Here is a 506,443-nt window from a genome sequence, read left to right as displayed (position 1 = left end):
TCCTAGCTCACGCTGAAGCAAAGAGCACAGCAGAAGGCAGAGCAACTTTCAGTAGCCTGCAGCTCCACCCCTGTCAACCACCTCCACCAAGTCTGGCCTCCTTAATGAGACCATTCAACACACACACACCCAACTTGGTTGCTTCACTACATCGGCTATTGCTGCAAGTAATGACAGTGTGAATAAATTGTCAATATTTGCATGAGATAGTGCTTACAGTTCTGGAGGTACTCTTAATTTTTTTGCATCTTATAGACTTAGCTTGGGGATTTGGTTAACCAGTTAAAATTCATGAGTAAACCAGGTTTTTTAAAAAAATCTGAAACATTTCGGGGGGGGGGTTGAACCCCTAAAACCACCCCCTCACTACAGGCCTGCCAATGGGTGACCTTGGGCAAGTCACATCCTCTCAACCTCGAAGAGAAGGCAAATCCCCTGTGAACAAACCTTGGGTAGAAAACTGATTTGGTTTACCTCAGGGTTGGCATAAGTCAGACTTTAATGCACATGGTGATGACAGCTGAAATTGAATTATGGATATGCTATGAACAAAGATACGAGTCGTCAGAGCAAATCAATTTGTAAGATGAAGAAACTGAACCAGCTCTACCTAGTACATAGATGAGGGCATGGCTCATTAAGAATGCTATAGAAAAAGAGAGACCACACTACAGGTGGATTGCATCAAGAAGCCAGTGTCCTGAGCTCCCAAGACTTGAGCAAGGCCTTTGAAGACCAGGGCTCTTGGAGGACTCTCAATCAAAAGTGTGCCACAAATAATGTCAACTTCAGGACAAGTGGCATCCAATAAGCAGAAGCTTGGTCCAGATTGCACCACCTTGTGAGGATAAAAGGATGTCCCTCTTTATCTATATATATAATAGGGCTGGATGGTTTCGTTTCGTTAATTCGTAATTCATTAATAATTCGTTAATTTTCTTGATTACGAAGCGATAACGAACCATTCTGGAGCAATTTTTTAAAAAAACGAATTTTTAAATACGTTTTGTAAATGCTTCGTAATTCATTATGTATTCGTTTCGTTATCGTTTTGAGGTCATTTCGTTATTATTTCCGCATGTTTTATAGTTGTTTTTTGTTTAATTAGTGAAAAAAAATTATATCACACCAACAGTCAACAACAGAGGGAGAGGGAAGCTTCAGAAGTTCCCCCTGTCCCATTTGGAGGTTTTTTAGCGTATTTCGCGGTCGCGTCCGCCATTAACGAATCGATTCGTTATTGTTTCGGAAATCGTTTCGTTAATGTTTTGTATTTTTTTTCACATTTATGAAATTTTGTAAATATCGAACTTTTTAAAAGGAAAATTTTGTAATGATTTTAAATAACGAAACGCAAAAACCCCCAAAAAACGAATCGATTTTAGAAACAAATTTTTCCGTTGTTACCCAGGCCTAATATATAAATCTGTTAGGTTGGTTCAACCGGACAGCAAAACTCACAAACCCCCCAACGAAACTTAACCAAAATTCCCATGCCCATAACACAACCCACAAGGTACAAACATACCTACTCAAAAGGAAAAACAACACAACAACACACTCACAAAACGGCAAAACAACAAAACTCAAAAAACCCCAACGAAACTTAACCAAAATTCCCATGCCCATAACACAACCCACAAGGTACAAACATATCTACTCAAAATGAAAAACAACACAACAACACACTCACAAAACGGCAAAACAACAAAACTCAAAAAACCCCAACGAAACTTAACCAAAATTCCCATGCCCATAACACAACCCACAAGGTACAAACATATTTACTCAAAATGAAAAACAACACAACAACACACTCACAAAACGGCAAAACAACAAAACTCACAACTCCCCCCAACGAAACTTAACCAAAATTCCCATGCCCATAACACAACCCACAAGGTACAAACATATCTACTCAAAATGAAAAACAACACAACAACACACTCACAAAACGGCAAAACAACAAAAATCACAAACCCCCCAACGAAACTTAACCAAAATTCCCATGCCCATAACACAACCCACAAGGTACAAACATATCTACTCAAAATGAAAAACAACACAACAACACACTCACAAAATGGCAAAACAACAAAACTCACAACCCCCCCAACGAAACTTAACCAAAATTCCCATGCCCGTAACACAACCCACAAGGTACAAACATATCTACTCAAAATGAAACACAACACAACAACACACTCACAAAACAGCAAAACAACTGAGCATGCGCATTGGTGCCCAGCCGCAAGTTCCCTGGCGCGCGCACACAGTCTTCCGGCCAACGTTCCCTCTGCGGAAGCCATGCCCACTCCAAGCCCCGCTGCGCCGCTTCCCGCACACACACACACCCTGCCGCACGCACACACACAACCCCATGCTCCATCACTCCCCCCGCCGCCGCACACACACACGCAACCCCACGCTCCATCACTCCCCCCGCTGCCGCACACACACACGCAACCCCATGCTCCATCACTCCCCTGCCCCAATCTTACCTCATTTTACTTCACGCCACCTCCAAACCCCACCACGAAAGGAAAGAGAGAAGGAAGAAAAGAGACCAGAAGAGAAAGAAAAAGGGGGAAGGAAGGAAAGAGATAGAGAAGGAAGAGGAGAAGGAAAGATGGGAGGGAAGGAAGGAAGGGAGGAGTGAAAGAAGGAGAGAAAGAGGGAAGGTTGGCTACAGCAACACGTGGCAGGTAAAGGTTGTTATTTCTATTATTATGATGCTATTATTCCTATGAGACCCTGGGAGAATGGGAGAGGTGTCAGGTCCCGGAGGCAATGCATTGCATTATTGTTATTGTTATGATGGTGGTGAAATAAAAAGAAATAAAAAGTGAAAGAAGGAAGCAAACAGGGAGGGAAGAAAGGCAAAGGAAGAAAGGGGGAGGGAATGAAGGAAAGAGAGAAGGATGAAACCAAGTAGTGAAAGAAGGAAAGAAAGAAAGAGGTAGAGAAGGAAGAAAGGAGAGAAAGGGGGAGGAAAAGGGGGAAGGAATAGGTAGGTACCTCTCTTTCATAATAGTCCAGATATCTACCTCAACTTTGATAAGTTTTACTATAGGCCACAGCAACGCGTGGCAGGGCACAGCTAGTATATATATAAAAAGTCATGGGTGACAATGAAGGAGTGTTCTATGCTTCCTCTCTTAGCTGCCATTCAAGGAAGTGGGATGACAGGGGTGATCGTTTCATACAAACCAATCTGTTCACAGCCAAGAAGAACCTCAAAATTGAAGTATTTTTTCGTGGCTGCCTCTTGGAGGTAACCTTGAACGCTGCTTGATCTGCTCCTTTCCTGTTGAGCTCTCCTGCACCAACCTTTGTGCCAAAAACCTGTCCTTCGGCATTCCCTGTCAGCTGTCCTTTAACTTTCGTTTCTAACTTTAAGTTTCATTTCTTGCCAAACTAGCGGGATGCCTTTTGAGGTCTAGACATTTTTAAAGGTGGACTTCAAAATTCCTTGAACAGCAGACCCTGAATTTCAGAAACCAAGATACCCAATTTAATATTTTTGTTTGCATGCTTTCATTTTAGGGTTCCAAAACTTTTTTAAAAATAATAGCGACATTTCTAATGATGATTCTATCATTTTTAAAAACCTTTTTCAGATGGAGACCACAGGCTTTGACGGGCTAACATCAACATTAGTCCTGCCTACAGCAGAGGTGTTATTTATTTATTGTGTCAGAAGCAAGTTGAGGGTACAGTTAAATTGTATTTAAAACACATTTTAAATACATTAGAGACATGGAAGAAGCCTCCCCGCAGGATCCTAACACATCTCTGGGCAACGTCTTTGTAGATGGCTGATTCTCTCACACCAGAAGTGGATTGCAGCATGCAACCAAACAAACAAGCAGAAGTGTTGAAATCATTGGAATCAAATAGTCTCTTTCTTTCAAAGGGCCTACTTGAAATCAGACAAGTGTTGAAATTATCCTCCCTATAGATATTATACAAAATATGTCACTCCTTTCTCGTGAAATCTTTGGTACTGGACGTCTGGTAAATGTTCAAAAAATATACAAGTCTCCACAAAAATTTCACATTTTGCAATAGTGTTTCCATCCCATTTGCTATCATTGAATCCCTCTACAATGCCAGATTAAGGTAGTTAGACACCGCTTTTAACTGCCATGGCTTACTGCTATGGAATCATGGGGGATGTAGGTTTACAAGACCTTTAGCCTTCTCTACCATATATTGTTGGCACCTCACCAAACTACAACTCCCATGATTCCATAGGCTTGAACTGTGTCAGTTAAAGTGGTGTCAAACTTCAATAACTCTACAGCAGGGAGTACATCGCCAACGTTGAATACTGGTGGGATTGGTGGGGGGTTGTTTTTGAATTCTGGGAATTGTATTTCACCAACACCAAAAGGAAGAGAAGGACAAGCAGAGAGATCGTTAGCCTTCCCTGTCAATAGGGTTCCTAAGACCATAAGAAATATGTGTTTTCTGGTGGTCTTTGGCAACCCCTCTGAATCTCCCCTCGCAACCCCCCCCCCCCCACGGGGTCTGGACCCCCAGGTTGAGAAACACTGCTCTACAGCAACTCAGATAAAACTGTTGTCAAGACCTCAAAACCACTACCATAAAATGTGGTGTCAATTCTACAGAGACTCAGAGATTGATTCATAAATAATCCCAAATCCACACAATGGTCATAGTCATAAAGGTGGATTTGGGATTTTGCTGGATGTTGATACATACCAAAACAGCTACCCTGAACATGGAAAATCCTTAACGTAGTATTTGCCTAATAAATGTCCTTCAATGCTATATCAAATCCACCTTAATGGCTTGGGTGTGACATCAGTGATGGGTGTGCCAATAAAAAGGGCAAAGCAGGGAGGAAACTTGGCACAGCAGCAGCAGCCAGAGAGAAATGATGGACTTGTGGCAGTGCCAAGCAGAACTGGTGGAGCTGTACCAAACCCCCTCCCACAAACTCAATTCCTATATTACGGAACACCTCTTGCCCAATGAGGTCTTCCGCAGAAATGCCCAAGATGCTGTTGATAGAATCTGTTCTTTCCTGAAGGAGAAATGCTCCATGAATGCCAGGGTCATCAAGACCGTCAAGGTAAGCCTGCTCTCCTCTCCAGGGCCTGAACTCTTTTTACTGAATGCCTCTTATCAGAAAAAGCACCAATGGGTTCTGATGATGAGCATCAGGGAGGCATCCCTCTTTTCCATTCCATCCTCCTGGCTTTAATAGTCAGTCTCGGGGCTCTAGCTCACTATACTTTTATAATGCTATTATTCCACAATGGCAACATCCTATGAAATCTGGGATTAAGAATTTTAGGAAGGGGGTTTTAGAAATCTAATTCAGAGAGTTCTCCTTTGATGCCTCTGCCAATACTACATGTCCCAGGAGTCCATGAGATAGAGCCATAGCAGTTAAAGTGTAATTGTAGTGTAAATGGATGTCCAGGAGGGAAACACATGCCCTTGTCACATTCCACGACACAGTGAGGCAGTGAGCTCCAGATTGGACTGCTGTTTCTCCCTTGCTTTCCTCTTTCTGCATCAAAAAAGCATTATAGGTGACAATAGCATTTGGATTTTGACACCACCTCTGCTAAAGTAGAATTGGAGAGTTGGAAGATACAACATGAGATAACCAGGGGTTAGGCTGGATGTAGGAAAAGTACAATGAACACATGCACGTGTGTGCATATACACACACCCAGAGATGGCTACCCAGCCTCTCTATAAAAGCCTCCAAGGCAGTAGCCTCTACCACACTCCCAAGGAAAAGAGTTCCACTGCTGAATATCTGTTCTGGAGTCAGGAAATTCTTCCTAATGTTCAGGTGGAATCTTCTTTTTGTAATTTAAGCCCATTGCTCTGAGTCCTATTAAGTCTCAAGGGCAACAGAAAACAAACCTACTCCCTATTCCTAATGACATATTTTCAAATATTTAAGCATGGTGATTAAGTCTCTGTTCATCCTTCTCTTCTGCAGGCTAAACAAACAGCTCTTTAAGCCACTCCTCATAGGGCATGGTCTCCAGACTGTTGAGCATTTTAGTTGCCCTCCTCTGGACACTTCCAACTTGTCAATTGTGGTACCCAGAATTAGTGCCTTTGAATTGTGGTGCCCAGAATTGTGCACAGTATTATTCTAGGTGAAATCTGATCAAAGCAAAATAGAGGGGCATCTTTGATCTAACACTATACTGCTTTTGATGCAGCCCAAAATCTACACCATAAAATTAATTCAGTTTGACACCACTTTAATTGTCATTGGCAATGATATGCAATCCTGTGAGTTGTACTTTGGTGAGGCACCAGCACACTTGGACAGAGACGAGTATAGATTTTATAAATAGCCAACTCCTATGATTCTGTATAGCATTCAGCATTATAATAATATCATCAGCAGCATCATCATCAAACTGAATTATTTCTACAGTATAGTTGCACCCCTAGTTGTAACCCGAATAGATGAGAAGATGGGGATTGTCATCCCATACAAACTAGAAAGTTTGGGCTGCATAAGTCTGTTTCTTTTCTAGCAGCATCTGACCAGGAAGCCTTTCCCCGTCCCTGCCTCTTGGAATTCTTTGTGAACACAAGAACATGGGGGAGACGGACTTGAATCCAGGACTACCTAGTTGGCTGTTGAGCTCTGCTTCTACAGACACCCTGGAGTAAAATGACCTGCCCTTTGTGACTCCTGCCTATGCATTTCGCCTCTGGCACTCCTCAAAGAAAAAAAAACTTTCTTTAGGTTTCCTTTCCAACTTTCTGCAGAATCGAAACTGCCGAGCTAGAGGGAGACCTTTTGCCAAGTCTCACATTCTTTAAGGTGGACTTTGAAAGAAAGCTCAAAGTCCAGAAGTCAAAATACCCAATGAAGCGAAGACTTAATCTTATTGTTTAAATGCTTTGATTTGAGAATTCCTAGACAATATGTTATAATAGTGACATTTCTAATTATGATATTTTCTTTTTGCCAATTTTCTTCTGACAAAGAGGCCACAAGTTTTGATGTTCAGGATGCCAAACTGTTTTCAAATATTATTTGAAAACAATCTGGGACAACAGAAACGTCATTTCAAAATGCCCTACGTTCTAGGAGAAAGAAAGAAAAGTGGTTTGCATGGTGGACACATGGAATGGATCTCTAAATCTCCATCCAAGGCTGCCAGAAATCAAATGCCTTTATCCATAGGGCCCTTCTTGGCTGTAGAGCTAGAATACGAGTTGTTATGTGCTTTCAAATTTGAGTTATGGTAGCCCTAAAGCAAACTTATCAAAGAGTTTTCTGAGTCTAAGAATGTAAAAGGTCTTAACCTCGACTGGATTTCCAAGGATGTCAGACAAGGACAAAGCTTTTATCCTAGAGCTGTAGTTATGTTGAACTCCATGGTTTTGCACTGATGTGGATTGGGGGCAATGCAGTAGTGGTTGGGGTGTAGAGGAATTGGTGTCTTATTTTGTGTTGTGAGCTGGGGAAGGCATTTAATTTCGTTGTGAAATAATACAATGAAAATAAAGTATTGTCAAAGGCTTTCATGGCCAGAATCACTGGGTTGCTGTGAGTTTTCTGAATTGTATGGCCATGTTCCAGAAGCATTCTCTCCTGATGTTTCACCCACATCTATGGCAGGCATCCTCAGAGGTTGTGAGCTCTGTTAGAAACAAGGTGTAATGCCTCTTACCTAATAGGCCAGAGTAGAAGCCTGGGAAGACAGTAGGGCAAACCTCCATTTTGAGAGTGTCTGCCAGTAAAGCAGCCATCTTGAGGGAGAATAGATTGGAGATGGGAGGAGTTTGAGGTCTCCTGGAATTGGCTAGAGCAGAGAAGGAGGAGCCAAGTCTTGAGGAGGGAAAAGATTTCAGCTTCTGAGAAAAAAAGAGATTTGGGAACTGAAGGAAGAAGAAGTGATTTTGAGACTGGGTATTTCTGAGAGTGTGTGTGTGTATGTCAGGCAGGGCTGATTAGTTGACAAGAATGGTCAAACAGCATCCTGATTGTGTGAGACAGCACAAGGGATTTGATCTCTAGTTTGAGTAAGTTAGCTGTAAGAACTCTGGTGAGAGTTAGCTAATTGTTCGGAAGACAGCCTGGGTTAGGTTAGTCAAGAACTCATTGCTATTTCGCTGAAGTAGAGTGAGGGATTTTTTGTAACTAGTAGCTATATCTGTGAGATTAGCTCTGTTTGTAACCAAGTCAAGAAACTCTTTTTAAGCAACCATTAGGATATTGTGCTATAGTAACAAGTCAAGCGTTTGTGCCTCTCAAAAGAAGAAGTCAGTTTGTTTGTTTTTATAAATAAACCTTTTCTCTGTTTGACTTTTAAGAAGCCTCTGTTGTTACTCATTCTATCAATAGTCCTGGGATAAAATTTGCCAGGCAGTTTAACATCCTGATACCACAGAAAGGTCTCTTATCCAAGCAGTCATTTTTGAGAGCTAAGGGTAGTTAGGGCAGAAGAGGGAAAAAATTACCTCAGAGCAGCATTTAAAAATCCTAAGACAGCTTGTGTTGATGGCAGCAGATAAGTATAGGACAAGTACTTTACACTCTACCATTACATATAATATATAACACCATATCGCTACCATACTAGTGTCCAGTGGTGTGATATTACATATGATCCTTTATCTTGATGTCCAGCGGTGCGATATACATTGATATTTAGTGTTAGATTAATAAAGGGGATTCCTCTGTTTGTTATACAAGGCAAATGAGGTTTATATATCCGTGGAATGTCCAGGGTGGGAAAAATAACTCTTGTCTGCTTGAAGCAAGTGTGATTGTTGCAATTGGCCACCTTATTTATTATTATTTATTTAAAAGTTTTCTATACCGGTCTTCTCACCCCGAACGAGGGACTCAGGCCGGTTCACAACATGTGTTCAAATACAATAATATACAAAAACAACACAGTGCATCATCATTACAGATTAAAATATAAGTACAATAAAACACCTTGATTAGCACTGAATGGCCTTGAAGATTAAAAGTCTGGCTGATTCCTGCCTGGAGGAATCCTTTGTTAGCTGGCCCTGATTGTTTCATGTCAGGAATTCCCTTGATTTTTTTAGTGTTGCTCTTTATTTACTGTCCTGATTTTAGAATTTTATACTGGTTGCCAGATTTTGTTCATTTTCATGGTTTCCTCCTTTCTGTTGAAATTGCCTACATGCTTGTGGATTTCAGTGGCTTCTCTGTGTATGAGTGCTTCTGGAACATGGCCATGCAGCCTGGAAAACTCACAGCAACCCAATGACAGTAAAGCTATTCTATTCTATATATTGAGCAGGGATCTGAACCTTGATCTTCAGAGTTCAATACTCAAATCAGGATATAATCTTAAAGTATCCCTAATACTTTCTGGAGGAATAATGGAATACCTCTGTTCTATGAGTTATGTCATGTCTCCCATGTATTTTGACATGTAGGTACAACCACTGGCCAGAGAAATCTGTAGGTATGTATGCCAACTGTATGGAGCTAATTCGAACCTTTCTAGCTTTTGTTTCCATTAGCTAGTACCATGAGGGCCATGGAAAAGGATGTCTGGAGGTGGTTTAATAATAGATGAATGCAGTGGACCCAAGTAAAATAGATGGGTCTGTGAATAGGAAAGTCTGCTGATTCAGATACAGCTGTCAGGGCAATGTTGGTTGTGATGATGCCCCCCTAAAGAAGCAAGTGTGTAGTCTAGGGTTTTCCCTGGACTTGATTGCGTTGAAGTGGTGGTGCATAGTATATGCATTAAAATTATGTCGATCCATTTCAGAAGCAACATATGAAATTGGGACTTCCCTTATAATGAGATAAGAAAGAAGGGAGTTGAGGACCTAATTACCAGCTATTTCCATTTACCAAAGAAAGTTGTGAAAACTTAAGAACAAAAGAGAAAAGGTGGGGGAGGGTATGACTCTTCTTTCAGTCAGCAGACCTTAGGCTAGACCAGGGATCCTCAAACTAAGGGCCAGGGGACGGATACGGCCCTCCAAGGTCATTTACCCAGCCCTCTCTCAGGGTCAACCTAAGTCTGAAATGACTTGAAAGCACACAACAACAACAACAACAACAACAACAACAATCCTATCTCATCAGGCAAAAGCAGGCCCACACTTCCCATTGAAATACTAATAAGTTTATATTTGTTAAAATTGTTCATCATTTTAATTATTGTATTGTTTTAAGTGTTTTTGCACTGCAAATAAGATATGTACTGTGTATAGGAATTCATTCATGTTTTTTTCCAAATCATAATCTGGTCCTCCAATTGTTGGAAGGACTGTGACCAGGCCCTCTGTTTAAAAAGTTTGTGGACCCCTGGTTTAGACTGTGAACCACTTCCTTACTGAGGGTAATGTCCTTGCATCAACCTAATGCTGGGTAAAACACAGGCACAACTTCAGTGAGTCCAGGGATCTCCTTACCATACAGACTGCCCAAAACACCACCCAGACCACCACCAGCTCATCTCTGGAAGTGGCCGGTTTTGAAAAAGAGAGCCGTTAAAGTTAAATAGTACAGGACGGGCATGCAGGCAATCTATTTTTTTTTTCGTGTCAGGAGTGACTTGAGAAACACTTGAGCCCTCAGTGGGGCAATGTGTTAAACCCTTGTGCCAGCAGGACTAAAGATTGACAGGTTGGAGGTTTGAATCCAGAGACAGCTTAGATGCGCTCCCTCTGTCAGCTCCAGTTCTCCATGCAGGGACATGAGAGAAGTCTTCTACAAAGATGATAAAACATCAGAACATCTGGGTATCCCCTAGGCAACGTCTTTGCAGACAGCCAGTTCTCTCACACCAGAAGCAACTTGCAGTATTTCAAAAACAAATCAATAATTTCTGTTGTCATAATGAGAGCAATGTGGGAAAACCAAGCCCTGCTCTGCTTTGTTGTGGGGCGGGGGGGGGGGGGGGGCATATACAGCCCTAGGATCATATTTTATGTGACCCTGCAATAACCAAGTTTTCTTCTTCTTTACAGGGGGGCTCTGCAGGAAAAGGAACAACCTTGTATGAAAATTCAGATGTTGACCTGGTTATCTTCCTCGACTGCTTCGACAGCTACTCAGAACAGGCACAGACACGTGATTCTGTGATCAGAATTATTGAGCAGAATCTGGAACGTTGCCGCAGGAGTCTAGCTTTCCAAGTTGATATCCTACCACCACGGTCAAAAGGTGAACTACGGCGCTCACTCTCACTAACGATCCAGTCAAGAAGGAAAAATGAAGCTGTTGAGGTGGATGTTCTTCCAGCATTTGATGTTTTAGGTAAGAGACTTGATTGCTGTTGTAAATGCAATGAACATAAATCTTGTTTAGTTTGAGAAGCTAATCAAGATGGACCCTAGTTATTGCTCAAGGAAAGACTACAGGCAGCTCCAAGTTACGTACAAGATAGGTTCTGTAGATTTGTTCTTAAGTTGAATTTGTTTGTAAGTCCAAACAGGTACATTTTTAAGTGTAACTCCACACACACGCACACAAACTTTAGATAGCATAGGGAAGGGTTAACACCTCTGTGGTGTTTATTTTTCTGTCTATGCTCCTGTTCAGAAAATTTCACCTCACCTTCTATCTCCATGATAATTATTTTGAAAAAAATAGCTTTTTGTGGAAACAAGGATAGGTGAGAAAAAATATTTAGGAGTTTCATCTCCATCTCAAGCTCAGTTGGTGGGAACGAGGGGGGGGGGGCTTCTTTCTTGGTGGCTGAACTCCCTGCCCAGGGAAGGCAGAATGGCCCCTTCCCTGCAGTCCTTCTAGTGGCAGGCTAAACCTTTTTATTCAGGCAGGCTTTTAAAGAAGAAGGTTTTTAATATCAAGTCAGGGGCTGATGTGGTTTTTAGTTCTGAATATGTGTTTATGGATTTTAACTGAATTTTTTAACACCAATGAGATTTAATACTGTTTTAATGTTTATATATTTGTTGATTTTTAAATTATATGTAAATGCTTTCAATGTAAGACACTTTGAGTCTCCTGGTAGAGAGAAAATGTGGGGTATACATAAACATAATAATAATAATATTAATAACAACAACAACAACATCAGAAACGTTTTCTGTGAAGATTGTGTGTTGGTTGTTGTGCACCAATCTCTACACATAAAACAAATTCACACACAAGCATCTTCCAAGAAAACCAAAACCAACAACAGTCCCACGGCGCTCCGTGAATGGCGATGGAGGAAGGACTGTGAAATCTTATCCACTAGTTACAGACTAGTGGATATGGATTCATTGGTTCTAACTCAAGGTCCAAGGCAGTTGAGCAGCTGATAATGTAATCTGTGCTCCTTCAGAGGAAGACCTTCGCAGAAGCATATGAAAAGTTTGGCCTTTCACTTAACATTGAAAAAAACAAGGTATTCTACCAGGAGGCACCAATCTCTCTAAAATGCCTGCAAAAATGCTAAAAATATTGACCATTTCAGTCTTCTATCCTCAAAAGTTGTAATTGACGCTGAAATACAACACTGTCAGAGCTCTGCACGCTCAGCACCTTCCTGAATAAAGCATAAAGCATTTGATGATTGGAGCATTCATAGGGATATCAAGATCCCTGCTCAGTTGTATGCCTGCAAAATATGGACTGTCTACAAATGTCAGTCTCAACTTCTGGAAAGATTCCATCCACATTGCCTCTGAAAAAGCCTATAAATCTCTTGGGAAGAGAGGCTGACAACATCAGCCTTCTAGAAGAAGCAAAGACCATTAGCATTAAGACGCTGATTCTCTACCATCAACTTCTCTGGACTGGCCACATTGTCCAAATATCCAATCATTGTCTCTCAAAGCAGCTATTTTATTCTCAATTTAAGAACACAAAACAAAATGTCAGTAGATAACAAAAGAGATTTGAAGAGGGGCTTAACGTTAACCTTTAAAAAGTGGTATAAGCACCAAGAATCAGTAAGCTCTTGCACTCAAGTGTTGTAACTGGAAGTCAGCTGTTATGAATGGTGCTATGGATTTTGAAGAGACATGACTACAGGGCAAAGGGAAGACATGTGCCAAGAGGAAGACACATCAAGCAAATTCTTGTTGTGACTGCCTTCCAGCTGAAAATCTATGTCCCCAATGTGAAATACCATGTAGATTCAGACTAGGTCTTCACAGTCACTTACAGATCCACTAGCAATACTCTACCTCTGAAAGACAATCATACTTGGCCATGAGTGATCACCTATGATGATAATATCATCAGGTCATGATCTCTGCCACAATCCGCTCCTGGTCTTGTTGAAGAAGGAAAACGAGCTTCTTCCTCTTTTGTTTCAGTATATGCACTTGCCTTCTTGGTTTTCTCAAGAAAATGTTTGTGATGAATATACTGCTGATCTTGCATTCATTTGCTATTCCATTTCTTGATCTAAAGTCAAATTTCCCTACATGTTTTGATTCTGCTTTGCTTTTTTTATTTTCCTAGGATTAGCAAGAGGTCCTGTTTTAATATATACTTAATTCCCTCATTAACTCCCACACAGAAAATTTAAAGTTCTCCTGCCTCTGACATTGGAGCATAATTAAGTCCTCTAGAGGGCATCTGCTCCAGAAGGCCAGAACCTGACTGGTAATCACCATACAGAGGACCTTTGCACTGGCCACTCCAAGACTGTGGAATGACCTGTTGGAAGAGCTCCAATAGCTAAATTAACTGTCAGAATTTTAAAACCATCTAAAGACCTATATCTTCTAGCAGGCCTATCCAGACAGTTTTTAAGCATGAATTTTAAACTTGTGTCCTTTGTTTAATCTCTGGTTTGTGTATTTTAATATGTATTTTATAGAAATACATTTTATAGAAATGCATATTTATTTGTGATATTTTTACAATATCCATGTGTTTTAATTATTCTGTAACTTGACTCGAGGAGAAGTGGGTAAGAAATAATAATAATAATAATAATAATAATAATAAACCTGGGAATATGTTATATTGATAGATTGTCCCTGAATTCTTACTGATATTTGGTCAGATTTTGCACTATATCATGTGACTGCTTTTGCATCATCTCTCTTCACTATTAATGCCAGCCCATCTGATTTCTTCTTAAGATTTTCAGTTCCTGAGTAAAACTGACTCAAATTGTCCTATTCCTGTCCAGTTTAGCCCACTTACCTCAATGTTTGTACATGTCATCCCTTGTTTTACTATGTTTAGCTCCCCTGATTCATGCTTCCCACATTCAGTGTTCTAATGTAGGTTGTGCAAAGGTGACAGAACCACTTCTGCTTGGAAGCTGCCCTTTTCTCCCTTTTTGTCCAGTCAAGAAGGCAGTTGATAAAATGTTTTTCTCTCCTCCCACCTGCTATTGCTAAGGCAAGTGATGAAATTTCTGCACATAATGTGGTTGGTTTATAGCAAATGTGGGGAACCTTTGACATCATAGGTGTTTTTTGGACTATAACTCACTCCCCCCCCCCCAAAAAAAAAACCATTGGCAATCATGAGGTTGATGAGCCTTGAAGACCAGTGCAGATGGTGGGTCAGAGGTTCCTCAATTCTGGTTTAAAGTATAGCATACATAATACAGTTTTATGATAACCCACTTTGATTTTTTACTCCAGGACAAATAACTGATACATTCAAACCACCTCCTAGAGTCTACATAGATCTCATTTATGCTGGTGGAAAACCTGGTGAGTTCAATACTTCCTTCACAGAGCTGCAGAGGAATTTCATAAAGCGCTGCCCAGCCAAATGCAAGGACCTCTTGCGTCTAGTCAAGCAATGGTACAAGGTTTACAAGAAGGTGAGCTGTCCCTCTTTCTAGATTATAGTAAATATGATAGTCCCTCTTTCTGGATTATAGTAAATATGATTCTCCAGTCTATTCTTCAGTCTCTGACTTTTTGTCTTCTTCCGTGTCAATGAAAGAAACAGCTATGAATTTTAAATTGAACTTAACAAGTGCTTTCCAAGTGCTGAACCTATTTGCAAAGTCAGGGGTCAGTGCTATGAATATCTTATTTAAAGTATGAACTGACACATGGTCCAGATTCACATATCTGACTAATATGAAGGCTGCTGGCCCTTACTTTTTCCTGCCCCCAAGATTTGCTACCATTTGACCTCTTAGACTTACCATCCCAACCAGTTCCACACTGGTCCTTTCTCTTTTCTAATCCACAGAAGAAAACTTTGGAGGTAAGTGTACTTCTTCCATCTTTAATCCATGTCAGAGATCCTATTTATTCCAGTTAAGGGATATAGAGCCCTTCCAGACAGGTCCTATATCCTATGATCTGATCCCAGGTTTTCTGCATTAAACTGGATTATCTGAGTCCACACTGCTGGATAATCTGGGATAAACAGAAAACCTGGGATCAGGTCCTGAGAAATATGGCCTGTCTGGAAGAGCCCACAGATAATTTAAAGAGAGAGAGTGTCTTTCTCCCCCTCCTGGCACCTCAGTTGTGGAATTGACAATGCCATCTTTTGAGCTAAAAAAAAATAATCCCAAAATTTCAAGTTAGATATGTCCTTCATTTGATTATAAGATGGGTTTCAGTTATGTCATTATCTATCTATCTATCTATCTATCTATCTATCTATCTATTTTTCTCCCATTTTTTCCCATGGGTGGGATTTAAAACGGCATACAATGGATAAAAACAACATAATTACATAACATAAAATGCAACAAAAATCATATAAGCAAATATGCAGAGATATATACACTGTATAAGGCAAATTTGACAAATTAAGAAATTAACACATTATACCATTATACCTTTAAAAGATCCCTGACCTACAAGTCATTAAGGATAGTCATTAAAAGAGTTATTTTAGGTTCCTAAAATTCAATTTCTTTTAGGCCATATTAAAGTATTGCCAGTCTGAAATAACATTTCAAAAATATATCTATCTGGCCATTGCTTATTGTTGATCTTCAGGGATGGCCTGGTTCCATAAAAAGGTTTTAAGTTGACAGTGAAAGGCCAACAAGGAGGGAGCCGATTGCACTTCCCTAAGAAGGGAGTTCGAGAGCCATGGGGCCACCACTGAAAAGGCCCTTTCTCTCGTTCCCACCAGCCACACTTATGACGGTGGTGGGACTGAGAGAAGAGCCTCTCCTGATGATCTCAGAGCTCGTGCTGGCACATAGGAGGAGATGCAGGTGGGCATGAACCATTTAGGGCTTTGTAAAGCCAGCACCTTGAATTGCACCCGGAAACAAACTGGGAGCCAGTGTAGCTGCTTCAGGAGCAGAGTAGATCTTTCCCTGTATCCTGCCCTCATAAGCAGTCCATCTGCTGACCTTTGTACTGCTCTTCTGGGACAGCCCCACATAGAGAATGTTACAGCAATCCAATCTGGATGCCACTAAGGCGTGTACTACCATGGCCAGATTGGGCTTTTCAAGATTGTTTTATATAACACTAGCTGTCCCCTGCCACGCATTGCTGTGGCTCAGTCTGGTGATCTGGAAAATAAAGTAATGAGAAAGTGTTGGTTTCTAATATATGTAATTCCTTTATGCTTGTGAGTAAACAGTATTTCTTGTTGTTTCTTTGTCAGTGTTGATGTGGAGAGTGTCTGGTTTGCCTACTCTAGAATATGCAACATATCATAGTCCTTCTTTAAGGGTCTCTTTTAAATCTATGATACTATATCTGTGTGTGAGAGAGAGAATCATATCTATCTATCTATATTTATGACTGGATGGCTCTTTGTCAGGACGGCTCTGATTACATTTTCTTGCCCTGGTGAAGAGAGTTGGACTGGATGGCCTTAAGTATTTTCTATTGGTCATGGGGGTTCTGTGTGGGAAGTTTGCCCCATTTCTGTCATTTGTGGGTTTCAGAATGCTCTTTAATTGTAGTGAATTATAAATCCCAGTAACTACAAATCCCAAATGTCAAGGTCTATTTCCTCCAAACTCCATCTGTGTCCATATTTAGGCATATGGAATTTTTGTGTCAAGTTTGGTCCAGATCTGTCATTGTTTGAGTCCACAGTGCTCTCTGAATGTAGGTTAACTACAACTCCCAAACTCAAGGTCAATGCCCACCAAACCCTTCCAGTGTGTTCTGTTGGTCATGGAAGTCCTGTATGCCATGTTTGGTTCAATTCCATCATTGGTGGAGTTCAGAATGCTCTTTGATTGTAGGTGAATTAACTTTTTTAGGGCTCTGCAAGATGTTAATCGCTTGTGGACTTCAGCACAAGGTGCTGTCTTGAGCTCCTGAAGGAAACACCCAGATCAACTTATAGGTAAACTATAAATCCCAGCAACAACAATTCCCAAATGACAAAATCAATTTTTTTGAGTGGAGGACATAAATTGGACTGTTAAGTGTCTAGTGTCCAAATTTGGTGTAAATTCCCCCAGTGGTTTTTGAGTTCTGAAGGTAGCACGAACTAACATTACATTTTTATTTATATAGATTACTTGCATAGGTACTCACTAGTATTTGTTTTTCTTGCATATAGCTTACTGGTTAAGTAAGCACAAAGGAATGTGAAAGCTTCCACCCCTGTAAACCACACTGGTTTACAGGGTTTCCATTTCCTCTCTCTGCCACTAGTTGATCTGGGTGTTTCCTTCAGGAGCTCAAGACAGCACCTGGTGCTGAAGTCCACAAGTGATTAACATCTTGCAGAGCCCTAAAAAAGTTAATTTGTGGAGTTACATTACCCAGAAACAGCTCAGCTAACAGAATGCTCTGGAAACTATGGTCCAAAAAGTATTTTTGCTAGCTTTGCCATAAAAGTATAACCCAGCTTTTGCAGTACCATGGCCACAGAATAAATAGTCTATCAAATAAATAGGATTGCTTGCATGCATGCACATACAGTTCTATATAATGTGCGATGGTCACTAAAATGGAAATTGACAAGAAACTGAGAAACTTCAGTCTTCTTGATTTAACCGATTTCAGTCCCTCTCTTTTGAAATAGTGCCTGAGAGAGATGTATCAACCAACAGTATCCCTTCCATCCAAGTTTGCCTTGGAACTGTTGACCATCTATGCTTGGGAGCAAGGAACTGGCAGAGCACAGCAATTCAACACAGCGGAAGGATTTTGCACAGTGATGAAGCTGCTGGTTCAATATCAAGATCTCTGTATCTATTGGACAGAGTACTACAACTTTGACGAGCCCATAATAGCAGAATATGTAAAAAACCAGCTGAGGGGAACACGGTAAGAATACTTTCTCTTGTTGCCCTTCCTGACAGATCCTTTTCTCAGCTTGCCCAAATCCACCGCCTGTCTTCCCTTCCCTCTCTTTTTAAATGATTTGTTCTTTGGCAAAGTTGTGTTGCCTAGATTTATCTATTTGCAAAATCTACATTTCAGTACACAAGAGCAGTATCACCTACTAGACTACACCAAAACAAACACAAAAAAGTGTATTGTTATTGTAGTAGTAATTGTTACTATTTTGTCTTTTCCCCACATTGAGACTCAGGGCCCTTCCAGACAGGCCCTATGTCCCAGGATCTGATCTGCTTTAAACTGGATTATATGAATCCGCACTGCCAGATAAGGATAAACAGAAAACCTGGGATCAGATGCTGGAATATAGGGCCTGTTGTGAAGGGCCCTCAAAGTGGCTTACAGCCAATTTAAAAACATGCAGCTAAAAATCCACAAAACACAAAAATTAAAATGAGATTATGCAATCGCATTAAAAAATAATTTTAATTAAAATATTATTTTCATGGAATTATAGAATCAAAAAGTTGAAAGAGACCACAAATGCCATCCATTCCAGTCCCCTGCAGGAACACACTTGTAGGAGTTATTAATCTATAATAATGTTTAACTCTCTCATAACCCCATGTAACATGATTTTTGTTCCTGGGTTATAAATGTCATTTCCTAATAGGTTGTATTATACAAACATAGAAAAAATTATGAAACTGTAAACACTTTGTTTTTGTGATCTGCACAAAAGGTTAAAATGACATGAAAAAGTTAAAATGGCACATTGAAAGGTTAAAACTGGCAGCCACAAAAATGAAGTTTCTGAAGTATAATAACTACTTTCAAAATAAGTACAGCACAGTTAAATAGGAAATAACACTTTCAAACCAGGAACAGAAGATTTTTCAAATTTGTTACATAGTGTAATCAGACAAGTATTTCTTTCTTTTTTTATGGTTATTTTTATAAGAGTTTATATGCACCAAAATATTACTTCATTAATATAATGTGTGTTTTTTCTTCATAGTCCTGTGATCATGGATCCAGCAGATCCAACAGGAAATGTTGCCTGGGGGAAAGGTTGGGATCTGTTGGCGAAGGAGGCATATAACTGCCTAAGCATGCCGTGCTGCATGAAAGGCAGTGAGCCTGTGGATTCCTGGCCTGTGCAGGTAATATTGACACACATGGAACTCCTTTTGGTACCCATCTTAGAAAACATATAAGTTCAAGTCATTTTTCATACAATATTTCATCATCTTCAGACAATTGTTCAAAGATTTGGAAACATTGTGCATGCATAACTAGAGCATGTTTTAGACTCATTCACATGTGATGTTCAATGAAAAAAATAGAATTATAGAATTGAAGAAATTACAAGGATAATTTAGTCCAACCATGCAGGAAAATGTAATCAAAACATTCTCAACAGATGGCCATCTAGCCTCTGTTTAAAAACTTCCAGAGAAGGATACTCTACCTGACTCTGAGGTGATGCATTCAACTGTCTAACAATTCTTATCATCAGAATCCTTAAATACTTGCTTATTTGTCTTGATATGGAACTTATGAACCACAATCATATTTACATGGGAGATTTGCAATGGCAGAACTGCATGAATAAACTATCCCATAGAACTGAATCATCAATGGTGTGCTGAGTGATTGGAAAGTTGTTGTTGTTGTTGCTGCTGCTGCTGTTGTCGTTATATATTCCGATCTTCTTCATAATCTCCCATGGCAAACAACAACATCTTTAAACCTTACATTTAGACCCATAAACATCTCCCTTTCAGAATTACAATTTTAATACTTTCATTTCACTTTAACTGACATGGCTGCATCTTATGGAATTCTGGGATTTCTACTTTGGTCGGAAGCCTTAGGGTGCTTCCAGACAGGCATTTATCCTGGGAACATTTGCGTTTAAAAAATGTGAATGTTCCGGGGGCCCATTCACACATATCCCAGAAAGCACGTGCTTTCTAGGGTGGGTGTCCAGATGTTCTTCCAGAACTTTCCAAGAGAACACCTGGACACTCTAACCCCCTCCCCAAAAGCCTCCCAAAGCCCTTTAAAAAACAAAAGAACTTTCTCAGCCTCCATTAGAGGGGTGTCAGAACTCTCCTGGCGTATAGATGTTCCTCCCCCACCCTTTTCTCCTGGCGCGTCATTTCTGTGTACCAGGAGAGCACCGACATCACTCTAATGGAGGCCAGGTAAGTTCTTTTGTTTTTTAAAGGGTTTTTGGTGGCTTTGGGGAGGGGGTAGGTGTTCTCACAGTTTTCCAGGCTAATTTAGCCCAGAAAACCGTGAGACTACTATCTGGACTGCCCCCTCAAAAGTCCAGAACTTTTGAGGGAGCACTCCAGACAGCAGAAATAGTGGGTTTATCCTGTGCCTCCCAAGAAGACATGAAATAAACTCATTGACAAATCTCTCCTGCCTCACTATTAGCAATATACAGATGTTTTCCATGCACACACTTTTTATCTAAGCTTTTCCAACATTTCTCTATCATTTGACTGTTTTTTTAAAAAAAATCATCCAGATGCACTCCTGATGATCCCTGCTAAACAGTGGTGATTTCTACTGTATTTAGTTGGTCCTATTTTTAGATAAGGGTGCATAGGATTGCCACCTAGGGATAGATTTACTGAAATCTTCTTGATCATTTTGTTTGGACACTCTTGTATACGAGTTATTGGAGCTTTTCAATTTTAAAATGTGTACCCCAGCAAACGATGTTCAGTATTTTGATTACCTTTTTCTCTTCCAGCCAGCCAAGCCATTTGATGACCCTCGTTTCTGTATTATCATATGAAGCTGTTCTGGACCAGAAGAAGGGAGGTAGGGCAGAAAGAGGAGGAGGAGGAGAAATATAAGACATATACTAGTGAATCAACAGAGCCGACTACGATGTTAAAGAACTAGATGAATAAAATATATACACCATTTACAATATTGGGAGTAAAGACTCTGTTTGCCTACTACTTTTGAGAGTTAGAGCTGGTCATATTTCCCTTGGAATTTTTATTTTACAGCTGTTTTAGGAATTTAGCTCCCATAATCCATCCCCTCTAATATGTTGGCTAGGACTCATAGAAGTAAGAGACCAGAAATGTCTGGAAAATCACAGTTATCTACCATTACTTTATACAAAATTATAATCAAAGTGTTTGGGATTTCCATAACTTTTTAAGTTTTAGCATAGTTGCTCAGTAGTACTTCTGTTTGCTCTACACATTAAGCTTGATAATTACACAAATAAATTATACATTGCACAAATAAATTATAAGAAATACAATAAATTTGACAAGAACATTCAATAATTACTGTCATGTTAGGATGAAATTCCTAACAGTGCAACCTTCTTCGTGTGGTTTCAAGGGGACTTCTCTGTATTTTGCTACATTGCCTGAAAAATTGGTGATTACCGTTTTTACAGATTATATCTTACAGGATACTAAAGATGGGTTGCAGAATATGTACTGTTCAAATATTTTGTAAACCATAGCCAAATTTCAGCAAAAGTTAATGTGTCAAATGCTCTGTCATGCACTTGGACATTTCTCCATTTCAGGGCTTCATGAATGTTTAATCCGACACTCTGTCCCTTAACATTTGTTTCCAACTGTACAGTTAGCATCTAAGTAATATTTTCTGCTTTTGATAGGTTGGTTAAGAATAATCTTCCTGGTAATGTGACTAGACATCATTGGTGAAACTATCACCATAAAAACATTGTGGCTTAAATCCAATTACAAATTCCCTGTAGTGTGCATCCGTTTAATCTACTATTGGATGACAAATCAACACATAAATCTCATTGTTTTGATGAGTTTATTCTGTGTGAGACTAGCTTATTGGACATAGGCACGTGATGCGACCTTAACATATGAGTCTCTTCAGTTTTGCTCAGAAATGAAATTATTTAAAAGTATTAAGGCTGATGTCTGGAGTGTATCTATTCTGAATCATAGCCCCTCAGGTGGTAGTGTTAACCAATAATATCATTTCATAGCTGTCAGAGCTAACAAAATCTGCTGCATTGAATATCCCTTTCCTTACATTCCACCCCTGGGCTGTCTTGATTCAGGCTTGGTCTAAACATACCGTTCATCATTTGGGAAAACTGATTTTGGGCTTAATTGTTAATCATTTTTTACTGTTCACACAGTTACTATAGATTGCATTTTTCAGCTTTCATTTCAATCTGACCACACTATTTATTCCTCCTCTCCAATATGTTTATATAACTGCCAAAATATAAAACTTAAACATTATATTCATTTTAAAGTGATATAGCCCAGTTTTTCCTGCAATGGACAAACATGGCACTCTTCTATAACATTATTAACAAAGGGGGTGCATCGTTATATTATACTTATTACTCAATCTGTATTAGGCAGAATGTGTATTTCTGGATCTTCCATCCCAATATCCCTCATCATCAGCTATATTGGCTAACAATGATCTGAGTTGCAGTCCAATAACCCCTGGAGAGTCACACATATCCCAGTCTTGACATGTAGACTGCATTGGACTCTGTTTGAAATGATCTGCAACCACTTTCCATTTTTGACTGCTATTGCTTGTTAACTGGATCAGAACTGATCTAATATTGCTTGGTGACAACTGCCTTTTAAAAATAAATCAGTAGCTCTATACTTTAGGATAGAGCCAACACAGTGTTGTCTTTTGACTGTGAAACAACCACAAACAACCAGCCTCCAAATTAGCCATGGCAACTCACAAGATGACTTTAGGCAAATCATATTCCCTCAACCTTTGGACATACATCAGAATCCTCTTGAAAGCAAATAACAGCAGAATTTTAAATCTGTGACCCTCCAAATGTTTTGGGGCTGAAACTTCTATAACATCTCACTGTTGGCAGTGCTGGTTAAGCTTAACAGGAGCTCTAGGTCAAAGCCATCTGGAAGTCATAGCTGTTCCTGTACTTTGGATGACCAGAAAATTCCTTATTGGCTGTGCCCATTTTTTGTGAAGCTCCATCCGCTGATTCTAACCAACTCTTAGGCTGGATCAGCATTGCCATATAAAGCAGTTCGAAACTGCATTACATGAGTTTACACTGACTATATAATGCAGTTCCAGTGTAAATCCAGCCCCAGACTGTTTTGATAACATTATTATAATGCTATACATGTTTGCTTGGGACTCAACTCCATAGATTATAGTAGAACTTTATTCTAAGTAAGTATATTTAAAGATTGCACTAATTGGTCAATATGGCCAAGGAAAACCCAGAGCTTGGTGTAATCTTAGGGCCCTTCCAGACACCCTCCTAAATGCAGGACAAAGAAGTGGGTTTTTAAAAAGGTGGTATCCTACAGCAAGTCCAAACACAGACCTGTTAGTTCCAGCAAATAGTCCCCTGGCATCCTAAAAGGTTTGTTTGTAATGGATTTTAGAAATCTACAAAATTGATGCGAGACATGTGCCAGAAATGTTCTTTTAATTATTTTTATTGACTCTCTGAGATGTGCTGGACCTCATAAGTGCTGGTGTGCATATATAAATGTACACACAATCAGATTTCTTGCCACCTCTCATCATCCTCCTGCTGCCTTTATGTTTGCCCTCTTCAACTCTGCTTCCCTTTGGAATCACTTTCCTGTCATGCTGCTGCCCACTGTGTAAATTCAAGCTCTTGTTTAATGTCAAAATAAAAACATCAGAACAAAGGAATGGTCACAGAGAGTTCTCATGGGAATTTATTGTCAAAGGCTTTCATGGCCGGAATCACTGGGTTGTTGTAGATTTTTTCGGGCTATATGGCCATGTTCTAGAGGCATTTTCTCCTGACGTTTCACCTGCATCTATGGCAAGCATCCTCAGAGGTATTGTGGTCTGTTGGAAGTAGGAAAATAGGTTTATATATATCTGGTCATTCCACAGATATATTAAAAACCTACAACAACTCTCATGGGAATTGCTTTCCAATTGCCCTTCCATTTAGCCACCCGTTTGTCCGCAGCTCCACCTGTTTACAGCCCTCATCCACTGTTTCGGGATTTTAAAATATGCACATATGCACATGTGGTGAAACAGTCCAGACCAACGAAGTCACGTGTTTTTCATGCAGTGTCATCTAGCTACCAACCCCCTTATTATCCTGGTTTCTCTCAGATTTTAGGATCTCTGTAGAAGGGCCCTTAATGCCTTTCAGTCAAGAGATGTAGGGTTTTTTGGGTTTTTTTAGTACGGCCCTTACCTTACTTAAACTTTGCACAAATGCTGTAATTGTGTCCCTGGGATGAAAGCAGTTTGAATGCAACATATCTCCTCACTAGCTCCTTGGGAGATGAGGCAAAATGGCCAATTCTGGTATCAGCTGGCAGAAAAGGGTTCTAGCAGAATAGGATTTCTGCTGACAGAAAGAGTTTATGGTTAACTCTAACTCCCTGCTCCAAAGACATTGCCCAGGGAGCTCCTGAATGTTTTACCATGTCCCCACATGGGAAGCTGGAGCTGACAGATGGGAGCTCACCCTCCCCCCAGATTCAAAATGCTGATCTTTTGGTCAGTGGTCCTGCCAGCACAAGGGTTTAACCCATTGCACCACCAGGAGTTCCACTGCAGATATAGGATTGATTACGGTAGCTACCTCAAGTTGAAGCAATGGTTTTTGAGTTTAGCAAAGTATTTTACTTGCTATGAAAAATAAATTATTTATGTCATTCTGGTCTGGATTATTTTTTTTACCACCAGGTTGGAATAGATTACATGTAACCTTTTCCTAAGAGTGATTCTAGATATTTTTCTGCCTGAGGCAAAGGAGAAGATGGCACTCTCCTGTGCCCACTTTCAATGACATCAAAGTGATATGAGATCATTTAGGAGAATAGTTTAGGGAGTGTGGGATAAACCTTTTGGCATACAGTTCTGTCTTTCAAGAGAGGGGAATGTCCAAGGGCAAAGAAGATTGCCCCTGCTGCCCTCCACCATCAGCTGCCTGAGGCATTGCTCACTTCATTTAATCATTGGGCCAGCCCAGTCTCTTCCAGCTCTACAGATTTTTGAAACAAAGAGAAAGACTGTGCTGTCAGTCATTACTTTTACTATTGTGAAACAGATAACATTGTCAGCTCTATGTGTGTCAAAATAACAAGCAAGAGAGTGATAGCTATATAACAATGTCCCTTTGCAAGCAGAAGTCACTCAGAGTCACAGAAATAATAACTTAAAAAAACACTCTTATGTGAGCTGCATGAAAAGAACCACAGGGAGGCAGAGGAGGACTTTTGAGTTACTATCAAAGCCTTTATTTTTGAAAACTGCTTGTTACTAGGCACATGTAAAGAAAGCAGTGTCTGTTAAGAAAACTGGTTGCACTGGAGATTCAACTATTGCACTAAATCAATAAAACTGTATGCATAAAATACTTTTCCTCACGTGACCTTTGTTTTCTGAACAGTACATAGTTTAGTTAATCTAAAACCCACAACAATTTTCCCCATTCATTTTGTGAACTAAGATCCCTTCTATACTGCTCTATATCCCAGAATCTGATCACAGATTATCTGCTTTAACCTGGATTATATGAGTCTCCACTGACAGATAATCTAGGATAAGCAGATATTCTGGGATCATATTCATATAGAGAAGGTGTGGAAGAGGTCAGATTGAAGGCCCTTCCACACAGCCATATAACCCAGAATATCAAGGCAGAAAATCCCACGATATCTGATTTGAACAGGCTTATCTGAGTCTACACTGCCATATATTTCAGTTCAAAGCAGACTGTGTAGCATTTTATTTAGCTGTGTGGAAGGGGCCTGAGACACACTTTGTCAACTGCCAGTTTATGAAGTATTTCTAACTAACTCTGTTTCACCAAACTACAAATCCCATAGTTCCATAGATGGAGTCATGACAGTTAAAATGATAGCAACACGTAGTTGTGTGCCATGAAAGAAACCTGGAAGTGTGACATAATCTAAACTGGGCATAGTCTAAACCAAGGGTCCTCAAACATTTTAAGCAGAGACCCACTTCATGGTCCCGCAGACTTTTTTTTTTTGGGGGGGGGGGGGGATGGACTATCGTTTGAAAAAATGTGATCAAATTCCTATTCACACTGCACACATCTTATTTGTAGTGCAACACCTCCCCCTCCCCCAATACACACATGAAGGAACAACACAATATTTAAAATGAAGAATAATTTTAACCAACATAAATTTATCCGTATTTCAGTGGCAAGTGTGGGCCTGCTTTTTGATTTGATAGTCAATTTTTATTAGAATGGCTGTTGTTGTTGTTGTGTGCACCTTCAAGTTATTTCAGACTTAGGGCAATGCTAAGTCTAAAGTTCAGGGTGGGGGGCAGTTAAATGACCTTGGAGTGCCGCAATGCAGCAGGCCCCTGTTCCAAGCTATTTTTCAGGAGAGAAGGAGGGAAGATAGGTTTCCTTACCACATTCATGTGTAAGTGAGCCAGAACAAGGCCATCACCAGAGAGAGAAAAAGAATGGCCAAGATTCTGTATCATTAGATGCAATAATGACAGCAGAGTTTCACTGCTGTACTTACATGCCTTCACAATCTGATAGCATCCCAACTGAAGGGCTAGTATAAAAGTTTGAACATTGAACTAGAACATTGAACATTGGACTAGAACTCTAAGGCTGGATCTACACTGCCCTATTTCCCAGGATCTGATCCCAGGTTATATACTTTGAACTGGATTATTTTTTTATTTTGTGTCAAAAGCATTGCATAAATAAATATGTCTAAAACTGATTAAATGAAGGGAGCACACGCAGCTAAATAGTTTTAGACCAAAAATGGGCAACAGCGACTGCATTGTCTGTAGCTTTAAACAGTCCTTCCTCTGTGCATGAGGCAGGGCATTATGGACAAGCATACAGACATTTGTTTGGCTCCACAGTTGCACAAAATGAAGGATTCTTCTAGGTAGTGCCATTTAGCTGGGTTGTCTTTTGATCTGTCAATTCTGCTTCTGAGTTTGTCCAAGTTGCCCATTCTTGGTTTGCCCCAGGAGGAAGACCCTCATGGGGGGTCATCCATGAACTGGATTATATGAGTCTACACTGCCAGATAATCTAGGATAAGAAGGATAATCTGGAATCAGATCCTAGGGCAATGTAGAAGGGGCCTAAGAGATCAGGAGTCAAATCTCCCCTTGGCCATGAAAACCCACTCGATGACCTTGGGCAAGTCACATTTAGCAAGCCTCAGATGACAACAGCCACCCTTTGAACAAATCGTACCTAGAAAACCCTGTAATAGCATCTACTTAGGGTTGCAATATGATGGAAATGACTTGAAGTGAAACAACAACAACAACAACAACAACAACAACAACAACAACAACAACAAGATGCAGATTGGGGCACGGAGCAATGTCATCTTCAGTACTCTCCTGAGGCAGTTCAAGAATAGGCAGTTGGAGAGACACCCTCAGGGTTGTGCCACAACTACTTATCCCAGTATGCTCCATGACTAGGAAAGTGCTGCAAGCATAATTGCCCAGTGCTTTGATCAGGAGAGCTTCAGAAACACTTCAGCTTGGCTGCTGCTAGGCTGAAAAAGTAGGTTGGGGGAACATGTTCAGTCATTTCGAATACCATTTGCTTTTAGACTATAGAGCAAAGCTTGGAAATGTTGCTGTTTTGTTTTGTTGATGATGGAATTCATGCTCAGCATGAGCAATGGTACAATGTATACAGTGGCATAAGAACTAAACGGTTTTGTTCTTGTTTCAGCTCTGAATTTGTTGTTGCTATGGGTCAATCATGGCTTTAGAATCAATTGATTCAAAAGTAGGATATTATTATTATTATTATTATTATTATTATTATTATTATTATTATTTGGGGCAGCTAACATGAGGCCAAGCCCAAAGATACAACATAGCAAAATAAAATACAATATGCAAACAACAAAAATCACATCACAATAAAATACATACAGTAGCAAAATAGAGGTAAACAAAGCAAAATAACATAATAACATAATATAAAATCAAACACAATGGGTGGGCCAAATGGGCAAGATAAAATGATAAAACCCTGGATGAGGTAAAAATAAAAGAAATGTATTTGGAAGGAGCCCAAAATGATAAACAGTGGGGTTAGGCTTTCAGTTTAGGATGGGGGCAAGTGCATCATAGGGGCAACACTGTAGATGGAACAAACAGAAGTGGAATAGATGGTCACTCTCCAAAGGCACATCAGAAAAGCCAAGTTTTCAGATCTTTCTTAAAGGCTGCTAGGGTGGAGGCTTGCCTAATCTCACCAGGTAGTGAATTCCAAAGTTGGAGGGCCACAGTGGAGAAGGCTTTCTCCCTCATTCCCACAAGTTGTGCCTGTGATAGAGAAAGGGGTGAGAGGAGGGCCTCCCCAGAGGATCATGCAGGTTGGTGGTAGGAGATACGGTCACGGAGGTAGACGGGTCCCAAACCATTCAGGGCTTTATAGGTAATAACCTGCACCTTGAATTAGGACCAGAAGATGAACAGCAGCCAATGGAGCTCCTTGAACAGAGGGGTTGATCGCTCCCTGTAATTTGCCCCAGTTATTAATCTGGCTGTCGAACGTTGGACCAATTGAAGTTTCCGGCCATCTTCAAGGGAAGTCCCACATAGAGTATATTGCAATAGTCCAGCCTAGAGGTAACTAAGGCATGGACCACTGTGGTCAAGTCAGACTTCATGAGGTATGGTCACAACTGGCGTTTCATAGTTTGAAGGCCCTCCCAGCTACCGCCAACACCTGCGCATCAAGCGTCAGCACTGAATCCAGGAGGACCTCCAAGCTGCGGACTTGTGTCTTCATGGGGAGTATGACCCTGTCAAGCACAGGTTGCCACCCAATACCCCAGCCAGATGTAGGACTGACCTGGAGGATCTCTGTCTTGTCGGGATTGATCCTCAGCTTGTTTGTCCTCATCCAGATCATCACAACAGCCAGGCACTGGTTCAGCACCCGAGGGGCTTCCTTGGAATCTGATGGAAAAGAGTAGTGGAGTTGGGTGTCATCTGCAAAGAGATGGCACAGAGCTCCAAAACAGTTTCTGAATCAGGGCTTCTCAATTCTGATGTTTTGAGGCATTCTGGACTTTATCTTTCAGAATGCCGAAATATAGGTCATCACTGCCTGGGACTTCTGGGAGTGGAAGTCTAAAACATCTGAAGAATCAAAGGCTGAGATATACTTCTTGAAAGCAAAGACTGTTTTACACAGTATGTTTGCTTGCCTAACAAACATTTGTACCTGTCCTATAATTTATTAAACAAATACATTCGTTACAATTGGGAGGGTGGAAAGGTGAAAGCAGAAATTCCCCACCCTAATGAACACTATCAAGAAAATTGGGCTATGAAACTTGGGAGAATGTTCACAATAGAGCCAAAGTGAATATTTCCATATGGGGATGATTCTGGGAGTTCTAGTCCCGAAAATTAACTCTTAATCCTTTTAAATTATGAGTTTATCGGCTCTACCAGTTTTTGGACAGAAATGAGATCTTCTAGAGATCATTAACCAAAGGTGTGAGATAAGTAAATACTATATACAAAATTTGCAATGTAAATAGTCAATTAGGATTGCTTCCATTTAAATTGCAGCCTCCACAGAACATGTTTGGAAGATCATTGAACTGAAAAATTATTTTATAGAGAACTGTAAAGCATGCCATGAGATACTAAGACTAAAAAAAATTTAAAATATAGATATGACATTTTATGCTATGTATAAAACATGTTGGGTACTGGGCTGTTCTCAGAAAGTCATTTTGATGTTTAATAAAAGAAGACCATCAGGACTTAGGGGTGTAAGATCTTATCAAGTTAAGCAATTAACTTTATGCCACTAAGATTAATGCATGAAATTATGTCAGTTGAGATTTATAGACCTGTCTGATAATGTGCTCAATGAGTCCAATGCAGCCTGTTTTAAGCATTTTTGAGGGTGAAATCCTAAATTCACTTACATGAAAATACATAACACTGAACTTAGTAGGATTTACTTTAGAGGAAATGTTAGGTCTGTGGTACAAGCTACATGGATTTCAGTAGAGAACGAATATTTATTTATTTGCTATATTTATATACCGCCGTTTCTCAGCCTAGCCGGCGACTCAACGCGGTTTACAACATAATATAACAATCAACAGTATACAGTTAAAAGCATAAAAAACATAAAAAACATAAAAACACAATTCATGCATCAATACCAATCCAGTTCGACTCTTAACTAAAAACGTGATCCAGTTAATCCGATGTGTGTATATATACAAGTTAAAACAACATTATAAGACACTTTAAACAGAATAACAAAAATACTACATCTCCTCTGAGTAAAAAGTTTATGCTTGAAGGACTGCTGACCGAAAGGTAAGCGGTTCGAATCCAGGGAGTGGGGTGAGCTCCTGTCTGTCAGCTCTAGACTCATGTGAGGACATGACAAGCGCAGTTAACATATAAACATTTATTACGGTCAGTGATCAGCATCAAAAAGGTACAAGTGACGGGGTGTGCAAGTGGGGACATGAAAGCAACCTCCCACAGGATGGTAAAATATATGGGCGTCCCCTGGGTAACATCCCTGCAGATGGCCAATTCTCTCATATCAGAAGCAGCCTGCAGTTTCTCAAGTCGCTCCTGACATTTAAAAAAATCCCACAGCATACTAAAAACAAAAAGCTTCTTTAAACAAGAAGGCTGTTTCCTTCCTGAGAAAGACAATAAGGAAGAAATCTAGGGAGATGAGTTCTATAACTTGGGAGCAGCCATCAAAAAGGCTCCCTCTCCTGTCCTCACCAAATGTGCCTGGGATGGAAGTGAGGCCAAGAGAACACCTTCTCCTGCAAATCTGAGAGCATTAGCAACTTCATATAGGAAGATACCTTTCTTCAAATACAGTCAGCCCTATATATTTTCAGATGTCACTTTTATGGATTTCACTACATGCAAATTTGATATATTTTCCCTAACAATTTCTAGATCCTCCAGCATAGGTTGACCATAGGATCATGCCAGAAGGTCTGGAAATTCCTAGATTAGTGTTCTCTTAGGTTTTGTACTTTCACATGGGTCTTGTGCCCTTAATGAATGTGGAGTGCTGACTATAATCTGAACTCAAACCATACAGGGCTTCAGAGGCTGTAGTCAGCACTTTGAATTTTTCCTGGAAATGAGTTAGCATCACTTGATCTCTGATCGTTTGATAATTCTTTCATGAAGGCTCAAGTCTTTTGATAAATGGGCTACAGAAGCATTTTATCCTTAAGCAATTTCATAGAATCATAGAATCGTAGAATCCTAGAGTTGGAAGAGACCTCATGGGCCATCCAGTCCAATCCCTTGCCAAGAAGCAGGAATGTTGCATTCAATTTCTTTGTGTTCATTGTGTTTGCATCGATGTCGGGTAAAGTGAGTTTTCCATCCATGGTAAGTGAATTTTTGTGGCTCATTCATCTGGATAAGCGTTGAATCTCTCTACCTATGCAAACAATTCCTGTGTATTGCACGTTTGGATCAATAAATCCCTGAATGTATACACCTTTTCATTCAATCACATTCATTGATTTCATCATCAGCCTTTGAGAGGCCTACATTCTAACAAAAGCACCCTTACATGCATCTTCTTTTAAGACAAATCTTTTTATAAAGGGCATGGCTGTGAGAGAGACTGTCTTTTAATACAGAATATTCAAACGGGATCTCAGTGTTCTGTTACAAGGTCCCTCATCATATCAACCTTTTGGCATTTCATTACACAGCAATTCTCAGTGTCCTTGTTAAGAAGTTGAAGTGGCATACTGTACTGCCTGCGTCTGTTGGTCTTACAGCTGCTGTTTCTTCTTAGAAAAATACCAGTGCTTTTGAACAACATTGTGACAAGTCACAGATGTTCTATAGCAGTGGTTCCCAACCTTTTTTTAAACTAGGGGCCACTTGACTAGGGACCTCTTGAACAGGGACCACTTTGACCAGGGACTACCCTCCAACATTAATACCAAAATGGTTCTGAATCAGTTTTTTGGCCAACTTTAGATTCGGTTTGGTTATTTGGGGTGCTGATTCAGAAAATTGCATTGGACAGACCATATCAGGTCTAGTTTTTGATACAAAATATGTGTCATCCAGTAATCGTCATCTGCTTGCCCACAGAAAACCATATTTAATAATCTAGGACTGATGTGGTATTAATAATCTTTCATGGGTAATCAGCCTCTCCTCTCTCAACATCCTCATTGCCGTAGCACTAGTTTCATGAGACCAGTCGTTCTTGCTGCCACATTGTTTTGAGACAATGGTGTAGTAATGGTGAGGCCACTAGCCATATTTTCATTCTTGCAGACCACTGGTGATCCATGGACCATAGGTTGGGAATACTGTTCTATAGATACTGGGGGTTTTTTTACCATTGGAATGCAATGATATGGAAAGCTTCATCTGGTGAATCTCTGTCTGTTATATGACTAACAAAGCACAGAGGTCCTACCTGAAATAAAGATGGCAAACAATTTTCAGATGAAGTTTTTATCTTCGCAGAAAAATGTGGAATTCCAGACATCACCACTTTCCTTTTGCAACCTACCTTTGTTTTCCTGTTACTTCTCCCTGCACCAGTTTTGTCTGCTTCTTACCATCAACCCTACTTCAAAATCCATGAAGACAAAATAGCTGTCTTTTGATTGGCAGCCCTCCACCTGAAAGCAACTATTTTTTGCACTTAATTCCTTGCTTCAGTGCTTTTTATATGATGTCTAAGAGTAGGAAAAAAACTTTAATCGTGATATACAGGTGGTCTGGGACCCTACCGGGGCTATACACTATAATGTAGTTTGGGAAGATGAGGGTCCCTGCAGCAGAGAATTGAAAAGGCCCTGCCCTAAACTACATTTCCCATGCGGTGTGGTCAGTGTGGGACATATCAAGTTTGGCTTCTCCTCGATACAGTTTGCTTGCACTGAAAATGTAACTGACTATGAGAGACTTACTTAACTCTTCCGAAAAGTTGTAGGTGAATGTTTCAAATCATTCATTTTTTGCATGGGTGCCACTCACATTTTGAAAATGGCTTAATATGTACAGAACATTCAAAATACAAACGACATTAGAAGAACATACAACTTTCTGCACAGCCCTATTGTTACATATTTTATGTGACGATAGCAGACATCTGCTCTTCACCCTCTTACTGGAGGGGTTGAATTTACTTAAATGGCACCTTCTACTGGCATAGACAGGTACCATCTAAACAGAAAGTACTATCTGCCATCAGCACTTCAGTCATCTGCACATCTATGCAGACATTATTAAGTAATTTAGCAATGAGAGCATTGGAAGTAAATTGATTAACCAACTAAGCTTTATGTAATAGGATGACAACCCTTGCAGTTTATTGGCTCAATATGGCACCTCTAATTGATGGGGTTCCATACCAGGAAAGATTCTTAAGTAGATCATTATGGAGACAGTCTGTAATCACTTTAAAAAGAATACTGTGATCATTAAAGGTCAACAGGAGTTTCTCAAAATCTAGACCAATTTTATCTCTCTTTTTATAGTGTTACAAGCTTGGTAAATGAAGGGAATGCTGTGCATGTAGCATTGGTTTTAGTAAAGTTTTTGACAAGCTTTTCTATAATATTATTACAAATAAAATGTGGGATAGGAAATTTTACTGTTAGCTGGATTTTTAATTGGTTAACTTACTGAGACCAATGTATGCTCATGGATGCCTCCTCTTCATCCTGGAATAAGTAGTGGAATGCCACAGAATATTGCTCTAGGCCCAGTGCTATTCTACATCTTTATCAATGCATTGGATGATGGAATAGATGGCATGCTTACCATGTGTTATTAAAGGAGAGAATACTTCTATAACATGGCCATATAGCTCGAAAAACCGACAACAGCCTATGGCATGATTACCATATTTGCAGAGTACACCAAACTGGAAGAGAACAGGATACCCAGAGAACAGGATCAGAATCTAAAATCACATTAGCAACTGAATTTTGACAGGAAGAACTGTAAGATACTTCACATAGGCAAAAAAAAATGAAATGCACAGATATAGGATAAGAAAAATCTGACTTGACAACAGTACACATGAAAGAGATCTTGGGGACTTCGTAGACCACAAACTGAACATGCGTCAACTGTGTGGTGCAGCAGCTAAAAAGCCAATATGATTCCAGGCTGATTCCAGGAGTGCAGTATGGATCGAGACAAGAAATAGTACCATTCTGCTCTGCTTTGGTCTGACCTCACCTGGAACAAGTTATTTACTTCTGCTTGTTTTTATATTAACATGTTTGCTTGGTATAGGAACAGTTTGGCAAAGATACTTTTTTACTATAAATTCCCAATCCTCAGCTTGCATAGCCATGACCAATCTGGCTGAGATTTCTGGGGTTGTAATCCAAAAAGAGTAACTTTGCCAAGCTCTGGGTATTATTGTTGGCTCTGTTCTAAAACCATTAAGTGAAGCTGGCCCATTCACACATCTATGGGACTCTTCCAAAGAGAGCACTTTGAGAAGTGAAACTTTGTTCACTGTGTGTGGGCATGTGTTACATTCTGGAAACAGATGCTCAGGGACCTTCGATTGCCTCTCCTAGTATCTTCTCTTACATTATGTTAATTATTCTTTTAAAATCATAAATAAATAATAAGGTGCCTGATCAAAGGCTAGATTTCTTGCTGTTGTAGCAGAGATGTTAATGAGCCAGTTGAACTCACACAGCAGAAAGGCAACAGGTTTGTTCTTTAATTACAGGGAACTGCTCCTGGGCTCCTTGAGCTGGGCCAGCTGGTCTCCCAGCTTTCATTATGGACCCCTCCTTAAGCAATGCATTGTGCATGTCTGCATGTGTGTGTGTGTATTCATGTTTGCTGTGTTCATTTGTGCTCATGTGTTGTATTTGCATTTCTACTTTGCTTCCAGTCATGGAAGCTGACTGGGATTTAGGTCAGAGGTAGGCAAAAGGCAGCTTTTCCAGTGTTGTTAGGTTGCAACTTCCATTATCTCTATTTAGTGCAGCCAATGGTGGTAGAATCTGGGAGCTGCATTTGAAACATTAGATGCTTCCTCTTGTTGAGGGATGTAAAAACAGAGGTTGAAAAAAAGATTTGAGTGATATATTTTGAAGGATGACTTGGGAGGGAGAAACCTGTTTTTTCCTCTCTCCAAGGAGTTTCATACTGATCCAAGGTGGAGCAACTGTTATGCTGTAGGTTTTGTTTCAGTTTCCTATGACTTCATCACATGTGTATTCACAAGCATCCTAGAACACTTGCAGTACAGTTGATCCATGGAGCCCCACACCACTCATCACACAATGATGGGGCTCCATGGATCAACTGTGCTGCAAGCATCTCATGTTGCTTCACCCAGAACATGGGAAGCTTCCCGTGTTCCATAAGAAGCAACGGGGCCAGCACAGAAGGAAGCCACGTGGTGATGCTTTTCCATCTGTGATGGGAAACCATTGCTGCATGCAAGGTGGGATGCAGGGCAGGATTGCCCCGCTGCCCCATGGATTTACCATGTAGACTGGTGAAACACTCTGCTGCCCCTCATCAATGTGATGAGGTCCTTAGAAGAATCTGTGTATCTGTGGGACTCTGGTGATCAATATGAAAAGCACCACATTGAGGCTTTGAGTCTTGTTTAAGAGAGGAAATCTGAGCATAAATATAACAATAACAATAAGTATCAATAACAACAATTCACAACAATTAACAATAACAACTGCTAACAATTAGAAGCTAGTAGGTGCCCTGCAAAACTGTAGCCCTTCTCACAAGGTCCTGGTCCTGCACCTTCAATCCAGAATATCTGGAGTAGAATTCTATACCATTTTAATAATAATTTTAATGTATGTTCTAGAATAATGGAAAAAACAGTCAAAAAGATTTTCAAGACTAAATTTGGGGCCAGAATATGTTCAGTATGTTTTCCTGCAAATCTGGTTTCCATCTCATTTTTAGTCCTATTGTATTAGTTATTATTTGATTGAAAAGGCTATACAATCTGTATAATATTCCCTTTATATTGGAAACAATACCCAGAGCTAATTCGTCCACATCTTTTAATTTTTTAAGTAGCTATCTGGTTTATTATACCTTCTCTTTGGTGTGCACCTTCAACTTATAATAACCCCAGGTTTTCTAGAGCTGAGAGTATATGACTCTTAGCTCCAGAAATATTGGCCCTGATACTACTCAGACTACTCAGAAGTATATTTTTTCTTCAGCCTACAATACAGCCTACAATACATGGTACCCACTGGTGTTTTCCCATTCAAACACTAATCAGAGCTGACCCTGAATAGCTTCAAAGGACCTCATCATATTGAGGTCCAAATCCATGGGGCAAAAACCTTTGTCCTGTGCTACCCATTGCCTGCGGCACCCCTTTTACCTCATTCCATGGGAGGAAGCATAGTCTCCCTTCAGAATTATAATCTGGAAGCAACTACTGAGAAGGTCCTCTCTTGTGTTTGCACCAGCTGTACCTCTGAAGAAAGTTAGGCTGAGAAAAGTCCCCTCTTGCATCTACATGGCAGTTTGACACCACTTTGGCTGCCATAACTCAATGCCAGGGATTTGTACTTTGGTGGCCCTGACAGAGATAGTTAAGACCTTGCAAAGCTACAACTCCTGCACTGCATTAATTCTACAATGTAGATGTACCCCTAGAAAGGTTTATATGGGAGACTATAACTTTTCAGACAGGTTGACTCCAGATATTGGCCCAAGCAGCATGTGGTCCAGCGGTTCTCACTTGCTTAAACTTATGATGCTACATTCAATGAGGAGAAAAGGAATTCTTGGCCTGAATTTAGAGGAAACTGGGATACTTATTTCTTGACTTTTTGCTAAACATCAGTGACTCAGATTCTTTAGACAGAAAGAGATTCATGATCAAATATTTGAGACATCAGCCGCTGTTAAAATAGATGTCCTTTTTTTCCTGCTTCTGAACCTAGATTCCTATCCTTTCCATCCACACAAGAAGGAAAGCCTTGTCAGCAGAGTTATAATATCAAATGAAAAATAACAATTCTACAGCAGAAGCTTACTTTATTATAGCTTCATAGTGGAAACTCAGAAATCAGACATCAGACCCTAAACAAAAACCTCCAACCAAATCCAAGACCAAGACCTAAAGACTGCAGGCAGATGCAAACCATTATAACAGCAGCAATGAGATCCACCTGCACCCAATTGACCAAACCCAAACCACAAGCATTTCAGCAATTAAAGGCACAAACTCACTTACACAAATATAACCAAATACATACAATGAACAATATAATTTTGCACATTTTACATTACTTCTAACACTCCTCCACAAAATTATATTAGTTCATATTTATACATTCATAAATTCAATTTTTCACAAAACTGGTTATGTTTTTCACAAGTAAGAGGTTTCGTCAAAATATCTGCAACATTTTCAACTGAAGGAACATAATTGAGAACAATTCTTTTGTCCTTAACAAATTGTTGCACATTTGAATATCTAACATTAATGTATCTAGACTTCGTTTTCATATTTTGACTTTTACCCAAAGCGATGCAGGTTTGAGAATCAACATAAACTTGTATTGGCAATTCTAAATCAATGTTCAGACTTTTAATCAAAGATTCTAGCCATTCTGCTGATGTCAAAGCATCAGACAACGCTGAGAATTCAGCTTCTCCAGTACTTAATGCCACAATGTTCTGTTTTCTGCTCTTCCAGCACACTGGTGTATTTGCGTATTTTATTACAAATCCAGTAACAGATTTATTTTCCTTTAGATTTGCGAAAGAACTATCGCAATGTATTTCTAAAGACTTTTTGTCATCTGGACAAATTCTGAAAACTTTTTCAGCAGTTTGTTTTAAATATCTCAGAACTCTTTTTACTCCAGCCCAGTCTGTATGTGAGGGATTTTGAATCCTTTGACTTAGGATACCAACAGAAAAAGAAATGTCAGGCCTTGTGTTGTTTGCAATGTACAATAAAGAGCCAATAACTGAACGATAAATGAAATTGTTATCAAACACTTCTCCATCTACATGTTGTAAAAACTGAAGAGCCATGGGTGTATTAACAGTGTTTGCATTTTCCATTCTGGTTCTTCTCAAAAGATCATAAATCTTGTCAGTTTGGTTTAATTCAAAACCACTTTCATTTCTGGCAATATTTATGCCAAGATATCTATTAACATCTCCAAGATTTTTGATTTTCAATACTTTGCTCAAATTCTGAAATACTTCCTGAATTTGTTCCTCAGATCCAATACATAACACATCATCCACATAAATTACAATAAACATTTGTGTGTCTCCACTTCCTTTTGAGTACAAACAAGGATCAAAACTATTGGCAACAAAATTCAACTTTGTCAACACTTTGTCTAAATGTAGGTTCCAATTACGTGCACTTTGTTTAAGACCATAAAGACTTTTCTTAAGAAGATAAGTCCCTTCAGGAAGGTCAGATTCAAAACCTGGGATAGCAGATATATAAACTTTCTCCTCCAAGTCTGCATGAAGATACGCAGTATTCACATCAAAATGTTTGACTTTTAAATTCCTATTACTGGCAATTGCAAGGGTTATTTTTAGTGCTTCCCCAGACACTGTGGGGCTAAATATCTCATTAAAATTTTCTCCATATATCTGTTCAAAACCTCTAGCAACTAACCTGGCTTTGTACAAAAAACCACCATCCTTTGTTTGTTTACGTCTATAAACCCAACGACAACTTAGAACCTTTACATTGTCAACTGTTTTAGACTTCTCCATGACTTGCAAATCTTTCAAAGCATCAAATTCACTTTGCATTGCTTTTAACCAAAGATTTCTCTCAGTCTCATCTCTTTTCAACATCTCTTTATAACTTTGAGGTTCAGACCAGTCATGTTCTTGTATTTTCACAACTTCACAATGGTATCTCTTTGGAGGAATACCCTTAGTTGTCCTAGAACTGCGCCTAGGAATGGTCCTAGTACTATCTCCTCCATCAGTCTCATCAGTTTCTGAATTACTAGAGCTAGTACTTTCTGAACTAGAAGATTCAGCTTCAGCTTTTCTCTTCTGAGGTTCTGTCCTTTTAATTACAGGACTACTGCCTTGTAACTGACTAGAAACAGATTCTTGCTTCACTTGCACTTGTGTTCCAAACTGTGTATCTTGAGATGTGCTTGGTTGTATATTTTGCTGTGCAGTCTGTTGTGAAACTGATTGCACTTGTGTAGCAGGCCGCTGTGAAACTTGCTGTGTAGTTGGCTGTGTGGTTAGTGGTGTGTGCATTTGAGTAGTATTGAAAGGCAGAAACACTTCCTTATTTGAATGAATCCTTTCCCAACCACTGTGTTGTTGGAACTTCACATTTTTAGAAACTAACACCCTATTATTACCACACCAAAATCTCCAACCCTTTGACTCAGAAGCAGGGCCTAGATATTTCAATTTCTTCCAAATAGAATCCTTTTTATGTCTTTGTTGAGAAGGAATTAAGACATATGAGTCACTTCCAAAAACTCTGATTGAACTCAAATCAGGAGTTTTTCCAAAAAATAACACATAAGGAATACTATTGACACTTTTGCAAAAAGAACGATTGAGCACAAAGGTGGCGTTTGCCACGGCTTCAGCCCACAATCCATCAGATAAACTAGCATCTCTTAACATTTTTCTAGCCACAACCTTTACAACACCTATCCACCTTTCTGCAACCCCATTTTCACTGGGTGAGTAAGGATTTGTTAACCTGTGAACTATGCCAAACTTTTCAAGCAAATTTTGCATTTGTTTGGACATAAACTCAGCACCACGATCACTCTGAAAAGCTTGTACTGGGTACTCAGGAAACTGTGTTTGCATTAGCTTCAGCCAAGCAGAAATTTTTTGAAAAACTTCACCTTTAGTTCTTAGAAAGAAGGTGAACTTCAACCGTGAAAAATCATCTACCAAAATCAAAAAATATTTCGACCCGCCTACAGAAGTAGGATGAGGACCAGATACATCAATATGGACAAGCTCTAAGACCCTTTTTGAAACTCTAGCACTGTATTTTGCTATAGGAGCTTTCTTAAGATTTTCTGCTGCACAAATTTCACAATCTAGAAAATTCTTACATCCTTGAATAGGAATCTCACACAACTCAGCTGTCTGTCTTAGATACTGCCATGACAAATGACCCATTTTCCTGTGAAATTCATGAATACATTTGTCGTGTAATGGCCTGGAATTATCAGGTATCTGCTTAATGCAAGCAGACACATTTGTAGCAGACTTTAAAACAAAAAATCCCTTTTCTTGTCTCAGTTGCACTTCATTACCTTGAAGATCAATTAGCATAGACTTTTCTTTCTTTAAAGACACCTCAAAACCTTCATCCAAAAGTTTGTTGACACTGAGAATATTATACATAATTTCTGGTACATAGTACACATTCTCAAGAGTACATTTCAGACTGTCAATATAAAGATCACCACAAGAAAATACTTTAACTTTTCTATCATCTGCCAAAGAAATAAAGTTTATATCAGAGTCTCTCACATTTGTCAACAGTTCTATAGTTTTTACCAAATGCTGAGAACAGCCTGAGTCAATAATGAAAGAGTTCATTGTATCCTTCTTAGAGGTCACCAGGAAAGCATGCTGTAAGTCCTTTGAAGAACTAGGTCTCTCCACTTGCTTGTTTCTCCATTGTCCTGGATTCTGTTTGCAATTCTTAGCATAATGCCCTTTCTTTTTACATTTAAAGCACACAATTTGTGACTTTGGCTTAGCAACACAAGCAGTGTCATTAGAAGCAGTCCCAGAACTTGAACTCTTCTGCATAGGAGCAAAACTTCTCAATTTGCGTTGAGCTTCAAATTCCATAATTTTCCCCGAAATAAAAGGTATCGTGAGATCCCTGTCTGGAATTCCATGAAGAGAGTCCATAAACGCATAAAAAGGGCGAGATAGAGATCCCATCAAGATTAACGCTTGTTGCTCAGGGGGAAAAATAATGTCTCTTGCTCTCAATTCCGAAAAAAGAGCCACAACTTTTGTAACATGAGTTTGAACTGGAGTGCCCTCCTCATGTTTGAGGTTAAACAGCTGTCGCATAAGAATTATCTTTGAACCACTTGATTGTCTTTGAAACATATCTTTAAACAGATTCCTCGCAGTTTGTGCATGAGGAATATTATGAAGGTGAACCAACAAAGAATCTGACACAGACAACTGAAGAAGCGCCAAAGCTCTTTCATCTTTTTGTTGATCCGCAGGAGTTAGTTGAGCTGGCAAATTCTCAATTATGTCCCATAAATTCTGGGAAACAAGATAAGCTTTAAATCTGATGCTCCAACTGAGCCAGTTACTATCAGATAGTTTATCAAAAGGGAGTGAACCAACTTGAAGAGGCGGCAAAGCCATTTTGGTATTTCACTTTAAAGTCCCAAAGTTCCAGAAACAAATACTTACTGCACCAAAAAAGAAAGGACCCCCAGTATACCCGGGTTTCAGCCCAGCCAATTTATATTCACTTCTTCAAGTAAAATTGGCTTCTAGCAGTCCAATATCTTTCAAAAACTTTGCAGTAATTCTCTGGAATTCAAACACAGGGTCTGACTCACAAACTGTTTGCTTCTTCTTTTGGCTTCAGAAACATTTGCTGAAAAAACCTTTTGTGCAAGGCAAGACAGGAAAGCAACATAGTTGGCCCTTGCTGCTCAGGCACGTAGAAGGCAAATTCTCCAACATAGCAAGCCATAAATCTTCTTGATTTCTCTGAAGGCAGATCTTCCAAGGTTTAGTGTTCAGCAGTAAGCTATCATTTTAAACCTCGCTGCTCACCAAAGCAGCCAGGAGCAGAAGACTCAAAAATGCCTTCAAAAAACTTCTTAATGTTCCACCACATATTTCAAAAACAAACATCACCTCAGACACATGGATTATGCAGCGTTCTGGGCCCATAACCTGTCAGCAGAGTTATAATATCAAATGAAAAATAACAATTCTACAGCAGAAGCTTACTTTATTATAGCTTCATAGTGGAAACTCAGAAATCAGACATCAGACCCTAAACAAAAACCTCCAACCAAATCCAAGACCAAGACCAAGACCTAAAGACTGCAGGCAGATGCAAACCATTATAACAGCAGCAATGAGATCCACCTGCACCCAATTGACCAAACCCAAACCACAAGCATTTCAGCAATTAAAGGCACAAACTCACTTACACAAATATAACCAAATACATACAATGAACAATATAATTTTGCACATTTTACATTACTTCTAACAAGCCTAATAAATATAAATGGAATCTTTGCTTTTATCATTAGAAAAAAAATACTTATGTCATAAGAAAATCCAAATGGACAAGTGCATGTAATCATTTCTTTCTTCCCATTTGCAAAAGAATGCCAGTGTTAATAAGTGGCCCACACGCAGGCGGCACAAGTCGGCTGAACATTTTAAATCACACAGTTTAATCATTTGCGTAACATCAGGGGGAAAAGATTTATTAATTCATAGAATATTTAAGAGATCTTTTCCCCTAAAACTATATCAGCTTTGCTCATCAGTCCGAGAAGCATAGGCGGGGATAAGATGTTTCAGGAAATTAATCAATGGTATTCATACTATGAAAACAAGACTTGTGTACATTTGAAGCCCACTGGGGACTGTGATAAGCAATCTAGTCTAATTTGATGAATAATCTAGGCCAGGAGATGTCTGAACTTCTAAGGAAGCAATTATAGTGATTGTCTCTTTTATTAGATAGCCAGTGTTATCTATAAGATATTGTACACAGTAAGGCTTGAGTTCAAATTCAGAAGCTAAACATTTCTGAGGATGATCTTGAGCCAGTTGCTGTCAGTTGTTTGTTTATTTATTTATTTATTATTTACGATATTTCTATCCTGTCTTTCTTGAGCCCGAAGGTGACTCAAGGGGAACGAGGGAGAGAGCCTTCTCTGCTGTGGCCCCGTGGCTTTGGAACTTTCTACCTAGTGAGATTAGGCAAGCCCCCATCCTGGCAGCTTTCAGGAAAGACCTAAAACTTAGCTCATGATATTCCATCCTCATGATGCACTCTCTCCCACCCTTAATGAAGGTCCAACCCCATTGCTCGCCCCTTTTGAGCTCCTTTCTCAGACATATACTTTTCCATTAACTATCTCATCCAGGGTTTTATCAATTTTATCCCGTGCATTTGGCCCGCCCACTGTGTGTCATTTTTATATCATGTTATTTGCAACTGTTGATTTTATATTTTGCTATTTTATGTATGTTATTTGATGTTATTATTTGCTTCTTTTTATTTTATTTTGTTGTACTGTAATTTTGGGCCTGGCCTCATGTTAGCTGCCCCGCGTTCCCTTTGGGGAGATGGTGGTGGGGTACAAAGAAAGGTTATCATCATCATCATCATCATCATCATCACCACAAGCCGGCAGCCATTCAATGCCATGACAATATGCAGTATATAATTTAAAACATTTAAAACAATTTCTAAAATCATACATTAAAACCATTTAAAACATACCTACATATGAGTGACTTGCACCTTCCAGTTATTTCAGATATATGGAGTACCTATCAAAGGGTTTTCTGGGGCTGAGAATATGCAACTTGCCCAAAGCCCCAGGGCATGATAGACTGCTGTAACTCCACCCCCTCCTTAGCCCAAGACTCTCCTGTTGCTGCACAGAAAAATCCCACAGCATCATCCAGCCTAGTCTCTGTGATACATGCCAAGTTGGCACACTCATCCAGCATAAATCCTAAATAATACTTGTTTTCCCATCCACTAAACTATTGTTATCAAAAATTAGAGCCCAAAATATGAATTATGAGATGTGGCTCCATTGGTACATACAGTGTACCTGTGTTGCCTTTTCCATTTTGCCCTGTAAAAACTTCTCATGAATTTCCTTGGAATGTTGCCTCACCACACTTCAGACTTCAAGAAAGGATTCCCCAAATTATCATAATCCTTTCACAATACACCAGGGACACAAAATGGACTTGTGTAAGAGCCCCTGGGTCCTTTTCTTGTTTTAACTTATATGATCTGATTTTATCCTGGGAACTTTACACCGCAATGAGTCGCCCCTGGGCTGAGAATTGCGGTATATAAGTGAAGTAAATAAATAAATAAACTTTTCCTCAGGCCAGGCCCCCTTCTGTGAGGTCTCCATTGCATATGCCGACACCCTGAAAACCTGGCTGGTACCCACTGTACTGACTGAACAGAGACATCAAAACCCATTTCAGTATGTTTTCTCTTGCCACACCACATTTCTTTCCATGCACACTCTTCTCCTGGGTGGACCAATAAACAGACATAAGCCTTCAAATATACCAGTGATATATTATTACATTTTCCTCCAAACCTAGAGGCCAATCAGCACCAACAACAAGCAGCCCGTAGGTCCTAGCCTGCCACAATCTGGACCAATTGACACTCAGAGCAACAGAAAGCCTTAGTTTCAAACTGCTGTATGTTTGGATTGGGGTGTATCAGTTCTTTGGAGTGCTGCCTCTGCTGACATCCTCTCTGGCCATTGAGAATAAAGCTATTAATGTTGCTTTCAGCCCGTCTGTATCTTATCTGGTCCTTTGGGTGCTTGGTACTCTGGTTTCAGTGGAGCTGAAATCACATAACACTATCATTTAATAACAATAATTTCAACCAAGGGAGACTGGCACCAAGGCTATCCAGACTATATGAGCTGTGGGACAGTTTGGAGTCAATGGACACCCTGATACATGCCTTTCTTCCATGATATTGCAATTGTCCCTTGGTATCTCCTCTGCCCTGTCTGATCTATGGCTGCTCCCTAAATATGTTCACTACCTTTCTCCTCTGAAGAAATCTGCCTTTTTATGGGACAGACAGAAAACACCCAACATGATTTGCATACGATCAGGTGGTAAAAGCAGGTAACAACTCTTTTCAGACAAGTTCTTACACTGTTGTTATCCCCAAAGTGGCTCCTTCGGTATTGCCCCCTTCAGCAGCAACCCCTTTTATGGTGGACCTCTCCACTTCTAAGAATCTTGCAGCAGCAACAAATAGTAATCACTAACTCCTTCAGCTTCCAGGTGGTCTTTGGGGGCCTCTCCCTCTCTGCTCAGATGCTATATAGCTGAGACCCCTGCAAGAGTCCTGTTGTTATGTCCAAGACAGGCAAGGCAGCTGTGCTGGATGATGAGCAGTACCTGCTGATTCAGGGTTTCATTCCTGCAAAGACAGCGATCTAAGAAGCTTCTCACATAAGTCAGGTAAACTGCAATTCCAGCAGGATAACAGCAAGATTTATCACATATCATTTCTTGTATGTTGTTCTCCAAGTGGGAAACCATTGGAAAGTTTATTTTTCAAAAAGGAGGTTATTAATGCATTTGTAGTGTTTGTAAAAGAAATGCTTTAAGTCCCAGCCAAAGATGATATTATCCTGCTGTAATTCTCATTTACCTGCTTTGGTGTGATTAGGCTGCATCAACAAATAGCATCTTCTTCCTCTTAATAGTGTCCAGATGGTCTGTGTGGTCCTCTCCCTTTTTGGTCATGTTCTGCCTCAAAACTATTTGTTGTTAATTAACTTATAATTATTATAGGTTAACTAGCCCTACTCTTTTCTGGCTCCTTTTTTCTGCTTCAAATTTTTGTTTAAAGTCATTAGGACCAATGCATTACTTCAAAATGTTGAAAGGAAAATGTGGGAAATGTTGCAGATTTTGGATAACATGTAGTTTTTGCTTATTATTGCAAAAAATAGGCCAGAATCCTTTTGGGAAATTAGATCTTTGTAAGTGGGCATCCATGAGAATAAGGATTGGACACTTCCATATGCAGTAATATGTTGCTGTTACATTACTGCATAGAGGAGCCAGCAAAGTGAGCGCTGTCCATTGGGACCAATGCCTAATAGGATCTGTGTTCTTTTATACAACTTCAGAATTCATCAACAGGGTTTTTTGTTTTTTTGGCATAGCTAAGTATATGCAACATTACATAACAGACTCTGTGATAGCACATTCCAGCCAACATTTTTTGTGGGATAAACTGGGTCATTTGTGGGATTATTATTATCTTGCTGACTATAATGCACCCGTAACGTGAAATATGACACTGTTCTTGCAAGTGATGTATCAAGGCTAATCTTACAATAGGATGGCATGACAATTCAGGCTCTGCTCCTTCCTCTTCTAGCCTTTTCCTTTTACCTGAGCAAGAGATTTGACTCACAAGAACAATAATGTATCTTGTGAACCTTTTAAAAAAATACTTTTATTGTAATGCACACTTTCATGGACATAGTTCCAGTGCATCCCAAAACCCATACTGGATGGAAATGATAGCAGTTGTAGGGGACGAAGTTGCAGAAGGGCATTTCACACTATAAATTTATAGTACTATGATTTATTTATTTATTTATTAATCAATTTTATATACCGCCACTCCCCAAAGGCTCGAAGCAGTTCACAATATACACATGTAATAGATAACATTAAAATCAAGGAAAAATTCGATCAGCAAGGTTCAAATGCCAGCCTAAATAAATAAGTTTTACAAGCTCTACGAAAGGATAGTAAATCTCTGAGAACTCGTGTCCTCACTGGCAAGGCATTCCACAGGTAAGGAGCCACCACCATAAATGCTCTACGCCTTGTAGACATCAGGTGAAAGGTCCTAAAATTGGGAGCTTCAAGTAAATTCTGGCCGTTTGAACGGAGTGATCTCTGGGGTTTGTAGGGGATGAGGCAGTCCCTCAGGTATTCCGGCCCCAAGCCATATAAGGTCTTGAAGGTAAGAATCAGCACTTTGAAGGTAATCCGATATTCAATCGGCAACCAGTGCAGTTGCTGCAGGATCGGAGTGATATGACACCTCGCTGAAACCCCTGCGAGAAGCCAGGCAGCAGCATTTTGCACTAGTTTAGGTTTCTGGATCACCGATAAAGGCAGGCCTATGTAGAGGGTGTTACAATAGTCCAATCTTGAGATGACTGTAGCCTGGATCACCATGGCCAGGTCATCCCTGGACAGATAGGGAGCCAGTCGCCTAGCCTGACGCAGATGGAAAAATGCGACTATGCTCACATCGGAGGCCTGGGCCTCTATCGTCAGCATAGGTTCCAAAAGGACTCCCAGACTCTTTACCAAAGATGACGGGCATAATGTCACACCATCCAGGGCAGGCAACCGGATCACCCCTCCGTCCAGGCAACCCAGCCAAAGGATCTCCATTTTCACTGGATTCACCCTCAACCTGCTGGCATGCAACCATCCAGTAATGGCCTCAAGGCATTGATGGAAATTATTGGATATGGAGTCCGGTCAGCCTTCCATCCTCATAATGAGTTGAGTGTCATCAGCATACTGATAGCACTCAAGCCCAAAGCCTCACACCAGCTGGACAAGTGCAAGTGGCCACATATAGATGTTAAACAGCAGAGGGGAAAGGATAGCCCCCTAAGGGACCCCACATTTAAGAGGGGCCTTCTTAGAGACCGACCCTTCCCACTCCACATGTTGACCCCGTTTTTGGAGGAAAGAGGGCAGCCATTTAAGGGCCATCCCCCTAATTCCAGCCATAGCTAGGCAGTGAATCAAAAGGTTGTGATCAACCATATCAAATGCTGCTGTAAGGTCCAGTAACACAAGCTGTGCTGATCCTCCTTGATCCATCTGGCAACGAAGCTGATCTGTAATGGAGACCAGCACAGTCTCCGTCCCATACCCCTTACAAAAACTGGACTAGAAGGGATCTAATCCGGCTGTGTCTTCTAGGAACTGCTGCAGTTGCTCCGCTACCACCCTCTCCATCACCTTTCCCAGAAACGGAAGATTCAAAACCGGGCAGTAATTGGAGGGAACCGAGCAATCTAAGTCCGGTTTCTTCAGCAGCGGAGATACCACAACCTCTTTCAGAGCCTCTGGAAAGACTCCTTGCTCAAGGGAGCCATTTATTATGTTCAATAAAGGACCACGTAGCCCCTCCAAGCAAGATTTAACTAGTCAAGAGGGACATGGGCAAGTGGTTGATTGAACTGCAGTCATGGTCCCGTCGACAGCCTCTGCATCCAGCAGAATACGCCAGTCGAGAGTGGGCCCAGTGAGTGGCCACAGAGTCTCAAGTTCATTCACTGTGTCAATTGTGGCAGGGAGGTCCTGGCAGAACGACGTGATCTTGTCTGAAAAATAGCTCTGAAAAGCCGCGGCTGAAGGGACCTGATTGTTACTGTTTAGGATGGAAGGGACCGTTGTCAAAGATCTGATAACCTTAAACAATTTGGGGTGTGAGCTAGCAGACGCTATCAAGGAAGCATAATAAACTTTTTTAGCTTTGATGGTAGCATGCTCATAAAACTGTTTGAATAGTTTATAAGCTGATCTCGATGCTTCGTCACGGAGTTCTCGCCACATGTCCTCTAGCCATCTCTTCTCCCGCTTCAGCGACTGCAATTCCTCGGTAAACCAAGGTGATCTGTTCTAGCGGGCATCTAGGGGTGATCTCATCTAATGCATTGGATAAATTGTTGTTCCATAAATCCACTTGCTGTTCGATCGAGCTGCTAATAGGCTCCAGAACCCTCAGAGCATTCAGGAACCTGTCAGGCTCCATAAGCCTCCTCAGGTGAACCCAAACCGGTTTGGCGCTTATGCCGGGTGAGTAAGCATGCTCTAACTGGACTCCCATGATTCCTGCCATGATTTCAGCCTATGGAATCCTGAGATTTGCAGTTTAGGGGGAAATGCAGTTGGCCCTCCATATCCATGGAGTCCACCATTCACAGTTTGAAAAATTCCCTCCAAAAATCCAAAAAACATACTTTGATTTTGCCATTTTATATAAGGCACCATTTTACTATGTCATTGTATATAATGGAACTTGAGCATCTATGGGTTTTGGTATCCATGAGGAGTGCTGGAATCAAACCTCAGTGGATACCAAAAAGCTCACTGTGTCTAGGATTCTCTGCCAGAGAACTCTTGTGCCTCATCAAATGACAAACCCCATGGCAGGTTGTAGACATGGTGGTTAATGTGAAATAACAGTGTTATACTTGTGTAGTGTGAAGGGATCTTAGAACAAGGCCAACTAGTGTTAGCATCTCTGTGCTGAGATGGAGAAGGAACAAAGTTGACTGGTAATGGCATGCCTATTTAGTGAGTTTAATTTAAAGCCAATTTGGCTTACAGCTCAACATATGGAACTGTTTTATGCTAAGACAATGAGAACTGCTATGAATATATTGGTCAAGGAAAACAGAGTACACATGAAATTATCATGATTATGATATATGTCTTCATCCATCGAGCCCAGTAGTGATAGGTGGCAGTTGTCCAAAGCAATGCTGGCATCAGGACATGCCATGTGTGTCAGCTGCTGTAGACACATTGCCCCAGCAGGACCTAGAACTGTTACTTGCCCTCAGACATCCTGTTCTAACTGGATCTGGGCAGCTTGGTCTTGTGACCATTCAGATGAAGGACAGAACTAGGGCAGTCTTGGAAGGGCAAATTTCCTGGACTGTCAGCCAATTTAAACTTTCTGACATTGTGGATTTACCCCTCTTGTTTTTTGCCATGGAAGGAAGAAGGGAGGATGATAGGAGTTTTCCAGTGACCCTTGCATGCTGCCAAGGGAAATGGCACAGTGGTGAGCCTGGGTGTTTGTTTGACAGCCTGGTGGAGCAAAGGCACTGGGGGAGTGAGAGCAAGGAAAATCCATGAGTGTCATAGCATAGATGATTTTTCTAGTTCCCTCTTCCACACCATCATCATCATTCCATCCTGAACAGAAAACAAGATCCAAAGTGTGTCGGCAGCATTGGTAGGACCAGATACCACTTGGGACAGACCCATGGTTGTCATGGAGGCTATGAAGTCCTGAGCCACTTTTGCCAGAGCAGTCTCAGCATGGATGCTGACGTCTCCCAGCACTATTAGCCACTGAGACTCCAATGTCAACCCCAAGACCACCCTGGCTAGCTCAGGAAGGAAGACTGTTGAGTAATGGAGTGAGTGATGCATCAACGGAATTGCTATTCTGTCAAGGTTACCCACTTTTAGGTAAATACACTCAAACACTGTTGACTGGGATAAGGAACCCGGTCAAAGGGATGCAATCATAATAGACCACTGCAACTCCACCTCCCCGTCACCCAGGCCTTGCCTGCTGCTGCATAGAGAACCCTGGTGGACAGAGTTGAGAGATATTAACCTCCCCCACCCCTGGCATTCAACGGCAGCAGCATTTTCAACCTAGAGGGACCATCACCCTGGTTGTTGTTGTTTATTAATTCAGTCGCTTCCGACACTTTGTGACCTCATGGACCAGCCCATGCCAGAGCTGAAGTCTCCCAGCACTATTAGCCACTATTAGTCAGCCGTCACTACCCCCAGCTCCTTCAGAGTCAAACCAGTCACTTTAAGGATACCATCCATCCATCTTGCCCTTGGTTAGCCCCTCTTTCTTTTTCCTTCCATTTTCCCCAGCATCATTATCTTCTCTAAGCTTTCTTGTCTTCTCATTTGCCTCTAATATCCTTCCCTCCAATCAGCAGTCGGGCTTTATTTCCTGAAGTATGGACTGGTTGGATCTTCTTGCGGTCCAAGGTACTCTCAGAATTTTTCTTCAGGACCACAGTTCAAAAGCATCTATCTTCCTATGCTCAGCCTTCCTTATGGCCCAGCTCTCACATCCATAGGTTACTATGGGGAATACCATTGCTTGACTATGCAGATCTTCATTGCCAGGTCACCCTGGTTATCCAGGCTATTTAATATAGGAGACAGTTAGGAGGCAATAAGCACTCTATTTTGCCCCCCCCCCCCTTTTGTTGGTACTGAGACCATCTCCTTCCTTTTAGCCTGGGAAGTTACCTACCATGAGGGCTTCCATGCATGAGTGAAAATTTGAATCCTAATCCTAGTCCAACACTCAAAGCCCTACACCACTCAGTGTCCACCAATAGTGAAGAAGACCCACCAAAGGGAACCTTTGCCATGGTTACTTGTGGAATCTCACCTGCAAAGATTTCAATCTTTTTCAGTCCTCCATTTTAAGACTTCCATGTAATGCTGCCAGGGATAGAACCTGGGATCTTCTATATGAGGGGTGGGGAAAGTATGCCTCTTGAGACCTTTTGCCATGACCTTTCAAGCCACCATTGAAAGAACATTCTCTCGCTAACCGCCACCCCCCAGAAATTACCATTTAGCTTTTAAGTATGTTGTAGCCCCTTTCCAAAAAGTGTTAAAATGTTGAAAAAGTTGAGCTTTATAATATAGTAGTGGACTATTGGGCACACATCCATTTACCAATTTCAGTAGTTACCAATTTAAATGCTGCTTCTAGTTGGTCCCTGAGAGAGAAACCTGGCCCTCAGACCCACCACATGTTGCTGCCCCCCCCCCCCACTTCTACATGAAGACTATGTGCTCTGCTTCTGAGCTATGATTGCTACTAGTCATTTAGACTAAAACTTTAGTAAAGAAAATTGATTGCAAGAGTAATCTCATGTATTCTGTTGTCTTAATGATAATGTTACTTCAAATGTATCAGGCTGCTGTTTTTTGAAATTACTTCCCATACCTCTTTTGGAACATGTCAGCAAATCTGTTATTTGAAATCCACATTGAACAGACCATATAAAGAATACAACGAGAGCCCAAATAGTACCAGGCAGACAGTTGGGTATAGCCATCAGCTGATGTCACTCAGAACAGACCTTGGCATGAATTGATCAGAAACTAGATCTCTACATCATCTCATGTGTTTATGTGGATGTTGTCCTGTTGTCTTATTACAGCCCCCTAAATTTTATATTTTTTAGGGAAGGAATTATATAGAGGTGGTTTTGCCTGTTCCTTCTTCTGAAATACAGCTGACAGCACCTGGTATTCATTGGCAATTCCCGTAAGTACCAGGATTGACTCTGCCTAGCTTCCAAGATCAGATAGAATACCCTTTATGATATTCCCACAGACATACAACTTCATAAGTTCTTAATATATGGCCTTTTTATTTTATTGATAACCTCTAACAACAGCAGAGCATGTAGTATATTAACAGATAGCAAATACTATTGCTTTTCATGAACCATGAGCTACATCGTGGGTGGCTCTCTATTCTCATCTGTGGAATCAGCTATGCTGTTTAAATCCTAAAGGTGAGAGGAGAAACCAGCTTTTTAGACACACACTGTGCGTCTTCTGGCACATCCACATCCTAGCTGCCATTATAGAAGACAATTATTAATGTTTTGCCGCCTGGGCAGTGAGCCACTAGCCTTTCTAATTGGAGCATTTGTTAGCTTGAATTGCAGCAATTCATTTGTTGCTGACATCAGTTTCTTCAATTTAAATAATCTCTCAAACCTTCACTTTTCAATGAAGCAACACTCATAATACATCTGACTCAACTAATCACTTTCAAACCCAATGTAACTGAAGCCATATATAAAATAAACTTTCCAAACAAGTTTAAATTAGATATCAAATTAAGGGAGTGGACTTTATTTAATATTCAGATGGTACTTGGGTGATATTCTTTAGATAAAACAAGGGCCAGAAATAGAAAATAGACATTTTTCTGTGCTAAAAGAATTGGCCCATACTTTTTCTGTCAGGATTTCATGTCAGCTACTATAATTTATGGGATAGCGCTACCACGAGATGCCAAAAAAAAGAGGAGTAAATCAAGCCTGAACAATCATTAGAAGTCAACATGACTGAACTGAGACATTCACACTTTGGACATATCATGAAAAGACAGACTGAGGAAACAGGAAGGCTGTAGCCAAAAATGGGGACTTGAGTCAATAAGAGTATCTCTCATCTTGGAAACAAAGAGGCATCAATAAAGTGATAGAGGGCAATCTAGATAAAGTTTGTCTTTCGTTTCACCTCCCTCTATCTCTCCCTTGATCCATGTACTCAAGGCTTTTGCTTCCTTCTTACCCTTTGAGGTCACTTCTCCCTTCTTCAAAATAGGCTTCTTTTATTCCCTTTGTCTGGGAAAGGAGCATTCATAGGCCATTCAATAATAGCTGTTAGCTTACCATATTATGAGAACCAGTTTTATGGAACTCTTATAACTAAGTACAGGTCAACTTCTTTTGTCTATCTTCTTTCCTATCCCAAGATGGATTTCCTAAGCCAAGAAATGTATTTTTGTGCTTATTTTATTTTACAAGAGTAATTATGCCTGTGTCTATCATTAATTTATATTGTAATGGCTGTGCTGCATTCTGCTAAGTTATCAAATATTTTATATCTCTCGGTCGTATAGTCACTATAATGCATGTACTGAAGCCAGCTTGAAGGCACATAACAAGAACAATCAGCAGAGATGAATGAGGTTAAGAGTTCTGGACTGATAATTAGGATTTTTACCCTTTATTAGTTCTTGGCTGGGTAATAGTAAATAAGACCACAGTCTGAATTTCTGCAATCAGTCATCCAACATTGCTGCTTTTTATTGATTGCAGCCTCTACCTATTTATTCTGCATTATGAATTTTGAAAAGAATTATAGTTTAAGGTTTTAGCTATATTTTGATGAAAGCATTAAATGGGCAAAAGCAGATTAAACCACAAGAAAATGGGGAAAAGATGCCGGATCTCAAAATGACTTCATTTTTTTTTTTAGAAAACATGACATGTTTGGGCCATTGTTCCTTTTGCAAGGGCCACCACTTCAAGTCAAAATTCAAAAAGCCTTTAAGCAGCCCTCTTAAGAAGGCCTAAAGGTTATCCACAGGACCAAATGCATATGGCTTCTTAGATAATAAAGACCATCTTCCAGCATCTTGAGATATTTCTCTCTTTTCTCCAGTGAAATAATGGAAATCAGAGTGTGATAGGCAAATGTTATACTGTTGGAATTCAGACATATGCTTCAGTTGCTGTTGCCTATTTTTGGTCTAAAATTATTTAGTTGCTTGTGCTCCCTCTATTTAATTAGCTTTATACTTATTTTATGCAATGTTTTTGATATGAACTAAATAACTGAAGAACTCTCATACCAGGTCTTTGTAGGAAATAATGTGAAAGTAGAAAAAGCACCAAACAGATATTTAATTTATTAGATGTGTTTACTGTACTTGCTTCAACCAAACTTGATAATATGCAGTTTTACAATTCCACTTATAACGGTGCTGGAAGAACTGTGGAGTTCAAAGCACTGGCTGAATATTTTTTTTCCATAGAAAAAATATCCTGTAGACAAAATATTGATACAGACTTCTAAGTGGAATTCAGACTGAAGTATCCTATACAGTCAGTTTTAGTGCTGAACAGAAAGCACAGGAAAGTTGTGGGGGGTAGCACAGTCCTAGGGTTTCTTACAAAACAGTCAACCTGGGGTTTTTTTTAAGTATTTATAATCCTCTTTAGTGAATGGCTTTTTTTTCTGAATCATGGTACTATAGATATCCTAATCTTGATTGTCAAAATGCTGTCATGAAGAAGATTTATTATGATAATGTATGTAAGACTAGAATAATTTAGCAAAAAAAGTAACTTGGTAGATGAATCTTTTTAAGATGAATGTTTGGGCTCAATGAATCTATTATTTAGTAGTATTATTTAAGGATGCATAACCTGTAGTTTTAATCCAATATGCTCTCACTGGATTGCACTAGTAAGTCATGCTACAGTTCCAGCTCTTAGGCTTATGATTTAAACTTAAGACAAGGATGCACAAGAAATGAAGGAGGTGAAAAATAATCTTTCAGTAACTGGCTGGAAGGAAATAGTAAATTATATTGGTGGAATTGCTGCTGCTAAGTGGCAGGTGAAGGAGAGGAATGGTTTTGCTTCTCTTTTTCTCTCTGTGTTGCAACCAGCTGGAATAGCTACCACACATATTTCATTTTCTGACAGTTAATGCTTTACAGGCAGGGAGAGTTCAGAGGGGAAAAAGATGGTTGACCATGGAGCAATATGAGGCATATGGCACTGACTGTTGTTACTTGTGAAGACTAAAAAACACATTTGCTGGCAAAACATGGACACGGGATAAAATATGGCATTTGTCTGACTTCACATTTCATTTAAAGAATCATTAATTTTTTTTAAAAAAATGTTTGCCTGCTTATCAATTATTAGAGCTGACAAGCAGTTATGTAAATCTTCACTGATTTGAACAAATTTTAACTGATTGATTCATCAATCAAATCTGGGGACATTTGAAGTTAAAAATAAGGGTGTTCCACTGATTGCTTCTTTCTTTGGAAACTAGTGGTGGATTATTCCCTTACCTTTCCTTCCTAAAGGTTTGCTCCGAAGAGCTAGGAAACAGGTCAGAGCAGTTCTTCTCGGGAGGACTGGCGCTTTCTGCCCAGGGCCTCTCTATCTTTCCAAGGACCAGCACTAGAAATTCACCAGGAACTAGCACAGTAAGAGTAATACTGTCCTGGAATGCATTTTAAGTGTCATGGAAAGCAAGAAAAGGAAAGAAAGACTCATCATGTGGCATCCACTAGTACAGCTTTGGATTCAAGCCAATACATTTGAAGGAAAAATATATTATATTAAGACTCCCACATTTATGTGGGATGTGTTCACAGCCACAACAGTTACCCAAAACTATGAATATAGCTCCAAATCTTAAAATCACCTGACTTCCATAGTGTTGCATTGGAAAACCGAGAGTCCTAGAAATCTAGAAATTTTCTAGGTCCTCCAACATAACTCTGTGGGATCTTCTGGGGGATGCATACCATATAATTGCCTGGAGAACCTAGTAAATATCTAGAGACATTTTTTCCACAGCTGTGAAATCTACTGATATGAATTCTGCAGTTACAGAGTATCTAACAGTATCTAGATCCAAGGAAGTCATGCTACCCCTCTATTCTGCCTTGGTTAGACCACACCTGGAATACTTTATCCAATTCTGGGCACCACAATTGAAGGGAGATGTTGACAAGCTGGAATGTGTCCAGAGGAGGGTGACTAAAATGAACAAGGGTCTGGACAACAAGCCCTATGAGGAGCAGCTTAAAGAGTTGGGTATGTTTAGCCTGCAGAAGAGAAGACTGAGAGGAGACATGATAGCCTAAGGTTTCTTAGAATATCAATATGTGAGAGGAAGTCATAGGGAGGAGGGAGCAAGCTTGTTTTCTGATGCCCTGGAGACTAGGATTCTGAACAATTGTTTCAAACTACAAGCAAGGAAATTCCATCTGAACATGAGAAAGAACTTTCTATGAGAGGTGTTCAGCAGTGGAACTCTCCGCCCCTGAGTGTGATGAAGGCTCCTTCTTTGGAGGCTCTTAAACAAAGGCTGGATGGCCATCTTTTGGGGTGTTTTGAATGCGATTTTCCTGCTTCTTGGCAAAGGGTTGTACTGGATGGCCCACGAGGTCTCTTCTAACTGGCTCATCCTATGATTCTATGATCTGCTTTTAGTGGATATGTAATTGGCCATTGTTACTCTATGTGGGATGATCACAGAAGGGCACTTTGGAGGAGGCATTCTTTCCTGCATGAAAGCTAGGAGTCCATGTCACACCAAGCTCTTCTTCTTTATAGTTTTCTCTAGGCTCTGGTCTCCCTAGAAAGGATCCCTCCTGTTTGTCCTTCCTTCAGCAAGCAAAGAATTTATTTTATTTTATCAAAACCCAACACTTTTTAAGGAAAGAGGTTCCAAGCATGTGCAGCGCTATTTTAAACTTTTTTTCAATAATTTAAATTGGAACCACGGTAGCACAATGGGTGCTCCTTGTGCTCCTGAACTACTGACCTGAAGGTTGGCAGTTTGAATGTGTGAGATGGGGTGAGCTCCCATTCTCAGCTCCAGTTCCTGCCAACCTAGCAGTTTAAAAACATGCAAACATGCAAATGTGGGTAGATAAACAGGTATTGCTTTGGTGGGTGGGAAAAGGAAAAGAGATGCTCCAAGCAACTAGGAGGTGACAATGCAAGCTCTTTGGCTTGAAATGGAGAAAAGCAAGCCCCTGCCCCCAGAGCCAGAGATGAGCACTGCCTCCAGAAGCTGGATATGAAAGGAGAAGCCTCTGCCTTTGTTTATATTCATGTGCCTCACTGTTTATATGATTTTAAAGATATTGAATGTTTGTCTATGTATGTAAATACTGTAATCTGCTCTGAGTCCCCTAGGGAAGAAGGGCAGAATATAAATAAAGTGTATTATTATTATTTGAAACACAACAAGATGAGTCCACAGAAGACACTCTGCTGACTGTTGTATTGGATCACACGTCGGACACTTCCCAAGTGTCTAGGACTGTGTGATGTATCGGCAAATAATGCGTGCAGATCCCAGTAAGATGGCCTTTTGCAGTTGGCAGATGATAATCTTGTCAGCGCCGATTGTGTTTAAGTGCAGGCCAAGGTCTTTAGGCACTGCACCCAGTATACCGATCGCCACTGGAACCACCTTTACTGGTTTGTGCCAGAGTCTTTGCAGTTCAATCTTTAAATCCTCATATCGTGTCATCTTTTCCAGTTGTTTCTCTTCAATCCTGCTGTCACCTGGGATTGCAATATCGACAATCCATACTTTGTTTTTTAACACAATCGTGCTCCAAAACTCAGTCTGTCTGAATCTGGAAGTCCCAGAGCAGCTTGACGTATTCATTTTCTATTATTATTATTATTATTATTATTATTATTATTATTATTATTATGCTTTTCATTGCTTTAGTCTTGTTAACTGTTTCAGGCTATTTTAGGGTTGATCTTTTGTATATTTATGATTATTGTACTGGATTTAATGTGTAAGTTGTTTTGATTTTGGAAAAAATATGAAATCCACCATGATGTAGCAATTTGAATGTTGGACTGGGTTTTAGTGTTGAACTCTGAGAAACCTTAAGCATGCCACAGTCTCTCAGCCAAAATGCCTAAGGTTTCTCAGAGCTCAACACTAAAACCCAGTCCAACATCCAAAATGACTTCTATGAAAGTCAGGAAATTTAATGGGTTGTAGAAAAATACAAAGCTCCATATATATCCAGTTTTTCAGCCACAAAGACTCTCTGGCAAAGCAAACCTCATTGCAGGGTTCTCTTAGGGTTTTCCTATCTCAGAGATGGCTTGAAGGCATACAGCAACAGCAACAGATTTGCAAGAGGAGACAGAGGAAAAAGCAGACATCAAGGAGTAAGTGAACCATTTCCTCTTCCTTGGTTTGGTTCTTTTTAAAAATTAAATTTGTATTGTTTTATAGTGTGTATATAGGAAACAAAACAAATGAACAAAAGAAAAAAGAAGAAAAATATGCAAAAGGTTTACAAAAAGGTGTACATTCAATGCTTGTTAAACATATGAAAAATCAGACTTGGTTATACAGTTAATTATACCTTTACATTTCTTAACCTTCTATCCCTCCACCTATCTATCCCATGACCTCAGAGGCCCCTCAAAAAAAGGATCACACAACTAACCAGCAACTATATCTTCTTTCATTGAATCCCCTTTATGGCAGTCTTCAAGTTTATCTTTGTCTTCTTTTCCAGATACCCAAGTGCCATCCTCCATTTGTTTGCAAATTCTTCATTATTCCTCCTTTGCTGCTATTTGTTTTTTTTATTAGTATTTTATGCAATTTTCCTTACAGTGAAAGAGTGAGAACAATAATTGTGATAGAAAGTTGTAGAATTTAGACAGACAGTGTGGGATAGGTTAGAAGGGTAGGGAAGGGGAGGGTATGGGGATTGGATAGAGAGGTGAGGGGTGGGTAGGGGGTAGGATGTAGGGTAGACATATGTGAGTTGCACTTCCGTTCAGTCCACAGAGGCATAATTGTCTGACTTCAATATTCTTTTTCTTCCCTTTTGGAGTTCTTATTCTTCTTTCCCATAGAATTTATATTTCCAACTTGATTTTATTTTTCAAATATTCCTCTAGTTGTTTCCAATTTGTTTGTTTATTCTTGTTCTGCTCCTCTAGCAGATTAGATAACCTGTCACAATTCTTAAAGTCCATTATCTTCCTTAGTCACTCTTAGCCACTCTTCATTAGAAGGGGCTTCTTTGCTTTTCCACTTTTGTGCTACTAATATTCTAGCCGCCGCCGATAAGTAAAAAAAGATTTTTTCTTCATTTTTCTTTAGATCTATATCTGTTAAGTTCAATAAGTAATATTCAGGCTTTATGTCAAATTTCATTCTTATAATGTTCTGTGTATGTTTATGCACCATCTCCCAGAATTTCTTTTCCTTTGCTGCTATTTGTCAGCTTGGCCATTTGGATAAAATCTACTAATTTATCTCTCCAATCTTTAATAGATAACTCTTTTCCCCTTTCCAAGTTCTGGCTATTATTAGTCTTGCAGCACCAAAGCAATACTGACAAATTTCTTTATCTCCTGCACTGATACGCATTCTGAATAGTCCTAATAGGCACATTTCTGGGTTTTTCTTGACCTTTTGTTAATCATATTGTTTGTTTCATTCACCACTTTTTTTCCAAACTTCTTTAACTATATTACAAGTCTACCATACATGGAAAAATGATCCCTTCGACTTCCTTGTTTTGGCTCTGAGAAAATCTCTACCCTGAAGTTTTGGAGTAAACTTTCTTGGTGAAAATATATGTATAATAACACTTCAAAAACAGTTAACAAGTAGCTAATGAATAAGTCTCTCTTCATTATAAGTGCATAGTGGATTACCTAACACAGGGATGGGTCTCCAGACATTGTTGGACTGCAATTCCCACTGCCCACTACTTCAGAGGTGAGAACAGTCAATTTCTGTAGATCAGGCATGGGCAAACTTCAGCCCTCCAGGTGTTTTGGACTTCAACTCCCACAATTCCTAACAGCCTGAGGCCCTTTCCTTTTTTGTCCCTCAGCCGCCAACTCGAGAAGAATGGCTTATGAAGATTGGGGAACTAGCTGAGATGGACCAACTGTAAGGAGAAATCTTTGACCTTTTCACAGTTGGGACAAATGTCAACCACAGGATTCATGAATTGCAATTGTGCCCCCAAAAGTAGAAGTGTGGTTGCATAGTATCATCTAAACTGGGAGTTTAATAAAAGAAGAAGGGATGAAAACTATCAATGTCAGGTTTGTAGAATTGTTCGTGTTTTTCGTGGTTAGGTGTTTTGTGTGTATGGGTGTCATTTTGTAGATTGTCGTGGCATTATTTATTATAAAGTCCTTCTTTTTTCTTTTTTTTTTTGTTATTGGTGCTTTTTATAATGCTCTCCAATAAAACAATAGTCAAAATCTGGCGGCCAGTGGACCGGAAGGCTCTGGTTTCTGGCTCCCTGGCGCCAGAAGAGGTTTTCCTCCCGCGCCCTTCTGGCTGCTGCCTGCAGGCACTGGTCAGTCCAAGGGCAAAAGTCCTGCCTGCGGCCCCTCATTGGCCAGCCCACGCGCGCGGGGAAGCGGCGGGGGCGGAGAGGCGCGAGGAGCCTCCCTGGCCGACTGGGCAAATGTGAGGGACCGGGGCATATGCTGAAGGGTGGAGTGAGGCAGGAGAAGTTCTTATTGGCCAGGGAGGCGGTGGAGGGAAGGAGCGCGCAATCCTATTGGTCAGGCAAAAGGCGAAGCGTTCCATTCGGGGGGGGGGGGGGAGTTCTCTTCTTTCGGACGCCTGGGCGCGTGCCCGCTGCAGTGTGGAGAGCATCTGACGTCCCAAAGCGCGCGGGGCCGAGGAGTCTTGCGGGCAGCGGGGGTCGCGCGCTTTCATTGGTCGGCCCACGCACTTGCTCACGTAGGGAAAGTCTTGAACTCTGCGCGGGCGCCCATTGGTCGCGGGCCACGCGCCCGTCAGCGTGCCCAAGTCTCTGCGCGCGCTTCGGCGTATATGTGTGTGTGTGTGTGTGCAGAGGGAGAGGTTGAGGCGCGGATCTCGTCTCCGCCTGCCCGCGCGCGCGCGTGCCCACGTGTGTGCGCATGCCCAGTTGCGGATGGGGGCAGGCAGCGATGGTGGAGCGAGGCTGATGGCGGCGCAGGCGGCGCTGCGCTGAGGACGCTCCGGGAGCCCGTCCCCATCCCGCCTCGGCCTCGGCCTCGACATGGGCAACGAGGCCAGCCTGGAAGGCGGGGGAGGCGAGGGGCAGCCCCAGCAGCAGCAGCAGCAGTTGCCCCTTGGCCCTGCCGCCGGCCCCGCCGCGCCGCCGGGGAGCGCCAAGCCTCCTCCTTCAGCACCAGGCGGCGGCGGACAGCTCCCAGCGGGCAGGGCTCCAGCCGCCGCTGCTCCAGCGCCGGGCCCCGCGCCGCCGCACGGACCCTCCGCCAGGTGGGAGGCCTCCGGGGAGCCAGCCAGGGAGGGAAGGAGAGCGAGCGGGGGGCAGCCTGGCCGGGAGGGAGGGAGGGAGGGCGCCCGCGGGGGAGCCAGAGGGGGCTCAACCTCTAGGCATGGTGCATGTGGGGCTACAGAGCCCTGGCCTGGCCTAGCTGAGCCATGTGCAGCACCTCACATTAGCCAAGTCCCCGGTCCCCAAAGTCCTCCCGTCCTCCTCCGAGTCCTAGAAAGTCGCAGATGCCTCGACGAATCGCCTCCTCGGGACACTACCTCCCCTCATGTTCTCTGCGCCTTTGCCAAGGTTGGCTTCAGTCCCCAAGCGCTGCCTTCTGCAGAACAGAAAAGAGGGTTGGTAGGTTCTCTCCTGGAGTCTCCATGGAAAGGCTTCATTGGATGCCACCGAAGAGCCAGAGCTTAGGAGCCGTGGAGGAGTCTGTCCTTGTTTGTTGTTATTAAGCAGTGAGGTGGAAGGAACATCCCTCTAGGTGGACGGGGATGGCAGCGGGTGCATAGGCACCCAAGAAGAAGGAGGCTCCCTCGCAGAACTGGTGCCAGGGAGACATAAATGGGATGCTGATCATGCAGCATTGGGTGGAATGAGTATCCAACAGGGAGGGACATAGTTTATAGTTGTGGAAACACAAGTATCTCCTTTCAGGGTCCTTCCACACAGCCAGAATATCAAGGCAGAAAATTCCACAATACCTGCTTTGAACTGGAATATCCGAGTCCACACTGCCATATATCCCTCTTCAAAGTAGATAATGTGGGATTTTATTCAGTTGTGTGGAAGGGGCCTCTGTCTCTGTATTGTCAAGGATACTTTTGGATTCACTTGCCAACAACAAGCATTTCCCTCTTCAACTCAAACCACCACTCCTTTACCAGCTATGCTATGGCAATGCTACAACAGTGGTATGACAGTACCATTGATGGTGAAGTGCCCCTATATACACACACACCTATATATGCTAAAAATTGTGACCTGTTTGTAAGAGAGACATATATATGTACATGTATATACAAATGCATGCATGCACACACACATATACACATATAATGAGGGGTTATGTAACCCACATGTTCTACATCAGGGTAGGGAAATAATTAAAGTAAGATATCAGCCCTCTTCTAAAGGAAAACAAAAAAACATTGGGGAAGGGAATAGCATAATGATTAGTTATCATGCAGCAGAATGGTGCATTTCTAATCTATTCTTAAAAATACATAGTCATCACCCTCAACAAATGCTTTCCCATTTGTGTTGAAAGCAGCACAAATGGAAAAGCAGAAGTTAGTGAAAAATTAAGGAGAGTACTATTTTGTAGTGTTCAGTAGCCTGAAACAAAACATCAAACATATCTCTGCAAAGAGGATTCAGCCATTTTCTGTTCAGAAACTGGACAGAAATATATGAATAGAACATCTACGTTTATGGGTTTAAAGGGGACTTGCACTGTTGAATGCCCCATTAATACATGGAGGGTGTAATAATGGCTTCTGGAAGAAATAAAAAAGCTTACCATTCTGAGTTAAGGTTCTCTTTTGATTACTACCGGAGATTTCCTTATCACCCTTTAGTGATTAAATTATGAACTGAATTTTACACAAACATTTGTATAAGAAATCTCTTAACAAGTAGTTTGATCTTTTCCAAGTAATCTTTTAATATATTTTTTCAAGCAATCATTATCTATCCTACTTCAAAATTGTAAAGATAAGTATTATGATACTATCTTTAATTCAAAAAAATACTTCTGCAAAGGCTGATCATCTGTTTGTAGAATTGCCTTCTGTACCTAGATAAAGGGATGTCAGAATTGTGATGTGGCAGTTATTTCCATTCTGCAGAATCCCAGGCTTGCACATTTGCCCGTCAGCTGATGTAGGCCAAGCATATAGGCCACGCATTGGTGGATATAGCAAGGAAAGTTCATATAGACATGAGATGTATGGATGTTGGAATGCTTGGGCAGATTGCATTTCCATAAAGCGTGGGAGAACTGTAGGATGTGTCTGATGCTCTGAATAGATTGTGTAGAAAGCAAATGACTGTAGCAGAATTATCTGATGTGTGACTCTGGAAGGTTTTCCTCAAATTTGCAGCTTGTGAACCTTATAGTCCTTGTGAATCTTAAAATGGAGAATAGAATTTCTTGTTTTGAGGCATTTGTACATTAATTAGTTTTTGTGACATTCTTGCAAGTGTGTTGAAGAGCAGAGCTGGGAAGCCATCCAAGTATTAATACATTTGTGCAGAAGTGTATTGGACTCTAAACCGTCACTAGAGCCATGTTTTCTCGGCATAAACATTCTGTTCTATTCCTAACCCAATTGAGGCACATTCATTTTCCTCACTATTGAGAAATAATCATGAACATGAACAGTTTCTTTTGGGCAAGAGGGGCTATGCTGGTTGGTTCTAGAAGAAATAAAGGTTCTCATGACAGCTTTAAGATAAACAGAAAAATAACATTAGCTAAGGATGTTAATGAAAGTTATATTGGGGTGCAGATTCTAGAAATGTTTCTGCACAAAGATGTATTCTGGAACAGACTCCATATTAAAAAGGCTGTTTTGCTTTTTGAAAGGTATATTTTATTAGGTGAGCTTATTTAACAGTATAATTGAGATGTGTTTAACGTCACATATCCACTGCCATTCATGGCTAAGCTTCAGAAGCAGAGGACTCATCTCTGTGAAAAAGTGATAAGAGAAATGTGCTGCTGCATTTACTGCATAATGTGGGGCAGCATATTTGCAGCAAGCTATAATAAGAGGAGAGGACTGTGGCTCAGGAGTAGTACCATGTTTTTTATAGTAAAGCACCCAAATACCATTCCTGGTATCTGCAACAGAGGAGGGATAAGATTCTTATTTGAAACATTGTTACATGAACCATTTTTCATTAGTATTCATTAGTGGTCTCCAATCAGAGCTGACCCTGCTTAACTTCCAAGATCAGACATAATTGTACTTAATTATGTTAACAGGTTTCTATTGCTCCCTGCTTGGTTTATGTTCACACTTTATTCTGGTCCTTACTTTGGAAGGTTATGCATGCTTACATATGTGAGTAGGCCCCATTAAACACAGTGAAATTTACTTCTGAATAAATGTGTATACAGTTGGACTCCCCCCCCCCCCGTACTTTGTACAATGGCACTACTCCTCCTCCAGATATTTAATTCAAGTCACTCCTGACACGACAAAAATATATATATGCTGGATTTGAAGATAAGAGTGTAAATAGCTGCCTGAGCCCCCCTCCGGGGATAAGAAGGATGGGATAAAAATATGCAAAATAAATAAATAAATAAAATGGACTAGAAAGCCTAAAGGGACAAATGGGAATGTGGGATACATAGTATTTTCTTAGAATCATAGAGTTGGATGAGACAACAAGGGACATCCAGTCTAACCCCCTGTCATTCAGGAACACACACTCAAAGTGATTCCGACAGATAGCCACCCAGCTTCTGTTTGAAAACCTAAAGAGAATATGAACATAATCCACAGCTCTTGCCAGCTCTGGCCTTTTGCTTTTTTCCCTCTCTCTCCATCCCTCCCAAGGGTTCTCAAACTTCCTAAAGCTGCAACCCCCTAATACAGTTCCTCATATTGTGGTGACCCCCCAACCATAAAATTATTTTCATTGCTACTTCATAGCTGTAATTTTGCTACTGTTGTGAAGCATAATGTAAATATTTGATATACAGGATGTATTTTATTGTTACAAATTGAGCATAATTAAAGCATAGTGATTAATCACAAAAACAATATGTAATTATATATGGCTGGAGTTGCACTTAAGAATGTACCTATTCTGGCTTACACATAAATTCAACTTAAGAACAAACCTACAGAACCTATCTTGTTTGTAATTTGGGGACTGCCTGTATATGCTTAAGAGGAGGGATGAATTTGCAAAGACTTGAACAGGGATGTGGATGGGAAGGTCTCCTTTAGAGGGAGGCTGCTATGATGTAACTGCAAACCAAATCTGGCTTTTGGAAATCTTAGCCAAAACCATCAGAGTTTTCTTGGCCAGATTGTGTTGTCACCATTGCCTTTCTCTGAGGTTGAGAAAGAAAGATAGGTGAGAAGGAGGAGGAGGAGAGAAAGAGTGGAAATGCGAAAGGAATGGGAGTGAGAAGGAGAGGTGGCATAAAAAAGAAGGAAGGAGACAGGGTCACAACAGAAAGAAAAAGAAAGAAAGAAGGAAAGACAGAAAAGAAAGGAAAAGGAGAGAGGAGGAAGAAAGGGAAAGAGAGGCACAAGGGAGAGGAAGAAAGAGGAGGAAAGAAATAAGAAGGAAAAGGGAGAAAGGAGCACAAGAGAGAGAGAAGTGGAAAGAGAAGAAGAAAGAGAAAAAGCAAGAGAGAAAAAGAGGGGGAGAGAAAGAGAAAAAGAAAGGGAAGGTGAGGAAGAAGGAAGGAGAGAGATTGAAAAGGAGAAGGGGAGAGAGAAAGAAAAAACATGGGATGGTTAGAAAAAAGGGAAAGAGAGAAGGAGAGGGGAAAAGGGAGTGTGACAGAAATAAAGAGAAAAGGATGGATAGAAAGAAAGGGAGGTGAGAAAGGGAGAGAGATAGAGGAGGAAAGAGAAAAAGAAGAGTAAGAGAATTATCAGTAGAAAAGCGAGGGATAGAGAGAAGGGACAAGAAAGGAGGGAGAGAAGAGGTAGAAGGAAGAAAAGAGAAAGGAGGTGGAAGGAAGATGGAAAGAAATGAAAGGGATAGAAAGAGAAAGAGAAAGGGAGGGAAAGAGGAAGGCAAGAGAAAGAAAAAGGGAAAAAGAAGGGGAAAGAGGGGGAAAAGAAAAGAATGGGATATAAAAGAAGGAGAGGAGTAGAAAGGGAAGAGAAAAAAGAGGGAGAAAGAGAAGGGAGAAAGAAGGAGAGGAGGAAGACAGAAAGAAAAAGAAAGGGATAGAAGAAGAGAGGAGGAAAGGGGAGAAAAGGTGAGAAAGAAAGAGAGGGGGAAAGGGGAGAGAAGGAAAGGGGGAGAATGAGGGGGTGCCTCTTTGCCTTCTCCCGCCATGCGCAAATGCATCTCTGCCTCCAAATGCCTCCCCATGACTCCTTTCCACCCCATGCCACAGGAGGAAGAGGCGGAGGAGGAGCCAAAGGAGGTGAAGTGGTGACTCCTGTGGATGGTCATTCAACCCCCAAAGGGGTAGCAACCCACAGGTTGAGAACCGCTGCTCTAGAGCATTTCTTCAAATATTTAAACGTGGCTATTTTGCCCCCTCTCAATCTACCCATCTCCAAGTTAAACATACCCAGTTCCCGAAACCACTCCTAGAATCAAAAAATCATAGAGTTGGAAGAGACTACATGAGCCAACTCCCTGTCAAGCAGGAAAAGCATAATCAAAATACTCCTGACAGTTGGCAATCCAGCCTCTGTTTAAAAGCTTCCAAAGAAGGAGTCTCCACCACACTCCGAGGCAGAGTGTTCCACTGCTGAACAGCTCTTATAGTCATGAAGTTCTTCCTAATATTCAGGTAAAATCTCCTTTCCTGTAATTGGAACCCATTGCTCCAAGTCCTAGTCTCTAGGACAGCAGAAAACAAGCCCACTCCCTCTTCATGACAACCTTTCACACATTTCTACATGGCTATCATACATAGGGCTTGACTTCCATACCTTTGGCCATTTCTCTGAAAAAGTTCCAGCTTGACAATATCTTCCAATGTAAAAATAGCTAACACTTCTGTCTCAGCAGACTTTACCTCTGAAAAACACCCCTATTGGCCTTACCTGTTCACTGAGCTCCAGGAATTGGCACTGTAGCTGTACAGAGAGCTAGTTTGCTCCTCCCTCAAGCTAGGTATGACTAAGGCCCCTTCCACACAGCTGAATAAAATCTCACATTATCAGTTTTGAACTGAAATATATGGCAGTGTGGACTCAGATAACCCAGTTCAAAGCAGATATTGTGGGAATTTCTGCCTTGATATTCTGGGTTATATGGCTGTGTGAAAGGGCCTTCCGTTCCTCTATGAGACCAGTTGCTCAAGCAGGGGATCTGAGGTTATGCGTACAGAACAATCAAACCCGAAAGAGTAAGGAATCAAACAAGCCTCTACTCAACCCCAGCAAACTGCACAGCCTTAACCAACTCTCTGGGCCCTTCCACACAGCCCTATATCCCAGAATATCAAGGCAAAAAATCCTATGTTATCTGAGTGTAGACTCAGATAAGCCAGTTGTGGATTTTTTTGCCTTGATATTCTGGGATATAGGGTTGTGTGGAAGGGACCTTAGCGTAGACTGCAGAGGTTTGACCCAAGAGACACAAACTCACTTGATGTCATTTCTTCTACCACATAGATGTGACTTAATCCCTTTGATCCCAAATTTCTAATATATATGTCATCTGGAGATAAAAGTATGTGATCAAATACATTTACCAGTTTCTTAGTGTTATCAATGGGCCGTCCACATAGACATATAACCCAGAATATCAAGGCAGAAAATTCCACAATATCTGCTTTGAACTGGAATATATGGACTCAGATGTGGACTCAGATAACCCAGTTCAAAGCAGATATTGTGGGTTTTTCTGCCTTGATATTCTGGGTTATATGGCTGTGTGAAAGGGCCCTATGTTAAGGTTTCTTTTGCCATATTATCAAATAGATCAGTACAATATCATTCAACAATCATCTTTCATAGAATGCTTCTGTTTTTGTCCTCCAGGTGTTCTTGACTTCCAACTCCCAGAAACCCCAGCCAGCTGTAATCCAAGGGCTTTTCCATACAACCCTATATCCCAGAATATCAAGGCAGAAAATCCCACAATATTTGCCTTCATATTCCGGGATATATAGCTGTGTGGAAGGGCCCCAAAACACCTGGAGGACCAAAGCTTGAGAATCAGTGTGTTAGACCATTTTTAATTTTTAAAAGGGTATAACAAATATATGTTTCATATATTAGTGAGATTTAAACTCACTAAAACTCACCAAAAACAGAGCTTATATTTATTTCTGAAAACGGCACCATTAAAAACTTCCATGCTATGTCTTAGAATGTCACAGGCTGGAAATCATCTAGATCTTTATCAAATATCGGCTGCAATGTCTGGATGCATGAAGCTCTCGGGTGATACAGGATTCCCCCCCCCCCCCCCCATTTTTATCACACAGCCAACCTCAGAAGGGGGAGTTTGTTCTCATCTGTTTTTCCAATCCCCTTTATAATTTTTGGTATCCTGTTGCCATTCTGCAAGATTTCCAGATTTCCTTTTTTGTCTGGATAGTTCATGTCATAAATCTCAAAAGAAATTCACAAGCTATAAAGAAAATCTTTGTTAATGCTTAGAGAGTTACTCTTTGGGTGACTAGTATATTTTCTGTGCTCATCCTCATAGTGGTGTTTTATATATCATTTTGGTAACATCATCTGTGTGATACACAAATGCAACAATTCTTTCTCTTCTGTTTCCTAAAAACCTAGGACAGTTTAATTTAAGCATTTTAGTGACTTGTAAAGCCATCACATCTAAAGATTTCAAAGCAATACAACAATCTATACACATAATAAAAGTGAAAAATGTGTATGTGTATGTGGCAGAGACGTCCACTTACACAAACAGCCCCTGGCCTCTACAAAGAGGCTATAGTTCCAAGTGCTGAGAAGACTCCAAAGGCACTCCCTCAACTCACATTGCAGGTTATAGTGAGTGCCATGAACATGCAGCCAAACACTGCCAATGCACCCAAACCCTACAACCCACCACCCAAGGAATGCTTTCAATTTGGGAAAAATACGTCCTAGATTTGATGTGTTTCCTCCTCCACAGGCAGGCATCCCAGGGTTCCTTGTGTGGAATTTGCATGACCCCTCCCACTGCCTGTATCTTAACCCCTTCCTACCCTTTCCTATGGCACACAGCAAACACAGACGAATTTATCAGCAACTGAACAGACTGGAGGTGTTTTGGGACCTGACTCAACAGGATGGAAGTTGTAGTTCACCTTGCATCAAGACCCCCTTCGAAAATGGATCTGGATTGTCCTTGGCATATGGGAGTTGTAGTTCACCCTTATGGATCTGGATTGTCCTTGGCATATGGGAGTTGTAGTTCACCCTTATCCAGAGAGCACTGAACCCAGCCCACGACAGATCTGGACTAAACTTGGCACACACCCCCAACATGGCCAACTACATACTGGCCTGGTTTGGGGAGGATCGATCCATGATTCTGGGAATTGTAGTTCACCCACGTCCTTATGCATTTTCTAATGGGAACATTCATTAAAAAATCAAATCAAAAACTGGCATTTTTCTAATCAATACTGTTACTAATTAACTAAATGATATTATCAAACACCTCAAGGTAAACAATGCCTTTTTCAAATAACCCGGGCACCGGCGGGTACTCAAGCTAGTAATCAAATACAAAATGCAAAATAAAATATAAAATCAGTATACAATATTCACATTACTTATTTTAGTAAAATCCATGGTAAGCTGAACTACATATGGAAGGCTTTCAAAAAATAAGTATGATTTCATTATGCACATAAAAATAAGATTAGAGGAGAGGAAGAAGATGTCACCTACTAAATGCCGTATGCCAAACAAATGTAAACAAATCTTAGAAAAGTATAGCTGCACAAGTTAATCTCATGGACCAAATGAGCCTTTAAGGTTGGGGGGGGGGGGGGGGGTCAGTGTCTCAAAGTACTACTCTAATGGGATTTTCCAAAAGATTTCATACTGCTCTCCTTTTAGATTTCAAAAAATCACATTGCATAGGATAAATATTTATGTTTGCATTAATATTGTTAAAACCTTAGGACTAACTGACTATGATTCTCTTATGCATGTTCAGTGCAGTTTTACAAACAGGCATTTCTGCACCCTTTTAATAAGGGTTGCTGCTCCAAACACAATACCACTGTATATGGGGCAGCATCCTTGCTGTGTGAAAGCTTAAAGCCTTTCCAGGAACACTGTTCTCTCTTCTATTTTTCAAGCTTTTGTTGTTGTTGTTGCTGATGCTGCCAGCCCTATTCCCCTTCACAGCATTGTTGTGTTTCAGACTGCAAACCCTCTGGACAAGGGCCATGTCACTTCTCTGTTCTATGTGATGTCTGTAAATAAATGTGAAGTACTAGTAGCAGTAGTGCTTTTGCAGCAAAAAGGAATAGAGATTGCTGCAAAGAGTAAAAGGCAGCACTGGAAGAATTGTACAGGTCCAAGAGGAAGAGCCCAGATGGCTGGCTGAGATTAAAAACAGAGTATCAATTAATCTATGATCAAGCCATTAATCAGTTAATTGCACAGATTCGTCAATTAATATTGTTAGCTCCCATTTTATTTAAGGAAACATGTTAACTGCTCCCACTTATTTTGTTATCATTTTCTTCCAAATCTCCGCTATTCTTATCTTTGTAGAAATGCATTGGGTATTGTCATTGTTGAGTCCTTTCTCCTACCTTCTTTAAATGTTTGGCTATTCATGTTGACAAGTTAAGAAAAAACATAGCTAAATGATGCCAAAATATGGATTTGTATCTTCTTGATGGTCTACACCCAAAGATGGGTTTCAGATATGAAGATAATTTTGTTCTAGGCCCTATGATGTTCAACTTATTTAGAAATAGCTTGGTTACAGGTAGGGGTGCTCATCAAATTTTCAAATGATACCATACTGGGTGAAATACCAAATACATTAAAAAACAAAAACAGCATGAAACAAGATAGAGAACTGTCAAACTTAGCAAAATTATTTTAATCAGAAATAATGTAAAGTTCTTCAATTAGGTAGCAAAAATTTGTTATAAAAAGACAGCTCATGAATTGATAGTACAAGAAGCAAAATATGGTTTTGTTCAAAGACAAACTAAAGATGATTTAGCAGTGACACATGATGGGCAAGTAGATGAGTACAATTCTAAACTGCACCATCAGGAGTACATCTTAGAACCTAGAGTACTGCTTCTTAAAGTATGGGTCCCAACTGCAAATGTGGTCCCTTTAGCTCAGTGTTGGGGTTCACAAAAATTGGCAACAGGAAAAGGTTTGAAGCCCACTCATTTACACAAATATGTTAGCATAATATGCAGTGTTTGTAGTGGAATGCAGAAAATGCTTCAGCTGTACTCTACAAAAAGGAAAATCACCCTATTTAGCAATGCTTGCAAATGCTGATCTAGTGTCAGTAAATGCTTGATTTTTATACCTATTTTATATACCTCAGGTGAAAGGGGTCGCAAGCAGAAAAAGTTTAAGAAACCTTGATCTAGAGCAAAGTGTTCTACACATTTCATGTTTGTGGAAACACTTTTTAGATATGCTGCAATTTATGACACAGTAATTCAGTTTTGCTGGCAAACTGGAGGTTTAACCAACCCCTTATAAGAGATTCAAATACATACATAAGTCGTAATAATGGAATCTATGGGGACACAACATATCTCATGAAAACCTTCCATAGATAGATAGATAGATAGATAGATAGATAGATAGACAGATAGATAGATGATCTGTAAGATAGTAACATACATTTCCAAGATGTTTGTCATTTCTCATTATAGTTTAGGAAGATATGATCTAGATCAGTGGTTCTCAACCTGTGGGTCCCCAGATGTTTTGGCCTTCAACTCTCATAAATCCTTATAGCTGGTAAACTGGCTGGGATTTCTGAGAGTTGAAGGCCAAAACACCTGGGGACCCACAGATTGAGAACCACTGATCTAGAGCATGATGAGTAATAGTGTTTCTCATTGATTGGATCTTACCTAGCACAGTTCTAACCGCTGTGGTTTAAGAATGTTGTTCCAAACTGGGATGTGTTCATATAAGGATGACCATGGAGACCAAGTTCTGTAACAAAGATTGACAAAGTGCCATGTGTTTATCCTGAAAGAGATTATTAAGAACTATTGTGATACTTCAAGAGATGCCAAATAGACAATTGAATAAATTTGCTTTGTTTACCTTGAAAGGGAATGATCTGAAGCAATGGGCTCTAATTTCCTAAGGAATTCTGACTAAACATTAGGAGGAGAAATTCTGACAGTACATAATTTTACATTCCATAAGGATGGGACACAGAGTTCATTTAAAACTATTTCCCTAAACTGTTCAGTATATGGGATTTTGGCTTTAAATGCTTAAAGAAAAACAGGTATTCAGTGTAGATTATAAGAGAAAAAAGTGTAGCATCAGAAAGAAAGCATAGCTTGTGAGAGAAGGAGAAAGTGTGTTCTTAACTATAGGAAACAATTTTTTTAATGTGCTTGTTACATGGTTGTGGCTGTTAGAATTATATAAAGGAATATATAATAGGAAAAGGAACATTGAGATGCTGCTTCCTCACTATAAATTGATTTTTCTGATTTACTGTCAGAAGTTAGTTTTGAAATAGCTGAGATCTACCCATAAAATAATTTTTATTTTAAATAAAACAAGCATTTTCAAAATACATTAAGTCTAATATAGAAATGGCATTGTTTGGTACTCTTAAGGTAGGTTAATAACTGTTATATAGCACCTATAGTGCTATATAGTTTAGACTTGGAGCTGGTTATTAGCCCTGAATCTGGATGCTTTATTATTTTAATGTTTAGACAGGGAAAAGATGGAGGAGCTCGAATATGCAAAAAGGTAAATATAATTTGTTCCCCTTTCCTGAAACTTTTCCATCTAAGTTTATTGTTAGCATAGACACTGTGCATTAGTGCATTATTTAAAACTTAATGTGTAATGTTAACATTATATTTCAAGTCAAACATGCAACAGTTTAAAATAGAGTTAGAGAGATGGGCCAAAACTAACAAAATGAAGTTCAACAGTGGCAAATGCAAGATACTCCACTTTGGCAGGAAAAACGAAATGCAAAGATACAGAATGGGGGATGCCTGGCTCGAGAGCAGTATGTGTGAAAAAGATCTTGGAGTCCTCGTGGACAACAAGTTAAACATGAGCCAACAATGTGATGTGGCGGCAAAAAAAGCCAATGGGATTTTGGCCTGCATCAATAGGAGCATAGTGTCTAGATCTAGGGAAGTAATGCTACCCCTCTATTCTGTTTTGGTTAGACCACATCTGGAATATTGTGTCCAGTTCTGGGCACCACAATTCAAGAGAGATATTGACAAGCTGGAATGTGTCCAGAGGAGAGCGACTAAAATGATAAAAGGTCTGGAGAACAAGCCCTATGAGGAGCAGCTTAAGGAGCTGGGCATGTTTAGCCTGAAGAAGAGAAGGATGAGAGGGGATATGATAGCCATGTATAAATATGTGAGAGGAAGCCACAGGGAGGAGGGAGCAAGCTTGTTTTCTGCTTCCCTGGAGATTAGGACGCGGAACAATGGCTTCAAACTACAAGAGAGGAGATTCCATCTGAACATGAGGAAGAACTTCCTGACTGTGAGAGCCGTTCAGCAGTGGAACTCTCTGCCCAGGAGTGTGGTGGAGGCTCCTTCTTTGGAAGCTTTTAAACAGAGGCTGGATGGCCCTCTGTCAGGGGTGATTTGAATGCAATATTCCTGCTTCTTGGCAGGGGGTTGGACTGGATGGCCCATGAGGTCTCTTCCAACTCTTTGATTCTATGATTCTATAATATCTATTGAAATCTTTCAATTGCTTGGTATATCTTGAAGGATAATTATATTACTACTCCATGCAATGCACTACAGTTAAGTTATCAGTCCTAAAATTTAATTAAACAGAATACAAGCCACCCTCTTTTCCCATTTTCTCACATAACAGAGTCATGTATTTGTACAAGACAATGATTCACTGTCATTGGCTTTCTGTGAATTCAGCTGAGATTCTCTGATTCTCTGCTTACACCTGTCTTCTATATCCTTGCATTGCTGGTTAGTTGTCCTGGAATCAATGGCACTGACCAATACCAGTGATGCTCTTCTTCCTTCCAATGTGTAAACAGCATGTAAGATAAATTGACATGTGATAAAACTAGAGTTGATGTGATAAATGATAATCTTTACCTGATTTGAGCCTGAGGGAGCTTAATATTAATGGTGCCTGGATTTTCTAACTGTGAGTTGTTTGGGGTTTTTTTCCAACAAAAATTGATATTTTAAAAAATTGATTATTTTATTGTGGTTGTCAGCTGCTCTGAGTCGTCTGGGGATGGTCAAGTTTAAAAAATGGGATGGGGGCGGCTGAACAGAGCTAAATATACCAGAGTTGGCACATCAAGTACATTGATCACATTATAAGTAACACCGAATGGGAAATGAGTGTTGCTCTGATCACACTTATTTAGAAGTATTTCCCAAAGCTGTTTTTCTAATGATTTCTTCTCAGACAATAGATATGGCCTAGGACTTTTTGCAACCTTGTTGAAGCTAATTCTTCTTTGGGAGCTTCTGCTGAAGCAGATAGTCATTTTAGGAAGATTTGGTGTGTATGTGTCATCCATTCATTCCTACAAGTTTTCTTTAATTTCCTGTCTGTTGTTTTAAGGAATTTTTGAGATATTGAGCACAATCCAGGTCTCCTGCAGTTACATCTGGTATTTCTCTTTTTTACCCCCCCCCCCCCCCCCACTTCTTTTTGTGCTCTTCTATTCTCTTTTCACAATCTGATTACATTAATTCTTACTGAAAGCTGTCAGAGGGTCCTAATATTTGGAAAGTTGGTGTAAACATTTACTTGGGAAAAAGAGGCTATGAGCTTGAATCAGATTTCAGCTAAGGCCTTATTTATATGGAAAAATGAAGACACAGCAAATTCACACAGTGGTACAGTATTTTATATAAGCAATCAAATATGGGTCCACTTGTTTTGTTTGAAAGGAGACTTCATGGTCGCATTTCTGTATAACAAGGTGCTAATAAGAACATTCCTTTAAGGTCCAGGCAATTATAGCATTGCCTGTTTAATCTCGGTGGTTCCTCTGGGTTTGTGATAGCATGGCTAAAATTACCACTCTGACAAATACCACAACAAATGAGTTTTGAAATCATATGATTTCCCTACAATGTTTAGGTTTATTTTTTAATTTATATCCCAACATTATATCAAAAATACCATATCTGTAAAAACAAGTACAATTGGTTTAAAGCAGATTATTTTAAATGACAGAACCCTGTAAGAACAAAAGGTAACAAACATACCTTTTCTTGGATTGAGTGACAGAAACTGGGACTGACCTTCTCTTGCATCCCCACCAAATGTGTTTGGTAGCATGGTGGCAAAAAGGGTAATCCCTTGAAGATCTTAAAGCTCAGGCACGGTTGCATCAAATAATGCATTCTCTCAGTTAGCCTAGTCCCAAGTCAACAAAGGGAACTCCATTCTTCTAGTAGCTAACTTTGATTAACCTGGGGATAATCTGCACTGGCCACTTAGGTCACTGTGTGGTGGATCAGCCCTGTAGCAGCTGAATGCCACATGGGCTGATCCAGGTTAACCTAGAGCAAGGAATCCTGATTCAGGATCCAGGTTACCATCAACTTAGGGACAGTAAAGCCAGTTAGGCCAGTTCCTAACTGGCACCGGCCATACATTTCTTCACTACCATCCCACTTTTTTCAAAAGCATTCCACAAACAGCATGGTATGAGTGACCCAAGTCATGTGTCACTGTAATCTAACATGATTATTTTTTTAAAGGAAATGATTTTTTTTTTTTTGGCATTAGCTGTGCAAACACAACTCTGGCTACTCCAAGGGTGAACTTGAATCTTCAAGGAGACTAAAATCACATATAACATAGGTTGAATCTCTGAACTCTGCTTGTCCCTTGGCTGATCAGCAGATTCTTTGTCTCTGTCTGCTGTCCTTCAGTTCATTACTGGCATTGATTAAGAATTTGATTTATATGTTTGGTGTCAAAGTCATAACCTTCTGGTTATTCTATCACTGAGGCCATGCCAATCTACATTTAGCTAGTTTCTCCTTCATTGTGAAACCAAAGTGATAGAAGCTAAATTGAATCACTGGAAGGAGTAGAACATATGTCTATAGGCTACAGATTCTAGCAATTTGTGTATATAGTAATTTACTTCTCTTTTCTCTCATGGTTACAGGCTCCATCATGAGATGAGATTTTAAAACAGTTAGAAGTTCAAGGATTTATGTATTGTGATAATATGCTGTATCACAAAAATATGCTGTAAAAACACACATATTGGAAATTAAATGATTCTGTGAAGTAAACCAAAGGAAAATGATTACTGCATTTAGTGAAGTCTTGTGCCTAGAATTGTTCTTGTTTTATAATGCCATTAAGGTTATTGTGACCTACAGTGTCCCCATGAGAGACCTCTCAGTCACTGTCATTAACAGCCCTCCTTATTTCTGAAGGTCATAAAGGCAATAGATGCTGTCTGATCTTGGCAGCAAAGCAGGGTCAGCTCTGATTAGTATTTGGATGGGAAAACACCACTAGGTTCCACTAGTACAATGATACAAAGATGTTAAATGTCATTAAATATTGTATTATGTACAATGGATCAGTGTGGATTTCAAATAGGCTGTTATAATTCATAATTAAGCTGTTACATTCACAGTGTGATACATAGTTGTTACATTCACAATGAATAAATTTTCTAAATTTCTTTTCTTATTTCTTCCTGAATGATAACTGGTTCCCCATCTACAATTGGTTTTGACTCCAACACTGAGTCTTTGTCTGGTGGTTGGGTTCTTATCAATTAATTCAACAATTGAATAATGTAGTCAATTATCTTAATATTTTTCATAGATAGTGTGAAACAAAAAGTTCTATTTCTTATCAGTGATAAACTGCTGCAATTTTAATGACATTAACATCTGTGAAACATTGTGATAGTGGATACTTGTCCTTTGAGTGCTTGGGACCCTATTTTTGGGTTGTTGGTTTTTTCGGGCTATATGGCCATGTTCTGGAGGCAATTTTTCTCCTGCTTGGAGAAAAATTGCCTCCAGAACATGGTCATATAGCCCGAAAAAACCTACAACAATCCAGTGATCCCGGCAATGAAAGCCTTCGACAATACATTGAACCCATTTTTGTTTTTTAAAACACCAGTGGGTATCAGGCATTGTAGGCTGTGTTTCAGAATATGGAACTTACAAAATCAGTTCTGAATATTCTTTGCCTAAAAAATCTCCAAGGAATGTGTGAGGTTGGTATAGATTAACCAGTAACTTGAATGTGCACACATGCAGAGAAGGATGTGTTTTTTCACAAACTATGACAAAACACTCTGAAATGAGTGAGGGCCTGCATGAATAGAAAGTGTTTTTCCTGTTGGTGGAAGGACAACAGAGCCTCCCTCTCCTGTGTTTGCACCAGTTGTACCTCTGAAGGGAGTTGGGCTGAGAAAAGTTCCCTCCTGCATCTACACTGTAGACTTAATGCAGTCTGACACCACTTTGGCTGCCATGACTCAGTGCTGTAGAAACCTGAGATTTGTACTTTGGTGAGATACCAGCACTCTGGCAGAGAAGGTTAAGACCTTGCAAAAAACGACTCCTATGATTCGATAGCACAAAGCATAGCAATTAATGTAGTGTCATTATGTTAATACTACAATGTAGATGTACCCCTAAATAGGTCTATATGGGAGAGTATAACTATCCATACAAGCTGGGTCCAGATATTGGCCAAGCAGCATGTTGGTCCAAGGGTTCTAATCAAGGTGATTAATTGCAACATTCACACTTACCTCCAACAAACAAGAGTTCTTTCTCCCACTCTGGACTTTCAACAGATATCTAAACCTCCCTTGTTTAGTTTCCAGTATACCTCACAAGCTCTTAGGATGCCTGCCATAGATGTGGGTGAAATGTCAGGAGAGAATGCTTCTGGAACATGGCCATACAGCCTGGAAAACTCACAGCAACCCACCCTCTCACTTACTTAATGTTATGATACCACATCCAATATTTCACTCATGGGGAGAAGGGAAATTTCACATTCTTGGGCTGAAATTAGAGGAAACTGGTATACTTATTTTTACAGGCTGGATTTGCTCTAGCAGCCATTTATTTGTCTTTTTAGCAGCCCATGCTATCTATAAGGTAAAAGGTAGTCCCCTGACATTAAGTCCAGTCATGTCTGACTCTGGGGTGTGGTGCTCATCTCCATTTCTAAGCTGAAGAGCCAGCGTTGTCCGTAGACTCCTGCAAGGTCATGTGGCCGGCATGACTGCATGGAGCGCCGTTATCTGTAGAACTCTTCTTTGGCACCACTTTTCAAATGAGCCAAGTTTTCTTTTTTACCCAGCTTTTACAACCATATATTGTCTGTGACAGCACAGACAATCCTAACTGAAGTATTCAATGATAATATCTTGAGACTTCAGGATATTGTCTAATTCCTTCATAGTCTTAGTTGTCCGAGTTCTTATTTGCAATCCCCATTCTTATTCATGACGGAGCCAAGTATGGAAAATTAATGTCTCCGTGTCTTCATTGTCCACTTTAAAGTTATGTAAATCACTGATAGTCATTATTTTTGTTTCCTTCATGTTCAGCTGTACACCTGTTTTTCTGTGACTTTCTTCAGTAATTATTCCAAATCTTTGGACTTTTCTGTTACTGGTATGGTGTCATCTTCATATCTTACATTGTTGAGGTTCCTTCCTCCAGTTTTCATGCCTTCTTCTTCCAATTCTAATTCTGTTTTATGTATGATATGTTCACCACACAAGTTTAACAGATAGGGTGATCAAATGCAGCTTTGCCTGACCTCCTTGCCAATTGGCAATCATTCTGTTTCTCTGTACTCTGCTTTAACATGATTACAGGTTATACATCAGGACAATCAAATGTGTTCTTAGCATAGTAGCCATAATCTGCAGTTACTGCAAAGTGATGTGACTTCTTTTATTTACTGCTGTACTTTATAATTGGATGAAAACAGCATGGCTGTCATCTAAAGTCAGCCATTACAACAGCTGTGCTACCTTCGTATATTTCTTTCACTATCTGAAAGTAGTCTATATTTAACGCAGTCTAGCAAGAAATATTATTCTGAAAAACGCAAGCATAATGTAACTCCTATGTTAAATTCTAAAGTACACTTTTCTCATTTCTTTCTGGGTGTTTCCTTTTACAATATATATATTTAATAAATGATAGTAGTAAAACATATTTCTTAAACACAACCAGGATAGCCTGCCTTATTTGTGTCAATACACAAGATCTAGGTTTTACATTTTGCCCTACTGTTGCCCAGTGCTGTAGTGCCCCTGTTTGTACTAGGCACTTTTTGTGGTTTTTCTCAGAATGAGATCCTTCTGTTTAGACTTCATTTTTTTCTAACTCTTTGCCTCCACTGACTCTTCTCCACTCCCCCCTGTTCTCTGCATCTCCCATCTACAGTTCCTTCTAGTTTCTGTTTTCCAGGCCACTGACTACTGTGTCCTAGTTTCTTCAAATATCCTGATCCTCATCTCTCTTCACCCTCAACTTCCTGCTACTTTGTTTCTTTGCTTTTCTGTTCTCCTGAAAAACCATATGCAATACACCTGTGTTGATTTCTGTTTCCTTTACCTATCTTCTCAATGAAGTTAATATCTCCTATAATTACACTCTCTGTGTTCTTCTACATTATAGAATTAATGCAGTTTGACACCAATTTAACTGTCATGGCTCAATGCTGTGGAATCATGGGAGTTGTAGTTTGGTGTGGCACCAGCATTCTTTGGTAGAAAAGGCTGAAGATATTGTAAAATTACAAGCCCCATAATTCCATAGCATTGTCCCATGACAGTTAAAGTGGTGTCAAGCTGCATTAATTCTACAGTGTAGATTGAGTAGATTCTACTGTGTTACATTGAAGGAATAGTTACTTTCTCACATCCTTTTTCAGCTATTCTTGTTTTCTGCAACTACCTGTCTCCTCCATTTATTTCCCCTCATGTCTTGACAAATATTAGAAGTTACTTTTAATGTCAAGCCAACCATAATCAAACAATGGTAGAATGATGTCCTGAGATCCTATTATCCTATCATCATCAGTTATGGGTGGCTTCTGTATGTTGTGGTATTCATTAATTCTTAGAAGTACCTTTCCAAGCTCTGGTTTTCACATAACATAAGAACATTGCACGTCAGAAGTTCTGCTGGATTTGCCTAAAGGGTTGTTTGGCCCATCATCTCATTTCTTATATTGGTCAATTGGATACATTGTGGGAGTTCCAAAAGAAGAAAATTTCCCACATTGTTCCTTGGATGGTTCCGGCCTTTGATCCTGAAGGAAACAGAGCTGTTGTACCTAGTAGTCATGAATAACCTGATAACTTGCTTCTATAGTAGAAAAGACAAACATTGTAACATTTCCTTACAGAGGAGATCATCCCGTGATCATTTTCATATGTCATTTTCTGAAACTTTTCCAGATGTATATTATCCTGTTTAAGATGTTGTGACCAACCTTATTTGCAGTATTCCAAGTGTGAGGAATACTGGCTTCATGTTATCTCTTCCCTCCTTTAACTCCACTGCTTTCTTTTCTTCTGTCGTCCAGTCCTATCTCATTTTTCTGCTCATTTTTAATATATCTGTCTATTTCCTTTCTTTTTCCCCAATAAGATACAACATCTACTGACTCTAGGATCCATGCAGCATTTTTATTCCACACAAACCTTTGAGTTTTCTCACAAGAATTGTATTCACTTTCAGTAGTTCTGTTGCTGACATTTTCTACTTTAGTTGATAGAAAGTAGTGGAATATTCCCTCACTTCAAAACAGCTCACCTATCCATCCATTTATATTTACACTAGTTGAACCCTATGGATTAGAAGGGATAGTATTGATAATGGGTACTCCTAGGTGTTGATGCCTAAATCCACAAGTTGTACCTGAGCATCTGACAGTGATGCCATACCTTCTCTCAGTGTAGACAGAACAAGAGAGGGTGTTGCATAATCTCCCACCTATCTTTTCATAAACACAGTTCCATTTGGGAGAGCTCCAGCAGTTCATATCTTGACTATAAGGTGCACCCTAGATATTAGTTGAAGATAATATGGGCATTTGTCCAAAACCAAGTGAACATTTTGCTTGTAGTATTGTATACTCGTAATATGTCTTGATGCTGTTTTAATAATTGATAGCTAACTTCAGTCTTAATTGACTGCGGTACTCATAATCCCATTCTTTTGACTTTTAAGCTTTCCTGTATCTGTTTTAAAGGAATACTACTTATTTCTTTCGTCTCCATTTTGCATATGATAGTACGGTACATAATATATGTGTCAAATATTGTACCATAATAAAGTGAAGGAATATACAATTCTTGCTTTCTTTATTCATTAAAAATACTGTTTATGTGACTTATTCATGGTTATAACTCCATTGCTTTCATCTTGCTTGAAACCATTTTAATTGGGATTTGTTGTTTGGTGAGGCAGCACCAATAGACTTTGGAAGAAAAGGCTAAAGACCTTGTAAAAGCACAATTCCCAGGATTATATAGCATTGAACCAGGGCAGTTAAAGTGGTGACAAACTGTGTTGATCCTGCAGTAGAGTTGTATTCAAAATAGTTAAATCTGTTTGATGTCCTATATGTTTGATCTGTGCATTGTATTCTTTCTTTATTTGATATTCCTCAAGGTGTTTCGTAAAGATATCATTTTTCTTTATGAATTTATTTGGGATATTTAAAAATAAATTGATTTTTAAGTTAAAAATACTCTCTTTTTGTTTCTTGATAAACCTGTCTGAGCATATCTCCCCCTATGAACCACCTCGGAGATTAAGATCATCTGGGGAGGTTCTGATCTTGGTCCTGCCTCCTTTGCAGGCATGACTGGTGGGGATGAGAGACAAGGTCTTCTCAGTGATGGCCCCTCGGCTGTGGAAAACTCTCCCCAAGACATTAGATCAGCTCCTTCCCTCCTGGCCTTCAGAAGAAAAGTGAAAACCTGGCTTTGGGATCAAGCCTTTGGAGAATAACTGTAGTGCAATAATACATACAGAATATGTGCAATGGTTATTAGAGTGGCCATGGATTACGATTGTGGATGGCATGATTTTAATAGTGAGTGCAATATTTTAAACTGTATTAATTAAATTTTAACTTATATGTTTATTTTAATTGTATGTTGTTTCAAGGCATTGAAGAGTTGCCTATATGTAAAGCCACCTTGAGTCCCCTTTGGGCTTAAGAAAGGTGGGATATAAATAGGGTAGATAAATAAATAATAATAAATATTAACTTTTAATCAGTTATTTCCAGTAGGAAAAATGGCACTCCATGGAAAGCCTCCCAAAAGTGCCAGTTTATATTTATAGGTGATCACACCCATAGCATACATCCTCTCTACACATACACTGCCTGCCTGGTCATGAGTATGTGCATTAGCATTGATATTAGTTCAACTCACATTTTAGTTTACACATTTAGTGTAAATTGACCAAATTTTCATTTTTAAAATCCAAGTATGATCTTGATTGCATTTAGGCCTCAAAACCCCACCTATTCCAATGTTTGTGACACAGGGTGCAAAAAGAAGAAAAATAAAATAAAAGTATTCCAAAGTGCATACATTTGCTCCAAAACATGCATATTTGTTTATTATGAAAATGCCCAGGGAAATACAGCCACCTGTTTTTGTAGACTGAAGCCCCCAATTTTTGCAACCTGCTTTTGAAATGGAATTGAAAAACTTGTTGGAGAAATGAGAACCTGAGCTTGAAAGGTAAATCCACCTAAAATCCAAAGTTCTACATGGATTTTGGAGACTTCAAAATTTGCCTATAACATACTTCTTCTAAAAAAAATCTGAACTACATTTTAGCACAGTGTTGAAACATATTTGCCATCAATAATGAAATGTTTGGAGGTTTTGTAGCGTGGGTGGGGTGGGCTTGTGACCTACTGCAGAAAATCACAAACAATGTGTATAGACTAACAAAAATAAAGAAAACTGAAAACAGTTTAAGTCTTAAGTGCAAAATTTATGTATTGTAGTTTGTGTTTTAAATACAGTAACAGTGTTAATATTTGGTGGCCTCAAGGTATCTATGGTTTTTCATGTTTTGCTCCAAGGTGTTTTTCTTAAGATTCTGAGCTTCAGACTATTTTGTAAACATGGAACCATAGGCAAAGTGTCCAAAGCTTTGAAAGTGAATTCTGAAAAGGAATTATTTATAGTTACCACTTCCAAATAGATAGTTAATCACCATTATGATTTTTATAACTTATTCTTCCCTATTTCTCCAAAATATCGAGGCTACCTTTTAGTTGAACAATTTCAATGCTGTTGGCCTCTGGTACAAAACATATGCCTTACTTCTTTTTACTACCGAGTGGAGCCCAGCTGGAAGGGGCTTGGGAAATTACACAGGCTGAGGATGGATACAAAGGGGTGATCTTGTTCAAATCATAGCAAAAACTAAAACCATTTTGGTGAAATTGAACCATTTTGGTGAAATTGGTTATGAGCCAGGACTTAAAGAACTCTATTCTCCTTACAGTTGGCCTTTTGTAGTTCATCTTCTGCTGGCCTCATTTCCTGTGCCCTTTTTATCTCTTTTTATCTCTTAAATCTGAGCTATATCAGCTTTCTAGAGCACTCTTACAAAATCTTCACTTTTCTGAACCTGGCCCTTATTTCTCTTTAGATCACTATTCCAGCATAGTTTCAGAGCAGGTGTCAAACCAGCATAGCAGTTCCATTTTCTTCCCTTCTATTATTCTATGGTTCTGTGCTCCATTAAGTCCAGACCAGAGTAGATGTGCTAAGATCCTTGAGCTGCCCAGCTTTAGAACAAATTATTTCTCTCCTATTTTTAAGAATGGCGTTAATATTACCAAAACTCCTTGAGGTGTTACAGTGTATGCCAGTACAAAAGTGTACCAAAAACAATTGCTTGGCATACTCTTGCAGTAGATCTATCATAATGGTCTAATTAAATCTGGATAATACTCTTCTGAAGAAGAATGGCATTACATTTTAATGCTCTTTCTTTGACAATCCATAGGTTCTCAACCTGCGAGTCCCCAAATGTTTTGGCCTTCAACTCCCAGAAATCCTAACAGCTGGTAAACTGGCTGGGATTTTTGAGAATTGTAGGACAAAACACCTGGGGACACACAGGTTGAGAACCACTTCTCTACATAAGGGCCATTCAATGACTCCCATACAAGTAGGATAAATAAACATAGGGTAGTTAAGCCAAAATACCTTTCACGTGTTCAAAGCTGGGTATTAAAGAGTTCCCCTCCTACAGCAAAGGGAAAAGATCTTTATTATAACAAGAATGTGCAAGATAGGACAAGAGTCCCCTTGGGGAAATAGGGCAGGTTATAAATTAAACATTATTATTATTATTATTATTATTATTATTATTATTATTATTAAGATGTCTTGCTAATTCTACATTTTTGCTGTTTCTAAAATTTTGAATTTATTGATACATTTGTTGTGATTGTGTGTTGGGGTCTAAATGTTAGGCATATGTGATAGTAAAAAAGTTAAGAGATAATTTGGGTGGAATGCACAATCAACTATATCTGATTCCTATCTGGTCCATACTGAAGTTCTGTAACTGTGAAGTTGTTTTTTAAACTGTTTTTGCTAAAAATTATTTCTGTCCCCTTGACATATGACTTGAGTTCTTATATATTATTGCTATTGCACAGGGAAATGAACAAAATAGTTGCTTGCCCTAGAAGCATTTCTGTAGTTCTTAAACTTATAGAAGCCCACAGCTTGAAGGTGGAAGTCTTGCTCCTGACTCAGTTGCAAGTAAATTGTAGCAGGGAAAAGTGCTCCAGTTTCTAAGGAAAGAAATACAAGAGGGGAAGTTTTTCATCTAGAAACCATAATTGGAATACAGATGCCATGAGAGAAAGATGCGTGCCACATCACCCAAAAACTGTGTCCATTTTCAAATAAGATTGATTTCCTTCCATATGAAGGGCATTCTTATTAACTTGTAGGAAATTTAGATATGGAAGTTTTGCTTTCACTGTATCTTATATTTCATGAATGTGTCATAAAAGGGTTTTGGAACAAAGATTCTCTGAGTTATTTTACAATGACACAAAACATTACATTCGATTGTGTCCCTTCCTTCTTGTGTCCTTCCTTCTTGTGTCCTGCCTTCCTTCCTCCTTCTCGCAGGCTGCTATGGGTAGCCTGCTAAGAGAGAACTCTCTCACGTTATGCCAAATCAAAAAGCTTTATCTGGACACTTTCAAATTCCTGACCATCCAATTATTTATGCCTTGTACATGAGATGGATTTAATGTATGAGTCGACCTCATGTATATGTTGAGGGTAGGTTATGGGACCAAAATTATGAATTTTGCTATGCTCTATGGATACATCGAGGGTAAATGTTAGGGGTATGTAACAAACAAATTGTTTTATCTCCTTTTAAAAATGCATAGAGGAAATATACTTAGGAAGAGATAAAGGGGAGGAGAGGATCTGTTTGAGGGGTTACCATCATATTGCTGATCTAAAAATGTCCGTATCTGTAGAAATACAGATAGGGAAAGAAATATAAATGAGGAAAAGAAATGAAAATACTGCCTGAAAAAGGAGGTGAGGGTGTGGTGAGAGCAAGGAGAGCAGCCTGCCTTTATTAGGACCCAGTGTGTCAGCAATGGGAAGAGATAAATGTGAAAAGTCCCTCTTGGTATGATGAGAAATGGAAGTGGTGCTGCCACCCCATTACTACTCCCTTGCCCAAATCAGAGAAAGAAAAGATCTCCCTCTTCTTCCCTCCTTCCTCATCTTTTTTTTTTCCTGTCTGAGTGGTGTTTAGAAGCCTGAAGAATGCAGTGTGCCTGCCATTTGGCATGGATCAGAATCATAGTGGCCATTTTTAATAAGGATTTCCTGCATAATCCCCTTGACAGACCTACAAGGCAATTTTAATAGGGGAAGACAGGCAGAAACATCTCTTTAAAATGGTTACTGCAGGCTCTATGCAGAAAGCTTATGCAGTAAGTCCTTACTAAAAATGGCAGTCGCTTCTACTGGCCGACACACCATATTTTTCAGGATCTTCCATGTTGCTGCTGAATGCCACTTCTGTGGGGAAAAGATGTGAGGAATGAGTGAGGACTTCCTTTCTTTCTACAGTTTGGGCAAGGAAGAGGTAATGTGAAGGAAGCTTCTCATCTCTGCCCTTTGTCACTGCATTGACACTTTGTCCCTGTTCTAGCACTGGCCTGTCTATGAGTCAACTAAGTTTTGGCGGATTGATTTTTTTGGTCTTTTTTTTACTTATATAGTTCATGACTGAAGATCAACCCCATAGAGACATTAGGTAAAAGATTATTGAAGTTTGCAAAATACTTTACTTACTTAGGCAATCCCTCGCAGTCCGAGGATGATGGTCCTCCAAGGTCGTGTTCTGGCGGTGGGTCTGTAGGTGACTGTGGAGCCCTATTCTTGATCTACATCTTCTCCCGCAGTGAGGGCATTGGTTTCCAGGTGGAAGGTGGTTCTGGTCGGGGTTGGTTTGACGTGCCTTCCTCTTGGCACGTTTCTCTCTTTCACCCTCCATTCATGCCTCTTCAAATTCTACAGCACTGCTGGTCACAGCTGACCTCCAGCTGGAGCACTCAAGGGCCAGGGCTTCCCAGTTATCAGTGTCTATGCCAGAGTTTTTAAGGTTGGCTTTGAGCCCATCTTTAAATCTCTTTTCCTGTTCTCCAACATCCCATCTTCCTTTCTTGGGTTCGGAATAGAGCAACTGCTTTGGGAGATAGTGGTCAGACATGCGGACAATGTGGCCGGTCCAGCGGAGTTGATGGCAGAGGACCATCGCTTCAATGCTAGTGGTCTTTGTTTCTTCCAGCACACTGACATTTATCCACTTGTCTTCCCAAGAGATTTGCAGGATTTTTCAGGGACAGTGCTGATGGAATCATTCCAGGAGTTGCATGTGACGTCTGTAGACTGTCCATGTCTCACAAGCGTATAGCAGGGTTGGGGGGACAATAGCTTTATAAACAAGCACCTTGGTATCCCTATGGATGTCCCAGTCCTCAAACACTCTCTGCTTCATTCGGGAAAATGCTGCACTCGCAGAGCTCAGGCGGTGTTGAATTTCAGTGTCAATGTTGACTTTTGTGGCGACCTCATTAAGTTGCTTTTCTGGCATTGGAGAGGGATTGGCTGGTGACTGCTGGAAGAGCACTTTGGTTTTCTCGATGTTTAATGACAAGCCAAGCTGCTCGTATGCTTCTGCGAAGGTGTTTAGAGTGGCTTGTAGGTCTTCTGATGACGTTGTCATCAGCATACTGGAGTTCTATAATAGATGTTGTTGTAACCTTGGTTTTGGCTTTCAGTCTGCTGAGGTTAAATAGCTTGCCATCTGTCCGATAGATGATTTCCACTCCAGTTGGAAGCTTCCCATCAACAACATGAAGTATCATAGTGATGAAGATGGAGAATAAGGTTGGGGTAATAACACATCCCTGATTCCACCTTAAATGGGCCACTTTGGGAGCCATTGCTGTCCAGGACTGTTGCCATCATGGAGGAGCCGCAGGATGTTCACAAATTTGTTTTCTGGAGGATGGTCCAGAGAGCGCTGCGATTCACTGTGTCGAATGCATTTGCAAGGTCATTGAATGCCATGTACAGAGGTTGATTTTGTTCCCTGCATTTTTCTTGGAGCTGTCGTGCAGTGAAGATCTAAAGACCTAAAGAAAGACCTAAAAACCTGGCTCTTCTGTTGTGCTTTTGGAGAATGACCATTCAACCTATCTGGTTGTCTTAGTCTACAGCTGCCCTCAGAATAAAGCATCTCCCACCCACCCACCCCTAAAATGGCTAAATCCCATGGTTCCTTCCTGTTGGGCTCCTTTCCTACAAATGCACTTTTATCCCTATCTCACCCAGGGTTTTAACTTTTTTTAACATTTTACCTCACACATTTGGCCCACCCTCCATGTCTGTTTTTAATATGCTGTTTTATATTGTTGATTTTGTTATTTTATATTTTGTTATGATGTATTTTGTTTATTATATTGTATTATTTTGGGCTTGGCCTCATATTAGCCGCACCGAGTCCCCTTTGGGGAGATGGTAACGTGTTATAAATAAAGTGTATTATTATTATTATGTCCACTGTTCCTCTGGAGGGGCAGAAGCCGTTCAGGGATTCTGGGAGGGTGTCTTCTGAGAGGGGTAGAAGGCAGTTTGCAAGGATTCTTGCGAGGATTTTCCCAGCTGAGGTTAGAAGGGAGATACCTTGATAGTTTCCGCAGTCTGTTCTTTCCCCTTTTTTGAAGAGGGTGATGATGGTGGCATCCTTGAAATCTGCTGGGATTTTCTCAGTCACCCACACTTTTTCAATGAGCTGGTGGAGTTGTTGTGTCCTCCCTCTTTAAAGATTTCAGCAGGGATCCCATCAGGCCCACTGGCTTTGTTATTTTTCTTTTTGTTGACTGATGGCATTGTTGACTTCTTCCAAACTAGGTAGTGCTTCAAGCTCATCCCAGGTTTGTTGTTGTGGGATTTGTGAGAGAACCTCTTTGGCCACATTGGAGCTGCAATTCAGGAGGCTTTGGTAGTGTTCTTTCCAACGTAGTGCAATTGGTTTTTTGTCCTTCAGAAGTTTGGTTCCATCTGATGAGCGTAGAGGCTGTATGCCATGGTTTCTTGATCTGTAGATGACCTTTGTGGCTTTGAAAAATCCCTGAGCATCATGGGTATCTGCCAAGTATTGGATTTCTGCCAGGTATTGGATTTCTTCAGCCTTCTTTGTCCACCAGATGTTCTTGAGTTCTCTTGTCCTTCTTTGGACCTCAGCTTTTGCACTATGAGTCAACTAAGTTTTGGCGGATTGATTTTTTTGTCTTTTTTTACTTATATAGTTCTTGACTGAAGATCAACCCCATAGAGACATTAGGTAAAAGATTACTGAAGTTTGCAAAATAATGAGATGGTGATTCATATCATGTTGCCAGAATCTGAATAGAATAATTGAGACATTCCTGTCATCTAGTTTTGTTTTAGTTTATGTGTACACTTGATGAACACACTTCTCTTTAGGAATTTCTTACTGTATGTACCATGATGATCAAAGCTAAGTAGTTAGAAAACTTCCTGGTTTTGCATTCTCTGATCAAAATCTTCAGATGGTGTCACTTTGCAACTGATTCACATTAGCTGAAGATCTGATTGTACAGGTATACTTTGAATTTCAAAGTTTGAATTTTGCTATGAATTTTTGCTTGTATAATTGCTCAATGAATGCTATATAGGTACCATTTGCGTGCACAAATGCTAAAAAAATAATAATTTGTGAAATGAAGTATATTTGTAGACTTTAATAGACATTTAAAAATTAATAAAATAACATTCTGTACCAAAACACGATACACATTTCTGTGGGAATGGAACAGTAATAACACGTTCAATCTCCAGGAAATAAAGCCCGACTGCTCATTGGAGGGAAGGATACTAGAGACAAAGTTGAAGTACTTTGGCCACATCATGAGGAGACAGCAAAGCCTAGAGAAGACAATTATGCTGGGGAAAGTAGAAAGTAAAAGGAAGAGGGGCCGACCAAGGGCCAGATGGATGGATGGCATCCTTGAAGTGACTGGACTGACCTTGAAGGAGCTGGGGGTGGTGATGGCCGACAGGGAGCTATGGCGTGGGCTGGTCCATGAGGTTACGAAGAGTCGAAGACGACTGAACAAATGAACAACATGTATCTTTTATAGAAATATATTTTAATATGTGTATTTATAGATTCTTTACAATGTGTATGTGTTCCAATTATGCTGTAACCTACCTCGAGTCACAAGGAGAGGTGGGTAAGCATTATTATTATTATTTACAGATTTTGATATGATCTGTGGATATGTTGAGGGTTGTCTGTGGAGAGGGGAAAGTACCAATGGCAACCCAGAGAGCCAGCCATCTCTAGCTTTCACTGCCTTTTCCCCACCCAGGCATTTTAAAAGGCCAGAAGTGGTGCCATGGCAGAAATTGTACATGGGTCTGTGCTTTTTTTAGATCCTTCCCGGACAGTTCTTACTACTCAACTCAGAGAAGGGGATGTTTCCTTCATCATACTAGAGAATGATTCCACTTTAAATCCAGTTTCTGCCTCCTGCAGTTTAGTGAGGCTGTTATAGGCTTCTCCCTGAACGTCAAACCCCATAATTCTGCAGGAGACAGCAAATGGATTTAAAGTGGATGCATTCTCTAATGTAATGAGGTAGTAAGAGTTGAAATACAGTACATAAACTGATCTATGAATAAGTCAACCTAGATGTTTTGGGTTGATTTGTTTTGACAGAAATTTATACATTTATACATGCCTATATAGGGTAAATAAATAGTTCTGTACTTGGGTTGTCCAGATCAGTTGAACATTACCCACTCTCATCCTGCTTCCCTCCCAGTTAAAACCAGTAATGCTGAAATGGGAAATGAATGATCCATGTGATCTTGATGACCTAATTAAGATGCTTCCAAACTGCATACTCCAGAGGAATGGTTCATCTGCCACAAATATAACTAGAAATAATCTACTTTATCACAGAAATTTAATTCTTAGAATGAAATGTATGTAGATCCCAGTCCTTGTCACAAACGTGTTTTTATGATGAAATTATGGAAGATTTGTCCCAAAACTAACATTAGACTCTCCTATCAATTTCATTCTCAATGTGCAGTTTAAAAGGAAGTTAGAAAGTATTTGAGGCAAATAAAACTCATTTGGGCCTCAGCATGGAATGAGGAATGTGGGAAGTTTTTGGTTTCTGAATTATGTTTTCCTTAAATAATCCTAGACTATGCTTGATCTCGCCAAATACAGAAAATGGGTGAAAAACGGAGAGAGTGACAGTTCTGCTTCATTTGAATTTTTTCTTACCAATGTTGACATTCTGGATGGTTGGATTATTCCCTAATAAGGGAAGCAAGAATGAACTGTAACATATATTCATGCTCAATTGCTAAAGAAGAGATTTTTCTGTAGTCTATTCATCTATTTTAAAATTAGGAACAGTGAACGAGCAGCAGGAGATCTAGAATTCAATTTTAAATCCTTTTGAATTTTTGGCCTACTGGAAAACTTGATTTGTAAAACATCATGTAACAGCTGTATTATCTACCCATCCTCCAGCCAATGTATACTTTAGATGTTGAATAAAAAGAATTAGAGTTGTTTCTATATGTAAGATGACATTTTCTCTTCTGAAAGGAGACTAATGTTGTTTTTCCAAAAATATAGTAATGCAGATTTGGATTGAGTTTGTATGGTTCCTGTTGGTCTCTTGGCTTCTGAATTTCCCCCTCTTTAAAATTACAAGTTCCTAATAAAAGAGATAACAGAGTTTTTTAGTTGGTTTGACTGAAAACATCCTGAAACCATGGTCAGTGAGACAAATTATTTTCAATAACATTTTGGGGGAAAAGATCTGTCTTCAGGAATTCTAAGAAAAGGATGCTCCTTATAATGGTGATCATTGTGTCAGAACATCTATGAATACTTTTAAATTTCACTAATTTTTAATTGTAAAAATTATAATATTGTCTTTCAAGTAGGAAATGGACATTATCTAAAGGTGTTTTCACTACAAATTAAGCATCCCTTATGCAGAATTCTGAAACCCAAAATACTCTAAAATCATAAATGAATTTTGTTCTTAGACTTGGATTCCAACTCTAAATTATCTTGTTATGTACACATATGCAAATATAAATATTCCAAAATCCAAAACACTTTTGGACCCAAGCATTTAAGGAATGCTAGACCTGTATTAACTTAATGAAATTATCTGCAGCCCAGTTTACTATATTTCTGTTTGATCTGTTTCAGCACACAAAGAAGACCAGATCAATCAGACCCCTCCTTTGGACAAAGAGCAGCTTCTCCATCCCTGAAGCAGGTTTCTCAGACCAGTGAAAGCACAAGAGAGATAAGGAGCCATGGCCAGACTCCCCAGCAGGCTGATGGACCCAGGAGGACTCTCCAAGTGGACAGCCGGGACCAGAGACCAGGGCGTTCACCATCTGCATCACCCGATCGAGGCAGCACCCCTACCTCACCGTATTCTGTCCCGCAGATTGCACCCCTTCCCAGTAGCACTCTGTGTCCTATATGCAAGACAACAGAACTCATCTCCTCTCCTAACCAGCCAAACTTCAACACCTGTACGCAGTGTCACAACAAGGTCTGCAATCAATGTGGATTCAACCCCAATCCCCACCTGACTGAGGTAATGAATATATCCTTATATACTTTGAATGTGTCCTGTGGCATTGTTGCTCCTGTGATTTGCTTTATTACTTTTAAAGTTTCTTTATGCCATGGATCAAGGTTGCACTTTCACATTCATCTTTCTGAGGATTATTCTGAAAATCCTAAGAACTAGGTGAAGCATGTGCTTGATAAAATGGTGTCAGAACTGCGTAAGTGATATTTGTAATAATAAACACTAGATAGAAAAGATCATATGGAAATACACAGATTCTGCTGAGGGCTGGGAAGTGCATCCTTGAGATTTCCCTGCCAAACTATAAACCACTTTTCTACTGGAATTGTAATCTGAGACCAACACATATTCTCGTGGAATAATTTTTCCTTAGTCTCTGCAAGGAAGTTGAAATAAATCTTCAATAATGGAAAATCCAGTCCAGGCTTTTAATATATTAATATATTTTTTTCGCATCCTTTTCAACTTTTGTATGTTTTGTACTGTTCGATGTGGTGTCTTTAATTCTTTAATTTTATTGTGAAGATTTTTAAAAAATTGTCTGTGGAAGCCACCTTTCGTTGTTCTTCGGGAGGAAGAAGAGAGTTACGAACAATAATACAAACAAGAGAGTTAAGATTCTTCCAGTGTATTAATTTTGCTTTTGATTATTTGGAATGGATACCTACTTCACTCTTTCCTTTTTTTTCCCTCTCTCAACATGACTTTATTTGGTGATAACGCTTCAATGGAGACACTTCCCCATAATAACTCTTACAGGAGTGAATTTCTTTTAGTAGGGGTAGATTTCCTCTCACACTGATTTTTAAATAGAAGTCAGATGTAAGTTGGATGTTTATAATTTGGGGATTGCCTGTAGTAACTTCTCAACAGTTACACTGCAAAACTGGAACAAGTTATCTCTATGCAAATTACAAGTGCAATGTTACTCAACTATGGCATAACTATTTCATATAACAAGTAGAATCAGTTCATTACAATCTATTAAACAAAGCTCTGTTTTTCACCAAGAAGTATATGGACTTGCTTGGTTTTCTGTGTTCAGGTGTGATATACAGTATGTTCCAAATACAAAACCCAACATCATAAGATGGACACCATAAGTTGGAAGGAAAGGGTCACAACATTGTATTGATATAGGTAGACAAGGGTTGACCCACACATGAGTCTGAACCCAGGTATAGACCACCCCAACTGTTGATCGATGAACCTACAAATCTGGCTCAGTGCCAGATCCCCTAGAAAATAGCATGAGATATATTTGTTATCCCCTTCCCCCAGCTGTGGTGTCTCAGCCACCAGGGTTGTGGCAAGTGTCCAACTCTGAACTGCCACCTCCTCTAATCCCCCAATGGGACCTCTTATACCAATGCCTGGAGCAAAGCTGTCACCCGATCCTGGATCCATGATCCACACCAAAGTTTTAACAACAGTATACATCTGCTTTCTCAAGATAAAAGGATAGAGGGTGGTATGAAGTTCAGAGTGCCTTGAGAAGAGCTTGCTCTGGCACCTAAATTTGAACGTAGTCACCTCACCAGAGTGGAAACCACATCTGGGCCAGCCAGTTCGGTGAATTGTTGCCTGTTTTCCGGTGGACATTCAGCAAGGAGCCATATTGTAGCCAATGGGACTTCTCCAGCCAGCAAGGTCCCCAGAAGAAAATGTGCTGCCACTGCAACCATGAAGCAAACTCCACACCGCCCTGAACTGCAGCCTAGCACTCTGTGAGTCAGGCACCACACTTGTCATCTAATAGGGTGGAAAATGGGAGTAAACAAACTGCTACAGTTTTTCAAAATGCTGCTGTTTATCATTGAAAATTAGAATTACAATTAGATGACAAAGACATTTAAGCTTGCTGGTTTCAATATAATGATTGATTTTTTTCACTGTTCAGTATTATAAATGGCATTCCAATAGACAGTTGAATAGTGTGTGAAGTAAAACTAAGTATCAAAAGATCTCAAGTATTGTGGGTGTCCCACTTCATTCCTCTGAGTCATTCTCAATGGGGTGTTCCAAATCAAGTTCAAAATCAGTTTACAACTGTTACTTCTTTATGTCAGGACTTTGAAAAGATGGCTGTGTTAATGTGTTTCAGAATAAAACAAGATGGAAACTAACTGCCCTTCTTTCACAGGTCTATACCAGCCATTCAAATGCATCTTCAACTAGAAATTAGTTTGTTGAAGGGTTGAATTACCACTGCAGTTGCCAAACACTGCTTAATCCTAATCCCTGGACATGAGTCCTGTGATCTGAATGAAATGTACATGAGGGTTCTATGATTATGGCTGTGCCTAGCAAAATGTGGCAGCAAGTAAAATGTTTGATTGCATTTCATATAACTGTTATTATCAAATAACAAGTCACTTTGAATCCCCCAGAACAGTATGAGGAAAACATAAGAGTTGGGAAATTTGAGATGAGTGATTGATGTTAGGCTGAACAACTTGTTATGTCAAATTTGTTTAGCTCTGCTAGCCTTAGTTTGAGAATCCACATAATAAGATACACAAGTTATACATGATTCTTATATGATGGTTAAGTCACTTCAGCATGCTTCATGCAAGCAAAGATACCATACTGCATCATTCCTAAACTAACAGCTCTTCATTTATGTTTAAACTGGATGAATGATTGTTGCAACATTTGTTATGTACCCTTCTTCATTTTAAAATTGTTTATGTATGAACAAAACACAGCACCCTAACCACTGTTACTCTTCAATCTCCATTTATTTCAGTGGAATTTGAAATGAATTGTGTTAGTGCAGCAGCTGTGCTCGAATTATGCCCCTGTTGTTTTAATGCATATTTGCCTTAATATACTGCTTGAAATATATTTTCCAATAAGTGTTCATTATGCTTTTCATTTTAGAGAAATGAAACTGAATTTCCTGAATGGTATTAAAATGCATTAAAAGATTACAAATAAATTAAAGGATGTATAAATTAAAATTAGTTAGCATCAACCTGTTTCAGAATTTGTCCATTTCATTGTTTGTTCTAGCAAGGCAGAGAACCAATGAACCTGATAGTTCCTCTTTGCTTGCTTTGTTTTTAAAGAGGAATTAATTGAATAGCACAAAATAGCAAAACATTATCCAGACTGGCACAGATACAAGCAAACAGTAGTCAATATCACATTATTTTTCAAGAGGAGCAAACTGTGATTGGGAGCAATACAAATCTGACTGTTTTCAGTAAAATAGAAATAGAATCATAGCATCATAGATTTGGAAGAGACCACAAGGGCTATGGAGTCCAATTCCATTCTGCTATGTAGGAATATACAATCAAAGCACTTCTGACAAATGGTTGCCCAGCCTTTGCTTTAAAAACCTGCAGAGAAGGAAACTCCATCACACTCCAAGGCAGCAACATTATTCCACTGTCAAGCAGCTCTAACCTACAGGAAGTTCTTCCTAATGTTTAGGTGAAATCCCCTTTTTCCTGTTTGAATCAATGCCGTTCAATACCTATTAATTAATAAAAGAACAAAGGGAAAGTTCTGATAATTTTTACCCTAAGAAATATTGATAATCAGAATATAGTGAATTACATATTGTCCCCTGTAACACATCCAAACTATTAAAGGTGTGAATTTGAATTCTTGTTTGAGGTGTAGGCTTTTATTATGGTCAGTGACCAGGACCACCTTGTATGAGGCGGGCAATTTCACCAGGGAGGATGGCTGAGACAGTGCTTCATGTGTACATAACTAAAATGCATGATCTAAAAGGACAGAGTTTTAGCAGACTATTTTAAGAAATAAAAAAAGTTATAAATAGCTTGATTTTTCAGTATTGTATTATACATTGATTTTAGTGCTAACAAATAAAAATTCACCCACTTATGACCAGCAAATTAAATACTTCCGTTATTCATGTTTTATTGGTATGTTGAAATCTTAGTGTCATTATTAATAAATAAAAGTCTTTTCCATGACTTGATTAATCACAGTTAAATGTTTATATGAATGATACCCCGCTTTATCTCCCCTGAAGGGGACTCAGAGCAGCTTAACATAAAATCATCAGCATAACAATGTAAAATATACAAATATATGAACATTAAAACAAGATTAAATATAACCAGTGTTAGAAAATCCGCAGTTAAAAACCATTAAAACACATTTAAAGTTTAAAACCACAGCAACCTCTTCATCTTTAAAAGCCCGCCTGAATAAGAAAATTTTAGCCTGCTGCCAGAAGGAAAGCAGGGAGGAGGCCATCCTGGCTCCCCAAGGCAGGGAGTTCCAGAGTCAAGGGGCAGCCACCGAGAAGGAAGGCCCACTCTCTTGATCACACCAGCTGACCTTGGGATGGAAGTGGGGCTGAGAGAAAGGGCCTCTCTTGAAGATCTCAGGGTCTGGGCAGGTTTGGACAAGGGGATGCGGTCAGCCAAACAGCCTGAACCTGAACCATCTAGGGTAGTGGTTCTCAACCTGTGGCCCCCCGGGTGTTTTGGCCTACAACTCCCAGAAATCCCAGCCAGTTTACCAGCTGTTAGGATTCCTGGGAGTTGATAGCCAAAAGCTCTGGGGACCCACAGAGCTTTTAAAGCCCTCTGGTCTAGGGCTTTAAAAGTCATAACCAGCATTTTGAATTGTGCCTGGAAACAGGCTGGAAGCCAGTGAAGCTGCTGCAACGGGGAGGGGGGGGGGGTGTCCACTCTCTGCTTCCAGCCCCAGTGAGCAACCTGGCTGATATTGTCTATGATATGTATTACCAAATATGATGTTGATGGTGATGTTGACTATTTTAAATGCTGGTTTCACTGGTTGTAGAGGCCAGACAGGAGCCCCAAATCCCGGCTTTTTGGCTGGGAGGTGTCCAGATTAACCACCCATGCAGAAATGTGATTACCCCTCCCCCCCAATGAACTTTCATTCAGATTTTAGGCTTGTGTAGAAGCAGCCTATAGTAGTGCTTAATGGGTTTGTAACATCTTTAATCCCTAAATAACTATCTTGTGCAACCGAATCCACCCCAAGCACAGGAAGTAGCTATGCCCATTTGATTTGGCATGGTATTTCAATCTATGAAATAATCTTTCAATTCTTTGAAAAAACCTAAAGTGAAGGTAAAAAATGGCATGTGTTTGGGATCTTCCTGTGGAGGAGTACTTCAAAATTCCTATCCTCTTCAAACTCTGTTAGGACCACAGTTAGTGAAGAAACCCTGAAACTGCTACAGCTGCCCCATAGTGGTCTCAGTCTTCCATGTCAGCCAAATCAAGTGCAACAATGGTGACAAATGCAATACAGTAGAGTCTCGCTTATCCAACATAAATGGGCCAACAGAACACTGGATAAGCAAAAATGTCAGATAATTAGTAGGGATTAAGGAAAAACCTATTAAACATCAAATTATGTTATGATTTTACAAATTAAGCACCAAAATACCATGTTTTACAACAAATCGACAGAAAAAAGTAGTTCAATACACAGTAACATTATGTAGTAATTAATGTATTTACGAATTTAGAACCAAAACATAGCAATTTCTTGAAACAGCTGTGAATCTGGGTGGGAGGCAGACTGCGTTGGATAATACAGAATAGAATGAGCGAAGGTTGGATAAGCGAGACACTACTGTATGTCAAAGGCAAGCAAACGAAATAAATAGAAATAAAATAGAGGAACTATGTTGCTCAGCTTCTTGAAGAACTATTTTATCTGGATTATTTAAAATGGAGAATGAGTCTTACATATCCTGTTCTACTTCCACCAGTCCACGGTCAGCAAGATAAGGAGGCCTTTCCTTGCTTAGACCATATGCTACTGATAACTACTTATTAAATCTTTTCCAGGCCCTATTCACTGACCATTAGAATGGGTCCTCTGTTTTAGTCTTTGTAAAGTACAACCTGGCAACATTTAAGCATCCAGGGAAATATGTAGTACGAGTATATTTAAACACTTCTACAAGTACATGATGTAAGTGTTCTGTTTGCTTAGTTCTCTGATGCTTGACAATTAAACATGATGCTTCAGCACAAGTCTGCATAGAGGCGCTTTCAAGGCCTTGAATATTTTTGACATTACTTTGCTATCTGAAATGTTGATAATTTAGGGAACTACAAATTAAGTGCAATCTTCAAGGTATTTAAACACACTCAGCATTTAATATTGCTTTGTCTGAGAGGAAGCATATTTAATTTTATTTTCTTCCATTGCACTGTGCTCTGGTTTAATGAACTGAACTATTTTTTCAAAGTATGGTGGCATTCTTTTAAAACCATATCAATTTTCTTTCAGTTTTGAGAAGAACACTGTCAATTCAATAAAAGAAATTCTGACTAATCATACTTCTTACAGAATGAGAGAGCAGTGTTAGATGCAGGCACAGAATGTTTAAAAAGGAAGAAAACCGAGGAGAATTTGTGTGTGTGTGATACAGAATGCCAAAATGAATTTCCATTAATACTTCACTTATATTGAATGATATAAAACCCATCGAAGCTTGCCATATTGCAACATGCAGGTAGAAATCACAAGAAAATTAAGAAGATCCTACTCCAAACAGAAGTAAAATAAAATCATTAAAAGCAGTAGAAATGTTTTTGAAGAATATTCTTCGTTGCTGTATATCCTGTTTGGATTTTAATGGATAAAAACCATATATATCAAATTGCCGGTTTTTTTCTTGGATAAAATGAACATGAAATCTGAAAAGTAAGCTTCTTAAATTGTTAAAAGGTGTATCAGAAATTAAACATTTGCACAAAAGTTAGTTGGAGTGCTGTTTTTTCTGTTGTTATACACAACATTTGGTTCCAACTACAAGAGTTGCCACAACTGGAAATTCTACTATATCTAGACACGCTGGCTTTAACCTCTGTAAAGTGAAGAATGTGTCGTCTCAAGGAACAGGCCAATCAATGGGATATTCCATTGTGCATCTCAGAACACATACTCATGCAGTTTAGTGGACCTTTGGAAGTGGTGTCAGATTCAGTGTGAGGACTACAGATGAATGAAGAAATGAATGAACAACTTAAAGTCCAAGTCATTGGCATAAGAAAATCGAATAATGACTCTTCTTCGCTTACATTCCTGTCTTCATTGTTACTCTAAGAACATAATATGATCACTTCTGGATCAGACAAAGGTCCATCTAGTCCAGCATTATGTTCACGCAGCGACCAAATAGTTGTCCATGGGAAGGTCACCAATAGGATCTGGGGGCAACAGCATACATCTTTTCCCATCAGTATACAGAGGCACACTGTTCCTAGTATTGTAGAAAATGTGTAATTATCTTTTAAAGATGCCCTGGTTGGCAGACATCTTTTGGTAGCTAATTTCACAACTGAAGCATATTTTCATCTCTTTTGAATTGTCCACAATTCAGCTATATATTTTTCCATATATCTGAATGTATTATTCAATACACTTGATTCATGTTCTTCCTAACATGCTCTTTTTCTGAGCACAATAACCCCACTATTTTCACTTTTCCTCACGGGATTTGCTGCAACCCTGTTTTGTTTCCCCTTTCCTTACCTGTCTCCTTTCTTTACCTTTCCAACTACATGCAGGATGTAAATGAGGATGCAAAGAACTCTGGAGTATGAAATATAGTTGGAAATAATGTTATGCTTTAGAAGTCATGATTTATGTCTGAAATGGATCTAGATCATTCTCTGCTCTAGTCCAAATTTATTATAATCTCTTTACATTCATCAGTCAAATATTTGTGGGTGATATTTTTATTCTTTACTTCTAGAAAGTTAATAAAAATTCTTTAGTACTTTTAATGAAACACAGCCTCTGTGAAAACCCCTATTCTGTCATAAATCCATCAAAAATTGTTCAGCAAGTCTGATGTATCCCTCCAGGTGATAGCACTATCATATGGCATTGATTTGTACCTTTCTTATAAAACTGTTTCTGGTACAAAAACTAATGTTTGGAATATCCTTCATTAGATTTGTGACTGCTTTTGGGGCACCCTGCATATACTCAGCTGCATTCTCATCCCACAGATGGGATATATGGGCAGATGTCTGGGAAACCAGTTTTGCCTGCAGAAGAGAAGGCTGAGAGAGACATGATAGCCATGTATAAATATGTGAGGGGAAGTCATAGGAAGGGTGGACCAGGCTTGTTTTCTGCTACTCTGGAGACTGGGATGCAGAACAATGGCTTCAAACTACAGGAAAGGAGATTCCACCTGAACATTAGGAAGAATTTCCGAACTGTGAGAGCTGTTCAGCAGTGGAACTCTCTGCCCCGGAGTGTGGTGGAGGCTCCTTCTTTGGAGGTTTTTAAACAGAGACTGGATGGCCATCTGTCAGGGGTGCTTTGAAGGTGATTTTCCTGCTTCTTGGCCGGGGGTTGAACTGGATGGGCCACAAGGTCTTTTCCAACTCTATGATTCTATGAGTGTATGAAACAGGAAAGCTTCTAGAGGACAAACCTCCCAGGCATTTGAGACCCACCGTTGTAGCAAAGTAGTTGGAGTATCTTTGCTGTGAGCATTCTGATGAATTGATTCCCAATCAGTGGTTCCTTCTAATTTTGATTATACCTGGAGATAATACAAATCAACATATCATCCTGAATATGTCCCAGCATTGTGACTGTGTCCCTACACTGGAAGAAATTGGGATGTGGCACAATCCTGCTAATTCTGTAGCTTGACTCTTTTCCAGCCTTTTGGGGGCTCTTCTGCTAACAGAACAGTTCTTCTGGGAGACTGTTCTGTTTGGCAGATGAACCGGAAGATAAGAATTGTAGTTAACAGGAAAGCATTTCTCCCAACAAAAACTGTTTTTTACCTTATCCTGTATATGTATTTATGGGTTGGCATTGTACTGTTAAACCTTTTCCTTATCTAGTTTTAATTTTAAAATGTCTTTCCATTTCCAGTGTAGGAACTAAAAGACAAAAGAAAAATAAACTCAATTGGCATTTTTGTGTGTTTTTGTGTCCTCATGTTAGTCTTTTATATAAGAAATATATAAGCATCTGGCATTCTTTTTATAGCAGATCTACTTTGTTATGTTCCCCAGATGCACTACCTAGCTTGACTGTGAACTAAATATACCTGTTCTTTTAAGTTTTGTAATTTGAAATTTCTTCCTTTTTTGTTGTTACTGAGTTTTGTCTATATTATCTTTTTAAAGAAGGAACTGTAGCTTAATAATGTTTCACATAATGGCCTGATTCTTAGCATCAGTTTTGTGAATTCTTTGCATTGCATCCTTTTCTATCTATTAGATAGAAAGAACAAGTTATCACCACTGTATGGTGGATGGTATTTTTCAGAATCAATAACATTCAAGGTTGCTTTTTGTGCAAAGAGTTCAGATTGCTTCCCTGCTTGGTTTCCCTCTTTTGATGTGAAGACTGGAGGAAAATAATGAACAGTGTTGCAGCAAAACAAAAAAGATGAAGCAAGTGCTAATAAATATTTTGGATGCATTATTTGCTGTGAATAAGACAATTAGTTTTACTGACAGTCCTCTTTAGATTCTGTCATCCACGTATTCTGCCAGTATTCAAAAAATGAGTAAGACCAAGCAGGAGTTCTGACGCATTTAAAGAGGTATTACAAACAGTATGGGCGGCTCAAATGGAAACATTAGGCTTTCTTCAGAGGATGTAGGCGTAAGGGTTTTTCTTTGTGAGAGTGTGAACATTGGGGTGAAAAGTAATTAAAGCAGCAGGTAGCAAAAGCAACAACTGTTGTATGTCAAAAGCAGTTTGCAATCCTTGCAGTTGCTGTTTTGTCAAGGGCAGCATGAAGAGCATTTAACAAGGATATCTGAATGCTCTCAGATTTCAAGCTTATGATTTTATGAGGCCATTGAAGCATGGATTTGTGATATCTGCCATTGAAATTATCTCAGTTGTTTCTAATTAAAAGAAAAACTAGTTATTAATATTTTCAGCAGGACCACTAATGTCAACCACAGGACAAGTGACTTGGAATGAAGCCTTTTGAGGTAGTACGTAACTATGTGCTAGTCTTTTAATTTTAACTGCATGGAGCCAGTGGTATACACAGGCTTACCATGCTGAACTCTACTCTGCCTCATTAATGCAAACTACATTGCTGTAGAATGGTGAAGCTCAGAACTCTTTCACAGCGAACTAGTATACTTTACTGGATCTCTGGACAACTGTAATCCATTCAATATTTCTAGTGTTTCTAGGGACAATATAATTTAAGTATTTGGGATATTTTAAAAGCAGCTGAAAATGTGGGACAGATTGTCCCTACCAAATTAAAACACTTGGAGGGTAGAGAATCCTTACTCATCCATGAAAACCTATTTGGTGATCTTGGGCATATCATATTCTTTAATCCTCAAAGGCAGACAATCTCTAAACAAACCTTGCCAATTAAACTGCATGCTAGGTTCACTTTAGGGTCAATGTAACTTGGAAATGACTTGAAAGAATACAATGATTGCAACTCTGTTTAATCTTGAATAATATTCTTGTTTTCCTTTAGAATATTTTAGAGCTTTAGTTTAACTTGTTACTTCTTTGATTCTTAAAAGCCTTGAGAATCTGTAACTTCTAATATTTAATTCAAGTATTCTGGTAAGAAAGGGCCCCCAGGGCCGAATTATACATGGTGAAGAACTTTATCAGAGGAAAAAGTGACTATCTCAGATGTAGGAGACCCCAGTTACTCTCAGAAGTAAGATGTGTTTCTTAATTGTTTTTATCATGTCAGAAGTGACTCAAGAAACGTAATTGTTTTTATCATGTCAGAAGTGACTCTCACTTCTGGTGTGAGAGAATTGGCTGTCTGCAGAGACGTTGCCCAGGGGACATCCTATGGGAGGCTTCTCTTATGTCCCCGCATGGGAAACTGGGGCTAACAGATGGAAGCTCAATCTCACAATTTTGAACCACTGACCTTCAGGTCAGCGGTTCAGCTGGCACAAGGGTTTAACCCATTGCACCACGAAGAGACCAGTGGCATTATCTTTTCATGGCACAGTCTGCCACCAAAATTCGAGGACAGATTACTGCAACAGTTTTCCATGGCAGTAAATATCCCCAAGTCCAGGGATATTGGGCAAACCTCTCCCACAAGTTCCAACTCTGCCTGGAAGAATGAAGCATTCCCCCCACTCCCCTAGAAGAAAACAATCCATAGATTGTACGAGAAAAGCAGATGAACCAAGAAGTGTGGGGAAAAAAAGTTTAAAATGTGATCAGATTTCTTCATTTATGTATTTTATATAATATTTAAAAATTACATTTTTTACAAAGCTTCTTTGACCCTGAGGTACTATTTCCAGTTCTACTGTCTTCCCTGCTGGTTGTCCTAGACTGTGAGTGAGCTTAATGACTACCTTTCTCATCTCTTATGTTGCCTTCTCCTTTAACCTTTCTTCTTCTTTCCTCCTGTTGCTTTTGCTGCTTCAGCTCACAGTAATTGGTGATGGCAGGAATAGTGGCCTGATTTGTCTGATTTGTGGTTGAGGCAAATTACTTCTCATACTGTTGACAGGGGAGAGATTTAAATCTTTATTTGTTCCAAAATTTTCACTTCTTATAAGATGCAGAACTATCAAATTAAGAAAATAACTCAAACTATAAAATTGGGAAATTAAATTAAACAATGATTAATGATTAAAGATATATGGATAATAAATTAAATTAAAAATAAATTGTTGCTGTATGCCTTCCAGTTATTTCCAATTTATGTCAAACCTAAGGGACTTTCTGGAGAGAAGGAGTGTAACTTTCCAAGTCACCCAGTGGGTTTCCATGGATGGGTGGGGAATTTAACTGTGGTTTCCAGATTTGTAGTCCAGTGCCCAAAACACTATACCATGCTACTCCAAAATAATTAAATTTCAACACTGTAATGATTTATATGCAGAGAAAATAATAATTGAAAACAAGGAGAACAGGAAACAACTATAACCATAAGTAGCATCAAACAAAAAAGTAGTTCTCAACTACTAAGCAGCCTACGGCTCATTGTAGTTGCCCATCCTTGACACAAGCACACAGGGACCCTACATAAAAGGGGCACATTTTACCATTTAAAACCATCTGGAGATATCTTGCTAGTATTTCAACAATGGTCCAGCTTGTTGGAGACATTCAGTTACAGAGGTAGTAAGGTTGGCCCTAACAAATGATAATGTCACATAAGGGTCGGTAAACTCCAATGGATCCAGCCATGTCTTCCTTGAAGTTATGGGATTTTGCCCTTAGTCATAATTTAGTTTTTAATGAATATGGAAATATTATCAGCAAGTTTGTATCAAAGAGGAATGAGACATTTAATACATTCTAGTAGAGGGAGCACAATGTGTGTTTGCTCTATCACTTGTTTTAGATATATTTGGTCAGCCTCAGATTTTACAAAGAAATAAACAGAAATGAAGTGTTCTGAAGTGAGTGAAGCAATTAAGTTATTGAACGATACTATAATAGAAGTGAAAAGTTGGAATTAGCCTGAGAAACTGACTTAAACAGATGATATTTCCAGCCACATCTACCAGTTCCATTCTGTCTGTCTGCAGCATTTGCCTTTATTTTGAAAGGATTGCTGTGCTAATTGGACTATGAAGAATAAGATATTTTTAGCTTTGATTTGAAATGTCACTTTTATTTGTCCTGTGAATGCTTTTGATCAAAGATAGCCCCAAGGATGCAGGTCTTTACTGCAAATTTATAATAAGCAAGTGTATTCCTGTTAGAAAACACTTTTCACTGGACTCAAAGGAAAACCTTGGTTTAGCTGGGGGAAAAAAGCATAAACAATACATTTAATGAAAAACTTTGTTAAGTACAACAGAATGACATGACATTGGGCTCAATCTGCAATCAAAGTTTTGTTGGCCTATATGGTAATTTTGCTGTTTATCAAGAGGTTGTAAAAAAGTGGGTGCATCTTAGAATCACGGGTGCAGGTTAGGATCACTTTTCAAAACCAGCAGGAAATCCCTGAGAGATTGTTTAAAAGAAGCCTATTTGCTGATACATTTCATAAAGTTTGTGATACCTGACATGCTTGGAGTATAATGTAACTAATGATCAAGATTGATAAATATGACCAAAAGCTGAGGACATTTTTGCAAAAGGGTATGGGAAACCTTCTAGTCCAGTGGTTCTCAGCCTGTGGGTCCCCAGGTGTTTTGGCTACAACTTCCAGAAATTCTAGCCAGTTTACCAGCTGTTAGGATTTCTAGGAGTTGAAGGCCAAAACATCTGGGGACCCACAGGCTGAGAACCACGGATCTAGTCTGTATGCCAGCAAAGAAGTAAAAAAGGAATAAGAGGAATTAATTACTGCTAAACTTTAATTAGAAGATTAGTAGAAGCACTTGGGGTGGGAAGTTCCCATTCTGAGCCAAGGAATTATGAACCTTGATGACAACATATAAGCAGACAGTCCCTGGGTTACAAACAACCAACTTACAAATGACTCATAGTTACAAACTGAGGTGAGGCAACAGGAAGTGAGAGAAATCTATGCTTAGGAAGGGGAATTCACTCCCAAAAGTGTTATCATGGGGGGAAAGGTGTCTCTGAACATGGGCACAGACAGCAAAACAAGCAACACAGGGGTGTTAACCCTTCCCTGTGCTATCTAAAGGCTGCTCCCCTTCTCTTTCTTGTGTAACTATATATGTATGTGTGTGTGTGTATATATATGTATATGGAGTTACACTTTGAAAATATACCTGTTCTGACTTACATACAAATTCAACTGAAGAACAAATTGACAGAACCAATTTTGTTCGTAACTTGGGGAGTGCCTGTACTTAACATCAGCTGTGATTTTCCCCATATTGTTTGTTAACAAAATGTACAATTACTCCCATTTATTTATTCCAGCACAAATGCCTGCCATAGGAAATGCATGGAGACAGTCTTTGGGCCCAAGATAGAAAAGTGCAGGGCCAGTGAAATGGCCTTTTAAAAACCCCGAGGCTTTATAGTTTTGACAGCCTGTTTTACTTTTATACATAACATATTTTCAAGTAGCTTTAATAGATGTTCTATTTTTAGGTTATTTTATGTATTATTTATTTTATGGCATGTTAAATATTTTATTGTTGGCTGCCCTGATAATGTGTTTGAAGGGAGGGGTAGAAATCTTAATAATAAATAAATCAACACTGTGTACAGTGGTGATGGTTCAACCCTACACAAATGTGATCAGCAGGTTATATTACAGTATTGGGATTTTTCATTTAGGGGGAAAAAAGAAAGGAATGTGACAGAGGGCTATGTAATTATGTATGATTTGAAGGAAGATGGTGCAGATTTATCTTTCAGAAATGAGAATTTGTGGGTAATCCAATTAAATTCGATTCAGGGTATGCAAAAAGGCACAACCTAAGTAATTAATTTGTGGAATTGACTGTCATAAGATGTGAAGTAACCATTAGCTAAGAAAGTTTTTAGTGGGATTTTATAATTTCATGATGTATAGGGTTATCAGGTGCAGTTATGCATGACGGCTGTCTTGAATCTCCAGATTTAGAGTCAGGGTATCACTGGATGCTAGAACAATACAGTTTCCTCAGAGCCATTTTTGTAGATTTCCCAGAGGCATTCCATTGTCTAATGTGAGAATCATTATTTTGTACTTGAGGTACATTTAGTCTGGTCTATCTCAGAAGCTCTAAATTAGAGCTCTATCCTCAGATTCTGGTTGCAAACACAAAAGAGGCAGGATGGAGCAAACCTTGCACCCTTCACTGTGGTCATTTCTACCCTGTTTTTATTATCCTTAGTAAGGGAGGAGAATGCTTGCACTTCCCAGACACCATATGTTCAACAAAAATATTCTAGCAATCTCAGTTGGAAATGTGGGGTGATATTTCATAGACATGCCTTTTAATTACAATGGCATATAGATAATGCATGTTTACTGTATTTCTTGAGGTATTTTAATTCTTTTCTGGTTGTAGAGTTTGTCCATCACTTTGGGATCAAAGGTTTAGGTCATAGAAAATATGTTTTCAACATGCCACGTCTGATTTTTCCCCATTCAATTAAACTTGAATACCTTTTCCTCCAAAGACATAGATGAGTCAATTCTTTTTCTGTAAATATGTATTAAGACACACACTGACTTATAGTAGGAAGATGTTATCCTTCTTTGTGTGTTTACAATTGTTTACTCTTAATAAATACGATGAACCAATATATATATATATATATATATATATATATATATATATATATACACACACACACACACAGAGAGAGAGAGAGAGAGAGAGAGAGAGAGAGAGAGAAACCTGCAATGTTGAGCAACGTCTTATTCAGGGACATGTAATGTTCTTATCAGAATGGTGCAGACATTGCTTACATCAGTCATGGTTCAGGCTTCTGTATTGGAGTCAGCTGCAGAGCTCTTTCAATTTAATAGTCACAACCAGGCAGCTAGCTGAAACACTGTCTTGATAAAGCAGAAGTTCTTGTCACTATACATAATTCAAACTTGCAGAAAATAGGAAGGTTTATAAAACATATTAGCTGACAGTAGCATTTTAAAGGATCTGAAAGTAAGGATGGGTGTAGGTATATGACTAGAACCGGCCTTTTGCCCCTCTTGTGATCTTATTGCAATGGTGTTATGTGCTGGCAAGGCTGATGGTTCCAATGTCACTACTGCAGCGCATGTGCTTCAGATTTTAATGTGAATTTTAAAGGATCAAAGAATAAGGGGTAAAACACCAGAGGCCAGATTTTTATCTGAGGTGTCTAAACGACACCTCAGGTAAAAGTGAAGTAAATCAAGACAAATCAAGACAAAGACAAATCTCTGCTTTGTTGCGAATTATTTAGGTACCCGATTAGATCAAGGCCTTTCTGAAAGGCCCAGTTCTAATGGGATATGGACCCAATTCACTTCTTCAGGCCCCATGAGCCTTGAGAAGAAAAGAGGACACCCCCCCCCCAAAAAAAAGCCTTAAAAATAAAGGAAGACTTATGAGGAAGCCATCAGGCCTCTCTGCAGGCTTCCTGGAACATACCAATGACATGCCAGGAGGTGAGGGGGGGGGGAGGCAAATCACTCCTTCCCCCTCCCTTCCCAAAAGAAGTGGTATGTCATTGGTACATTCCAGGAAGCCTAATGGTGACCCCGTAAGTTTTCCTGTATTTTTAAGGCTTGGAGGGGGAAGGAGGGTTGGTGACTCCATACCAGTGCAAAAGTTACTGCGCTGGCATGGGACAACCCCCAGGAAGCCCCACTTCTTTTGGGCACCTGTGGATACAGCAATGCGGGTGAAAACGTGTTACTTTAACCAGTTTTTGCCCGCAATAAATTGTTGTCTGGAAGTGCCCTAAGAATCCTCTGTTTAAAAACTTCAAGAACAGGAGAGCTACACTACAGGGAACCCCATCTACACTGCCGTACAATCCAGTTTCTGATCCTAGTTTATCTGCTTTGACCTGGACTATATGGCAGTGTAGATCTATCCTTAGAGGCAGAATTTCCACTGTCGAAACTATTCAAGGTGCTGAATCTGTTTGGGGCCTAGGGTTCTTTACAATTTGGACTTCACATTGGAGTAGTTTTGTGGCTACATTGATGTTGGAGGCAGCTGGTTGTTAAAAGTGTTGCTGTTGAGAATCTGCTATTTATTCTGTCCATAGGAGGTAACGGTTTTCACTTCAGAGTTTCAAAATGTCACAAGGGAGTACTTTAAGGAACTCTGCAGGAGGTTGAAAATTGTGACCTTTCTGTTTCATTGAAGCAACTTGTCCCAATGAGGCAATTACTAGTACACAAATTAACAACTTCTTGGTCATAATAATCTATTTAGGCAAGCCACTGTGATGTAGTGGTATGCATGTTTTACTAGGGCATTGGAAACCAGGATTTGAATCCTTGCTTGGCCATGGAAGCTCACTGGGTGACATTGGACAAATCACATGTTCTCAGAGGATGGCAGTGACAAGGCCTCTCTGAACAAATCATGTCAAGAAAAACCTGTGATAGGAGCACCTTAGCATCACAGTGAATAAAATATGGCTTGAAGGAGCACAGCAACAAACTAATTTATTCAGGCCTACTGAATAAATTAGATTGATACTGATGTTTCCACCCATTTCTCTGATGGGTCCCTTTGGGAGCAACATTTGGGTTGCATCCGGGGAACATGGTGTCTCACCCATTTGAGGATGAGTTGCCATAGTTACCCACAGTGTTGTGTTGTCTCGTGATTTTCACTGGTGGGAGAGCAAAACTAATACGAGCATCAGCTCATATATTCACAATGAGACAATAGAACTGATAAAGGATTTTATTTAAATTGTTAAATATAAAAATAATCAAATATTTTATAGACCTTGTTCAACTGTATCGTTTCTCCATTGTTTTTCATTTGTGAAAGTAATTCAATATATGTAAAATAAGTTTTATGTCACAGGCATTGTGACCTGGGACTAATTCATAGGTTAATGTCTTGCCATATACTCAGAACTAAAACCTACTGAGTTCAGTGAAATTTACTACCAGGATGGGAGCCTTATTTCTTTTCCTATCTCTCCAGAATGTTCAGCTTATATATTTTATGCAAAATGAATTAGTATGAACCCAAACTGTACACTAACAAAACATCTAAATTAAATCGATACACTGAAACTGTAGACTGAAAATATAGAAAAGTAAGTACCCTTTTGTTAACTGTAGATAGATTTGATGTAGTCCCACTGCATATTTGCATAACACCTTGCTTCTGATTCATGGCTTGATAACCCAGCCGTACAGCATTGTCTGTGTGGTTACAAATAATTTACGGATTTCTGTTGACTCACTGATTTTATGTCAATTTATTACATGTTCTACGCCAGCAGTAGCTTGTGCTTCAGGCATATGACAGCTTAAAGCTGACAGTACCAGACATCAGATTGCAATTGTTCATGTGTTTACCTGCGCAGCAACAGGAACTACACCAGTATTTAGCAGTATTAGGTATATCCATCCCTTCTCAGAATGATTATCATGTACATAAAGAATTCCCAATGCAGAGGAAGATGTAGTTTTGGAAGTCTGCTTCTGCATATGCATTCCCTCAGCGGACTATGACAACAGCATTATAGTAATCATCACATGGCTCAAAATAAGCATCCTAGGATGCTTAGAGCCTTCTTTAGGGACAGAGCCTTAGATGATGCCATCTATGGTTCTGCCCCCAGTTGGGGTAAATGTGTCATTCTTTCCTTGCAACACGGGAGGCTCCCCCCCCCCCCCCCCCATTGCTCCAATTTTTTAAAAGACTTTCCAAGCCACCACTAAGGTGGAGTCCACCTGGTGTGTATAAATGATGCACCAGGAGACTGGGGGAGGAGGAGGGAAATAACTTCTCCCTCCCTCCATCCCCCCCCCCCCATCTTCTGGTGCATCATTTTTATGTGCCAGGAGGACTCCAGAATCACATTAATGGTGGTCTGATAAGTTTTTAGGGCAGTTTGGGGGGGGGGGGTTGAGGAGGGGGTGGGTGCAATCTCACACCTTTGGGCTCCAGAAGCCCAAAAGGTGCAACATGACAATGGGCACTCACCCTCAGGTAGTTCCAGTTGGTCCTGGAGCACCCAGGGGGTATGTCCCCACAGGCCCTATAACCCATTAGACTTTTCAGGAAGACCCAGATCCAGGCCCGTAGTCAGGGGGTTAAGGGTTCCTCAGTTAAAATTCACGAGTAAACCATGTTTTTTAACCTGACACATTTTGGGGGGGGGCGCACCCTTAACACCCCCCCCCCCCACACACACACACATTAAGGGCCTGCCTGAATATAATGGGGTATATAATTCATTCAGCACAAAGCATAATTTACCTGCTTTGTCCCAAATTAATTTGCTTTTACCTGAGGCGTCAGGTAAAAGTATGGCAGCCCCCGCATTTTTGAGCCTGTCTGGAATGGCCCTCTGTGAAGAGAAGCTCTTTGTAGCTAGACTTCCTGATGGATTTGGCATTGGTAGAAAACTTTTTGGGAATTCATTGCTGAAGCCTTCATTGGGAGTTTTTAAACAAAGGCAGGATGGCCCTTCTGTCAGGGGTACTTTGATTATGCTTTTCCTGCATGGCAGGGGGTTGGACTAGATGGTACATGTGATCTCTTTCAACTCGTATTATTCTATGATTCTATGTCTCAGTACAAACATATAATTGCTTGATTTATTTGTTTATAAATTTGCTTTCCATCCCAGTTTACATCCAAAGTGAGATCCAAAACTATTGTAAATATGGTAAGAGAAGATTTTCTTGTATTCACTGCAGGTACTAGTGAGAATACAGTTGGCAAAGAGATTGTGTTATTCTTCATGAGAATACCCACACTGCCATAGGCAATCTTAGTGAAAATAATGCCATCCGTGATGACATCTGTTCAGTAGTGTACAAACACATGAAATATATATATTTGATTTATCTCTTCATGTATAATGGCTAGATCACTGAATTTACTCAGGAGCAATTTTATTCATTTCAGAAAATTAAACTGCAGCATCTGGACGATGTGAGAAATTGTGCCTAAGATTAATTACATATGTATAAAGCTTCCACCAAAATTATGCACATTATAATGCTGCAAGTTATTTTGGCCTTACTCAGCTCCTGCATGGATTAAATCTGTTAGGAATTTTATAAAGTCAAAAACAAAACAAACAAACAAGAGAGAGAGAGAGAGAGTGCAAATGGCAGCTGTTGGAAGTTAAACATATAGCAATCAATCATATTTTACTGTTTAAAAATGGAGAAGTTAGTACAAGAAGAGCTGTGGCAGGGGTGGATTAAGGATCCTTCTGCACTGCCATATAAGTAAGATTATCAAAATGGATTATTCACATTATCAGTTTTGAACGGGATTATTGGAGTTGACACTGCCATAAAATCAGAAAAGGAGACCCCGAATTCGGCCTAATTCGGACTGCTTATCCATATTAACAATTCCCAACCGGTCTCCTAAGGTAAATTGGTGTAACCAGGTGAGCGGGCCCTCTGGTTTGAAGGTGGTGTTGTTGAACGCCAGATCTGTCAACGGAAAAACGACCTGGATTCAGGATTTAATCCTGGAGGAGCGGGCAGATCTGGCGTGCATCACGGAGACCTGGCTGGATGAAGCGGGGGGCGTAAACCTCTCCCAGCTTTGTCCTCCAGGTTTCTCCGTGCAACACCAACCAAGAGCCGGAGGACGGGGAGGCGGGGTCGCAGTGGTCTATAGAGATTCCATCCATCTGACCAGGAGTCCCATCCCGCAGACCACAAACTTTGAATGCGTCCACCTGAGGGTGGGTGACCGGGACAGAATAGGGATTCTTGTAGTGTACCGTCCACCTCGCTGCACTACAGTCTCCCTGCCTGAGCTAGCGGGGGTGGTCTCGAGCCTGGTGGTGGAGTCCCAACGGCTTCTTGTGCTGGGGGACTTCAACATCCATGCCGAGGCAACCCTCACAGGAGCGGCTCAGGACTTCATGTCTGCCATGGCAACCATGGGGCTGTCCCAACAAATAACTGGCCCCACCCACTGTGCTGGACACACATTGGACTTGGTTTTCTGCCAGGGATGGGAGCAGGGTGGCGGTGTGGAGGAGCTGTCCATCTCTCCGTTGCCATGGACCGACCACTTCCTGATCAGATTTAGGCTCACTGCGCCCCCTAACCTCCACAAAGGTGGAGGACCCATTAAGATGGTCCGCCCCAGGAGGCTTATGGATCCGAACGGATTCCTGACGGCTCTTGGGGATTTCCCCGCTACCTCGGTAGGTGACCATGTCGAGGCCTTGGTCGCTCTCTGGAATGGGGAGATGACCAGGGCAATTGACAGGATCGCTCCGGAACGTCCCCTCTCAAGTAACCGAGCTAAACCAGCTCCTTGGTTTACTGAGGAGCTGGCAGCGATGAAGCGAAGGAAGGGGGAACTGGAGAGCGTGTGGCGCTCGGACCCAAGCGAGCCAAATCGAGCACGGTTTGTGTCCTTTTTAAGGGCATATGCCGCGGCAATAAAAGCCGCAAAGAAAACTTTCTTTGCGGCCACTATTGCGTCTGCAAAAAACCGTCCAGCGGAGTTGTTTCGGGTTGTCAGAGGTCTTTTAACTCCCCCTACCTCAGGTGGGAGCCCTGACAACTCGGCCACGCGCTGTGAAGCATTTGCTCGGTTCTTGCAGACAAAGTCGCTTTGATCCGTTCTGGGCTGGACACCACTTTAAATGCAGTCTCTGTGGATGTGACACAAGCACCTGCTTGTCCTATTTTGATGGATTCTTTTCAGCTTGTGAAGCCCGAGGATGTGGACAAGATACTTGGAGGAATGAGGCCTACCACGTCCATCCTAGACCCCTGCCCATCCTGGCTTCTGAAAGAGGCCAGAGGGGGATTGGCTGAGTGGGTAACGGTGGTGGTTAATGCCTCCCTTCGGGAAGGCAAGATTCCAGCGAGCCTAAAACAGGCTATTATAAAGCCGCTGTTGAAGAAACCATCATTGGATCCCACTAAATTTGACAACTTTCGGCCTGTTTCCAATCTTCCCTTTTTGGGCAAAGTCATGGAAAGCGTGGTGGCCTCACAACTCCAGGTATTCTTGAGAGACACGGATTATCTGGATCCGGCGCAGTCTGGTTTCAGACCGGGACATGGTACTGAGACGGTCTTGGTCGCCTTAGTGGATGATCTCCGCCGGGAGCTAGACAGGGGGAGTGTGTCCCTGTTGGTGCTCCTGGACCTCTCAGCGGCCTTCGATACCGTCGACCACGGTATTCTTCTGGGACGCCTTGCAGAGATGGGCCTTGGGGGCACCGCTTTGCGGTGGCTCCAGTCATTTCTGGAGGGTCGTACCCAGAAGGTGTTATTGGGGGACTCCTGTTCAACACCACGGCCTTTGACCTGTGGTGTTCCTCAGGGCTCCATACTGTCCCCCATGCTGTTTAACATCTACATGAAGCCGCTGGGTGAGATCATCCGGAGTTTCGGGGTGCGGTGTCACCTGTACGCAGATGACGTCCAACTCTGTCACTCCTTCCCACCTGCTACTAAGGAGGCTGTCGAAGTCCTGAACCGGTGCCTGGCCGCTGTGACGGTCTGGATGAGGGCGAACAAACTGAAATTAAATCCAGACAAGACAGAGGTACTCCTGGTCAGTCGCAAGGCCGAGCAGGGTATAGGGTTACAGCCTGTGCTGGACGGGGTCGCACTCCCCTTGAAGGCGCAGGTTCGCAGCTTGGGTGTGACCCTGGACTCATCGTTGAGCCTGGATCCCCAGGTTTCAGCGGTGACCAGGGGAGCATTTGCACAGCTTCGGCTCGTGCGCCAGCTGCGCCCGTATCTTGGGAAGTCTGACTTGGCCATGGTGGTACACGCTTTGGTCACATCCTGCCTTGACTACTGCAACGCTCTCTACGTGGGGCTGCCCTTGAAGACGGCCCGGAAGCTCCAGCTAGTCCAGCGCGCGGCAGCCATGTTGTTAACTGGAGCGGGACGCAGGGAGCACACAACGCCCTTGCTGTCCCAGCTCCACTGGCTGCCGATTTGCTACCGGGCCCAATTTAAGGTGCTGGTGTTATCCTACAAAGCCCTAAACGGTTCCGGCCCAAAATACCTTGTGAACCTCATCTCGGCCTACGAGCCCACGAGGACCTTAAGATCATCTGGGGAGGCCCTTCTCTCGGTCCCGCCTGCCTCACAGGCATGCCTGGTGGGGACGAGAGAGCGGGCCTTCTCGGTGGTGGCCCCCCGGCTATGGAACTCCCTCCCTGCTGAAATCAGACAGGCGCCTTCCCTCATGGCCTTCCGCAAGGGCCTGAAAACCTGGCTCTTTGAAAAGGCCTTCAGCTAGTGCTATGTTTTTTGGAATGACTACCGGAATGGACTATGACTATGAGACTGGCTACGACCCCAAACTAGACGAAGCGGATTTTTATATGTTGTGTTATGGTCTTATGCTACTGTAAATTGTTGTCTTTTCTATGTTCTGTACACCGCCACGAGTCGCCTCCGGGCTGAGAGTGGCGGTTAACAAGTGCAAATAATAAATAATAAATAAATAAATAATAAAATCCAGTTCAAAGCGGATAGTCTGGATTTTTTATGGCAGTGTACAAGGGGCCAAAGACATGCTGAGGCCCAAGCTATGTCAAATTTAAGAGACCTTCTGGCATTATTTTTTTTAAAAAAACATAATTATGTAAATCTTGAAACAGAGCTTTTGGGGGGTTTGCATTTAGAATCACCCCACTCCCAATAATCTTTGGCCCTAAACTATAGCTTGCCTAGTTTGTGCGCATTTTCTACCCTGAGAAATGGGATATTGCAAGAAGCAGCTTTTGGGGAAAGTTAAGGCTTGTTTACTGTGGATAAAAAGTAGAAGGAGAACACTTATTTAGATCTATTGTTAGGTGCAGCCCATTCTTACGTGATGAGTGCTTCAAGACCGAGTCCTTGTTTTCCTCTTTGGCTCATTTCCTCATAGCCTTGGAGGACAGCTGTGCACTGCATCTACAAAAACTACTCCTCAGAAAGGGGCACCCTCATATTTGGAAGAATTGGTGGTGGTATGTGTTTGAGGACTCCCAGTACAAGAAGAAAGGGAATATGGTGGCAAGTGCCCAAAGACAATGTGGCTCAAGTGCATCATTATTTCTATCAGTAAACTCCATTGGCATGGGCTTTGTAGATAATTATTGAAGTTCAAAATGCAAGCATGTTTTCTGCTGCTTTTACTTTGATAGAGCTACATTTTGATAGAGCTACATTTACTTTGATTCAGCTACATTTTGTCTTTTTGTAACACTTGCTGTGACAGACTTTGAATTTAACTAGCTTAAATTGTAACATGTTTATACTGATGTATTTTCTGCTACTGATTTGTTAGTGAAAGGTTTGTTAGCAGAATGTGGATTCTGGGTAATAATTGTTTTGATTTATGAAAGGGGTGTTTTAATATATTTGGGATAATTTTAATTATAGTGCCTTAGCTTGCTAATGAAGATATAAATATTGTGTGGAGTTACAATTATGACTCCACAGGTTTTATGTATGGCTGCCTTCCTTCTGTATCTATATATTGCTCACTTGTTTTCCATTTGTGTGAACTATTTTGATCATGTTGAAAATGCTGGCAGTAGTGATGAAGATGGTAACGACAATGATTATAGTGTCTGCTGTTTGGAGTTACAAATTGCATAAAAACGGTGCTGGTGTACTGATTGCTTTGAAAATCAGAGAAACTTTATTTTGCCAGTGCTGCTTCTGTGTAATCTTGGCTTATTTTTACAAATCTGGTATTTTGGACATTTTCACAACAAGCAACTGCAAATTGCATTTATTAGAAACAATTGTGAACCTAGGACTTTAAAGCAGAGTTGCAAGACACTGTCTGGAAAAAGTATAGTGTTGATTTCAAGGGCTCCAGAATAAACAGTTTATAAAAAGAGTGTCCAAATTGTCCAGATTGATAGTGGTATGTATGCAAGAAGGAAGAGATTGTGGTGTATCATGAACAAGAGAAGAGTTGTGATACATGTAACCCAGGTTCATCATTATTTGAATCAGTTAACTCCCTCAGCTTGGGTTATGTGGATATTAGGGCTGGGCGGTTTTGTTTCGTTAATTCGTAATTCGTTAATAATTCGTTAATTTTTTCAATTACAAAACGATAACGAACCATTCTGGAGCAATTATTAAAAAAACGAATTTTCAAAAACGTTTTGTAAATGCTTCGTATTTCGATATTGTATTCGTTTCGTTATTGTTTTGAGGTCGTTTCGTTATTATTTCCGCATGTCTGGGCCAGTTTTATGGTTTAATTAGTGAAAAAAAATTATAATATCACACCAACAGTCAACAACAGAGGGAGAGGGAAGCTTCAGAAGGTTTTGGAGGTTTTTTAGCGTATTTCGCGGTCGCGTCCGCCATTAACGAATCGATTCGTTATTGTTTCGGAAATCGATTCGTTAATTTTTTACCATTTACGAAATTTCGTAAATATCGAACTTTTTAAAAGGAAAATTTTGTAATTATTTTAAATATCGAAACAAAAAAAAACCCCAAATACAAATCGATTTTAGAAACAAATTTTTCCGTTGTTACCCAGGCCTAGTGGATATATTATAAAACGATTTGAAATAGTCAAACAGTAATATATAAGTTAAACATTTGAGCAAGTGTAGTGGGAATAATGCCTGTGTTTTCAGCAGGTGTTTGAAGCTGGGCACGGTTTGTACCCTTCAGACTATCTGTAACAAACTATCCTAGCGTGTGGGCACCATCAGTGAGAAGTCCCACCTTTTCTGATCTTATTTGATGACATTCTGTCAGTTGTAAAATAATAATCAGTGAATCCCCCAATGCAGATCTCAATGCCTGACCGCCAAATAGGGAAGGCAGTGTGCTAGGCATACTTCCCCAGGGTCTTTAGGACTTTGTATCTCAGCGGTAAGGACTTGAACATAATATGTAGCACTGACTGTCAGGCAGCCACTGTCCTTCTTTCAGTGCAGTTTGGTGTTCTACTGACCCACCAAAATCTTCCTATATGAAATGAACTATTTCATATTTATATCTATGTTTGGGTATGCTTAATCATTTTGTTGTGTATCAAGCTACTGAGAGCCAGATATTTTGGCTTTTACATAATGTGTATTCCCTGTGATATCTGTTTAAAGAAAGGGCTGTAAAAATATAGAGGAAGGACATTTTTTGCATTTTTAAATACTTACATTTCAGTGTTCATCCTATACTTTGTTTTTGCAAATAGGACAAAGCAATAAAATAAAATATAGTGTGTTGCCTAGTTCTATCTTAATGGCACAGTACACCCTTGACTATTAATTGTTCCCCAGGAATTCAGGTAGAAGCTTTTTCTGAGAGTCTTCAAATGCAAAAGTTAATTATTATTATTTTTGTTGTTGTTAACTGTCATCAAGTCAACTTTGATTGAGAGGCTACTATAACACCCAGTCCTCAACAGTTCTACTCAGATCCTTCAGACTCAGGGCCATGGCTTATTTGATTGAGCCTATCTACCTGGAATTCCGTCTTCTCTTCCAGCTGCCATCTACCTTACCAGGCATTATTGTCATTTATATTTTTAAAAATATGTTTTACTGCTGAGCACTTTTTATTGGCAATGCTAACTGGTACTAGTCTCTACTGGCCCCAAATCCCTGATTTATTATTATTATTATTATTATTATTATTATTATTATTTAAAGCATTTATATCCTGTCTTTCTCACCCCGAAGGTACATGCATAGGATAAAACAAAACATATACATTAAAAACAATAAATGAAACATCATAATCATAAAATCAATTACTTAAAAACCACACAGTATTTATTGCCCACCTCTCCTAATGGCTTGTGACAGGGTACAACAACATATGAACATAAAATACATAGATAAAACACACCATTATAAAAAACATACACTAAACACAGGGTACAAAAAAGTAACATATAGTGGCAATAGAATGCTAGAAAATATGGGTCTTTTATTCTGTTTAAAACTTTTTCTTCCAGCAAATCATTCTGCATTCTGGAGATAGCCAATGAAAAGGTCCTCTGGGTGATGGTTGCCAGTTGGGTTCTGGGTGGTTAGAGTAAACATCCCTCAGAGGACCTCAGTGTTTGGGGTGGATTGTATGAGAGATGGCAATCCTGTAGGTAGCTTGGACCCAAACCATGTAGGGCTTTTAAGGTCAATACCTGCATTACCTTTTGCCACCATAGCACGTGACCACAGATCTCCAAGAGAATTTGTGGCTGTCACTGGGTTACTTTGCTGACAGCAGCAGAAGGAGCATGCCCACAGAGAGAGAAGAAGGGGACAATGGCCAGGAGCTCTTTTGAAGCTCCATGACCAACTAGCAGAGGCAATCAGGCTAGGAGAAGTAAGGTGACTGCCCACTGTTGGTCTTTGCTGTGCCATGACTGTGGAAGGGAAATGACACTGTAGCTACCCTTGAACTAGACTGCAGTCTAGACTGCACCCTGGATTGGCCTCACATTATATAGCTAGAAACTTCCAAAGGTTATTCCAAAATACCTCAATAGACAAATATTTCCCACTCTGTCCTCTTTGAGTATTTCCTTCTTGAAATGTCTATATGAAATACTAAGGCCTTATTTCTCCAAATTCTGGAACATTATGTCACCTGGACCATCCTTAGTGCTGATTTATTTTCATCTAATCTGCCTGCGATATTGATTGTTTATATTCCTTACAGGGAGTAGGTAGCCTGCACACCATGAATGTTTAAAGAATATGAGAACTGCATTTACCCAGTCAGTCTATTGATCTATCTTGCTCTGCGCTGTCTGCATTGCACTGACCACTAGTTACTCCCCTTGGCTTCATGTGGGAGGTTTCATATAGTTTTTTTTATAGACTTACCACACTAATTACTGCCTTGTCATCATAGAATGCTTCTGCCCCAGTTCACCCATGGAGCCCTGCAGGGCAACTTCCAGTGGGGCTCTTTGGGCAAACTGGGGCGGCAGCATTGTGGGGTACTGCCACCACCAACACAGAAGCCACCCTGTGTTCCATTAGAAATAATAGGGCTTCATTGGAGTGGCAACACTTTCCCACATGGGATGGGAAAGTGTCAGCTGGCAGCCGGGCAACCAAAATTGACCTGTTGTTGCTCCACTGCCACCCGGATTTGCTGCAGAGGATGGCAAACCATGATGCTGGACCTCATCAATGTGATGAGGTCCTTAGTCCTTCCTAAAGACTTCATATATTGAGCCTGCAACTATGTGCAGAACATGGAGTCTACCTTTAGATTACAATCTCTCTATGGTTATCCATTAAAAAGCAGACGTTGCGTAGCCAAGGCAGATCAGTGTGTTTCTACTTATTCTTATTTCCTAGTGTTAACCTAAGGGACACTTTTGGCTACAGGTCCACTTGCATTAATTGAAGTGTCCTTATCTAAGACATTTAGAAACTTCTAGAAATGCGTTGAGTCTCATCCTTTTTCCATCTTGGATATGAAAAAAGTCTGTATTCATTTTGAAGCAACTCATTCAGTTCATGCATTGAATGCCTTATGATTCTGAATTCCCAAATATTGATTGATTTTTTAAACTGCTTTGGATTAGGCTAGTGGTATGTGCCTATGACCATTCCCTTGTATTGTGTTCCTTGTATCTTTTGGAATCTCTAGTAGTAATGATCAGAGCCTACTGTCAGCTTTTTTAATCCTTTGCAGTTTTCAGAGATTTATTTAGGAGTTCACAGCTGAGGAGTTCAATAAATTTCCATTATTATCCCTGTGGTCTCCGCAAAATCATCCTGGGGAAATTCCATATTGCACAAACAAATCGTAAGATATTTGACAAATTGGTTCAACTGACCTTCCTAGTCCTCAAAATTTATATTGTTCTGCCTAGTAAGTAAATAATGCAAAAGGTATATGGACAGTTTTCAACCATATATAATTCAGCCACATCTGAACATATGTATGTTTTTAGCAATAGGCTTTTTCAGTACTCTGTCTGAAATTCAGTTTAAGAGTTATAAAGAAAGGTTGTATTTTTATGCAGCCTATACAGATACAGCTCTTCCCTGCTTTTTGTGCTTTATTACTTTTACATGCCTTTTATACAAAACGACATTTTACTTCAACACATAAGAGGACAGCTACCTTTTAAAACTGAAACAAACTACAAAGGATCTGAATTCATTGTATTGGATATTCCTTGTTTGTGGGACTTTATTTATGGCTCCATAATAATCCCTAGTACAGTTTATAGTAAAATGGCAGCTTTATATAGGAAACAAAGGTAAAGAAGAGATCAACTCTATAATGTACAGAATTCTTTCAGGCAATGAACTGAGAGTACTATTTATTACTGGTTTCCTGCTCTGTTATCCTTATGCTTGTGAAGTGGGTTAGAAGGAGGGAAATTGACCATCCCAGGAATATCCAAAGGAGCCTCATTGACTTGAAAAGGAGCTTCATGGACTTGTGACTGTACTGTTCAATTTTCCAGATCTTGGAAACTACTTGTTATGGACTGTAAGACCTAAACTAGTTTGAGCATTACTTTCACCATAGCTATCATCCCAAAAAAAACCTTTTCTCATGCTCTAGAGATGAAATCTTTTTTTTATGAAGATTAATCAAAGACCATGCTTTAAAACAGCATTAAAGAAGCATTAAAACAGACTTCAAACAAAACACAAAATGGGCCGCCATTGCAGACTGGGGTGAAATGTGTATGTGGTTTGAAAAGGGATTTTGTATATTTTAATTGGTTTTGTTTAGATATTTTACAAGACATTCTACTTATGTTTAGAGCTACTAGTTAATTGAACCTGTGTTTCAACATTAGTTTCCCACCTTGAGCTTTTATTATGGATTTTTGAGAATAGAAATACATTGCAAAGATAATTAACCAATAGCAATTTTTCACTAGCAGTCCTATATTGCCCCCATGGCATATCGGTGGCTTTACATTTGAGTAAACATACTTACAATTGTACTATGACTAAGTGTACTAATTGCACTTATTAATTTTAGTAAAAAAATAAGTATGCTTCTATATGATTTCATATATTTGAAGGTACAAGGTGGGTGATATATTTAGTAAGTTTATTTCATTTCTATCCTACTTTTTCCTAAGAGCTCACAATGTGCAAAGTAACACCAAGGCCTACAAGCGTTTCTGGAAGGTACATTCATCCCTCTTTGTTCCTGGTTTCTGCAGCCATGAATTCAACCAGTTGTGGCTCCAAAACATTATTTAAAGAAATCGAAAAGGCAAATCTTGATTTTGATATGTGATGAGCATTTCCCTGATGTATAAACATATCCTGCTGTAGCATCCTGCCATTTCCCAAATACCTCAGTCTCTAATTTGCTCTCATTTGAGTTGTTCACTATTTTGTATAAAGCAGAGGTCCTCAAACTTCTTAAACCGAGGGCTGGTTTGCAGTCCCCCAGACTGTTAGTGGGCTGGGGTATAGTTTGAAAAAATGAACAAATTCCTATGCACATTGCACATATCTTATTTGTAGTGCAAAAAAATGAAAGAACAAGAGCACACTGATGTGCTTTAAGGGCTTCATTTACAATGAAGAACAATTTTAACTAACATAAACTTACCAGTATTTTAATGGGAGCTGTGGGCCTACTTTTGGATGATGAGATCGTCAAATTAAGAAAGATTGTTGTGGTTGTGTGCTTTCAAGTCATTTCAGACAACTTGTAGTTTTGGGCAGGGGCCGGGTAAATTACTTTGGAGGGCCACATTTGGCCCCCAGGCCTTAGTTGCAATCTGGGTGATAGAATTCACAGCCGTTTAGAGCATTTGCTCTGTGATACTTTATTTCAGTTTGGCACATAGACAGTATGATCAAGATGAAAACTGTTCTTAGTTGATTTTTTTCATGCTGGTTATAGAGGCATAGCAGAGTCATCTAACAAAACATTGGTGGGAACTTGGGGTAAGAATAGAATTGTATTGTTTTGTATTGTTGTTTAAGGGGAGAAGTCTGGACTTACAGATAAAGCATTGTTCTGGTTGCAGATGTGAAAAATGTCTTGCATTTTTTGTTAGTAAAACAGGACAGGGATGGGGATAAAAATACTGTATCCCCATGCACACATGTTCAGACCTTTTGATCTTTTTGCAGAGTTAAAGAACAAAGGACATGTAGATGAGATCTAATATTTCTTAAAGATGTAGAAAGTCTGTCCCATTGCCTTGGGCTAGTTGCTGGAAAAATGTTCTGCCACTTGTAATTCACAGCTTAGGGCTTTGATTGGAAGACTTGCCCTCAGCCAACAGAGATAGTGTTGAGTCCATAAAAGGTGGGAAGAACCCCTTCATATAATGCATAGATATATTCTGTATTGTTGGAGATTGTGCATGGGAAGCTGCAGCAAGGTACGATTATGTCTCAATTTAGTGTAGTGGTTTCAATGTTGGACACTGGAAACTAGGACTTGAATCCCTGCTCGACAGTGAAAACCCACTGGGTGGCCTTGGGCAAGTCATATTTTCTCAGCCTTAGTGGAAGTCAAACACTTTCTGAACAAATTCTGCCAAGACAACCCTGTGATAAGTTCACCTTAGGGTCGTCATAAGTAAAAAAAAATGAACAGCAAAGCAGTGCTGGGGTTAATTCTTCTTTTAGGGATAGTTTTATTTTTCAGGCAATCCCTAGAAAGTTTACAAAAACTACCAAGTGTGCAATTCAAACTACCGGAAAGGAGATTCCACCTGAACAGAACTTCATGACCGGGAGAGCTGTTCAGCAGTGGAATTCTCTGCCCCAGACTGTGGTGGAGGCTTCCTCTTTGGAGACTTTTAAGCAAACAATTGATGGCCATCTGTCAGGGGTGCTTTGCAATTTTCCTCCTTGGCAGGGGGTTGGAATGGATGGCCCATAAGATCTCTTCCAACTCTATGATTCTATACGCCTGGGTTAATTTGAAATCTGTGGCCTTGATTATATTGTTAATCAGTGCTAAGAAAACTTTGATCCTTTAGATACTTTGGTGAACATCTCCCATCCCTTGTGTTTAGTCCAGCCAAGGGTAAGGAACTGCTGTGGTTCTAAACATCCAGAGGGACAGGACTAGTTTTGATTGTTTTAATTTTATGCTGAATATGCACTGGTGAATTCAGTGATATGGCCAAATAAAGATTCAAAGGAAAAGGCTCTTAGAATCACAAAAATGAGATCTGCATTCTGAAATTATGCCATTGCAAAATAAGACGCCTGTGAATAAATACTGGATATTAATAAAGCTGAAGCTGGTATGTGCAGAGACCTCAAGGAAACTACATTTTACTGCACATGGCATTTTTTTTCTTAAGAAAACAGAAGATTCATTTTTTAATAGAGAAATAGCAAGTAGGAAAAGGGTGTTGCTTATCCTTTCTTCTGGGTTTTCTATGCCAAATTTGCTTCCTCCAGCTGCTTTTGCAGATACAAGAAAACAACACAGTTGTCAGGTAGAGGTGAATGTAGGTGTTATTTGTACAGATGGAGAACAGAGTAGATTGTTGACAGCACTTTGAGCTGGAACGTCTAGTTCAGTCTCCCCTGGTGGGTTGCTGTCTTCATACAAATTTTGCAGCTTTCCAGCAATTACTAACTGCTGTGTCAGAGTGATTGGAAGCATCTCTGATCACTGCGCCGCTTCAAAGATTTGTATACACTAGGGCCACCAATTGCACAGCAGATGCTCATGGAACACAGATGTGGCTGTGCATTGTAAATCTTGGGGATTTTTTTTTTTTTTTTGCTTTTGCATATATTAAAGTAGAGCTTGTCTTCATGGAAGATAAATGATTTACCTTTTCCTTTCTGCTCCCATCCTTTTTGGTGTAGTCCACCTATCTGGAGGTGTCTTTCTGGCAGTGTAAAAAAGACCAGACTGGGAACTAGTTAGCTTAGAAATTAGGATAAATTAATACAGACATGTATGAAGCTGCTTTGTATGAAGACAAGTCAGCATAGATATTTTTGGAAAGTACTGGCAGCAATCCCTTAAGGGTGAGAAATGCAAAAACTAAAATAATCAATTTTTGTTCTGATTTACACACGATCAGGTCTATGAGATAAAGTATGATTTTCCAACACTGAGTTCAAATTGATAGAAATTATCATTTGCAAGCCCAGTCTTTCTCTCAGCCATTGTTTTTCTGCCAATGATAAGCAGACTTGAAGCATCTCTACACTGACCACTTAATCAGGCAGAAACCAGCACAGAAGGAAGCGGTTTCATTCTGTAGATAATTACGGTATGCTACAAGTTTGGGGGCAAATTGTGCTTATGTGCACTGCAGAGGCTGGCCACAAACTGGTTCCAGGACCCACAGTATCTGCAGCTTGATGTGTGTGTGTGTGTGTGTGTGTTTCTCCCACTAGAATGCACATGTACAGATCAGTGGAGCTCTTTGTGTGTCCACATAGTAACTTGCATTCTACGGAGTTGCTTTCATCATGCAATGTTGTTTATACTAGAGCACACTGATGTGCTTTAAAGGCTTCATTGGAGCATCCTCTGACTTTCCTTTTCCCAACGTAAAGGTCTTAAAGTGTGTTGCAGCACACATTCGCATTGTGTAATCATCGTGCTATCACACTGCATTCAGATTGCATTACATGTTCAGTGTAGATGTGCCCAAAAATACTATATTATACTTTCAGTTCTTTCGGCTCTGAAAATGAATTCATAGTTAACATTTTTAGAAGCTAAGAGGGGGAGATGTTTAAAGGGTCTGGTGAAAATAGTAGGGTTTGACACAGATTTTTTATCTGGCGGTTAAAAGAGCATCTGGACTCATGGCAGGTTCCATTATTTGCCTCCATTACATTCTAAAGCTTTTTGCTGTTTTTCCTTTTCTTTATGCAGACCTTTCTTGAATTTTTAGGGCTATCATTGCTTACCTAAGGGGAAAAATTCTGAAGAGCTGTGATTATTCAGCAGTATGTTATATATTTTGTTATATATTAATATTCATGCAGTCACATGGCATCCCAGGGATTTCAAGAATTAGAAGACTTACGTCTCCCATAAAGCCTCTTTAATTAACTTGATTCAGAAATTATTTTTAATATGGGTATAGCTCTCATGGGGAAGATGTTCCATTTGTTAGTGCTTAGCCAAGGCATGTCACAGTTTTCATTCTGTATTTAAGGGGTTTCACATGTTAACGGAACAATAGTGTGTCTTCATCTCAGTAATGAGAAAGGTGGTAACTTACCTCCTTGCCTCTGACAGGCTTCTATGTTTGCAGCTTTTCAAACCTCTGGAGCAGCGAATTGTGAAGTAGTAGTACTTTTCCCAAACAATGATTTTGTTAAATGATACTAAGTTGAACATTTATTGAAGAGGTCTTCCCAGGCAAGCTAACCATCATTATTAAATATTCTTACTTGTTGGATGTCTTCTGAGACAGCTGTAGGTACTGATGAGTTTCCAGTTTATCTGTGGGGTGTGTTTATCATGCTGAAGGGCTGAGTGAATCAATTCGTCTGCATGAAGTTTACAGGATATGGACTGGGGTGATTTGCCTGATCCCAGAAACTTTTTAAAGCTCCCACAAACAGTGCAGAAATTGATATACTCAGATGGATGTCACCTGTGCATATACATCAGCCCATGAAAAAAGACTTTTGCTCAATAAGTTCAATAAAAAGGGGACTTCGGCTAATATACCAACTGTGCTCTTCCTAGAATTGGAAGACCTAAAGATGGTAGTGCATGCATTGGTAAGTTTGGATTTCTGCAGTGCACTGTTCATTAAGTGACTACCTTTATATAAAACTTGGAAACTCCAGTGAGGTCAAAATGTAGCAGTCAGATTGGTTATGGGAATACCTAGCAGTGAGCACATTACATGTATACTAAAATTACTCAATTGGTTGTCAATTAGTTTCTGGATAACGTAAAAAGTATTGGTTATGATCTTTTAACGCTACATGGTTTGGGACCAGGTTACCTACAGGATGGCCTTCTCCTGTATATTTTGTCCCATATACTTGGGTCCTCTGAGGAATTCTTACTCCAACGTGCTAAATTTGACTGGCAGCCATCACACAGAAAACATTTTCATTGGGCACCCTAAGACTGTAGGATAACCTGCCAGAAGAGATTTGACAGCTAAATTATCTGTCAAAATGTAAGATACAATTAAAGACATTTCTCTTCTGGCAGGCCTACCCAGTCAATTTCCAACTATGAACTATAAATTAATTTTTTATTACTATTGGTGTTTTAATCTGTGTTCTGTGTTTTTTAATATATGTATTTTATGATCCTGTTCCATCCATGTATTTTAACTATGTTGTACCCCATTTCAAGCCATATGAAGTAGTAGATAATAAATAAAATAGATGATGATACACAAAAAGCTTTGGAACAACTACATTTATTATTAGATGAACCACATATGCTTTTTGAGCAGTAAAGAGGTGAAGAATACGATGGCATACATTAATCTTGTGCTTCTGTGAAGTGTTTTGATGTTTGGGTAGAAAGCTAAAATTAATAATTGTGTAGTTGGTCTGCAAACTAATTGTCAGCCAATACCTTTAGCATAGTGACTTTAATGTCTTTTTTGGATTTGTCCTTTTTTGATTATCCTTCTTTCTTTGTTGATTTTTTGTCTTTTAGGTTCAAGAATGGTTATGTTTAAATTGCCAGATGCAAAGAGCTTTGGGGATGGACATGACCACAGCTCCCCGCTCCAAAAGCCAGCAGCAGCTACATTCCCCTTCGCTTTCCCCATCTCATTCCCCAGCCAAACAGCCACCATCACAGCCGCAAGCCGCAATAGGACCAGAGAAACAACCAGGAACTATGCAGCCAGGCCTGAGGCCAGGTGCTGGTGCTGTGCAGCCGGAAACTCCCAAACCACCCCCAGCTTCAGCACAGAGGGAACCACACAGCCAAGTCCAGCCAAAACCTGCTGCTCCTCAGGAAGTAGTGAGGTCTTCTCCTCAGCATCAGCAAGCAAAGCCTTCGTCCACTGATCAAAGAAAGACTGTGGGAGATTCCCCAGCTAAGACTCCAGCCCCACCCCCTGGCACTGGGGCACCAGAGCAACCCCAAGAAGGCCTCACTGGAAAACTCTTTGGATTTGGGGCTTCTCTCTTGACCCAAGCAAGCACACTTATGTCTGTCCAGCCAGAGGCCACCCCGCCGAGTCAGCAATCCCCTGGCAAAGTGCCTCCAAAAATTGTCTTCAGTGATGGCAGCAAAGAAGCTGGCACAAAAGCCCCAGGCACTGCACCTGGAATGCAGGGTAAGGCTGGAACTATCCCAACAGCAAAGCCAGTGAAAGCAGAACAAGTAACCAAGCCAAAGGAAGTGCCGAAAGAAAGGGTCTTATGCCCCCTCTGCAAAGTGCAGCTCAACGTGGGCTCTGGGGAACCCTCCAACTATAATAACTGTACATCCTGTAAGCAGCGGGTCTGCAACATGTGTGGATTCAATCCAACACCTCATCTGGTGGAGGTAAGCGGAAGTCTCATAGGGCAAGAGGACTTTCCATTCACTGTAACTAATTGTAATTTGTTTTGCATCCATAACTGCATTAGAAAAAAAAATTATACTGTGATGGATTTCAATGTAGATGAAGATACTTTCAGCAGTTCGTGTTGACATTGATTTGGTGGTTCAAATAGACAGCAGTGGTAGTGTGATAAGTATATAAAAGAAAGTGGTTTGTTCAGTTTCCCATTTGACCACACCTTTTTGTTGGAATAGTGTTTGCTGGGAATTGAGTAATAGTGTTGTCTTGCACCATGAAAAGTAGCATCATGACAATTGCAGTGGGCAGTTTTCAATGGGTTAGCCACATTATTCCTTTGTAACAGAAATAAATGGCAAAGGGTTTTGTGATTTTAAAGATCAACCAAGTGTTATTAGGTGTAACATTTAACCGTCTTCAACGGCATCTGAAAACATAAGGTGAGGTCCACAAAATTCTGTTTTAAGAGGCATAAAATTCTGTTTTAAGAGGCACAAGACTCTTAGTTGTTTTTGGAACAGGCATATAAAAAAACACCAAGAAGATGCAGATAGATAGTAAGAAATGTTTTTTTATTTGGTTCCTCCATGTCACTGCCAGCTACAGCAACGATAGGGCTTTCTACTTCATGCCTGGAAGCTGCCATGTGCTGGAGCTCACCTAGTATTAAGGGCTGAAGTTTATCAAATGAACACAAGGTGAGCCAAGACCATATTTCCTTATAAGAAAAACTAAACCCTGAGTCTTTCAAAGGTCTGACCAACAAAACAGAATTGTATCACATAGCTGGAGTAATGAGGAACACAAGTCAAAGTCAAAACTCCAACTAAAGCCCGAGTCAAGTATTACAAAGCCAGGTCAGGAGCAGCAATAAATAGTATCCAAGGTTGTAGTGCATTTATCAGGTGCCAGGAACTCACTTATTAGAGTTCATGAATCAAGTTCAAGGGTACCAATCAAAATTCAAGTCCATAAATCAAGTCAGAAAGTCAGTTCAGAAATCTGAGTCATGGAATAATGATATAACATAGTTCAGAACAAGTTTATAGGAACAACAGGGTCCAGCTCAAGATTAGAAGAACAAGGTCAGAGTCCAGAATTCTAAGTCGGGGGGCAGCAGAGCCAAGATCCAGCAGAAGGGTTCCAAGGTATACATTGTTATCTGCTACCAAAGAGCTATCTCTTCCAGACCCCCTTTTTATCAAGAGATCTCAGCTGCTGCTCATTTCAACAAGCCTTCACAGATAATCCCAGAAACCTGTGACGCTTTCCTTGAGGAGCAGGTCAGGTGTTAACCCCTTCTAAGTTTGCTGCAGCATTTAGAAGGTTCCTCCTCTGATGGAGACCTGTCCCAAATAACAGCTGAGCCATGCCAGACAAACTGGTGACCATGAAAGCAGCCCCTCTTTCTCCTACTGTGCCATTTGACTGGCAAAGGAGCCTGGCAGAAGGGAGAGAGTGGGTTCTAGGTTCAATCATGTGGCATGGAAGAAAAAAGACAGACTACCAATAATCGGGTAGGTGACCCTGTCACCACTGTAACTAGCAGCGGCAGGGAGGAAGAGGGGTGGAAGTTTGGCCCCTGCCTGGTGGTGCTGACCCAGATTTTGAACAGCTCTCCAGCTCAGGGTATCCCTGTTGGACCACAGTGCGAGCTGGAACCAGCATTTGTGACACTTTTCCTGTCTACATTATGTGGCTGCATAGGATCGGCCGGAGTCATCTATTTACATTGATAGAAGTAGGGTTTGTAAAATGTATATATTTCCGTTATTTTAAAGATAACTTATGAGGGAAATATCTAATTTGGAAGCTATTTTTGTATATCTGAGGTACTCGAGGTGGTCTTATAGATGTAGAAATACAGGCAGTTTCTGAGTTACAAATATCTGACTCATAGTTAAGAACAGGGGTGAGACAACAGGAAGTGAGAGAAATTTACCCCTCATTAGGAAAAGGTGTCTCCACTGAAACTTTATCACTAATCCTTGTTTCCACAGGTCAGCTTTTCAAAATCCAGTTATCACCAGGACCAAAGTAGGGTGAAATCTTCAGAACAGGGGTACAGACAGCAAAGCAAACACCCACAGGGTATTAGCCCTTTCCTAAGTTATCCAAAGCATGGATGTGTGTGTGTGTGTGCGCAGTGTATGTATATATGGCTGGAGTTACACTTTAAAATATATCTGTTACAACTTACATACAAATTCAACTTAAGAAGAGGAAACTTATAGAACCTATCTTGTTTGTAACTTGGGGACTGCCTGTACTTTCAAGTCCAAATTTTACATTAAAGTAGAACCCCAACCCTCAATCCAGCTTTTAAATCTTCTGGATTGGGGAAAAATAGTAGATTTGATTAAAACTGATATAATGGTTTGGATAATTTTGGCTCTTCTATCCATATTTTTTCCATACAAGCATACCTCAGTTAACCAGCAATGGGAGAATGGTGAAATAGGGACAGAGAAGCATAGATTTTAGGCACTGGATTGCAGCAGCATGTATGCAGTAAGAAGTGCAGCAAATAAAGCTTAAGCTGGGAAAGAGAGGAAGCTCTCTCTAGCCAATTGTACTCCAGTCATGTGTGTCTCCCTGTAACAGGGGAGGTACAGCAGCTCCTCCAAAATCCTTTATTGAATGTGAATGAGCAGCAAAAGAGTAATTGGCAAGATAACACTATGTATCATGATTTTTGTTCCTGAGTTATAAATGTCATTTCCTAATTGGTTCTATCATAAAAACTTGGGAAAAGTTTATTAAGCAGCAAAAATTTCATTTTGCAGGACAACCTGCAAAACATTTTGCTATAATTTTTCAATGAACATCTCATCAAGCCTTGACCATTCAACATAGTTTGTGGCAGCCACAAAAATGATGATTCTGAAGTATAAGAATTACTTTCAAAGTAAGCACTGCACAATTAAACAGGAATAACACTTTCAAACCAGGAATATTTTTAAATTTTTGTTACATAGTGTAATCTTGCCTCATTAGTTATCCCCAACATGCTTTAAAAAGCATAGGTTTATATGTCTGGCCACTAAAATGAACATAATAAGAAATGTGATGGGGATGGAGTAATTCTTGGATGCATTTTGGAAGAACCTTTCAAGTGGTTTTTACAAGGTTCCTAATGTTCTTGCTTACCTATGTAAGGCTTACGTAATGTGATTGTTTCATTTTACACTTGGTGTGATAGATTTGGATTGAAAACATTCTTAAACAGGCTGAATTGCTCTTTTTTGTGTCACATGCACATAAATCTTTTCTTCAACATGTTATTTCGTCCTCTGGTTTCAAATGTTCTGTGAAAGATCTAATGCTCAAGAACCCATCTACTCCCTTAACTGAGGTATAAACATAAAGGAATAGAACATAATATAGAACAGAGCTATACCTATTGGGTTTTTTTAGAGCATGACTCTTTCTTGAGTCAGGAAATGATCTTGAGAGTTGATCTTACAAGTGTGACTTCTTCCCTACTGTAAAATGATGCTATGGATCAGTTCCTAGTTCTTAATGCTCTGGGAATTGGTATCACTAACTGCATAGCTGGTGGCCTCTGAATTACTACTGAAGCTGCATGAAGATAATATTGTGAGATGCTGAACTGCTGCTGGCACATCTGTTTCTTGGATGTGGGACATAAAATCCTATCTCTGATTAGCTGGACCAGGTCCAAGTTGCATATATCTGTTACCATCCCTTTGCCTGCCCTCTAATCTTCATTTTCCAAAATGAGAGAATAATGGTATTATGATATATTAGGTATGTATATGGCAGTTACTCACAGCTTCAAATTCTTTTGGGTTAACTTTCACTGACGTTAACTTTTATGCTGTTGAAGAGTTATCACCTTCCACCAGGGCTGCATTTCACTAGCAGAACTGAAGTGATATTATTTAAGATGCAAGAAAAGTGGTGCCCTGTCTTTTATATAAGTTTGTCCATGGAAATCCAAGAGCCCTCTTATTCTTCACTTACCAAACTCTCTTCCTGCAACAATCAATGGTAGCAATGAGAATAGCAAATAAATGTATCTGTGATTCATTTAGCCCAGGCATGGGCAAACATCTTTGCCTTGGGGCCACATTTGCAAGCCCATCCAGGAGGGCCAGGCTGGGAGAGAGGGAGGCCATTTGCATGCTGGGTGGGGTAGTCCTGCAAGGGGTAGGACCTGGGAGAGGGTCGGCCAGGAGGGGCAGGGCAGGGCCTGGGTCATCCTCAGGTTGTCAAACCCTTATAAGGACAGTACTTCTTGCCCCAACCTTATGCCAGGAGGAAGGCGGGACATGCAGCGACTGCCCCAATCCTTCTCCCCTGTTCCATAGGTTGTCATCTTGGCATTATTCCAGGGGGAGGGGGAGACACACGGTGGCTAAGAGCGCTCCAGAGGGCTCTCAGCTGCGGTGTGCCTTCCTCCCCCATCTTTATGGCATAAGGACATGCCATGCTGCCATGTCCTCATGCCAAGAGGTCAGGGTAAATGGAGAGGGCCTGAGATAAGCACTCAGGGGACCGCATCCACCCCCTGGGCCTTAGTTTTCCCATGCATGCTTTAGCCTCACAATATCTCTCCTGTGAACCCCTTCTCTTCTGTTCTCTCACAGAGGGTAATTTTGCATATATTGTAAAGGATCAAGAGAAGATGTTTTATTGAACTTTGTAAAACAAGTCACACACACACACCCCCCGCCCCCGCCATTGGTTAGTTTGTTGCTGTGAGTCTTTGGTTTTTCCAACTTATGAAGACCCTAAGGTTTTCTTGGCAAGGTTCGAAGGTGGTTTGCCTTCTTCTAAGACTTAGAGAGTGTGACTGGCCCAATATGTCCTGGTGGGTTTCCATAGCTGAGCAGGGATTTATCGCCTCCAGAATTATAGTCCCAAATTACTCTTCCATGTTAGTTCTTCCACCTTTGGTAGAAGTCTCCGATACCCTTTCACACTAAACACTGTTGCAGATTTATGGTTCCACTTTAATTTCATGGTTCTATTTTATGAAATCCTGGGATTTTCAGGTGAGGTAGATACATTCAGAATCCTCAGCCATAGAACTCCTCTGGTGCCTCTGACCAAACTACAAATCCCAGGCTTTCTGAGAAAAAAAGAATTGTAGTACTATAAAAGGTTGTGTGAAAAGTCTTTGAAATCCAGAACTATAGCAGATAATGGAACAGTGTATGAATGCCATGCATCCAGAGAGACCAAAGAAGTAGCAAAGTTGAGACCAAGGAGAGAATAGCATTGGTTAAAATGGGACAAAGAGTGTTGGGGAGGGAAAGTGATAAATAAGTTTAAAATGGCATACAACGTAAGTGGATATCTGCTTATAATTAAATATAGGTTCCTAGCTCAGGCTGACAGTTGTATTATTTCAAGGAGTGGAAAATATGGATTATCAGCACTCATAATCCTAAGCAAAAAATGGGAAATTGGTCACTTTAAAAGCTGCTGAAAAAATGGGATGACAGACGAGTGAAATAGGGAGGGTCGAAGGGTATGTCAAAGGTACTGCTTGTTTGGGGAGACAGAGTGAATCCTGCACCGATGCTGAAATAGTGAAGAGCAATCATATTTGCTGCTGTTCATTGTTTTGATCCATATGTATTTATGTACAAGCATGGTTCAATGTAGATGAGAGGTTTAGGCCTCAAAATGAAAAAGTTAGATGATGTATCTAACTTACTGAGCAAGCAGGGCTTCAGGGGAAGAAAGAGAGAGAGAGAAAGCAAAAGTGAAGATTTCAAAAATGCTTGCTGGCCTGATGATTAGTCTTATAATCATTAACAGCATTTTGTCTGTCCATAATTAATAAGTTAGCAGAATAATTGCTTGGTCACATACTTCTTCACGTTTGTATGTTTTCCTTTTTAAATATAAGTGTAGCTGTTGGCCTAGATAAGTGATGGTGTTGCAGAACCAGAAGGCAGGCATTGGTTTAGATTTAATTATGAGATTTAAGACTCAGAATTACAGTGGAAGAACACATTTGATTCCCTGAGGTCAGAGGACCAGCGCTCCTTCCTGCTGCCCAAATTTCAAATTGACAGGTACAAGGATGGTATCAGTCCTCCAGTACACATCCTAAGGATAATTTGATTAAACCTGGCACACAATCATTTGCACCACATCAAAAACCTTGCTTTGTACTGTTTGTTTCTTATATTTATATTCGGTTTCCAAGGAGTTCAAGGCAACATAGAAAAAAGGTTTCTCATTATGTCCTCATGCTAACTTTTTTAGGAAACTTAGAAAAATAGAAAACTACCAATTCTGGAATCAGACCATAGGTCCTTCAAGCATTAACTGGAGATTCCTTCTATTGCAAGATCATATTCCATCTAAATAGTAACAAGGCCTAGCCATGATCATATGTATCTAGTGGAGTGTGATTCAGGCTGTGAACATGTGACTAGTCCAGGGTCTTCTGATGATTCCCACAGCTGAAGTGGAATGTATATACAGGCAGTTTCCGAGTTACAAACATCCAACTTACGAATGCCTTATGTTAAGAACAGGGGTGAGACAACATAAAGTGAGGGATATCTACCCCTCAGAAGGGAAATTCACTCCTGAAAGAGTTATCATGGGGGAAAGGTGTATTCACTGAAGCTTTATCACCAAGCCTTGTTTCCATAAGCCATTTTTTTCAAAATACAATTATCACAGGAACAGAAAGTGAGGTGAAATCGTATGAACAGGGACACAGACAGCAGCCCTTCCCTCGGGGTGTGTGTGTGTGTGTCTGTTTGCCTGGGGTGACACTGAAAAAAATGTACCTTTTCTGACTTACATACAAATTCAGCTTAAGAACAAACCTACAGAACCTATTTTGTTTGTAACTTGGGGAATGCCTGTATAGGCATTTTTATTTGGTCTAAGTCTAGCACTCTTACATATAATATATCTGTCCAATTTAGGAGTACTTTGGAGTGCTGGGCCCTTCTTACCCATCTTTACAGTGACAATGCAAGTCATGTACCTGTCCTCTGAAGGAATTTAGATTAATATATGCAGCAAATAATATGTGCTTGTAGTGCTAGACAGTTGATTGCACTTAAAAACCTACACGGTCAAAAAATAAAAGAGCCAGTGCTCAGTTATAGCCCATGTGAACTTGCTCCTTTGTTAACATTAAAAATTAATGTTCAACAGCAGTTCTATCCTCTTGTGCAGCTGCTTTCTGTACTCACAGAAAAACAGAATGTAGCTGTACTGCTGGGTATTCTTTTTCTACTTAAACACAGAGCCTGTTCGCAAGCTAATTTTAATTGTAGCCCAAGAATTAAACCAAAGACTACCCAGAAAACTCACAAAGACAACATCATTTTCTGCACAAAAAGGGAAAAGGAAAGCTGCTGAGCTTCTGAAGTTCTTTTATTTGTTTCAAATTATCAGGCTAAATATAAAGTTTCACCAATATTTGTAATAAAAAATGTTTTATATTGTCTCTGGAAGATGCAGATCTGTCCTGTAGATTCTGTGATTTTAATTTCAGGTGATAATCATGATGTTTTGTTGCAGCAAGGACAGTCTCATGGGGCTTTAAATATTAATAGCACAGTCCTTGTTAGAGTGAGGTTGGGGCAAACAAAAAAAAAAGAGATGAGCAGGTTTCCTCTCCATCCAGCCATAGATAGATAGATAGATAGATAGATAGATAGATAGATAGATAGATAGATAGATAGATAGATAGACAGACAGACAGACAGATAGATGATTCACACACACACATATAGTATCATAGATTTGAAAGGGACCCCTAAAGAAGGACAATAATATGTTCCATGTTCCAGAGTAGGCAGACCAGACAATCTCTATATCAACACTGACAAAGAAACAAGAAGTACTGTTTATCCACAAGGATAAAGAAATTACATATATTAGAAACTTTATTTTCTTTATTTTCCAGATCACCAGACTGGGCCACAGCAACACGTGGCAGGAGACTGCTAGTACTTAAATAAAAGGAAACTTAAGATTATTAAAAATAAACAGAATGATTACAATATTTTACAGACTATTAAAAGCACCCTCTGTCTCAGTCTTACAAACTTTCTTCTTTAAAGCCTACTTGAAAGATTTTAACTTGCCACTGGAAGGACAGCAGGGAGGTGGTCATTCTGGCTTCCCTAGGCAAGAAGTTCCATAGTCAACAGCAACCACTGAGAAGACCTTCTTTCACATTCTCACCAATCGAGGTTTTGATGGTGGTGGGACCAAGAAAAGAGCCTCTCCTATGAAATTCAGGGCCCAGGCAGGTTTGTACAAGAAGATGTAATCTTACAAATAACATGGACCTGAGCCTTATAGGGTTTTATAGGTCATGACCAACACTTTGAGTTGTACCCAAAACCAAACTGGCAGCCAGTGGTCCTGTTGCAACAGGGGGGTTGTGCACCCTCTGTTCCCTGGTTAGTAATCAAGCTGTAGCTCTTTGGACCAGCTGAAGTAAAAAGTGAAAAGTGAACTTTGAAAACAGGGGTCATGTATCCATCACTCAAGACTCTTTTCAGTGTTATGTGACAAAAATAAAAACAAACTTATTCCAATCACATCTATGGAGGTGTCAGGCTTCTAGGGGAGTCCTTGGAGTCTGGAGGGTTCTTATGTAATTCTGCCCCATTGTTCATTAACTTCATTTTTAAAGTCCACATGAAAGTTCTTATAAAATGTGTGTAAGTTCAATGTATTGTTGAAGGCTTTCATGGCTGGAATCACTGGGTTGCTGTAAGTTTTCCGGGCTGCATGGCTATGTTCCAGAAGCATTATCTCCTGATGTTTTACATACATCTGTAGCAGGCATTCTCAGTGGTTGGGAAATATGATGGAAACGAGGCAAGTCGGGTTTAAACATCTATGGAATATCCAGGGTGGGAGAAAGAATTCTCTGTTTGAAGCAGATCTGAATGTTGCCATTGGCCACCTTGATTAGCGTTTAATGGCCTTGCAGCTTCAAGGTCTGACTGCTTCCTACTTGAGGGAATCCTTTGTTGGGAGTGAATAGCTGGCCCTGATTGTTTCTGTTTTCGACTGTAGTTCTTTATTTACTGTTTTGATTTTAGAGTTTTTAAAAAGTAGCCAGATTTTTTTCATTTTCATGGTTTTCTCCTTTCTGTTGTCCACATGCTCATGGATTTCAATGGCTTCACTATGTAGTATGACATGGTAGTTTTTCGAGTGGTCCAGCATCTCTGTGTTCTCAAATAATACGTTGTGTCCAGATTAGTTCATCAAGTGCTCTGCTATGTCTGACTTCTCTGGGTGAGTTAGTCTGCAGTGCCTTTCATGTTCCTTGATTCATGTTTGAACAATGCTGCATTTGCTGGTCCCTATGTAGACTTGTCCACAGCTGCATGGTATCTGGTAAACTCTTGCAGAGGGGAGAGGATCCCTCTTGTCCTTTGCTGAATGTAGCATTTGTTGGATTTTCTTTGTGTGTGTGTGTGTGTGTGTGTTTGCAGAGAAATTGGTGCACATTCTTGCAAGCATTTCTTTTTAATGTATACATTTTGATATCATTTATCTAACCTATACTTGTTTGTGTTCTTTCTTGCTTAGTGAACTTCATCCTAAAATTGTATTTTTTTGAATAATTAATGTTTTGTAAAGCCATTGGCAGCCATTACTGCATTTTCTAGTGGCCAGTTCTACATTTTAATTATACATTTTGTAAAGAAGTGAGAGAGACATGATTTAGACAAATCTAACAGAAGTACAATACTTTCTTTTGTTTGTTCTTAAGTTTACATAATGAAGCATGACTCCGACATTAATTAAAGGGTGGAATGTGCCTCCAGTATCAAATATGTATGAAATAGTGCATTAAATAAAAATGTATGCACTGGACATAAGGAGTATATAAAATAATAGATTGAATGATATTTTTGATTCTTCTCCATGTTAATTTTGATGATACTTTTATAGTATTGATTTGGTTATCTTGACATCATCCAAATTCTTGATCAAAGGACTAAATTGACCATTTATTTTTAATTTAATAAGTTAGTAATTCCTCTGAACCACCTTAGAAAAGCCCTGTGTTGTGAATAAAAAAATTCAGACTGTTTTCCGTGAGAGAAGAGGGGGGATGTTATGATTCCCTGTGCTGGTTAAGATCCACAGGAGACCTGAATTTATTTTGCAGAAAGCAGAGCCATAGATTGCAGCTCTTTATATTTTTTTCCCTACAGGATTGTTACACTGCAGGTCTTTTCTTCCTTATCTGTACTGCACCACAGTCAGGGAGGTTAGTAGATGCAGTCCTGACATAACAGAGGCCTGAACTGTTGAGGGAAATGAACCCAGTTGAAACTGTTAATGGATAATGCAGGCAGTTCTCCCAATGCAATGTAGGTTTCTGTTCCAAGCAGTACTGTGGTTTCGTCTGCCGAACATGCTGGGTACAATATCTTTCAAGCATTTCCACACATGATTAAAATGAGAAGGCTTGACTGGTAAGAGTGACATGCTATTCTGTGAAGCAGAAGATTTGGGGGAAAGCATTGCCATGTAACAATCATATTCAGAAACAGCAAAGTAAATGCAAACTGAAATGAAAGGGACTTAGCTTTAGCCTGCGAGGTAAAGAAAGATGGGAACTGGATGTGACACATAGGATTATAGCCAAGGGCATTGCCTGAGCCTGTTTCACAGAGGCAGTGAACTCCCATCTACCTGCTACTGTCAGTGCTGAAATGCAAAGTTCTAATTATGCTTTAAAGAAGAGTGGTGGCTGTATTAGTTAACTAGATACATGAAGCAACTTCAGAGAACTCCCCTTATCCCCCTATGGCAAGCTGTGCTTTAGAATAGCAGCAGTTGGTCTGATGACCTCCAGATGTTTTTGTAGATGGCAGGTTGTCTATTCCTGCTGTAGAATAAGAGGAATGACATTTCCAGGCCCATTCAACTTGTTCCTAATACCTTCTCAGGCCTAAAGTTGAAGGAAATTGGTGAGAGTCTGGCTAGGCAACATAGGAGTTCCATGAGGCAGAATGGTAAAATGCAAAGATATCCCAAGGAAAAAGGCAGAATTGTTCAGTTCAGTTTTTCTCCACAAGGAGAAGAGTATACATCCATGTTTCAGCAGAGACCTTTGTAAAGAATCCATGTTGCAAGTCAAGATTGATAAAGGGCTCGTCAGGAATTACCTAGTTAACCTAAATGAGTTCATATCTGCATTGCCAATGAACTTCATCCCAGGGTGTTGAAGGAACGTGTGGTCAGACTTGCAGAATCACTTGCCATCATTTCTGAGAAAACTTGGAGAATGGGTAGAGTGCCAAAAGACTGGAGATGAATAAATGATTCCGCAATATCAAGGAAAATATTATAGGAATCCATCTGCAAGTATCTTGATGCCAATACAATGATTAATAGAAACAGAATTGGTTTGTCAAGAGCAAATTCTACCAAAATGACTATATATCTATTTTAATAAGGTCAGTATTTTAGTAGGTGGTGGGGATTACAGGATGTCATTCATCTGGATGTCAGTAAAGCATTTGATAAAGTCCTCCATGATATTTTGATTAGCAAACTAATTAAATATGGACTATATGGAAACACTGTCATATGAACACATAATTGATTGGAAAACTGTTCTCAAAGAGTTGTCATTGGTGGTTGCGCTTCTATTTGGATCTCAAGTGGAGTGCTGCAAGTTCTGTCCTCAGTGAGGTGGGGCAGTTGGTGGTGACTGTGGAAACAATTCCAAGGCCAATCCAGTGTTTGCTACTCCAGACCTGCCCCTGGATGAGTGATCTATGTGGAATTGCCACACAATTCCTACCAATTTATCTACAGTTCTGTTCCTGGTTATTCTCTATGCTGTTTAGGTTTGATGGCAATTGCAATGTAACACTTCTAGGAAGTGCATATTTCGGAGGGCTGCAATAGTGGTGGTGCAGTAGTCAGCCACGAGTAGTCATAGAATTGGGTAGTTGGAGTGGTTCACCATTTCAAACATTTAGTCAATCAACTATGCTGTCTGAGAAGTGAAGTAGAAAAAAATGGATGTGTGCATGTAGCTAGACTGAAATGTTTTCTCATTTTCAAAGCAGGGGAGCGTGGGGAGGTGGGGGGAGAACTACACTGGGTATCCAAAATTTGCCACATCTTATGTTGTGTTTACTAGGATGTATGTGTGCACATATCCTTCTCACTACGTTATTATTATATTTATTAATACCATGTTTTATCTCCCCCAAAGGGGACTCATAAACATTTTCAAATTGCATGCTCTCTCTGCATATGTCTGATGAGAGGAAGAGAAAGATTTCCCCATATGAATCCCTTGGCACTGAAATTCTTTATATAAACAACCTCAACAGATGCATCAAACCCCAAAGGATACTTCACAACTTCCCTCCCTAGGCAGCTTCTTGTCTTCAGCTACAGAGTTGACTATTTAGATCTCTTGGGAGACCATTTTAAGCAATAGAAACAGACCTATTGTAGACTTTCGCTCCCTTTTCCCCTGGGAAGAAAAATCCACGTAATTCCACATCTCTCTGACCAACAGAAGGCAGTAAGGCCATAGACTTTTTGTCTAAGTCTATGCCAAAACACTGCAAATTGTGCAATTTGCAATATATAGGTCACTATTCAAAATCAACGAAGCAAAAGCTGCCCAGTTCCAAAGAGTGAGAGAGGAAGTAAACAAACATGATCACAGTCACATATTTTACATTTAATTAGTAATATTGATGCAGTCCCTTCTCTGGAAGGCTTACCGTCTACAGTAAACTGGCAAGACAGGATTCAGGGAGAGGGTGGGTTCTGTCATAGAAGCAATGGGAATGAGATAAAGAAGAATTGGGTATAATTTAAAGCAAGGTTTAAGCTAGTTCAGAATGCTTCTAGGAAAGAAACTGGTCTTTAGGAATCAGAGAAGTAGCTTGATGAAAAGGGCGAGACTGTTCCAGGCATAGAAAAAATGTCATGGAAAACTTGGAGTAAAAAATATTTAAACAGTTGACAGTCTTGATATGCAGACAAGAGGTGTGGGGGCAAATGGCATGGAAAAGATCTCCATGTAAAGACTAGGAAGAGTTACTTACTTAAGTGATCCCTCATTGGCCTAGTAGGGTAGTTTCCAGGATCAGTACTCTTGTGGATCCGTAGGTGACTGTGGAGCCCTATTCTTGACCTGCATCTTCTCCCACAATGAGGACATTGGTTTCCAGGTGGAAGGCAGTCTTGGTCGGGGTTGGCTTGACATTCCTTCTTCTTGGCACATTTCTCTCTTTCACCCTCCATTCATGCCTCTTCAAGTTCTGCAGTACTGCTGGTCACAGCTGACCTCCAGCTGGAGCGCTCAAGGGCCAGGGCTTCCCAGTTCTCAGTGTCTATGCCAGAGTTTTTAAGGTTGGCTTTGAGGACTAGGAAGAGTAATGTATATTCAAATGGTCTAATGAACCAATCTGATTCTAGTGATGATGAGATAACCTAGATGGGAGATTAAACAAGAGCATGCACAGGATTTCTTTGAAGACTTAATGTTGGAACAGTCAGCTGAATTTTAAAGATTCTCACAGAACATAAAGCCTTTCTTGATACAGCAGAAAGATCCTCCATCTTCTTAAATGCAGGGAAAATACCTTTTTAAAAAAACAACAGAAACTTGATGTCATATAGTATATCACTTGGTGGTTATATCAATTGCAATTTTCACGTTCTAAACTAGTCTTTGCAAACTGGATATCCTCCAGATGTATTTGATGCCAACTGCCTGCACTTTCAGCTGACATAGCCAATGACCATTCTGGCTGGGAGTTTTAGTGAAATATGTATTCCAGGTATAGAAGGCTGAATTAGAGACTGTCCCCCTTGTTTAAAATGGTTGCAATTAGATTGGTGTTGAACAGAGACCTTTCTTAGTCAGATTGATGAGATTCCCACCCCCTCAAAAAAAAAAAGAATGGGAGAAGGAGATGGGTAAAATGTGGCTCTCAACTGTACCCCTCTCTCCAATTATGTGTTTGCTGCTCGTGACCCCTCTTGACTGGCTGCTTCCTGTTTGGGTTATGGGGAAGGAGGGATTTTGCAAATTTGAGGGCAGATTATACAGTCTGGAACAACCTGATCTAAGCACATAAAATGTTCAAGCTCTGCACACAACTGATCTGTTACTTCTAGTGTAATTTGATAAACTACATGTAATCAGTTTGCTGTTCTACATGTTGGTATGCAAAACAATATTTTTGTTGGAAAATCTGAAAAAATTCTTCCTTTGAAAGATATATTTGCTTGAGGCATACACACACCTGACATATTATTTTAGAATTTTTAATGGGGAGCCATTTATATAATGCTCCATAAGAAAAATACAAATTCTGTGACTTCTCTTAGTGACAGAATAGTGCACATCAAGACAATATTTTTGCAACACATCACAGTAGAGTTCAGTTTGTTAAAAGCAGCAAAGAGGATATTACAATAATAGATAGGATGACTGACTGCCCATTTATAGCCCTAAGTCAGAATTCCTACTTTATGGGGGGGGGGGGACTTTTGTGTAGAGGTCTACTAGAAGATAAAGATGATAAACAGAACAAGTGACTGCTTAGAAGAAGTTTAGGGGTGATTTCCTGGCATTGTTTTGTGTATTCCCTGGAGTCTTAAACAACTCCCTCCTGGTTCTGAAGCAAAGGAAGAATGTACAAAATAATCTGCTGCAGCATAACCCTTCAGCTAGTGAGCAAAAGTGACATATGACTTGTGTCAAATTTCCAGTGCAGACAATTACAGCAGCCAAATAGAAAATTGTAAGAAGAATGAGAAAGACAAAAATACACTAATAATTTTTGCTTTTGACATGTTAATATCCTATTATTTTTCACATACTTATATACATGAATGAAATATTTCTGGAATTGCACAATTGAGGTTTTAATTACTTTTCCTAGGCATAATGCTTGATTTCTGTAGCAACATTCATAAACTGGTAACAATATGTTCACCAGTCAACTAAATGTAATTTCTTAAGAGTTGGATGGGGACATGGATTTTCCTATGGATATGCAAAGTAGTGTAGTTGCAAGATCAAAAAGTTATTGAATGTAACTTTTTCTAGAAGTAAACAAATTGTTATATCAGTTGCTGAAATTATGCACTATTGAACATTTACATCCAAGTAAACATGTTTAAGATCATGATACACATTAACAAAATTGTCTAATGTATACAGTCATCTTTGTTTAGCATCACAGAGTTTGAAGGGGCCTCATGCTCAATGTAGGATCTCCAACTAAAATTTCACCAGCAGGTAGCTCTCTGGGCACTTTTTGTAAATATTCAGAGAAGATGGTAGCCCCACTTCAGCCTTTTTTTTTCCTTCTAGTGTGTGATCATGCCTGATTTGCTTTTGGACATAATTGACAGTTCACAGTAGTCTCAGTTCTCTCTCCCAGCACTGTATTGCATAGGTGTTGATTGTTTATACCCCACGTCAGTATACAGTACCCAAGTTACAAACATCTGAAATTCACTCTTGTTACAGCTTTATCACCAATCCTTGTTTCCACAGCAAGCCAAATTTTTCAAAATCCAATTTTCACAGGGACAGAAGATGAGGTGAAATCTTCTGAACAGAGGTACAAACAGCAAAGCAAACACCACCGGGTGTTAACCCTTCCCTATGCTATCAAAATCATTTGTGTGTATTTGTGTGTGTGTGTGTAATTACACTGGGAAAATGTACCTGTTTCAACTTACAAACAAATTCAACTTAAGAACAAACCTACAGAACCTATCTTGTTCATAACTTGGGGACTGCCTGTATATGTTAGTGTAGAAGTGTTACACTTTAAATAAATAAATCCTACAAACATATCTCCCCTACTTTGTAGTAAAGCAATATCAGTAGCCCCCTTGATAGATTGTCACCTTGTTGTGGTGAGGAGGCTTGCGTGTTCCAATGAACCTATGAGCATAACCGTCGAAGTCATGTACTCCCAGGAGGGGTTGCAAGAGAGGTTCCAGACTAAGCACAATCCAAAAATCTGAAGAACTCAATGACGGATCAGGCAGAAGACAACATGGTACATGTTACAATGGCTGTGAAAGTGGAAGAAGGCTGCAACATATTGAGAAGCCACCGTTGTCATGTTAACCATGCCAGTGGTTGGGACTCTCACTCTGTGAAGACTGTGTGTTGATCAGCTATGCACCAACCTCCACACATTAAAAAAAAACCCATGCACAGGCATCTTCCAAGAAAAATAAAACCAAACCAACAAAAGTCCCATGGCAATCAGCAAGTGGCAACAGAAGTAGAACTGTGAAATCTGGAAGCCCCTAGTCACAAACTGGCATGTGGGCGGTGGATTCAGTCGTTCTAACTCAAGGTCCAAAACAGTTATGTAGTCCAGCAGCTGTATTCATAACTGAGCAGCCCTTTTTAGGATCCACTCTGCTCACTCCACACAGGGAAGGGGCTAGAAAATGTTCCCTAAAAATAGTTTGCCTCTCTCATCCCTGACTGGATTGTCCCATCCAGAGGCGTCTCCACCTTGCAGCCAAAAAAGAAAAATGAATTGTTGAAGGGTTTCATGACCGGAATCATTGGGTTGTTGTAGGTTTTTTCAGGCCATGTTCTAGAGCAGTGGTTCTCTTAGACTATGTAATTACACGTGTTGCAATGTGCTTCTCACAAGAGTGAGAAAAAGCTTTTAAAAGTTGAATAATGAAAGTGGTAGTGTAATGGTAATGGTGATCAGGAAAAGGAGACTTCTGTCCAGCCAGTTAATTTGAGAGTTGGGATCTTTTAAATAAGAGACATTGTTACTTTTTTTCTTTTACACCATCCTCTCCACTTTCCGCTTATAGATTTGGTGTATGTTGTACTTTCTTACTTGATCTATGAGCCTCAACTGCTGCCTCTCTTCCATGTGCTGAAGCAAAGTGGCATTGAAACACTGCTAACTATCCATACTATGCATGCTCTGTGCATGATTATCAGCTACAAATAGTCACAGGTCTGAAAAGATTGAAATAATTTTGTAATTTTACTGTGAGTTAAGCACTTTACATTGTTATCATTGTTATCATTATTTCTATTTCTGTTTCATTGTTTGCACAGTCTCTAGGATTTCCATCTCTCAACATCTATTTCTGTGCTTTGTATATCAAGTAGCATCTGATGACTAAGTCTATGGAAGCTTATGACAGAGACTTTCTTTCTATCAGCTAGTCTCAAAGTTGCTACAAAATCCTTTACATATCAGTTGGGATATTGAACTTTTTACAGGTTGAGTATCTGCAATGCTTGGGACCAGAATTGTTTTGGATTTTACATATTATTCCTGAGGGACTCATAATATCCTTGCCGAGCTTCAAGGGCCTAGGTTCCGTGGTTCCATGGTTCCTAGGTTCTATGGCAAAGAGAGATAGGACATGTGCACATGCACAAACACACATATTCACGTGCTATGACTACAGCATTTTAAGAGAAACGTGATCTTGAGAGAAATATTTAGGCACAGCTTGTGTATGGGCATGCAAAGGTTCCCTTTAGAGACAACAGATGGTATTGTCTCTTTCCTTCCCCACCTAATATCATATCCAAAATAGGTATCTGTTGGGATATTGAGCTATAACTAGAATTCAGAGTCCATGCATGTAGCCCTCTAAAACTAACAATTTAAGACACCATTGATTACATATTATATAGTGTTCCTTTTCAGTAGAATAATAGTCAGTTTCAATAACCATGGATATTTGATAATGCAGCATTTCCCTCACCATTCCTCCTACTTTCAAACTGAGTGTCTGATATACTGGTGATTTGGTGCCAAAAACAAAACAAAACAAAAAAGACAGGGGAAAGGGCTCCAGTCACTGCAGATGTACTTTGTATTCCTGTTTCCTCCTCTTTTCCTGCTGCTTCAATGACACTAGTCAGAGGATTTGAATGACATCAACACTGGAGTAAATTGGTCTTCTTCATGTCCTGTTAAAAGGATTCTCATCAGTTTGGCCACTGTACAAAACAGTGCATGTCTTATGTGCCTCCAGGTCACCTGTTCACTTGTGGCAACCCTGAGAATTTCATTTGGCTTTCCTTGGAAAGGAACACTCAGAGGTGGTTTTGCCAGTTCCTTCTTCTGAAATATTGCCTATAATACTGGTTTTCATTGGCATTCTCCCATCCAAGTACTAACCAAGGTTGACTCTGCTTAGTTTCAAAATCAGATGGGATGTGGTGCCTTTAGAGCAGTGGTTCCCAACCTGTGGTCCATGGACCACCAGTGGTCCGCAAGAAGTCAAATATGGTCCGCAACCTTACCATTATTACACAGTTGTAACAAGAGTGACAGGTCTCACGAAACCCTCTTACAGTGCCAAGGGGAGAGGTTGATTACCCATGAAAGGTATGACAACAAGCTTCCTGATTGCTCCCTATATTTCTCCTCCCTCCCCCTGAGCAGAGCCATTTCATGTGGTGCCTTGGTATCTTCATTTTTGGGCCTGTTCTTGGGGTTATTTTGTGTGCTGATTCAGAAAATTGCATTGGTTAGACCACATCAGCTCTGGATTATTATATATGGTTTTCTATGTGTGAGCAGATGATGACTACTGGATGGCATTTGTTCTGTATCAGAAAGTAGAGCTGATGTGGTTTATCCAATGTAGTTTCCTGAACATGCACCCCAAATAACCAAACCAAATCTAAAGTTGACCAAAAATGGATTCATAATCCTTTTGGTACTAATGTTGGAGAGTGGTTCTTGGTCAAAGTGGTCCCTGGTCAAGTGGTCTATGGTCAAAAAAAGGTTGGGAACCACTGCTTTAGAGTATTGACTTGGATGTTGCATTAAGGGGAATGTTTGTTTAGATTTAGAGCTTGAACCACAAACTGTCAAGGAAATCTGGGAGTTATGGACAAAAATTAATTCCTCCACATTCTGCTTAGATCCATCTGGGTGTTTTTTTTCTTATACCATATTCTTGTTTAGTGTCATCAAGTTGGTTTCAAGATCTGGAGACTCTATGGATGAGAAATCTATAGGAGACATTGGTATTAGTAGACCTGTTCAGATCTTGCAAATGCAGAAATGTGGATTACTTCAGTCAGTCCATATGTAATGCGTTCTCCCTCTGTGATGGCTGGAGGATACTGTTTGTGTTTCCCAAAGAGCCATACAATTCACATGACAAACAGTAACCACTTCTCAACATGATCTACAGGATTCCTCTGTGAGTAGAATGTCTAGGGCAAGACCTTTGGGCTCCTTAGATGAAAAGCAGAATGTAAACATAATACATGTTATTGAAAAAATTGACGCACACATTTCACAAAGGTAAAATGAAGTTAGGTTACCCTGGATTTGGCAGGCAATTGTGAGGGTTTTGGAGATTGCTGCTTTCTTGTTTTCATAGCTTGGAGCATGTTACTCAGTTCTTGCTGTGGTGCCACATCTTATTATAAGCTCACATTTCCAATGCATTCAGATCATCATCACAAGATTCTTCTTGGCATGACTACCCATCCTCTTGTTTTTCTTTCTGTATAATTTACTCAATAAGGATTTACTGCATTTTCTCATTCAAAATCCCATGCTATTTTGAAAACCTCTATTCTTTCAGTGACCTTAATAGTTCTTCTTTGACTGTAACAATGTTTAGAATTAACAGTGAATGGCACTACAGTCCTCGTTATGTGGTATTTTACCATTAGAAAGGGGAGCACAGGTCTAACAGTAGACAATCGCTAGGCATTTTTCCTCGCTGATCCACTTAGCACACACTGGTTAATCAGCCTGGTTTCATGCCGTCTGCCAGCGAGTCTGTTCAAACAGATTTTTGAAGCCAGAGTGTGTGTCTCTGTGCAAGTTCTATTCATATTTTCAGAGGCCCTGATTTCTGATCAGAAACCAATGATTCATATTGGAGTTGAAAAGAATTAGTCATATCAAATGGAGAATGAACCTCGGTTATCTATCATCTACCAGAAAATGCCCTCTAAAACGCAGGTTTGAAGTTATAATGAAAGGCAGGGGGAAGGGAAGAACAGTACCGTCTGTCCTACTTCCATTTTTTTCCAATTTGGCTGTAGTGAATAATGCTTATAAATTACATAAAGCACTTTGTTAGCTCAGCAGTTGAGAGGAGCATTTTACTTCCCAAGGCATCAAAAGAACTGACAGAAGAAAAGGGAAGGGAGGGAGGTGCCAATGTTTAAATTCTTTTAATATCTACACATATGCTTTTGGAAAATAAATTGCATGGCCAAATGCTGCTGCCACTGTTAAGCAGCTATCATATAGAAGTGATCTTAGCCCCCATTTCCTACTTTTAGCTCTGAAGCAATCCCACTTTGCTTTTGTGAAGGGTGTGGCTATGTGTGAAAGAGGCATAACTGTTTGGTTTGGTGTTGGAAATAGATGCTCTGCAACTGCACTAGGAATTTGTTCAATTTAAGAATTTGGCTTTTTGGTTTTGTCAGAGCACCTTCTGGTACCCTGGGTGGAGTACGTTGCCACTGGACATGTAATTATATTGCAGTTTATAGCCAAAGAGGATTAGCTGCCCACTGGCTATGGCAATTCCAGGGAATCAAGAAGGAAAAACAAAAACAAAAGAAACTTCCAGATTGGTGATAGTAGTAATCAACATGGGCTGTTTGTAAATGAAGGGTTCATACAGCTATCTCTAAAAACATTTTTAATGTCAGTTGGCTTGGAAATTTGGGGACTATGGTCCCAAAAGTAATTTTCTCAATCTCTGGTCTGGAATGCCTGTTGAATTCCATGAATAAGGCAGTGCAGTTGGACTCATAGACTCATAGAATCATAGAAGAGAGCTCATGGGCCATCCAGTCCAATCTCCTGCCAAGAAGCAGGAAAATCACCTTCAAAGTAACCCGGACAGATAGCTATCCATCCAGCCTCTGTTTAAAAGCCTCCAAAGAAGGAGCCTCCACCATACTCCTGGGCAGAGAGTTCCACTGCTGAACAGCTCTCACAGTTAACAAGTTCTTCCTAATGTTCAGGTGGAATCTCCTTTCCTGTAATTTGAAGCCATTGCTCTGCATCCTAGTCTCCAGGGCAGCAGAAAACAAGCTTGCTCCCTCCTCCCTATGACTCCCTCTCACATATTTATACATGGCCATCATGTCTCTTCTCAGCCTTCTCTTTTGCAGGCTAAACATGCCCAGCTCTTTAAGATGCTCCTCACAGGGCTTGTTCTCCAACCCTTGATCATTTTAGTCGCCCTCCTCTGGACACATTCCAGCTTGTCAACATCTCCTTTCAATTGTGGTGCCCAGAATTGTACATAGTATTCCAAGTGTGATCTGACCAAGGCAGAATAGAGGGGTAGCATTACTTCCCTGGATCTAGACACTGTACTCTTATATATGCAGGTCAAAATCACATTGGCTTTTTTTTTTTTTTTTTTTTTGCTGCCACATAACATTTTTGGCTCATGTTTAACTTGTTGTCCATGAGGACTCCAAGATCTTTTTCACATGTACTGCTCTTGAGCCAGTATATGTGAAAGTCTCAAAAATAGCCCTATATGAAATAGAGATTTCTGACAATTGTTGTGTTCTCATTGGCAAGGGAAGCCAGATTATATTAGGGCCAAACTAAATGTAACAGGGCCATTTTTGTTGACTTATTCCTTTTACACTCAAAAGTATATTTTCCTTTTGTAAAAGGGAAGGAAGAGGGAAGGTGCTCTGGACCTAGACATTGCAGTGAAAGAAAGTGGGGTGCTTTATCTGGGTTTGAAGATTTTGGAGTACATTTATACCTTGACTTAACAGTTTAATTCATTCCATGACCAAACTGTTAACTCAAATAACTCTTATCTCAAAACATAATTTCCCATTGAAATGCTATCAATCCATTGTGCCCCCCTGAAAACCTCACCTGTTTTTGTTGCATGTTTTTAAATAAGAAAAATGTACTTTATAAATCACAAATAAAGTATTAAAATGTACTTTTAAGAAAACAAAAATCATCACCTTTTCAAACCAGATAGACAGAAACCGATGGGAGGTTGTCTATGCCACCGATCAATGCCTTTTTTCTCACAGAGTCTCTACTTCTTCCATCACATTAGCTCTCTTCTTCCTCCTGATCTTGAATGCTAAGCCAGGTCAGCCCAGGTTTGGGCTTGGATAGGAGACTGCACAAGGGTCCTAGCTGCAAGAGAAGGCTATATTTCAAAGGAAGGAACTGGCAAACACCAGCCCCATAACATCTGCTTGAAAGAAAGATTTGAAAGCACAGCCAGAAAGGCTAGGCCCGGTGTTCCCTGCATGGATCTGCTCTCAGTTATGGCCAGCCTATGAGTTTCCATTTGTTTTTTGGGGAGAAGAAGCCCCCACTTGGCCACCATGTTGTTTCGCAGACAAAGGATGTGGCAACACTGCTCTGAGCCTCCCACAGCCTCCCTCCTGGTCCTGATGATGCTAACAACCCCCCCCCCCCCTTCCATGGAATAGCCTGCAAAGGGTGGGGGAGTCCCAACTCCCAGGACCCTGTCTCTGCTTGAATAAGGTCAAGGGCAATCTTCCAAAGCGAACAAAGTTTTCCCTTGAAGCCTGTTTAAGATGGTGGGTGGCATGCTCTTGCACTAGCTTGTACCTCTCACGCTAGTTCATACTTCTCGTGCTAGCTCATACCTCTCATGCTAGCTCGTAACTCGGAGCTAAAAACAAGCCGAGCAATGGCTTGCATATCAAAAATCTCACAAGTTGGGTCACACATAATTTGAAATTTCACTGTACAATATCCAGTCTGGGTATTTTCTTTGAGGAAAATATTTTCTCTGAGGAAAATACTTAAATATCTTCAGGCAACCTTTTTTTTTTTTACTCTATCAACATCATTACTCAACCTACTCAAAATAATGATAGAACAAGTAATTTTTTGAACAGTGCTCCAGGCTCTCTACTAAAACTGGAAAAGAAAGCTGTGTTGTGCATGTATGTGTGTGTATGAGAGAGAGAAAGAGAGAGAGAGAGAGAGACTGATTGACAAGAAATCTACCAGACTTGTGATACGAGATACAGAGAGAAGCATTCTGCCCACTGCGTCTAATCCTAGTGTTCCTTGTTTCCTACTGGCATTTTCTGACATGGGAAGGATAGACAAACAGGGTATAAGTACAGGAAGGTGGAAGACATATTATAATCAGGGACACTGAGGAAGTTCCTCCCTTCTTTTTCTAAGCTCTTTAGGAAGTCAGGGCTGTTGATGAGATTTACAGAAATCCAGAACAGTGGTTCTCGACCTATGGGTCTCCAGGTGTTTTGGCCTACAACTCCCAGAAATCCCAGCCACTTTACCAGCTGTTAGGATTTCTGGGAGTTGAAAGCCAAAACATCTGGGGACACACAGGTTGAGAACCACTGATCTAGAAGATATGAGAACAAATGAGTTAGGCCTCTGATATCTAAAGCACATGGAAACACTGGCATTCAATCTGAGACAGGGAAAATTGCACATATAAAGACTATTTCATTCCATATCATTCATGTCCTAGTTAGATGGGACAGATTGGACAGCCAAACATATAAGACAATTAAACAAAAGTGCCTTAAAGATGCAAAAGTAATCAGTCCTCTGTTTTTTGTTTTTTGTTGTTTTTTTTTTGTTTTTTACAATACATACAGTTTTTCTGGGAGAAAGGAGGAAATTTGAATTGGACTCAGAAAAATAATATTTGGGCATTTGAGAAGAACCAAACCCACTTACTTCAATGTACTACTCTTCATATCACCGTCTTCTGAGCATGGCTCTATAATGAAAGATAAATGACACGATATACATTTTAAAATGCCAAAGATGCTCTATCACATCTTATTGGAAACTTACCCACACTTTCTTTCTTGTTTATTTGTGCCTCGGTACTATGCATTGTGAATGTCATCTTGCTGCTGTGTGCCTTCAAATTATTTCCAATTTATGGCAACAGTGACAAGAATCTATCACAGTGTTTTCTTAGCAAGATTTTTTCGGGAGGGGGGAGGTCATCTGAGGTTGAGAGGCTGTAACCTGCCCAAGGCCATCCAATGGGTTTCCATAGCTGAGTGGAGATTTGAACCCTGTATTGAACTGCATTATATGAGTTTACACTTACCATCTCATGCAGTTTCAACCTGCATTATGTGGTACTGTAGATTGGGCTCCAGAATCCTAGCCCAACACTCAAACCACTGCATTTCGCTGACTCTCGCCTGCCCAAGAATAATATTTCCCTATCCAAGAATAAAGATATACACTTTTTCTTCTCATAACATAAAAGGCAAACAAAACAACTGCCTGTCACTATTTAACAACAATTAAATCATGCTTTGCTTTCTAATTAGCCATATTATCATGTCAGCCGATCGGAAGAATGTTAAAGGGCATTATACTAAGATAAATTAAGATGTGAATAATGTGAATAATTAAGTTATATTACATTCAGATACCATAGTTGTTATTCCTGGCCTTGTGGCATTCATTGCCTGGCATCCAGAAATGGATCCTGTCCAGTTCCCCAAGACCAAGAAACTAGTTGTCATGAATGGAAATTTTACATTGCATTCTTCATATGTGGGTAAATTAATTCCAAGAAGAAGAAATCTGAAAAATCTCTCCATACTTTTCGGCACAAAATCTGTAGATTTTGAACTCTACAATATGCCTGTCAAACTGAATGCCAACCAGCCTGTTAGTCTGAATTCTAGCATGATAAAGAAAGAACTCCAATGGTTACAGTGGTTTTAAAAAGGCAGTGGTAGACATGGCAAGAATGATGGTAGCATTCAGTGTTTTCCCTAACTATAGTTAGCTCTTATAATTTTTGTTCCATTTGCTGTTTTTAATTAGTTAAATATAGTTCCTGTTTTTAACAAAATTTAGAAATGATTTGATATTTTGTATACATCCTTGATTGACAGTAATGATGTAATAAGCTATCTATTGACTTTATTTTGAGACCAAAGAATAAATGCATAATTAAGAACAGAAGCAACACGGTATGCCTACTGGGTTTTTTGTTGTTGTTTTTTGTTTTTGTTTTTGCTTGTGGCACACACATTCTCCTTATTTTGCATGCTTTAAAATATCTTACAGATATAACAGCTGTATTTTACATCACAGCTACTTTTTGCTCCACTAGAGTTGTTGATACTTTCCCTTCTAGGAATTTCAATGAGATGCAGCACATATTTCTTCTATGTGACACATGAACAGAGGTCCAGAAGACTTGTCTTCCATTCCACATCTGTTAGTCACAAGTCCATTCATTCTTTATTGACCCGAGTCAATTTGTTTATAGCTTCTTACACTGGTTGATCCCAGGATGGGGTATGCTTCTACTTCAGACAGAATAGTACACAATTGTACTTAGTATTGCCCCATTCTCCATTCTGGAAACTCACTAGCTTTCCCTTATGTATTGTTATGTATACATATTGTGCTAACTTTCTTTGGTTGTTTATAGCCCAGCATTTTGATTCATCAGGATCATTAGAATTTTTCATGTCTTTTTTTAAGTGATAGTAATTTATTCCAGTTTTTGTAAAATCTAAATTTCAGTCACATTTGGAGATTTGGGAGCAAAGTAAACAAAACAAACAAGCTGATTTTGAATGCTTTTCTGGGAATTGTTTTTTCAGGGAGATTTCTACTTTTAAGTGTGTAGAAATTCTGAAGAGACTTTACTTACTTACGTACTTACTTACTTGGAAGATGCTTGTGCATGAGGGTTTTTTTAATGTGTGGAGGTCAGTGCACAACTGATCAACACACAGTCTTCACAGAGTGAGGTTCCACTGGTGGCATAGTTTAACACGACGACCGTAACTTCTCAATCTGTTGCAGCCTTCTTCCGCCTTCACAACAGTTGTAACATATACCATGTTATCCTCCGCCTGCTCCACCGTTGAGGTCTTTGGGTCTTCAGACTGTGCTTGGTCTGGAACCTTCCCCGTGGCCACTCCTGGAGTGCACAACTCCAGTCATTGTGCCCGCAGGTTCATTGGAACATGCAAGCCCCCTCACCATGACAAGGTGACAGTCCACCGAGGGAAGAGACCACTGCAAAGCAGGCAACAGTTTGATTATCAATAGATGCCCTTTGTGTAAAATTCCAAAGAACTGATTCTTCCTGTAATTATGCAGACTCGGTAGTTTTACCTGCTTAAAGTTTCAAGGGTCAGATGCAGAATGTTGCTAAGTCTATAAATGAAGGGGTAACCTAGACTGTGGCTCTGAAGGGATTATGGTGTTACAGAATACTTATACATGAAGCCAGACTGGAAATAGTATTTGATCTTCACTGTCTATCCTACACTAAGTGTTAAATCATCAAAGATTCTTTGAAAATCTCTTGCCCTGAGTCCATGGGACTGATTTATATGAACCTTCTAACTGGGTTAATTGGTATTTAGTGGTGTGAATTTAATATGGGTTAGTTAACCAGGATTAAGACTCTGTGCTGACATGGTTCCTGGAAAGCCAGTCTTAACTAGTGATTGTCTGGAATCTAGTGAGTGCCTGAGTTAGGATTTGTTACACAACCCATATTAACTGGGAAGCAGGGGATTAAATAAATTAAGATCCACCTGTCTTAGGGTTGAACTGTGTGATTGCATGAAGCTTCCTTAATCTCTATGGCAAAGAACTTTTATTGTGGGAATTTGGATCTGAGATGTGGCAGTTGAAAATATATGAATCTCGCCTGAGGGAGGATCCTAAACGATGCTTAAATTTACTATACAATTATTCCCAAAATTTGGCCACTCCGTGATACTGGAGTATAACTTCCAGAATTCTGACCATTGTGTTGTTGCCTGGGGCTTCTGTGAGTTGAACCCTGATAGCAGGGTGAGGAACAAAATAAAACCCTAAAATTAAAAGCTGGTACCAACCTGTGCTCTTGACATCATATGTTCTACTTGCTAAAATTTCCAGACAGTCTTCAAGGACAACCACATGCACATTACAGTGTTTTCAGATAACTTAAACCAGACTTATGCATTAAGTTGTGCTATAGATACATCAACCAAAGTTAACCCTGAGTCGCCAATGGGCTGAGAGGGGCGGTATATAAATATAGCAAATAATAAATAAATTGCTGTATGTCACAGAAAGTGGAAGATAGGTATGGTAATAGCAGAGCAAAGTATAACCTTCATGGGACTAGTTCTGCTGCTTCTCTCCCATTGAACGATTAATATATTGTATTATTGAAGATTTAACTTATACGTTGACCTCTCCCACTCCAGTTGTACAGGAAACTTACATAGGTTGATAAATGGGGACCCAGTATATTCTCAGTCAAATTGTAGCCATCTTTTGGAAACCAGTGTCAGAAGGTTAGTGTCAGCTGTCTCTTAGGATTATTTCTGTAGCACTTTGCTGACAAAGAGTTTGGATCATGAGAACAGTTAATTTATCAAGGCTTTAGTCTGCTACTCCCAGAGCTTTTGGCTCATGAAGAAAAGGCAATGCTCCATTTGATACATGTTTTTCTGATGCATCAGCTCAGCTTCAAACATCAACATGCTGTGATGTTCTCAGTGTTCAGAAATAACCACTTTTCTCTTTGCTTCTTCACCTTATTTGTTTCTGAAGTGATAACACTTTATTACTTAAATAACACATCTGCGGTATATTTTTAATTTGCTTTGATTCCAAGCTGAGAGTGCAAAGAAATTAGCAGCATTTGAAAAGAATCGGATGTCTGGATTCAGTTGCCTGTGCTGTATGCAGTTGGATTCCTGGCTTCTATTTCAAAAGCAGTACATACCGCGGATTCAAACAGGTAGCAGGGGTTATAAATAATTGGCAGCATGAAGCAAAGTAAATATTAGGAATGACACATGTCTCTTGAAATGTTTGAATCATAGAATCATAGAATCAAAGAGTTGGAAGAGACCTCATGGGCCATCCAGTCCAACCCCCTGCCAAGAAGCAGGAATATTGCATTCAAATCACCCCTGACAGATGGCCATCCAGCCTCTGCTTAAAAGCTTCCAAAGAAGGAGCCTCCACCACACTCCGGGGCAGAGAGTTCCACTGCTGAACGGCTCTCACAGTCAGATGGAATCTCCTCTCTTGTAGTTTGAAGCCATTGTTCCGCGTCCTAGTCTCCAAGGAAGCAGAAAACAAGCTTGCTCCCTCCTCCCTGTGGCTTCCTCTCACATATTTATACATGGCTATCATATCTCCTCTCAGCCTTCTCTTCTTCAGGCTAAACATGCCCAGTTCCCTAAGCCGCTCCTCATAGGGCTTGTTCTCCAGACCCTTGATCATTTTAGTCGCCCTCCTCTGGACACATTCCAGCTTGTCAATATCTCTCTTGAATTGTGGTGCCCAGAATTGGACACAATATTCCAGATGTGGTCTAACCAAAGCAGAATAGAGGGGTAGCATTACTTCCTTAGATCTAGACACTATGCTCCTATTGATGCAGGCTAAAATCCCATTGGCTTTTTTTGCCGCCACATCACATTGTTGGCTCATGTTTAACTTGTTGTCCACGAGGACTCCAAGATCTTTTTCACACGTACTGCTCTCGAGCCAGGCTTCCCCCACTCTGTATCCTTCCATTTCATTTTTTCTGCCAAAGTGGAGTATCTTGCATTTGTCACTGTTGAACTTCATTTTGTTAGTTTTGGCCCATCTCTCTAATCTGTCAAGATCGTTTTGAATTCTGCTCCTGTCCTCTGGACTATTGGCTATCCCTCCCAATTTGGTGTCGTCTGCAAACTTGATGATCATGCCTTCTAGCCCTTCATCTAAGTCATTAATAAAGATGTTGAACAGGACCGGGCCCAGGACGGAACCCTGCGGCACTCCACTTGTCACTTCTTTCCAAGATGAAGAGGAAGCATTAGTGAGCACTCTCTGTGTTTGTCCACTTAACCAATTACAGATCCACCTCACCGTAGTTTTGCCTAGCCCACATTGGACTAGTTTCCTTGCCAGAAGGTCATGGGGGACCTTGTGGAAGGCCTTACTGAAATCCAGGTACGCTACATCCACGGCATTCCCCGCATCTACCCAGCTTGTAGCTCTATTGAAGAAAGAGATCAGATTAGTCTGGCATGACTTGTTTTTGATAAATCCATGTTGACTATTAGCGATGACTGCATTTGTTTCTAAGTGTTTGCAGACCGCTTCCTTAACTATCTTTTCCAGAATCTTGCCCGGTATCGATGTGAGGCTGACCGGACGGTAGTTGTTTGGGTCATCCTTTTTTCCCTTCTTGAAGATTGGGACCACATTGGCCCTCCTCCAATCTGCTGGAACTTCTCCCGTTCTCCAAGAACTCTCAAAGATGGTTGCCAATGGTTCCGAAATGACTTCCGCTAGTTCCTTCAATACTCTGGGGTGTAGTTGATCTGACCCTGGGGACTTGAACTCATTAAGAGCGGCCAGGTATTCCTGGACGACTTCTTTCCCAATTTGGGGTTGGATGTCCTCCAATCCCTCATCCACTCCATCTTGCTGAGGTTGAAGACTCTCTGAACTATTTGGAGGCTTTATGTCTGAGATAAGGAGGGCTGGTGTCTTCCATAAATGGCATCTAATTTTTATAGAATCATTTATAGAGCCCCCATGTACCATCCAGTTCAATCCTTTGCCATGCAGGAAATGCACAATCAAAGCAGCTCTGACAGTGAGGATGAGGGGTTGTTGGAAGGGCCAGTCTTGGAGTTGGAGATCACCAGCTCCTAGCAGTCCTCCCAGCCTACTTTAATTGTTGCATGAGAACAGCCTTCAACAGTTGCTGCCACTTCCCAGCAGGAGGAGCAAGCACAAGCCAACACATAAGGGCAGGCTGATGAAGGGTTCAGGGCTCCGTCTCTTTTACAATACAGACATAAGCATTCTGCAACTCGCAGGTCTGCTTGATTAACAGAAGAAATCGACTCCTCACAAGCCACATCTGAGAACATAGATGTATATCCTTTAATTAATTGCATGTTGCTTTGTTACAGAACTCAGGAAAAACCACAACAGCTAATTTATTTTAAAATGGGTAACATAGTGCTCAGAATGCCCTTTACTCTGCTTGTGCCTGCAGTGATACTGGCTCTTTCATCTGATGTCCTCATGTGCATACTTGCATATAATAAATATAAACAGGAGCAAATTAAATACAGAAATTCACCATGTGCACAGATAGACATTCATTGTACGTGCAAGCATCCTGCATGAGTTATGTGCAGCTCCTTTGGAAGTTGGTCCAGAAATTGCAAGTCATAATATAATGGACTGACTTCAGTGAGCAGAAACACTGATAATATTTCCTGATCTGTTTCTGGACCAAGTGGACTTTGCAGAAGATGTCATGTAAATGCTGGTTTATTATCAGTAAATGTTTGATTTTTATACCCATTTTATATACCTATATACTTGGGGTCATGTAAAAATTTCTCAAGCTGAAAGGGGTAATGAGTGGAAAAGTTTAAGAACCCCAAACTAGACCAGGGCTTCTTAAACCTTTCCAATTTGCAACCCCCTTTTGTCTAAGAAATTTTTATGTGGCCCTGGGTATATATAAGTATATAAAATAGGTACACACACCAGATATTTTTTGAACATCGGATAGTTAAATCCATGGATATGGAGGACCAATAGTACAACAGCAATAACAATAACAGTTAGCACATGCTTAACTTCCAAGCACATAAAAACCAAACCCCTTAAGTAATATACTGGGGTTATACAGTATCTGCTGAGGTTTAGTTCCAAGACCTAAACCCATAGATGTTCAAATCCCATGATATACAAGGGTGTAATAAAATGATGTTCCTTATCAGCCATTGATGGTTGTCTCTGTCCTATTGTAAGCCAAACTCCGCAGGAAGAGTAAGGTGGAAACAAATAATCAGATTTCTTTCAAACAAAGGGGTGCAAGTTATGGAACAGGAAAGGCAGTAAATGCCATGTCATATAGAAACAATAGAACATGTGCTGCTCCAGTGCCCGTTCTACAGGGATATCCATGCCAGGCTTATCTTACCTCTGATATACAAGCGCCCAGGCTGTTCAGGACAATTTTATACCTTCCTGCTACTTGTAGATACTAATTCAGCTACAACCTACAATGTTGCAGAGTTTTGTGCAGCAGCATACAAAATCCATCAGGGGATGACTGGTCCCAAAAGTTTACTGTGTATCCAGTAATCATCTTACTTGAATCTTTAATTTGCTGATAGACATGTGCATTGTATGTTTTACCCTATTTCCCCTTCCATTCCCTCACCCCTATTGTGCTTCAGTGTTTATATTTATATTTTTAATGTACTAAACGTGCAAAGTTTGTATGAAACTGTGACTTTTATTCCCTGTGCTGGTCTATGACTGAAATAAATGATTGATTTGTGCTGCCACCTATATCTCATTTTTGGGAGATTTGGTACGTTCTGGAAACAAATTCCACATTTTGCCTTTTAGACCTAAATTACAGGGTGTCAAAAATAATCTTTACAATTTCGATTATTTATGCAATTGAAATTGTACACATAATTTTCAAACACCCAGTACTTTACAGCATTAGAGCATATCAGTGAGAGGAGTTGCTTGGGAAGTATCTCTCTTTCTCTAGCAAAGCAAAGAAATAACAGAAGAAGGGTAGCAATCTGGCAGCCTTACATTTCATACCACCTTAAGCTCAGCTTCTCCTTTAGTGTTAAGCCAGTAAATGTTATATAATATTGGTAGGGCTTCCTATTTTTTATACATGCAGAACAATCTATGTGCTTTGGATACAGATCAGTGTCAGGATGCATTATTATGCAGAGCCATTAGTCTTTCCAAACATCTTTTCCTGAATATTTTAGGTATTCTGAATGTTGTGTCTTTCCATTAGAAATGCAGTTTTGAAGGCAAACAGGGAGGAAGTGTTTCTCTATTTCACTGTAAATGACCACTCAAATATTAAGCCTTCTGGTTCTGACACTGAATGTTTTCTTGCCAAAGTGAAGTTAGATGCTGAATCCTCACTATGTTTATAAGGTGTGTTGCTGTAAGTTTCTTGGGCTGTATGGCCATGTTCCAGAAGCATTTTCTCCTGGCGTTTCTACCACATCTATGGCAGGTGCCTCAGAGGTTGTGAGGTCTGTTGGAAACTAGGAAAATGGGTTTATATATCTGTGGAATGTTCAGGGTGGGAGAAAGAACTCTTGTCTGTTGGAAGTAGGTGTGAATGTTTCAATTGGCCACCTTGATTAGCATTTAACGGCCCAGCAGTTTTCAAGCTATGGCTTCTTACTGCCTGGGGGCTTCTTACTGCCTAGGGGCATCCTTGAGAAGTGATTAGCTGTCCCTGATTGTTTCTTGCCCAGAGCTCCCCTGTCTTTATTTAGTGTTATGATTTTAGAGGTTTTTTTAATACTGGTAGCCAGATTTTGTTCATTTTCATGGTTTCTTCCTTTTTTGTTGAAATTATCCACATGCTTTTATGAGGTATATTTTTAAAAAAGAAAAAAGAAACTACAGTAGAGTCTCATTTATCCCAGCCTTCACTTATCCAACGTTCTGGATTATACAACGCAGTTCAGCATGGGAGAAAGAAAGAACCCTTTTCTGTTTTGGTGCTAAATTCATAAATACAGTACTTACGACATAACATTACTGTATATTGAACTTCTTTTTCTGTCGATTTGTTGTAAAACATGATGTTTTGGTGCTTAATTTGTAAAATCATAATGTAATCATAATGTAATTTGACATTTAATAGGCTTTTTCTTAATCCACCCTTATTATCCAACATTTTCGCTTATCCAACGTTCTGCTGGCCCGTTTATGTTGGATAAGTGAGACTCTACTGTAGTTTAATTTCTATCTTCCCCTGCTAGGGACAAAATCTGAGTTCCCTTGGGAGTAAATTGAGATAGTGATTGCATGTCAGCTCTCTTTGCGGCATGATCTTTTTCTTATAAGCACATCTTTCCTTCTGTGGTAAAAATAGCATGTCTTTACTATAATGGCCCATCTTCCATCTGTTCCATAGCTTTGTTTTCAGGGCGACACACTGCACCAAACCAAATTTAAACAGAGCATTAATGACAATGATAATAATAGGATTATTACCAAGGGATGATTTATACACACACACACATATACACACACCTCACTTGTAAAGAAATATAGTTAAGAAAGACACTGGTCTTGAAATTTAATAAAAATTTCTGAAAATACACTGCCTCTTTTAAAAAAAATTCCCCTTACAGCAGCCTCTGTATTGCATTTTCATTACATTCAGCCCGCTTCATCTTGCAGCTGTGAAGTGGCTAACCATTATCCTTTCTTCCAGTTATCTCTACCATCACTTCTGCACCTACTGCCCATTCTGTGTTCTCTCATCCATCAGGTGGCCTTCTTTATACTGTACATGCATATGGAAACAAATGGTGTATTGATGTTTATGTAATCATGTCAATAAGATTAAACTGTATTGGCAATAAATGCATTGGTCTTTGATGTAATTCCATGAAGGATTTTCTGAGAGCTAGCGTAGTTAAATGGTTTGACTCTGGGGCCATGTCCACACTGGACAGGTTATTTTTGTGTATACAAAGCAGCTCCAGATCCATCATGTATATGCTGAATCCAGGGCTGTGGTACAGCCAATATAGCCAAGGCAAAACTGTGTCTCTGTGTCAACACTGCCTTTTACCTTTGGAGAGAGCTCCATGCGAGTGTCTGGCTGTTTGCCTGTTGCATTTGCTGATGTGAGAGCAAGGCATCCATACAACTTGCAAAAAGGATTCAGCTGATCCATGCATGAAAAGGATGGTGGTGGCAGCACAGGGGATCAGGCTGAAATGGACCTTATCCAACTTTCCTGACTTCTAAGAAGTCCTGGGATACAGCAGAGTTTCCTGCAAATTCTGTAGTCTCCCCTAACTATGCCTAAAGTGGGTCAAAGACAGCTTAAAGCAAAAAAAAAAAAATCCAGTGCTAACTAGAAATCCCTATTTATTTACTTTATTTCTGTACCGCTTTTCTCAGCCCTCAGGTGACTCAAAGCGGTCCCTATGTATCATAGGGACAGACAGTGGTAGATTTGAGGTGGGTCCAGATGTTTTTATTAGTTTGGTTTGGGAGACCATGGTTTGAAATGTTGCTTGGTCATGGAAACATACTGGATGTTCACACTTTCTCAGTTTTAGGGGAAAACAAGATCAAACTTCCTCTGAATAAATCCAAGAAAACCTTATGATAGGGTCACCATAAGCAGGAGTTAACATGAAGGCACATAATGACAGGATTTTAAAACCAATGAAATATAAATCCAAGGCAGCTAAACTCAGTGGCACCATATCCGTGGAAGGAGGTGCAGCACTGAGCAGATTTACTAATAGGTACTTTGCATGTAGGATAGCATTCTCCACTATTTCCTTTAAAAAAAACTATTATTCAGCAGGCAGATTCAAGACAAGTTAGAAATATCAGAGGAAATAAGATGAGAACCAAAATTTGAAGTACCAGAGACTGCAGATGAAATTGTAATTACTAACCATTGTAGGCCTTGTTTCATTGCCTTGAGAAGAGGGAAGCAGAGACATTATTTTAAATAACCATTATCAAGAAAACAAACTGGCTACTGGAATGCATTTTTAAAAGAAGGGAAATAACTTGAAAAAATTACACCATTATACAAGTCAGTGATTCATTCTTTTATAAAATGTAGTGTTCAGCATTAGTGAACTCATCTCAAAATGAATAATACAGAGTTATAGGTGACTCAAAGATGGATAATAATTGGAAACTCATCGAGAAGTTGTAAAAAGACAACTTGAAGCAAATAATTTCAGTCCCTAATCTTGTTGGTATGCTTTGCTAGTCTAAGGTTTGTTATGTTGACATTGCACACCTTTTGGACTCGCGTAAGTGCCGCCATTGTTTACAATACCTTGTGGATTGGTTCAGTTATGGTCCTGAGGAATGCTCATGAGAGGATGCTCAAGATGTTCATCCTACTGACTTGATTGCTTGTTTTCATCATTTTTACCCTGATAAGCCTGGGCCTCAGGGGCAGGGTGGGGAGTGGGGGTCTTGGAGAGGGGCGTAGTGTTGAGGCCTGGTCTGAGGAGGAGAGGGATCCTTTAGTGGTGGGGGATTGTGCTCCTAAATTGGAGCCTGAATTGGAGCCCACTCCTCCAGTAGTGCCTCAAGGAAAAAGTAGCTTTTCTCTGGATGATGGGAATTCCCTCACAGACAGATCTGCCTTGAGTGAGAATGTTTCCCATGAAACACTGCCAGAGGCCCTTCCTTACCCTGAGAAAGAGGCGAGGGATGTGGAAGATGCTGGGTTGTTGCTTATAATCCCATTTTGGATACATTTTTTTGTCTAAGTTCTATGGATTTTTGGCTTTACTTTAAGTATTGGGCTCTGCTGTTTGCTACATCAAGAATATTATGACTGTAACCTGTATTTTGGAATTATTTTTGAAGTCAGTATTTGGGATGTACTTCTGCTTTTGCCTTTTATGTATACCTTGGAAATTTTCCTATTTTGTACTTTGGAATGTACTATTGAACCAGCATTTTCTAGACTCTTTTCTTTAATAAACTTCAAGTCAGTTGATTGATTCCTTTGGCTAATTAGTTCTTCAGTTAGATGGCTGAGCTGCAACAACACCTTTTTTCAGGGTTTAGCAGTGGCAAGGTGGAAGGCAAAGAAGGCTGTCTCTTCACCTAGAGGAAAGCCACTGGTTTCTAAGCCTCCATGCTGCTTGTCTTCTTCATGAGTCTTCAAAGCTAGAAGTGCTCTAGGATGATGCCTTGGAAGACCATCTGAACTATGCTTTTGGATCATGTGATGTTAATATTTTTATCAAAATGTTTTTTTAACTCCATGTTTTAATGTTTAAGTATTGTTACATTTTATTATTTTATAGTTTTATGTTATTGTTGTTTTAAGGTTAAGTTTGTGAGGCATTAAGTTTTGCCATGAATATTTTGGAAACTGCTTTGAATCCACAAGCATCTTGTATCCCTATGAATGTCCTGATCCTCAAACACTCTGCTTCATTCAAAAAAATGCTGCACTCACAGAGCTCAGATGGTGTTATATTTCAGAATCAATGTTAACTATTGTGGAGAGGTGGCTGCCTAGGTAGTTGAAATGTTTGACATTTTCAAGCTTTTCACCATGAAGTTTTATTTCTGGCATTGCAGAGGGATTGGTTAGTACCCACTGGTAGAGCACTTTAGTTTTCCCATTGTTCAGTGAGAAAACTTTTCATATACTTCTGCAAAGGTTTTTAAGGTGGCTTGTAGGTATTCTTCTGAATGAGCCTAGACTACATGATCATCAGCATATTGGAGTTCTATAACATAAGCTGTTGTGACTTTACTATTGGCTTTCAGTTTGTTGAGGTTAAATAGCTTGCCATCTGTCCGACAGGTGATTTCCCCACTGGTGGGAAGCTTCTCATCAACAAGATGGAGAATCATAGCTGAAGATGGAAAATAAGGCAATAATGCAACTTTGTTTGACATCTGATTCCACCTTTAATGGGTCAGTTTGGAAGCTGTTGCTGTCCAAGACTGTTGTCATCATGGAGGAGCTGCAGAAAGTTCACAAGTTTATCAGGGCATCCGATTCTCAATAGGATGGTCGAGTGAATGTGATTTTCACTGTCCAGCAGCTCCAACCAAGAAAAATGCAAGGAACAAAATAAAAAAAATCAGCCACTTGTTCAGGACGGGCCTGAAATACAAAGGTTTTCTGTATTTGACTGGTTTTAATTTTACTGGGGTGTCTTGATGTGTCAGTTTATCCAATAGGATATGGTTATTTACACGTTTTTATAGCTCTTTTGAAAGTTGAAGAAGTACTTTTTTTAGAATTAGGTGTGGGAACCCACTATCAAGCAAAGGTGTTAAGTAAACTTGAGTGACAGCTGAAACAACTGGGGGGGAAAACACTGTTGAAGGCTCCATCAATTAGCACTATCTCAATTTGGAGGTTAGAGAATAAGAATTACAATACCTCTTCCTGATTGTTAAAGTCACTTTACCATCTGTTAATGTATTTCAGATATTAGAGGAAAATGATTTTAGCTAAGCTTTTAAGAAGAAGAATAAAGTGAATATTTAAAACATACACTGAATAACAAATTAAATGTTTTAGCCTCAGACAAGCAATTAAAATATTTCATTTCTGAGCATATTTGAAAATGTCCAAAAATGAGAGGTAAGATGGTATAGTGCTCTTTTTTAATCAAAGGGCAGATATATGACAATACAAAAAAAATGTATAGTCTTCTTCCTGAAAGGAAGGGGTTTGTTTGTTTTTTGAGATGTTAGGAAAAAAATCTCACTTTCTACTTGTGTTAGAATATACTTTGATACTCTGATTCCGAATATTTTTGTCAGCAGTGGTAGAATATTATTGGGATCATATTTAGTAAGGTGTAACCTTTTTCTACTTCTCTTCCCAACTACAGCAGACATAGGTAAGGTTTGTCCAGGGAACGTATTACTTTTGTATTACTCTGAGAGAAAGGATGAGTCTATACTGGCTGTTAAATCCATGGTGGAGACACTTGGCTGAACCTGCTGCATTGGTGTCCTCATAGTCCAGCTGGGCTGAGAGAGCACCAACCTACTGGACTGTCATCTCATTCCTCCCTGTCATCACTGCTTCTCCCTGATGGATACAGAGCTTTGTGCAAGCTTCTGACCATTATGGATGCTCCAATCTGAGATGTATCCCACCTTCATCCTGGTCATGTGGGTACTTCTGTTGATGTCAGAATGAGGGTGCCCACTATGACCAGGAGCTTGCATAAAACTCTGTGGCTGGGAGCAGTAGCAACATGGGCACAATCCACACCATTACTCTGCCCTGATGAGCAAAGGTAAAGAGTGAAGGGGTTAGTGTCCCATCTGGACAGCAGACCAATCCAAATTGTAACTCATCCTGTTGTCCAAATTGCCCTAAAATTATGGGATATTCCAAAGTTTCTTTGGAGTATCCCCCAACTTTGTCTGGAGTGGGGAAAAGCCTATTTCATCCTGCAAAACCACAATACTTATCAGAAGTAAGTGAATCTCGTGGGGACAGCCAGAGATCAATTCAGAGTGAGTAAATGTTTTCTTGCTTATTTAGACTTAACCTGAGAGATTTTTACTAGCCCAATGTCCTTCTAGTTCAGGCCTGCACAATATACAACCCATGGGCCACATAGTGCCCACATAAGCCCTTGATGTAGCCCATCAAGTGCCACCCAACCCCTCTGTGCCCCCAACTGCTCCTGCTTTCCCTCTCCCACCTACTCACTGCCTCCCCGCTGCTACTGCTTAGCCTATCTAATTTCAGCACCTTTCTACTGACAAGTTCTGCAGGCTTGCCCTTATTGGTTTCTGTGAGTGAACAGGGATTCAACCCCAGTTCTTCCAGAGTCCAACACTCATAACATTATAGCACATTTAACCTTTTCAGTTTGAATTAATGATGAGAAAATGTTAGATTGCTCACACAAAAAACCCTTCGGAAGAGCTCTCTCTATCTTGAGTAATAGGGAATAGGTTTCTCAAAATGTGAGAGGTTGCTGAAATGGTTAAATTGTCTGGCTAGATTTATTTGTCACAATGTAAACAAAATTACAGTGCATTTTTGTTACAAAGGAAATATTGTTGACTTGAGAAAACCAATTTAGAATGCCTATGACTAGTGATCCCTTGAATATGAATGTGTATGCAGGGGAAGAAGAGGCTGATACAGTAAAGGATATCCTTCCCTTTCATCCTTCCTATCTTCCATCTTTTCTGCCTTTCTTAGGCTGGATCTACACTGCCATATAATCAAGTTTCAGAATGCAGATTAACTGCATTAACTCAGTGTTAACTCATGGCAGTGTAGATCCACCCTTAATCTGCAATAAATCAACTGCCTGTCCTGGAGCAGGCATAAACACTTGGATATTTCAAAAAACTAATTCTATCCTAGAGTTATTTGCTAAGTGCAAAAGGCTGAATCCACCAAATGGCATCATCCAATTTCGGTGGCTTGAGTCTGAAAGAGAAGGTAGAGTGGATATTATTGATGGAGGAATGGTATAATGCTTCACAGACTATTCCTCTCAGAGGGCTGCTGTGTGGAATTGAGCTAAGATGTCAGTGCAAACTGCTTGCAAAAATCATTTAGAAATGCTGCAGAGGCAGATGAGTGTCATGTGTGCAGCAGGATCTGCAGAAGCACAGCAGCCCCTGTGATTGCCTAAAGCACATCAGGACGCGATGATGGGAAAAGTGGGACAGTGCAGCAGGAGAACAGAGGGTGGGTTCAGTATTTCTCTGGGTGTGTTCTTATCTTTCTTATGGAGTCCAGTACACTGCAACCGTTTTGATAAACTTCCACTGGGTCTCAACACATCGCTCTTGAACCTTCTCAGAAACGATGAGTCCATTTGTGAGACACATTCAATCAGAACTCTTAGATAAATAAGCCACAATGTGAATTGAAAGCATGCAGATGTACCGAACCCATTTTCTCTCTTTTGCTTGCTTTTCTTTTCAAGTGAATGGAAAAAGGCAAGTGATAGTGTCACCTTTCATCTCAAGTCAGAGTTATTGTTAATTGAACAATTTAGAATTAGAAGATGACTTTTAACCAGATTTAAATGGAAATCAGCAGCCAGTGCATTAATTCGCTTTTGATGGTGATTTGCTTTTAATAATCTGTAAAATCTACCCTAAAAATTCTAAAGGACTTGATTATACGTGTTTATTTACTTACAATTTTGAATTATCGTAGTTTTCTGGGTGGCTGAAATAAATAAGTATAAAACCTATTTTAATATAAAAATGTAAACCTGGAGCATTAATATTAAAATAATAGTAAAATAAATAAGCCTAACTAGCTACACATTAGGCATCTAACAATAGAGAGGTCAGATTACTTGAGTTATTTAATAGACTTGTGTGAAAGGCCTTTTCACTGCTTGGGGAATATGAACGTTTGGGATTAATTGTAATTTTTTAATTAATTCCTTATCCCAATACATAATTACATTGTACGATGTTTTTAACTTAACAAGAATAACTTCATTTCTTTTGCAGTGTAAGTAAAAAAATTCAGTTGCTTTTATAGTTAATAAATGACAGCATATGAAGATGGCTGAAAATGGTGCCTCACTCTCTATGTGAGATTTGTTGGAACATTGGTTTATGTACACTGTAGAATTAACACAGTTTGACAACACATTATCTGAGACGGCTCAATGCTGTGGAATCATGGGAGCTGTAGTTTCATCATGTGCCAGCACAAAAATCCATGTTAATCTATGACTCCCAGGAGTTCATAGCATTAAGCCACGACAGTAAAAATGGTGTCAAACTGTATTGAGTGGAAATACACTCAATGGGGTAGTCATGAGGAGTGTACTTTGTTTTCCAGGCCAATGGCTTGTAGCATGCTTTAAGTAATTAAAAACTAGCCCCTTTTTAATTTATGAGAAAATTGCAAAGTTACTTCCTTTTAAAAACTGTATCAGCAAGTAACAATTTTGGGAGACCTTGGAAAAAGAACTACTGGTAATTACTTAAAAATAATAATTTCCTAAGCGTTGGAAAAGACCACCGGGATGGTCCCTGGTGAACCTCTCTGGGAAAGCTGTTGCATAACAGTTTGCATAATAGGGATTCACTAATGAGAAATTTAAGTACACTGCAGCACTCTGTTTATATCTGAAACAGCAGCCACTGTTCATGTAAAATGCTACATTTTAAGTCATCTAAGGTTGGGAGTAAGTGTCCAATCACATTAAAATAAGAAATGTGGCTGGGGAAAAAGTGCCACAGGGCAGATCCGGACATTCTAGAAAAAATGTTCATTGTTAGCACAGTGGTAAGGTAAGGCTCAAGACTTAAGAAATATAGTCATTTTCTTGCACTGAAGTGCCTTAAGGCTCCTAAAGGAACGGTAATTTTAATGCAGCCCATAATTTCTAACTTACCCAGGATTTTGTAGGGTTGTTGAATATCTCATAAGCATCATCTATTACTTTAAAAATAAGGGTCTTTTCCCTTCGTGCAGTCACAGTTCTTCTCGAGCCCCATTTACACTGCCATTAATCCAGTTTCAGAGTGCTATTTAATTGCATTCAACTGGATTATATTTGTCTACACTGCTATATAATGCTGTTCAATTAAATTAAACTGCATTGTGAATCTGCATTGTATGGCAGTGTGGATAGGGCCTCTGAAGGAATTGGTGTTCTGAAAGTGAGAGACAAAAGCAAGGAACTTTGTTTCAGTGTAAGGAAGTAAGTTGCCTCCTATTATTTATAGGTATTAGTTACTCTGAATTTAGGCCCCATCTACACTGACCATCTAATGCAGATAGACAACAAACCCCTACAAAGGTGCTCTGTGGTTTGTGCAATCACAATCTAGGCCACAAACTGTTTCCAGGATTTCCTCTGTAATCATTTGCAGAGTGAAACCATTTTCTTCATATACTGGTTTGAAACTACATTAAATGGTCAGTGTAGATGGGGCATAGACAGTTCTCTTGTTATGTGCAAAAGCTATACTGAAGTCACCACTTTAAGGGGATGCTACCCAACTCAAATGCTTTCTCTGAGTTTTGTGAAAGATGAAGTTGTGATGTACAAGGGAATGTTGATCACTCTGTTTCTTGGGCTCTACAGAAATTCAGTTCTATACATTAAGGAATTCCAAAAGGTTCATTGGCATACTTTAGCCTTACATTATTTTTTTCCCTTGGAAAGGTTACTGTGTTTGTTGCTGCAGTGTAACTGTTCCAAACATTTTCTACTCTTCCAGCTAGCACTCTGCTGATCCTCTCTAAGAAAATACCATTTTGACCTTGTGTGTATATGTGCTTTCAAATCTCCTTTTAACCTATGGTGACCCTATGAATTGCATAGGGTTTTCATAGGCAATGAATACTTAGAAGTTGTTTTTCCAGCTACTTTCTCAGAAATGCAGACCTTACATGCAATGAATGTACTCTCTTCTTGCTGAACGAGCCTGCTGCCATTCCTTCATCTGCCCCTTAGCTAAGCAGACCAGTTGTCGCTTTGATGAGCTTCTCAAGGATCCATTTCTCCCCTAACACACATTTTCTAGGATGCTTAGTCAGGCAGAATATGAATTGACATACCTGGTGCCTTCCGCACACTTTTTATCTTTAACCTTTACTCTATATTTCCTGATCTCATCTGCTTAATCTCTACTTCCAAATAACATATCATCTCTTTCTCCATTTTTTTGTTTTCTCTTTCTACCTTGTTCTTTCTGTCTGTCATCATAGGTTCCTGCTTTACTTTGCAAAGGGATCTTGTACTACCTTTTGAGAGTAATTGAGAAAAACAAATTGGTATTACATAATGTATTGTCGAAGGCTTTCATGGCTGGAATCACTAGGTTCTTGTGGGTTTTTTCGGGCTATAGGGCCATGTTCTAGAGGCATTTCTCCTCTAGAACATGGCCCTATACCCCGAAAAAACCCACAAGAACCTGGTATTACATACTTCCATGGATTAGGTCTATTTCATCAAAAACATAGAGTTAAGTGCCAAATAACAGACATTTATATCTATTTTAGAAGTGATTTTTATTCAGGAAAGAAAAAAAACATAATGGCAATTTTAAGATATATTTATTTTGGGTAATAGTATGTGCTTGTTTGTGGCTCCTGGGCATTTCAATTTGGTGGGAGGGAGCAAGTAGATTTGAAATTTTACTTTTCTGCATCCTTTTTGGTTGGATTGAAAGATTAGATTGTGTTGACTAATAGAATATTATTGGATTTGGAAGGTCATGACCTGAAGTTTGGGTAGCATGGGTATTTGCAGTATGATGGATATAGTGAATATAATAAAGGTAAAAAATAATCATCATTTTGTGGGATGTACCTTGTCAAGAATATGGAACAGATACAAGCCAAGGTTGTGCCCTAAGATGCCTTTATGGGACTCAATACAAGAAGCCTCATGTAGCAAGGAAACATCAGCAAAGGGAAAGTGGGTAACTTATCAAGACCTTTCGAAATTTGACTAAGAACAATATAGAATTACATCAAAAGAAGAAAGATTGTCAGTTTTCAATGGACAATTATTTGAAAGATTTAAAATAGATAAGAAGTGAAAGGTTTTGAAAAGACCAAATCTGAATGCTGTTTCGTGCAGATGAAGAACATTTGATTGGTAAGAGTAACCGAGCTAAACCAGCCCCTTGGTTTACTGAGGAGCTGGCAGCGATGAAGCGAAAGAAGAGGGTTCTAGAGAGCGTGTGGCGCTCAGACCCAAGCGAGCCAAACCGAACACGGTTTGTGTCCTTTTTAAGGGCATATGCCGCGGCAATAAAAGCCGCAAAGAAAACTTTCTTTGCGGCCACTATTGCGTCTGCAAAAAACCGTCCGGCGGAGCTGTTTCGGGTTGTCAGAGGTCTTTTAACTCCCCCAACTTCAGGTGGGAGCCCTGACAACTCGGCAGCACGCTGTGAAGCATTTGCTCGGTTCTTTGCAGACAAAGTCGCTTTGATCCGCGCTGGGCTGGACGCCGCATTAGATGCAGTCTCTGTGAATGTGACACAAGCACCTGCTTGTCCGATTTTGTTGGATTCTTTTCAGTTTGTGAAACCCGAGGATGTGGACAAGATACTTGGAGGAATGAGACCCACCACGTCCATCCTAGACCCCTGCCCATCCTGGCTTCTGAAAGAGGCCAGAGGGGGATTGGCCGAGTGGGTAACGGTGGTGGTTAATGCCTCCCTCCGGGAAGGCAAGATTCCAGCGAGCCTAAAACAGGCTATTGTAAAGCCGCTGTTGAAGAAACCATCACTCGACCCCACTAAATTGGACAACTTTCGGCCTGTTTCCAATCTTCCCTTCTTGGGCAAAGTCATGGAAAGCGTGGTGGCCTCACAACTCCAGGTATTCTTGAGAGACACGGATATTCTGGATCCGGCACAGTCTGGTTTCAGACCGGGACATGGTACCGAGACGGTCTTGGTCGCCTTAGTGGATGATCTGCGCCGGGAGCTAGACAGGGGGAATGTGTCCCTGTTGGTGCTCCTGGACCTCTCAGCGGCCTTCGATACCGTCGACCACGGTATTCTTCTGGGGCGCCTTGCAGGGATGGGTCTTGGGGGCACTGCTCTGCAGTGGCTCCAGTCATTTCTGGAGGGTCGTACTCAGAAGGTGTTGCTGGGGGACTCCTGTTCAGCGCCACAGCCATTGATCTGTGGCGTTCCTCAGGGTTCCATCCTGTCCCCCTTGCTGTTTAACATCTACATGAAGCCGCTGGGTGAGATCATCCGGAGTTTCGGGGTGAGGTGTCACCTGTACGCAGATGATGTCCAACTCTGTCACTCCTTTCCACCTGCTACTAAGGAGGCCGTCGAAGTCCTGAACCGGTGCCTGGCCGCTGTAATGGTCTGGATGAGGGCGAACAAACTGAAATTAAATCCAGACAAGACAGAGGTACTCCTGGTCAGTCGCAAGGCCGAACAGGGTATAGGGTTACAGCCTGTGCTGGATGGGGTCGCACTCCCCTTGAAGGCGCAGGTTCGCAGCTTGGGTGTGACCCTGGACTCATCGTTGAGCCTGGAGCCCCAGGTTTCAGCGGTGACCAGGGGAGCATTTGCACAGCTCCGGCTCGTGCGCCAGCTGCGCCCGTATCTTGGGAAGTCTGACTTGGCCACGGTGGTACACGCTTTGGTCACATCCCGCCTCGACTACTGCAACGCTCTCTACGTGGGGCTGCCCTTGAAGACGGCCCGGAAGCTTCAGCTAGTCCAACGCGCGGCAGCCATGGTGTTAACGGGAGCGGGACGCAGAGAGCATACAACGCCCCTGCTGGCCCAGCTCCACTGGCTGCCGATTCGCTACCGGGCCCAATTTAAGGTGCTGGTATTATCCTACAAAGCCCTAAACGGTTCCGGCCCAAAATACCTTGCAGACCGCATCTCGGCCTATGAGCCCACGAGGGCCTTGAGATCATCCGGGGAGGCCCTTCTCTCGGTCCCGCCTGCCTCACAGGCACGTCTGGCGGGAACGAGAGAGCGGGCCTTCTCGGTGGTGGCCCCCCGGCTGTGGAACGCCCTCCCTGTTGAAGTTAGACAGGCGCCCTCCTTGTTGGCCTTTCGTAGAGGCCTGAAGACATGGCTCTTCGAGCAGGCCTTCAATTGAGAGTATCTTGAATGACACTGGAATGGACTAGGATTACGAAATTGGCTATGACCCCAGGACTTGACGAAGCGGATTTTTAGTATAAGTATGTGTTCTGTTGTATTGTCTGGTTTGTACTGTCTAAATCTTTTGTATGCTGTGCTTTTTGTTGCTGTTCACCGCCCCGAGTCGCCTTCGGGCTGAGAGGGGCGGTCAATAAATGCAAAAAATAAATAAATAAATAAATAAAAAATAAGATGTATAAGGTTGCATTAAAATTGATTTGGGAGAGAAACAAGTTAAAATTGTATGATAATTTTGGATATAATATACAGGTGGAACAATGGGGAATATATTTGTCAAAGGAAGTGACATTTACATTACATTATTTACATTATCCCTGGCCAGTCCGTGATGTGCTTTCCTTCCACCTGGCCAAGGGCAGGGCAGGGCCAGGCAGGTACCTGGAAATCGTGCAAGTGCTGGTAGCTGGACCTTTATAACATTCCCAGAATCAGCAGCAGCCAGGTGCATTTGGATTTTCCCTCCCCTAATGCCTTCATTTTACAGAGGATTTGTGTAGGTTTTGTAGCGGAACCCAAAGTTTCACTCCTTCCCTTTCCTGCACCCAATTTCTGACTGTGGAGGATAGACAACTTCTAACGAAAAAAGCAGGGCTGGATGTGTAACTAGCTCACTTCCTCCTTATCCCTTATTCATGATGTATATGCAAATACAGGTATTACAAAACAAAAAAAAATCCTCTGGTCCAAGCTTTTCAGATATTGGAAACTCAACCGGTACTTATAGTTGGTGAAGTTATTTTATATGTTAAGGTGCATAACCATTGCTAGGAAAGTCAAAATCAAATGTAAATTACTTTCCCTCTGCTTTTTTGTTCTTTCTTTCCTTACATGCTGCTTTGAGTTCCAGTTTTGGGAGGACAATGTGATACAAATAAAATGAAACTAATCCGTTAAAAAAAAAAAGCTCTCCTCTTTGCATCATACCAGAGCTGTGTACCAGCTCCCTCTTCAAACATCATAGCCTTTTTACTACCTCATGTTCTGTCCGATTTTCTTTATATTTTTATATATTCCTTTTATTCTAACCGTCTTTCCTTCTGTGATAAGAAATAGCTTTCCCATTTGTGTTCATCAGCATTTTCTTCTTCTAATTTGAATAGTTCCTCAATACCCACTTCTTCATCCCATTCATATATTGCATGAATTTCATTTTCTTCCCTTATTGTTAAATAAGATCTACCAGCAGTTGTTCTGCCACCACCTAGTCCTTAATACTGAAGTTCTTTGAGTTATCATTCTAATTCCTTCTTTCTCTTTCAGTTTTTAAGATAGATTATAAAACTTTTTTCAGGGCCTGCACTAGTTAGTTTTCTGACTTTGGCAGCAGAGGTGGATACCTTGTGGCCCACCAGATGTTGTTGGATTGTAGCTCCCAGCATTCTTCACCACTGACTATGCTGACTATGGTTGACGGGAGTTGTAGCCCAGTACTGTTTTTATGGCCATACATATCTACCATTCTGAGTAGCAGCGACGGATAATCCCCACCCTCCGTGCTGGGCAATGTGTACAGTATTTAACATCTTGTCAAGTAGCAAACTATGTTTAGTTGTAGCAGTAGTATAAAGAGCATTAGTAAGAGCCCTCTGCACTGACTGAGTTAACTGATGCAGGAACCCTGCAAGAATGGAACAAAATGCAAATAGAAAATACTTTTAAAAAACTGAAAGTACACTTCTCTGGAAATCCTTAGTTTCTCCAGTATGACTCTGTGATCAACTTCTAGCTTTTGGGTAGGCCTGAGATAAGGTGGCTTTTAGGATCTTATTTTCTACTCATTGCTAGTTGGATCTAGCAGATGATTTTGTTATCTTTAAATTGGCCTGGATGAAATCATATTATATTGTCTTAGGAATTAGCTTGTTCTTATTTAGAACTGAGTGTGATGATGTGGGTAGAATGCTGGATTTAGATCAGGGAAACCTCAAGTCCCCGGTTACTTTCTAAATTATTGGGTGGCCTTAGAAAAGTCACTATTTCTTAGCCTAAATCTAGCCTACTGTACAGAATAGGTAGTGGCTAAATGATTTGTTTGGAGTGCCTTGGAGATATGGTGAAATGTAAATGTTGTACAAACATTCAAATATTTGTTTCAGTTGTCAACTTCTGATCAAAATTAAAATGATAGGAAGACGATAATCCAGTATTTTTTTAGTTACAGAGTATGCGTTGAAACCAAAAATATATAATACAGGCAATCCCCAAGCTACAAACATCTGACATACAAACAGCTCATAGTTAAGAATGAGAAGGAGACAAGCAGAAGTGAGAGAAATCTACCCCCGAGAAGGGAAATTCATAAGGGAAAAGGTGTCTCCACTGAAGCTTTCCCACAAAGCCTTGTTTCTATAACAAGACAATTGAATGCTTTACCCTATGCTGGAAACCACCCTGAGTCCTCTCGGAGAGATAGAACGGTATACAAATAAAGTTATTATTATTATTATTATTATTATTATTAAGATTTTTTTTCAAAAAATAGCTGGAGTTATACTGAAAAAAATGTACCTGTTTCAACTTACAGATAAGTTCAACTTAAGAACAAACCTACATAACCTATCTTGTTCATAACTTGGGGACTGTAAAGGTATTAGGTATTAAAAGGTATTAGGTTTAAAGTAGGCTAAATCATCTGATTTCAAGCACAACAGAGTGCTGAATTCAGTCTTGTGTTGGCTTACTGTTTGGATGTACATTATTCTGAACACCAGGGAGCAGATTCAATTATACTTCTCTGTATTAAATGGAACAATGTTTGTGATGCATTGAATTTTTGTACAGCTGTAACTAGGGCCATGGTCTTTGGCACAGGAGATGTTTCTGCACTCCATTGAAGGAACTTATTTGTTTAGCAAGAGAATGAAACACTGCAAATGCTATGCTGGGAAACAGCACCTTAACAACTTCTCTAAAGCTGAAAGAACAAAATGAAACCGTAAATAAAAGAGTTTGTAGATGGGCTGGGAAAGCAGTGAAAAGAAGGTGACAAGTACAAGAGCACATATACTGAGAGTTGAAATCTGGAAATAGCAATGGTCTGGCAATATACGCAGGCAGGAGGATAGGAAAGGAGTCTGGTTTGATTCTGCTTTCCCTGGTTTCCCAAACCTTACTGAAATCCATTGGACCTGAAAGCAACCTATGCATAACAGCAGTGAAAAAGATACTTTAGGATGTATTTGCAGATAACATATAATAAAATGGATAGTAGAATGAAGCACAGCCATGTTTAAATCTTCAGTTCCCTGGAATAAAAGTTGGATATTAGTGATTTTTAAAAAGTCAATTGTATGGTTTTGCATGTTTAAATGTAGATAGCAAAATAACTAACTTACAATTAGACCTCTGTTTTCTACACTTGTTTTCATTTTTGTCTTAGCTTGGCCCTATAGTATCTTTTGATTAACAAGACTTAGTATAAGGCACCGTTCATAGTAGGACACTATTGTTTACTTAAAGTGAAAACAGCAACTGTTGCTTCACATCCAAGGGACAATAAAAGGAGAGGGTGAGCCCAAATCTTTTGCACATTATTTATCATTGTGATTCTAATCTGAACTCTAGTTTTAAAATGGTGAGGTCAACCAGGTCATTTTTTCTATTGATTTCTTTGCAGTTTGATTTGATGGCAATGAGTCCTGGAACCCCTTATGAAAGCCATGTGTCTCATAAAATCATGATGAACTAGTAATTTTGAGCATATCCATAATACCTGCTTCCTCATCACTGAAAACCCACTATTAGAAATTACATGCAGTATATCATGATAGGACTTTGGAGGAGGGCTTCCAAAACAGGCAGCATGACTTCTGTGCCACAATTCATTTCCAAAAACACTGGATTTCTTGCAGTGTACTTCCTCTAAGTTGTTTCTTCACTGGCTTCCTTGAAAGCAGTCTCCTCTATAGCATGACATGGAGCAGTAAGTAAAATGAACATGCAATGTCTTCTGGGTAAAGAAGAAACCTGATCACTTACTTAGTGTTTATAACTGTCAGCTAAACAACTAGATAAAGGCGGACTCTTAATATTTAATGCTGAAGGAGACCACTTCCCTTGGCTTTCTTTAACAAGCCCATAACCATTAAATAGAAATATGGGTGACAAAATTTAGCTTTGGTATATGAAGCAGGAGCAGGAGCAGGAGCAGGAGCAGGAGGAAGAGGAAGAGGAAGAGGAGGAGGAGGAGGAGGAGGAGGAGGAAGAGGAGGAGGAGGAAGAGGAGGAGGAGGAAGAGGAGGAGGAGGAAGAGGAGGAGGAGGAGGAAGAGGAGGAGGAGGAAGAGGAGGAGGAAGAGGAGGAGGAAGAGGAGGAGGAAGAGGAGGAGGAAGAGGAAGAGGAGGATCATAAGAATTTGGTAGGACCCCTGCAAGAGTTAGAACCACCATATGGATAATGATCAGTACTAATGGGTAGTTGTGTTCTTTGCCAGCAAAGGGGAGGAAATAAGAAATTGCATTTGGTGCTGTCAGGGACATCCCTCCAGCGCTCTCCCAGCCAGACGCCCTGGTAGTTGGAGGAAAGGGTAAAAAGTGCATGTATAGATTTTGCCCTCAATGTTCACTCCCTTCAATTCAGCTCTGCGTTTAAAGGCATTTTGAAAACCTTTTCTATGAAAGATATTAATGGACTAAAGGCACTTGTAGTTGCAGCTCTTTTGTGGGAAAAGTGGCAGTCCCAGAAGAATGGTTGGGATGAAAGTATCACCTTAAAATTTACTTCTAGAGTGATCATCAGCATTTTCCTGTTATAATTAACTGTTACCTGTTATAATTGATGGACAAAAACCCTATAAGTGCAAACTACCCTGAAAAAGTAGTTTGCCCTTTGCTGACATACCAGCAAATTTTCCTATGCAGGGAATCACCTGCAAATATATTTTCAGATTATGTTAGGACGGGACAAAAAGACCAGCAGTTTCAGAGGCAGAGCAGTGGAATGAATTAATTTCTAACAGCATTGATATGCAGTTGCTTTATCTGCCCCATTTTCTTTCAGTGCACTCACTTAGGAAGTCTTGCAGTGATATAAATGAATGGGCTCTTTAGTATTTGCAGTGATACTGCTGGAGACTAAGAGGTGAAGACACAGATTGGCATCGCAGTGCAGGGCTGTAAGTCAGCTGTTGACAAGTTAGAATTGCATGTTTGAAAGAAAACACTGAGACTTTTACTTGGTCTTCTGAATAATAAATGTGACTGTACGGTGGAACGTTATGCAACCAACTCGCATCTTGAGTTTGCTTGTGCACTGGAAGAGAACTCCATTCAGACTTTGACTGTAAAATTCACATAGTAAAAAAAAATCCAGTAAATAGTAATCAAAATGTAAAAAGGCTGGAAAATACTTTAAGACAGGATGAAATAGGTTATGTTGAAATGCAGATGTCAACAAAGTTAATGAACTGAACACATCTAATAAAATTGGATTTATGCCTCTGTAGGCATTTGATTTCAGGGATGGCCAACATCTTAACTTCTATTAAAAGTTTTCCTGCTGCAGATACAGGCTGAGATTTTAGCATAGTATAAATATATATCAGCATAGTCATACTGTATTCCACAGTCGAAGAAAAAGTTAGCCAATGGCAGATCCAGCAACTTGTTGAAGTGTAGCAGATGGATCGAAGAAGGAGGTCCTAGTCAATAGGAAAGGAGAGGGTGAACAGAACAGTTTGCTGTGCCAACTCCCTGCATGGCAAAGACCATTGCTCTGTCCTCTGTGAGAGAGAAGAGCAACCACTCACAGCTCCACTTTGTCTTGCAGCAGAGGGAGGCCCTCCTTGATTGGCCCATCTGCCACTGCTGAGCCTCTGAGGGAGAGAAGAGCAGCCAGCATCTTCTGGACTCAATCTCCTTCTTCACTGCCATATCCTGTTCCTTATGTGTCATGTTTTCTTAAAATCTTTATTAAATTACAAATAATACAAACAAACAAACAAAGCACTAAACCACTACTAACATTTGAACCTTAACTAAACATACCATACTCTAACAACTATTGAGCACACATACTACTCTGTGTCATGTTTTATTTAGATGTGTAAGCCTGAAGGCAGGGAACTGGCAAATTAATGATTTGTAAGGCTCTCTGTGAGTCGTTTTGTCTGAAGGCAGGGCATAAAAATATAACATACTCTAAATATTTTTGAAAATATTTTGGTTTTTTTATTTTCATTTCTAAAAGATATGCAGAAGGTACTGTGACTAGCTTTAGCATTCATACATTTAATTGAGAACCATTTTTTTCTGCTTTCCCTTTTTAGAGTCAAATGTCTTTTGCCACTGTTAGGTATTTCTCCTTTGTATTAACAGTCTACATGCAAGGTAGACCTTTTAAACATAGATTTGATTGCTTTTTTTTAATTGGACTTTAATGCTAAAACTGGCAAGGTGGTGACTATATTTTGCTTCATTTCATAATATTACAAGGTTGCTGTATTACCCAGTTGGCTGGATAATTGGCCCACATTCCAAACTTTCAGGGGTTTTATCTACCATTTTGGAATCCGTGATATAAAGTAATAAATGCTTGTCCACATTGGCAGGTAAACAATGTGTGCCTTTGACCTCTTTTTTTTGGGGGGGGGGGGGTTGCTGACTCTTCTACTGCTGTTATACATTTAACTTCTGGTAGAGGACATGCAAATGTTTGGAAAATGTTTTCTCAGGTAGAAAAAAAATAAATCCATGGCCCTTTATTAGTGGGTTACCCACTTTTTTGAGGGGGGCTGGGTTCCTGCACTTCTTACCCTGTGTATGGGGAACGTCAACGCTATTGTTTTGCAAGTAACAAAACTGCTAGAGCTTGTTAATATTTATATAATATGTGAGTTCTTATGACTTGTTTCATAGAAATTTGTCCTGTTCCAGCTTCCTGGGTAAAGAGTGGGGAGGGGAAAATCTAGTGTGTTTGCACATAACTGCAGTCTGTTTTGTATAGATGGTCCATGTAGAAAGTATAGAAAGCATTGGGGTAACACCACAGGAATGAATAAGGAAGGAAAGAAACAGAACAAATTACCAGGTAAAATGATATAATCCATAGGAAACTGCTTTATATTTAAGGTACTATGTACTCTGTTATTTTTGGTGCCACAGACATGATATGTTGATATTATTTATCTTCATCTGATTTTTAAAATACCTATATCAGAGGTTTATACCACAAATTCTGTTGGCTTTCCAAAAGACTGCAAGTCTTTCTGGGCATAGTCCTGCTAGTGCTGTCTACTAATGGGCCATTACAGACACTATAATTCATGCATTTTTTTAAAAAAAAAACCTCTAAGAAGTGTTTAAAAATGATCACGTTGCCCCAGTTCCTCTTGGGAATATTTATGTAGATCATCCAAAGCATTGTCTCTTTCAAACTTGATCTTGAAATATACATACTTAAAATTAAGCTAATTTCATCTAGTCCCTAAAATTGCCCAATAATGAACCTTCCTGAGCACTTCAGTCAAAATGAGAATACTTACATTTCAGACTTGTGAAGTTGGCAGATGTAATACAATACATCTGGAGGACACCACATTGGGCAAAGGTGTTTTAGCAAAAGTGTTGGTTTTCAAATCTTGCTGTAGAGTAGAGATGGGCACAGGGTTCCATACAGGTTTCCAAAGTGTATCTTTTGACATGGTAATTGATTCTGTATAATCCTTGCAGAAACGTGGAGGAATGAGGTGAAATTGTTAGAAATGCTATTCAGATTTAAATGGCCTCAATACATAAGGGAAATACATGCAGATGAGCCATTTTCTTCTCTCATTTGTTCAAGCAAAATAATAAAGAGCCTTGACATTCTACTGTAGGGAACCATTATACAAGCATTGTTACCAATTACTCAAATCCCATTATGATATTTACTTTTTTGTGCCTTGGTAAGCTCGAACATAAGGTTATACTTCAACTTAGTTTTCATGTTACTTTTGATAACCATGGTTACACATTCTGGTTTTGTTTCAATGTATGTTTTTCTTGAGTCAGAAACACAAAACCTCTGAAATTTCTTCTGGAATTTTTCACTTCGTTGTTAAGGTTTTGTGTGCTTATACATGTTTGACATGAGAAAGAGTTCCCAGAATGCACCCACAATTTCAAAAATGAAAGTGAAAAATAACCCTTGTAAAACAGTATAATGCAATATATGAAATGCTTATGCCATATACATAGTTTTACAGCTATGTTCAAAGTTCAGGAAAAAAGCTGTGATGCTTGCAGGATGGGATTTTTTGTGTTTTGGGTTTTTGTCTCTCTGTGAGTGTGTTCAGTGCTTGCTTGAAGAAATAGTGAGGCTTGGTGCCTTTCTCTCAAAAACTTGCCAACAATTCAGTGACTTAGACAGTGGAATAGAGGGCGTCCTTATCAAATTTGCAAATGATACAAAATTAGCAGGGGTAATGCTCCAGAGGGCAGGATCAGATATCAAAATGACCTTAATAGAGTAGAGAGCTCGGCCAGAATTAACAATATGTAAAATTCTACACCGAAGCAGAAAAAATGGAAATGTAAAGATATGGAATGGGTGACACTGAGCTTGACAGCAGTACGTATGTGTAAAAGGGATCTTGGGGTTTTATTAGATCACATTCTAAACAGTTTAATGCAGAAGCTAAAAGTGATTCTAAGTTTCATCGAGGAGTATAGTGTCTCAAGGATTATTTATATAGACCAAATGAGATGGGATCGGGGTGAATGGATTCCAAGGCACCTACATGATGCATAGGGCCTATTCACCCTAATACCCATCAAGGCCACTCAATGCACAGCCGATAAACACACAGTCTTCACAGAATGAGGGTCCCATCCAGTGGCATGGTTAGCATGATGATGGTGGCTTCTCATCTGTTGCAGCCTTCTTCCACCTTCACAGTCATTGCAACATGTACCATGTTGTTGTCTGCCTGCTCCACCATTGAGGTCCTCAGATTGTTGTGGTCTGAATTCTCCCCTGAAGCTCCTCCTGGGAGTATATGACTCCAATGGCTATGACCACAGGTTCAGGCAAAGCCCCTTCACCATGGCAAGGTGACAATCCATTGAGAGACTGATAATAGGCACTCCTGCCTATCACACTGACCTTGGAGTGACGGATCAAACCCCCAGTTGCGAACACAGGCTTTCAAAAAGTGACACACTTCCAAAACCAGTTTAAGACATCTTGTTTGGATTCAACTTAACAACCCATGATGGTGCTGATGATGACAACAATGACCATTTTAATACTAATGCTAAATACTGATAAATCTGTCTAATTTTGGTTCCTGGTCTTCTGTGTTCTTTGTCTTCCACATTCTTTTTGTTTTCCTTTGTGTTAGCTTCCTTTGGCCTCAAAATAGGCCTCCAAGGCCAAAAGATAAAGAAAGCTCATTATGCTGAAGTTTCCAGCCTGTTAGGCATTTTACTGTTATCTTCCTTGGTAAAGAAGAATGTGCATTAAATAGGCCTGTTATGATTCAAACTTTCTGTAGGAGTGGGAGGTGAATGAGAGTGTGTAGGCTGATGCAACTAGGAGCGATTTTTGCTGTCTAAATGTTCCGCTAACATTAAAAGTCCTTTTAGGTGCTTCTAGAAATGGTTCTACAACAAAGTAAACATTTTCACCTAATTAAGAACCTGTTTCATAAGCTCCAGCTAATACTTCGCAACTTAAACAGTTTCTCCAGTGCTTTTGGAACAGAAATAGTTTTAAAGGAGCAGCTGTTGCTATTTATCAATCTAGGAATGTATGATTAGAATAATTACTAGATACTATTTATTTTGGCACTTCATGATGTGCTCTGAGACAATAAATAGGGCTGTCTGAATGTACCTAAACTCTATACAGGAAAAAAGATTCTAAGATAGAGCCTGTAGCAGTGATCTCTGGTGTTTGATTCTAGACATAAATGCCTGTAAAGGAGTGCATTGTTCTGAAATTCAAAATGACATGAGGTAGATGCAGTTGAGCATCTTGCCACTGGAGGAGGTAACTTTGGAAGTTTCTAGATGCAGCAAGGAGGAGCCGGGGTGAAGTTCCCTGTAGTAGAATGGACAACAAACCAGATGAGTTGAAAATGAACCCTGTTGCAAGAAGTGCCTGACACACAACAGAAAGAGGATCCAGAATCTGCCTCCCCTGTTACTAGCACCCAGTAGCTGTGTCTACCCATTGAGGTAGGTGGAGCAGACACATCACCTAGAGAGAAATCTGACAAAAGTGGAATAGTTCAACCACTTGTGCCATTGTATGGTTCATCCTTGCTCTGGGTAGCCAGATTGAGCTCAGAAAATGTCACAGGTGCCTTGCCATTGCACCTATATCATTGCTTGAGCTGATGGTTCTGATTCAATAGCATACCCAAGACTATCTCTGTAGGGCCTGAGACATCAAGCAAACAGCCAGCTATGACTTCTCATTTAGATGGTACTGTACCTATGCAATCTTACCATCCCAAAGAAATTTGGCCAACTTATTAACTCTATGGAACTGCATTATTGTCAACATATTATCTACATGGGACAGCATCCTGAGACGTAGCATCCTAAGAGACCTAAGTCAGGTCCCTATTGACCCCTTAGGAGGACTTTGTTTCTGTAGATATTTGAGTGTTTCTTAATACAGCTGCAGTGAGTTGTCTGCCAAAGTGGGATTGTAAAGCAGTGCTTCCTGCTCCAGTAGCTCCAGATACCATCATTCTCCATCCTGAGAGTTGGTAAACTGGCTGGGATTTCTGAGAGTTGTAGGCCAAAACACCTGGGGACCCACAGGTTGAGAACCACTGCAGTAGAGTTTATTTGGATCAGTGGTCTCTAAGGAAGGTGCCTATGGGGAACCAAAACATTTTCAGGATACCACAATAAAGGACCACCTTGTATAAAGTTCATTGTAAAGAGCACACCCAAATAAAACATTCCTCAAACACTTACTTTATCCAGATAGCTGTGCAAGAAGATGAACATAACGTGTCCCTCAACAATTGATAAGTTGAGTCCACCCTCACCTTCCACTCATCTCTTATGAATCTGCCTCTGTCTACCTAATGCTAACATTCAGCAGTGGATTGACTCATAAAAGTTTGTTTTTTAAAATTCTTCTTTGCCTTAAATTCTTCATATCCCATGACATCAATTCATGTCAAGAGGAAAATGAAGCAGTGTTTCCAGTAATACAAGTTTTTGCTTGTATGTCCTTGCAGCTACGTATTGTGAGTTTTCATTCCACTTAGCACTAGTGTCCCTTTGATAGTTACAACGCAATAAATATTGGAATCATTTGGACACAGGCAAGATGCACAAAATGTAATATAGAATCATAGAATCATAGAATCAAAGAGTTGGAAGAGACCTCATGGGCCATCCAGTCCAACCCCCTGCCAAGAAGCAGGAATATTGCATTCAAATCAATATGATTCTATATTACATTTTGTGCATCTTGCCTGTGTCCAAATATACTAAGAACACTTATTCTTGAGAAGATTCTTTCTAACTTCCACACCAGTTTATTAAAGTTTGCATATCATGAAGAAGGAGAGCTTCAAATATGAAGACATTCATGTGGACTCTTAATGAGAACAAATGAACAACCTAAGGTGTAGATTTTCTGTGGTGGTTTTCTAGCTTGTTGCTCTCAGGTGCCATCTGCTGGTGCGCTTGCAGCAAGTTTATAGACCAAAACTGGGACTGCAGTTACTAGCACCTTAAACCTGCAAGTACATAGGAATATGCTAAACGTTCTTTAAAAACAAAAATAGTTGCATGACTTGTGCAGTCAGATGGGTGACTTCATGAAATGGTAAAAGAGGACGTAGAAAGCAATAACAGGAATACTATGCAAGCTGTGGAGCAGGTTCTTTTTTTCTTTTCTGATAATTCCATATGGAACATGAATAATTTAACCTGTAATGATAACCAAAATTGAATTTCCTATACATTATTATAAAATTCCTATTTTTCCAAATATTAGTTCCAAATTTCATTTATGCTGTTTTTGTTTCTTGAACCTTAGAGGTGAAGGATCCTTACATTTCGGGAGACCAGGTTAATGTATCATGCTCTTCTTGCATGCTATTTAGCCACATACCAAGATTTAATAATAAATATTATTCAAATAGGCATATTCCACCCTATATTTTAAAATCTCAAGAAATATTATAGCTCTGAATTTTTTTCTAATAAATTCCATCTTGCAAGAGCCATCAGGGTGTCGGAACCCAGACGCCTTAAAGAGCCAGACTCAAGAGTATGTCCAAAAGAATAGTTTATTAATACAAAGCAAAGGGACTCAGATACACTTACTTCAGTGTCCCTGGTCAAAACTCAAAAGCAGCAGCAAGTTTCAGCCTAAAAAGCAAACTAAAGCAATAATCCAGATTATCCAGAGAAAAGATCCGGATTAAACTGAAGTGCTTCCAAAGTCGCACAAAACAACACAGCAAATGAAGGATGAACAAACAAAGAGGCGTAAAGAACGAGCCGTAGTCCAATGAAGTCCGAGGTCAAAGAAAGCCAAGTCCGAAGTTGCAAGGTTCCAAAGTCCACGTAGGCAGCGTCGTTGTCAAAAACAGTCCGAAGTCAAGGAAGGGGAAATCTGCACTCATGGGAATCCAAGCCGAGTTGTAACACGAACAGAAGCAGCAACCTGCAGATCCAGGACCCAAGCCCAACACGAAAGCGGCAGCGACAAAACCCAAGGCACAAAACCAACACTTTGCCTTCTGCAAAGATCTTCCATTTCAGTGCCTACTTTTATCTTACACCTCATCATCCGATGATCAGCTGACCTCCACCACATCATTATCCCTAACAGCTGTCCTTGTTTCTGCACCTGAACACCAACGCCCATCCCTCCAACTCTTCCACCTCTTGTCAAGACTTAGCTCTCTCCAAGACTCCACAGTATCTCCCGATTGCCAATCCCCACCACCAGAAAACCCCACAAACGTTGTCACTAGATGTTGGCTGAGTACATACATCTCGAACCTCCTGTACCTTGGTACAATCCAGTGTGTCATCCTCATCCCTCCCAGACCCATCACTCCCAGAGAAACCCATGAAAGACTCTATGTCTGTGAGAGCAGTAAGCATATCCCAGATCTTCTTCCTCTATTGCTCCTCACCCGATTCCTGCTCCAGAGTAACCCTCTTAGTTCCCCTATTTACATCCACTGAATCTCCTTCCTCCTTCTCACTCATTGACCCTTCGCTCTCAGGAAACCCTTCGAAGGAATCTTCGTCGGTAGGTGACATAAGTATATCCTGGATCCTTTTCCTCTGTTGTTCCTCATCCAACTCTTGCTCACTAGCACTCGTTTCTCTTCTTGCAGTGTTGCTAACAGGCTCTACTACAACACAGGGTGTAGTGGTTTGAATACTGGAGCATGACTATTGAGACCGGGGTTTGACAAAGGCAAACCTCCTGTGAACATATCCAAGAAAGCTCTGGGTTAGGTTCTCCTTGTGGTGGCCATAAGTCAAAAGCAGCAGAGGCACATAACAATAACAGTAACAACAGTTAAGTTTCATCTTCTCAGTCTAATGGTTCTGTGACATTTTTAAAAATCTAAACAATCACTGGGCCACACTGTCAACATGCCCTCATCCTACTCGTATATCTATATAAATAAAAATGTAATGTTCATTTGTGGGATTAACATAACTCAAAAACCACTGGACGATTTGACACCAAATTTGGACACAATACACCTATCAGGCCAATGAGTGACCATCACTCATAAAAACACAGCAGAAGAGAGTTAAAAAGCAAAACAAATACATTAAAATACATTTGCAAAACTACATGTATACACATATACACATACAAACAAACACACAAAACACATATACACAGACTGGGCCACAGCAACGCGTGGCAGGGGGCAGCTAGTATATTTATATTACACTACAATATATGACTGCCTATTTTGTACTATCATGTGTGCTTTCTGTGAAACTCCCCATTATCTGAAATGGTATACATTTTAGAGTCAACTAGAAATGCCAGAAAATCACAAGTTGAAATGTATTGGGTAGGGTGGGGAGAAGGTCTGAAAGAAGAGCTTCTGTTGACCAAGTCAAGGGCAGTAAGAAGCTCAAAGCTTTACTAGCTGATGCAAAAATACTTTGAAGAATTCTACTGGGGGGAAAAGAACTCACAGTATATATTTTCTGCACTATATTTTGAAAAAAAAAACCTTCCTCTATTGCACATAATTTGGAAAGCTGTCAGTGCTTTCAATATGCAGTAATTCATACCAGTCGGGGGATGCTATATTCTATGGCTTTCAGTCTAAACCACTAGGAGAAGATATGTCCGGTTGCCTGTTCTTAATTGCTAATACCATACACATCCTCCATTAAGCAATCAATATAATAAGTGTATTAATTCAGTAAAATATCTGGGATCATGCTGCGAAAATGTGAATTCCCTGCTGTTTTCTCTTCTCCTTTATAGCAGTGGCTCATTAAATTGCAAAAGACTGGAGCTGGTAGTCATTCTTTAGGATTATAGGAAAAGAGTACAAATGCTTCTAAACTTAACACTAGTCGGGACCAGTAAAAAGCTCTGGTTGTCAAAACTGCATCATAGTTTACTTTGTTAATTAACATTATTGAACAAGAAACATGCTCATCCATATAAGCTGATGTTGTTTATTTTTCTCATTCTCACTTCCTGCAGCTGTCTCTTTAACTTAAAAATCACTTCCTTTCACGTTATCATTCTGTATGTTGTATATCTACACCGCATAGATTTGAGAACTCTGCTGATTTGTTATTTCATGTGGAAACCATTTTACATACATAATTACTCTTAATACTTTTTTATCCTTCTCTTGCAGCATGCTGTTGTGATGACCTTGCATGCTCCCTACCTGTTTCCTGCATGTCTTTATTAGATTGGATTCAGAATATTGATAGGCCATGATCCAAGTGAAAGCAGGAGTCATATCTCATCATTGTAGGATGTGGTCCCCTTCCTCTGCTCAGACCACAGGTTGCTAATAGTTCAGGGAAGGGTGAAGGAGATACACAGAGGTATGGCACATGTGACCTGCTGAAAAAGGCTGAAAGAGTCAAACATATTTTGCCAGGAAAAGGAGGAGGAGTGGGGACCTTGATAGCATCCATCAAAACCCTAAAACACTGTCACATCAAAGAAACCAAAATTTAGTTTCTTGTGGTTTAAAATTACAGGAGGATGGATGTCAGTTGAACTTCAGGAGGAATATCTGAATCTGCAAGAGCAGTTGGGACAATGTTGCCAATGATTTAATGGCTGATGAGTTTTGACTTGCTGGAGAAGTGTCTAGGCACCTCTCCAGTAGAGATCCTCTCGTTGTTATTTTCTTGTGTCAAGCAGTTGGTTGGACTACTGTAAATGGTTCAACCTAGTGCTCCTATAGGATCCAATTATATGATTTTATGACTAGATTGTTTGTATGGAGATGGACTTTTCATTAATCCTTTGATAACTTTTATATCTCTTGCTCCACAAAGGCTAGGGGGCTACACTAATTGCATCATTAATTGTATGAAAGTGATTGATACACATACATGTTGATAATGTAAACCGTTAACACTGGGAGGCTATGCTACCTACATAAATCCTGATACTGCTAGCTGTATGACAGAACCCTCCACATGTTCCAAGTAAGAGCTTCACTGAAATTTGAGGGCTGCCTTCAAAGGCAGTTTTATATAGACCACATTAAAGTAACAAAGTATGTGTGACTATTCCAGAATCTTATTCTTTAGAAATTTAGTACATTTGGCATAGCAGCCACTATTTCAAAACACCCCCAGCTGCAGTTGTCATAAAGACACGTGAAAGCAAGTCAGAGTCCTAGATTGCAAGTATACAAGTCTGCAAGGGGAGCATAATCTCATTTAAAGCAGGCTGTGGCTCCGCTGCTAACTCTGGTAACAGGCCTAAACTCCTTGGTAATTAATTCCATTGCAGATGATACAACTGTTTCCAGCCATCAAGCATGTGAAACTGTGAAATGATCTCCCCAGAATGATCGTGGAAGCAAAGAGGCTTCATCATTTAAAAACTAAGCTGTTAAATTAATGAGATAAACTCTGGGATGAATGTTAATTTGCTCTCTTGTTCAAGATCTGCTTCAGTCAGGGAACACATTTTGTTCTCATTGCAAAGGAGCTCTTGCTCACAGACAGACTTTTTTTTGTTTGCAATATCCAATATGTCCAAAGCTATAGTGTTTAAAGGTTTCTTGCCTTCATTGTTCTTCTTGCTTGAACCACCTATGTTTATTTGTGTTTATACCATTTACTAGCGAATATTTTATTGATATGTATGTCTGTTTTGTAGTAAGGCAAGTTTACCTTACAAATGGGTCTCACATTAAACACCAGCACCTCTTGTAGGCTACCGATGTTTCTGCTTCTGTTTTGTACTGTGCTCCTATCTATAATGTCCACAGACGGCATTATTGTATTACATGAAATAACATATTCAATATATTTGAGAATGGAAAATAGTGTTTTGATATAGGGACTTAGTATTGGGAATTTCTGGACAACTTCCAACTCTATAGTTCAGTGAGTTGGTAAACATACATCTCTTTGAAGTGCAAGGTCACACAACCTGTGTAAAGATTAGGGTTGTAATGATAAGGTAAGGGCTACAATTCTGGAGAATTAGTATAGAAAGAAGAAGAAACTCAAGAGGCTGTGCAGAAAAGATAAAAAGAAATCCTCCAGACAATATAAAACATGCAGTTTGTCACATACTGGCACCATTTTCGACATTTCTGAGAACAGAATAAGAAAAGTGTTCACCCATGAATCCGGTGGACTGGGTACCAGTGGCCAACTGCATACCAGGTAGCATGGCTGAAGTATTTTTTAAGCTTCATTGCTATAATTTAAGTTTTCCTTTCATGTAAGACAGCTGTCCCTATATGAAACTACCTGTTCATTAAGATAAAATGTTTGAGACACCTTTTTTGGATTACCTGCCTTCCGAGTTTGAAATGGCTCCCTTCCCAGGAGTCACCCAATTATGCCAGCAAACCAGCTTGGGAATTTCTGTTCAAGTTCTCTTGCTTTCATCATCATTATTATTTTGACACCAGTCCACTGTCATCCTATTCCCATGGTTTTTCAGTCAATTATAATGTCTGTTATGATTTATTCTATGCTGGTGTTTTATTTCTACTTTTGATTTGCTATGGTGGGAAGAGAATCATAGCAAGGGCCATTTAGTCCAGCCCTGTTCTCCCATGTAGGAATAAAAAATCAAATCACTCCTGACAGATAATTGTCCAGTCTTGGTTTTAAAACCTCCAAAGAAGGAGACTCCATCACATATCATGGCAATGTATTCTACTGTGAAACATCTCTTCAGAACTGTATGTTTTATGGATTATTAGATATTTTTAATTGTTTTATTGCTTTGTTTTTGGAATGACTCCTTGAGAATTTCTATTATGTATGGGAAGGTGGGATATACAGTCCCTAAATAAATAAATGACCAGATATGATAGAAGCAATGCAATTTCAATTGGATCTCAACTTCAAATGAACACCATCACTGTCAGCTAAAACAGCACAACATTTGGCAGTATGTCTTGGTTGTTCTTACTCCCAGTTCCTCATCACCAAGGAAAGTGAAAGGCAATATAGATGCTATATCATTTACAACCAACTTTTCCTTGAGTCTTACCCTGGGATGTAGTCCTGTCATCAGCCATCCATTTCATGTCTACATTTGTACCAGCTGAATTCCTCTCCTTTTTGGTCAATGGGTAAGTAGATCAGGGAGAACCAAGCCATGCAAAATTAACTGCAGTAGTGGGTTGGGCATTTTTGCAGTGCTCCATGAGTTGGTTCCAGATGGACCTCCTGAGGCTAATCCATCTGTCCTCTATCTACCAGCTTCTTCTCTGTTGTATTTTCTCTCTGTAAGCTTTTTGCTAACCATATCATTTCACCCTTCCTCCTCTTCCTTGCCTCCTCCTGTTCTCATATGCTATTTTATTTCTCTGTTACTTCTCAAGTTACAACCCCAAATTGAAAAGACCCCAACTTCTATTCTGATTGGTTGTAGCCATTGTTTTCTCTCTACCATCTAAGTTAGTAGAGGAGTTAGCCCCTTGCTCCTTGTTTTCCTGTTTAGGGAAACAGAAAATAATTCAGTTATATCATGATTCTTTTTACTTAAAAATGAAAACCTTCAGATGGTTTTCTGTCGTAAGTGTACTTTTAAAATGACTTCCAGACATCTCAGCAGCTCCATGTCTCATTCACTAATAGATTATTCCACAATTACTTGTCTCCAGAATGATTTGAGAGCAAGCATTTTTCTGAATAAAAACTGAAATGTGGTGAGAATCTGGAAAAATTTATTTCAGGAAAAAGAGATGGATGTATAAAAAAGATGATTCTCTGGACAAAATCCAGGGGAACCTGTGAATAGCTGTTGTGCACAACAGGCTATGGTGTTTTGGAAAACCACGAACAAACAACAGGAATGCATATGTAAGGACTGTGTAGAAATCCTTCAGCAGTTACAAAAGTATTTCGTAATGTGACATGGTATATTGTTCTGGCAGGTATATTTGTTTTTCAGATAAAAATTACGTGTACTCACGATGCCTTCTGAATTGTAAACTCACTAAAGAAACTGTCTAAGATCATCAAAATGGTTTTAAAAATTAATATTCAGTTTGAACTTGAACTTTGTTTCTCCTGGGTTTGATGGACTACCAATTAGCAAAGAATCATGGGAAAATGCTACAGTATATGATAACATGTGCAATAATATTATATTATTTATTTATTTACTTACAGAATTTATATACCGCTTTTCTCACCCCTGGGGGGACTTAAGGCGGTTTATACAGAAATAGTGGCAAAATTCAATGCCTTACAAACTTACACCAAATTACAATCAACACCATAACAAAGTATAAAATCAATGGGACAATTCATCATAAGATACAATAAAAAGACATTTAAAACATGAAATATAAGAATTAAAACACCTAATAAAAGCATAAAATTGTGATCCAAGTATGTAGACTGGACCATTCCAAATGTCAACTGCACATATTCCATATTTGCTTCTTGTACTGCGTTACTTCACTAATCAAAAGCTTGGTTTCATAACCATGTCTTGATCTAATCTCACTGGGAAGAGAGTTCCAGAGCTGAGGAGCCACCACTGAGAAGGCCCTGTCTTTAGTCCCTGCCAACTGCACTTGCGAAGCATATATTTTAATCAGAAATGAAAGGGTGATTTATCACTGGTTAATGAAATGCAATAATTTAGCAAAAATTGACAAATTATGTAATTTTGATTAAAGAAAAATCACAAACAATGGTTTTGAAAAAAAATTGAAATCCCTGAACAAATTTGATTAGTCCTGGTTTTGTTAATTAGTATTAAATGCATAGATGTAGTTACATAGTTACAGTAGAACAATAAGATCTTGAGAGATAAATTATACCTGCAGAAAAGATAGTTGGAAGTCATCGATTATTTTTTCTAATTTTTTAGTTGTAGTGTTCCTTCCATATTTAAGTACTTTTAGATGTGTGTTATTTGTGTGTTTTGGAAGGGGTCACTTTTAGTTGGTTTATGCTGAATGTTTTGTTTAATTTTATTATATTTAGAATTTTATTCAATGAAATGTTTTTTTAAAAAATGAACTATAGGCTCAGGACTAAAAACTAACAAATTGGAAATGAATTTGCGAAATGGTCAAGTGAGGAGGAATTAGATCTGGTGAGAAAAGGAGCGAATGTTTAACCCTTTCCTACATTATTCTGAATCTAATTGCTTTCCAGCTAAAATCTTAAAAGCTGGTAGGCTGTTAGGAATTGTGAGAGTTGACGTCCAAAAAACCTGGAGGGCCAAAATTTGCCCATTCCTGATCTATTGCCTTCTTTCCTATTTAGTTTGACCACCCTAGTGATCAGAGAGAAGAGAGATTAGCTGGATGATAAAGTTAAAGTATTCCCATCTTCTATAATAAATGCTTTGATCACATTGTCTTTCCCTACATACACCACAGAAATAAAAACCTGAACGATTCCATGTTATAAATTCCCATTCCTTTCTGATTAAAAACAATTATCTTCAATGGCTGGGCTAATTAAAAATGAGGCTGATTAGACAGAAGTCTCATAAAAGAACTTCACTCTTGTTATCCTTTTATTCTAGTGTTTCAAATCAAAATGTTCAATTTTTTTAATTAGTCTGAACTTTTAAAAACCTACAGAAAAAGTCAGACTTTTCTGATTTTCTGTCCTACTGAGCAGCAGTCAGGAAGTCTGACCATAAGATTACAACAATCTTCTTAGTTAGTATATGGACCTAGTAACTATTTTTAATATAATTATTTACTAATTGTTTTCCTCAAGGAAGCAAAAAAAGTCTCTCTTGTAGTTTATTCCCATAGTGTGAAAGACTTCAAAGACTATTCAGAACTAAATCCAGTACAAAATTCACACTTTTTTTTTTGCATAGAAAATAATACATTCTTTGTGTAGAAAGTATCTTTTTCTGGGCAGAAAATGATGTTTTCTTCAGAAATTGCTGTTTTCTGCACAAAAGACATACTTTTTGCATAAAGTAATTTTTGAACTGTTATTAATACTGTTTTTTTTTACTGTTTTAATGAATGTTTTACTTATTGTTTTAATTGTTATTATATTGCTCTGTTATATGTAGTGGCATTAAATTGCTGCCAAATGTAAGCCATCCTGAGTCTCCCTCTGGGGACTGAGAAGGAACGAGACAGAAATAATGGAAATAAAATAAATAAATAAACTGCAAACATTCTCATTGTTCCAGGATCCTCTTTACTAGAATTTCCTCAATTAAAAATACAAGCTTTTAAAACTTTTCGCCCCCATATCTTTACATATCCTTCACATTCCCAGTAGCTATAGAGTAATAAAAAGTTTAACCCACTCTCATTTTTAGCTTGTTGTGTAAAATCTGTTAGAAGATGTAAATGTAAATTCAGCATTTAGAGCTAGAAATTAAACATTTCTGGGCATTCAGTTCTGGGAGGGGGGTGGTATGCATACAGGAAATACACAAAGATTATTTTAGGTCAGGAAGGACTGAAATGGTGGAATGAAATAAAATGTGACAAGAGTGTTGGCACAGTCAAAACTTTAGACTCTGAGGGCCGTAATGGGTGCTGTGGAGTTCCTGGACAGCAGTTTGTATAAGGAAAAAAACATTTGCACATGTGCAGTAGAGTTTTTGAAACCAATTTGTATGAAAAAATGAATAGAGCTGGGAGAAAGGCATGGGATAAATAAACAAAAATCAGGAGCTCTAAACTTAATGAGTAAAACAGAAAAAGCAGACGTTGTGTGCTGCAGTGCATATCTGTTTACAACTCTGCGTTTTAGTCAAAGCTTTAAAGAAGCTCTCCAGAGTGCTGATCCTATTTTAAAGATTGAGCTCAACACCAAGTCAAAGCTCAGAGCAGATTCCCCACAGCACTGGCATGGGAGCCACCAGCCACCACTCTGCCTCACAGCTCTGGAAAAGGTGCCTTCCTACTGGACTGCCATCTCTAAACAAAAACAAAACAAAAGCAAAACCTTGGAACTTAAATGATAAAGGAAATGGAAAAGTACCTCAGTCCTATCAGGACGTCAAAGAAAGGAACTCTTTATATACCCATCTCTTCGTTAGATCTTCTACAGCTTGGTTTTAGTAGTGAAAGAAGTTAGGCAGTTCAAGAAAGAATGCAAAGTAGATAGGAGTGCCCACCAACAGCTCATTTCACAGCCTTCATACCATCAGGAGACAAAAAGGGTTCTTAGTTCAAACTAAAATTCAGACTGCCATGTTTTCATTTCACATATTACAGTTCTGGCTACAGTATGCCTCCCAAACAAAAAAATTCAATAAGCTACTAAGGCAGTAACCACAGCATCAGAAGTAAATCGCCATAAGTAACAAAGCCAATCTGATATTTTCATTTTTTAAAAAACCTCATGTATTATTATTTAGTTTAGCTTGACTCAGTCCAGCCCCTGCATTGTAATTTAGTTTGTGATTAAAAAGGCTTATCCATGGCAGCTGCCTGGGCTTATCTGTAATGGTAATCGATACCAAGATTAATTTCCTCATCTCTGAGAATGGCAGTAAGACATCAGCCTAGGTTATGCAGCGACAGCTTTGAAGTGATGCCTCAAAATGTGCTGCATATTGGGATTGACAGGCACATTGTCTTGAACTTTCATAGGTCTTTCCATTTTTTAAATTTTAAAATGACTATAGTATAGTTCATTAATGTGGCTTATTGAAGAACTTTAGCTACGTTTTCTTTAATGTGGCAATACCAGTGTATTCACATTAATGGATTAACTTAAGGTAGATTCTTCTTGGATTGATGAGGGAATTCACTAGCAAAGAAAGTTTAGTGTTTGGTTTCTGACAATCAGTCTCTGGCAAAAGCCTTATTGGAATGGTTTTAGAGGTTAAATTCTGTCTGAGTAGGCAGCTGAGAAATCCAGCATAGTGTTGTGGTTTGAGTGTTGAAGTATGACTCTGGAGGCCATTGTTTAATTCCCTACATGGTCATGGAAACCTACTCTCTGACCTTCAGTAAATCACATACTCTCGGCTTCAAAAAACCCCACTTTGGAATTACCATAAATCAGAAAAAAATTGAAGGCACACAACAACAACAACAATAATTTTGAGCAACCATTTATGTAATTTGCCACATTATCTATACCTAATTTTCTTCCAGACCCGAGAGTGCTACATATGTCCTCTAAAAATGTTTCATTGAATAAAATTCTAAATATAATAAAAATTAAACAAAACATACAGGTTAAACCAACAGAAAGTGACCCATCCCTGAGTACTCTTTGTATAATGGTACAAGTTGGGTGGCTGTTGAGTGCAATTCAACTGAAACATATTCCAGAGCATTGGTGTTGAAATACTGTTCTACCTGCTTCACCTTCCCTAGCCCCTTAGCTGCCAGTAATTCCCTAGATCGCTGTCTCTTTCCATGAATTGAAAGTTTATAAATAGCTTCTTCCAGCATGCTAACACTTCCCCTCTCCAGCTTGGCTGGAAGCGATTAACTAATAATCCAGTGTCTGGACTGTTCATCCTGGCATTTCTATCCCCAACAGAATGCTCCCTTCAGCAATACTGTGTTACTCTTGATGTACTGCTAGTTATGGTTTGTGTGTGTGGGAAAGAGAGAGAGAGAATTTCCTCCCCAATTCATATAAAATGATATGTTTCCTACCCTGTAGACAATAAATCATCATAATTTGCTATCTGTTTCTGCTCAGCCTCTTGAGCCATGTTTAGTTAAGCTCTCCCTTGAAGTTAAAACAGAAAGACAGACAGTTAAGAGCTTAGTGAGCTAGAAAAATGACTTTCTGATACTTCTTGTTATCTTGCTCCTGCATGGTGTTCTCCCGCTCCCTTCGTCTCTTCTGAGGGTGAGCCAGACTCAAAGGAAGACAGCGTATCTGCTTTCCATTACCATCTTCAGGAGTTTATACAATGGAGTCTTTATTTTAATTTCCAAGTTCCACAGCAGAAGAAGATCAGATGGCTCCTGGGATTCCCTTGGAATTGTACTTTTGTCCTTGCCCTACTTCTTTCTGTTGTAAAACTACTTTGCATCCTCTAATTTCATTTCTCAACCTAGGAGTCGTAGCAAAGAGGCATTTCTCATTTTATGATCTGATTATAATATATGGTATACACTGATTTTCTTTTGCGGCATGGATTTTGTTGGGTTCAGCCAGACTTTTATCAGTAAGGAGTAAAGAGATCAACACAGTTTGCAATTACACAATAAGGTTTACCCACTTCTTTCTGGGTATGAGAATTAGCCCTATGTACAACGTTGCTGCTCATCCAAGTGGTTGAATATGTTGATTTAAATTCAGAACACTCCACATGTTGCTTTACCAGCCTGGCAAGCTGCATTTTTTCATGCTGGTAACCATTTGAGAGGGTGTTAATTTTGTGATGAACTGCGAGAACAATTTACAAAGCATTAACTCTAGGGGCCCTTCTACACAGCTCTATATCCCAGAATATCATGGCAGATAATCCACAATATCTGCTTTGAACTGGATTATCTGAGTCCACACTGCCATATAATCCAGTTCAATGTCGATTTTATACAGCTGTGTGGAAGGTGTCTAAAAAGTCACAGTAATAAATTAAAGCAAGTTGCTGGATTAAGGAAAAGACATCTTTTGTTTTTATTCAATTTTGTTTCCTACATCTTTGGGTTACTTAAAGATGGTGTATTTATTTATTTCATGCCAAAAGCATTGCATGACTTAGTATAAAACTGAAAATTAGTTAAAATTAGTATAAAACCCAAAAGCATTCTTTTACAACAAACCATTTTCCTGTAACTCAAAGGTGTTTTGTGAAAAATTGTTGTCCTGTTGTCCAGAGTGATACATAAAATTTCCTGCTGTACTTTCATTATGTTTTATGAAAGAGGGTTTAAAGTCCAAAATTCATGTTTTGTCTAGTAGCAGTGTGAAACAGTTTGCAGTTTGATGAGCTTAGCGTGGATAAAGGTGAAGTTAAACAGCAAACCAATCAAAAACAAAACCAGAGTCTTAGATTTTAAAACACAACAAATCCCACCCACACCAGAGAGGCTTTTATTGATTGTAAACATGAAGCAGGTTATCGGTATCCACTGGGTTTAAGTATAGGATTCAAATCCTATTATATACAGTAGTAAGGTGGCATCGCTTATGAAAAATGGCCAACAATTCAAACAAGTTCCAGAGTGAGCCTTAGGATCTCTGAAAAGTGGGAGGCTACAGCAGGATATGCTTACACATCAGTATAGAGGTCAACGTGTTGCAAAATAAAGGCTTGCTTTTTAAATAAACAAAATCATGGTATTCCTACTAGTGAATACTGCTATGGGGTATTGGATGCTTATTAGTCTACATTTAGAGTATAGATTAATTGTCTTCAGGAATTGAACATTATAGATGTCTGCTTTCCTAACTGTCCATGACTGAAAGTTGTAGTTCAGCAACATGGAGAGCTGCACATTTCTCCCCTCTGATTTCAGCCAAAAATAACAGCTGGAGTCCAAACCGTAAAATAAAAGCTATAATCCAACAGTGGGCTTGAGCCACCTCAACTGTGGTTTGCTGAGCAAATGGTTGTTGGGCTGAGTTGACTGCTGTTTGGTGTTGCCCTTCCTGAGAAATCCTTCAACACAGATGTCACACAATAAATTGCAATGCTCTTCCTTTTTGAGAATGTACCATCAGATCAAGACTAGAAAGGACTATTCCCTTGCCCTTTGCTCTTAGGAATAAAGCCTGGTCAGTACAAGACAAAGCCACAAATGTCTAGCACAAGTGAAATAACTTTTTCCTTTCACATTTAGAGAGGGTTCTAGTGCAAGCAAGTCCTGTGCAGCAAATTGCTGTCCTCTGTATCTAAAGCTGGTATAGCTGTCATTCTGTTTTCATAATCTGGGATAAAGTACCCAGGGAAACTGATCGTATCAGCTTTGAAGAATAAGACTGTCATTTCCACTTGCATGCTTGACTTTTGTTTCAGTACATAATTCCTGAGCAGAATAGTTTGGAATGATAATTCTATAGTAGGCCTAGCCCTGAGGTTTGTGTTTTTTTTCACATCTTCAATTTTAAAAGGAGCTTAACATCTTGGTAGTGGGGTGGAGGAGTCAGTTTATTCTACCTTATACCTTATTCTTATAGTTATGTCCCTTTTGTGAGATAATGGAGGACTTTTAGGAATTCTATATTCTTTGGATACGGAATAGGTCAAAGAGGCTCCCAAACTATGTTGATTTTTATTAAGGCTTTACTGTAAGAGATAGAACTGTAATCATTTTCTTTGACTTCACAAACCGTACAGCAGTTCTAATTTTAACAATAAAATCAGGAAAATGCAGAGTAGCTTCTGGATCCATAAGAATTATAATTGCTTCAGTGTTTCATAAAAATTATTCAAAGAAAATATTGTGGTTCAGAATCTCCCTCTAGATATTGTGACAGCTGCACTGACATCTGTAAAAATTTCCTTTGAAAGAATCTACTTGATGTTCATCCAGGACACATTCTGATAGTTGTTACGGTTTTCTAATGAGTGTTCTGTAGCTTTATGGCATTTGTACTCTCAAATATTTTAATCCTTTTGTCCCATGCCTTGTGCATTTTCTTACTTTAATCCTTCTGTGCCAGATACATAGTATGCTAAATATGTGTGCTTCCATATAAACTGCAGTTCAGCAACTCTACATAATGAACACTAAACATCACAAGGTTTGACATTCCTCACTCTCAGTCCAATGGGATTAAAAATAGTCCAAAGCAAATTCCTTCCATGCTTTTGGACTAAAGAATCTCTAGTTTTCCCAGGGATTCAAAGATGTTTTACTTCTTAAACAGAGGGGAAATGTCCAGTGAGACCTGAATAGTTCCCTAATCTTTCATTGCTAAAAGCAAATTTCATTTTTTTAATCTACCTACTCAGCAAGATTGAAGTGGGAAGCCATCAGTCTATAAGATAAACCGGGAGGGAAAAAAGAGGCAAAAAGACCATCTTAATCATTCTCTTTCACTAAAGCAAAAGTAGATAACTAGTCACTGTTCATATGTTGTTAGACTGAAACTCCCATAATCCATCACCATTGGCTATGCTCAGTGAGGATATTGGCATGTTCCCATTCTTTTTTATTTTCACTTGTTTTTAAGATATGCCTCTTGATACATGTTTGGATTATTAGATGACCCAGATTGAAGTTTATTCTCCTCTACAAGCAGTGTTATAGGGCAAAGCATTTCCTCTCTCCAATAATTTAAGAGAAAGAAATCTCCCTGCCTTTGAGTTGACTTCAACCAGTGAAAGAAGTCTCCCACATAAGGGTCATTGTCTCTCGATGTGTGCTTTCCTGGGTGAATGTTAAAACCTAGCATTTAAAGGAAAGTCCAGTTCAAGAAGTAATTGTTGTCATGCTCTTCTTCTTCCCTCCCCCTCCTCCTGAAGACTTCCTTGGAAAATCTTTGCAGAAAGCAGTAGAATCATGAGAATAAAGGAGGATAGATACAGTAAATCTGGCTAAACTTGAAATGTAACCATTCGTATTTATGTTTTGTTGTTCCCTAAATAACTTGTTTGCCATGGTAATGTTATGGGTTTTTATTCGATGTTCAACCGGGGGGGGGGGGGGGTCCTGCTTTATGTAGGTAGTTAGAGCTCTCCCACACCCAGTGGATAAAAATCTGAAATGAGACATTTTTGGAAGAGAAGAATGCCAAAGAAAACTAATGGCAAAATACCATCTATTTTGTTTTTCTTTTTTTTTATTGTTTATTTCTAGAATTTTAGAATTTGGATCTCTCTTTTTCCTGGTACAGGACCCAATGATAAGTTTACAATAATTTAGCATTATTATGACATTGATGGGAAGGGGTTGTGTCTGTATTTCAGGCTCAAAACTATAAACATTAATTTATTCGGTCCTCAGAAGAGTAGCTACTATGAAAATGGTATCAAGAGTGAAACATAGGAGTAGAAATAAATGCAGTGACTGATGTGTTAAATTTGCACAGTTGGAATGAATATTAATAATATGCACAAGTATATGCCTAGATTTGTGAGGCTGGAATATGGCAACCCTAGTTTTTATCTCAGTAATAAAATAGATACTGATTGAAGAAGGACTACACAAGGTTTCTGTTTGTTGAGTGATATCAGCTCTATCACCAACATTACTGAAATTCTGAAATGCAAAGAAAGAGCCCCCAACCATAAATAGCTATAAGAAAGCATGAAAACTGTAAAAGGCAAAGCAGGTAGTGTAACTTAATGACCAAGATAATAAAGCAGCCTTGCCAAGACATGATTCAAGTCTAATAAGATTACAGTCTGCTCCCTTGTGCTTTTAATCACATTATTTGTTGTGTGAAGACCTGTAGAACATCACTAGCCCATCTTAAATAGTTGCTGGAGAGATTATCAACTTCATCACTGAAAGGGAATTGGCACAGCTACTTTGACCCTTGAAAATGCACTGCTCAATCATAGTGATATGTGTTTAAAATGTCTGCTAGTGTTTCTGCTTTGCTGTTTGTACTCTACACTAGATGTTCTTGACTGACATTGGTAAAATTGGTAGATTTAGAAAGTGCATTGTTGCTGCACCATTTGTTTTTCAATGACTGAAGGGTAGAATAAAATAATTCAGGCTTGACATATAGAATAGGTTTCCCAATATAGAAAGAAGTGGGCAGCTATTGCTGAGATTGACAAGTTTCTTATTTGACATGATCATTAAGTAATTCAAACAGACATTTCAAAATAACCTGTGTTTCAGATGTAAAAGAGGCTCCCCAACTCCCCTTTGAAAGCCCCAGATGAAATCAACAAGTTATTTTACTGATTTAGGAACAGTAACAAATTCATTCATGCTTATTGTTAATATAGTATACTCTTAATTTATCCAAAGAGCAGTTATGTATAAATCTAAGCACATATGTATAAGTCTAGAAATTTTAATCAAACATGGAGCCAAAAACCTGGGTCAACTTATCCATGGATTAAATTGCACCATAACTCTTATCACTTTTCTTTGACAATTATAGCAAAAGGTGAGAGTTTAGTCCATCCTGAGAACCTAAAAGAAGTATTGACCTCTCTGCCACAGTGCTGTATCTGCCCTTTTTTAATGCTTTATTGGGAAAATCGCAGAGTTGGTGGCTGGGGGTGTCTGGTCCCCACTTTCACCTCTTCGTGGAATGGCCCTTAACTTATTAAAGTCAATAATTTTGGCCTCTCAATCTGCCTTCAACATAAATGTGAGTATATCTGGCAATTAGATTATTCCAAAAAACTGTAGCTGGTTTATTTAGGAAGGGTACACAATTATGTAGTTCACCAAAGGGGCACAGCTGCAGGTTCAGTAGATTGGCACGTTGGTTTATTAGTTCAACTCTAGTTCCAGTTTGTTAGTTCTAGGTTGTTAGGCAATTCCAGGAGCAATTATATTTATTTCATACCCTACATCTCCAGGGAAACTAGGTGGAACCCTATAGCTAGATAGCTAAAGAAAAAAGACACTCTGCAAGGGTAGGAGTTCTTGAAGAAGGACTTGCAAAAAGCACCATGAGGAACAAAGATATACAAGAAGAAAAAGGTAAACGCCAGTATAGCTGACAGCAAATGCAAGGAGGAAGTGAAAAATAAAAGGAGTATGCATATAGAATGGGATGACAAATCACCAACAAAAAGTACAGATGTGCAACCCCAACTTATAGAAATATGACATCAATATGACATAATTTCAAATATTTAAATACGGCTATCATGTCCCTTCTCAGTCTTCTCTTCTCCAAGCTAAACATACCAAGCTTTTTAAGCTCCTCATCAGTTCATGGCTTCCAAACCTTTTCTTGTTTTGGGCACCCTTCTCTGGAAATGTTCTAGTTTGACATTCTCCTTCTTAAATTCTATTCTGGGTGAGGTCTGATCAAAGCAAAATAGAGTAGTGCTATTACTTACCTTGATCTAGACCAGTGGTGGGGAACATTGAGCTGGGCGCCATAAAAGGTCCCCCAAATCATTTGGTCCAGCCCTTGGTTTCCCACCCAAATATAATAATAATAATTTATTTTTAACCCACCCTCTCTCCCCTAAGGGAGTCAGGATGGCTTTACCAAGTACTCAATCAGATCCAGTGCCTTTAGCATTCCCCACAAAAACTGAATCTGAGATGAAAATTAAGAAAATTACAGTACACAGAAAAGACCACAAGAGTTAAGGATATGAACATTGGGTATGTTCCAAATCCAAGGTGCAAGATTAGAACAGTTACCAAAGCTGATAATGGCCTCTCTGGATTGAGACCAGGAATAAACTGCCTGTATTACGAAGGCTTTCATGGCTGGAATCACTGGGTTGTTGTAGTATTTTCAGGCTGTGTGGCCATGTTCTAGAAAAACTTACAACAACCCATAAACTGCCTGGTTTGTCTACCTGTAGAGGTGGGAGGACAGGAGCAGAGGTTTTATAAGCCCTGGCTGCTCTCCTCTGTCCCACTTTCTCCTGTTTTCGAGGCTCGATTGGCAGAAGTGCTAATTCGCTGCACAGGATCCCTGACCATGATTTGTGTGGATTTTTTTTTGCCTGGTTTGTTGTGGTTGCAGTGTTTGCATAGGAATAAATTGTGGTGAATTGGCACCACTGTAGGAAATGGGGGGACAGGTTGCTATTTTTGAACTAGGCCTTTTCCTCCATGCTCCATCTTCTTCCCTGTTCTAGTGGATAACAGGGTTCTGTGCCTTTGCCGCTCAGACATTCACCCTACAATTTAGGCTGTTTCTGTCTGTGGTGATTTCAGTATGAATTTTCCATCAGGGTCATAGTTCAGAGGTGTGGACTGGTCAGCTTGTGGGCTGTACAAGGCCTGTGAAATCATTTGGTCTGACCTGCTGCAGGGAAGGGTGTTTACTCCATCCAGCTCCTGTTCCTTCTTGGAACTGCCATGCTGACTGTTCTGTGGACCGGGTGCTGCTTACTATTCAGATCCAAGCCACTTGCAGATTCCTCCCCTCACGCAGCCATGTTCTGCTTCTTTGCTCTTGGTTTTGACAGCTGAGCCAAAGTCAGTAAGCATGTGTGCGCGCAGGCAGCTGCCTGTGCCACACAACCTCTGGGACTTTCATTTCATTTTTAAAATATACTTTTATCATTTATAATAATATAATGATATATAATTTTATAACTATTTATCATTTATCATAAATAAATAAATAAAGGATGATGCTATACGTATCTACATGGCTCTTGGCAGAAGAAAGGTTCCCTAGCCCTGTTCTAGATATTATACTCCTAATGATGCAGCCTAGAATTCATTGGCTCTTTAGCTGACTTGTCAAGTTTTTGTTCACCATAACTATGGGCATCAGGCTAGTTCAAAGGCCTCAGGAGAAGATCAGAGGCAGGGGGAGTGGGGTAGTGTCACTGTTTGAATAAATTCATTCTGCTTAATGGTACAGCCAGCCCTGAACAGCATTAAATGTTTGATTATTGCTCCAGGTATTCTTAGTTTTACTTTTGGCACTCCTTTCATGATGCACCTTGAACCTTGAATATCCACAATTTTGTTAAAAAAAAAAAGTAATTCCTTCCCTGTTTGAAAACTCCACTTTTTCATGCATCTGCATTTGGAATACTACTACTACTAATAATAATAATAATAATAATAATAATAATAATAATACTCAAACGTGTTTGCCAATATAGCAGTAAAAATAAACACCCTTACGGACCTCATCAGATTGACTTTTGGCTCCATTTCCATGCACTGCAGAATAGTGCCCCACTGGAGTCCCACGGAGGAGGCCATCAAATGATGGAAGGGCACTTCTGGTGGGACTCTGCAGGGCTCCATTTCCACAGCGCATGGATATCTAAGCAAAACTCTGTCTACAGAAGTTGGGTAACATCCAACCACAAATGGCGCTTTTTTTTTTGTCAGGAGCGACTTGAGAAACCGCAAATCGCTTCTGGTGTAAGAGAATTGGCCATCTGCAAAGATGTTGCCCAGGGAATGCCTGGATGTTTTGATGTTTTATCATCCTTGTGGGAGGCTTCTCTCATGTCCCCGTATGAGGAGTTGGAGCTGATAGAGGGAGCTTATCCGCACTCTCGAACCTGCAACCTATTGGTGTTCAGTCCTGCCGGCATAGGGGTTTAACCCACTGCACCACTGGGGGCTCCTTGCCCCAAATGGTTTAAAATGGGAAAAGATAGACAGAAGATGAGTGGCCATCACAGAAGACTGGGAAGGACAGTAGAGAATGGAGTAAAACAGTTTCCTCTGCTTTTCCCTGCTTGTGGGATAAAGTCCTAAGTACATAGTTGCAATTTTGCATTTTAAACTCATTGAAAACATAAAACTGTTGTGATTGCATTGAATAAAATGGAGTTTGGGAAGAGCAATATTTTTTTTGTTGAAAAGCTCAGTATATTGTAACATAAAAGTGTAGATTTGTAACCATATTAATGTCTTTACCAATCTATCATCTTTTAAAAACACACACACACATCATTAACAGCAAAACAAGGGGGAAAAGTTGTGGCAAGCAGCCTGAACTCGGAAAGGGCAGGATGGACTGATTTTGGGCCCATTTCTCCCAGTCCCAGTCACCTGTCGCTCTCTGGTAGTCACTGAGGGCCCTTCAACTGCCATATAACCCAGAATATCAAAGCAGAAAATCACACAATATATGCTTTGAAGTGGGTTATCTGAGTCCACACTGCCATATATTCTAGTTCAAAGCAGAAAATGTGGAATTTTATTCAGCTGTATGAAAGGGTCCTAAGATGGAGATCTAACCAACGAAGTCCTGGCCTTCTAATCCTGACAGCACCACTGAGGCAATAAGATCAATGCCTCTACTTAAGATCTTAGACCAATAATTTAAGCATCTGAGAGCAGGGTAGAAGTTCTAAATCACCAGCTAAGCTTTCTACGAAGCAGTTGGACAGTGATCATGGGAAGTTAGAGCTGTTGTCTTTGAATCTTGGCAGAGGTGCAAAGGCACCCTGGCACAGGAAAGCCCATTCACTTTCTAAGACTATTATTGTGCATCAGCTAATTCAATTATGAAGATGGTAAATGTTGTTCAGATGATATGAAGAACCTGAGTGGTTTTCAAGAGTGGGAAAGCGAGTGACAGTGACATTCTTCCCCAGGACAAATGGCCTCGGTTAATTAATAGAAAATAAGGAATTTCAATCTGTTTTAAAACAATGGTACATTCAACAAATACTTAATCATTAGCTTACAGACCTTGGCAGAAATCTACTTAGAAGTGAAAATAAGCAAGGTACATATAATGTAACTTGACTTCAGAAAAGCACTTGGAGAATTAATTCCAATTGGCTTAGCTGCTAGGCCTGTCACATGTTATTACTAGATGGTGTATGCAAGCATTTCTAGGGCATTTATTCTCTCTTTTCCGTTACAGACAGCTTACAAATTCTATATATTTTTCTTTCTTAAACGTCATAACAATTATATTATATCCATATTTGATTAATTTTGGTGAAGACTGGGACAGTGGGATTGCCTTCATTTTTGGAACTTGAAATGATTGAAAAACCAACCTGGAAGTAAGTTCATTTGAGTTCCATTGAGTTTTCTTCTGATTACACATGCAAAATTACATGGTAAATTAGATTTTTGCATCAAATCTAGCTCCCACAATCTCCATATCAATTTGATTTTCTGGAAAAGTCACTCACATGCACAGATTAGGTAATGTAATGCTTTTATGGTTCTTTCTTACTCCCCTACCAGTTGGCCTCAAAGCAGGGTGATGATGCAGCTTTGCACATGCAGGAACCCAAATCCATCTGTTCTCCTATGAAATGGGAAGATTTAGCCTCTTGCTTATACTTGGAATTGGGGAGGGAGGGAAAATAAAAGCACCCTTAGAGCCTGAACTTGGTCAGTGTGCTGTATTCTTCCCCCATATATTGTGACCCTCAGTTTAGTAACATTAGGGAAACATTCCTAACAGTAAGATTTGTTTGATAGTGGATATGTTGCCTGGGAGTATGCTGGAGTCTCTTTCTCTGGAGGCTTTTAAGCAGACGCTGGAGGGCCATCTGTCAGTAGTGCTTTGATTGGGTGTGAATAGCAGAGAATTGGACTAAATGGCCCTAGTGGTCTCTTCCAACTTGTTGGAGGTTGTAGATATAAAAAAAACAAGTAACAGTATCTTTACTTTCATTCAAAAGCTCAAACAGAGCAACAATGAATACAGCAGTCTCTCTACATTCTTACAGAGAACAGAGGGAATAAGCAGTCCTTTTAAACAGTCTTTAAAATATGCTTCATGCCTCAGAAATGATCAGGCTTCAGAGAGTTGGCAGCCATTTCTTTCCGGACTGTTTCCAGTCAGCACTTCCTTCACTCTCTCAGATGAAAAAAAAAAAATGGCAGTTAAAACTGTTTGTCTCAGCAGCAAGCTAGAGACAGTAGCCAATCAGAATTCTGACTCCTGACATATTCAGCCAATCAGCTGCCGACACATGCCTTTCCAGTCAACCCATTACATCATGGTGCCTTTTAACATATTCCCCACACAACTCTATGATTCTATGATCACCAACTTGGTGCCCTTTTCCTCCCTAAAATTGTTTGCCATAGCATATTTGGACATTGTCCTTTTTATTTTTGAAGTAATGCTAAGTGCATCAAAGCTGCTGATTACAAGTATCTAATTTATTAATATCACAGAAACCTGCAAGGAAAAGCAGCGAACATAAATTAGGAATGTTTATTTTCTTTTATTTATTCATTTACTTTTGGTAAAGTCTGTTTCATGAAAGTAAATTGAGGTAGTGCTAAAAATGCGGACCACTTAATCAGATATTACAGCTGACAGCCTTTTTTGTTTGTTTTTTCTTGAGAGCTGTGTTGAATGAGAAACTAAGAAACATGTTGTCATGATATATTACTTTCAGAATATTGGTAAAGCTGCCTTGCTTTCTGACTGAGAAACAAAAAGGGATTCATAGACTTGTAGCATTACTATAAACATCAGACATTAATAAACTACTTGAAAATTTTGGCAACATTTCAAATTTTTTAATCAAACAGAAATGAAGCCTGTTTCATTTACTATTCCCCCCTCCCCCTCCCCCATTCATCAGCAGTAAATGGGATACACAATAAACAGAAGTATTTCAAGTTTCGGTTTTTTTACAAGGCCACAACATATAATTGAAATTACTTTTAAATCTGATTGCAGTATTTTCTCTTCTGGCAATCTTGGTAGTCTGTTTGTCTTGGATGTAGACTGCATAGGTATTATGGCCTTAACATTTTGTTTACAGGTTAGTTTGCCTCTCTCTCTCTAATGGTACAGTTAGGAATCTTAGGTGCCATCTACACTGCTATATAATCCAGTTTCTGAATCCAGATTATCTGCTTTGAACTGGATTATATGGCAGTGTAGATTCATATAATCCAGTTAAAATCAGATAATCTGGAGTCAGAAACTGGATTACATGGCAGTGTAGATACAGCCTTAAACTAATGATCTCATAACTACACACCTGTTCCCAGTCTTGTAAGAGTGAAGCTCTTTAGATGGTAACATGCATCACCTCACCTATTTCTAAATGTTGTTTTTGTTAAGTAATTGTAAAATACACATAATGGCCTATCACGCCTTCTTTAAATGGTAACGTGACTTGCTTTTCTCGCTTCAAGGTATAATGCACCAGTTGTGATGCTGCTGCTGTTTGGGGGGGGGGTCCACATTCAGCTGAAGGGTGCAGACAAGATGCTTCTGGACCTCAATGTGATGAGGTTGTAAATGTAAGGCTAGGTTGTTGAGATCACATGACAGAACTTTCTCAGTTCTCCAATTGAGAGGTAAATTGTAAATGTTTTAAATACATGATAAACAACAAATGATAAAGAAATAATATAAATACAGTAAGAAGCAGAAAATAACAAAGTATGCATATTAACACATCAAATCACAACAATAATAATTTGTTCAAAGATATGGATAGTAAAATCAACTTGCTCTAAGCTTAAAATGGTAGCACAGTAGTTCTTAAACGGCTTGAAAAACATACTTACCTTGACCTGGTACCAAGTGATAGTACAGTATGACCCCCATATTCATAGAATTCATGTGGATATGTGAAACCACAGATAATAGGAACCCTATTGAAATGAAGGACTTTTTGCCCAAGAATAACATAACCATGCTGGAGGACCTAGAACAGTGGTTCTCAACCTATGGGTCCCCAGGTGTTTTGGCCTACAACTCCCATAAATCTCAGCCAGTTTACCAGCTGTTACAATTTCACAGAATCATAGTTGGAAGAGACCTCATGGACCATCCAGTCCAACCCCCTGCCAAAAAACAGGAAAATAGCATTCAAAGCCCCCTGACAGATGGCCATCCAGCTTCAGTTTAAAAGCCTCCAAAGGAGCCTCCACCACAATCCAGGGCAGAGAGTTCCACTGCTAAACAGCTCTTGCAGTCAGGAAGTTCTTCCTAATGTTCAAGTGGAATCTCCTTTCTTGTAGTTTGAAGCCATTGTTCCGTGTCCTTGTCTCCAGGGCAGCAGAAAACAAGTTCGCACCCTCCTCCCTATGACTTCCTCTCACATAATTATACATGGCTATCATGTCTCCTCTCAGCCTTCTCTTCTTCAGGCTAAACATGCCCAGCTCTTTAAGGCACTCCTCACAGGGCTTGTTCTCCAGATCCTTGATCATTTTAGTTGCCGTCCTCTGGACAAATAGCAGCTTATCAACATCTCCCTTCAATTGCGATGCCCTGAATTGGACACAGTATTCCAGGTGTGGTCTAACCAAGGCAGAACAAAGGTGTAGCATGACTTCCCTGGATCTAGACACTATACTCCTATGGATGCAGGCCAAAATCCCATTGGCTTTTTTTGCTGCCGCATCACATTGTTGGCTAATGTTTAACTTGTTGTCCATGAGGACATTTTCACATGTACTGCTCTCGAGCCATGCGTCCCCCATTCTGTATCTTTGCATTTCATTTCTGGGAGTTGAAGTCCAAAACATCTGGGGACCTACAGGTTGAGAACCACTGACCTAGAAAATGCCTAGAGAAGACATGTTTTGTCAGACATGGATAACTGAAACTGCAGGGACTGATCCTTGGAGAAGACATTTCAAAAGTGAGAAGTCACCACAGGAATAAGGCTCGCATTCTGGGTGTTACCCACAGCAGTCCAGCTAGTGAGCTGCCAGTGTCCCTGTTCATGATGCTCCTTACCTCACTCAACAAGTCATGACAGAGGATAAAAACAAGGTTGTCCAGTAGAAGCATCCCAAGAAGCAGGAGGATTTGGAATAGGTTCCTTGTACAGAAGCAAGAGAGTGGATTACACCTATGCTCCATTGCTGATGCCCACTCACTTTAGTCAGCAGAGTAGCTGATAAAACCGGGCCACTAAAAGGCATGCTAACAATTGTTTTGAAAATGAATATCCTAGCTGGAGAGCAACCAACCAAGTCAGTGAGTAATTTTTTATTGCATAGGGAAGTAGCAATGATTGAAGTGGCCTTTCCACCTGTCACTATCATGAATTGATGAATACTCAGAAACCTTACAGATTGGAATAGAGGGGCATTAGCAAAGCTGCAGGTGGCGGGAGCTGGTGAGATGAATAGCATGCCCTGAGCATTCAGAAGTGACTCTTGGAAAGACAAGAATAATGTAGAGGAAGCAAGTCAGATATAAAAGCTATGGTTCTACAGTTAGAAATGAATTGCCTAGTAGAGTTTGCTGTAACTAATTTTGATTTTGGAAAATGCCTATTACAGAAGTGGCATACATTTGCAAAATACACAACCTATAAAATGTCATTGTAACTTGGCCTCATGCTTAGAAACAGCATGTAAGTAATGAAGTGGCGATGTTAATCCTAAACTGCGAGAACAGCTTTATTTTTTGAAATTACAATTTTATGTGCCATTCATTAGGAAAGGAAAACAATTTCTGAGTTGGAACTTTTTGTTGACTACATCGGCCAAATGACAGTGGGTATTTGTTGACTATATCAGTGCAGAGGCTAAATACAGAACAGCTAAAATAGCAAAGGGGGATGGGGAGAGAAACAAATCTTGATATAAATTGTACCATTGCTACTGCAGAGCTTTTCTTTTCTTAGCACCAGCAGCTGGTTTCAAATTAATTTCAGTGAAGAAGAGTGAAAAACAGGTGGTGAGAAATATGTTTTCATCAGCCGATGGTCTCTCTTGGCACAATTGTAGAAGCACAAGTCTGCCAGTCTTGAATTGGAATTGAGCTTAGGTTAACAAATGCTTTGGTCATGGTTATTTCCTGTTCAGAAGGTAAACTGCTCTAAATGAAACACTTTTATTTTTCTAGATAGGACAGATTTTGATAGATGATAGGCTGCAATTCATTTTGAGAACACATGTTCCAGTTAGAAAGCAGTAGGGTGTGTGACTAAGTAAAAAAAAGTACCATTTTCAGTCCTGTTTTCAGCTCCACCCCCCACCCCCCCATTCTGTTTACCAGGAAATGCCCAAAATCAGGAGGGGGTGCCGTTTTCATGCTGGTAAGATTTGGCCATTGGTGCCAAATGACATTTCTTCATCATTTTTGTCTTCATCATTTTTTGAGGTAGCATGAATCCTACCTCACTTGTAGGCCACATTTACAGCTGCAGGCCTGCCAAGTTTCAGAATGTTTCACCAATCCACTGATATTTTGGGGGAAAAATTAAGTTTTTACCATAACATTAAAAAAACCACAAGAGGGGGCTGTGAGCAGGCCACAAGAATTGACACAGTCAATCAGGCCTCTGATTGGCTAAGAAAGAGAGAAACCTGAACTCCCATCATGACCCGGGAGGGAGCGCAGATCTTCAATGCTCGTGCTGCACAAAGATCTGCTGAGAAAGCAAATTCCCGGCAGGGCCTGCTCTGGAGGAGAGGCCTAGGGAAACCTTTCTTTCTCTCCAGCCTTATTTGTCTCAAGCGAGTGCTCCATTGGGGGGGGGGGGGGGGGCTTCGGGAAGAGATGGAGGAGACTGCTAAGGAAGAAAGAAGAGGAGGAGCCTCAGGTAGAGTGCCCCATTAGCCCCCATTAGAGGAAATATCCTGCTGCTAGTGACCCGTATTGGCTGAGCTTTCGGCTGTACCTTGTCTGGTCCATTTTCGGAGGTCCGGAAACTGGATCACTGAATTCCCCCAAATCCAGTAATCATGTACACCTCTAGAAGGCAGTATATCCCAAATGTATCTCTTCTGTAACCTTATAACCCCAGCTGCCAAAAGATGCTTTCTTCTGGGGGGGAGGGATGTGAGTTTGGACAGAATGGACAGTAAACAGTGCTTTTGAGTTTCATTCCTTCCTGACAAATTGCTATTTTTGCTGTGTGTATATATGACAGTTTCTGGGCATGATTTGAAAAAGTAGGATCATGACATAAAAATGTAACACAAGAATTGGGCCAGCTGTTGAGGGGCATTGCCATTCAGAGTTTTCAAAGATTTATGTTCTCCCTACATCCATAATGAGAAAGAGATTGATAGCAATTAATACATACAGAACTTGGAAAAGTTACTTTGTTGGACTGCAACTTCTGCCAGTTGGGAAATGTGGTCCCAAACAATTACTTACCAAGCTCTGGAAAATTCATGGAAATGTTTATGCAACTGGAAATCAATAATACGAGAGTGGAGGAAGCAATTTATCCATTAGAGCCACATACAGAGTAGAACCAGGTGGTTCTAGAGTAATGAGCAAGTGATACTTGGCAATACCAGCTTCCTAAGCAGAGCCATCTGCCCACTTCCCAGCGGCCAGCAGTCTCCTCCTCCACCTTTCCCTCACTGTTTCTCAGAACAATGTGACAGGATGGAGTAATGCAGGTCTAATCATAGAAGTGGAGAGGAAAAGTCCCTTTTCTCCCCACATCTATCTCATCTTTTTTCTGTTTTCTGGATAGGGACAAAAACAAATGGGAAGTGAAGCTTAGACTGCAACTTGCTGTCAAGAGGCATTTTCTCTTGAGCAGGGTACACTTCAGTCTTACTCCCTCATTTCCCTCACTCCCTCATTTCAGGTACCATGGAATCCATGTGATGAAAGACAGAAAGGTGGGGCAGTTGGCTTTCTAGTTGTCAGCCAGGATGCTGCCACTGGATTACAAAAAACAAACCATAAATAGCTGCAAGTATGTACAACTTTGTTCTGTTAGGGGTCACATGTATTCAGAGTCCTGCATATATAAATTGTCTTTGCCTGTAGTCATTATCACTCATTTTTGTCTTTGAATAGCCTAACTATTTCTGGTTGAATAAAATATTTAACAATTAACAGGTCCTAGCACATGAAGGCTTAGCATAAAGTTTTGGCAGGCAGTGTACCTAGCTATAGGAACCTAGCCAGGCACCTCTCTTCCACCATCACTCTCCGCTCGCCAACAAATTAGGGGAATGGATACAGTTGCTAAAAGGTTTGGTTCAACAATGAGGGGAAGGATGTTGTATAGTTCCACTTGACAAAATGTTATGCTATGTCTTCCTTTCCCTGATCTGTTAATTCTATTAAAATGCAGGAGCCCTGTCTCATATTCAACCTAGTAACCCTAATTGTTAGCTTTTTTAGTTTTATTTCAAACCATTGTGTGAGTTTGATCCAGAATCAGGATGAACAAGCAGCCAAGTTGACAAATAGCAGAAAATTGTTGAGGGAAATCTAAAACTTTGGGTAGCTGGCTGGGAAACAGGAAGAGATGAGTGAAAACTCCAGCAAAGACTAATGTAATTCAAATTGGCAGCAAGTTTCAGGGCAGAAAAAAATGATGTAATTCTTCACATAAGCAATAATCAAGGGATGAATTGCCATAAAAAGTAGTGATAGCAGGAATCATATAAGTCTTTAAAAGGAGGATTAGATTAACTAATAGAAGACATCATTACGTGTGAACATTATGTATGATGACAGAATTCGCCACCATGTTCCAAGTCAGGACATCCATGATTTATTGATATGAGAGCAGATCACCACCACCATCATCACTACCATCCCACTTGTGAGCTTGACAGAGAGAAAGTCCTGGACCACATGGATGTTGGTCAACTGGAGTGGTTTTGACAGAGTTCATACTAGGTTTCACTGTAACCCAAGGTTATAGTGTTACAATGATTTGATGGTTGTTTTACTTTCTTGATACTTAGTGGCCATTGTGAACACCTTTGGGGTAGCACCGTGACTCACACTTGATCTTTATAGTTGTGAGCATCGCAAAGTGCTTGAAGTGAACATGCTTTACTCTTATGTCACATATGGTTTTCTCTTGATAGTTTCTAAGTCACTTTCTTAATAGCCCTATAATTCTCCAACAAATAATTGTGCAGCTTTTACTCTATTTCCATTCTCAGTACTTCAGAAGCACTTACCTGGCCCTTTGTAGTGTTCCACGTCTTCATTCCACCTATCAGCTCCTTTCACATACATCTGTCATTCAGAATATCAGGCAGTTACATTGATTCTAAAATATATAGTGCATTGGCTTCTTTCTTACTATTGCTAACCCAAGTGGCTGCTAAACCATTTGGGGAAAGTGCAGTCAGATACTGTTAAGAATTTTGGGGCATTCCCCTGCTCACAGCAGTATCCTTGTTCAGTCAAAAATCTCATTATTACTTGTTTTGCTTTTCACTTTCTATCCTGTTATTATGAACATTCTGGAAATTACTATCTTTTCTATGGTTGTAATTTAGAGTATGCGTCTTAACAGTATGATCCCCCCTCCCTTTTTTTCCTTCAATGTACTGACTTCTCATGCGAGAGAGAGCAAATGAGACAAGGAGTAGAAGGTCACACTGTGACTCTTGGGCATACAGTGAAGTTCACACACTGTTTGCCGCCAACCTTTATACCCACTCATAGGAGTATTTTCCTCTCATTACGCTGTAATAGGATATCTTTATTTGCAGCAGCAGTCAGAGCTACATGCACAGATTATTCTAAAATCAATATTGCACATTTGAAAATGCCTCCTACATAGTACCCCTCCAAAAGTTATTTCTGGAGTATCACAGAGTTTGGTCCTGGGCCCAGTACTGTTTATTAAGTAGGTGGCTGCCTGCATGGTGATTTTAGAAACAAATTGATGTTGTGGCAGTGCCTGAGAAATCCAAACATGCTGAAATAAAAAACACTTCATATATTTGGGAGTTGTTTGGATATAAGTTTCCCCTTATTTCCTCTGATGAGCCAATGAGGAGGGATTCAGAAGGTTTTGCTTCCATTTTTTATTAACTACCTATTGCCATTTTGTTCAAATCTTAGGTACAGTTAGTAGAATCAAATCAAGCTCAGAACATTATTTAAGGCAGGGGTGAAGCACTGTGAAGTGACTGGAACAGATTTTCACCTTACCAGCCACTTATGCTACTCCCATTTTTAGCTTAAAATAAGCCCAAAATGTGATCCAGAAGTTATTTCCAGCTCATACTTTGGCAGTTGGCTGGATGTTTGAGCATTTCCTAGTAGTTTTTTAAGTCAGGAAGAGGCAAGGAAATGTTTTCACACAGGCAGTTGGGTGCATTTTATGGACATCTTTTTACCATTATAAAAAAAAGAACCTAGGGGATCTCAAAGCTTGGAAAACACAGGGAGACATACTTTAAAAAGGAGGTTCTGGGACTTCACCCCACCCCCAGAGTTATGACCACAATTTCGTTTTCAGACAGTTCAGTAAACAGTAAGTAATTTGAAAGGAAATTAGATTTGGGTGGTTTTAGTAATTTTGTTTTTGTCTAGTACCTCATGGCATTGAATGTTTGCCAAAATTTGTTGTAAACCATGCTGAGTCCCTTTGGGGAGATAGGTCAGGGTATAAATAAATAAATAATAATAATTATTATTATTATTATTTATTATTATTTATAAGAGATAAATGATGGAAGAAGTCTTTAGGGAGGCTTGGCTTGTTCTCATAACACCCATTCCCTTAACTATGGTTTAAAGTTATGTTCCAAGTACAGCGTATGCTGTATTTCCCTCACTTTTCTGCTTCTTTCCGTGTGCTTCAGGGTTCAGTATGGCCTGACAGATTGTACAGGAAACTACCATCATTAAGCATATGTCTGTGCTACTGTTATTACTATTAAGATAGTTTCTTTCATTAATGTTGTATATATAATCAAATTGTCAAATACTATTTGATAAGAAATACTGTGAAATTCTTCAAGATGCTTCTGTATGCATAGAGTGTTCCCTTCTTCCCCTACCTTAGTGCACAAAATAATGACCCTATTATTGCAAATATATTACATTATTTCAGAATCGTAGACTGTCTGACTTTCTCTACAATGCTTATAGATTATTTTATAAAGTGTAAAATGGCTTTAAAAATACTAATAGGACCTCTTTGTTCTTTCCTTTGGATTTGATTTAAATTTTCCCCTTATTTTTCATTAATAACCCCCTCTCTTCTAGTGAAATGATTAGGAGATTTGTATGAGAGGTGAGGAGCTTATTGTACTCACTCTAGATATTTCATCCCCAGACTTTCCTTTGCCTCTTTGCTATTCGTTCTTTTAATGGGAAAAGTCAGATTTTTTTTTTCTATGACCATTTTGCTGCATTAACTTTCTGCCTTGTTTTGGCAGAATACTGGTTCATTTATTATAAGTTCATTTTGTCTCTGTTCTAAATAATTAATTATATTTGACTGATCTAAGAATTCATTCCTGCTCATTCATTTGCCAGAGTTGTTTTCTCATTGCTACCTAACCAGCATGAGAGTAAAATATATCCATTCTTTATTAATCTTTTTCTTTTTGTTGTCTTTTCCCCCACCCCTTCATAGAGAACAGTGCTAGAAACGTTTCACAACCACACACTTTCATGCAAATGAATCCTATGCTATGGGTCTTGAATCACTAGCACTATTATTACCTGCTAGCTTTTGGATTCAGCCCACTGCCTTCCCTCAAAATTCACTTTGTCAGAACCCGTAAAATACAGCTCTTTAAACATCAAACTAATCACTCAGTGTATCCATATATCATGGCATCTACTAATATATTTTCCAAAAAGGGGCAGATGAAATGTGTCTCTAAAAATAATCACAGAAAATGTGCTTAAACACACACACACACACAAATGGAAATAATGATCAAGTATGCTAATGTGGACCACAGGATCTAACCCAGTTATAGAATATGTTGGCTTCTAGTGATTATTATGTGGATAAGCAAAGCAATAACTTCCCAAGTATGGGCAGACAGAGTTCCAAATGAATGGCCCCATGTAGATAAATTCTCAGCCTGAGCTCATAATTCTCCCTTTTTTTAATATAGTTTTTGTTGAGTCATCTCTACAGACAGTACCTATCAGAATTTATATTACGCTGCATTTCTCTCTATTTATCTTAAAGCCATGAGGGGGTTTTTTGTGTGGAACAATGACAGTCTCAAAGATATTTCTACTTAAAATTTGAGAAGAATTAACAGAAAAGCTTCATGGTGGGCTATGTTTTTCATAGACTTCTATTAGTTTAGTTCTCATCTGCATCCATTGAGAAATGAGAATAATCTTGTTCATTCAAGTTTTGCATAGTATTTTCAGCCAAAATCCTATATCTATGAACAAATCTCTCAACCACATACCCCCTAGGACTGGTAGGATTATTCTGATGCTTGAGCTATGTTTTGAAAATCTTAAATACACAATAACTGTTATTTGTTGAATCTTCTGAACCTCTTTGTGAGTTTTTGCTGCTGGCAGATCCATGGGGCAATTAGCACCTTTCCCAAGAGGTAGCATAATTTGTGTTTTGTGTCAGATGTTATGAAGTGGCAATAATAAAAATTTTGCCTGCAATTTACTAGCAAAACCACCACCACCTATGTACTGGGGAGCCAAATTGCTGTACTTCTCCTTTACAATGAGTCATTATTTGTAGAAAATTCTTCCTTTTCAGTGCATGAGTTTGTGTAAGTCAGAGTAGAAGCCTTACTGTAGCAGGGATGCGATGAAGATTCTCTGCTGAGTCATGCATCTTCTGCTGGACCTGTGTGCTGGTACTGATTTTTACTCATCAGATGAGAGAAATAATCTATTTAGCTATTGGACATAGAGTCAATATTATATGACAGTTAGGATTTGGATCCACAATTTGAGAGATCCAAGATTAAATATTCCTTCAAGTACGAGCCTCACTGAACCAATCTGTTTCTCTCAGCCTGCCTTACCTCACAAAATTCTTTTGAGAATGAAGGTGAGGGAGCAATGTCTGTGACCGTCAGCTCATTATAAAAATAAAGCAGAAGAGTATATTTCAGAGGAAGGAACTACCAAACCACATTCCTTGCCTAATTTGTGAAGTCACCATAAATTGACAGATGACTGAAAATCACATACACACATAATCGGAAGATATTGCTCACTGCAACATTCATTGCCAACATACAAACTGTTAACCTATAGGTAGGAAATAAGCATTGCTTGTGACAAATTACTCTGGCAACTAGTTTTTTGCAGGTGAGAATAGGAATGGAAGAAATGAGTTGTTAACAGAGTTGCTTTGTTGCCTATAAAGGAAAAACTGTAATTCACTGGGTTGCTGTGAGTTTTCCAGGCTTTATGGCCATGTTCCAATAGCATTCCATCATGTGGGGTGTGTGTATGTATATATGTGTGTAAGTGTGTGTTTGTGTGTATTTTATATATAAAATCTGTGGAATGTCCAGGGTGGGAGAAAGAACCCTTGTCTGTTTGAAGCAAGTGTGAATGTTGCAATTAACAAGCTTGATAAGGATTAAGAGTAGCCTTGCAATTGCAAAGTCATTCAGTGAGGGTATTTACATAGAGCAGTGGTTCTCAACCTGTGGGTCCCCAGATGTTTTGGCATTTAATTCCCAAAAATCCTAACAGCTGGTAAACTCAGTTCTTGTGGGTTTTTTCGGGCTGTATGGCCATGTTCTAGAGGCATTTCTCCTGACGTTTCGCCTGCATCTATGGCAAGCATCTTCAGAGGTCTGCTGGAGCTGGGAAAAAGGGGTTTATATATCTGTGGAATGACCAGGGTGAGACAAAAGGCTTTTGTAAGTTGGGCTAGGTGTGAATCTTTTCAACTGACCACCTTGATTAGCATACAATGGGCTGACAGTGCCTGGAGCAAACTCTTCTTGAAAGGTGATTAGATGTCCCTGCCTGTTTTTCTCTCTGCTGTTTTAATTTTAGAGTTTTTTAATACTGGTAGCCAGATTTTGTTCATTTTCATGGTTTCTTCCTTTCTGTTGAAATTGTCCACATGTTTGTGGATTTCAATGGCTTCTCTGTGTAGTCTGACATGGTGGTTGTGAAAGTGGTCCAGCATTTTTGTGTTCTCAAATAAAATGCTGTGTCCAGGTTGGTTCATGAGGTGCTCTGCTATGGCTGACTTCTCTGGATGAAGTAGTCTGCAGTGCCTTTCATGTTCCTGGATTCTTGTTTGGGCGCTGCGTTTGGTGGTCCCTATGTAGACTTGTCCACAGCTGCATGGTATACGGTAGACTCCTGCAGAGGTGAGAGGATCCCTCTTGTCCTTTGCTGGTAAACTGGCTGGGATTTCTGAGAGTTATAGGCCAAAACACCTGGGGACCCACAGGTTAAGAACCAGGGGCACAGAGGTAGCTTGGCAGTTGTGCCTGGAGACATCCTTTGTTTGGGAGATGTTAACTGGCACTTGGTTGTTTGCTTGGTTGTTCATGAAAATTAACAAAATCTGGTTACCAAAATTAAAAAACATCAGAATCAAGACAGTAAATGAACAAATCAGAAACAGGGGAACTCCAGACAACAAACATTCCACAGGTATATACACAGTCCACTTGTCTCACTGCCAACAGAACCTCTGAAAATGCCAGCCACAGATGCAGGTGAAACATCAGGAGGGAACATGACCGTACAGCCTGAAAAAACTCACAGCAACCCAGTAATTCCAGCCATGAAAGCCTTTGACAACACTGAAATTCATTATTTTTCAAGGTGCTGATGATGGCATTCATAGCACTAAATAATAGCTTGGAAATTGATATTTGAAGGTGCGCCTCTCCATATCCATAACTGCCCAAAGACTCGTCTGTTGGAGTGGTCCTGCTTTCTCTTTCACTAGTGGCCTCCCAGCTGCAGGAGCTCCTCCTGGATGAAACACTGGTCTCCAAAGCTGAGGGTTGTTTCTCAGTTGAGTTGCTGTTCATATGCAAGTAAAATCCATATCTCCGAAAGAAAGAGCCAATCTGGTATTTGCATGATGTACTATATTAGAAATCAAATGCCATCTCCAATTTGAAAGGGAGAATTATAATCCAAGTGATTTCAGTGAAAAGAAAGGGCCAAGAGTGGCTTAGCTTTGCAATGTCTTTTTCTATCTCAGAATTTCAAACGTGCAATATCTGAATTGTACACCTGGTGGAACCAGAGAGTGTTTTCCTGTATTTCCCAATGACAGCAACAGTAACATGTTGGTGGAAGCCTGTGTCATTTTCCTGACTAGTAATAGTAGCAAGAGGTCACCTATTTATTGATTATAGTAACAAAAGGTAACAGTAAAATCAGGTTTAACTAGATAGGCTCTCTTTTCTTAATAGTAGCATTCTTTTTCACTTCTATCATCTATAGGCTAGACTGCAGATTTATACACCATTATTTCTGTTAATCATTTAAAAAACGGTACTTCTCAAGGGTTTTCTTTCTTTGTGTGAATGTGATATTTCCTTTCAGGATTTTATTTGTTGACTTATGAGTAACTACTGCAGCCAAAATGTTTTTTGACTGGCATGTGCTACTGCAGTCACATGTTTCTCTTGAAGTCGTTTGATAAATCTGCTTCCTGTTAAACCAATTCATAAGTTCTCCTTCAGCAGTAGCAGGTAGTCACTGTGCCTTTCCCACTGAAACTGTCTTCTGCCAAATCTGCAACCATTTATTTCCCTCAGGTCATAGTGACTGACAGCAGTAGTTTGAGTGGTTGCTTTCAAATTGCTGGGGTTATATGTACAGGGGCCCTGCAGAAATGGAAAAACGGAATTAAAAAAAACACTTTTTAACCTGAGTGAACACCTTTCTAGGAATCTCTGGGTCCTCCAGTACAGTTCTGTGGTCAATTTCTGTCAGATGTTTATCATAGAATTACACTGGAGAATCAACAAATGCCTAGAGAAACTCGAGGTTCTCCAGCACAAATCTATGAGAAAAACTGAACATGGTATCATACTTGATGACATAGAGATTCCTCAAGAAAACATACCATATTTATCAAATCGACAAATAATCAAATCTACAAAAGTCAAGCCCACAAATGTAAAGGAACAACTGGAATGCATGGATGGTTTCTCTATATTCTATTTTTTTCTTCCTTGGGGCCTAAGACCTTCCTGCATATTTCTTTTGCAATATCCATTCTTGTAACTGGAGCAAAATACAATAATTTGGCAAATGCACTTTTGCATTATTATTATTATTATTATTATTATTATTATTATTATTGGATAGTAATGAAGTATGTTCTTCTGTCTCTTTTAAATAACTTTCAGTAGTAACTTAGAAATTTTTTATTTGAAACCTTTCTATTTTGTCTTTCACTAAGAAGATCACTAATTGTCTTATAATTCTATTTGTAATCCTATGTAATATATTATGTTACATAGATCTTTTACCAGAAGTTTTTCATTTAATGTTCTTATTATTTTTCAATCATCCCCTTCTCAGTCACAGCATATCTCCAGATCTATATAGACTAATATAGCTCCCATCATGTATTTAATTATGGCCAGAGATCTTCTTTAGTTTTGATGAAACAATACTTCCTAACTCACATTACATGCTCTGGCAGCTTGACAATTTGCATAGAGAGCCAGTATTTTTTGTATTTGAATATGGATGGCTGTGCCTTTAATGTCTTGCTGTTTTCACATCCAGACATTTGACCTGCACCACATTTAACAATGTGCCAATAGTTGTGGGTTTGACTATAGGAACAAAAATTTCATTACAGACTTCCTTCCTATATCTTCACAAGGAGCTTCATGAGCTTTTATCATAAATGGACTGTTATGTTAGCAATGCATGGTATCTCCGGATCCCAGCTTCTGTGTCCTGTTTTCCTTTTTTCCTTCCTTCCTTCCTTCCTTCCTTCCTTCCTTCCTTCCTTCCTTCCTTCCTTCCTTCCTGTTCTTGTGAACAAGCTGTGTTCTCAACTACATCTTTTTAATATATATAAGGCCTTTAACTTTAATAACTGGGAAAATGCACTGTTCAGTTTGTTCACTAAGAAAACCAATTCAAAACTGTTGATCATGATTGCATTCTCTTTCTTCCTTTGGGAAAAAGTAGTTTAACTTGCAGTCAGCAGACCTTCATGTTAGTTTTCATGTGATCTTTACTCCTTTCAAGTTACAAATCTTCAAGGTTGTTTTGTAATGTAAACTGAATTATCCTGAAGACTCTGGAAGACTTCTGTGGAATATCTGGGCTCATAACCTGTAAAATAAGCTATATATGATTACACTTGAGACATAACATTCCTAAATATTTCAAATGAGATTTTAATATCTTAACAAGGTTATTGTTTGTTTGTTTGTTTGTATAAAGCACTTCTTGACTGCTTCTTTTTAATCTGTTAACTCTTGACATCAGCATCCCATTAACCCCTTAATAACATCATAGCCACAGAACAGTAATTCTTAACTAGTGATTCACAGTTCTCTCATTGAAAAACAGTTTGTAACTTTTGGTTTTTTTTTTTTACCAACATCTAACCCCAGTATGATTTTGATTAAGGGCTGGGTTACATTATCATTGTAACAAATGAAATTTCTCCCATGGACACATACATTTCTGCGATTGCAAGGGGAAAACACCATGTAATTATGTAATGTCAAAAGCTTTCATGGTCAGAATCATTGGAAGTGTTGTGTGGTTTCCGGGCTGTATGGCCGTGTTCTAGCAGCTTTTTCTCCTGATGCTTCACCTGCATCTATGGCTGGCTTCTTCAGAGGACTATCTGAAGATGCAAGGAACAGATGCAGGTGAAAGGTCAGGAGAAAATGCTGCTAGAACGTGGTCATACAGCCCGGAAACCACACACTTCTACCATGTAACTATTTTGCAAGGATACATTTTCCTGCACTGTTTCTTATAGTTGTTTTGCTACAATAATGGAAACTTATGCAAAAAAAAGAAAAGAAAAGAAAAATGAAAGGGAAACATATCTGTTTACTTATGGTTCAAGGTATGTTTTTCTGTAATCTATAGTGCAATAATAGCCTCGAAATATGTGCAATTGATCTTGGAATGGCCCCAGATTATGACTGAGGATGGCATGATTTTAATAGTGAATGCAATGTTTTATATGTTTTAATGTGCATTTAATTTCAATTTTTATTTTTTATCTTTAATGTATTCTAACTGTTGTTGTCCAAAGGCAATGAATAGCTGCCATATGTAATACCACATTGAGTCTCCTTCAAGGTAGGGAAAGGCAGGATACAAATGGAGTAAATGATAAATAAATAAATCAATGTTTTCCTCAAGCAGTTGTTCACCTAGGAACTGTTTGCATGGAGAAAATATGGTAGCAAATGTTAGTGTAAGACTTGTCCTAATTTTAGTAGTGGTCTTGTTTACTGAAATGAAGGCTAACTGAGCTGTTCATTAGACCTGCACATTCTACATCACAGCTGGCTTGGCCTTTTGGGCATGGCATTGAGAACAGCTTCTGCAACAAAAGAAACATTTTCTGTGTTGTACTCTAGCACTGTGTAAACAGAGACAGCGGTAAACACTTCAGAGACACAACTAGAACAGGAATAATTATGCAGTTTCTTTTTATCAGAACTCCAGAAGGATCTGAGAGTAGGTTTCATAACTGTTGCAGTCAGCACAGAAAATGAACAGTTCTGCCAACTGACAGAAAAATGGTAGTTGCTCCTTTGCAGAAGGATCCCAGGTTCTTTTTCTAGGCAATAGAAAATAGATACGTTAAGCCTCAAGTACTTGAAGACAGTAATCAATATCTAAGGATTGTGCTACTGGTCTGAAATTTAGAATAAGTCCCATTCAGTAAACAATTAGCATTGTGTCAGCCCTTTGCTCTCAGGAGATGGTATGACTGGAATCAGATGGGTCAGAAGGCCTATCCACGCACTCCTCGAAATCATGCCGTAAGTACATTGCAGCCCAGGAATAAACAAGACATGCTGGGCAAAGGACAACAACTTGACCTCATCCACAGTCAACTCTAGTGACTAAGCCATATGTTCATTCCCTTACGGGAAACCTCAACAGAATAAAAGATGGCCACAACACTCCTAGGAAGCTGAATGTCACATCACTTTCTTAGAAATGCATTCAGTTAGTGACAAGCAATTACATTTTCTTTTATGGTTCCAAATAATTGCATTGCAGCCTGTTGTGTGGAAGAAATCTGATTCTGAGGCAAGCTGATGAGAATGAATTCTAAAGTAAAGGAGACAAATGCAATCATTAAGATATAACAGGCCATATTTGCCCTCTAATTAGACTTTCTTTTTGATTATGCAGTAATTAAATATAGCACTGCTGAAAGCGATTTTATGGCCAGCATAATCAGCATCCTTCTTAAGATGTTTATGCGATGAAGAGTCAGCAGCATGCACTCTGCGGCCTGCTGTGTAATAGAGCTTTTTATGTTCATGAGCCAAATCTGACTATTCCTTTACTCGGACGCATATTTAAATTGGTTGCCAGTGAATACTTTCAACCTGCAGTTTCTAGAGCTCCTGTGAATTCAGCTTATTCTTAGCAAATGTAATGGGTTTACTCTAAATTTGATTAATTCTGATGTGAATGAATGAACCAAATGGCTTTCCCCCAGTTTAATTCAGGGATTTTGATTATTGTTTTCATGCTCTCTGATTTATTTAAAGGTATTCAGAGGTCAGGGAAAAGAAATATAGCTCTTCTCCAGAAGGATACTTAGGTTAACATTCAGACAGATAAGAATTGCATTGCTGTAGCAAAAGTCCCCATCTATATAAATAAAAATGTAATGTTCGTTTGTGGGATTAACATAACTCAAAAACCACTGGACGAATTGACATGAAATTTGGACACAATACACCTATCAGGCCAACAAGTGACCATCACTCATAAAAACACTGAAAAACACAACAGAAGGCCAAAAAAGCAAAAAGATGCTACAGCACATGTGCAAAAACAACTCCCCTTGGCAAACAAAACACACACTAGCATATCCACACTCTCTTCCGGATTACATCTCCCAGCATCCCCTAGACCAGGCCCTTTAGGAGAGGAGGATGATCCAAATGCACTGCTTCCAAAATGCAAGCTTTCTTCTCCTTGGATTTCTTTGAGAGCATCCCAATCACTGCATATTTCCAATTTCCTATCCTGGACCGCAACTCCCAGCAATCCTCCAGATAGATTAGATTAGATAGATAGATAGATAGATAGATAGATAGATAGATCAGGAGGACTGCTGGGAGTTGCAGTCCAAGAATAGCTAGAAAAGGAAGAAAGGGGTAAAGAGGAAGGGAAAGAAATGGGGGGGGGGAGGAAGGGAAGAAAATGAGGGAAGGAGAGAATGAAAGAAAAAAGGGAAGGAAGGAAGGAGAGAAAGAAAAGACCACAAGTTACCACTTGTGGTATTCTAGCAGTTAATTTTTGGGCTGAGGAACACCTGCTTCATCCCCAGATATTGTCTTTGGCTACTGAAATAAGAGACTAAGAAGTTTTAAAAGGCCACTGATGTCCCACTTCTGCCATTGCGTTCCAAGTGTGATTTCCCCATATCAAGCGTAGCAGTCAAGCAAAAAGAAAAAATGACAGAAAGGTGGTAAGATTCATAACACTCCACTTGCCAAAAGGACAGGAGTTGGTTGCTGACCTAGTGATTCCTACAATTTTATGTTATTGCAAATGCCAGTGTTTTGACTGAAGACCTCCAAAACTGGCAAAAAACTTTCTGAATTGTTATCCTGGAAAAGTGGATTTCTCTTTCACCAGCTGTTTATGAGGTGCCATAACTACAACTTATGAAGTAACACAAAATGCATAATTGTCGTTGTGTACCTTTAAGTTATTTTTGGCTTTTGGCAACACTACGTTAAACTTAACATGGGTGTTTCTTGGCAGCCCTGGTCTCCTGGATCCTATATCACACCTGGAATACTGTGTCCAGTTCTAGGCACCACAGTTTAAGGGAGATGTTGACAAGCTGGAATGTGTCCAGAGGAGGGTGACTAAAATGGTCAAGGGTCTGGAGAACAAACCCTGTGAGGAGCAGCTTACAGAGCTGGGCATGTTTAGCCTGCAGAAGAGAAGGCTGAGAGGATACATGATATCCATGTATAATATGTGAGGGGAAGTCATAGGGAGGAGGGAGCAATCTTGTTTTCTGCTGCCCTGGAGGCTAGGATGTGGAATAATGACTTCAAACTACAAGAAAGGAGATTCCACATAAACATTAGGAAGAACTTCCTGATTGTGAGAGCTGTTCATCAGTGGAACTCTCTGCCCCGGAGTGTGATGGAGGCTCTTTCTTTGGAGGCTTTTGAGCAGAGGCCGGATGGCCATCTGTCGGAGTTGCTTTGAATGTGATTTTCCTGCTTCTTGGCAGAGGGTTGTACTGGATGGCCCACAAGGTTTCTTCCAACTCTATGATTCTATGATTCTAGCCATACACCCAAACTACTACAGCACACAGGCTATTTGCAAAAGAGTAAGCTGCAATTCATGGGACTAGGAATTTCTTTACCTTTTAGTATCTGATATCTAGACTAGGAGAGGAAGAAATATTTACTTTCTAGTGCAAGTAAATATTTTCCTCGCTTCGCATTTAATTAGATTCAGATCTGATGAAAGTGTATTACTGCATATTCTGTTGTAACATTTTGGCCTACATTTTCAGTATATCTTTAAACCAGGGTTTTTGCCTGTCGTATTACTCTTCCTTTCTGCATAAACCTACTTTTCCTACTCATGCCTTATTGGTGTATTCTCTTTTCAAAGCAATCAGAGTCAGTTTTCATTTGCACTGGCACCTCTGCTAATGTTATTTTCTGACTTGTCCTCATATATAATTTAAATAATGAAAAATAAAAGTTTTTAAAATAGGTAGTATCATTTTCTGCCTGGAGCCAATGTGCCTCTCCTGAAGGTTGCTTGCTGGAAAATGTGCTCTTGTTACTGTTTTTTTAGGCTCATATTCTCACTTTAAGAGGTGAGATTAAGAATGAGCTGTCTAAATGTGTTATATCAATAATAGCTCTGACAGAAAGTTGGTGGGTAGCAATACGAGATGTAAGCCTGATATGTTTATTATTCTCCTCCATAATAGCTTGGACTAGCATGTGGCATGGAATAACAAGGTGTCTTCTGAACTCTTCTGAGCCTTAGATTAATGTTGTTGTGTTTTATTCATATACATTCCATTTTATTTTTCTCAATAATGGGATACATTGCAAATAATTAAAGCTGGTCCCAATTAAAAACATACAGAGACATGGTAAACAGGGAGAGCGGGGGATACACAGAAAAAAATAGACAGAGAAACTATATATATTTATTTTTGAATTAAATACACTTTTTAAAATTAATAAAAAAACAAAACAAATAAGCCCAGGATAGTCCATTCCAAACATTCTGACAGAATAGGAAAATTTTCACTTATCTTTAGAAGAGCAAGGAGCCATTCTAGCCTCTCTTGGGAAAGAATTTCAAAGTCTGAGAGCAGACATGAAGAAGGTCTCACCCGTGTCCTCCACAAACAAGCCTGGAGAAATAGTGGTACAGAGAAAATAATACCCCCCCCCCCCCCAAAAAATAATAATAATCATAGAGCTTGAGTGGTCTTATATAGGGAGATAGTGTCATCCAGACAGCCTGGATTCTTTTACAGCTTGTGGCCATCAAGTAGGCAAGTAAAAGCAAATGGCACTGAGTCTTTGTTGATCGAACTACCCTGGCTAATGATCAGTCAGGAAGGCCAAAAGTTAAATAACATATTGCTGGGGAGAGGGTCCTTTCTTTGATGGTAAATTAAGACATTATGAAAACATGCCCTCATGTCAGGCAAACAGGTGAATAAGCCTCTTTCCACAATCTACTTCACAATAACTTCCAGGAGCCTTCAACAGACTTCATTTTGTGGTGCAGACTTTTGGCCTTGTGAGAGGGCAGCCTCATCTACCCTGGGATCAATTTGAGGCTCTTTCTCTGAAGAACAGTTTAATATTCCTCATGCCATTGCCCCACCCAAATTATACTTAGGATTATTTAGAAGAGTGCCCATTAAACTGGACCTTCCTCAGAAATTATTCAGAGCTGTTTTGAGATGACACCAAGAGCACGAGGAACACCTTTAAGATGATGGAGTGGGACAGGGAGTTCTCATATGACTGACAGATTTGGTGCATCCTAAAATAATAAGACTTTCAGAACAAGGAGTTATAGGGAAAATAGCTTTCAACTTAGCAGAAAGGGGGAAAAGATTTTAAATGGTGAAACATCAAAAGGCAACAAAAATGTCAAGCCCTATCTTTCTGGACACTATGGTGGAGATAAAAATAGTCATTTCAAGACTGTGTCTGATCTGTTAACACAGAGCTCTCATTCCAAGCCCTACAGGCTTCCGACCACATGATTCCTTGTTGCAAGCTGCTCTTTGCCAGTAGAGCAAGGGTGCATTCATGCATCTTTCACTAGAAAAAGGCTGGCTTATTTGTTTTTGTGTGCCGTGCTCTAGTTGCTATTTCTGACCACTTTGTTCTAGATTTGTCTCCCTCCTCCCACTACTCTAAATCTCTTCTTTGTTGGTACAGCACTTTTGTAGGGCATTTGTAATTATGCACATACCCGCCCACAACTGAACACCATAAGCCAGAGGATTTGTTTTGTCTGTCAAATATCTGCTCTGATTTGAGCTCATTGGTTGGTCCTGGACAAATCATAATCTCTGTCTCACCTATTCACAGACTTGTGTTGAGATTAAAATGGTACTATGAGCGTCTTGCTGGAAGGGTGGGACTCACATGTAGTTGATAAGGCTTGTGATTTCTGTAGGGGAACAAAGTGGAATGAATATACTATGGTGATTCCTAGAAAGGTGCAATTTCCCCATATGCTTTAACCAACGCCTGCTGAAATTCCCTCTTTTTACAACAATTAATGTCACAGAACACTGTCCTATATTTCATCAGGCAGGCCTACTGGGAATTTACAGTCTAGATTTATTTATTTATTTATTTATTTATTTAGAAGTTTTATATACCGGTCTTCTCACCTCGAACGAGGGACTCAGGCCAGTTCACCCTCACTATACTGGCTCTCCAAGTTCAATATGTGAAACAGCCCTACTTGTTGCTGTGAATAAAAATGAGATTGCAAGGAAATGGTATAAAGCAGAAGTGGGTAATCCCAGAAGGTCCAGGGGCAGAACATACTTCCATCTCCACATCCCTGGACCAGCAAATTATGGTTTCTTCAATATTATTCCAGTTTTTGAAGTGAGGATGGGAGGAGTTACAATGACATGCTCCAAGAATCATGCCCCCATAGGTTCTCTGAGGCTCCTTGTATGCTGCCATATAATCCAGATTATCTGCTTTGAACTGGATTATATTAGTCCACACTGTCATTTAATCCAGTTCAAATCAGATAATCTGGATTTTATATGGCAGTGTAGAAGGGGCCTGAGGCATGATCTCTATTTTTCTTTCACATTGTATTTGAGAGCTACACAAATGGCCCTGGAGGGTTGCATTTTGCCCAGAACTCCCTTTCTTCTTGTTAAGTAGAGAGTGAGAGATTATGGATAACCTAGTCCATAGGTACATAAAATACCAGGCATTTTATTGGTCTGAATGTAACTACAGAGTAGCAGCAATTCCCAGAAATTTAGAATAGTCATCATGAAATATTTAATATTCTCTAGCACACCAAATCTAAGTGATAGCTGTTTATCATAATCACCACCACTGTCACTATCATCCAAATCTATTAAAAAGGGAAAAGAAAACATCAGTAAAACAGCACACTTCTAATCACACTTCCTAAAAGCCTATCACTCATTTCACAGGAAGAAGGGAACCTTTCTAGCATATGTAAGAAGGGGATTCTGAAGTCTGGGAGAAGCCTCCAAGAAGGTCCTTTCCAAATGTGCCAGAGGGACTGAGAAAAGGACCTCCTTTCTGGTGCTTCTCAGTTTCATTCTACCCTGCATAGTAGTACTCAATCTCATTATGGTAACACATCATTGTAGTAAGGTTTCTGCCTCCATATTTCTAGTACACTGCCTTCCCTTTGGACAGCCTAACATAGCTCTAAAAGCAAATGTTTGCTGATGTTTTTACTTTATAAACTCTGTGCAAAAGATAATCGGGTAATCTGGATCCTCCTCTCTAGCTTTAGCCAAACCAGAGATTTTGAATTATATCACTTTGGGAGCATACAAATGGGGAGAGAGATTGGTTTGACAGGTGCCTGTAAGATATGTAGTAAAATTCTGCAACAAAAATCAACAGTAGTAGTTATTCACCTGGGAGATATATATTGTACTGCTTTGCAGAGCATTAAAATACATATTATGAATGTTAACTGATCTGTCAAATGTGTTGGGGTAGCTGAGCACCGTCACACATTTCACTTTGTATGGAGAATTTGTTCCATGCCTGAAAGCCATTGTAATATGGGAGTAATTGTGTGTTCCCTCTGTGTGTGGTTGCCGCTGTTTTACTGTATTTACGTATTGCTACAGGCAAACATTAAGCTTTACACATAAATATAACTAACCTTGTTCCAGCCTACATCTGTCTATGCTCTGGATGAAATCATGAAACACATTGTCAGCAGGATCTCATTGCACAGGAGTATCAATATGCAACATTTAAAAACTCACTAATATATTGTGACACATTTATTCCTGGTGCTAGTGCCCAGTTCATGGCATCAAAGTTCTAGTTTTGTCATGACATATAATTTCTATTTACAATTGAGGTATCTTTAAATAACACTATGTAACAAATTTTTGAAAAAGATCTGTTCCTGGTGTGAAAGTGTTGTTTCCTGTTTAATTGTGCGGTACTTCCTTTAAAAGTAGTTATTATACCACAGAAACTTCATTTTTGTGGCTGCCACACACTATGTTTAATTGGTTGAGACTCTATGGACCTCTTCACATGGGGGGATTTGACCCCATTTTTCCAGTTGTTGATGGGGCCTGTTGAACATCATCAGATGACACTGGCTTGGCCCTGCCCACATTCCTCCCATGGATTACTTGAGACTTGACAATCCATTTCCAGAACTGAGGGAGCATATTCATTTCTTATGTTTTTCTGGGACTTCATATCTTGACAGTATTTTTAGCCCATCAATGTTACTTTCCCCAGTCAATCAAAGTCCACTGACATATGGCTTTATCTTCTTCCTTTCCTTTCCCACTCCTTATTTCTCTTCCTCTCTGACCATTTTCTTAATTACTTCTTCTTCTTCCTATTATTATTACTATTATTATTGTTATTTTTTCGCACTTTATCTCCCTCAAAGGGGAGTCAAAGTGGCTTAACATAAAAACATTACAACAGCATTTAAAATATAGAAATATACAAATATTAAAATAGAATTAAATATAAACAGTACTGAAAGATTCACAGTTAAAACCATTCAAACATATTTGATGCATATTCAAAGCTAAAACCACAGCACCCCCAAATTGATCTTAGACATTTTCATCTTTAAAAGCCTGCCTGAATAGAAAGGTTTTAGCCTGCTGCCAGAAGGAGATCAGGGAGGGGGCCATTCTGGCTTCCCTGAGCAAGGAGTTCCAGAGTCACAGGGAACTGCTGAGAAGGAAAACCCGTTCTCTTGTTTCCACCAACTGAATTTGAGATGGAGGTGAGATTGAGAGAAGGACCTCTCCTGAAGATCTCAGGGCCCAGGCAGGTTTGTACAAGGGGATGTGGTTGGCTAAATAGCTTGGACCTGAACAGTCTAGGGCTTTAATGGTCATAACCAGCACTTTGAATTGTGTTCGGAACAGACTGGCAGCCAGTCTGTTCTGCTCCCTATTGCCATCCCCAGTGAGCAACCTGGCTGCAGCTCTTTGGACCAGCTGAAGTTTCTGAGCACTCTTCAGAGGCAGCCCCATATAGACTGCATTACAGTAATCTAGATGGGATGTAACTAAGGCATGGACCACTATGGTCAGATCTAGCTTCTCAAGGAATGGGTACAGTTGGTGCACAAGTTTTAATTATGCAAAGGCTCTTCTGACCATCACAGATACCTGGGACTCAAGGTTCAATGCTGAGTCCAGGAGGACTCCCAAACTGCAAACCTGTGTCCCCAACCAGCACAGTGTGTCCCCAACCAGCACAGGCTGTATCCCTATTCCCTGATCTGCCTTCCAACTGACCAGGAGTACCTCTGTCTCTGTCTTTGCTTGCCCTCATCCAGTCCATTACTGATGACAGGTACCAATTTAGAGACAGGACAGCTTCCTTGGCTTTAGGTGGAAAGTAGTAGTAGAGTTGGGTGTCACCCGCATATAGGTGGCACCATACTGATTCTCCAAACATGACAAAGTTAGCCAAGTAGGTATAATTTATTTTACCTCTTCTTGGCTTATCTTTTGACTTCCTCCAAGATAAGGAACAGTATGAGAGATTTACTATTGCTTCTCAGTAAGAGTAAGACAGAGATAAGATCATATTGTAAGCTTATTTTAATTACAGGCGTCTGGAAGTAATATTTTGTCATTCATCACAAATGATCAGTCTACTTAAAGAGTAAGTCTCTTTGTTCAGATTTCATCTTATTTTGATCAAACAATTCAAGTCTGGTTGAACATAGTTCTTGGTCACTCTTAGCTCTATTCATTTGCCACTTGGTTTTTAAACAAACTCCCAAATCTTTGTACTAATATTATCATTTCAGGACTCTGACATGGCTCCTTTTTCATATCAGTGAAGTGGTATTAATATTTTATAAAGCAGTAACTTATTAACCTATCACTATGAAGATCTTTTGATGAAGTAGATCTTAAATTAGTTATGCTAGTAATAGTTATTAGAAGGGGGTTATAAATGTGAAGCTAGAGAATGTTTTGTGTTGAGAGGCAACCCTATAATGAGGCAGCTTTAGGTAATACTGCCACTAGTCCCTTTAGCTCAACTAGTCATCAAGAGAAGCAAAGGCAATAGCCAAGCTTATGAAGCAGGCACCAAATAGTCACTGAAACTTGACAGCCACTTCACATTTCAGTCTTTATTTTGTGCTTTCAAGAACTCAGTTCTTTTCAGCCCAAGTATCCAAAGAAGCAAAACAAAGGCATGTCCAAGAGAATAAAACAAAGGCAGTCTTCTCTTTGAAGACTAGAAGTACTCTTGGGTTCCAAAGCAAGTCCTACAAAGACCAAAGATGGAGAATTGTTGGCTGTAGTTCCCATTGTCATTTATCTTTGGCCAGGATGGCTACAGCTGATACAAGTTATATATCGGAGCCTGTAGTAGACCACAGTGCCACTCCAAATTCTCTTTTCATGCTTTTACAGTATATGTTATATTGACTTCTTCCAAGGAACATGATGCCATGGTGCAAAACTAATGCAGAGCATGATACAAAATGATGTTCACTTCTTTCCTTTGGCAAGATAGATGAGTCTCTAGAGTCTTTGTTACCTTTAAATAAAGTTCTTCTGAACTGGTGAAAGAGGGGGAGGGAATGTTCCAATTACAGTGTTGGATGAGACTGAAATATCAGCTTTCCAGTATCTTCTCAGGTGGTGCACAAATCTAGGATGAACCCTAAAACTGAGCAGGAAGACATACAGACAACAAGCAGTAACTTTGGTCAAAGGATCAACCAGGACACAATGCTGCCTTCAGTCTAACATACTAACAGAACTGGTTGAGACAGATAAAGTTTATTCCAAGCATCAGTATTTTTATAGAACTTTGGAGTTAGATGGATGACAACAAAGTGTGCACAAGCAATATCTATTGCATCCTTGGTAATTGTTATCTAAGATCTATGTGACCAGCATAGAATATATTCAGGGAGTGTTTGTTGTTTACAAGGATATTCTCAGGGGGATTGGTGCTTTAACCAATAATATAAATGGGATGGCCTTGGCACATAATATTATTATGACAGCATTTTTCACATACCAGAAATGGCAGAGCTCAACAAAGCAATACTAGCCATGTCAGTTAATGAGTTAATCAGACCAATTACAACAAACCAATTGAATCTGTGAGTCCTGTTGTATTTATTTGTTTGTTTATTTATTTACAGTATTTGGACACTGCTCCTCTCAACCCCAAAGGGGACTCAAGACAGTTTTATACATAGGCAACTATTCAATGTCTTAAAAACAATATACAATTAAAATAAACATTAAAATTAAAATTAATGCATTTTAAAACATTACATTCACTATTAAAAACCATGCCATCCACAGACGTAATCCGGGACCATTCCAATAGTCATTGCACATATTCCATATCCATCTATTGCACTACAATTATTCTCTGAAAGCTTGATCCCAAAGCCACATTTTCACTTTCTGAAGGCCAGGAGGGAGGGTGCTGATCTAATATCACTGAGGAGGGAGTTCCACAGCTGAGGGGCCACCACTGAGAAAACCCTGTCTCTCGTCCCTACCAGTCACACCTGCGAAGGGGGGCAGAACCAAGAGCAGGGCCTTCCCAGACAATCTTAATCTCTAAGGTGGTTCATAGGGTTTGGACAGGTAAGCTGGGGCAGAACTGTTTAGGACTTTATAGGCTAAAGCCAGCACTTTGAATTGTGGTTGGTAGCAAACTGGCAGCCAGCAGAGCTGAGGTAACAGGGGGGTTGTATGCTCCCTGTACGCCGCTCCAGTGGGCAATCTGGCTGCTGCCCATTAGACCATTTGAAGCTTCTGAACAGTCTTCAAAGGCAACCCCACATAGAGCGCAGTGCAGTAATCTATTCGGGATGTAACCAGAGTGTGGACTACCATGGCCAAGTCTGACTTTCCAAGATACGAGCGCAACTGGTGCACAAGTTTTAATTGTGCAAGAACTACCCTGGCCACTGCTGAAACCTGGGGTTCCAGACATAGCGATGAGTCAAGGAGAACTCCCAAGTTGCAAACCTGTATCTTTAGGGAAGTTTAACCTCATCCAACTCCGGCTGTAACCCTATACCCTACTCGGCCTTGTGACTGACAAGGAGTACCTCAGTCTTATCTGGATTCAATTTCAATTTATTCACCCTCATTCAGACAGCTGCAAAGCACCAGTTCAGTATCTTAACAGCCTCCTTAGCAGCAGGTGGAAAAGAGTGATAGAGTTGGATGCCATCTGTGTACAGATGACATTGAACTCCAAAACTCCAGATGATCTCTCCCAGCAGCTTCATGTAGATGTTAAACAACATGGGGGCAGTATTAAATCCTGCAGGACCCCACAGGACAATAACTGTGGGGCTGAGCAAGTGTCCCCCAATAACACCTTCTGGAAACAGCCCTCCAGGAATGACTGGAGCCACTGTAGAACAGTACCTCAAAGCCCCATTCCCATCAGGCATCCCAGAAGGATACCATGGTCTACAGTATCGAAGGCCTCCAAGAGGTCTAGGAGAACCAACAAGGACACACTCTCCCTGTCAAGTTCTCTATGCAGAGCATCCACTAAGGCGACCAAGGCTGTTTCAGTTCCATGATCCAGCCTAAAGCCAGACTGCACTTGATCCAGATAATTAATTTCTTCCAAACACACCTGGAGTTGCGAGGCCACCACACGTTTGTCAAGACAAGGAGATATAAAGTCATTTAAAAATATTATTTGGTGCATGTAGGTTTTGTGCACACACTCCACTTGTATAACAGGACAGGTAATTCTGGAAGTAATTTATATGTAGAACATATCAGACACAAAACAGGATCAGTCTTGAAGGAAAGAAGTGTGAAAATTGGGGGAAGAAACATCAACAATTTAAGATCAGCAGATGACATATTACCAGCAAAAAAAAAATAGCAAAGACTTGATACTGATGAAATTTATGGAAGAAACTGCAAAGACAAGTTTATAGTTGAACATTAAGAGAACAAAAATAATTACCAAAAATAATTTAAATAATGTTAAAGGGTGCTTCCTGACTACACTTAAACCTGCTAAAAAACTCCACTCCAAAGCGGTTTTAAGTCCCTACACTCGGGGGGGGGGGGGGGGGGGGGAGAGCAGGTTTTGCCTGTTGGGTGTCTGCATACCTTCCCGCTAACTTTTGGGAGGGCACAGGGACACCAAAGAAAAAACCCCAAAAGCCCTAAAAGCAACAGAAAAATTACCGGGTCACCATGATGCCTCTCTGTAGGCCTCCTCTTACATACCAATGATGCACCAGGAGGCCAGGGGGAGTGATTTCCCCACCACCACAGCCTGTTTTCAGGGCTTTTAGGATATTGGGTGAGAGGGTGTCTGCCCTCTTTGCTTCTTCGGGCTAATTGAGCCTGACTGCATTTACCCTCTTTGTCTTGAATTACTTGCTTTTATCTGGGTGTTGTTTGGACGCCTCCGGTAAAAAATCTGACATGGCCCAGGATATGGGTCCTATCTGGAGGGGCCCAAAATGAGTGATGAAGACATCAAAATACTTAAAGATTTTTATACCTTGAGTCATGCATGTATCAAAGTGGAGACTATATTCAAAAAATTATGGATATGATAGTGAAAGGTAGATAATGAATAAAGTTAACACAAAATCAATAAATATATTTGAATAGTGCTAGAATAGTGATCTAAATACACCATTTAAAGGTAAATCGGCCCAAATATAAATCAGAGTGAACCTTTGCTAGAAGCAGAAATGACTAAACTGAAGGAATCATGCTTCAGTTAAATTTACAAGCTTGGTACCTGACATGAATGCAGTGAATGTAATGTATCTTGATTTCAGAAAGGCCTTTGACAAGGTCTCCCATGATGATGATGATGATGATGATGATGATGATGATGATGATGATGATACTTTATTTATAACCCACCCTATTTCCCCTTGCAAATAAGCTGGTAAAATGTGTTAGGTGGATTTGTAATTAGTTGACTGGCTTAATCCAAAGGCTGCTTACCAATGATTCCTTTTCATTCTGAAGAGAAGTGACAGGTAGAGTATCACAGAGTTCAGTCCTGTGCCCACTGCTATCAAATTTGCCACTGACACCAAATTAGAAGGGGTAGCTAATTACTCAGAGGACTGTCAGAATTCAAAATGACCGTAACAAACTGAAGAACTCAACCAAAACTAACAAAATGAATTTCAACAAGGAGGAATTCCTTAAGCAGAAAAAAATGAAATGCCTAATTGAATAGCTTGACAACAGTACATGTGAAAGGGATCTAGGAATCTTAGACCATAAGCTGAACATGAGTCAGAAGCGTGACGTGGCAGTTAAAAAGCAAATTCAGTTCTAGAGTGCATCAATGGGATTAGGGTATCTAGATCAAGAGATGTAATAATCCCATTCTGCGCTGCTTTGGTAAGACCTGACATGAAGTATTGTGTTTGGTTCTGATCACCGCAATTCATGAAGGATATTGACAATCTGGAATGTATCCAATGGTCAAAGATCTGGAAATCTTGCCCCAGAAGGAGCAATCTAGGGATCTGAGTATGTTTTAAGTTGGAGAAGAGAGGACTAAGAGGTAAAATGATAGGCATGTTGAAATATTTGAAGGGATATCATATGGAAGGTAGAGCTAGCTTATTCTATTCTACTTCATAGATTAAGCATGGAACAGTGGATCTCAACTACATTCCACCTTAACTACATTCCACCTTAACTTCATGGCAGGAGCTTCATGGAATAAGCTGCCTTGGAGTATCGTGGAGTCTCCTTCTCTGGAAGTTTTTTTTTTTTTTAACAAATTGTGTATTCCTCCATAGTAGGAGTTTGAACTGCTGACCCTGGTGGTCTCTTTCAATTCTGAGATTTTATGGGGGGAAAACATAACTCTTGGAGGCCAAAGGTCCACAAGCTGATCCCACAGATATGTATACCAACTTGACCCAAGATATAAAGCCCCACTTTTTTGTTAAGAATACTAAAGGACCTCTTAAAAGTAAGCCTCCCTTTAAGCCTCGGTTTCATTATACTGATTATATTGGGTTTTTCCCCTTTTGTTTCATTTTTCTTGTTTATTAATTGATTCTTTCACATTGTAAACTGCTTCAAAGCAGCCATTAAAACTTAATGTATAAAATCAGTAAATGTATTTTTAAAATCTAAGACATCCAAGAGCCTTTCTAGGAAGAAGGTTGATCACCATAGCCACGTATAATTTATTCAACTTTGTAAACACATAATTTTTCAGAAGCTGAAGTATTGAAAGTGTTCAGGTTACTGTACTGCAATCATATCCATATACTCAGAACTGCTACTAGATTCAGTCAGGTATAATGGCAAAATATGCAAGGAAAAGATCAAAAACGTTTCATTTCATTTTTAACTCACTGTAGTTTAGCATTATGTTTGAACCTAGACATGCATATTCCTAATTATGCTTTACTGAACAGGCCTATTTCAAATCTTGATTTGCATATAATGCCAAACTCTGATTAATTGAAAATGGAAATGGAAATTTCTGGTCTTAAAGAAGAGAAGGAGGATGGTGACAATTATGAGGAATGGATAAGTTTATACTGATGAGCTATAATGTATTGATATAAGTGTGTGCTCAGTGCTAATGCAGTGTTTTCTATGATTTGTAAGACTGTTTGGGATTAGAACCCCCTTGTCCAAGAGATTTCTGTATGATTGATGTGTATCCTAGGCCTTTCTTTTAAAGTGATGCCAGTTGCAAAGAAATGCTTTTAATCATCATAGTTCCTTCAGATTCTACTTTCCCTTTTAGTTTTAAGGTCTTACAAATCAGTTTGCACATGTAACACTTAAATCAGGATCTGATTTATAGTCAATGTTTAATACAGCCGTATTAATACACATTAATACACATTAAGGATATATACAAAAAAGACATGTTCATATGGCATTTCTTTCAAGGGAAAAAATACTGATTAAAAACAAGAGAACACTACTAATTAAAGAATCAAGCATTAACATAGAATATATTTCATATGGGCATTTTGTCACGCTTTTAGATATTTTAATAATATTTTAATGCAGTTAATGTTTTGTTAAAATTGTTTACAGATAGCTCATATTTTTTCCTTGAATATGATTTTACAATTTCAGATAGCAATATTCTCTGTAGGAATGGATGAATCATTCTTTTTCCTGTCTCTGTCACTTTCACAAGTTAGTTCTGAGCCTGTTCGGCATTAAACTGTAGTTTTAAAAAAAACTGTCAAAAAGTGTCATGTAAATATTATTTAAATATGCCCTACCCCCATACACATTTTTAAAACAGTTAATTTGAGGGAAGGGTAGCCATGTTGGTTTTCTGCAGCAAAACCAATTAAGACTCTTATAGTACTTTAGAGACTAGTACATTTGTTATGACTTGAGCTTTTATTGACCACAACAGTCATAATAAATGTGCTGGTTTTTAAGAAATACCTAAATGTCTTTTGTTTGTAGTAGTGATATTTTTGAGTTGAAAACTGAACCATAACTTTGGGCAGTATGAACATTGAGGGATAAGTAAGTAACTTCAAATCACTCTGTCCAAGAATTGTGGATTAAGCTATCTCTTATTAGAAATTACAAAGTTGGACTATTCAAAGACCAATCAGGGCTAAGTCTGTATTGCTATAAAGGCATTCTATAGCACCTCTAAGACTGAAGCCTCATCTATACTGGCTGTTTAATGCAGTTTGAAACAGGTATTGAAGAAAATGGTTTCACTGTGCAGATGATGGGCCCTTCTACACTGACCAACAATGCACTTTAAAGTCAACTTGAGGCTGTGATGGATACAAAATTCACACTGCCAATGAGTGCTGCAGCATGTATCTAAGAGTGCAAAGTGCATTTTTAAACCCCCAGAAAAGTCCAAATTCAGCCAAAAAAATGTGCTGCGGCAGATGCCAGTGTATTCAAGATCCAGGCACATTGTGGAGCACATTGAAAACACTAATCTCTGCTGAAGCACAGTAAAGAATCAAAAAGCGGGACGGGGGGGCTCAAACACCCCAAAAGCATAGCTGGGCAGCAGAGGGTTAATTGATTCATTGGGAGAGGGAATTGGTTGTCTCCATTCCTTACTGTCACTTTCTCTTTTCCCCCCATTGGTATGCCTCTGGTGCACTAATGCGCATCGCTCAGGAAATGGGAAAAAAAACCATATAACAGTATGAGCATGTTCAATGTAATCACCTTCCTGGCCTCAAACAGGTTCCAGGCCTGGCATCTGTTTCACCCAAACAGCTAAACCGATCATATTCAAACCAGTTCCAAGCTGGGTTATAGTGTCAGTGTACAAGTGCCTGATTACATAGGAAATCCCTGGAACCAATTTCAAGCCCAGATGGGATGACACAAGCCACAGAGCACTGATGATCAACATAGTCAACTACATGAATGCTTACCTATTAAATTGATTCAGTTCTTGGAATGATGTATTGATATGGTCTCAGGATGAGAAAAGAGATGTAATAAACTGGGCTTGAGAATCTATTTGTGGCTGGGATGTCAACTAGTGCTAGAGTATATGTAATGTCCCAAGAAAATTGTCTCTTTTCAAACCATTGTCAATGAACTGACATTTGTGGGCATATTCTAAATTAGATGAATCATCCTTTACACTCATTGCTGAAACTGAACTTGTCACCCCATCATAATACCTGCAAGTTTTATACTCCCCCCCCCCCTTGTCGTTCTACTGATAAAAATCAATTGATATAAATAACTGTGCAGAAATGCTTTATTCTATGTATCTTATGAAGTAGGCTGACTATAAAAACATACACTGTGAACTTCTTTCCCTCAGGCCTCATCTACATTGACCAATTCAAAGCTAGATTCAAACTGCAGCAACCACACAACAAACTCCCACCAAAGCGCATGAAAGTAAAATCCTTCATCTCCCATCTATCCTTTGTGGAAACGAAAGTTGTTACCCTATTATAATTCCCACAACTTTTGGATTTCTATTTCCATTGTCACACACGGGCATAAAGGTTGTCCAGAGGTGTTTCATTTCATGCCTCTAATGAAGTAGAGTTAGTCTACAAAAGCTTGTGCAACAAACCTTTAAATATCCCTTTGTATAGAATTCTCAAAGAGCAAATTCTTCCATCTGCATTTCTTTGTTTTAGAAAAGCTGAAACTTTGGAAGGTGAATAAAAAAACGTGGTGCTAGAAATATTCACATTTAAAATGTGGAGTATTTAAAGCATTTGTCTCCTTTGATGGAGACCCAATTTTGTTCTTTATCTATTTTTGTGTGGAAAGTAAGCAGTTAAAAGCATTTGGGTGCCTAAACATTCCTGTCCCTGTTTATTCAGATGCAAGTCCCACTGCATTAAATTGGGCTCATTCCCTAGCAGTTTCGGAATTCAGCCTTAAGCGGCATCTATTAAGCTGAAATAACACATACAAACCCTGCTTTAACAACCATTTTCCTTTGAAGTCATCTGAACATTTCATCAGTATAAATCAACAAATCTGCATAATGTGTACAGACACAAGTTTCTCATGAACCACTTGAAATCTCACAATGAAACCTTTCCTTTTCCTCTGTTGCCTTTACTCAGTCTTCATGGAAACTGTAAATATGTATATTTAGAAAAAACCTCTGCTGATTTGTTGTTTGTCTCCCCCCCCCCCCCATCCCTTTCCTCTTCTTGGCTTGTTGTACAGTTTTGTACAAGCAAAAACAGGATAACATGTGCCTTATCCAGGCATTATCAACATAAAGTAAATATATATACAGCAGAGGAGATTTGCCACCCACCCCCTTCTTGGCATTTCTCTGTCATTCTCCATGCAAGTCTTGTGCTGTTTTTCTGGGTTGTATGCAGAGCCTGCTTGCATCTATAAGAGTTTCCTCATCAGAAAGTTGCTTGTCATGTTGGAATGGCAGAAACATGAACAATCAAATGGGGTCCAATATGCTCCTTCTGTTTACATGATTATTTAACCTGTGTTGCTAATAAAAGTCAGAGCTGTATTGCTTTCATCACTGAACATTACTTGTGTGAAATCAAAACAGGCCAACTCATAATGTGTGACCGTTTATAGCCCAAGTCTAATCATATTTATTATTATTATTATTATTATTATTATTATTATTAAACTTTATTTGTACCCCGCTAGCATCTCCCGAAGGATTCGATGCGGCTTACACAGGCCGAGGCCTCAACACACAACACAACAATACAATCTAAGCAAATCAAACAATTAAAAACAGAATAAAGCAAAATAAACAACAAGCACAATACAGTAAACACAATAAAACTGGGCCGGGCCAGAGCAATGGGTACAAGATTAAAAGTGCTGATGTGACAGGAGGTGTATATAGGGCTTCCAGGGCAAGTGCGATGTGCGATGTGCAGAAATCATTGGTTCAGATAAAGTGCTTATGGGACTTGGTGGTGGAGATTTCCTAATCTGGGAAGGCGCATCGGAATTGAGTGGCATTCACAAGCATGCTGAGTTTCCTTCAGTAGTGTTTACCATCAAGTGAGGATATTGAGGTAGTTATAGCTTGAGCCCCGAACACAGGAGAGGCATACACGCATTCAGTTGTTTCCTTCAGCATGTCTCCATTTTCTGGCTTTAGGGTACAGTTTGTTTTGGATAGTGCTGCATAGAACTGCTACACAGAAGACTGTCTCTTTCATGCCTTGGGCTTGTACAGTCCATATCCATTAGATGCTGAAAGCATTTTCTTTCATGGTTATGAAGCAGAAGTATATTGGGTTTTTCCTTGACTAAATTAGATGGAGATCCTTGTAAGTACAGAGCTTAATGCTGTTTGAGATTTTGGATGTAAACATTTGTATCCTCTACTCTGTGCACTTCAGATCAGGGAATAGTGTCAAGAGGCAATTATGTATCACAACTTAGTCTCTTTTTATTGTCCTTCATTATCATCATATAAGAAATTATGACACCTCGAGCATGTACTCCTCTCCAAACTCTTTTAAAGTTTCAGAATTTGCTTTTCAGAATGGAAGAACCAGCTATTCTGAAACTGGACTTACGAATTCCTAATTGGGTTAACCTGAGATTAGTTCTCACTTCTACCATCATTTACCTCAAAGCTGTTCTTCTAGCAGCTAAAAAGGCCATGAAACATGAGATTGCCAGAACTTGTTGGAACTGCTTGAGTGGCATTCAAGTTCTTTTGCTATTTGGCCAAAAGAATAGGATCTTTTTCAATGATTTTAGCAATATGCCTGTGACTTAGACCCCTTCTACACTGTCATATAATCCATATTATTAAAGCAGATAATCCACATTGTCTGCTTTGAACTAGATTATATGAGTCTATATTGCCATATAATCCAATTCAAAACAGATAATCTGGATTTTATATGGCAGTGTAGAAGGGCCCCAGATTTATATATATATCACCTGCATCGGGAAAACCCCCAAAGAGTAAAAAAAACCTTTTTCATAATGAAGATTACATTGTGATTTTTTCATCCCTTCCGTTTTTCCACTTTCGTACTTCTGTTTTAAAAGATGCTACAGTATTTTTGTTAGTTTGTGAAATTTTACAATTTTAAAATTATGGCATTTTCTTACTGCTTCACTTTATGAATTTTGGTTCGCTGAATGTACATTTAATTATTTCACAGGTCTCATATAGATCTAATTGTACAATATAGATATTTAAAAGAGGATCATACAGTAAATAGGATCATACAGTATATACATACCCAGGAGATGCTTGACATATAAAGAGATAATCACAAAAAGACTGTATTTTCTTAGAAAAAAAGATTTATCCTACAAAGTACAAACTGTGAGACATTTGAAGTCAATAATGTAGAAGCAACAATGGAGGGAAACATTTTCATAAGGAAAGGGAAGATGAGAGTTTATCTGTACTGTAAAGCAAGGTAGGAACTGTACTGTGTATTTTGAAGGGAACTTTTATACAGCTGTATAATTTGACGAAATCACAATAGGTCCACCATAGGGTCACCATAAGTTGGAAATGTTTTGAAGGCATACAACAACAATAATTGTAAGCCTTCAGAAGAGTTTTGTTTCTGTATGGTGTGTGAGTGCTATAACCCATCCTCCAAGTGGGATGCCAGTTCAAATTTACAAAATAATGTCCTCTTACAGACTTCTGAAGGGTGAACATAAGCAGGACTTTATAATGGTGTGGTGAAGAAAATGCAGTGGATAACTTTTTCCTCCTGTCACTTTCCTCTGGTGAAGCTTTCTCACTTGATTTATATTTAACTACATCCTGAAAACTCATTGAGAACTAACCTTTTTCAGGTCACCCTCACTCACCCTCTGATGGATGCTTCTAGCTATAGGATTTAATTAAAGAGGAAGTGGGTGGACAAGCCTGGCTATTTATACCTCTGTGAGTGGCACACTTATATTGTCTTCATTTGCTCTTTCCTAGCTGGAGATTTTGATGCTCATTAGAATTGGATCCCCTCCCACCTTAGTAAGTGATATTAAGGATTATCACAAAATGTTAGGAAGTTTATGTCAATACAAGAAAGGGGGATTATTTAAGATGTGATGTAAAAATCATATGCAGCATAGAATCCTGTTCTAGGGATTGCTGATTTTCCAGAACAAATATCTAACAACTTATTACAAGGAGTAAAATAAATCTGGAGGGTGGAGCACATATCCTAGCTTCTGAGCCATGGAGGTCACTGAAGAAAAGATAGCAAATTGATAGTGAAGTCATGTTGTTGTTGGGGGCAGGTTGAGACAGTGGTATGATTACCCCTGAACACTCCCAAAGAAGCAACAATAAACATCCTGCAGAAGACAAGAAGAACTTCACTGGATAAATTCCATGGTTCTTGCTTAAGTCAGTAATTTAGCAATTGATAAAAGCAGGTTCAGGAATGCACACCTTGCACTATAGCAGCTGGTTGTTGTCTTGCCTGTAGAGATAGGCTTATACATTTAGCCACCCCAATATGTCACCACTGTATAACACATATACACTTCCCAAACCTATCAGTTACTCAGGATGAAACATTCTCAAAAACTTGCTTAGCATAGATAGCAAAGAACTAGGAAACTGAGCATGAAATCCTTGCTTTGAAAAAGGGATAATTTCACTAGATAGCTCTATAAAGTTTTTCTTATGCTTAGCTTCATATCCGTCCCCCACATTCTGTAATCTAGAGATAATAATACTGACCTACTTGACAATTTTGTTATACAAATGAGAAGCAGATAATATATGCAAAACACTCTAAAGTATTAGGTAAGGGTCAAGATACATGTTATACTATTAATATGCTAACGATTGGCCACTGCTCTTTTTTAACCAGAAGCAGCTGTGATTTTGCTCAGACAGAGCATTGCTTGCATCTGCTTTTTAAATTAAGACTGGGTCACAGCAAAAATAAATTATTTAAACATATTCTTAGTGTAACTTGTAGTTTGGAATGAAATGGGTAGGTATCATTATTTCTTCTGGTTGAGTCCATCTCCCATTGATGAATTTACTGTGCCTCACTTAGTGTGCCTGTGCTGTGTGATGATCTTGGTTTGTTCCTCCATGTCTGAAATTATGCATGTTATAACTAAGGAAAGGGCTTTCCTTTTTGGGTCTGTCACTCTGTCCCTTGAATGAGTTCATGGCGACTACATGAAAGCAAGTCTCAAGGTCCCCCATGACCTTCTGGCAAACAAACTAGTCCAATGTGGGTTAGGCAAAACTACAATTAGTGGATCTGTAATTGGTTAAGCAGACGAACCCAGAGGGTGCTCACCAATGCTTCCTCTTCATCCTGGAAAGAAGTGACGAGCGGAGTGCCACAGGGTTCCGTCCTGTTCAACATCTCCATTAATGACTTAGATGAAGGCTTAGAAGGCATGATCATCAAGTTTGCAGATGACACCAAATTGGGAGGGATAGCCAATACTCCAAAGATAGGAGCAGAATTCAAAATGGTCTTAACAAATTAGAGAGATGGGCCACAACTAACAAAAAAAAGTTCAAGAGTGACAAATGCACAATACTCCATTTAGGCAAAAAAAAATGAAATGCAAAGATACAGAAAGGGGGACGCATGGCTTGAGAGCAGTAATGTGGGGAAAGGATCTTGGAGTCCTTGTGGACAGGCCTGTAGCCAGGGGGGAGGGGGTTTAGGGGTTCAACCCCCTGTATTAAAAATGATGTTGTTGTGTTATCGAACTACTCTTCATGATTTGCTTTAAAAAGTTTCAACCCCCCTCCCCCCATTTTTTCTGGCTACGGCCCTTGTGGACAACAGGTTAAACATGAACCAACAATGTGATGCAGTGGCAAAAAAAACCAAAGGGGTTTTGGCCTGCATCAATAGGAGTATAGTGTCGAGATCCAGGGAAGTCATGCTACCACTCTATTCTGCCTTGGTTAGACCACACCTGGAATATTGTGTCCAATTCTTGGCACCACAATTCAAGAGAGATATTGGCAAGCTGGAATGTGTCCAGGGGAGGGCGACTAAAATGATCAAGGGTCTGGAGAACAAGCCTTATGAGGAGCAGCTAAAAGAGCTGGTCATGTTTACCCTGAAGAAGAGAAGGCTGAGAGGAGATATGATAGCCATGTATAAATATGTGAGAGGAAGTCATAGGGAGGAGGGAGTGAACTGTGAGACATTTGAAGTCAATAATGTAGAAGCAACAATGGAGGGAAACATTTTCATAAGGAAAGGGAAGATGAGAGTTTATCTGTACTGTAAAGCAAGGTAGGAACTGTACTGTGTATTTTGAAGGGAACTTTTATACAGCTGTATAATTTGACGAAATCACAATAGGTCCACCATAGGGTCACCATAAGTTGGAAATGTTTTGAAGGCATACAACAACAATAATTGTAAGCCTTCAGAAGAGTTTTGTTTCTGTATGGTGTGTGAGTGCTATAACCCATCCTAGGACTAGGACGCGGAACAATAGTTTCAAACAACAGGAAAGGAGATTCCATCTGAACATTAGGAAGAACTTCCTGACTGTGAGAGCTGTTCAGCAGTGGAGCTCTCTGCCCCAGAGTGTGGTGGAGGCTCCTTCTTTGGAAGCTTCTAAACAGAGGCTGATGGCCATCTGTTGGGGGTGCTTTGAATGCATTTTTCCTGCTTCTTGGCAGGGGGTTGGACTGGATGGCCCATGAGATCTCTTTCAACTCTATGATTCTATAATTCTCAGATTGTATGGAAACAATTAAAAGGTATCATTTAGCATCATGATAAAGTACTCTTTCTAATTTACTCTTTTAAGTGTATCCTTTTCCCGCAAACAAGTTTCTAAAAGTTCTGCCTTTCCAGTTCTTATGTGCCTGTTCCCAATCATACAATCAGAATGGTAAGGCTTTCACTGTGCTGTTCCATATAAGCTATATCAACTTGCAGGCTATTTTATGCCCAGTGCTCCACATCTGTAAAATTGACCTGTCATAATATCTCAGGGGAAACGCTTGATCCCACAATTATCCACTATGTATTAAAACTACATGAAAGAAATCTGAACATACCGCTTCTGCCAAAAGTCTTACTCGGTAAATTTCCTGTCCTACCTCAGAGGGAAAAGCAAAAGAGACAGGCTATATTTATATGTTGCGTCAGGAAAATGTCAGTTTTCAGCTTGATTTTTAAAAAATGTACTTATCAGCTGCGCAGCTGAATGAAGCCCAAACCAAGCCATTTATTGCATATATAGTTTTGTGTAGATTTCTGGGGTGTTGAGATGTATTTGTGAATAGCTGGTTCATCAGGTGTGTACAGAAATGGCACAGAGATGATTAGGAGAAGGCTAGCTTTCCTTTCTCCCGCCTGTCCATCTCCGTGGCTCTGTTTCTCCTGTCACCATGGCAACTCTCTTTCTTTCAATGGGTTATTTTTGCTCCCAGTTCCTACAGTACCATCCATCTCCCTGAGGATCAGCACTTACTTCTTCTCCCCAGGAGAAGGCTATAATCATGCTAACAAACTTCACCACACAGCAGGAACTAATGGAGCTCCTGGAAAAGCTAGAGTCATCAACAGTGATAATTGCTTTGTTACCTGAAGTGTAGTGAGCACAACTGGTGCCGCACTGAATGAATGTGCCTTGGGATCACCAGGGAAAAGCGACTAAATAGATACATGCATAAGTGATGGTATGTTCTAGCTAGGGATTGTCCTAATGGTCAGCAGTCTTGTATCTCTGAGTGAAGGAAGGCATGCACTTAAATGATTGCCATTAATGCAAAAACAATGAGGTGGGCAAACTCCAAAATTCTTGCAGGAAACTTGTGAGATTATCCTGGCTTCTTCAGAAAACATGGGGGGGGGGGGGGGGAGGCATGAGATGGCTGGACATAGTACCATTTTGATTCCTCATAAAGTATTCTGAGGAAATGTGTTGTCATATATAGGATGGCAGATCTCTCACAGATGTGGTTTCATCCATATGTATATCTTTTCATTTCCCTATATGGAAGTAGAATAGGGGCCAATATAGTGCTGCACAATTTGGAGGAAATCAGTGAAACTCTCTATATATCACAGACATTCAATCTAGAGAGACAGCTGAGCTAAGAACACGAACATAAAACAGACTCCTTGAATCTGTTATATATATATGATGTTCTGAAATCTTAATACAGATTTGAGGCAACACTGCCAAAATATATCAATGGTGATAGGAAACAGAGTTTTTGAAAGGCTTGAATTAAAATCTATATAAGACATCCTTCTTTCTAGATGGAGGATCTCACAGCTCAAAGAGAACTATTTATCTCCTATCATAAGGGTCATTGTTCATGTCAATCTTTGACATTTACTGATGATCCTTTTAGGTTTGTTTGGGAACTAGAAAGGCCTCTGGGGAAATAGGATTAGGAATGCAGTTATCACTGGCTATGAAGGCACAACTTGCTAGACCATGAATTTTACCATGATGTATTCAAAAACAATTTCCAGAACATCAGTCATTGATTCAGAAAAAAGGATAGCAGTAAGAGAAAAAACGGAAAACGCTGCCCTCTCAGGGTCATATATAGATGATCCAAAATCAGAGACTGATCAAAATCACTCAAATAAGTGCTTGTTCTCCACATCAGAATAATCAGAAATGTAAACAAAATGACAAAAGGCTCTCCTAAGAGATGCTACATTTCTATCTCTATGTACAGAACATGACTAGTTTCCTCGTGACTTCCTCCCAGTCATGGATCAATTGCCACTATTGCTTTTCAACTAATCTTTTATTGGCAAGGATGTAAAAAACATAGACAGAGTGATATTCCTCGAGATTCTTAGTGTTTAATTGGTATGCTGCTGAGAAAATACTTTACATACTAAAACTGGTGTTGTGTATTGATGAAAACACATATGGCAGATAGGACATTGACTTGAAAACTCATCTTTATGATATTGTCTAGTGAAAGTATTATTAAAGCACTGAGGGATTGAGGCAGAGCAGATTCCCAGATGACTAGGATTAATACTTGGAGTCAACATTTATAGTCAGTCCTCCACATTCTATAGGGTTAGAGACACAGAGCTCCCACAAAAGTGGAAGAAATGCTACTTTTTTACCTGAGAGAAGACTTCTCTAGGAATCTCTATGTCTTCCTCAAATTTTCAAATAATAACATTAGCAAAATTGGGTGACTGACTATATTAAGATCTGTTTAAATCATTGTTTGATCTTTGAATGAATGCACTCCTCAAAGGGCAGTGCTAAAGGAATGGATGGAAACAGGATCTACTCCAAAACCTCCTCTTAGAATTTTTTCTGTTCTTCTAATGGATCTGATTCCTGAAGGTCAAACTAGGTGTGACATTTATATGTATGGCTCAGGCACAAAACCCAAGAAAGATAGATGCCTTCAACAAAGGTTCTAGCCTTGATTGACTTCTTCAAAACTCAACAATGTAGACAACTAAATTATTCTAATAATTTAATTAGCCTCAGTATCTTTTTTCCAGTTGTACCATCTCTTTATAAAAATTGGCTGCTTCTTTGGATATGCAGGCTCCCTGGGCTGAGAATGCTGCTGCTCAGTGCCAGGTCAATGAATTGAAAAGCATCCTTTATCCAGGACCTGATCCTAGATAAGCATACCTGTCTGGCTTGGTTGGATCAAGCTTGAATGAGAAGACTAACCTCTCCCAGTTTTGTCCACCGTAATCCTGTTTACAGCAGTAAATAAGTCCTAGGGGTCAGCAGGTACTCTCTTCCATGGCCTGGTGGGTTTAAGTATATTTTTAAAGTTGGTGACATAATAGATATTTTTTGTGTTTTGCCAACCCAGTTGCTCAGCAGTGGCTTTGGCCTCCCTTTGGCTTCTTGTATTGGGGGATTTTGGCACCCATGCAGTGACTTCTCTCTCAGGAAAAGCTCAAGACTTCATGTCCACCATGATAACATGGGCTGTCCCAAGTAATATCTGATGTTACACATGCTGTTGCACACCCTGTGGACCTAATGTTCTGTCCTGAGCAAGATGGTTGTCATCTGAGTGTGGAGGAGCTTTCTGGGGTATAGATTCACTGGGACACAGAGTCCCTTTGGTATTAGAGGTGGGACAATTAAAATAGTCCATCATAGGAGACTTATTGATCCAGATGGATTCCTGATGGCTCTTGCCTTAGCAAGTGATCCTGTAGAACCCCTGGAAACAGGAAAATGGTCCGGGTGATGGGCACAATTTTTCCCATGCATGCCTTCTCACAAAGTGGAGCCAAGAAAATCCTCTGGTTCACTAGGGATCTGGTGGGGCTGGAACAAGTGGGATGGTGACTAATGCAAAGATGCTGGGAGTCCGGAACAAGTCCAACTGAAAATGGGGTAGAGCTGATTGGAAGTCATATGCCATGGCACCAAGCTTGAGATGGAGGTGGGACTGAGAGAAGGGCCTCTCCTGAAGATTTCAGGGGCTGGGAAGATTTGCACAAGGGAATATGGTCAGCCAAATAGCCCACTGCAAAGACTTTTTTAAAAGCTTCTGTATGTCTTTTAAATGATTTAATGTAATTTAATGTGGAGATTTTAATTATTTTAATTTTTTATTGTTAAGATATTCAATTTACTTTCTTTAGGAGCCACCTTGGGTATTTTTAAATATATTTTTAAATATATTTTAAATACATTATTATTACTATTATCAGTAATTGGTAGCCTAAATTCAAGGTTTCATGTGCTGTCAATTGAATTTATTAAGCTTTGAGGAAAACAAATAATATTTGTTACTCATCCCTTATTGAAGGCTTTAAATTTCTCCCCTGTATTTATAACCCCCAGGGATACCATTGATCAAAGTAACATTAACTTTTAGTAATAGCCCTGAATGTCTTCTTGCACTACTGACCTACCATTGGAACATCTTTGAACTCCAAGTATGTTGGAGCATATTAATAAAGCCTGACTGTATGTCATCTTCACCCAGGGAGAAATTTCACTTTTCTCATTTTTTTAAAAGCTTGATCACAAAGCTACAGTTAATTTTTAAAAAAAAGAAATTAAGTCAAGATCATGGAGTGTCATTTACTGCTGTTGAGGAAACTGTACCTGCCTCTCTAGAGATTTGAGATTATTTAATCTCCAAGTATCACTATGTCTTGTTTTGTAGCACGCATAAGATTGAATTTTGCCATCCCTACTAAGTACTAAGAACTACAATTACAAGCTTTCAACTTTTAAGTTTCCTGCACTCTGATTGATTTGCAATCTGGGATCTGAGAAAAATCTTAAGGGATTCAGAAAAAATGGGTAGAATTTAGTCTTTGGGTTTCTTGACATTTGATTAGTGCCCAGGATAAGTGATCTGTAAGAATTTCAACCCATGCGCACCAAATCATGGGTCTAATACATAGGTGATGTGTAGGTATTATGTGCTTGGCCATCCTAACTTGCCAAAGTGACCATAGGCCCACTGAACCCAAACTGGATCATCTGACACTATGCTGAATCCTAACCACTAGTTATATTGCAAAATAGCACTCTCTTGGGAATTGTACTGCCTGCCAATACAGTTCTGGTCAGGATTCAAGGTGCTGGTGACAATAAAACAAAGTTTGTACATTGAACCATTAAAAATGGTATCACTATCAGAGCCACCCAGGTGGACAATTTTGGAACATTTTGAAATTTGGAATTCTGAATAAGGGATGCTTAATCTGCATAATTTAATATGTTTTGGACTGTATTTCTTTTCAATCTAAAATTGTAAATTGTTCTAAATGGGGTCAATTCATTTCATTATGGCAATGATGCTCTTTTTGACCTATAAAACCCTACACGGCACCGGTCCAGTGTACCTGTCCGAACGTATCTCCTTCTACGTCCCACCTCGGAGCTTAAGATCCCCTGGGGAGGCCCTGCTCTCAGCTCTGCCATTGTCTCAAACACGTTTGGCGGGGACAAGGGACAGGGCCTTCTCGGTGGTAGCCCCCCGCCTGTGGAATACGCTTCCTGGGGAAATTAGATCATCATCATCCCTCCTCTCACCTTCAGAAAGAAGGTAAAATTGTGATTGTGGGACCAGGCCTTTGGGCAATCAGGTTAAAGGACAACGGATATTTGACTATGGCTTGGAAGTGGATTTGGATAAGTGAAGCAGAGTTATCATTAGTATATGGCTAGATAAATCACCACCAGACTGGCAATAGCTAAATGGATCGTAAGTATACTGTTTAATTTTTATTTTAATGTTCATGGTTTTAATTGTTATTTTTGCTATTGTATTTTATGACGACATTGAATTGTTGCCAATTGTAAGCCGCCCTGAGTCCCGCTAGGGGTTGAGAAGGGCGGGGTAAAAATGTTCTAAATAAATAAATAAAAATTACTATTGAGTATTTGATATTGCTGTTGAATATGTTCTCGCCTATTTACGGTTGTTTATTGTTTTACTGTACATTGAATGTTTGCTGTTTTGTGTTGTAAACCGCCCTGAGCCCCCCCAGAGAGAGAGGGCGGGATAGAAATAAAGTTTTCTTATTATTTCTTCATTGTAGAGTGCCCTGAAATTAGTATTCTATTTTCATTCTATCATGTTTTTTATTGGTTGTATTTCTTTATTTCCTCTTGGCCTAACTTTGTGTGGGCATTTGGGTTGTGTTCCTGAGCTGGGGGAAACTTGAGTGGGAACTTTCCTGTAACCCTTTTGGCTTTTCTAATACATCTTTACCAGCAGACCTGTTCTGCTGACAGATTACTCTCTTGGCAGATCTCTCAGGGGGCAATCCTGCTGAAAGGTGTTTGTACAATTGCCTAAACCTCTACAGTGATGTGTCTGTTAAGAATACATTGTTAATATTACCAAAAAACTAAAACCATCTAGCTGAATACTGAAGATCAATTAAATGGCATGTTACTTTTTAACATAAAGTTTTCATACCCCCTCCTTGAATGAACCATATCTTTGTTTTAATATCAGGTCGTCTGTAGACATGTTATAACTGTAGAACATATCACAGAAGTAAAAATAAAATTTCCCTTAAAATCCTTCATGGTGAATTTTGATCAATCTTAAATCTTACATCTTTGGTTCTTATTTGATGGGAAGAATTTCACTTAACAAAAGTTTTGTTACAGCAGCCAACATTTGTCAGTACCTGACAGCTGACATGCAATTATTGTCATTTTTGAGCTATATTTGACATGTAGCAGGTAGTCTTTGACAGTGACAGCTGCTATGCAATAGCAGTCAAATATTTGCCAGTGTTTGACAGCCTCCTAAAACTTAAAACATTTAATATTAACTTATTGTAGTGAGTCAAAACAAGGAGTGTTTCAAATTTCATTTTCACATTCTGAGTCTAAAATTCAACAGTATATCTTTTTTTCCTGAGAACATTTTGCCATCTATATATAGCTTTAGAAATTTGAAAAATGTGCACATTTTGGCATTTTATCGCATTTAATTTCACCGTCGTGCTTTCTTTTGATATTATTTCATTTATATTCATTTTATCTCACTCTTCTAGGAAGTCTCAGCTCAAACCTAAAGATCAAAATAAACATTGGCATGTAATGGATCAGTCTTTATACTCAGATAACAAAGGATTATAGGCTCTCCTGCGTATCTCTGTGTGCCATTGCTTGGAATCACTGCAGTGCTGTCAGTCTTCTGAACCCCATTTAAGTCATTTGGCAACTGAGGCTGTGAAAGCTAACATGTTATTGATAGAAGCTTACATTATTTATAAAGATATTATAGTTCCACCATTTAGATCCTAAGAACCCTGAAGGCACATTACAAAACAAGGCACACATACACAAAGAAAACAAGCACAACACAATTTAGGTAATAAGAGAACAAAAAACAGAGCATTAAAACAAAAAATAGGAGAGATGAAACCTGTGGTCTGGGGGTTTTTTGTTTGTTTTTGTTTTTTAATTAAGAACTGCTGAAAATTCAACAAGGATGGCATGAGTAGTAACTGTTCTGGAAGGCAAATTCCCGAACCAGGATCTGTCACAGGAAAAGGTTTTCTTTGCTTTGGATTAATATTTGCTGTTTTGTATCAAAGCCACATCACTAGATCCAACACAATGTGTGCAAATGTCTCAAGAAAATCTCAGTACCCATACTCCTTCCCATTAAAATAAAACGCCTTATTCATAACAGTGTACCAAGAAGAGAAATTAATGTGAGAAGGAAAAGATCCTGAAAATAGTTGCACAAGGAGCTGATGCAATCTGCAAAGTCTCCAGTTTTGTATTTTGTTTTTATTTTTGCTCAAAACATTTCACCAAATGGAAGGGAAGCCACAGGATTTGATGGGAATGGTGTTTTCTCTCTGAACATTGTTACCTCCCTCTCCTTTCGGGTCTTTCTTCTTGTTTGTTATGTGCCTTTGAGGTTTTCCTGGCAAAGATTTCTTCAGAGGGGATTTGCCATTGCCTCCCTCTGGGACTGAGAGGGTATGACTTGCCCACGGTCAACCCTGGTCTTCTTGTATCCTTATCCAACACTCAGGGCACATCTACATTAAAGAATTAATGCAATTTGACATCACACCATGGCTCAATGCTGTAAAATCCTAGGAGCTGTATTTTCACCAGCCTTTTTTGCCAAAGAAACTACAAATCCCAGGATTCCATGGCATCTAAGCAATGACAATTAAAGTACTGTTGAACTGCTACAATTCTGCAGTGTAGATGTACACCACATTGGCTACTTTCATCGGCTTCCTTTGCATTTGTACCATTGTATTTTGGGCACTCATTCAAGAACGATTGCTTTTCTGCCAGTTTTTACAAACTGATACTATGCCATCTTATTTTACAATCCCGTAAATTCTTATTTCTTCATTCTTTCCCTACCCACCCAAAATCTTGAATCAGATTTATTTCTTTGTTCTGGGTTTTGTTATTTGTTAATTTATATTTGGCTTTCTTTTCTTCTTAAAAATTAGAATCAAGGATTTTTTCCTTGTATAGCCTTAGCATATTTTATTATTTCATATATTTTGCACACCATTTGCTCTGAATCTGAACAGGTGGCTAGAGCTTACCCAGTCTTTTTGGGAGATGGGGTTCCTTTCCCGCTTAGAACACAGGCCACCTTAGGCTTTGTTCTTCTGTGTGTAATATCGGCTTTGGGTTTGCATATGGCTTTAGGAGTCCAGAAGTGGTCAGAAATGGGTGTCATTGATGATAGAATGAAAATTGTATTATTATTACAACTGCTGTTCTGTGTATAAGAAAACTGGGGTGAAGGGCTATAAGGAAAACTTGTTTTCCCAGGCTAGTCTTGCCCAGATGAATATTTAAATGCATCTCAAGTTTAAAAAGGAAAATTGGTGTTGGAGAAATCTTGTAGCACCTTTATCGTTAACCTTTATTTTAGCTTGAGCACTCATGGACATCAAATTGCTTTCTGCAGTTATGACTTATATGCCAAGAGTTCTGGTTTCCTTGCATTGACGTCTTGTTTTTGTGGTATTTCCCTCACTTAGAATCATAGAATCATAGAGTTGGAAGAGACCTCATGGGATATCCAGTCCAACCCCCTGCCAAGAAGCATTCAAAGCACCCCCATCAGATGGCCATCCAGCCTCTCTTTAAAAGCCTCCAAAGAAGGAGCCTTCACCACACTCCAGGGCAGAGAGTTCCACTGCTGAACAGCTCTCACAGTCAGGAAGTTCTTCCTAATGTTCAGGTGGAATCTCCTTTCTTGTAGTTTGAAGCCATTGTTTTGTGTCCTAGTCTCCAGGGCAGCAGAAAATAAGCTTGCTCCCTCCTCCCTATGACTTCCTCTAACATATTTATACATGGCTATCTGTCTCCTCTCAGCCTTCTCTTCTTCAGGCTAAACATGCCCAGCTCTTTAAGCCACTCCTCATAGGGCTTGTTCTTCAGACCCTTGATCATTTTAGTCGGCCTCCTCTGGACACATTCCAACTTGTCAACTTATTTAGTATAAACTTCCACACAGTGAGTCTTATCTTCTTTTCATTCTCCAACTGCCCCCCTCCCCTACCACACACATGCTTTTTCTGAGCTGCATAGGGATATATGAGCTGTGCTTTTGCACTGACCTGAATAAAGAGAACAGCCGGTTACATTAATTATAGTCCCAGAGGAAAATAAATACAGCAGGATTTTTAGAATGATTGTCTCATCATTCTAACTGTGCATTTACCTTCCCACACAACTGGGTGATGGCAGAAAATGGTTTGCTTTGTATTCTTATCACAGTTGTCACAAAATCTCAGGGGTGTCCACGCATAGTTTCATACATACTCTTTTGTACTTATGAGGGTATTTAAAATGTTCAGAAAACCATCTGAGTCAGAAAACTGTATCTATATTGTAGGTATGACAAGAATAATTACTTTAAAAGAGGCAAGATACCAATAAGCATAAGACTGTTAGACATGTAGTATAAATAAAGGAAAGAAATCTTTAGTCCATTGCTATCCTTTTCAAGATGAACACCATCCTGAAAACGCCTCACCAATGCCTCAGCAGAGGGGAAATGGATGCAGACAGTCTATCAGCCCCAGCTGGTTTTATTAATAGTAGGGGATAGTGGTATTTTCAGTCCAGCAATATCTGGAATACCAGTTTTGCCCCATCTATAAAAATAAAAATACTTTGTTCATTTTGAGTGATGTCATGACTCAAAATCCACTGGACGAATTGCTGTCAAATTTGGCCACAAGACACCTACTAACCCAAGGAGTGACCATCACTCAAAAAATTGATTTTGTCATTTAGGAGTTGTAGTTGCTGGGGTTTATAGTTAACCTACAAGCAGAGAGCATTCTGAAATCCACCAACGATGGAATTGAACCAAACTTGGCACACAGGACTCCCATGATCAACAGAAAACACAAGGGTTTGGTGGGCATTGACCTTGAGTTTTGGAGTTGTAGTTCACCTACATCCAGAGAGCACTGTGGATTCAAACAATGAAGGATCTAGACGAAACTTGGCAATGAAGGATCAAGACCAAACATGCACCCAAATATGAACACAGGTGGAGTTTTGGGGAAATAGACCTTGACATTTTGGTTGTGGTTACTGGGATTTATAATTCACCTACAATCAAAGAGCATTCTAAGCTTTTTTCTGTTGCCCTGGAGACTAGGAGATGGGAAAATGGTTTCAAAGTACAGGAAAGGAGATTCCACCTGAACATTAGGAAGAACTTCCTGTGAGAGCTGTTCACCAGTGGAACTCTCTGTCCTGGAATGTGGTGGAGGCTCCTTCTTTGAAGGCTTTTAAACAGAGGCTAGATGGCCATCTGTCAGGGGTGTTTTGAATGCCATATTCCTGCTTCTTGGCAGGGGGTTGGACTGGATGGCCCATGAGGCTTTTTCTAACTCTATGATTCTATGATTCTGATAGCTATCAAGGACGCCAGGTGTTGATGGAAACAACCTCCATGAATTGGTCTAAATCTTTTATAGATAACTTTATAGGCTGTATGGTCAGTGACATTGGATGCTACTTCATGTTGCACGCCAGATGAGCTGCCGTGAAGTCAAATACAAAACATATGTAATATTGGTAGGTTACTCACCTGTAACCATCTTTCTTCGAGTGGTCCTCTGTGAATCCACACATATGGAGTTTGCGCCTGCGCAGGCTCCAACGGAAAACTTCCCAGTTTAAAACTTTTAAGTTTTGGCAGTAACTCCGCCCAGCCGCCCACAGGGCATAAAAGGCGCCCCGCGCGCACGCCCCGTAGTTCCTACGCCGCTCTAGCGAGGAAAAAACGAGGTTTGCAAGAGGGGACGGCCGGGCGGGTTTGTGTGAATTCACAGAGGACCACTCGAAGAAAGATGGTTACAGGTGAGTAACCTACCATTTTTCTTTGTGGCCTCTGTGAATGCACACATATGGAGAGCTAGCAAGCTAAAGTCCCGGATGGTGGGAAGCAAACCGACACCAAAAATTAGGGACCAAACATGTTTATTAGGAAAACCAATAAAGGCACAACAACGTGTATGCCTACAAGTGGTAATATCTTAAAACGAATAGTCAAGTAAATTTGTCGAAAAAAACAGTCGACAACAAAACATACATTCGAGTAATAACCTCAAGTTTTGAGAGAAATGTCATGAGCAAACGCATGTAAGCACAAAAGCACTTTACAGGTACATATTAATAAAACGTTGCATAGAACAAACAGTTCGGTGTCAGTCAGTGCATATAACCTGAGGAGCAACACATCAGTAGTCATGAGGTAAACATACTATCGATGGAAAACACTGAGGAACAACACATAAGTAGTCATGTGGTAAACATACTATCGATGGAAAACACTGTAAAAATACATCATGTGATTTTGGAAAAGACCAAAGTACATTTATATGGGGCAAGAGGCCAAGATTGCTCGACCGAACCCCGTGTCCCTTCGGGAGTGAGTGTCTAGGCGGTAGTGAGAGACAAAAGTCATTGGGGTCAACCAAATGGCCGCTTTACAGATTGAGTCCAATGGCACTCCTCTGAGAAAAGCCGTAGTGGCTGCCATAGCCCGTGTCGACCTCGGACGGACCGAGGGAGGGGGAGGTCTGTGTGCCAGTTCGTAGCAGAGTTCAATAGTAGAGGCAATCCAGCGAGACAAACGCTGGGAGGAAATAGGTAGTCCAATCTTGTCTTTGGCATAAGCAACAAAGAGTCTCTGAGTCTTTCAAACTGAGGCAGTTCTATGTCTATAGAATAGGAGTGCTCTCCGGACGTCGAGTGTATGGAGTCTTTTCTCGGTCGAAGAGGATGGCTCCTGAAAGAAAGCTGGGAGGACAATGTCCTCGTTAACGTGGAACGCTGATACCACCTTAGGCAGAAAAGTGATATCAGTTCTAAGCACCACACGGTCGGCATGGAACAGCATGTATGGTTCGTCGACTCGAAGAGCCGATAGCTCGGAGGGTCGTCTGGCCGAAGTGATGGCAACGAGAAACGCCACTTTCCACGAAAGGAGGCGGAGGTCCACCGTGGCGAGAGGCTCAAATGGGGAGCCCGAGAGGTGGGCTAACACTAGTTCTAAGTTCCATCCCGGCGTGGGTGGGTGTATTGGGGGGTGGAGATGTGTATACCCCTTGATGAAAGTCTTAATCAGGTGGTGTTGGAAAAGGGAGGGTAGCTCAAACGTCTGGAGGTACCATGAGATTGCTGCAACATATGACTTTATCGAGGCCAAGGTCAAGTTTTGGTTGGCTAAAGTCAAGAGGAAGTCCAAAATTGTTTGTACTGATGGAGGGAATTCGTTCAAAGAACGACCTCGAAGGAAGGTGTGCAACCGGGCAATACTTTTTTTTTTTAAATAGTTTTTATTGAAGTTTCATACTTACAGAATATGAGGGTGCGGGGGGAGGGAAAGAAAGGAGGGGGGGAGGTAAAAAGAAGCTATTAGTGAGGGGGTGGGGTGTGGTGTGAGGTATGAGGTATATTATATCCAGGGAGGGGGGAGGAGAGTCTGAGGGAATAGGGGATAGGGGTGTCACTTCCCGTCAGTCTTCCGGGGGTCTTCCTTTCCTGTTTTGTTTTCCTTCCATAGTCGAATTGGTCTTCTTCACTTCTTCTATTTCATATACCAGACAGATCAATATGGATCGGGAGTTCCTTGGCCATAATATATTCTTTGAAGCCGGACCAGTCTGTACGACTTAGTGATCCCTTGAGTCTTAGTGAAAGACGATAGGCATATGCCTTAGATGTCGCAGGCTTGTGTGCCGCTTCGAGGATCGAACGAAGCTCAGGCCTGAGCGATGCTATGGAGTTATTCTCCAGGCTGTAAGGTGGAAAGACTTGATGTCTGGGTGGAGGAGGAGACCGTCCTCCCTCGACAGAAGGTCCGGTCGGCAGGGGAGCTGGATCATCTGACTGTTGGATATGTGGAGGAGAGTTGGAAACCAAATCTGTCTGGGCCACTCCGGAGCGATCAAGATGCAGTTGCAATGGACCCTCTCGATTCTCTCGATGACCCTGAGGAGAAGGGGAATCGGTGGGAATAGATAGAGAAACTCTGTCGACCAGTCCAATAGGAAGGCATCCCCGAGGCACCCCGAGGCGTCTTCCTGGGGAAGGCGTGCTCCGAACAGGGGAAGCTGATGATTGACCGGTGAGGCAAACAAATCGATCGTTGGGAGGCCCCACTGGTCGAAGACATCCTGGAGAATCTTCGGATCGAGCTTCCACTCGTGAGACGTCGCTGTCGAGCGGCTGAGTGCGTCGGCCTGGTCGTTGAGTTTGCCTGGCAGATGCATTGCTGTCGGGAGGATCGCGTACTTGCAGCACCACTCCCATAACATTGTAGATAGTTTCAGGAGTTTTCTGGAACCCGTGCCTCCCTGTTTGTTTATATAGAACATGGCTACCATGTTGTCGGTCTGGATTTGGACTGTGTGGCCGGCCATGATTGGGAGGAAAGCCTTGAGGGCCTTGAATATCGCTAGTAGCTCCAGATAGTTTATATGGTGCAGTCTTTCTAGAGGAGACCAGGTATCCTGGATGGAGAACTGTCCCGTGTGTGCGCCCCAGGCGAAGGTTGAAGAATCTGTTGTTAGGGTGACAGATGGTTGTCGAGGATGAAAGGGGAGGCCCACACAGACGTTTTGTCGGAGCGTCCACCATGTGAGCGCTCTTCGGACTGACGTCGGTATCGAGAGGACCTTGAGGTTGGAATCTCGACATGGGTTGAAGTTGTCGAGAAACCAACATTGAAGTGGTCGCATTTTGAGTCTGGCAAAGGGAGTGACCATCACCGTTGATGCGATGTGGCCTAGCAAGACCTGAATGTGTCTTGCCCTGATTCTTCGAGTAGTTTTGCAGCGATGGAGCACCTGCTGAAGGGCCTGAAACCTGATCAGCGGGAGAGATACAGTCTCTGACAGGGAGTCAAATTGTGCTCCGATAAACTTTATTGATGTCGTCGGAACAAGGTGAGATTTTTTGGCATTGATTTGCAGGCTGAGATCTCGTAGAAGGTCGAGAGTGAATACGATCTGCTTTTGGAGAAGATCTGGGGATTTCAAGGCCAATAACCAGTCGTCTAGATACGGAAAAATGCGGATTTTCCGTCTCCGAAGGTATGCCGCGATGACGGACATACATTTGGTGAAGGTCCTTGGAGCCGTCCCGAGGCCGAATGGAAGGACGGAAAAACAGAAAGTCTGTTCCTTTATCTTGAAGGAGAGGAAACGTCTGTGTGACTTCCTGATTGACAAGTGGAAGTATGCGTCTCTCAAGTCGATCGACGCGAAGTAATCTCCTCGATGGAGCATCGGGGCAATCGACAATACCGTCACCATCCTGAATTTGGACACATAGATAAATTTGTTGAGTGCCCTTAAGTCCAAGATCGGGCGAAGGGAACCGTCCGGTTTCGGCACCGTAAAGTACCGAGAGAAAAAGGCGCAATTGTCCAAGTGAGAAGGAGATCTTTGGATTGCTCCCTTTGCTAGCAGGGACTTGACCTCCTGCAAGATTGCGGGAGAGGGGTCCGTTCGCACCACAAGTCCTGTTGGAGGGAGTTGCTTGAAGTGTAACGCATAGCCTTCCCTGACAACCTTCAAGACCCATGCATCTGAGGTGATGCGTTGCCAATTTTGGAAGAAGTTCACGAGGCGATCGCCGAACCGGGGCCCAGGTGGTGGGGTGAGAGTTCGGGAGGGTTGTGGAGGTGGGTGGACGGTGGTGGTGACAGAAATATCTGAGACGGAGGCGGTATCGTCGGGGAAAACGTCAAACCCGACGTCTTGTGTTGCCATTCCCCGGCGTTTGTCGGGCACATGACCTCTGCGGCTGTTGTGAGCGGCGTTGCTGCTGCTGTTGTTGTGGTTGTGCTGACGGCAAAGGATGAAAGGTTTGCCTGGCAGTCTGATGACGGTAAGTATTGCCACGGTGGTGGCGGTAGTTGAACCATCGTGTGCGTTGAGGCTGAGGCTGATTCTCCATTCCGCACTTAGAGGCCAAGATTTTATAGTCCTGATTGGCCTTAAGTTTATCGTCGGTTCTGGCGTTGAATAAGCCGAGGGCGTCAAGGGAAGGTCCTCGATCACTTAGCGGGAAGAGGTGGAGAGGCCCGATGAGCGAAGCCATGAATGTCATCTGATAGCTAGGGCGTGTGCTATCATCTTCCCCGCAGTGTCGCCGGTATGTTTCGCCATTTGCATTTGGTGGTGTGCAAGTGACGTAGCCTCCTGAGATAGGGCCGACATGACCGCCCGATCTTCATCAGAAAGTTTGGTGATGAATGGCTGGGCCTTTTCCCACAGAATTTGTTGGTAGGCTCCCATGCAGGCTCCATAGTTGGCCATTCGTGCTAGAAGCGCACCAGAATACAATTTCCTGCCGACCGCATCGAAGCGTTTGCCTTCTCGGTCCGACGGGGCATTAGATTGTCTGCCAGATTGAGCGGCCTTTACCACCACGGAATTTGGGTCCGGGTGGTGCTTAAGCCACTCCAGGCCGTCGTTGTCGGTACAGTACCAAGCCTCGATGTGTTTCGAGGTTGGTGGAATGGACGATGGCGTCTTCCAGGAGGCTTGGATGACCTCCAGCAGGTAAGGCAGAAAAGGTAAGAGGGGGGCTGGTGGGGCTTCGGACTGCACCCTCTTGAAAACAGGGTCAGTAACGGCCTTAGAGGTTTGCTTAATTTCTAGTCCCAAAGTCTCGGCCATTCGAGCCATTTGATCCGCGAAAGCCCGGACATTATCGGTCGGGGAAGGCGGGTCAGCCTCATAAGCATAATGAGTCGGAGATCTCTCGATGCCGAGGGAGAGGACGGAGTCTGAATGAATCGACCCCTGAATGTCTTTGTCTTCGTCCTCTTCATCAGAATGGTGGGAAGATGAAGACTGTTGTTGGACTGATTGAGGCCTCACAACTCCAACTGGTGAAGATGGTGGAGGCGGTTGCTTTGATGCCGAGGCCTGAGCAGCTCTTGCCAGGCGGGCAGTTTGTCGACTCCGTTCCGGTATCGAAGGAGGTGGGAACAGCTCCTGTCTTGCAGCAGGTCGAGGAAGCTCCACCACCGTTTGAACCGATTGGTCCGGTGAGATTTGGGTCTCGGTTTCCTCCGGTTGGGACTCAGGGGTCGGGTGCGGCAAAGGAGCTTGCTGCTGTGCTGGCTGGATCGGTGAGGACCTCGATGATGACGTCGCCGAAGATGTTTGTGTGACTCTCCTGGAGGAAGAGGAAGAGGATGACCGCTGTTGGGGCCTCTTTTTGGCCGGAGGTCGAGACGGCGACCGAAGAGACTTTCCCGGAGTTAGCGGAACAGGAGTCGCTGTCAACTGGGCTCGGCAGGATTCCTCATAGGATATTTTGAATGCGATCCTCATGGCCGACGTCGAAGGCGGCGGCGCCGTGTTCGACCTTGTCGACCGGACCGAGGCTACTGAACTCGATGTCGAAGGTCGTCTCGTCGGGATCGTCTGCGTCGTGTTTACGAGGTCTCTTCGACGCGGCAGAAGTTGTCGATGGAGGTCTGGATGGTCGATCTGTCGAGGTCGACGGTTGAGACATCGCTGCCGAAGAAGTCGACGGTTGAGGTGCTAGGGTTTGTTCGTACAGCAGAGTACGAAGCCGAGTGGCCCTGTTCTTCCACGACTGGGCCGTTAGCGCCTGACAGTGTCGACACGTCGAAGTGTTGTGTTCTTCGCCGAGGCAGCGAAGACACTTAGAATGTTTATGGGAGTCAGGAAATTTCCTGGAGCATTGAACGCAATGCTTAAATCTAGTTGTTGACATACTAATCGAGACGTTTCCGAGCGAGCTGAGCGGCGGAAAGAAAAGAACTATGGGGTGTGCACGCGGGGCTCCTTTTATGCCCTGCGGGCGGCTGGGCAGAGTTACCGCCAAAACTTAAAAGTTTTAAACTGGGAAGTTTTCCGTTGGAGCCTGCGCAGGCGCAAACTCCATATGTGTGCATTCACAGAGGCCACGAAGAAAAAATATATTTGTAACTTTAAATATTAGGAGTTGTCAAGCTATTAATGTATCTGTGTGTAGGAAGAGACATCTTTTCTGTTCTCCCTCCCCGCAGTAGCCGATCCAGCAGACTTAAAGAGCCCTCGTTGTAGGAAATAATCTCTCAATAAAGTACAGTTTGCCCTGTGAGTTTCAGAGCTAAAAATAAAAGGACAAGAGAAGAAATTCTGCTGTTATACATGCAGCAGACGCACTGCACACAAGGGAGCCATTAGGAGCAGAATGAGTGCAGGCAATTAACAGTGCTAAAGTGACTAAGCATTGCATATAAAATCCTGATGGATCAAAGTAAAGCTGTTGGTGTATTTGCATTCACATCTTTAACAAGAGGAGCCACACAAATAATTTTACTGAATGTTAGGGTATTAAGGCATCACCCACCACAATGTTTCATTATTCAGACAATTATCCTTTGTATATTCTATTTTCCTGAGAAATACATTAAGCAGAATCTCATCGGTTTAAGCTTCTGTTCTTGAGACAAAAAGGACTATTTTCATACAGCTGTCTTTTCTACCATTGCAGTTGTGTTAGGGCTGGAGAAATGTTAGCATGCACTTTGAACTTTACTTTGTGAAAATATTCAGTGGATGTTTGGTTCCACAGCCAACGCTGCCTTTAATGGGGGCAAATGTAGATTTGAAAGGATATGAAATGCTGAAACTTTTAAACATTCATTTAAACTTTTCACAGCCCAATCTGAAACATATATTTTGAAATATGTTCAACTGAGGACAACATATGCTGCATTTTCTCTGTTGTGTGGTTGCTAGTTCACCATAGCTTTCCTACAAGAGTTTAGAAGTATTACTGTGAGGGATTGTAGCTTCTTAAATCCCCAGCCAGCATTGCCATCGGGGGATTCCAGAAGTTGTATTCCAAAAAAGAAAGCTTTCCAGGCTTTGCTCTAAAGCTAACAGGCACATGTGACAAACAGCTCTCGGGAGATGTTCCCTTGCCAGCACTCCACTTATCCATGGTTCTGCTGTAGTAATATCCCACATGCTTATCAGATTAAGATATTGGCAGTGTTGTGAGATCAGTCAAGTGGAAACAGGAATCACGATGCAGAATTTACATAGGAATTGGTCCTGTATTGGGCAGCACTTGTGTTGTTATGTTATGCCAGCATATCTCTGATGGTAAGCTAACAAAGAGAATGCAGTGGTGCCCTATTTCCAAGATCTGTCACATGGAACAGCTCTGTGGCTAGCTCGAATTGAACATAAGATAGTGTTGTAAATATCATGAGAAGGATTTTTTTAATCCTAAAATTTGTAGAATTTCTGGGTTGGATGAAGTGTCTACGTTCATTTGTTACAGGAGAACAAAGAACTAGTCACATTTAGAAGTTTCGTTTGACATAAATTTTTGTAAATTGCAGTCCATTTTTATTTGACAAGGTTGTCTACAGTCTATGACAGCAAGTTCCAAATAAAACTAAGTGTTTCATATCAGAGATCCTTTTAGATGGTGCTATGGGTATTTTACCTAGTGAGACATCCAATGAGCAGATAACTTTTCTACATCATTATGTTTGAGCTTGTTTCCAAGCTAGTTTTTAAACTTTATTTTTCAAAAAACATTCAGAATTTAGAGTAGTAGAACCTAGGCCATTTGTTTTATGATCCAGTGTCATTCATGCCCCAGTTTAGGTCCTTTTAAATTTTTAGATGTCCCCAAAGTACTCTCAGGAAACACCCAGCATTATCTTCCCTGCATTACCAAGGATGTCTGGCAATGAGTCTAGTTTTGCAAAACGATGAATATGCAAGCAAAATCAAAACAAAAATAGCTGGGCAGTCTTAATACTTTGAAAGAGGTTTTTTCCCCCCTTTTTGGATAAGCTCATATTGAATCATCACAATGCAGAGGATTGCATTACATTTCAGTTACTTAAGGAGTACATACTTGATTCAAGACTTGCGTTGCATCCCACAGAGTTTTAAAATAACCAAGTGATTGTTACCTGGACTTCTGATTAGCTCACACAGAGTTCACAAACCAAAAATATATAAGGCATACCATATTCAGAAATAGATATGCTGGTTTAAAACTGTTTGTGAAACTTAGCTTTTTAATTTTTAAAAATGGTTGAAGAAATCGCTACTGCAAATAACTCTTGGTCTTAAAAAAAGAAAGAAAGAAATTAGAAGTTTCTGTACTTAGTGAAGAGGAAAAATAAATATTGAATATTCCACTTCAGGGATCATTGTTACTCCTAATAATGAATCTCTTATTAATTTTTTGTAATCATAGCTTCACTAGACAGCAGTCTTGGATAGCTAATAACTTTTAATTCTGTTTTTCAGATGTTGAAGTGAGAGTGATACACAGAAACATGTCTAACTTTTAGATAGTTAAATTTCTAGCTGACATAGCATTTGAATCAAGATATAAGCCATGTTGTAGCTAAGGAAGATGGTATTTTGAAATCAGACTGGGAAAGACTGGCCTGAAAGCCTGAAGTTTCTGTAGACCAGTGGTTCTTAGCCTGTGGGCCATGGACCACCAGTGGGCCACAAGGACAAAATTCTGATCCGTGCGCCTCCTTCCCCTTTATTTTATTTCATTTTATTTTATTTCCACTCCTTTAGCACTGCTTGCCACTCATTTCCTGTTGCTGACCATGGCATATGTTTTGTATCAGAAACTAGAGCTGATGTGGTCTATCCAATGCTATTTTCTGAATCAGCATCCCAAACCGAATCTAAAGTTGGCTAAAAACTGATTCATAACCTTTTTGGTACTAAGGTTGGAAACCTTAGTCAAAGTGATCCCTGGTCAAAGTGATCCCTGGTCAAGTGGTTCCTGGTCAAAAAAAGGTTCAGAACCACTGGTAGACCAACAGACTGACTCAGATCAAGTTAGATAATAAGATAATACAGTATATTCCTCTCTAGCAATTGGATTTCCTCAAAGATACTCGTTTTAGCAATCAGACTTGCAAATTAAGCCTGCATTTATCTTCCAGTGACAAAACCAAGGCATATATGTAAGATATATGACTGGGAAATCACATGCTGTGACAGACATCTTTCATCATGAGAAGGGCACCTCTTTAAAAAAAACCATGATAAGTAAATTATATAGTTTGATCCTCGGCAATTAGTTAGCTTCTTGTACAAAAGCTTATTGCTAGGTATGAACCTGCAAGCAACAAGCTGCCGAAAGCCATAGGGCTTACTTCTAGGGAAATTTACTTAGGATTGTGCTATAAGCATAGTAGTATCAATTAAGCTTAAAGCATCTCTTGAGGATTCTGGGAACTACAGTCCAAAAATAACCTTTCTAAACTGTGTACATGTTTTTACATAGTTTATGGAGTTATTGTGAGGCCTGTCAAATAACAGGATTGATAGGATTAGATCTTGATAATTCAAGAGATGGGCCAAAATTGAGAAAATGATAAATGGTTGAGACCATTGCCTGTGACTGAAAAGTCGGATAGATAATAATGTTTTGAAGGGAATTAAAGGGGACTCAATGATCTCCTCTATGGAATGTTGGGGAAAATGGCAAAACAAAATTCCCAATAAACAAATTAGATAAACTCCAAAAGGGATATTACATAATAAAAATATACAGATATTCGGCAAAGTGATTAAAAATTAAAGCAAAGTGGAATGATGTTGATTAGTGACCTCCTAAATTCAGATGGGAAAATTAAATACTGGGGTATGATTAAAGACAAGTGTGGACAAAGCACTGGCTGTTGTGGAATGGTATAAAACAAAGGATTATAGAGTGAAGGAGAAAGGAAAGTCCAGAAACAAATTTTGATCAGATATTAAAATGGAAATTAGAAAAGGAGAAAGGCTGGATGGGTTTCATTTATAGGAAAATAGTTGAAAAATAATATAAACTGAAACAAGCATTAATTGAGACATAGAAAGACAATTTTAATAATAATAGTAATAATAATAATAATAATAACCATCATCATCATCTAAATAATAATCTTTATTTATATCCCGCCCTATCTCCCCAAGGGGACTCAATGAGTCTGCAGTTAGTCAGACATTAAACACTGGAATAATTTAATTTAAAAAAATACACATATTAGTACCAGAGAAACATCATGGAAAATACTGACCAAATGGTACAGAACCCAATTTAAATTAGCCCATATAACCAAACCATTATCAATACTATGTTGGCACAGCTGCAGTGAAATTGGCTCTTTTATGCATATGTGGTGAGACTGTGACAAGATACAAAATTTTTATAATAAAATAAAGAAAGAAATGAAAGAACCATTCGGAGGAAAAGTAGAGTTAATAAAAGGGAATTTTTATTCAGAAAACTGAAGAGAAGCACAAATAAATGGGCAGATATCATAAAACATATTATAGAAGCGGCCCAAGCAACTGTAGCTTTGGGCTGCAAAGAGCAGAAAAAATAGGAATTAGAAAAATGGTTTGAATATTTAGCAGACTGTATGCTCCAGGATTATATTTTCAAAGGGAGGTTGAAATGCACAAGTGGCTGTAAAAAGAATTGGGATTTGAAATGGGGAACACTGATAGCTAAAGTAAAAGGGAAAAATAGAAAGAACTAAATCATACTCTACGTGATTAATCATTTTAAATAATACTCAAATTGAAGTTACAACTGTTCATAGTAGGTGGGGGGTGAAGGGGTTGGGGAGGAAAGAAAAACTGTTAGACACTAGAGATTGATAACTATGGAATTGGGATAAGGTTAATGTAAATAAGATACATTATATTGAGTGAAAATGTAAGTGGAATTTCATTATCGAGATTTGTATTACCCTATTTGTGTCCAAAATCAATAAAAAACATACAAAAACCCATTTTTGCATAGTTTAAAAGATTATTTATTTATCGTGTCATCAGCAACCATTGTATTACAATTCTAACAGAGCAAAACAAACACAGAGATTAAAAAGAAAAAGAAAAAAGAAAAAAAAGGGAAAAAAAAGAAAAAAAAAGAAAAAAAACCACACAGATTTTGTAAATTTGGTATTTGGTTAAATGTCCTTTGACCAGTATCTGGCCACTTGGAGTGCCTCTGGGGTTGCCGCAAGAAGGTCCTCCATCGTGCATGTGGCAGGGCTCAGGGTGCATTGCAGCAGGTGGTCAGTGGTTTGTTCTTCTCCGCACTCGCATGCTGAGGATTCCACCCTGTAGCCCCATTTCTTAAGATTGGCTCTGCATCTCGTGGTGCCAGAGCGCAATCTGTTCAGCGCCTTCCAAGTTGCCCAGTCTTCTGAGTGCCCAGGGGGGAGTCTCTCATCTGGTATCACCCATGAATTGAGGTGCTGGGTTTGGGCCTGCCACTTTTGGACTCTCGCTTGCTGGGGTGTTCCAGCGAGTGTCTCTGTAGATCTAAGAAAACTATGTCTTGATTTAAGTCAACCAGAGTTTAAAAGATTAAAATACCCATATTTAATACAAAGAGAAGGTGTTGTGTTGCATTTACTATGATAGAAGTCTAAATGCTGATTTTGAATGAAGTTTGAGGATGGATGACAACTAGCCTGAAAACCATACATGTGAAAGGGATCTAGAAGTCTGAGTATATCACAAACTGAATATGTGTCAACAGTGCGATGCAGCAGCTAAAAAAGCCAGTGTGCTTTTAGGCTGCATCAATAGGAGTGCAGTGTCGAGATCAAGGAATGTCATAGTCCCACTCTATTCTGCTTTGGTCAGACCTCACTTGGAATACTGTGTTCAGTTCTCTGCACCACAATTCAGGAAGGATATTGATAAGCTGGAAAGAGAAGGTTGACCAAAATGATCAAAGGTTTAGAAGCCAAGCCCTATGAGGAACAACTTAGGGAGCTGGGTATGTTTCGCTTAGAGAAAAAAAGACTGAGATGGAATATGATAGCCATGTTTAAATATTTGAAAGGATGTTGCATTGAGGAGGGGACAAGCTTGTTTTTTGCTGCTCTGGAGACTAGGACAAGGAGCAATGGATTCAAATTGCAAGAAACGATTCTACTTAAACACAGGGGAAAATTATAATGGTAAGAACAGTTGATGCCTCAGAGTGTGGTGGTCTCCTCCGGAAATTTTTTAAACAAAGGCCGGCTGGCCAACTATCAGATGTGCTTTGCTTGTGTTTTCTTTCATGACAGGGGGTGAAATGAGATGGCCCTTGTGGTTTCTTTCAGCTGTATGATTCTATGAAAACATTTAGATGTACTATTGATTGTTACTCATTATTTTTCAGAAAAACGAATGGCTGTGTTTGAACTGCCAAACTCAGAGGCTGCTAGAAGGAAGCCTAGGAGACCCTGCTCCGATGCCACTGCCTGCTCCAAAGCAACAGCCAACTGGATCCCCTCGACACCAACCTGGAGGAACTGGCCAGCAACAGAGAGGAGTCCCTCCTCATGTAACGCCCCAGCATCCACCACCATCAGCTCTTCAAGACAGGCTGCCTTCACACCTCAGGACTTCAGAACAGAGCAAAGTACCAACCACTGTTCCAGATAAAAGGCCTCCTGCTCTATCAGAAGGAAAGCCACTGCCCAAACTACCCGAAGAGCCTCCAAAAGCTTCTGAAGGTCCATTGCCAAAGGGGAAAAGTATGGTCACAAAACCAGAAGCAGATTTCAAAGACAGCACGATCATATCCGAGTCTCAGAAAAGCAGAGAGCAGGAGGTAAGGAATTTTCAATTGGATACAACAATGCATAATACATAAAAAGTAAGAGTGTCACTCAGGGAGCCTAGAATAAAGGGTTTCAGCTAGCAGTTAGATGAGGGCTAAACATGTTTCTGAAGATGAGAGGACGTTTGCCATTGATCATATTTCTTTAGAAAATCACCTGAGGTTTCAGAATGGCCAATATTTTGATGTAGCATGGGGAAACGTCCTGTTAGCACAACTCTGGATTGTAGATACACTAGTCTCAAAAATATAGTCATCACTCCACATTTGCAGTTTTAATTATTCTTGAATTTGATTGCAAATATTATCTCTAAGAATCTCTAAGGCTGCATCCACACTGTAGACTTAATGCAGTTTGACACCACTTTAACTGCTATGCTCCAACGCTGTGGATTCCTGGGAGCTGTAGTCGTTTGGTAAGGTAGCAACACTATTTGGTCGAAAAAGTTAAACACCCTGTAAAACTACAAATTCCATGACTCCACAGAATTGAGACATGGCAGTTAAAGTGGTGGCAAATTGCATTAATTTTACAATGTAGGTATTTAGGAATTGTGGGAGTTGAAGTCCAAAACACCTGGAGGGCCAAAGTTTGCCCATGCCTGCTCTAGATCTTCCAGTCATGCTGAAGGACCTAGAGATTTCTAGAAAGAACACACCTCCAGGAACCTCTTAATCTTTGAATGTGATTTTGTGGCCATAGATCTGTGTTGGGAGATCTAGAAATTGCTAGAGAAGAGTTATCTCAGGTAAATAAAAATAGCAGTTTCTTTATTTCTGGGTGTTTTTTACAGGGGGTCTTGTGCCCCTAACCATAGTGAATGTGGAGGGCTGACTGTACAAATAATGTTCATACTTCTTCTGAGGAAGTAAATGGAGACTACTTTCATTTGTGGATATGCTAGTATTAAAAATGCCTGGAATATATTGTCAGTTTCATTTCCTCGTAGAGGAATGGGGAAAGCATAATTAATATTGCTTGAGAAAACATAGCTTGGATTCACAATACCACAGGGAAGTACTTTCTGTAAACCCTGGTTGTGATCTTAAGGTTTTTGAATCCAAATGTAAGAGCCATCTTGTTGAATCAGACCAGGATTCCTGTAAAACCATTTATCAAAGAGTGCCCAACCCCCAGATGCTTCTGGAAATTTGCAGGCAGAGTATGGAGATTGTTTCTTGTTCATTCCGAGCAAGTCATATTCATGCCTGTGCTCTCCCTGTATGCGAGGCTTTGCCTAACTATCGTGATAATGGCTAGTGATTTAGAGAACTATCCAGAGTGTATTACAGCGGGGGTTTAGATCGATGCAGTGGCAGATCACTCATCAAACCCCTGCTGGGACATTCAAGTGAAGAATGAAGAGCGGTCTTTTCCCTTGCTTTAGATTTTTTTTTAATTTTTCTCTGCCTTGACTTTTGATAGGAAAGCCAATACAAATCTCAGGCTGGTGCAGGCTAAGGCCCTTTCTGATAACAATGAAGTGGAGATGCGGGACCACCATCCCAAATCTGTGTTTCCTGTTTTGTTGCTTGTGGTAACACCAGCAGGAATAAACTTGCTGTTCATGTTAGATTATACCAAGTCAGTAATAGATTTGGGGTTACTACTGGCTCCTTTTTCAGTGAAATGGTTCCACTCAGGGTTTTATTTTAGGTATTTCAAGATGTGATGTCTGTCCTTCAAATTGCTTCAAAATTTTGAATAGCTCTTTTAAATCTTAAAAAAAAACCACTTTCATCATACCATTGATATAGAAGCCTCTAGCAGACTTGTACAAGTGTAGTGTACTGTGAGCACCCCCACACCGCAGCAGTGCGGGTACCCTCCTACCTTATTTAAATCCACTCTAGCTCGCAGATTTAAGAGACATATTATTTATTTGTTACTGCTTTTCCATACAAAATGCCCAAGAGAGCTGACAACAAATAGATGGATGGATGTGGATGTGGATATGGATATGTCTCACAATAAAACATGCAGAAGGGATGGCAGGGCATACTGAAAAAGTGATAGGTTTTTTACATAATGTAAAAAAATTCATAAAGTAAAATATGAAGTTAAAAATGTGGATTGAAGCACCAAAACAGAGGAAAAACGAATCACCCCAGTGATGAATAGGTTGTGAAAATTAAAAGACCATCAACAAGAAGTCTAGAATGGTCTCCCTCAATAGGAAGTATGGCAGAATGGGGGCAAAGCCTGAGAAGGCTTCCTATATTTCATGCCAAATACATATATTGATGGGACAGAAGAAGAAGCATTTCTGGAAGACTCCTGCCTGATAGCCATTAGGGAAAAAAATGCCATAAGGAAGAGGGGGCAGGCTTTTTTGTGTTGCCCTGGAGACTAGGACTCATAGCAGTGGGTTCAAATTACATGAAAGGAGATTCCACCTGAACATTAGGAAGAACATCCTGACCCTGAGAGCTGTTCAACAGTGAAACTCTCAGAGTGTGGCAGAGGCTCCTTCTTTGGAGGCTTTTAAACAGAGATGGCTGTGGGGGTGCTTTGATTGTCCTTTTCCTGGGTTGCAGGGGGTTGGACTTGGTCTCTTTCAACTCCATTATTTTATTATTCTACCAGAGAGAGAGTGCAAGTAACCATCCTACATGTTGTTTGGTTAGTCCCAAGGCATCCCATTCTTCCTACATTTGTTTCATATTTTATTCTTTAGAGGGTCATCAAAGATAATTGCCATCAACAAATCATAAAGCAGTGACTCCCTGTTAGTTAATTATGTGTAACCAAACTGCATTTCTGTGCTAAACGTATAGCCTATTTAGCCACTAAGGTACATATGTCACTGATCACAATCCAGTTTGCTTATGGAGAGTGATTCAAGGCATGGGATCTATTCTTCTTCTTGACTCAACCATAATGATATTACCTGTTGGTGCCCAAAATGCTTGTAACATTCAAAGATGTTTAACCCATGGGTGTTTAGGGCCTTCTTGTTTTGTGTTAAAAGTGCTTTGCAAAGGTGTTTATCCAACAAATGCTGCCAGGACTCAAATAGGTGATCTTTGAATAAATTTTACACCTATGATGATGGTATTAGGTTTGTGTCTGAAGATGCTGCTTGCCAGCAGCTAACAGAGTTGAGTTGAAGACAGAGAAAATGGCAAACAAGGTGAGACATTAGGTGCCATGTGCACAGTGTGAAACTAATTATGAAACACTCCAGAGAAAAACAAGGGGGAGATTGAGTGCCTTAGAGAAAGATAGAAACCTCTTGCTGGCAGACGGATCAAGGTGGCAGTGAGTAAGAAAAAGTGAAAGCGTTTCTCAACAGGGAAGCAATTCCACCTTTCTCTCCTTAATGAGTTTTCTTTTGTAAGGATTAAATATGGAAGAAGCAGTGGAAAAACATTGCAGGATAGTGAGTGGAGGATGCTGCCTCCCATAAAATTCAGCATTTGAAACCACTGCTCTGAATGTTAAACATTTAATTGCATGCAGCAACAGGATAGAGTTTTAAGCAGGTCCACTTGTGCACTCTCTCTCTCTCTCAACACACACACAGCTAAGTATTGTTAACATATTGGCGATTCTAGAAAAAGGGGGATTATTTTTAAAAAATCTAAATACTCATTGAATGCTTAAACATTATCATAGCCATAGGCTCCTTTTTCTGTCAAACTGCCAGTTGGAAGTAACCATTACCATAGTTGATGCTCAGCATCTGCTTGGTATGGGCTCTTGGCACGTCCACATTAGGCAGGACAATTCCATTACCAATATTTTGAGTATTGGTTAAAAGCCCACTTTTATTTGTGTGACTATCTAATAAACTCCCTTGTCTCTGTCTCCTTGGTTTTCTCTGCAAAATTGCCAGTGCTTGAGCATAAAATAGTTTCTCCCCCCTCCCGTCTTCTGACCCTCTGGCCTTTTTACCCCTTTGTTACTTTGTCAGCCGGTCTTGGCATCTGCAGCACACAAGAATTAAGGTCTTCTGTCTCTTGCCTTTCACAGCATGGACAGAACTCCCTTTCTAGATCTCAGGTTCTAATAATAGGTTCTATGGGTTCTGTGTGGAGAACATGAGCATTTCAGTGCTGTGGGATTACATTCAGCCGGGGAATAAACATAGCGCTTCACTGAACTGCAGCAACATTTCTGAAATGCCCTTCTGGACCACCGTCTGCAAAAAGGAATTTAATAGACAAGAATTTGTGTTGCAACACAAATTAAAGGCAAATTAAAATACCCACTGGGTATTTGCATGAATGCACTATAAGGTGGGGTTGGCCACAAAGTATCAGAAGGGTAAATGCATTGGTGTGGGGGGGGGGGCTGGAACAAGGCACTACATCCCCACTTTTGCTCTTTTCCTGGATTCTGGCAAAAACAAGGAAACAGCTGTCTTGCCAGGGTATAAGTAGCTCGTGATGTTGTATTCTAAAGATGAGCACAAAAACCTTACATAAAAGAGGAAGATGACCCTGATATATATCAGTTTTAAAAAGACCTGATTGCTCTGAGCTTCTCAGACCATAATTGCTTTTATAGCAGCTTTTGCTAAATATGGATAACACCCACGTTCTGTGTTAAGTACAGTTGCTTTTGTGTGTAAAGGGGATGGGGAAATATAGCACTTCCAAATCACTCTGGCATTTCACCTAGATAGCTATATTCAGACTATTTGTCCAAGATTCTGGCAATATGTTGTGGGTAAGGGTCTGATGGTATATTTTAGGCCCACTTTGCTCTCTCATGCCTCTCTCCATTACTCCTCTGCCTCAAGGAGTGTCACAGTCAAAAACACACAAATACTATAAAAATCTACAAACACACATATTAAAATGCAATTCCATAAGAGATACATATCAAAGCATTTCTATAAAAGACACATTAAGAACACAGGACAGAGACCAAAACACAGGACACGAGTTTAAAATTCATGCTTTCAGCAGGATACGGAGGCCTGCTGGAAGAGAGAGGTTTTTAGATGATTTTTAAATTCCAACAGCTAATTTAGCTGTCGGAGCTCTTCCGTGCAGGTCTTTCCAGACTTGGGGCAGCCAATGAAAAGATCCTCTGGGTGATCCTGTAGGTAGACCGAACCCAAACCATATGTAGGACTTTAAAGGTCAAAACCAACACCTTGTATTTTGCCCAAAAACGAATCGACAGCCAGTGGAGTGACTTTAGAATAGGTGTAATATGCTCACCCCTAGATGTTCCTGTAGCCAATCTGATTGATGTATTTTGAACCAGCTGGAGTTTCTGAACTTAGTCCAAGAGTAGCTGAATGCAGAGCGCATTGCAGAAGTCCAACCTTGAGGTTACCAATATGTGCACTACCACCTTTAGGTCCTCTAAATTTAGGAAGGGATGCAGCTAGTATATCAGCCAAAGTTGGTAGTAAGCACTCCTGACCATCACATCTACCTGGGTTGACATTTGGAAAGACAGATCCAGGAGCACACACAAGCTGTGAACACATTCTTTCAGGGGGAGTGTAACCCCATCCAGGACTGGTTGGCATATCTCCATCCCCAGATTAAGACCCTTGATGGCAAGCACTAGAGATAGAATGGCACCTTGTGGGATGCCATATAACACCTTGTTTTTTGAGAAGCAGCTATGCCCAAGCACCACCATCTGGAATCTCCCTGAGAGGTGCAGCCGGAACCACTGCAACACAGTGCCTCCAATTCCCAGCCACTCCAGGCGTTCCAGAAGGATACCATGATTGATGGTATCAAAAGCCGCTGAAAGGTCTAGAAACACCAACAGGGACACACTCCCCCTGTCATTGTTGAGACGGAGATGATCTACTAAAACAACCATAGCAATAACTCCATATCCTGCTCTGAAGCCAGTTCGAAATGGATCAAGGAAGTGTGGGTCATCCAAGACTTCCTGGAGTTGGAGGGCATGGAGGATGTGGTGTTTCACAGTGAGGGGAGCTGAAAGAGGAAAAATTTATGTGAAAAACCCAGACATGGATGCCTTCCTAATTCTGTGGGCTATAAACCTTTCCCTGTTTGCTGTAATTTAGGAATCAATTCCTTTCATGAGTGCAAATGGGTATAACCAAATGGAAACAGGCAGGAAAAATTCTTGAATGAGAAGCTTTGTGATCCAAGGCTGGAATCCAACATAGTGAAGGAAACTCCCTTGGACTTTGTGCAGACAGGAGGGAAGCCTGGGTGGTATCAAAAGCTGCATTTATATGGCAATTTCATCATGAAACTAAAAAGGACTTTATATTACACAAAATCATGCTGCTCATATAAGCATAAAGTTGGAAAAGACCAAAAGGGCCATCCAGTCCAACCCCCTACCACTGAGGAAGACACAGTGAAAACCCCTGCGACAGATGGCCATCCAGCCTCTACTTAAAAACCTCTGGAGAAGACTCCACTACAGAGGCAGCATATTCCACTTCCAAACAGCTAGGAAGTTCTTCCTAATGTTTAGGTTCAATCTTTTTTCTCCTCCAATTGGAATCCATTGCCCTGTGCCCTAGTCTCCAGAGCAGCAGAAAACAAAGCAGATGTGACATCCATCCAAATATTTAAACATGGTTCCTAAGGACTTGTTGAAAACAAGATTTGGATTCAATTTTCCTTTTTGAATCCATTGCTCAGTGTCCTAGTCTCCAGAGCAGCAGAAAAAAAGATTGCCCACTCACCATCCTTTCAAATATTTAATCATGGATATAATGTCTCCTCTCAGACCTTTTTTCTCCAAGCTAGACATACCCAGTTCCCTCGGCTGTTCCTCATAGGGCTTGGTGTTCAAACCTTTGGTAATTTTGCCCACCCTTCTCTGAACATGTTCTAACTTGACAAAATCCAGAACTGGAGATAGTTTTCGAGGTGAGGTCCGATCAATGTTGCCCTCAATGACTTTTGGGCATAAAGGCCAAATGAAATCTCTGTATCAGAGGAATGATACCCCTAACAACTAGATGCAGATTGGAAACAGGTTGTCAGATGTGATAGACTTTGGCCTGAGCTATTAAGGAAATCCTAACAGCCCTTTGTGTTTATGATTAGCTTTAAAACATGATGAAGGGTCCTGTTGAGATGCATTACTATGTAAGAGAGGCATGCTTGCTGGCCTCTCTAGTTTCTTTCTAAATTATAATGCCGATGAGAGGTAAGAATATCTTTAAAAGTGGCATGAGTAATTTTTTGCAATTTTCATCCATTGTATGATGTGCTGTGTAGGTTGATCAAATTTGCAACATAAAAGTCTTCTTTTTTGTTTAGGTAATTTGCCATGTTATATATTTCAAAAAAAAAAAGAAAGATAGCAAACATGTGGTCAAAAAGCACAGGAATTGCCCACATGTATTCAGGAATGCTGCTTGCCAACAGAAAGTATTTTCCAAAGACAAGCATGGACATGATTTTACTCTAGAGTATGGAGTTGCCCTCAAATCCTTAGGGTCATTTACCTGAAAATTTGGTATGGCCCCTTCTCAAGTCTGAAATGCAAGTGTGTGAGCAGATTCTGTTCTTCCATACTAGAAAATGTCAAAAGTGTCTCTACACATAAAAAATGTCACTGTTTAAATACATTCTTAGGGAGATGTGTGATTTTTTTTTAAGATTCTTTTACAAATCTCCAGACAGGGAAGTGCTTTTCAGTTACTGACTGGTTGTATTTCAAGGATGTTCTTCCTCCTCACTGCAAACTGGAAAGTTGCATTTTCTCTAGGCAATGAAAATGGCTTGAGCATACAACTTTGGAGCTGACCAGCCTTGGGCAAACCAGATGGCCATTTTTGAAAAGGAAGGAACCAACCAGTAAAATAGTGTACTGTAAATCTCAGCCCATGGCATGGAAGCTGATAACACAGATTTGGAAAAATGAAGAGCCACTGTTTGGATTTCAGAGAAGTTTTTTATGCGACAGAATCACAGACTCGTGGAATAGGAAGAGACCCCCAAGAACAATCCAGTCCAACCCCTTGCCATGCACGAACACAGAATCAAAGCACTCTTGACAGATGGCCATCCAGCCTCTGCTTACAAACTTCCAGAAAAGGAAGACTCCACCATGCTCCAAGGCAGCATATTCCACTGCCAAACAGCTTTTACTATCAGGAAGTTCTTCCTAATGTTTAGGTGGAATCTTTTTGCCTGCAGTTTGAATCAATTGCTCCGTGTTGTAGTCTCCAGAGCAGCAGAAACAGAGCAGATGTGACATCCATTCAAATATTTAAACATGGTTCCTAGGGACTTGTTGAAAACAAGATTTGTCACAGCAAATAGATTCTTTGAAATTTAGTAGCAATGTCTCCATTACAGATTTGAGCTACACACAAACCTCAGTTTTTTAAGAAAAAAATGTGTAAGGTGGGACAATAAGATTTTTAAAAAATATATAGAATTTACTATGCATAATCAGCTATTATCAGAACAATCAATCAGAAAAAAGTAATTTACTATCATAGTGTAGGGGAAAGTAACATTTTTGCAGTAACAAATTATTTTCATTTGGATGCTGAGAAAAATAATATTTTTCAGAATGAAAGCACTGTCAAAAGAACTGACCTGATTGATAATTACTCCTTCACTCGTTTGTAAATGTAAATGGGTCTGGAAGGGGTTTGATCTTCTTGGTTCACTGATATTAACCTAGCAGTGAAGTATCTTTAACTAAAAATGTTGCACATTGTGATACTTCTCTTATGCCAGTTTGCAAGTCTGCTAGTTCATAAAAACTTGCATATGTTTTTTGACATCTAAACAGCAAGGGATAGAATGGGATGAAAATAAGAAGAAATTACTTGTTAATATTCCTTGAAGTTAGGAACTATTCCCATATGAGTTATAAAATTTTACCACAATTCCAGGTGACACTTTCGTCTCTTGATATATTGCAATTATTCATGCTTGGAATTTTAAGGGAAACATATGAGAAACATCAAGGAAACCACGGCACTGGGTCTGTAAGGATAGGATGACTTGGAGGTCTCTCAGTCATATGATTGCCATAAGTTGAAGTTGACTTGAATACATTTAACAAGAAATGCCATTCTGGGAATGTCAAAGTTAACTGCTTCTACGGGTTTGTTGTAACTCTGTACAAGAAAATTGCTCACTAGTCCATTACAATAGATTTAATGGGTTTTTTCCTTCTTTTCTTCTCTTTGTAGGAATCCAGTAAGCCTTATCCCTCAGACCTGTCCCGCAGTCCCCAAAGCTTGAGTGACACTGGCTATTCATCTGATGGGATCTCTAGCTCCCAGAGTGAAATCACAGGCTTAGTGCAGCAAGAAGGAGAGCAGTTAAACGAAACAGGAATTACAGAGCCCAGCCCTCCAAGTCCTTCTGAACTCACTAAGCTGGAAAGCAGCATGCGTCCTCTACTGGAGTCAAAGGGTTTGACCCAAGAGTCAAGTGACAGGGGGAAATCATACCATGAGTTACGGGAGGAACAGAGACAGAGGCCTCGGTCTCTTTCTATCACTCCAGAAGCCTTTGATTCAGATGAGGAGCTAGAAGACATCATGGAAGAAGATGAAGACTCTATAGAATGGGAAAACCAGAGGGAACAGAGGGAGAGCATGGAGTCTTCAGATGAATTTGGCAGCAAGTTACGTCATGACTATGTCGAAGACAGCAGTGAAGGAGGGTTCTCGCCTTTGCCAACTAGGCAGAAAGTCAAGCAGCCTCAGATGACCGATGAAGAGTTCATGAGAAGGCAGCTCCTGGAGATGAGTGCAGAAGAAGATAATCTGGAAGAGGAGGAAGAGGAAGAATATGACCGTGAAAAATACAGCATTGTAAAAAATGGACATAAGTCTGACTCTGAAAAAATCTCATCCAAGAGGCGCCTTCCTCACAGCTCTGGAAGCATATATGAGGAGGAAAGAAAAGAGCTTGAAAGTACTGAGGGAGATGACATGACTGCCTCTCAGGGAGGTTTACGCCGTTTCAAGACCATTGAATTAAACAGCACCAACAACTATGGCAGAGACATGGAGATTAGCCAGGAGACAGACATCAGCCTAGACAGAGAACCTGAACTGGAGATGGAGAGTCTAACAGGATCCCCAGAAGACAGATCCAGGGGGGAATATTCCTCCACCTTGCCAGCAACAACTCCCAGCTACACATCAGGCACCTCTCCCACCTCCATCTCTTCCCTGGAGGAGGATAGTGATAGCAGCCCAAGCCGTAGGCAGAGACTAGAAGAAGTTAAGCAGCAGAGGAAAGCCCGGCATCGCTCCCATGGGCCTCTACTGCCAACCATAGAAGATTCTTCTGAGGAAGAGGAGCTACGTGAGGAGGAGGAGCTTTTGCGAGAGCAGGAAAAAATGCGAGAGGTGGAACAGCAGCGGATCAGAAGCACTGCACGTAAAACAAAACGAGACAAAGAAGAGCTGAGGGCTCAGAGGAGGAGAGAGAGATCGAAAACACCACCCAGCAATCTGTCTCCTATTGAAGATGCTTCACCTACTGAGGAGCTGAGGCAGGCTGCTGAGATGGAAGAGTTGCACAGATCTTCCTGTTCAGAATACTCACCCTCCATTGACTCAGAAGCAGAAGGGTTTGATGTCATTGCTTCCAAGTTATACAAATCTGGCAGTGAGTACAATCTTCCAACATTTATGTCCCTCTATTCACCAACAGAAAAAACTGCTAGCTCTGCTTACCCCTCCAGCAAGCCCCTGAAGAGTGCAGAAGAAGCGTATGAAGAGATGATGAGGAAGGCAGAAATGTTCCAAAAGCAGCAACCATCCCAACAAAGTATCTCCTATAGCAGCACCTTCCAGCAAGTAGGTTATCGTAGTTCAGAAGGTCAGAATAATTTTGAATACCAGTACATAGATGATTACGGCTATGATAATCGGGGCATGGATTCTTCTCAGTCTGATTATCAGAATGAGCTTTCAAAATCTGGGGCAGTTTATGAAGAAATCCTGCAGACATCACAGAATATTTCTAGGATGCATCAGTCCTCTTCTCTGGATCTGACTCTTGAACAGGAAGTAAAGAAAAAAGGGAGGGAAGACCTATATCAAGAGAAACAGTTTCTGAATGCAGAGAGTGCTTATGAAGGTGGCCCACTCACTCCTGGGACAAGCCCTACACAGCTGTCTGCTCCTGTCTCCTTTTCCTCCACTGAAAGCACCACAGGCAGAATAATTCCTGATGTAAGAGTCACTCAGCATTTTGCAAAAGAGAGCCAGGAGCATTCAAAGCTTCCTAGTTCTGCACCTAGCTCAGTTTCAAAAAGTGTAACAACACCTTATTCATATGCAAAAGGCTCGAGCCCAGTCACCACTGTTGTCTCTAGTCCAGCAGGTGCGCCACGAATCTACAGTACTCCATCTCTGAGTGGTTCAGATGCACCACCTGTGTCCACCACCAGCCGAAGTTATAGTCAAACAAAAATGACAGCAAATTATGGCTCTCAAACAGAAAATATTTCCAGGGTCAAAAATGTGGCAGAGATGAGTGGGCCATCAGCAAGAGAGAAACTCCAAAGCATGGCCGAGAGCAAAACAAATGTACCTATGTCTACACCTAAAATGTATTCTTTCTACAAAAGTTCCAGCCCACCGCTTTCCCCTTCTTCTCCTACCCAAAGTCCCACTCGTTCTTCTCCAAGGGTTGGGATGCCAACCAGTTCAGGCGTGGAAGCAAAATCAACAGCTGAATTTTCCACCCAAACACATAGCACAATTATCTCCTATGATGTCCCAACTACTAGTGCTGTATTGACATCTTCTCCAATGGTAGCTCAAGGAACACAAACCCCTCACCGATCAAGTTCCCCTCGCCTTGCCAGACAGCAGTCTTCTCAAGAAGCCCCCTTTATGGTCATCACTTTAGCATCCGATGTGGCTATTCAAACCAGGCCAATTGGTTCTGGTTCTTCTGTTTCACCAGCCTCATCACCAACTCAACCAGGTCGCCAGCAAACAGTGCACAGTTACAGCCAGACAGTAATCAATGCAGCACAACTCCAGCAAGAGCAGCTGCAGTCCACTTACACAAAGGCACAAACAGTACTAGAAAGAGCCTCTGCTTATACTGCTGCAATGCAGAAAGTGCAGAGCCCTGCTGCTGCAGCTGACAGCTTTCCTGGTACATACAGCTGGGGAACCCTGCCTGCAGAGAACATTTCTTTGTGTAGAATCTCTTCAATACCTGGGACATCCAGAGTAGAACCTGGACCCAGGCCACCTGGTAGTAACATTGTAGATTTGAGAACTGCAATAAAGTCAGCCCCAATTATCATAACAGACCAGGGCATGGATCTCACATCCCTAGCTACCGAGAGTAGGAAATACTGCCTCACTATGGACCAGTCACCTGGTCGGCAGTCCACAGCCATCCAGCCCTTAATTATCAATCTTAATGCTCAGGAACAGCCCCATGCTATCATAAGCACCGCCACCACAGTCAGCATAACAGTTGCATCTTCCATGCTCGTGTCTCAACCAAAGCAGCCTGCAGTCTATGGAGACCCTTTTCAGAACAGGATGGACTTTGGTCAAGGGACAGGAAGCCCAGTCTGTCTCACACAAATTAAACAGGTAGAGCAAGCAGTACAAACCGGCACCTTCAGAGGAGCTACAAGCGGTCCTGACATGGCTGCCTCAGTGGGCCGGCCGGAAGCTGCAGGTCCACAGCAGGCCAAGTTTGCCCGGTATAATTTGCCCAACCAGATGACATCCTTAATGAAAAAAGATACTCTGATCACTCAGACCACTAATGCACAAAGTATTATCAGTGCCATTCCCAGACAGTTTCCGCAGGATCAAAGTGCAGAAGTATACAGAGGGATCCCAGTGGAAATGAAGACCCCAGCACCTCCAGTTGCCCTCACAAGTAAGAAATCCCAGGTGATGATGGTGCAAATGGAGGATATAGCAGCAGGCCCCATCACAAAACTGATCAAAGAGGAACCTCCTCCCAATGCCCTGGATCTCACAGGGATGAAGCCTGAAAGTCAAGTGGCATGCTGTGATGTAGTGTACAAATTTCCATTTGCAGGAAGCTGCACTGGGGCTTTTAACCCTCCTTCCAAGGTGCCAGAGAAAAATGTTGGGGATCCAGCTCATGCTGGCAAACCCAGTGGCCCATATTATGGAAGGAGAGAACAGGAGGTGTCAGAGGTATATCCTTATAGAGAGCAGTCAGCACCAGGCCCTAATCCTTACGAAGAACACAGGTTCTATCCCCATGGCCTGTTTGGGAGACTATATTCATCCATGTCAGATACCAACCTTTCCGAAATGGGTTTGAACTACTACTCAGTTAAAGGAGAGCAGCCCTTCCACTCCCTTGCTGGGGATTCGGCTGTGGATTTGACAACCATGAAACCTTCGTACAGCCACAGTTTTACTGATGGAGGTTACATGGGCCATGGATTGCAGTATGGTTCTTTCTCTGATCTCCGACAACCCAATGATTTACTAAGCCATTCATACCCATTGCGAAGGTACAGCTCAGCCTCAAATATCTACTCTGATTACAGATTTTCACCAAGAGGGGATATGGCAAATTTCCAAGAAGCTAGCCTGGCTCATTATAGTGCTACAACAGCTCGGGAAATCAGCCGCATGTGTGCAGCACTCAACTCCATGGACCAGTATGGGGGCAGGCATGCAAACAGCCCAGATCTTCTCCAGTATGGACATGGAGGACTTGGTGCTGGACCAGGTGCAGGTGGTCAGCAGAGTGTCATGAAAGCAAACATGATGTATAACCCCAATTTTCCAGAGACTCGCCCAGGTTTTGGCAACTTACCTCAATACAATTTTACCAGACTTGGAGCTGTCAGGCAAGCACTCCCTTCCACAGCCACTGTGAGAGCTGCTGATGGCATGATTTATTCCACCATTAATACGCCAATAGCATCTACTCTGCCCATCACCACCCAGCCAGCTTCTGTACTGCGGCCCATGCTCCGAGGCCTATATAGACCCTATGGTCCAGGTATCACAGCTGTCCCTCTGGCCAGCCTGACCAGAGTGCCTCTAGTTGCTCCAAGGATGCCCCTTGCAACACAAGGCTTGTATAGATATCCAGCACCCAGTAGGCTTCCAGCAGCTCCCACATCATCTGTAATGGAAACACCAATGTATTTGGGAAAACCTGGTAGTACCACTACAGCCAGCACTGCTGCCAGTAGTGCAAACACAGTACCAGTTTCTAAGCCTTCAGCTTCCGCTGCTGTTGGCTTGCAAAGGCCAGAACAAACAGGGACCGGCACACGAGAAGAGACACCTGTAGCAACCTCAGGAGCACAGAGTACCATCAGTCAGCCACAGCCTCAGCAACAGCAGCAGCAACAGCAGCAACAGACTCCACCACAAATGTCAATCCAAAAGCAGCAAGCAGAAGCACCACAGGCCAGTGCTGCAAGCAAAGGGGCTGAGGAAAAAGAGAAGGAAGAAGAGAGACTGAGGAAGCAACAAGAACATATCCTGCAGATGGAAAGGGAAAGGGTAGAGCTGGAGAAGCTGAGACAAATGAGGCTGCACGAGGAGCTGGAGAGAGAACGTGTGGAGCTGCAGAGACACAGAGAGAAGGAGCAACTTTTGATGCACAGGGAGATCCAGGAGTTACAGTCTATCAAGCAACAGGTCTTGCAACAGCAGCAAGAGGAACGCCAGGCCCAGTTTGTCCTGCAGCGGGAGCAACTGGCTCAGCAACGCTTGCAGTTGGAGCAGATCCAGCAACTGCAGCAACAGCTGCAGCAGCAATTGGAAGAACAAAAGAGGCAAAAGGGCCCCTTTCCTCCTCCAGTAAGTGACCCAGCAGGAAGGATGCCTCCCCAGGCCACCTCAGAGATACCTGTAGAAATGCAAAGGACCCTCGCTCAGAATGGACAGTACTGGCCACCTATAAACCAAGCCTTCATAGCGACTGCAGCCCCAGATGGGCAAGCACAACCCCGCTATCCAGGGATCCAGAGGCCTCTCACCAATTCAGCCTCTGAAATGTCTCTACAGACGGAAGAACAGTGGGAAACGAATCGAGGGATAAAGAAGAGGAATTCCATGCCACGCCTCCGAGATGCCTATGATAAGGAGCCTGGTCATGAACCCTACATTGTGAAGAAGATCACAGATAGCAGTGTCCAGACTGATGAGGAGGATGGTGAGGAGCGTCTTTATGCAAGCCGGCGACGCCGTACTCGGCGCAGCACAGATTGCAGTGTTCAGACAGATGAGGAAGACAATGCCGAATGGGAACAGCCTGTGAGGCGCCGACGTTCCCGCTTCTCACGGCACTCTGATTCAAATGCAGAAAACAAACAAGACTCATCCTCAAAAGGCATGGCCAGCATAGCAATCCAAACCATCAGTGACTGCTCAGTCCAGACAGAGCCTGACCAGCTACACAGAGTGTCCCCTTCTATCCATATCACTACTCCTGACCCCAAGGTGGAAATTGTGAGATACATCTCTGCCCCTGAGAAGACGCACCGAGGAGAAAGCCTGGCCTGTCAGACCGAGCCAGAGGTACAGCCCCAGCCAGGCATTGTAGTCCCTCAGCTCACTGTGCCTACAACAATTTCGCCTTACTCCTCCACCCTCCAGATTGTAAGTACGGGACCCCTGGATCCCCATTCAGTCCGACAGCAAGTGTTGGGAAAGAAAAAGCCTGACCCCCTTGAAATTGGTTACCAGTCCCATCTGCCTACAGATTCCTTGTCTCAACTGGTGTCTCGTCAACCTCCCAAGTCACCCCAGGTGCTCTACTCTCCAGTCTCTCCCCTCTCTCCACATCGGCTGCTGGAGTCATCCTTCACAACCAGTGAAAGGCTCAACAAGGCCCATGTGACCCCTCAGAAGCACTTCATGGCTGACTCCACCCAGCGCCAGCATACTCTCCCTCGCCCTATCAAAACCATGCAGAGGTCCTTATCTGATCCCAAGCCCATCAGCCCAACATCAGAGGAAGCTGCAAAAGACAGGTTCTCTTTGTATCAGCACACACTGCTTCCCGGCAGCCAGGTAAGATTGCTGCTTGTCTGACAAATTGGATGAGATTATAACATTTTTGGCTATCTGTTTTCAAAGTCCCTAAGCTCTGCTGCCTGGTACTTATCTTTGCCTTGTCAAATAATGGCTATATGAGCCACCATGCAGCAGTCAAAGAACCGAAGGGGGCTGCTTTTGATTTTGGGAGAGACAGACATATCATTCTTAATGGTCGCAGCAGGTCCCAGACTCACAGGTTGAATCCAAATTTGCAATTTTCTTCATGAATATAACTTAGTCAAATGTGAGATCAGCAATGAGTCACGTTCTCTCATCCCTGCTTTGGGCAGATTGGCCATCTTCTGATTTTAAAAGGCAAAACATTTTAATATCCGTTATAACATTGTTTTAAGATTGGTGAGGAAATGGTCCATATTAGCCAATATGGACCTACAAACAGCAAGGATTTTTTTAACCTTAACACACTGCAGTTTTTTAGAATTCATTCTGATACATATTAAAGAGTGTCAGTCTTAAGAGTACCAGAAGTACTTTCACACCATTCTCATTCACTTTAAGAGGCCTTAGACACCGCAGACATTCTAATACATACTGGTAAACTTCCAGAACCTGAAGGTATTAGGAGGACTTGCCTTTCTCATGCAACATTGCAGGTGTTTAGGAGCCTACTCAAGTTTTGAATGGCATTGCATCTTTATCTTCACAAGAGATATATAGTGGAATTCATTAGCTTAAGAAACTCAGTTCTCTCTATTTTACATTATGCCTTCTTCCTTATAGTTAACTCTTGTTTCCTTTTCTCTTTAATATGCATTTATAGTCTTTGTTGTGCATGCTGCCAGATACTGAAAGCAATCAAAATCAAATTCTGCATCTTTAAACCATATGGAGGCACAGAAGTAAAGCTGAGTTCTTTTCTCTGCCATCTAGTGGCAATAAAATGCACTGATAGAGACAAGTCTCTGCTGTAAATTTAACTGTGAAGTTTTGTTAGATGATTAGAAAACAATATATACACGTGGGAATAGCCATGAAATCTTTTACTGCCATAGATAATAGAGCAACACTAAACTTCTTTCCCCAAAGTGGTCCCATAAGTCCAAGAAAGATGCATTTTTAGAGCAGCAACTCTGTGTATCATCCGAGAAAGGGGTGGAGTGAGAAAGTGGGGCAGCAAAAGTAAGGCTCTCTAGAATTCGTAAACTGTAATGTTACCAAGTCATTCCCTTTCATTTCTCCCCCCATAAAATACCAAATTATCTAGTACCTATCAAGTGACTGCACCAATCATGGGTACAAGCAGTTGATAGGTAAATGTTTTATGGATCTGGAGGGACCTTCCTATGAAGAGAGCAGCACAGCCCATCTTCTACAAACCTTTCCATCACTCTGTTCATGGTAGTTGATTCATGAAGACAACTTCCTACCATCACTGGCAAAAGCTCTAGGTGTAAACTGACACCTGGGACTGCATCCTGCACCAGGATAATCATTTCTTTTGCTGTTGCACACTAATAACAATGGGCAATAGAAAAAGAAGCAAACAAACATACAGACAAGCCTTTAGAGAGTTATTAGTTGTTGCCAGGCATTGATGTTGATTGGAGGAGGAGGTATCATTGGTGAATGCTTGAAAATCTTGATCCTAGATGATTTGGGCAAAGTGCTGTACAAAGTCCAGGAAAAAAAGTTGCAGAACAACATAGGCATCCACCTGAATTTTAAAGTAAATTTAAACCAACAGCATCTTCTCCTTGCAGACTTTCCATGTTTGGCTAAAATGTCCCAACCCCAAAATCTCTTTAAGGTGATATTGGCTCCTCAATATCTTTATCCTATAAGCACTTGGCAGAGAATGTATAGTTGTATTTTAAGGGATTTATCTCATCTTCTTCTCCCGGTTTATTCCCTATCTTTTTCTTACATGTTTTGACTTAGTGTGACTGGAAATTTGAAGAAATCTTGCTGTCTTGTTCTTGTCAAGGCGAACTGTCTTGATACATGTCCCCTGCTAAGATTTTTATTAATTTTTACCCTGACACGCTCTAAAAATTAGACTCAAGGTGCCTTGAGAATTGTTAACCCCTGAGAGATTTCTCACCTCCAGCAAAAGAATAAGCAATAATTTCTTGCAGCAAAGCAGCAGTCATGTCTAGCTGTGACATTCATGAAGTGTTAAGAATTTATGAAGTTGTTCTCTGTGAGAACTTTCAAGACTGACCAAAAACATCTTGTTGTCACAACAAAATTGTGGTTTCTTGTACTCAGACATGGCAATGAGGCAAACAAGGATTTACATCCCAGATGTACTCAAAATTGAGAGAACCCGCAGAACTCCAAACAGGACAGAAAATCAAAAATAATTGCCCAAGTGTGACTTTTATATGCCTTCGCCTGAGAGATCACAAGCTTAACCCTGATAGCAAAAATCACACTGAAACCTTGTGTTCTGAAATTTTTGTACAATATTTAAAAGCCTAAAGAAAAGAATGGGAACTGTGGTAAAAAGTGAAGCAAACACTTTTACAATACCAACAGCTCTTACTTTAGTTCCAAATTAAAAGAAGCGATGATGAATAAAAAGACCATATAACATATAGAACACACACATTTCTTGTATGAAACTTGTGTTGTTGTTGCTGCATTTTTAAAGAGACTGAGAGAGATACAGGTTAACATTGTGCTGCTAGTAATTTTCAGGACTGCATCACAAGGCAGAAAGCTAAATCAAAAAATTGTACCTCAGAGTTCACATCACTGAGGTTGAAACAGCAGGTTATATACAGTTTGTCAAGATATTTCACAAATAGCTGCTACTCGGTGTCCCCTGTTATAAAAATCAAACTGCGATGCTGAACATCCATGCTGAGATGTGGTGCAGGGTTAGTTCCAATGTGCTGTGTGTGCAGTTTCTCCCGTAATTTCACATACTGATTAGCAGATGAGGCCATAGGCAGCTCTCCTGCTACAGCTCAATTGCTTACACATTTAAAGTGTATACTGGGAAACAAACAGCTTCACTGCTCTTGTCTTGCCATAACCCTAGAAGCATCACTCATTTTCTGGGTTTGCCCAAATGATTCAAGAACTTGGCATCTCCTTGATTTGTTTGACTGCTGTTTCAAACATTTCATAGTTTCTATGATGAAAGAGTATTAGCTGCCATGTGCCAGAAACAGTGGTGCTGATCTGGAGTGGGGTACCATGGATTCCCCACCCTACAGAAATCTAATTTTTATCATGTCTGAATCAGTGGTAAGTATGCTCAGAACTAGTCAAGATTACTCCAGTGCATGACTGGCGAGTCAACATTAAAACATGTTTTTATAGTAGTTGTTTGGAAGCAAGCATAGTTAGTTCCAGTTCTGATACAATGGCAAACCATGGCTATAGTAAGCCACAAAACTAAAAGGAGCAATCTGCAAACAAGGTAGAATAGATGGAAATATGTGAACCTGAGGCATTCTGGAAACATGCCTGAGTTGTGCTTGCATGCTCAATTACAGCTTTAATAATACTCACTTGGTTTGTCTGCTCACTCCTACATTTATATGTCTCCCAGCTAATAATTTTGCACTGACTGAAGTGTCTCTCATTAATCATGAAAGGTATTTGCTAATTACAGATTTGGAATGACTGCTGATTTGTATGTATGTTTTGGTCACAAATGGTATCTGGAATTTCCCAGTATTTTCCTGCCTACCTGGAGATCTTGCCATACTGCAGGCTGGCTGTGAGGCTGTTTGGTAGATACTTTTGATAAAGCCATGGTGTGTACTTTTTGATAAAATGGCACCATGCTTTATTATTTTCCCCTTTTGGGTCTTAACAAGATGTCCCTCAGTTTAACTAAATAATTACCTGAGATTTACTAAAGTCAATAACAAAAACAGATCAACTTTATGCCATGTGTACTCATTCTATTGAATAACTTTTCTGTGGAAGGCTGCCCTCCTCAACAGTTAAAACCTGGGCATTTCCATTTGGTTTCAAAAGGCTAGCTTCAGTTTACATCCTGGGTGTGTGTGCATACATCACCACTTACTAAGGCACTTGTGCATCTCCCTGTAGGCAGTGTATCTCCGCTCTCTTCATCAAAAGAAGCTGGTAAAATCCCTCGTTCCCTGAACACCAGCTCTTCAGTGCACTTAACAAACTATGAATCTTGGATGATAAAAATAGCTGATAACTGGTATTATATAAGGTTCTTTCATAGTGGTTGCTGGAGAGATGCTAATTTCAGAAAGATTACTATGCTTCCTAGCTTTCTAGGAATTGTTGAAAAACTCATCCTAATCCAAGAACAGCCCTGCTTGATGGAGTCAAAGGCCTGCTGTTTAATATCCTATTTCTCTTAGTTGATAAATAGATGTCCTAAAAATTCTACAAGTAGGCATAATGTTCAAGGTAGAGGCCTAGATACTCTAAAGCCACCAGATTCTGATTTTAGAAGCTAAGCAAGGTCAACCATGGTTAGAACTTGGATGGAGAGTGGACAATTAATTCCAGGTGCCATTGGCTATATTTCAGAGGAAGAAGCCACACCTGAATATTCCTTGTCTAAGAAAACTCCATGAAATGTCAACAAACAATTTGAAGGCACACAAACACATATTCTCTGAAAGAGTCAGCACAGTGTAGTGGTTTGAGTGTCAGACTACAACTTTGGAGACTTGAATTTGAATCCCCAGTCAGCTATGGAAACCAACTAGATGACCTTGGACAAGTCATACTGTCTCGGCCTTGGGCCACTTCTGAACAAATCTTGCCAAGAAAACCCTAAGGTTCACCTTAGGGCCGTCGTAAGTTGGAAAGGGGTTGGAGGCACACAATAAGCACACATCATCTAAACACAAAGTTTCAGTTTAGACCTTCACCATGACTCATTTATCCTATATACTCAAATATAAATCTAGAATTTTTCATCAAATAATCAACCCCAAAAACCTGGGTTGACTTATCCAAGGGTCAGTGTAAGTACTGTACCTTAGTTCTATCAAAAAAGGAACCATCCCCTTCTCTAAGAGTCCTTCTGGACAGGCCTCACACCCACCCCAAATTGAAGCCTCGCATCCACCCCAAATCCCAGGCTTTCCTTAGAGGGGTGGCTCAATTTCTCCCAGCCCCCAATTAACACCCAGAACTTATCTGAAGGGCCTATCTGCATGCTCATGCCCTTCACCAGAAGGGCCTGAGCATGCAGATAGGCCCCGTCAGGTAAGTTTTGGAGGGAAATGAGGGGCTGGGAGAGGAGGGTGGAGGTGCCATCCCCTTTTTTCAGGCTCTTGGAAGCCGAGGAGCCAGGATCACAGTGGAGATTGACTCTCAGAATCGCGGAAGCAATCCCAGGATTCATTCTCCACAGGGCCCTCACCTGGAAAGATCCGGACCTTACATTAAGATCCTGATCTTTGCAGATGTCAAATTAATCTGGAGTAATTACTCCGTATTAATTCGGGTTTACCCAAGGAATTATTTGGATACCTCAGGTAAACCCCTGACAGATCCCACATTTTGGACCTGTCTGGAAGAGTCCTGAGTATAGTGGCAAAAAGCAAGAACCTAAAAGAAATACCGACCCCTTGTACTCTCTCTGCTGTGATACTGCTTTTGGCCTTTTGGAATGCCTCAGCAGGTAAATCTCAATGGCAGCTACCAAGGATAGCTGACACACACCAAGGCATCATCGGTGCTTTCCCTTCTCTGTAGAATGAACCTTGACTTATCCACGGGTCATATCCCCAAAACCTGCCCACAGCTTATACATGAAGTTGCCTTATACATAAGTGTGTCAATCAATAACATATATATCCCACTCTTCCCCAAACTGCCCAAAATGGTATGTGAGGCTTTTTTCCTTTCTCCTTAAAAGAGCCCCCTGAGGTAGATCAGGCTAAGTGAGAATAGGCCATAGTCACCCTTTAAGCTTCAAGATTCAGTCGGTATTAGAACCTGAGCCTCCCAACTCCCAGGCCTGTTTTCTAATTGCTACACCACACTGACTCTCATTCAGTCCTCTTCCATGGAATAGCATTCTTTTTCATCTAGGTCAGTGCTCTCAAGGCAATGGTGATCATATCTTGCGGGGACACATTCCATAAATTCAGTAGTGTATGACTTTTTTTCATCCACCTTGAATCTATTGCCAATAAGCATCAATAATGACCCTGAGATGTCATTTTTAGATAGGGTGAAAAATAACTTCTAGCTGTCTTCTCTGGATTTTTCATAATTTTCATTTTTATATCAATAATCAATGTATAGTGCAATCCTGTAGTCACTTTAGAATCAACTTCTACCTTTGAAATAAGATCAACAAGTGCACCCTAGGTATAATAATAGATTTTGTAGTCATTTTTTAAAAAATAAATGGCTTCATCTGACTTAACTTTTCTTGCAATGAATGTGCTACATTTGTAATTTATTATAATTTTATTCATTAATAATTTTAATAACTATCCATTTTCTTATTTGTATCTTTTATCTAATGCAAAATTATTATTATTTTCTCACTACTGCCCCACACTGAATTGTATCATTCATTGAATTCTTGTTTTCATTTATTATCCGCTAAAGTCCTGGGCTCTTTCCTGGCTAGGTGTAGCCACTAGAGATTCCATCAATATGGTTGGAATTTTTATCCCAACATTAATCACTTTCTTTCTTTTTCTGTAATATATTTGCATTTTTCTTGGGGCTTCAGACAAGGGTTTGAGATGAGTAATGTTCTACCACTTTCACTAAATTTTATGATAGTTTATGAAGATGTTGTTCCCTACTGATAAATATTCTTCATTTTCCCTGCCATTTTCTTTGTTAAGGAGGGAGAAAAAGAATAGCTGATTAATTGATTTGAACTGCTAGTATGAAGAGCCCTCAATTTGGGACATATACTCTTCCTTGCTCATTTCTGTCTTGATCCCACTAGCAAGAGCTTTCTGCACTTCATTAGGCACTCAATTTCATCTTTGTTTTCCTCTGGAGTTATCTTTTGCCTTCTCACTCTGCTTGGAGAGCTCCTTTGGAAGTGTATTAGAATCCACTTAGGGCCCCATTCTGAATAATTTGATTTCATCTTCAAATTTGACAGTCTTTTGGCATTATCCAGTTACCCGGAAAAAATATGAACAAGTTGAATAAACACTGGTTCCTTCTAATATACACTCTAGATGCCCCTGTTTGCTTTTCCCCTTAATGAGGCATGCAGCCAGGTTTTTAACTGGGAAGGCTACTGGGAGCATTCAACTCCCTTGTTGTAACAACTCTATTGGCATGATTCAGTGGACTGGTTTTGATCTATTAAGTGTTACATCACTTGGGGCCAGGTTATTTAAAAAAAATTCTTTTAGGAGCCAATTAGAACTCCAAAATTGTCTGGAGAACATTTATGGGAACAAAGGAGAGGACCTTCTTGGTGGCTGTTCCTAGACTTTGGCAAACCCAACCCAGAGAGGTCAGGATGATCTTGCTCTCTCTCCAGCAGCAGATCAAAACATTTTTATGCCACCAAGCTTTTATCAATGGATGGGCTTGGGCTTGAAATTGTGGAGTGCTATTATAAGATTTTTTTAAGTGTTTGCATAGAGATTTCTCATCAATTTTAATTTTTAATGTTTTAACTTATACATTGTTTAATTGTACTTTGAATTTTGTATTTATACTTTTTAAAACTTGAACTGCTTTTCTTCGCAGAAATTGAGGTAGTTACTCTTTTGAACTATAAGTTCCAAAATCACTTATTTAACAGGAGCCCCTGGTGGCGCAATGGGTTTAACTCTTCTGCCAGCAGGATTGCTGACTGAAAGATTGGCGGTCCTGGGCAACATCCTTGCAGACAGCCAATTCTCTCACACCAGAAGCAATTTGCAGTTTCTCAAGTCACTCCTGACACCCCAAAAAAACACCCCTATTTAGTAAGGATTCGGGGAGATGTGGTTTTTTGAAAAATAAGACTTTTCTAGTCTCTTTTTCTGTATTAGAGAAAGACTGTATCCAAGAAAGCAGACTTTTAAATCTGATTCATGAAAGCCAATGAACTGCCCCAAAGGTAAGTCAAGCATGTCCACTGCAAAGGTCACAGTGACTCTTCTTCATTCGGGCTTGTTATTCTATGTGCTGAATAATAGTAGCATTTAATAATCTTTTGTGCAAAATTAACCAAGTCAAATAGGCTTGAAAGTTCTCTCTACCTCTCTCTTTTAAAAAAAAGGTGTTGTCTATCTTGCAGGCCAATCCATTGATAAGGAATCCTGTTTTAATGACAACATACACATTTTAGTTGGGTGGTGAAGGGTTTTATATTTTAGGGTCTTTTAATGAACCGTTGGATGCATACCACCTGGACCTAGTGAATTAAATGTTTGTATTGTTGTTCATTAGCCTAGAGCTTAATCTTGCCACATCTAATGAACATTAATGTTCCCCAGACAAAATCCTAAGAGGGCAATCTTCATAACAGATCAAGGACGGTAACTCTGAGATCTTCTTAATGAGGGAAGAACAACTTCATTTCTTTACCTTCTTTGTTTAAAATAGTATGTATGCCTCCTTGCAGAGGACTAGTCTAAATCTTGCTTTCCATGAGTTGGGGGCATGGTGGAAAGTAGGGTGGATTCCTGTCTAGTGCCTCCTGCATATTTCACTCCCAGTCCACCTATTTTGTCACAGCTCCAGGTGACAAAAAAGATTCATGGGACAGGGAAGGAGATGAGAGGCTGGCTTTCTTCATCTAGCACTGGATTTCAGAAAGGAAGTTTTTGCTCCCTCATCATGAGAACCTGTTCAGAATCTTCCACAGAAAAAGAAAACGATGCAAATGTTTATTATTATTATTTCAAATTTCAAATGTTGATATGCTGTCCTCCTCAACCCCTGGGAGGGGGGACTCAGGGCGGCTTATAACTGGCAACCATTAGATGCCAACAGCAACAAACAATAACAGTACAAAACAGATTAACATCAAATAAAAACAACAGTTATAAATATTAAAATTCAACCAAGCCCAAATCCAATTCAGAGTCCAGTTTTATGATCTTTCTATCCTCCACGGACAATCCTTTCACATCTTTGAATACAAATCTGACTGCTTCTCTCATTTCCTGTTTCTGATATATCTAAAACAATTTTATTGTTTATCTTCATATTTATAAAAACATATTGCTCAGCTTGCACCCCTTTGCCTTATTGCTAATTTATATTTCTTATATTAGATTTTAAACTCTTCCCAGGTAGAGATGTGTAGAAAACTTGAGCCAGTTATATGTATTTGTCTATATGACAGATACCTTTCAGAGAGGAAAAGGGAAAAATCCCTTCAGTGCATACTCAGTCACATAACTATAAATGTTCAGCACAAGAAAGTGCAAAAATAATTGAGAGAAGCAGACTCATACTTAAGCTTAGTCCCTGAGTAGTAAAGGCAGGTTTCATGATTTGGAGCTTACACTAAATCCAGTTTATATTCCCTTTTATTTCACATTTATTTTGTTTTTCTTTGATTCAATAGTTCTCTTCCTTTGATACGGGACTGATTCACTGGTCAACACACATTTTGGTGCCTCATATGCTAGCCCTGTTTCTGGGTATGTTTGACCTGCTGATTCAAAAAAATGGCACCTGTTTTCCCCTATCAGCTCTGGTTTGTGATATACAGAAAATATGTTATGTACCACACTTCACTCTGCTCCCCCATAAAAACAGGATATTTTAATGTAGTGTTTAATATCTTTTAAGCATGAAGAAAACATATTAAACATTTAAAATGTACTACATGAAAATCTCCTTATTTCATACAAAAAGCACAGATTTATTATAGAAACTTTCCATTATAAATTCAACCATAAGTTTAAAAAAAACTATCCAATGCAATTTTCTGAATCAGTCTCCCAAATAACTCCAGGAACAGGCCTAAAAACCAAGACACCCAAGAAAAAAGATCTTGGTTGGCTATATTATGGGTTTGCCGATTATACCAGTGCATACACATCCAAAGAATCTGTGTCTAGAGAAAACATCTAGTTATGATAAAACATCAGAACTAGAGGCTTGTCTACAATGTGGCTGAGCCTCCATTTATTTCAGACATCTTTTGTTCCTTCCTGTCCACTATCGCACTTTTCTCTCATAGCCCTCAACTTTTACCATACAATATAGCTTACACTGATACCTGTACATTTCTTAACTATTTGGACTTCACATAGGTAGTAATAGGTCCTAGGTCTATAAAAAAACAAAACACAACACACAACCCCCAACCTTACTGTTATGGAGGCAAACAAGACACCAGGTATTGTAATTATTCTGAGAATGGGGGAATGAAGACAGGCATATACTTTTGCTATGCAATCTACAGGCCACATGATTTCCGTCCAAATTCAAAACAATTAAGATGGCTCTGCAGTGGGCATCTTAATACCCTCTACTGCAAGGGTCTTCAAACTAAGGCCCGGGGGCCGGATGCAGCCCTCCAAGGTCATTTATCCAGGGTCAACCTAAGTCTGAAATTACTTGAAAGCACAAAACAACAACAACAATCCTATCTCATCAGCCAAAAGCAGGCCCACACTTCCCATTGAAATACTAATAAGCTTATATTTATTAAAATTGTTCTTCGTTTTAATTATTGTATTATTTTAAAGTATTTTTGCACAACAAATAAAATATGTGCAGTGTGCATAGGAATTCATTCATGTTTTTTTCAAATTATAATCCGGCCCTCCAACAGTTTGAGAGACTGTGACCTGGTCCTCTGTTTAAAAAGTTTGTGGACCCCTGCTCTAATGAATGTACAGTGGACATTACAAATTGGGCAATGTTACATTAATCAATATAAAATTATTAATACAAAAGAATTAAAATACCGAATTGAATAAAAATGTCTTTTATATCTGTATGGCTTTTAAATTTTCAGGGGAAAAACTGCCTTCCAGCAACAGATATCTTTCATAGACTATCAAAGAGCTAGCCATATCAGTCTTTTTCAGCATAAAAAAGGAGAAGGGAAAGGGGGAGCAAAAAATCTCAAAGTACTTTTTAAAGTTATTCATTTTATCTCATAAAAATGTGTGTGAAATGAACTCCCAGTGGAGTTGCTAGATTCCCCCCCCCTTTCCACCATCTCTCCCCCTTTTAGCTCCAAAAATGCATAACAGAAGATTCATATTTAGATTTATTCAAATCTCTAAACCAGACGGGGTTAATTTTTTTCTGATTCATTAGGAGAAAATATTCAAGCAGATTCTTGCTTTTTTGAGACATCATTTTCTCAGTGTCAGTATCTGTGGTTATTTATATAGTTGAAATTTGGCAGCAGCATCATTATTTGGCCTAGCAATTCTAAAATCAGGAAGCATCCCTCTCCCCAATCAGGAGTCCTTTAGACAGCGTATTTTAGTCAGGCATTTTATTTTCAGTAAAACCACTAGTCAGCTTTATAAATTGGACACCCTCATCCAGGTCTTTGCTTAATTTTATAATCTCTATGTTCTTCTAATTTGCTTAACACGTTTTTCTCATAAGACAGACAAAGAAAATATAGTACCATTTGGAGAGAATGACATAGTTTCAGGACCTTGGAATTCATGGTTCAAATACTTTTGAAGCCCCAGTATGCTTTATCAGATATTTAATAATAATAATAATAATAATAATAATAATAATACGTTGCCTGAAGACAACAACCAATACATACATAATGGCAAAAATAATAACACAACATATAAAAACAAATTATAACTTAACATCTAAAATTAAGACTTTTTTTCATGTCAGGAGCAACTTGAGAAACTGTAAATTGCTTCTGGTGTGAGGGAATTGGCCGTCTGCAAAGACGTTGCCCAGAGGATGCCTGGATGTTTTATCATCCTGTGAGAAAATTAAGATAAAACATAATCTACTCAATAAATTATATCAATACAGAACAAAGAATCAAAGAAGCCTCAATTTGCTCGGGAGTGTATACGTTGATTATTGCCAAAGATGTGAACTAAGGTAAACAGTGCCTGGATATGGATGACAGATATTAAGTATAGTAAGAGTATTATTACCTAATCCTCCTCCTCTTCATAAGCCAATAAGTAAAAATATGTTTTCAGTTGTTTTTTGAAAGTGAGGAGGGAGGGGGCCATCTTTATTTCCTTAGGGAGGGAGTTCCAGAGGTGGGGGGCTATTACAGAGAAGGGCTTTTTTCTCATTCCCACCAGCCATGCTTGAGATGGGTAAGACCAAGAGCAGGGCCTCCTCCGATCACCGCAATGTCCGAGTTGGTCTATCAGAGGAGATGCGATTAATCAAATAGCCTGGACCTGAGCTGTTTAGGGCTTTAAATGTCGTAACCAGCCCAATCACTTTTATGTAATATACCAGTTTTAGAATCAATACAGACCACTGTTGAAATGTAGATGTCAGTGAGTTCTTTTAAATGTAATGATGGTTTTTCCTTACCTTCTAGATTTCAACCCTGCAGTCTAACACTCTCATGCGGAAAGTAAAGCGGACGCTGCCCAGTCCCCCACCAGAAGAAGGTCATCTCCCTCTGGCCAGCCAAGCTCACTCACAGATGTACATGCCTGGCCTGCTGCAGAAGGGATTAGGGGGGCAGCCTGTTCAAGTAACCAAAGCCAGCCTCCTCAAGGAACTTGATCGTGACTTGAAGCTGGTTGAGCACGAGTCCACTAAACTGCGGAAAAAGCAAGCTGAGCTGGATGAGGAAGAGAAGGAGATCGATGCCAAGCTCAAGTACCTGGAACTGGGGATCCATCACAGAAAGGAGTCTTTGCTGAAGGATCGTAACGTCCGTGACTATCCCTACCTGAGATGCCTTGGAGAGAACAGGGACTACATGTCTGACAGTGAGCTCAACAATCTTCGCCTATCTGGCTATGAGAGCACTAGTCTCCTGACGAGGCCCAGCACTGCCCCTTCTAACCAATATGCAGAATTCTCCAGTTCACAGTATACATCGGCTTCCTCCTACACCCCTTATCAGTACTCCTCAGGTCATGCTGCCCCACCAAGTGCAGCCACGTTCCAGCAAACAAGATTTCAGCCTCCACACTACCCCCCTGCAAGCACTGGCCCTGCTCAAAATGGCTTCCAAGCAAGCCAGATGCCTGCCTACCCCTCTCAAACTACTTACCAGACACACAGCTTCACTCCAAGCACCGGGTATCAGTCTGAATTAGGCTTGCAGAGCCACCAAGCTTTTAGGCCACCTTATCAATCTCCAACCACATATCCCAGTCAAACCCCTATGCAGCCTGCACAGAGCAGTCTTTACCAGACCCACACAGACACCCACACAACCTCCCAGAAACCACGGCAGACATCATTAGCTGACCTAGAACAAAAGATCCCTACCAATTACGAAGTCATCAGCAATCCCACTGTGGTCATCTCTGCTGCAACTCCAGAAGTGACATATAGCTCCACAACAGTGACCAGCAGCTATGACCAATACAAGGCTCCAGAAGTAAGGGCAGCAGACAGGAGTGGTGCAGCACAGAGTCCCTCCACCAGCTATTCCTCTGATTCTCTCTACACAAACCTAGAGCAGAACATTCCTCGAAACTATGTAATGATTGATGATATCAGTGAACTGACCAAAGAAAGCACTGCAGGAGAAAGCCAGAAAGGAGATTTGCAGTCACAGAGCAGCAATGGACGACACATCAAAGAAAAGAGTGAACTAACAGATGCAGATATTTCCAGCAGGCCTTGCTGTTACTCGAAAGGAGAGGAAGAGTCTGAGGAGGACATGTATGACCATCTAAGCTCTGATCACCGGGGGAAAAGCTACCACAGGGGCACAGAGAACAATGGGAGGATGTCAGGTAGTTCTGGCTCATATTACTATGGGGACAGCGATTACAGGCATCCCTCTCGTCAGGATAAGCATGGGTCCAGTATGGGAATACAGAAGCACTCTTCAAAAAATCTGGCTCCAGCTGTCATCTCTTCGAAACGCAGCAAGCATCGGAAACAAGGTATGGAACAAAAGATCTCCAAGTTTTCCCCTATAGAGGAAGCCAAAGATGTAGAATCAGACTTGGCCTCCTATGCAGTGACCACATCTGTCACTAGCAGCAATGTGGCATCCAGAGCAAAGAAACTGCAAGATGACATTACTTATGGCCTCAAGAAGAATGTTTATGAACAGCAGAAATATTACAGTGTGTCCAGCAGGGATATGATGGAAGAAGATGATAGAGCATACAGTGGTGGCCGATCCAGATCTTCTGGCTATGTGTCAGACAAAATGTCAAGTCGTGAGATCAGGAGTAGGTCCTATGAGAGGGAGAGCATGGAAAGGCCTCAGAAAGGAAGCTCCAAGCCCTCATCCCTTAGTATGAGTCAGAGTCGCGGGCGACCACCAATTCGCACACAAACTTCAGAAGAAGAGAGTCCTATTAGTCCTTTGGGGAAATCCATGGGTGTGTCACGGTCCTCAGGGGGGCCTCTCCCTCAGTCTGCTGGAGACAGCTGCTCCCAGTTTTGCTCTAGTCACTCATTGCCTGATGTACAAGAACATATCAAAGATGTGCCAAGAACCCACTCTTACAAGCATGAAGAAGGTTACCTAATGGATGATTCACATTGTGTTGTTTCTGACAGTGAAGGTAATGGTTACCTGTGGTGACTTACACCAGAGCATGCTGAAGTGGGTCATATTTGCAAAGACAATGCCACAGCCTGAGTTTGCTTGCCATGTGCCTTTTCCCCCTATTTTTATTTCTGTTTTGGTGGCTCTGTGTTGGCTTGTTGCACTCTGCCTGTCCTACTGGTGCTGGATGCTTGCTCAGTGTAAATATGTGCTAAGATAACTGTCTTTGTATTTGCTGAGTGGCTCCTGTGACATACCCTATGTGCATGTGGTAAGCTCCCTGCATTCTGTTATTTCATTGCATGGCTTCAGCCTGGGTTCCACCCCCATCTTTGGATCAAGAGATTTACTGTGATCTGTTTTTTGGTTTCTGAAGCCTATCACTTGGGCCAGGAGGAGACAGACTGGTTTGATAAGCCAAGGGAACCTCGCTCGGAGAGGATGAGGCATTATGGTGGCCACTCCTCCTCCTCCCAGAAGAGAGGCCCAGTTAAACACACCTATCACGACTACGATGAGCCTCCAGATGAAGACATGTGGCATCATGATGACTACTCCCACCCACGTCACTCCTCTTCCAAAGAACATAGGCATCATGGAGACTATGGGAGGCATTCATCCTCCCGCCACTCCAGTGATGATCTGCCCAGAAGGTCATCCAGGCAACATCCCAGAGATCCAGGCCGTCATGAGTCACGTGGACATGGGCAGCCCTCTTCCCAGAAGAAAGCTCAGCAGGCGGACATGAGAGCACAGCCAGGTTATCCTTCCAGTTCCTCAGAGTACTCCCAGCAAACCCGGCAACCATCCGGCTACCATCATACCCCAGAGTCCCAAAAGTCGCAGAGGCAGCATGGGCCACCACCATCTCACCAGCCAAAATCAGAGTCTCTTTCCCATCAACAGCAGCAGCAGCAACCAAGACAGCAACAAATTGGGCAGCAGCAGCAGCAGCCGCCATCAACAAGGCAGCAGCAGCAAACAAGCAGACAGCCTCAACAGCAGCAGCAACATCAGACAGGTCCTTCACAGCCGTCTTCTCAGCAGCAATCCCAGCAAGCTAGGATTCAGCAGCAGCAGCAGCCGCAGCAACCACCACAGCAGCAGCAGCAGCAGCAGCAGCCAGGGACTCAAACCCAACCTTCCTCAAGGCCAGCCCAACAACAGCCTGGCCAGCCTCAGCCAGGAGGCAAACCACAGTCAACCCTCCAAGCACAACCTGGCACTCACCAAACAGGACCAGTAAGTCCCAGTTTCTCTTTGTTTAATACCAGTTATGCAGTAGGTCCACCATAACTGGGATGACATTTTCTGGTTCTGGGCTAAGGTGATGCATTCAAAAAAATCAGTATCCTATTCTGCCATAGAGGTGTTAGGAAAAGATAGCATCTATTTAAATATTTTGAAATAAAAGAAATATTTGTTTACTGGCTATGTATTTGTATAGATCAGGAATGCGGTTCATGCCTGCAGATGGATGTTGGATTGCAGCTCCCAGTATTCCTCATCAAGGGCATTGCTGAATAAGTTTGTTGGGAGAAGTCTGTATTTTGCCTATCTCTCTAGGTTTTTGTATTCTAGATTGTTATGCTGTGCAAAATATTATCTTCCCAGAAGAGAATTCGCAACAAAACAAAATAAAAAAGACAACTAAGTGGATTAGTTTCTCATCAAGGTAGTGGGATGGCAATTTGGAGAGCGCCAAAGAAGACAATGTGGGAAAGGAAAGAAAGTGAAGAAAGATCAGGAACTAGAAACTCATTAATAGTCATGTCTTCATTGAGAAAAGTACATCTTGGCATTGGAGACGCCCTGCCAGGGGGATAAAAGACTAGCCACACGATTCTGTACTATTCAGGACTTTAATGAGGAATGTTTCTTTGTGCAACATTGCACATGATTTTCCTGAATTAGAAACATATTTTGAGGCAAAAACATATATTTTTGCAAAACACATAGATTCTTTCACAAAGCATCTTTTTTTTTAATGCGGAAAGCGCATTCAAGAAACTTGCAAGTTCTTACAGTTGCAGGAATCCACGTATTTATTCCAGTCCTCTAATTGTACGCAGTTTTCATAGATACACAAATGCCTAAAAAAAACCCCACATTTGTATAGGAAGATGTATAATTTGTTAAAAAAAAAAACCTTCCCAAACACATTTTCTGCGTGGGAAACCTGTGTATTTCTGTACAAAATTCCCAGCGAAGTCCCAGGGCACAATTATTATGTGAAAATAGCACAGAAACCCTAATATTCACACAGAGGAGAGGGGAATTTCTTGTGATTATTCTTGCATTGAGGAAAGAAAGAAGTGAATATCAACATACCTGTTAGAAACAATGTACAATTATAGGATGGGCTAGTCTGTATCTAAATTTAACATACAGGTGTCATTTACATGTAGTTTTAAATGGGGTCATAAGTAAATTACTAAAGGGAAGGGAGTGCAGCATCTGAAGATGGGTGCATTTGGATACCAGCCGACCCAGATTACCAAGTGAGCTTACACTGAGAAGAAAGCTCAGCAAAACATCCCAGAATGTGGATTTCATATTGCTGTTATTTGTTCCTAATATGCATTGTTGCCCTCTAAGCACCTGCTGCCCAAACCTTAGGAAAGACAGCATTTCTTAAATCAAAATCTTTTTAATATTGCAGCCTAAAGCAGAGCATACGGATGCATCTAAGCCTACCACAAAAGTGCCACAGGTGGGGAAAGCACCCCAAACGCAGCCACAAGGAATAGCAACAGGAGGTTAGTAAACATTCTACTTTTGTATGGGGACCTTTTCCGTTGTTGCCATAAAAGTGAACTCTAAAACCATTCAGTGCAGACCAACTAAAAATATTCTGAGAGAGATCCACAAAAGGATAAATGCTTTGGGAACAATAATAGTCTAGCCATTTTTGAGAAACTGCAAGTAGCTTCTGGTGTGAGAGAACTGGCCGTTGCCCAGGGGATGCCTGGATGTTTTACCATCCTTGTGGGAGGCTACTCTCATGTCCCCACGTGGGGAGTTGGAGCTGACAAGAGGGAGCTCAACCCGCTCTCCCCAGGTTCAAACCATTGACCTGTCAGTTTACCACACTGCACCACCGGGGGGCTCCTAGTCTAGCCATGATGGGTCATAAAGGATAGGGCAGAAAGTGTTGATTCTGTTCTTAGGAAGCTAGCCTTAAGCAGTTCACAGAAAAGACGGTGCAAATAATGATGCCTAAAAGCCACCTCCTAACATTGTATGTTGGATATATGAGTCTTTTTTTACAACTGTGAAAAATGAATGTCTCCACTTCCTGTCTCATTGGAAAATATTTTGTCATAATTTAGCTTATTTTTACTGAGAAGTGTGAAGCCTTTTTTGTATTTTTGTGGCTCTATATTGATTCTTGTCAAGATGTCACACATATTGACAAAGTAATCTTTTTATAGTTTTAAAGTTCCTAATTCAGTATTTTCTGTTATAAGTGATTGGAAAGAGAAAGGAGAAAAACAATATATGTGAAATAAGTCAAAAGGAAAACTGCAAAATGACCCAAACTGTAACCACCTTCACCTGTCCAAGGTGACAAAATACACTGAAATCAATGTACTGAAATCATCATCTGATTCCTCAACAGGTATTAGATTGGGTCCTAAACCAGCTGGAGCACCCACCTCTGCAGGCGCAGCAGCTGGGCAGCCAGGAGCCGAAGGAGAAAGTGTCTTTTCCAAAATCCTGCCGGGAGGCGCAGCAGAACAAGCAGGCAAACTGACTGAAGGTAAGATGTTTCTGGGCCATTTTTTCCTGCACGTACTATCTCAAAAGCTTGAAGGATATATTTCTGAGAATGATTTATCTTCAAGTTCACATACTTGAACTAGTGCAAAAACTGTATTTTAGTTTAGATCCATACGAAAGTGAGGAGGGAGGAATAAATTTACAAGCAAGCACAAAGGAGAGCAATTGCATGAAGACTATGCCGTCACAATGTGGATTTACTTATGAGATAGTAAAAGCACTGAAGAACATGGCACTAATGTAAATGGCACAAATCAGAACATGATATTTTGTCTGAGGATCCATTTTTTAAAAAAAAAAACTCAAATGAAGTTGCTTTATACTTAGTTAGGCACTGAGTTCCATAGCCTAGCACTGTATGCTCTGAACAGCAATGGATCTGCAAGTGTTCAGGTAAACCCAGCCACTGGAGATGGAGATGTTAGAAACTTGCATTCACTATGCTATAGCCTCTCTTATATCACAAGCTGGCTTCCACAAAGCATGTAAAAATAGGAACAACTTACATGGATGTAGAGATAGAAACAGAAACTAAACGTTATTATCAATGGACAAACTGATACGGGGTGAAAATCCCAAGTCTGTTGTTCTAAATGGCTTTGCACTCCCGTAGAAGAACCAGGTACAAAGTTTGGAATCCTAATTCTAGACTCCAGAAAAGTAAATAGGGGCAGGTACTATATTTCTTAATTGCCTCCATATTATATTACTAAAATAGATTCTTCATAAGGCTGCTCTTTAAAGAGTGTTCAAAAATTACAGTTAGCAAGAAATCTTTTTGTTTTAAAATGCAGCAGTCAGGATATTTTGCTTGTCCATGTTAAGGTTATATTAAACAAAATCTGCCTCATTTGTGTTTGGGCCTAATGGAAGGTACTGATAGAGTCCTAAATAGTAATCCTCCACCCTGTGAGCAAGATGCAGGTCATGGGAAGCCCACCTCTGGCCCACAAGCTTCCTTGTTATATCTGTAATGCTGAATAACTTGAGATGAGGATATCTGAAGTACGGCTTCTACCTGCATGAACTCGGCCTGCCAGTTATAGTCAACATAGAAGAATCTTCTGTGTACAGTATTGCATTGCTGATGAACATGCAACTAGAATGAATATTTATTTATTTATTTATTTATTTACTATACTTGTATACCGCCTTTCTAGGCCTTATCGGTGACTCAAGGCCATTTACAAGTCAGTACACATAACAACTAGAGAGGGATGTCTTTACAGGCAGGCAGGATTTTTTTTTATTTCACCAAATATTTAAGACTTTTATTGACTGCAATTCCTACTGATTCACCTTGAGGAATTTCCAGAAGTGGAAAGGTGGGACAGAAAGAGAGACAGACAGTATGTTACAGAGGTAGAAAGCTTTTTCCAGGGTGACAGCCCAATAAGTTCCAGGCTGGCACATTGGTGGCTCTGTGCCATTAGGCAATACCACATCCCATAGCTGGTAGAATGTCCAGACACAGATCTCTCTCTCACACACACACACACATTCCCTCATATACAGATGCATGCACACTACTTTGCACATGGGGAAAGGGTTATTTTCAGGGTGGTTATAGTGTTCCTGTCATGACAAGCACTTCTCCCCATATATTCCCTGTGCTTCTTTTGGAGAGCCTCATTGGAGCATAGTAAGGAAGAAATCCTTGTCTCTAGTCACTGAATGGATGTAACAGAAAAAGGGAAGCTAATGGGCTGGATGGGGGCCTCAATCCCTATCATATAAAGATAAGATGGAAAGTATGCTAGATGTGGTGTTGACATGGCAATTCAGACATACATTTTCTTTTCTTTACACCCATAGCTGTGTCAGCTTTTGGCAAGAAATTCACATCATTTTGGTGAGAAAATGCCACTGGGTAAGTCGCTTTGAGCCATGTATATTCCCAATAGTCAATAACCTAATAATGAATATATCTACCTTGGCTATTGAAAGATCCCTGAAATCATTTTGTATTTCATACCTGGGTTCTACTGGTGCTCCCCAGAGAAACCTTTAATGGTTCCAATATCTTGACATAAGTTACCTAATTGCTCCCTTACAACTCTCTGTCCCTTTCCCTTTCATATTTGCAGTTTAACTGATAATTTCCATTCTTTTTTAGTAAACGTGCCATTTGCTTTATGAATAAAAATCTCTTCCTCTCATGTCTCTCTCTCTTGCCCTAGTAGGAGTTTGAGAGAATAGTGGAAATCTCATCATTGCACTAGAAAAACCTATGAAGAATCATCCATTGGAATTCAGTCTGCTGCTCCAGACTCTGGGTATAACAGTGAGTGTCAACAATTAACTCTGTTCTTTTATCCATTTCATTTGATCTACAATAAAAATGGAATCAGATCATCTACTTTCAATAACATGTTCCTCTCTGCTTTTTATGAGTTCCCTTCGTTCTGTTTTAGTTCATGTCCTGTTCTACCATTTCTGTCTCTCTGCTTCCTCTCATTCTGCTCCTGGTGCCTACAGCAGAGATAGTAATTCTTCAGCCCTCTGAATGCAGCTCCTGTTCACTGTAGGTAGCATAGTGAATGGTGAGGAATGCTGGATGTAAGACTGATGATGGAGGGCAAATAGCCAACAGACTGACAAACAGGAAATGCTTGTGCAGTGGAATAAGTTAGGGTTGTAATCGCTGGCAGAGGAGAAATTCTTAAAGAATGAGAGAGATGGAAAGGAACAATGACATTCCCAAAGGTAAGAGCAGAAGACAGAGGAAAATAAGTGTGGATATATTTCTCATACAAAAGTACCAGAAGCCACAAACCCTAGAGCAGGAAGAGACAAATTTAAATCATAGAATCATAGAGTTCGAAGAGACCTCGTGGGCCATCCAGTCCAATCCCCTGCCAAGAAGCAGGAAAATCGCAAAGTACCCCCAACAGGTGGCCATCCAGCCTCTGTTTAAAAGCCTCCAAAGATACCAGATGACATAATATATAAAGATATTTGTGTAGCTGGCTTCTTATTTTTTCTGAGAGACCACCATCCCTTAGAATTCATTTAAAATAATTTTGTGGCCATAGTTGTTCTGGGAGAAGAAACTGCGATTGGCTGCAGAAAGAAGCAACAATTCCACTCTATACACTTCACCTCTCTGTAGAATGGGAGGGCTCTTACAGGAACAGGAAAAGAAGATGCTGTTTTGTCCATTACTGGGTATACATTTACTGAGAAAGGTGAGGAGCCCATATGGTGAATAATTTTTCCCCATGGAGGGTCTGGAAAACGCACAGCACGTAGTTATGCTCTGCCTCTGTATGCCTTTCAGTTCCAGTACACTGGCAGTACAGGGCTGTTTTAAGTGTTTAGCCATTAGGGTTGTAGCCTTAAGCCAAGAATTGAGAGAACAGCCTTGTCCTGCTGTCCCGATTCCAGCCCATGAGTGTCCTTGGACCTTTTCCACTTACAGCACAGTCTCCTTTCACGGCTTCGTCCGGGATGTTTAATCAATTATAGAAAGCTCCCTGAAAAGACTGCATGATTTCTGATTTGGGGGCAGTATGAACTTATCCCAGCTGAAGTAAGTGAGTAGCTTCTTTCCCTTCCTGCTTCAATGTATAAGATGCAATTGAAACTGAACTTGTAGTTCAAATGATATGGGAAGATTCCCTATATCTTTTGAACTTGTAGTTCAAAAGATATAGGGAAATGCCTGGGGTTTTTTTTTTTATTCTAATCTTATAGCACACTGTAGCTATACAGAACAAATGAGATGTTATTGGTGAACACCCAAAGGGGATCAGGAAATTTGTGCCAAACCATGATAAGGCAAGAAATGTTGTTTCCTTTTGTTGAATCCTGTAAATATAATTGACTTATATTTTTGTTTTGTATTCCTATGAAGCTTTTGAAACCATGGAAAACAGTAGACGGCTGAAAGTGGAGATGTATATACAGATGTCTGCCTGTGGATCCTTAGGGCATCTGAGTCAACTATCAGAAGAGGCTTTCCAGTGCCACTCAGTGTCAGCCCTCTGGTTCGTACTGTCTGAGCCCCAAAAGGTGAAGACAGGATCTTAGCCTGAGAAGATGTACATAAGAGATGTGTTTACAGACCATGGATGGGCCTGTTGCAACTTGTCACGCAGGCTGGCCACTACCCTGATGCTAGAGGCGATGTCTGGCCCTCCAGAGACTATTCATGGCTGTGGTTCCATTTGTGCCTAGGGTCTAATGCTGGGAGCCATGGCCCTTTCTTGAGATTATACACAGAGTTTCACTTACTGAATTTTAACTCTAGAATCTTCATAGGTTTTTCTCACTTTCCAAGATATGCTTGAGCTGAGGGCTGGGAGCTAGATGCTCCATTTTCCTTCACATTCCAGTTTGCCCCGTAAATCCCTCCACCTGCACAGTGTTTGTTCCCTCTCATCATCCCTGCCAGTGGAAAGCATGGGACGAAGAGAACTCCGACTAGGACCTAACACTGTTTCACTACTGAGATAAGAGGCCATAGGACTCTGAAAGGCAGTGCGAACTGGCTGACTATTGACTGAAGCAAATGCTGGCCAGGCATGTCTATCAGCCACCCAAAGCCATCCTGAAGCCATTCTAAAGCATTCAAGTGGCAGTGCTTTCCATTGTTAGTGTTGAGCATTGTTTTATGTATGCCTGGGGATCATTTTTATTTAAAAAACAGCCTTAATCATTCCACTTTTATTTACGTGTATACCTCATCGACACCCAAGAATTGAGGGTCTGGATTTTTGTGTGTGAGAGGTTCCTTTTTTGTTTTGTTTTGTTTTTTTTTACTTTGTATCCAACATACTGCTTTCCTCTTTGCTTTGTACTGAATTAGCATATGGGCTGTTGTCGGTAGAAGCAATAGAGTGCAGAAGGCTATCAAGAGCACAATCTAGTATTGATGAGATCAGGAGAGCTTGCCTCTGCCATTCCTCCTTCCTACTACTGTGCAATTCAAGTCCTTCTTAAGCCATTACTGGTGGGCATGCTCAAATTGATGGAGGAGCTACTTGGAGCAGATTATTGTCGAACCTGCTAGTACAGAGCTCTTAGCACTGTAACCTGTGCGAGAGCCAAAAGAAAACCCTGTGAAACAGCTCCTTTCTTTTGCTGTAAAGAATTCTGCACGTGTACAGATGCTCTGGTTCCCATTTGTCTGTGCTGTCTGTTTCCTGCCCGTCTCTTGTCCACGCTGAGCATGCTCAAGAACAACAATTCATTGGTGTGACCCATAGGAGCTTCCATTCACCATGGGTAACAGCAAAATGATTCTCATGTCTAATGTTCTATGCAATGAAATAACAAAAAATTTTAAAGAACAACTGTTAATATTTAATAAGTTCAATGTTATGTATAAGGATTTAATTGCAAATGTGCTATCAAGAATCTGGATAGATATCTTTATATCAAACACCTGTGTGTATGAAGTTTTCAATTAGTGGCATGCTTGACCCGTTTGAGGGACACTTTTGCCAAAGGGTAGCCATAGAGCCGGTGACTGTCTCCGTCTGTCGTAGAGCATGGCTTGCTACTTCTCTGCACGGTTTCATCTACTTAGAGTGCTTGCCGTTTTTTGCTTGAGGTTAATTTTTTTTCTCTCCAGTTGGTTCATCTTCTCTATTGAATGCCATTAGCAGATTTATGCACTTGTTATTGAAGACCTATCAGTGACACCATTATGTGTAATTATCCTGCCGAATGTAACACCAGATGTTCTCCTCTGAACTACATTAACTCTCCTACCTTTGCTGCATCTGTCCCTGCAGTAGCCATTAGTGTACACTTCTAGGGGATCCTAGGCATTGTTTAGACCTTAAGCCCATTCATCCTGTCCAAGAAATTGATCAAACTCTTCTCTAGATGTGAGAACTCCAAGCTAGGGAAGGTGCTACAAGCATGGAAGTTACTATCAAATTGTGTAAGCATGTCTAAAACAGCTCTTCTATAAGGAAGTGCAGATATACAACCAAATTTGCTTTCCTAGGTTCAGAACCTGAGGATGCAGTGATGATAGCTGTTTTCATTAAAGCATCATTAATGAATAAAGAGCCCCCAAACCACAGGTTCTGAAACTTGGAGATTAAGAACTAATGAAAGGTGTAAGTTAAGGTGAGGCAGATTTTAAAATATGGAACAATTATTTCCAGCGTGCCCGTACTGTTGGTGCAATAATGGCATAACAACTTTTCCTACACAGACAGAAGGACTTCTCCAAAACTGGGAAAAATCAGTGTAACTTTTTAAGTCAGAGAAAGGTGAGGAAGAAAGTTTAAGATCCTAATATCTCTTGAAAGCATAAGGCTTTCCTCTCTTATGATTGATGCACTTGACAAGGACATTCCATGTCCTGACTGCTGCTGTCCACTTCATAATGGCATGGGCTCATCAAGAGAGGCTATAATGTACAAGGGAGAATATTTTTCATAGTCCATACTGGTAAATATTAAAGATTCTCAAGGCACTTCTGCTCCTGCAGAGACTGAAATCAAGGTCAACGTGTCAAAGAGAAGCTGGCTGGTCAGTCTGTAGAAGGCCAATTTCACACATCATCACATAGAAGCAAACCTGAGCACCAATAGCACACTGAGTATGGATCAGTAGTTAATCATATCTTCAAGCTAGTGCTCCTGTATGATACTGACACAAGCTTGCAGCTGTGTTGCATACCCTCAGATTTTGTGTTTAAAAGGCATTGGATGTACACTAAAAATATAATAAATCTGACGTGGCCCTTTGGCAGCTGGTGGAATCACATGAACTTTCCACAGTTATTTATCTGAATCTACATTGTTTTAATAAGCCTTAGTGTTATGAAAGAGTAAATTGAATAATTAGCACACAGAGTGATGCAGCACATCACCAAAAAGCACTACCTTGAAACTCTTAAGAGAGACAACAGCCTTCCACGGTCATCAACGGCTCAGGGCAAAATCATACTTTACAATGTGTTTGGACAGCAATGATTGACAGCAATTACCTACACTCTTGATTACTCAGATTTGTGTCCACCAGGAGGTGTAAGCCAAGCCTTAGAAAAAGCAGGTACCTTTTCATGTCAGGCACATGTGCATTCGCATCTGCCTGAGGAAGAGGCACAGTCATCTCCACTTTATGTGAACTTGAGAAGGGCAACCAGGGCGGGCTGAATCCCATGAACTAAGTGGGCTTCAGAAACTGTGTACCTAGCCTTTGGTTGCATGTGCAAAATTGTAAGCATGAAGGTGTGCTGGTGACTATTCAGTGGCTCACAAAAACAGAATTCTGCTCCTCAGTAAAGAGGCAGATGCCTACATAACCTTTAGCACTTTCTGCCCCTGCTGTTCTGGTAGTTCGAGTGACCATAAAGTCTGAATACCTCTAAGCCTTAAGCTAATACCTTCGTGAAGAGGTAGGGTTACAAAGTGGGAGTTCTTGCTTTTGTGTGTATGTAGAATAGACGCTTTTTCTGGAGTAGCCAACCTATTGGTTTTCGCCAGCATTTCATAAAGTAGTTGATTATAACCTTGAACATTCAGGGAAGAGAGAAAAGCAAGGGTGACACAAGTTGTCCCTCATAATTGATAATGCTCTTAAAAGCATTATCAAAACCTTGGAATAGAAAGTCTGAGAGCAATAAGAAAGGCCAGAACACCTCATCTTAGAAACACTACTTGCATACTTTATGGATAAATTAATTGCATGTTAATGCTGGTCCCAGTTAAAGACTCAGTATTACCATCAATACTTAGGTTGCATAGTCTTAGTTTACACAAGGCTTGTGGCCTTCAGGGCAGCAGCTGAGTGCATTAATCTTTCAAAAAGGCATAATGGAAATTGTTTCCAAAAGAAGAGAAAGAAGATGGGAAAGGATGTTAAATACTTCTGATAGAACTACATCTAGTGTGAAAAGTTTGCACAGCAGGCATTGCTTCAGTTAGGATGGCAAGCTGGGCCAGAGAGACTCCCATCTCCCTCATGCTGCATCCTGGAACAAGCCTTTGCTTCCATCTTGAGCTGAATGAGGCATTTGGCAGTGGCAACTGCCATTTTCTCGCCACCCAGCTCCATCCCATCCTTATCAGGACTCCCCAGCAATGACAAGTGCATAATCTGAGGGTGCTTCTTCAGGGCTCTAGGTTGAATTTGAGTCCCCTACAGGTTTTCTCAACAGTGGCTGCTACAATCTCCCTCCATCTGCACCCCCATCCCTCCCATTGTAAATATATGTACAGTGTGTAAAAAAGAAAATAAAAAAATCTCATGTGAAGAACAAAAAAGTAAAAAGAAAACAATCAATTCACAGGTCCCTTTTGTGGGGCTCCATCTTAATGACCAGCACACCTGCCAACTCTTGCTTTTGTGTACAAAAAAAAGAAAAGATCAACAAACAAAGCCTGGTGTTTGTGACTGGCTCCTTTGGACTGTTCCTCTTCTTGCGAAGCATAGCAGAGTCTTGTAAAGTTGTTGTGGCTGTCACATGGCACATACCTTCCATGCCCTTCTCCTGCCTTCCATGTATCTTGAATTCCCTACACTCTTTTTTATTTTGTTTTTTAAATTATTAATTATTATTATTGTTTTGGAGGTGGGAGAGGTTCTGTATAACAATCAAACAAAACAACCCATCCATCCAACAAAAGAAGTTTACAGTTGTAAGTGCAATGACCTAAATCCTTTATCTAAACATTGTAAATGATGTGTGTGTCCTGCTGTGCTCTGTGAGAACTTGTAGTAATTTCAGTGTACCACCTCATGTATTGTGATTCCGTATGGCAAGTTGCCCTACAAAGTATTTCTGTGGAAAACAGAATAAAAGGACTTGATATGATTCACAAGCTACTCTGGCTTCATCCCTGCCTGCTGGGGACATAAGAAGTTGGGGACAGGTGCTCACTCACCTAAAGCCAATATTAGACCCAGTGTAGCAAATTGTAACGAAAGAACTTAATGGAACTAGCTCTAACTAGAGTACCAGTTAGAGCTAACAATTGGGTCTAATCATCTAGGACTCTATTGCTTTGAGAGTCCAACAGGGGAGTCACTTACTATCTTACTTCAAGACCTACACAGAGAGATGATAAATCCAGATCTGGAGCAAAATTTGGAAGTAGTGATCCGAGTAGAACATACATTGTCCCAGCATAGCATAAATATTTGCTGAGTTATGTAATGCTAGCACTTTACACAGCTTTCACCTTCTTTCATGAAGTGCAATGTGTACTGAAATATGTCTCAGGAGCCTTACTGTATATCTGTAACACTTTCACCTATGGAACTGCTTCCACCAATATTCAGCTGGATAAATCAATTTTACATTACAAAAAAAGAAAGGCCCTTTCTATGTACAGCATAACCTAGGTCTGGATATGTCACCAAACAAGATTATGATTATAGTTACTCAGAATTAGTTACTCTGCCACTAAGCTACAATTCTTCTAACAAAAGGCTGTTTCACATATTTACCCAGCAAGCGTAAATAATATACAGTATATGGTTGAATATTTCCTCCCCACTTTGTATTTGATTCAAGTGCTTTATATAACTATACAAAGAACAAAATGTGGTTGAGAAAATTACAGATTGTCCTCACGTATGTACTTTTTTGTACTTGAAAACACAACTCATCATCACCTTGTAAGAGAAATTTTCAGAGATAGGCACATTCGACTATTTCAGTGTAAGCGGTGAAGTAAGCTGTGACACGAAGCCCCTCACATTTCCTGCCTAGAGCATATATGGTTCTGTTAATCAGACACTCTAGCCCCACCAGAAAGTGAGGGAAATTGAAATCCAGGTCACAGAATCAAAGAGTTGGAAGGAACCCCAAGGATCCTCCAGTCCAATCCCCTGCCATGCAAGTCTGCACAATCAAAACACTCCAGAGAAGGAGACTTCACCACACTCCCAGGCAGTATAATTTACTGCCAAACAGGAGGTTTTTCCTAATGTTAGGTGGAATCTCTTTTCATGCAATTTGAATCCATTGTTCTGTGTCCTAGTCTCTACAGCAGCAGAAAAACATGCTTGCCCTCTCCTCAGTGTGACAGCCTTTCACATATTTAAACATGGCTATCATGTTACCTCTCCACCTCTCAGCCTCCATGGTAAACATAACCATGATTTTTAGCCTAGGATTGAACAGCATGATCTTTTGCTCCTTTTCTGTACTGGTCCCCTTACATATTTTTCAGTATATTGATATTGGGCACACAAATATACATGACGCCAAACTGCTAACAGATCATCAGAAAACAGAGGACACACAATCTTTACACACAAGCACAACTCATATGACCCAAGGCTTGAAGCATGGACCTTCAGCACATATTCCTCAGGAAGAGGGTGGGATTTGCTGTGATTTCTAATAGAGGAAACTGCAATGAGACTTGCTGAAGACTTTGTGCTTCTCAACTAAATGACTTCTCTCATTTTTTACTGCTTATCCTCCATCCTTCCTCCACCCACCGCTTGTGTTACCCTGCCGAGGTCTTTCTCACCCACCCACCCTGTGAGGATGCAGCTCCCACTCTGCGCTCACACAGCCATCTGCTACCCAGTGTTTCATGTTGCTGTTCAGCTGATTAGGAACACACTGGCAATGCCAATCAGCCAGAGTTTCACTTATCATTACCCTCCAAGCACACTGTCATGAGGTCAGTTTCCCACCCAGCTTTGTCAGGGGGAATCTTCTGATGGCTGAAATACCATTGCCCATCTCAGTGGGGAAATAGTTCCCACAGAGACTTAAGTCATTAGCGAGCTGGGCAGGGGGTTGACGCCTGTTGCTTACTGAAGCAGCTTCCTGCTAGGATCCCCATCCATTCACAGTGCCAATGAGCTGCCTGCAGGCCGGGAGATGCACAGCTTTCCTGTGGGAGTCACACGGCATGTGCTATTCCCCATTCAGAACTGGCACAGGAACACTTCAGTCCCACGCAGCCAGTGCTAGCAGGGAACAGCGTCAGGCACCCTTTGTTTGCCAAGCATCTGGTCTATTCCACCGTTCCCTGAAAATGGCATATGTCAACTTTAAAGAGAAATCGCTTTGGGTCCTGAGCGGCTCCACCAAGTACAGTACGCACAGGAGAGCTTGTGAACATTACTTTTCAGACTACATCTCCCAGAATGGCAGTAGTCATGTTAGCTAAGGGCTCCTGGGAGTTGTAATCTGAAAGATAACATTCCTAAGCTTTGACACATAGCAAGAGTAAAAATGAAATGAAGCCACAGACTGCTATTACTCACATTCTTTACGAGCTTGAGTATATCCAACAACAAGGTTTGTGTTTCTTTGAATACTTCTCACTGTCTAGGTTGATGCTAATGGGCCATGGAGCAGCTAGAATACCCCTTCATTGTGTTCACTTTGGAGGCTGCTAAAGGGTGCAATGCTCCTTTAACCATCATAAGTGTACTGTGGAAACAATCTGTGTCCATGAAACACTATCCAGAAAAATGACTTGGTATCTAAAATGTCTGGCTTGAGTTAGGAAGGGGCGGGGGGGGGGGGGAGGATGAATGCAAAAGTAACTGAGGAGTTCAAACTAGTACAACTGCCAACATGGTAGCGTGACGAGCAAGCTACGGCCTCGTCACTGATGAAATACAAGCCTAAGGGTGGGTGATTTAGAACTGTCTTTCATATGCAATAGACATCAAGGGGAAGAAGTTTGAACAACTGGCTCGCCACTCTCTCCAGAGGTGAACTACTAAATTTGTAAATAAGGTGCCGAGGTCAAAGTGGCATGAGCTATGTGTGCAGGTGTTCATTTTTATTATTCCTGAAGGCTGAGGCTTCAATCTCACACTGGACAGCTGCCTCCTGGCCATCTGAGTTTTTTATTCCACTAGATGGAAAAATTCAAATGTGGCTGAATATTAAAGCAGCCCCGTTGTCACACTGAAGGCTGGAGAACGAGATCAAAAACCCTCATAACTAAAGGCACTGATTTTAAAAGTGTTCCTGATCTCATTTGCATCACAACTCAGAAGAATGGAAAATACATTTTCAATTCAAAGCAGAGTAACAATCTCACCAAGCTGAATATGACTACGGAAAAAATAAATTGCTCACCTAAATTACTTGATTAAAATTGAAGGGGGAAATGGAGGAAAAACCTCTGTACGACTAATGGGCTCAGACTCCTATCAGTTCAGCACACACCCAAACAATGCAAAACCTAAGTGCAGTTCATTTTAAAATATAGAATTTATCTTTTAAAAGTAAGAAGATAGGTTTTTTTGGTATAATGATTTGAATTTTGGTCTAGGACAGTAGGGGACCAGGGCTGGAATCCCTGCTCAGCCATGGGAGCTTACTGGGTGATCTAGAGCAAGTCACACACTCTCAGCTTCGGAGAAAGGCAAGGCCAGACCTTTTCTAAATAAATTTTTACCAAGAAAATCCAGTTTAGAGTTGCTAGAAGTCAGAATGGCAGCACACAACAAAAGAAGAAATTGTGATATTTAGTTTGTGAGACTAGTAGGAAAGAAAAAGCCTATATAAGACTAAAACATTTTTATTGCACATATACATATTATAATAAATTGGTTCACTTTTATCCTTTTTCACAGCTCAGACATGCACACGGAGAAAGCTACTACCCAAAATACTCCATCTGATTTCTCACCTCACCCATCTCTTCTGTAGAGGCCAATATCTTGGAGGAAGATTGATTATTTTTACTCCATTTTTGTATCCATGGTGACACAAAGCTGCCTAAAATTATAAAGTACAAATTAAACAGCAAAAGTTTTTTCAAAGCATTTTAAAATAACAGAAGAGAGACAGTGGTATGTAATTATTTAGATGTTGGAATACAATGGATGGCCTTTTGCAAACTGTTTCCGTCTCCAAGGAAGGCAAAAGCAAACCCCCAATGAACAAATCTTGTCAAGAAAATCCCATGATAGGTTAACTTTATGATCACCATAAGACCTGAAGGTATACAGGAAGGCCAAAAATATATCCAACACCAGCCAATTAAAACCACCTGAAACCCAAGGCCTGCTGAAGCAAATATTTTTCAATAAATGTCTAATGGTGCATATATGCTGTAGAAGTAATGCAATTGGACACCTCTTTAACTGCTCTATACTATGGGAACTTGGGAGTTGTTGTTTGGCGGAACAATAGCACTCTTTAGCAGAGAAGGCTAACGACCTTGTAAACCCACAACTGTCATGATTCCATACTATTGAGCCATGGCAGTTAAAGTGGTGTCAAATTGCATTGCTTCTACAGGGTAGATGCACCCTCAGACTTTTATTGAAAAATATTTGCTACTATAGTGTATATGTACCCATGCAGATTATCCTCATCTTTACTTGATAGCCAAAGCCAAAGAAACTATTGTGGTCCTAAACCAATGTCTGTTATCAGTAATGGATTGAATGAGGGCAAACAAACTGCAACAAGACAAAGGTGCACATGGTCAGTCAGAAAGGAGTAGGGATTCAGCCTGTGCTAGATGGGGTTACACTCCCTGTATACCTTTGAAGACACAGGTCCACAGTCTGTGAGTCCTCCTGGAGTGCCTTTGCACATTTAAAACTTGTGCACTAACTGCATCCGTTCCTTGAGATGCTGGATCTGGCCATTATGGTGCATGCCTTCGTCATATCCTGTCTGGATTACTCTAACATGCTCTACATGGGACTGCCTTTGAAGAGTGTTTGGAAACTTCAGCTGATCCAAAAAGCTGCGGCCAGGATGCTGGGTCTGGCTACAGGGAGCAGACAATCCCCTTATTGCAACAGCTCAATGGCTGCCAGTCTGTTTCCAGGCACAAACTGCTGGTTATAACCTTTAAAGCCCTAGATGGCTCAGGTCAGGCTATTTGGTTGATCTCATCTCTCTGTACAAACCTGGCCCTGAATTAACAAGAAGCTCAGCAATCATTCTTCTTTTCCAGAGGCAATGCCCTGCAATCTCTTTACATGAAGATAAACAATGAGACTAGAAGTGATGTCATGTCACTCCTAATGTCATTTTTGGCTTATTTTTTTGCTGCATATGTGAAGATTTAAAGCACAGTGACAAAATACATGGGTTGTATGTATTTGTTGCATTTTGTGGTCTTCAGTAAGATTTTGACTTTTAGCTAAATTACTCTGATTTTTTTTTCAAAAAGAAGGGAGAAAGGGAGGGATCCTGGAGACTGCAGAGGCCAGATTGGATCTGACAATTGTAAAATGATGTCCTTATATAAAATGGCAATATTGAAGTTTGGGTTTTGGGGTGTGGGGGAATTGAATATTTTCAAGCCATAGATGGTTGAATCTATTTGTCCAGAATCTGTAGAGGGCCAACTGTCTATCCAAATTTCCTCGTGGCTGTTCCAAGCAGCCACCGACACAAATAGACCTGAGGCAAGGAATGAAGAAAGAGTAATCGCTTCCACACTGCAGCATTTTCAAGAACTATTTTGCCCTTGAGCCCCAAAACATGTGTAAGATTATCTTAAATGCAAAGTGACATAGGGCTACATGGAAAACTCTTTCTCCATCCAGCTTGGTGTTTCCCTCCTCTTAGACAGACACAGCAAAACACTAAGTGGTTGATGTTCAAAGTAAAAAATCCTCTTTTGGATAAAAAAGATAGACTCAGTTAACCAGAACTCAAGCAAATGAAACTCTCAAGCAACTGGCAAGAAATATTAACTCTGCCAGTTTTTTGTTTTTTGTTGTTGTTGTTTTGTCGTGTCAGGAGCAACTTGAGACACTGCAAGTCGCTTCTGGTGTAAGAGAATTGGCTGTCTGCAAGGACGTTGCCCAGGGGACGCCCGGATGATTTAACGTTTTTATCATCCTTGTGGGAGGCTTCTCTCATGTCCCTGCATGAGGAGCTGGAGTTGATAGAGGGAGCTCATCTGCCTCTCCCTGGATTTGAACCTGTGACCTGTCAGTCTTCAGTCCTGCCGGCACAGGGGTTTAACGCACTGCGCCACCGGGGGCTCACTCTGCCAGGTGAGAAAGGCAGGGTATAGATGAAGTAAATAAACTAAAATTGCATACTGCAGTCACAAAGCTGTTTTTATAATACAGTAAAACTGTGTTACATTAAGTTTGTCTTTTTTACTTTTAGTTACTGTATTTCAATATTAATATCAAGTCAATACAGAGTTTATAGCATGGTACAGTAGAGAATATAGTATTATAATAGTATGCTTAATAGTAACTCTCAAACCATCAGAAACTACTTATTTTTCCTTTTTAAAATAAAAGGCTTTCCGAACTTGTGCTAGTTCATAGCATCAGAAGGTTGAGACCGAACCAGCAGCAGCTATAAACCCCAGCTCCATGGTATCCAATCCTTCAATAAACTGTATCAACTTTGATTTTGTGCAACTTGTATCTTTAACCTGTGCAGTGTATCTATTTCCTCTATACGCTGTATATGAACTTCTTTATAACACTGTAAAAAATGTAGCCTAGACAGCCACCCTTCATGACCTTGCTAAAATAACCCCATAAGCATAGAAAGGTGGGACAAATCCCCCTGGCTTTTTTCCAAGCCAAATAATCATCAGATACATTGTTTATATGCAAAGATAGTGGATCTCCTGTGCCAGCAAGATTAGCTCAGAAATGCTTGTGTGAATCCCTCGAAGCTGAGAGCCTGTTATTCCTGCGGAAACAGACTTAAAAATAGGTTTAAAATATGTACATTTGTTAACTCTGTTATTTGACAGCCTCGTCCTTGATTGCCCAGGATCAGCACCTTTGTTTCCTAAGCCCTCAGTTGCAGTGATAGGCCAGACTGGACACACTGGTGCCCCAAACTAGGAGTGTGGATTTAAAGAAATGGATGATGGGATGCCCTACAACAGGCTGGAAACAGTGGAGTTGCTCTTCTCTGCCTGTACAGCATCCCTATAGGAGTCCGCTTGATGTCTGAAAAAACCTATCATTCTATGTGAAATAAGCAATAACTCATATATATATTTAAAATATATAAATGAAAGATTTTCATGAGGTATATAGTGTCCCCATACACTTACTATAATTTATGCATATGCCCGCATCTCATATATGGGGATGTTTGAACCTCTGGTTTGCCAATAAAACTTAATTATTGTGTTGCAAAAGAATGCATGTTAAGAACTGAGATGCTTGGAAAGCTCAAGGGATTGAATGCAGAACTGGTAACAAAGGATCAATCTGGCATCAAGGGTTGGCACAACAAGTTTTTGAACTTTTGTATTCTTTAATTTCCATACTAAAATGCACACCTCTAGACGGTCCAGGTCCAGGCTATTTGGCTGACTGCATCCCCATCTATGACCCTGCCCAGGCTCTTCTCTTGGTCCCACCTCCATCTCAAGCCCGGTTGGTGGGAACAAGAGAGTGAGTCTTCCTTCTCAGTGGCAGCCCCTCAATTCTGGAACTCTCTGCCCAGGGAAGCTAGAATGGCCTCCTCCGTCCTTCTGGCAGCAGGCTAAAACTTTTTTACTCAGGCAGGCTTTTAACGATGAAGGTGTTTAAGATCAATTCAGGGAACCTGTAGTTTTAAAATTTGAATTTGTTTTAATAGTTTTTAACTGGAATTTTAAAAATACTGGTTGTGTTTAATTCTGTTTTAATATTTGTATATTTTAAATTGGACACCAATGCTTTTATGTTGAGCTGCTTTGAGTAATCTTTAAAGAGATAAAGAAGGGTATAAATAAACATAAGGATGTGTTGTTGAAGGCTTTCATGGCCGGAATCACTGAGTTGCTGTGAGTTTTCCAGGCTGTATGGCCATGTTTCAAAAGCATTCTCTCCTGATGTTTTGCCCACATCTATGGCAGGCATCCTCAGAGGTTGTGGGGTCTGCTGAAAACTAGGCAAGTGGGGTTTATTGATCTGTGGAATGTCCAGGTTGGAAGAAAGAACTTTTGTCTGCTTGAGGAAAATGTGAATGTTGCAATTGGTCAGCTTGATTAACACTGAATGGCCGTGCAATCAGGGCCAGCTAACACCTCCCGACAAAGGATTTCCCCAGGCAGGAAGTATCCAGGCTTTGAAGCTGCAAGGCCATTCAATGCTAATCAAGCTGGCAACTTGCTTCCAACCGACAATAGTTCTTTCTCCCATCCCGGACATTCCACAGATATATAACCCCACTTGCCTAGTTTCTAACAGACCTCGCCACCTCTGAGGATGCCTGTCATAGATGTGGGTAAAAGGTTAGGAGAGAATGCTTCTGGTACATGGCCATACAGTTCAGAAAACTCACAGCAACCCAATAATAACAACAATAATAACAATCTAGTAATATTATTATTATTATTATTATTATTATTATTATTATAATCTGACAGAGTTCTGGAGCACAATAATCCGGACCTCATCATCATGTTAAAAAACAAAGTAATCCCAGGTGACAGCAGGATGGAAGAGAAATAACTGGAAAAGCTGACACAATATGAGGACTTAAAGATCAAACTGCAAAGACTCTGGCATGAGCCAGTCAAGGTGGTCCCAGTAGTGATCGGCACATTGGGTGCAGTGCCTAAAGACCTTGGCCTGCACTTACACACAATCAGCGCTGACAAAATTACCATTTGCCAGCTGCAGAAGACCACCTTACTGGGATCTGCACGCATCATTCGCCGATACATCACACAGTCCTAGACACTTGGGAAGTGTCCGACATGTGATCCAATGCAACAGCCAGCAGAGTGATCTTGTTTGCTGTGGACTCATCTTGTTGTGTTTCAAATAATAATCTGATAATAATATACATCACACAGGTCTAAATGCTTGGGAAGTGTTAACTTGTGATTCTGTGATACGAAATCCAGCATATATCTCTCGTTTGCTGTGTCATGCTGTGTTTTTGTGTCAGTAAAATAATCTAGAATTACTAAGATAATGAAGTAAAAAAGAATGAAATAAGTGATTGTTATGGGATGCCATATGTGATTACCTGGCTTGAGGGAGGACTATAGTAGCAGAAGGACCCCTTTTTGCTCCTATGGCTTGGTCCTGCAGAGTCTTCGGATGTGTAATTTTGTGAGGTAACTGTAATTCTGGGTTGTTGTAGGTTTTCTTGGGCTATATGGCCATGTTCTAGAGGCATTCTCTCTTGGCGTTTCACCTGCATCTATGGCAAGCATCCTCAGAGGTAGTGAGGTCTGTTGGAACTAGGAAAATGGGTTTATATATCTGTGGAAAGACCAGGGTGGGTCAAAGGACTATTGTCTGCTGGAGCTAGGTGTGAATGTTTCAACTGACCACCTTGATTAGCATTTGATAGCCTGGAAGTGCCTGGAGCAATCTTTTGTTGAGAGGTGATTAGATGTCCCTGTTTGTTTTGATGTTTCAATTTTAGAGTTTTTTTTAAATACTGGTAGCCAGATTTTGTTCGCTTACATGGTTTCCTCCTTTCTGTTGAAATTGTCCACATGATTGTGGATTTCAATGGCTTCTCTGTATAGTCTGACATGGTGGTTGTTGTGAGAGTGGTCCAGCATTTCTGCGTTCTCAAATAATATGCTGTGCCCAGGTTGGTTCATCAGGTGATCTGCTATGGCTGACTTCTCTGGCTGAAGTAGTCTGCAGTGCCTTTCATGTTCCTTGATTCGTGTTTGGGCAATGCTGCGTGTGGTGGTCCCTATGTAGACTTGTCCACAGCTGCATGGTACACAGTAGACTCCTACAGAAGTGAGAGGATCCCTCTTGTCCTTTGCTGGACGTAGCATTTGTTGGATTTCCTTGGTGGGTCTGTAGATAGTTTGTTTGTTGTGTTTCCTCATCAGCTTCCCTATGCGGTCAGTGGTTCCCTAGATGTATGGCAAGAACACTTTTCATCTGGGTGGATCTTGGTCTTGACTCTTGTGGCAGAGCACCTGATGAACCAACCTGGACACAGCATATTGAGAACACAGAAATGCTGGACCACTCTCACAACCACCATGTCAGACTACACAAGAGAAGCCATTGAAATCCACAAGCATGTGGATAATTTCAACAGAAAGGAGGAAACCATGAAAATGAACAAAATCTAGCTACCAGTATTAAAAAAAACTCTAAAATTAAAACAGCAAAACAACAGAGGGAAAACAATCAGGGGCATCTAATCACCCCTCAACAAAAGATTGCTCCAGGCACTGCCAGACTATCAAATGGTAATCAAGGTGGTCAGTTGAAACATTCACACCTAGCTCCAGCAGACAAGAGTCCTTTGTCCCACCTTTTTCTTTCCACAGATATATAAACTCATCTTCCTAATTCCAACAGACCTCACTACCTCTGAGGATGCTTGCCATAGATGCAGGCGAAACGTCAGGAGAGAACGCCTCTAGAACATGGCCATAAAGCCCGAAAAAACCTACAACCCAATGAATTAAGTGATTGTTATGGGATGCCGTGTGCGACTACCTGGCTTGGGGACTATAGTAGCAGAAGGCCCCTTTTTTGCTCCTATGGCTCGGTCCTGCAGAGTCTTCGGATGTGTAGTTCTGTGAGGTAACTGTCATTCTGTTTTCAAAAATGGCATCCACGTGAGCCAGGAAGTCAGTCCCATCTTCCGATCAAAGGCGCTGACTAGACTCTCCACGCCTTCGCGTTGACGGGCAGCGCCGCAGCCAATGGGAGGAGCCGCCCTCTCGAAGCCCCGCCCACCCGGCTCCCGAGAGTGGCGCTTAGAGCGGAAGCTTCGGAGGAGGACTCGCCAGCGGCCTGCCAGGAGGAGGAGGAGACGGAGGAGATGGCGGAGGCGGCGGTGAGGCAGGCGCGCGCGCGGAAAGGGAGGGGGGGGAGGCTGGAGGACGGCGCGTGCGTTGGCGCGCGAGGGTCGCGCCGGCGGTTGGCCCCCGCTGGGCGCTTGGTGTTTGAACTTCCCACAATGCCTCGCGCGGGAAGTGGGAGGAGCCTGTGCGCCCCCCTCCTCCCCTCCTTTGGTAGAGAAGGAGAAGCCTGTCAGTGTTAGCTCAGCTCTGCAAAAGCAATGTTCATAAATAGCACCCTGGACACATGAAGGGGCCACGACCCCCAATACATAGGGGCTGCTCATATAAAGCCTTGCTTCCCAAGCTAGTCTTCCGGGTAGTCTGGACTTCATCTCCCAGAATCCCTGCTCATTGGCCAAGGCAGCTGAGGCCTCTGGGAGTTGAAGTCCAAAACACTTGGAGAACTCCAGTTTGGGAATCATTGGCTTTAGAGCAGGCATGGGCAGACTTAGGCCTTCCTGGTTTCCCCCACAGCTTAAGCGGCTGTGGGGGAAAAGGAAAGGGCCTGAGGCTGTTAGGAATGGTGGGAGTTGAAGTCCAAAACACCTGGAAGGCCCAAGTTTGCCCATGCTATGCTAGGCCTATAAGGGTCAGACTTCATGGTCCTTGAATAAGAGCCATTTCTTCTCAGTTATTCAGAACTCTCAAGCAACTGCATTTTAAAAACGTAAGAAACAGTATCATATTCACTAAACTGTTTTTATAATGCTGTAAAACTGTGTTACATTAAGTTTGTCTTTATTTGCCTTTAATTACTGCATTTCCATGGTATGGCATAGTATGGGGTACAGTAGATTCTCACTTATCCAACCTTCGCTTATCCATCATTCTGTATTATCCAACGCAGTGTGGATGCAATGTTTTGGTACTAAATTCATAAATACAGTGATTACTACATAATATTGTCATATATTGAACTGCTTTTCTGTCAATTTGTTGTAAAACATGATGTTTTGGTGCTTAATTTGTAAAATCATAATGTAATTTGGCGTTTAATAGGCTTTTCCTTAAGGTCACGAAGAGTCGGAAGCGACTGGACGAATAAACAACAACAACAGGCTTTTCCTTAATCCCTCCTTATTATCCAACATTTTCCCTTATACAATGTTCTGCCGGCCCGTTTATGTTGGATAAGCGAGACTCTACTGTATATAGTATTAGTTAGGCCTATTTTTAATGGTAACTCTCGAGCAACCGGAATTTACACTTCTCTGGCCCTTCCCAATCTCTAGGGTGCCAGTGTCTATTAAGTGACAAACCAGCAACCTTCATTGTCCCTTTAATGTATTCTGCGCACCTCCAAAAATGTCTGGCCCACCCCACTTCTTATATCTTTAGCACTGTGCAACAATTCAAGTTAAACATCCCGTCATAGTTAAAATATTTCACCTGTTTGGTTATCTGCCTGCTGTGGGCATCTTGCAAGTAAGAGGCAGGTCAAGAATTATACTTACTTCTCCATTAAAAATATTCCTAAAGATTGTGCTGTGTTGCAACCCTTGGTAAGATTTGTTTAAAAGGTTTTGCCTTTGCCTTCCTCTGAGGCTGAGGCATTGTGACTCCCCCAGAGTCACCTAGTAAATTTCCATGGCTGAGAAGGATCAAATCCTGTAGAAATCCTACACTACCATATGATCCAGTATTTGATTCCAGGTTATCTGGCTTGAACCCGATTATATGCCTCTACACTGCCATATAATCCAGTTTAAAGCAGGTAATCTGGGATCAGAAACTGGATTATACGGCAGTGTAGATGGGGCATTCGTTCAGTGCTCAAATCACCACATCAAGGCTGCTGTGTTAATATGTTTCATTATTAAAAGGAGTCTTGTGACACCTTTAAGACTGATTTATTTTAGCATGACCTTATCATGGATTGCACTCCACTCCCTCAGATGTACTTCAGCCCCTGCCCTCTTTCCTGCTATTGCAAAGTTCTTCATTTCAAAAAATGCTGGCCTGGAATTCAGAAATTTACAGGAAATCACTTGATTGCCTGTAAAAACAGCACAAAAACACCTGAAGCAGCTTTAATCCGAGCTCTAGAGAAAAGGTGGAATGGGGCAATTTTTCCTGATTCAAGCCAACTTGGAATTGCCAGTTTGAAAACTGGAATAATAATAATAATAATAACAACAACAACAACAACAACACTTTATTTGTACCCTGCTACCATCTCCCCAAAGGACTCGGTGTGGCTTACACGAGGCCGAGCCCAAACACAACAATACAAGCAATAATAACAACAATACAAGCAATTAAAATAAAAACATAGACAATAAAAATATACAACATTATCGATAAGACAACACACAATTAAAAACAGTGGGAAGGCCAAATGTAGAGTTAAAATTGGAAATAATGCTGGGACATGGACGAAAAGGTGATAGTGGTGTTTGTGGAAGGGCATACGAGCAGACCTAAAGAAATGTAAAGTGCTTTGGAGGACAAAGTGCTATGGGATCATTATTCCAGGAAGGCACACTGGAACATCCACGTCTTCAAGCTCCTCCTGAAGACTGCCAGAGTTGGGGCCTGTCTAATGTCTTTAGGGAGTGAGTTCCAGAGTCAAGGGGCCACCACTGAAAAGGCCCTCTCTCTCGTTCCCACCAATCGCGCCTGCGATGCTGGTGGGATCGAGAGCAGGGCCTCCGGATGATTGAAGGGATCGTGTGGAAGGGGGCTCTTGTACCTTTAACATTTGTCTACAAACGTAGAGTTGGAAGAGGCCCCATGGGCCATCCAATCCAACCCCCTGCCTTGCAGGAAAACACAATCAAAGCACCCCAAACAGATGGCCATCCAACCAAGCAAGAATATCTACAGGTGCTGTTAAAATGATTAAAGATACAGGGGCCATCTGCCCCTTTTATCCTGACAACCCTCTAGTTGGGAAATATAAGGAAACATACATAAGCAAGAGAAGCAGTGAAGTAGCACTGATCTCTACCCACAACTGCAACGTTTCCTGCTCCCCACTCCTTTCAGTTTCCTAGGCATTATTATTCTATATTTATACTCTGCTTTTATCTTAGGAAGTGAGACTCAAAGTGACTCACAATTCAGTTTAAAAGCTTACAAAATAGAAATCCTAAAATAGAATTGAATGTTACCATTATTAAAATAATTCACTTAAAATGATATAAAAATGAATAAAACTGTTTAAAATAATTTAAACATTACATAGCACCCCTGGCCCATTCTTACAAACTTTCTGCTTTAAAAGCCAGCCTGATGGACATCCAATTTTAAAAACAGAGAAGTTTAACCAGTGACAAAATACTGCACCGTGGAGCATTATTGGTCTGTATTAAAGCCAGTTGAATATTCTATTACGACCTGTAAATTAATTTTCCTTCCCAGTCACTTGCTCTCAGATTTTTATTTCTCCCATCTGTAAAATGCAGTTAACATCTCATATCTCTTCAAACTTCTGTGCTTGTAGAAACACTGGTGTTCCCTTCAAGTAGCTACCATATTCTGATTCTCCAAGCAAGGTTTTGAACCCTAGTCTCCAGAGTCATAGACCCCAGCTACACTTCTATATAATCCAGTTTCTGAATCCTGATTATCTGTTTTAAACTGGATTATACAGTAGTGTAGATCCAGGCATAGACCATGCTGACTCTTCACAAACAGAACAGGTAATTGCTCTGATATTACTGAGCAATTGCTTTTCTTTTCCAAAGTAAATAGTGTGCTGGCTGCCAACCAGTTACTCCTCAAAGAGTATTCCATTTAGTGCTGGGCAAGGTATGTCACACATTAACTTGGGCTAGGTTGCAAAGTTTCTTGGTCCTTCAAAGAAATATCTGCCATAAAATCTGCATTGTACTGAAGGTAACTTTTGACCCTTTCTAAACGAAGCCAAACAGCTATACTAAAGAGAAGAAGTGTATTGCTGTTTGCTTCTGGATTATACATTTGAGCCAAGATGCGAAGAAACCTTGTGTTGCCTCACCTAAAGCTGGTGGGTGAGGAGCTTTTATGGGGCAATCAACCCAGAAATGGTGGGGAAACTCACAAAAATTACCCTCCAAAATTTTGAAACTAGAAATGGCTGAACCTCCAATTCTGGACTGTCTGGTGGCATCCAACCTGCAGCCCTCTAGGTGTTTGGGACTCAAACTCCCAAAAGCCCTGGCCAGCTTGTCCAAAGCTCAGGAATTCGAGGAGCTGAAGTACAAAACACCCAGAGGACCAAAGGTTGGACGCCACTGGTCCAGAACATTTATTCCCAAACTCTTGCCTTCCAGATGTTTTGGACTTCATCTCCCAGAAGTGTCAGCTGTCGTGGCCAGTGATCAGGGATTCTGGGAGATGAAATCCAAAATACTGGCCCAGAATCATTGTCTAGGCACAGGTAGTAAGTCTGTGTCAAACAGCAGTTCAGTAAAGAAGAGTCAATAAATGTAGATAACACATATTTTGTTCACATGAACTCCCTAATGTATATAATTCCTCTCATTCCTTTGGTATATATCATTAAACCAACGAGAGAGGAAGAGAAAATAGTAGCTACCATATTCAGATATCCTTTATCCTACTCAAGACGCAAAGCCATTTCTGTTAGATTAGAACTAGCACTCTGTATTAGCTACTGTGTCTCCTATTTTGCAGATCACCCAAGTGCGCCCATGTCAAACATTTCTTTCCTCCATTTTGTCACCCCTAACTGTTGTTACGTCTATGGAAAAAAATGATAATTGTGAACATCTTAATGTTGCTCTCACTTGGAAGGTATTGCAGTTAATGATGCTTCTTCCCATTTTTAACATTTAGTTGCTGAGCGATCCTGAGGAAATAGCAGCTTTATACCGGGAGTTTTGTCAGTTCCCATCTCTTTCAAGTGCCTGTATTGGGCCTGAAGTAACAACACAGTATGGTGGCAAATATTGCAACATTTACACAGGTATGCTCCATCCCCATTTTGGTCTGCATTGTTGGGACTGGTATTCACGATATGGAAGTATTGTTGCCATGATCACATTTTCCCTCCACTTTGCTTTGGGTATTCTCTTTTGTGTACGAGGTAAGTCAAGAGCCTAAATCTTAGTGCCTGGAGGACTCTAGAAGGTGGAGATATAGGCAGTGCCAGACAGTGATGGACATTCAGCACTTTCAGCATTTTTTTTAAAAAAATCAGAACGTATTAGAGCCTGAACCAAAAATAGATCTGAACCCTCCAGGATTTCTGTTGTCTCTCAGCACAACATTGGTTGGAACCAAGCATACCCTCATGAAACCAGAAAAGGCTGGAATGTTAAATTGCCTCTGTGTCTGTCTATATATGTTGTATGTCTAAATGGCATTGAATGTTTGCCATGTATATGTGCATTGCCATGTATATGTGAGTCCCCTGCGGGGTGAGAAGGGCGGAATATAAATACTGTAAATAAATAATATAATAATAACAAGACATCAGGGCCTTACAGGTCAATCCTCCTGTTCAAGGAGCTCCACTGGCTGCCGTTTATTTTCCGAGCCCAATTTAAGGTGCAGGTGCTTACCTACAAAGCCCTGAACGGTTTGGGACCACCCTACCTGCGTGACCGCATCGCTGTCTACGAACCCACACGCTCACTCCGGTCATCTGGGGAGGCCCTGCTCGTGATCCCGCCCGCGTCACAAGCGCGCTTGGTGGGGACGCGAGACAGGGCCTTCTCCGTGGTGGACCCCTGCCTCTTGAACACCTTCCCGAAAGATCTCAGACAAGCCCCAACACTGGCAGTCTTCAGGAAGAATTTGAAAACCTGGCTGTTCCAACGTGCTTTTTCAGATTAGGAATCTCCCAGTACCAAATCCTAGAAGCACTTTAGTACCAAAATCACCGCACACTGCACACCGTACTTATATCATAATCCCATACTCCTCCGACACATCAGCACTTTTTAACCTTGTACCCTACTCTGGCCGACCCAGTTTTTTAATATTGTCTTATCGTATTGCTACTGTTATTGTTTCTCTGCTTAACTGTTTTTATTTGCTAGATATTGTATTGTTGTTTGTGTTGGGCTTCGGCCTATTGTAAGCCGCATCGAATCCTGCGGGAGATGCTAGCGGGATACAAATAAAGTTATAATAATAATAAGAAGAATAATAAGAATAATGGCCACAGCTTCACTAGTCCAAAGGTCGTTGTTATCTTCACCATGGGCCAAGAGCAGGACATTTTAAGGGTAACTGGACAGTTCCTTCTTTAGTCTTCTGAAGCTTTTTGTCTTGTAAAGCCACTAATGTATTTCATCTCTGTATGGGTATGCAATAGATTGTCCAAGTGAGCTCCTACCTTGCACTGAGCTAGAAAATAGAAATAGATGGAAGCAATATTAGGTCTCCCTCTTTTCCCTTTGATTGTGTGTACATCTGTGTATGGAGACGGATGTTTCTAATGGAAGATGCTTGGTTGTAACTGTGCCAGGCTGAACAGGAGCTGTGTTCTTTTCCTTTATTTACAGAGTGGTCTCAGCGGGACTTGGAAAGAGCTGAAAATGTGAAATTCTGCCGCCAGTATCTCATTTTCCATGACAGCCAGTCTATCGTGTTTTCAAGTCCCTCTGGCAACTGCACTGAAATCAAGGGAGAGTAAGTATATTTTGCATTGCTTTCGCCTTTCCAGATGAGTATCAGTCCATCACCTAAACCTTCTGCTATATTCATGATGCTACAGGCTCTAGGAGTAGATCATTACCCTCGTGGATTAGCATAATACACAATTCCAGTATGTGAGCTGTATCTGCAACAAAATGAATTAATATTTTGCATCCAGGGCACTCTAAATCCTACAGGAGAAATCATCATTATTTAGTAAAAAAAATAGTGCAATATTTGATATTCAAGCTTCTGAATTCAGACTATAGAAAGACTACAACAGTATAAAAATAATACAACCATTTTGAAGTGTAATATAGCTTTATCTACAAAATGCAGCAGCAGTAGCATAACAATAAAATATCACAGCAAAACATGAAATTACACATTTGTCCATCCAACTCAAATTGCATTGAAAATGGTAGTTAACATTGTTAATCAAAAGTTGGGCGGGGTGGGGTGGGGGGGTCTCCTTTGGAATAGTTTTCCAGAGTTGTTGTACCACACTTGAAAAGTCTGTGTCGTTTGTGCCTCACATGTTAAAGGGAAAGTGATATGATTGAGCTAGGGATACAAGGAAGCGTGTTCAGGATTAGGTGATCTTTCTGATACATTACAAAACTATATTGAGTGAATATAATGTTTTAATATGTTTTAAATTCTATCTTAAAATGTTTATTTTAATTGTACATTGTTTTAGGGCATCAAATAGCCTATGTGTAAAGCCGCCTTGAGTCCCCTTCAGGGTTGAGAAAGGGGTGGAGTATAAATATGGTAAATAAATAAATAAATATTTGCATGTGTTACATTTTTCACAATTTAATGAGCTTCCAAAATTTGGGTTTTCTAAATAACTTAAAATATTTCATGAGTATGAAACAGTCTTAGAGGAAGTTCCTTAGGAATCTCTTGATTTTTCTCTTAGTAAAGCTTGCATTATTTTAATTTGAAATATCAGCAATTATTTTATTTATTTATTTATTTATTTATTTACTATACTTGTATACCACCCCTCTCAGCCCAGAGGTGACTCGAGGAGGTTTACATCTGACAATCTAATGTCCCTAGGGAGGGCATTCCATAGCCAGGGGGAGGGGGGGGCACCGCTGAGAAGGCCCTGCCTCTCATTCCCGCCAATCGGATCTGCGAAGAAGACGGGGCCGTGTGTGACACACATATCCTGCATGCTCCCATTCCCACCTCAGCATAGTATCCAAACAAGGGCCCTTGACACAGCTTGTTTAACCGTTATGCACACTGCCCCCTTGCAGCTGCATTATCTCTTTTTTGTTTTCAGAACATAGGCTTTATCACTTAGTATGGGGTGAGTAAATTCCAATAATCAGGGGACCACATTGAACCCACTACATTAGTACTGCTGCATCTAAGTGTGCCTTGCTCACCACTGTTGCAAGAAAGCATTCTTTAAGAAAATTTTGAAGTGCATAGTTTCCTTCCTTAATTATAGTCAACTTAGCACTTCAGAAAAACCTTTGGGGGTACAGATCTGCTTGTACACGAAATAAGAAGTGTGCTTTCCAATTAAAAGGGGGAGGGGGGGTAGAATTCTCTCCTAAAGCCAAATAGTGGCTTTTTGCTACCTTTTCCAGAGAGAACCTGACAGTGCCTGCAAAAATAAATTGGGGTGAGTGACTTCATGTTGACTACATGTTCCTCACCTTTGTCTTAAAAGAACAATCACAGCTGGAGGCTTTCTGCTACCTTGGCATTCTGACCAATTCCTGCAAGGACAGCTTTTCCATAAATGTTAATAGGTTGCTTTGTCTTGTTAGGCTTCTGAGCCGGGACTCTCCCAGTGGAGCACAAAAAGCTGTTCTGCGAAAGACTACCAACAGCAAAGGAGAGGAAAAGCAGTTCCTAGAGGTATGCCATTTTGCAGAAGGGGGGCAAGAATGTTTGCCTGTATCCCTTTAGCAATAGCATCTTGCACAAAGCCCTTTCCCTGGAGATGCTGTATTCTTTTATTCCTAGCTTAACATACCGTAGTTCTCTAGCCTTTTAAATCTTGAAAATACTTCTTTTTCCATCTCAGAGAGGCGGTTTTCTAGCACTTATATTTTATGGCATTTGTTTCTTTTTAATGAGAGAAAAAAGAACAGGTTAACTATGCTTCTTTGGGTCTTCTAATGGGGAAAATGTAAGTTACATGAAAAAAGGTGTCAAAGACCTAAACTGCATTATGCTTCTTTCACAGGTTTGGGAAAAGAGCCGCAAAGTGAAGAGCATTGAGTTGACCGCCCTGGAGAAGCATGGCCAAGTGTATGAAGATGGTAAGACTACAGTCTGCTAAAGCTTTTAAGATACAAAAAATAGTGGGAAACATATCCCAGCAACCTAAGCCAGCCCGCCTAATGCTGAGAAATCCTGGGATTTGGAGCCTAACTGCAGCCAGAGGACCACATGATTCTGATGTGCTAGAGAGCCAGCATGGTACAGTAGTCCCACAGTGAGGTCTTGAAAAACCTAGGTTTGTCCCCATTGAGCCATGAAACCTCACGGCTTTACTTTGGATGCTCCTTCACTGTTAGCCCAGCCTCGCTCACAGGGTTCTTCTGATATTAAAGTGGAGAGTAGCAGAGTGTTTTCCACCTTTTCAGCTTATCAGAGAAAAGGTGGAATATTAAAGGAGTCCTAAACCAAGCTTGTGTATTTGAAAAAGTGACAGATAAATTGTCTAGGGTAAGAAAGGTGTAAAAGGATACTGTAGTCCCAAGGCTTTATATTGATGAAAATTGGCATGTACTTGAGTCTGTTGTTATCTTTTTCCCTTTGCTCAGATCAGTTTGGCTGCTTATCCTGGTCGCACTCCGAGACTCACCTTCTCTATGTGGCAGAAAAGAAACGCCCCAAGGCTGAGTCTTTCTTTAAACCAAAAGCCCCTGAGATGAGCAATGAAGAAGAACTGACCAAGGCAGAGCGACGAGACAAAGCTGTTAAGGTGGGATGTACAGTCTCATTTTCAGCCTGTGTCCCTGTATTTCTGTTAGTGTTTCACAGGAAAGGCAGCTTGATAGGATAACTTGAGCATGATGCTGTCTGATGCCATCTTTCAGTGTGAACATCCTCTTAGTACCTTACTTTCCAGTATATGGGTGGTCACACCTATTCTGACTTCCTAGTCTTTACTTGCAAGTCTTTTTTGTTGCAAACTACTTTCTTGGTCTCCATATAGCACGATACTACAGGCCTCACTGGGATAGCCATCTTTTCAGCCTATGAAGATTCATTCTAATATGATTTCTGTAGTTTCACTTATGCTTGGAATGTGGTGAACCTGACACTGGAATGGCATGTTTTGAATTAGTATCCACTACCTGCAGCAACTGCTTTCTTGATACGAGTTGCTGTAGAAGAGACTGAGCTCCTTTCCTGCTCTTTGGGTGGGAAATGCTCTGAAGTCCTCAATGTCATGACCAAAGCCAAGCTAAAACCTGTTGATGAGAGTCCTGGCAATCAAATCAGGCAAGCAATAATTCAATTTCCGGATGCTCTCTGTGGACCCTTCCAGGCAGGCCCTGTATCCCAGGATCTGATCCCAGGTTTTCTGTTTATCCCAGATTATCTGGCAGTGTGGACTCATAATCCAGTTTAAAGGAGAAAACTTGGAATGAGATCTTGGGATATGGGACCTGTGTGGAAAGGCCCTAAGTCACAAGTGAGCTCTCCCTTAAGACCTTTTCCTTTGCTTTTCTCAGGGGGAGCAGTTTGTGTTCTATGAAGACTGGGGAGAGACCCTGGTGTCTAAGAGTGTTCCTGTGCTGTGTGTTTTGGACATTGAGAGCAACAACGTGTCGGTGCTGGAAGGTGTTCCAGAGCACATCTCCCCTGGACAGGTTAGTCAGTGCCTCTGCAGAGCTCATGGTGCAGCTTAATTCATGGCCTGGTTTCTAGAACAACAGAAAACAAGTTTGTACTATATGATATTCCTTCAAATAATTAAATATGGTTATGTTGTTCCTCAGTATTCTCTTCTCCAAGATAAACATACCTACCTCCCTAAATTGTTTGTCTTATGGCTGGGATTCTAAATCTTTGGTAATTTTGGTTGTACTTACCTGGGTATATTCTAACTGGTCAGTGTCCTTAAATTGTGGTGCTCAGCACTGGAAACAATATTCTAGATGAGATATGACCAAAGCAGAATTGTGTGAGATTACTTTAATCTATCTGCACATATGATTCCACTAGAACTGCATTACATTAGCTTATTTGCCTCTTCACATTGCATTCCTTCTCCACTAGGCCTTCTGGACTCCAGGTGACACAGGAGTGGTGTTCACAGGGTGGTGGCATGAGCCGTTCCGTCTAGGTTTGAGGCATTGCACCCAGCGAAGGTGTGTTTTCTACCAGGGCCAATATGGATCCACATATGGCTTTATCCTATATATTATAAGACAGATAATGGCCTGAATGATGGGGAACTATACCTAAGAATATTCTACAGTCAATCTACTGCAGTGATGATCTGAGGTTGATGTAGTCTTGCTTGTCTGTAGTAAAGCATAGGGAACAGATTCTATAATACAGCCTTTCCCAACTTGATGCCCTTGTTGGATTGCAAATTCTTAAAACCACCATTTGACCGAGTACAATACATCTAGAGATCTAGAGGGCTGTCGAAAGCTGCTGTAATCTTATGACTAAGAAAGTACAATGTAGTTTTATACTGACTTGCACTTCCCAAAGTAGATGTGGACTCTTGTCCCTTCTAGGCCTATACGAGAAGTGCTTGGCTCCCTTGTCAGAAATAAATCAGCTACACCAAAGTAATTATATTTCTGTTCAGAAGCAAACTGAAACAAATTGCTGTCCATTCTTTGCCTGTGATCCTTCTCCCAAATTCACTGTTCCATGCTGTTTTGCCACATATCCATCATCCATAAAGATTTTTGTTCATCTTTTTTCTCCTTTCTAGATCAGCTCTCTTCTATGTGGACCTGACAGGTGGCCGTTGTGGTGAGAAGCCTATTCCTGTTACTTATTTCAGAGTCATTGGTTTGCCATAACACTGTTTCTTAATTCATTGCCTCCCATTCTATTGCAGAGCTTCTGACAGGTGACACCAAGGCCATTTGGTCTCCCCGCTTGAGTCCTGACCAATGTCGCATTGTATACCTGGAGAACCAAGCTTCTGGGCCCCACCAACAGTGCAGCCGCCTCTGCATGGTGAGTATTGCCTTCAAGCCTCAGTCATTTGTGCCACTGCCTCAGACCAAATGATTCCACTTGGAAGTTGGGCATTCCACCCGCACTCATGGCACTTTTTTGAAGAGGAGGCCAAACAGGCTCTTGCTTTCTACATAGAATTAAGAAAAGGTCTTTCACATAGGAGGAGCCTCTGAGGTACTTCTAGGTTTACAAAACTTGAATAGGTGAGATCAGACAGAGATCTTTCAGGCTCTAAATTAATTTCATTCAATTATGATGACAAAAGCAGTTGGGAAGTACGTTTTTCTAGGATGTGGAAATGTGACTGGGAATATTTGCTAACAGAAATTGGCAGCATGTTGACTCTTTCCTGAACTTAGATGTGATGATTTAGCCCTCATAGATCACAATGCTTCACATTGTTGCTGCTTTTATCAGTTACACTGGAGAAGTCAATCAATCAATCAATTTCTGTTAATGCTCCGGCCAATGGTCACATACATTTACACCGACAAAAACAACATCCAACAAGTGTCTATATAAACACTGGAAAATCCATCAGTTAAAAGCAAATGGGTGCAAGCAGAATAAAACAGAGTGTAAGATTTACATTGTGAAGTGCAGTGACACGAGTATGGTGTGCGCTAGGAACTGCGCATTCACTGGTAAGAAACCAGTATAAAAAAATCTGAAGAAGTGTATACCCCCAGTTCTTCATGGGACATGTCTAGATGAAGTTTTACTCCCCTATTTCTTTTTCTCACTACTTTTAACTTCTCTTTCAGTATGACTGGTACACAAAACTCACTTCTGTCATTGTGGAAGTTGTGCCTCGCCAGAGTCAAGGTGAGTTCATGGTAGATTTGAAAGGTGCTTGCTTGAGATTTGAGGAGATCCTATGAAACCCTTTATATGCATCAAGTGAGCAAAGTCAAATATTGTGACCCCTTTATAGTCAGCTTCTCAAAGCAAGTAAGTGGGGCCCCTTGAATAGTCCCATTAAGCTTATATCATGCAGTCCTGCTCTAAACATCCATGCATCTAATACAGACTTTGACATTACTTGGATTTTATACCCCACCTTTCGTCCAGAATGGGATCAAAGCAGCTTACAGGATACACTAAATTATTTTAATCAATATGTGTTACAAACAATCCAACTAAAATAGTATTTTAAGACTTTTTAAATAAAATAAAAATATATTAAACCCCTCACTTTTATAGCAGTCAAGGCATAGGTCCCTCCGAAAATGGACAAGCCACAAATTAAGGTAATTTTTAAACCTGATTGAACACATTTCTAGGAATCTCTAAATCCTCCAGGGCAAATGTATTGTGATATTCTGTCAGAAATTGACCATAGAGCTGTTCTGGAGAAACTAGAGATTCCTAGAAAGAACATATTGATCAAATCTGTGAATAATCAAACCTCAATGGATGTCTAATTGTATTATATATTCAGCACAACCATTGCACATACTAACCATTTGAAGACTGAAGACCTGTTTAAATAGGAGAGACTTCACATGCTAGAGAGAACAGAAAGAGACCAAATCAGCCTCCCTTAGAAGGAGATTTATAATCTAGGAACAGCCACTTGATCTCACCAGAAGTGCGTGGGAACGTGATGAATTGGGATATCTGTGTGTGTGTGTGTGTATGCATGTATATAGGCCTCTGTGTAATCAGGGAACCCATTCTGCATCATTCACAAACATCTGCTTGCTGACATTCACCTGCAATATTCTGTGGCGAGAGGGTAGTATTTTACATTTGCAATGTTTTTAGGGATACAGGGGACTCCATAGTACATCTCCATGGCACATTTCCACTCATTTCTTTAAGTAACCTGGCTGAAGTCTGTAATGACTGAACCAGACATTAGCTGGTGGAGTTTGCATCGGTGGCACCATGACTTAGTTCCCAACTTGGTCCCTGTTTCTTGTCCCATCAGATGGCCTCTGCTTGGGTGAACGTGTTGTATCTCTTGCAGGTGAATTTACTGGGATTTATAGCACAGCACTACCTGAGCGTTGTTGGGCGGCAGACAGCCAAAGGGTTGTTCTAGACACAGCTCAACGCAGTAGGCAGGTAAGGATGAACTGTAGAATACCTTGAGATTAGGCTGCACCAGGGTAAATTGGCTTATTTTGATTCCATTTGAACTGCCATTATAAGATTGCATAAAATGGTGGTTTCTAGTTTATGGAAGCACTATAGCTCTGTGACAGTGAATTCTTAAACTAGAGCCTTGACCAAATCCGATTGTCTTCCAAGGGTACAGTGTTGATGGTCGGGCTGTAGGTGACTGTGGAGACCTATTCTAGATCCACCCAAATCCTGTCTAATCTTGGAAGTTAAGCAGAGTCAGGTCTGGTTAATACTTGGATGGGAGATCACTGTAGAATAAAGGTGCTATCAGCTATGTTTCAGCAGTGACAAACTAACTCTGAGTATTCCTTGCATATGAAATTCAAAGAGTTGCTATAAACCAACACATGACTGGAAGGCATTTGCACACACATACACTTCAAATTCCCAGATTCCATAAGATGTTATGGCACTTAAGAGGGAATCATAGTACAATTATTGCACGGTGTAAAAGGTCCGTCACTCCAGCAATATTTGGAGGACCATAGTTAATCACCCCAAACTGAGAGGGATCGATGCATGTTAGTACTATGGAGTTTTGACCTCCTTTTTAAATTTATGGAGCATGATGCCCCACATTTCTAGTTCAGCACTGATGCATTCAGCCATCTGAGCGGGAATCTTCTGTTTGTCTGCATCCTACAAATAGATCTGTCTCATTCTGTCTTTTCCTCTAGGAGCTGATTGTGATTGATACTTTGTCCAGCAGTGTCTGTTCTCTCACTAAGGGTAAGTGCTGGAAACCTTGCCCAAGGCCTCACTAATTAGATCCCCTTGGGAAGCATCCTGCTCAGCACCAAAGTCCCATGGCTAAATGCCAACATGTCAGGTCAGAAACAAAGTGGTGCAGGCTCTTCCCATGCCATCTAAATGTAGTAGACAGTAATCAGACTCTGTTCTTTACTAACCTAGGATGCTCCCTTGGAAGCTGGGCACTCCTCACCATTGACCGAGATCTGCTGGTGGCCAGATTCTCCACTCCAAACTGTCCACCCAAACTTGTAAGTGCCACACAATGAGAAAAGCTGTATTTAACATCCCACAATACTCTTGACCTGTGTTTCCTACAGTTACAATGATGCAATTTTTGTTATGAATCAACTTATACAATTCTGTGTAGAAAGTAATATGTACTAACCTAAACAGGCTGTCCCCCTTAACCTCCAATTTGAAAGATTTTGCATGTTCTGTCTATTTATGATTACAAGTCCTAGAGAGAAGATGCAGCTTACTGCATAACCAGTGGTTAGGAATGCTGGGAGCTCTGATCCAACAGACATATCACATGCTCCTATACATAGCTTAGTCAATTCTTTGTAATTTTAGTGAGTCAGTATATGCTATGAGAAACACTGAAGTACAGAGATTGAGTGTGGTGTTATCTGTGGAATGACTTTTGCAGGGCCTTGCTGAAACAATAGAGGTTTTAGGGATTGTCAGGACCTAGATATAAGTGCTGCAGCAGAGACGGGGTTATTCATCCACCTGCAGGTACCTTTACTAAATCTTGCTAATATATTAGCAGTATTGATCTATCCCAGTTGACCCAGTCAATTTTAACTTGTATTTTATCAGTACATTTTGAGCTGCATTTTGTTGGGTGAGTGGGCTTATTAACAAAAGACCCTCCTCATAAATGCACAGCAGAGTAACTTATTAGCAGCAGCATGACCCATTACCAGTAGTCCATAGTGATAAAAAGAACAAACACACACAGACTGATGTTATATCTTCCAAAGGAGGTTTTTCTTTATAGCAAAATAATATGGTTGCACTATTTACAAAAAGAAGGATTCCATAATACAAAGTTCTTTATACTTCCTTCTTTGCTTCCACACTGGGCTTCTTTCTCATGCAGATAAACAGCTTCACTCTCACAGAGCCTCTTCTCACATCAAACTTATACAGGAGCTTCACACAATAGCTTTTTACACTCAGCAGTTTTTTACACACAGCAGCCTTCATACTGGAGCTTTACACACAATGGCCTTCAATCTGGGGCTTTCTCTAACTGAAACTTCTCACACCAGGCCTACTCGAACTGAGACCTACTAACACTGAGGCCTTTCTCCCACTGAGGACTTCTCACACTGAGGCGAACTAACACCGAGGCCTGCTCATACAGAGGCCTACTAACACACTGAGGCCCTTCACCCACAGAGACCTCTCACAGACTGAAGGTGAACTAACAGTGAGGACTCCCTCAGACTGACAGCTACTAAGCTACAGGCACACCTGCTTATATTGAGCTGCAGCTTTTGCTGAGTCATTGCATCCATTTAACCCTTTCAGTGCCTGACTCACATTTTTGTAATTAAAAATATCTAGTTGATTTTTAATATTTCTGGCACACATTTTACCTGTGTGTATTTGTTATACATATTTTAATAGTGTTTAGTTCTACTTTGCTGTTTTAACTATGTTGTACCCCGCCTTGAGCCATAAGGAGAGACTTGTAAATCATCATCATCATCATTATTATTATTATTATTATTATTATTATTCCATTTGGCCTATACCTATTTTTCTTTCCAAGTTCTGACACATTTAAAGGTGAATGCTTTAGTCAGAATTTCTTATTCACTTCTAGTGAATATCATAAATGGAGAGGTGTGCCCAGTGGGTCTGACTTCCTCTGTACCTTGTCTGAATATTATTTTCTGCTTTTGCAGATGGTGGCTTTCCTTCCTCCTGCTGGCAAGGAGGCTGAGATCAACTGGGTCTGTCTGGAAGAAGCCAGCCCGATTCAAGGCATCACTTGGGATGTCAGGGCATTCCAGCCCCCTCCAGAGCAAATCAACCCCCAGTATGGTGAGTGTCCAGTTCAGGGAAAAAATAGGGAGACTTTGTTCAGCCAGCATTGGTTTTCATTACCTCCTCTGGGCTGTACATACAGTCTGCATATCTCTCACATGACCTACACATTATGATCTGTTTTCACAGAGGGCCTTGATTTTGAAGCCATCCTACTCCGGCCAACTCAAATTCCAGAAACAGGAAAGATCCCATTAGTGGTGACGCCACATGGTGAGTCCCTCTCCCATCCTCTCATCCAGGGCATGTGATCATTCATGCACCATTTGTTTTAGTATGGCTCCATATTCTTTCTGTCCTTCTCAGGGGGCCCACACTCAGTATTTACCACCAGTTGGTCACTGTACCCAGCAGTACTCTGTCGGATGGGTTTTGCTGTATTATTGGGTGAGTAAACTATTTTTTTAACATCTCCTTACCTTTTGCTTCAATAGGATCCCATAAGTGCAAGAGCAGGGAAATTTGGAGCAAGAGCTGCATCATTAGCATGGGCATCTTTCAGCAGTTAGGCTTCAGACTATAGACAGCTTTGGGCAATAAAGATTGTAGCATTTTTCAAACTAGAACAGTCCAAAATCCTCAGAAAATCTGAGGCTTCCTGACAAGATAACTTCCCTCCAATAGAAAAAATATTCCCATGTCAAGTGATTAATTCATTGGACTCATCTGGTTAGGCAAATCAGGCTAAGCCCCAAGCTTAGAGCCTAGTAACATCTTGTCAGACTCTAATTTTGGGACTTTCAAGGAACTGCTAATGATTTCAATAACATTTTTTTCCTCATAAGTGAATTATCGAGGATCACTCGGCTTTGGCCAGGACTGTGTAGATTGCTTACCAGGGAATGTGGGCAGCCAGGATGTCAAAGATGTGCAAGTAAGTGGAACTCCATCTGCCTTTTTGTACATCCCCACAATGTAAGTGTGAAGAATTCATGTCTCCTCACCAGAGAAAGAGAGCATGGAATGAGACTCAGGCTAGTCCTTCTTGTTATGGTGTGCTTTCCGACATTTCCGACTTGTGGTGACCTTAAAGAGAACCTATCATGAGTTTATTTTTGGACAGGTTTTGTTCACAGGGGTTTTGCCCTTGCCTTCCTCTGAGGCTGAGAGATTATGGCTTGCCCCAAATCAACCAATAGGTTTCATGACTGAGCAGAGATTCAAACCCACTTTACCACCCCCAAATATGCATCCAGTATTTCTGTGTTCAATTTACAGGGCCCCGTCACATGTTATCTAGGGAACAGATAAGTGGATTGTTTTATTTCTGTGCCAATGCCTTGTCCCAATGTGCACCTATCATGCTATCCCCCCTTGAATTGTTGCTTCTCTCTTCACTCCTTTTCAGTTCTGTGTACAGAAAGTACTACAGGAGGATCCTTTGGATCCACACAGAGTGGCCTTGCTCGGTGGCTCCCATGGAGGCTTCCTATCCTGCCATCTCATTGGCCAATATCCTGAAACTTACAAAGCCTGTGTGGTCAGGAATCCTGTGGTCAACATAGCCTCTATGGTTGGAAGCACTGACATCCCTGATTGGTAAGCACTCCAAACCGGCACACTTCCATCTTCAAGACAAGCTGGAAGCTCCTGCTCTTATTTGACCTTTGACATGCTGTTGCTTGTAGGTGCCTGACTGAGGCAGGCTTGGCATATGACCAGGCTGCTTTGCCAGATCCTGCACAATGGATAAAGATGCTGCTCCATTCACCTATGCAGTATGTTGATAAGGTACAGAATCCCCCCTGCCCAGATTACACCCACAAAAAACACCATTGTTTTCTCAACTTTACTTGCCAACACTTGTTCTGGTGGCCACCTAACTTGTTCTTTCCCCCCACAGGTTCAAGCACCTGTTCTCTTAATGATAGGAGAAGATGATAGACGTGTACCTCCCAAGCAAGGTTTAGAGTATTATCATGCTCTCAAGGCCAGGGGAGTTCCAGCTCGGTAAGCAAGCTTGGAAAGAAATGCCAAAGAAAGCAAGTTGGGTGGTTTTCATGGAGGCGAAGAGACTGTAAATATATGGGACTGTAACAGAAGAGAGAAAGGTCTGTGGTGGGGGGGGGGGGGGGATATTTGCTGGGAGTAGTAGCAAGAAGTTCTTAACTATATTAATACTCATAATGGTCTGTTTCCTTTCCTAGGATGTTGTGGTATCCAGGAAATAACCATGCATTATCTGGTGTGGAGGCTGAATCAGATGGCTTCATGAATATTGCACTCTGGCTGATCAAGCACCTGAAATGATGACAACACTTCACCTTTTGTAGTCCTTTTCTGTTAAGCAGTGTGGCTAACAAACTGAGATCAAGGTCCAAACAGCCACTGCTCTTGAGAATAGGTACATGAGAGTGGCTGGGGTACAGGCCTACTCTGTTGTAGCAAAGGCCATGTACTTTTTGCCAAATCTTGCATTCTTACAAGTAGTTCCACCATAATAGATAGCTATATATAATCTGATAATATTAATGATTTTTTGTTGTTGTTAATGCTAGTGTTTGGAAGCTCCAAAGACTCTAGCTGCAAAAAAATAATGAATAAAACATTTGATTAAAGTTCTTTCCTAAAAACTGACTTGCAAAGAAATGGTGGGAATTTCTAAACCTGAAATGACTGGGACACACACCCACTAGTTAAATACTTCATCTTCAGGATAGAGAGTATCAGATATTTTTGGCATAGAAAAGGTAGCGGCATCGTCCACTTGTAGAGTGGGTTCACCTCACGTGCCTAGTTTCCAGCAGACCCCTCAACCTCTGAGGATGCTTGCCATAGATGTGGGTGAAATGTCAGGAGAGAATGCTTCTGGAACATAGCCATACAGCCCAGAAAACTCACAGCAACCCGGTTCAAAAATACTTTATCTAAAATAGTGCCATCAATTTTTTTCATTTTTTTTAAATAAAAAGGTAGATTTGCAATGCAGGCTGAACTGACAATTTGAGATTATTTGATATTCCCACCCTCTAGTCTATAGCTACATATAGATATTACCAAGACCCAAATCTTGACCTGGTCACTTTATTTTTGTTTGATCAGTGATTTTGTATACATCCTTTTTGCTGGACAAGGAAACATATGAGTCTCTTGTCTCAAAACAAGATTTCTGCTTGCAGATCAGTCATAATTTTGACTTGTCCTTCAACACACACACACCCTACCCCAGGTTTTGGGGAAATTGTTTATTTGTTTAGGGGCTGAATTTTATGTAGCTTTTCTTGTGTACTTTTAACATTCAAATAGAGAAAAGTTGATGAAGAATGGACTGATATAGGCTGACTTCATACTGCCTACAGCTAGCACAAACTAGTAGTATGTAAGGAAGTGCCCAGGTAAAAAAATATTACACTGCTACATGATAGCAACATCTCAAAGGCCACCTAACTGCCATCAAAGCTGCAATCTTATGTGTTGTATTCAAAACTGAGAATAATTCCTAAATTTCAATGTAGGAGTTAACTTTGATGTGAATATTTATAAAACTGAGATGTATAGCTATTACTTCTCAAAGTGGAATAAGGATTCATGCTTTTATCTTACTTGTGCATTGAAAAATAATTTTTGACAGGGTATAGTTAACAATAAGAAAAGTGTGTGTATAAATCTGGGAGCTATTGTTCTAGAATCATGTCTTGCAAAGGTACAGAACTCCAAACAATCAGCATTTCAAATTCCATAATTAAAGAAAAATAGGTCTATGTAGATGGCAAAAGGAGAGGAAACAGTAACTTTGACTTTGTATTTAGAACCAGTTTTGTGAGCAGGTGAGTTATTGTTTATCATGGCGATAAGCTTTGGAGAAAGGAAAATCAAACTAATTCAACCGTGCTTAGAAGAAAGTCTATTCTAACTATGGAGTTCAGATTCATTTCAGTTTTTTTTCTTTTAAAAATATATATGCTGAAAGCCTCAAAGCCATGCATGAGGTTCCTACCCACACAATTTATTTCCTCATTTCTGTGAAAGTGAACCAATGCTTGTCTTATACTGCTATATAGATAGCAATGCCCTTATTTGGAGCTGGGGCACTTTCTTGGCAAAAGCAAATCCAGACTTTCAGCAGCTTAGTCATTTCTAGATGCCAGGGATCATGACAAGGACACGAGGTTGCTGTCATGCATCTTCTTCTGCCTCCTTCTGGGCACCCTTTTGTTAGTTTCCTTAATTTAGTTACCGTTAACTGGATTATATCCAATATTGCATGGATAAGTACCAAATACTCAAAGAGGGGCTCATGGGGCCTGCTGTTACCTTCCCTGGCCTTTTGTAGCTCAGATATCTTAGCAGCAATGCTCCAGAAAACCTTTCAAAATTCTTAATGAATTGCAGCAAATTCCTGGTCCTTTCCATGCCGTACAAGAATACCTGGCCGCTCTAAATGAGTTCAAGTCCCCAGGGCCAGATCAACTGCACCCAAGAGTATTGAAGGAACTAGCGGAAGTCATTTCGGAACCATTGGCAACCATCTTTGAGAGTTCTTGGAGAACAGGAGAAGTTCCAGCAGATTGGAGGAGGGCCAATGTGGTCCCAATCTTCAAGAAGGGAAAAAAGGACGACCCAAACAACTACCGTCCGGTCAGCCTCACGTTGATACCAGGCAAGATTCTGGAAAAGATTGTTAAGGAAGTTGTCTGCAAACACTTAGAAACAAATGCAGTCATCGCTAATAGTCAACATGGATTTATCAAAAACAAGTCATGCCAGACTAATCTGATCTCTTTTTTCGATAGAGTTACATGCTGGGTAGATGCGGGGAATGCCGTGGATGTAGCATACCTGGATTTCAGTAAGGCCTTCGACAAGGTCCCCCATGACCTTCTGGCAAGGAAACTAGTCCAATGTGGGCTAGGCAAAACTACGGTGAGGTGGATCTGTAATTGGTTAAATGGACGAACCCAGAGGGTGCTCACAAATGCTTCCTCTTCATCCTGGAAAGAAGTGACGAGCGGAGTGCCGCAGGGTTCTGTCCTGGGCCTGGTCCTGTTCAACATCTTTATTAATGACTTAGATGAAGGGTTAGAAGGCAAGATCATCAAGTTTGCAGACGACACCAAATTGGGAGGGATAGCCAATAGTCCAGAGGACAGGAGCAGGATTCAAAACGATCTTGACAGATTAGAGAGATGGGCCAAAATTAACAAAATGAAGTTCAACAGTGACAAATGCAAGATACTCCACTTTGGCAGGAAAAATGAAATGCAAAGATACAGAACGGGGGATGCCTGGCTCAAGAGCAATACGTGTGAAAAAGATCTTGGAGTCCTCGTGGACAACAAGTTAAACATGAGCCAACAATGTGATGTGGCGGCAAAAAAAGCCAATGGGATTTTGGCCTGCATCAATAGGAGCATAGTGTCTAGATCTAGGGAAGTCATGCTACCCCTCTATTCTGCTTTGGTTAGACCACACCTGGAATATTGTGTCCAATTCTGGGCACCACAATTCAAGAGAGATATTGACAAGCTGGAATGTGTCCAGAGGAGAGCGACTAAAATGATAAAAGGTCTGGAGAACAAGCCCTATGAGGAGCGGCTAAAGGAGCTGGGCATGTTTAGCCTGAAGAAGAGAAGGCTGAGAGGGGATATGATAGCCATGTATAAATATGTGAGAGGAAGCCACAGAGGGGAGGGAGTAAGCTTGTTTTCTGCTTCCCTGGAGACTAGGACGTGGAACAATGGCTTCAAACTACAAGAGAGGAGATTCCATCTGAACATGAGGAACAACTTCCTGACTGTGAGAGCCGTTCAGCAGTGGAACTCTCTGTCCCAGAGTGTGGTGGAGGCTCCTTCTTTGGAAGCTTTTAAACAGAGGCTGGATGGCCATCTGTCAGGGGTGATTTGAATGCAATATTCCTGCTTCTTGGCAGGGGGTTGGACTGGATGGCCCATGAGGTCTCTTCCAACTCTTTGATTCTATGATTCCTTCTGGGTCCTAGAAAACCCTCCTCTTTGGAATTTCAATATTCATTCTTTTTGAGAAAAAAAATTCAGAATGGTAACTTTAATCCCATACATCTGAGCTCCCAAATATTTTGTAACCAGTCTAGTTTTTGTAGCCTTGACTGGCACGGCAACCTCGAGCCCATTCAAATTGACAGCCCTTGGATCGGACATATGGCTTAGTATGCCTGTGCAGCGTGCCAGAAGCCTTGCCAAAATACCGGTAGATTTCAGGGCTTTCCTGGGCCCAGAAAGCAATACTGTCCCCTGGCCTTTAGTGGCAGCCATAGCTAACTGGTCAAAAGTCATGATGTAGCCTCCAGATTTCAGGATTCGAGTGTGAGCACCCTTTGTCACTAAGGGCGGAAGCCTTCAGTTTGAGGATCTCCTGGATGCAGACGTCATCTGTCATTGTACCCACCATAACAGTGGTTTTGTTTTTCCACCTTGGGAGCTTCATCTTCTGGATCAAGCGGGACACCAACAGTGGAGGTTGTTTGGTGTGGTTCATGAACAGATACTTGAGTATCACCTTGTTGAACTTGGCATTGGTTCGTCGAGCAAGTAATCTGTAGAGCTTGACCAGGAGGCGAAGGTAATATCTTTGCTCTTGGGCTTCTTATGCCAAACCCTCTGGACCTTGTGACGAACGTCTACTCCCATGGTGGTGACGGTGGCTTCCAGAAAAGAAAGTTGTGTCGACCATGATGCCTCCATGTGTTACAGCAGGCGCTTTTCTTCCAGGAGGCCCCCTTCCACTTGGAATTTCAACTTTTTCAACTTCAAACTGGAAATTGCTGTTCCGATTACTCTCCTATCACATTTTAAGACATCTACCATAAATCCCTAATCAGTTATTATTGCCAGTTATCTTGCTTCTGCTGAATATTGGCCTGAAACTATAGTTTGGATAACGGCTGAAAATATTGTTGGATTTTGTGATGCCGTGTGTGTGTGTGCGCGCGCGCGCGCGCTGAAAGCCTCAAAGCCACATATGAGGTTCCTACCTACACAATTTATTCTCTCAGTTCTGTGAAAGTGAACCAATGCTTGTCTTATACTGCTGTATAGATAGCAGTGCCCTTGCTTGGAGCTGGGGCACAATCTTGGCAAAAGCAAATCCTGACTCTTAGCAGCTTAGTCATTTCTAGATGCCAGGGATCATGACAAGGACACGGAGTTGCTGCCACAAGGCTTCTTCTGCCTCCTCCTTTGTCATATATCCTCTTGCACTTATAATGGGCTAGCTTCAACCTTTTTGCTATCTTGACAGGCAGTGCGTGGGTGATATACAAAAATGACCTGAAGAATCTAATCCTTCACACAATAGTTATAATACCACGAGCCCACTAATCCTGGGAGAGATTGGCCGGAAGCACTAGGGCAGTGGTTCTCAACCTGTGGGTCCCCAGATGTTTTGACCTACAATGCCCAGAAATCCCAACCAGTTTCCCAGCTGTTAGGATTCCTGGTAGTTGAAGGCCAAAACATCTGGGGACCCACAGGTTGAGAAACACTGCTCTAGGGCAATTATTATTGTTATTATATTCTGTTTTTCTCTCTTAAATGAGAGTAGTTCTGAGAATTCTAATTGCCCCCCTAAAACTGCAAATAAGATGTTGCCATGTCAATTAAAACAGAACAATTGGAACACAATTGTGTAGTGTGGCACAAAAGATTTCATGTCAGTGGTATATGTATATGACAAGTTAGGAAGCAATGTTGCTAGTTGCACACTGAGCGGTGAGAGCTGAAATACCCCTCCTACGGTGAGGGTGCCTCCCTGAAGGCCAACTCCTGGGATCCCAGGGTATTGAGCCCAGGTAGGGTGCGCAAGAAGGGTCGGGCTGGAATCCTACAAGGCTGTCCTAGAACATGGGAGGAAGCAGAATGCCCTAGGGCAGTATTTCTCAACCTTCCTAATGCCTCGATGCCTTAATACAGTTCCTCATGTTGTGGCGACCACCAACCATAATATTATTTTCATTGCTACTTCATAAGTGTGATTTTGCTACTGTTATGAACCGTAAGGTAATATCTGATATGCAGAATATATTTTCATTCACTGTACCAAATTTTGCACAAATACCCGATACACCCAAATTTGAATACTGGCGGGGTTGGGGGGATTGATTTTGTCATTTGGGAGTTGTAGTTGCTGGGATTTATGGTTCACCTACAATCAAAGAGTATTCTGGACTCCACCAGTGATGGAATTGAACCAAAATTGACACACAGAAGTCCCATGAGCAACAGAAAATACTGGAAGGGTTTGGTGGACATTGACCTTGAGTTTGGGAGCTGTAGTTCACCTACACCCAGAGAGCACTGTGGACTCAAACAATGATGGATCTGGACCAAACTTGGTACGAATCCTCAATATGCCCAAATGTGAACACTGGTGGAGTTTGGGGAAAATAGACCTTGACATTTGGGAGTTGTAGCTGCTGGGATTTATAGTTCACCTACAATCAAGGAGCATTCTGAACCCCACCAATGATAGAATTGAGCCAAACTTCCTACACGGAACCTGATGGCCAAAAAAATACTGTATTTTCTGATGGACCCCTCTGACACCCCTTCGTGACCCCCAGGTTGAGAAACTCTGCCCTGGCTAGGGCATGGCCCAGGAGGGAATTTGGCCTGCATCAATAGGAGTCTAGATCCAGGGAAGTCATGCTACGCCTCTATTCTGCCTTGGTTAGTCCACACCTGGGATATTGTGTCCAGTTCTGGGCACCGCAATTGTAGGGAGATGTTGACAAGTTGGAATGTGTCCTGAGGAGGGCGACTAAAATGATCAAGGGTCTGGAGAACAAGCCCTATGAGGAGCGGATTCAAGAGCTGGGCGCGTTTATCCTGAAGAAGAGAAGGCTGAGAGGAGACATGATAGCCATGTATAAATATGTGAGAGGAAGCCACAGGGAGGAGGGAGCAAGCTTGTTTTCTGCTTCTCCGGAGACTAGGACGCGGAACAATGGCTTCAAACTACAAGAGAGGAGATTCCACCTGAACATGAGGAAGAACTTCCTGACTGTGAGAGCCGTTCAGCAGTGGAACTCTCTGCCCCGGAGTGTGGTGGGGGCTCCTTCTTTGGAAGCTTTTAAACAGAGGCTGGATGGCTATCTGTCGGGGGTGCTTTGAATGCAATTTTCCTGCTTCTTGGCAGGGGGTTGGACTGGATGACCCATGAGGTCTCTTCCAACTCTAGGATTCTATGAAGCCAGAAGAGGGAAGCCCCACAGCAGGCAGGAAAGCGTTGGCCTTCCGCCACTCCTTCCCTCGGGCTCCCCGCCCAGGCCTTTTTCTGGAAGCGGAGCCTCCTCCCTTCCTCTCTCTCTCTCTCTCTCTCTCTCTCTCTCTCTCTCTCATGGCTGGCAAAAGCGAGGAAGCGGAGGGAGAACCGGGGCGAGGCGGGGAGAGCCACTTGCTGCGCCCCTCGCAAGGCTTCCAAGGCAGCCCTTTTCCTCCCCAGGCGCCGTTGGCCGCCGTGTACCAGGCGCTGGGCTGCTTCCCTTCCGTGTCGTCTGCCTGGCTGGGAGCAGGCTTCGTGGGCGGCGGTGGCGAGATCCAGTACCACCCCCTGTTCACGGGTGAGCCGCTCCGCAGGCCTCTCCACAAACTACACATCCCAGCACTCCGTAGCATGGCAGGCATGGGCAAACTTCGGCCCTCCCTCCGGGTGTTTTGGACTTCAACTCCCACCATTCCTAACAGCCTACCGGCTGTTAGGAATGGTGGGAGTTGAAGTCCAAAACACCCGGAGGGAGGGCCGAAGTTTGCCCATGCCTGCCCTTGAGCCCGGCTCAAAAGGGTCCCAAACTTAATGCAGCCACAAATAATGCCCGCCCTTTTGTGTTGTTCAAAATCTTGGTGACCTGTTTGGGTTAGCAAACAATGCCTTTGTCGTCCCCAGGGCCAAGAAGACCTTGGCCCAGCCTTGTGGGGATTCACATGGGTTATGGTTATTACACTATGTAACAAAATTTGGGGGGGGGGGGGCAGCTCTCAATTTGAAAGTGTTAATTTCCTTGTTTAATTGTGCTCTACTTACTTTGAAAGTAGTTGTTATATCCCAGATTCGTCATTTTTGTGGCTATTACCAGCTAGGTTGAATTGGTTGAAACTCTTTCCCAGTGGTTCTTAGCCTGTGGGTCCCCAGATGTTTTGGCCTTCAACGCCCAGAAATGCTAACAGCTGGTAAGCTGGCTGGGATTTCTGAGAGTTGTAGGCCAAGACACTTAGGGACCCACAGGTTGACAAACACTGCTCTATGAGATATTCTTAAAAAAAAAAAAAAACTATAGCAAAACGGGTTCTGGTTTTTGTTTTTTTTTGGGGGGGGGGGTGTTTTTGTTTTTTGCATTTTAATCCACCTTTTCCGTGTTTTTTATGATAGAACCAATTAGGAAATGGCATTTGTAACCCAATCTTGCCAAGGAAACCCTATGACATGGTTGTCTTAGGGCAAGCATGGGAAAACTTTCTGACTTGGGGGCCCGCAATGCTAGAGTAGGGCAGGCGGGCAAGGAGGAAGGGGTTTCTCCCCAAGTCCCCTCCCTGGCCTTCCTCCCCCCTTCCTTTTCTCTTCAGAGGTAGAAATTATTTATTTATTTAAAACTTTTCTATTTAAATAAAGTATATATTTATTTAAAACATTTATATCCCGATCTTCTCTACCTCTGTAGAGGGACTCAGACCAGCAAGCAGCAAGTATTCAATGCTCACAAACAAACCTTAAAAACATCATATATAAACAATAAGTCAAAAATACATATGAGATAAAAAGCATAATAAAACATTCTCCAGGATAAAAACAACGTCCAACTTAGTCCGCACATTGTGGTCAATACCTTAGCCCATCACTCTGCAAATGCCTTGTTCCACAACCAAGACTTCACTTGTTTCCTAAAGGTCAGGAGAAAATGAAGGAAAGACAGGAAACGTTTGGATCCCAAAAAAGTTAGCATTGGTCAGGATGAGATGGTGGACAGGAGAGAAATAGTGTATCCATGAAACCCCATATTGCCTGCTCCTGATATAGAATCCTAGAGCTGGAAGAGACTCCCAAGGGCCATCCAGCCCAACCCCCTGTCATGCAGGAAGCTACAGTCAAAGCACTCTCAATAGACAGCCTCTGTGTAAAAGCGTCCAGAGAAGGAGACGCCACCGCACTCCCAGGCAGCCTATGGCACTCTCCAGGAACTTCTTCCTAATCTTTTCAGTCAAATCTCTTTCCTTGCATTCGAACCCATTGCTCCCTTGTACCCTGCTCTCTAGAGAAGCAGAAAGTCAGTTTTCCCCCTCCTCTTCAATGAAATCTGGAAACATGGTTTTCATGTTTCCTCTCAACCATCCCTTTTCCCAGCTAAACATACCCAAGGAGGAAGGAAAAAGAGAAGGAAGGAAGGGGGGATTTATGGAAGGGAGGGAGGGAGGGAAGAGAGAAGGAAAGAAAGACAAAAGGGAAGGAAGGAAGGAAGGAAGGAAGGAAGGAAAAGGGGGAGAGAGGGAAGGAGGAAGGAAAGAGAAAAAGAAGGAAAGACAAAAGGGAAGGAGGGAGAGAGGGAAGGAGGGAAGAAAGAGAGAAGAAAAGAAAGACAAAAGGGAAGGAGGGAGAGAGGGAAGGAGGAAGGAAAGAGGGAAGGAAGGACGAAAGGGTGGAAGGGAAGAGGGAGGGAGACAGAGGGAGGTAAGGAAGGGAGGGAGGGAGAGAAGGAAGAATAGGATGGTGAGACAGAGGAGGGCCTGTGAAAAGAGCCCAAGGGGCCACATCCAGCCCCCAGGCCTGGGTTTGCCCCTACCTATCTTAGGGTCACCAGGGTTTGGAAATGACTTAACAAAATACCACAACAAAGAACTGCCAAGTTGGAAGGATCTTATGAATAATCTATTCCACTGTTGGCAGTGCAGGAAATCCATAAGAAATGTGAAGTATTTTTGATCTCCATGTGCCCAATCCTTGTTTAAACGTCTTCAAAGAGAATGTGACCTCCTCTATCCAGTGTAGTTTGTTCCACTGTTGAGCAGCTTTTCCTTTCCTAATGTTTCATGCAGATCTCTTTTCTGCTAATTACAATCTATTGATTTGGATCCTATCCTCTGGGGCAGCAGAAAACAAACTTGGTCTGTTTTCTCCAAAACAGCCCATCAGATATTTCAAGCTGACTGTCACATGTCGTCTCAATATTTTCTTCTCCAGGGAAGCATACTTGACTCCGGGCTCTTCCACACAGTCATATAACCCAGAATATCAAGACAGAAAATCTCACAACATCTGCTTGGAACTGAGTTATCTGAGTCCACGCCGCCATATATTTCATTTCAAAGCAGATAATGTGGGATTTTATTCAGCTGTGTGAAAGGGGCCTCCCTTAACAATTTGCCATAGAAGTTGGCTTCTAGGCACTTTGTCAGCCTGATCACTCTCTAGACATTTTGCAACATGTCCACAACCTCCTTAAATTATGGTATCAAGAACTGAATGCACAACTCTAGGGGAGATATGATTGAAGCAGATAAGAGGGATCTTTTTCTGCTTTTCCTCACAATCTGGAAATGAGTTCTGATGATATTTGTATATTTGTATGTTTTAAATTGTATTTCAATGTTCCAAAAGTGGGATATAAATCATCATCATCATCATATAGTATAGAATCTCATTGGCTTTGCTTGTTTTTTTACTATGTCATCATAGTGTTGACTTATATTTAACTTGTAGTCTATTGAGACCCCTAAACCTCTTTTACGTGTACTGCTATCAAGCCAGGCACCACCCAACCACTCATCCTATAATTGTGCATGTGAATATTTTGCTTGGATAAACCTTGCATTTCTTCCTGTTGACATTCATTTTGTTAATTTTGGTCATATTCTCCAATCCAGTCAGGTCATTTTTGACTCAGAGACTATTGTAATACCTTGTAAGTCTTGTGTCCCTTGCAAATTTGTTAGTGCACCCTCTATTCCTTGATATAAGTCCATTATAATAATTAATGGTCCCAAGCCAGAATCCAGAGTCACTTTCTTAAGGATGACCAGGAAGCACTGATGAGCACTCTTTAGATTCAAACTGTCAACCAACTACGCATCCATCTAGCAGTCCCATGGTCTCTAACCTACATTTCACCACATTTTGTTACTTTAAAAACCTTGCTAACCAATACTGAATTTCAGACATAAGAAGAGATTGACCCCTAAATACATGTGTAACTACTAAGTGCATGTATGTGCATGCATATGTGTGTCAGTATGTACAATATCAGCAAAGAAGTATACTGCTTGGAAGTAAAGGCTTCCAGAATTCTTAAGTGTGCTATTTGCTTGCCGCTTCATTTCTGATGAGCTACACTCTATAAATATAGAATGCATGCTTATCTTTAACAGAATTAATTGTTCTCTCCCACCTCATTAACTCTAACATAATACATTTTATGTAAATCAATTTCCCCCTCAGATCAGATGTTCCTTGTAGTGCTCATCTTCTGTGTCTGAACTGCGATAAACCTATTCATGTGCTTTCAATTACAATCACTGGCCTTTTTTGCTTTCTTAACTGTGTGACTTTTCTCCACATTTACACATAGATCACTATCAGTCTATACAATCACAGACTGCAATATATAGGTGGGAATTTCCTGACTCAGAAACTCAATCTGCATATGTTTTCTCATTTTATCTTCTTCCTTTCTGCAGAATGGTGCCAACCTGATCTTGAGCGCTGTCAGCTGCTGCAGTTCAGGCGCCAGTATATCCTTCATTATGATGGCAAAGCGGTTGTCTCAGTCACTCCTTTCGGTTTGCCAACTGAGATCCAAAATCAGTATGTAGAACATCCAGTTGTCCCCAATATGTGTAATGATACATGAGAAATTCGAGCCAAGTTTGTCTGGGATTCTTGGGGAGCGAGGTCTTTGTGTGTGTGATTAACCTGTCACATATAAGGATGGGCCTTATAAGAAGGATACTTGGAGGTGACATCTGTTAGATTCATGTGCACACGTTTGCATGTTGTGCCTCTCTGGGCAAAAAGCTTTCACAGACACACAAGTTGTAATCTTTAAGCCAGAGTTGGGAATGGTCACAGAACTACATGTGGGTCAAACTTTAGTTTTCATCCTCTTCCTTGATTGGAAGATTTTCCCTGAGAGGGTTAAAGTATTAGGCTTTTGGTTATCTTTTCATGTAAAGATAATAATAATAATAATAGTAATAGTAATAATAATAATCTTTATTTGTACCCCGCCACCATCTCACCAATGGGGACTTGGTGCGGCTTACATGAGGCCAAGCCCAAAACAACAATTACATAAAATAAAACCAAAAATGCAAATAATGAACAATAATAACACAATTACATAAAACAAATGAAAACATAGCAATATAAGATTACAATAAGCACAATCACAATAACATGGGCAAGCTACATGTAATGGATAAAAGAAAAGCTGATTAAAAGCAGATTAAAAACTCAGGCGAGATAAAACAGATACATTGGAGTCAGCTTTGCTGCTTATGCTGTCCCCTCCTGTCTCTTGTGCTGCAGGCTGATGATCAAAATGTCACCCACTGGAAAGCATAAGGCTATTCTGACTCACCATTTTGAGAAGGGACAGAAACAAGAAGTGCTGGAGGTAAAATAGCGTATTTTATCCATATTGTCCAGAGCATGGGTGGAGATGGTGTGGCCCCTCAAATGATGTTGAACCACAGTCCCCAGCATCCCTCACCATTTTTTTCCTAGCTAGATGTTCTTGGAGTCAGAGTTCAGCAACATCTGGAGGGTCACACAATTACCACCTTTAGTCTAGAGCAGGAGTTGGCAAAGTTGACAAACTTTTGTCTTTCTTGAGAACCCACAAATCCCCTAGATATCTCTACCCCACCAATACAGAATCCCATAATACCGAAGTATATCGGTTTTTTGAAAGTGAGTGTAGTACTTCTGCATTCACTTTCAAAATGGCAACAGAAGAAGACTCACCTTCACTTTCTGTGAAGGTGAGAGGCCTGCAGAGAAAATGCCTGTTTTCACTCACACTCATTTTCAAAATAGTGCCAGAAGAGATTGGCCTTCACCTCCTGTTACAATATTGTGAATGATAATGGAGGTATTTGGACTTCCTTTGGAGTATGTGTGTGGAGCCTGTGGGGAGATCATAAAAGGAGTAAGCATTGTCCATTTCTGACATGTTAACTGTATGAATTATAGATCTGTAAGAGATTAACTGCTCTATGTGTTGATGGCTTCTTGGTTGAGCCAATCCACTTGTATTGGTTTCTTCAACTTTAGCTATCGCCTTCCACTTTACTAAGCATTATCGTGCTTTCCAAGGAACCATGTTGTGTCATGGTATGTCCAAAATATGATAGCCTCAATTTAGTCACCTTGGCTCCAGGAAGGTCTGGTCTTGTTTTATTCTTGGGCTTATTTATATGTCTTTTTGGCAATTTATGATTATCCATATCCCAACAGGTCTGGAGCAACAGTGGGAAAGTGCAACACATCAATCTCACGGCACTGGATAAACATGGCAAAGTATACACAGATGGTAAAAGCAGTCGCTATGATCCCCGCAGACAGTGCTAATCATGCTCACTCTGCTCTGTTGTCTACCAATGTAGCATATGACTAAGAGCCTACTGGCATCTTCTTCCCTGTGTCAAAAAAGACTGTGTTACTTGTCTTTACCTTGCCCTTTGAGATCTGTGAAAGTGTTTGTGTTTTTTTTTCTGGAAGGCATGCCTGAATGTCGCTGCATGCTGGCAATCTGGGAGCAACCCAAGCTTTGCAGTATTAGTTACAAGCCTAGGCTGAGATTCTTCTAACCTTCTCATTCCTGGGTGAGCTTTAGGCTCATGGAGTTCTACTGTTGCAAACAGGCTGCCATTCTCTATTAATTTGTTTGGATACAAATTCCACTAAATCAGGTGCTGAACAAACAAGGAAAGGCTTGCATTGACTGTCTTGTATGCGTTTAGTCATTAAGTGCTATCTCAAACATTGACTGAATATCAGTTGGCTCTGAAGTAACAACCTGCTTGCTGTTCTTGCTACTATATTTTCATGTGACTATGCCTACTAGTATTCTATATCTTGAAGGGGGTACTGGATTGGCCAATGAAATAACAGTAGAGAAGGTTCCATAGGGGAAAAAAAGAGAGATGTTTCATATTGCTGTCTTTTCATTTAAAATGCTTTTATTAAGTGAATTAATACTATACAGAACTTGAGAAAAAACATTTAAAACAGTATAATACACATATTGCAGGTATGCAATTCCCCCAAAACTCCTCACCCATGAACCACCACCCGTGACTTCTGGCATCACTCAGTATGAAACTAATGTCTCAAAGAAAGCCTACCCTTATCCTACAATAATAAATTCCTCTTGTGACTATTTTTGTCTTCTTTTCTAGATATCGAAATGCAAGCCTCATTTTCTTAACAAAATCTTCATTGCTTCCTCCCCGTATGCCATTGGATAGCTTGGCAATTTGGATATATTCTAATAATTTTTCTCTCCAGTCCTATAGCTCTTTTTCTCCTTTCCAAGGCTTTGCTATTATTATTATCACTGCAACAATAGTCCTAACAAAATAGTCACCAAATAGTCCTAAGGGGCACATCTCTGGATTTTCACTAACCTTTTTAGTGATCATATTATTTGTTTCTTTAATCACTTTTCCCCAAAAAGTTTGTACCAACTTACAGATCCACCAGGCATGAAAAAAGGTACCTGTACTTTACATCTCCAACATTTTATGGCAAATGTTTTTCATTTATTGGTTTTGAAAAACCCCTTGGTTTCCAGTCTGGGAGAAAACTGGATTATAAATTAAACATTAAAGGTAAAATGTTTCTACTGAAGGTCTCTAGGAGTAGTAGTTTGCCCTCTTTTTTTTCACTGGAACAAGGTTGGTCTGGGGATTTTGGAGGTGATGAAGGCCACAAAAGACATCTCTGGGGGCCACTTGTAACTGCACTTTGCTCCTTCCCTCACCCTCCATATCAGTGTCTCATTCCCTTGAATCAGCCAGTCACTTGGTTATCCATGGTTGTTGTGGTCACAATTGTCCTCCCTGATTAGATTCTGCTGGTAACAATGTAGTTACAGATTGTCCAGAACTTGGAAAATTATATCTAATGAATTTATTTTTTAATGAATTAATTAATTTCAGAAATGAATACAATGGGCTTTTGATAGTTACTGGGGTTTGGTTGTAGGACCCTCCATGGATACCAAAATCCGTGGATGCTGAAGTCCATTAAATATCGTGGCATAGTAAAATGGCAAAATCAATTTTTGGTTTTTGGAATATATTCAAGCCTCAGGTGGTTGAGTCTGGATCCATATTCTGTGTGCCTGGAGGGCCAACTGTACATGAAATACTGAAGCCAGATGTAACTGATCAGTGATATTTTTCCTTCTGTCCTTCTGCCATCAGGTCATTTTGGATGTCTTGCTTGGTCTAGCACAGAAAAAAAGATCTTGTATGTAGCAGAGAGAAGGCGACCAAAAAAGCACCCTCTTTTTCCTCAAGAGGGGTCCTCCAAAAAAACAGAGAAGCCAAGTGAAGCAGGAGAGGTATTTCCTTAATGAAATATCATTTAAATATCTGCTCTGTGCCAGGTGCTTGGCAATCTTTGTCTTTCTGCTATTAATCTGGGAGTGAGGCCAAAATTATATAGTCTACAACAGTTCCCAGAGCAGATATATGTGTTTTTTGTATAAATTGAGCAAAAAAGTTAAAATACCGAAGAAGCTAAATTAGGAAGCCATTTCCATAAAATTAGGCAAAATGCCCTGCAGCAATAAAATAAAATGCCCTGCCTAGAACATTCAGGCTGACTGTGTTTACAATATTATGGCCCTGTGTCTAATACAGGACCACACGAAGATAACAAAAGTATTTATATGTTGAATACTGATTTCCCCAAGGCCTCCTGTTCTGTTTTTAAAGAGTCACCCGTGTGGGCTGCTGGGTGATGGTACATTTTGGTGCACCCACTCAAACATGATTCTGCCAAAGCACTTGAGAGCCTTGAGGCTTCAAGAAAACCCTCTAAAGCTAAGGGATGTGTCTTCAGTGCCAGATTCCCTCATCATAATAAAAACCTAGAAAGACAGAGGGCCTCCTTACATTGTACGCCTAGTACCATTTTGGGTGCTGTGAATCCAAAACAGCATAAAATTAGTGAGGCCTTCCTTTGGAGCCAGTTTGCATTAAATGTCTTTTTATAGATGCATAAACTTCTTGTGCAGAAGTATTTCAGTATCCCTGTTGTATGGGAACCTGTTGGGGTCATATTGAACAGTTTGCAGCTTTTAGATGCAGACGTTAGAAGCAAACCATTTAACCTTTCTTCATCTGAAAAATTGCCCGGTTGACTGCAACAAGTCCTGCTGAGTGCACTTGGCCTCCTTTTCTTTTCATGGAGAATGCAGATTTTCAGAGTAGGGTGCATTCAGTACTTATACCTCTGATTTTGTCTTAGCAGGAGCAGTTTGGGTACTATGATAATTGGGGAGAGGCACTAAGTGACAAGAGCATCCCAATCATGTGTGTGCTGAACACCGAAACCAGTGAAGTTTCAATACTGGATGGCATCCCAGAGTATATCTCCCCAGGGCAGGTTAGTACAATGCAGAATGGAATGATAGCCGTACATTAACTGCAGTTGGAAGAGATCAAAGGCATTTCGGAGTAACTGAGAGAAGAAGGATTAAAACAGTAAAGAGAAAGAAGGCTATGACCCACTTTTGCTGGTCTTGAATTATGTTTTGCTTTACAAAAGAGTGCTTAAAGGGCACAGTGGGAGGGTCCCAGGTCCTAGATATTGGTCTATACTTCTCATGCGCATTTTTGCAAACATTTTTGCAAGCACAAAGTATCTGCCTTTGAGCCTTGACCTTTGAATAGGCAGTCAATTTTCAACTGTCTCTAGCTGAGCGAATGAAGCTTTGCTCTCTAAACCAAACAGATTAAAGGCTGCCATCTACAGGTGAAATTAGATAGCACATTTTCACATACAGTACTGCAGCTAGCATTCTGCTCCGCAGAAGATGTCACATTAACACACTACATATATGTGAACATTCACACTAGGTGCTTACAGACAGTTGCTCACTCTCACAGTCAGAAGATATTGTGCAGGTATTCTGTCATTCTTCCCTTATGGATTTTCAGTCGGAAAAAAATGAAGTAACATCAAGAAAATACAGGATGGTTATAAATGAAAGATGCAACGCCTGTTGTTGTTAACTGCTGTCAAGTCGATTTTGAGTTATGACAGTCCTGTGAACAAGAGACCTCCAGCTCACTCTGTCACAGTCCTGCTTAGATCTTGCAGACTCAGGGCAGTTCCACACAACCCTTTAACCCGGGAGCAATCACATTTTAAAAACACGGTTGCACCCGGGTTGAAGTCCACATATATCCTAAAAAGCACATCCCTTTCTGGAGTGGGTGTCCAGATTTCCTAAGGATGGTGAATTTTTTTCCTCCCCTCCCCTTCTAGTCTCAATTTAGTCATCTTGACTTCTAGATAAATTTCAGAGTTGATTGTCTCCATTTATTTGTCTTTTCATCAGTTCATGCTATTTATAGAACCTTTCTCATTGAAAAACATTCTGTTTCTCCATATTTTGTCCCAACAGCGGCCTCTTTATGCATCAGGGCAATCAAAGAGCAGCCCATAGCTTTTCAACAAAGACTTTGCTATGATTTTAAAAGCACAGGATGATTTTCTTCTGATATACTTTGATGTGCTCCATTATCTAATGTTTGTTTGCAGTATAATCCCTTGAGTGCTGACTGCTATCTATTTCATCTCTTATCTTTTTGCAGTCCTCCCTGACAGTGTTCCTGGCATCAGTCTAGAGTTCTTATGACCCTCAGTCAATTAGGCTTAGTAGTGCAAATCTATTTTTATATTATATTTAAAACTTATGGTGATATTATTCAGGTTGTATTTTCCTCCTGGCTCTATCACAAAATCTTTCAATTTCTTCTTCTGTCTCTTCTTCTGCATAAACTTGGATTGTGGTTATTAAAATTTTCCCCTGAAGTCTTATTGATATTAATGATGCGATTTTCCTTCTTCTTGGCAGAGGGTTGGACTGGATGGCCTATGAGGTCTCTTCCAACTCTACAATTCTATGATTCTATAATCAATCAGACTTACCATTACATCCTTTGACTGCTTTTGCTACATTCTTCATCACTATTGATTCCATTCCATTTAAGACAACATCAACAACAACAGCAATTTTATCTCTTCTACTGAATAAGACACTATGTAATTATGTGGCTAATATCCTATTCCTTTCCACTTTGGTTTGCTTATCCTACGTCTTGCAATATTTATATATTCCACTTCTTGTTTTACTATGTCTAGCCTTCACTGATTCATGCTTCGCACATCCCTAAAATATATGTTGTGCATCTTTCTTTTCACCTTTGAGCATGTCAGGAACCCTTTTTTTAACAACAGAAAGTAGCCAAAAGCCATTCCCTGTTTTAGAAAAAGGCCTACTCTGAACGTAAAATAATATTGGGCAGAATGTACCATTTTGGGACAGTTCTTTGACACTTATGTGGTCCTAGGAGCCACATGATGGGTAGCAAGCCACCAGGTGGCTTCCCTGCTCTATGGAGATCATTTTGCGGTTTTAATCCTTTGGTTCTTACTATGACGTGCATGTGAATCCATGAAGTTACTGCAGGCTGGAACCTGCTGGAGGTGATAAATAGATAGATAGCCTTACTTAGTGTAGTTTTCTACCTTCCTGCCTTCTAGGCTATTTCCAAATGCTTCTAATTAGGAAGCAGCCTGTGGGGTGTAGTTCTTGGGGAATTTCTGTCAGACAGCAGTCTTAAAAGCTAAAAGAGCTCTTAACAGAGGGTTTTGTGGAATAATTTTATTAGCTGCAGTTGTATTTTACAGATCATGTATCATCAAACCCCAATGCTACTGACTAATATTTTGCTTTTGCTTCTCCAACCAGGCCCTTTGGTCCCCAGACAACAAGGGTATAGTGTTTGTAGGCTGGTGGCATGAGCCCTTCAGATTGGGGTTGAGTGCCTGCTCCAATAGAAGGTAAGTAAAGTCTCATTGACCCACTTTAGATCTCATATTGGAGTAAAGCAAGAATAAAATAAAATAAAATAAAATAAAAGAGCAATTTGACTGCATTCTACCAGCCATTGCTTCAAGGAAAATTCAAAGGCAAAATTTCAGTCAGCTTTAGGGCAGACTGAAATGGGGGGAACCTATATCTTAAAATCAAATGAGATCTCAGTTTGTGATTACTCCTGAAATTCATTGTCATTATTGAAGATTAGTTATGTAAACATAATGATCAAAGATTTGAAAGTAGTCCAATGAGTAACTACACCATCTTCAACTTATGAATGCTAAGAATAACTGATAGGTACCAAACCGAGATTTCCTTAATGAATCCCTTAATTAAGCTTCCCCATGGTAGTTTGTTCTGAGGAAGAAAATATAAACAATTAGTCCTGTAGGCTTCTCTAAATCACTGTGTAATAAAGAGGGAATTGTAGGCTTCCATTCTCCCAGCATCGTGTTCTGTTAACCCAGGAATTAAACAGAAGGAAGGGACCCCACAAGTCATCCAGCCAAGCCTCTACAATGGAGGCATCTCTGATGAATAACCGTCCAATCTCTGCTTTAAAATCTCTTACAGTCTCCCATATTTTGATATAATCCATTCCTCTGTGAAATGACTCTTACTGCCAGAAATTTCTTCCTCATGTTTAGAAAAAAAAATCTGATTTGGTTGGCTTTCAATAAATCCATTAACTTGAGCTCCCTGGAGGAGTAGCAAACAACTTCGCTCCATTTCTCACATGACAGTCCTTCAGATTTTTAAAGATGGCTGTCTTACTGCATCATTAATGGTTCTTTGCACTGTATGAAATGTCCTGTAGTAATATATTTATAGTGTGATGATTGGTGAAGGTAAAATACATGTTCCCTTTTGGAGATGTCCTACCATTCCCATCTTCCTGCTATAGGTCAGCCTTGTTTCTCTTGGATCTTACTGAAAAGAGCTGTGGTAAGTCAACCTCAGGGATGGCCTGTTTGTTTGCTGCTTGCTCCTCCATGTTTTGCAGTTCCTTTCTATGTGAATGACTGAATGCACCTCAGATACATAAAACCAAGAGTGCCACAAAAATGCAAAATAACACCTATGACTTTCAAATAAATGCCACAGATTCTGTACTATGTTGGCTGTAACAAAAAAAAAAAGGTCAATTGGTGTAACTTTTACTGCTATAGTACTGCAGAAGAAAAGAGACTTACAAATTCTTTATCTTATGCAACCATTAAAGCCTTTAAGATATATCTTCTGTGTGATTGTGAAGTCTTCCAGTGGCCACTTCGGATATATTTTTCATGCATTTTTTTCAAAAAGTATACAAAATCAAATGACCAGAGAGGGATCCCTTGAAGTCTGAACAGTAAGTAGCAAAATTTTAGACAATATGGCTTCAGGCGCATAGATATTCTTAAACACATGTGGTATTCCAAAGATGTGCATGCCTTCTCAGCCATAACAACAATAACAACAACAACAACAACACTTTATTTATATTCCACCCTTCTCACCCTGAAGGGGACTCAAGGACTCAAGGGGCTAGAGGTTTAGCACAGCTGGTAAATCATCAGCAATTATAAGATCTATCAACCAAAAGGTTGCAAGTTCGAAGCCCCGGGTTGGCGTGAGCGGTCAACTGTCAGCCCTAGCTCATTGTTTATCTAAACAATTCAAAAACATCTTTAGCTGTGATTAGAGAAATTAGATACCGCTAAAAAAGTGGGGGAGGTGTTTTACGACGCCACAAAGAAGGAAGATCAGAGAATGCTGGGTGACCAAAAGGAAGGAGAAAGTCCTGACGGCTCTTCATCATAGAGGATGGAGCAACAGCACCCCTTGGACTCAAGCCCAACCTTCCATGGCACCTTCTTCTGTTCTGTTCTTTCTGTGTATTGTCTATACAAAGTGGCACTGAATGTTTGCCGTGTATGTGTACTGTGATCCGCCCTGAGTGTTCATGTTTCTTCTTGCCCACATGTTTTGTTTTTTCAAAATATCAGTTAGGGAATATATTGCCATAAGAAACCATGGAAAAGCAGTTGTTTGGGTTTCTTGAAGAGGACCAAGCCATTTGTATCCTGAACTCATGAGTTGGGAGCTTCATACTGATTGCTTCCTCAAGATTAATCTTATGTGGGACATTTCCTGGCCCCAAGGAGAATTCTAGCATCATCCTGTCTTGCCTCGAAAGAAATTTTGACTTTTTTGAACTTGCTGGAACAACCAATGACACAACATAAATGTTCTCCACATCATAGTTCTTGCAAAAAAAAAGTGAGGGGGCACAAACTGGGACAAAAATCTCCCACTAAATAGCAGAAATCAAGAGATTTGTTTCTTTTGTGATTTTCTCTTTGTAAAATAATATATATTTAAATAATTATGATCAGGATTTTTTTTACAACTGTTCAAGTGACAATATTGCAGATAGCATATATTCTAAGTCTAGCTCTACAACAAATCTAGAAATGCCCCATCCTAGTAATGAGGATTAGGAAGTTCTCATGATCTCCATGATTGTAACTTTGCTTAGACATGTCTGTACCTCTGATTCAGTCTCATTATTGGGTTTGCAGAACTGCTTTCCTTGGATGATCAGGCTGTCTCCTCTCCTCGTCTCAGCCCAGACGGAACCCGCCTGATATACTTGGAGGGACCAGTATTTGGGCCTCATCGTCATTGCCTGAAACTAAAGATGGTGAGTGCCTTGAGAGGATTTTCTCTTCCTTCCTTTAGGGCAGTGATATCAAACTTGTGGCCTTCCGCGTGTCTTGGACTTCATCTCCCAGAATTCCTGGCCATTGCACAAGCATGCTTAGGACTTCTGGGAGTTGGAGACTCAAACATCAAGAGTGCCACAACATCGACTCCTCTGTTTTAGGGCCAAGGCAGCAAATCAAAGAAACGTAAACCTACATGTTGCTCTCTCCCTCCCCCGTTTTTAGGTACAACTTGGTAGACAATCAAGATATCAAACAATGCTTACCACATATATGTAGATTTATCCTTATATGTGTACATACATTCTTATATGTAGTAAGCATTATTTCTGGCTTGTGTTCTTCCCTTTCACCGAAAGGAGAACACAAGACAGAAATAATGCTTACTACAATTGGTGCTGTTTCTTAATAATATTTAACAACTATTTAATTTAAAACTAATAGTTATAAGAACAATTTTTGTTTTTTGTTTTTTAGCTTCTGTGTATTGGTAGTTTAAATGTGCTCTGTAAATGAGACTGATACATAAAATGATAGGTGAAATGCTCACTGTGCATTTTGTTTGGTCTTGTCTCTTGTCTAGCTCAACTGGCAAACAAAGCACACATCTATAGTAGTGGATGTTGTCAGGACTGCAACGGATGGTAAGTAACAAGTTCTGATAGTGAATAATTGAAAGTAGAATTGCTTTTTCTAATTGCTTTTCTACTTCACCTCAGTTCATCCACAAATCTGTCACTCCCTAGCTCTTTTGTTGATACCTTTCCTACTCACTAAGCCAAAAACCTGTCCTCGTGATCTGGGTAGATTATATGCTATAGTTCTTGGACACAGTTCTTGGCATCAGTCTGTCCGAAGCCATTTTTGCCCAATTGTGTTGAAAGGCCATCAACCTTCCACCCAAAGGGAGTCTAGGTGGTTGGTATAGTTGCTTCCTGCCACTATGGAATAGATTAAGAGCCCTTTCTTTTCTCTTTCCCAAGAATTATAGGCTCTTGAAAAAAGGAAGACACAAGATCTCTCAAGTGGCATTCGCTGTGAGGCTTCATACATTTTGATTGGACCCCTAGTCAGAGTTCTCACATCCTTATTTTCAGTTTCTAGAATAATTCCATACAGAGGAGAGAAATTCCAGTTAGCAGAGAACTTGAAACAGCCTCTGATGGACAGAATAGATATCTCATGAGCCTTGTTTAATGAACATTTTGTATGTTTCTCTTCAGGGTCTTTATAAAGTATGCTTTGTCTCTTTCCATTCTCAAAACAAGAGCTACCATTAGTATTTAACTAAAGGAATTATCTATGGTCTTGTTATTAAGAGTTTTAGCATCCAATATGGCCTTTTTGCTTTACAATCCATTGTGACTGAATTATCTGAATGAATCAATGAGAGTAGGATATTGCTGGGATGGCTATAGAGAAAACAGTGAACTGTAGTCAGGCTTCCCCCTCCCCTCCTACCAACTATACAAGTCAACTTTGAGATGTGTGAATTCCTTGCCTGTGAGTTTCTCCTCTCATTCACCCAGTGAATGGACAGTTATGGTGTCAAATAGGAAACTATACACATCACGTTTTGATGTGGAAATGTTTTGAAATCTCTTCCCTTTCACTCATAGCTCCCAACTTTGAGTTATAGTATATCATGGCTGTCTTCTCCATTTTAAGGTTTTTATGGAATTTACCCTGGGGCACTTCCTCTGCTTTGTTGGGCTACTGACAACAACAGAGTCCTGCTTAGCACACCTCAGAGGAGCAGGAAGGTATGTTGAATCCTGCAGAAGCGGCTTTGAGTTACGTGAAAGCAGGGCAGCCAAAGAACTTTTGATCCATTATCACTGTTCCTAAATATCAGCTATATCATAGAGAGATATACTAAAATGTCCAGAGTTTTTTGATATAAATACAGAACAACTGGTCATAGTTTACATGTATATTTTTAAACATTTGATTAGTGTAACCTGTTTTTATGTGATTATTTGTATCTTGTTTTTCATTTTGACATCATTTTTATACAATAAGTTCACTGTCATTATTATGTCTATTATATTGCATTATTGCAAAAAAAATTTGCATTTGTCTGGGCATTGAATGTTGGTCTTTTTGTATTGTAAACTGTCCTGAGTTAAATAATAATAATAATAATAATAATAATAATAATAATATTCTCTCAAGGAGCTCAGGGACTAACAGCCTACACTGAGAGACAGTAACTTGATTAATCTTTTAGCTAAACCTGGGCTTCCCATGTCCTAGGATGCTTCCACACCTGCTTTGGTGTGTGTTTAAGTTCCCCCCTGCCTCAAACCAGGGCTTTCCTTAGGGAATGTCTAGATGCCATCCTGGTAACTACCAAGATGGCATACAGCCACCCTGAAGCCCCCCCCCCCCAAAAAAAAACCCCTTAATTTTTTTTAAAGATTTACCGGGCCACCATTAAGGTGGTCTTCCAGTCTTCCTGGCACGTAGAAATGATGCACCAGGACATGGGGGGAGGGGGCAGCAGCGAGGAGGCGAGCCCAGGAGTCCAGAAGGTGCAAGATGGCTGTGGGGACTCACTACCCAAGTAGTTCTGGTTGGTCCTGGAACTACCCAGGAGTGAATCCCCACAGGGCCAATGCTCCATTAGACCCGGGCCTTTCAGGAAGGCCTGGGTCTAATGGGGTATTTAATTAATTCGATATAGCCAAGATTATTCCAAATTAATTTGTTTTTACCGGTGACCTCGTTTGGACACCCCTGGTAAAAACCCTGACAGGTCCCTCTTTTTGGGTCTGTCTGGATGGGCCTTTAATGCATATAATGCAAAGATGTTCACATATATGAGATCTGATATATGTTCACAACTATGGAAGGATAGTCAGTGGTACTTAACTTAAAATGATTTATAAAATGAAGAGATACAGATTCACAGAAAGTGTTTGTCTGAAGAGGAAAAGAATCTAAAATTGAGCTGGATAGGAGGGCTGCTTTATCTGTCCTCTCACATACAAGTATAGCTCAGCCCTTTCTCTGGGCTAGAGAAGGTAATGTGAAAAACATCCATACCAAAATATGTTTTACTGGGTTTCTGTAGCTTAGCAGACTTTTTTGCAAATGGATTTATGTATGGAAGCATTTATTTATTTGTTTATAGTTTTAATTTATTACCTGTCAGTCCAAAAGGGCTGCTAATGTGATGCTCATGCAATTTTTTCATGTCTTCTAGGAGCTGCTAGTTGTGGATACCAATATGGGAAGTGTAAAGTCTATTACAGCAGGTACAGTCAAAAGATTGTAGACTGCGGGAGCTCTATTGTGTTTTCTGAGATCTCTTCCAAAGATAAGACATAGTCATAAGTGTTTCCATATCCAATTTTTCTGTATTCTGTAATGGCCACAAACTACCATAGCTCTTTCACTTTTCACATTATTATATTTGCAATAGACCCTATGAGAGAAGAGATGGCTTCCACCAATCTCCTGGTTCCTTTGCCTCATGGAGGATCCTCTTCTAAGTTCACAACACTGCTACAACTACAATGTTAGTCCAATAATGAAATGGTCAGCTTCTCAGAATGATACTGTTGCCATTATAATTTTTCTCATGTACATTTCAAATGGTTACTTTGGAATTCATCCCTTGTGCTCTTCTGCAACTCCTTTGCATGTGCAAATGAAGGCCAACAACAAATGGGAGCCATGTGAGTCATAAAATGTAAAGTGCTCCCTTTCTCCCGCACACATACCATACTTACTGTTCAGTCTGGGATTGAAGGAGCTGCAGCCATTTGTTTCTCTCGCTGTTCCTGGAAGAACAAAGAATAGAGTCAAAATTGTTGGTTTTGTTCCATTCAGAATTAGGCTCCTGTTCCATACTAATAGCTGACTAAGCTGATTCTTACTTTACTGTGTTACTCTGGCATAAGAATGCACATCTAGCAGTAAAGAAAATTGTCTCTTTCATCTGTATTTGCAATGTAACCCACTTGCAATGCAACTGTTCACCATTTCTTTTGTGATCTCTCCGTATAGCTCACGTAGAGGGTTTTGTTTTTGCACATGCACAGAGACTTTCAGAAACCTTCATTGCTGGGAGAAGTGTTTTGGGCAAGAACTCCACCCTCACCCTGGTGTCCCCATCTAGGAGGGGCTTCCACACTTCCCTTTTGTTCCTTTTCATTCACTGGTACAGCATCACAGTTGGGATTTCATTTCCTTTTGGAAACTGATGCTTGGAAATATTGGGAGTTCCAATATGCCTGAGTACTCTAAGGATAGCAAATGCTGTTCCCATGGGAACACCCAGCTTAGAAATCATTCAATTCAGTTTGTAACTTATATGTATCTCTTTTTTCTTTTCAGCCCCCAACAACAGCATGCACACTTCACTCACTCTTAAAATAACTTGTTGGTGAAAAATTTAATAAGGAGTGATTTATTTCAATTAAAGGGCACTTACACATCTTAAGTACAGCAATAAAAAGACAAGTCACTGAATTCTTAATCAAAATTGTTTTGAGAATTTCTCAGCATATACAAAGCATTTTTCTATGCAACTGAATAATTTATGTGTCTCTGATCTCAATCCAGAAATATGGTCTGTAAAAGATCGATGAGAAGGCACATGCTTGGCATGCAGGAGCCAGAGACTCCAAATTCAGTCTGTGATATCTCTTGTTTAAAGATCACACATCTGACAGCCTTAATATTCTCTCAACTCGTTTTACCCTAATACCTATTTCTTTAGATCTCTTAGCCTTGTGTTTCAAAGCTAATAAAATTAAGCACCAATTGCACTCATTCATTTTGAATACATGAATCATGGGTCTGAATTGCTGAAGTGTGTAAAAAAAGGAATACATCTTAGTGATCTAAGAACCTTAAAATGTGTGATCAGACTGGATAAAGAGGAGGTGAATAAAAAAGTGGAGGAGAAGCCAAGAAAGAAGAAAAAAGGAAGGGGGTTTAGGGGAAGGGTTTTACATAATTATTCCAGAAGCCAGAGCTATGTGAGTAACACACTAAAGATTTGCAACTGACCTCAAATAATATTATAAAATAATATTAAGTATATTAAATGATTATATACAACATAAACTGCTTCAAAATATCAACAGAGAAGGTTAAGTTACTTAAGAAAGTTACAGTGCATCTTAATTCCCTAGAAAAAACCCAGTTTGCTTCCGTACAGGTACATGGTAGGAATGCGGACATTTAAGGCCTAAAAAGACTGATATTTAAAAGGAGTTGCAGCTGCTTGGGGACTCTGGTTCTTCTGCTAAGAAAGGAAATGATGTTCTGCTTACTTCACCCCCCTCTGTTCCAAGATTTGCTTTTCCCCTTCTTTTCAATTTGTTCCTAAACTCATTTCTTCTCCTTCATAAAGCTCCTCATCTCTGTCTTCCCAAAGATATCACACAGGTTAGCCTAATTCCAAATCTTTATACAGTAGTCTTCTCATCTTTCTTCGCGATCATACTCTTTGTCTAGATATCAAGCCCAACAATGTAAATGTTGGTCCACTCTATATAGGAGGAAGCTTCAAAAGATCACTCTTGACTCACTGGTTGCTTTGATTTCATGTTGTCATGTATTTTCACTCCCCCAGCTATGACCACTGATAAGAGTCAGATCCTACATTTGTCAGGTTTCTGGACACTTTTGTTGCTTTTTGAAGGATATTTCCCTGCCAGGCCATGGGCCCAGCCATCTATATGTATCTGCAGTGAAAACACATGAATAATTATACCCTTGTAAGAATACCATTGCTGATACGTCATTATAAACAATCCCCTTCCAGTAAATCATCTTGCTGTTCACCCATCCTTGTGAGTTACTTGAATCATATAAAATTTGCCTATCTGGTTCTTTGAGTAAACATCTACCCCAACTAACGCATCCACATAGCCCTTCCATCTTCATTTTGATCTTTTTCTTTCTTCAGATTTCTGACAGTGCAGTGTAAATGGAAATAAACATATTCACACAAGGGGTCCTGCCCAAATTACATCACTCCGCTCTAGAAGTTTTCAAGAATCTCTGTGCATGCACAGAACAATTTGTATGTGTGATTTCAGAAGTTGTCACTTCAAAAACCACAGGAAGAGGAAAACAAGCTGTTCTTCTTGGATATTAAGGAGCCCAGATTAATCCTGAATAATTTTCTTGGTTCCCCTCCCAAGGAGAGCCAGAAGGTAGCTGGACTCTTCTGGGAATTCATCAGGATCTCCTTCTGGCAAGTTGTTCATCTCCCAATTGTCCTCCGAGCCTGGTAAGAAACTTTTCTTCCTGATCAAGGTGTAGGTTTATTTATTTATTTATAGTATTTATTAGGCCTGGGTAACAACGGAAAAATTTGTTTCTAAAATCGATTTGTATTTGGGGGGTTTTTGCGTTTCGATATTTAAAATAATTACAAAATTTTCCTTTTAAAAAGTTCGATATTTACGAAATTTCGTAAATGGTAAAAAATTAACGAATCGATTTCCGAAACAATAACGAATCGATTCGTTAATGGCGGACGCGACCGCGAAATACGCTAAAAAACCTCCAAAACCTTCTGAAGCTTCCCTCTCCCTCTGTTGTTGACTGTTGGTGTGATATTATAATTTTTTTTCACTAATTAAACCATAAAACTGGCCCAGACATGCGGAAATAATAACGAAACGACCTCAAAACAATAACGAAACGAATACAATATCGAAATACGAAGCATTTACAAAACGTTTTTGAAAATTCGTTTTTTTTAATAATTGCTCCAGAATGGTTCGTTATCGTTTTGTAATTGAAAAAATTAACGAATTATTAACGAATTACGAATTAACGAAACAAAACCGCCCAGCCCTAGTATTTATACCCCACCCTTCCCATTCCAAAGGGGACTCAGAGCAGCTTACAGAATACACACATGTGACAAACACTCAGTGCTGATTATACACTTAACAAGGACAGACAAACACAAACAGAGGTAAAGGCAGTTGTTCTCATCTTATTTCCGGCATCTACGAGGCTGTGCTGGACTCCAGCCATGTGGAGGTGGCGGGTGGGGTGTCGCTCCATCTTCCATGCCGAGGAGCTTTCCTCCGATTGATTGATGTCCTTAAGGGCGCCTTTATTACCTCCCTTCTAAAAGCAGTATCTATTTATCTACTCGCATTTCTGCTTTCAACCTGCTAGGTGGGCAGGTGAGCTGGGGCTAACAGCAAGTGCTCACCCCAGCCCGGGATCAAACTGCTGACCTTTCAATCAGTATGATTTTTCTGCAGCACAGTGATTTAGCCTGCTGTGCTAAGCCCTGAAGTTGCCACAGACTTCCATTTAGAATTTCATAAAATAGAGACCAATAATAAATGAATGCTATTGCAGTACCCTTTTAAATAATGTTCAAATGGTGGCAACATGTTGCAGGCCTCATATTACTGTTACATATGAGGGGACTACAATTAGCACAAATCAATTTGCCATTCAGTTTTGAATTATAGCTTGTTATGAAAATCATGGTTTGCCAAGTGATCTGACATGTGTTCAAACATACAAACAAACCATGTCTCAGCTTAACAGATCATTATTTGTTGTACCATTTGTATACAGGTATAAAAGAACAAACCAATTAAGAAAATTGTGTGTGATTTTAAATAGCTACAGAAAACATTGAGGACAAATCAAACATAAATGTAGGCCACTAAAATGCCAAGATATGCTGTTAGGATATATAACATTTCTATCTAGTGATTCTAATAACAAAATATTATATCTGCTTTGTAGAAGGTGGGTATGCTTCCTATTACTGGGAATGAACCTGGAGTACACTGGATAACTGTGGAGAAAGCTTCTGTATTGCCCAATATGGAATGGCAGATCCTGACAGTGCACCCTCCAGTGTCCCAGGAAGGCAGTCCTTACAGTAAGGAAACTGTGGCATGGAATTTCAATCCAGATCCATAACTCTGATTCATTCTCTAATTGTTTAGAATTTCATGTGGTTGGGTAGACCTACAGTAAGAGCCAGCATGGTGTAATGGTTTGACTATGATTCTGGAGGGCAGGTTTCAGATCCCCACTCAGCCATGGATACCCACAGGGTGACCCTGGGCAAGTACCACACACTCTGCCTCAGTCACGGCAAGTCAAGTCAGAAATGACTTGAAGGTACACAGCAGCAACAAAGCCTTAAATGATTTTAAAAAGATTTGGATGGGTGGCATATCAAAGATAAGGAGCACAACCAGGCTTTTGTGGGATTGTGAGGGTTACAGCATAGGGATGCTGCATCTTTTATTAATTTCTTGACAGCTGGCAAATTTTAAAAACAGATAAATCCAGCAATATGTTCCAAGTTTTGAAGCAATCCAAATACAAGATGGACATGTAAGAGATCACTGAACCTAGATTCAAGTTTGAGCTATAGCAAACAAACAGGAAAGACTTTGTGTTGCATATATTGGTTTGTAGGCTTGGAGTTCATAGCTTCTCCCTCCTTGTACTTTAATTCAGATGTGACCAACATTGAAGGTCTTTAGAGCCCCACTGGCTAATACAAAACAGAGAAGGTCTAAAGCATTGTTTGTCAACCAGCTCAGATTACCCAGGCAGAACATTTGAGTTGGCTTAGTAGCAAACAGAGTGCATCAGTACCATAAGCAGAGATATGGTGCATAACTAAGGCAAGCAGGGTGTTGTGGTTCTGAAGTTATTGCCATATTATTTTAGTAGAGCTGTGGCTTGGATTTGAGTTTTTTCCTTCGGAATCAAAATCTCTTGGGCTGGCTATTGCAGAAAAGACTGTTACATGTGCAGAAAATTGTTAAAATTATTCATTGCTCCCTTTGAGAAGAAAATTACCAAATAAATCTATCTCTGGGTGGTGCTTGCCATGAAATGTATGTCCTTTATTGCAGCTGATCAGACATTTGAAGTTGTGTTGCTGAGACCTGAATTAAGCAAAGAAGGAGAAAAGACTTTTCCGCTTATTGTTTCCCCACATGGTGAGTTATAACAGCTCTTTTTCGTTGCTTCACTTGTTTGATGGGTGAGTCCATGCTTCCCAACTTATTTCCATTTTTTTTCTTAGAAAGGAATTCTGAATTCTTTCTGAAGTTTGAAGGAATTCCATGTATTTCTATGCTCAGAACCAATCCAGATCAATGCTTTCAGCCTTTTGCCAAGACTCTCTTTTTCCCCAATCCTGTATCTCTCCGGTCCTGATGAGGCAATGCTGCTTGGCTTCTTAGGCCTCTTCTTCCAAACCTGGAGATATCCTAGTCCTTTTTTGTATTGTAATCATTCTGTTTCCAGGTGGCCCACATGCTGTTTTTGATGCCTGTTGGAATCCAACCATGGCATGCCTCTGCCAGCTGGGCTTTGCTGTGCTCATGGGTGAGTAGCTCAAGCATCATTCATTTTTTACACTCACTATTCTAAAACCCTATCTAGCATGTATTGTTTATGCAGATATGTAGTGGATGGGACAGGGGGGTGATGCTATAGAAGATAACACTGAGATTCCCTGGGAGGATCATTGAGGCTTATGAGGCTCCGTTTCCTCCCTCCCGCTCCAGCCTCCACCAAATGCTTTATCTACAGTCCCGCAGAGCTTAATTAAATTAGGTTTTTTTCCTTGTCTGGTTCAGTTTACTTCCTGTGCAATACCTTTACCTGCTGCGTATACAAAATGATCCAGATAAAGATAAAGGTTTTCCCCTGACATTAAGTCTAGTTGTGTCCGACTCTGAAGGTTGGTACTCATCTCTATTTCTAAGCCAAAAAGCCAGCATTGTCCATAGACGCCTCCTAGGTCATGTGGCCAGCATGACTGCATGAAACACCATTACCTTTTCACTGGAGCAGTACCCATTGATCTACTCACGTTTACATGTTTTCAGACTGCTAGGTTGGCAGAAGCTGGGGCTAATAGTGGGAGCTCACTCTGCTCCCCGGATTTAAACCACTGAACTTTCCATCATCAAGTTCAGCAGCTCAGTGGTTTCACCCACTGTGTCACCAGGGACTCCAACATGATCAAAAGAGGGCAAAATTGTATTTGTGTATCCTGGCAAAAAAATATATTAATAAATGTTTCCTCATGAAATGGCTCAAGCAGATGAGACAACCATGGAAATTGATCAGATATAAACCAAAAAGGCCGATAGAGGCATAATGTACCACATAATGCCACTTTGTGGAATAATTCTGTTCTTAGAACTTGGAAAAGTCACTTTTTAGACTTACAACTTTCATAATCCTTTAAACTAACTAATTTTGGGAATTGCAGTCCAAGCAGTAATATTTCCATCCTTTAATTACTTGCATGAAACCTCACCCCATTCTCATTATCTTTTTGATCTTCCTCTGCTTTGATGCCCACTTTCTGCTGAGGTTGTAAAGTAAGCAATGTGTGGGCTCCTGAAACCCCAGGCTGAATCTTTATCTTGTCTATTCCTTCTGTGAATGATTTTTCTTTGCTATATTATCCTGAGACTGAAAGAAACTAGGATCAAACTTGGTTTCTGGGCATCCCTTAAAGCATTATTTTTGAAGTTGATACATTAGAAGAAACTGATTTGACAAATCTGGACATCCAAAGCTAGAAAAGAGTGGCAGAAAGAATGCTTGCACTTATCAGTAAATTCCGTTCAGTTTTTGTAATTCTGCTACAAGAAGTCTAAAGCAGGGGTTCTCAAACTAAGGCCCAGGGGCCGGATATGGCCCCCCAAGGTCATTTACCAGCTCTCACTCAGGATCAACCTAATTCTGAAATGACTTGAAAATACACAACAACAACAATCTTATCTCATCAGGCAAAAGCAGGTCCCCACTTCCCATTGAAATACTAATAAGTTTATATTTTTTTAAATTGTTCTTCATTTTAATTATTGTATTGTTTTTAAGTGTTTTTTGCACTGCAAATAAGATATGTGCAGTGTGCATAGGAATTCATTCATGTTTTTTCCAAAGTATAATCCGGCCCTCCAATAGTTTGAGGAACTGTGACCTGGCCCTCTGTTTAAAAAGTTTGAGAACCCCTGGCCTAAAGAAACATGTCACTTTGTACTTGGTTAATAATAGTTTCACATTCAGCATGGGCAGCCCTTGTACTGTAAGTTTATTAACTACTTGCCTCATCAGTGGTGCAGCAAGATCATAAAACCATAGAGCTGAAAGAGACCACATGGGCCATCTAGTCCAACCTCCCAGCCATGCAGGAAAAGTACAGTTGAAGTACCCCTAACAGTTGACCATCCAACCTCTGTTTAAAAACCTTCAAGGAAGGAGCTTGGGGAAGCTATGGTAGCAACTACTTGTAAACCAACCTTAGAGGTCAGGAAGAGCTCTGCACATCTTCTGAGGACATCTCCCACTCAACTTTTTTGACTTGCCTTTTTCTGAGCAGTGAATTACAGAGGCTCCCTGGGTTTGGGCCAGGCTAGCATCGACTCACTGATCTCCCACGTTGGTGTACAAGATGTGGAAGACACTCAGGTCAGCCCCACTTTTTTCTTTTCTTATTCTGTGTAAGGGCAAGCCCAGTTTTGACTAGCAAAGGGATAAAGGATCATATTACACTGCATGTGATCTTGCCCTATTTCTAATCAGTTTCCCCTTTAAATGGAGAGGAGAAGCCATAATCACATATATTGTGAGCATCTCTCCCACACCATCTATTTTTGGCTCACATTATACCTGAGTATGTGAGGTCCTTGCAATACCATCCCAACCAGCTTGATGGACTCATGCAGGTTTTTCTTGCTGGGCATGAGCATATCCTGTTCTTGAATCCATCAGCAGTAATGAAACATTTCAGTCCATGTCTTTGTCAATATCCATCAAGATGTTAATGAGTCATGTATGTGAGTGGAGAGATGTGATACGGCTAGTTCAATTTTGAAAGCTGAATTTACCTTTGTTTAAAGACCACAAAGCTCAAAACGGCCAGTGAAACATCCTATCCCAATTTTCATGTGTATGAATGCGTTTGGATGCATATGAAGATATGACTCATACCTAAAATATGGAAGAACACCATCATAGAACCAGTCAGTCACACAAGCCAGAGAGCCAGGAAAAGCCCAATGGAGCAAGTGTCAACTGCATATGATTAGTAGAGCAGCTCACCATGGAGGCAAGAGTAATGATCAGTCTTTAATTGGGCAGTGCTATCAGTATGGTTCTTCCCAAGGTTCAGGACGTAAATGTGGATACATTGTTGAAAAATTACACCCCCCCCCCCCCCACTTCCATGCTTAAATGTTTGGCTATCAACTTGTTACATTTTGGTTTGTCCTGGCCATTTTTTAGCATTTTCAAGAAAGATGGTTGGGAGGTCATGACAGTGCTTCCCTTAAAAAACACTACAAAAAATCTAGAATTCTAGTATCCAATGTTCTTGTATACAGTGTCCCTGCATTTCAGAGAAACTTGTGCACTTTATTTTCCTAGAATTATTTTCCGATAATTTGTTTAGTTCTAAATGGAATAACACCTTTAAACACGGATCCTGAGGTCTTTGCTAGAAGACATTGTTAACTTAAAATCACTGCTCTCGTATTTCAGGAATCACATGCAATGCTGGGAGATCTTTGACAAGGTCTCAGTTTTTTCCAGTGCTAACTTTTCAGTTGCCATCCTCATTTTCAGGAAAGATCTAATAAGATAAAAGAAAAATATTTTTAAAGCCCCAACCTGTCTTATTTTATACATTGCAGCTTCTTTTTGTCCTCTCTCTCTCTCTCTCTCTCTCTCTCTCTCTTTTTTTTTTTTTGGTGTGTGTGTCAATACGTTTTTGTATACAGCCAATCTTTATTACAAGCCATAGACACAACAAGGTGTCCATATGTTTATTATTATTTATTTAAAACTTTGGAAGAATTAGGTTTTTTGAAATAATGAATGAATGAATGAAGCTGGTTTGGGTTAGCAGACGAGCCATATGGCCACACTTTTTCTTTAGTCCTTTCCCTGCAAATTGTACCTTCCTTATGTACACCTTCTTATCTAATATGTGTGTGTAGTGGTTTCTGACATCCTGTCTGACCGTCTGTCTTTCTTGCTCTTACAGCTGGCAGTGGAATTAGCCCTGCAGATGGGAACTCTGGATCCAAAGAGAATTGCCCTGTTAGGAGGCTCTCATGGTGGGTTCATCTGTTGTCATTTGATTGGCCGATATCCAGACATGTACAAAGCCTGTGCAGTCAGAAGCCCTGTCATCAACATGGCTACTCTACTGGGGACCTCTGACATCCCTGACTGGTAAGGACTGACCTGAACTCTTCTGTGGCACTCAACCTACAAATCCTGCTTATCTTCTCCCCAAGTTAACCTGTTACCATCTCTCTCATAGCCTTGTGTATGATCTCATGAATCAGCCTTCCTAATCCCCTCACCTTTCCTTTTACAAGTTCCCTCCGTTCTCACTGATCCCCTCCACAAATGCCACATTTACAGCTGTCAAAGGTTTGGATTGTTTGGCAGAGATCAGAAATTCAAATGCAACACCAATGGGCTACATCATTTCCACAGGCGGTATTCAGCTCTGGGTCTGCCTTACTTCTCTGAGCGGATTCCCACAGAAGTGGATCTGGCTACCATGCTGCTCAGTTCCCCCATAATTCATGCTGCAAAGGTAAGAGCAAGGTGATGGAACCATTATTTGACTCTTTCATATGTAGCCCTACTAAGTAAATATCTTGTGGGTTGTGTCATTGTGTCACATGCAGGGCTGCATGAACTCCCCCAAATACTCATTTGCTACAGTATTAATATTGCAATAGCCCCAAATCTGAATTTCAAAATTCAGATGCACTATAGTCTTTAAAAAAATTCTAGCCCATTCAGCACTAATAGTTTTGGTTATGACCTTTAAAATCCTAGACAGTTCAGGTCCAGGCTATTTGGCTGACTGCATCCCCTTGTATGAACCTCTCTTGGACCTGAGATTTTCAGGAGAGGCCATTTTGGTCCCACCTCCATCGCAAGCATGGTTGGTGGGAATGAGAGAGCGGGGCCTTCTTGGTAGCTGCCCTGTGACTCTAGAACTTCCTGCTTAGGGAAATCAGAATGGTCCCCTCCTCTTTGCTGTCCTTCTGACAGCAGCTAAAACCTTTTTATTCAGGCAGATTTTTAAACATGAAGGTGCTTTAAGACCATCAAAGGCTGCTGTGATTTTGTGATGTGATTTTATGTGCTTTTAGGGTTTAAGCCTGGATTGTTTTAATATTAATGTTGTTCAATATTGTTTTAATATTTGTATATTTGTATACTTTAGGTTGTGCTGAAATGCTTGTAGTTGTGTGCTGCTTTCAGTCTCCGTGTGGAGAGAAAAAGGATTATTTATTTATTTATTTACCCTATTTATACCCCACCTTTCTCTACCCCAAGGGAGACTCAAGGCAGCTTACATATGGCAATTATTCAGTGCCTTAAACACATATAAATATTAAGCTTAAAACAATTGGATTTAAAAGTAGTACATATAATGCATTTAAAATTATATTCATTATTTAAACATGCCATCCAAAAGTTGTAATCCAAGGCCATTCTGTAGTCATTGCACATATTCCAATTATATTATATTATTGCACTGCTTCTCTGAAATCCTGATCCCATAGCCAGGTTTTTACTCTCTTTCTGAAGATTAGGAGGGAGGGGGCTGATCTAATGTCGCTGGGGAGGGAATTCGACAGATGAGGGGTCACCACTGAGAAAGCCCTGTCTCTCATCCCCACCAGTCATGCTTGCGAAGGTGGAACCAAGAACAGGGCCTCCCCAGAAAATCTTAATCTCCGAGGTGGTTCATAGAGGGAGATACATTCGGACAGGTAAACTGGGCTGGAACTGTTTATAAATAAACAAAATTAATAAATAATAAATAATTGATTTTCTTGCAAAGTACAACCCCTGTATCCATAGCAGATACACTCCTAGACTTATTATTGATGCATGAAAACAGATCATAGCAAACCTATTGGAATAAAAGACTTCTGATGAAAGAATACTATAGGGTCACATTTAAAATGATCTGGAAAATGCCTGAAGATAACATGCTGTGTAGAACATTGGTGCCAGTCCCATGTATACTGGGGTCTTACAGTATATGGAATATGCTTCCTGAATTTTCAGCAAACAGACAAAGAAGTAAACGCAATTTTAATATCATATGTCAGTATCCACCAAAAGTTACAGTATATCAAAATATTGTGCCATAAAATGATAGCTAAAACCCTGTATTGGCTCTAAGGTTCATAAAGTTCTGCAAGCATAACTCTGCTTTCTCTTTCTCCATGTACTCTTGCCAAATAAAGAAATCAATTTATTGTCGAAGGCTTTCATGGCTGGAATCACTCAGTTCTTGTGGGTTTTTTTGGGCTATATGGCCATGTTCTAGAGGCATTTCTCCTGACGTTTCGCCTGCATCTATGGCAAGCATCCTCAGAGGTGAGGTCTGCTGGAACTGGGGGAAAAGGTCCATTGGCCTGTAGAGCCCAGTTGAGGTGGGGGAGGAGGTGGGGTTCACAGATTATTGGAGGTTCACATCTTGGAGGAGGTGGGGTTCACAGATTATTTTTGCACAGTCTGCCAAGGCTTTAATGGTGCTTCTTTTTTTACTTGGGTGATGGTTGGAGTTTTTATGTAGATATCTATCTCTGTGTGTGTGGGTTTTCTGTAAATGGTGTGACCCAATTGTTGATGAACTGAACCACCTCAACTGGGCTCTATAGGCCAATGGATATTCCACCTCAGACATCAGAAGAACTGCAAGACCAAGAACAAGCCACGAGAGTTAAGATGAAGATCCACCCAGAGGAAAAGTGTTCCTGCCATACATCAAGGGAACCACTGACCGCATAGGGAAGCTGATGAGGAAACACAACATACAAACAATCTACAAACCCACCAAGAAAATCCAACAAATGCTACGTTCAGCAAAGGACAAGAGGGATCCTCTCACCTCTGCAGGAGTCTACCGTATACCATGCAGCTGTGGACAAGTCTACATAGGGACCACCAAACGCAGCGCCCAAACAAGAATCCAGGAACATGAAAGGCACTGCAGACTACTCCAACCAGAGAAATCAGCCATAGCAGAGCACCTGATGAACCAACCTGGACACAGCATTTTATTTGAGAACACAAAAATGCTGGACCACTCTCACAACCACCATGTCAGACTACACAGAGAAGTCATTGAAATCCACAAACATGTGGACAATTTCAACAGAAAGGAAGAAACCATGAAGATGAACAAAATCTGGCTACCAGTATTAAAAAATTCTAAAATTGCAACAGCAAAAACAGTAGAGAGAAAAACAGGCGGGGACATCTAATCACATTTCAAGAAGAGTTTGCTCCAGGCACAGTCAGCCCATTGTATGTTAATCAAGATGGTCAGTTGAAAGATTCACACCTAGCCCAACTTACAAAAGCCCTTTGTCTCACCCTGGTCATTCCACAGATATATAAACCCCTTTTTTCCCAGTTCCAGCAGACCTCACCTCTGAGGATGCTTGCCATAGATGCAGGCGAAACGTCAGGAGAAATGCCTCTAGAACATGGCCATATAGCCTGAAAAAACCCACAAGAACTGAAAGAAATCAATTATCATGCCACCGGCTCCTAGCCTAAATGCCCTAAAGCACCAAGCCCCATCTGATCATGAAAGCTACGCAAGATCCACTCTGGTTAGTGCTCTGGTGGGAGAACACTAGGTCCTGTAGGCTTAATTTCAGGAACTGGTGAAACGACACTGAGCATTTCTTGCCCAAGAAATCCTTTTAAAATTCATGTCACCATACATTGACAGGTGACTTGAAGGTGCACACATACGCAAGTGACCAGATGCATTTCCTTCACGATATTCATACACCGACTACTTCCTTTCTGAAAGGTACAAGCACCTGTTTTGCTCTGTGTGGGTGCCAAGGACCATCGAGTATCTCCATATCAAGCTCTGGAATATTATCGTGTGCTGAGAGCCAGAGGAGTTCCTGTGCGGTGAGTTTCTCAGTTTATTCTGCTGACCAAATACACAAATGGTGATCTCTTGCTGAAATAGAGGTCCATATCTGGAGGCACGGTTACACTTTTACCCTGATTGTATTGCATTGAGCAGTTTTTCAGAGCTTAAATCCCTGGATCTAAATGCAGCTGCATTTGGGAAGGGAACATATTGAGGGATGATCATGTTAAACATATGGCTTTCTTCAATAGTAATTCCAAGTTTTCACTATTTTCTACAAGTGATATGGTGTCATCGGCTTATCTCAAACTGCTCATGTTCCTTCCTCCAGTTTTCATGCCTTCTTTCTCTGAATTTAATCCTGATTTTTGCATGTAAATGTAATGGATAGGGTGATGGGTGCTTTGTCTGATGCCATTCTGTTTCCCCGTATTCTGTCCTGACAGTGGCCTCTTGTCCTGACGACACACTGCACATGAAGACAATCAAGGACTGATGCATGCCTTTTTCTCTTGGAATGATCTGTAGTTTTTCATGGTCTGCGCAATCAAAGGCTTTTACATAGGCTGACTTTCTTCTGAAATTCTTCAGTGTGTTTCTTCAGCCCATTCATGTTTACAGTATTTTAGAGATTTTTTAAAGAGTATAACAGGATAAGAGAGGAGAAAAAGAAACATCCTCAGAAAAACTGGTAACTAAAGAGCCTGTATATGTTTCTGAGGATGATACTGAGTAAAAGTGAATAGGGTAAGAATGAGGGGGAAGGAAGGGGGATTTTTTCTCCCCTAAGGAAAAATAAATGGAGCCTGAAGCTTCCTTGAGGGAAGCTAGAAAGAGAAGGAAAACATTTAAAATTATTAATAAAAAAGAACTAGAAGCAGGGACAATAAGGGAGACAGACAGACAGACATTGGAAGACGTCAGTGTGAAATTTGAAATGGTCACTGATAGAGAGATCCAGGCTGTGGATACTGGAACCTAAGGCAAGGGTCTGATAAGTGGCAACCAACACCAGCACTAAGCCATCTTAATGAGTCTGTGTGCTTGGTGAGTGAAGAAGCCTGATCTGCTGAAATAAAGCTCACCAAGTTGAAGAAGAAGCCATCAAAGTTTTTATTCAATCAGGTGACAGAGATGTCAGCTTGCAGTAATCCGTCAAAGTAATCTGAGAGCCCCAAAATTGCAAAGAGAGACATTTTATACACTTCATTTTGAATTTCCCACTCCCTCACAGCTGTTCTGGCCTCAACAGGATTGTCTGGGCTCGAATGACACCAAGGAGGCCTCTCTGCAGGGGCAGGACTGTGGCCTCGCCGGCCAATGGGGAAGTGCTTCTCGCCTCCAATATAAATGTGCCTCTGTCCAATGGCTGAAGCGGAGCACAGAAGTCCATGAGGAAATGGTTCTGAAAGTATTTGTGAATTTGTTACTTGGTCCCATTAAAGGGACCATCCAGCCTCAGGTGCCTATTACTGTCAGTATGATTGATATCTGGGTTTACAGTGAATGGGTGCTGCGGCTCTGGCACCGGGACCCACAGAGTTCAAAAGACAAAGACATGGTCCATGTTGGTAGGAGTAATTGGCAAGTTCCTGGGGATGCTCGCTTGGTCATGCTAGGTGTTGAGTGTGCCATCTGTCCAGGCTGCTAGGACAAAGGCAGGCTGATCATCTAAGGGATCCTATTTTCCTCCGTGCAGCTGGAAGTCGTGGGCTGGGGATAATGGAACAGCCCAGAGGTGATGGGCGATTGCATCTGATCTCATGCAGATGAATCTCCGGGAGGCAAATGGCTGGCCTTCCCAAGTCGGAAAATGTTACAGTGAAAAAGTCATCACAAGGATTTGTTAGTGTCTAAGCTTCTCCAAAAGTTTTATATAAGATATGAAATATAGAAATATTAATAAAAACACGTGAAGGGATTCCATGGATAGAGGGGGACCTGATCTCTCCCTTGCAGAATAAACAAAATAGGAAACACTTTTAGTTGCAAACTGCTTAATTATTTTTTTATTAATATAATATTTGAAGTGTTTAAATAAACAGTGTTTTGGTACTTTAAAAATCCAGAATTAAAGAGGTTTAACACTCCAAGCCACAATTCTCACAGAAATAAAAGGGGGGAGGCATGTTTGAAGACAGGGAATTCATTGATTGGGATGAATAATGTCCCTGCAGCTGTGGTGAGATAAATATTCTTGGAGCTTTCTCAAAGTACTTTCAATAAGACTTGGCACTTTCAGGAGAGGGGCTAAGCAAGCAAAATGGGTTTGTGATGGAAGAACCAATTTTAGCAGCATTGTGAGATAATGTCTGTAGTCCAACACTCAAACTACTATCCACAGGGCCCGAAGAAAGGTAGGGGAGGAAAAGAGATGGGGCAGAAAATACCACCATAAAGACCCTATGCTCAGGCAATAACTTTCTGCTCCATATAGAAATTTGTAAAAATTTTGTTATTATTTTTGCAGCCTCCTGTGGTATCCTGAAGAAAATCATGCCATAAGTGGTGTGGAGGCCAAAGCAGATGTTTTTATTCATTGTGCACAGTGGATTATGCATCACCTCTCAGTGGAAGCAGATACTGGAAGTCAGCAGCTATCCTTAAAAGCTGAAGCCTAACAGTGTTGAAAAGCAAAGAGCATATGAAAATATATATGCCACAAATGGTATATAGGCTTCAATACAGACTTCACACTGCTTCTCTACGTTCTACTTCTGGCAAGCAAGCAAATTGTTGGTTTTTGAGGACTTCCCAATTTCTAGTACTACTGTGACACCAGGTGCAACAAACAGTACAAGTCTACTCAGAAATAAAACTGCCTTATAACACTTCGTATTGCAAGTAAAATTTTTGCCACAGATCTCTGCTCTACAGTTGTTTGTTTAAAGTCTATATTTGCATGAAGAAAATAGCCATGATGGCATATCATTACAGTGTTTTCTTGGAGAAAATTTGCCAACAAGGATTCAAATTATGTCTAGAAAAGCCAAAATTCTAGTTTTCCCTTCCCAAGTTTCCCAATAAAGCAGTTGCTATTCACTGTTATTCTTCCATGTAGTGCCATTGCACACACTTTTTCCTGATCGTGTCATCTATGGATATTGCAAATATCTTCTAATCATTTTCCTATACATCCGTTTTCTTTAACTTTATATTTCCAGCAGTTATCATTTCCCAAAACTTCTCATAAATGCAGCCCTACAATGAAAGCTTAAAAACATAGACGTGGAAGGAAAAGGAAGAGATAAAGGATCACATTTTCAAGCCAGAGTAAGGTTGGAAGCTATTAAGTGAGCATTTAACTGCAGTTTGCGCTGTGATGATCTACCTTTGTTAGGATTCTTAATTTAAGAGCAATTTGTATCGCTTTTTCTTTTGACTGATGGATGAAGTAACAGCACATTTCCCCCTTACTTTCACCTCAGGATACATGAAGTTGGAGCTAGTTGTTTCAACCAGGTTGTGAGAGAAGTAAGCCATTTTAACCCCCAAAATGTGATGATAGTGGATTATATTTACAACAGAAAAGCAGAGAGTTTTAGCATTAGTAGTTGTGCAACTGATGACGGGGATGGCCCAGGTGTTGATAGCCTTGATCATATTTCCACCCTTTAATTTGCTTTTCAAAACCTTTCTGACCTTTGGACATATTATTTGCTGACCACATTTTTCACATGCCCATGCTTGATATTGTCCAACTGATTGCATTTTACTGTTTGTCCATTTGGCATCTCTATGCCCTTGCTGTGAATAATTTTCCCTTTATTTATTTATCGTGTCAGGAGCAACCAGACATTTGTATTATATTTTTAACAAAACAAACAAATAGACAGACAGACAAAACACAAAGTTTGCAAGCTTGGTAGTTGATTAAATGTCCTTTGACCAGTAGCTGGCCACTTGGAGTGCCTCTGGTGTTACTATAAGAAAGTCCTCCATTGTGCATGTAGCAGGGCTCAGGTTGCATTGCAGCAGGTGGTCAGTGGTTTGCTCTTCTCCACACTCGCATGTCGTGGATTCCACTTTGTAGCCCCATTTCTTAAGATTGGCTCTGCATCTCGTGATGCCAGAGTGCAGTCTGTTCAGCACCTTCCAAGTCGCCCAGTTTTCTGTGTGCCCAGGGGGGAGTCTCTCATTTGGTATCAGCCATTGGTTAAGGTTCTGGGTTTGAGCCTGCCACTTTTGGACTCTTGCTTCCTGGGATGTTCCAGCGAGTGTCTCTGTAGATCTTAGAAAACTATTTCTTGATTTAAGTCGTTGACATGCTGGCTGATATCCAAACAGGGGATGAGCTGGAGATGTCACTGCCTTGATCCTTTCACTATTGGCTGCTACTTCTCGGTGGATGTCAGGTGGTGCAATACCTGCTAAACAGTGTAATTTTTCCAGGGGTGTAGGGCGCAGACACCCCATGATAATGCGGCATTTCTCATTAAGAGCAACATCTACTGTTTTAGCATGGTGAGATGCGTTCCACACTGGGCATGCATACTCAGCAGCAGAGTAGCATAGCGCAAGGGCAGATGTCTTCACTGTGTCTGGTTGTGATCCCCTTTCTTTAATTTCCCTTTCTTTAATGCCACTGTGGCACATTTGTCTAGGCATACGGATGTCAGTGCTGAAGATTCTGACTGTGTTGGTCAGCGACTGGATTTTAGTTTCTGATTTTCTGTAAAGCTTTAGATCATCCATGTACAGCAAGTGGGAAAAAAATTGTGAATTTCTTGCTGTTTGGTAGCCCAGGTTTGTTTTCTATAGAATTACTGACAGTGGGATCATTGCAAACAGAATATGAGGATTTAAAGATTGAACTGCAAAGACCCTAGTACAAGCCAGTAAAGGTGGTCCCAGTGGTGATCAGCACACTGGGTGCAGTGCCTAAAGACCTTGGCCTGCACTTAAACACAGCCAGCACTGACAAAATTGCCGTCTGTCAGCTGCAAAAGGCCACCCTACTGGGATCTGCACCCATTATTCGCCAATACATCACACAGTCCTAGACACTTGGGTAGTGTCCAACAGGCCCGTAGCGAGGGGGGGTTTAGGGGTTCAACCCCCCCCCCGAAATGTTTCAGATTTTTTTAAAAAAAACCTGGTTTACTCATGAATTTTAACTGGTTAACCAAATTCCCATGCTAAGTCTATGAGATGCAAAAGATCAAGACTCCCTCCAGAACTGCTATACTGCTATAAGCACTATCTCAAGCAAATATTAGCAATTTATTCACACTGTCATTTCTTGCGGCAATAGCCGATGTAGTTGTTCTGGTACAGCTGTACCAGGAGCTCCAACTTTATTTGCTTTGTATTAAATGTTTGCTTGCAGTCCTAGGTTTCAGGGACTCTGCAGATAGGTGGCTTCTTTGGTTGCGGTCATAGGGCAAGTCACCTGTCTATCATTGTTAAGTTTTGGTCCCGCCCCTTGCTCAGGGAAATTGGGAAGGGAAGGGAGCCATTTTTAGTTAGTCTCAGCAAGGTAAGCTTATGTATAGGATGTGTGCAAGCTTCCCCTGTACAAAAGCTTCAACCCTTAAGACCTTCCGGGGGAGAAAAGTCTTAAGAGTCTCCAAAGAATTTCCAGGAAAACAGACCTAAAGACCAAAGAACTCCAGCTGGAGAACATCTACTGCCTTGCTGGTAGGTCCACTCGACGTTTGAGACGCAGTTCAACCCGGTAGCGGAGCCCACATCAGTAAGGGTTAGATTACAGTCAGCCTGGGAGAAGTTAAAAAGGGGATTATCTAAGCTCAAGGTTAACTTTGAAGATGAAGTAATGCTCAATTGTATTCAATAACTATTTCTCTCTATTTCTCAATAACTCAATTTCTATCTATAACTCAATTTCTTAATTACTCAATTCCTATTCTATCTATCTATCTATCTATCTATTTATCTCTCTATCTATTTATCTATCTATCTCAGTATCTCAGTTGTACTCACAATGACTTTTCAGAGCTTTGCCTGTCTGACCAACAGCACATCTGAGGCTTTTTTCTCTACTGAAGGAGGCAGGGGAGATTCCAAAATGGAGATCTCAACCCCAGGAAAAAGGGCGGACTCCTAACCCAAAGAGATACTTTCTAAACCAATAACTGCAGAGAGCCTGCAGCCTGGCTTTCCAGACTCTGAAACTGTTTAACTTCCAGGGTGCTGCTGGGTCTATAGCAACCCAGGGGAAATGCAAAGGAATGCAATCCAATGCAGCTAAAAGGCAACGTAAACCATGCTCCTGAAAGACGGAACATGAATAGCTCTGTTCAGGTCTTGCAAACTCTCAGCTGCACCCGCCTTTATTGAACCACTTCATCCTTAATGTGGTCCCCCTCTTCTATTGCCTTCAGCATTTTAAATCATTATCACATTTTCCACTGAGTCTTGTAGTCTCATGATACACCCAAAATGTGATAATTCAGTTTAGACATTTTGGGCTCCATGGAGATTATACATGGACTTAGTTATTATCAGTTGCAGAATATTCACTTTTCAGGTGGAGGAACTGGTAGTAGTCATATAGATTGCCCTACTACCCTTGATTTTTTTAAAAAGCCAGGCTAGTAACAAACAAGTTTAATTAGGAACATGGTCAGGAGTTGGAAGCTTTAATTATTTGTTTCTACTGTTGCCTTGATTAGCTGACCTACTCCTATCATGTATCATAACTGCTGTTTACAAGAGCAGAAGAAGGCACTATTTGCATTATTGATGATATTCCTGCCATTGCAAACTGCAAGTGTTGAAAAAGCTGATAGTAACTGGGAACACAGCACAGGGCAAGGATCCACTCCCCCTTCCCACATTCCTTGTGTTGATTTTTCAGTCCTAAGTGATCCTTGGTCATGGCAACTGTATTTATTGTTTTTAAGGTTGCAGGGTTAAATATGCGAACAAGCAGTATGTCTAGTTTGTTCCTGAGATATTTTTAGAAATATGCAAGTAGCTGCCTGCTTTAGCTTTGGGTTAACCAACACCAAGATAGCTGCCTGAGCAGGTGGATAAAGCATAGCCAGTATTGTCAAAGGAACAGCAGGTTTTGATCCAAAGCATATAGTGAAACTAAAGGTTTCTGCCAAATAAAACAACACATGAAAGAGCAGGAGCAAGATCACTGTCCCAGCTGCCTTGATATGAGCTTCCATTTGGGGATTCCTGAATTTGGATTCTTTCCCTGTCATCCGATAGATGTGCCTACAAAGTGACACAACAACAATAGTGGAAAAAAGTACCATCATAAGAGCAGGACAAGCAGAACCAGCAGATAAAAAGAAGACGCTGAAAGAATCAACAAACTGTATTGGTTTCCATTCTTGGCTCATATTTGTACTGTTGACTGTGGTGTTTCTGTAGGGTAGTATAAGAATACCATGAAATGCATATATGGAAATAAAAAATGAGATAATTGCAGATCCCACGAGAAGCCGGGGTATCAGCCATGATATTCTCAATTTGCACCAAAGGAAGAGGAAATGAGTGCTGATTGTGATCTTGATGCAATAAAAGACAGAAAGCCAGACAGTGAGCCAGGATCTGAAGAATATGGCAGAAAAGTTATAGGCAAATAATACTTGAAACCTTGAGTAGCTGTTCACTTGGTTTGTGAGAAGTAATGATGTGATCATTAAAATTGTGATGATGAAATTGGATATACTCAAACTCAGAAGAAGCTGTTCATTGGCAGTAAAGCACTTGTTTAAAATCCATTCGCTAATAATAACTTTGACTATAAATCCATTGGAGATGAGCCCACCAACAGCCAAGTCAGCTAGAAATACCACAACGATAATGCCTGGGAAGAAGACATATCTCCTGCTCTTGATCATCTTGCTGTATCTTGCTGGGCTTTACTTAGCTGCTGAAAACTGTTGAACTATGAAGGAAAGTGAAGGTAACAGGTTTTTAATGCATTTGGAATCAGACTATGCAAATAGTTAGGGCTCTCTTACTCATTTCCATAATGGCTGTCTGAAATACTGATACTGATGCAAACTAGTTAGAAAGACTTGTGATAGGTCTTTCTGTCTCTCAATGATTGTGCTAGGTTTTAGTAACTGATTGATCTAGAGCTTGTCTACATGCACATAATAAATTGTACTGACCTTATAGTGCCTTATCTTGATACATCACTTACAACTCGTTTACAAGAGAAAGGACTTATTTTATACTTTAATGCAATATATCCAAACTTACGTTTTGCTCTGGTCTGCTGCCATCTATTTCTATTTGTTTGGCTTTGAGGAAATGGGGTGGGCCTTGCTGAGTTGCAAGTCTTGCAACTTTGCTCCTCTAATCCGATCATCTCCTGTCAGCAGCACCAAGCCTTAACTCTTCTTCCAACCTTCTGCAGCCACATTTCCAAGCCTTGTGTAGTTTCCCCACATCACTCTTTCTGTGTTGGAGATGGGGACAACAAAGCAATTCTGATCCACAAATGGTAGTTCACATCTTCAAATTTTTGCATAGATGCAGTTTCCTCTTTCTGCTTTGCAGGAGGAGACAGCAGCCTGCCGCGTCCTGCTAAAAGGATGACCTTGCAGGCATGTGTGGCTGCCCAGGGGCCCCATGTTAAAAAGTTTGCCCATTCCTATTTCAGCAGCTCTGCTGGCTGCCAGTCTGTTACTGGGCACAATTCAAAGTGCTGGTTATGACTATTAAAGCCCTAAGCGACACAGTTCCAGGGTATTTGGCTGACCGTATCTCCACATATAAACCTACTTAGGCCCTGAGATCTTCAGGAGAGTTCCTTCTATTGGTCCCACCTCCATCAAAAGCTCAGTTGGTGGGAACAAGAGAGAGGGCCTTCCTTCTCAATGTCTGCGTACAGACAAATATGTATATACAATTTTATCCCGTGCATGTTTGATGGTATTCACAAAAGTTACAATAAATAAAAATACTGTTCCATAAAAATGTGTGAAATTATAGCCATCATCCTGCATTAGCTTGGTGGATCATAAAGCTCCCCAAGCATCCTCTACCTTCTCTTTCCCCTGCTCCATGTGTTCTTAGCAAATAAAGAAATCAAGTGCCAAATTACCAACATGTTTGGGCTTTTTTGTGTTGTTTTGTGTGTGTGTGTGTATGTGTGTCAGGAGTGACTTGAGAAACTGTAAGTTGCTTCTGGTGTGAGAAAATTGGACGTCTGCAAGGACATTGCCCAGGGGACGCCTGGGTGTTTTTTGATGTTTTACCATCCTTGTGGGAAGCTGCTCTCATGTCCCCACATGAGGAGCTAGAGCTGATAGAGGGCGCTCATCCACGCTCTCCCCGGATTCGAACCTGCGACTTCTCGGTCTTCAGTCCTGCCGGCACAGGGGTTTAACTCACTGCGCCAGCGGGGGCTTGTATTTAAGCCTAAATACCTTAAGGCAGGGTTTCTCAAACTCTGCTCCTCTAAGTGTTTTGGACTTTAGCTCCCAGAAATCCCAGCCCAGCTTAATAGCTCTTAAGAATAGTGGGAGCAGAAGTCCAAAACATCTGGAGGAGCATCATTTGAGAAACTGCCTTAAAGGCACCAGATCCCATCTGATCATGAAAGCTAAGTAGGGTTATGGTTAATGCTTTGGTGGGAGACCAGCAGGTCCTGTAGGCTTAATTTCAGAGGAAAGAATTTGCAAAACCACACCTTTTAAAATCCTTTTAAAATTAATGGAGTCACCATATGTTGACAAGTGACTTGAAGGTGCGCACACACACGCGCGTGATTAGATTAATTTCCTTCAGAATATTCACACACTAATTACTTCCTCTCTGTCAGAATAAGCTGAGAACTCACCACACAGGAACACCTCTGGCTCTCAGCACACAATAATATTCCAGAGCTTGATATGGAGATACTCAACGGTCCTTGGCACCCTGTTTTGCTCTGAGTGGGTGCCAAGGACCATCGAGTATCTCCATATCAAGCTCTGGAATATTATTGTGTGCTGAGAGCCAGAGGAGTTCCTGTGTGGTGAGTTCTCAGCTTATTCTGCTGACCAAATACATGGGTGGTGATCTCTTGCTGAAATAGAGGTCCATATCTGGAGGCAAGGTTACACTCTTCCCTAAATTGTATTGCATTGAGCAGTTTTTCAGAGCTTAAATCCCTGGATCTGAATGCAGCTGTATTTGGGAAGGGAACATATCGAGGGATGATCATACTAAACGTAAGGCTTTCTTCAATAGTAATTCCAAGTTTTCACTATTTTCTACAAGTGATATGGTGTCACCTGCTTATCTTAAATTGCTCATGTTCCTTCCTCCAGTTTTCATGCCTTCTTCCTCTGAATCTAATCCTGATTTTTGCATTTAAATGCAATGGATAAGGTGATGGACACTTTGTCTGATGCCTGGCCAGTGAGAAACCATTCTGTTTCCCCATATTCTGTCCTAACAGTGGCCTCTTGTCCTGACCACACACTGCACATCAAGACAATCAAGGATTGATGCATGCCAGTTTCTCTTGGAATGATCTGTAGTTTTTCATGATCTGTGCAATCAAAGGCTTTTACATAGGCTGACTTTCTTCTGAAATTCTTTAGTTTCTGGGTGGTGGAGAAGGGAAAGAGGATGGTACTGAGTACAACTGAATGTGGGAAGGAAAAAATTGGGGAAGGGAAGAGGGATTCTTTCTCCTCTAAGATAAAAGAGAGGTTTGAAATTTCCTTTTTATGTGTATCTCTTCAGATTGTGTTGAGCATCTTTCAGTAAACTGGAAGTGGCAACAAAAAAAGTCTGGTGTGGGGAAATAAACTGCAAAATATTTATTTGGTATTGAATGATGAAAACAATCAAACTCAGCAATTAGCTATAAATGGAAAAAAATGAAAGTGTAAATACAGAGATAACAGAATAATAATATAAGTGAAAGCTGGCACAAAAGTCATTTTCCCAAAAAATTATCCAAAAAGCACATATATTATTAAGCCTTATATTGCATACATCTAAAAATTCTTCCAGTCCCAACTAGTTAGAGATTAAGTAGGCTGTACCACACCACAGACGTAAAGAAATTTAAGTGCCATGGCTCAATGCTATGGAATTCTTCCCTGTGAGAGAACTCTGGTGCCACAGCAAACTACAAATCCCAGGATTCTATTTGATGGAGTGTGGCAATTAAAGTGGTGTCAATTGCTATGAATCTGCAGTATGAATGGTCTCTGAGTTAGATGGCATCTATATCTTCTTCTCAATCAAAAAACTCTCAGAGTAGCATGTATACAATAAGGGTTTTTTAAATATATATATAAAGATTGCCATTGCCCACAGACATATAATTTTATAAGACACAACTCAAAATAGGAAGCAAGTAATCTTTTAGTAGGCTGGCTAAGACTGCATTTACATTTTAGAGTTAATACAGTCTGACATGATGTTAACTGTCAAGGAATCATGAGTTTTACAAATTCTTTTGTTCTCTAATAAAAAGTGCTGGTGCCTCACCAAACTACAGCTCACCTCATTCCATAGCTTTGCGCCATGGCAGTTAAAGTGGTGTCAAACTGCATTCATTCTACAGTGCAGATGCACCCCAAGCCATGCTATTTCCCAGACCATAGCTTTCTGTTGCTTGTTGCTGGAATGATTTATAGCTGTCATGGTTGAGGTGGACAGCCCTCAAGTAGATAGCCAGTTAAGGTATTCACCCATTCCTTTTCCTGCATTGGGATTTCCTCAAATATGCATGCTTCAGAAATTATTTGTGCCTCATCAAATTAATCTCATGTTTAATCCAATAAACAACAAAACATCAAAAAAACCCAACAAATTAAATGCAATGTAGCAAATTAAATGTAAATGTGCTATAGTAAGCAGATATCATGCAGCACTTAGAAGAGCACTACTTCAAAAGCTGTGATCTCATTTTATCTTTAGTAGAAATTAAAATCGATGCTTTTGAGCTGTGGTGTTGGAGGAAAGTGCTGAGAGTGCCTTGGACTGCGAGAAGATCCAACCAGTCCATCCTCCAGGAAATAAAGCCCAACAGCTCACTGGAGGGAAAGATACTAGAGACAAAGTTGAAGTACTTTGGCCACATCATGAGGAGACAGGAAAGCCTAGAGAAGACAATTATGCTGGGGAAAGTGGAAGGCAAAAGGAAGAGGGGCCGACCAAGGGCAAGATGGATGGATGGCATCCTTGAAGTGACTGGACTGACCTTGAGGGAGCTGGGGGTGGTAACGGCCGACAGGGAGCTCTGGCGTAGGCTGGTCCATGAGGTCACGAAGAGTCGGAGACGACTGAACGAATGAACAACAAGAAATTAAAATTAATCTAAGGAGGGGAGAAGAGAATGAACATTTCTGCAATTGAGCAGTTTATTTATTTATTTATTTACTTCGCTTATATACCGCAGTTCTCAGCCCAGGGGCGACTCACTGCGTTGTACAACATAGCAAAAAACAAGGTGCAAAATATAAGACACAGTATAAAATAATCCACAATTCAACATTATCAGAAAACATCCTCATCAAAAACATCATCATTACTACAAAACCCATTCCGTGTCGTCTCATTGCCAAAACCACAACCCAGTATCAATTTCCGTTGTTCATTCCTATGGTCAATTACCAATCATTGCACTTCTTGTTCAAACGCCTTCTTAAACAGCCAGGTCTTTAATTTCCTGCAGAATATCATCAGGGAGGGAGCTAGTCTGATGTCCACGGGGAGGGTGTTCCACAGCCGAGGAGCCACCACCGAGAAGGCCCTATCTCTTGTCCCCGCCAGCCATGCCTGTGAAGCAGGCGGGATCGAGAGCAGAGCCTCCCCGGAAGATCTCAAAGTCCTCGTGGGCTCATAGGTCGAGAGGCGGTCAGTTAGGTATCTTGAGCCGGAACCGTTTAGGCCTTTATAGGCCAATGCCAGCACCTTGAATTGAGCCCGGTAGCAGATCGGCAGCCAGTGGAGCTGGTACAGCAGGGGGATTGTATGCTCCCTGCGTCCCGCTCCTGTTAGTATCATGGCTGCCGCACGTTGGACCAGTTGGAGCTTCGGGGCCATCTTCAAAGGCAACCCCACGTAGAGAGCGTTGCAGTAGTCTAAATGGGATGTAACCAGAGCATGGACTACTGTGGCCAAGTCAGACTTCCCAAGATACGGGCGCAGCTGGCGCACGAGCCTAAGCTGTGCAAATGCTCCCCTGGTCACCGCCGAGACCTGGGGGTCCAGGCTCAGCGATGAATCCAGGATCACACCCAAGCTGCGAACCTGCGCCTTCAAGGGGAGTGCGACCCCATCCAGCACAGGCTGTAACCCTATACCCTGTTTGGCCTTGCGACTGACCAGGAGTACCTCTGTCTTGTCTGGATTCAATCGGTTTTTAAGTCACTGAGACTCACACATATTTTGTGCCTTTAGAGCCAACTTTAGCACAGCAAGTTAATCACGAGCTGCAGCTGCAATAAATCTTTCCAATCGAAAGACTGACCATTTGAAAATGGGTCAGGGTGAGCTCTCCCGCCCACCTAGCAGATCGAAAATAGCAATGTGCGTAGATGAATAGGAGTTGCATTAAGCAGGGAGGTATTTTCAGAGGAAAGTTTATGAACAAAGAAAGCTCTTTGGCAAAAAATAAAATGGAGCGGCAGAACCAACAGAACCGAGCATAGCCTCCAAAGATACCAAATGATGAGGAAAAGGCCTGAAAATATACCTCTATCTGTTATCTGTCTTGTAATTGTATGTTGTATGCCATATAGCTTGGCGTTTAATGTTTACTGTATATGTGTTCTGTGATCCGCCCTGAGTCTCCTTCAGAGTGAGAATTGTGGAATATAAGTACTGAAAATAAACAAATAAATAAATACATTCAGATTGAACATTTTTCATCTCCAGGCTTAACTCACTAGAGATTGGTTCTCGGTTTGTGGAAGGTAGCCAGGGTGGGAACAGAAATTAACAAAGCCAGTTTTCCATCATTTAAGATGTTGACATACCTTTGAGACACACCAATATAGAAAGAAACATTCCAAACCCACAAAGAAACTACTTGCAAGGAGTAACAACCTTTCCGTCTTTTCATTTGATTGTTCATTTGTTGCGTACCTAGAAAAGCCTTTACAGTACAACAGATACAGATACATTTTGCAATGTATCTGTTTCTAGAGAAGGGAGATGTTTATACCTGCAAACAAGCTGGCCTCTTTCTCAACCAGTTGCAAACTATGGCTCCCTTCTGCTGCCTGAACTTCTGAAAAGGAAACAGTAACATTATATCTATTACAAATGGACACTGGTGTGACATACAAGAAACAAACATAAAATATTTGCAAATGTCCAAACTTGCAAGTTCTTCTTGAGAGACAGACATCCCAGGCAAGTATATTTCCTATTGGTTGTAATGGCAAACACATTAACTATTGGGTGAGTCACTCTAGAGAGTCAGTCCACCGAGCAGTACTTGGAATTAAAAAGAAGCCATTCAATGTCACTTGGATATTTTTTCTTTTGTGTTAAATGAGCTGCTTTTGTCCAGTTGGTCGTAAATTCTGTTGTGTTGTTTGCTTTGTATCCTTGTTTTCACAAACAGTAATCCTTAAAAGGGACAGCACCAATTTTCAAAGTTTTGAATGAAAAGTTTTCCATTGCTCCGGTTGCAGATTGTCTCTCATTGTGTTGATAAATTATGTTAAAAGGGGATAAATCCAGGTTAAGAGCTTGCCTCCCCCCCCCCCACCACCACCACCACTCCATAGCACTTATCTAGTCTCAATTATGTGAAACATTTGTTGACGAAACTCACATAAACTAGGATTAAGTCTGCAAACAAGCAAAATGTCTGCACTGTTCCTGAGAAATTCTTAGAAGAATCTGGGTAGCTGTCCTCTTTAGCTTGGAATTAACCAGCACCAGAATGGCAGCCTGAGCATGAGAGTACAGCAGGACCACAAATACATCAGAAAATTGTTGTCCATCCCCAAAACTTATGGATGTATTTAATGTTTCCCCCACATAAAACAGTACATAAATGAATAAGAGAGAGAGCATTGTCTGAGCTGCCTTGACATGAGCTTCTGCTTGGATGCTCCTAAAACTTGACTTTTCACTTCTCATTCTGCGGATATGTCTGCCAAGTGACACAATAGACAAGATAGAACAAAATAAAACCACAAGAAGGGGACAAGTAGTACCGATAGCCAAAAATAAAACTTTGTCATAATCAACAGTCTGTCTCAGTGTCTCTTCTTGAGTCCTGTTTGCAACGCTGGCTGTTGTATTGCTCTGGAGTTCAAAAAGAAACTCATGGAATACAAAACACGAAATGGCCAAGGAAATGAGTAGGGATCCTAGCAGGAGACGGTGTATTAGCCATGATATCCTCATTTTGCACCACACAAGCAGGGAATTGGTGCTGTTCACTATCTTGATGCAATAGAAGAGAGAGAGCCAGGCAGTAAGCCAAAATCTGAAGAACGTGACAAAGAAAACAAAGAAAAAGATTGTTGATAATATTAAATGGTTGCTGCAGATAAACACATTTTCACTTATTACAGAGGTACTCTGTAAAATTATGGCAAAAACGTTGGATATTCCCAGAATCAGAAGGAGCTGCTCACTGGAAGCAAGGGTTCTGTATTTGATCCATTTTTGTATAATCACTGTAGCTATAAAGCCATTGGAAATGAGTCCACCCAGAGTCAAGTCAGCTGCAACTACGAGAAAGGCAGTAATTTGGAAAGAAAACATATTTCCTACTCAGACCCTTCTTTAAAGATAGCCTTTACTCACTCAACCAAAGTTGTTTTCTTGAGTTTGAAAGTGCAGGTAACAGATCTGTGCTGTGCCTTTAAAAACATAGTGAAATGAAATATTCATCGCATTATTCAAATTAATGGAGCTCCCATTTCCATAGTGCAACCTCTCTAACCCCTTTCCACAAAGCTTGTATCTTGGGCACTGGTGTTGATAGTGTCTAAATAAAATGGCCTGTCTCAGGAGTTTCTTTCTCAAAGGATAGTTCTTGATTTTGGTAGCTGTTGGATGGACAACTGTCAAAGTAAAGAATGGTAGAAGACAGAGGTATCATGCCTGAAATAAGGACATTTTCTCATGAAACGAGAAACAAAGAACTTTCATTGGGAGGTGCTGAAACTGGACTCCTCACTGTCCGCCAGTTGACATGTCTGTAGAGTGGCATAGCCACAATGATGGAGCCAAGTAAAACCACAAGGAAACTTAAAAAAATCCTCAGCAGGGCTCCTCTGGATAGACCAATAGTTCCAGTAAATATCGGTCTACTCAAGGCAGGAAAAGAGTGGACAACTGACTGTACAGGTAGTTCCCAAGTTACAAATATCCAACTTATTTTAAGAATGGGGGTGAGACTACAGGAAGTGAGAGAAATCTACCTCTCTTTCAGGAAATTCACTCCTGAAAGAGTTATCATGGGGAAAAGGTGTCTCAACTGAAGCTTTATCACCAATCTTTGTTTCCACAACAAGCCATTTTTTTCAAAATCCAATTATCACAGGGACAGAAAGTGACGTACAATTGCCTGAATAGGGGCATAGACATCAAAACAAGCACCCCAGGGGTGTTAACCCTTTCCTATGCTAGGCAAAGCATGTATGCATGTATGTGTGTGTATATATGTGTGTGTGTGTGTGTATGTATGTATGTGTGGAGTGACACTTTAAAAATGTACCTGTTCTGACTAACAAATTCAACATAATAACAAACCTACAGAACCTACCTGTTTGTACCTGTAAAAGGAAACAGGAAAAATCATAAGGCAATGAATTTAGGAAAAGATGATGATTTTAGGAAAAGATGATGCATTTAGGAAAAGATGATGACCTCACAACCTCTGAGGATGCTTGCCATAGATGCAGGCGAAACGTCAGGAGAGAATGCCTCTAGAACATGGCCATATAGCCCCAAAAAACCTACAACAACCCAAAGGTGGTGATGTTAATGGGGGGGGGGGGGGGATGGTAATCAACCATTCTTCAAATATGCAAAAAAAATTAAAGTGGTTTTTTTATATCTCTAGAAATCATGAGGTCCTCCAGCACAACTCTATGGTCAACATTCTGCAGAAAAATTAACCAGTAGTACTTAAGTTGCAGTAACAGTACACATACTAACACAGTATGTACAAACTATCTTCATCCACCAACCTCCAACTGTCATCAAAACCTCATCAGGCTACTAAAAACCTAGATGCAATAGTCTTAGCACCCTGTTACTGCTCCTCAATAACAGTGACCTCTCTGGTTAATCCTGAGACATCAATTCTTTTAGCAATTAAAGAAATGCTGAGTAATTTATACATTCTGAAACACATTAATTAATTAATGTACATCATTCTTTCCTAGCTCCTGGGTCAAAGAGACTCATGGTATTTTTTCACACAATGAGTTTTTTCAAAAGTCCAACCTTATAAGCCCACACAATCTAAAAAGGCGTAACACAGAAAGCATATGCTTTTTAGCATTGCAATGTAAAATAGTTTATGGCTGTGCAATATTATGGACATTCCACAATTGTTACAAAATGCTAACTTTGAAACCTTGTAGATTCTTCCTAGTTCATGTGAACCGTATAACATGTATGTGCCTATTGCTAGTGAATAGAAACATTACATATCTACAATTGACAAAATATTGTATTAAGGATTTCATTCCATTATGTTTAAAATGAAAGAGAAATCTTAGTGTAAAGTCTCCATGTTATGCACACCTATAAAAGGTTGGCAGATGACAGGGCCACAGTGCTTCTGCTCCAAACTCTTCTACAATTTCATTTTCTAAAATAGGGAATTTTATGTAGATCCAGGAAGCATTGGCTTCCATTTCCCACTATTCCCTCTTACTCTGCTATTATTTCTGGCTTGATTCTTAACTGGAAAAGTAGCATACGTGCACACCATTTGTTTGATAAGCCCTAAGTTACAGTGGTGAATCAATGGATCGCTTATTTGTCCTTTCTCTGGATTTGTCATTTTCCATTTCTGTGTTTAATATCAATTTGTACATTTACAACATAGTCCCATGAACTAGCTTTAGACACTTTGGCAAAATTTGACAACATCCTTCATTATCAAGGAATAAATTGAGAGAAGCCTCCTTAGTGTCATAAGATGTGTTGCTGAGTGGTGGCATTCACAAGTCCAATAAATAGTTGCTGTTCTTTGCTATCAAGTTGTCCTTGACTTATGTAGACCTAATGAAAAAAGATACCTGCATGATCCCAGGTCTTGAATAACATTGTTCAGGTCTTGCAAACTCAGCTGGACTCTCTTTTATTGAATAAATCCATCCTTAATGTGGCCTTCCTTTTCTATTGCTTTCAGTGTTTCAAAGCATTACCACGTCTTGTAGTATCATGATATATTCAAAATGTGATAGCTTCAATTTAGTAATTTTAAATTCTAAAGAGATTATGTGTGGACTTGGTCATAATCAGTTGCAGAGCATTCTCTTTTAGGTGGACGGAAAAACCCAGTATTTGTCATATAGTTTGCCCTATTATTTTTCATTTTTTTAAAAAAGCCAAATTAGTAACCTACCAGCTCAATTAAAAACATGGTCAGGATTTAGATGCTTTATCTATTTGTTTCTACCATTTTCTTCAATAGCTTACCCACTCCCCTGTTTACAATGGCAGAAGAAGGCACTATTTGTATTATTATTTTCCTGCCATTGCAAACTACAGATGTTGAAAAAACTGATAGTAACTGGAATCCAATCCACTCCTCCTCCCCCCATTCCTTCAGTGGACTATTCCGCCCTGATATCTATTGTCTCATCAAGGAAGTCTCATCATCCCAGGACCACTCCTCCCAATAGCAACCACTGATCTTTGTCCTCAACCACACCCAGTTCCTCACCCAGGAAGTCCCTGCCAGGTTAAAGGGAGCATACTCAGACACCAAAATTCAACACTGCCTGAGCTCTGCGAGTGCAGCATTGTTCCGAATGAAGCAGAGAGTGTTTGAGGACTGGGACATCCGTAGGGATACCAAGGTGCTTGTTTATAAAGCTATTGTCCTCCCAACCCTACTATACGCCTGTGAGACATGAACAGTCTACAGATGTCACATGCAGCTCCTGGAACGATTCCATCAGAGCTGCCTCCGGAAAATCCTGCAAATCTCCTGGGAAGACAAGTGGACAATTGTCAGCGTGCTGGGAGAAGCAAAGACCACCAGCATTGAAGCGATGGTCCTCCGCCATCAACTCCGCTGGACTGGCCACGTTGTCCGGATGCCCGACCACCGTCTCCCAAAGCAGTTGCTCTACTCCAAACTCAAGAATGGAAAATGAAATGTTGGTGGACAGGAAAAGAGATTTAAAGATGGGCTCAAAGCCAACCTTAAAAACTCTGGCATAGACACTGAGAACTGGGAAGCCCTGGCCCTTGAGCGCTCCAATTGGCAGTCAGCTGTGACCAGCAGTGCTGCAGAATTTGAAGAGGCACGAATGGAGGGCGAAAGAGAGAAACGTGCCAAGAGGAAGGCGTGTCAAGCCAACTCCAACCAGGACCGTCTCCCACCTGGAAACTGATGCCCTCACTGCAGGAGAAGATGCAGATCAAGAATAGGGCTCCACAGCCACCTTCGCATACACCCCCAGGTTACCAATCTTGGAGGACCATCATCCTCGGACTACGAGGGATCGCCTAAGTAAGTACTCAGACACAACACACGACTCAGGTTTTCCTGCAGTACAAACTTTATTAAGCTTCCCACAACACAAATTCCCCCAATCATGTGCTATAAAACATGAGAATAATAAATATACTTTGAACCAAAAATACAGTGAATTGTAATTTGTACCAATCAGAGCAATGTCAATTATTGTTGAATGTCTATGCAATGTCAATGTCTGTAAACAAAGAGCATGTCAAATCTGGCTATTTCTGCTGGCATCCTTCTTTGATCACTGAAGCAGTCAACTTCTGATTCTTTTCTGATCTCTGCATGTCTTGATTTGAAAACATTGGAGCTGGATGCCAGGAATGAACATCGGACAATGCTTCAAGCCGTTTGTATATGTGAGGACTGGGGTGGGTGGGGGGTGGTATAGGTGCGGACAATTTATTTATTTATTTATTTATCGTGTCATCGGCAACCATACCATTGTATTACATTTCTAACAAAACAAAACAAACAAACAGATAAAAAAACCCACAAATTTTGCAAACTTGGTAGTTGATTAAATGTTCTTTGACCAGTCCTGGCCACTTGGAGTGCCTCTGGTGTTGCCGCAAGAAGGTCCTCCATTGTGCATGTGGCAGGGCTCAGGTTGCATTGCAGCAGGTGGTCTGTGGTTTGCTCCTCTCCACACTCGCATGTCGTGGATTCAACTTTGTAGCCCCATTTCTTAAGATTGGCTCTGCATCTCGTGGTGCCAGACAATGAAACAATGCAATATGTAACACACAGGATTTAGGAATTGAGAAATCTTCTCACTGCACCACATTCTTTATTATTCCCTGCAGGCATGTAGCCGGGGGGAGGGGGGGAGGGGCTTGAGGGGCTTCAGCCCCCCCCCCCCCCGAAATTCTCATGATGGTTCGCGAAAAGGCCTTACTGGTGCATTATTTAAACTGTTACGTTTATTCATATCATGATCTGATCACCATACTCTAATATAGAAAGCTTGCAGTAATCTAATGGGGAGGTGTCCTGGCCACCAACTACTATGGTCAACTTATAGGCTGTAGCTGCCAGACCAGTCAAAGATGGCTAGTCTGCTAGAGTCAAGCTGCAGAATCAGGCAGTGAACTAACATGTGTAAGAAACATCAACCATTGTCCAGATAGATAAAATCTACTTCACAAAAGCACTGCTAGGTCCAGTGATAGGTCCTTTATAAAGTAGGTTAAATAAATCATTTTACAAAGCTGAAAACACAACAGAACTGCAATGCCTACGCAATTAGTTTGCCTGCATCTTGTCAATTGCTGTATCTGTTTCAATACAATTTTAAATGTCACAATTCTGTTCTCCAAACCCTGAGGTTATGAATTGCCACCAGACAGAGTTTGATCACACTCTGATTTCCATTATTCTTTGCCTCCTGTGCATCCGTTCAGTGACTGCATTTCTTAGAGTTATACTTTGCCATTTTCACATCACTATTTCAATTCAGAAATCCAGTGAATGGTCCTGCAGTGGGTGGAGGGTGCATCAGTTTTTGCCACATGAAGAATATTCTCTTTGAGATGGATGACCAATTGTGAACCAAAATAAGTGTGTTCTTTGTTGTGGCGTTTGCCCTGCCATACTTTAAAAGAAAACTAAATATCCAACATAAGAGCTTCTAAACTAGAAAGTGGCATGGCATGAGGGAAGAGACTTTATTTATCCTGTCATTAAGTTATTTGGATTCACACAGAGACGCACCAATAAGAAGCTTCTTTTGCATTAAAGGGAGCTTTTCTTCCTCTCCATCTCCATCCCATACAATCCCTGTTAATAATGGGTCCAAAAAAACTGGTTTCAATCAGGACTGTTAGAATATGGAAGGGTGAAATTTCCCTTTACTATACCTGTTCCAGTTCCTCTGCCAGCTACTTTGGTTTTCTAAAATTAAGTATGTCAAGCAATCTCATTATTTTTCAAAATGCACATTTGGCTCAACCTTCAAGAGATTTTTTTCTTTTAAGCAGCTGGTTAAACGCCTGCTTCAGTTTTGGGTTAGTGAAAATCAGTACAGCAGCTTGAGCAGGGGAATACATTATCATCACCACTGAAATAAAAGTCCTTTCCATATCCACTACTTGTGCAACCAAAGAAATGGTCTGTGCCATAAAATAGGAAACATAAAGGAATAAAAGGAAGATCACTATTCGAACTGCTTTAATATGAGCTTCTGTTTGGAGATCCTTAAAACTGGACGTGGTACTTGCCATCCGACAGACATGCCTAGAGAGTGAAGCAATAACCATGATGGAGCAAAATAAAACCACAATAAGGGGACTGCCGGAACCAATAATTAAAAATAAAAGACGGAAAGGACCCAGATAGTCTTTCAACTTTACTTGAGTGATGCTTGTAGCATTTGCTGTTGTGTTGCTTTGGAGTTCAATAGGAAATATCCTTACTGAAATGAAGGAAACAAAAAAGGAGAGGGCCAGAGACCCTATAAGAAGCCGGGGTATTAGCCATGATATCCTCATCTTGCACCAAAGAAAGAAAGCATGTGTGCTATTCACTATCTTGATGCAATAGAAGACACAGAGCCAGGCAGTGAACCAGAATCTGGTCACAGCGGCAAAAAATGTAGCAGGAAATATTTTGAATAATGGGAAGTTATTATACGTACCCCAGAAATATAGAATTGATAAAACGGTGCTGCAAATATTAGACAGAGCCAAGCTCAGAAAAATCTCTTCACTGGAAGCAAGTCTTCTGCATTTTGTCCATTCCCTGATAGTCACTGTCGCTATAAAGCCATTGGAGATGAGTCCAGCAAGAACCAAGTCAGCTACAGCTAGCAGAAAGACAAAGATCTGGAGTGAAGGCATGCCTCCTGTTGGTCTGGTTTTTGCAGCCCCTGTTATAAAGTGGTGTTTGTTCAAATGGCCACATTGACTGAGCTGAATTAAAGAGTAGGTAGCTGGTCTGTGGTGTCCTTTTTAACATACTTGGAATCACATAAACAGGCTTAAGGAAGATCAATGGAAAGCTTTCTGCAGGCTTTGCTGATGCAATCCACTTTACTTGTCTTGCTGACTGCTACTTGAACTGTTCTGAGACACAACTGCTGACCATATGTTTATTTTTGCTGCTGCTTAAACCAACTACTGTTCTGCTGTGGTCAACTGTATTTTGACAACATAGAACAAGATTTTAGTACTGGCAAGTACATTGGCTTCTCAAGGACTGAGTGGTGAGGACCAACTTCAAACAAAATGAATGCAAACATAATTTATTGACATTTTACCTTAAGAGACTTAGCTTGATTCCAAAGATCAGTCAACTTACCTGCCAACTAATACAAGCCAATGCATCCGGACCACATACTGAGTACATCTGGAATGGGAATCCACATGGGCAAAAACCACTACATGGGTCCTCTGCCATTCAAGAACAGATGCTCACAAGCTGAGCTTGACTTCCATTTAACCTCTGTTGCTGCAATTAGGGAATTCCTAACGGACTGTGAATGGATGCACAGGTGCCACAAAGCAGATCTAGGTCCCATGCAAAAATTGCCAAAATGTTGTGGAAAAGACAGTCAAGTCATTACACGCAGGACACAGGCCCTAATGCCTGCCTGTGCATAACCTATACTGAGAGTCGGTGGGGAAGAAGTGAACAGGCAAAGGGAGCACCAGAACCTAGCTTATATAACAGGGAGCAGACCTTGGTCGTGAGGGCTATCTTTAAAAAAATGATTTTTTGTCCATGGCTCTTGTCTGCATCCATTCCTTCTTCCTTGTTTTCTGTCATGTTTTATTCCCCAGATCTTCTCTCGCTTCCTCTTCCTCCTGTGGTTTGTTCTTGTCATTCTCCATCTGCAGGCATTCATCTTCTGGCTTTCTTGCAACTGTCTGATCATAGGCAATGTCCATACATAGTCCAAATCATTTAAGCATTTCTTCCACTTCTTCCAAAGGTTTGGCTGTATATTTTTTGAATTCTTGTTTCCCCTTTTTCTTTCATTTCTGGCATACTTTTTTAAAGATCATAGGTCTCTGATAATTGTTTAATTGATACATTTCACTCATGAGTAGCATTAAATAGTCCAATTTGACGTCTGTTGGCAATACCTTTTCAGTAAGTAATGTTGTCTTATGGCTCTCTCTACAGCTACTCCTTTAAATTCCTGGGAGTGAGGAATGTGGTTGGTTGCTTGATGTCTCTCCTCTGCTTTAGATGCCAGGAAAAGGCTTGTAAAAGCTTTCTGTTCTTTTCACAGAGGGTTTATTGCCTTTCAACAAGCTGATATTAAGTTATTTTACAAGGAATTAATTAAATTTCCCTATTATCAGCAGAGAGACAGATCGAGGAACTAGCACCGTTTGCATCCCATGCTCTGCCCTCCACCTTGAATGGTGCTTTTTTCACCGTGTAAAAGTCAAAATTGCATAATAGTCACTTTCTCCCACCAAAAGTGGAGCATGGAAGTGTGACTATTATTCGATGAAATATTTGTACTATACCGCACTGAAATTTTGTTGATGGCCACACATTTTATTTGCCCAAATTCAGATTGGGACAGCTTTTTTCCCATCTTCTCTTTGGGATGGACACCCATTGTGTTTCCTATTTGGAAATTGAACTCTAAGGCACAGTCATAAATTCTACTGTATTTAAGAAGCAGAAAGTCAGTCTAAACCCACCCAAAGAATGTTCATGTTCAGAGAGAACCATTTAAATTGGATGTATTGTTTTTCCTGCCCTAGATGCCATTATTTAAATAGCATATTAAACATCAGGTGGATGAAGGATGTAGTTTGTGGTCACAGTCTCCATTGAAATCAGATTCTTACCTGCGTATGAGTGGCTACTTTTATCATTTGCACCAGTGAGCGTTTTCCTCTCTGTGAGAACAGCTAGTGCAGTAGGGAGTAATTCCAGTTAGCACGACTCATTCCAAGACATGACAAAAGCTGTTGCTCATACATCATCTTGTTCAGCCCCACCATGCTGTGAAGGGTGCTCATAAAATGTTTGAGCAAGTTAAATATCCAAAACCACGTTGAGTTTGGTCCTCAAACATTTTGTTCTCTTCCTTGCAAATCAGTCTTCATCTGGTTCCACCTTTTCCTCTATGGCATTGGCAGTGTCAATTTCGGGGGGAAAATCAAGCATGCCAGGAATAAATATATGAACAAGCTGTACCAGTTTATGGCCACCTAATCAATTTCTTTATATATTTACTAAATCCCTGAGGCTGATTATTGAACCGCGGCTGTGATGCTGTTTGTTGATAATATTTTAGTTTTTCTTTTCTTTCTTTCTTTTTGGGGGTGGGGGGGGGGGTTTCTTTACTAATTTTTTAATTACAAAACAAAAAACCAAGCATCAACTTTGGATCTCACAAATTAAGGCTTTGTTCTTTGAACCATCACAGTTAATGCCTGCTTTAATTTGGAGTTATTCAACACCAAATTGACAGCCTGGACAGGAGCATATGCCATCATCACTGCTGAAATAAAGAATTTTTGAGTGTATGTTATATCTGTAGTCATAGACAAAGTCTGTACCACAAAAAATGAAAGATAAACCAACATCAAGGAGAGCACTGTCCCAGTTGCCTTGATATGAACTTTTCTTTGAAAACCTCTGGGAAGAATATTTTAGTGCCATGTTTTGCTTGAAGCTAAGTATTGTGAAATCATCAATGAAAAATGGAAATTTCAGTCCCAAAACTGGAAAGACTCAAACTCAGAAAAAGCGGTTCAATAGAAGCAAGACTCCCAAATTTGGTCAATTAAATGATAATTGTTGTAACAATAAAGCCATTGGAGATTAGTCCACTGATGGTCAAGACAACTGTAGTTACCAAAAAAGCAATGAACTAAAGAGGGGACATATCCCTCAATCTTCCAGATTCTCCAATACTGGAGGACTTCACTTGCTTTACTAAAGCTATTGAGCTGAGACAGGAAATGCAGGCAGCAGATCAGTAGCATACCTTTTAATAGATCTGGAATTAAAATAGTGAGCTATTCAAATTATGCAAAAGGATGCAGTTCTCCCATTACCCATTTCCATAATGGTTATCTTAAACAATTATGCAAATTCAGGTTAGACAGATGATCTATGGATTCTGTAAATCACAGGTGGTGCTTGGTTTTATCAGTGCATAAATTACATTTTATTCAGGCTATCCTCTGGATATTAGAGGCAAAGATGAAGTACTTTGACCACATAATGGGAAGACAGGAAAGCTTGGAGAAGACAATGGTGCCGGGGAAAATTGAAGGGAAAGGGAAGAGGGGCCAACCAAGGGTAATATGGATGGATGGTATCCTTGAAGTGACTGGCTTGACTCTGAAGCTGGGGGTGGTGATGGCTGACAGGGAGCTCTGACATGGGCTGGTCCAGGAGGTCACAAAGAGTTGGAAGCAACTGAACAAATAAACAAAAACAGCATCTTCTGGATGTCCTTAATTTTGCTCTTCTGGAGGAAGCTGACAAGAAAGTGGAGATAAGCGCTGTTTGAACAAAAGAACACTCAGAAGCAAGGAGAAACACAAACCATCCTCTCAGCTTTGCAGGGGTCAGTTTCCTACCCTATCCTGTAGACAGCTGCTTAATATGTGGCAGCACAATTACTGTTAGCTCCCAGATGTTTCCTTGCATGCACTGGTTGTCTGCTGTTACTAAAACTGACTTCACTTTTTCAGTACCTCATTGTGTTCCCATAAAATCAAACATGTTCATTTCTTCTCCTTACGAGAGTCAAAAACCCTCATTTTCTAGATTATTCTGAGTAAGTGTGATTTAAATACAGTAGAGTCTCACTTATTCACCCTTCGCTTATCCGACATTTTGTATTATCCGATGCAGTCTGCTTCCCGCATGGATCCACAGCTGTTTCTCTAGGCGGCAACACTCAGTGGGCCTCTCTGTGTGCCGGGCGCATGCCGGGAGTGGCAAGACACAGCTGGCACAGACTTTTCCCATCAGGCACAATGTCTGGCCTGCACCCTCTGCATCTCGCCCCTTCCTGCGGATGCTTGGTGCATGGAGAGGCCCGTTGCGTATTGCTGCCAAAAAAACAAACAGTGGTTGCTGCAAGAAAAAAAAGGTTTTCCTTAATCCCTCCTTATTATACAACATTTTGGCTTATCCAATATTCTGCTGGCCCATTTATGTTGGATAAGCAAGACTCTACTGTATATATACAGACACTTTCAATCCTGCTGTTTTTATAACCTACTTTGTATAATGTTGTTTACAGACAGGGCATGAAAATTTATGTTCCATATATATGGTGGTGGTGGTAACTATATCCACATTCAATTTGCATCCCTGTTTTTAGAACAAAAGGCTGTTTTGTCTATAATATGATGTTCTTTTCCATTCCTGCAAAAATATCACTCGTACACTATGTACCTCAGATGAATAATGCATCCAGGAAAGATGGAAAGACATTTTGCTTTGATTACAAAGAAAATGCATCTGCACATAATGTGAAGGGGAGGCATTTGGGTTCTGTACAAATGCACTTTTAATAGGATAAAATTATGCAACAGGGAGGAAATGCATAAAAACCCTATACAGGTTGAGCATCCCTTATTCAGAATTCCAAAATCTGAAATATTCCAAAATCCAAATTGTCCACATTCCACCCTATTCTATACCTTATATTCCCCTCCCCCAGAGGGTAGTCCCACCTACCAGTCTTTCCTACTGATCCTTTCTTTTCCAATTACCACCATTTTATAATATTGTAGTAAAAATATTATACCAATAAAAAATCACACACACACAGACACACAGCTCTAAAGTCATAGATGTCAATGTGGTCACTTTAAAACCATCAAAGATGAAGCTCACCAGGACCAAATAAGCAAAAATGGGAGAAAACTCCCATTCATTCTAGCAGGTGTAAAGGTCACATTCTGAATTATATTGGAATTTAGGCAGAAAAAATGTATTAGGAACAGAACATTATACAATGCAAATTTAATGGGGCTCTTCTGTTACTTGTTTCCATATCACTGGTGATGGCTAAATGTGTTTGTTTAAGAAGATGGAAATGAAACATCACTGGGCAGCCAAAGAGATTAATGTTTGCATAAGAAATTCTAATATTGACTCTGGAAAGAGGAAAAGTTGGCAAAATTGACAGCTACAGTTGAGTACAGAGAGAAGGGCTCAGGATGCTTTATATATGTTGGAACTGAATGTAAAGTCATGCAAAGGGGCAGAGTTATCTGGTTATATGTTTCCATAAGATGGAAATGTCACTGATAATTAGGCTATCGATAGTTCTACGACACCATATTTTTAGGCCTCAAGAAAGGAGATATAGTAGGTTTGGGAACTGTGTGATAAGAGTCAAAATGAAATCTGTGACATTTAAAGACTTCGGTGTTTCAAAGGCTCAAGAACCGTACTGGTAAATCCTTTGATAAGTCGGGAAAAGGCTGTGAATCTTCCTGCACTGTACTTTCAAAGTTGATCCTTCCTCTCTGATGTCTCTAAAAGATTAATGGAGTTTTTGAGAGGAAACGGGGAATTTCTCCTCAAAAGCTCTGTTTATGTCATTTACAGGTGCAATGAAGGAAGGGGGAGAGGGAGGGCAGGCCGGCACTGCCATCCCTCCTTTGTTGGCTGCTTGCACCTATAGAGGCAGAGTCGCTGTGGAGACTTATCTTGAGATTGTGAATGGCGATCTTAGGAGCAGTCTCCACAGCCCCACACTTGCAAAGATCCAGACCTTACTGAAATGTTTGGACCTTTGGAGTTATTTTAATTTGGAATAAATATAGATTTCTAGGTTTATTCCATGTTAATGTGCATTATCATAAGGTATCGTTTGGATGCCTCATGATAATGCACCCCCTATACCACATTTTAGTGCAGGATAGATGGGGCCTGAGTTGAATAGGGATTACTTCTAGGATAGTGCCTATAGGACTGAAGATATATGGGACATATGATTTTATAGAGACCTACTCAAAAATATTCTTTAGTGTGTTTAATACTTATTCCCTGGAAAGTGGTTTATGGTGTTTGCTCCTAAACGATATTACTCAAAAGTACATTAAAGACAAGCAAAGACTCAGATTCCAAATTTTGTATATAACCAGAGTGCAAAGAAAAGAATTGCTTCTGGACCCTCCCTGGCTTCCGTAGTTTTGCTTCTATTCCAATCAATGCTTTCGGGGAAAAGAAACATACATGGAAAAAGAAAAGAAGCCGTAGCAACAATATAATTCATTGCCAGTGTGCCCCAGAGCAAAAAAGAAATGACAGCTCCTGGATTTCTTCTTTGGGAAAAGGTATCAGTGTTGTCGCAGCAGCTGCAACAAAGATGTGTGAGACCACAGGAAGAAGGAGGAGAGCACTAAGCTTAGGCCCATGACATCCCATACCACAGGCTCCAGTCACTAGACTGCAGGCATACAATTGGAGAGCCAGAACCCATAAGAGGGGGAAAGAGGCAAGCAAAGAAGTCCAGGCCTTATGGGTGCAGGGAGTGTAGCATAGCCTAGGCAACCTGGTGAAACTTCACTTCCAAGCAATCCCAAGAATACAAGAGACTCCCTTTAATTGTGGGGAAGTGAAGAAAGATGTTTTTCCCAGGTTTTCTTTTTCAGCCAACAGCTAGGTTACCTTGGAATATGAGGGTGACAATTCTGGCTGGGTAGAAGTTTGAGTAGAAGGATTGGTTGGAGCCATTTGATTTGATGGAGCACATTTAAAAGATGGCTGCCTTTCCAAGAAAGAAAACTCGACTACCTTTAAACTCACTTCCATTAAATCCAATGACTCTAAACACTCCTTCTATTCCAACCTATGTCCTGTCTCTCACCCAGCTCTCTTCACCACTCTCTTACTTCCACCTTTTAAATCTCCTTTTGTTAATCTATGACCAAACAAGAATTTGAATTTATATTACTATTTCATGTCCAGCACTACAAACATTATTCTACTGGTTCTTTCAGAAGAATAGTTACTGTAAGGAATGATAGCAAGGATAAATAAAATGGAATGGTTACTGTACTGAATTTGCATACACAGGATGCATAGTATGAATAATCATAATGCTTTGCATAATATGAAAATTAGCTACCAGGATTTGAGGAATATGGCAAATCTGCACTTATTCCACACTGAGCCATTGTAATCAGAACTGAAATTGGCTTTGAAAGCCACAGATTTCCTGCATCCAAAGTCACATTAATATAAATAAGCATTTCTACCATCCTCCGTGTGTTCAATGAATCAGGTTATTTTTGGCCAGACCACTACATCAGATACGTTGTTCTTTTCCTTCCGAGGATGCTTATCAATAAGAGCCAATAGTCTCTCCTGTTTTTCTGTCATTGTTACTGCCCATCTGAAGTCAAAATTAGAGCTATGGATCTCAGATAAGAGGATATGTCCCTGGTGAGCATTATACTAACATCCTGAAGTTTCAGATCAGAGAACACACACAACAGGTGAAGACAAGCAACAGAGGTTTATTCAATCAGGCCAGAGAGGATGCATGTACAGCTGATGCCAAAATGTAGAAGCCTAAACAGGAATACAGACAGCATGGATTTTTAAGCAATTTCAGTTTCCATTCAAGCTGACCACTCCCTCCCCAGATTGGCTGAGAGGAGGGACCAGCCTGGGCTTGCTTTCTGATTGACTGGGCTCCACTGACGTCACTGGTTCTAGCTGGGAGGGAATGGTCATGGTTGATTTCTGGCAGCCTAATCAGCTGTGGGGGGGGGGGTGCCCTTCTGGGAGGGGATGACCCAGGAAATTCCTGTGACCATTTTAGGATGGATTACAGGGGCTTCTGACTAGCACAATAGTCCAGTTTTGGATTATAAAGATGGGATTATGATAATCAAGTGTTTGGAGTCTTTGAAACACAGGGCGATGATCTCCATCATCACGGTCCAGACTTGGATGTATATTGCGAGTCCTTGTCTTTATGGTTAGTGATCTCTTAGCTCCAGGGGGCTGATGATCTGTACACACACCTGCAAAGCGTACATCCTTATTGTCCATGCACAATGGTGAGGCGATCTGCTGGGGTTGGGAACTCCCCCAGAGCACAGCTGGACATTCCTGTACTAACGTAGTCCCCTGCCAGATCAGGCAGAGGTGATGATCTCCTGTGCTTGTCAGGATACATTCCATATACTTTATATAGAACAGACAGAGAGGCAAGGATATAAAGTAGACATAAGAAAATGTAGATACATTTTATTAAGGGTTGAAACAATATCTAAGGGGTCAGGAGCTGCTGTGAGTTGCCTGCTGGCATTCTTCTAGATCAAAATAGTGATATAGCAGCAAAAATGGGGAAAAATATAAACATTCATATTAATGTCCTCTTGCTCTTGAGGAAACTATAAATCATGGAGGGGTGGGTGTTTGCCATGCTTGACAGCACATCCACACTCAAATTGGATAGCTTTCCTGCCATGTTCCATCATCCAGGAAAATTCAACTCTAGAAATGACAGGGTTATAATCAAATAAATACATAAAACCAATTAAAAGCACCAATGAAACACTGAGCAACAGAGGTTGCTGGTGATAACAACTGATTGATCCCCTTCCCACCTCCTGTCCCAATGATTCATTGAGGAAATGTGAGTGTGGCCATGCACCCCTCGTTCCAGCATATGTGGGAGAATGATTGTTCAATAAACTGTAATAAAATTACAAGTAAGCAGTAAGCAGAAAATCTCAGGCCTTTGGAAATGGGAAAATGGGAGGGGGACAAAATTCATGGCAGAAAAGTTTCCAAAGGGGTTTACCTCCCCATCCCATCCACCCCTTCTGTGTATGTATTTCTGCAGATAAACCCACATTCAAATACTGTATTTGAAAGCTCAGTTGAGATAGACAAGATGGCTATGCTGATTTTTTAAAAAAATCTTTGATCAGCTTTTAGAAAGTTTGGGATGTGTTTATTATTTTTGACAATAACTATTCTTCTTCTTCATTTTTATCCTGCTTTTCTCACATGTGGGATTCAAAGTGGCATACAAAGGTTTTAAAAACACAAGTACATTTACATAAATGCATAAAATACATTTTCAACTAAAAACATCAGAAGCCATTTTAAAGGAAATAACCCAATTTGACTACAATGGAGGAATTTGTCAACAGTGGAATTTACCAAAAGCATAAGTTGATTATTATCCTGAATTATATAGGGATATAGAATGGGAAAGGCTTTTGGTATTTTGCTCCTGTTATGCCCTGATCCAAATCACACACACATCTTTTATTAGCTTATTATTGCATCAAAGGAAATATCATATCACTATCAGGTATAAAAGAAATGTAATCCAGTCATGACTATGGGAATAGTAAAGCCCTCTTCATGATACCCAGTCCAGTTTTTCCTCCAATGTCAACTCTTTTTTTAAGTTTTTGAAAATTTTCAACTGTAAAAAAGTTATAAAATGAATCATGTCAAAATAAAGGATGTGAACACTTGATTTGAAAACATTTGCATTTTTGAAGGTAAAACCTACAAATAGATTTACATTTGGATATTTAGTCAGCCTTTATGGAAACCTTTCACTAACTTGGCTGTCTTTTGTTTTTTCATCTTCTTGTTCTCCTGCTTTTGTTATAATGGAATTTTTTAAAAAACATATAGGTAAATGTCTGTTTGATTTTGGAGTTTATTAAAAGGAAGCTGGAAGACGGAGCTGTGGAGTCCACTATCATCACTGTACAAACAAAGAAAGCTTCATCTCTGCTTATATCCATTGTCCAAAATCTGATCTTTGCCAGATAAAATGAACCATGAAACATTACATTAACTTTTCTCCTCAAATATTAAGACTGTTCTTTGAACCATCATGGCTAATGCTTGCTTTAATTTGGGGTTATTCAACACCAGAATAGCAGCCTGAGCAGGAGAGTATACCGCCAACAGTACTGGAAGAAGATACTCATCATGCCTTTTGGTTCTAGTCAAGGAAAAAGTCTGTGCCACAAAAAAACGAAAGAAAAAGTAATAGCAGAGAGAGCACTGTACGAGCTGCCTGGATATGAGCTTTTGCCTGGAAACTCCTGAATTGGAATTCTTTGCCTGTCATTTGACAGATGTGTCCACAGAGTGAGGCAACAACTAAAATGGAGCACAATAAAACCAAAAGGAAGGGACAAGCAGATCCAACCGTTAAAAAGAACACAACCACAGCTCTGACAGCTTTGTTATGTAACTTTCCTTGGGTCACAGTTGTAGCATTGGCTGCGGGTGGTGGGATATACATAAAACTGAAAGTCACAATGAAAGCAAACAAGGAGATAATAATAGATCCCACCAGAAGTCGGGGTATTAACCATGATATCCTCAGCTTGCACCAAAGGAAGAAAGTGTGGGTGCTGTTCACAATCTTGATTCAGTAGAAGAAGCAAAGCAATGAACCAATACCTGAATATCACAGCAAAGGCAAAAAAGGAGAACCATGTCTGGAAATGTTTCTAACTGTAACTGGATAGTTGTAGGTTTTTTCGGGCTATATGGCCATGTTCTAGAGGCATTCTCTCCTGATACTGTAACTGGATAAAGTTGTAAAACTGAAACAATACACACTAAAGATAATTGCCACACACAAATTGGACAGACCCAGACTTAGAAGGACCTCTTCACTGGATGCAAGTCTCCTGCATTTAGTCCATGTAGTGATCATCACAGTAACAATAAAGCCATTAGAAATTAGCCCGCTGATGTTCAACACAGCTGTAGTTACCAAAAAAGTAATGTACTCGGCAGAAGACATATCTCCTGACCTTCTGATTCTTGCAGAGGATGCTGTGCAAGGCTCTATTTATTTAACCAAGATTGCTGAGCAGAGACAGAAAATGCATATTGCAGACCTCCACTGTCCATTTCATGTTGATAAACCATTCATCATGCTATCCAAATTAATGAGTTTCTCATGTTGCCTATTTCCTTAGTGCTTTTGCATATTACACACTACTGACCGCTCAGGGCTTGTTTTTTTGTATCAGAGGAGTAATTGTGCTCGGTTTTGATGGCTTTATGTGTGTATTGGGAGGGGGGGTTGAATAAAAGGACTTGTTTACCTGCCTCTGCCTTGAATGCCTGCAGTAAAAAATTGCAGTAGTGTTGAGATACTACCATTGAAAGACGGAAACCCAAAGAGAGGGCAAACAAAAGTGGTTTGCACAGACCTTGGCAGGGGCAGTCCAACTTTTATATCATGGTAATTTGTATGAGAAATATGTTGATATAATTTTGGTGGACCCTTTCCCAGCTGCTTCAATCTAATGTTCCTGATATAGCCTCTTGTCTTCATCTTTTCTGTTCTATGCTATGAGACCTTTTCTGGCTTTAATCAGAATAAGAATCATGTACTGGACAATGAACTACATGTAGCCATTGAATCAGGGTCAGTGTGACACTTGAATCCCCCACATGACACATACCAGCTCTCAAAGTATCCTGCACCCCTCCAAAATACTTCTGCTGTTGAGAAAAATCTATCTTTATATGCATGATTGGCATAGGTTTCATCTGGTGGCCTGGCCTTACTTGACTTTGACTTTGCTGACACTTTTTGCTTCCAAATACATGACAGAGTGGAGCAAAGAGTTTAAAAAATTCTCTCTTATCACCAACTTAATTCAGTTGTTCCCTACAGGTCAGTTATTTATACTTTTTAACAATCAAGCATTCCAAGGCAAAATAAATAACAGCTCATCAAACTTTGGTCTTCAAGAGATTAAAGCTCCAGGTAGCTGCCTGCTTTAGTTGATCTTGTTGACCTTGATCTGAGCTTTCAGGTGGGAACTGGTGATCGAGCGTGGTCTACTCCATGAGGTTATTATGAAACTCTTTCATTGTCATTCTTAAAATAGACTTGTAGAGTATAGGAATAGTCAGGTCGAAAACTGGTAAAACAACAATAAACTTGCCACCCAAACCAATAAATGAGAGATTAAGGCAGAAGGGCTTATATTCAATTGTATTCTTGATCTGTTTCTGTATTCTGAACTACTGGATGACTTTGGGGCCTTATGCACATGTTCCAGCTGAGGACCCACAGATGGATTCCACAAAAAGACAGGGCAACAGCTGTAATATTCCCACCTTGAACATGATGAAGAAATCATAGATTTGATTACCTGGTTTAGTCAGAACGCAGCCTATGGGTCAGGTATTTCGAATACAAGAGCTGTCAAATAGTCAATCTAATCCAGTTTAGTCATAGATTATCCGTCAAAGTGAAGGGGGAAACAAGCATGTGGTCATCAGGTGGTCTAGAAGTCCTTATAGCAAAGCAGTATCCCAAACAAACAACTCCAGCAAGGTGTAAAATAGATTTAGACTCATAGAATCATAGAATTGGAAAAGACCTCATGAGCCATCCATTCCAAGCCCCTGCCAAGAAGCAGGAAAATCTTGTTCAAAGCACCCCCAACAGATGGCCATCCAGCCTCTGTTTCAAAGCCTACAAAGAAGGAGCCTCCACCACACTCTGGGGCAGAGAGTTCCACTGCCGAACAGCTCTCACAGTCAGGAAGTTCTTCCTAATGTTGAGGTGGAATTTCCTTTCCTGTAGTTTGAAGCCATTGTTCCACATCCTAGTCTCCAGGGCTGCAGAAAACAAGCCTACTCCCTCCTCCCTGTGACTCCTACTCACATATTTATACATGGCTATCATGTTCCCCCTCAGTCTTCTCTTCTGCAGGTTAAACATGCACAGCTCTTTAAGCCGCTCCTCATAGGGCTTGTTCTCCTGACCCTTGATCATTTTAGTTGCCCTCCTCTGGACACATTCTAGCTTGTTAAAATCTCCCTTAAATTGTGGAGCCCAGAATTGTACATAGTATTCCAGGTGTGGTCTGACCAAGGCAGAATACAGGGGAAGCATGACTTTCCTGTATCTAGACACTATACTCCTATTTATGCAGGCCAAAATCCCATTGGCTTTTTCAGCTGCCGCAAGACATTGTTGGCTCATGTTTAACTTGTTGTCCACAAGGACTCCAAGATTTTTTTCACACGTACTGCTCTAGAGCCAGCCATCTCCCATTCTGTATCCTTGCATTTCATTTTTTTCTGTCTGAGTATTTTGCATTTGTCATTGTTGAACTTCATTTTATTAGTTTTGGCTCATCTCTCTAATCTGTTAAGATAATTTTGAATTCTGCTCCTGTCTTCTGAATTATTAGTTATACCAAGGTGCTTGTCTATAAAGCTATTGTCCTCCCAACCCTGCTATATGCCTGTGAAACGTGGACTGTCTACAGACGTCACATGCAGCTCCTGGAATGATTCCATCAGCGCTGCCTCCGGAAAATCCTGCAAATCTCTTGGGGAGACAAGCGGACAAACGTCAGTGTGCTGGAAGAAGCAAAGACCACCAGCATTGAAGCGATGGTCCTCCAACATCAACTCCGCTGGGCCGGCCACGTTGTCTGGATGCCTGACCACCGTCTCCCAAAGCAGTTGCTCTACTCTGAACTTAAGAATGGAAAACAGAACATTGGTGGACAGGAAAAGAGATTTAAAGATGGGCTCAAAGCCAACCTTAAAAACTCTGGCATAGACACTAAGAACTGGGAAGCCCTGGCCCTTGAGTCCCCTGCGGGGTGAGAAGGGCAGAATATAAATACTGTAAATAAATAAATAAATAAATAAATGACTTGTTTTTGATAAATCCATGTTGACTATTAGCAATGACCACATTCGTTTCTAACTATTTGCAGACCACTTCCTTAATGATCTGTCAATCATAGCCAGTTTAATGTCAATCAAACCAAATGACAGAGACTTCTGTGAGTCTCCAAAATAGAAAGGTGGTAAGCAACAAAGGTGTCAGAAAGCTGCTGGGAGATATAACAGCAGTTGCTGTATCTATGTGTTACACCAATTTGTAGTTATAATCCTCTGTCCCAACAGTAAAAAGTCATGAATTTTTGTCAGTTACCATTTGTGAACCATCTTTCCAATCAGTCTGTGAACCTTTTTTTGTCACCTCTGCATTCATTGTGAGGTTGTATTTCCTGGTGTTACATTGTCATTGTTTCTTATTTGTTGAATAATTCTGTTCCATTTTAGGGTGGCATGGTCAAGTAGTAATTCCCGTGTAAAGAATGCAATGTTTTCTTTTTAAAATATTTTTATTAGATTTTCAAAAAAGTAACTTAAATCCAACAAATAAAAAAGCAAGATATTAAAATAGAAAGCAAAGAAAGCAAAATAATCCAGTACAAAAGTAACCATATAATATTCCCACCCTCTTACTTCCTCCCACCCATGCCAACTAAGACTAACAGATGACCTCTTTCCCCTGTTAAAAATTAAAAAACAAACATATTATTATTATTATTATTATTATTATTATATTTATTATATTTATTTATACCCCACTTTATCTCCACTGAAGATGACTAAGCATTAAAAACATTACTTACTTTCCCTCTTCTAAAGCAAAATCAACTATCAAGCTATTGTATGTACTTCTTGTTCTTCTTCATTACATTTCGGTTTCTGCTAAATATAGACAAATATATTTAACCAGAAGTAACATTAAAATAATCAACTTAACCACTTTGAATAAAGTTAAACATTTTCAAGTATCTTTAGCTCATCACCTCAATATTCCCTCTTTTTTGCTTGTCATTTAAATTGATCCATTCATATGATTTATTGCTGTGTTTCACAATTTTTTTGTGTGATATCTTATCGCATTTTCCTTTCAATCTCAATATTCTTATTTCACCAATCCACCTCCATTAAAAAAATCTTTATTTGTATTTGTAATTCTGCCAGAATGCTCATTTTTATTTATCCCAATCCATTCTCAATATTCTTCTCATGCCTCGGGTCATTATTTAAATATGTTTAACGTCTTTTCCCATCTAAATTGACTCCTATACATTTCGTATGGGCATTGTATATATTTTTCAATCAAGCTTGAAGACTTAAATATCTTTTCTCCTTTGTTTTCTTGTAGCATTTCCCCCTCAGTCTGAAGATAAGTTCATATCTGCTCCCTTGGTTCAGTCATGTCTACACTTGACACATTGAACTGTTTCTCTTCTTGTGACAATCCACATGTTTCTTTCACTCTGGTACTGTCATTGTTATTGTTGTCTTTTCCCCCTTGGCATTGGTTGTTTTCTTTGAGCAATCTGATGCATAGTGACTCCTAAAATTTGCTTGGATTCTATTTTTCTATCTTGTCTTGCTTGCTTCTGGTTGCAGTTTAAGTTAGGCCTTCCTTGATCTGCAATAAGAATGACAAAATCTAGATTTTCAATATTTTTCTGTGTTTTATAAACAGCTAAATAAGAACAAAAGAAAAGATAATATAACTTTACATCAACAAAGATTGTGATTTTTCAGTTTGAAACTGGCTTACCTCTTCTTGGAAAGATGGACAATTTTCTTTCTCTTTCACTCATTTTAATTCTTGTTGATTTATAATTTTTATGGCTCTGAGTATCTCATCTTCTTCATCTTAGTAATGGGGTAGTCAAGAAATAATTATTTCTAAAGTGTTTTGTAGCTCATGGTTCAGTCTTCCTCTCCTCCAACAACCAAAGAAAGAACAGCCTCATTTCTGAACTCCAAAGAAAGAATGCAAGGAGGGGATGATAGCCAGCTAGAATGCTTGATCTTAAATCTTCTAGTCATATTTAAACAGAGTTAATTTGAGAAATAAATATACTTGCCTTTAAATTAAGGAGGTTCCCAATCTTCACTCTTTTTTACACTGATTATTCTAAAGGAAGGATGCTTTTCTTGAAGATTATCCAGCTTGAAAGCTGGGACAAATTCTGCAGAAAGGGTAAAGATGGCTGACCTTGAGATACTGGCTTTTCTGTGACCACTTCTCCCATATAGAGTCATGGAACACTAAGATAAATATTGGCTCATGTGGATAATCTTCAGTCCCTCTATATAGAGAATTTTCTACCAGTCGTGAAGCACCATTACCAGTTTTTCTCTGTAGTTTGATTTCTCTCTCACACCAAGCCAAAGTGGAAGAGAACATCAGTCCTTAGTCACACCTGAAGTCAGAGAATGTGACCTTTCAAAGTAGATAAAATGTTTTTCCTAAATTTTCTCTGACATCCTTAATTTAGAATAATTAAGTGTTTCAAGCAGAGACACCTAAACTGCATTGGTATCTAAAATGAAGAAAGATGCTTTTAATCTTTGTACCCCACATCTGCACGTCTTCTGCTAGGAAAGGTCATTTTTGCACCAAAGGAAGAATCATATCTATATCTAGTGTAAAAGAGATCTAAAAATCCAGTCATGACAGCAAGGGTAGCAAAGCTCTTTTCCTGATACCAAATCCAGTTCCTCCTATATCAACTCACAATTTCTCCAAGTTAATAAATTTATAGAATGATTCATGTCAAAATGAAGCATATAAATACCTGATCTCTTTTTTTAAAAATGCAAAGTTTGAAAGAATGATATAAAGGAACAAGAGACCAAATTGCCAATATTGCTGGATAATGGAGAAAGGCAGGGAGTTTCAGAAAAACATCTATTTCTGTTTTATTGACTCTTCTAAAGCCTTTGACTGTGTGGATCATAATAAATTGTGGCAATTTCTTGGTGGTATGGGAGTACATCGCACATCATGCGATGTGCGGGGCTTGATGAGTGCAAAGCTGGGGTGAAAATTGCTGGAAGAAACATTAACAACCTCAGATATGCAGATGACACCACTCTGATGGCCGAAAGCGAGGAGGAGCTGAGGAGCCTTCTAATCAAGGTGAAAGAAGAAAGCGCAAAAGCTGGGTTGCAGCTAAACATCAAAAAAACCAAGATTATGGCAACAAGAATGATTGACAACTGGAAAATAAAGGGAGAAAATGTGGAGGCCGTGACAGACTTTGTATTTCTAGGTGCAAAGATTACTGCAGATGCAGACTGTGGCCAGGAAATCAGAAGACGCCTTCTTCTTGGGAGGAGAGCAATGTCCAGTCTCGATAAAATAGTAAAGAGTAGAGACATCAGACTGGCAACAAAGATCCGCCTAGTCAAAGCCATGGTCTTCCCTGTAGTAACCTACGGATGTGAGAGCTGGACCTTAGGGAAGGCTGAGCGAAGGAAGATCGATGCTTTTGAACTGTGGTGTTGGAGGAAAGTTCTGAGAGTGCCTTGGACTGTGAGAAGATCCAACCAGTCCATCATAAAGCCCGACTGCTCATTGGAGGGAAGGATACTAGAGACAAAGTTGAAGTACTTTGGCCACATCATGAGGAGACAGGAAAGCCTAGAGAGGACAATTATGCTGGGGAAAGTGGAAGGCAAAAGGAAGAGGGGCCGACCAAGGGCAAGATGGATTGACGGCATCCTTGAAGTGACTGGACTGACCTTGAAGGAGCTGGGGGTGGTGACGGCCGACAGGGAGCTCTGGCGTAGGCTGGTCCATGAGGTCACGAAGAGTCGGAGACGACTGAACGAATGAACAACAACAACATGGGAGTACTAAGTCACTTTATCTGTTTCCTGAGGAATCTGTATAACAACCATGGAACAACCGACTGATTGAAGATTGGGAAAGGAGTACAGCATGGCTGTATACTCTTACCCGACCTATTCAACATGTATGCAGAACACATCATGTGACGTGTGAGGCTTGACAAATCCAAGGTTGGAGTTAAAATTGCTGGAAGAAACAGTAACAACCTTAGATATGCATATGATACCACTTTGGGGGCTGAAAGTGAGGAGGAGCTGAGGAGCCTTCTAACCAAGGTGAAAAAAGAAAGTGCAAAAGCTGGGTTACATTTAAACATAAAAGAAACAAGATTATGGCAACCAGACTCATTGATAACTGGCAAATAGAGGGAGAAAGGGTGGAGGCAGTGACAGACTTTGTATTTCTAAGCACGAAGATTACTGCAGACTGCAGACTCAGACTGCAGCCAAGAAATCAGAAGATGTTTACTTCTTGGGAAGAGAGCAATGACCAATCTCGATAAAACAGTGGACTAGAGATATCATGCTGGCAATGAAGATCCACATAGTTAAAGCAATGGTATTCCCCTTAGTAAGCTATGAATGTGAGAGCTGGACCATAAGGAAGGCTGAGAGAAGAAAGATAGACACTTTTGAATTGTGGTGTTGGAGGAAAATTCTGAGAGTGCCTTGGACCACAAGAAGATCAAACCAGTCCATACCTCAGGAAGTAAAGCCCAACTGCTCTCTGGAGAGAAGGATATTAGAGGCAAAGATAAAGTACTTTGGCCACATAATGAGAAGACAGGAAAGCTTGGAGATGATGCTGGGGGAAATGGAAGGAAAAAGGAAGAAGAGCAGACCAAGGGCAAGATGGATGGATGGTATACTTGAAGTGACTGGCTTGACTTTGAAGAAGCTGGGGGTGGTGATGGCTGACAGGGAGCTCTGGTATGGGCTGGTCCATCAGGTCACGAAGAGTCGGAAGCAACTGAACGGATAAACAACAGCACAAAAAGACTTACATTTGAACATTTAGTCAGCCTTTCTAGAAAGCTTTCACTAACTCAGTTGTCTCTTCCCTTTTGTATTCCTATTCTCCTGCTTTTATTTTACTGGAATACCACAGTGTATAACTGCCCAGAGAAAACCCACATCAAGTATAGCCTTCAAGATGTAGGAAGATGGAAGATGGAACTGGGAGGTCCAGCATCATCACTGTACAAAGACAGCTTCATATCTGCCTATATCCATTGTGCAAGACTAGTTATGTGCACATAAAACAAAGAATAAATAAAGAGGAATTACTGCATTAGCTTTAGTTCTCACATATTAAAGCTTTGTTCTTTGAACCATCGAGCATAATGCCTGCTTTAATTTGGGGTTAGTCAACACCAGAATGGCAGCTTGAGCTGGAGAATATGCAGCCATCATTGCCCAAAGAAATCCATCATTGCATTCTTTATATACAGTCATAGAAAAAGTCTGTACCGTAAAAAATGAAAGATAAAGCAATAGCAGAGATAGCACTGTCCCAGCTGCCTTGATATGAGCTTTTGCCTGGAAACTCCTGAAATGGGGTTCTTTTCCTGATATTTGACAGACATGTCCAAAGAGTGAGGCAACAACTAAAATGGAGCACAATAAAACCACAAGAAAAGGACAACCAGATCCAAAAGTTAAAAATAACACATCAAAAGTTGTGAGGGTGTCTTTCAATAATTTTCCTTGGGAAACCATTGTATTATTGACCACTGGGCTTTCTTGTGGTGGTATATGCATAGTACTTAATGTCACAATGAAAGCAGACAAGGAGATAATAATAGATCCCATCAAAAGTCGGGGTATTAGCCATGATATCTTCAGTTTGCACCAAAGGAAGAACGTGTGGGTACTGTTCACAATCTTGATGCAGTAGAAGAAACAAAGCAAAGCAGTGAGCCAATATCTGAATATCACAGTAAGGAAAAAAAAGGAGAACCATATCTCAGAAATTAAAGAACTGAAATTATATTCTAATGCGAAACTTAAGTCAAGTACACCAATGACAACTGTCACACACCCATTGGACAGACCCAGACTTAGAAGAAGCTGTTCACTGGATGCAAGGGTCCTGCATTTAGTCCACGGAATGATCACAGTAACAATAAAGCCATTCCAGAGGAGCCCACTGATGGCCAAGACAGCTTCAGTCACCAGTAAGACAAGAGTCGTGGGAGGAGAAGACATATTTCCAGAACTTCTGGTCCTTGCATGGGAAGCAGTTAGTCCTTCTATTTATAAAATAAACGTTCCTGAGCAGAGGTAGAAAATGCTTGTAGCAGACCTGTGCTCTCCATTTTAATGCACTGTAAATAATTCATCAAACTATGCAAATTAATGAGTTTCTCATGTTGCCTATTTCCTTAGTGCTTTTGTTTGTTGCAGATTACATAGAACTGCCTTCCCTTAACTTGATTTTTGTATCAGAGGAAAACAGCAGTTTTGTTGGCTATGTGGGGGAAAGAAGTTTGATAGAAAGGGCTCATTTCCCTGCCTCTTAAGGTAAGACATTGCAGGAGTGTGGAGATACAACTGCTAAAAGATGAAAACTCAAAGTCAAGATAAGAATAGTTGCACAGGCCTTTACAGAGGAGTCCACATTTTCTGTCTTGTTGATTTGTATGAGAAAGGTATTGACCAAACTTTTGGTAAAACCTTTTCCAGGTGCTTCACTCAACAGTTCCTGTCATGGCCTCTTGTCTACGTCTGTATCAAGTTAAGAATTGTGTGTACCATGGACTACACAGTGCCCCTGCATGTGGGCCAGTGTGACACTTGAACTCCCTGTGACACACATCAACTCTTCAAATATCCTAGCACCCCTCCAAAATAATTCTCATTAGCCTGGTGGGGCTCTCCTGTGATGGCCTGAGCCTATTCCTCTTATCACTGACCTCCTACAGGCCAGCTAGCTATGGGTTTTAAAAATCAGGCATATCAAGACAAAATAAAGTACTCATCAGAATTTGGTCCTCAAGGGGTTAAAGCTGCTGCTAGCTGCCTGTTTTGTTGGAGTGAATCAGAAGCAGTGTCATATTGACCTTGACCTGAGTTTTCAGATGGGAACTATTAAGAGGAAACACATACCTGTCCAGAAAATACTGTATATCTATACATAGTTAGGTTGATAACTGGTAAAATTACAATAAATGTACCACCAAGACAGAAAAGTTTGTATTTAACTGCTTCATGGAAACATCATTCTGTTAAGCCATTCATAGAATAAGGTTGTCCAGTATTAGGAAAATCAATTATTTCACCAATCATAAAGTACAACATATTTGTTATGGTTGCATAACTTCTCTGTATATTATTGTCAACCACTGTATCTATATCTTGAACCAAGTTGTTGATATAATCCTGAGCACCAAAATCAGAGGTTATGAATTTTCATCAATCGCATTTAGTAAAGCTTTTTTTTCCAATAATAGCCTGTGAAACTTCTCTCTTTGTCATCCATGTATCCAACGTGAGGTTGCAATCCTTGGTATTTTAGGTCAACATGTCTAATTCCTTGATCAAACTAATGAATCCAATGAATAATTCTGCTCCATTTAAGGATGGTAGTGACAAAAGGTCAGTCCTAAACACTCAGAAAATGTTACCTTTCAGATTTGTGGCCAATTGGAAGACAAAGTAGATAAATTTCTTGTTCTATATTTTCTCTGGCAAGTGACAGATCAGTTAGGATGCAGCTTACCCTATGGCATGTGGGGCTCCTTGAATATTAGGCATTAGATTAAAAATGTTAATGACCTTTTAGTAACTTCAAAGTATATTAGAAGTTCTAATATTATACAATATGCAACTACATTTTATGCTGGCTTGCTATTTTGAATTTTTTAATTGTAACTTTTTTCCACATGTATTTTTAACTCATTTATTTCTTACAAAGATTAAATGGTAATCTTATAGTTGTGAGTAGGCCCTCTTTGACTCCTGGCAACCAATATTTTTAAACCTAGTCTGCCACTATCTCTGCTAATCTTGATTTTTAATATATTTATTTATTTATTATATTTACTTTTATTCCACTTTTCAAAGCAGCAAACAGTGTGACATAAATACCTAAAGCAAGAGCACCTGAATTGCATAGGGCTGTGAAATGGAGGAATAGCTTTTAATACTTTGTTCCAATTATGTTTTGATTCAAATTATTTTTGCACCAAAGCAAGCATTGTACCAATATCAGGTGCAAAGGAGACATAATCCAGTCATGACTATGGAGATAGCAAAGTTGTCTTCATTATATCCAGTCCAGGTGAGCTTCCAGTGTCAATTCTTGTTTCTTTTGTAAGTTTATAAAATGTATAAGATGTTATAAATGTATAAAAAAGGCATATCAAAATGAAGACTGAAGTTTTGACACCTGACTTTTTACAAAAACTTTTGAAATGTTTGGGGGGGAAAGATACATAGACAAAACCTACAAATAGACTTAGTTTATAACTAGGAAAACTCCACATCATTTATACTCATTGAAACATTAAGGCTTTGCTGGCTGAAGCATATGGGAAAATGTGTGTTTTACTTTGGAGTTATCAGAAGCTAGATGGCAGGCAAAGCTGGCAAGTTTACTATCTTCACTGTAGAAAGAAAGAATACTTAATTTCCACCTATATCCATGGTCCAAGGCCAAATCTGTGTCATAAAACAACCCATAAGGGAAGAGGAACAATTGCATCAACTTTGGTCCTTACACATTAAGACTACTTTCTTTGAACCATCACAGCTAATGCCTGCTTTAATTTTGGGTTGTTCAACACCAAAAGGACAGCCTGAGCTGGAGAGTATATCACCAGAATTGCTGAAATAAATAATTCTTCGTTGAATCCTAAACGTGTAGTCATCATAATCACTTGTGCTACAAAAAATGAAAGAAAAAGTAATAGCAGAGAGAGCACAGTCCAAGCTGCCTGGATATGAGCTTTTGTCTGGAAACTCCTGAGATGGGAATCTTTACTTGTCATTTGGCAGACATGCCCACAGAGCGAGGCAACAACTAAAATGGAGCATAGTAAAACCACAAGGAAAGGACAACCAGATACAAGAGCTGGAAAGAACACATCAAATCTTTTGAAAGTGTCTTTCAGCGACTTTCTCTGGGTCACTGTTGTAGCATTGGCTGTGGGGCTTTCTTGAGATGGTGTATGCCTGGTACTTAATGTCACAATGAAAGCAAGCAAGGAGATGATCAAAGATCCCACAAGAAGCCGGGGTATCAGCCATGATATCCTCAATTTGCACCAAAGGAAGAAAGCATGGGAACAGTTCACAATCTTAATGCAGTAGAAGAAACATAGCAAGGCAGTGAGCCAATATCTGAATGTAATACAAAAGAAAAAAAAGGAGTACCATATTTGGAAATTTAATGAATTGACATCAGATTCAGCTGAGAAACTGAAGTGGAACAGACTCAGGGAAATTGTCGCCCACAAATTGGACAGACCCAGGCTTAGCAGAAGTTGTTCACTGGATGCAAGTCTCCTGCATTTAGTCCATTGAGTGATCATCACAATAACAATAAAGCCATTAGAGATGAGCCCGCTGATGCCCAAAACAGTTGCAGTTACCAAAAAGGCAATCATCTTGGGACAAGACGTGTCTCCTGAACCTCTGGTTTTTGCACAGGCAGCTCTGCAGGATTTTATTTATACATCCAAGATTACTGGGCAGAGGCACTGCCCATTTTAATGCACTGGACATTATTTTAACAAACCATTCATCAGACTATGCAAATTAATGAGTTTCTCATGTTGCCTATTTCCTTGGTGCTTCTGTTTGTTGCAGACTACACAGAACACCTTTCCTATTGCTTCCTTTTTGTATTGGCAAAACATTCCCGGGTGCTTCCTGTCTTGGTCTTTTGTCTGAACCTTTAATGTTCAGCTTTCAGACCTTTATTGGCTTTGACCAGGATACCATGGCAACTAAAAAAAAGCCAATGCAAATTTAGACTGTGTTGATAGGATTATAGCCTCTTTCTCAAAGTAAGGAATAGTACCAATCTACCCTGTTTTGGTCAGACCTCACTTGGAATAATGAGGTCTGGGCACCACCACTGTGTCTGGTTCTGACCACCACCATTCAAGAAGGATATTGAGAACCTGTAACGTGTCCAGAAAAGGGTGACCAAAATGATAAAAAGGCCTGAAAGCCAAATCCTATGAAGGATGATTTAGGAACCTGAATATGTTTACCTTGGGGAAGAGAAAGATAAGAGAGTCATGATAGCCATGTTTAAATATTTGAAGGGATGTCTTACTGAGGACATCCTTTCTGCATCCTTTCTTCTCCTCCATAAACTAAGGCACAGAGCAATGGATTCAAAATGTAGGAAAATAAATTCCACCTAAACACTAGGAAGAGTGTATCACAATAAGAGCTATTTGATAGTGGAATATGCTCCCTTGGAGTATGGTGGAAACTTCCCATCTGGAGGTTTTTCAACAGAGGCTGGATGGTCCTCAAATGCTTTGATTGTGTGTTTCCTCATGGCAGGGATTTGACTGGATGGCCCTAGGCACTTTTCCAATTCTAAAATTTTAGAATAAGTGTAATATCAACCGTGGCCTACATGCAGTCTTTGAGAGTGAGCCAGTTTGACCCTTGAATTCCCCCCACAATCTTTAAAACTTCCTGGTACCCCTTTGAAATAACCCCACTGGTGGGAAAAAAAAACATTATTTTGTCTGTAAAAGCAAAACAATACTTAAAATGATGTTTTTATGAGCAGTACTCTATAATGATGTGGGAGGGATGCCCCAAAATATCTAAATTGACCTTGAGAGATTAAATGCCTCTTTTGGTCCCTGCTGACACATAGGGAAATCCTCTGAATTTCAGAGGAAACCCGCATGGCCCTCTGACCACCACAGTGTGTCCACTTCTGTAGAGTGCCCTGGCAGGTGACTTAGCTGTCCCTTCACTCCCTATCTTTTGTTTCTTGTGTACTATAAACTGACTTCAACATATGGGAACCCTATGGATGTGGAGCCTCCAAGTCATATGGCCTTTAGCAGCCCTGTTCACATTTCGGGATCATGATTTCCTATTCTTCTGGGATGTGGACTTCCTCTTTTCCTCCTGCTTTGTACCTTACCAAGCATTATTGTTTTTAGTCAATCATGTCTTCTCATAATAAGGCCAAAGTAGAACAGTCTCAGTTTATTCATCTTGGCTGCTCATAAGAGGTCAAGCTTAATTTCATCTAGGATCCATTTACTGACAATTTTAGCAGTCCACAATATCCTCACAACTCTTACCCATTTCAAATGAGTTGATTTTCTTCCTTTTGCCTTTATTCACTATCCAGATTTTGCAATCAAAAACAGAATTTGGAAATAAAATGTCATTGATAGCTTAACATTACTATTCAGTGATACAATACAAACCTGGTACCTGTGGAACTAGTACTGTGGTTTCACTTACGGCATCTGACAAGATATATTCTCTCTAAAAATTTCTAGATTCTCCAGGCAATTCAATGGCATGTTTCCATGGAAAATTATCATAGAATGCAATTCCTACAGAGAATAACTCTAGACATTTTCTGACTTCTCTGTGGTGATTCTATAATGTCTGGTGGAAGTAATTTATTTCAGTGCAATTTGCTATTTTGCACAGTATCTTGTTTCCATGGTAAGTCCAGAAATGCTTCAATTGTAGATATGGGGGTCGTACTGTATATTTTTACACTTCGGGATCTTGTCTAGTTCCTTCAGAGCTGCCCTTCCAAGTCCTAGTGTTCTACTGATTTCTGAACTGCTGTCTCCAATTTGATTCATGGTTTATTTATTTATTTATTGGGTTGTGGTAGGTTTTTTCGGGCTATATGGCCATGGTCTAGAGGCATTTTTCAAGCCATATAGCCCGAAAAAACCTACAACAACCCAGTGATTTCGGCCATGAAAGCATTCAACAATATTTATTTATTTGTTTGTTTGTTTGTTTGTTTGTTTATTGTATTTCTACCCTGTCTCTTCTCTACCCCCAAAGGGGGGACTCAGGACAGCTTACATTTGGCAATGATTCGATGCTGCTACATATAAACAATTAAAATAATACAACAACCATTAAAATACATAAAGCATTAATTAAAACAATAAAACAGTATCCTCAGCTGTATTGCCTTACCATTCAATTTCCCATCAAAGTGATTATGTCTGCTGTCTGAAAGCCTGGACCCAAAACCATAATTTCTATTTTTTCCTGAAAGCCAGGAGGGATGAAGCCACAGAAGGTCCTGGCTCTCGTCCCCGCCAAATGTGTTTGCAATGTTGGCGGGAGCGAGAGCAGGACCTCCCCAGATGATCTTAGATTACGAGGTGGGACGTAGAGGCAGATGCATTTGGACAAGTAAGCTGGACCAGAACCATCATCAAGGTATAGGATTTTTTTTTACTATTTCAATGTTTTCATTTTCTATTTTTAAATTATGTAAATAATTTGTGTTCCTTGTTTTAGTTTTCTTCATATGGGACCTGCTTTTAAACTTTCTTCCTTGACTTTCTTCAATTATTTGCTTTTTGGTATTTTCTGCTAAAAGTTTGATGTCATATGCGTGTCTCAAAATTATTATTTTCTTCAGTGTTCACATCTCCTTCCTTCTACCCCAATCCTGCTTTACATATATTTTCATCATACTAGTTAAACAGAAGGGTGATAAAATGTAGTCTTGATTGACCCAAAGTGAATTGGCAACCATTTAATTTCTTTGTGTTCTGTCCTGGTGGTAGCCTCTGGTCCTCAATCAGACTCATCAGGATAATCAAATGTTGTGTCATAGTCACTTCTTAAGAGCAATCCATAGTTTTCATGATCCATACAATCAAAGGCTTCGCTATAATATCTAAAGCCCAGGTTGATTTTCTTCTGAAATATGCAACATGGTTCCTGGTGTCTTTTTCTTGAATCCAGTTTGGACATTTGGCATTTCTCAGTCTATGTGTGTTAAGAGACTTTGTTTTAGAATTTTGAGCATCATTTTGGTTGCATGGGAAATTAATGCAATGGTCATGTAGTAACTGCAATCCCTGAAAAACTCTTTTTTGAGAACTGGATTGCACATTAAGTGTTTTCCATATTTATTGACAGGTTTTAGTTTTAGTTTTAATTTTAATTAGCATAGATTCTATCTCTGTAGCTTAAAGCAGCTATATTGGTATGCCAGCTTTATTTGGTGATTTATTTCTCCCAAGTGTCCAGAGGGCAGTTTCCACTTCACTTTCTAAAATTGCAGGTTCATCTTTAAATGGTTCTTCCTTGAATAAATCTCTCACCCTTTCATCACTTCCATATAGTTCTCAGTGTATTTTTCCAATTGTTGTTTTCTTTTTAAATCATCTTTATTAACTATACATATAAACAAATCTATGAATAAATACCCCAAACACTATCAATATAAACCCTTTAAACACACTCAAACAGTAATAATATTCTTCAAAAGGCTTCAGCATAGTTGCCTCGTTTCTCATTATCTTCGCTCTCTACTCATCGTGTTATTTTTCTACTTTGTCATGCTAGTCATGACGCATCCCCACTCTTGGTTTAAATTTCCTTTGAATTTTTCTGATCTTGTTGATGAGGTCTCTTTGTTCTTTCTTATTTGCTGTCACCTATTTCTTTGGATTTATTATTTTAGTTGTTATCCTACTACTATTATAGCAGTTATAGAGTCAAAAACGACTGTGCTGCAGTGAATGCTGCATGATTTATCAAGCTGCTCAAAGGGGAGAGGTGTGGGAATGGTTTTGAAAAGTGCAAAAAACTTTTTAAGGAATGTGTCTGTGTTTCTAGTTTCATGGCGAAAAGGGAATCTTGTTCTATCACCAGATCCATTACTCTACTACTACTCTGTTACTCAGTTCTAAGGATTCTTCAGGGAATGAAAAAGAAAGTTTTGACTTTCTTGCTGTTGTATTGCAAAGAGAGGACAAGAAGTGGAAGGCCAGATTTCCAAAGACACAACTTTTTTTCTTAATTTCAAACAAGATGAATTTCCCCATCTGCTTATTTATTAGGCAAAAAGGAGTAACCTCAATCTATTTTCTTGCAGCCAGCCCCCTTCAATTGTCACAAATCCACTTCCCCAGTCTTGCCTGCTGCTTTGTGCGCATAAAATGAGACGAATGGCCTCATCGCACGGCCACCAAAAAAGGTTCACCTTGCTTTGCCTTGCTAGGAGGCGTGAGTAAGCCGCTGCTCCTTGCCCCACATTGTTTGGCTCCTGCCGCTGTTGATCCCATGGGGGAAAGCGTGGTGCGCATGGATTCCCCCCACCCCCATTAAAGTAAATGGCAATGCAGGAAGCTTCCTGTGTTGCCACGGTGGTACACCAGTTCCGCCCTCCTTCACCCACGGAGCCAACATGACATCATCTGATGGAAACCAGTGAACTCCATGGGTGACCGTGGCTAAATTGACACATGCCGCCAATTTTAGCTCTGTGTGACAAGGTCAAAAGAGTGCATCTCATAAAGGTGTCAATGGCCCAAGGTAACAAGGAATCAGAACTCTCACTTCCAGGCTGAGAACTTTCAACATTACTATATAGTAGTTATCTTTGGAAATCATTACTATACAAATAATATCAACAGCGAAACAGAATGGCAGAAAAATGCAAATTAAGAATATTCTTGATCACAATAATTTACATAATATGCAAATTAGATGTCCAGATTCCAGGGCCAGGAATATGGCAAATCCGTGTTTCAGTATGTAAAAGATTATTATCTTAAATTATATCTGCTTCTATTATGATATTCTTTTAGTGTTTGAATGGATACATAGATTTGTTTACTGATGTCTGTAGAAAGTGAAATGCAAATAGGTATCCTCAGTATAGCCCGATGGTAACTGTACCTATCCTTGATTTGCATTCCTTTTATTGCAGCTGATGTTTCAGTCAGTTCAAAAAAAATGCATTTAATTTTTGAAAAACATTATACTTGCAGTACCTCTATGAGCCGTAGCAAACTACTTTAAGCGAGAGCGAGCTTGTGCTCAAGCTCGCTCCGAAGCCCTGCCTTTTTTTCCCCCGAGGCTGCTCTCTCTCTTGCTAGTGTGCCTGTTTTCCCTTGCTAGGGAAGCGATGCGAGTGTACTCTCGCAGTTGGCAGAATTCAACTGTGAGCGTACGCTCGCATCCCTGCCCTCTGCAATGGAAAACAGGCACGCTAGCAAGAGAAAGAGCAGCCTCCGGGGGAAAAAAGGCGGGGCTTCAGAGCAAGCCCGAGCGCAAGCTTCCTGAGCGTTTGCTCGCAACGCTGCCCTAGCAAAGGGAAATAGGCGGAGAAAGAGGAGGAGCATCGCTCGTGCTGGCTTAGTTTGCTCTCGCAAAATCCTAGTTTGCTACGGCTCTATGCCTTGGTCACTTGCTCTCTTGGATGAGAATAAGATTCTTCATATCAGACTGAGAGAAGAGAAAGATGTTTGAGCATTACAGAAATCCATCTACACATAATGTCATTAGGAAATGTTTGGATTCTTTGGAACAAATGCAAATTTAATGAGAAAAGAATGGCCATATAGAAAGCCCAGTGGAGTAAAACCTTACATTTGTTTGTTCAGAAGTAAATCCCAGTGAAGCTTCTTTTATGGAATTCGGGATTTGTGAATGGTTTTCCTTTTATCATGTTTCTTGAAGATAATGAAGAACAGGATGAAACTCACACAGTTGAAAATAGAATATTCAGAATTACTACTTGCAGTGGCCTAATAAATGTAGTCCAAGACAAAACATCAGCTATGTAGTAGTAGTAGTTGTAATAGTAATACATAGGAGCAAGCCCAGAGGCCATCCAGTCCAACTCCCTTTGGTCATGCAGTAAAAGCACAAATCAAAGCACCCACAAAAGATGTCCATCCAGTCTTTGTAATAATAATAATAATAATAATAATAATGTATTGCTCTTTTTCCTTTCTTTCCTTCTTGCACTACAAATGAGATATGTGCAGTGTGCATAGGAATTTGTTCATGTTTCTTTTCAGTTAGTTGATACAAACATTCTCCAACCATCTGCCACTCACCCAGCCCATCTGCCAAATTTTAAAATGTGATGCAACCTCTGTGTCCAAAGGTTTGCACATACATGATATATATGCATTATATATAATATAATATACAACATATAAACATTTCTTGGGGCTTTTCCTTCAAAAAGGGCTCCGCAGCTGAAAAAGTTTGAGAACCCCTGGCCTAGACCATTGTGTGTATGTAAAGACAGATGATCCTCTTTACCAGCCAGATAAGCTCAGGGTGATTGTCCATTTAAATGGAGGCTGAGAGCCTGCCACTCTTGTAGAATCAGGGGCTTAGGAAACGTGCATACATTAACTTTCTTTATGGACTGCCAAGTCCTTACATTGAAATCCACATCTTTGTCTTTTAAGCCTTGCACCTTTGTCTTCTGAATTCCATATCTTTGCCTCACATGGAACAGAGCATTTAAGGTAATCAAAACCTCATCAGCATCTCTGTGTCATTGTTTCCTCATGAACTGCACCTTCCCAGGGGGCATCCCTGCAGCTGATTGGCTCTCTGCTTAGACCAATTCCTGGCTGCCATTCTTCTCATCAAGAGAATCCCCTCCTAGAGGCAGTGGCATCAACAAAGCTTCCAGTCAATCCCAACACAGATTCTGGCCAGCCCTCTTCTTAGCCAACCGTGGAAGGGAGTGGGAGATTTGAATGGCTGTCAGAACTGTGTAAGATTGGTTGTTTAATAATTTTATGTTATCACATAAAATTATTGTTTTATATTGTTTATGTTATATACTGCACTGCAGTGTCTTGTAAGCTGCCCAAAATCCCTTTTGGGAGATGGTGGTGGAATATAAATAAAGTTTATTGTTTTATTATTATTAAGATGTCATGTATTTCTCTGTAAGTTCATGGTGGCAACTTTTGAAGAAATTGCTTGGACTTGCATCCTTTTTGGCTGAATCATATTAACCTCTGTGACTTGTTCTCAACCTGGTGTGTTGGTTTCTTTTTTTTTCTTTTTTTTTTTTTTAGCAATTTTGTATACCGGTCTTCTCCCCTCTATCGGGGGACTCGGGCCGGTTTCCAACAATAAAATCACAAAACAATCATTAAAAACATCATATAACATATTAGATTAAAATGTTATAATAGCAAAATGCAATCACATAATAACAATGGTCAGTCGTCATAGTGAATTCGTTGTCCATCATTCATCGTCATCTATCCGATCACAGAAAAAGCTTTTAGATTTAGTCTGGGCAACGTTGACATTTCAGAAGCTTCTTGTTCCAAGGGAATTTCTAGTTTCATGTTCCAAATCTGTCAAGTTCCTGGTACCAAGTCCAATGGATTATTCTGGAGTTCTGTGTATTGATTTTCATGTTGCCTCACTGCCTGAGTTTTACATCTGTGGATTTATTGTTTTACCTTTGTACCTTGAAGTTTATGGATTATTTCATTTCTCTGGATTATACTGTTTTTACCATTTTTACTGCTTTGCTTTTATATATTCTTCAATAAACTGCTTCCTGACTATTGAACTGGTGTGGTGATTAAGTACAGAGGTGTTCTTGCTCTGGTATACAACAGTATACCACGATGATGAGAAAAGAAGGATTCCTCGGAAGGCTGCCATACCCGTTTAAGTGAAATAACAGCATTTTAATACTGTAGTATGATAGTCTCTTTTGATAAGGAAGAAAGAAATAGCGATAAGTTTCTGGACCACAAAAAAGAAGACTTGAATAAGATGCGAACTTTTTATTTAGACTCAAAAATGCATGTTTGAAAAGAACAAACCAGGTTAGGAAAATCTTGTATAAATAAACAACATTTTAAATTTACTAGAGACCACAGGAACGCTCTCTAGAAAACAGTCTCATTTTGGAATAACGGTCTCTGCTTCTTCCAAAATGCATCCAGGGGTGACTTTTTTTTTACAAGCTTCCATTTACTTAGGATTTTCATTTTAGTGGCCAGTTCTACAGCTCTCTGCTTTCTCAATATGCTGACCATAGTTGCGTGGGTAGAATAATCTATTCCTCCTTTTCTCTGTTTTTTTGTTCATACATGCACAGTAAGGGATACTGGAGGCGGCTGGTGAATACCTTGACTGCTGTAGGAAGGGAAACATGATGAAAGCAGAATTCTGCTCTTTCCCTGATCAAGCTTTGTTTATTGTATTGCTAACTGTGGACAAGACACTGCAACCCAACACTGAAACTCTATGTTTCTCCAACCTTCCTTCGCTATCCTCCAAATACTGACCCTGCTAAAAACCATTCCAATGAGACAAATAGAAGGAGGGAAAGGGGGATGGATGGGTGTAAAACAGAAATTTCTTTTGACGGGCAGTGCTAAATGAGGTATGATTGCATTTTAATGTTATTTTTTATTTCTTTTCATTTTTCTGATAAGCTTTGGGTCCCAAACTGCATGGAGTCAGTTAGTGCATTCTCATTCAGGATATTTTCATAGTTAACTGTGGTTTATTTCCAGTCATTTGAAATCATTTGATGACACATTTTCATATAATTTAATGCTCCTTGGTTGACAGACATAAAGTTACAAATTAATTTTATTATGGCATTCATATACAACAGAACTCTGTTTAAAAATAATTTGAATAGATAATTTTCTGTCAAAGCTGTTATTTACACAAAATAAAATCAAAGGTGATATGTGGAACTGTATCTTATGCCGCCTGAAAGACCGATATTTGATGACAAACACATTTTGAATACATGGTTTTAACCAATTTTTTCCCATTTATAATTTTGCAATGAGCCATAGATATTGGCTAAATTCATACAGGTAAAATTGATAGTTGGGCTGCTTTTAGGGGAAACAAAATCCATCAATGCCTCTTGGTGACTGTCCACTTTCAGGTGGCTGAGCTTCTGGAGGTTGAACTGAATCTATTCTTTCTGATACAATTTCACATTATTATGTTATTTATTTTTTAAAAATATATTCCACCCTTCTCACCCTGAAGGGGACTCAGGATGGAGCACAGAATATATACAGGAAACATTCAATGCCAGGACATGGTATCATTAGATGCATACATAAAAATTAAAAACATTTGTCTCAATATTAAAATACACTGTTTAAAAACCGCCTTGTACTTCATATTTAAAGGATATCTAGCTAATACAGAACCTCAGAACTGGAGAGGAAATGAGGTATGCATTGGAAATATTTGTGACATAAGATGACATTATCATTGTATTTTCTGGTTGCTGAATGTGTGTGACTCACCCAAGGTCTCCTGGTGGATTCCCAGTGTGAAGCAGAGAATTGAAACCTGGTTTTCATAGTCATAACCACTGCACCACACTGCTCCCATCATGTACGTTATATTTTAAATGTATTTTGCGTATATACGAACCTCAGAACTGGAGAAGAGATGATAGAAATTTAATTTTTAGTGGTTGCTAATCATTGGAATCATTGTCCCACCTCATTCTCTGATGTCAACTTTTTAAGCAAATCTTCAGTTTCTACCAATTAAAACCTTTCTTCCTTTACAAAGAGCAGTGGCTAGAGTTTTACAAAAATCTGTGTCTTTACCACAGTTTTGCTCTATCTCCACCCCACACAAGTTATTTTTTTCCCATTTAATAATCCCAGGAATAAATCTGTGGATGAACATCACACCTTGACTCTTTGAAGCACCTGAGTAGCTGCTTGCTTTAGCTTTGGGTTAACCAGCAGCAAGATGGAAGCCTGGGCAGAGGGGTACACAATTCTCACCATTGCTGCCAAGATCCCTTCGTCTTTTCCCAAGGTCACAATAATAGACAAGGTATGTGCTGCATAATATGATATGTAAAGGAGCAGGAGGGAGAGCACTGTCCAGGCTGCTTTGATGTGAACTTCGGTTTGGAGACTCCTGCCATGGATGTCTTTACCTGTAATCCGACAGACATGCCTGCAAAGTGAGGCAACGACTAAGATGGAGCAAAGTAGAACCACAAGAAAAGGACAACCAGAACCAACAGCTAAAAAGAAGGCTTCAAAGGTATTGAGTGTATGCTTCGATGTCTTCACTTCAGTTGTGTTTGTAACATTCACTGCTATGTTGCTTTGGATTTGTCTAGAAGTAAACTGTAATGCAAACGCAGAAAAAAGAAATGAGCAGAACAGAGATCCTGCTAGAAACCTGGGTATTAGCCACAGTATCCTCAGTTTGCACCAGAGGAAGAGAGAGTGGGTGCTGTTTACTATCTTGATGCAATAGAAGAAGCATAACCAGGCAGTGAACCAGAATCTGGACATGATGACAAAAGTCGCAAGAAGGTATAGTCCTGGCAACAGGAAGAGGTTGCTGATGCTGTCATCCCTAAAGGTGGCATTGATGTAAAATGGAATCAGTAATGCTGTGGCCCAGAAATTGGACACAGCCAAGCTCAGAAGGAGTTGTTCATTGGAAGCGAGGCTCCTGGATTTGGTCCATTCCCTGAGAATGACTGCAGTTATAAAGCCATTAGAGATGAATCCCCCGAGGGCAAAGACAATTGCAACTACTGCGAAGGCAATAGTTGCAGGAGAGAACATATTTCTTTTTTGCCTCTAATCCTGGCTATAAAGGTGCCTTCCAATCAGTGGAAATGATGTTGAGCTGAAATGGAAATTATAGGTCCCAAGTCTGTGATGTCCTTTTTAAATCCCTTTGGAATCATGTTAATGAACCTATAATCAAACTATGCAAAATGAACAAGGCTGGCTGGTAACTCTTTTTCATAACACATGATTCTGGTACAAAGTGTAAGCAAGGAGCTGTCTCATGATTTTTTTATTTATTTTTTTACAAATCAGGACTGGGCAACAATCACAGCTTGAATCCTTCTCCAAATAAATATCTTCTCCAAGTAAAAAAAAACATGGTGAGAATCGTTGCCATTATAACAGTAAGTAGGCAGACATATGTTTACTGTGCACAAAGAAAAGCCTGTGCAAAATATAAAATAAGAGGAACATACTACTACAATGCTCAAATTTGAAAACAAATGGTTGTAAGAATTCTTTCTATCTTAAATATATATCTTACAACCAACCAGTTTCTGGACACAGTTCAAAGTGCTGGTTTTAACCTATAAAGCCCTATACGTATTGAGTCCAGGTTATTTGAAGGACAGTCTCTCTCGCCCTATGTGCCTATTAGAATTTTATATCCCAGCAACCTCTCGAGTGCATTTGGTGTGAACACGGGAGAGGGCATTTTCAGTGGCTGCTCCCAGGCTCTGAAACTCCCTCCCAAGAGAGACCAGGAGGGGTTCCATCCCTGCTGCCTTTAGTAGACTGATGAAAACATACTTCTGCCATCAGGCATATACCTGATTGGAGGCAGGCTTCTAGGGATGATGTGGGAGGGGAGGGGGGTAGTAGAGTCTTAAATGTAGTATTTTAATGGTATTTCAATTATATTTTAATGTTTGTACTTCGTGACATAATTTTTTTTATATTCATATTTTAATGTATTGGCTCGATTTTTAATTTAGATTGTGTCATGTCAGTTGTTAGGTGCTTCAAGTCTCTATATTAGAAAAAGGTGGGATAAAAATAAACATTATTTATTTGAAATTTATTTAAAACATTTATATTCTTTCCTTCTCACCCTGAAGGGGACTCAGGGTGGAGCACAACATATATACGGCAAGCATTCCATGTCGGGACACAAAATAACTATAAATATACACAAACACTAAAATCTACTTTAAAATCAGTCATTTAAAACTATGCTAGCTCCAGTAGTGGAGTGGGTTTCCTATTATTGCCTTATTTCATTATGATCATTAATGCAAAAACACAGTCTCTCAACAGCCACTAAAAACAGAACTACAGAGTATGTAATAGATAAATTATTACGAGCCAATTTCTCAGGTGTACAGACAAGATGTAGCATTAGAACACGTGACAAGAATCTTTTTCTAGGATCTGAATATAAAAATAGTGAGATATATTTTTAATCTACAAACATAGGTGCATTTCTATGATGTGTAAGGGATTCCTAAGCGTCTCTTTTTAAGGTACCCAAGAGGTATTTGTTGAAATCTCAGTTCAGTAGAGGTTTCACAAAATTATACCAAGTAGGAAATTGTACACTGGTAATAGAATTTCTAGGAGCTTGGGAACAGAAGCTCAGAAGTTTCTCCAGGGTTTGGTGCAATGGTTGTTGTTGTTGTTCATTCGTTCAGTCGTCTCCAACTCTTCGTGACCTCATGGACCAGCCCACACCAGAGCTCCCTGTCGGCCGTCACCACCCCCAGCTCCTTCAAGGTCAGTCCAGTCACTTCAAGGATGCCATCCATCCATCTTGCCCTTGGTCGGCCCCTCTTCCTTTTGCCTTCCACTTTCCCCAGCATAATTGTCTTCTCTAGGCTTTCCTATCTCCTCATGAAGTGGCCAAAGTACTTTGTCTCTAGTATCCTTCCCTCCAATGAGCAGTCGGGCTTTATGATGGACTGGTTGGATCTTCTCGCAGTCCAAGGCACTCTCAGAATTTTCCTCCAACACCACAGCTCAAAAGCATCTATCTTCCTTCGCTCAGCCTTCCCTAAGGTCCAGCTCTCACATCCGTAGGTTATTACAGGGAATACCATGGCTTTGACTAGGCGGATCTTTGTTGTCAGTGTGATGTCTCTACTCTTTACTATTTTATCGAGATTGGACATTGCTCTCCTCCCAAGAAGTAAGCGTCTTCTGATTTTCTGGCCACAGTCTGCATCTGCAGTAATCTTTGCACCTAGAAATACAAAGTCTGTCACGGCCTCCACATTTTCTCCCTCTATTTTCCAGTTGTCAATCATTCTTGTTGCCATAATCTTGGGGTTTTTTTATGTTTAGCTGCAGCCCAGCTTTTGCACTTTCTTTTTTCACCTTGATTAGAAGGCTTCTCAGCTCCTCCTCGCTTTCGGCCATCAGAGTGGTGTCATCTGCATATCTGAGGTTGTTAATGTTTCTTCCAGCAATTTTCACCCCAGCTTTGCATTCATCCAGCCCCGCACATCGCATGATGTGTTCTGCATACAAGTTAAAAAGGTTGGGTGAGAGGATGCAGCCTTGCCGTACGCCTTTCCCAATCTTGAACCAGTCTGTTGTTCCGTGGTCAGTTCTTACTGTTGCTACTTGGTCCTTGTACAGATTCCTCAGGAGAGAGACAAGGTGGCTTGGTATGCCCATCCCTCCAAGAACTTGCCACAATTTATTATGATCCACACAGTCAAAGGCTTTAGAATAGTCAATGAAGCAGAAATAGATGTTTTTCTGAAACTCCCTGCCTTTCTCCATTATCCAGCGGATATTGGCAATCTGGTCTCTCGTTCCTCTGCCTTTTCTAAACCCAGCTTGAATATCTGGCAACTCTCTTTCCATGTATTGCTGGATCTTGAGCATTACCTTACTGGCATGAGAAATAAGGGCCACGGAAGTTTGAGCAGTCTTTCGCATTTCCCTTTTTTGGTATGGGGATATAAGTTGATTTTTTCCAGTCTGGTGGCCATTCTTGCGTTTTCCATATTTGCTGGCATATGGTATGCATCACCTTGATGGTACCTATCCTCTAATCCTCAATTGCCCTAGCCAGCAAAGCTTAATAAGGGGGGTGGCCCTTCAGAAGATCGATGCTTTTGAACTGTGGTGTTGGAGTTTAAGCAAAGCCATTATTTATAATGGGTCCAATCTAGGCTACCTGCAATTGATAGTAAATAGTGCTTAATCCTAAAATGAGATGTTGAAGACACTGGTGACAGGACCTTCTCAGTGGTGGCCCCCAGCCTGTGGAATGCTCTCCCTAGCAAAATTAGGTCAGCTTCATCCCTCTTTTAGAAAGAAGCTCAAAACATGGTTTTGGGACCAGGCGTTTGGACAGTAGGTTTGGCAGTATTCACAATGTTTGAACTCTGACAAGGACAGGCTTTGAACTGAGTTGTCGGTTGCTAAATCAGATCTGGATCCGGCTACTTTATGAATAATAATGCTTTAATGTATTTTAATCTAATGTTTTATTTCTTGAATAATGTTGTTGTAATGTATTTTGTATGTTGTCGGCATCAAATTGCTGGTGTTGTAAGCTACCTTGAGTCTCCCTTCGAGGGTCGAGAAGGATGGGATAGAAATGTTGGAAATAAATAATAATAAATAAATATACGAGAGAGCTGTTTCCAGTCTGCCCACACCAGTGATAAAGGGTTTTAAAAGCTTCCTTTCTCCCATATGATAGTCTTTCCCTGGCTCTGCCTCACCACCCCAAGTGAGTGCTATTTTTAAAAATATAGTATACTGGGATAAAATATGTGAATGAAGGATCTAGTGTGGTCCTTGCAGGTTAGGTGACTCTTCTTGGAAGCATCTGATTAACTGCCTGGTTTAATTTGGGATTAACCAGTAGCAGTATATAAGCCTGAGCAGAGGGATATGCAATCACCACTATTGTGAGAAAGGTCCCTTCAGTTTTTCCCATAGTTACAGTCATAGATAAGGTCTGCACCATATAAAAGGAAATGTAAAGGAAGAGGATGGAGAGCACAGTCCCAGCTGCCTTGACATGAGCTTTCGTTTGGATGCTCCTGGAATAGTGCTCTTTACACTTCATCCGGTAGATGTGTTTACAGAGTGAGGCCACAACTAAGATGGAGCAAATTGAAATCATGAGAAGGGGTGAACCAGAGCCAGCAATTAAAAAGAAGATTTTAGGCACATCAACAGTACGATTCCGTAATATTTCTGTACTAATTTTTGAATTAATCATTGTCATGTTGCTTTGGACATCTCTAAGGAGAGAGAAGAACATTGAAAAAGCAATAAACAAGGAAACAACCAAAGTTCCTGCAATAAGCCGTGGTACTAGCCATGATAACTTCAGTTTGAACCAAAGGAAGAGGGAATGGGTGCTCTTGACAATCTTGAGGCAATAGAAGACACAGAGCCAAGCAGTGAACCAATGTCTGGAAAGGATCAAATAATCACTTAAAGGGTACATTATTAGATATGCAATATACATTGTGAACATGCAAAAAATATAGTCATTGATGAACATTGGAAGCACTAACAGAGTTGCCCCTAGGTTAGACAGAACCAGGCTCAGAATGAGCTGTTCACTGGAGGCAAGGCTTCTGTTTTTGTTCCATTCCCTGAGAATCACTGTAAGTATAAAGCCATTGGAGATAAGTCCACTGAGAGCCAAGTCAACAAGAGCTAGAACAAGGAGAATGAGCGGAGGTGAAGACATATTTCCTGAATGAATGTTGCAGGTTGTTTTCTGCTATAAAAAAGGCATCCACTCAGTTGATCAAAGTTGTTGAGCTGAGATGCAAAATGCAAGTAGCAGACCTGTGGGATACTTTTTAAATGTTTCAAAAATATTACTAAAAAAACCCTATGCAAAAGGTTTGGGCTGATATATAACTTCTTTCCACATGAATCAGACTATGCAAATGGTTGAGGCTGTTATCTAAATTCTTTCTACGATGCATGATACCGATACAGGCCATGGAGGTAAATATATCTGTCTCATGGTTTTCCATCAATCAGGGATGGGCTGCAAAAAAGAAGTGTTGACATAGACCATCCCTTTATCAGGCTCAGAATTTCCTCCCCAGTATAAAAAAGAGGGTGTGATATTGTGTTGAAAGGAGGAAACATCTGGAAGAAAAGAGCAAGAGGTGGCTTGTCAGCATCATTGACCTTTGCTATTTTTTTGTTCTTCTTTGAAGTGTAGAAGCACAGTGTTTCATGATGATTTTTCACCTGCTGCATTGCAGATATAACATAATTAGATTAAAATAATTTCCATATGTTTAAGGTACTGCTCCAAAGGTGGACCCTGAGTCAGGAATTTCTTATTCTTTAGACTCAGCTTGTGAAGCAATAACAAATGGAATGAGAGCTTGTCTTGTGGCCTTCCCAGACACAGAAAATGCACCTCACATGGGCATCAAATTAGGGAATCTTCCTCACTTCCTCTAAAGTACTTCTTGAACAAGGCCTTTGAGGCCATGCAAAAAAGGGGGAAAACACTGACAATGGAAACCCCAGTACTCTTTGGTGAGAGAAAGTTTTGGGGAGAGAAAGTTAAAGACCTTATAAAACCACAACTTCCAGAATTCTAGCGTATTGAACCATGGCAATTCAAGTTGTGTCAAACTGCATTTATCCTACAGTATAGATGCACTCTGCTAATGAGTTTGTAGAATCGTGATGGTCACATGATGTATCCAATAAAGTATAGATGCCTTACATGCAATGCAGTGTAATGAATCAAGGGCACACTTTGCCAAGTCTTTGATTCCTCCAAGGGGAATTGTATGTTTATGTATCTAGGAGTGTGTATAATAAATACCTTATTTATGTATTTATGTATTTATTTATTTAAAATCATTTATATTCTTACCCTGAATGGGACTCAGGGCGGAGCCCAACATACAAACAGCAAACATTCAATGCCGGGATTGATCACCCTATAATAGTACCAAAATGTCTGCTCATTTCCCACTTCATTTTTCCTGACATTCTAATATTTAAGAATGCTTAAGTGAAGTGTTTATGTAAATCAGATTATTTGATTCAACAATTAGAGTAGAGAATTTTAAAGGCCAGAAGATGATAACAGGTGATTTCAAACAGAATCCAGATTAATTGAGAAGAGGTTGCCACCATGTAAACACAGCTTTGGTTTCCAGAAGTGAAAATCAACAAATATCAATAATAATAATAATAATAATAATAACAATCTTACAAAAAAAAAAAACCTCGGCTATCAAATGTCTCAGAGATCTCACAAAATTTCACATCTGCTGTACATGGATGACCTGAAGCTGTATGGGAAAACCAAAACTGAAATCCAGTCTCTGACTAACACTGTCCGAATCTTTAGCACGGATATAAACATGGAGTTTGATTTGGACAAATGTTTGACAGTGGCACTGAAGAAGGGAAAAATCATTGAAAGTGAGGGCATAAATATGCCTAATGCCCAAGCGATAAAGTGTCACCAGCCAGAGGCCTATAAATATCTGGGCATACTATAGCTGGACAACATCAAACATGAACATTTGAAAACTGTGGTCAGCAAAGACTACATTCAATGGGTCAGAACAATTCTCAAAAGCAAGCTCAATGGAGACAACACCATCAAGGCCATAAACACCTGAGTCATACCTGTCATAAGATATACTGCTGGCATCATAAACTGGACGCAGGCAGAACTGGACAATTAGAACAGAAAAACTAGAAAACTCATAACCATTCATAATTCATTACATCCTCGCAGTGATGTTGACCGGCTCTATCTGCCTAGAAAGTCTGGTGGCAGAGGACTTTTACAAGTCAAACAAGCAGTTGAAGAAGAAAAACACACTCAGGCAGAGTATGTCAAGGAAAGCCAAGAACCTGCTTTAATTGAAGTCAATAATCGGAAACTTCTCAAAGCACAGCAGACAAAGAGTCAGTACAAGAAAACTGCACTCCAAACCAGAGCTGACAGCTGAAAGAACAAAGCATTGCATGGGCAGTTCCTTGACAAAATTGAAGGAAAAGTCGAGAAGGAGAAGACCTGGTTATGGTTCACGAATGGAATTCTGAAAAAGGAGACAGAAGAAGGCCTGATTCTTGCAGCCCAGGAGCAAGTCATCAAAACCAATGCAATTAAGGCCAGGATCGAAAAATCAGCTGGTGACCCAAAATGCAGACTGTGCAAGGAAGCTGATGAAACCATGGACCATATCCTCAGCTGTTGCAAGAAAATCACACAGACGGACTACAAAGACACAATTCTGTGGCCCAAATTATTCACTAGAACTTATGTCACAAGTACCACCTGCCAGCAGTAAAGAATAGATGGGATCATAAACCTGCAGAGGTCGTGGAAAATGAACATGCAAAAATACTGTGGGACTTTCAAATCCAGACTGACAAAGTTTTGGAACACAACACACCAGACATCACAATTGTGGAAAAGAAAAAAGTCTGGATTATTGATGTCGCCATACCAGGTGACAGTCGCATTGAGGAAAAACAACAGGAAAAACTCAGCCACTATCAAGACCTCAAAATCGAACTGTAAAGGCTCTGGCATAAACCAGTACAGGTGGTCCCAGTGGTCATTGGCACACTGGGTGCCGTGCCAAAAGATCTCAGCTGGCATTTGGAAACAATAAACTTCGACAAAATCATGATCTGTCAACTGCAAAAGGCCACCTTACTTTGATCTGTGCGCATCATTCGAAAATACATCACACAGTCCTAGACGCTTGGGAAGTGTTTGACTTGTGATTTTGTGATACGAAATCCAGTATATAGATCTTGTTTGCTGTGAAATACTGTGCTTTTGTGTCAGTAAAACAACAACAACAACAACAACAACAAAAACAACTTTATTTTTATATCCCACTCCATCTTCCCAAAGGGGGAACAATGGGGACAAACCCGAACAGCATAATAAAAATAGCGCATTAAACTATATAATGCCAACATAAAACAGAATAAAACAATAACAATATAACAAAATATAAAAGCAAAACATCAACCAACAACTAATGAGCTCTATGATAACAATCATAGCACTAAAACAAATTGATCATAATGCCTTAGTACCTGCTGGGCTTTTGGTCGGGGACCCCCCTATAGATAGAGAATCTGTAGGTTCCCTAGTCCTGCTATATATAGTGGCTATATATAGTGGCATTGATGTTTCCATTATATAAAATGGAAACATCAAAATATTTTCAATCCGAAGATGGGAAAACCCATGAATGCAGAAGCTGCATTTAATTAGTTAATAAATGCTAAAACATCTTAGCACTTTGACTGTAACTCCTGAATAATGGCTCTGTGGAAATAGGTGAAAACCATTTTCTGAAAGGTTGAATGGGACTAGATGTGAAACATGAGTGATGCTGGATAAAGGGAAGTACCTTGGGAAGTCTGATTTAGCCACTGTAGTCCACGCTCTGGTTACATCCAGTATAGACTACTGCAACGTGCTCTATGTGGGGTTGCCTTTGAAGACCAGAAGCTTCAAATGGTCCAACAGGCAGCAGCCAGGTTATTATCAGTAGCGGTGCTCAGAGAACACACCTCCTCTGCTGCGCCAAACTCCACTGGCTGCCAGTCTGCTACCAGGCACAATTCAAAGTGCTGGCTTTAGACTTTAAAGCCCTAAACGGTTCCGGCCCAGCTTACCTGTCTGAATGTATCTCTCCCTGTGAACCATCTAGGTCTTTCAGATCGTCTGGGGAGGCTCTGCTCTCGGTCCCGCCTCCTTCGCAGATGCGATTAGTGGGAATGAGAGACAGGGCCTTCTCAGCGATGGCCCCTCAGCAATGGAAAGCCCTTCCTAGGGATATTAGATCGGCCCCATCCCTCCAAACATTTCAAAAAAGAGTTGAAACCTGGCTTTTTGAGCAAGCATTTGCAAATGCAGTGTAACTGGCTAATTTAGATCCACGGAACGATTGGACGATGCAACTGGAAAATAATTTTAGTAATGAGACTCTGAGGACTTGTGTTTTATTGTTCTTATTGTTCCTATTGTTTTTATATGGTTTATATTATATGTTAATGTTTTAAATTATATTTTATGTTCTTGGGGGCATTGAATTATGCCGATTGTAAACTGCCTTGAGTTGCCTTCGGGCTGAGAAAGACGGTATAAAAATACATTAAATAAATAAATAAATGTAAAGGAAACCTGACATTTAAGGAAAGAGATTGAGCGCATCTCATGAAAAAACAGGTACTGTGCTGGTACAGCTGTACCAGGAGCTCCAATTCTATTTGCTTGGCATTAAATGTTTGTTTGCAATCCCAGGCTTGGGATTTTGCAGCAGTGTGGCTTCCTGTTATAGTTTGCAATCATAGGGCAAGCCACCTGTCAATTATAGTTAGGTTCCCTGGTCCCACCCCTTTTTGAGTTTTGGAGGGAATAGGAGCCTTTTTGAGTCAGTCCACACAGAGAAGCCTTTCGCACAGGACATAAAACGAAGAGCTCCTGTAGAAAGCTTCGTCTTCTACGGCTTGGCTGGGAGACATACAGCTTTACAGCTTGGCTGGGGTTATACAGCCCACAGCTTGGCCGAGGATCATACAGCATTACAGCTTTTTTGCTGAGGGACTTCAGCCAGCCATCACCGAAACCTGAACTCCTTTTCCCCTGGAAGTCTACAAAGCTCTGCTTGGTAAGGGTCACTTGCGGAAGCCAAACGCAGTTGGTACCGGGTGCAGGGGCTCCACGCCAACAGAGGCAAGTACAGATTGTCCAGATTAGAAGTTAAGGATTTCCCCATTAGTTAATTACAGTTAAGAAGATAGTGCCTGTTCCCAGTGAACAAGATTGAAAGAGCCTATAGACTGTTAAGAAAGCTTTAAAGTACCTGTTTGTTTTCATCAATACAGAACTTTGTTGTACTTACTTTAAGCCTCTACAGAACTTTGTTTTGGGGAGGTCCAAGGGCCTTTAATCTGAGGCAGCCCCGGCGTCCCGTTGGGCACACAGAATTTATGTCCTTTCTACAGTCATATGCACAGGCCCAGTGTGCGACAGCACAGTAGAAGACAGAGCTGGTGGCTTCTGCCACCTGGGAATAGAGAAAAAGACTTTAGAGCTACAGAACAGTGTTTAAGGGAGCCTTGTACAAGCCATTTCAAGTTTTCATTACCTGTATCCATCTGCCTGTGTCACACCCCATGTGACCAGAAGGGAGGGGCTGGCAGCCTCCTTCTTTGCTTCAAGCTCCACCTTCCTTGCAGAGGAGCCAGAAAGTCTGCAAAGTTTGCTACAATCTTCCAGTCTTTGCACAGCTATTTGCAAGTCTTCAGCCAGCAACCAGCAGATCTCAGCAAGATTGCAACATTTTGTTCCAGCCAGAAGCAAGATCTACTCAGTTAGCTTTGCAAATTTGCTTCTTTGCAAAGGCTCCAGCAACCAGCAGATCTCAGCAAGATTGCAACATTTTGTTCCAGCCAGAAGCAAGATCTACTCAGCTAGCTTTGCAAATTTGCTACTTTGCAAAGGCTCCAGCAACCAGCAGACCTCAGCAAGATTGCAACATATTGTTCCAGCCAGAAGCAAGATCTACTCAGCTAGCTTTGCAAATTTGCTACTTTGCGAAGGCTCCAGCAACCAGCAGACCTCAGCAAGATTGCAACATATTGTTCCAGCCAGAAGCAAGATCTACTCAGCTAGCTTTGCAAATTTGCTACTTTGCAAAGTTTCCAGCCAGAAGCAAGGTTTTCCCACCCTTTTGAAGGAAGCCCTGTTACAGCTTTGCCTTCTCAGATTCCTGGAAAGGGTTTTTTGCAATCGCCTTTGGCTTTTTACAGCCTTATAGCAAGAGTTTAATGTGCATTTGAATTTTTGTGTCTGCTGTGTTTTACTCTCTGCCTTAAAGTGATAAGCCATTTGTGTGTGCCAATTGCACTGTTATATTGCTTGCTCTATTTGTTGTTGTAATTGCATTTATATGCTGTTTGCTGCATCCTATTGAAATTGCATTGTTATATTGCTTGCCCTATCTGTAATATTTGCATTGATACACTGACTCCTTTATTACTGCATGCTATATCGCCTGCTCTTTGTGCTTATGGTTGCTTTTTCATATTGTGTGTTCTATTGACTGTTGGTTATTGATATACTGATTGCTTTGCTTGTCATTTTACCTGTATTGCTTTACAGTTTGGGCAATTTGCTGTCATGGCTCACATCTCAGGTTCCCCCAAAGTCTGAAGGTAAAGCTTCCCAGGGTTCTAGACACCCATCCCACAAAGCCTTAGATGCGCTTTTACAGCAGGAATCTCTGCTTACAGATAAGCTTAAAAGTGTATGGCTTTCTATTGTCGACCTCGACAGCCAGTTACAGCGTTCTGAGGATTTAGAGAAATTCCAGGACATCAAGGCAGATCTTAAGGTTTTGGTTAATAAATGGAGGTGCCTGGTCGATGAGATCACTTAGTTGCTTAGTAAAATAAACAACCAGGATGCAGATTCTAGGGCAATTCGGTTTTTGAACACTGTTAGGCGTAGAGAAGTTAGCTATGCTCATTTGTTTCATGCAGCTGACTTTGGTCCCTCCCCCAGAAGGGACAAAGAAGGTCAAGCTTCACCCGCTGGTAGTGTGATCCCTGAACTCCTTAAGCATTCCCCAAAGGTTTTAAGTGTGCAGAGCAGTCAGAAAGGCGCTTCTGCATGCAGCAAACACAGCCATCTCAGCAGGAAGTCAAGCAGAAGACGTGATTCAGCGTCCGGATCATCCATCTCCAGAAGCAGCTCCTCATCGATGGCGGCCCTTTACAACAAAGAAGCCAAGCGAATGGAGCTGCAAGAAAAAATTCTCGAGGCTGAAGCAGAGGCAGCAGCAGCAGATTTAGGCCTGGGCTTCGAGCGGGTTCAGATTGAACTCCAGGCAAAGCAGAAGTTGTCACGCATCCAACAGGAGGCAGCTCAAAAAAGGGTCCATGCCAACATCCTGGCGAAGGTGCTGCAAGGAGAGCTGTCTCAAGAGAATGTCAACCGTTTGCCAACCCCTCCAACCACGCCTCTTCTGCCAGCTCACATTGGTTTCCAAGACAGCAAGCTGGTGCATGCGGACAGCGACATCGTGCCACGCAGGCAGGCCGAGCAATTCAGGGCCAGGAGCCCACAGCCACCAACTCAGGCACCAAAGCCCAGCCCGGAAACCAGGGTTTTGCCCATTCCTGAGGCCACAGGTGTTCCCTGGAATGGACCTTCTAGGTTTCAGAAGAACTTCACCTTTACCCCTGACCAAACACCCCTTCCGTTTCTTCAAACTCCGCAGTCTCAGCTGGAGTCTCTATTTAGGAACCTGAAGAAGGATTTGAGGGACAAAGGTGTGGAGAAATTCTCTTACCGGCCAGAAGATTCCCCACTTTGAAAAAAGACTTTTCAGCGAGCCAAACAGAGTTTAAGACTCACCTCTGAGGAGCAATTGACTCTTATGATCGCCTGGCTTGGTCCAGTATCAGCTCAGCAGGTGAGAAGGATTTTCTCAGCTCTCATCAACCAACCAGATAGAGCTTTGGACACTGCATGGACGAGGCTTGATCAGCGCTACGGGTCCAGCACCCAAATCGAAGCCTCGCTCATGGACAGACTTCATAAGTTCCCAGTGCTTAAACCTAAGGACTTTAAACAGCTTTGGGACCTATCAGATTTATTGGTTGAGCTGCAGTCAGTCAGGGAAACCCACAGGTTTGCCTGCCTGGACCAACACTTGTCCCAAACTGCCATCACTCAGAAACTGCCGTACTTCTTGCAAGAAGAGTGGGGCAGAGAAGTCTTCAGATTCAAGCAGGCCAATCATCAGGTCTACCCACCATTTACCCACCTCGTGGATTTTGTTACAAATGCCGCCATGCAACTCAATGATCCACAAACGAGATTTCCAACTCTTTATGGGACTCCAAGGATTCACAGGCCCATTAAAGATCCTAAGAAACCTGCAAAGGATAGTGGCACCAAGAGAAACATCGCCGTCAAGTCCACAGAGACCAACTCATCTCCAGCTGACGCCAAGATGACGCCTAAGGATGTTTTGTGCCCACTGCATGCGAAACCCCACAGTTTGGCCGACTGTAGGGAGTTTGCCAAGAAGCCTCACGCAGACAAGGTTGAGATCTGCTTCAGGTGCTGCGGTGCAACTCCCCACCAGTCAAAGTCATGCAAAGGTACAGCACAGGTACAGTCAAAACTGATAGAGCTTGGCTCTATCTAGAGATTCCACACACACCCTTAACATAATCCCAATAATATATCTTGCTTGCACTACCAGTAGCAGTGAGAGAGTGGCTGCCCTTTGATCTGACTTCCTCCCCAGAGAGTTCTTCCTCACAACTTGATTCCCCTGTCCTCTATTCAGCTACAGCAGTGTTTCTGGGAGCATTCCAGTTTCCCTTGTGTCCCTGGGGATAACAGGAAAAATCCAACCTTTCTTTCCTGGAATGTGAGACCAGACGGCACACATTTTAGTTGACTCTTTTGCTGACTTACAACTGGGGAAGCAGAGTTAGACAAGACACTGGGGAATGGGATATAGTCCTAGGACAGAGAAGACAAGAGGCCCTTCCACATAGCCATAGAACCCAGAATATCAAGGCAGAAAATCCCACAATATCTGCCTCCAGTTCAAAGCAGATAATGTGGGATTTTATTCAGCTGTGTGGAAGTAGCCAAGGAAAGTCAGAGATGCAGATGCAGAGGAAGGGAGGGAGAGATTGGGAAGATACAAGGTGAAGCTAGAGACAAAGAAGGGAAAAGAAGGTGAGAGGTGTAGTGAGAGGATGCAAACAGCAAGAGAAGTAGGTGAGGCAAAGTATAAAGTACAAGTCAAGTACTTTCAACATTACTGTATATTAGTTATTTCATAGTTAATAGTATCAAATCTGAAACAGAGCAGCAAAAACATGCAAATTAAAAATATTCCTAATCATAATAATTTGTATTATATAAATGTCCAGATGTCAGAGTCAGGAATGTGGCAAACCTAAATGTAGGCATGTGTAAAACTGAGGTCTTAACTTATGTTTATATATCAAGTGCCACAAGGATATTATTTTTTAAAGTCTCAGGACACAGGTTTGTTTACTGCTATCTGTAGGAAGTGAAATGCAAATATGTGCCCCTGGTACAGCCTGGTAGTAACTGTATCTATTCTTGATTTGCATTCGTGTTATTGCAGGTGATGGTTCAGTGAGTGTAAGGCCAATATCTTTAATTTTTGAAAAAAATCCTATCCTTGCTGCTTTTCTGTGCCTCTACCCTTATTCCACTTTCACTACTATGGCTGCCTGCTAGTGAATTTTGTAGTTTAGTCCAGACAAGGACCTTTCTGCCTAGGCATATTAAAAGCTCCCTCCATAAGCTGCCAATCCCAGGATTTCACAGGAGGCTGTCATACCAGTCAAAGTGAGAAAAACAGCATTTTAATAGTGTGGTGTGGTAATCTCCTTTGATAAAGAAGAAAGAACATGGTAAAAATAGGGAAGGTTCCTGAACCACAAAAAGAAGAGAGCTTGAATATGATGTAGACCATTTATTTGGATAAAAAAATAACAAGCTCATGTTAAAAGAACAAACCAGGTTAAGAAAACATTGTATAAATAAAGAACAACAACATTTAAAACTGCTACTTCCAAAATGAATCCAGGCGTGACTTTTACTTTTACCAGCCTCCATTCACTTATGATTTCCATTTTATTGACCAGTCTCATACCTCTCTGCTTTCTCAACATGTTGGTTATAATTGTTTAGGTAGGCTTTTCTGTTCTCCCCTTTTCTCCCTATTCTGCTGTTCACACATTCACAGTAAGGGATTCTGGAGGCAGTTGGTGTATACCATAGACCTCATCATGTGGATGAGGTCCAGCGCCGTAATTTACCAGTCTCTGTGGCAAATCATGACAGCAGCAGGGAGACAGAAGGGTATTCCCAGTGCCTTGGCCACCAGCTGACACTTCCCCATCCCACGTGGGGAAGCGTTGCTGCTCTGCCAAAGCCCTGTTGTTCCTGATGGAACATGGGCCAACTTTTGCATTGGTGGCAGCAGCGTCCCATCATGCTGCCACCCCAGTTTGCCCACGGAGCCCCACCGGATGTTGCCATGTTAGGTTGTTGTAAGTTTTTGGGGCTGTATGGCCATGTTCTAGAAGCATTCTCTCCTGATGTTTCACCTGCATCTATGGCAGGCATCCTCAGAGGTTCAACAATACATTGCTATATGTTGTTTGATGGGCAATGTGGGGATCCATGGGCGAACCGAGGCAGAAGTGTCCTAGAACTCTTCAATTGTCCTGTGTGATAAGGAAGACACATATGTCCGTAGAACAACTGGCAAAAGTGGAATTTACTTATTTATTTATTTACATATTTATACCCTGTCTTTCTCTACCCCAAAGGGGATTCAAGTTAACTTACATATAGGCAATTTTTCAATGCTTTAAAACACATACAATTCCAATAATATTAATATTAAATTAAAATTAATATATATTAAACATTTAAAACATTCTATTCCATATTAAAATCATGTATCCATAATCATAGACTGTGGCATGTTCATAGAATGCTCCTTTCTCCACTGCATTGGTAAGTGTACGCATGACATTGCAACCAACACTGAAACTTTGTTTCTCCAGCCCTCCTTCACCATCCTCCAAATGTTGACACTATGAAACACAATTCCAGCTAAACAAAATAGAAAGATGGCTTGAAGGAGGGCTTCAGTTACAAATTTTAACGGCAACAGTTCGTCTTGATATTTTTGTCTTTTGTACATCAATTCAGAGACTCCACCTTTTAAAAAAATTATTGAGTTTCAACAAGAAAGAAAATATGCATCACCACAGCAGACAAAGAAGAAAGGACATTAATAAACCAAACAAACATTATAGTCCATTTAAATAATACAAATAAAGATACTGCTTTGGTGTCTTGACTAGAGTTTTTTTCTTCCCTTTGAGATAGAGGTTCTTTTTTAAGACCTCATCAGATGAAGGCAGAGAGACATCTACGTGGGGCTGCCTTTGACGATTGCCCAGAAGCTTCAACTAGTCCAACGGTCGGCAGCCATGTTGCTTATTGGAGCGGTGTACAGGGAGCACACAACCCCTCTATTACGCCAGCTCCACTGGCTGCCGATCAGCTTCCTGAGCACAATTCAAAGTGCTGGTTTTAACCTTTAAAGCCCTAAACGGTTCTGGCCCAAATTACTTGTCCGAACGTATTTCCTGTTACGAACCATCACGAAGTTTAAGATCATCAGGAGAGGTCTTGCTCTCAATCCCACCACCATGGCAAACTTGGTTGGTGGGGATGAGAGACAGGGCCTTCTGGGCAGTGGCCCCCCATCTGTGAAACTCTCTCCCCAGGGACATCAGGCTGGCCACCTCCCTCCTGTCCTTTAGAAGAAAACTGAAGACTTGGCTTTGGGACCAGGCGTTCAACTAGTGAATAGTGGCAAGTGGAAAGAAATCTTAGGAAACCCATGACACTGAATTAACCCAGACTTGGATTTGGATTTGGATTTGGATTTGGATTTTAGGGGAAACTGGCATGTTTGATCTAAAGTTTTAATTAATTGTTTTAATGTTTTAATATATTTGTTGATTGTTTATGATGGTGATAGCATCGGGCGGTGCTTGTTGTGAGGCTGCCCTGAGTCCTTTCTCGGGGGTGAGAAGGGCGTGATGTAAATATATGAAATAAAATTTAAAAAATAAATATCTTCTTCCTGCTTCTTTGCACTGCTCAAGCAGGCAGGCAGCAGAACCGCTGAGACAAGGAAGGGAAAGCCACGCCCTCTTACCTGTGCATTACATTTGGTGGCAAATCTCTCTCTTTTTGGTAACGTGTACTTAAAAATTCAGTGGCACAGTACACTCAGGAGTATAATAATGAACACATTGTGCAAATAATAATAATTTGCATAATATACAAATTAGACATCCTGATTTCAGAGTCAAGAATATGGCAAACCTATATCTTGGCATGCATAGGAGTTTAATCTTACATTTGCTCATCAAATTCTCCAAGGATATTTTGTTTAGTATTTTGGGACACAGATTTGTTTACTAATGTCTGTAGAAAGTAAAAGGCAAATATGTGTCCCTAGTGTATTTATTCTTGCATTCCTGTTATTGCAGCTCACAGTTCATTGAGTTTAAGGACAGTATCTCATTCTTAAAAGTTTTATCCTTGCAGCTTCTCTATGTCTCAGCCTTGTTAGAGAGAGCAGAGATAACATGGTGCCAATTGGGATAAAATCTTATACTGTACCATAAAGTGGAAGAGCAATCCAACATGTATCAACACACTTTTTATTCAGAGCAAACAACTTGTTTATGTGAAACATTAAGGTTACAAAATACTTTCATACACAGATTTTGAACTTTCTAGGGATCACTGGAATTGCATCTTCCAAAACACATCCAGGGATAGCCTTTTCTTTCACCATCCTCCATTTTCTTCAGCATGTTGGTCACAACTGTTCTTCCCTTTTCTCTCTGTTTTGATGTTTATAGATGGACAGTAATAGATTCTGGAGATGCCGATGTTTACCTTGCTTGATGCAGAAAGTAACACTTGCCTATAGAATAATTGATAAAAGCCAAATCCTACTCTGCCCATATTAATTTAATCGTATTGCTTGATGCAGACATGACAATCCAACACAACACTGAAACTCTGTGTCTCCAACCTTCCTTTCAACATTCTCAGAATGCTGAACCTGCTAAAAACCATTCCAGGTAAACAAAATAGAAGGATGGCTGGATAAGCACAAAAAGCTGTTTTCTGCCAGGAGCAATGTTAATTGGGATTATGCCTGTATTTCAATGAAATTTAAGTCTTCTTTTTTTTTTTCATTGCTCTTATGAGCCTGATTCACAGATTGTATGGTGTCAGTTAGTGCCTTCTCTTCCCTGATATTTTCATAATGGACCAAAGTTTATTTCCCATCATGTGATGATACATTTCAATTGTTTAATTATACTATTCCTTTGATAAAATTACAAAATAATTTTATCATGGCATAAATATTAAAAAGAACTTCATTTTAAAGTCAATTTAATCAATAGTTCTCTGTAAGATTTATTGTAATGGTTCTGTAAACAAAATAAAATCAAAATTGATAGGTGAAAACCATGTGAACCTCCTGAAAGACAGACATTTGTTGACTGATACCTGTGCATTTTGAAAACATGGTTTTAAACCATTCTATATATCTGTATTTATTTATTTATTTATTCATTCATTCATTCATTCATTTCTGCCCCACCTTTCTCCAACTCAGAGGCTACTCAAGGCCCTTGTGCTGTGTTAAAATTCTCCATCACACTATGGAAATCACATAAACTCACACAGGTCAAATGGATAGTTGGGCACCTTTTAGGTCAGTGGTTCTCCAGACGTTTTCACCTAGAAATCCCAGTCAGTTTACCAACTGTTACGATTTCTGGGAGTTGAAGGCCAAAACATCTGGCAACCCACAAGTTGAGAACCACTGTTTTAGGGGAAACAAAATTATACAAAGCCTCATGAGCTTCTGACGATCAAACAGAATCTATTCTTTATGGCACAGTATCATATCACCTACTTCCTACTTCCTAGCTATAATAAGTAACCCGAAGGCATTTGATATAATCTCAGTTTAGTAAATGCCCCATAAATTAATATGCATACTAATGTCTGAAGATAATATGGTTGAGCATGTGTACCTGATAATCAAAGGTACCAAGTGGTTCTTTGGGGACTTAGGAATTTTCTCCATGTATCGTTAACCCGAGGGGCCTTCCACACAGCCATATAACCCGGAATATCAAGGCAGATAATCCAGAATATCTGCTTTGAACTGGATTATCTGAGTCCACATTGCCATATAATCCGATTCAATGTAGATTTTATACAGCTGTGTGGAAGGAGCCTGACTTGTCACAATGGTGCCCATCCTTTAATAATCCTTAATTGCTCTCGATAATGGCTGCGAGATAATGAGATAATGGCTGCCCAGGATGTTCTAACAAAGTTGTTATTTATAAGAAGCTAAATCTATTTTGCTTTCAATTGTTGAGCTACCTAATTCAACCCTTTGATGAGAGGTGGGTGAAGAGGAGTCCTAATGTCTGCCTCATAATTTTCACTTGTATAACTTTAAAATCAAAATCTTGAAATAGTTTTCATTGGAATGCTTGGAGAAGCAAAATTGGAATACAGCAATCTATTTATTTATGTATTTATTTGCCACTTTTTCTCTCTGAAAGATATACTAAGCAGCCAATAAAATTGTGAGACTCTACTCTTGAGCCCACACCACTCACAGACACAACTGGTGGGGCCTTCTCAGTGGTGGCCCCTTGGCTTTGGAACTCCCTCCTCAGGGAAATTAGATCAGCTCCCTCCTGACCTTCAGGAAGAAAGTTGAATCCTGGTTGTGGGACCAAGCACTTGCACAATGATTTCTCAGTACACTAATGAACAATGTCAATTGGAATGGCTCCTGGAATATGCTTTTGGATTGTGTGTTTTTAAGTAAATGTTATAAGTGATATGTTTTAATTATGTGAATTTAAAGTTTATGTTGTTTTATTTTTATATGTATTCAAGGCATCAAATTGTGCCTCTGCTGTAAGCTGCCACGGGTACTTTTGGAGTGAGAAGGGTGAAATATAAATGTGGTAAAAAAATAAAGAAATAAGAAAACTAATATATATAAAAACTAAAATAGAATTAAACCTAGGATTATTAAAAATAACTAGTTGAAACCAATTGAAACTAATTAAAACACATAAAACTCAACACAACATTTCCTGGATCAGCCTTAAAAAAATTCCTTCGTTAGAAGTCTGCATAAATAGCCTGTCTTCAGAAGAAGAGCATGAAGGGGAGCATTTTGGCTTCTCTAGAAGAGAGTTCTAGAGCCTGAGAGCAGCCACCAAGGAGGCTTCAAAGGGAGACAGTGGCAAACTTTTTCTGAGGGCCCGTCCAGACAGGATCTTTATTGTGGGAACTCCTGCAATAACCAAGGAAACTGGTTTGTAGCGAATTAATTTGATAGTAGATTTATTCTGTGCCTTCTTGGAAGGCACAAGATAAATAACCCCAGTAAACTATGGAAATGCCCACCTCCCTCCCCCCAAGCCCCCAGACCCCTTAGAAAAGTAAAAATAAAAACTTACCAAGCCTGAAGTATACCCTTGGAGCAGCTCTCCCGGTGCATACAAATGATGCACCAGAAGAGCCGGGGGGGGGGGGGGGGAGGAAAAACATCATTTGTATGTGCCGGGAGAGTTGCTCCAAGGGTATACTGCAGGCCTGGTAATTACTTTTTTTACTTTTCTAAGGGGTCTGGGTTCTTGGGAGGAGGGGGGGTGCCAGATGTTCTCTCAGGCATGCGCTTTCTGGGGTGGGTATGGACAGGTACCCAGAAACATCTACTTTATTTTAATGTGGATTCTTCTGGGACAAAGGCCTGTATGGATCCAGTCTGAGCTCGGAAGTGCCTTCACAACCCAAAGAAACAATAGAACATCATAAATTATGAACTCTCTGTCAGATAAACATTCTGCAGCTGCAAATTTTAAGGGAAATTGTGTATCAGTCCCCACTGCTGCAATATGTTCGTCTCCTGTACATAAGTTCAGAGAATACATCTTTCAGCATCATCGAGCAGCATTTCTAGTACATTGGCTGATCTCACAGAAATTACGCAAATAGTGTGTGCTGGTGGCAGAACACTGATAACAATTAAATTCACTCACAAAGAAAACTTTGGAAACTTCTTTAATGCTAGATTACTACTAAACGGAAAAGTTACAAATAAAGAAAATGTGGGCAAGCTATCAGCAGTTCAAAACCCCCAAAATCCCACCCTTCAACTCCCCAAAAGTTTTTCAGCACACCCTGCAGGTCTTCCAGTTTAAGCCAGTTCTTCTTATCAGGCTTTTTCCCTTGCTGGCATTCAGATGGTTCCACTCTGTTTTCATTCCTCAATCTGGCTGTGAACTCATAGTATGGAGGTGTTCTGGGATCTTGAAAAAAATCAGATTTGTCCATGACATACAGAGTTATACTGCTTTTTGGAAAAACAATAACTTTAGGGAGTTTTCTGCTTTCAAGTGGGTGAGATACTGAGAGTCCATCTACATACTGTCTTGTACTCAAATATATCGGGATGCGTTGTACAAACGACAAGTATATATGTGCAGTGTGGTACCATATGCGATTGAAGGATTTAATGTGGATCTTAGAGCTTAGGTTTCTCTTCTTGGAAATACCCGTGCAGCTGCCTGCTTTAACTTGGGGTTACCTAGCAGCAGGATGTAAGCCTGAGCAGGGGGATAGACAAGAACTGGTATTGTAACTAATGCCCCTTCCATTTTTTCCATAGTTACTATCAGAAAAAGAGTTTGCACCACATAAAATAAAAGATAAAGGAATAGATTTGAGAGTATAATCCCAGCTGCTTTGACATGAGCTTTAATTTGGAGGTTCCTAGAAAAATGTTCTTTACACTTCATCCGGTACAGGTGTCTGCAGAGGGAGACAACAACTAGGATGGAGCAAATCAAGATCACGAGAAGAGGGGAACCAGAGCCAACAATTAAAAAGACTATTTCAGGAGTATCAGTCTTACGATAGTGCGACATGCCTTCATTCCATTTTGTGTCAATGATTGTTGTGTTGCTTTGGATATTTCTAAGAGTACACAATGACATAAATATGCCAAGAAATGAGGAAACAATTAGAGATCCTGCAATAAGTCGTGGTACTAGCCAAGATATCCTCAGTTTGCACCAAAGGAAGAAGGACTGGGTGCTATTCACAATCTTGATGTAATAGAAGACACAGAGGCAAGCAGTGAACCAATGTCTAGAGATGGCAATAAAATCACCGAAAGGGTATATTATTTGATCTCCTAAACGCTTGGGGAACATGGGAATGATGTAGTCATTGATGCAAATGGGAATGATGAACACAGTTGCCCACAAATTGGTCACAACCAGGCTCAGAAAAAGCTGATCACTGGAATCAAGGCTTCTGTTTTTGTTCCATTCCCTGAGAATCACTGTAAGTATAAAGCCATTAGAGATGAGTCCACCAAGAACCAAGTCAACGAGAGCTAGAATGAAGAGAATGAGCTGAGGTGAAGACATATTTCCTGAATTTATTGTTTTCCACTATAAAAATGTACTCCACTCAGTTGACATTAACTGTTGAGCCGAGATGTGAAGTGCAGGTAGCAGATCGGTGAGTTCCTTTTTATATGCCTTGGGAATTATACTAATAAACGATTCATCAAACTCTGTAAATTGATGAGGCTGTCACGCAACCCATTTCCATAATGTGTGATACTGATACAGGTTATGGAGATAAGAGACCTGCCTCAGAACCTCCCTTTAAGTAGGGATGGACTTCAATCAAGAAGTGTTGTGATAGACAATCCGTTTATCACACTCAGAATTTCCTTTACTGTGTTGAAAGGAACAACCTTTTGGGGGGAAATAAGAAGGGGCCCCGAGAGGCCATCTCCAAGTAAGCTAATGGAGACTTACTTCAGTCTGGGCAGCTTACCACAAATTGTATTATATGTTTTAAATGTTTTAACTGCGTATTATTATTAGAGTCAGTAGAGAAATGTGTCTCAGTTGTTCTATTTGTATTTTTAAATTTCTCATTTGTTATTTTTGAGCTGCTTTATAAGTATACTTTGATGTTTATTTGATTGTCCATAATTTGATGTGCTTTGTTATGTTTTTCTTGACATTGAATGTTTGTCAATTTTTTGTTGTAAATAATCCTGAATCCCTTTTGGGAGATAGGGCAGGATAGAAATAAAGTTGTTGTTGTTGTTATTATTAGTATTATTATTATTATTATCATCATCATCATTATTGTCATTATCAAGCTGAACCCCCTTCCTCCAGGTAAGACTTAAAGCCCCCACAACGGACAGCCATCCAACCTCTAAAAACCTCCAGAGAAGGCAATTCCACTGAACTACTAGACAGTCTGTACTTTACTATGGTTTGAAGAGACTCTCAAAGAACATGTACAGCTCATTGCCTGCAATTATGAAAGCTGGAGCAATGAAGTAACACAAGAGAGGAGAGAGGAAAAGAGAAATCACTCCCTCCTCTTCTCCATTTGCCTTGTTGCTCCTGCTATTGTCATTATAGGCACTGACTGCTGACCACCAACCTTTTAATGTCCAGTGGTCACTGCAAACCTAGGATGCTGGGGAAATGCCATCCCCTGTCCCTGGGCTGTCTGAGCCCAAGGAAGGTGGGATGGTGAACAGGTGCAGCCACTTCTGAATAGGATGATACCCAACTGTTTACACTGGCCAAAACCATGACTTAATCTTTTCTGAAATAAAGTAACATTAAGGGAATTGCCCCCACCCATTATGTATTAAACAGGTCAGAAAACCTCTAGAGGTATCTAAGGACCTTATCAGATGGCCAGGAGTAAAGCAGGGGACAGCGGGGGAAATTGTGGGCCAGTGGAGGAAACCATCACACTACGTTCCCTACTGTCGGGGTCTATAGTCTCCCTTCCTGTGATATTTCTCCATCAGTCCCCACTTTCTCTTCTCTCTGGCTTTGTTCTATGAGGAGTCAGGTGTATATATAAAGAACAACAACATTTGAAAAATTCCTACAGGACTACAGGAACTGCTATTCACCTATGGTTTCCATTTTAATGACCAGTCTTACAGCTTTTTCAACATGCTGGTCATAATTATTTGTTCTCCCCTTTTCTCCCTGTTTTGCTGTTCACACATGCACAGTAAGGGATTCTGGAGGCAGTTGGTGTATACCATGGAATTCATCATGTGGATGAGATCCAACCACATGATTTGCTAGTCTCTGTGGCATATCATGGCAATGGCAGGGAGGCAGAAGAGCACTCCCGGTGCCTTGGCCACCAGCTGAGACTTCCCCATCCCACCTGGGGAAGTGTTTCCACTCTGCCAAAGCCCTGTTGTTCCTGATGGAACATAAGCCGGCTTTTCTATTGGATCCCATCATGTTGTCACCCCAGTTTGCCCACGGAGCCCCACCGAAGTTGCCATATGTTGTTTGATGGGCAGCATGATGGGCTCCATGAGCAAACCAGGGCAGAAGCATCCTAGAACTCTTCAATTGCCTCGTGTGATAAGGTCGCTTGACTGTTGTAGAAAGGCACACCTGCCCATAGAAGAACTGGCAAAAGTGGAATTTATTTATTTATTTGCCCTATTTATACCCCATCTTTCTCTACTCTGAAGGGGATTCAAGTTGGCTAACATATAGACAATTATTCAATGCCTTCAAACACATACAATTCCAATAATATTAGTATTAAATTAAAATTAATATATATTAAACATTTAAAACATTCCATTCCTTTTAAAAATATTTTTTATTATTTTATCATGGTTTAATACATTTGTTATACATTGTTTGTTTTACAGCAGATACATATTATTCATTACAACCTACCATACTTTTGGCATCTAGTGTTATTTTTCTGCTTATACATATTTTCTGTCCCTCACTGCTGTGCTCCCCTTCCCCCTCTCAAGCCACAGCTTTTACATGTCATCTGTCCAAAATTTCAATTCTTCTTGTGAAGGTAACTTTCCTTCTTTATTTTTAAATCCTTTTTCAATAAATTTTCTCCATACATCATCAAAATCACTTTGTTTCCATATACCTCTTTTAACTTTTAATATACATGTCAGCTGATCATTTATTGCCAGTTTCCATACTTCCTTGTACCACTCCTCTATTTGTTTATTTCTTTTTTCCAGTTCCTTGCTATGAGCAGTCTTGCTATTGTTAATAAATTTGTTATCGCTTCTTTATCCTCTTTTTTCAATTGTTTATTATTATATAATGATAATAAAGCTATACTAGGACTTCTTTCTATTTTAACATTCATTATATCTTCTATTTCTCTAAATACTTTCCCCCCAAAATTATTTACATATTTACATTGCCACCACATATGTATATATGTTCCTGATTCTTGACATCCTCTCCAACAATTTTTTGAATAGTTTTTATTTATATTTGTTATTCTTACTGGTGTTAGGTACCATTTCCATATTAACTTATAATAATTTTCTTTAACCCGTATTGATAAATTTTTTAGATGTCTTTGTCTCCATAATTGTTGCCACTCTGTTTCATTTATTTTTATCCCTAAATCTTCTTCGCAGACCTCCTTGAGGGTGTTATTTTTTGTTTTTCCTTTCTTTATTTCAATTATTATCTTATATATTTTACTAGTTATTCCTTTCAAATTTTCATGCTCCTCTACAACCCTTCCATTTTGTATTATTTGTTCAAATTGGTTAAGCTTACTTCCATTTTTATTAGTTTTTTCCCAATTTTAAACCATTGTTCTAATTGTATACAATGGAACCACGTCAATTTTATTTCTCTAAATTCTTCCATAATCATTTCCTTCTTCATTCCAACATTTATCCAATCCCCTATTTTGTCTATTTTTTCCCTTAACTTTTTATCCATTACTTTTTTTAAAGAAATTGGAAATTTCTTTCCATTACAATTGGGTTATTACTGAACCATCCGTTATTAACATTCCATTCCATATTAAAATCATGCCACCCATAATCGTAGACTGTGGCATGTTCATAGAATGCTCCGTTGTCCACTGCATTGGTAAATGTATGCATGACATTGCAACCCAACACTGAAACTTTGAGGTAGAGGTTCTTCCTTATGACCTCATCAGATGAAGACAGAGAAGCATCTTCTCCCGACTTCTCTGCGCTGCTCAGGCAGACAGGCAGCAGAACCGTTGACTAGCAAGGGTTGACACCCCCTCGTCTGTACATTACATTTGGTGGCAAATCTCTCTCTCTCTCTTTCTCTCTCTCAGTCTCCCTCTCTCTCTTTTTGGTAATGTGTACTTCAAAATTCAGTGGCACAATACACTCAATGCAATAATGTATGCATTATGCAAATAATGTACGCATTATGCAAATAATAATAATTTTCATATTATACAAATTAGACATCCCAATTTCAGAGTCAAGAATATTGTAAGCCTATATGTTGGTATGCATAGGACTTTAAGCTTACATTTGCTTGCCAAATTCTCAGAGGATATTTTATTTAATGTTTTGGGACACAGATTTGTTTACTAATGTCTGTAGAAAGTGAAATGCAAATATCAATTCTTGCATTCTTGTTATTGCAGCTCACAGTTCAATGAGTGTAAGGTGTTGTTGTTCCTACTCTTTGTGACCTCCTGGACCAGCCCATGCCAGAGCTCTCTGTCAGCCATCACCACCCCCAGCTCCTTCAGAGTCAAACCAGTCACTTCAAGGATACCATAATAATAATAATAATAATAATAATAATAATAATAATAATAATAATCTTGATTTGTACCCCGCCACCATCTCCCCAATGGGGACTCGGAGAGGCATAGATTACTGCAACGCACTCTACGTGGGGCTGCCCTTGAAGACTGCCCGGAAGCTTCAGATGGTCGGCAGCCAGGTTGTTAACAGGAGCAGCACTCAGGGAGCATACCACTCCTCTGTTGAGCCAGCTCCACTGGCTGCCAATTTGCTGCTGGGCACAATTCAAGGTGCTGGCGTTAGCCTACAAAGCCCTAAACGGTTCTGGCCCCTCTTACCTCTCCGAAAGCATCTCCTCCTATGAACCAGTGCAGACATTAAGATCGTCCAGGGAGGCCCTGCTCTCGGTCCCGCCTGCATCACAGGCACGATTGGCGGGAACGAGAGACAGGGCCTTCTCGGTGGTGGCCCCTCGGCTATGGAATGCCCTACCGGTAGACATCAGACAGGCCCTTCGTTGCTGGCATTTTGGAAGAAGGTCAAGACTTGGCTCTACGAGCAAGCGTTTGGCTAAACAGTGCAACTGAACAACTGAACGCAGGAAGACGGTAAAATTGAACATAGGAATGGCATAAGGATTATGAGAATGGATCTTGTTCTGTTTTGAGGCGTCATGAATTGATAATAATTGTTGACTTTGTTGTAATGTGTGATGTGTTTTTAACTGTATATTACTGTATAACTAGCATTGTGTAAACCGCATTGAGTCGCCTAATCTAGGCTGAAAAATGTGGTATAGAAATAAAGCAAATAAATAAATAAATAAATAAATACATACATACATACATGGGGCCAAGCCCGAACAACAATTACAATAAAGAATGACCGAACGCAAACTGAAAACACAAACAATAAACAATAAACATCATAATTACATAAAACATATGAATATACAACAATATAAAATTACAATAAACACAAACACAGTAACAAGTACCATCCATCCATCTTGTCCTTGGTCGCCCCCTCTTCCTTTTTCCTTCCTTTTACCCCAGCATAATTGTCTTCCCTAAGCTTTCCTGTCTTCTCATTATGTGGACAAAGTACTTCAACTTTGCCTCTAATATCTTTCCCTCGAATGTTTATCTTTAATTCTTCAAAGCCTTCTCTATGTCATCATAGAGACATTCATCAAACTCTGTCATGCAACCCATTTCCATAATGTGTGATACTGATACAGGTTATGGGGATAAGAGACCTGCCTCAGAACCACGCTTTAATTAGGGATGGACTTCATTCAAGAAGTGTTGTGATCGACAATCCATTTATCAGGCTCAGAATTTCCTTTACTGTGTTGAAAGGAACAACCTTTTGGGGGAAAATAAGAAGGGGCCCCGAGAGTCCATCTCCAGGTAAGCTAAAGGAGATTACTTCAGTCTGGACATCTTACCACAAACTGTATTATATGTTTTAAATGTTTTAACTGCTTATTATCATTATTAGAGTAATTAGAGAAACGTGTCCCAATTTTTCTTATTGTATATTTAAATTTCTCATTTGTTATTTTTGAGTTGCTTTATAAGTATACTTTGATGTTTATTTGATTGTCCATAATTTGATGTGCTTTGTTATGTTTTTCTTGACATTGAATGTTTGCCAATTTTTGTTGTAAATCACCCTTAATCCCTTTTGGGAGATGGGGCAATATAGAAATAAAGTTGTTATTATTATTATTATTATTATTATTATCATCATCATCATCATCATCATCATCATCACCATCACCATCATCATCATCATCATTATCATGCTGAACCCCCTTCAGCCAGGTAAGATTTAAAGCCCCCACAACAGTCAGCCAACCAACTTCTCTTTAAAAAACTCCAGAGAAGGAGATTCCACTGGACTGCCAAACAGTCTGTACTTTACTATGGTTTGAAGAGATCCCCAAAAGAACATGTACGGCTCATTGCCTGCAATTATGATACCTGGAGCAATAAAGTAACACAAGGGAGGGGAAGGAGAAAAGAGAAATCACTTCCTCCTCTTCTCCATTTGTTTTGGTGCTCCAGCTATTGTCATTATAGGCACTGACTGCTGACCACCAACCTTTTAATGTCCAGAGGTCACTGCAAAACCTAGGATCCTGGGAAAAGTAAGTACCATCCCCTGTCTCTGGGCTGCCTGAGCCCAGGGAAGGTGGGATGGTGAACAGCTGCACCCACTTCTGAATAGGATTTTTACACTGTTTACATTGGCCAAAAACCGTTTACACTGGCCAAAAACACGAGTTAAACTTTAGAGCTTCAAGGAAGCTCAGGAATATCCCCTCATTTTTCTGGAATAAAGTCACATTAAGGGAATTGCCCCACCCATTATGTATTAAACTGGCCAGAAAACCACTAGAAGTCTCTAAGGACCTTATCAGATGGCCAGGAGTAAATCAGGGGGCGGTGGGGGAAATTGTAGGACAGTGGAGGGAACCATCATACTGTGTTCCCTACTGTCGGGGTCCATAGTCTTCTCCATGAAGAGAAGAGAAAATGAGGACTGATGGGGAAACAGTCCCCATCAGTCACCAGAGAAAGTGTTCTATGAGGACTCAGGTATACATCCAAACTCCTCTGGGCTCTGCTGTCACAATGCTGCTGGCACAGAGCCACATGGAGTCCTTCTTAAAGTAGCCCTGCATCATACGATGGACTCCAAGAGTCTCTGTGCTAGTCATGGTGAGAAGCGGGGAGAAGATGCTTCTCTCCCTACATGTGATGAGGTCATAGATTTCCCTTTCCCCAAACCAATACTTGAATATAATCTCAGCAAACTATAGAGACAATGAAAAGTGGCATTTTCAAAGCATCTTTCTTTATTTGGTTAACATAAACACCACAAAGTCGATTCACCACCGGGTCAACTCATATGGACCATGTTGATAGGCTCTATGTTTGGAAGCAATTTCAAATCACATTCTTTCAGCCTTAGAGGAAGGCCATAGCAAAACAGAACCACAAAAAAGAAAGAGATTGGATATAATGTAGACCTTTATTTGGATTAAAAAAAACATGCTCATGTTAAAAGAACAAACCAGGCTACGAAAAAACTTGCATAAATAAAGAACAAAAACATTAAAAAAATTTCTACAGGACTACAGGAACTGCTACTTCCAAAATGAATCCAGGCATGACTTTTTCTTTTACCAGCCTCCATTGACTTATGATTTGTCAACCGGCTGGTCATAATTGTTTAGGTAAGCTTATCTGTTCTCTTCTTTTCTATCTGTTTTACTGTTCACACATGCACAGTAAGGGATTCTGGAGGCAGTTGGTGTATACCATGGAACTCATGATGTGGATGAGGTGCAGCACCATGATTTGCTAGTCTCTGTGGCAAATCATGGCAACAGCAGGGAGGCAGAAGGGCAGCTGACATGTCCACATTCCCGGTGCCCTGGCCACCAGCTGACACTTCCTCATCCTACGTAGGGAAGTGTTGTCACTCTGCCAAAGCCCTGTTGTTCCTGATGGAACATAGGCCGGCTTTTCTGTTGGGTCACATCATGCTGCCACCCCAGTTTGCCCAAGGAGTCCCACCAGAAGTTGCCGTATGTTGTTTGATGGGCAGTGTGGGGCTCCATAAGCAAACCAGGGCAGAAGTGCCCTAGAACTCCGTGTGATAACGTGTGATAACGTAGCATGACAGTTGTAGAAAGGCACACATGTCTATAGAAGAACTGGCAAAAGTTTGGTTTATTTATTTATTTACCGTATTTATACCTCATCTTTCTCTACCCCCAAGGGGATTCAAGGTGGCTTACATATAGACAATTATTCATTGCCTTAAAACACATAAAAATCCAATAATATTAATATTAAATTAAAATTAATATATATTAAACATTTAAAACATTCAATTCCATATTAAAATCATGCCATTGATAATCGTAGACTGTGGCATGTTCATAGAATGCCCCTTCGTCCACTGCATTGGTAAATGTACGCATGACATTGCAACCAACACTGAAACTTTGAGGTAGGGGTTCTTCTTTATGACCTCATCAGATGAAGACAGAGAAGCATCTTCTCCTGACTTCTCTGCGCGTCTCAGGCAGACAGGCAGCAGAACCGCTGACAAGCAAGGGAAAGCCACACCCTCTCGTCGCTGCATTACAAATCTCTCTCTCTCTAACTCTCTCTCTCTCTCTCTCTTGGTAATGTGTACTTCAAAATTCATTGGCACAATACACTTGTGAGTGTAATAATGTAAACATTATGCAAATAATAATAATTTTCATAATATACAAATTAGACATCCTGATTTCAGAGTCAAGAATATGGCAAACCTATATGTTGGCATGCATAAGACTTTAAGCTTACATTTGCTTGTCAAATTCTCAGAGTACTTCAACTTTGGCTCTAATATCTTTCCCTCCAATGTGTATCTTTAATTCTTCAAAGTCTTGTTCTTGCAGCTTCTCTATGTCACAGCCTTGTTAGAGAGAGCAGAAAGAAGAGGATGGGAATAGGAATAAAATATAATAATAATAATAATAATAATAATAATAATAATAATAATAATAATCTTTATTTATACGTCGCTACCATCTCCCAAGGGACTCTGTGCGGCTTACATGAGGCCGAGCCCACAATACATCAATACAAGCAACAACCACAATACGAAGAAAAAAAACTACTAATACAAAGCAATTAAAATAAATCACATACACAAATAGCATAAACATTGAACAATAGCTCAAAACACATTTAAAACTATGGTTGGGCCAAATGTAATTAAGTTAAAAAATAATGCTGGGCATGAACAAGATAGAGGAGGTGGGGCGTTGGTGGAAACGAACAAGCAGTCCTAAATCAGTATAAAGTGCTTTTAGAGGACATAATGCTAAGGGTTCATTATTCTGGGAAGGCACACTGGAACAATCACATTTTGAAGCTCCTCCTGAAGACTGCCAGAGTTGGGGCATCCTTGATGTCCTTAGGAAGTTAGTTCCAGAGTCGGGGGGCCACCACCGAGAAGTCCCTCTCTCTCGTCCCCACCAATCGTGTTTGCGATGCAGGTGGGAGAGCAAGTAGGGCCTCTCCAGATGATGAAAGAGATCGTGTGGGTTCGTACACAGAAATGCGGTCACGCAGGTAGGCAGGTCCCAAACCGTTCAAAGCTTTGTAGATAAGAACCTGCACCTTGAATTGGGTCCGGAAAATGAATGGCAACCAGTGGAGCTCCTTAAACAGGAGGGTTGATTGCTCCCTGTAAGGAGCGCCGGTTAACAACCTCGCCGCCGCCGCTGGACCAACTGAAATTTCAGAGCCGTTTTCAAGGGCAGCCCCATGTAGAGCACATTACAGTAGTCCAATCTGGAGGTGACTAAGGCATGGACCACCCTGGCCAGATCTGCCTTCACAAGGTATGGTCGCAGTTGGTGCATGAGTCTTAATTGTGCGAAGGCCCTCCCGGCCACCGCCGACGCCTGAGCTTCAAACGACAGTGATGAATCCAGGAGGACCCCCAAATTGCGAACCTGTGATTTCAGGGGGAGTGTAACCCCGTCCAGCACCGGTTGCTACCCTATACCCCGATCCAGTTTACGATCGACCAGGAGGACCACAGTCTTGTCGGGATTGATCTTCAGCTTGTTCTTCCTCATCCAGACAGCCACAGCGGTCAGACACTCGTCCAGCACCCGAGGGGCTTCCTTGGAGTTTGGTGGAAAAGAGTAATAGAGTTGTATGTCATCTGCTTAGAGATGGTAACCAACTCCAAAACTCTGGATGATCTCACCCAGCGGTTTCATGTAGATGTTAAAAAGCATGGGAGACAGAATGGAACCTTGTGGGACCCCACAGGTTAAAGGCCAGGGGTCCGAGCAGGTGTCTCCCAGCTTCACCAACTGGGACCGACCCTCCAGGAAGGAACGGAGCCACGATAGAACCGTGCCCTCAAGGCCCATCTCGGAAAGTCATCCCAGAAGGATACCATGATCGATGGTATCGAAACCCACTGAGATGTCAAGGAGAACCAATAGGGTCACTCTCCCCCTGTCCAGTTCTCTGCAGAGATCATCCACCAAGGCGACCAAACCATCTTAGTGCCATGGCCAGGCCTGAAGCCAGACTGTGACTGGTCCAGGTAATTGATGTCATCCAAAAATCCTGGAGCTGAGGGGTGACCACCCGCTCCAGCACCTCGCCCAGAAAAGGGAGGTTGGAGATAGGTCTGTAGTTGTTCAGCACCATGGAGTCAAGGGAAGGTTTTAGCCGAGATGGAAAAATTCCCTGCTCCAACGATGCATTGATGATCAACACAAACCAGTCAGCCAACCCCTCACTGGCCGATTTGATTAGCCAAGACGGGCAAGGGTCTAGAGCCGACGTGGTCGCCCTCACAGCACCAAGTACCTCCTCCAAGTCCCCAGGGTGAGCAAGCCGAAAGGAATCCCACAAAATTGGACAAGCAATGCCTCAGTCACCTCCTCTGGCACTGTGATGAAATTGGAGTCCAGCTCATGGCGTATCTGAGCAACTTTATCTGCAAAATGGTGTGCGAACTCGCAACACCAAGTTGATGGGTCCTCGAAGGCCTCCTCCACCTTAGGAGGGTGAAGTTCTCCGACAACCCGAAACAACTCCGAAGATTTATTTGATGCAGACGCTATACGGGCAGTCTTGAAGGACTCCTTGGCTGTCCGTATAGCCACGGAATAAGTCCTAAGTGAGGCTTTAGCCCCGTGCTTGATCAGATGGTCCTGAGACTTCCTCCGTATGCACTCTAGCCCCCTTCTCAGATGAACAGTAATAGATTCTGGAGGTACTGATGTTTACCTTGCTTGATATAGAAGGTAACACTTGCCTATATAAGAATTGATAAAAGCCAAATCCTGCTCTGCCCCATATTAACCTTTATTTATCGTATTGCTTGATGCAGACATGACACTGCAACACAACACTGAAACTGTTTCTCCAACCTTCCTTTTACCATTCTCCAAATGCTGTAACTGCTAAAAACCATTCCAGATAAACAAAATAGAGGGACGGCTGGATAAGCGCAAAAAGCTGTTTTCTGCCAGGAGCAATGTTAATTGGGATTATGCTGGTATTTCAATGAAATTTAAGTCTTCTTTTTTTTTTTCATTGCTCTTATGAGCCTGATTCACAGATTGTATGGTGTCAGTTAGTGCCTTCTCTTCCCTGATATTTTCATAATGGACCAAAGTTTATTTCCCATCATGTGATGATACATTTCAATTGTTTAATTATACTATTCCTTTGATAAGAGACATAAAATTACAAATTAAGTTTATCAATGCATAAATATTTAAAAAAAGAAGTTCATTTTTAAAGCTGATTCAATCAATAATTCTCTGTCAGGTTTATTGTAATGCTTCTGTAAATAAAATAAAATCAAAATTGATAAGTGAAAACCATGTGAACCTCCTGAAAGACAGACATTTGTTGACTGATTCCTGTACATTTTGAAAACATGGTTTTAAACTATTCTATTTATGTATGTGCGTATTTATTTATTTATGACATTTCTACCCCACCTTTCTCCAACCCGGAGGCAACTAAAGGCCCTTGTCCTGTGGAAATCAGGTGAACTCACACAGGTCAAATGGATAGTTGGGCACCTTTTAGGGCAGTGGTTCTCAACCTGTGCGTCCCCGGGTGTTTTGGCCTACAACTCCCAGAAATCCCAGCCAGTTTGCCAGCTGTTAGGATTTAGGAGTTGATGGCCAAAACATCTGGGGACCCTCAGGTTGAAAACCACTGCTTTAGGGGAAACAAAACTAAACAAAGCCTCTTGGGGAGTATCTGTTTTCAGGTGGGTTTGCTTCTGAAGATCAAACAAAATCTATTCTTTATGACACAGTATCCTATCACCTACTTCCTACTCCCTAGCTAATATAAGTAACCAGAAGGCATTTAATAGAACCTCAGTTCAGTAAACGCTCCACAAATTAGTACACATACCAATGCCTGAAGATAATGTGATTAAGCATGTGTACCCTGTAGTCAAAGGTACCATGGTATCGTTAACCAGAGGGCCCTTCCACACAGCCATATACCCTAGAATATCAAGGCAGATAATCCAGAATATCTTCTTTGAATTGGATTATCTGAGCCCACATTGCCATATGATCCAATTCAATGTGGATTTTATACAGCTGTGTGGAAGGAGCTTCACTTGTCACAATGATGCCCATCCTTTAATAATCTTTAATTGCTCTAGTCTTAATTGTGCTAGTCAGCAAAACATAGTGAGAGAATGACATGATAGACATTCGGCAGTTGCAAATTTTAAGAGCAATGGTGTATCAGGCCCACTGCTGCAATATGCTGTTCAGAGACTACATCTTTCAGCATCATGGAGGAGCCTTTCTAGCAAATTGGCTGATTTCACATACATTTTGTAAATAGAGTGCGATAATGGCAGAACACTGATACAATTAAATTAATTCACAAAGGAAAACTTGGAAACTTCTTTAATTCTAGTTTACTACTAAACAGAAAAGTTATAAATAACAAAAATGTGGACAAGCTCTCAGTTCTAAACCCCCAAAACTCCACCCTTCAACTCCCAAAAAGTTTCTCAGCACAGGCTTCAGAGGTCTTCCAGTTTGTTTATTTATTTACAGTATTTATATACCGCCTTTTTCACGCCGGGGAGGGGGGAGGGGCTCTTATCCAATTCTTCTTATCAGACTCTTTCTCTTGGTGGCATCCAGATGGTTCCACCCTGTTTTCATTCCTCAACCTGGCTGTGAACTCACAGCGTGGAAGTGTTCTGGTGTTTTGAAAAAACCAGATTTGTCCACAACATAGAGAGTTATACTGCTTTTTGGAAATACAAAATCCAACCATGACTTTTGGGAGTTCTCTGCTTTCAAGGGGGTGAGATACTGAGAGTCCACCTATGTACTATCTTGTACTCCAAAATGTTGGAATGTTTTGTTCAGATTGAAGCCTGTATCTAATTGCAAATGGCAGATATATATGCGCAGTGTGGTTTCATATGCGATTGAAGGATTTAATGTGGACCTTATAGTTTAGGTTTCTCTTCTTGGAAACACCCGTGCAGCTGCCTGCTTTAACTTGGGGTTACCTAGTAGCAGGATGAAAGCCTGAGCAGAGGGATACACAAAAAGTGGTATTCTACGAAATACCCCTTCCATTTTTTCTATAGTTAGTATTAGAGAAGAGGTTTGCACCACATAAAATAAAAGATAAAGGAATAAATTTGAGAGTATAATCCCAGCTGCCTTGACATGAGCTTTAATTTGGAGGTTCCTAGAAAAATGTTCTTTACACTTCATCCGGTACATGTGTCTGCAGAGGGAGACAACAACTAGGATGGAGCAAATCAAGATCACGAGAAGAGGGGAACCAGAGCCAACAATTAAAAAGATTATTTTATGAACATCAGTCCTACGAAAATACGACATGTCTTCACTCTTTTTTGTGTCAATTATTGTTGTGTTGATTTGGATAATTCTAAGAGCAAACAATGGCATAAATAAGCCAAGAAACATGGAAACAACCAGAGATCCTGCAATAAGTCGTGTTACTAGCCAGGATATCCTCAGTTTGCACCAAAGGAAGAAGGACCGGGTGCTATTCACAATCTTGATGTAATAGAAGACACAGAGGCAAGCAGTGAACCAATGTCTGGAGGTGATAACAAAATCACCGAAAACACGTATTATTTGCACAAAATCACCGAAAACACATATTATGTACTCATTGATGCAAATGGGAATGACTAATACAGTTGCCCACAAATTGGTCAGAACCAGGCTGAGAAAAAGCTGTTCACTGGAATCAAGGCTTCTGTTTTTGTTCCATTCCCTGCGAATCACTGTAAGTATAAAGCCATTGGAGATGAGTCCACCAAGAACCAAGTCAACGAGAGCTAGAATGAAGAGAATGAGCTGAGGTGAAGACATATTTCCTGAATTTATTGTTTTCTGCTATAAAAATGTCCTCCACGCAGTTGACCTAAGCTGTTCAGCCGAGATGTGAAGTGCAGGTAGCAGATCAGTGAGTTCCTTTTTATATGCCTTGGGACTTATACTAATAAACAATTAATCAAACTCTGTCACACAACCCATTTCCATAATTTGTGATACTGATACAGGTTATGGGGATAAGGGACCTGCCTCAGAACCTCCCATTAATTAGGGATGGACTTCAGTCAAGAAGTGTTGTGATAAAGAATCTATTTATCAGGCTCAAAATTTCCTTTACTGAGTTGAAAGGAACAACCTTTTTGGGGAAAATAAGAAGGGCTCCCAATGTGATCTCCAAGTAAGCTAATGGAGACTTACTTCAGTCTGGGCAGCTTAACATAAATTGTATTATATGTTTAAAATGTTTTAACTGCTTATTATTATTAGAGTAATTAGAGAAATGTGTCCCAATTTTTCTTATTGTATATTTAAATTTCCCGTTTCTTATATTTGAGTTGCTTTATAAGGACACTTTGATGTTAATTTGATTGTCCATAATTTGATGTGCTTTGCTATGTTTTTCTTAACATTGAATGTTTGCCAATTTTTGTTGTAAATCATCCTGAATCCCTTATGGGGGATAGGGCAGTATAGAAATAAAATTATTATTATTATTATTATTATTATTATTATTATTATTATTGTCATTATCAAGCTGAACCCCCTTCCTCCAGGTAAGATTTAAAGCGCCCACAACGGTCAGCCATCCAACCTCTAAAAACCTCCAGAGAAGGCGATTCCACTGAACTACTAGACAGTCTGTACTTTACTATAGTTTGAAGAGACCCTCAAAGAACATGTACGGCTCATTGCCTGCAATTATGATACCTGGAGCAATGAAGTAACACAAGGGAGGGGAAGGGGAAAAGAGAGATCACTCCCTCCTCTTCTCCGTTTGCTTTGGTGCTCCAGCTATTGTCATTATAAGCACTGGCCGCTGACCACCAACCTTTTAATGTCCAGAGGTCACTGCAAAGCCTAGGATGCTGGGGAAAGTAAGTACCATCCCCTGTCTCTGGGCTGCCTGAGCCCAGGGAAGATGGGATGGTGAACAAGTGCAGCCGCTTCTAAATAAGATGCGACACAGCTGTTTACATTGGCCAAAAAACGAGTTAAATTTTAGAGCTTCAAGGAAGCTCAGGAATATCCCACCACTTTTCTGGAAAAAAGTCACTATTGTGCTATTCACAATCTTGATGTAACAGAAGACACAGAGGCAAGCAGTGAACCAATGTCTGGAGGTGATAAGAAAAGAACCGAAAAGGAGTATTATTTGATCCCCCAACCCCTTAGGGAACATGGGGATGATGTACTCATTGATGCCAATGGGAATGATGAACACAGTTGCTCACAAATTGGTCAGAACCAGGCTGAGAAAAAGCTGATCACTGGAATCAAGGCTTCTGTTTTTGTTCCATTCCCTGAGAATCACTGTAAGTATAAAGCCATTGGAGATGAGTCCACCGAGAGCCAGGTCAACGAGAGCTAGAATGAAGAGAATGAGCTGAGGTGAAGACATATTTCGTGAATTTATTGTTTTCTGCTATAAAAATGTCCTCCACGCAGTTGACCTTAGCTGTTCAGCTGAGATCTGAAGTGCAGGTAGCAGATCTCTGAGGTCCTTTTTATATACCTTGGGAATTATACTAATAAACGATTCATCAAACTCTGTCACACAACCCATTTCCATAATGTGTGATACTGATACAGGTTATGGAGATAAGGGACCTGCCTCAGAACCACCTTTTAATTAGGGATGGACTTCAATCAAAAAGTGTTGTGATGGACAATCCATTTATCAGGCTCAGAATTTCCTTTACTGTGTTGAAAGGAATAACCTTTTGGGGGAAAATAAGGAGGGGCCCTGAGAGGCCATCTCCAAGTAAACTAATTCAGATTACTTCGGTCTGGGCCATAAATTGTATTATATGTTTTAAGTGTTTTAACTGCTTATTATTATTAGAGTATTTGGAGAAATGTGTCCCAATTGTTCTATTGGTATATTTAAATTTTTCATTTGTTATTTTTGAGTTGCTTTATAATGATACTTTGATGTTTATTTGATTGTCCATAATTTGATGTGTTTTGTTATGTTTTTCTTGACATTGAATGTTTGCCAATTTATGTTGTAAATCACCGTGAATCCCTTTGGGGAAATAGGGCCGGATAGAAATAAACTTATTATTAATAATAATAATAATAATAATAATAATAATAATAATAATAATAATATCCAGCTGATTAAGGGACATTAAGGGAATTTCCCCCACTCATTATGTATTAAACAGGTCAGAAAACCACTAGAGGTCCCTAAGTATTGACTTTTCTTTTAGTTATTATTGTATTAATTGATTGTTTTTTAAATATTTGTGATTACTGCTGCTATGTATTTTACTTGTTGAATTGTTGGCATCGAATTGTGCTGGTTGTAAGCCACCCTGAGTCCCCCCTAGTGGGTTGAGAAGGTCAGGGTAGAAGTACTCGAAATAAATAAATAAATAAATAAATAAATAAATAAATACCTTATCAGATGGCCAGGAGTAAATCAGGGGGCAATGGGGAAATTGTAGGCCAGTGGAGGGAACCATCACACTGTGTCCCCTGCTTTTGGGGTCCATAGTCTCCCTTCTGACAATGTTTCTCTCTGGCTTTGATCTATGAGGACTCAAGTGTACATCCAGCTCCTCTGGGCTCTGCTGTCACAATGCTACTGGCATGGGGCCACATGAAGTCATTCTGAAAGTAGCCCTGTATCATATGACAGGCTCCAAGAGTCTCCGTGATAGTAGTGGAGAGAAGCAGGGAGAAGATGCTTCTCTCCCTGCATGTGATGAGATCATAGATGTCCCTTTCCCCAAACCAATACTTGAAAATAATCTCAGTAAACTATAAAGACAATGAAAAGTGACATTTTCAAAGCATCTTTCTTTATTTGGTTAACATAAACACCACAAAGTCAATTCACCACCGGGTCAACTGATATGGACCATGTTGATGGGCTCTATGTTTGGAAGCAATTTCTAATCACATTCTTTCAGCCTTAGAAGAAGGCCATAGGAAACCTGAACCACACAATTGAAGAGAATGAATCCAGGTGTGACTTTTTCTTTTACCAGCCTCCATTCACTTATGATTTTTCAACATGCTGGTCATAATTTTTAGGTAAGCTTATCTGTTCTCCCCTTTTCTCCATGTTTTACTGTTCACACATGCACAGTAAGGGATTCTGGAGGCAGTTGGTGTATACCATGGACTTCATCATGTCGATGAGATCCAGCCACATGATTTGCTAGTCTATGTGGCAAATCATGGCAACAGCAGGGAGGCAGAAGGGCATTCCCGGTGCCCTGGACACCAGTTGACACTTCCCCATCCCACCTGGGGAAGTGTTGTCACTCTGCCAAAGCCCTGTTGTTCCTGATGGAACATGGGCCGGCTTTTCTGTTGGGTTCCATCATGCTGCCACCCCAGTTTGCCCATGGAGCTCCACCAGAAGTTGCCATATGTTGTTTGATGGGCAGCGTTGGGCTCCATAAGCAAACCAGGGCAGAAGCGTCCTAGAACTCTTCAATTGCCCCATGTGATAAGGTCACTTGACTGTTAAAGAAAAGCACACATGTCCATAGAAGGACTGGCAAAGGTGGGCAAGAGTGGCATTTGTTTATTTATTTATTTGCCCTACTTATATCCTGTCTTTCTCAACCCGAAGGGGATTCAAGGTGGCTTACATATAGACAATTCATGCCTTAAAACACATACAATTCCAATAATATTAATATAAATTAAAATTAATATATATTAAACATTTAAAACATTCCATTCCATAGTAAAATCATGCCATCCATAATCGTAGACTGTGGCATGTTCATAGAATGCTCCTTTGTCCACTGCATTAGTAAATGTACGCATGACATTGCAACCCAACACTGAAACTTTGAGGTAGAGGTTCTTCTTTATGACCTCATCAGATGAAGACAGAGAAGCATCTTCTACCAGCTTCTCTGCACTGCTCAGGCAGACAGGCAGCAGAACTGCTGACAAGCAAGGGAAAGCCACACACCCCTCGTCTGTGCATTACATTTGGTGGCAAATCTCTCTCTCTTGGTAATGTGTACTTCAAAATTTAGTGGCACAATACACTCGTGAGTGTAATAATGTACGCAATACACAAATAATAATATTTTTCATAATATACAAATTAGACATCCCAATTTCAGAGTCAAGAATATGGCAAACCTATATGTTGGTATGCATAGGACTTTAAGCTTACATTTGCTTGTCAAATTCTCCGAGGATATTTTATTTAGTGTTTTGGGATACAGATTTGTTTACTAATGTCTGTAGAAAGTGAAATGCAAATATCAGTTCTTGCATTCCTGTTATTACAACTCACAGCATTGGGACCCAGATGCCTTAAAGAGTCAGTCACAGGAGTATATCCAAAACAATCGTTTATTAAATCAAAGTAAACAGGACTCAGAGACACTTGCTTCAGTGCCTCTGGTCAGAACTCAAAGTTTGCAGCAATTTGCAGCTTGAAAAACAAACTTGGAAAATAAACCGGATTAAACTGGCAAAAAATCCAGATTAAACAAGAGTTCCTTTGAAACATGCCAAAATCACACAGTTCAAAGATAATGAGCAAACAAAGAGCCGTGAAGAGAAGCCGCCATCCAAAAGCAGTCCAAAGTCAAAGAAATCCCAAATGAAGGTATCAAAGTCCAAAGGCAGTGTCGTTGTCAGAGACAGTCCGAGGTCAAGGAGAGGGGAAATCCACACTTGCAAGAATCCAAGCCGGTCGGTACATGAAGAACACAGCAACCTTCAGTTCCAGGACCCAAGCCCAACAAGAGAAGCGGCAGCAACAAGACCCAAGGCACGAAACCAACACTTTGCCTACTGCAAAGCTCTATCACTCCAGTGCCTTCATTTTTCTTACAACTCATCATCCGATGATGAGCTGCCCTCCACCCCGTCCTCATCACTATCAACTGGCTTAGCCTGAACAGCTGAACGCCAATGCCTATCCCTCCAACTCTTCCACCTCTTGTCAAGACTTAGGTCTCCCCACGATTCCATGGTATCACCGGATTGCCAATCCCCACCATCAGAAAATCCCTCAAAAGTGTCCCTGGACGTGGGTTGCATACACAGATACCTTATCTCCTGAACTTTGGTCCAATCTAATGGTTCCTCTTCATCCCCACTACTACCATACCCATTACTTCCAGTGAAGCCCATGAAATCCTCTTCTTCAGTGGGAGCAGTAAATATGTCCCGGATCTTCTTTCTCTGGTGCTCCTCGTTTGACTCCTGCTCCCAAGTAATCCTCTTAATACTTCTATTCCCATCTCCTTCCTCTTCCTCACTCATTTCACTCTCGGAGAAACCTTCAAAGGATTCTTCGTCTGTGGGTGACATAAGTATCTCCCGAATTCTCTTCCTTTGCTGCTCCTCATCTAATACCTGGGTGCCTCGTTTCCCTCCTCTACTATTCCTACTAATACTTGTAACATTGCCAGCAGAATCTACTACGACACACAATTCAATGAATGTAAGGTGTTGTTGTTGTTTATTCGTTCAATCGCTTCCTGCTCTTTGTGACCTCATGGACCAGCCCACGTCAGAGCTCCCTGTCAGCCGTCACCACACCCAGATCCTTCAGAGTCAAGCCAGTCACTTCAAGGATACCATCCATCCATCTTGCCCTTGGTCGGCCCCTCTTCCTTTTTCCTTCCTTTTCCCAAGCATAATTGTCTTCTCCAAGCTTTCCTGTCTTCTCATTATGTGGACAAAGTACTTCAACTTTGCCTCTAATATCTTTCCCTCCAATGTGTATCCTTAATTCTTCAAAGCCTTGTCCTTGCAGCTTCTCTATGTCACAGCCCTGTTAGAGAGAGGAGAAAGAATATGGTGGGAATACGGATAAAATCTTATACCATGAAGTGGAAGAGCAATCCAACATGTATCAGCACCCTTTTTATTGAAAGCAAACAACGTGTTTACATGAACCATTAAGGTTATAAAAACCTTACATACACAGATTTTGAACTTTCTAGGAACCATTGGAATTGCTTCTTCCAAAATACATCTAAGGATAGCTTTTTCTTTCACCATCCTCCACTTTTTTATGATGGCCAGACTTACAACGCTATATTTCTTCAACATGTTAGTCGTGGCTGTTTTCCCCTTTTTTCTCTGTTCTGATGTTTATACATGAACAGTAATAAATTCTGGATGTACTGATGTTTACCTTGTTTGATGTAGAAGGTAACACTTTAGTATAGAAGAATTGATAAAAGCGAAATCCTGCTCTGCCCCATATTAATCTTTATTTATCGTATTGTTTGATGCAGACATGACAATCCAACACAACACTGAAACTCTGTTTCTCCAACCTTCCTTTTACCATTCTCCAAATGCTGTAACTGCTAAAAACCATTCCAGCTAAACAAAACAGAAGGACGGCTGGATACGCGCAGAAATGTGTTTTCTACCAGGAGCAATGTTAATTGGGATTATGCCGGTATTTCAATGAAATTTAAGCCTTCTTCTTTTTTCATTGCTCTTATGAGTCTGATTCACTGATTATATGGAGTCAGTTAGTGCCTTCTCTTCCCTGATATTTTCATAATGGACCAAAGTTTATTTCCCATCATGTGATGATACATTTCAATTGTTTAATTATACTATTCCTTTGATAACAGACATAAAATTACAAATTAATTTTATCATGGCATCAATATTTGAAAAGAAGTACATTTTTAAAGTCAATTTAATCAATAATTTTTAGTCAAATTTATTGTAATGGTTCTGTAAACAAAATAAAATCAAAACTGATAAGTGAAAACCATGTGAACCTCCTGAAAGACAGACATTTGTTGACTGATTCCTGTACATTTTGCAAACATTGTTTTAAACCATTATATATGGTGTGTGTGTGTATGTGTGTATTTATTTATTTATGACATTTCTATCTCACCTTTCTCCAACCCGGAGGTTACTCAAGGCTCTTGTCCTGTGGAAATCAGGTGAACTCACACAGGTCAAATGGATAGTCGGGCACCTTTTAGGGCAGTGGTTCTCAACCTGTGGGTCCCCAGGTGCTTTGGCCTACAACTCCCAGAAATCCCAGCCAGTTTGCTAGCTGTTGGGATTTAGGAGTTGATGGCCAAAACATCTAGGGACCCTCAGCTTGACAACCGCCGTTTTAGGGGAAACTAAATTAAACAAAGCCTGATGGAGACTATCTGTTTTCAGGTGGGTGAGCTTCTGAAGATCAAACAGAAACTATATTTTACGACACAGTATCCTATTACCTACTTCCTACTTCCTAATATAAGTAACCAGCTAATATAAGTAACCAGAAGGTATTTGATATAATCTCAATTCAGTAAATGCTCAACAAATTAATACACATACCAATGTCTGAAGATAATGTGGTTGAGCATGTTTACCCTATAGTCAAAGTTACAAAGTGGAATTTTCTCTATGGTATCGTTAACCAGAGGGCCTTTCCATACAGCCATAAAACCTAGAATATCAAGGCAGAACTGGATTGTCTGAGTCCACGTTGCCATAAAATCTAATTCAATGTGGATTTTATACAGCTGTGTGGAAGGAGCTTGACTTGTCACAATGATGCCCATCCTTTAATAAACTTTAATTGCTCCAGTCTTAATTGCTCTAGTCAGCAAGCATAGTGAGAAAATGACATGATGGACATTCTGCTGTTGCAAATGTTAAGAGTAATGGTGTATCAGTCCGCACTGCTGCAATATCTTGTACGTACGTTCGGATCCTACATCTTTCAGCATCATGGAGCAGCATTTCTAGCAAATTGGCTGATCTCACATAAATTATGTAAATAGAGTGTGATGATGGCAGAACACTGATAACAATTAAATTCACTCACAAAGGAAATCTTGGAAACTTCTTTAATGCTAGGTTACTACTAAACAGAAAAGTTACAAATAATGAAAATGTGGACAAGCTCTCAGTTCTAAACCCCCAAAACTCCACCCTTCAACTCCCAAAAGGTTTCTCAGCACAGGCTTCAGAGGTCTTCCAGTTTGTTTATTTATTTACAGTATTTATATACTGCCTTTTATACCCCAGGGGATGGGGGGGGGGGGCTTTTATCCAATTCTTCTTATCAGGCTATTTCTCTTGGTGGCATCCAGATGGTTCCACCCTGTTTTCATTCCTCAATCTGACTGTGAACTCATAGCATGGAAGTGTTCTGGTGTCTTGAAAAAAAAACAGATTTGTCCACAACATAGAGAGTTATACTGCTTTTTGGAAATACAAAATCCAACTATGATCTTAGGGAGCTCTCTGCTTTCAAGTGGGTGAGATACTGAAAGTCTACCTATGTACTATCTTGTACTCCAAAATGTTAGAATGTTTTGTTCAGATTGAAGTCTGTATCTAATTGCAAATGGCAGATATATGTGCGCAGTGTGGTTCCATATGTGATTGAAGGATTTAATGTGGACCTTAGAGTTTAGGTTTCTCTTCTTGGAAACACCTGTGCAGCTGCCTGCTTTAACTTGGGGTTACCTAGTAGCAGGATGTAAGCCTGAGCTGAGGGATACACAATAACTAGTATTGTAGTAAATGCCCCTTCCATTTTTTCCATAGTTAGTATCAGAGAACAGGTTTGCACCGCATAAAATAAAAGATAAAGGAATAGATTGGAGAGTATAATCCCAGCTGCCTTGACATGAGCTTTAATTTGGAGGTTCCTAGAAAAATGTTCTTTACACTTCATTCGGTACATGTGTCTGCAGAGTGAGACAACAACAAGGATGGAGCATATTAAGATCACGAGAAGAGGGGAACCAGAGCCAACAATTAAAAAGACTATTTTAGGAACATCAGTCCTACCATACTGCGACATGTCTTCATGCCTTTTTGCGTCAATTATTGTTCTGTTGCTTTGGATATTTCTAAGAGTAAACAATGACATATATAAGCCAAGAAACAAGGAAACAACCAGAGATCCTGCAATAAGTCGTGGTACTAGCCAGGATATCTTCAGTTTGCACCAAAGGAAGAAGGACTGGGTGCTATTCACAATCTTGATGTAATAGAAGACACAGAGGCAAGCAGTGAACCAATGTCTGGAGGTAATAACAAAATCACCGAAAGGGTGTATTATTTGATCCCCTACCTTCTTAGGAAACATGGGGATGATGTACTCATTGATGCAAACAGGAATGATTAACACAGTTGCCCACAAATTGGTCAGAACCAGGCTGAGAAAAAGCTGTTCACTGGAATCAAGGCTTCTGCTTTTGTTCCATTCCCTGAGAATTACTGTAAGTATAAAGCCATTGGAGATGAATCCACCGAGAGCTAAGTCAACGAGAGCTAGAATGAAGAGAATGAGCTGAGGTGAAGACATATTTCCTGAATTTATTGTTTTCTGCTATAAAAATGTCCTCCACGCAGTTGACCTTAGCTGTTCAGCCGAGCTGTGAAGTGCGGGTAGCAGATCTATGAGGTCCTTTTTATGTGCCTTGGGAATTATACTAATAAACGATTCATCAAACTCTGTCATGCAACCCATTTCCATAATGTGTGATACTGATACAGGTTATGGGGATAAGAGACCTGCCTCAGAACCTCCCTTTAATTAGGGATGGATTTCAATCAAGAAGTGTTGTGATAGACAATCCATTTATCAGGCTCAAAATTTCCTTTACTGTGTTGAAAGGAACAACCGTTCCTTCTCTTTCCCCAAACCAATACTTGAAAATAATCTCAGCAATCTATAAAGACAATGAAAAGTGGCATTTTCAAAGCATCTTTCTTTATTTGGTTAACATAAACACCACAAAGTTGATTCACCACCGGGTCAACTCATATGGACCATGTTGATGGGCCTTATGTTTGGAAGCAATTTCAGATCACATTTTTTCAGCCTTAGAGGAAGACCATAGCAAACCTGAACCACAAAAAAGAAGAGAGCTTGAATATGATGTAGACCTTTTATTTGGATAAAAAACATGCTCATGTTAAAAGAACAAACCGGGCTAGCAAAAACTAACATAAATAAAGAACAAAAACATTAAAAAAAATGTCTACAGGAGTACAGGAACTGCTACTTCCAAAATTAATCCAGGTGTGACTTTTTCTTTGACCAGCCTTCATTCACTTATGATTTGTCAACCTGCTGGTCATAAATGTTTAGGTAAACTTATCTGTTCTCTCCTTTTCTCCCTGTTTTGCTGTTCATACATGCACAGTAAGGGATTCTGGAGGCAGTTGGTGTATACCATGGACTTCATCATGTGGATGAGGTCCAGCACTATGTGGCAAATCATGACAACAGCAAGCAGGCAGAAGGGCATTCCTAGGCCTTGGCCACCAGCTGACACTTCCCCATCCCACGTGGAGAAGTGTTGCCGCTCTGCCAAAGCCCTGTTGTTCCTGATGGAACATAGGCCGGCTTTTCTGTTGGGTCCCATCATGCTGTCACCCCAGTTTGCCCACGGAGCCCCACCAGAAATTGCCATATATTGTTTGATGGGCAGCATTAGCAAACCAGGGCAGAAGCATCCTAGAACTCTTCAATTGCACCGTGTGATAAGGTTGCTTGACTGATGTAGGAAGACACACATGTCCATAGAAGAACTGGCAAGAGTGGCATTTGTTTATTTATTTATTTGCCCTATTTATAATCTATCTTTCTCTACGCCAAAGGGGATTCAAGGTGGCTTACATATAGACAATTATTCAATGCCTTAAAACACATACAATTCCAATAATATTAATATTAAATTAAAATTAATATATATTAAACATTTAAAACATTCCATTCCATATTAAAATCATGTCATTCATAATCATAGACTGTGGCATGTTCATAGAATGCCCCTTTGTCCACTGCATTGGTAAAAGTACGCATGACATTGCAACCAACACTGAAACTTTGAGGTAGGGGTTCTTCTTTATGACCTCATCAGAGGAAGACAGAGAAGCATCTTCTCCCGACTTCTCTGCGCGGCTCAGGCAGACAGGCAGCAGAACCACTGACAAGCAAGGGAAAGCCACTGCCCCTCGTCTGTGCATTACATTTGGTGGCGAATCTCTCTCTCTCTCTTTCTCTCTCTCAGTCTCTCTCTCAGTCTCTCTCTCTCTCTTTGGTAATGTGTACTTCAACATTCAGTGGCACAATGCACTTGTGAGTGCAATAATGCATTATGCAAATAATAATAATTTTCATAATATACAAATTAGACATCCCAATTTCAGAGTCAAGAATATGGCAAACCTATATGTTGGTATGCATAGGACTTTAAGCTTACATTTGCTTGTCAAATTCTCCGAGGATATTTTATTTAGTGTTTTGGGACACAGATTTGTTTACTAATGTCTATGGAAAGTGAAATGCAAATATCAATTCTTGCATTTCTGTTATTGCAGCTCACAGTTCAATGAGTGTAAGGTGTTGTTTATTCGTTCAGTTGCTTCCGACTCTTCGTGACCTCCTGGACCAGCCCACGCCAGAGCTGCCTGTCAGCCGTCACCACCCCCAACTCCTTCAGAGTCAAGCCAGTCACTTCAAGGATACCATAATAATAATAATAATAATAATAATAATAATAATAATAATAATAATAATAATAATAAACAAATTTATTTGTACCCCGAACAACAATTACAATAAAGAATGACTGAACACAAATCAAAAACGCAAACAATAACAATAAACAACATCATAATTACATAAAACATATGAATATACAACAATATAAAATTACAATAAACACAAACACAGTGACAAGCACCATCCATCCATCTTATCCTAGGTCGCCCCCGCTTCCTTTTTCCTTCCATTTCCCCCAGCATAATTGTCTTCTCCAAGCTTTCCTGTCTTCTCATTATGTGGACAAAGTACTTCAACTTTGCCTCTAATATCTTTCCCTCCAATGTGTATCTTTAATTCTTCAAAGCCTTGTCCTTGCAGCTTCTCTATGTCACAGCCCTGTTAGAGAGAGCAGAAAGAACATGGTGGGAATAGGGATAAAATCTTATACCATGAAGTGGAAGAGCAATCCAACATGTATCAGCACCCTTTTTATTCAAAGCAAACAATGCGTTTACGTGAACCATTAAGGTTATAAAAACCTTGCATACACAGATTTTGAACTTTCTGGGAACCATTGGAATTGCTTCTTGCAAAAAACATCTAGGAATAGCTTTTTCTTTCACCATCCTCCACTCTCTTATGATGGCCAGACTTGCAACTCTATATTTCTTCAGCATGTTAGTCACGGCTGTTCTCCCCTTTTCTCTCTGTTTTGGTGTTTATAGATAATAATAATAATAATAATAATAATAATAATAATCCTTTGTTTGTACCCCGCTACCATCTCCCAAAGGACTTGGTGTGGCTTACAAGAGGCCGAGCCCAAATACAATAGTAAAACAATAACAACAACAACAGCAAATAACTCAAAAAACAAAGCAATAACATTAACAACACACAATGACGCAATTAAAAACAATGGCGGGGCCAAATGTAATGAAAAATTAAAAAGTGCTGGGCATGACCAGGCGGGGTGTTTGGAGGGGGTGGGCATATAGGTATCCTAGATTTCTGATAAGGTGCGTTGGGACACAATGCTAGGAGTTTCCTTATTCTGGAAAGGCACACTGGAACAACCATGTCTTCAAGCTCCTCCTAAAGATTGCTAGCGACAGGGCCTGCCTGATGTCTTTAGGGACAGAGTTCCAGAGTCGAGGGGCCACCACCGAGAAAGTCCTATCCCTCGTCCCCACCAATTGTGTCTGCGATGCAGGTGGGACCATGAGCAGGGCCTCTCCAGATGAACGAAGAGATCGTGTAGGTTCGTACTCAGAGATGTGGTCACGTAGGTAGGAGGGTCCCAAACCGTTTAGGGCTTTGTAGGTAAGCACCTGCACCTTGAATTGGGACCGGAAAATGAATGGCAGCCAGTGGAGCTCCTTAAACAGGAGGGTTGGCCTCTCTTTGTAAGGAGCACCAGTTAACAACCTGGCCGCCGCCCGTTAGACCAATTGGAATTTACGGGCCGTTTTTCAAGGGCAGCCCCACGTAGAGTGCATTACAGTAGTCCAATCTGGAAGTGACTAAAGCGTGGACCACCCTGGCCAGATCTGCCTTCACGAGGTACGGTCGCAGTTGACGCACGAGTCTTAATTGTGCGAAGGCCCTCCTGGCCACCGCCGACGCCTGAGCTTCAAACAACAGTGATGAATCCAGGAGGACCCCCAAATTGCGAACCTGTGATTTCAGGGGGAGTGTAACCTCGTCCAGCACCAGTTGCCACCCTATACCCCGATCCAGTTTACGATCAACCAGGAGGACCACAGTCTTGTCGGGATTGATCTTCAGCTTGTTCTTCCTCATCCAGACAGCCACAGCGGTCAGACACTCGTCCAGCACCCGAGGGGGTTCCTTGGAGTTTGGTGGAAAAGAGTAATAGAGTTGTATGTCATCTGCTTAGAGATGGTAACCAACTCCAAAACTCTGGATGATCTCACCCAGTGGTTTCATGTAGATGTTAAAAAGCATGGGAGATAGAATGGAACCTTGCGGGACCCCATAGGTCAAAGGCCAAGGGTCTGAGCAGGTGTCTCCCAGCTTCACCAACTGGGATCGACCCTCCAGGAAGGAAAGGAGCCACGATAGAACCGTGCCCCCAAGGCCCATCTAGGAAAGTCAACCCAGAAGGATACCATGATCGATGGTATCGAAACCCACTGAGATGTACAGGAGAACCAATAGGGTCACTCTCCCCCTGTCCAGTTCTCTGCAGAGATCATCCACCAAGGCGACCAAAGCCATCTTGGTGCCATGGCCAGGCCTGAAGCCAGATTGTGACTCGTCCAGGTAATTGATGTCATCCAAAAATCCTGGAGCTGAGAGGCGACCACCCATTCCAGCACCTTGCCCAGAAAAGGGAGGTTGGAGATAGGTCTGTAGTTGTTCAGCACCATGGAGTCAAGGGAAGGTTTTTTCAGAAGTGGTTGAACCACAGCCTGTTTTAGCCAAGATGGAAAAATCCCCTGCTCCAACGATGCATTGATGATCAACACAAACCAGTCAGCCAACCCCTCACTGGCCGATTTGATTAGCCAAGACGGGCAAGGGTCTAGAGCTGACGTGGTCGCCCTCACAGCACCAAGTACCTCCTCCAAGTCCCCAGGGTGAACAAGCCGAAAGGAATCCCACAAAATTGGACAAGCGATGCCTCAGTCACCTCCTCTGGCACTGTGATGAAATTGGAGTCCAGCTCAAGGCGTATCTGAGCAACTTTATCTGCAAAATGGTGTGCGAACTCGCAACACCAAGTTGATGGGTCCTCAAAGGACTCCTCCACCTTAGGAGGGTGAAATTCTCCGACAACCCGAAACAACTCCGAAGATCTATTTGATGCAGACGCTATACAGGCAGTCTTGAAGGACTCCTTGGCTGTCCGTATAGCCACGGAATAATTCCTAAGTGAGGCTTTAGCCCCGTGCTTGATCAGATGGTCCCGAGATTTCCTCCGTATGCACTCTAGCCCCCTTCTCAGATGAACAGTAATAGATTCTGGAGGTACTGATGTTTACCTTGCTTGATATAGAAGGTAACACTTGCCTATAGAAGAATTGATAAAAGCTAAATCCTGCTCTGCCCCATATTAATCTTTATTTATTGTATTGCTTGATGCAGACATGACACTACAACACAACACTGAAACTGTTTCTCCAACCTTCCTTTTACCATTCTCCAAATGCTGTAACTGCGAAAAACCATTCCAGGTAAACAAAATAGAAGGACGGCTGGATAAGCGCAAAAAGCTGTTTTCTGCCAGGAGCAATGTTAATTGGGATTATGCCGGTATTTCAATGAAATTTAAGCCTTTTTTTTTCACTGCTCTTATGAGCCTGATTCACAGATTGTATGGAGTCAGTTAGTGCCTTCTCTTCCCCAATATTTTCATAATGGACCAAAGTTTATTTCCCATCATGTGATGATACATTTCAATTGTTTAATTATACTATTCCTTTGATAAGAGACATAAAATTACAAATTAATTTTATCATGGCATCAATATTAAAAAAAGAAGTTCATTTTTAAAGCCAATGTAATCAATATTTTTCAGTCAAATTTATTGTAATGGTTTTGTAAACAAAATAAAATCAAAATTGATAAGTGAAAACCATGTGAACCTCCTGAAAGACAGACATTTGTTGTCTGATTCCTGTACATTTTGAAAACATGGTTTTAAACCATTCTATATATATGTATGTGTGTATTTATTTGTTTGTTTATGACATTTCTACCCCACCTTTCTCCAACCCGGAGGCGACTCAAGGCCCTTGTCCTGTGGAAATCAGGTGAACTCACACAGGTCAAATGGATAGTTGGGCACCTTTTAGGGCAGTGGTTCTCAACCTGTGGGTCCCCAGGTGTTTTGGCCTACAACTCCCAGAAATCCCAGCCAGTTTGCTAGCTGTTGGGATTTAGGAGTTGATGGCCAAAACATCTGGGGACCCACAGGTTAGGGAACCACTGTTTTAGGGGAAACAAAACTAAACAAAGCCTCATGGGGACTATCTGTTTTAGGTGGGTGAGCTTCTGAAGATCAAACAGAATCTATTCTTTATGACACAGTATCCTATCACCTACTTCCTACTCCCTAGCTAATATAAGTAACCAGAAGGCATTTAATATACCAATGTCTGAAGATAATGTGGTTGAGCATGTTTTCCCTATAGTCAAAGTTACAAAGTGGAATTTTCTCTATGGTATCGTTAACCAGAGGGCCCTTCCATACAGCCATAAAACCTAGAATATCAAGGCAGAACTGGATTGTCTGAGTCCACGTTGCCATAAAATCTAATTCAATGTGGATTTTATACAGCTGTGTGGAAGGAGCTTTACTTGTCACAATGATGCCCATCCTTTAATAATCTTTAATTGCTCCAGTCTTAATTGCTCTAGTCAGCAAGCATAATGAGAAAATGACATGATGGACATTCTGCTGTTGCAAATGTTAAGAGTAATGGTGTATCAGTCCGCACTGCTGCAATATCTTGTACGTAAGTTCGGATCCTACATCTTTTAGCATCATGGAGCAGCATTTCTAGCAAATTGGCTGATCTCACATAAATTATGTAAACAGAGTGTGATGATGGCAGAACACTGATAACAATTAAATTCACTCACAAAGGAAATCTTGGAAACTTCTTTAATGCTAGGTTACTACTAAACAGAAAAGTTACAAATAACAAAAATGTGGACAAGCTCTCAGTTCTAAACCCCCAAAACCCCACCCTTCAACTCCCAAAAGGTTTCTCAGCACAGGCTTCAGAGGTCTTCCAGTTTGTTTGTTTGTTTATTTATTTACAGTATTTATATACTGCCTTTTTCACCCCCGGGGGGGGGGGGAGCTGTTATCCAATTCTTCTTATCAGGCTCTTTCTCTTGGTGGCATCCAGATCGTTCCACCTTGTTTTCATCCCTCAATCTGGCTGTGAACTCATAGCATGTAAATGTTCTGGTCTCTTGAAAAAAACAGATTTGTCCACAACATAGAGTTATACTGCTTTTTGGAAATACAAAATCCAACCATAACTTAGGGAGCTCTCTGCTTTCAAGGGGGTGAGATACTGAGAGTCCACCTATGTACTATTTTGTACTCCAAAATGTTAGAATGTTTTGTTCAGACTGAAGTTTGTATCTAATTGCAAATGGCAGATATATATGCGCAGTGTGGTTCCATATGTGATTGAAGGATTTAATGTGGACCTTAGAGTTCAGGTTTCTCGTCTTGGAAACACCCATGCAGCTGCCTGCTTTAACTTGGGGTTACCTAGTAGCAGGATGTAAGCCTGAGCAGAGGGATACACAAAAAGTGGTATTGTACCAAATGCCCCTTCTATTTTTTCCATATTTTGTGTCAGAGCAAAGGTTTGCACCACATAAAATAAAAGATAAAGGAATAGATTTGAGAGTATAATCCCAGCTGCCTTGACATGAGCTTTAATTTGGAGGTTCCTAGAAAAATGTTGTTTACACTTCATCCGGTACATGTGTCTGCAGAGGGAGACAACAACTAGGATGGAGCAAACCAAGATCACGAGAAGAGGGGAACCAGAGCCAACAATTAAAAAGACTATTTCAGGAGTATCAGTCTTACGATAGTGCAACATGCCTTCATTCCATTTTGTGTCAATGATTGTTGTGTTGCTTTGGGTATTTCTAAAAGTAAACAATGACATAAATAAGCCAAAAAATAAGGAAATAACCAGAGATCCTGCAATAAGTCGTGGTACTAGCCAAGATATCCTCAGTTTGCGCCAAAGGAAGAAGGAATGGGTGCTATTCACAATCTTGATGTAATAGAAGACACAGAGGCAAGCAGTGAAAATATGTCTGAAGGTAACAACAAAATAATCGAAAAGGCATATTATTTGCTCCTCCAACCCCTTAGGGAACATGGGGATGATGTACTCATTGATGCCAATGGGAATGAGTAACACAGTTGCCCACAAATTGGTCACAACCAGGCTCAGAAAAAGCTTTTCACTGGAATCCAGGCTTCTGTTTTTGTTCCATTCCCTGAGAATTACTGTAAGTATAAAGCCATTGGAGATGAGTCCACCGAGAGCCAAGTCAACGAGAGCTAGAATGAAGAGAATGAGTTGAGGTGAAGACATATTTCCTGAATTTATTGTTTTCTGCTATAAAAATGTCCTCCACGCAGTTGACCTTAGCTGTTCAGCCGAGTTGTGAAGTGCGGATAGCAGATCTATGAGGTCCTTTTTATGTGCCTTGGGAATTATACTAATAAACGATTCATCAAACTCTGTCATGCAACCCATTTCCATAATGTGTGATACTGATACAGGTTATGGGGATAAGAGACCTGCCTCAGAACCTCCCTTTAATTAGGGATGGAGTTCAATCGAGAAGTGTTGTGGTAGACAATCCATTTATCAGGCTCAGAATTTCCTTTACTTTGTTGAAAGGAACAACCTTTCTGGTGAAAATAAGAAGGGGCCCTAAGAAACCATCCCCGAGTAAACTAATGGAGACTTACTTCAGTCTGGGCAGCTTACCACAAATTGTATTATAAGAAGAGGCTCCCACAACAGACAGCCATCCAACCTCTTTTTAAAAAACTCCAGAGAAGGCGATTCCACTGGACTACCAAACAGTCTGTACTTTACTATGGTTTGAAGAGATCCTCAAAGAACATGTACAGCTCATTGCCTGCAATTATGATAGCTGGAGCAATGAAGTAACACAAGGGAGGGGAAGAGGAAAAGAGAAATCACTTCTGCCTCTTCTCCATTTGCTTTGGTGCTCCAGCTATTGTAATTATAGGCACCAATTGCTGACCACTTTTAATGTCCAGAGGTCACTGCAAAGCCTAGGATCCTGGGAAAAGTAAGTACCATCCCCTGTCTCTGGGCTGCCTGAGCCCAGGAAGGTGGGATGGTGAACAAGTGCAGCCACTTCTGAATAAGATGCGGCCCAGCTGTTTACACTGGCCAAAAAACGAGATAAACTTTAGAGCTTCAAGGAAGCTCAGGAATATCCCATCAGTTTTCTGAAATAAAGTCACAATAATAATAACAATAATAATAATAATAATAATAATAATAATAATAATCTTTATTTCTACCTCGCTACCATCTCCCCAATGGGGACTCGGTGTGGCTTACATGGGGCCAAGCCCAGATGACATAATACAGCAATAAAATCAAAGCATATACATCAGACAACAACAACATTATCAAAATGACATTAAAATAATAAATTATAATAAAATAAAATACCAATAAACACAATCACGATAGAAATGACAATGGGTGGGCCACATATTCCAAATAAAACTATTTATTTATTTATTTGTTTGTTTGTTTGTTTATTTATTTAGAGCTTTTATAACCCGGTCTTCTCGACCTCCAAAGAGGGACTCAGGACGACTAACAACAGGAAATTTATACACAAATAGGATAAAACATAATAACATCGTAATACATTAATACATTAAAATACAGATCAAATCATTACATAAAGCCAAGTTGTTAAGGTAAAATCACAAATTCATCACCATCCGCCAGTGCAAATTAACAGACAATGATGAGATAAAATAGGAGCAGGAAGTTTAAATGGAACTCATAAAACACACAAAGTTATGGGGCAGAACATCCTATTTGGAGGGCACAAACTCCATTAGCCAAAAACGTTGAGGGGGTATAAAAAATCATACTGAGCACTTACTTGCCAAAAGCACAGCGGAAAAGCCAGGTTTTGAGATTCTATTTAAATATTTCCAGTGAAGGGGCTTTCCTGATCTCCCCAGGTAAAGAGTTCCAAAGTAGGGGGCCACAGAAGAGAAGGCTCTCTCTCTTGTGCCCACAAGACGAGCTTGTGAGATTGGTAAGGGTGAAAGGAGGACCTCCCCTGAGGAACGAAGGGCCTGGATTGGTACGTGGAGCGAGAAACGGTCACGAAGGTAGGCGGGTCCCAAACCGTTTAGGGCTTTATAGGTGATAACCTGTACCTTGAATTGGGACCAGAAAATAAACGGCAGCCAGTGGAGTTCCTTAAACAGGGGAATTGACCGCTCCCTGCAGGTTGCCCCAGTTATTAATCTGGCTGCCAAACGTTGGACAAGTTGTAGTTTCTGGGCCGTCTTCAAGGGCAGCCCCACGTAGAGAGCATTACAGTAATCCAGTCTAGAGGTAACTAAGGCATGGACTACCATGGTCAAGTCAGACTTCACGGGGTATGGTCGCAGCTGGAGCACAAGTTTTAATTGTGCGAAGGCCCTCCTGGCCACCGTCGACACCTGCGCATCAAGTATCAGCGCTGAATCCAGGAGGACCCCCAAGCTGCGGACCTGTGACTTCAGGGGGAGTGCAACCCCGTCCAGCACAGGTTGCCACCCAATACCCCAATCAGACGAGTGACTGACCTGGAGGACCTCTGTCTTCCAGTTTGTTCGTCCTCATCCAGATCGTCACAGCGGCCAGGCACTGGTCCAGTATTCTTGGGGCTTCCTTGGAATTCCCTTAATGACAGTCATTAAGGGAATTGCCCCCACCCGTTATGTATTAAACAGGTCAGAAAGCCACTAGAGGTCTCTAAGGATCTTATCAGCCAGCCAGGTGTAAAGCAGGGGACAACGGGGGAAATTGTGGGCCAGTGGAGGGAACCATCACACTTTGCTCCCTACTGATGGGGTCCATAGTCTCTCTTCCCACAATGTTTCCCCATCAGTCCCCACTTTCACTTCTCTCTGGCTTTGTTCTATGAGGACTCAGGTGTGCATCCAACTCCTCTGCTGTCATAATGCTGCTGGCACAGAGCCATGAGGAGTCCTTCTGAAAGTAGCCCTGCATCATGTGATGGGCTCCAAGAGTCTCCGTGATAGTAGTGGAGAGAACCGGGGAGAAGATGCTTCTCTCCATGCATGTGATGTGGTCATAGGTGTCCCTTTCCCCAAACCAATACTTGAAAATAATCTTTAAGCAAACTATAAAGGCAATGAAAAGTGGCATTTTCAAAGCATCTTTCTTTATTTGGTTAACATAAACACCACAAAGTCAATTCACCACCGGGTCAACTCATATGGTCCATGTTGATGGGCTCTATGTTTGGAAGCAATTTCAAATCACATTCTTTCAGCCTTAGAGGAAGGCCATAGCAAAACTGAACCACAAAAAAGAAGAGAGCTTGAATATGATGTAGACCTTTTATTTGGATAAAAAAAAACATGCTCATGTTAAAAGAACAAACCAAGCTAGGAAAAAAAACTTGCATAAATCAAGAAAAACAACATTAAAAAAATTTCCACAGGAGTACAGGAACTGCTACTTCCAAAATGAATCCAGGTGTGACTTTTTCTTTGACCAGCCTCCATTCACTTATGATTTTTCAGCATGCTGGATAATTTCTCAGCAAACTATAAAGGCAATGAAAAGTGGCATTTTCAATGCATCTTTCTTTATTTGGTTAACATAAACACTACAAAGTCGATTCATTACTGGTCAGCTCATATGGTCCATGTTCATGGGCCCTATGTTTGGAAACAATTTCAAATCACATTCTTTCAGCCTCAGACGAGGGCCATAGCCAGGAGTAGCTCTAGGTAATTTTCAAATTTTCAACGGTAAGCAAACAGTATTTTGCCCCCCCCCCCCCACCAATCACAGATATATATTTTCTGTTCGTCGTGAGAGTATGCTCTTTGATTGTAGGTGAACTATACATCCCAGTAACTACAACTCGCATATGTCAAGGTCTATTTTCCCCCAAGAGCACCTCAAGAGCGCCCCTGGGCAAAATCAACTATACTGCAAAGGCTTACTTTGCGTAATGGGTTGAGCTGCCTCTGGCCATAGCAAACCTCTTCTGAACAAATCTTGCCAAGAAAGCTATTTGACAGGAACACCTTCATCTGAAGCTGAGGCACACAAATCTGGATCCAGCCCTTTGTGTTTGGAAACAGTTGCAAATAATATTTTCTCAGCCTCTGAGGAAGGCAGTGGGAAACAACTTCTTAACAATTTTTTACAAATAAAATCCTGTGATAGGGTCGCCCTAGGGGTTGCTATGGTGCAGAAATGACTTGCACAATGGAAATTTAAAATCAACCATTTTTCAAGTCCCCTTGTCATTGTTTGTCCCTCTTCCATAATGAGAGGAACATTGTTTCTTGCAAATTTCACAAAGACACGGACTCTCAGTGAGCAGTAACGGAGGCTTTATTGGCAGAACATTGCTCCTCCCAACCCGACAGTGTTACAGGCAATTTCATGCCCTCTTGTATTCCAAAATGCAGCAGTGCTTCATTCAGTTTGTACCAATTGAAACTTTATTTTATTTCAAACAGCATATTTGCTCCCATTCTGCCTATGTTGGAGACAAAGAATTTTAAAAGCCTCCCTTATCGCAACAGTCTTCATGACAGTCTTTTTTTGGCTGTACCTCACCCTAACCCAAATGAGCTCTATATTTTTAAAATCTAATATACCAAGGATAAATATGTGGGTGAAGTATCTAATGTGGTTTTTGAGGTTAGATTCTCATCTTAGAAGGACCTGAGTGACTGCCTGATTAAATTTGGAGTTCACCAGCAAGAAGAAACAAGCCTGAGCAGAAGGATATGCAATCACCACTATTGTGAGAAATATCCCTTTGATTTTCCCCACATTTACAGTCCTAAGACAGGTCTGCACCACATAAAATAAAATGTAAAGAAACAGGCTGAAGATCATAGTCCCAGATGCCTTGACATGAGCTTTAGTTTGGATGCTTCTGGAATGGTGCTCCTTACACTTCAACCGGTAGACATGCTTACAGAGTGAGGCCAAAACTAGGATGGAGAAAACCAAAACCACGAGAAGGGGTGAAACAGAGCCAGCAATTAAAACGAAGCTTTCATGAGCTCCAATAGTACGATAGCACAACATTTCTTCATTCATTTCTGTACCAATCGTTGTTGTATTGCTTTGAATTTTCATAAGAGCAACATATAACTTACATAGGGCAAAAAACAAGGAAACAACCAGAGATCCTGCAATAAGCCGTGGTACTAGCCAGGATATCTTCGGTTTGCACCAAAGGAAGAGGGAATGGGTGCTGTTTACAATCTTGATGCAATAGAAGGCACAGAGCCAAGCAGTGAGCCAATGTCTGGAGAGAAAAAGAAAATCATCCAAAGGGTACAATAGTAGCACAACAACATTTCTTGTGAATATGGGGATGATGTAGGCATCGATGTAACTTGGAAACAGTACCACGGTCGCCCCTAAATTGGTCAGAGAAAGGCTCAAAACGAGTTGTTCAATGGAGGCAAGGCTTCTGCTTGTGGTCCATTCTCTGAGAATCACAGTAACTATAAAGCAATTGGAGATGAGTCCACCAAGAGTCAAGTCAATAACAGTAAGAATGAAGAAAATGAGCTGAGGTGAAAGCATATTTCCTGAATGAATGTTGCAGGATGTTTTCTACTGTAAAATAGTTGAGCTGAGATGTGAAATGCAAGTTGCAGATCTTTGGGGTCCTTTTAAAATGCTTTGGGAATTATAATAATAAACTATTAATCAAGTTATACAAATGGATGGGACTGCCATGTCACCCATTTCCATAATGCATGATACTGATACAGGCTATAGAGGTTCGAGAAGTGTCTTTCCACCCTCACGGGTGAGTTGTAATCAAGAAGTGTCAACATCAACATATGTCAAGTTCAGAATTTCCTCTCCAGTTGAAAAGAGAAGGTGATACTGTGCTGAAAAAGGAAACCTTTGGCAGAAAAGAACAAGAGACAGCTTTCCATAGCCCTTGGAAGTACACTTGACCTTGGCTATTTTCTTGGTTATGTAGAAGCACAAGGCTACATAATCATTTTCTCATATACTTGATTTCATGCATAACGTTTAGATGAATGTAATTTCTGGTTTGGTCTACAGCAAAGGTAGGGGAACTCTGGCAAGTCTGGAAAGCATTTCCTTCCTCCTGTAGACCTCAGAGTTCATACCATCTCTCCCTACACAGATGCACACACTGGGGAAAATTATGATTTAAAAATAGTAAAATGCATCCCCCCAAAAAATCAGTTGGCTATTTATAGTCTTTAGAAACTCTTTAAATAGGTTTATTTTCAGATGACATAATTATTACTTATATTTTAAGCTATAAATAGGCATTAGAAAGGAGATTTTCCTAAAGCAGAAAAGAAAAGTTGAAAGAGATCATCAGGGTCATCCAATCCAATCTCCTTCCACTTGGGAAAACACAATCAAGGCACTCTTGACATATGATGGATTACGTTACCACCAACTCCTCCTCCCCCCCCCCCCTCAATGTCTAACGTATTGGTAAGTATTTTCATGCCTCATTTTTATAGTGGGGGTTGAGGAAACTAGGAGGTCTGTGAGTTCATAATTGAAGAATACTTCCTGCCATAGCCTATAATACATTCTCTCTTTTTAATTTAACAAGCATTACCAAAAGTGAAAATTAAGATTTCTTCAATGTGGTAAGGATCCTTTTGTAACATATCTGGACAAATATTTGTATCAATCAATGTTATGTTGCTTTGGACTGTTGTATTAACTAAAAAGACTAAAAGGAAAATAAATAAGGAAACAACCAGAGATTCTGCAATGAGCCTAGGTAATAACCCTAATATCCTCAGTTTGCACCAAAGTAAAAGGGAATGGATGCTGTTCAAATATTGGTGCAAGCAAATTTTGGAGCCAAGCATCAAGTCAAAATCTACAAAGAATGAGACAATCAGCTAAAGTGTAGGTTATTATTAATTCACAATTACTGATGATGATGCGGATTGCCCATTGATCTATAATGGAGTCAGTAAGAAAGGTCCAGAAATTGGAAAGAGTTTTCGGTCCATTCCGAGAATTACTGTAGCAATTTAAATGCTTTGGGGATTTTATATATATATATATATATATATATATATATATGCAAAAGGTGTTATACTGATATAGGTTGTTATGGCAATAAGAGACAGACCTGTCATATGACTTTCCATCAATCAAGGATTGGCTGCTATCAAGAATGCTTCACCTGGACAAACCATTTACAGGCTCAGAATTTCCTCTCCAGTTAAGAAGAGATGGTGATAGTGGTGTACCTAGCATATTTCAAACCTAGTGTAAATCATTTTTAGCAACCCCTTCCTAATAAAATTATTTTCAGTAATATTCCTAAAATTGAATGAAAAATATTAATTGCTGGAAAAGAAATGCAGGGAGTGAATATTCTATTTTATCTAACTCACTTATATAAACATGCTAGTAAAACAAATTAGTTAATAAAACAGTAAGTGTAATATTTGTGACATGGCATCTTTCTCATCTAGTCTTATGTGGCTGGTTAATCTGGTGAGGTGGTATTGCTACTCCCACATCAAGTGGGACAGTTGAGAGCTCTGCCATCTGTAATAGATGATGTCAAATGAAATGTGCTAATCTTTCAACTGCCACAAGACTCTTTTGTTATTTTTCCTGCAAAAGACTAACATAACTTTGGATCTATTCACACAGGACAAATTTTAGCGGCATTTCCGGTTCTGCAGCAGTTTTGCCACAGACTCTGTGAGCTCCCATCACACGCTGAAGTACTTCTGGGATGGCTCAGTGGCAAAACTGCTGCGGAACCGGAGTTGCCGCTGAAAAAAAGCTGGTGGCAACAGCATGGGAGGCACCCCATGGTTGTGTTGCCCTCAATGGGGTAAGCAGGCTGGCGGATGCTTCCTCCATGTGATGAGGTAGGGGGGAAGCCAGGATGGTGAGAGGCATGGGACAGCAGGTTCCCACACCCCAGGATGTGTACTGCCGGAATCACCACGATCTGCGATTTTCTGATGGCACGTCTGAAGAGGTCCTTAAGTCTCCCTAAATTTTGTTTATGTACATATAAACATTCTTCAAAGGAAGAAACAATACATTATAGCAAACCTATTTCCCCACCAACACCAACTTCCTATATTTTATTTAGACTTTTAAAAATAAATACTTCTAGTTCTACTCTTCTATCCATCACAGATCTGTTTTTTCCCCCTTATTATAGAATACTGGTACATTCAAATAAGGAATGGAGCAGTGCAATACTAATTCAAAACATGCTGGTTGCAAGCAGATAGGAAAAGGTAGAAGCCTGTTCTGCTGGCTGAACTATCTTTTTTGCTAGTTCAGTGCTGGCATTATCTCCTTCTCCTGACAGATTTCTCAAGTCAGTAGGGAAAGGATCTACTGGAACTATTTAAATATTAGGTTCTTGTGGGTTTTTTTGGGCTATAGGGCCATGTTCTAGAGGCATTTCTCCTGACGTTTCGCCTGCATCTATGGCAAGCATCCTCAGAGGTAGTGAGGTCTGTTGGATTTAGGACCTCACTACCTCTGAGGATGCTTGCCATAGATGCAGGCGAAACGTCAGGAGAAATGCCTCTAGAACATGGCCCTATAGCCCGAAAAAACCCACAAGAACCTAGTGATTCCAGCCATGAAAGCCTTCGACAATATATTTAAATATTCATTTAATTTACTGGTTCATGTTTGGATAACAAAAGTAAGCTCTTTCTCTCAAAACTAGAAGGTTCACTTCTTCTGTCACCTGTCTCTATTTTCAGATGGGTTAAAGTTAGACACTTTTAAAAGGAAGGAAGGAAGTTTAGATTACAGGCCAGCTAATGGTCCCTACAAGTACTGGGTACAATGGTTAGAATTTGAATTTAATTTGGTTAATCTGGTCATATTGGGATCCTACATTGGGACCATGACATTTATAACACTTCCAATTAAAATGTCCTATAGACTTAAAAAGGAAAATTATAACTCAAACTGGGGGTGAATCAAAAGGAAGGAGGGAGAGACTTCTGATGTGTGACCAGTTCTTTTTATTCCTTCTTTCTTTTTCCAAAGGAGGGGAACTAACATGTCTCTGGGTTCATTGCTGAGACACACTTTCTCCTCCCAACCCTGCAGTATTCTCATGCTGCTTTGCAGCTGTTGGCTGTCTGGATATACTGGGTTTCAACCTGAATGACTGATTACAGGGATTCTGGGAGTCCAAATGGTTTGGAGGGCCAAAGGATGAGGGTATCAATGTAAAACCAACCTTTAAACACATCTGTTTCTTCTCTTAAGCCAGAAAGTCTCCCACCATTCTGAGTACATATTCTGACTGTGCATAATGACCTCAGCTTTGGAATCATGGGAAACTTATGGCTCCATCCTATATATAAATATATTAGTTATATTTTATAACTAATAACCTAGTTTTATAACATTCCAGTGTAGTAGAAAGGTTGAGGAACCACCGTTTCTGCAACATTACCCCATGAACTGAGTTGTCTATCAGTTCATATATTAGACTTTCACCATAATGGAGCACCCGGTGGCGCAGTGGGTTAAACCCTTGTGCCGGCAGGACTGAAGACCGACAGGTCGCAGGCTCGAATCCGGGGAGAGCGCGGATGAGCTCCCTCTGTCAGCTCCAGCTCCCCATGCAGGAACATGAAAGAAGCCTCCCACAAGGATGGTAAAACATCAAAATCTGGGCGTCCCCTGGGCAACATCTTTGAGATGACCAATTCTCTCACACCAGAAGCAACTTGCAGTTTCTCAAGTCACTCCTGACACGAAAAAAAAACCCCATAATGGGTGAAGTTTTCTAGCTCATTGGCTTAACTCACAGTGGTTGAATGAATAGTTGGGAAAGCAACATCCAGCAATGTATCTTGAGGGCTGTCTGCTTTCAGGTTGATGAGCTACTGTTGGTCAAACTCAGTCTGAGAGGTAGCTGTTCAATTGAAGCATGAACTTCTGTTTTTCATCAATTCCCCGAGAATAACTGTAACTGTAAAGCCATTGAAGATGAGTCCACCAAGTCAACAAGAGCCAGAAAAAAAAAAGACAATGGGTTGAAGACATATTTACCTATTGGTTTTTTGTTTCGGCAGCGTGTACGATAAAGATGGGCTCCACTCAGTTAACCAAATAGTTGAGCAGAAATGCAAAGTGTAGAAGATCTGTGGGGTCCTTTTTAAATCCCTTGGGAATTATATAGATGAACTATTCATCAAACTATGCAAATGAATGTGGCTGCAATATAACCCATTTCCATAATGGATGATACTGATACAGGGCATGGCAATAAGAGACCTCTGTAATAACTTCCCATCCATCAGGGATGTCTTGCAATCAAGAAGTGTTAACATAGATATCCCCTTGATCAGGCTCAGAATTCCCTCTCCAGTTAAAAACAGGTGGTAATATGCCTTGAAGGGAGGAAACGTTTGGGGGGAAAGGTGGCTTTCCAAAAGCCTTGGCAGCACGCTTGACCTTTTTTTATTGTTTGATCCTTGTGGTGTAGAAATACAGTGTTTTGTGATCATTTTCTCACTGACTTAATTTATAGATTAGCACAATTTCTTATTTGGCCTGCAGCCAAAGAGAAAGATTGCAATCAAGAAGATTTAACATTTAGCGGAATTTCGTGTACAATATAAGGGATGGAATAGGATGATATTTGAAAGCATTCCATATTTAAACAGGGACAAATAAGTATGAACCTGAAATAATTTCAATTTAGAACATTGGTTCTAAATGAAGGAGTAAAATAGGGTTTGTCAGCACACTTCAATTTCATTATTTTCTTAGTTATTTCTTGAAGTTTGGCAGGTAAGGCATTTCTAGGGGGCATTTCCCCCCCTGCCCCACTTCTCTTAGCTCAGTGTCACACCTCTTCTGACACCCACTCCCCACAAACATGGTGTAGAATGGCAAATCACAGCTCCAAAAAGTTTCTAAGTGATACAGCTGGCAATTTAAGGGATAATTAGATCCCTGTAGATTGTTCAAAATCTTTGTAAGAGTTTTATTTAAACATGTGACAATCAGGTGTTGGGAAGGAATTATCTTGAAATTGCCCCCATCCCCAGATACTTCCAATGTGTGACTAGCCAATTTTTATGCCTTCTTTCATTTTCCAATATGCGTGTTTTGAGGGCAGGGAATTAGTAGGCCTGCAGGGTCATTGTAGAGCCATCATTTCCCCATCCTAGCCTGTACTATTCTTATGATGGAGGTCAGTGGTTTACAGCCTTTGGCTCCCCAGAGATACTCCACATATTTATTTATTTATTTATTTCTTGCATTTATTAACCGCCGCTCTCAGCCCTAGGGCGACTCGTGGCGGTGTACAATACAAAAAAGACACTTTACAAAGCAATCAGGACAACAAACTAACATCACTAATACACAACATTTAAATTACACTAAAAATCCGCTGCGTCATATTATGGAATCATAATCAATCTCGTAGTCGTAAATTCATTCCGGTTGTCATTTCCAGTAACATAGTACTCAGTTGAAAGCCTGCTCGAAGAGCCACGTCTTCAGGCCCTTACGAAAGGACATGAGGGAGGGCGCCTGTCTGATGTCAGCAGGGAGGGAGTTCCACAGCCGGGGGGCCACCACCGAGAAGGCCCTCTCTCTCGTCCCCGCCAGACGTGCCTGTGAGGCAGGCGGGATCGAGAGAAGGGCCTCCCCAGATGATCTCAAGGTCCTCGTGGGCTCGTAGGCCGAGATGCGGTCCGTAAGGTATTTTGGGCCGGAACCGTTTAGGGCTTTGTAGGATAACACCAGCACCTTAAATTGGGCCCGGTAGCAAATCGGCAGCCAGTGGAGCTGGAACAACAAGGGCGTTGTGTGCTCCCTGCGTCCTGCTCCTGTTAACAACATGGCTGCCGCGCGCTGGACGAGCTGAAGCTTCCGGGCCGTCTTTAAGGGCAGCCCCACGTAGAGAGCGTTGCAGTAGTCAAGACGGGATGTGACCAGAGCGTGTACCACCGTGGCCAAGTCAGACTTCCCAAGGTACGGGCGCAGCTGGCGCACAAGCCGAAGCTGTGCAAATGCTCCCCTGGTCACCGCTGAAACCTGGGGATCCAGGCTCAACGATGAATCCAGGATCACACCCAAGCTGCGAACCTGCGCCTTCAAGGGGAGTGCGACCCCATCCAGCACAGGCTGTAACCCTATACCCTGCTCGGCCTTGCGACTGACCAGGAGTACCTCTGTCTTGTCTGGATTTAATTTCAGTTTGTTCGCCCTCATCCAGACCATTACAGCGGCCAGGCACCGGTTCAGGACTTCGACAGCCTCCTTAGTAGCAGGTGGAAAGGAGTGACAGAGCTGGACATCATCTGCGTACAGATGACACCGCACCCCGAAACTCCGGATGATCTCACCCAGCGGCTTCATGTAGATATTAAACAGCATGGGGGACAATATAGAGCCCTGTGGAACCCCACAGGTCAAAGGCTGTGTGGTTGAACAGGAGTCCCCCAATAACACCTTCTGGGTACGACCCTCCAGAAATGACTGGAGCCACCGCAAAGCAGTGCCCCCAAGACCCATTTCCGCAAGGCGCCCCAGAAGGATACCGTGGTCGACGGTATCGAAGGCCGCTGAGAGGTCCAGGAGCACCAACAGGGACACACTCCCCCTGTCTAGCTCCCGGCGCAGATCATCCACTAAGGCGACCAAGACCGTCTCGGTACCATGTCCCGGTCTGAAACCAGACTGTGCCGGATCCAGATAATCCGTGTCTCTCAAGAATACCTGGAGTTGTGAGGCCACCACGCTTTCCATGACTTTGCCCAAGAAGAGAAGATTGGAAACAGGCCGAAAGTTGTCAAATTTAGTGGGGTCCAGTGATGGTTTTTTCAACAGCGGCTTTATAATAGCCTGTTTTACCAGCCGTTACCCACTCAGCCAATCCCCCTCTGGCCTCCTTCAGAAGCCAGGATGGGCAGGGGTCTAGGATGGACGTGGTGGGCCTCATTCCTCCAAGTATCTTGTCCACATCCTCGGGCTTCACAAGCTGAAAAGAATCCATCAAAACAGGACAAGCAGGTGCTCGTGTCACATCCACAGAGACTGCATTTAATATGGTGTCCAGCCCAGAACGGATCAAAGCGACTTTGTCTGCAAAGAACCGAGCAAATGCTTCACAGCACGTGGCCGAATTGTCAGGGCTCCCGCCTGAGGTGGCGGGAGTCAAAAGACCTCTGACAATCCGAAACAACTCCG

At 40.5% G+C, this 506,443-nt stretch overlaps 11 protein-coding genes and 1 pseudogene across 23 annotated transcripts; 4 read left to right on the top strand and 8 right to left on the bottom strand.

Annotated features, from left to right (window-relative positions):
• Positions 1-4,880: 4,880 nt before the first annotated feature.
• On the top strand, positions 4,881-21,130 carry OAS1 (2'-5'-oligoadenylate synthetase 1). The gene is made up of 6 exons (XM_060765754.2): positions 4,881-5,101; positions 10,990-11,278; positions 14,581-14,765; positions 17,918-18,162; positions 19,196-19,340; positions 20,948-21,130. Exons 1-6 carry the CDS (start codon positions 4,904-4,906, stop codon positions 20,990-20,992), a joined length of 1,107 nt encoding a protein of 368 aa, XP_060621737.2. The 5' UTR covers positions 4,881-4,903; the 3' UTR covers positions 20,993-21,130.
• Positions 21,131-61,074: 39,944 nt separating this feature from the next.
• BSN (bassoon presynaptic cytomatrix protein) lies at positions 61,075-314,574 on the top strand. 2 transcript variants are annotated; one of them, XM_060765755.2, is made up of 12 exons: positions 61,075-61,416; positions 92,163-92,562; positions 127,658-128,500; positions 271,025-271,459; positions 280,591-287,415; positions 299,852-302,018; positions 302,379-303,244; positions 304,665-304,761; positions 305,625-305,765; positions 307,601-307,655; positions 307,969-308,069; positions 309,642-314,574. In XM_060765755.2, exons 1-10 carry the CDS (start codon positions 61,193-61,195, stop codon positions 307,639-307,641), a joined length of 12,039 nt encoding a protein of 4,012 aa, XP_060621738.2. In that variant the 5' UTR covers positions 61,075-61,192; the 3' UTR covers positions 307,642-307,655; positions 307,969-308,069; positions 309,642-314,574. The 2 variants fall into 2 exon arrangements, with proteins under 2 accessions (XP_060621738.2, XP_060621739.2); XM_060765756.2 differs by having other exon boundaries at positions 307,966-308,069.
• A 10,757-nt stretch (positions 314,575-325,331) lies between these two features.
• Positions 325,332-344,760, top strand: LOC132769123 (acylamino-acid-releasing enzyme). The gene is made up of 22 exons (XM_060765758.2): positions 325,332-325,451; positions 330,241-330,370; positions 331,917-332,043; positions 333,843-333,933; positions 334,265-334,340; positions 334,848-335,008; positions 335,766-335,903; positions 336,313-336,404; positions 336,986-337,026; positions 337,115-337,236; positions 338,004-338,064; positions 339,212-339,309; positions 340,047-340,098; positions 340,282-340,370; positions 342,042-342,180; positions 342,313-342,396; positions 342,490-342,570; positions 342,969-343,057; positions 343,532-343,722; positions 343,812-343,914; positions 344,027-344,133; positions 344,331-344,760. The coding sequence occupies exons 1-22, from the start codon at positions 325,437-325,439 to the stop codon at positions 344,431-344,433; spliced, it is 2,190 nt and encodes a 729-aa protein (XP_060621741.2). The 5' UTR covers positions 325,332-325,436; the 3' UTR covers positions 344,434-344,760.
• Positions 344,761-348,185: 3,425 nt separating this feature from the next.
• On the bottom strand, positions 348,186-348,788 carry LOC132766680 (large ribosomal subunit protein eL18-like; annotated as a pseudogene).
• Positions 348,789-351,328: 2,540 nt separating this feature from the next.
• Positions 351,329-385,769, top strand: APEH (acylaminoacyl-peptide hydrolase). Of its 12 annotated transcripts, none has more exons than XM_067463628.1 (21): positions 351,330-351,718; positions 355,821-355,947; positions 356,671-356,758; positions 357,601-357,676; positions 359,574-359,713; positions 360,625-360,762; positions 363,137-363,228; positions 364,170-364,210; positions 365,830-365,951; positions 366,557-366,617; positions 367,642-367,736; positions 369,182-369,233; positions 372,138-372,226; positions 373,720-373,858; positions 374,853-374,939; positions 375,250-375,330; positions 377,345-377,433; positions 379,010-379,200; positions 379,396-379,584; positions 382,835-382,941; positions 385,377-385,500. In XM_067463628.1, exons 1-20 carry the CDS (start codon positions 351,343-351,345, stop codon positions 382,917-382,919), a joined length of 2,358 nt encoding a protein of 785 aa, XP_067319729.1. In that variant the 5' UTR covers positions 351,330-351,342; the 3' UTR covers positions 382,920-382,941; positions 385,377-385,500. The 12 variants fall into 12 exon arrangements, 11 of the variants coding, with proteins under 11 accessions (XP_060621745.2, XP_067319729.1, XP_060621747.2 ...); XM_060765760.2 differs by having other exon boundaries at positions 351,331-351,718; positions 360,628-360,762; positions 379,396-379,573; positions 385,377-385,769; XM_060765759.2 differs by having other exon boundaries at positions 351,331-351,718; positions 379,396-379,573; positions 385,377-385,769.
• A 4,012-nt stretch (positions 385,770-389,781) lies between these two features.
• LOC132766681 (taste receptor type 2 member 39-like) lies at positions 389,782-390,726 on the bottom strand. The gene has a single exon (XM_060760999.2). It carries the CDS (start codon positions 390,724-390,726, stop codon positions 389,782-389,784), a length of 945 nt encoding a protein of 314 aa, XP_060616982.2.
• A 6,913-nt stretch (positions 390,727-397,639) lies between these two features.
• Positions 397,640-405,361, bottom strand: LOC132765595 (taste receptor type 2 member 9-like). Its single transcript, XM_060759874.2, has 3 exons — positions 404,476-405,361; positions 399,579-399,588; positions 397,640-397,952 (listed from the first exon to the last, which is right to left on the bottom strand). Exons 1-3 carry the CDS (start codon positions 405,359-405,361, stop codon positions 397,640-397,642), a joined length of 1,209 nt encoding a protein of 402 aa, XP_060615857.2.
• An 18,919-nt stretch (positions 405,362-424,280) lies between these two features.
• LOC132765597 (taste receptor type 2 member 143-like) lies at positions 424,281-425,177 on the bottom strand. The gene has a single exon (XM_060759876.2). It carries the CDS (start codon positions 425,175-425,177, stop codon positions 424,281-424,283), a length of 897 nt encoding a protein of 298 aa, XP_060615859.2.
• Positions 425,178-427,699: 2,522 nt separating this feature from the next.
• On the bottom strand, positions 427,700-428,578 carry LOC132765599 (taste receptor type 2 member 9-like). The gene has a single exon (XM_060759877.2). The coding sequence runs from the start codon at positions 428,576-428,578 to the stop codon at positions 427,700-427,702; it is 879 nt and encodes a 292-aa protein (XP_060615860.2).
• Positions 428,579-438,628: 10,050 nt separating this feature from the next.
• Positions 438,629-439,534, bottom strand: LOC132765600 (taste receptor type 2 member 8-like). The gene has a single exon (XM_060759878.2). The coding sequence runs from the start codon at positions 439,532-439,534 to the stop codon at positions 438,629-438,631; it is 906 nt and encodes a 301-aa protein (XP_060615861.1).
• A 3,769-nt stretch (positions 439,535-443,303) lies between these two features.
• LOC132765601 (taste receptor type 2 member 1-like) lies at positions 443,304-443,957 on the bottom strand. The gene has a single exon (XM_060759879.2). The coding sequence runs from the start codon at positions 443,955-443,957 to the stop codon at positions 443,304-443,306; it is 654 nt and encodes a 217-aa protein (XP_060615862.2).
• Positions 443,958-460,732: 16,775 nt separating this feature from the next.
• LOC137096181 (taste receptor type 2 member 8-like) lies at positions 460,733-471,763 on the bottom strand. Its single transcript, XM_067464793.1, has 3 exons — positions 471,715-471,763; positions 461,696-461,784; positions 460,733-461,584 (listed from the first exon to the last, which is right to left on the bottom strand). Exons 1-3 carry the CDS (start codon positions 471,761-471,763, stop codon positions 460,733-460,735), a joined length of 990 nt encoding a protein of 329 aa, XP_067320894.1.
• Between the last annotated feature and the right edge of the window lie 34,680 nt (positions 471,764-506,443).

Source organism: Anolis sagrei, chromosome 2 (genome assembly GCF_037176765.1).
Source record: "Anolis sagrei isolate rAnoSag1 chromosome 2, rAnoSag1.mat, whole genome shotgun sequence".
NCBI classification, from domain to species: domain Eukaryota; kingdom Metazoa; phylum Chordata; class Lepidosauria; order Squamata; family Dactyloidae; genus Anolis; species Anolis sagrei.
This window is presented reverse-complemented; position numbering and strand designations above follow the sequence as displayed.

Excerpts from the sequence above, each read along its gene's own strand:
- OAS1 (XM_060765754.2), top strand. The coding sequence starts at position 4,904 with ATGATGGACTTGTGGCAGTGCCAAGCAGAACTGGTGGAGCTGTACCAA. Across the intron at positions 11,279-14,580 it reads TCCAGCATTTGATGTTTTAG|GACAAATAACTGATACATTC; the intron begins GTAAGAGACTTG and ends TTTTTACTCCAG. Across the intron at positions 14,766-17,917 it reads GGTACAAGGTTTACAAGAAG|TGCCTGAGAGAGATGTATCA; the intron begins GTGAGCTGTCCC and ends CTTTTGAAATAG.
- BSN (XM_060765755.2), top strand. The coding sequence starts at position 61,193 with ATGGGCAACGAGGCCAGCCTGGAAGGCGGGGGAGGCGAGGGGCAGCCC. Across the intron at positions 92,563-127,657 it reads CCAATCCCCACCTGACTGAG|GTTCAAGAATGGTTATGTTT; the intron begins GTAATGAATATA and ends TTTGTCTTTTAG. Across the intron at positions 304,762-305,624 it reads ACAAGGAATAGCAACAGGAG|GTATTAGATTGGGTCCTAAA; the intron begins GTTAGTAAACAT and ends ATTCCTCAACAG.
- LOC132769123 (XM_060765758.2), top strand. Across the intron at positions 335,904-336,312 it reads AGCACATCTCCCCTGGACAG|GCCTTCTGGACTCCAGGTGA; the intron begins GTTAGTCAGTGC and ends CTTCTCCACTAG. Across the intron at positions 343,915-344,026 it reads CTATGCAGTATGTTGATAAG|GTTCAAGCACCTGTTCTCTT; the intron begins GTACAGAATCCC and ends TTCCCCCCACAG.
- APEH (XM_060765759.2), top strand. The coding sequence starts at position 351,343 with ATGAAGCCAGAAGAGGGAAGCCCCACAGCAGGCAGGAAAGCGTTGGCC. Across the intron at positions 355,948-356,670 it reads CCAACTGAGATCCAAAATCA|GCTGATGATCAAAATGTCAC; the intron begins GTATGTAGAACA and ends CTTGTGCTGCAG. Across the intron at positions 372,227-373,719 it reads CCAATTGTCCTCCGAGCCTG|AAGGTGGGTATGCTTCCTAT; the intron begins GTAAGAAACTTT and ends TCTGCTTTGTAG.
- LOC132766681 (XM_060760999.2), bottom strand. The coding sequence starts at position 390,726 with ATGATCAAGAGCAGGAGATATGTCTTCTTCCCAGGCATTATCGTTGTG.
- LOC132765595 (XM_060759874.2), bottom strand. The coding sequence starts at position 405,361 with ATGCCTTCACTCCAGATCTTTGTCTTTCTGCTAGCTGTAGCTGACTTG.
- LOC132765597 (XM_060759876.2), bottom strand. The coding sequence starts at position 425,177 with ATGTCTTCTCCTCCCACGACTCTTGTCTTACTGGTGACTGAAGCTGTC.
- LOC132765599 (XM_060759877.2), bottom strand. The coding sequence starts at position 428,578 with ATGATTGCCTTTTTGGTAACTGCAACTGTTTTGGGCATCAGCGGGCTC.
- LOC132765600 (XM_060759878.2), bottom strand. The coding sequence starts at position 439,534 with ATGTTCTCTCCTGCAACTATTGCCTTCGCAGTAGTTGCAATTGTCTTT.
- LOC132765601 (XM_060759879.2), bottom strand. The coding sequence starts at position 443,957 with ATGTACCCTTTAAGTGATTATTTGATCCTTTCCAGACATTGGTTCACT.
- LOC137096181 (XM_067464793.1), bottom strand. The coding sequence starts at position 471,763 with ATGGGCCTTGAGGGCACGGTTCTATCGTGGCTCCGTTCCTTCCTGGAG. Across the intron at positions 461,785-471,714 it reads GCTCCGTTCCTTCCTGGAGG|AGTTTGATGAATCGTTTATT; the intron begins GTCGGTCCCAGT and ends ATCAATTTACAG. Across the intron at positions 461,585-461,695 it reads CACTTCACATCTCGGCTCAA|CTTGGTGGACTCATCTCTAA; the intron begins CAGTTAATGTCA and ends GTTGACTTGGTT.